The following is a 470000-nucleotide window of genomic DNA, read 5'->3' as shown; positions in this document are numbered from 1 at the left end:
TATCTCCTTAAATATGCGGCCCAGAGACAAAAGGACGTTCATTCATGATCACCCACAAAAATTTGAAAATTCCCCCAAAAGGACGTTAATTCATGATCACCCCCAAAAATTTGAAAATTCCATCCAAATCCCAAAAAAATAAATCATATAAAAAAAAAATTTTATATGAAAAACTTCTTTTGGCCATATCTCTTTAAATATGCGTCCTAGAGCCAAAAGGATGTTAATTCATGATCACCCCCAAAAATTTGAAAATTCCATCCAAATCCTAAAAACATTAAAATTTTTATATGAAAAACTTCTTATGTCCTTTAAAATTACATATCTTAAAAAAGTAACCACGAAAATTTAAATGCATAATGCGAACATAGATGATTCCTATTTAGAATCGTCTTTAATTTGAATATTAATAAACAATCATCGCCTAATAAATTTACACACATATTTGGGTTGTAATTTGTGATAAAATTTTAACAATATTTTAGTTATTTGAAGTTCGTGATAATATATATATCTATATATATCTATATATATATATATATATATATATATATATATATATATATATATATATATATATATATATATATATATATATATATATATATATATATATATATATATATATATATATATATATATATATATATATATATATATATATATATATATATATATATATATATATATATATATATATATATATATATATATATATATGTATATATATAAATTATACTAAATTAACTTTGTTTTATTTCAAGGATTACTAAATAAAGCTAATTTGACAGCGTTATCGGACAGTGCTGCAAACACTTGGTTTTTCCCTTGAACTAAAAAAGTTCCTTTTCATATTATATGTATGAAAAATAAAAGAAATCTTTGCGTTTGGTTGGATCTTCTATTGATTGAAAACTTGAATATCCTGCACTCAATTTCTTTTTGGAAAACGAGAACTACCGTACAAATCAGCCAATTTGCATTACAAAAAAGGTGTGGATGGATAAAATTTTATAAAGACAAATTAAAAAACCACTCAATTGCAGACCAAAAACAGCCCTCTACGGTGTGCAGACAAATTACAGCGCTGTACCCAGAAAAAAGTGACCCCTTCTTTAACAGCCTGTTTCTGTATGTCGAACGAGCTCAATCGATCGACTGAAATCGACACAAACAGCTGAATTTATAACTAGAAATCAGCTGTTTCTATGCATTCCAGTCGATCGATAGAGCTAGATCGACATACAGAAACAGGCTGTAAGTTAAAATGAACTCATTGTGAAGAAAGTTGAACTTCGTATAGCGCCAAAGACATTTTTATTTTTTTTACGATGTGATTTTCGCTGAAATTAGGTAGAATACATTCCATATATAAGTTAACATTTTCCTATATTTATGTAGCTTTATACTACACGCACAGAAAAAACATGTTTGGACATGGTTGCCGCATCCATTTAATGCTTATTTAGAGTATGTAATTGTCGCGAAAACCATGTATTTTGTCTTTGTAAAAATAATTTTCGAGCGGAGAAAAATATATGTTGGCAATAAGCATTTAAATGGTTCTCAAATGCCGCAAACATGTTCTATTATTTAAATGATAGAATTTGAGACCATTATATGGTCAGGAAAATCACGTATCTGACCATTCAATTTTTTTACTTTTTTGCAGAGAAAAAAATATTTTTATAGTTTACGTATAGACATGTCTACAACCATTACATGGCCATAAAAACCATGTACATTGTTTTCGTGACCATTTAATTTTTTAATTTTTTTGCAGCGACAAGAATTTTATAAAAACATTGAGCAGGTACACACGATTTTCATTTTGCGCGTCAGTCGTGTGTTGATTGTTTCTTGGAATGGACGGAGAATACGGAATTATTGTGTTTTGTGTTAATTTATTTATTCAGAAATGGCACGTGGTTTTATGTGAATACAAACAAGGAAAGTGTAATTGAAAAAAATATACCTGGTTTTTGTTCTGCATTTTGATATATGGTATAATTTATTTTTATTTGCAGTTACATGATGTCTGCGTTTGTACATTTGATGGTCACGAAGTAAATATGGAATGATTACTTATTGTTAATTGAACCAAACTAGAGTGTGTAAAAATATGTGAAGTTTGCTTGCACGACATTATAAATACAAATAAACAATGAATTAGTTTATAAATAAATAAAAACAAATAAATAAAGTTGATTTTGTGTTTTCTTTTCTCAAGTGGCGTCCTTTTTTCGACGACGAAAAAAGTTTTTTCATAAAAATCAAAACATTTTAGGTTGTGACCATGTTCTTTTAACTAGAAGAAAAACATTTTTGACGAATAACATAACATTTTAGATCGTGACCATTGTCTTTTAATGGAAATAAAATTCTTTTTATCAATATAATAACATTTTAGATGAGGACAATTGTATTTTTCTTAGAACCATGTTCACTGAGCCAACATGGTTGCAGGTTAAAATGTTACATGGTCGCCGCAAAAATAGCTGCTATCATATTATTTTGCTCTTCGAATATGATTGTGGCAATCATGTTTCTTCTCTGCGTGTACAGAATGAAAAAATTTAACTGAATTGAATTCATATATGGAATGATTTTATTGAAATTAAACCTTTTTAAGCCTTTTTACTTCTAACTTAGAACAGCTTGCCTTCGGTTTTAAATACAATTTTATTTATTTATAAAGGCAATGTTTTCTTCAATAAAATAACGTTTTATTAATATATTTAATATATTTATTAAGAATCAACAGCATCGGCTGGCCTTGAAATACGAGTATTAGTCTATTATTCCAATATTTCCAATTTCCATGTAATGTCATCAACTGTAAAACGCTTTTTTCTTGTACCTTTCACTTTTAATAAGTTGCTGCGTAACGATTTTGTCCTCCTTTTACATTTTCAATACCTACAAATATAAAAAATCATAAACCATTTTTCCCAAAAGGTTAGCGTCGCTGAATGTTACCTGTAATTGAAGATTCCAAAGACGAATGAAGGGGTTGTTATTCTGTTTTCTTTCTTTATACACCATCACGAACACAATTTTTTCACTAATTTAAAATAACAAATATTTTATATATTTTATTTGTTATTTATTATATTATTTTACTATATTATTTTTTAACAATCCCTCCGTATACCATAACAACGCGATTCCAACTAAAAAAACAACCCACGCGCAAACATATCGATTACATCGATGACAGGTATCGATTACAGGTAGATAAAAGAAATATAGGAAAATTTCCTATATTCTAACAAGTGTGTCTCCTTAAGTTTTAAAAGGATTGAATACATCTTAGTACGAATGAACTAAAATATTTTTCTGTGCCAAGTGTGATTCGTATGTATGATAAGCTTTCTATAATAAAGGAAGTCAGAATTATCATTTTATAAGAAATTTTACTAAATTTGAGGAAACTTGGTTTTAGTTCATATTTTGTTTATTTTTACGAATGCTTTGTTATCAGTGAATAAAATTTTCTTGTTCTTGTTGTTCTTATACCCACCGAAGAAAACAGTATTAGTAAAATTCCATGCCTTATTCTAGTTAATGAACTATTCCTAACTGCTTTCAGTTTAGGATTTTTTTACTGAAGTAAGTAAATTTTATTATTTTAAACAAAAACTTAACTTAATTTTATTATTTTAAACAAAAACTTAAATAAATTGGCTAAACTAAATTGATGAATCATCATTCAACCGTCGAAGGAACGGACGTGTTTTTTTAATAGCGGATAAAATCATCGTAATAAGTACCTACTACGAATTTCAAGTGTGGTGGGATATAAGGCCACCATGAAGAAAAAGGGATCAACGATCGTTTGCCTCAGTTGCTAAAGACAGCCTTGTGATGGCTATCATTAATAAAGGAGCATTGGACGGTATGGTTCCAAAGCAAAAATGCGGGGGGGGGGGGTCACAGGTACTGGAAAAGTTTCCCGGCCCAGATCTTAGACACCAAGAGGCTGGTTGGTATCAAGGACGATTTAAGCTAGTCGCATTTGAGGACCAGGGGTCTATAGAATGTTTTATAGCTGCTCTGATACTAATTGGTGAAGTTTGGGAAGGAGCTGCTCTAGAGTTAGTCGAGAAGAAAGACATACCGGCTAGACCTAGAGCACATGCGTGGATACGTGCAAATAGACTGAACAATGCAATTCAGATCTTCCAACAGCTGATTGGAAGGTTGGCCGTTTGGATGAAGTGGATAGACCACGACGGCATGCAGTGTTTATATTGAACACTCAGTCTTTGCCACATCCAGCAAAGTCTCAGGGCCTTGTACGTTATGGCTTTCATTATATACAAATGATGGTATATAAAAACGATCAGCTAAAGGATTCGGAAATCGACAAGTCTCTGTCTGAATCAGAAATAAGCGGATCCTCTTGCGAAGTCGAGGGAGATACCAAAGATGCAGACTTGGATATATACCGTGTGCAAGAGGAGGTTTCTACTGCCTCAAAACCCACCAAACTTGTTATTGCGAGAGTCACCGAGATCTCTGAAGAGGATATTCTTGATGACTCGATTGATACGGCTGATGTGACGGTTGTTGAAAATCTCGATGGTCCTACGGATCCTCCAGATAAATCTTCACCATTGTATGGCGGCATGTGCTGCCTTAAAAGTTCCCCTGATGAAAGGGGACATAGATATAGTTCTTATTCAAGAACCATATGTTTATAGAAACAAAATATGTGAATTAAGTACTCTGGGGTTCAAACTATTGCAGTATACTGCTAATGATGTAAATCGAGCCTGTATAATTGCTAAAAACGAGCTCAACTTGTTTCTGCTTCCTTCAATGTACAATACAGACACTGTCGTTGCCAGTTTAGAAATAGCCAAATGCAAATATTGGGTATCTTCGGTCTACATGGGACATGATAGGGAGATGCCTCCATGTGCCGTTAACACCTTAGTTGAGGAGTCATTGAAAACAAAGACAAAACTCATTATGGGATGCGATGCAAATGTACATCATAGTATATGGGGGAAGTGGTGACATTAATACAAGAGGAGAGTCACTCCTAGAGTTTATTTTGCGTACCAATTTGGTAGTTTGCAATAAAGGAGATGACCCAAACTTTGTTACTAAAAACTGGAAAGATGTTTTGGGCGTCACCTTGGCGTCGCAAGAACTGAATGAAATGATATCTGATTGGCAGATTTTAAGTGAACATAGCTTCTCAGATCATCGCTACACCAGTTTCAAATTTGATGTTCATAACACCAAGACCAAATTTCCGCCAAATGTTGGGAAAGCTGGCTGGAATAAGTATAGGGAATCGTTCAATATGATGATACCGGAAATACCAGAGATAAATATGAGCACTGTGCAAGTTATCGAACACGCAGTGGAGAGGATTACTAAGGCCTTCAACATTTCACTGAAAGCTGCATGCCCTAAAGGGGAGCCAAGGGGGAAAAATCGACCACCATGGTGGTCTACGGAGTTAGGTAATATGAGGAAATCGTGCAGGAAGCTCTTTAACAAGGCAAAGTCCACCAGAGCTCCTGTGGATTGGGACGCTTACAAGAAGAATCTGAGAGGATACAAGTGAGATTGAGAAAGGCTCAGCATAACTCTTGGAATGATTACTGCAGCAGCATTGAGAATACGTCAGAGGCTTCCAGACTACGGAAGGTGCTAGCATCCACGAACTCCGCTCCATGTTTCATTAAAACATCGGAAGGCAATTGGACAACGTCCAGTGAGGAGACGCTGGAGGTACTATTGGACACACATTTTCCCGGAAATCAGACGGTTGAACCATGTACTGGCGGTGCCACAGTGGCTCAGCGGTCGTTTCCTATCGAGGAAATTGTATCGGAATCTAGAACAAAATTGGCGTTAAATATCTTTGGATCATTCAAATCCCCCGGACCTGATGGAATTACTCCGGCGGAGTTACAAGCGTTGGCTGACAGAATTATCCCCTGGTTGTCGGCGATATATATATGGGATGTATCAACTTAGCATATATTTCAGGAAAGTGGAGGGAATCAAAAGTCGTTTTCATACCTAAAGCGGGAAAAGCCTCTCACTCGAATGCGAAGGATTTCCGACCAATCAGCTTATCATCATTCCTACTTAAGACTCTGGAGAGGATGATAGATATTTATCTTAGAACTAGCGTCGATACAAGTTTGCTCTCGAAACGACAACATGCATACTCGAAGGGCAGGTCTACTGAGACCGCATTACATGAACTTGTCAGCTTTATTGAAAGCTCACCATCTGTCAAAGAATACACAATCGTGGCGTTTCTAGACATCGAAGGGGCGTTCAATAACGTCCATCCGAGCTCGATATTAAATGGACTGACAACTCTGAATGTTGATCCACGTATACTCAGGCTGTTAGACGAACTTCTAAAGAAGAGACGTATTTCAGCCACACTAGGACAAGCAAACATACAAAGGTATGTGAACAGAGGCACTCCTCAAGGATGAGTTCTATCACCTCTTCTTTGGAATGTTGCTATAAACGACCTTCTGGTTTCCCTAGAAAAAGAAAGGATACAAGTGGTGGCATATGCAGATGATGTGGCGCTAGCAGTTAGGGGAAAATTCCCATCAACAGTAAGAGATATTATACAGAGAGCCCTCCGGATGACTGAGTAATGGGCGAAAGATAATGGTCTTGGGGTAAATCCTGCAAAGACAGAACTAGTCATGTACTGCAAGGATCGCAAAACTCCCACGGTTAGGCCCATTTCCTTAGGGGGTATTGAAATTCCCTTTAGTGAGTGTGCAAAATACCTTGGCGTTATTTTGGACAGGAAGCTGAACTTTAAGCTTAATATTGAAGAAAGGGCGAGGAAAGCAACGGTAGCTTTATACTCGTGCAATATGGCAATAGGGAAAAAGTGGGGACTAAAACCAAAAATTGTGCATTGGCTATACATGGCAGTGGTTAGACCTATAATGCTATATGGTGTTGTAGTCTGGTGGCCGGCACTTCACCAGCCAACAAGTTTAGACAAAGTTCAGCGTATGGCGTGCTTGTGTATCTCAGGTGCATTCAGCAAGACAAGAACAAATTCCCTTAATGTCATACTGCATCTATTGCCTTTGGACATTTTGGCCAAACAGTCAGCTGCAACGACGACTGTGTGGTTGCGCGAGCTATCGCTGTGGTCGGAAAAAAGTTACGACCACAGTTCGATCGTCAAAATAATGCCAGATGTGCCTAACGTAGTGAATTACAAAAAGTTTGAGACTCTAATTCCCAACAGTGAGGCGTGGTGTACACGGACCCCGGGGAATAAAGGATATATAGATTTCTACACTGATGGCTCCAAATTGGATGGACAAGTGGGTTTCGGAGTATACTCTAAAGATCTGGAACTTCGAATAGCGAAAAGATTACACTAGATATGCTAGTGTTCTCGAGACGCCAGATATCACTCCTGATATCTGCTGTAACGGGTCGCTGCCTGATTGGCGATTTTGCAAAAACTATAGGTGCGAAGTATAATGACTATTGTATGAGCTGTCATGATGCGGAGGAAAAGGAATCAATAAAACACCTCTTGTGTGAGTGTCCTGCATTTTGTGTAAGGCGTAAGCAAATTTTAGGGGCATATAGCTTCAGATTACTGGCGGACCTGGAAAACGTTAACTTAAGCAGTCTGCTAATGTTTTTGGAACAATCTGGTTGGTTCAACAGAAGAAAATAATCGAGAAGATTCAGCGGTTAAAACTAGAAGTGTCCATATGTAATAGGTACTTTTAGTTAATGTGGTATCACAATGGACTGAATAGTCTAAGTGAGCCTGAATCTTAATCGGGCTGCCACTTTAACCTAACCTAACCTAAATTGATGAACATTTTTTCCTTTAGTTCCAAAGGCACTTTTTTCTGGGTGTGTGAATTCACTTGAGATGTCTATACCTTAATTGGTCTATGGTAAATGTTTGTAACAGACTCTTCACGAAACAATAAAAATGAAATGTCAGAAAATTAATTTTTCGAACTGACACATTTTTTTACTCGGAGAGCATTTCTCATCTTTCTGAGTCTATTGTTAGTGACTCTCACTGGCGTTTAAGTTTAAGCAAAATTAAATTTCAGAAAATTAATTTTTCGAACTGACACATTTTTTACTCGAAGAAAAATGAATCATCTTTCTGAGTCTATTATTTGTGACTCTTAATGGCGTTTAGGTTAGGTGGCAGCCCGATGTATCAGGCTCACTTAGACTATTCAGTCCATTGTGATACCACATTGGTGAACTTCTCTCTTATCACTGAGTGCTGCCCGATTCCATGTTAAGCTCAAAGACAAGGGACCTCATTTTTATAGCCGGGTCCGAACGGCGTTCCACATTGCAGTGAAATCACTTAGAGAAGCTTTGAAACCCTCAGAAATGTCACCAGCATTACTGAGGTGGGATAATCCACCGCTGAAAAACGTTTTGCTGTTCGGTCGAAGCAGGAATCGAACCGACGACCTTGTGTATGCAAGGTGGGCATGTAACCATTGCACCACGGTGGCTCCCAAACTGGCGTTTAAGTTTAAGCAGGATTGATAAAGTTGACACTTTTGTACCTTTTGACTGCCAAAAGCACCGTGGCACGACCACGACCCATTTTGTACTGCTTCACCACAATTACACCCAGAAAAAAGTGCCTTCGAAACTAAAGGAAAAAAATTTCATCAATATAGTTTATCCATTTTATTTCCATCAAGGTAAATTTTTGTGAAAAATAATAAAATTTACTCGTTTCAGTAAAAAAATCCTAAACTGTAAGCAGTTAGGAATAGTTCATTAACTAGAATAAGGCATGGAATTTTACTCATACTATTTTCTTCGCTGGGTATAAGAATTTACTACTGAAAAAGAAAATTTTATTCACCGATAACAAAGCATTCGTAAAAATAAACAAAAACCGAACTAAAACCAAGTTTCCTCAAAATTAGTCAAATTTCTTATAAAATGATAATTGCGACTTCCTTTATAATAGAAAGTTTTTCATACATACGAACTTGGCATAGAAAAATATTTTAGTTCATTCGTACTAAGAAGTATGCAATCCTTTCAAAACTTAAGGAAACACACTTGTTAGAATATAGGAAATTTTCCTAAATTTCTATTGTCTACCTGTAATCGATACCTGTCATCGTAATCGATGTGTTTGCGCGTGGGTGTAATCGATATATTTGCGCGTCGGTTGTTTTTTAGTTGGAATCGCGTTGTTTTGGTATACGGAGAGATTGTTAAAAAATAATATGGTAAAATAATATAATAAATAACAAATAAAATATATAAAATATTTGTTATTTTAAATTAGTGAGAAAAATTTTCGTTTTTTTTTTAAATAAATCTATCAATGTTCGTGATAGTGTATAAAGAAAGAAAACACCAGCAGAATAACAACCCTTTCATTTGTCTTCATTTTGGAATCTTCAATTATCAGGTAATATTCAGTGACGCTAACCTTTTGCAACAAAAATGTTTTATGATTTTTTATATTTGTAGGTATTGAAATTGTAAAAGGAGGACAAAATCGTTAGGCAGCAACTTATTAAAAGTGAAAAGTACAAGAAGAAGAAAAAGTGCGTTTTACAGTTGATAATATCACACGGAAATTGGAAATAGTGGAATAATAAACTAATATTTCAAAGAGATTCGATGCTGTTGATTCTTAATAAATATATTCAATATATTAATAAAACATGTCTTTTATTGAAGATAAAATTGCTTATAGAAATAAATAAAATTGTATTTAAAAACGAAGGTAAGCAGTTCTAATTATGAAGTAAAAGTTTCACCACAAATGTGTAAGATTTGTCCAAATGAATGAAAAAATTTCAATAAAATCATTCCATATATGAATTCAAATTAGTTAAATTTTTTCATTCTGTAGTATAGTGGTACATAAATATAGGAAAATATTAACTAATATATGGAATACATTATTCCTAATTTCTACGAAAATCACATCGTTCAAACAAATAAAAATGGCTTTGGCGCTATACGAAGTTCAACTTTCTTCACAATGAGTTCATTTTAACTTAAAGAAGGGGTCACTTTTTTCTGGGTGTACTCTATACAGAGTTATTGTGTCCTAAATATGAACGTTTCTCAGATATCACCTCAATTGTTAAGATTAGAACTGGCGGACATTGAAAAAATAAAAATGTACAAAAATGAGCATATATGTAGTTTTTGCGATAGGTTCTCAACATTACAAAATCAATTGAATTAAGCTTAATTTACAGATATTTTTCGGATCATGAGCGGAATATTGTCTATACTACATTCGTCCGCAAATGTGGAACAGGGTATACACTTACATATATGAACCCAGAAGCCTGAATTTTACCCTGATTTACTTTAAAATTTTGCACAAGGAGTACAATTAACCCTTTCACTACCGATGTCCACTTAGAAGGACATTCGAAAAAGACACCAAATTCTATTTTCCCCGCTTAGATTCGATTTATTTCTCGACGTTATTTTAAAGTAGAGGCCTTAATCTAAATAAGCTATAAATATTTCCCATATTGGTGAACACTTAAATATATTTTTATAAACTTCTTTAACAATAAACGAAAAATACGAAAGTTTGAGACAATTTTTCTACTGTAATTCCCTAGTAAATGGACATTTATACAAAAACTATAGCTGATACTTTTTCGGGTTCTTTTTTGTATTTTTTCTCACACTTTGAAGGATATTATAGGCCAAATAACGCTTCTTTTCGTAAGGCCATTTGGTCACAAATCAAGAATCAATTTTCCAGAACAAGCTCATATAGCTCTTGAAGAATTGAGGTAGGATCTCAAAATGACAATTTTTGTTTTACATGTTGTTAGTACTAGTAAAAACAGAAGAAAAATTAAAGTTTTTAACATTAGGTTTATTTCGGTAGTGAAATGGTTAATAGTGTAAAGTGTGCAAGACTTGGTCAAAATCGGGTCAGATTTAGACAAAGGCGCCATATATATGTTTTTCCGATTTAGGCAAAAATGACCAAGATACCTACATTTTTCTTGTAAAATCGTTACAGATTAGTCGAAAACTTTTAAAAATTACTTAAATTTTCCTACAACTCTAATACATATCTATCGACCTATACGACCTATACGTAAATCATAAATGAAATTTTGCCAAATTGTATAATAATGATGTTTTTTACAAAACATACAAAACGAAAATCAGCTGATTTGGGTTTCTCTATCCAAACGACAAGTGAGACGAAAATCATACATTGTAAATGAAACACTCATTAAAAGAAGAACCGAACTCTAATTATTGTAGAAAAATAAAAATACAAATACATACCCAGCAAAAAAATTTGGAAGTTCTTCCAAAGGCACAACTTTAAAAGCACTTCCAGAAGATGCACTCCCCATGATGTTCTTTATTTTAACTACCCAGGAAGTTCTTTTAATTCAATTTTTTATAACTTGGTTTTTTCATACTTTTAATGGGTAATTTAAACTTTTTTTGTTTCAAATAGGTTAAAAACAGAGTAATAATTCATAAAATGGTACAAATCATTTAAATTTTGTCGAAAAAAATGCTAAATCCAATCTGAAAAAATTTTGAATTTTTGAAAATATTTTAGGTCAAACGTTTCCGACAAGCGTTAGAATCCATTAAAAATTATAAAAATTATAAAAAATATTTATTTGAGAAATTATCACAGATTTTTTTATTTTACATCCAAAACATTGAATTCGGATCACATCTGAAGAAGTGATGCAAATTCAGTGCAGCGGCTGTTGAAATTGAGGACTTCCGTCCTATGACAAGCCCATGTTAAATTCATTGCTTCTGCGTCAATTTTGCACCACTTCCGGATCTAAAAATAACATTTTCATTACTTTTTTGGCGACGCTTTTTTTGCTCTCTAATTTGTTTAAAAAAGTATTGAGTTAAACCAAATATCGGCAGGGGGAAAAGTTTCCGCCTGAAAAGTATAAGCCATTTTAAAAATTGTTTTTTCTCTTCATGATCGTATAGACGACACTCTAACGTAAGTAATAAGACTAGGAAAATCGACCGAAAAATGACAAAGTTATAAGCAATTGAGTGAACGAATCCGATGGTAAATAGGAGCCAATCACCCACACAAAAATTTCTCTCGGCCACAGAGAAACGCATTTTTGTGTGGGCCAGTGGCTCATATTTGAATGATTTCACATCATTCAATTGCTTACAACTGTCACTTTTCGGTCGTTTTTCTTCTGTTGGTCTTATTACTTACGTTAGAGTATCATCTATTCGACCATGAAGAGAAAAAAAATTGTATTTTAAATGGTTTATACTTTTCTGGCGGAAAAGGTCCATTGTAAAACACGAATTTTTTGAAAATTTTGACTTTTCGCATTGATATTTAACTTATCACAGATCGAATTACACACTATTATTCGTCATCTTATTATCTTTCATTTAAGTACCAACGACGTTATAATCGGACATTTCTAACTCGAGATATATTGTGTTTAGTGAAAAAGAGCGAACATTTAAAAATAACGGTATATCTCAAATATATTGTTACGTTTTTATATTTAGGCGTTTTTAATTACCCGACAATTAAAACACAGTTCTTTTAAATAACGACAATCTACAATTTATTTACTATGACTTCACACTTTACAATTCGTTCACCCTGATGTTATTCGTTTGACGCTTTAATTAGGACTGACTCGTTAGCAGTATGCGAGCGCTTTTGTATATGACGGTCTGGCAATACGAGAACATTCTGGCAGCACTACAATATTCTGGCAACGCCAGAACACTCTTTGACAACGCTAGAAGGATCTACGACCATTAAGTTATTCGTCTGGTGGCTTCCAAACACATATACACTCACATAGATATATGCTCCCATTACTACAACAACAATGACAATAGACAATGAGATGAAATGAGAAAGCAAAATAACAAAGCAAAGGGGTTGTTATTCTATGAGAGAGTAAGAACTAACATTTCGATATGAAAATAAGCAAACAAAAGAACATAAAAGAAATTTAGGAAAATACTAGAAAATGAATAGATGATTCCAACAAGTGATAGCGAAATTTTATCGTTACAATTTGAAATTTTAAATTAACGGAAACTAATTTAAACAAACTTAAATATATAATTATCAAATTCGTAACACTGCCTCCCGCTTAAGCCTGTTCGTCCCGAACAGGCACAGAACCTGTTCCGTAAGGAGCCAATCGTTCCAGATGTACAACTTTCATCTTTGATTTAGGCTGTTGTCCTTCTGAATCTGGTATACAACATCATTGATCTTCTTGATGACTTTGTATGGGCCTTCCCACTGTGTTTGCAGTTTAGAACACAATCCTTTCTTTCGTTGCGGGTTAAATAGCAGAACCAATTCTTCTTCTTGGAAGCCCTCAGTATTTACAGCACGATCGTATCTCGCCTTCATTCTGTTGCTGACCATTTTTATTTTGTTGCGCACTGATTCGTGAACTTCACCGAAAGTGTTTGGGATGTCGTTTCTGTTTTCTTCCATGGCGAGCTCATTAGGTTTAGCACAGAATATCAGATCTCCAGGCAACTTCAACTCAGTTCCGAATAGAACATTGGCCGGTGTTCGAGAGGTGGAATCATGAATGGCAGATCTATAGGACAGCAAAAACTTTGGTATATGCTCGTCCCAGTCCCTCTGGCCGTTGTCCACCACTTTTCGAAGATGTTCCCCCAGAGTGCGATTAAACCTTTCTACCATGCCATCGGATTGTGGATGTAATGGCGTAGTCCTCGTTTTCTTGATACCAAGGGATTCACACATCTCTTTGAATATGGCCGATTCAAAATTTCTTCCCTGGTCTGAGTGAATCTCGGACGGCACACCGTAGCGTCATATCCAGTTTTTGTTGACCACATCCACAATCGTTTTTGCCTCTTGGTTTGGAATTGCATACACCTCCGGCCATTTGCTGAAGTAGTCCATGACCACAAGGACATAACGGTTTCCAGAATCACTTACTGGGAAAGGGCCTGCCACGTCCATTGCTATTCTTTCAAACGGGGCTCCTGGCCTATACCCTTTCATAGGACCTCGACTTTTCCTTGTTGGACCTTTCGCCTTCATGCACTTCTCGCAATTGGCTACCCATTCAGCAATTGATTTCTGGCATCCAACCCAGTAGAATCGTTGCTTCACTTTCTCGGCTGTTTTGGTTATTCCCAGATGACCTCCACTGGGACCATTATGGAACTCCGCCAAAACGTCTCTTATTTTGGAATCCGGTACGATGATCAAATTTCGGCTGCTCTTGCCATCTTCGCTTTCCCATTTACGTTGCAGGGATCCATTGACTAGAACTAAACTATCCCATTGAGCCCAGTATGATTTCATAAGTGGACTTTCGGCTGCGATGTCTTTCTTACTGGGTTTCTTATTTTCTTGTTTTGCCGAAATAATTTTTCTCAGAATGGGATCTTTACGTTGCTCTGTTGACCAGTCTGTGCCAGATTCGATGTGTAACTGCCTGACATTTACAACTGTCTCCTTTGGTTCAGCCTTCGAGTAGCGTCTGCTTTCTACATTGCAATGCCGTCGTGTCAAGGCTTGATCAATAACTTGTTTGCCACCTTTTCTATTATCCGCAAAATTTGAATTTGAGTCGCTTGGCTTTGTGGTCGCCTTCTTCTGATTATTGTTTAATGGAGATGGCGAGATTGACCCCGACGTTTTACGCCACACTTTACATTACCGAGAAAGATGTCCAGCCTTATCACAGTTATAGCATTTTATTCTAGATTTATTTGCCTGCTGCTTCATTTCTTGCATTATCTGCTTTAGAGCCTCTTTTACCAATTCAATGACCGATTTCGATTCTTCACACTCGGTCTCTACTCTGCGTACTGTGTGAATTTGAGGCCGTGCCAGCAATCTCGCAGTCTCTTGTACAAGTGCAAATGTTACTGTTTCTGTGAATGTAGCTTTTTGTGCGGCATATGTTGCACATTTTATCTCAGGGTCTCGAATGCCATTCACAAAAGTCTCAATCTTGATACGATCTATAAGAGGATGATTCTCTCCAGGGTATGCCAAAAGCACTAGCCGCTCAACTTCTGTTGCGAAATCTTGTAGGGTTTCATTCGATTTCTGAATTCTTCCTCTCAATTCCATTCTGAAGATGTCCTGCTTGTGCTCTCCACCATACTTGCGTTGAAGTGCCGCTATTACTTCATTATAGTTATTTCTAGAAGCAGCGGGAATGCTTTGTATCACATCAACAGCATTGCCCTTTAATGCCAATAGAAGTTCAATTGCTTTATCATTGTCATTCCACAAATTTCTACAAGCAACCATTTCGAATTGGAATTTGAAGACATCAAATGACGTTAAGCCATCGAAAACAGGAGTTTTGATTTTCGAGCCCTCGATGACGCGCACTGGACCACCTTTGATTTCCAGCTCCGACATTTTTTTCTCGATGTGCAGAAACTTCTCATCATGAACCATAATTTTCTCATCCACGGAAAGAACTTTCTTATCCAATTCCACAATTTGATTTTCTATATGGTCCACACGTGTCTCCATGCCTTCAGAAATTTGTTGTAATTTTTCGTTGAGAATTCTAGAATTTTCGTCGAATTTTTCTTCCAATTTTCTAGAACTTGCTTCCATTTGTAGGGCATTTTCTTTCACCAATTTTCTAGAATTTTCTTCCATTTTTCTAGAATTTTCTTCCATTTTTCTAGAATTTTCTTCCATTTTTCTAGAATTCTCATCCATGATTTTTCTAGAGTTTTCTTCCATCATTTTGCTCAAAACATTGAGCATTGATGTGTAATCCACAACACTCGAAGCCACAGATGGAGTTTCTACACTGCTTGTATTGACGAGTATTGATTCATCAATGTCTTCCTTATAATCAAACTCATGCGTCGCAATGTCCATATTACGCCGTTCAAACTCTTCCAGTAGACGCTTTTGAAGCTGGGCCTTATTGCCTGTTGTCGGCAGCACCAGTTTGCTCAATTCCTTTTTTAAGTCTTCCACACGAAGCTCATTAAACTTCATTGTAGATTTTTTTCCCGTTATCCCACTTCTGACACCAATTGTTACGTTTTTATATTTAGGCGTTTTTAATTACCCGACAATTAAAACACAGTTCGTTTAAATAACGACAATCTACAATTTATTTACTATGACTTCACACTTTACAATTCGTTCACCCTGATGTTATTCGTTTGACGCTTTAATTAGGACTGACTCGTTAGCAGCATGCGAGCGCTTTTATATATGACGGTCTGGCAATACGAGAACATTCAGGCAGCACTACAATATTCTGGCAACGCCAGAACATTCTTTGACAACGCTAGAAGGATCTACGACCATTAAGTTATGCGCTTTACAGACTATCAGTTATTCCGGACGACAGTGCTCGTGTCGAACATATCCCATATATTGTGCACATTATAAGTTAAGTCCGAAGGAGTAATCGATACTGCTGCATGTTTATGGGATCGATAACACATTTACCGATTATTTAGTCATCGCCGACAAGTCGTATCGATCCGACACACTGTAAGATTCTTTACAAACACCGACATTCCGTCCGGAATAACTGATAGTCTGTAAAGCGCATTATTCGTCTGGTGGCTGCCAAACACATATACACTCACATAGATATATGCTCGCATTACTACAACAACAATGACAATAGACAATGAGATGAAATGAGAAAGCAAAATAACAAAGCAAAGCGGTTGTTATTCTATGAGAGAGTAAGAACTAACATTTCGATATGAAAATAAGCAAACAGAAGAACATAAAAGAAATTTAGGAAAATACTAGAAAATGAATAGATGATTCCAACAAGTGATAGCGAAATTTTATCGTTACAATTTGAAATTTTAAATTAACGGAAACTAATTTAAACAAACTTAAATCTATAATTATCAAATTCGTAACAATATCTTAAAATTTTTTTCGAATTCAGCAGTTCAAAATACATAAAAAAGTTCATCAAGTGTAAATTAATTTTTTTGTTGTAAACTAGTGTAATTGGTTTATAGTTTTGCTGTAGAGGATGCTGATGAGGAATGTGGTAATTCCGTCTTATAAGATTTTGCTCAAATAAATTTGACAAACATACTTTTCCTCTGTTGGTTAAAGTACACTTGTACTTTAGTCAATGCATGATTTTAAGCTGAAATCAAAAACATCAATAATGATCTTAAGAGATTTTGAAGAAGTCTAAAATGTTTTGCCCAAATCGTTTAAGATATAAATACATGTATATGGGAAGATAAACCTTATTTACAGTATGTCAAGAAAGTCTTTTGACATTGCCAAATATTTCAAATTCCAGAAATAATTGAAGTAAAAACCGAGTTGTTAATTCGTTTTGAGAAAAATAAAATGTGTATACTTTGCAAAATACATAATAAAATATTTTTTAAAATTAAATTATATTTAATTTTGGAACAAAACATAAGTTTTATCCTATTGTCAAAACACTTTCTTGACATACTGTATGTCACCCAACAAATTTGAAGAATTGAGATATAGAAAATGTAGATCTAAAAAGTAGTGTAGGGTTAATATAGTCTGTCCCGCCCGACTTTAGACTTTCCCTACTTGTTTATGTCAATCTACCTTTTATGTTTTAATAAATATGGTAACCGTAAAAGATTTGCATTTTTTATTTGCAATAGTCTTTAAATTTGGTATTACGTAATTTCAGCACCTTTTGGCTTCGACAAGTATATATTTAATAGATTTTTTCGTCAACATCATTTGTCACATTGTACTTAGGTTAGGTTAGGTTAAAGTGGCAGCCCGATTAAGATTCAGGCTCACTTATGGCCAGTTTCTCATCCTCCGATTAATTTTAAGCGGAGGATAGACCTCCGGATAGTAAAATTTTTGTATGGGATCAGCTGTTTTATCGACACGATAAATAATAACAAGACATTGAGAAACTGGCCCTTAGACTATTCAGTCCATTGTGATACCACATTAACTAAAATTACCTATTACATATGGGCACTTCTAGTTTTAACCGCTGAACTGCTTAAATTAACGTTTTCCAGATCCGCCAGTAATCTGAAGCTATATGCTCCTAAAAGTTGCTTGCGCTTTACACAAAATGCAGGAAACTCACACAAGAGGTGTTTAATTGATTCCTTTTCCTCCGCATCATGACAGCTCTTACAATAGCATAAGCGTAGGAAGGCCTCTGGGGAGGGGGCTTAGACCCCCCCAGGAAAATGTTAGCCCCCCCCCAGAATTTCAAAACCTATTTACGATTTTACATTTTTATAAAAATTAAACAAGTCTATACTCATACAACGCACAACGTTTCACTAAAGACTTTCATGCACAATCGAATTACTTGGGTTGTGGTAGAAGTCTGATATTTATGAAATAAAGCTGTGGTTGAACTTATGATTTAGTTGAATAAAAAATAGTAATTGATATTACAACTATTCTTTCATAAATTAATATCTTAGTAATGCTGCAAAAAAGCGTCGCCAAAAATGAAGTGAAAATGTTCTTTTTGGGTCTGGAAGTGGTACAAAATTCGCGGAGAAGCGATGAATGTAATATGAACTTGCCATAGAACGAATGTCCACCGTTTCAACAGCCGTTGCAATGAATTTGCATCACTTCTTAAGGTGTGATCTGAATTCAGTGTTTTGAATGTGAATTAAAAATTTTGTGATATTTTCCCAAATAAATAATTTTTATACTTTTTTATGATTTTTAATGCATTCTAACGCTTGTTTGAAACGTTTTTTAAAATATTATCGATTTTTCTATAATGGATTTAGCATTTTTGTGACAAAATTTGAATAATTTTTACCATTTTATTTATTCTTACTCTTTTTTTAAACTATTTGAAAAAACAAAACAAAAAATTACGCATTAAAATATAAAAAAAGAAGTAAAAAAACTTCCTGTGTAGTTAAAATAGTTAACTTCTTTGTAAGGACATTTTTGGAAGTGCTTTTAAAGTTGTGCCTTTAGAAAAACTCCCAATTTTTGCTGGGAAAAGTGTGGATCTACCCTACGGGAAATGGATCAACCACAGAACTGGTACAGGACTAGTCCCTGGTGTGTATGGACCAGTCCCAGTTCTGATCAAAACGTATGGAAGGGACCGTCCACTTTAACATGGGTTTTTCATTGACGGAGTAAACTTACATTTTAGGACGCGTCTTGGACTCATCCCAAAGGACACGTCCTGGGACAATTTAGCAGGAGCAACCCATAAACAGGTCCTCAGGAACCAGTCTCGGACAAACTCTTAGAAATCTCTTTCAATTTGGGCTCCTAATCGAACCCGAAATGAAATTTTTTTTTTTTTTTGAAATATGTCGAACAAAAGGTTATTCTGATAATTTTATTTCACTAAATGTGAAAATTGCAACTAACTGGAGCACAGGTACCAGTTCTGTGATAGGTCCGTCAGTGGCAATTTGCACCAATTTCCCGTAGGGTACTTTTAGTTGCTTTATTATAAATTGATTGTCGAGTTATTTTGATGTCTATTTTTTTATTCAATTTTATGAAATAAAACATTAGTTGAACCTATAAGTTCAGTCTATAAAGTTTTAGCTAGGGGGGGCTATAGCCCCCCCTAGGAAAATTGTTTAGCTACGCTAATGTCATAAGCGTAGGAAGGCCTCTGGGGAGGGGGCTTAGACCCCCCCCAGAAAAATTTTAGCCCCCCCAGAATTTGAAAACCTATTTACGATTTTACATTTTTATAAAAATTAAGCAAGTATATACTCGTACAACGCACAAAGTTCCACTAAAGACTTTCATGCACAATCGAATTACTTGGGTTGTGGTAGAAGTTTGATATTTATGAAATAAAGCTGTGGTTGAACTTATGATTTAGTTGAATAAAAAATAGTAATTGATATTAGAACTATTCTTGTACACTCTTACTTACTCTTTTACTCTTTTTTTAAACTATTTGAAAACAGAAAACAAAAAATTACGCATTAAAATATAAAAAAATGAAGTAAAAAAAACTTTCTGTGTAGTTAAAATAGTTAACTTCTTTGTGAGGACATTTTTGGAAGTGCTTTTAAAGTTGTGCCTTTAGAACAACTCCCAATTTTTTGCTGGGAAAAGTGTGGAACTACCCTACGGGAAATGGATCAACCACAGAACTGGTACAGGACTAGTCCCTGGTGTGTATGGACCAGTCCCAGTTCTGATCAAAACGTATGGAAGGGACCGTCCACCTTTACATGGGTTTGTCATTGACGGAGTAAACTTACATTTTAGGACGCGTCTTGGACTCACCCCAAAGGACATGTCTTGGAACAATTTAGCAGGAGCAACCCTAAACAGGTCCTCAGGAACCAGTCTCGGACAAACTCTTAGAAATCTCTTTCAATTTGGGCTCCTAATCGAACCCGAAATGAAAAAAAAAATTGAAATATATCGAATATTCTGATAATTTTATTTCAATAAATTTTATTTCACAATTTGCACCAATTTCCCGTAGGATACTTTTAGTTGCTTTATTATAAATTGATTCTCGAGTTATTTTGATGTCTATTTTTTATTAAATTTTATGAAATAAAACATTAGTTGAACCTATAAGTTCAGTCTATAAAGTTTTAGCTAGGGGGGCTATAGCCCCCCCTAGGAAAATTGTCTAGCTACGCTAATGGTTACTCCAGAGGAAAGTAAAATCCATTCGGGCATCTCCAAGTGTTGTTTGACTAAGGCCGGAGAGTTGGGATTAGCCCCCAACATATGGTCCTTGTGATCCGTCTTTTTGTGAAAACCAGCATTGTAATATTCGTTAGAGTGGAATATTCAACAAATATAACCCATAAAAATTAAACACAGGCCCAAGCAATTTGGAAAAAAGGTATGTACATTATCATTTTTATTTGAATGTGAAAAGATATATGTGCATACATTGGCCCTTCTCTGTCCCATACTGTGCATTACATCTGTCACTGCCCCTTCTTGCGACACAAAATATAAGCAAAAAGAAAATAAAAATTTAAATAGATTTTGGAAGAGAAAATAACAGTTATAAATTTGGTCCAAAATTTATTTACTAAAAATTGTTGGTGTAGATCGTCAACCAGCAATCATTTTTCTGTGTCACATATCCACAAACATATATACGTGCAGTCAGTGTTTTGTTGTTGTAACCAACCGGGATTTTTCGTCTGTCGGCTGATGCATAATTTGGCGGTTGCTTGGTTTGCATTTTGTTCTGTCCCTTGGCAGTTGGTATAACAATTATCCCACTACATATTTACATGTGGGGGACAGTGGAATGTAAACAAATAATTTAAGAGAACGATCATTGAGAACACGTTCTCTTGCGCTTAAGAGAACGGTGGTTGAATGTTGCTGCACATTGAATTGGAACCAATTGAATTTGAGTTTTTTTTCTGTTAAAGAAGGAACAGAAAAAACATCAAGAAAATTTAGCACACTTGTAAAAGGTACAAGTCAGTGAGTTGCTATTATAATTGTCCCATAGACAAACATACATCGAAAAAAAAAATATTATAAATATTGTTTCTATGCCTCTCGGTTGATTGAAAAAAAAGAAGAGATTTTCTAAACATCTGAAGAAGGGTGCTTTTTATGATTGCGCACACTTTTAAAGAGTATTAGTCGGCGAATCATTTTATCTCAGCAACACTTACTTTTCTTGGGATTTTATCTGTCTCTGTTTGCCGTAACAAAACGTTAAATTTGTGTTAATCTTGAGTACAACCAAGGTACAGTGGTAGGCGGAAAAGGTTGGAATTCGTGGTCATGCTCATATGAGACTGTGGCATAGTACTCATATTGGAGATTTCTCATTTTGTAAAAAATAAATAAAAATTCGTGGAAACAAATTTTTGCCTCAAGGAGAGAATTTAATGCAAATAAAAATTGGTTGGAACAATCAGAAGCTATTCATCTATATTGAATTGAAAATTATTTAAAATTTATATTAATGCTGGAAAATATTAGAAAATTAAATGCCTATTATTGTCTTGAGAAATAAATTGTTCTGAGTATTCCAAAGTGGGGATTAAAGAATCAGGACTGCCTCAAATTAAATTAAAAATTTTGAATAATTTCAACAATATTATGCCTCTCGTTGAAGACTATTGAAAAAAATCTAAGTTTAGAGCACAGTGGGCTGATTTGTCTCAAGTTGAAAATTTATATTTAAAGATGTATGCTATTTTTTGGAAAATTGAAATTATTCCTAAAATTGTTGTACAGTAAAAAGTTACCAGAGTTGTTGTACAAAAAAACTAAATCCATAGGTCTCTGTCTCATTCAACATGTATCGAACGACAAACTGAAAAGTTTCTTAAATTGAGAAAACGATTTCAAAGCAATAAAACCTAGGAAATTTAGCGCTTCTAGAAATTGAAAATTTTTCTGCCTCTTCGAATTTTTTTCCTTTCTTGGTTTTGTTCCTCAAAACGATTCTCTGCCCCTTTTTGAGATTACTGTTACGTTGCCTCTTGACAGAATTTGTGCTGTTAAACCAAAAGGTGGCATCGGGATATTGATATAAATTATTTGCAAATAAATTTGTTCCTCTGCATATTGGTAGATTCTCTCGCACTGATTTGATTTAAAAATTAGAAGTCTTGGATCGAGTTACTTTCTACTTTTCCGAAAGTGAATCAGAGTTGAAAATTTTTTTTCTGTCCCATCACACGCAGCTGTGCAATATTTGTCTTTCTCGAAGTGAAAGACTTGTTTATTAGTATATCTGTCTCAAGTAAAGATGGGATTGTTAGAAGAATATCTTGTGTTGTCCGATGAGTATATTGCTTATGAGCAGACTTTGAAGCAGTCAGAAAAAGTGCAACACAATGAATTGTCAATCGAGGCAGAACAACAGGAGGTTCAGGGAGGTCCAGGAGGTCCAGAATGCGAAAAGAAAGATAAGACCACAATAAGAAAGAAGAGGGTAGAAGTTCATAGCTCATATGTTAAATACATGGCTATAATTGGAAGCATTAAAGCAAAAATAAAAGAAGACCTAGCTCCTCCAGTCCCGAAGTCTGGTAGTTCTATTGCTGTCCCACCGTGCGATACAGAGATTTTTCAGGGTGATTATTTGAGCTGGCCCAGTTTTAGGGATTTGTTCACCGCCATATATGTGAACAATAAAAAGTTAAGTGCGGTGGAAAAATTATACCACCTTTTCCAAAAGACCACCGGTGAGGCAAGAAAGATAAATAGGCACATTCCTTTGACATCTGAAGGGGTTGAAATTGCGTGGGAAAACCTTCGTAATCAATATGAAAATAAACGCATCGTAATCAATAATCAATTGCGAACAATTTTTAATCTGCCTCAATGTGCACAGGAGGGTTCCAGCGGCTTAAAGGAGCTGCAGCGGGAAATTAATAACGCCATATCGGTTCTTAAATTGTATAAAATAGATATTGGTTCATGGGATCCGATATTTATATATCAATGTTCGTCAAAGTTGCCAAAGTCAACATTGTCTCTGTGGGAGCAGTCGGTGGCTCAGAAAACAGAAATACCTAAATGGGAGGAACTTGATAAGTTCTTAACTGAAAGATTCCATGCATTGGAAAGTGTATCGGACATTTATGGTTCACAAGCGTCAAATTCTTCTCTGTCTCAGCGGCAGAAATACAACAATTTTGACAAATCGAAAAGTTCTAAAGTGCATCACACAAAGGTGAATGCTCAGAAATGCAATGTTTGTAAGGGAAATCATTTTTTGCGGTCTTGTCCCAAATTCATAAGTATGAATTATAAAAACAGAATTTCGATAATAAAGAGAGACAAATACTGTTTGAATTGTCTCACTCCGGGACACATGGTAGCTGAGTGCCACAGTCAGAAAACTTGTTCGGAATGTAAGTTGAAACATCATACGTTACTACACAGACCAAATCTTTCTCAGAGCGGAAACAATAACCAAAGTGGTAATAGTACAAGTACACAATCATCACGAGATGCGAATATACAGTCCACAGTAGAAAAACCATCAACGTCGACGTCAGGAAACGTCAGAGCGTACCACACATCGGTTTCGAGAAAAACTATGCTGGCTACAGCATGGGTTACAGTTATAAAAGATGGTCTGTCTCATAAAGCGCGAGCGCTTATTGATCCGTGTGCGGATGACTCATTTGTCTCTGAGAGGCTAAGAAAATTGTTGAATTTGTCAACACGAACGATATCAGCTGATATATCAGGGTTAGGTGGTGAACATCTTACAAGGTGTACTAAATTGGCAATTCTTACAATTGGTTCTGTATTCGAAAAGAATTTTTCTCTAGACATAGATGCACTAGTTGTCCCTGATGTTACGGGAAATGTTCCTACCCATTCTTTTGAAAATTTTTCTGCCTCTCAATTGCCAAAGTTAAATTTCGCTGACCCACATTTTTACATAGGCGGTCCTGTGGATATCCTCATTGGAGGAAATTTATATCCACTAATTTTACTCAATGGAGTACAGCACGGCATTCTTGGCTCTTTGGTCGCCCAGAAGACAGTCTTTGGGTGGATCGTGACTGGCTCAACGTCTAATAGAACTTCGGTTAATGTGTCTCGAGTTGCTCATTGCACAAGGGTGTCGATAGATAAGCAGCTGTCTCGGTTTTGGGAAATTGAGGAACTTCCGAGGGAAGATCCATTGTCAGAAGAAGATAAGATATGTGAAAATATTTACCGATCGACTGTGAAAAGAGATTCCACTGGAAGATTTACAGTGGATTTGCCGTTTAAGACTGACCCAAAAGTGGGATCATTTAGTAGCTCGAATAGATACGTAGCTCTAAGTCAATTTTTACGAAACGAACAATCACTGGCTCGAAAGCCTGAACTTAAAGCGATGTACGACGACGTCATCAATGAGTATTTGTCCCTGGGACATATGGAAGTTGTAGAAGCTCCAAATGGAGAATCAGAACCGTATTTTTATCTGCCTCATCATGGCGTATATAAACCCGAGAGTGTTTCCACTAAGTTGAGAGTGGTATTTAACGCCTCGTGTCCCTCGGTGAAGGGTCAAAGTCTGAATGACTTATTATATGTTGGGCCAGTCTTGCAGAAAGACATTGTAAGCCTAATTTTGAATTGGCGATTATATAAATTCGTCTTTAATGCGGATATCACAAAGATGTATCGGCAAATCTTTGTGAATCCCAAACATGCCCCGTTCCAACGGATTTTGTATCGATCGGACCCAGATATGGAAATAAAAGATTACCAATTAAAGACGGTAACATTTGGCATCAATTGTGCGCCGTACTTAGCCCTACGTACACTGCTTCAATTAGCAGAAGATGAGGAAAAAAGGTTTCCTCTAGGGTCAAGGATATTGAGAAACAACATGTATGTTGACGACGCGCTTGCGGGCGCACATTCTGTCTCTGAGGGCATACAGGCAAGGAAAGAATTAGAAAGAATTCTTTTGTCTGGAGGATTTGAACTACGAAAGTGGACGTCAAATGCAAAAGAAGTTTTAGAAGGATTGCCCCGAGATAGGCTATTAAATGAAGATTTTTTGAATTTTGATGACAAAAGCTCGGCGAAAACCTTAGGAATCAGGTGGAACGCCAAAAATGATTCATTCTATTTCGTATCTGAGAAGTTGAGAGACAAAGAAAATTTTACGAAAAGAGAAGTATTATCGGTTATCGCGCGACTTTTTGACCCGTTGGGGTGGCTGTCCCCGGTGATTATTACAGCAAAGATATTTATGCAACAGCTATCGCTGGATGAGATTGAATGGGATGATTCCCTCAAACCGTTGTCTCTAATTAAATGGAAGTCTTTTATACAAAAATATGTTGATATCGACCGTATTAGTATCCCACGATGGGTTAGATATTGTCCTGAATCCGAAATTGAGTTTCATGGATTTTGTGATTCTTCGGAGCTTGCATATGCAGCTGTACTGTATTCGAGGGTAAATTTTGGTGGTGAGATACACACAAGTTTACTTGTTTCAAAGTCAAGAGTTGCGCCTATCAAAAAACTGTCCCTACCTAGGCTAGAGCTGTGTGGAGCTCTGCTTCTTGCAGAATTGATAGCTATATTTTTTCCTCAATTGGATGTCGCAAGTCGTCCGTTATATTTATGGTCGGACTCAACTATAGTCCTTTCATGGCTTAAAAAACCGTCGCATACGTGGACTACCTTTGTGGCAAATAGGGTTGCCAAAATTCAAGAGAAGGTTGGTGATTGTTGGCGTCACGTCTCTACCTTTGATAACCCCGCTGATCTAGCAACCCGGGGGGTGACTCCTTCAGAGTTGAAGGAGAATAATCTTTGGTGGTCGGGACCATCATGGTTAAAAGATGAGGAGAGATTTTGGCCATCGAATATAAATGTTCCTGAAACAAGTATTGAAGCGAAGCCAGTTCAAGTTCATATCGCCAGATCAGCGGATTTTGAAGATATACTTGAAAGATTTTCCTGCCTCTCGAGGGCAATTCATGTTATTGCTTATATGCTTAGATTTTTTCACGCCACGCATCCTACATCCAAAGGAGTTCAGAAATTTGAAACCTTTCGTTTAACATCACTCGAATTGGCATCAGCTAAGAACCGCCTAATTTCACTGTCTCAAAAACTTCATTTTCCTCAGGAATATTTTGCTCTGTTTCAACGGAGACCCATTGATTCGAAAAGCGCACTGTTAACATTGACCCCTTTCATAGATAAGGATCAGCTCATTCGTGCAAATGGCAGATTAGGATCAACTTTGTCGCTGTCGTATAGTGAACGACATCCTGTTATACTGTCTCACAGGAGTTGTTTTGCTAAACTCTATGTTCGTTTCATTTACAAGTTGACTCTACATGGGGGTCCTCAGCTCATGCTCGCTACAATACGCCTGGAGTGTTGGATTTTGAGAGCAAAGAATGTAGTAAGAATTTGCGTTCGGAATTGTAAAGATTGCGTGATAGCACGTAAAGCCAAACAGGGGCAAATAATGGCTGCCCTTCCCCCCGAGAGGACAACGTACAATAGGCCATTTACGAACACAGGTGTGGACTATGCGGGTCCATTCGACCTTAAGAATTTCTCTGGGCGAGGTTGTCGAATCACCAAATGTTATACCTGTCTTTTTGTCTGCTTCCCCACTAAGGCAATTCACCTTGAAGTAGTCAGCGATTTGTCTACCGCAGCATTCATGGCAGCATTAACTAGGTTTGTGTCCCGACGAGGCTGTCCCCATAAAATATTTTCCGACAATGGTCGTAACTTTGTGGGAGCCGCTAGAGAAATAAGAGCAAGTCTTGCTAAGTCGCTAGCAGAACTTAAATCCGAAGCTATGCTACGTTATGGCCACCAAAAGTTGGAGTGGCATTTCATACCTGACTCAGCTCCTCACATGGGAGGTTTGTGGGAGGCAGGTGTAAAGAGTTGTAAAACGCATTTAAAGAAAATATCTGGTCAAATTCGTCACACTTACGAAGAATTTAGTACCATATTAGCCTCAATTGAAGCCTGCCTCAATTCGCGGCCACTTACACCTATGACTGAAGATGCAGATGACTTTTCCGTATTGACCCCAGCTCACTTTCTGGTAGGCTCATCTTTATTGTCCCCAGCTGAACCGGAAGAGATTCCAGGCAAAATATCTCTTCAAAATCGTTGGCGTAGGCTCAAAGTTGTACAACAAGATTTCTGTCGCAGGTGGAAGTCTGATTATCTTAAAGAGCTTCACAAAAGAAATAAATGGCAGAGGCCATTAGAAAATTTGAAGATAGGTGACATGGTTGTATTGCGCCAAGAGCCGGGGGCCCCTAATGAGTGGCGCCTCGGTAGAGTCACTAAAGTGTATTTGGGCTCAGATGGCCAGGATAGAGTTGTCGACTTGAAGACTTCGTCTGGATCGATAACTCGACCAGTACATTGTCTGCCTCTTCTCCACACTGTCCTAAGTCAACCTCCCTCTGGGCCAACACTAACAAACATTATCTCTGCCTCTCTACAGTTATGGCTCAGTATCAAGAAGAGTACCGCTGCCTCATGTGTAACACAAGACACGCGCTAAAGCTGTGTAGACGCTTCTTATCACTGTCCCCATCAGAGAAAACACGCTATGTCCACCAGAACCGTGTGTGTGAGAATTGCTTAGCCTACTCACATGAAATTAATAAGTGCAAGAGCGGGCCTTGCCGTATTTGTTGGTTTGGTCACCACACATTGCTACATCCAGTTGATGCGCTAAAATATCAATGGGTAGATATGACAGCACTGGTGTTAATGCGGCGCTCGAAAGAAGAGGAGTCTAAAGTGGTTCGTATCTTAATGGACCCTAATGCCCCAAAGAGTTATTTTGTGCCAAGTAATCCATATTTGACGTTCGACTTCGAGGAAGAAATGGAACTTCCAATAGAATTCATACTGACGGATCGTCACACCGAAGTCAGAACTTTGACAACTACTTTAGAGCCGAGGTTTGTCCCGTTGCCTTACACTCCTCTTCGCCCAGTTCGACCAGCGCCAGTATGGAAGATGTACGGTTTTGAGGATGTGGCTGACTGCTCATTCTACTTGCCCGCAAATTGTGCTGTAGTTTTGGGGCAGGATGTTGCCCAGCGAGTGTTTCTAGGCCTGCCTGAGAAGGAAAAGGATACACTATCCATCCAGAATACTATTTTTGGATGGTCTTTTTTGGAGGTATGGAGGTGGACCAAGAGGCTTGGGAGTCTACGACGAAGCATGTTTCTCTTTATGTCCCTTAAGGACCTAATAGTAATTTGCATTGAGATTGTCTTATGTCCCTTAAGAACTTGTAATGTCAAATGAAGTTGAATTTTGTGATTTGCCCCTGGATGGGCGTGAGATATTATTTACAATGAAATTGATTTTGCCCCTGGTCGGGCTTGCTATTTAAGTTTAAAGATTTATCCCTACGGAAAAGTTTGAATTATATTAAGGAAAAAGTTTATAATCTTGTATCGTTTTTTAATTATATTTCCCTCTTGTGATTAATTTTATTTGGAATTATTTTATAATTAATTTAATTAATTGCACAGTTGGTGCAAGGGGGCGGTATGTTCACGCACGAATAAGTGTGAACGCCTTTTCGTTATGCGACACCAAATATTGCCTTTAATGGGCATCCCTAATTGCGTGAACGTTTCGTCCTCCACACCATTGTTTGGCCAGGTGAATATTGTACTGCTCAGCCATCTCATAGAGAGATTTGCGGCAGTCGATGGCCGTTTTCGAGTTGAGGAACACAGAGTGCAAGGATTTTATTGCAGATTGACTGTCTGAGTATATATTAATGCCAATATTGCTTGGAGCATTACTTCTCAGCCAATTCACCACTTCTCTTATTGCTAATATTTCAGCCTGAAAAACACTACAGTGATCAGGTAATCTTTTCGCTATTCGAAGTTCCAGATCTTTAGAATATACTCCGAAACCCACTTGGCCACCCAATTTGGAGCCATCAGTGTAGAAATCTATATATCTTTTATTCCCCGGGGTCCGTGTACACCACGCCTCACTGTTGGGAATTAGAGTTTAAAACTTTTTGTCGAAAAGTGGACTCGCCAAAGTGTAATCCACTACGTTAGGCACATCTGGCATTATTTTGAGGACCGAACTGTGACCGTAACTTTTTTCCGACCACAGCGATATCTGGCGCAACCGCACAGCCGTTGTTGCAGCTGACTGTTTGGTCAAAATGTCTAAAGGCAATAGATGCAGTATGACATTAAGGGAGTTTGTTCCTGTCTTGCTGAATGCACCTGAGATACACAAGCACGCCATACGCTGAACTTTGTCTAAACTTGTCGGCTGGTGAAGTGCCGGCCACCAGACTACAACACCATATAGCATTATAGGTCTAACCACTGCCGTGTATAGCCAATGTACAATTTTTGGTTTTAGTCCCCACTTTTTTCCCTATTGCCTTTTTGCACGAGTATAAAGCTACCGTTGCTTTCCTCGCCCTTTCTTCAATATTAAGTTTAATGTTCAGCTTCCTGTCCAAAATAACGCCAAGGTATTTTGCACACTCCCTAAAGGGAATTTCAATAACCCCTAAGGAAATGGGCCTAACCGTGGGAGTTTTGCGATCTTTGCAGTACGTGAGTAGTTCTGTCTTTGCAGGATTTACCCCAAGACCATTATCTTTCGCCCATTTCTCAGTCATCCGGAGGGCTCTCTGTATAATATCTCTAACTGTTGATGGGAATTTTCCCCTGACTGCTAGCGCCACATCATCTGCGTATGCCACCACCTGTATCCTTTCTTTTTCTAGGGAAACCAGAAGGTCGTTTATAGCAACATTCCAAAGAAGAGGTGATAGAACTCCTCCTTGAGGAGTGCCTCTGTTCACATACCTTTGTATGTTTGCTTGTCCTAGTGTGGCTGAAATGCGTCTCTTCCTTAGAAGTTCGTCTAACAGCCTAAGTATACCTGGATCAACATTCAGAGTTGTCAGTCCATTTAATATCGAGCTCGGATGGACGTTATTGAACGCCCCTTCGATGTCTAGAAATGCCACGATTGTGTATTCTTTGACAGATAGTGAGCTTTCAATAAAGCTGACTAGTTCATGTAATGCGGTCTCAGTAGACCTGCCTTTCGAGTATGCATGTTGTCGTTTCGAGAGCAAACTTGAATCGACGCTAGTTCTAAGATAAATATCTATAATCCCCTCCAGAGTCTTAAGTAGGAATGATGATAGGCTGATTGGTCGGAAATCCTTCGCATTCGATTGAGAGGCTTTTCCCGCTTTAGGTATGAAAACGACTTTTGAATCTCTCCACTTTCGTGGAATATATGCTAAGTTGATACATCCAATATATATCGCCGACAACCAGGGGATAATTCTGTCAGCCACCCCTTTTAACTCTGCCGGAGTAATTCCATCAGGTCCGGGGGATTTGAATGATCCAAAGATATTTAACTCCCATTTTATTCTAGATTCTGATACAATTTCCTCGATAGGAAACGACCGCTGAGCCACTGTGGCACCGCCAGTGCATGGTTCATCCGTCTGATTTCCGGGAAAATGTGTGTCCAATAGTACCTTCAGCGTCTCCTCACTGGACGTTGTCCAATTGCCCTCCGATGTTTTAATGAAACCTGGAGCGGAGTTGGTGGATGCTAGCACCTTCCGTAGTCTGGAAGCCTCGGACGTATTCTCAATGCTGCTGCAGTAATCATTCCATGAGTTATGCTGAGCCTTTCTCAGTTCTCGCTTGTATCCTCTCAGATTCTTCTTGTAAGCGTCCCAATCCACAGGAGCTCTGGTGGACTTTGCTTTGTTAAAGAGCTTCCTGCACGATTTCCTCATATTACCTAACTCCGTAGACCACCATGGTGGTCGATTTTTCCCCCTTGGCTTCCCTTTAGGGCATGCAGCTTTCAGTGAAATGTTGAAGGCCTTAGTAATCCTCTCCACTGCGTGTTCGATAACTTGCACAGTGCTCATATTTGTCTCTGGTATTTCCGGTATCATCATATTGAACGATTCCCTATACCTATTCCAGTCAGCTTTCCTAACATTTGGCGGAAATATGGTCTTGGTGGTATGAACATCAAATTTGAAACTGATGTAGCGATGATCTGAGAAACTGTGTTCACTTAAAACATGCCACTCAGATATTATTTCATTCAGTTCTTGCGAGGCCAAGGTGATGTCCAAAACCTTTTGCCTGTTTTTAGTGACAAAGGTTGGGGCATTTCCCTTGTTGCAAACTACCAGATTAGTACGCAAAATAAACTCTACTAGCGACTCTCCCCTTGCATTAGTATCACTACTTCCCCATATACTATGATGCGCATTCGCATCGCATCCCATAATGAGTTTCGTCTTTGTTTTCAGTGACTCCTCAACTAAGGTCTTAACGGTACATGGAAGCATCTCCCTGTCATGTCCCATATAGACCAAGATACCCACTATTTGCATTTGGCTATTTCTAAATTGGCAACGACAGTGTCTGCATTGCACATTGAAGAAAGCAGAAACAAGTTAAGCTCGTTTTTAGCAATTATACAGGCTCGAATTACATCATTACCAGTATACTGCAATAGTTTGAACCCCGGAGTACTTAATTCACATATTTTGTTTCTATAAACATATGGTTCTTGAATAAGAACTATGTCTATGTCCCCTTTCATCAGGAGAACTTTTAAGGCAGCACATGCAGCCTTACAATGATGAAGATTTATCTGGAGGATCCGTAGGACCATCGAGATTTTCAACAACCGTCACATCAGCCGCTTCAATCGAATCATCAAGAATGTCCTCTTCAGAGATATCGGTGAATCTCACAATAACCATAGGTTCAACTTTGGTGAGTTCTGAGGCAGTTGAAGCCTCCTCACGCATACGGTATCTATCCATGTCTTCAACTTTGGTATCTCCCTCGACTTCGCAAGAGGATCCGCTTACTTCTGATTCAGACAGAGGTTTGTCCATTTCTGAATCCTTTAGCTGATCGTTTTTATACACCTTCATTTGGATATAATGAAAGCCATAACATACACGGCCCTGATGTGGCAAAGACTGAGTGTTCAATATAAACACTGCATGCCGTCTTGGCCCATCCACTTCATCCAAACGGCCAACCTTCCAATCAGCTGTTGGAAGATCTGGATTGCATTGTTTCAGTCTATTTAAAATAGATTCAGGGTCAGGAGGGTTTGCAGGTATCCACGCATGTGCTCTTGGTCTAGCCGGTATGTCTTTCTTCTCGACTAACTCTAGAGCAGCTCCTTCCCAAACTTCACCAATTAGTATCAGAGCAGCTTTAAAACATGCTATAGACCTCTGGTCCTCAAATGCGACTAGCTTAAATCGTCCTTGATACCAACCAGCCTCTTGGTGTCGAGGATCTGGGCCGGGAAACTTTTCCAGCACCTGTGAGTAGACGCCAGACAAAGCATTCTCAATTTCCCCCCATTTTTGCTTTGGAACCATACCGTCCAATGCTCCTTTATTTATGATAGCCATCACAAGGCTGTCTTTAGCAACTGAGGCAAACGATCTTTGATCCCTTTTGGAGGATGGCAGCTCATCCGGTGATCGTTCCCTTTTTCCAGCCTCAAGAATTCCTTGAGCCCATTTTAAGGAATCGCTTTGTTTAGCCGACAACGTGCTTGGGTTGACTGATCCTAATTTCTTTAGGATAAACAAAGCATTTCTGCGTTCCTTGAATCTCTTTCGTGAGGGATTACCTCGTTTTGATGCCGTTACCTTGGAAAAGGTTCGACTTGTCAAATTGTCGCCACCTGTCCACCCGTCTACAGGTCGACTAATTGGGCCTAACTCTTGGTCATTGCCCAAATTTATAACTCCAGTCGATACCCGTCCACTGGGCCCTGAAGTTAGCAACCCAGTGGATGTCTTTGAATTTATATGCATGGTGGCCTAATATCCCACCACACTTGAAATTCGTAGTAGGTACTTATTACGATAATTTTATCCGCTATTAAAAACACGTCCGTTCCGTTCGACGGTTGAATAAAGAAGCTGATGCTGATGAGGAATGTGGTAATTCCGTCTTATAAGATTTTGCCCAAAATAAATTTGACAAACATACTTTTCCTCTGTTGGTTAAAGTACACTTGTACTTTAGTAAATGCATGATTTTAAGCTGAAATCAAAAACATCAATAATGATCTTAAGAGATTTTGAAGAGGTCTAAAATGTTTTGCCCAAATCGTTTAAGATTTAAATACATGTATATGGGAAGATAAACCTTATATATGTCACCCAACAAATTTGAAGAATTGAGATATAGAAAATGTAGATCTAAAAAGTAGTGTAGGGTTAATATAGTCTGTCCCGCCCGCTTTAGACTTTCCCTACTTGTTTATGTCAATCTACCTTTTATGTTTTAATAAATATGGTAACCGTAAAAGATTTGCATTTTTTATTTGCAATAGTCTTTAAATTTGGTATTACGTAATTTCAGCACCTTTTGGCTTCGACAAGTATATATTTAATAGATGTTTTCGTCAACATCATTTGTCACATTGTACTAAGGTTAGGTTAGGTTAAAGTGGCAGCCCGATTAAGATTCAGGCTCACTTAGACTATTCAGTCCATTGTGATACCACATTAATTAAAAGTACCTATTACATATGGGCACTTCTAGTTTTAACCGCTGAACCTTCTTGATTATTTTTCTTTGTTGAACCAACCAGCTTGTTCGAAAAACATTAACGATCCGCCAGTAATCTGAAGCTATATGCTCCTAAAAGTTGCTTGCGCTTTACACAAAATGCAGGACATTCACACAAGAGGTGTTTAATTGATTCCTTTTCCTCCGCATCATGACAGCTCATACAATAGTCATTATACTTCGCGCCTATAGTTTTTGCAAAATCGCCTATCAGGCAGCGACCCGTTATAGCCGATATCAGGACTGATATCTGACGTCTCGAGAACACTAACATATCTAGAGTGTGGTTTAAGTTGAAATGGAGCCATATTTGCTTGGTGTCGTTTCAGCCCTTGCAATTCTCCCATCGAACATTTGCCATCATAACAGCCTTCTCACGCTGCATGAGCTTGCAGGTAGCCAGGGGCATACCAACAGATTCTAGTTCCCCTGGAATATGTAAGGTAGTCCCTAGCCTTGCCAACTCATCCGCTTCGCAGTTCCCCGGTATGTTCCTATGGCCAGGCACCTATATTAGGTGAATATTGTACTGCTCAGCCATCTCATTGAGAGATTTGCGGCAGTCGATGGCCGTTTTCGAGTTGAGGAACACAGAGCCCAAGGATTTTATTGCAGGTTGACTGTCTGAGTGTATATTAATGTCCACATTTTTTGGAACATTACTTATCAGCCAATTCGCCACCTCCCTTATTGCTAATATTTTAGCCTGAAAAACACTACAGTGATTAGGTAATCTTTTCGCTATTCGAAGTTCCAGATCACTAGAATATACTCCGAAACCCAATTGTCCATCCAATTTGGAGCCATCAGTGTAGAAATCTATATATTCTTTATTCCCCGGGGTCCGTGTGCACCACGCCCCACTGTTGGGGATTAGAGTCTCAAACTTTTTGTCGAAAAGTGGATTCGCCAAAGTGTAATCCACTACGTTAGGCACATCTGGCATTATTTTGAGGACCGAACTGTGACCGTAACATTTTTCCGACCACAGCGATAGCTCGCGCAACCGCACAGCCGTTGTTGCAGCTGACTGTTTGGCCAAAATGTCTAAAGGCAATAGATGCAGCATGACATTGAGGGAATTTGTTCCTGTCTTGCTGATTGCGCCTGTGATACACAAGCACGCCATACGCTGAACTTTGTCTAAACTTGTAGGCTGGTGAAGTGCCGGCCACCAGACTACAACACCATATAGCATTATAGGTCTAACCACTGCCGTGTATAGCCAATGCACAATTTTTGGTTTTAGTCCCCAATTTTTTCCTATTGCCTTTTTGCACGAGTACAAAGCTACAGTTGCTTTTCTCGCCCTTTCTTCAATATTAAGCTTAAAGTTCAGCTTCCTGTCCAAAATAACGCCAAGGTATTTTGCACACTCACCAAAGGGAATTTCAATACCCCCTAAGGATATGGGTCTAACCGTGGGAGTTTTGCGATCTTTGCAGTACATGACTATTTCTGTCTTTGCAGGATTCACCCCAAGACCATTGTCTTTCGCCCATTTCTCAGTCATCCGGAGGGACCTCTGAATAATATCTCTGATTGTGGATGGGAATTTTCCCCTGACTGCTAGAGCCACATCATCTGCGTATGCCGCCACTTTTAACCTTTCTTTTTCTAGGTGATAGAACTCCTCCTTGAGGAGTGCCTCTGTTCACATACCTTTGTATGTTTGCTTGTCCTAGTGTGGCTGAAATAGTCTCTTTATTAAAAGTTCGTCTAACAGCCTAAGTATACCTGGATCAACATTCAGAGTTGTCAGTCTATTTAATATCGAGCTTGGATGGACATTATTGAACGCCCCTTTGAAGTCTAGAAACGCCACGATTGTGTATTCTTTGACAGATGGTGAGCTTTCAATAAAGCTGACTAGTTCATGCAATGCGGTCTCAATAGAACTGCCCTTCGAGTATGCATGCTGTCGTTTCGAGAGCAAACTTGAATCCACGCTAGTTCTAAGATACATGTCTATCATCCTCTCCAGGGTCTTAAGTAGGAATGAGGATGAGCTGATTGGTCGGAAATCCTTCGCCCTCGAGTGAGAGGCTTTTCCCGCTTTAAGGTGGGTATTAAGTTCGAGTTTAGCCGCTAAAATCGTATTTTTTTCACGATTACTTTTCTTTAATAATCCATTTTAAGGAATACAAACTTTATGAAAATTTGCTTTGGGATATTCCCCATCAAGTTATAATGAAATCTGCGACGAATATGCATAATTTTATGACTTTTTTTACTGATTTAGTTTTCACTTTAGTGAAAAGTAGCGGCTAAACTCGAACTTAGTACTCACCTTTAGGTATGAAAACTACATTTGCTTCCCTCCACTTTCCTGGGATATATGACAAGTTGATACATCCTTTATATATCGCCGACAATCAGGGGATAATTTTGTCAGTCACTGCTTGTAACTCCGCCGGAGTAATTCCATCAGGTCCGGGGGATTTGAATGGTCCAAAGCTATTTAACGCCCATCTTATTCTAGTTTCCGATATAATTTCCTCGATAGAAAACGACCGCTGCGCCACTCTGGCACCGACGGAACCTGATTCAACCGTCCGATTTCCAGGAAAATGTGTGTCCAATAGTACCTCCAGCGTCTCCTCACTGGACGTTGTCCAATTGCCCTCCGATGTTTTAATGAAACCTGGAGCGGAGTTGGTGGATGCTAGAACCTTCCGTAGTCTGGAAGCCTCGGACGTATTCTCAATACTGCTGCAGTAATCATTCCAAGAGTTATGCTGAGCATTTCTCAGTTCTCGCTTGTATCCTCTCAGATTCTTCTTGTAAGCGTCCCAATTCTCAGGGGCTCTAGTGGACTTTGCCTTGTTAAAGAGCTTCCTGCAGGATTTTCTCATATTTCTTAATTCCGTAGACCACCATGGTGGTCGATTTCCCCCCCTTGGCTTCCCTCTGGGGCATGCAGCTTTCAGTGAGATGTTGAAGGCCTTAGTAATCCGCTCCACTGCGTGTTCGACATCTTGTACATTTCTCATATTTGTCTCTGTTATTTCCGGTGTCATCAAATTGAACGATTCCGTATACCTATTCCAGTCAACTTTCCTAACATTTGGCGGAACTATGGTCTTGGTGGTATGAACATCAAATTTGAAACTGATGTAGCGATGATCTGAGAAGCTGTGTTCACTTAAAACCTGTCACTCAGATATCATTTCATTCAGTTCTTGCGAGGCCAAGGTGATGTCCAAAACCTCTTGCCTGTTTTTAGTGGCAAAGGTTGGGGCATCTCCCTTGTTGCAAACAACCAGATTAGTACGCAAAATAATCTCTATTAGCGACTCTCCCCTTGCATTAGTATCACTACTTTCACATATACTATGATGCGCTTTCGCATCGCAACCCATAATGAGTTTCGTCTTTGTTTTCAGTGACTCCTCAACTAAGGTCTTAACGGCACATGGAGGCATCTCCCTGTCATATACCATGTAGACCGAAGATACGCAATATTTGCATTTGGCTATTTCTAAACTGGCAACGACAGTGTCTGTATTGCACATTGAAGGAAGTAGAAACAAGTTGAGCTCGTTTTTAGCAATTATACAGGCTCGATTTACATCATTACCAGTATACTGCAATAGTTTGAACCCCGGAGTACTTAATTCACATATTTTGTTTCTATAAACATATGGTTCTTGAATAAGAACTATGTCTATGTCCCATTTCATCAGGAGAATTTTAAGGCAGCACATGCAGCCTTACAATGATGAAGATTTATCTGGAGGATCCGTAGGACCATCGATAGTTTGCAATAGTCTTTAAATTTGGTATTACGTAATTTCAGCACCTTTTGGCTTCGTCACATTGTCACATTGTACTTGTCACATTGTACTTATGTTAAGTTAGGTTAAAGTGGCAGCCCGATTAAGATTCAGGCTCACTTAGACTATTCAGTCCATTGTGATACCACATTAACTAAAATTACCTATTACATATGGGCACTTCTAGTTTTAACCGCTGAACCTTCTCAATTATTTTTTTTGTTGAACCAACCAGATTGTTCGAAAAACATTAGCAGACTGCTTAAGTTAACGTTTTCCAGATCCGCCAGTAATCTAAAGCTATATGCTCCTAAAAGTTACTTGCGCTTTACACAAAATGCAGGACACTCACACAACAGGTGTTTAATTGATTCCTTTTCCTCCGCATCATGACAGCTCATACAATAGTCATTATACTTCGCGCCTATAGTTTTTGCAAAATCGCCTATCAGGCAGCAACCCGTTATAGCCGATATCAGGAGTGATAACAGACGTCTCGAGAACACTAGCATATCTAGTGTGCGGTTTAAGTTAAAATGGGGCCATATTTGCTTGGTGTCGTTACAGCCCTTGCAATTCCCCCATCGAACATTTGCCATCATAACAGCCTTCTCACGCAGCATGAGCTTGCAGGTAGCCAGGGGCATACCAACAGATTCTAGTTCCCCTGGAATATGTAAGGTAGTCCCTAGCCTTGCCAACTCATCCGCTTCGCAGTTCCACGGTATGTTCCTATGGCCAGGCACCCGTATTAGGTGAATATTGTACTGCTCAGCCATCTCATTGAGAGATTTGCGGCATCAGATGGCCGTTTTCGAGTTGAGGTTGACTGTCTGAGTATATATTAGTGCCCACATTTTTTGGAGCCATCAGTGTAGAAATCTATATATTCTTTATTCCCCGGGGTCCGTGTGCACCACGCCCCACTGTTGGGATTTAGAGTCTCAAACTTTTTGTCGAAAAGTGGATTCGCCAAAGTGTAATCCACTACGTTAGGCACATCTGGCATTATTTTGAGGACCGAACTGTGACCGTAACTTTTTTCCGACCACAGCGATAGCTCGCGCAACCGCACAGCCGTTATTGCAGCTGACTGTTTGGCCAAAATGTCTAAAGGCAATAGATGCAGCATGACATTAAGGGAATTTGTTCCTGTCTTGCTGAATGCGCCTGAGATACACAAGCACGCCATACCCTGAACTTTGTCTACACTTGTCGGCTGGTGAAGTGCCGGCCACCAGACTACAACACCATATAGCATTTTATCCTTTCTTTTTCTAGGGTAACCAGAAGGTTGTTTATAGCAACATTCCAAAGAAGAGGTGATAGAACTCCTCCTTTGGGAGTGCCTCTGATCACATACCTTTGTATGTTTGCTTGTCCTAGTGTGGCTGAAATACGTCCCTTTATTAAAAGTTCGTCTAACAGCCCAAGTCTACCTAGATCAACATTCAGAGTTGTCTGTCCATTTAATATCGAGCTCGGGTGGACATTATTGAACGCCCCTTCGATGACTAGAAACGCCACGATAGTGTATTCTTTGACAGATAGTGAGCTTTTAATAAAGCTGACTAGTTCATGTATTGCGGTCTCAGTAGACCTGTCCTTCGAGTATGCATGCTGTCGTTTCGAGAACAAACTTGAATCGATGCTAGTTCTAAGATAAATATCCATCATCCTCTCCAGAGTCTTAAGTAGGAATGAGTATAAGCTGATTGGTCGGAAATCCTTCGCCCTCGAATGAGAGGCTTTTCCCGCTTTAGGTATGAAAACTACATTTGTTTCCCTCCACTTTCCTGGGATATATGACAAGTTGATACATCGCCGACAACCAGGGGATAATTTTGTCAGTCACTGCTTGTAACTCCGCCGGTGTAATTCCATCAGGTCCGGGGGATTTGAATGGTCCAAAAGCTAGTTAACGCCCATCTTATTCTAGATTCCGATAAAATTTCCTCGATAGGAAACAACCGCTGAGCCACCGCCAGAACCTGGTTCAAGCGTCCGATTTCCAGGAAAATGTGTGTCCAATAGTACCTCCAGCGTCTCCCCACTGGACATCTTTTTTTTAAGTCTATAGATACAAAATCCTTACAGACTAATATGTATAAACAAAGATAAATATAACTACTGGTTTAAGTGTAAAATAATATTTCGCTTCAGAACAACTCGTTGCTCAGACAGATTTATAATGGCATAATATTTATTGAACTGAAGGCATAACCTTCGTAACGGATCGTTGTTTACATAATCCGATCTATAATACGGAATTTTTTTAAATGACAGTTTGTTGAGAAGAAACTCGGAATCAATTTCACCTTGTATTATATTCATTATGAAAGAAATATTTAACATAGTTCTACGACTTTGCAGTGAGGGTAATTTTATAAGATTTAGGCGAAATTGATACGATGGTAAAGACTGGCGATCCCAACCGAAGAAATTGCTTCTGGACGGATTCAATCTTATTTGAGTGGATTGTATAATATGGATCCCAAATTATAGAACCATACTCAAAGTTGCTTCGTACTAATGAAGTGTAAAGTATCTTGGTAATTGAGTAATCTCTGAATTCTTTACTCCAACGTTTCATGAATCCGAGAGTAACAAATGCCTTACTGATGGCCATAGACATATGTTGGCGAAAGTTCAGTCGCTGGTCCATTAGCAATCCAAGATCCTTGAAAGAATCTACTGCTTCCGGCTCGTTAGTCCCAATAGAATAACTCGACTCGAATACAGTTCTTCTCGAAAAGCGCATCAATTTACATTTTGAGATATTTAATTCCATTAAATTTACCTCACACCAATCGTAAAAGTTATCAAGGTCGAACTGAAGATACCTTCGTTCGTCGGGATTATTATAGGAACGAAATATCTTTACGTCATCCGCGAACATAAGAATATTAGAAAATTTTACAACTGATGGGAGGTCATTGATAAATAGAAAAAATTAAACAGGTCCGAGGTGGCTGCCCTAATGAACACCCGAGGTAACAGTGATAGGTCTAGGTGTTGCACTACCGAACTTAACACATTGTGTCCGACCAATTAAATACGAATGAAACCATTTCAATAAAGGGTCGCTGAAGCCAATCATATCCAACTTATGTAAAAGGAAAGCATGATTGACTTTGTCGAAAGCTTTACTGAAATCAGTGTATATTGTATCTGTCTGAAAGCGATCCCTAAAAGCATCATTAACCAAACAAGTAAATTCCAAAAGGTTGGTTATGGTCAATCTTTTTTTCCTAGAACCATGTTGATTCGCAGATAATAATGAAGAAATCTGATGGGAAATAGAACTTGTTAAGATCTTTTCCATCAACTTCGGAATAGCACAAAGATTCGAAATAACTCGATAGTTGCATGCGTCGTTTCGATTACCCGATTTGAATAAAGGCATTACATATGATTGTTTCCATATATTAGGAAGATTTCCTGACTTTAGTGACTTTTTAAACAGTAAAGATAGAGGATATGGAAGTATATCGGCACATTGTTTCAGAATACAGGGCGGAATACCATCAGGGCCAGCATTAAATATAGATTTCAGAGTTCTAAGATTACTTAAAATGGTGCTCTCATCTATGTAAGAGATATCAATTCTGTTACAGTTCCTAGTCATGTATGGATAGATGTTGTTACCATTATAACACTTATCCGAATATGTCGTAGCAAAGAAATCTGTAAATATATTAGAAATGTCGGCAGTTGAGGACTTATATTTAAGATATGTTGGTAGGCCACTAGATTGGCGTTTTGAATTCACAAATTTGTAGAAAGACTTAGGATCACCTCTAAGTTGATCTTTCATTCTATTTAAATAGTCTTGATGAGCCGATTTATTCGCAATGTTGTATTTCGATCGGGCTATCGGATAGGTCGAAAAATCAAGAGCTGAACCTGATTTTTTGAATCTTTTGTACATCTTGTTCTTTTGATTATTCAGCTTCGTTGTCCAATTGCCGTCCGATGTTTTAATGAAACCTGGAGCGGAGTTGGTGGATGCTAGAACCTTCCGTAGTCTGGAAGCCTCGGACGTATTCTCAATACTGCTGCAGTAATCATTCCAAAAGTTATGCTGAGCATTTCTCAGTTCTCGCTTGTATCTTCTCAGATTCTTCTTGTAAGCGTCCCAATCCTCAGGGGCTCTAATGGACATTGCCTTATTAAAGAGCTGAAGGATTTCCTCATATTACTTAATTCCGTAGACCACCATGGTGGTCGATTTTTCCCCCTTGGCTTCCCTCTAGGGCATGCAGCTTTCAGTGAGATGTTGAAGGCCTTAGTAATCCGCTCCACTGCGTGTTCGATATCTTGTACATTTCCCATATTTGTCTCTGATATTCCCGGTATCAACATATTGAACGATTCCCTATACCTATTCCAGTCAGCTTTCCTAACATTTGGCGGAACTATGGTCTTGGTGGTATGAACATCAAATTTGAAACTGATGTAGCGATGATCTGAGAAGCTGTGTTCACTTAAAACCTGCCACTCAGATATCATTTCATTAAGTTCTTGCGAGGCCAAGGTGATGTTCAAAACCTCTTGCCTGTTTTTAGTGGCAAAGGTTGGGGCATCTCCCTTGTCAGGTTGGGGCATCAGTCTCTTCAATCGAGTCATCAAGAATGTCCTCTTCAGAGATCTCGGTGAATCTCGCAATAACCATAGGTTAAACTTTGGTGAGTTCTGAGGCAGTAGAAGCCTCCTCACGCATACGGTATCTATCCATGTCTTCAACTTTGGTATCTTCCTCGACTTCGCAAGAGGATCCGCTTACTTCTGATTCAGACAGAGGCTTGTCCACATCTGAATCCTTTAGCTGATCGTTTTTATATAACTTCCTTTGGATATAATGAAAGCCATAACATACACGTCCCTGAGACTTTGCTAGATGTGGCAAAGATAATCAATATAAACACTGCATGCCGTCTGGGTCCATCCACTTCATACAAACGGCCAACCTTCCAATCAGCTGTTGGAAGATCTGGATTGCATCGGTTCAGCCTATTTAAAATAGATTCAGGGTCAGAAGGGTTTGTAGGTATCCACGCATGTGCTCTAGGTCTAGCCGGTATGTCTTTCTTCTCGACTAACTGTAAAGCAGCTCCTTCCCAAACTTCACCAATTAGTATCAGAGCAGCTTTAAGACATTCTATAGATCTCTGGTCCTAAAATGCGACTAGCTTAAATCGTCCTTGATACCAACCAGCCTCTTGGTGTCGAGGATCTGGGCCGGGAGACTTTTCCAGCACCTGTGAGTAGACGACAGACAGAGCATTCTCAATTTCCCCCCATTTTTGCTTTGGAACCATGCTCCTTTATTTATGATAGCCATCACAAGGCTGTCTTTATCAACTGAGGCAAACGATCTTTGATCCCTTTTGGAGGACGGCAGCTCATCCGGTCATCGTTCCCTTTTTCCAGTCTCAAGAATTCCTTCCTTTTCCAGTCTCAAGAATTCGCTTTGTTTAGCCGACAGCGTGCTTTGGTCGACTGATCATAACTTCTTTAGAATAAACAAAGCATTTCTGCGTTCCTTGAATCTCTTTCGTGAGGGATTACCTCCTTTTGATGTCGTTACCTTAGAAAAAGTTCGACTTGTCAGAGTGTCGCCACCTGTCGACCCGTCTACATGTCGACTAATTGGGCCTAACTCTTCGTCATTGCCCAAATTTATAACTCCAGTCGATACCCGTCCACTGGGCCCTGAAGTTAGCAACCCAGTGGATGACTTTGAATTTTGCTGCATGGTGGCTTAATATCCCTCCACACTTGAAATTTGTAGTAGGTACCTATTACGATGAGTTTATCCGCTATTTAAAAAACACGTCCGTTCCGTTCGACGGTTGAATTAATAATCATTGTACTTAATATGATACTATAATTCGATGATAAACCTTCACAGAAAACAAATTTCCAAGATCGCGTTTTTCTGATAAAAATATGGATGCCTTGATATTTTAAGAAGTTACTTAAAACGATGAAGTACAATAGGATTAACACAAGTTTACTAGATTATACCTAATATAACAGAAATCATTAACCCTAGCTTTGGCACCAATTTTTTTCTACATTATCTGCCACTATTTACATATGTAAATATTTTGTTTCCTTTGTTATTTTCAGCTTCGTAATCACTGTTTTTTTCTTTGATTGCCTTCTGATATTTGCTACAGATGTCATATTGTTGTTTTTTACATAATCTGTTCGACATTATTGAAATCGGTTCAGAGTTAGATATAGCTCCTGTATATATCATTCGCCCGATATACACCCATATTACCACAGATGCCAAATTTTTACTCCTATTTCTATGAAATTGCACTGCACAGGGAATATAATTAACATTCTTACTATGAATGCCAAATTTGCCTTAAATCGGTTCAGATTTAGGTATATCTGAATTAGTGGCGTCAGGTAAAAACTCTAATGGATGCGAAAAAATAAATTTTTTCGTGAATATTGTTTTATCGGCTCTAAACTAATTACAAAAAACAAATTGAGCATTGTAGACACATTATCGGTGAACCCGAAGAACAAACGTTGGCTATTTCTTTTATGACTGATGAAGGTGACAGCCCAGCAAAAAATGGAGCACCATTTCAGCAGGATTGTAAGGGAGAGAGGCAGTACCGAATCAGCGCTGAGTTTTGTGGGCGATGTCCCGATTTAGAGCAGCTTCTACATAGCGCTGATATAATTGCTCATTTTAATAGAAATATTGCTCAGAAGTGATATAAAGTCTTGAGTATAGCATTGTTGGCGTGAAGGAAAACAGCACTACCTTTTATGCATCTATACTGCATGAATTGGTTGCAATAACGTAAACGAATGATCATAAACTAGTTTGATTACTCGTTTACGTTATTGACACCGATTTATGCAGTGTGGATGCACTGCCTACTTTATTATATACCAAAAAGCGCAACTAAACTCTTACTGCTGAAGTATTTTTTGCTGGGAGAGGATATTTAAAAGTAAAAACCGCTTGCTATATGTGCTATCATGATGAAAAAAAGGAAGCGTTCTACTAAAAAAAATATGAAAAACCAGTCTGTGTGGAGTAAAGATGGGTGCAAATCAAGAGCTACCGCTGATTTTTCCTTTTCATTTTCATATGAAATAATTCAAAAAATAAACTAAAAGTATCTTATAGTATATATTGTTACGAATTTTATATTTCTAGGTTTAAGTTTATTCAAATTAGCTTCCGTTCATTTAAAATTTCAAATTGTAACGGCAAATTACGTCATCACATTCAAAATTTCTTTATTTTCTAGTACTTTCCAAACTTCTTTTGTGTTCTTAGTTTCACAATAATGAGCACAACCCTCTGTCAGCTAAATTACGAGATAGGCAGAAACGACAAAGTGATTGTTCTAGATAATTGTAGACAAGACTATGAACAGAAACGACAAAATGATTAGATAATAGAGGTGTGCACGTGAGTAATAGTTTACTCACGCTCACGCACACTCACGACTGAAAAATCATACTCACGCACACTCACGCACGATATTTTTTGGTAGGACTCACGCTCACGCACACTCACGAAAAGAAAATTTGTACTCACGCACACTCACGCACGAAAACGTCGTGACTCACGAAAAATACCGTGACTCACGAAAAATATCGTGACTCACGAAAAATATCGTGACTCACGAATAATTTTATGATTAATTTACCTTACCGAAGTGTCTGAAAACATGAGCATTATTAAAATCGAGAGTGTTATTAAACTCTTAACATCCCAGGTGTCACTAAAATTGTAATTGAATTTAACTCTTAAGCGTTTTATGTTGGTGAGCAGGAATATTTTCGTGAGTGTAATTCTTTACTCACGCACACTCACGAAGCTATAACTTTCGTGACTCACGCTCACGCACGACATTTTGGTTTGTTAATCACGCTCACGCACACTCACGCTGTTGTCATGAGCGTGACTCACGACTCACGCACGAATCACGAAAATGTTCGTGACTCACGACAATTTCGTGTCACGTGCACACCTCTATTAGATAATTGTAGGCAAGACTATGAACATAATCAGCAATTTATGTGCGACATCTACCGGACACTAGTAGAACATTCCAGATGGCTGTAGGCAATGAAGATAACCAGTTGAATGTGCTGTTAGATAAATTGTATCTAGATAGTTCTAGATGGCCTACGCCAGACTATCCAGAATTTTCAAAATCATCAAATCACGGTATATAAGTCCCTGGCGGAGGGAGCTGTGAAGTCAGTCGTAAGCTAAGGTTTATACAGTACACATCGTAGAGCAAATAAGTGAAACCAATCAGTTAAACAAATAAATTGTAGACTGTCGTTATTTGAAAAGAACTGTGTTTTAATTATCGGGTAATTAAATACGCCTCAATATAAAAACGTAACAATATATTTACAAATGTAAATAGTGGTCGATTTTGAAGAAAACTATAAAAAATTATTGAAAACTGATGTATTGTAAAAAATTTTGTTAAATATTTACATTTACATAAATATTTATATTTACATTTTATGAAATAGCACGAAAAATTGGCCACTGACCCCAAAGCGCACACACAATTTTTTTTTCTGATTCAATCACGAAATTAATTGTTCCAATTAATTTTTTAATTGAAATTTCTTCAATGACAAAAATGATAGTATCAATCGCAGTTTTAATTGGGCATAAAAATATTTGATTAAAAAATTGATTTGATTTGAAAAGTTCAATTAATTTTGTAATTCATTCAATTAAAAATTTAATTGATGTTTATTGCAAATCTCAATTAATTTCATTAATTAAAAACGAAACTCTTTTGAATTACTTTGTTAATTGGCTTTGTGTTTTTAGTATGATTAAAAAATTGATTGTTTGAAATTAATTTTTATTTAAAAATTTAAAACAAAAAAATCCATTACTTTTTTCACTGACTTAGTTTTCCGAGTTTGATTAAAAAGTTAATTGTATCAATTAATTTATTAATTAAAAAAATTTTCAATTTCAGTCAACTATTTACTTGGAAATATTTTTGTGATATTTTTTCTGTGCATAAAAATCGGATAAAAACTGTGAAAATGGCAAGAGTTTCAAAAAATGAAATATTTACATTTGTACCATATATAGTGCCAGAGCTAGGGTTAAAATGTTTTGCTAGGTTGATACCGTTATGAAATTGCATTTAATTTATTTTTTGTCATAATTTTTTGTTTTTCTTTTCTTCATATTATTGCGTTTGACTAAGTGTTCGTTAGGGAGCCACCGTCGTGCAATGGTTAGCATGCCCGCCTTGCATACACATTGTCGTGGGTTCGATTCCTGCTACGACCGAACACCAAAAAGTTTTTCAGCGGTGGATTATCCCACCTCAGTAATGCTGGTGACATTTTTGAGGGTTTCAAAGCTTCTCTAAGTGGTTTCATTGCAATGTGGAACGCCGTTCGGACTCGGCTATAAAACGGAGGACCCTTGTCATTGAGCCTAACATGGAATGGGGCAGCACTCAGTGATAAGGGAGAAGTTCACCACTGTGGTATCACAATGGACTGAATAGTCTAAGTGAGCCTGATACATCGTTAAGTATGATAGCAATTTGAAATTGATTATTACTTTACTCTTATGTTCTTTTGTTAAGAAAATTGAATTAAACTAAATTAGTTTAAGGTACAAAAACTTTTTGGCATTGTAGATTGTTAAGCTTAAACTATTTAAAGAATCCCGAAAATTTCGGGATGCCGAAAAAATCCCGGCATTCTATATTTTGAAATCCCGAATCCCGGGATTTATAAAAATCTATCCGGAATCACAGCCCTATTTGGGGTTATTAATTTTGTCATTCCGTTTGTAATACATCGAAATAGTGGTCTAATATACCCCATGAAGTATATATATATTCTGGGCCGTGGTGAAATTCTGATCTAGCTACGTCCGTCTGTGGAAATCACGCTATCTTCCGAACGAAACAAGCTATCGGCTTGAAACTTGGCAAATGTAGTTGTTATTGATGTAGGTATGATGGTATTTGAAATGGGCCATATCGGACCACGTATACGTACTCGTATAAATACTGCAAAAAGAACTTCCCGGGAATTTTCGCATTTAAATCCTGGGAAAACGGGAGCGAAAAAAGCGAAATATGGGGATCGGTTGGGGGCTATATACAACTATGGACCGATAGGACAATTTTTGGCATGGTTGTTAGGGACCATATACTATCACAATATATTAAATTTCTGCCGAATCAGATGATATATATAGGTTAGATTAGGTTAAAGTGGCAGCCCGAATAAGATTCAGGCTCACTTAGACTATTCAGTCCATTGTGATACCACATTAACTAAAAGTACCTATTACATATGGGCACTTCTAGTTTTAACCGCTGAACCTTCTCGATTATTTTTCTGATATATATGTGATATATATAACTATAGACCGATATGAACCACTTTTTACATGGTTGTTAGAGACCATATACTAACGTAACGTACAAAATTTCAACCGAATTGGACGAAATTTACTCCTCCCAGATGCTCCGGAGGTCTGGAGATCGTCTTATATGGCGGATTTATATAATTATGGGCCGATATGGATAAATTTTTGCGCGGTTATTAGTGACCATATACTTACACAACATAGAATTTCAACAGAATAGGATGAAATTTGCTCCTCCAAGAGGCTCCAAAAGCCAAATCTGGGGATCGGTTTATATCGGTGCTATATATAATTATGGGGCGATATGGACCAATTTTTGCACGGTTGTTACAGACCCTAGTCTACTATAAAGAACAAAATTTTAAACGAATCGGACGAAATTTGCCCCTCCTAGGGGGTCCGGAGGTCAAATCTGGGGATCGGTTTATATGGGGGTTATATATAATTATGGATCTATATTGACCAATGTTATAATGAATTTTAGCGACAATATAATAACACCACGTACCAAATTTCAACCGGATCGGATGAAATTTGCTCCTCCAAGAGGATCCGCAAGCAAAATCAGGGGATCGGTTTATATGGATGCTATATATAATTATAGACAGATATGGACCAATTTTTGCATGGGTTCTAGAGGTCATATACTAACACCACGTACCAAATTTCAACCAGATCTGATGAAATTTGCTCCTCCTAGAGCATCCGCAAGCCAAATCTAGGGCTCGGTTTATATGGTGGCTATACGAGTAAATCATCATTCTCATTACACTCACTCATTTTCTTTGTAAATAAGGGACTTCAAAATCCATTTTGAGTATATTTTGAGTCTAATGTGAATGGGGTATAATTTATCCTAAGTAGAGAAGAATATATAATGTAATTTAATAGCTTTTGGTATTTTTGTTTAGATAAAATAAACTATGAAATGAAATAATTTAAGTAAAAATTTTTAATTACTTTGGAAACTGCATTCTCCTATTTGAATATGGTACCAAGTAGTAACAGTTGCTTTGTCCGATATATATAGTCGTAGGTTTTAGCCCAGGTTCTAACGGCCCACCAATTGGTTAAAAGAAGGTTGCTCTTCTTAATTTTCTATCGACATATTTCTGTAAACCGGTAGACATACAGTCGAACTCCCATAATTTGTTAAGAGCTTGATTTGTTAAGAGCTTGATAACTTTTGTTAAGATTTGTTAAGAGCTTGATAACTTTTTAAAAAAAAAAACGCATAAAATTTGCAAAATCTCATCGGTTCTTTATTTGAAACGTTAGATTGGTCCATGACATTTACTTTTTGAAGATAATTTCATTTAAATGTTGACCGCGGCTGCGTCTTAGGTGGTCCATTCGGAAAGTCCAATTTTGGGCAACTTTCTCGAGCATTTCGGCCGGAATAGCCCGAATTTCTTCGGAAATGTTGTCTTCCAAAGCTGGAATAGTTGCTGGCTTATTTCTGTAGACTTTAGACTTGACGTAGCCCCACAAAAAAATAGTCTAAAGGCGTCAAATCCCATGATCTTGGTGGCCAACTTACCGGTCCATTTCTTGAGATGAATTGTTCTCCGAAGTTTTCCCTCAAAATGGCCATAGAATCGCGAGCTGTGTGGCATGTAGCGCCATCTTGTTGAAACCACATGTCAACCAAGTTCAGTTCTTCCATTTTTGGCAACAAAAAGTTTGTTAGCATCGAACGATAGCGATCGCCATTCACCGTAACGTTGCGTCCAACAGCATCTTTGAAAAAATACGGTCCAATGATTCCACCAGCGTACAAACCACACCAAACAGTGCATTTTTCGGGATGCATGGGCAGTTCTTGAACGGCTTCTGGTTGCTCTTCACTCCAAATGCGGCAATTTTGCTTATTTACGTAGCCATTCAACCAGAAATGAGCCTCATCGCTGAAAAAACGAAAATTTGTCGATAAAAAAGCGGATTTTCTGCCACTGATTTTGGTAATAAAATTCAATGATTTGCAAGCGTTGCTCGTTAGTAAGTCTATTCATGATGAAATGTCAAAGCATACTGAGCATCTTTCTCTTTGACACCATGTCTGAAATCCCACGTGATCTGTCAAATACTAATGCATGAAAATCCTAACCTCAAAAGAATCACCCTTTATATCTCGAATTTTCTCTAACTCGAACTAAATCGGTTGGAAGTAGCATTAAGAGAGTAAATAGCTCACAATTCTCCTTCTGTAACTCGAACTTCCATAACTCGAACGTAAATACATACATATTAATTCTATAACTCGAATTTCTACTATGCCGTTATTTGTTTTTCTATTTGGCATAGTGTAACTATACAGTGGCGTTAGAGAAAAGTATAAATTATGTTAATCAAAGAAGTCGATGGTGGATTAAAGAAAAAGGAAGCAGCAGCAAAATATGGTACCCCGACTAGTACGGTCTCAACGATTTTTAAAAATAAGGAATCAATTATCACGTCGTTTGAGTCTGGATTTCGTCTAAGTAGTTAAAGGATGAAAACCCCAAAGTTTCACAATATTGATAAAGCAGTCCTCGATTGGTTTACAGCAGCTAGAAACCAAAACATGCCTATATCTGGAGGAATATTAAAGGAGAAGGCAATGGAGTTTTTAAAGCGTTTTGGCGATGATAATTTTATGGCAAGCACAGGTTGGCTTGTTTTGTTTTTTTTTTTTTCTTTTTTCAACAAAAAAAAAACTCGAAGTCTCCGTAAGTCGAACTTTTTATGGAAGTTCGACTGCATTTCCAATGGACTGGACTAAGTAAACCTTTATAAACAATGGGTCATTTTACCTTATATAACCACTATTGCAATTGCATAATTTCAAAATATTTTCATAATTATTGCCAGGATTAGTTTATGAGATATTAAAATGGCAACTTTTATTATGATCTATCGTCTCTATGTTTGATAGGATCAAATATAGATGCGGTATTCCTTCTGGGAATATTGACCGAACATTTGCATATAGTGACATATAATGACTCTGTTTTACGATGGTGACATCGAAATAAGTTGCTTTCATTTCCGTACAGTTTTTAATGTTGCAAAAAATCCCATTACATCGGAAGAGACTGTTCATTGGGACCATTGTAAAAGATTTTTGTATATTGTTATTACAAAATATTTCTAATTTAATATAATATACATTGTTAGTTGTACAGACAGCGCCTTATACTCTGTTATAAAAATATGTTTTTCATATGTTCCGATATAAACAAAATGTGTTTCGGGCACAATTTTAAAACACAATATATTTAAGTGCGAACATGTAATGTTCCTAAACTAACACTAAATGTTTGGGACATCTATGTTAATATGTTAGAATATATTGTGTTTGGGGCATGAATGTTTCATAAAAATCATATGTGTGAATGCAAACATTTTATTTATTTATTTATCAATTAATTACATTTACAATAAAATTATAAATATAATTGTAAGCTATGACTGCTAGGGTCTTAAGCTTGTGCAAACATATACAAATTTACAAATTTCGACTAAACATACATATGTTGTGATATTCAAAGCGACAGAGAGAGTATAGAGAAAGAAATAGAGATGGAAGCCGGAAGAGTTGACGAAAGATATCAACATAACACAACAAAAGAGTCAAAGAGAACAATTTCTGTGAAACCGCTTGTATGTTGTTTCGGAAAACTGTTTTATGATAAGGTCAAAAATTTGATATGCTTAAGTCTAAATATTATTTAATTTGAATAAAGAGAATATACATTCGGAACCAAGAGAATAGACATTTGAAAAACAAACAGCATATGTTTTCGCCTTGAGAGCATGTATGTGTGGACATGTGTTTTGTTTATCATTTTGGCATTATGGGCACAATTTTTTCTTGGTTCGTTAAAAGAAATCGGAACGTACGATAAGTAAGTCAATATATTCAGGCAAAGGAAATTAAAAAACGGTGGAAAATATACAAAAATTACAAAGGGATCTTCATAAAAATAACGGAAGGACACTATACTCTTTTTAGAGTTGGGACACTAAAATGAAAAAAGGAGGAAATAGTGAAAAATTAAACAGTAAAATGTATAAAAACAAATTTTAGTTCTTCTTTATTAATAAGTAGCCCAAGAGTAGTTGACGGACACCTTCAAATATAAAAGCGGGCATTAAGTTCGAGTTTTGCATCAGAACCAATTTAAAAAGTTTATTTTCTTTAAAATGAATGAAATGCAAAACATTTTAGAGCGATAATGCCAACTTAATACCGGCCTTAAAGGTAAAAATGAAATGAAAGTACAAAACACGATAAGTTTTAAATGCATTTAAAATGGTGTTAAATGCTAGTAAAAAACTGTTCACGCCTAAATAAATGTATGTGTATATTATACAATTATTTATGTATGTTTATACTCGACTCCACGTTCTTCTTTTGTTAGAGTTTTTCAATTCCTTCCAAAATTTCAAACTTTTATACCAAAAACAGTTTTTTGTTACAAAATTGTTATTTTTGCAATAAAAAAATATTTTATCCAAAAGCTCAGTCCATTTCGTTTATATCCAGCACTGTTCTTTTCTGACTGTAAATCTTTAATAACCCACATTTCGAAGTTTCATTATAAAAATTTAATATAGTATAAATATAAATATGTAAATTACAAAAACAAAACAAAAGTTCGGTCGGAGCAGGGATTGAACTCACGACCCTTTGTATGCAAGGCAGACATGCTAACCACTCTCCACGTGGCAAACAAATGTATGTTTCTGTTAAATAATGTTATGTTTGCATGGGCTCGTGGGCGCTGCAAACTATGCTATATAAATGTAATTTATAACGATAATTATCTAATGGTGACTATAACAGCTACGTAGCTCAGTGGATAGTGTGTTGGCTTACAAACTGTATGGTCCTCGGTTCGATTCTCCGTGCAGGCGAAAGGTAAAATTTAGAAAATTTATAAAAGTGAATGATTTCTTCAACATTATTTGTATTACAGAAAAAGGTGCTAAGAACTAAACAATTTCGTGGAAGTGAAAATTACGAGTATGTTAGGGAATGAGCACAAGCGTGTTTGCGAAAAATTCTTCCAAGCATATAATATTTTTGGCTCAAAATGCTTCCAAACATATAATATGTTCACATAAAACAAATATATTAATGTTTCGGCAGTATTCAATAATATATGTGCTTCCTGCAAAATATGTTTGGAACATATGTTAAAGAAGCGATTTTTTTGAGGGTGTAACCGTAGCACCACGGAGCCACCGTGGTGCAATGGTTAGCATGCCCGCCTTGCATACACAAGGTCGTGGGTTCGATTCCTGCTACGACTGAACACCAAAAAGTTTTTCAACGGTGGATTATCCTACCTCAGTAATGCTGGTGACATTTCTGAGGGTTTCAAAGCTTCTCTAAGTGGTTTCACTGGAATGTGGAATGCCGTTCGGACTCGGCTATAAAAAGGAGGTCCCTTGTCATTGAGCTTAACATGGAATCGGGCAGCACTCAGTGATAAGAGAGAAGTTCACCACTGTGGTATCACAATGGACTGAATAGTCTAAGTGAGCCTGATACCTCGGGCTGCCACATAACCTAACCTAACCTAACCTAATTTATTCAAATGTCTAAATACATATATGTAACATCGAAGCAAGTTTCCCTTTGACCGTGATCCCGGGAAATTCGAAAAAATCCCGCTTTCCCGGGAATGGAAAAAGTCCGGGAAAACCCCTAAATTTGATGAACTGCAGTTAAAAAGTAAAACAGGACATTCAATTTTCCTGGTTTTAAAAACGTTTTGTGGAAAAAAAAGTAAACATTGGTTGAGAGTGGACGTGTTTTGTTAAAGCTCATATTAAAAAGCTTTTTCCTAGTGAATAAGACAATAAAAAGTTAAAAAAAGTGTCGTTATAAACTAAATCTGTGATTTCGGTTTTATTCCTACATTTGTATTAACTTCATAACTTTATATCAAATTTTAATACGTAAAATATAAAAAAGAAATTCATCAAAATTTCCAAATAATTTTGTGCATATATATGAACAAAACAAAAAACAAAAGAAACGAAAACAATAAGAGAGATACTCTCGCCGTGAGAAATGAGTGAAATTGTTTAAAATACATACAAGTGAAAGCTCTACTTGTACTCTAACCCAGTGTTGCCATGTGTTTTTTGATTCTTCCCCCCAAATCTTAAGAAAAAAACCCCTAAATAGGTCTAATTATTTTTTTTTTCAAAAACCTCCAAACAATTTCAGAATATAAAAAGTACAAAAAGTGGTCCCAAACTTTCGTGAAAAAAATCCTGTAGTGATACACTTTAAAAATTAAATTTAACACAAATATATATCCTGATAGAAGGGTTCTTTCCTGAGGAACGAAATTTTAGACAAACTAAGTTTTCTTTTGATGCTAAATTTTTTTTTCGTTTGAAGTAAATAAAAAATAAAATTTGCAATTTAAGAAAATACTTTAAAACAAAAGAGATTTTTGTTTGTTTAAAATTTCATCCCTGAGCAAATTATTTTTTCTTTGGATGTAATAATACAATATGTATATCAATTTAAAAAGCGGGCTTACTCTTAAAAAGCTTTCAGCTGCTAAGTTAAAATACGATTGTTTTTAAATTTGTCAAATATTAAAAATGCCCTTTCTACAGAAGAGTTTAAAAAAGATAACGAAAATAATGCTATTGCATACTTGTTTGTATTTAGCATCTTCTTGTTGACTTTCCGCATCTTTTTTTCTCATAACTCATGCTAGAATTGTTCCGAAATTGCTTGAGAATTGCTCCACTTTATAAGGTCTGAAATAATTGTTTACCGCCAAAAATCCCCCCAAATAAATTTTACCCCTAAAAATCCCCCTAAACTTGAAAAAAATCTCTAAATTGAATTAGAGTTTTATTGAATTTTGCAGCCACTATTTATGATATTCATCCTAAAAATATACTATAATTTTTAAACATTAACCCTCTAATGCCCAAGCCTCATTTAATAAGGAAGCTTTTAGTAAAACACAACTTAAGACAACAAAAATGGGCAAAATAAACAGAAAACTTATCTGAAACTATTCAAGAGGGTTTGCAGCATATGCTGAATTTTACCGTATACATTTTTCTTACTTAGTTCTCTTGCTTTAGTTTCGTTAACACTGAACATTTAATCAGCTGGCAAAAAAAATTGGGGCATTAGATGGTTAACTCAATATTCGATATTAGTTTCTAAACCATTATTTACCAACTTCATCCTAAACATATACAACAATATTTGTTAAAGCCTTTTCAACGCTTATCAAATCTCACAGCCACTATTTTCACAATCATCCTAAACGTAAACTTTAGTTATGAACATTTAAAGTGTGTGACCCATTGGTCAATTTCGGGATTATAATATGAATCATCACACACCATCAAGATCTATTAAAAACACATTACTGAGCACAATTACCGATACTCCGAAGATAAATAGTTCCGAATCGCCAAATTACTATAATAAATCATAAAATCCAAAATCAAACCCTAACTATTTAAAAAATAATACGAGAAAGTGAAGAAAGAATTAAGGTTGATATGAACACCAAAATAAATGCACTCCAAACTAAAGTGGATATGTTGAAACTGCAGGTGACTGATATGAAATCTGTGATGTCTGAAATTTACAGCTTAAAGAATGAGCTCGGTGATGTTAAACTTAAGCTTCTGGAGAAAGATAACTCAGTCGTCTCTTCTGGCCTCCGTACACCCAAAAAAAAGTGAACCCACCGTGGAAGAAAATGTATGTGTATTTAGAAAATTTTAACTAAAATAGTTTTCTAATTGCAACATGTTATAAATAAGTTAATACTTTTTGTCAAACTGAAGAAATTTTTTTAAAAATAATTTTTTTTTTTCTGTTGTTTAAGAAAATTTCATATGTTGAAAGAAAAAATTAGATTTAAAAATTGTTAAAATGTCTTTAGCGCTGTACGAAGTTCAAGACAGGTACAATTTTAGTAAAATTTACTAATTTTTGAGACTTATGAACTCAATTTATGCAAACTTCTGTCATTTTAGGAAAATATGAACTATTTTATTTTGTAGAAAAATTGTGCACTATATTTATATACAACTTTTTTTCTTATTTTTAGTTAACGTCTTAAAGTTAGCAAAAAATTATTCAAATAAGGAACATTTACTCATAGTGTGCAAAAATTAACTAAAATCAACTAATCTTCATGAACTAAAATAAAGTTCAGTTGGCACTAGAGCCCCTTTTTTTCTGGGTGTATTACGGGAATCCCCGAAATGGAAAATGAAAACGTGGGGGACGTATTTGGAAAACTTTGCACCAAACTTAATGTCAACCCACCATCGATACAAAATGCCTATAGACTGAAACAAATACGTAACCGTAAAAAATCTTATCAAATAGACGACGTAATAATCATTAAAATGCAGTCGGCTTACGATCGAAACTTCATTCTCAAAGTTATTTCCCAATTTAAGAGAGAACAGAAGAGACAATTACGCTTGTGTGACATTGGTTATCAGAGCGATAAACATATGTAAATGAAAATTTAACTCCATACAACTATAACATATTTAAGGAAGCTCTTACACTTAAGAAACAAAAGCGTATCCTTTCTGCGTACACCCAGCAAGGACTAGTGCACATTAAAACAACTAGTGCTGATAAACCTAGGGTCATTGAATCTCCCGATGAACTTAGAGCATTTTTTCAAGATGACGCTAATAACCGATCAAATTCCATGGATGAATAAATTTGTATCCTTATACATTATATATAATCATTCGTATAAAATATTTGTTATTCGTATATTATTCCCTTTTGAGACTGAAATACTTTTCTTACTCTTCCTTCTAATGCAAATAACCAGGACTACTCTTGAATCTACTCTTATTCTTATTATTTATGGTCCCATATACGACAACTAACAACACTGGGAGTAAAGGCGGTAACTTTCACATGATAAGAGTTCTTGCTAAAACGACCAGCGGTTTTAGTATGTGCCACTTGAATGCTCAGAGCTTGTATATAAAGATTGACGAATTTAAATACTTAATAGAATACTCAGGAATCGATGCAGTATGTGTATCCGAAACCTGGTTTCACAAAGATATTACTGACACTGATGACAATGTGCATGGCTATAATCTATATAGAGCAGAAAGACATTCTCATGGCGGAGGAGTTGCCATATACTTAAAAAACATGTTCAAAGCGAATGTAGTGTGCAGATCTGAAACATCAGACGTCATGGAAAATATATTTATTGAGATTCAGGGCGCTACGGGGAAGATATTATTAGGATGTGTATATCGGCCAAACTGTAGAGTCGATTATGAACCACTGTTATCGAAATTGGAGCAGATCGGCGTGCTCTATAAAGATGTCCTTATTACTGGAGCTTTTAACTGTAACCTTCTGGTAGACAACAGTCTTATCTCAAGCATGGAATCATTAAATATGGCACCAGTCAATAACACAATTCCAACGTACTTCTCATCCACTGTAAATACTCTCCTCGATGTTTTTCTGCTATGTGGCTCAGCATTTTCCAAACCTGCCGTTATATTCCTACACACAAAAAATTTTTTTTTCTGATTTAATCACGAAATTAATTGATTCAATCAATTTTTAATTGAAATGTCTTCAATCACAGAAATGATAGTATCAATGAAAAAATTAATTGAAGGTCAATTAATAAGTTAATTGATCCAATTAAAAAATTAATTGATACTATTATTTTTGTGATTGATTTTTGTTTCAATTAAAAATTTTGTTGAATCAATTAATTTTTAATTGAATATTTTTTAAAACTCAATTAAAATTTTAATTGGAAAAATTTTCGTGAATTTTTTTGTGTGTAGCATACAATTGGTATTTCACACAATTACATACAGAGATTTAAGAATATTGATATCACGCGCTTGGAAACTGATATTTCATCAATAAACTGTTATAGTATTTATTCACTTGTAACTGTAGACGAAAACTTACACTTTCTGAATACAAACCTAAAACTACTATACGATCAACACGTGAAACTGAAGTGCAAGGGAATTAAACATCAATCAACTCTGAGACTGTAACATTAATATCACTTCGTAACCATGCGTACAAGATATGGAAGCGATATAAAATGCCTGAACATTATGAAAGTTTTAAAGTTGCGCAGCGTGCAGTTTTTTTCCAAAATACAAAGTGATAAAAGAACTTACCATGAACTTAAATTTGACAATGCTATTACAAGTAAACAAAAGTGGAATGAAATCAAAAAAAAATGGTGTACTGAAACAAGTAAAGAAGGATGTTAACATAAATCTGGATACTCTGAATGCACAATTTGTTAGTCCCTTTATGACTCACGCTGATCAAGAGATAATCTCAAATATAAACAACAAATTTGAGTTTGTATCCTTATACATTATATATAATCATTCGTATAAAATATTTGTTATTCGTATATTATTCCCTTTTGAGACTGAAATACTTTTCTTACTCTTCCTTCTAATGCAAATAACCAGGACTACTCTTGAATCTACTCTTATTCTTATTATTTATGGTCCCATATACGACAACTAACAACACTGGGAGTAAAGGCGGTAACTTTCACATGATAAGAGTTCTTGCTAAAACGACCAGCGGTTTTAGTATGTGCCACTTGAATGCTCAGAGCTTGTATATAAAGATTGACGAATTTAAATACTTAATAGAATACTCAGGAATCGATGCAGTATGTGTATCCGAAACCTGGTTTCACAAAGATATTACTGACACTGATGACAATGTGCATGGCTATAATCTATATAGAGCAGAAAGACATTCTCATGGCGGAGGAGTTGCCATATACTTAAAAAACATGTTCAAAGCGAATGTAGTGTGCAGATCTGAAACATCAGACGTCATGGAAAATATATTTATTGAGATTCAGGGCGCTACGGGGAAGATATTATTAGGATGTGTATATCGGCCAAACTGTAGAGTCGATTATGAACCACTGTTATCGAAATTGGAGCAGATCGGCGTGCTCTATAAAGATGTCCTTATTACTGGAGCTTTTAACTGTAACCTTCTGGTAGACAACAGTCTTATCTCAAGCATGGAATCATTAAATATGGCACCAGTCAATAACACAATTCCAACGTACTTCTCATCCACTGTAAATACTCTCCTCGATGTTTTTCTGCTATGTGGCTCAGCATTTTCCAAACCTGCCGTTATATTCCTACACACAAAAATTTTTTTTTTCTGATTTAATCACGAAATTAATTGATTCAATCAATTTTTAATTGAAATGTCTTCAATCACAGAAATGATAGTATCAATGAAAAAATTAATTGAAGGTCAATTAATAAGTTAATTGATCCAATTAAAAAATTAATTGATACTATTATTTTTGTGATTGATTTTTGTTTCAATTAAAAATTTTGTTGAATCAATTAATTTTTAATTGAATATTTTTTAAAACTCAATTAAAATTTTAATTGGAAAAATTTTCGTGAATTTTTTTGTGTGTAGCATACAATTGGTATTTCACACAATTACATACAGAGATTTAAGAATATTGATATCACGCGCTTGGAAACTGATATTTCATCAATAAACTGTTATAGTATTTATTCACTTGTAACTGTAGACGAAAACTTACACTTTCTGAATACAAACCTAAAACTACTATACGATCAACACGTGAAACTGAAGTGCAAGGGAATTAAACATCAATCAACTCTGAGACTGTAACATTAATATCACTTCGTAACCATGCGTACAAGATATGGAAGCGATATAAAATGCCTGAACATTATGAAAGTTTTAAAGTTGCGCAGCGTGCAGTTTTTTTCCAAAATACAAAGTGATAAAAGAACTTACCATGAACTTAAATTTGACAATGCTATTACAAGTAAACAAAAGTGGAATGAAATCAAAAAAAAATGGTGTACTGAAACAAGTAAAGAAGGATGTTAACATAAATCTGGATACTCTGAATGCACAATTTGTTAGTCCCTTTATGACTCACGCTGATCAAGAGATAATCTCAAATATAAACAACAAATTTGAGTGTGATTTTGGTTTTAAAACTGTAACACAAGTTGAAGTTTACAACAGATGTATGTCAATTACATCCACATCGGTTGGCTATTATGAAATTGATCCCAAATTCATCAAGGTTATTCTACCATACACTCTGCAATATATCATTCATATCTATAACTCCATTATTATGACCAGCACCTTTCCCGCGGCATGGAAAACTCCAAAATTATTCCTGTACCAAGAGGTAATGGAGAATTTCGTCCAATTGCGATACTACCATATCTATCCAAAATTCTTCATATTCAAATCCAAAACTACCTGAATGAGAAAAACCTTCTAACCACACCACATGACAGTCTGGAATTAGGGCTGATCACAGCTGTCTCGCTGCTCTTACTGATGTCGTTGAAACATTACGGTCGGCTCTCGATAACGGGGATATAGCATTTCTACTCTTCTACTCCTTGATCATTCAAAAGCCTTTGACAGTGTCCTGCATCCAATACTATGTAATAAACTGAGAACTAACTTTAACTTTGATTCGACCGCTGTGCGCCTACTAGCATCATACCTCACAAAGCGATCACAGTTTATAACCAACGGAATATACAACTCCTCCTTACTGCCACTTAATAGAGGGGTTCCAATTCTTTACCCTCTTCTACTCCATTTATTCCAATGATTTGCCCGATCAAGTCAAATTTTCTAATATTCAAATGTCATGTCACCTGGATTCTATAAAAAACTGTGTGTCAAATATCAATCAAGATCTTTCTAGAATTCAATATTGGGCTTCAAGTAACGGTTTATAGTTTAATCCAAGCAAATCCAATGCAATAATTATCCGTAATAAATCTGTTGAAGTTGGAACCAACATACATCTATTATAGAAGTTGTTGACAAAGCAAAGAACCTTGGGGTTATTTTCAACAAACATCTTAACTGGTCTGATCATATAACTGCCACTTGTGGAAAAATATACTCTATGATTCGTAATTTGTGGACAACCCAACCATATAAACCTCTGAATAGTAGGCTACTTCTTGTTAAAAGCTATATTCTTCTTACCTTATTTTATGCGGGCTGTAATGCTTCGGACTACAGAAAACTGCAAACATTTTCAATGCTATACGATATGTGTTGTTGGTTTGAGAAAATTTGACTCTGTCGAATGTCCTGAAGTTGCCTCTTGAAAAATATCTGATGTATAAGTCGTTGATGTTTTTACATAAAATAATAAGCACATGCAAGCCAACATAATTATATAATAAACTGCATTTTGCCAGATCTTCTCGGGGGAGAACTATTATACAACTAAGCCATCATCGTAATTCATCTGAGAAACACTTCCTGATTCGTACTATCCGTCTCTGAAACCAACTCCCAAATCACATTCAAATCATAAGAAACAATTAACATATAGATTCAAGACAAATGTCATTAAATTCTATAGCGAATCTTGATGCTATCTACTAACAGAGTTCACTATTTCTCGGGAAATACTTATAAAAACTCATTTAAATAATTTATATATACATATATTTGTTTTTTTTTTTTAATACTTTAATTTTTGTTGTTGTTAATTTCATTACGTATTCAAATCCAAATTTTCAACGACTTAACCCTGGACAGTCATCCTTCGTCAAAATGACGACGCGTAATTTCATTTTCGATCTAAAATGCATTTTAGTCGATTGGGAAATGATAAATTTAAGTTATACAAATGCAAATATTTTATGAATTTTTGTTGTATTCTAATTAAAAACAAAATGAATAAGAAAATAAAATCAATTTTGGTTCACATTTTTGCTCACAGTGCAAATTATAGCATCTTGAAATAAGCCGTAGTCAAAATGACGAAGGATGACGTTAGTGTACAAAAAATAAGGATGACTGTCCAGGGTTAAATATTAATAATAATAGTTGAATGATGTGTCCTTCCTATTTTTAATTTATAACAATGTATATTTAGTACTAAATTTATAAGATTTGTATCTTGTTGTACTGAAAATCCAAATCAAATAAATAAATGAAATTAAAATGAATGAAATCTCAAAATGTGGAGTACAGTTTAGTTCAATTTTCGCACGAGTTAGTTCATTCTTTGTTAAATGTACGCCAAGAATCGTTTTTATAAGTCTTTTATTTTAAAGAATTGGAAATTGAATACATAAAGAATATTTATTTTTTATATGACAAATTGAACAAATAGAAAGCAATGAGTAGTTGTTACAAACAAAATTTCCAAAGTAAATACAATTGAAAAACATAACAAGTATTATTTTAACACTTCCCCTCAATTGTACATTATCTTTGAAAATAATCGAAATAATTCAAGCTTCTTGATGGACAGCGGTTTGGTCATCACGTCTGCGACCATTTCTTCAGTTGGACAATAGTGGCACTCGATAAATTTTGTATCCACATAATCCTTCACAAAATGGAATTTTGTGTCTATATGCTTCGTACGATTGCTGAGTTTTTCATCTTTAATTAAATTTAAACAACTCCTGTTGTCCTCGTATATTACAGTTGGCTGATTTTGTTTTAAGTTGAAATCTTCCAATATTCTTCTTAGCCAAATTGCCTTGATAGCGACACAATGGTTTGCTTTTTACACGCCCAGCTAATTACACACCCATTTAGAAAGAAAAATTATTGGTTTCACGAGACAAAATAGAAACACTTGCTGTAATATCAGGACGAGTGTTGACAGATATATACAGTAAAGATCCCAGTAGACTTTGATATCCGCTATTTGTTCTCAACAATTCAGAATTTGATTTTCCGTAAGAGGGATACATAGGATACTTGGAAATTTTCGCATCTTGAAGACCAAACTTCAACAAAACATTTTCAATATAAGATTTCTGTCGAATAAGAAATTGCGACATATCTCTTTTCATTACTTCTATGCCAAGAAATTGTGATATAGGACCCAAGTTATTTATTTCGAATTTTGAATTTAGTAGTCTTGGGCAAAATCGTTCACCGTAGTGATTCGGACTCATCGTTCCTTTTGTACAAAGGAACTAGTTCCTTCTAATCGTTCCATCATTCCTTTTCGTTCCGGCTTTTTATACCCTCCACCAGAGGATGGGGGTATATTAACTTTGTCATTCCGTTTGTAACACATCGAAATATTGCTCTAAGACCCCATAAAGTATATATATTCTGGGTCGTGGTGAAATTCTGAGTCGATCTGAGCATGTCCGTCCGTTAGGCTGTCCATTACATCTCTTTTAAAGAGAACATGTTCTCTTTTTGTGTTCGTATCTTTTTGTTCACTCTCTTTTTTTGGTGCCGTATTTTTATGTCCAACAGTGCTCTTTATGTACTCTATTTCAAAAAAAAAATCCTAGATTGATGGAATTTTATTTATTTAGTAGGAATTCGTTTTTTATTGTTTTACTATATATTTATTTATTTCGTTGTTTCTATCATTACAAACTATTATTATTTTAATTTTAACATCAATAAAATTATTAATTATTTAAAAAAGAATTTTTTTATTGTAATTTTTTTTTTAGTTAAAATGTCCTCTTTTTTTAAAGCGAATGTTCTCTTTTGAAAATTATCCATATGGAAAGCCTACCGTCCGTCCGTCTGTTGAAATCACGCTAACTTCCGAACGAAACAAGCTATCGACTTGAAACTTGGCACAAGTAGTTGTTATTGATGTAGGTCGGATGGTATTGCAAATGGGTCATATCGGTCCACTTTTACGTATAGCCCCCATATAAGCGGACCCCCAAATTTGGCTTGCGATTGCTCTAAGAGAAGCAAATCCGACCCGGCTGAAATTTGGTACATGGTGTTAGTATATGGTCTCTAACAACCATGCAGAAATTGGTCCATATCGGTCCATAATTACATATAGCCCCCATATAAACCGATCCCCCGATTTGCCTTGCGGAGCCTCTAAGAAAACCAAATTTCATCCGATCCGGCTGAAAATTGGTACATGGTGTTGGTATATGTTCTCTAATGACCATGCAAAAATTGGTCCACATCGGCCCATAATTATATATAGCCCCCATATAAACCGATCCCCAGATTAGACCTCCGGAGCCTCTTAGAGGAGCAAAATTCATCCGATCCGGTTGAAATTTGGTACGTGGTGTTAGTATATTGTCTCTAACAACCATGCCAAAATTGGTTCATATCGATCCATAATTATATATAGCCCCCATATAAGCCGATCAACAGATTTGACCTCCGGAGCAGCGTTGCCAATTTAGCTTTTTTCCCGCTAGATTTGGCTTTTTTTGAAGACGTTTAGCGGGAAAAAATGCATTTAGCTTTTAGCTTTTTTTCTGGCTTTTTTTCATGCCCCTCTTAGCTATTTTTGGCTTTTTTTTATTTTCGACATGTTCCTATTGAAATATGGATAAAACTTCGTTTTTATCTATGCCTTGCTGTCAGAATAAGGTTTTCCACATATTTCAATTCCTTATATAAACTGTCAGTAAATTATTAGGAATATTAGCATTTGACTCGTTTATTATGATATAACTAAATTAAAATAGTAGATGTGAATTGCTTTGTACATTGAAAAAATATTGTTGTGAGGCCAAAGATTTCATTTCCTTAAAATACGAACGCGAATTTTGGTTATAATAGCATTTGTGAATTTTTCTTATATAAACTGTTTTCCTTGTCCAATAGCCGATAAATTCTTTTTGTCCTTATAGTTAAGTGATTCAACTTAAAAATGGGTATCTTTTCATGAAAGAAGGCTAGGGTCAATTCTAAAAAATTCTTAAAATTAATGAAATAGTCTTTAAATTTGTGGAGTTTTTGTATCTTGACCACAAACCAAAATAGCGTTCAAAAATAGAAGAGGTTTTTCAACATTTTATTTTAAAAATGTATACCTAGAATAATTTCTACTTAAAGTCGAGTCTGAATTTGGAAATTTAAGTTGTCGTTAGCACGTTTTTAAAGCACTGTGATAGCTCATAAAGAAAAAGCTGAAAAAAACGAATATTTAAATTCAAATTTGACTCGGAATCATTACCAAAATCATTAGTGTACAAAATCTTTGGAACCGAATATAGAAATAATTAAGGAAATAAAGTTTTGAATGTGGTATTATTTTTTTAACATCAAAAAATGCAATGAAAAAATTCGTAGTGATAGGATCAAAACAAATCTGCCATATATTAATGGAATGGATTTACATTTACGAAAATTGGACAACAATAGGTTTGTATGGGAAATTTTCGAATAAAAGTTATTCAATATAAACTTGCAAGACAGTTAGATGGGTTTTATTCTCTTGGGTAAAATTAGGAGAAGTGTTCACGTTCACGAATTTATCATTAATTCAGTTAAAACGAAATATATTGATATTTTCTAATGCAGTTCTATGTGACATTATGCAATATATCGCACATTGGACTTGTTGATGATTAACCAGCTGGCAATTGCAAGTTTACTGGGAAAAATGTTTTCACTAGGAAATATAAACGAAGGACTTCCAGTAAAAATTTGTGATAGTAATCAAAATGTATCGAGTACGCAAACAGAGCTAATATGACTTAAATTTTCTTACAGTCTCACAGAAATTGAATTAAAATGAATACAATTAAAATAATATGCATTTTAAGTGATATAAAGCCTTTAAGTTTGTTAAATTTCAATCAAAAATGTGACTTTTGATACAAAAAATTTTAGCTTTTTTTCTAGCTATTTTTTAAAATTTTTTAGCTTTTTTTTGGCTAGTTTTTTGGACAAATCTAGCGGTTTTTTGTGAAACAATTCTGGCAACGCTGCTCCGGAGCCTCTTAGAGAAGCAAAATTCATCCGAGCCGGTTGTAATTTGGTACGTGGTGTTAGTATATGGTATCCAACAACCATGCAAGAATTGGTCCATATCGGTTCATAATTATATATAGCCCTCATATAAATCGATCCCCAGATTTGGATTGCGGAGCCTCTAAGAGAAGCAAATTTCATCCGATCCGGTTGAAATTTGGTACGTGGTGTCAGCATATGATATCGGTTCATAATTATGGTTGCCACTCGAGCCAAAAATAATCTACCAAAATTTTATTTCTATAGAAAATTTTGTTAAAATTTTATTTCTATAGAAAATTTTTGTTAAAATTTTATTTCTATAGAAAATCTGGTCAAAATTTTATTTCTATAGAAAATTTAGTCAAAATTTTATTTCTATAGAAATTTTTTTCCAAATTTTATTTCTATAGATTTTTTTTCCAAATTTTACTTCTATAGAAAATTTAGTCAAAATTTTATTTCTATAAAAAATTTTGTTAAAATTTTATTTCTATAGGAAAGTTTGTTAAAATTTTATTTCTGTAGAAAATTTTGTCAAAATTTTCATTCTATAGAAAATTTTGTTAAAATTTTGTTTCTATAGACAATTTTGTCAAAATTGTATGTCTATAGAAAATTTTGTCAAACTGAATTATATACGTATTTTATCGATCTTTTTTGATTTAATATAACCACGTATGGACTTACATACAATTTAGAAGACGGTGTTAGGAGGTTTTAAGATACGCAATCCATGGTGGAGGGTACATAAGCTTCGGCCTTGCCGAACTTACGGCCGTACATACTTGTTATAGTTGTCATCACTGTCATCTACTAAATACAGACATGACATTTTTGTTTACTTTGTGCAACAAAGTTCGTGGTCAAATCAAAGATACGAAAAATAGGGTTAGTTAGAAAAAAATAAAGAATGAAATGGAGAATTTTTAAAAGTAACTAAACTCAAATTTGCAATGACTGTATCCTAAAAGTTTTTTTTTGTTTTGTGGAGAGTGAGATGGAAACAATGATCCTATTAAATAGCAGCATGCCAATCAATGCAAAATGAAGGAATAAGCAAACAAATGTAAATCTAAATGCGATCCGCGGAACGATGGAGTGTAAATTGAAAATAAAAATAAATGACAAAAGGAACGATGGAACGACTAGAGCGAAAGAGGTGGAAAAGTGACAATCGTTCCTTTTAGTGAACCGTTCAATGGAACTAGTTCGTTCCGGAACGACACAAGACTAGAATTTAGTAATTGATAAACGTCGGATATATATCTTTTGGTTTGGATGCCACGAGTAAGTCATCAACATATACTAGAACAAATATATCTTCCCCTTTGATGATTTTACGGTAAAGGCATGAATCTGATTTACTCTGGAGAAATCCACCGTCCATTAACACGTCATTCAAAGCTTTGTTCCAAGCATTTGCCGCTTGTTTTAAACCATATAAACTACGATTTAATTTACACACTTTTTTTCAGCATCTTCTGTAAATCCAGGAGGTTATTTCATATAAATTGTTTCTTGTAAAGAACCATTGAGGAATGTACTTTTAACGTACATATGTTCCACAAACATGTTCTGAATTCCTGCAATTGACAATAATATTCAAAATGTAGACTGACGAACTACTGGCGCACAGACTTCATTATAATCGCATCCGTATTTCGGGCTGAATCCTTGAGCGACAAGTCGAGCCTTATAACGATTCACACTGCCATCAAAATTTCGTTTAATCTTATAGATCAATTTACAACCCACAATATTTGAATTTGTTGGTGCATCAACAAGATTCCACGTTTGATTCTTTGTTAGTGAATCCATTTCTTCCTTCATGGCATTTACCCATTCAATCTTCTTATTTGACATTATTGCTTCTTTATAAGTTTTAGGTTCTGCAACAACACATTCTTCAACTTTCTGCAAGAATATCGTGTAGGGGGAATCCCCTTATTACTTCTAAAGGGTGATTCTTTTGAGGTTAGGATTTTCATGCATTAGTATTTGACAGATCACGTGGGATTTCAGACATGGTGTCAAAGAGAAAGATGCTCAGTATGCTTTGACATTTCATCATGAATAGACTTACTAACGAGCAACGCTTGCAAATCATTGAATTTTATTACCAAAGTCAGTGGCAGAAAATCCGCTTTTTTATCGACAAATTTTGTTCAGCGATGAGGCTCATTTCTGGTTGAATGGCTACGTAAATAAGCAAAATTGCCGCATTTGGAGTGAAGAGCAACCAGAAGCCGTTCAAGAACTGCCCATGCATCCCGAAAAATGCACTGTTTGGTGTGGTTTGTACGCTGGTGGAATCATTGGACCGTATTTTTTCAAAGATGCGGTTGGACGCAACGTTACGGTGAATGGCGATCGCTATCGTTCGATGCTAACAAACTTTTTGTTGCCAAAAATGGAAGAACTGAACTTGGTTGACATGTGGTTTCAACAAGATGGCGCTACATGCCACACAGCTCGCGATTCTATGGCCATTTTGAGGGAAAACTTCGGAGAACAATTCATCTCAAGAAATGGACCGGTAAGTTGGCCACCAAGATCATGCGATTTGACGCCTTTAGACTATTTTTTGTGGGGCTACGTCAAGTCTAAAGTCTACAGAAATAAGCCAGCAACTATTCCAGCTTTGGAAGACAACATTTCCGAAGAAATTCGGGCTATTCCGGCCGAAATGCTCGAAAAAGTTGCCCAAAATTGGACTTTCCGAATGGACCACCTAAGACGCAGCCGCGGTCAACATTTAAATGAAATTATCTTCAAAAAGTAAATGTCATGGACCAATCTAACGTTTCAAATAAAGAACCGATGAGATTTTGCAAATTTTATGCGTTTTTTTTTTAAAAAAAAGTTATCAAGCTCTTAACAAATCACCCTTTAGCAGATCTTCTCATATTGTATTCTACAGCATCATGTTCGGTTACATCTGAATTCTCAGAGGAATTTTCCAACCCTTCGATATCTTCATTAACGCTGCAAAATGAATCTGCTTCTGATTCGTCAATTGATTCATGTAAACTTTCAGAATTTACTAGTGATTTTGAAAATATTTTGACTTCGAATTCATTGTTTGTTTTCTCCACAGTTCTCTTGTCATGAATTTCGTTTGATGTAACAAATTTGAAGTCTCTGCTTATTGTTAGTTTATCTGTGTTTGTGTCTACAAATCGAAGGCCTTTACTTCCTTCATCGTAGCCCATGAAAGTCAAAAGAATTGCTTTATTGTCCAACTTTCTTCTATTTTGATGAGGTATTAAAACATAAGCCTTTAAACCAAAAATATGAAGATCGTCTATAACAGGCTTTTTTCCTTCCCATCTCTCGTACACGCAGAGAAAAACCATGTTTGGACATGGTTGCCGCATCCATTTAATGCTTATCTAGAGCATGTAATTGGCGCGAAAACCATGTATTTTGTCTTTGTAAAAATAGTTTTCGAGCGGAGAAAAATTTATGGTGGCAATACGCATTTGAATGGTTCTCAAACACCGCAAACATGTTCTATCATATAAATATAGAATTTGAGACCATTAAATGGTCGGGAAAATCATGTACCTGACCATTCAATTTTTTTACTTTTTTACAGGAAAAAAAGGATTTTTATAGGTTAAGTATAGACATGTCTAGAACCATTACATGGCCATAAAGACCATTTTTCGTGACCATTCCATTTTTTTAACTTTTTTGGAGCGAAAAGAATTTTATAAAAACATTGAGCAGGTACACACGATTTTCATTTTGCGCGTCAGTCGTGTGTTTATTGTTTCTTGGAATGGACGGAGAATACGGATTTACTGTGTTTGGTGTTAAATAATTTATTCAGAAGTGGCACGTGGTTTTATGTGAACACAAAAAAGGAAAGTGTAATTGAAAAAATGTACCTGTTTTTTGTTCTGCATTTTGCTATATGGATCCAAGGCCGTATTCAGGGGGGGGGGGTGAGGGGGATCAAACCCCCCCCGAAATGAATTAATATTTTTATATAAATAAATATATATTTTTAGCTGCATAGAAAAATCTTATCGAAGATGTTGAAGAAAAGCTGGAGGTTTTATTTTGAAAAACGCTTACTTATAAAACTTGCACAAATCATAGAATACTAGTTGTCAAACGACGGTCGAAAAAAACAACTTGTTTTTGTTCTCGCACCACAAATTTCATTTTTGGAAAATGTCTTTCTGCTTTTTATTTGTGTTTGTTGTTCTTTTTGTGAACATGACTCGCTTTGTTTGGCCATAGCAACAACAACGAAACAGCCAAACACACATGTGTAAATGAAATGGCGCAAAACCTGCGAAAAGAACCTGCCTAATTCAGCGATGGAAGCACTTGGAGAGTGCAATAAAGAGATATTTCCAAACGTGCATATTCTTTTAAAAATTTTGGTCACTTTGCCGGTTACTCAGGGATGGAAAATACAATTTTTAAGAAAGTACAAAAAAGGTTTTTTTGAGCGGAAAGGTACTTTGTAGTAAATTTCAACAAAAATTTCACTGGAAAATTATTGTCAAGAGACTAAATTTTAAAGAAAATAAAATTTTGACAAAATTTTCTATATAAATAAAATTTTGCAAACATTTTCTAAAGAAATAAAATTTTGCAAAAAAAAAATCTGTCGAAAAAATATGTTGCAAAATTTTTTCTATAGAAATAAAATTTTGCAAAAATTTCCTATAGAAATAAAATTTGTACAAAATTTTCAATTGAAATAAAATTTTGAAAAAATTTTCTATAAAAATAAAATTTTGCAAAAATTCTATATAGAAATAAAATTTTGAAAACATTTTCTACCGAAATAAAAAATCGATAATATATAATCGCATTTTTTTTCGACTCAAACATTCTTGAAGTTCAATAAAATCCTGTACGGTACTGACCGGGGTGAAAAAGTATTGAAAAAAAGTACTATAGTACTGCATTTTCCATCCCTGCAGTTACTACGTACTCATCCGAACTTTGATTTTCAACAATGAAGAGATTAAAGACGTATCTTAGAAATTCGACTAGCGAGAGTAGACTCAATGGATTGGCATTAATGTTGGTTCATCGCCGAGTAAAAGTGCCGACTGAAGAAGTAATTGAGTAAATGTGCCGACTGAAGAAGTAATTAAATTTATAATATTAAATTGAGCCCGTCGGCTCAATTTAATATTATAACAAGTATATACAGCAGTAAGTTCGGCCGGGCCGAATCTTAAATACCCACCACCATGAACCAAATATTAGGGTTTCCTTTGAAATTTCAGGAGGGCTTGAGGACTTGAGGACACTTCCCGAAGATAAATTTAAAGATTTCACCTATGAAGACTATATCAGATTCTGGATTTATAAGAACCATTTTTGTTTGAGTTTTAGAGGAATCATTAACATCTCTTGTAAGTGTGCTAGAAAATTATAAAATAACGTCTTGATTTGAAATCTTAAATCTGTAGAAGTAAAATCTGGAAATTTTACATTGAGTTTCAAGCAATTTTCATGATTAGTGCGCCTTCTACACCCTCAAGAAGTTAAGTCGGTCTATATGGAGGCATTACCAAATGGACCGATAAAAACTTAATCCGATACACGTTTTTGTGAGCCTAAAATACCAGAATATTTACAATTTCAGGCATATCAGATAAAAACTACGGTTTCTAGAAACCCAAGGAGTTAAATCGGGAGATCGTTCTTATGGGGGCTATACTAAAATATGGACCGATACTCACCATTTTCGGCACACCTCTTTGTGACCCGAAAATACCTCTAGATTTCCAATTTCAGGCAAATAGGATAAAAACTTCGGATTCTAGAAGCCCAAGAAGTAAAATTGGGAAATCGATCTATATGGGGGCTATACCAAAATATGGACCGATACTCACCATTTTCGGCACACCTCTTTATGGTCCTAAAATACCTCTAGATTTCCAATTTCAGACAAATTGGATAAAAACTACGGTTTCTATAAGCCCAAGACCCCAAATCGGGAGATCGGTCTATATGGGGGCTATACCAAAATATGGACCGATACTCACAATTTTTGGCACACGTATTTGTGGTCCTACAATACCTCTATATTTCCAATTTCAGGTAAATTTAATAAAAACTGCGATTTCTATAAGCCCAAGAAGTAAAATCGGGAGATCGGTCTATATGGGGGCTATACCAAAATATGGACCGATACTCACAATTTTTGGCACACATATTTGTGGTCCTACAATACCTCTAGATTTCCAATTTCAGATAAATTGAATAAAAACTGCGTTTTCTATAAGCCCAAGAAGTAAAATCGGGAGATCGGTCTATATGGGGGCTATATCAAAACGTGGACCGATACTCACCATTTTTGGCACACCTCTTTATGGTCATAAAATACCTCCAGATTTCAAATTTCAGGCAAATTGGATAAAAACTACGATTTCTATAAGCCCAAGACCCCAAATCGGGAGGTCGGTTTATATGGGGACTATATCAAAACCTGGACCGATATAGCCCATCTTCGAACTTGACCTGCCTGCAGACAAAAGACGAGCTTGTGCAATTTCAGCACGATTGCTTCATTATTGAAGACTCTAGCGTGATTACAACAGACAGACAGACAGACAGACGGACAGACGGACATCGTTATATCGTCTTAGAATTTCTCCCTGATCAAGAATATATATACTTTATATAGTCGGAAATCGATATTTCGATGTGTTACAAACGGAATGACAAACTTATTATACCCCCGTCACCATTCTATGGTGGTGGGTATAAAAATATTGGATACATACCTATGCATAAATAAAATTTTCTACACATGAGATTATATGAATATTTTTTTTTAAGTTGTTACATGATGTCTGCGTTTGTACATTTGATGGGCACGATGTAAATATGGAATAATTACTTATTGTTGAAATTGAAAAAAAAGAGTGTGTAAAAATATATGATGTTTGCGTGAACGGCATTATAAATACAAATAAACAAAGAATTAGTTTATAAATAAATAAAAACAAACAAATAAATTTAATTTTGTGTTTTCTTTTCTCAAGTGGCGTCCTTTTTTCGACGATGAAAAAAGTTTTTTCATAAAGTTCAAAACATTTTAGGTTGTGACCATGTTCTTTTAACTAGCAGAAAAACATTTTTAATGGAAACCATAACATTTTAAATCGTGACCATTGTCTTTTCATTCAAACAAAATTCTTTTTATCAATATAATAACATTTTAGATGAGTACAATTATATTTTTCTTAGAACCATGTTCACTGAGCCAACATGGTTGCAGGTTAAAATGTTACATGGTCGCCGCAAAAATAGCTCCTATCATATTATTGTCGAATATGATTTTAACAATCATGTTTCTTCTCTGCGTGTAAGGAGTACCGGGTATCGATGACGTCGATAAACGATTTTGCAAATAATTTGCACACATGATAGCTTCCCCCAGTAGGTTTTTGGCAAATTAGCCTCTGCCAGCAAACATCGAGCCATTTCTACTAAGTACCGATTTTTTCTCTCAGAAACCCCATTCTGTTGAGGACAATAGGGTACGGTGAACTCTGATTTAATGCCATGTCGTTGTAATAGTTCTAGACAGTTATTCGATTTATATTCTCCGCCATTGTCGGATCTTATTCGCTTAGGAACCTTGCCAAATTTATTTTTTACCAATTCTATATATTGCTTCTGTTTAAGTTCAAATGCCGTTTTATTAGCTTTGTTCAATCATATAATCATTTTCAAGTGTAATCCCGCCGTTAGGATTTGTCAATACCTTTTCTGCCTTCTGGTACGAAAATGAGGACATTTTCTAACGTCAAATGGATGCCTTTCGGCATCCAAGCTTTTTGACATTTTTACCTTTGAGACTCTCTCGCTGCTACGAAGGTAAATATTGTTTGACGAACAATAATTTATTAAATAAAGCCCATACATTTTGGTTCAAATTCTAAACCAGTGCCTTTTTATTTCTTTTCTACTTTTATGCCACGCATTCATTGGTCCATTAGAGCCGAATATTAATTGGCAAGAATTAATTCGCTCTTTTTATTTCTTCTTCGAAGGCAAAGGCTACGCCACCAACAACAACAACCGATCGACGATCAACATCCTCTACGAGGCATATCAATTTATTATATACACAAATATTTTAACATTCAACAACCAAGTTATGTACTTTCAGTGATAATTAAAAAGTGAGCATATCCCATCTTCCTCAAATCTTTGGATCAAAAAACCAAAAGAAAAAACACAACAATATGAATGTAATCAAATGGAGAAATACAGCGAAATTTAATTCAACTTTGACGTAGAATATTTGGATGAAAACAAAGTGGAATTAAACGCACTTTTCAACACTTTAATGACAATGTAACCGGTATTAAAGACCGACGGATAATTTAATTTTTTCTCGTAGAGATTTAATGTACAACCAATATAAAATACGAGTTGTAAAGCGACCGTAGGCGAGTGTTTATTTCTGTTTTTATTTATATTCACACCGAAGGATATGCTCAAAGATTATAGATTACAGAAGATGGGAGATTGGCTACTGAGCACATCAAACCATTTACCACATTAGTTTAATACTCGAACCAAACGCATATACGACACGTATTGACAAAGCATTAAAATGCAAAAAAAAAAAAGAAATTAAGAGCACGAAATAAATTTCCATAAAAGGGAAAATGTAATTTTTTTGTTGTTGCCTAAAATTTAACATTGTTTCATTAAGAAAATTGCATTTTTCATTTAAACAATAAAAACGAAAAACAACTAAAAGATTACAAACATGTATTAAACTAATCAGGTAAATGCAACATTTGGTATGACGCAAAAACAATGGAAGATGAAGATGGGAAAATGGCAGCAGAGGGTATCAAACCATTGACAGCGTTCGATACAAACTTCTTGTTTATGAGTTTTTGTTCCACAAATTAAACTAAGAATAAAAAGAAATTTATATCAGGGAATGACGTAGAACAATCGGTCAAAAGTTTCTCATTATTATTTACACAAAATTTAACATCATTTGTGAGTTTTTAACAAAAACTATTGCAAATTAAAAATGAACGAACGTGTATGTATCGAACACCGTAAATGCAACTTTTGGCATGACGTCGCCCATTTTCCAATCTTCCTTTTCTATTGTTTTTGGTTGTAAGCATCAAAGACAATAAACTTGAGGAAGATAGAAAATTGGCTTGCGTCATACCAAATGTTGCATTTACCATGTTAGTTCCATACATGTTTGTAATTTTTTTTATTTGTTTTTCGTTTTTGTTTTTTAAATGAAAAACTTAATTTTCTTAATGAAACAATGTGCCATTTTAGGCAACAACAAAAAAATTATATTTTCCCCTTTATGGAAATTTATTTCGTGTACTTAATTTCTTTTTATTTGCATTTTAATGCTATGTCAATACTTGTCATATACAAAGATTATAGATTTGAGGAAGATGGGAGATTGGCTTGCGTCATACCAAATGTTGCATTTACCTGATTAGTTTAATACATGTTTGTAATCGTTTTGTTTGTTATTGTTGGCTTCTCTTCAATCGTTATTGTTGTTTTTGATCTCAGCTTAAAGCCATGCATTGACTAAACTACAAGTGTAGCTTAACCAATAGAGGACAAGTATGCTTGTCAAATTTATTTGGGCAAAGCCCTATAGACTGCAAGATGGTTGGATGTACAGCTGTTTCGGAATTACCACATTCCTCATCAGCATCCTCTACTTGCAGCAAAACTATCAACCAATTATCAGAATAAATTCGGGTAATTCACTCAAACCAAAGTGAACTACACTTGAACCTCCCGAAAAAGGGTTTGATAGTCGGCTACTGCCTAAACAAATTTGCAAGCATATCTCTTTTCCTTTGCCAAACTCAAATCATGGATTTGAATGTATATGGCTGGGTTTAAGCTGAGATCAAAAACAACAATAACATGTTTGTAATCTTTTAGTTGTTTTTCGTTTTAATTGTTTAAATGAAAAATGCAATTTTCTTAATGAAACAATGTTCAATTTTAGGCAACGACAAAAAAAATTACATTTTCCCCTTTATGGAAATTTATTTCATGCTCTTAATTTCTTTTTTTTTGCATTTTAATGCTATGTCAATACTTGTCGTATATGCGTTTGGTTCGAGTATTAAACTAATGTGGTAAATGGTTTGATGTGCTCAGTAGCCAATCTCCCATCTTCTGTAATCTATAATCTTTGTTTTGATCTTCGATCTGCATAGAAAAAACAAAAACAATTGCATTGGTTGTAAGCATAATAATAAACTTGAGGAAGATAGGAAATTGGCTTGCGTCATACCAAATGTTGCATTTACCATGTTAGTTCCATACATGTTTGTAATTTTTTTTATTTGTTTTTCGTTTTTTAAATGAAAAACTTAATTTTCTTAATGAAACAATGTGCAATTTTAGGCAACAACAAAAAAATTATACTTTCCCCTTTATGGAAAATTATTTCGTGCTCTTAATTTCTTTTTTTTTTTGCATTTTAATGCTATGTCAATACTTGTCATATACAAAGATTATAGATTTGAGGAAGATGGGAGATTGGCTTGCGTCATACCAAATGTCGCATTTTCCAGATTAGTTTAATACATGTTTGTAATCTTTTAGTTGTTTTTCGTTTTTATTGTTTAAATGAAAAATGCAATTTTGTTAATTAAACAATGTTAAATTTTAGGCAACAACAAAAAAATTACATTTTCCCCTTTATGGAAATTTATTTCGTGCTCTTAATTTCTTTTTTTTTTGCATTTTAATGCTATGTCAATACTTGTCGTATATGCGTTTGGTTCGAGTATTAAACTAATGTGGTAAATGGTTTGATGTGCTCAGTAGCCATTCTCCCATCTTCTGTAATCCAAAGATTATAGATTTGAGGAAGATGGGAGATTGGCTTGCGTCATACCAAATGTTGCATTTACCTGATTAGTTTAATACATGTTTGTAATTTTTTAGTTGTTTTTCGTTTTTATTGTTTAAATGAAAAATGCAATTTTCTTAATGAAACAATGTTAAATTTTAGGCAACAACAAAATAATTAAATTTTCCCCTTTATGGAAATTTATTTCGTGCTCTTAATTTCTTTTTTGCATTTTAATGTTATGTCAATACTTTTGATGTGCTCAGTAGCCAATCTCCCCAAAGATTATAGATTTGAGGAAGATAGGAAATTGGCTTGCGTCATACCAAATGTCGCATTTTCCAGATTAGTTTAATACATGTTTGTAATCTTTTAGTTCTTTTTCGTTTTTATTTTTTAAATGAAAAATATAATTTTCTTAATGAAACAATGTTAAATTTTAGGCAACAAAAAAATTACATTTTCCCTTTATGGAAATGTATTTCGTGCTCTTAATTTCTTTTTATTTGCATTTTAATGCTATGTCAATAATTGTCGTATACGCGTTTTGTTCGAGTATTAAACTAATGTGGTAAATGGTTTGATGTGCTCAGTAGCCAATCTCCCATCTTCTGTAATCTATAATCTTTGAATCTCCCATCTTCTGTAATCTATAATCTTTGGTCATATACGCGTTTGGTTCGAGTATGAAACTAACACGGTAAATGGTTTGATCTCCTCAGTAGCCAATTTCCTATCTTGCTAGAGTTTATTGTCTTTGGTAAGCATTGGTTTGCCAATAGGCATCAATAGTAAAGTGTTATACAGTTGCCGTTCAACTTGCTATACACACGTACGCACACAGGTGTTACATGCAACATACGTTCGAACTGCATACACGTTGGTTTAATAGCGTGGGTCGTTACGGCGCTAAATTATAAAAATAATTTTTTGCAAGTTCAATTGAGAGAGGTATTTATTGTTGATTCCTACGGATATCGGTCGTTTACTATTATCGTTCGTGTTACGTGGTAGTGTACCCTACGGTCGGTCGATATAAACAATAAAATAACAGTATTTATTATATATCATATTATTTTAATATTGGCATATTTGAGTTTCCACAAAATTTTTTGATTTTTATATTATTGTTGTTGTTGGACCTTACCGTTTGGTAGCGTGCTTCTTACAGTCCGTGCACCCTACAATCGGCCTATTTGATATTTTACAATTTAAAGTTCACGACTTTTTATTGTTTTGTAATTGTTCCATTTGGCAAGTGATATTCACGATACACTTGCACAAATTTTGTGTATCTACGTACACTGGGAGAAATTTTGCATAATATATACACTGAGAGAAACTCTCTCGTAATATATCAAGTTTCAATTTTTTCGATAATTCGCCACGCAAAAATCATTCTTTGTATTCTACGATACACTGAAAATATGTTTTGTATTCACGATACACTTGCAAAAATCTTTTGGTACACAGGGTACACTGGGAAAAATATTGTAATATTTTCCAAATAAAGATTTTGCATATATTTCGCCACGCGAAAAAGGGTTTTTTGTATTTACGATACACTTGAAGAAACTTTACGTGTTTTCATACACTTAGAGATTTTTTTCGCCAATTTTTACAAAAAGTTAAAATACTTATCATTTACCTTACAGAGCTAATTTTAGCTGGCATTTCCAATACACTGTAAGGAAATTGGTGTATCGACGATACACTGTAAAAAATTGGTTGTACTCCGTACACTGTGAGAAATTTTCTGATCTCATTTTTTGTGTTTTTGTGGTAATTACGTTACCTTGTTCACATTTCTGGTACTTTCGGTACACTGAGAAAAATATTGTGTGTTGACGATACACATTTCGCATACACTGGGAAAAAACTGCATTTTCATTTGTTCGACGACAAATCGAAGTAGCGTTTGGATCGATTTATACTCTTTTCGAGAGTTTTGGACATCACGTGTCAATTTTTTCGCCCTTTAAGTTTGACAGTACTTGGTCATAATGACTACTACACCAGTGACTGCTTTCACAAGAGCAACTGACGCAGTAGTCCGATTTGAAACGAAGTTTCACAGTTTGCGAGACGATGATTTAACTGCCTATAGACTAGAATGTCATGGTTCCGAGGCTAAGTCGTTGTGGGAAAAAGTTAAGAGCTTACTCGACGAATGTCTTGACTTTGTGTCCACACAGAGCAACGCAACTGAGGCAGTCGCCGCTGCTGATAGCAAATATGATGTGGCTTATAATTGTTATCTGAACGTTATGGAATCAATTCAACGTAAATTGGATGCACTACGTACACCATCTAAGCATTCTGCTAAATCGCCTCGGTTGGAGGACCAAACATCACTTTTGAATGTTTCTCTTAGGTCCGATGACTCACACAGTTCTTCCGTTAGCTCTAGGGGAGACAATAGCTCCTCCCACAGTCTCCATCTGCCGCCTTGTGATATAGATGTTTTTGACGGCGATTTTCTCAATTGGCCAACATTTAGAGATTTCTTCACAGCGGTATATATTAACAATAGCCGACTTAACGAAATTGAGAAATTATGTCATTTGCTTAAGAAGACCAGTGGTGAAGCTCGCGAGGTTGTTTCTAAATTTCCGCTCACGCATAGAAGCTTCGCTCTTGCGTGGAAGGCGCTAAAGGGTACTTATGATAATACCCGCCTATTGGTGAACCACCAACTCAAATTATTATTCGATTTACCAGTCTTGGAGTCTGAGACCAGTTCAGGACTGAAGAAACTACAACATGGTATCTCGACATGCGTTTCGACAATGTCCATCTACGATGTGGCCACTGACGACTGGGATCCCATCCTCGTCTTTTTATGCCTTCAGAGGTTGCCGAAATGTACTGTTACACTTTGGGAACAGAGTATTAAGGACAAGTCTGCTTTGTCTTCTTGGTCAGGTTTGGACTTCTTTCTCACGGAAAGAATCCAGACATTGACATGTCTTCGCGATATCCGCGGCATTGACGCCAGGCCTTCGGCCAACAAACGAATTCGCTCGCATTTCACGAATGCGAAAACGACTCGTTCCCCAACAAGTACGCCCCCTTCCTCCCAATCCTCTCCTGACAGATTATGCGTTCTCTGTCGACGACAGCATCACCTCAGAACGTGTTCTAGGTTTCATAATCTTTCAGTTCTTGAAAGGATGAATGTTGTTAAGCGCCATCAGTGCTGCATGAATTGTCTGTCCCGCAGACATGTTGCAGCTAATTGCCCAGCGCATATGATTGCGGTAAATGTAATAGAAGGCACCACACTCTTTTGCATAGGGATATATCAGATAGCCCTAGAACTACTCCTGTCGTTTCTGCATCTGTTACACGGGATACCGGGGTAACATCAGTGGATTCCGATCAGCCTTCTACATCGACTGGCATTGTGTCAGGGACGTCGAGTAGACAGGTATTCCATACTTCACGTACTGGAAATGTATTATTAGGGACTGCAATGGTGAATATCGTTCACCAGGGTATCACGTATCCTGCTAGGGCCTTAATAGATCCCGCTTCGGAATCATCCTTTATTACGGAAGGATTGCGGAACCGACTTGGACTGAGTACGTCTTCGACTTCGGCTACAATTTCTGGTGTGAATCAAAGTGTTTCGATCACGTCGAGAGAACTTTGTTCACTTTGCATTGGTACCCCACTAGATGAGTCGCTCCTACTGGAGACTACAGCGTATGTTCTTCCGAAAATTTCCGGCAACCTGCCATCTTTTTCTCTAGATCGTGACATTGTGTCTAGTATGTCAAATCTACGTTTGGCCGACCCCAATTTATTTGTTTGTCGTCCTGTTGACCTCCTATTGGGCGCGGATCTTTATCCGAAAATTTTATTGCACGGTACTCGGACGAATATTTTGGGATCGCTACTAGCGCAAAACACAGTCTTCGGCTGGGTTGTCACGGGTCCTATCCCTTCCTCGAATATTTCTGTCTACACGACTACTGTGGACCTCCTCCAGGGTAATGGTCTTGACGAGACACTTCTCCGCACTTTGGGAACTAGAAGATGTAACGTGGTTTTTTAGTCTGGAGGGCTGAGGTATGTTCAGTCGTTTCCAAGGTCGATCTAAGGACCAACAAACCTTAAATAATAACACAAGCTGGTTTCCCTGACTAGGGTAAATAATTAAGCAATGTTTATTGATGGTAAATTTGTTATATTACAACTTGTACTTGTGTTGGAGGGAAACGTAAGACAAAGGCAGAGCGGTTGGGCGGTAAGTTATGCGCTGGTGTATGTAGTTGGGTTGGACGATTTCGAGTTAATCGTGAACTGTTGTTGTGACGATTTGCAGATGATCGTGAACTTTGCAATGGGAATGGCGGCCTGTGAACGGTGTATGTTGATAAAGAGGTTGCGTAGAGTTGATCGGGGATGATTGATTCGGTTGATATATTTCGGTAATACGGTTGGGTGATTGCAATTTCGTCGGTGTGTTGCTCAGCTGCTCGGTAATACGGTCACTGCGCTGGCCTGAGTCGGTGAGTGAGGTTCATTACCTATGGAATATAATAAAAAGACGTACCCTCAGCTGGTGAGGACGGTTTTACCCTCAACCTGTGAGGACGGTGTTACCCTCAACTTGTGAGGACGGTTTTACCCTCAACTTGTGAGGACGGTTTTACCCTCAACTTGTGAGGACGGGTTTACCCTCAACCTGTGAGGACGGTGTTACCCTCAACTTGTGAGGACGGTTTTACCCTCAACTTGTGAGGACGGTTTTACCCTCAACTTGTGAGGACGGTTTTACCCTCAACCAGTGAGGAAGGATTTACCCTCAGCCTGTGAGGAAAGATTTACCCTCAGCCTGTGAGGAAAGATTTACCCTCAACTTGTGAGGAAAGATTTACCTTCAACCTAACTGTGAGGAAGTTTGAAACAAGATTGTTCTGAAAAGAACAATGTATGGCTTCCCTTATGTGACTCCTAGGAGATTCACTACGGTGAAAAGCCTGATTTGAATTTTTAAAAACCCAAGCTTAAAACTATATTCATCCTTTGCCTGAGTATGAATTCCACGCGAATGTTTAAAATATTCATAAAATATTTTGAGTGCTTGAAAGTAACAACCACACGCTAGTTACTTGACTGCACGCGTTGAAATTCATATGCCCGTATGTTAGCTATGGGCTTGCCTATGCTTACGCTTGACCATCATAGTATTTACATGTTTGTTGTTGTTGTACACCCCACTGCCTAATGCATTTGGGCATTGCAATAGGCGAATGTATTGGCGTTGGATGGATGGTATGACTACGCCGTTATAGATATTAGGGTGGTACGTGAATATTATTTATTAGTGTGGTGCGAATAATATTCGGATTATTATTATTATTTGTATTATTCCTATTAGTGTATATTCTTATTATTATAAATATCAAAGGAAAATGTACGTGATGGATAATTGCGTCACGTTACAAAGAGCTTCCCCGACGTCCTCTCTTATCTGATTTAGATAAGTTTTGCGAGGAAAATTATAAAACGACAACCCGATGGTATTCTGAGTGAAGATACTCTTCCTCTTGAAACTTATTTCTTCGGACAAATCGGAAACCAAGGACGGCCTGTCTGACACAATTTCTTCGAAATTAGGCATCCCTCTTGTGGAAACCATGAATTAAGACGTTTCACCACGACTTTGTCTGGGGGTATATACAGTTATACCAAATGAGGCCAGTTTAGGTTACGCCTACAAATGAAAATTTGTTATCTGCCTTATCGCCGGTCATCCACCGATAAAAAGACAATTTGACTTCGATTGGTTTTCACTGCCTCGAATGACATTTTTACACGTCGGTCCGACTCAACAATCAGACTTGTTTCTCCTCGTTTTGAGGTGGAGGTTGTATAAATTCGTGTACAATTGCGATATCACACAGATGTATCGCCATATATATGTTGACCCGACATTTCTGCATTGAATACAGTTAAGATATTCTCTGCAAATATTGTCCGGAACTTTTAGTTACAGACAGTGACTTGGGCAACATTTGCATTTGGCTGACGACACGGAGAATGGGTTTCCTCTTTATGTACAAGTCCTACGGAAGTGCATGTACGTTGACGACGTATTGACGGGGTACCATAATTTGAATAATGCGTCTGGTTCAAGGGGTAATATACACCACAATTCTGAGCTGTCTTCTAACATAGAACGCGACGATATTTTACCACTACTGGTTTTAACAATGAGATTATGTGGAATGCTTTACAGGTGACGCCTTGATGATAACCCACGGTTATATTTACAAAACTGTCTGCTTTTCTACGAAAGCGGTAACTTTACAGGCTACTTTTGATTCGTCCACGACATTCTCGACGAGAACTATTACTCCCCACTACGTGGAAATTATGTCGTCTTCGCGATATTCATCCGGGTACTAACGGTCGTCGTTTATTCAAATGGATTACATGCTTGTCTTTTAGGGAGTTAACATAGGTCTATCTGTCGCGTTATGCTCGCGTCCTCCCTAGTTTTTGTCTACGTGAAAAATCTTTGGTTTGATGGCCGCGTTCGAATCGCAATAGATCGGACTACAAGTTGTAAGGCGACCTACGGTTTCTGGTCACCCTGACCATTATGTTAATTTGGGTTTCCGTTCCGTCATCGATATCTTTCTATATTTTCATAGATAGAAACCATAGCAAAGATGGCTGCTATCCTTCCAGAGTCTGAGGACGACGTCCCCATGTTGGATGAGGAACGGGAGATTAATTCTAGCATCGCACCCCTTGCCGATGAACATACCATTAGTACGACTACTGATTCTATAAAACGACAACCCGATGGTATTCTGAGTGAAGATACTCTTCCTCTTGAAACTTATTTCTTCGGACAAATCGGAAACCAAGGACGGCCTGTCTGACACAATTTCTTCGAAATTAGGCATCCCTCTTGTGGAAACCATGATTTAAGACGATTCACCACGACTTTGTCTGGGGGTATATACAGTTATACCAAATGAGGCCAGTTTAGGTTACGCCTACAAATGAAAATTTGTTATCTGCCTTATCGCCGGTCATCCACCGATAAAAAGACAATTTGACTTCGATTGGTTTTCACTGCCTCGAATGACATTTTTACACGTCGGTCCGACTCAACAATCAGACTTGTTTCTCCTCGTTTTGAGGTGGAGGTTGTATAAATTCGTGTACAATTGCGATATCACACAGATGTATCGCCATATATATGTTGACCCGACATTTCTGCATTGAATACAGTTAAGATATTCTCTGCAAATATTGTCCGGAACTTTTAGTTACAGACAGTGACTTGGGCAACATTTGCATTTGGCTGACGACACGGAGAATGGGTTTCCCCTTTATGTACAAGTCCTACGGAAGTGCATGTACGTTGACGACGTATTGACGGGGTACCATAATTTGAATAATGCGTCTGGTTCAAGGGGCAATATACACCACAATTCTGAGCTGTCTTCTAACATAGAACGCGACGATATTTTACCACTACTGGTTTTAACAATGAGATTATGTGGAATGCTTTACAGGTGGCGCCTTGATGATAACCCACGGTTATATTTACAAAACTGTCTGCTTTTCTACGAAAGCGGTAACTTTACAGGCTACTTTTGATTCGTCCACGACATTCTCGACGAGAACTATTACTCCCCACTACGTGGAAATTATGTCATCTTCGCGATATTCATCCGGGTACTAACGGTCGTCGTTTATTCAAATGGATTACATGCTTGTCTTTTAGGGAGTTAACATAGGTCTATCTGTCGCGTTATGCTCGCGTCCTCCCTAGTTTTTGTCTACGTGAAAAATCTTTGGTTTGATGGCCGCGTTCGAATCGCAATAGATCGGACTACAAGTTGTAAGGCGACCTACGGTTTCTGGTCACCCTGACCATTATGTTAATTTGGGTTTCCGTTCCGTCATCGATATCTTTCTATATTTTCATAGATAGAAAACATAGCAAAGATGGCTGCTATCCTTCCAGAGTCTGAGGACGACGTCCCCATGTTGGATGAGGAACGGGAGATTAATTCTAGCATCGCACCCCTTGCCGATGAACATACCATTAGTACGACTACTGATTCTGCCATTCTGGCCGACAATGTCGCAACAGCAACCAATAAAAACCGTTCACGACGGCTTCTGGAGTTCATCCAGGAGAATTTTTTGTGGCTTCGCCACCCTTTTCGGCTCCAGTCCAAAGAACCAGGGCTCGAGTATATCGACATATACGCATGGCATCATTCACGTGCAAAGAATTCGGGCCGATGCGCTTTAAACGAAGACTGCAGACCGTAGTGCTTCACAAAATGAGACCACAAATATACTCTAGCCCCGGTCACCCATGGGCCCAACTCACAATGTTTGGGTGGGTTATTTCGGGTCCATGCAACATATAATTGGGTGTAAGACAATCTTCCATTGTCTTCCGACTTAACGAGTCCTCGACACCCGGCTCTTCCGAGTCAAATTTATTTGAAATTTAAAAATCGATCGGGCTTAACGAGTCCATTTACGATCGCGTGCTTGACGAGCACATTTGTAAATATGAATTTGTTTTTGAAAAAATGAAACAGGTATTGGAAACCATAACAAGAGAAAAAAAAGAATTGAACTAAAATAAAATGCTCATTTTTGTTAACTGAAATGTACATCCTGTATACTTTCATTATTTCATTATTTAAGTGTAACTATTAATTTATGTTTTAAACTTTGCAACATGGCTGGATGTTGCAAGGCGGGCGGCAATGTTTAAGTTCAAATGCCGTTTTATTAGCTTTGTTCAATCATATAATCATTTTCAAGTGTAATCCCGCCGTTAGGATTTGTCAATACCTTCTGCCTTTTGGTACGAAAATGAGGACATTTTCTAACGTCAAATGTCATCAACCCCCGCCTTTTGGCATCCAAGCTTTTTGACATTTTTACCTTTGAGACTCTCTCGCTGCTACGAAGGTAAATATTATTTGACGAACAATAATCTATTAAATAAAGCCCATACATTTTGATTCAAATTCTAAACCAGTGCCTTTTTTTTCTACTTTTATGCCACGCATTCAGCTTCATTTTTTCATAAACTTCAGACTTTTCATGTAACAAATATACTACTGTGTATTTGCTAAAATCGTCTATGAACGTTACAAAGTCCTTTTTTTCAGGTGAAATCGTTTGCATCGGACCGCAGATATTCGTGTGTCCTATTTCTAAAATGTCCTCTCTTCTTCGCTCAACTTGCCGATCTGCATTCCTTTTACAACATTCATATCTCTTTGTCCAAACAATTTGTGATAGTAATGCTGGCATTGGTTCATTTTACATATCGAAATTTTAACTTGTTGACTTCTGCGTATATGGTATAAATTATTTGTTAAATCAGATACGCCAATTTCAATATTCTTGTCATCAAAAATTTTACATGTTTTACCAGAGAACATGATAGCATATCCCTTTCCTGACAATTTCGTTACTGAAAGTAAGTTTCCTTTAAAAGATGGAATATACAAAACATCGTCCACAGTTATGTGAACTTCATCTCCTGTTTCGTTCACCATTTGGAGTTTACAAGTTCCCATTCCTGATGATAAAACACAATCACCATTGGCTACTGTCACCTTCTCCTTCCAATTTTAATCAATTTCAAGGAACACATCTTTCTCACTACATATATGGCATGTTGCTCCTGAATCCACAACCCATTCACCTTGACATCCATTCAAAACAAAACAATAGTTTTCATCGTCTTTATTTTCTTCCTCCATTCTTGCTTTATGTTCATTTGATTTATATTTTAGCTTCAAACAATCTTTACGAATATGTCCAACCCCTTGGCAATGGTAACAAATTAGTTTCTTTGGTTGGCTGAATTTACCTCTATTTACAGCTTTAATTGCAGAATCTTCCTCTTCCTTTCGCTTAAAAAGCTTTTGAAATTCCTCCAAGAGTTTATTCTCTACCATAGTAAGAGTTAGTTCAGATTCATCTCTTACTTTTAATGCGGTTATGAGAGTATCATAGTTTGGTGGCAGGCTACTTAACAACATCGAAATTAACCATGACTCTGACAATTTTTCTCCCAAGGACTGTAATTTCGAAAATAACATCTTCATTTTGTTGATATGGTTATCCATATCTCCGCCGTTTACTTTTTTCTGTGTGGTGGCGAATAGGTTCTCAAATCACATTTTTGTGCCACATATTCAAGAGTAGGGATGCCAGACATGCTCTTTTAAAGAGCACAATGTGCTCTTAAAACAAGATAGGCTAAAAGAGCACGAAAAAGTGCTCTATTTTTAAGTAAGTACTCTTTTTGTGCTCTTTTTATGCATCACAACAAATATTACTCCATCACGATTCAATAAATGGTAAAAGTAAACTGAACATACGTAAATGTCACACTACGAGATTTTCCTACGCCGTTTTTTCTAATTAAATAGTGTTTTACTTTATATATCAGAGTCGAAGAATAGCACGCCGATGTTGCTTCTTCACTTTGTACTCTGTTCTAAATGTAAACAAACTTCTTTCAATAACATGGCTGAAAGTGGGTTATTTTATGTTTATGTTAGAACCTTTGAATGTGCTCTTTTTGCTTCTTCAAAATCTGACATCCCTATTCAAGAGATAAGTGAGAGAATTACAAAAGGAAATAGGAAATACAAAAGGAAACAAAGCAAGTCATTGTGTTTTCTATTAGTAGAATATACAGCGCGATGCCCGAAGAAAATAAGTTTTCGATTTCGCGTCCAGGCATATAATCTAGCACAGGTAATGCTGCATATCAGTACCTTCATGCCCATGTAAGAGAAATCAAATTTTCCTTTCAATATTTACCAGAAGTTAGTAACAAACAAGATTACATGATAATTAGAGTTTTTTCACAAAAGTGAATTAATTTTCTTTTTTATTATTATTTATTTTGTAGCTCGTATCTCAAGCTTTAACATAATTTGGAGTATAATCACAATTTTTTTCAAATTGATTGGTCTACAACTTTTTTGCTGTCTATTTTAACATAAATTTTTATTAAATCTGATTTTTTGTTCTGGTAGGTTGGCTGATATTTATAATACCACGCACAAATCCAGAAGTAACGGTCAAACTGATAGACAAAAACTAACACACTTAAAGGCGGTCTCAAGTGCTGATCGTAATGACGCAGCTGATGGTATGGATTATTTAGAAGATGCGGATATTACAGGTTACGCTTATACCACAGATCACAGTGTACGTATCATTTTTTTTTTCTCACCAACATTTTTGCGTATACATACCTTACATTTTTTCATATCAAAAAACAATCAGTTAAAAGAGATCGGAATTAAGGCTTGCCAGAATAAAAAAACAGTTTTAGAATTATGAACAAAGTTTTTTGTATTTTGCGCCCACAGTGTTATAACAAAATATGTTTTGTCCCAGGATAGATTGGGTTTTGTTATTGTTGCATCGCATAGCTTACGGACTGAACGGACGTATTTTCTAAATTGAATTCTTTTAACTTACTGCAGATGTAACAGTAGTAACGTATTGTGGAACGCAGAAATGCTTTACTCATCCAAGGAATTCTTGAATCTGACAAAAAGTAACGAGAGCTGAGTTGTCAATCTAACACGGATCATATTCCGTTTGTTTAGGTTGCAAAATATGTCTGATGAGATATGATTTCACAACACAAATGGGAAAATTGAGAATGCCACACGGACGAAAAAGACTGGTATTCATATGTTCAGGTGTAAAAATGATATGTTAGGAACTCAAATTTTTAGCACATTATTTTTAAGTACAAGCATATAATGACCAAAAACTAGTATAACATGTTTGGGGCATATATGTAAATATGTTAGAACATATTGTTATGTTTTTATATTGAGGCGTATTTAATTACCCGATAATTAAAAGACAGTTCTTTTCAAATAACGACAATCTACAATTTATTTGTTTAACTGATTGGTTTCACTTATTTGCTCTACGATGTGTACTGTATAAACTTTAGCTTACGATTGACTTGACTTCTCTCTCCGCTAGGGGTTTATATACCGAGATATGACTATTTCGAATGTTCTCGCTAATTGGCCTACAACCTTCTAGATTAATCGCACATATTTATCGACTTATGTTCATTGTGTCGGCTATCTAGAACTTTCTATGGGGCGTTATTGTACAGGTGATATGTCACACATACTTTTAGGCTTATTCTCATCTTGGCTAGTGCATTCTACCATCTGGTAGATGTCGTGCAGGCATAAGGGATTATGATCATATTACCGATAATTATAACAGTAAAACAAAAGGCGTTAATTTTACAATGAACGATTTGAAAACTAAGAACACAAAAGATGTTTAGGAAAGTACTAGAAAATAAAGAAATGACTCTAACAAGTTATGACGTAATTTTATCGTTACAATTTGAAATTTAAATTAACGGAAACTAATTTAAATAAACTTAAATCTAGAAATATCAAATTCGTAACACTGCCTCCCGCTTAAGACTGTTCGTCCCGAATTGGCACAGAACCCGTTCCGTAAGGAGCCAAACGTTCCAGGTGAACAACTTTCATCTTTGACCTTGGGCTGTCGTCCTTTTGAATGCGGTATACAACATCATTGATCTTCTTGATGACTTTATATGGGCCTTCCCACTGCGTTTGTAGTTTAGGACATAATCCTTTCTTTCGTTGCGGGTTGAACTGGTTGTCCTTCTTTAAAGCCCTCAGTGTTCGCTGCACGATCATATCTCGCCTTCATCCTGTTGCTGACCATTTTTATTTTGTTTCGCACTAATTCGTGAACTTTACCAAATGTGTTTGGTATGTCGTTACTGGTTTCTTCCATGGCGAGCTCATTGGGTGTAGCGCCGAATATCAAATCTCCGGGCAACTTCAATTCCGTTCCGAATAGGACCTTGGCCGGTGTTCGTGACGTAGAATCATGTATGGCTGATCTATACGACAGCAAAAACTTTGGTATATGATCGTCCCAGTCTCGTTGGCCGTTATCCACCACCTTTCGAAGATGTTCTTCCAGAGTGCGATTAAACCTTTCTACCATGCCATCAGACTGCGGATGCAATGGCGTAGTCCTTGTTTTCTTGATGCCAAGGGAGTCACACATCTCTTGGAACATTACCGATTCAAAATTTCTTCCTTGGTCTGAGTGTATCTCGGACGGCACACCGTAGCGACATATCCAGTTCTTGTCGACTACGTCTACAATCGTTTTCGCCTCTTGGTTTGGAATGGCATAAGCTTCTGGCCACTTGCTGAAGTAATCCATGACCACAAGGACATATCGGTTTCCAGAATCACTTACTGGGAAAGGCCCTGCAACGTCCATTGCTATTCTTTCAAATGGCGCTCCTGGCCTATACTTTTGCATAAGACCTCCACTTTTTCGTCTTGGCCCTTGCGCCTTTATGCACTTTTCACAATTTGCCACCCATTCACCAATTGATTTCTGGCATCCAACCCAGTAGAATCGTTGCTTCACTTTCTCTGCTGTTTTGGTTATTCCTAAGTGACCTCCACTAGGTCCATTGTGGAATTCCGTCAAATAGTGCCTCTCAGGCTTGGATAACGTTAGGCTAAAATATCCGATGACCTTTTCTTTACCGTCAATCTGTTGAGATAGTACACCACCAATTTTTCGCCAGGAATAGGATACGCCAGAACAGGAGTTGAACATAAAAGTTTTTTTAGATGATGAAATGACTCTTCCTGTTCTTCACTCCACTGGAACTTCGTACCTTTTTGCGTTAATTTATGGAGGGTTGTGGCGATGCTGGCGAAGTTTGGTACGAAACGCCTGTAGTATGTGCATAAACCAAGGAAGCTGCGCAACTCGTGGAGATTCCGTGGACGTGGTCAATCTTTTACTGCGTGAATGTTGTCTTCATCGGTGGATATGCCCTCTGCTGTAACATGATGACTCAGGTACTTAACTTCTCGCCTAGGTATATCAATCAGGACTTCCAATGCAAGCCCTTTAGCACCCGCTCCATCAATCGCTCGAACGTAGCCGGAGCATTGCAAAGCCCGAATGACATTACATTGAATTGCCAAAGACCGCCATTAACGCCAAAAGCTATCTTTTCTTTGTCTTTCTCGGCGATCTCTACTTGCCAATATCCACTCTGCAAATCAAGCGTGGAAAACCACGTGGTTCCGGTTAATGTGTCCGACGTGTCATCAATGCGTGGAAGCGGATAACTGTCCTTTTTGGTATCATCATTCAATTTTCTGTAGTCCACGCAAAATCGGGTACTTCCATCTTTCTTTTTGACCAGCACAAATGGCGAGCACCAAGGACTTGATGATGGTTCGATCACACCACTTTCCGCCATTTCGTTAACGAGCTTTTGAACCTCATCTCGTTTTGCTAGTGGGACACTTCGTGGTGCCTGTTTTATGGGTCTTTCCTCTGTGGTATTTATTTCATGCTTCACCACAGATGTTCTCCCTTGATTTTTCTTCTCAATGGCAAAGGCGGAGGCATTTTTCCATAACAATTTCTTGGCTTTATTTTTCTCGGACGGTGATAGATGACGTGTCCAAGTTTCGACATTGCCTTCCAGATCTTTCATCACTTCGTTATGCTTCTTTGTCGATTTGCTTTCCAAGTTGACTATTGCTTCGGCAGGAGTACATTTGCCAATGTCCGAAAATTTTCCAATTTGCTCTTGATGGTCAGATAAATTCAAAACTCGAACTGGTATAAATCCCTCTTCATTTGTTGTTACCAGGGCATTTGCTATCAAGATGTTGTTGTTCTTATTTTCTGCTGGTTCAACAACCCACAATTTGCCGACTTCACAATCTCATTTCATAGAAACCCATATAATTGTTTCGGCATTTGGTGGTATTGACTCTGGCTGGCTCATTGTCAAACATCTGAAAGGTGTATTCTCACTGTAGCCCACGTTTACCGGTATTTCGATATCGCACCAGGTCATTACACGACGCTTCATACCCAAGTTGAGACCAAAAGCAATCATTAAATCCGCTCCAATTATAACTTCGTCCACTATATCGGCCACAATGAATTCATAATTAACGGATTTGTTTGCAATGGTTAACTTTACAGGAACCTTTCCATATACAGTTGCGAGTTCACCTGTAGCCGTGCGTAGTCTGACTCCAATTAGTGGTGTAACTTTTCCCCTTACTAAATCGGATCTAATAATAGATTTCGATACGCCAGTATCTAACGTCAAAGTTCGCTTGTATCCATTAATACCACCCGCAATAGCCAAATTGTTATTTTTTTCTTGAACTATTGCTATAGAGATTGTGGGGCCATCACATATGGGAGCCAGCTCTTGGCCCGCTGAACTAGTTCGATTTAGTTTAAATGTGAATCACTGGACTGTGGGTTCACCCACATATGGCTATTGTTTGGTGGTGAAGGCGATTTCGATCTTGATCGCTTACGACGTGCTTTACATTCTCGAGCAACATGTCCAGGCTTATCACAGTTATATCACTTTATTCTGGATTTAGTTGTCTCCTGCTTCATTTCTTGCATTGCCTGCTTAACGGCCTATTTCACTGAGTCAATCACGGAATTTGATTCATCTTGCTCGGTCTCCACTCTGCGTACCTTGTGAATTTGATGTCGTGCCAACAATTTCGCAGTTTCTTGTGCAAGTGCAAATGTTACTATTTCTGCGAATGTAGCCTTTTGTGACGCATATGTTGCACATTTTATATCAGGGTCTCTAATTCCATTCACAAAGGTCTCAATCTTGATGCGATCCACAAGTGGATGACTTCCTCCTGGATATGTCAAAAGCACCAACCGCTCAACCTCTGTTGCAAAGTCTTGTAGAGTCTCATTTGACTTCTGGACTTTTCCTCTTAATTCCATTCTGAAGATGTCTTGCTTATGTTCTCCGCCGTACTTACGTTGAAGTGCCGCTATTACTTCATTATAATTATTTCTAGAGGCAGCGGGAATGCTTTGTATCTTCTTATCCAGGTCCCCAATTTGGCTTTCGATATGGTCCACACGTTTTTCCATGCCTTCAGCAATTTGTTGAAGATTCTCATTTAGAATTTTCGTCCATCTTTCTGGAGTTTTCTTAATAATTTTTCTAGAATTCTCTTCCAGCATTTTTCTAGAATTCGCTTCCATTTTTAGGGAATTTTCTTCCCATTTTCTAGAATTCTCTTCCATCATTTTGCTCAAAACATTCAGCATTGTGTAGATGGCGTGCAGGCATAAGGGATTATGGATGCAAACATATTGTTACGTTTTTATATTGAGGCGTATTTAATTACCCGATAATTAAAACACAGTTCTTTTCAAATAACGACAATCTACAATTTATTTGTTTAACTGATTGGTTTCACTTATTGGCTCTACGATGTGTACTGTATAAACTTTAGCTTACGAATGACTTGACTGCTCTCTCCGCTAGGAGTTTATATACCGATATATGACGATTTCGAATGTTCTCGCTAATTGGCCTACAACCTTCGAGATTAAGCTACTACCTTGTAGATGTCGCACGGCGACATTGCACATATTTATCGACTTATGTTCATTGTCTCGGCTATCTACACGCTCACAAAAATTCTCCCAAACAATATTGTGCTCAAAATTTTATTTATTTATTTATAAATTTACAATCATAATGAATTATGAAAATAAACAGGTAATATAGGTGCTAACAACATAGGTTTTCGACCTGAATGCTCAAAATTTTGTTTCTGCCCAATTGTATATTCCCCCACATCTTTCTCACTTCCACGAGATTTTTTAGTTCTTAGCACCTTTTTCTGTAATGCAAACATTGTAGAAGAAATTATTCAATTGTATGATTTTTTTTATTTTAATTTTACCTTTTGCCGGACGGGGATTCGAACAGCGGAGCACACAGTTTGTAAGGATCAAAGAAGTAGCTGATCAATTGCCCAAGGAAAAATAACATGTTAATTTTGTAATAACAAGCAACAACCACCAACTTAATTCAATGTCGCTCCCTGTTAAATAGCGCTCCAAGCTACTAAACACATATATGTTTATAGGCTATTTCTAAATTAATATATGTTTGCATCCAAGCATATTATATTTACAAACATTTTATGTCCCAAACATAATATGTTCTAACATATTAACATATATGTCCCAAACATGTTATGCTAGTTTTTGAACATTATATGCTTGCACTCAAAAATATTGTTTAAAAATTTGTGTTCCAAACATATAATGTTTATAGCCAAACATATGAAAAACAGTCTTTTTCATCCGTGTAGAACTTTCGATGGGGCGTTATTTTACAGGTGATATGGCACACATACTTTTAGGCTTATTCTTATCTTGGCTAGTGCATTCTGGTCATATTACCGATAATTTTAACAGTAAAACAAAAGGTGTTACTTTTACAATGAACGATTGGAAAACTAAGAACACAAAAGATGTCTAGAAAAGTACTAGAAAATTCTAACAAGTTATGACGTAATTTTATCGTTACAATTCGAAATTTAAATTAACGGAAACTAATTTAAATAAACTTAAATCTAGAAATATCAAATTCGTAACACTGCCTCCCGCTTAAGCCTGTTCGTCCCGAATAGGCACAGAACCCATTCCGTAAGGAGCCAAACGTTCCAGGTGAACAACTTTCATCTTTGACCTTGGACTGTCGTCCTTTTGAATGCGGTATACAACATCATTGATCTTCTTGATGACTTTATATGGGCCTTCCCACTGCGTTTGTAGCTTAGGACATAATCCTTTCTTTCGTTGCGTGTTGAATAACAGAACCAGTTGTCCTTCTTTAAAACCCTCAGTGTTCGCTGCACGATCATATCTCGCCTTCATCCTGTTGCTGACCATTTTTATTTTGTTTCGCACTAATTCGTGAACTTTACCAAATGTGTTTGGTATGTCGTTACTGGTTTCTTCCATGGCGAGCTCATTGGGTGTAGCACCGAATATCAAATCTCCGGGCAACTTCAATTCCGTTCCGAATAGGACCTTGGCCGGTGTTCGTGACGTAGAATCATGTATGGCTGATCTATACGACAGCAAAAACTTTGGTATATGATCGTCCCAGTCTCGTTGGCCGTTATCTACCACCTTTCGAAGATGTTCTTCCAGGGTGCGATTAAATCTTTCTACCATGCCATCAGACTGTGGATGCAATGGCGTAGTCCTTGTTTTCTTGATACCAAGGGAGTCACACATCTCCTTGAATATGGCCGATTCAAAATTTCTTCCCTGGTCTGAGTGTATCTCGGTCGGCACACCGTAGCGACATATCCAGTTCTTGTCGACTACATCTACAATCGTCTTCGCCTCTTGGTTAGGAATGGCATAAACTTCTGGTCACTTGCTGAAGTAGTCCATGACCACAAAGACATATCGATTTCCAGAATCACTTACTGGGAAAGGCCCTGCAACGTCCATTGCTATTCTTTCAAATGGCGCTCCTGGCCTATACTCTTGCATAAGACCTCTACTTTTTCGTCTTGGCCCTTTCGCCTTTATGCACTTCTCACAATTTGCCACCCATTCAGCAATTGATTTCTGGCATCCAACCCAGTAGAATCGTTGCTTCACTTTCTCGGCTGTTTTGGTTATTCCTAAGTGACCTCCACTAGGTCCATTGTGGAATTCCGTCAAAACAACCTTTACCTTGGAATCTGGCACGATTATCAAGTTGCGGCTATTCTTGCAATCTTCACTTTCCCACTTACGTTGTAGGGTTCCGTTGACCAGACATAGACTGTCCCATTGAGCCCAGTATGATTTCATTAGTGGACTTTCGGCTGCGATGTCTTTCTTGCTAGGTTTCTTATCTTCCTCCTTTGCCGAAATAATTTTTCTCAAGATTGGGTCTTGGTCTGGCGTTGTTCTGTTGGCCAGTCCGCTCCAGATTCAACGTGCAACAGCCGGATATCAACGATTTCTTCCTTATGTTCAGCTTTCGAGCAGTGTTTGCATTCGACATTACAAGGTCGACGTGACAAGGCGTCCGCTCGATACTGAAATCATAGCTTTGGAGTCTATGCTCGATACTGAAATCATAGCTTTGGAGTCTTTCGATCCACCGTGCCAGCTGAGCTTCCGGATTCTTGAATTGAAGCAACCATCGTAGAGCTGAATGGTCAGATCTTAGCAAGAAATTCTGTCCATACAAGTATTTGTGGTAATGCTTTACGCTTTCTATGACAGCAAGCAGCTCTCTTCTTGTTACGCAATAGTTCTTCTCGGGCTTGTATAACGTTCGGCTAAAATATCCGATTACCTTTTCTTTATCGTCAATCTGTTGAGATAGCACACCACCAATTCCGTACGCACTAGCATCTGTATCCAAAACAAATTTTTCGCCAGGAATAGGATACGCCAGAACAGGAGTTGAACATAAAAGTTCTTTTAGATGATGGAATGGCTCCTCCTGTTCCTTGTTCCACTGGAACTTCGTACCTTCTTGCGTTAATTTATGGAGGCTTGCGGCGATGCTGGCGAAGTTTGGTACGAAATGCCTGTAGTATGTGCATAAGCCAAAGAAGCTGCGCAACTCGTGGAGATTCCGTGGACGTGGCCAATCTTTTACTGCTTGAATTTGGCTTCATCGGTGGATATGCCCTCTGCTGTAACATGATGACCCAGGTACTTAACTTCTCGCTGGAAAAGCGAGCACTTCTTAGCCTTAAGTCGTAGACCAGCAGCTGACAGTTGCTGGATAACATCCTTCAAGTTCTTAAGGTGCTCGTCAAATGTCTTGCCCATAACTATGATATCGTCTAGGTATATCAAGCAGGACTTCCAATGCAACCCCTTTAGCACCCGCTCCATCAATCGCTCGAACGTAGCCGGAGCATTGCAGAGCACGAATGGCATTACATTGAATTGCCAAAGACCGCCATTAACGCCAAAAGCTGTCTTTTCTTTGTCTTTCTCGGCGATCTCTACTTGCCAATATCCACTCTGCAAATCAAGCGTGGAAAACCATGTTGTTCCGGCTAGTGTGTCCAACGTGTCATCAATGCGTGGAAGTGGATAACTGTCTTTCTTGGTGACATCATTTAACATTCTGTAGTCCACGCAAAATCGGGTGCTTCCATCTTTCTTTTTGACTAGTACAACTGGTGAGCATCAAGGATTTGATGATGGCTCGATCACACCACTTTCCGCCATTTCTTTTACGAGCTTATGTACCTCATCTCGTTTTGCCAGTGGAACACTTCGTGGGGCCTGTTTTATTGGTATTTGCTCTGTTGTATTTATTTCATGCTGATGTTCTTCCTTGATTTCTCTTGTCAAAAGCAAAGGCAGAGGCGTTTTTCGATAACAATTGCTTGGCCTTATTTTTCTCGGTCGGTGATAGATGACGTGTCCAAGCTTCGACATAACCTTCAAGATGTTGCTTCGCTGTGCCATGTGCCTTCGATGAGTTGCTTTCAAAATTGACTATTGCCTCGGCTGGTGTACATTTGCCAATGTCAGAAAATTTTCCAATATGCTCTTGATTGTTGGACAAGTTCAAAACTCGAACTGGTATTAGTCTCTCTATTCGCTGTTGCCAGGGCATTTGCTATCAAGATGTTGTTGTTTTTGTTTTCTGCTGGTTCAACAACCCACAATTTGCCGACTTCACAATCTCCATTCATTGGCACCCATAATATCGCTTCAGAATGCGGTGGTATTAACTCTGGCTTGCTCGTAGTCAATTGTCTGATAGGGGTATTCTTGTCGTACCCCACATTAACCGGTATTTCGGTATTGGACCAGGTCATGACACGACGTTTCATATCCAGGTTTAGACCGAAGGCAATCATGAAATCCGCACCAATTATAACTTCATCTACTATATCGGCCACAATGAACTCACATTTAACGGATATGCTAGCAATAGTTAACTTCATGGCGACTTTCCCATATACTGTTGCGGGTTCCCCTGTGGCTGTGCGTAGTTTGACTCCAATCAATGGTGTAACTTTTTCTTTTACTATGTATGATCTAATGATAGACTTCGACGCACCGGTATCCAACGTCAATGTACGCTTGTCGCCGTTAACAAACCCCGCGACAGTTAAATTGTTATTTTGCTGTTGTACTATTGCTATGGAGATTGTGGGGCCATCATATGTGGGAGACAGCTCTTGCCCCGCTGAACTAGCTCGATTTAGTTTAAAGGTGACTCACTGGACTGTGGGTTCACCCACACATGGCTATTGTTTGATGGGGATGGCGATTTCGATCTTGATCGCTTACGACGTGCTTTACATTCCCGAGCAACATGTCCAGGCTTATCACAGTTATAGCACTTCATTCTGGATTTTGTTGTCTCCTGCTTCATTTCTTGCATTTCTTGCATTGCCTGCTTAACGGCTTCTTTCACTGAATCAATCACGGAATTTGATTCGTCATTCTCGGTCTCCACCTTACGTACTTTGTGAATTTGAGGACGTGCTAGTACCCTCGCTGTCTCTTGTGCAAGGGCAAATGTTACAGTTTCCACAAATGTAGCTTTTTCTGACGCATATGTTGCACATTTTATGTCTGGGTCTCGAATGCCATTCACAAAGGTCTCAATTTTGATGCGGTCCACAAGTGGGTGACTCTCTCCTGGGTATGCCAATAGCACCAACCGCTCAACTTCTGTTGCAAAATCTTGTAGAGTCTCATTTGATTTCTGGACTCTTCCTCTTAATTCCATTCTGAAGATGTCTTGCTTATGATCTCCACCGTACTTGCGTTGTAGCGCAGCTATTACTTCCTTATAGTTATTTCTGGAAGAAGTTGGGATACTTTGTAAAGGGTGATTTGTTAAGAGCTTGATAACTTTTTTTTTAAAAAAACGCATAAAATTTGCAAAATCTCATCGGTTCTTTATTTGAAACGTTAGATTGGTCCATGACATTTACTTTTTGAAGATAATTTCATTTAAATGTTGACCGCGGCTGCGTCTTAGGTGGTCCATTCGGAAAGTCCAATTTTGGGCAACTTTTTCGAGCATTTCGGCCGGAATAGCCCGAATTTCTTCGGAAATGTTGTCTTCCAAAGCTGGAATAGTTGCTGGCTTATTTCTGTAGACTTTAGACTTGACGTAGCCCCACAAAAAATAGTCTAAAGGCGTCAAATCGCATGATCTTGGTGGCCAACTTACCGGTCCATTTCTTGAGATGAATTGTTCTCCGAAGTTTTCCCTCAAAATGGCCATAGAATCGCGAGCTGTGTGGCATGTAGCGCCATCTTGTTGAAACCACATGTCAACCAAGTTCAGTTCTTCCATTTTTGGCAACAAAAAGTTTGTTAGCATCGAACGATAGCGATCGCCATTCACCGTAACGTTGCGTCCAACAGCATCTTTGAAAAAATACGGTCCAATGATTCCACCAGCGTACAAACCACACCAAACAGTGCATTTTTCGGGATGCATGGGCAGTTCTTGAACGGCTTCTGGTTGCTCTTCACTCCAAATGCGGCAATTTTGCTTATTTACGTAGCCATTCAACCAGAAATGAGCCTCATCGCTGAACAAAATTTGTCGATAAAAAAGCGCGAAACACATTTCGAACCGAACACTGATTTTGGTAATAAAATTCAATGATTTGCAAGAGTTGCTCGTTAGTAAGTCTATTCATGATGAAATGTCAAAGCATACTGAGCATCTTTCTCTTTGACACCATGTCTGAAATCCCACGTGATCCGTCAAATACTAATGCATGAAAATCCTAACCTCAAAAGAATCACCCTTTATTACATCGGCAGCATTACCCTTCAATGCCAACAGAAGTTCAATTGCTCTGTCGTTGTCATTCCACATGTTTCTGGATGCCACCGTCTCAAATTGGAATTTGAAATCATCAAATGAAGAAGAGCCATCAAAAACAGAAGTTTTGATTTTTGGGCCCTCGATTACGCGCACTTGACCACCTTTCATTTCTAGTTCTGACATTTTTTCTCAAGGTGTAGAAATTTTTCATCGTGAACCACAAATTTCTTATCCAATTCCACAATTTGAATTTCAATGTGGTCTACGCGTTTCTCCATACCTTCCGAAATTTGTTGTAACTTTTCATTAAGAATTCTAGAATTTTCGTCAAATTTCTCCACCAAAAGAAGACAATTTTCTTCCATCATTTTTCTAGAATTTTCTACCATTTTTAGAGAATTTGCTTCCATCATTTTGCTCAAAACATTGAGCATTGAGGTGTAATCCACAACACTTGAAGCCACAGATGGATTTTCTACACAGCTGGTATTGACGAGTATTGATTCGTCAATGTCCTCCTTATAATCAAACTCATGCGTCGCAATGTCCATATTACGCCGTTCAAACTCTTCCAGTAGACGCTTTTGAAGCTGGGCCTTATTGCCTGTTGTCGGCAGCTCCAGTTTGCTCAATTCTTTTTTAAGTCTTCCACACGAAGCTCATTAAACTTCATTGTAGATTTTTTTCCGTTATTTCACTTCCGACACCAATTGTTAAGTTTTTATATTGAGGCGTATTTAATTACCCGATAATTAAAACACAGTTCTTTTCAAATAACGACAATCTACAATTTATTTGTTTAACTGATTGGTTTCACTTATTTGCTCTACGATGTGTACTGTATAAACTTTAGCTTACGACTGACTTGACTGCTCTCTCCGCTAGGGGTTTATATACCGAGATATGACGATTTCGAATGTTCTCGCTAATTGGCCTACAACCTTCGAGATTAAGCTACTACCTTGTAGATGTCGCACGGCGACATTGCACATATTTATCGACTTATGTTCATTGTCTCGGCTATCTAGAACTTTTGATGGGGCGTTATTTTACAGGTGATATGGCACACATACTTTTAGGCTTATTCTTATCTTGGCTAGTGCATTCTGGTCATATTACCGATAATTTTAACAGTAAAACAAAAGGTGTTACTTTTACAATGAACGATTGGAAAACAAAGAACACAAAAGATGTCTAGAAAAGTACTAGAAAATTCTAACAAGTTATGACGTAATTTTATCGTTACAATTCGAAATTTAAATTAACGGAAACTAATTTAAATAAACTTAAATCTAGAAATATCAAATTCGTAACAATATATTGTTACGTTTTTATATTGAGGCGTATTTAATTACGCGATAATTAAATAGACAGTTCTCAATAACGTTAATCTACAATTTATTTGTTTAACTGATTGATTTCACTTATTTGCTCTACGATGTGTACTGTATAAACTTTAGCTTACGACTAACTTGACTGCACCCTCCGCCAGGGGCTTATATACCGTGATTTGACGATTTCGAAAATTCTGGATAGTCTGGCCTACAACCATCTAGAACTATCTTGATACAATTTATCGAACACCACATATTCAACTGGTTATCTTCATTGCCTACAGCCATCTGGAATATTCTATCGGCGTTATTTTACAGGTGATATGGCACACATTCTTTTAGGCTTATGCTAATAATCTAGTGCATTCTACTAATTAGGTAGATGTCGTGCAGGCATAACGTAAAACAAAAGGCGTTACTTTTACAATGAACGATTGGAAACACAAAAGATGTTTAAGAAAGTACTAGAAAATAAAGAAATGACTCTAACAAGTTAGGACGTAATTTTATCGTTACCATTTGAAATTTAAATTAACGTAAACTAATTTAAATAAACTTAAATCTAGAAATATCACATTCGTAACACTGCCTCCCGCTTAAGCCTGTTCGTCCCGAATAGGCACAGAACCCGTTCCGTATGGAGCCAAACGTTCCAGGTGAACGACTTTCATCTTTGACCTTGGGCTGTCGTCTTTTTGAATGCGGTATACAACATCATTGATCTTCTTGATGACTTTATATGGGCCTTCCCACTGTGTTTGTAGTTTAGGACATAATCCTTTCTTTCGTTGCGGGTTGAATAGCAGAACCAGTTGTCCTTCACTAAAGCCCTCAGTGTTTGCTGCACGATCATATCTCGCCTTCATTCTGTTGCTAACCATTTTTATTTTGTTTCGCACTGATTCGTGAACTTTACCAAATGTGTTTGGTATGTCGTTACTGGTTTCTTCCATGGCGAGCTCATTGGGTGTAGCGCCAAATATCAAATCTCCGGGCAACTTCAATTCCGTTCCGAATAGGACCTTGGCCGGTGTTCGTGACGTAGAATCATGTATGGCTGATCTATACGACAGCAAAAACTTTGGTATATGATCGTCCCAGTCTCGTTGGCCGTTATCCACCACCTTTCGAAGATGTTCTTCCAGAGTGCGATTAAACCTTTCTACCATGCCATCAGACTGCGGATGCAATGGCGTAGTCCTTGTTTTCTTGATACCGAGGGAGTCACACATCTCTTTGAATATGGCCGATTCAAAATTTCTTCCTTGGTCTGAGTGTATCTCGGTCGGCACACCGTAGCGACATATCCAGTTCTTGTCGACTACATCTACAATCGTCTTCGCCTCTTGGTTAGGAATGGCATAAACTTCTGGCCACTTGCTGAAGTAGTCCATGACCACAAGGACATATCGATTTCCAGAATCACTTACTGGGAAAGGCCCTGCAACGTCCATTGCTATTCTTTCAAAAGGCGCTCCTGGCCTATACTCTTGCATAAGACCTCTACTTTTTCGTCTTGGCCCTTTCGCCTTTATGAACTTCTCACAATTTGCCACCCATTCAGCAATTGATTTCTGGCATCCAACCCAGTAGAATCGTTGCTTCACTTTCTCGGCTGTTTTGGTTATTCCTAAGTGACCTCCACTAGGTCCATTGTGGAATTCCGTCAAAACATCCTTTACCTTGGAATCTGGCACGATTATCAAGTTGCGGCTATTCTTGCCATCTTCACTTTCCCACTTACGTTGTAGGGTTCCGTTGACCAGACATAGACTGTCCCATTGAGCCCAGTATGATTTCATAAGTGGGCTTTCGGCTGCGATGTCTTTCTTACTGGGTTTCTTATCTTCTTCTTTCGCCGAAATAATTTTGCTCAAAATGAGATCTTTACGCTGTTCTGCTGGCCAGTCCACTCCAGATTCGACGTGCAACAGCCTGGTATCCACGATTTCTTCCTTATGTTCAGCTTTCGAGCAGTGTTTGCACTCGACATTACAAGGTCGACGTGACAAGGCGTCCGCGTTGCCGTGTTTGCCACCATTTCTATGCTCGATACTGAAATCATAGCTTTGGAGTCTTTCTATCCAACGTGCCAGCTGAGCTTCCGGATTCTTGAATTGAAGCAACCATCGTAGAGCTGAATGGTCAGTTCTTAACAAGAAATTCTGTCCATACAAGTATTTGTGGTAATGCTTCACACTTTCTATGACAGCAAGCAGCTCTCTTCTTGTTACGCAATAGTTCTTCTCGGGCTTGGATAACGTTCGGCTAAAATATCCGATGACCTTTTCTTTACCTTCAATCTGTTGAGATAGTACACCACCAATTCCGTACACACTAGCATCTGTATCCAAAATAAATTTTTCGCCAGGAATTGGATACGCCAGAACAGGAGTTGAACATAAAAGTTCTTTTAGATGATGAAATGACTGTTCCTGTTCTTCACTCCACTGGAACTTCGTACCTTTTTGCGTTAATTTATGGAGGCTTGCGGCGATGCTGGCGAAGTTTGGTACGAAACGCCTGTAGTATGTGCATAAACCAAGGAAGCTGCGCAACTCGTGGAGATTCCGTGGACGTGGCCAATCTTTTACTGCTTGAATTTTGTCTTCATCGGTGGATATGCCCTCTGCTGTAACATGATGACCCAGGTACTTAACTTCTCGCTGGAAAAGCGAGCACTTCTTGGCGTTAAGTCGTAGGCCAGCGGCTGACAATTGCTGGATAACGTCTTTCAAGTTCTTAAGGTGCTCGTCAAATGTTTTGCCCATCACTATGATATCGTCGAGGTATATCAAGCAGGACTTCCAATGCAACCCCTTTAGCACCCGCTCCATCAATCGCTCGAACGTAGCCGGAGCATTGCAGAGCCCGAATGGCATTACATTGAATTGCCAAAGACCGCCATTAACGCCAAAAGCTGTCTTTTCTTTGTCTTTCTCGGCGATCTCTACTTGCCAATATCCACTCTGCAAATCAAGCGTGGAAAACCATGTTGTTCCGGCTAGTGTGTCCAACGTGTCATCAATGCGTGGAAGCGGATAACTGTCCTTTTTGGTAACATCATTCAATTTTCTGTAGTCCACGCAAAATCGGGTACTTCCATCTTTCTTTTTGACCAGCACAAATGGCGAGCACCAAGGACTTGATGATGGTTCGATCACACCACTTTCCGCCATTTCCTTAACGAGCTTTTGAATCTCATCTCGTTTTGCTAGAGGGACACATCGTGGTGCCTGTTTTATGGGTCTTTCTTCTGTGGTATTTATTTCATGCTTCACCACAGATGTTCTCCCTTGATTTTTCTTCTCAATGGCAAAGGCGGAGGCATTTTTCCATAACAATTTCTTGGCTTTATTTTTCTCGGACGGTGATAGATGACGTGTCCAAGTTTCGATATAACCTTCCAGATGTTTCATCACTTCATTATGCTTCTTTGGAGATTTGCTTCCCAAGTTGACTATTGCTTCGGCAGGAGTACATTTGCCAATGTCCGAAAATTTTCCAATTTGCTCTTGATGGTCAGATAAATTCAAAACTCGAACTGGTATAAGTCCCTCTTCATTTGTTGTTACCAGGGCATTTGCTATCAAGATGTTGTTGTTTTTATTTTCTGCTGGTTCAACAACCCACAATTTGCCGACTTCACAATCTCCATTCATAGAAACCCATATAATTGTTTCGGCATTTGGTGGTATTGACTCTGGCTGGCTCATTGTCAAATATCTGACAGGTGTATTCTCACTGTAGCCCACGTTTACCGGTATTTCGATATCGCACCAGGTCATTACACGACGCTTCAAATCCAAGTTGAGACCAAAAGCAATCATAAAATCCGCTCCAATTATAACTTCGTCCACTATATCGGCCACAATGAATTCATAATTAACGGATTTGTTTGCAATGGTTAACTTTACAGGAACCTTTCCATATACATTTGCGGGTTCACCTGTAGCCGTGCGTAGTCTGACTCCAATCAATGGTGTAACTTTCTCTTTTACTATGTCTGATCTAATGATAGACTTCGACGCACCCGTATCCAACGTCAATGTACGCTTGTCGCCGTTAACACACCCCGCGACAGTTAAATTGTTATTTTGCTGTTGTACTATTGCTATGGAGATTGTGGGGCCATCATATGTGGGAACCAGCTCTTGCCCCGCTGAACTAGCTCTATTTAGTTTAAAGGTGACTCACTCGACTGTGGGTTCACCCACAAATGGCTATTGTTTGATGGGGATGGCGATTTCGATCTTGATCGCTTACGACGTGCTTTACATTCCCGAGCAACATGTCCAGGCTTATCACAGTTATAGCACTTCATTCTGGATTTTGTTGTCTCCTGCTTCATTTCTTGCATTGCATGCTTAACGGCTTCTTTCACTGAATCAATCACGGAATTTGATTCGTCATTCTCAGTCTCCACCTTACGTACTTTGTGAACTTGAGGACGTGCTAGTACTCTCGCTGTCTCTTGTGCAAGGGCAAATGTTACAGTTTCCACAAATGTAGCTTTTTGTGACGCATATGTTGCACATTTTATGTCTGGGTCTCGAATGCCATTCACAAAGGTCTCAATTCTGATGCGGTCCACAAGTGGGTGACTCTCTCCTGGGTATGCCAAAAGCACCAACCGCTCAACCTCTGTTGCAAAGTCTTGTAGAGTCTCATTTGACTTCTGGACTCTTCCTCTTAATTCCATTCTGAAGATGTCTTGCTTATGTTCTCCGCCGTACTTACGTTGAAGTGCCGCTATTACTTCATTATAATTATTTCTAGAGGCAGCGGGAATGTTTTGTATCACATCAGCGGCGTTGCCCTTTAATGCCAATAGAAGTTCAATTGCTTTGTCATTGTCGTTCCATAAATTTCTAGAAGCAACCATTTCAAATTGGAATTTGAATACATCAAATGAAGTTGAGCCATCGAAAACAGGAGGTTTGGTTTTCGAGCCCTCGATAACGCGCACTGGTCCACCTTTAATTTCCAGCTCTGACATTTTTCTTTCAATGTGTAGAAACTTCTCATCATGAACCATAATTTTCTCATCCACAGAAATAATCTTCTTATCCAGCTCCCCAATTTGGCTTTCGATATGGTCCACACGTTTTTCCATGCCTTCAGCAATTTGTTGAAGATTCTCATTTAGAATTCTAGAATTTTCGTCCATCTTTTTTGAATTTTCGTCGAATTTTTCTTCCAATTTTCTAGAATTCTCTTGCATTTTTAGAGAATTTTCTTCCATCATTTTTCTAGAATTCTCTTGCATTTTTAGAGAATTCTCTTCCATCATTTTTCTAGAATTCTCTTGCATTTTAAGAGAATTTTCTTCCATAATTTTTCTAGAATTCTCTTGCATTTTTAGAGAATTTTCTTCCATCATTTTTCTAGAATTCTCTTGGATTTTTAGAGAATTTTCTTCTATCATTTTGCTCAAAATATTGACCATCGATGTGTAATCAACAACATTAGAAGCTACAGATGGAGTTTCCGAGGCGCTGGCTACTACTGATTCGTCAAGATCTTCCTTATAATCGAACTCATGTGTTTCGATATCAATACTGCGCCGCTCGAACTCTTCCAGTAGTCGCTTTTGTAATTGAGCCTTGTTTCCTGTAGTCGGCTGCTCCATTTTTTCTCAATTCCTTCTTCAAGTCTTCCACTCGAAGCTGATTAAACTTCATTGTAGATTTTTTTCCGTTATTTCACTTCCGACACCAATTGTTACGTTTTTATATTGAGGCGTATTTAATTACCCGATAATTAAATAGACAGTTCTTTTCAATAACGTTAATCTACAATTTATTTGTTTAACTGATTGGTTTCACTTATTTGCTCTACGATGTGTACTGTATAAACTTTAGCTTACGACTAACTTGACTGCACCCTCCGCCAGGGGCTTATATACCGTGATTTGACGATTTCGAAAATTCTGGATAGTCTGGCCTACAACCATCTAGAACTATCTTGATACAATTTATCGAACACCACATATTCAACTGGTTATCTTCATTGCCTACAGCCATCTGGAATATTCTATCGGCGTTATTTTACAGGTGATATGGCACACATACTTTTAGGCTTATGCTAATAATCTAGTGCATTCTACTAGATTAGGTAGATGTCGTGCAGGCATAACGTAAAACAAAAGGCGTTACTTTTACAATGAACGATTGGAAACACAAAAGATGTTTAAGAAAGTACTAGAAAATAAAGAAATGACTCTAACAAGTTAGGACGTAATTTTATCGTTACCATTTAAAATTTAAATTAACGTAAACTAATTTAAATAAACTTAAATCTAGAAATATCACATTCGTAACAATATTAATTTAAAAAAAATCGTATAAACGTCAGAGAGAATGGGAGAAAAATAAACGAATGTAGAAAAAAGATATTTATTTTCTATTTCTTCGTTGATAAGTGAATAAAAAAATAATGCAGTTTTAGAAAAACATTGTCAGTGATTACATTAGTCCACAGGATAAACCTGTTTTTATGGAACATTTCTTATTTGCGCTATTCGGTAGCTGCATGTTTCTGTAATGTTTAGAAACTGTAATTTAAAAATGTTATTCTTAGAATGAAACATATCACTTTGACACAGTACAAACATTTTTTGTTTGAACAAATTCGGAACATATTTATGCTTGACGCAGAATATATTTGGGTGTTTTTTTTTTTTTTTTTTTTTTTTTTTTTGAGGGTGCATATCTGGCTTTTATTCACAGGTGCTGGAAAGGTTTCCCGATACAATATCTCATGTGACGGTGGTTGCGAATCTTGGTGGTTCCTGCAGATAAATCTTCACCATTGTAAAGCTGCTGCTGCATAGATGTGGTTCTTATTCAAAAGCCATATGAACTGTAGTAGCGTTTCGAGAAATTTTAAAACTAGAAAACGAAAAAAATTAAACAAAAAGAAAAAAAATACAATTTCAAGTTAGAATGAGAAATGGAAAAAATCAATGAAAAATAAATAAATATGATAGGATATTAATTAAAATTTTAATAATTTTTAGTCATTGTAGTTATATTGACAATTTTCTTTTTCATTTGTCAGAATTTCTTTATTAATAAATTCTGATATTTCTACTTAGGTTACTTTGCTATTCAGGTGTCCATTTGTACTTGCAGGTGATTTTCCATTCCACTGTGCCTTATATTCCCCTTGAATGACGCCTTTGATAGTTCAGAAAACACCAAATTACTTCCTTTATTTTTGCATCATCGCCAAGTATAGACACAAAGTGCAAAGTAAAAAACTTCGCCATCATTTAATTTGTGCTGTAAAACCTCTATAAAATTTTTCTATAAGAAGTTTACGAAAAACGCATAAGGTAATTTTTATAGAAAAATTCTCTTTTTTTGTGTCATTGAGAAAATATATTTTCCTATTGTGTCTTGATAGGAAAGTAAACGAGGAAGCGTCAAAGTCCTTCTTGATCAGAATCAAGATATTGCGGATTATATTATTTTTACTACCATTACAAAATTGCGAAATCGAAGAAGAAGCTCCCATTTTCAGCAGGAATAAGGAAGAAATACCAAAATATTATATCGCTGTCAACTCGGCTGGGGAAAACTCGTGCACGGCCAAAGGAACCCCAGTATAAAATTCTTGGAATGCTCAATCCCCTACCGAGTAAGCGTCTTTTCCAGTCCCCTTGGTATACCCACACATGACACCGTGTGTGTCCTTCAACCGTCGAACTGAACGGTCGTGTTTTCTAATAGCGGAGTATTTCATCGTAATAAGTACTTATTACGAATTTCACGTGTGGTGGAAATAATAAATCACCATGCAGCGAAATTCAAAGTCATCCACTGGGTTGCTAACTTCAGGGCCAAGTGGACGGGTAACGACTGAAGTTATAAATTTGGGCAGCGACCAAGAGTCAGGCCCAATTAGTCGACCTGTAGACGGGTCGACTGGCGGTTACACTTTGGCAAGTCGAACCTTTTCTAAGGTGACGACATCAAAAGGAGGCAATCCCTCCCGAAAGAGATTCAAGGAACGAAGAAATGCATTGTTTATCCTAAAGAAATTAGGATCAGTCGACCCAAGAACTTTGTCGGCTAAGCAAAGCGATTCCTTAAAATGGGCTCCAGGAATTCTTGAAGCTGGAAAAAGGGAACGATCACCGGATGAGCTGCCATCCTCTAAACGGGATCAAAGATCGTTTGCCTCAGTTGCAAAAGACAGCCTTGTGATTAGTAAAGGAGCATTGGACGGTATGATTCCAGGCCAAAAATGGGGGGAAATTGAGAACGCGATGTCTGGTGTCTACTCAGAGGTGCGAAAAAAGTTTCCCGGACCAAGTCCTCGACGGCAAGATGCTGGATGATATCAAGGACGATATAAGTTAATAGCTTTTGCGGACCAGAGGTCTATGGATTGCTTTAAAGCTGCATTGATGCTAATTGGTGAAGTTTGGGAAGGAGCCGCTTTGGAGTTAGTCGATAAAAAAGACATACCGGCTAAACCTAGAGCACATGCATGGATACCGGCAAACCCTCCTGATCCTGAGTCAATACTAGAGAGACTAAAGGAATGTAACCCAGATCTTCCAACCGCCGATTGGAAGGTTGGTCGTTTGGATGAGGTGGATGGACCAAGACGACATGCCGTGTTTATATTAAACATAGAGTCGCTACCACATCTAGCCCAGACCCAAGGACGCGTAAGTTATGGCTTTCATGATATCCATATGAAGGTATACAAAAGCGATCAGCCAAAGGATTCCGAAACGGACAAGCCTCCGGTAGAGTCAGCAGTGAAAAAATCTCCTAGCGAAGCCGAAGGAGACATAAAACCTGCAGACTATGGCGAAAATCATATGCGGGAAGTCTCTACAGGCTCAAGCCTCACCAAAGCTGAACCGCGGATTGTTGCGAGAGTCACCGAGATCTGTGAAGAAGAAGCCCTTGATGACTCAATTGAAGCGGCTGATGTGACGGTGGTTGAAAATTTGGATGTTTCTACGGTTCCTCCAGATAAATCTTCACCAGTGTAAGGCCGCTTGTGCTGCCTTAAAAGTTCTCCTGATGAAAGGAGACATAGATATAGTTCTTATTTAGAACCATACATATATAAGAACAAGATCTGTGAATTAAGCACTCCGGGTTTCAAACTTTTGCATAATACCGGTAACGATATAAATCGAGCATGTATAAAGCTAAAAACGAACTAAACTTGTTTCTGCTTCCTTCATTGAGCAATGCAGACACTGTCGTAGCCAGTCTACAGATATCCACATGCAAATATTGGGTATCTTCGGTCTACATGGGACATGATAGGGAGATGCCACCCTGTGCCGTTAAGATCTTAGTTGAGGAGTCACTAAAAACAAAGACAAAACTTATTATGGGATGCGATGCAAATGCACATCATAGTATTTGGGGAAGTAGTGATACTAATACAAGGGGAGAGAATAAGGGAGATGCACCAACCTTCGTCACCACGAACAGACAAGATGTTTTGGACGTAACGTTGCCCTCTCCGGAACTGAATGATAAGATATCTGAATGGCAAGTTTTGAGGGAACATAGCTTCTCAGATCATCGCTACATCAGTTTCAGATTGGCTGTTCGTACTTCAAAGACCATATTTCCGCCAAATGTTAGGAAAGCTAATTGGAATAGGTATAGGGAATCGTTCAATTTGATGATACCGGAAATGCCGGAGACAAATATGAGCACTGTGCAAGATATCGAACACGCAGTGGAGCGGATTACTAAGGCCTTCAACATTTCACTGAAAGCTGCTTGCCCTAGAGGAAAGCCAAGGGGAAAAAACGGCCGCCATGGTGGACTACGGAGTTAAGTAATATGAGGAAATCCTGCAGGAAGCTCTTTAACAAAGCAAAGTCCACAAGAGCTCCGGAGGATTGGGACACTTACAAGATGAATCTGAGAGCATATAAACGAGAACTGAGAAGGTCTCAACAAAACTCTTGGGATGATTACTGTAGCAGTATTGAGAATACGTCAGAGGCTTCCAGACTACGGAAGGTACTAGCATCCACTAACACCGCTCCAGGTTTCATTTAAACATCGGAGGGAAATTGGACAACGTCCAGTGAGGAGACGTTGGAGGTACTTTTGGACACACACTTCCCTGGAAATCAGACGGTTGAACCATGTTCCGGCGGTGTAACAGAGGCTCAGCGATCATTTCCTATCGAGGAAATTGTGTCGGAATCTAGAATAAAATGGGCTTTAAATAACTTTGGACCATTCAAATCCCACGGACCTGATGGAATTACTCCGGCGGAGTTACAGGCTGTGGCTGAAAGAATTATCCCTTGGTTGACGGTGATATATAAACGATGTGTAAACTTATTCCAGAAAAGTAGAGGGAAACAAAAGTAGTCTTCATACCTAAAGCAGGAAAAGCCTCTCACTCGAGTGCGAAGGATTTCCGACCAATCAGCTTATCCTCATTCCTACTTAAGACCCTGGAGAGGATGATAGACATGTATCTTAGAACTAGCGTGGATTCCAGTTTGCTCTCGAAACGACAGCATGCATACTCGAAGGGCAGATCTATTGAGCTCTATATTAAATGGACTGACAACTCTGAATGTTGATCCAGGTATACTTAGGCGGTTAGACGAACTTCTAATAAAGAGGCGTATTTCAGCCACACTAGGACAAGCAAACATACAATGGTATGTGAACAGAGGCACTCCCCAAAGAGGAGTTCTATCATCTCTTCTTTGGAATGTTGCTATAAACAACCTTCTGGTTTCCTGGAAAAAGAAAGGATAAAAGTGGTGGCATACGCAGATGATGTGGCGCTAGCAGTCAGGGGAAAATTCCCATCCACAATCAGAGATAGTATACAGAGAGCTCTCCGGATGACTGAGAAATGGGCGAAGGATAATGGTCTTGGTGTAAATCCAGCAAAGACAGAACTAGTCATGTACTGCAAAGATCGCAAAACTCCCACGGTTAGGCCCATTTCCTTAGGGGGTACTGAAATTCCCTTTGGTGAGTGTGCAAAATACCTTGGCGTTATTTTGGACAGGAAGCTGAATTTTAGGTTTAATATTGAAGAGAGGGCGAGAAAAGCCACGGTAGCTTTGTACTCGTGCAAAAAGGCAATAGGGAAAAAGTGGGGACTAAGACCAAAAATTGTGCATTGGCTATACACGGCAGTAGTTAGACCTATAATGCTATATGGTGTTGTAGTCTGGAGGCCGGCACTTCAGAAACCGACTTGTTTAGGTAAAGTTCAGCGTATGGCGAGCTTATGTATCTCAGGCGCATTTAGTAAGACAGGAACAGACTCCCTTAATGTCATGCTACATCTATTGCCTTTAGACATTTTGGCCAAACAGTCAGCTGCAACAACGGCTGTGCGGTTGCGCGAGCTTTCGCTGTGGTCGGAAAAAATGTACGGTCATAGTTCGGTCCTCAAAGTAATGACAGATGTGCCTAACGTAGTGGATTACACCCTGGCAAAACCACTTTTCGACAAAAAGTTTGAAACTCTAATTCCCAACAGTGAGGCGTGGTGTACACAGACCCCGGGGAATAAAAGATATATAGATTTCTATACTGATGGCTCCAAATTGAATGGACAAGTGGGCTTCGGAGTATATTCTAAAGATCTGGAAATTCGAATAGCGAAAAGATTACCTAATCACTGTAGTGTTTTTCAGGCTGAAATATTGGCAATAAGAGAGGTGGTGAATTGGCTGAGAAGTAATGTTCCAACAAATATTGGCATTAATATATACTCAGACAGTCAACCTGCAATAAAATCCTTGGACTCTGTGTTCCTTAACTCGAAAACGGCCATAGACTGCCGCAAATCTCTCAACGAGATGGCTGAGCAGTACAATATTCACCTAATATGGGTGCCTGGCCATAGGAATATACCGGGGAACAGCGAAGCAGATGTGTTAGCAAGGCTAGGAACTACCTTACATATTCCAGGGGAACTAGAATCTGTTGGTATGCCTCTGGCCACCTGCAAGCTCTTACTGCGTGAGAAGGCTGTTATGATGGCCAATATTCGATGGGAAAATTGCAAGGGTTGTAACGACACCAAGCAAATATGGCCCCATTTAAACTTAAACCGCACACTAGATATGCTAGTGTTCTCAAGGCGTCAAATAGCACTCCTGATATCTGCTATAACGGGTCGCTGCCTGATAGGCGAATTTGCAAAAACTATAGGTGCGAAGTATAATGACTATTGTATAAGTTGTCATGATGTGGAGGAAAAGGAATCAATTAAACACCTCTTGTGTGAGTGTCCTGCTTTTTGTGTAAGGCGTAAGCGAATTTTAGGAGCATATAGCTTTAGATTACTGGCTGACCTGGAAAACGTTAACTTAAGCAGTTTGTTAATGTTTTTGGAGCAATCTGGTTGGTTCCACAAAAGTAAATAATAGAGAAGGTTCAGTGGTTAAGACTAGAAGTGCCCATATGTAATAGGTACTTTTAGTTAAATGTGGTATCACAATGGACTGAATAGTCTAAGTGAGCCTGAATTTTAATCGGGCTGCCACTTTAACCTAACCTAACATAATCTCCTTAAAAAAATCTATAAATATTTCTTAAATAAAGAAAGACCCTTAATCATTTGGGCGAATCTTTGCATATGAGTAGATTTTTCTTCCCACAATTGACAGAGATAATGTTCATTTTCATGTGTAATTAAATTTCGATTATACCTTTCCAAAATTATTCCAAAGAGAAAAGAACAAAACTTCTAACATTAAAGTCAACTTAAAAGCCTATTGCAAATGTGGTAAATTTATTCAGATTCCGTAAAAATAAAATTAAAATTTTTCCTGGGCGTTAAAGATAAAAATGAAATTTAATATAAAATTTTATGTAAGATGAAAAATAGTAGTCATACATAGTTTGTAAAAGAACTACTTTTTTCCTCAGGTAACCAAATCTCGAAAATAAATACTTCTATCACCGATTCTAATGGATCAATGATGTAAGATGGACACTATTTGAATAGGAACTTAAAAAGTAAATTAAATTAAATTAAATGAACATTGTATACACATACGTACATACAAGGATAGTTTGTGAATAGTATAAAACGTAGTTCTCTACGCTGAAAAAAAGCTTTTCCGGTTCCAAGGATTTTGTCTTTACACTAATTAATTTGGTATTGATTACGAGCCAAAGAAACGGAGAATACTAGAAGAGATACTAGGAGACGAATTTGAATCTTTCGGATTTTTTTTTCAGCAAAATTATTTTTCATGTAATTATACCCATTTTTAAGTCGAATGAACTGTAAGTTTATCCACTCTTGGACAAGGCAAATAACGTTATTCGTATTCTATGCTAAGCAAAACTCGCAAAAAAAAACTTTGGCCTCACAATATTTTCTTTCAGTGTATGTCAAACCTTATGAAAATAATAAAAAGAATACAATGCATAATGCCGTTTATAACGAATCCATTAGGAGATATATAAATTTGGATGTACATATAACTCAGAATGAATTGCAACATTAAACGCAAATTATTTCCATTATTAAACTAGAAAACTTACTAAAACAACTAGTGAGTTAAATTCGTGATTACTACACTGACAAAAATATTGTCGTGAGGTCAAAGATTTCATGTCTTTAAAATACGAATGCAAATTTTGCTTAGCATAGAAGACACATTTCTCTAATAGAAAGTTTTATTTCCTTGTCCAAAAGTCGACAAACTTTTCAATGAAGTTGTATTGTCCTTATAATTGAGTGATTTCACTTAAAAATAAGTATCATAACATGAAAGAAAAAATGTTTGGGCTAAGGTTAATTGACTTTAATAATTCAAAAAAATTCTTTAAATTTAATGAAATTGTCATTAAAATTGTTGCCTTTTTGCATCTTGACTACAAAGCAAAAAAAACGTTCTAATATAGGACATGTTTTTCAACACTTTATTTTAAAGACGTTTTTTTACTTGAAACATAGCATAATTTTTATTGGAAGTCGAGTCTTAATTTGGAAAATAAAGCTGTCGTTAACTCGTTTTTAAAGGGCTTTGATAGCATATGAAGAAAAAAAGCTGAAAAGGCTAAAAATTAAAACTTGCTTCCTAGAAGCAAGTACGCAAAACCCAAATTTAAAAGAGAATTGTGTCTTAAAAGTATCCTTACCTGTATTCTCCGCTTCTTTGGCTCGGAATCAATACCAAAATTTTTAAAGTAAAGACAAAATCTTTGGAAACGGGCATGCTTTCAGTGTACCTACATTCATTTAAATCACCATTATAATTTGAAATACATGGAAAAATCTTCAGAATCAACGTTAGATTAAATTGTTTTATTTTTTTTTTAAGTAAATGTTCAATTCTGTTGATATTTATAGTTAATTATGCCATGATTTATTCCATTTTATTAAGTCATTATCGGTCAACTGCATTACATTTGGAGAATAATCATCACAAATTACTGAGAAGTATTTATTATTGTCATTATAAGTTAGTCATTATAATTCATCGCAATGTAATGCAACGTGTAATGAGAGTTTTACTGCTGGTAATGCAAATTGTAATGAGTTGTAGTTACCTAGTTTTTGCTGGGATGTTTACATTCGCTACTCTGATCGATCTCTAGCAAAATTATCATCGAGACATCAACCATACAATTTGCTAAGGCCTCATCAATTGATAGTTGGGTGAGTACAAAATATAACAAATAATTATTTGGTGATATAAAGTTGTTTTTGTAAGCATAGTCGTTGAATAAATAGAAAGAGCATACACGGAAAAAAAGTGTCTTGTAAATTTAAGGACCATTTTAACTTCCACATAGTTCAACAAATTTACTGTAACATAGTTCATTTTTCGTAACCACAACGAAAATTAACTTAGCTAAAGGAAAACTTATAAAAATTCAGTAAATGTTTTTTAGTTCACTAACTACGAAATGGGAAGGATTTTTCCTTAAATAAATTTCCAACGCAGTAGTTAATGCATCGTTGATTCTATTATAAAAATACATGGGCAATATAAAAATCTTACTACGAAATGTGGACAATTTACAAAGAAAAAATTTTGTATGGAAAAACATTTTTGTAGTAAAAATTAACTAACGACATTACCGATTCGTATGATGGCTACACACAAAAAAAAAATTTTTGATTTCAATCACGAAAATCGCGGATTCAATCATTTTTTTAATTGAAATGTCTTCAATCACGAAAATGATAGTATCAATCACCCATTTTGATTGAAAACCAACACGATTTTCAATTAAAAATTTAATTGACTTTTGTCACGGAATCAATTAATTGTGTGATTGAATCAATTAAAAACGTGATTGATTTTTAACATAAAATTCAATCACAGTTTTAATTGAATCAATTAAAATTTTAATTAATTTCGCGACAAAAATCAATCAACTATTTGATTGATTCAATTAAATAATTAATTGAAATTGGCTATAAATTTCGATCAAAAAATTTATATATTGCGACCCCAAAATCGTATTTAGTTTTATTTAAAATTAAAGAAAATATGTGTTTCTTATAAAACATATTTAATATTTTATTATTTTTTGAATTATGCAATAGACAAATAAATTTGGTTGTTGTCATTTGTGTTTTGTTCTAACATAACTTACAAATACAATTACTATCAATAACAACTATAGGGTAAAAAAATAAATTATATAAATCATTATCTTCCTTATAATAATAACCATGTTAGCATGTTCTTTCTAATATGTAGATGCGCCTAGATTTCCAATAAATCAGCAGCCTGTAAGCTAAATTAGTTTTTCTGAAAGTAAACAGAATAATTCGATTTTAATTTTGTTCAATTAAAAGTTAATTTGTTAAACATTACCTGCATAGAATATCAAGTTCAATTCTTAGTTCCAGGTTGTAGATTAATCTTCTTTTGCAGTTGTAGTCTTTTAGCATAAAAATGTGTATTAAGGAGCTCGGTAATTTAATTTTACTAACAATTCCTTTCCAAAATTTCCACACATTGAAATCGTCTATTAAAATTTGAACCAATCAAAGACAAAAATAATGGGAAAGCAATGTAATATTTGGTATTATATTGATGATTCTTTGCAAATTCTGGAAATAGAAAAAAATATAAATGGAAAATACATATTTTTATTATTTTCGGATATTTTTCATATTTTTAAATCCAAAAGAAAGAACTTTTTTACCATTACATAATTCAGCGCATTAGTTTATATATCAGATATATTGCTCTCTACTTGGGTTCAAACTGAAAAAGGCAGGTAAAACAAAAATGAAATTTAATGCCAACGCCACTTCGCAACTTCAAGGTGAATCTTACAACAAACCCATACCGCTCTTGGTTTTAAGAAAACTAGGAGTGAAAAAAAATATAATTTTAAAAGATCAATACGGTACTCACTTTTTTATTGCAAACATATTCTTATATATTTGATAAAATGATGGAGTTGATGGGATTGATTGGACAATTTCACGAAATAAAATTGGTCACTAAAAGAAATGAATAAAAAATATATTATTTTAGTCCGTTTAATGTAAACAGGCTTCAATGGAAAACGGTATTCACATTTCACAATTTCTTACCTTCAATAAACGTAGATTGTTTTCCATTTTTACAACCACAAAACACAAACACAGGTAATTTCAAATGCGTTCTCTCATATATTTTTTTCAACCCTTTACCACGTGGTCGTTTGTTGTTGCACACTTTATTTATTTCAACCCTTTGCTATGATTTGTTGTTGCGTTCAAAATATTTATGCACACATTTTGAATACAGCAGACAGAATGTCGCCAATCATGTTTTTCAATTTACGCGATAAACAAAAACCCAACCGTTCGTTACGAGTTACTTCCACAGACTGATCTCTCCATCATACATTGTTGAATAAATTCTCCTGTTCTCTTTTCGCTCTTTCCATTGCTCAAAATTATTCAATTTCAATCACAAAGGTGATTGGATCAATCACATGTATAATTGGAAACGGAAAAAATTTGAATCACGTTTGTAATTGAACATTTTTTCAAAATTGATTAACAAATTGATTGAATCAATTAATATTTTAATTGGAAACGTAACAAATATCAATCATTTTTTTAATTGGTTTTTATTCGGATTTGATTAAATAATTAATTGAATCAATTAACATATTAATTGAATCCGTTTCCAAATTCAATTAAGTGTTTAATTGAAAAAATGTTGGTGATAATTTTTTGTGTGTACCTACAGATTATTTCCTTTTTATTATAAGTTGGAGTGTTTTTCCTCATATTGAAAATTTTAGATAAAGTAGAATAAAAAGTTGTTAATATAATCCTTGACGGGTGTATATCATTTTTTTATAGATTCCTCATAAATTTGGTATATATTTTACCTTAACTTATATGTTAGATAGAATTTCATGTAATCAATAAACGTGCACCCAGAAAAAAGTGTCTTCGAAACTAAAGGAAAAAATGTTCATCAATTTAGTTTAGCCATTTTATTTCCATTCAGTTAAATTTTTCTGTGAAATAATAAAATTTACTTGTTTCAGTAAAAAAACCCTAAACTGAAAGCAGTTAGGAATAGTTCATTAACTAGAATAAAGCATGGCATTTTACTAATACTATTTTCTTCGCTGGGTATAAGAATTTACTACGGGAAAAGAAAATTTTATTCACTGATAACAAAGCATTCGTAAAAATAAACAAAACTCGAACTAAAACCAAATTTCCTCAAATTTAGTAAGATTTCTTGTAAAATGATAATTCTGACTTCCTTTATTATAGAAAGCTTACCATACATATGAATAACACTTGGCATAGAAAAATATTTTAGTTCACACTTGTTAGAATATAGGTAAATTTCCTACATTTCTTTTATCTACCTGTAATCGATACCTTCCATCGATGTAATCGATGTGTTTGCGCGTGGGTTGTTTTTTTAGTTGGAATCGCGTTGTTATGGTATACGGAGAGATTGTTAAAAAATAATATAGTAAAATAATATTATAAAACAAATAAAATATATAAAATATTTGTTATTTTAAATTAGTGAGAAAAATGTTCGTTTTTTTTATAAAAAAAGAAACCACCAGCAGAATAACAACCCCTTCATTCGACTTCATTTTGGAATCTTCAATTATCAGGTAATATTCAGTGACGCTAACCTTTTGTGAAAAATTTGGTTTTGGATTGTTTGTTTATATTTGTACACTGAAAAAACAGTGAACCCACCGGGAAGAAAAATTTGGGTTAATTTTAGAAAATTTTGAATATTTTTATAAAATTTTAACTAAACAGTATTACAAACGCTGACATGTCGCCGATGTCACAAAAATAAGTAAATATTTTTCGACAAATGCAAGAAAATTTATTAGGTGTAATTAATTTCTTTCACTTGTCAAAGAAAATTTTGTAGTTTGAAGGAAAAACTTGGAGTTAAAAAATGCAAGAATGTCTTTAGTGACATACGAAGTTCATTATGAACTCATTTTTGGTAAAATTTACAAATTTAAAGAAATAATGAACTATTTTGTGGGAAGCGTGAATTTAGTAAATCTTTTTGCTTAATTTGAGTATAATTTTTCCCCGTTTTTTAGTTCATTTAACTAACGTACGCAAAAAATTATTAGAGTAAATGAAACTTTCTCCAATCATAATAATTCCATGAACTAAAATAAAGTTAAATAGGCTTTAGTGAAATAGAGAGTTCACTTTTTTTTGAGTGTAGGTATTGAAATTGTAAAAGGTGGACAAAATTGCTAGGCAGCAAACTATTCAAAGTGAAAAGTACTAGAAGAAGAAAAAAAGTGTTTTAATATTTCAAGGTCAGTCGATGCTGTGATTCTAAATAAATGTATTTAATATATTAATAAAATATGTCTTTTATTGAAGAAAAAATTGCTTATATAAATACATAAAATTGTATTTAAAAACGAAGGTAAGCAGATCTAAATTTGATGTAAAAGGTTTACCACAAATATGTAATATTTGTCCAAATGAATGAAAAAAGTTCAATAAAGTCATTCCATATATGAATTCAATTCAGTTAAATTTTTTCATTCTGTAGTATAGTGGTACATAAATGTAGGAAAATGTGAACTAATATATGGAATGCATTCTACCTAATTTCTACGAAAATCACATCATTCAAGCAAATAAAAATGTCTTTGGCGCTATACGAAGTTCAACTTTCTTCACAATGAGCTCATTTTAACTTAAGGAAGGGGTCACTTTTTTCTGGGTGTGCTACTGGAAAATGAAGTGAGAAGAGAGTAATGAAATCATTGCATCATTTTGTGTATATCTCGTATGATTGTTTGTGTTTGTTATTGCGTCATTTATGCTGTTGTTGGTTGTTTTGATTCTAGAGACAATGGAATGTTCCTTGTGTGTTGTTGATATCTTTTGTGGTGAAAGTTGTTTTCTTGCAGTAGCGAGATCTGAAAGGGATCGTGTGTGTATCCTTTAAGACTATTTGTGTCTTTGAGTTTTATTGCTGCTTTCAGTTCTGTTGATGCATTTATGAAGTGCACGTGTGGATTTAATTTTGCAAAATTGTACGAGTGGTATTGGTGTTTATTAATGAAAATACATTTATTTTTATTTTCGATTCGACCTTTTTAATTATTTTCAAACATCTATTGTTATTTTTGGGCTTTTAAGGTCAGGTATTTTAATGCGAATAAAAGATTAATTTATTCCATTTTTGTCATCCAACGTTTCGCTGGGCGATTCCAGCTTCTTCAGGGATGGTATTTTTATTGAATCTGGCAATTTTATAATATAACAATTATTATTTTTAATTTTACATTATTATATCAACTGGTTAGTAAAAGGAAATACACTTACATTTAATCTTTCGTCAGGTTATTTTCTATTGCACTTATAAAGTTTTCTTATTCGCTAACATATGATATGAGACAAACACAAAACTTTATATAATTGCTGAAAATAATCAGATTTAAAACTAAATATCACAGAGCTTTCCTATTATCTAGATCACAGTTGAATATCGACTAAACTAAAGCTATTGTATAAATTGCGTTTGTATTATCTTTATCTTCTTTTCTATTTATTGCACTATGTATTTGTTGTTGGATGCGTAAAGATTCCAATGTAAATCTTTTATTTACATTTTTCTCCCTATCTAATACTCTCACATTTGTCGTGTCAGCTGTGTGTCCCAACTCAACGCAGTGTTGCGATAGTGCTGTTGTTTTCTTATTTTTCTTTATGTCGTTTTCATGTTCGTTCATTCTCGTCCCTAAGCTACGCTTTGTGGTTCCAATATATCGTCTTTCACAAGGTTCGTCTTCTTTTCCTTTGCATGTTATTTCGTATACGACATTACTCAGCTCTCTTTTTTCTATTTTGGTTTTTGTTTGTGTAAATAACGTTGCTATGGTTCTGTTTGGTTTATAAGCAAGCTTAACGTCTCGGTTGTTTATTATCTGTTGTAGATGATTGTTGTTGGTGAGTTTTGGAACATATGGAACACTGATGAATTTTGAGTTGCCAGATGATTCGTTTATTTTCTTTTTTGGGGAATAGTGTTTTGCCTTTTCAATTAAATTGTTTATTAAATGTTGAGGGTAACCATTATTTTTCAGGATATATTTGATTTTGTTTATGTTTTTTGTGATAAATTTTTGATGGCTTATGGATAAAACTTTTGTTATTAAATTGTTTATTGTGTTAATTTTTTGACTCATTGGTTGATTTGAATGATAGTTAATTAAGCGACCTGAAGCAATAGTTTTTGTATACCAGTCCGTGATAATTTTTCCATTTTCTCGTTGTATCCTAATATCTAAATATGGTATTGATCCATTTTCTTCCCTTTCTATTGTGAATTTTAGTTTATTGTGGTAGCTGTTGGATTTTTCTAATATTCTGTCTTCATCTTTTCTTTTTATTATTGCAAAAAGGTCGTCTACGTATTTTGTTATCAATTTAATTTCTATCCCGTCGTTTTTAAGATCGTTAAGCGTAGATTCCAGGAGCGTATCAAGTACGATATCGGCGATAGTTGGGGATAAAGGATTCCCCATTGACATTCCATATGTTTGCCTGTAATATTTGTCTCCATAAATAAAGTAATTATTATCATTTAGACAAAATTGGAGAAGTTTCAAAAATGATGATTTTGGAATTGTAGTCAAATTTTGTAAGGAATTCCACCGTGTCATTATATTCTTTATCGCTAAATGTATAGGTATGTTTGTAAATAACGATACCACGTCCAAAGATATTAAAATATCGTCGTCTTCCAGAGATATCAGTTCCAACTTGTTTTTCAATTCAATTGAGTTTTTTATATTATATTCTTCTAATATAATGCTTTGGAGAATTTTACCAACGTATTTGGATAAATTATAACAAGGTACCTCAAACGAAGAGGCTATGGGTCGTAATGGTACATTTGGTTTATGGATTTTTGGTAATCCATATAGTCTGGGTGCTGTGGCTGCGTTTGAATTAAGCATATGTTTTTCAGATTTTGATATAAAATTCATTTTGAATAAATCCATCACAATTTTATTATTTTCTCTTTGTAATTTCTGGGTGGGATCCTCTCTAATAGTTTTATATGTTGTTTTGTCCTCTAGAAGTCTTTCCATTCCCATTTTGTAATCGTTTTTGTAGATGACGACAGTTTTATTTCCTTTATCCGATTTAGTGATTATGATTTCGTTTTCATGTCGTTTTATGTGTCGTTTTGTTTCTTCAAATATGTTGATAATAAACTTTTCCTTCTGATCATTTTTATAGGTTCTTTTGTGAGTGAGAATTCTATTTGCTATCTTTGTTCTAGCTAAGTCCTTTTCCCTATCATCGGTTAGAGTTTGCACCCATTGCTCAAGATCAGCTATTAAATTTATTGTTGAAAATTTACTACCATTTATTGGTATGGCGAATTTTGGTCCCAGGGATAGTAACCATTTACTTTCATCAGAAAAAGTGATGTTTGTATTGTTGATAAACCAAGTTGGATTAATTTTCAAGTTGTATTCGTCAAGTTTCTTCTTCTTTAGGCCTTGTATCTTTGTGGAATGTGTCTGGTGTGAAAGTGATATAATATGTTTATATCTGTTATTCTGATTTTTAATGAAATCGTCATATTCCTTGTCATTGAGTGTCGCTCTCAACTGTTGTTTTTTGTTGGTGATTCCTATTTTTATGGTCTTGATGATGGAGTTCGTCTCTTTCATTTCTAGATTCAAAAGCTTACTGTGAAATTTATATTCAATTTTATGAAATTCCTGTGTTATTTGTGCAGTTTTAAAAAGTTTACTTGAAATTTTTGTTGAGTTGAGTATGTGCGTGGGAGTTATTCCTATTTTTCTGCATTGAAGTAAAAATTTTAGTCTTTCATTCTGCTTAGCAAGTTTTTTGGTCTCTCTGCAGTAACGTTTTAGCAATGAGCAAGCGTCTACTCCATATTTTAGTTTTATATGTTCAAAAAAGTTCTTCATATTGTTATATTTCTATTTTTAGCCGTTTTTTTTTCCATAATTTCCTTATCGGCGGGCCCTCCGAGATATTAATTTTATTTTCGATTCGACCTTTTTAATTATTTTCAAACATCTATTGTTATTTTTGGGCTTTTAAGGTCAGGTATTTTAATGCGAATAAAAGATTAATTTATTCCATTTTTGTCATCCAACGTTTCGCTGGGCGATTCCAGCTTCTTCAGGGATGGTATTTTTATTGAATCTGGCAATTTTATAATATAACAATTATTATTTTTAATTTTACATTATTATATCAACTGGTTAGTAAAAGGAAATACACTTACATTTAATCTTTCGTCAGGTTATTTTCTATTGCACTTATAAAGTTTTCTTATTCGCTAACATATGATATGAGACAAACACAAAACTTTATATAATTGCTGAAAATAATCAGATTTAAAACTAAATATCACAGAGCTTTCCTATTATCTAGATCACAGTTGAATATCGACTAAACTAAAGCTATTGTATAAATTGCGTTTGTATTATCTTTATCTTCTTTTCTATTTATTGCACTATGTATTTGTTGTTGGATGCGTAAAGATTCCAATGTAAATCTTTTATTTACATTTTTCTCCCTATCTAATACTCTCACATTTGTCGTGTCAGCTGTGTGTCCCAACTCAACGCAGTGTTGCGATAGTGCTGTTGTTTTCTTATTTTTCTTTATGTCGTTTTCATGTTCGTTCATTCTCGTCCCTAAGCTACGCTTTGTGGTTCCAATATATCGTCTTTCACAAGGTTCGTCTTCTTTTCCTTTGCATGTTATTTCGTATACGACATTACTCAGCTCTCTTTTTTCTATTTTGGTTTTTGTTTGTGTAAATAACGTTGCTATGGTTCTGTTTGGTTTATAAGCAAGCTTAACGTCTCGGTTGTTTATTATCTGTTGTAGATGATTGTTGTTGGTGAGTTTTGGAACATATGGAACACTGATGAATTTTGAGTTGCCAGATGATTCGTTTATTTTCTTTTTTGGGGAATAGTGTTTTGCCTTTTCAATTAAATTGTTTATTAAATGTTGAGGGTAACCATTATTTTTCAGGATATATTTGATTTTGTTTATGTTTTTTGTGATAAATTTTTGATGGCTTATGGATAAAACTTTTGTTATTAAATTGTTTATTGTGTTAATTTTTTGACTCATTGGTTGATTTGAATGATAGTTATCTCTCTAAGACGACGATATTTTAATATCTTTGGACGTGGTATCGTTATTTACAAACATACCTATACATTTAGCGATAAAGAATATAATGACACGGTGGAATTCCTTACAAAATTTGACTACAATTCCAAAATCATCATTTTTGAAACTTCTCCAATTTTGTCTAAATGATAATAATTACTTTATTTATGGAGACAAATATTACAGGCAAACATATGGAATGCCAATGGGGAATCCTTTATCCCCAACTATCGCCGATATCGTACTTGATACGCTCCTGGAATCTACGCTTAACGATCTTAAAAACGACGGGATAGAAATTAAATTGATAACAAAATACGTAGACGACCTTTTTGCAATAATAAAAAGAAAAGATGAAGACAGAATATTAGAAAAATTCAACAGCTACCACAATAAACTAAAATTCACAATAGAAAGGGAAGAAAATGGATCAATACCATATTTAGATATTAGGATACAACGAGAAAATGGAAAAATTATCACGGACTGGTATACAAAAACTATTGCTTCAGGTCGCTTAATTAACTATCATTCAAATCAACCAATGAGTCAAAAAATTAACACAATAAACAATTTAATAACAAAAGTTTTATCCATAAGCCATCAAAAATTTATCACAAAAAACATAAACAAAATCAAATATATCCTGAAAAATAATGGTTACCCTCAACATTTAATAAACAATTTAATTGAAAAGGCAAAACACTATTCCCCAAAAAAGAAAATAAACGAATCATCTGGCAACTCAAAATTCAACAGTGTTCCATATGTTCCAAAACTCACCAACAACAATCATCTACAACAGATAATAAACAACCGAGACGTTAAGCTTGCTTATAAACCAAACAGAACCATAGCAACGTTATTTACACAAACAAAAACCAAAATAGAAAAAAGAGAGCTGAGTAATGTCGTATACGAAATAACATGCAAAGGAAAAGAAGACGAACCTTGTGAAAGACGATATATTGGAACCACAAAGCGTAGCTTAGGGACGAGAATGAACGAACATGAAAACGACATAAAGAAAAATAAGAAAACAACAGCACTATCGCAACACTGCGTTGAGTTGGGACACACAGCTGACACGACAAATGTGAGAGTATTAGATAGGGAGAAAAATGTAAATAAAAGATTTACATTGGAATCTTTACGCATCCAACAACAAATACATAGTGCAATAAATAGAAAAGAAGATAAAGATAATACAAACGCAATTTATACAATAGCTTTAGTTTAGTCGATATTCAACTGTGATCTAGATAATAGGAAAGCTCTGTGATATTTAGTTTTAAATCTGATTATTTTCAGCAATTATATAAAGTTTTGTGTTTGTCTCATATCATATGTTAGCGAATAAGAAAACTTTATAAGTGCAATAGAAAATAACCTGACGAAAGATTAAATGTAAGTGTATTTCCTTTTACTAACCAGTTGATATAATAATGTAAAATTAAAAATAATAATTGTTATATTATAAAATTGCCAGATTCAATAAAAATACCATCCCTGAAGAAGCTGGAATCGCCCAGCGAAACGTTGGATGACAAAAATGGAATAAATTAATCTTTTATTCGCATTAAAATACCTGACCTTAAAAGCCCAAAAATAACAATAGATGTTTGAAAATAATTAAAAAGGTCGAATAGAAAATAAAATTAATATCTCGGAGGGCCCGCCGATAAGGAAATTATGGAAAAAAAACGGCTAAAAATAGAAATATAACAATATGAAGAACTTTTTTGAACATATAAAACTAAAATATGGAGTAGACGCTTGCTCATTGCTAAAAAGTTACTGCAGAGAGACCAAAAAACTTGCTAAGCAGAATGAAAGACTAAAATTTTTACTTCAATGCAGAAAAATAGGAATAACTCCCACGCACATACTCAACTCAACAAAAATTTCAAGTAAACTTTTTAAAACTGCACAAATAACACAGGAATTTCATAAAATTGAATATAAATTTCACAGTAAGCTTTTGAATCTAGAAATAAAAGAGACGAACTCCATCATCAAGACCATAAAAATAGGAATCACCAACAAAAAACAGCAGTTGAGAGCGACACTCAATGACAAGGAATATGACGATTTCATTAAAAATCAGAATAACAGATATAAACATATTATATCACTTTCACACCAGACACATTCCACAAAGATACAAGGCCTAAAGAAGAAGAAACTTGACGAATACAACTTGAAAATTAATCCAACTTGGTTTATCAACAATACAAACATCACTTTTTCTGATGAAAGTAAATGGTTACTATCCCTGGGACCAAAATTCGCCATACCAATAAATGGTAGTAAATTTTCAACAATAAATTTAATAGCTGATCTTGAGCAATGGGTGCAAACTCTAACCGATGATAGGGAAAAGGACTTAGCTAGAACAAAGATAGCAAATAGAATTCTCACTCACAAAAGAACCTATAAAAATGATCAGAAGGAAAAGTTTATTATCAACATATTTGAAGAAACAAAACGACACATAAAACGACATGAAAACGAAATCATAATCACTAAATCGGATAAAGGAAATAAAACTGTCGTCATCTACAAAAACGATTACAAAATGGGAATGGAAAGACTTCTAGAGGACAAAACAACATATAAAACTATTAGAGAGGATCCCACCCAGAAATTACAAAGAGAAAATAATAAAATTGTGATGGATTTATTCAAAATGAATTTTATATCAAAATCTGAAAAACATATGCTTAATTCAAACGCAGCCACAGCACCCAGACTATATGGATTACCAAAAATCCATAAACCAAATGTACCATTACGACCCATAGCCTCTTCGTTTGAGGTACCTTGTTATAATTTATCCAAATACGTTGGTAAAATTCTCCAAAGCATTATATTAGAAGAATATAATATAAAAAACTCAATTGAATTGAAAAACAAGTTGGAACTGATATCTCTGGAAGACGACGATATTTTAATATCTTTGGACGTGGTATCGTTATTTACAAACATACCTATACATTTAGCGATAAAGAATATAATGACACGGTGGAATTCCTTACAAAATTTGACTACAATTCCAAAATCATCATTTTTGAAACTTCTCCAATTTTGTCTAAATGATAATAATTACTTTATTTATGGAGACAAATATTACAGGCAAACATATGGAATGCCAATGGGGAATCCTTTATCCCCAACTATCGCCGATATCGTACTTGATACGCTCCTGGAATCTACGCTTAACGATCTTAAAAACGACGGGATAGAAATTAAATTGATAACAAAATACGTAGACGACCTTTTTGCAATAATAAAAAGAAAAGATGAAGACAGAATATTAGAAAAATTCAACAGCTACCACAATAAACTAAAATTCACAATAGAAAGGGAAGAAAATGGATCAATACCATATTTAGATATTAGGATACAACGAGAAAATGGAAAAATTATCACGGACTGGTATACAAAAACTATTGCTTCAGGTCGCTTAATTAACTATCATTCAAATCAACCAATGAGTCAAAAAATTAACACAATAAACAATTTAATAACAAAAGTTTTATCCATAAGCCATCAAAAATTTATCACAAAAAACATAAACAAAATCAAATATATCCTGAAAAATAATGGTTACCCTCAACATTTAATAAACAATTTAATTGAAAAGGCAAAACACTATTCCCCAAAAAAGAAAATAAACGAATCATCTGGCAACTCAAAATTCATCAGTGTTCCATATGTTCCAAAACTCACCAACAACAATCATCTACAACAGATAATAAACAACCGAGACGTTAAGCTTGCTTATAAACCAAACAGAACCATAGCAACGTTATTTACACAAACAAAAACCAAAATAGAAAAAAGAGAGCTGAGTAATGTCGTATACGAAATAACATGCAAAGGAAAAGAAGACGAACCTTGTGAAAGACGATATATTGGAACCACAAAGCGTAGCTTAGGGACGAGAATGAACGAACATGAAAACGACATAAAGAAAAATAAGAAAACAACAGCACTATCGCAACACTGCGTTGAGTTGGGACACACAGCTGACACGACAAATGTGAGAGTATTAGATAGGGAGAAAAATGTAAATAAAAGATTTACATTGGAATCTTTACGCATCCAACAACAAATACATAGTGCAATAAATAGAAAAGAAGATAAAGATAATACAAACGCAATTTATACAATAGCTTTAGTTTAGTCGATATTCAACTGTGATCTAGATAATAGGAAAGCTCTGTGATATTTAGTTTTAAATCTGATTATTTTCAGCAATTATATAAAGTTTTGTGTTTGTCTCATATCATATGTTAGCGAATAAGAAAACTTTATAAGTGCAATAGAAAATAACCTGACGAAAGATTAAATGTAAGTGTATTTCCTTTTACTAACCAGTTGATATAATAATGTAAAATTAAAAATAATAATTGTTATATTATAAAATTGCCAGATTCAATAAAAATACCATCCCTGAAGAAGCTGGAATCGCCCAGCGAAACGTTGGATGACAAAAATGGAATAAATTAATCTTTTATTCGCATTAAAATACCTGACCTTAAAAGCCCAAAAATAACAATAGATGTTTGAAAATACATTTATTTCGAAACATTTTAGAAATGAATTGAATGATGTGATGTTAGAGAAATCAAAAACGCTTTTTATTGATAAAAAAAAAAAAAAACAAATAACAGATTAAGGAACTGTATATTTCTGTTAAAGGTGGGTATTAAGTTCGAGTTTAGCCGCTAAAATCGTCATTTTTTCACGATTACTTTTCTTCAATAATCCATTTTAAGGAATACAAACTTTGTGAAAATTTGCTTTGGGATATTCCCCATCAAGTTATAATGAAACCTGCAACAAATATGTATAATTTTATGGCTTTTATTACTGATTTAGTTTTCACTTCAGTGAAATTTAGCGGCTAAACTCGAACTTAATACTCACCTTAATAGTTTAAAATTAGTGCTTTAAAATTAGTGATTTACATAAAAAATATACAACATGAGTGGTAATAGGATGATCTATATTTATTCTACATCTGGATCACAGTTGGAGATGCAACCATTTTTTTGAATCTATATTTTTTATGCTATTGCAATTGCTACAGGTGAGTACTAAGTTCGAGTTTAGCCACTAAAACTAAAAATAAATCACTAAGAAAAGTATAAAATTATACGTCTTCGATACAAATTTAAATATAACTTGATGGAGAATAGCCCAAACCAAGTTTTTTATAATGATTATTTTTTATAATGGATTATTAAAGAAAACTTATCATGACTTGCGATTTTAGCCTCTAAATTCGAACTTAATATCCACCTTAAATATTAAATGCTATTGGAAGTTATGTCTAATTTTATAATATTTTTTATTTCAAATATATATTGTGAGAATAATTTCAAAAACGTCCCATTAGTTCATGGATATGATTTCAATAATGTACCTACTGGATGGATTTTCAATGTGGTAAGTTTTTCTATAAACGGTATTTTGTCCGTTTTTAATAAAACCAAAATTTCATTTTTATTAAAAATAATTATTTTCACTTGCAGGTAGACTGGTCTTGTAATGGTAATTTTTTTTGAATATTCTTACTGTTTAATGTTAACTAAGCTGATATCATTATTGGCTCTAAGAAATACTCTTGAAAACCGTAAGTTAAAAATCAATATGAACGATAGAATTTGATAATATTTTGCTTATATTTTGTATAACTTTGCAATTTCAGATGCTTATAAGACAAATCCGCCCAAAGTTAGCCAAAATCGATGAAATTGGACAACAATTCAATGAATTTGGCAACTTTGCCACATATATCTTTCATATGGATAGAAAACATGGAAATTTAAATTAATTAGTTTAGTCCTAATAACATAGAATATTACTCTTTTGAAGAAGCAATTACTAACTACCGACAAGTATCTGCATCCAACGTACGAATAAAAATATTTCCTTTATTGTATCATAAGCCATAGTTTTGTGTAATATTATAATAATTTTTTGAAATAAAATACTGGTGGTTATAGAAAAATGCCTTGTTTTGTACGAAAAATTTCTTAGTTGTATACACCCTCAAAAAAAAAATCGCTTCTTTAACATATGTTCCAAACATATTTTGCAGGAAGCACATATATTATTGCATACTGCCGAAACATTAATATGTTTGTTTTATGTGAACATATTATATGTTTGGAAGCATTTTGAGCCCAAAAATATTATATGCTTGGAAGAATTTTTCCCAAAGACGATTGTGCTCATTCCCTAACATACTCGTTATTTTCACTTTCACGAAATATTTTTGTTCTTGGCACCTTTTTCTGTAATACAAATAATGTTGAAGAAATTATTCACTTTTATAAATTTTTTAAATTTTACCTTTCGCCTGCACGGAGAATCGAACCGAGGACCATACAGTTTGTAAGCCAACACACTATCCACTGGGCTACGTAGCTGTTATGGTCACCAGCAGATAATTATCGTTATAAGATACAATTATATAGCATAGTTTGCAGCGCCCACGAGCCCATGCAAACATAACATTATTTAACAGAAACATACGTTTGTTTGCCACGTGGAGCAGTGGTTAGCATGTCTGCATTGCATGCAAAGGGTCGTGGGTTCAATCCCTGCTCCGACCGAACACTTTTTTTTTTGTTTTAATTTACACATTTATATTTATACTATATTAAATTTTTATAATGAAACTTCGAAATGTGGGTTATTAAAGATTTATAGGCAGTAACAGTGCTTGATATAAACGAAATTGACTGATTTTTGGATAAAATATTATTTTTTTATTGCAAAAATAACAATTTTGTAACAAAAAATTGTTTTTGGAACAAAATTTTAAAATTTGGAAGGAATTCAAAAACTATAACAATAGAAGAACATGGAGTCGAGTATAAACATACATAAATAATTTTATAATATAAACATAAATTTATTTAGGCGTGAACAGTTTTTTACTGGCATTTAACACCTTTTATTTTTCTTAATTAATTCATTTTAAAGAAAGTAAACTTTTTAAATTGTTTTAGCTGCAAAACTCGAATTTAATGCCCGCTTTTATATTTGAAGGTGTCCGTTAACTCCTCTTGGACTACTTATTAATAAAGAAGAACTAAACTTTGTTTTTATACGTTTTACTGTGTAATTTTTTACTATTTCCTCCTTATTTCATTTTACTGTCCCAATTCTAAAAAGAGTATAGTGCCCTTTCGTTATTTTTATGAAGACCCCTGATTTCTTGTAACGAACCAAGAAACAAATTGTGCCCATAATGCCAAAATGATAAACAAAACACATGTCCACACATACATAAAATGCTGCTCTCAAGGCGAAAACATATGCTGTTTGTTTTTTAAATGTCTATTCTCTTGGTTCCGAATGTCCATTCTTTTTATTCCAATTAAATAATATTTAGACTTAAGCATATAAAATTTTTGGCCTTATCATAAAACAGTTTTCCGAAACAACATACAAGCGGGTTTCACAGAAATTGTTCTCTTTTGATTCTTTCGCTGTGTTATGTTGATATCTTTCGTCAACTCTCCATATCTATTTCTTTCTCTATACTCTCTCTGTCGCTTTGAATAAAATATCACAACATATGTATGTTTAGTCGAAGTTTGTAAATTTATATATGTTTGCATTCACACATATGATTTTTATGAAACATTCACGCCCCAAACATAATATATTCTAACATATTAACATAGATGTCCCAAACATTTAGTGTTAGTTTAGGAACATTACCTGTTTGCACGTAAATATATTGTGTTTTAAAATTGTGCCCGAAACACATTTTGTTTATATCGGAACATATGAAAAACATATTTTTCTAAGAGTGTACAGGCTTGTTGTACCTTTGATTCCTCAATTTCTCTACTTTTCTGAAAATTATACTGACAAACAGTTTATTTCAAACCAATTTCTTAATACAGGTTTCCCAAAAAATTGTTCATTTTTCCGGATAGCAGGAATATTTTGAATGAGTTTAAGTATATTCTTCCCACAGCATAGTAATAATGAACTAAAATACGATGCAATACATGAATAAGTTCATGAATTTATAAGAAAATCATGAACTTATCTAGATGAACAAAATCTTTGGCGCCAAATCATGGGCATTCTTACTATGGTTTAGTTCATTTTTCATAAAAAAATAGTAAACTTATTTTTCGATGTACGTATAAGACTTTGGTGCTATTAATGAGAGTGTTATACCGCGCTCATGCATTTATGATTTTTTTTGTTTTTTGCTTTTGTTATGAATGGATGAGTAAAGTGTAAAATTGTAAATTTTTATGTTCATAGATCCTCAAAAATAAATTGCTTCTCTAACATATGTTCCAAACATATGTTGCAGGAAGCACATATATTATTGTATATTGCCGAAACATTATTATGTTTGTTTTGTGTGAACATATTATATGTTTGGAAGCATTTTGAGCCCAAACATTTTATATGCCTTGAAGAATTTTCTCCCAAAGAAGATTGTGCTATAAAAAAAAAAACAAACAAAAAATTTTCCGCCTAATTGCATATTCCCTCACATTTTTCTCACTTCCACAAGTTTTTCTAGTTCTTAGCACCTTTTTCTGTAATACAAACACTGTTGAAGATATTATTCAATTTTATAATTTAAATTTTACCATTCGCCTGGAGGGAGAATCGAACGGAAGTCCATACAGTTTGTAAGCCAACGCACACTGGGCTACATAGCTGTTATTGTCATCAATAGAACCCATGGGTTATTAAAGATTTGCAGTCAGAAAAGAACAGTGCTTGATATAAACGAAATGGGCTGAGCTTTTGGATAAAATATTATTTTTGTTGTTGCAAAAATAACAATTTTGTAACACAAAAAGGTTTTTGGTATAAAAGTTTAAAATTTTCGAAGAAATTCAAAAACTCTAACAAAAGATGAACGTGAACAAATTTATTTAGGCGTGAACTATTTTTTACTAAAACCATTTTAAAAGCATTTAAAATTTATCGTACACAGAAAACAAATTGTTAAAAAAATAATCTTTTTCAATTGTTGCTTTGGATCATTCTCCACCAAGTTATAATACAATTTGCCAAAAAAGTTATAATGTTATTGTACTTTTAGAGACTCGAGCGGAAAAACTAGAACTTAATGGCCACTTTTATTTTTGAAAGTGTCCATCAACTCCACTTGGACTACTTATTAATAAATAGTTTAGTTCCTCAACTTTGGTTTTAGACATTTTACTGTTTAAATTTTCACCGTTTCCTCCTTTTTTCATTTTACTGTCCCAACTCTTAAAAGATATTTCGATATATTTTATGAATATCCCTTTGTAATTTTTATATATTTTCTACTGTTTTTTTTTATTCCCTTGTCTGAATATTTTGACCTACTCGTCGTACGTTCCGATTTCTTTGGACGAACCACAAAAAAAAAATTGTGCCCATATTTTGCCATACATAAAATGGTGCTCTCAAGGCAAAACCACACATAGACCTTATAATACATAGATGATCCACTATTCTCTTTAAAAAAAATGTGTCACTTCCAAAAATTAATTTTCTGACATTTCGTTTTGATTTTTTCCTAAAGAGTCAGTCCCAAACATTAATTTTCGCGCATTTGCTTTTGTGTTGTTCGTAAAAAGCAATAATGCTCAAAATTAAATTTCGTATTTTCGCGGTTTTGGTCACAATTTTTTGTTCAAATATGAACTTTTAATATATTAATTTATTTATAAATCCTCTGTTGCATCATAAACGATCTAATTTTGTGTAAAATTGGCAAACTACAAAAAGGAAAACGAAAGGGATTTGTAAGCGTGCTCTTATTTTTCTCGTTTATTCTTAATCTTCGGAACTGTCAAACATAGTTTGACACCCATGGCTCATCTATGTATTATAAGGTCTATGAAACCACATGCTGCTGAGAAAAAGAGAACGAAACTGTGAAGCGAAACTGAGTCAGTAGGTGGCAGTCATGAGGAAAATTTCTCTAATAGCATGCAGTTTTTGTCGGCACTTCTCTCAAATATCATACATTTTGCGTCGACGTCACCCAGTTCAGTTCTCTGCCGACGAAACGTAAAGAAAATAGGATTTAAACCCTATTTTGTAGTAATAAATGTTCTTTTTTATAAATGTTTTCATTCCATTAAATTTTTTGGCAGACAATTTGAAATTATAACTGCCGATGCTTTTATAAACAATTTATCAAAACAACGCTACGACCGCAACGTCGGTAATACCAAGGCTGCAGGCATTGTGCGACATCTACACGGTTGACATTTATTGTTTTTGTAGAAGAGAAATTTTCGTCCTCTTGTGTTTTTAATCTCTCTGATGCAATGTCCATATTCAAGATCAGTACGAGGAGATATAGTGATCAAACCAAGAAAAGCAAAAGAACCATGAGAATAATAGTGTCTGTCGTAGTAGTAGATTATGGCAGAAATTATTAATCTTCCAGTGTTCAACACTCGAAAAAATAGCACAATGTATTAAATTTTTATATAAAACACAGAGAGACTGCGAAAGCACTTTCTTTCACTTCAGAAGAAGAAGAAGCCAAGGAGTTTTTTTTATACCAAAGAGTTTTTTATATTGTTACAGGCCTCCATTGCCTTTTCGTTTAAGTCTATAATAACTTTCGAAGACTATCTTTTAGATATATGATCTTCTTCTCCTCTGAGAAGGAGCGTAAGAGGTTTCGCTAATTTGGCGTAGTCTCTTATGCAGCGGCGATAATAGCCGGATGAGCCTAAGAAGGATCAAAGCTCTTTCAGAGTTCGGGGCTGTGGGAAATTTGTTATAGCCCCGACTTTTTTGGGTTGGTATTAATACCTGCCGGCGATATTACAAATCCCAGAAACTCCACTTCTTCCTTGAAGAAATTACATTTATCCAGTTGGATTTTCATATTGGCATCTTCTATGGTCTTAAATACATTTTCAGTATCTCTGATATGGTCTGCTACGGATTTGCTATAAATGACTATGTCATCGATGTGCAATCGATGTCGTACCTATGAAATCACGAAGGATCTCACGTTTAAATATCAATGGTGCGTTTTTCTAACGGATTGGTGATATCCGCTTTTTTATCCAACGCCGTAAAGTATTTGCTGTTTCCTAATTTTGCCAATACATCGATATTTCTGGAATGGGATACCTGTCCGAAATCGTTACACAGTTTAATTTTCTATAATCTATCACCATTCGAAATTGTTTATTTCCCCGAGAGTCGGGTTTCTTATTGGCGATCCATACTGGAGAATTGTATGGCGACCTCGATGGTCGTATGAGTCCGTCATTTAACAATATTTCAAGTTGGCTCTCAACTTCTTGCTTCAATGAAACTGGATAGGTATAGAATTTCGTAAAACTGGGGAGTCGGTTGATGTACGAATTTCTTCTATTACTTTCGTGGTGTAGGTCAGTTTTTCATCTTGCTCTGAGAAAAGTGAGGGAAATTTGGAGACTAAGGTTTGCATAACTTCCTTCTGTGTGGTATTTGTTTGTCCGACTTGCAGCTTAATTGAATTTTGGCTAAGGAGCTGCTTAATTTGAATTGTTTTTTGTCACGAATAACCATGCAGTTTTTGCTTGTGTAAATGAATGTGTCTAATGCTTTCAGACTGTGGCGACAGTCTGGAAACGACATGTCTTTACCTTAAATTACATGAAATGATTTAAGAGTGGGCATTAAGAAAAATTTAAGATTATCGCTTTGGCCATAAAGACTAAGATACGTGTGTGAATCTATTTGAAGGTTTCCTGCCACAGATTTTGCATAGAAAGGAAACTTATTGGGGATTGCGTTTTTTACAAGATTTGGTTGAGCCGGTATCGGTAATGATTTTGAGGATTTCGACGCTCTTCGTTCGACATTCGAAATAAGATAGCTCGTCATTCTAAAAAATTGACGTCATCTAGTTCCTCATTTATAGTCTGATAGTAATCCTCCTTCTCATCATCTATTTTACCATAGTAGGAACTATCATCGGTTCCGATGTGAAAGTTACGTTGGAATTTAAGAGGTTGAACATTCCGCTGAGAAGGTGGATTCATCTGTCTTTTTCCTAAGAACTGATGTTGCGTTGGCATATTGGCATAGGTAACTTGTTGAAAACGGATACTTCTCTCAATATCCATCGGCTCTGGTGGCTTTAGTGCAGATCGTCGCGGGGTCTGTTTTGATTATTAAGAATTTGGTCGCCTCCGTTATTGTTTGGTTTTGTTATTGTTAAGGCCTCTTATGAAAGTGTCGAGTGCTTTACCTCGGTACGTCTGCGTCAATAAATTGAGACTTTCGCCTCCAATATCTAAACCGCCCAATTTATTTAAGATAAGTGACAGATGCGAGTACACGGCTTGGTAGAACTCTTGCACTGTCGAGTTTCCTGTTTTCTGTCATTTGGTATTCGAGTGTTGGTACGTCCCTCTTTTCCGCATAGTGTAGGGTCAAGCATTTGGAAATTGCTGTCTAGAGGCGTATTGTGAGACTCTAACGCTATTAGGATTAGGATCATTATTTGTCGGGGATACGTATAGAACAGTTAGCCGTAGTACATTGTTGGGGTTTGACATTTTGAATTTTTTTTTAGATTTCACTATAAAATAAACTTTCAACTATGTTCTTACCAAAATTTATTTTTTTTTGTTTCAAAATGAAAATAATGTTTAATATATTAAATGATGTTCAAAAAAAGAAAAAAAAAAAAGAAATAAATTCTATAAATCCACTATACACAAAAAAATAATTTTTTTCTGATTCAATCACGAAATTAATTGACCCAATTAATTTTTTAATCTAAATGTCTTCAATCACAGAAATGATAGTATCAATTTAAAAATTAATTGAAGGTCAATTAAAAAATAAATTGAAGCTATTAATTTTTGTGATTGATTTTAGTTTCATTTAAACAATTTGTTCAATCAATAAAATTTTTAATTGAAAATTAGTTTTTAATTGGACAAATTTTCGTGAAATTTCTTTCTGTGTGTGATAGTAATGGGATTATAATAAGTTTACCATTTCGTTCCTAACACATTGAAATATCGATTTCCAACTATATATGGTAAAGTATATATTCGGGCAGAAAAACTAAGAGCGTTTTCGTTTCGCACAAAAAATATGTTTCCCTTTTTCCTCATTGTATTTTCCCTACAATGATAGTGTTATTCCAAAATTATTGTTAATTCCTAATATTGGGATACAGGGCCCAAAAGCTGTGATAGTGTCCTTTATGTTTTGCAATCAATTTAGAGAATTTTGCACCTTTTTTACCAATCGAGTTCGCAATAAGACTATCTACCGTCTGCTTGTTGTAATCAGTATTCAGTATTGCTAATTTCAGTTAAAAAATATAAAAAACATGTTTCTATGGCAAATTTCTTCTCAATTTTACATACTTTTCAATTATCTTCTCATTTTTATTTTTATACCCTCCGCCATAGGATGGGGGGTAATTAACTTTGTCATTCCGTTTGTAACACATCGAAATATTGCCCTAAGACCCCCTAAGATATATATTTTCTGGGTCGTGGTGAAATTCTGAGTCGATCTGAGTCCGTCCGTCCGTTCTCTGTTGAAATCACGCTAACTTCCGAACGAAACAAGCTATCGACTTGAAACTTGGCACAAGTAGTGATGTAGGTTGGATGGTATTTCAAATGGACCATATCGGCAAGGCCGTATTCAGGGGGGGGGGATGATGGAGCAAAACCTGCGAAAAGAACCTGCCTAATTTAGCGATGGAAGCAATAAAGAGATATTTCCAAACGTGCATATTTTAAAAATTTTGGTCACTTTGCCAGTTACTCAGGGATGGAAAATACAATTTTTAAGAAAGTACAAAAAATGTATTTTTTGATAGGAAAGATACTTGTTACTAAATTTCAACAAAAATTTCACTTGAATATTATTGTCAAGAGACTGAATTTTAAAGAAAATAAAATTTTGACAAAATTTTGCAAAAATTTTCTATAGAAATAAAATTTTCCATTCGATTTGTTTTGTTATTGTTGGTTTTGATCTTTAAGCATTGTTGTTTTTTTGTTGCAGCTTAAAACCATACATTGACTAAACTACAAGTGTAGTTTAACCAACAGAGGAAAAGAATGTTTGACATATTTATTTGGGCAAAGACCTACAGACTGCAAGATGGTTGGATGGTTTCGGACATTCCTTATCAGCATCCTCTATTTGCAGCAAAACTATCAACCAATTATCAGAATAAATTCAGGCAATTCATTAAACCCAACAATGAACCACACTTGAACCCTCCGAAAAAAGGTTTTGTATGATAGCCGGCTTATGCCGAAATAATTTTGCAAAAAAATTCTATAGAAAAAAAAATTTGCAAAATTTCCTATAGAAATAAAATTTTTACAAAATTTTCAATTGAAATAAAATTTTGACAAAATTTTCTATAAAAATAAAATTTTGCAAAAATTCTATATAGAAATAAAATGTTGACAATATTTTCTACCGAAATAAAAAATCGATAATATAGAATCGCATTCTTTTTTCGACTAAAACATTCTTGAAGTTCAATAAAATCCTGTTTTTGACTATGTCTTTTACAAAATCGAGATTTTCTTCCCACATGAACATGTCTGTTTTGCCATATTTGTAAAAGACTATTAGCAAATAAGGTTGATAAAGACTTTCTCAAAATATTAAAATATTTTGTAAAAGCTATTGTACCATAAATCTGATATCGACTCAAAAATGTCTACACAAAAGGTACTAAATCATTCGCGGGGGTACTACGTTACTGACCGGGGTGAAAAAGTTTTGAAAAAGGTACTATAGTACTGCATTTTCCATATGATTACAATTTTTTTATTTCGACCAAATTTTAAGATGTCAAAATCATATGTTTATGGTGATTGCAGCTCTCCAAATGGCACTGCATAGCAAATGCATCTCAAACAAACTCGCGCATTCATAGCTGGAGAATTGTTCAAAGATGACTTGAGTATCTTGATAACATATTCCAGACCCAAAATACCACGCACATCAGTTTTTAAACTGCATCATAAGCTGTTTTTGTTAATAGATGGCGAATATCCATTTGACTGACTTCCATTATTAACTTTGGTCTGATATCGGCGTTCCTCGGATGAATTATCCACTTCACAATAACTCATAGGTGACGCAATTAAATTTGAAACTTTATTTTTCTCTGGATTAGAATTATTTTTTCAGGACAATTGAAAGACTAAACAATTGCCACTTTTACCAATGCCATACGATTCTTTTATTAGCTGATTTTGACTTCTTAAAATTGTAAACAACATATTGAAATTTGTTGTTTTTGTTATCGTGATTCAACCTCCTTATTCAGCCATGGAAGAGATTAAAGACGTATCTTAGAAATTCGACTAACGAGAGTAGACTCAAAGGATTGGCATTAATGTCGGTTCATCGCCGAATAAATGTGCCGACTGAAGAAGTCATTGATTTATTTGCTGCCCAAAAAGCCCGTCGGTTCAATTTAATATTATAAAAATATTGTATACATACCTATGCATAATTAAAATTTTCTACACATGAGATAATATGAATATTTTTTTTTAAGTTGAAATCTCCCTAACCCACCCCCCCCCCCCACCGAATTAAAATCCTGGCTACGGCCTTGCATATCGGTTCACTTTTACGTATAGCCCCCATATAAACGGACCCCCCCACATAAACGGATTTGGCTTGCGGAGCCTCTAAGATGTAGGTCGGTTGGTATTGCAAATGGGCCATATCGGTTCACTTTTACGTATAGCCCGCATATAAACTAGAGTTGGGCGATCCCGGCTCACTAAAGTGATCGATCTTTTCAGATCCGCTCCTAAAAAGGAACTACTTCCAACATTTAGTTCCACAGCTCCTATTGGATCCGGACAAGGAAGAAAATCAAAAAATCACATATTTCCGGCAATTTATTTCAGCTCCCCAAGAAAAGAGTTCCTAACTCATTAATTGTAAACAAAAAATAAAAATTGCTACGAATTAAATATTTTTTTTTGGAAGTTTGCTTTTATTTATTGTAATACAGTTTCAGTGACTAAAATTATTGAATTTATAATTCAGAGATCAACATTTTTCTTATAAATATCGATTTTTTTTGTACATTTTTTTCATTAAAAGTTATTATGTAAAAAGATGACTTTGCTTACTTTAGAAGATTTTAAAAGAGTTCTCCTTTCGTTTAAAATTTGTCCTGTCGCCGAAAATATCCTTTCACACAGTACCGATGTTGCCGATATGCATAATCTTCTCAAAGCGTGATGGTAAACTCGTGGATATACTTTTTTTCTTTCTTCCCACCACGATAATGGGTCCGCTGTGCGTTCAATGCAATCTTCATTTAGATATTTGTCAAACTCCTTTATAACAGCAGCTGTATTATTTTCGGGACGTAATACCTTTGCAAAGTTGGTATCATAATAACTCCATACTTTTGAACAACTTGTTTTTGGAACTTCTAATTCAATAGTGTCATTGCCATCATCGATATTTTGTAATTTTATACGGGTGATTCTATCTCTTAATTGTTTATAGCCGTCTGATAAGCAATGTCAGTTTTAAAAGCACGTCTTTTAAATCTTGGATCCACTAAGGAACTATCTGCATTTAGGCAGTTTCGTTCGTACTCTCCAAACCTGGAATTTAATTCTGCTTTTATGACATCGATCATTCTCATTATATTCTCGTTTGTTGAAGTAGAGTTGTTAATGGAGCATTCTAAGGGGTTATTGAGAATCATTACTTTTGAAAGGGTGACATTTTTTTTCGTACTCTCCAAACCTGGAATTTAATTCTGCTTTTATGACATCGATCATTCTCATTATATTCTCGTTTGTTGAAGTAGAGTTGTTAATGGAGCATTCTAAGGGGTTATTGAGAATCATTACTTTTGAAAGGGTGACATTTTTTCAGCAGATATCTCAACGGTTATTTCATAAAAAGGTACTAAAATTGGTATAACCTCTTTTATGAGATCCCAATCTTGGAAAGATAAAGATAAATCAGGACGTATTAAAGACAAGGTGGTAATAACAGCATCCTTCATAAAATAAATACGTTGTAGCATTTCGTAAGTGGAATTCCACCTGGTTATGACATCTTGTTTTAGCTTCATGGCTTATTGACCCATTTGTTGTTGTGCATCATACAGCTTTTTCAAGGCAGTTGTGCTTTTGTGGAAGAACTCAACAATTCTTTTTACTTTTTTTAAGACATCGTCAATTTGCAACAATGATGTTTGAACGACTAAGTTAAGCGAGTGCGCGTAGCACCCAATCCAACGCCAATTTCCCATACGCACTGCTCCGACCACATTAGCGTCATTGTCTGTTACAATGGCAGCTATTTTTTTTGTAATGCCAAAATCTTCAGCAACTCTCTTAATAAAATTTGAAATATTAGCCGATGAATGGCTGTCACTGAATTCCAAGCAAGCTAGTAAATGAGACTTCAACTTTGTACTCTCATCAATGTAGTGAGCAGTAAGAGCTATGTAACTAGTGTGGCAAAGCGATGTCCAGCCGTCTGTTGTAAGGCACACAGCGGAAGCAGTTTGAATATTGGTTTTAATCTCTTCCATTAGTGTCGAATATTTGTTATCTAGCATATTGTTTGATAGTGTTTTTCGAGTTGGCAAAGAATATCCAGGACATGTAGATATAAGACTAACAAGTTTTTTAAATTCTGGTTCTTCAACGATACGGAACGCATGATGACCCTTTGTTATCATTTTTAAGACTTGCTCGTCAAATTGCTGGACTTTGCGAATTGTTGGAGGTTTTCGCATAAATTGGGTTATATTTGGTTGGGCTTTACTGGCTTGTGCACTGGAAGATGGCTGTTCGCACATAAAATTATTTTCATTCAAATTAATGGTTTCTGTTGGATTGCTGTTGGCTACACTAAGATTTTGGCTGGATGAATTATGTGTAATAAAGCTTTGCCTTTCCAGTACAAGTGGCGTGGTGGGATGCTTTCTCTTCATATGGCGTGAAAGGTTTCCATTCGATCCACTGGTTATACTTATTTTGGATTTACAGTAATTACATACGGCTTTACCATCTCCACTATCTTCGAAATGGAGCCAAATTGAACTGTGCTTTTTTCTCGAAGACATGCTGCATTGAGAATTAAATGAATTTAAGTATTTATTCCAGTTAATAGTATCGATTTACTTACGTCAATCGTCGATAAATATAATAGAAAGAATTTCACTAATTACAACTGTATATATCGCATTTGTTTTCTCTTTCACAAATTCTTTGAAGATACGTCAAATTTCAACGGAAAATACTTTTTTGAGCTAAACAAAGATGCCACACAACTTTCGTAAATAAATGGAAATCTTATTGGGGCGTATACATTGAACGCCACTTCAAGAATGCTTAAAAAATATCATTCTCCTTATTACTATTAATTATTGTTATCCTTCTAAAAATTACTCACCGTTATGAATGGCATTGAAATCAACATTTTACACTATATTATTTTAAACAATGAAGTTTCATCAAAAAAAGAACAATTATAACCAACGTTTTTACGTTAATACGTTTTTATTTAGGTTGTTTTACCCTTAGAATCATCAATTAGGATCTGGCAACTTCAATCCAGCTGATGTTATAAAGAGCTAGTAAAAGGGAATGAGAACATAACGAAAGGAGCTGTAGAGCTGAAAGTGTGAAGGTGTCGGATCCAGTTCACTTAGTTCCAGCCACGGAATAGTTCCAAAGACCTAGTTCGTTCCGGAACTACCCAACTCTAATATAAACGGACCCCCACATAAACGGATTTGGCTTACGGAGCCTCTAAGAGAAGCATATTTCATCCGATCTGGCTGAAACTTGGTACATGGTCTCTAACAAACATGCAAAAATTGATCCATATCGGTGCATAATTATATATAGCCCCCATATAAACCGATCCCCAGATTTGACCTCCGGAGCCTCTTGGAGGAGCAAAATTCATCCGATCCGGTTGAAATTTGGTACGTAGTGTTAGTATATGTTCTCTAACAACCGTGCCAGAATTGGTCCATATCGATTAATAATTATGTATATATCGGTTCGTAATTATTTCTTCCCTACACCCTCAAAAAAAAATCTCTTCTCTAACATATATTCCAAACATATTTTGCATGAAGCACATATATGTTATTGCGTTCATTCTCTCACATAATATATAGCTTCCATATATATGTATCGCCCGATTTCGACAAATGGGTTCACGTTGCGCGTTTTTTAATCTTTTCCATCGCCCTTCAAGTCTGCAAAATTTCATACAAATCGGTTCATATTTAGATATAGCTCTAAATATCGCCCGATTTTCCCAAATTTGGCCACAAAACCTTTATTTATCAACCGCTCTTACTCAAAGTTGGCTAATTATAATCTTCTATAGCACTAACTATATGTGCAAAAAATCATCGAAATCGGTTCAGATTTAGCTATAGCTCCCATATATATGTACCGCCCGATTTTTCTAAATTTGGCCATAAAACCCTTATGTATCAACCGATCTTACCCAAATTTGGCTAAATGTAGTCTTCTATAGCACTAACTATATGTGCAAAAAATCATCGAAATCTTTTCAGATTTAGATATAGCTCCCATATATATGTATAGCCCGATTATCCCAAATTTGGCCATAGAACCCTTATTTATTAACCGATCTTACTAAAAGTTGGCTAGATCCAGTCCTCTATAATACTAACTATATGTGCAAAATTTCATTGAAATCGGTTCAGATGTAGATATAGCTCCCATATATGTATCACCCGATTTTGAAAAATTCGCCCCTAATAACCTTATGTTTGACCATACAGGCCTCATTTCTTAACTGATCTTACTCAAATCTTGCACAAGGTAACCTTTTGTGGTATTAATCAAACCCGCATAATATTATGCAAATTGGTTCAGATTTAGATATAGCTTCCACATATATGCATCGCTCGATTTTCCCAAATTTGGCCATAGTACTCTTATTTATTAACCAATGTTACTCAAATTTTGATATACTAGCCGATCGTATTTATACGTACTTGTAGTTTTTACATAAGAATAGTGCTCGATTTTTACAAATTTGTATTTATTACCCACACTAATTTAATGATTTTCTCTTTTTTAATAATGGGCTCAATATTAGTGGCATACTAACTCCGTAGGTGCAATATCAACACGGCTAGAAGTAGGGGAAATTCGCTATATGTAGGGTTTTTCTAATATTTAGCGTCTTGTAGGGACGTAGGGCCACAATGTAGGACATTTTCACTCAACACAATTTGTAATAATTTTTACATTTTGGTGGCTCTAGAGGTGGAAATTAGAAGCCGGCAAGGCTTGATCTTTAACAATGTGTGGTAAACTTTATTCCCGTAGAAAATTTTGTCAACATTTTATTTCTATAGAACATTTTGTCAAAATTGTATTTCTATAGAAAATTTTTTCAAGATATTATTTCTAAAAAAAAATTTTCTCAAAATTTTATTTCTGTGGAATTTTGTCTCAAAATTTTATTTCTATGGAATTTATTGTCAAAATTTTATTTCTACAGAAAAATTTCTCACAAAAATTTGTTTATAGAAACTTTTTCCAAAATTTTATTTTTATAAAGATTTAACAAAAAATATTACTAATTTGGGTAGAATTCTACCAACTGTGGCAACCGTGGTCGTAATACAAATTTATATTCGAAGTTATATACGTTGCATATTCATGTTTTATGATAATAAAGTACTTAGAACCATTTTTGTTTTGTAAATTTTTTTAAATTTAACGAAAAATATAGTAGGGAAAATTTTTTGGGAATGTATAGGAAAGTAGGGAACTTCTTTTGTCCTTGTAGGGTAAACCGAACATTTTCCCTGGCAACATTGACTATGAGCTATAGTCAGATTGACACAAAGCATGACATGTACCCCTTAATTTTCTTAAATATGCAACTGCGGTTTATCTCCCAGACCTATATGTTACCCCACAAATGCTTATGATTACTAATTCTGTAATGGAGGTTTAGGGTATGATATAGTCGGCCCCGCCCGACTTTCTACTTTACTTACTTGTTTTTGTATCATACTGTTCTGGGACCATTACGATAATTAACACTACGGTCCATTCCAGTATATCTGGAAATGTACATGGTCCATTGACCCGTCAAAGAAACTGATAAGAAGATTTTTTTTGGAAAACTTAAGGATCTCGTCCAACGCTGAAATAACTTTTTTTTAATAAATCTTCACCGCTGTGAAATGGAGAAAAGGTATGTTAAGTTCATTAATTTGTGAACGTAGAAAATCGGGAGTTTAAGAATTTAAATTGGCAACTTACTGGTTAACTTGGTTTGCAAAAAGAAGGTTTATCTGTGGAATTTTACTTTAATTACTACTGTTTGGAAGGCGCAGTCGAACTATTTACAAGACAGGGAACAGCTTTTTACAAAAGCTCAACATTGTTTTCTGGTAACATTTTGGCTTCACGAGCATCATGTTATAGAAAGAACTTTGCGCTCAGGAATACGCACCGCTCAGATTACTGAAATATATTTAGATATTTTGAAGCGAAATTTGATATAAAAGCACAGGTCTTTTCTAATAATCAAGGTGTAAGAAATTATTATACTTTTTATAACTGCTACCAATAAGAGACTATCTTTGACACCTGGGTGCACCGCAACATTAAAGGAAAACTCCTTTAGTCTTTGATACATTTCTGCTTGATAAGCTAACTTTATTTGGGAACATTTGTTTCAAAAATTCATAAACATAATTTTTTTGATATATTTGCCTGTTGACTTTGCTTGGTACACATATCAAAACCCCACCAGCAACATTATACTCGCAACATTTGCACTCACGTACAACATCTACCAAAAGCTACCATCAATTCGGGCATTTCATATCCATCATATTTCGTCCACTTGAACAAAACCAATAAGGTCTTTCATCCACAATAGGAACAAAATTTTAGTCGCTAATATATGTATACAGATAATTTGCACACCGCCAACACGAAAAAGAAACTTCACACTCGCAGCATTTCAACATTCATAACCGACCTCGCGAAGCATATGCATTGGCATACCCTCCTTTTATCAATTTTAAAGAAGAAGAATAATAGAAGGTGGAATTACTACGATTGATAAATTTACAGTGTTCTAGCCGTTCATCAACACGAATTGGCTTACCATTAAAATTTTGTTTTTGGTTACTTTGTATTTGCGGCCTCTTGAATTTTACAAAAATATTTTTACGTTTTGCTTGTTTTAAGGCAAGCACGAGTTGTCTCTTCTCTCATTGAACTTAAGAGAAGAGGTTTGTTTCTATGACTTGCTAGTTTCTATCAAAGATAATAAAAGAGGAAAATGGGAGATTGGCTACTGAGCACATCAACCCATTTACCACTTTAGTTTAATACTCGAACAAAACGCGTATACGACAAGTATTGACATAGCATTAAAATGCAAATAAATCGAAATTAAGAGCACGAAATAAATTTCCATAAAGGGGAAAATGTAATTTTTTTGTTGTTGCCTAAAATTTAACATTGTTTCATTAAGAAAATTAAATTTTTCATTTAAAAAATAAAAACGAAAAACAACAAAATGATTACAAACATGTATTAAACTAATCTGGTAAATGCAACATTTGGTATGACGCAAGCCAATCTCCCATCTTCCTCTTTTATTATCTTTGGTTTCTATACCTTGTTAGTTGCGGCATAATTATCCCTCTTTCAAGTCTTCTTTAACAAACACACTGGTCGAATATATTTGCATTGCCACAAAGCCAGCAGCGCACGTCTAGGAGAGCTGACGTCTCAGTCGTTATTTTAAGAGAATTGCACATGTCGCAGTTCAAATAAATACTCTCGTTGATTTATTGATGTCGTTGCCACATTACATTCGGAAAATCGGTTTACTTGTGCAAGACACGAAATTGTCGTTGTAAACATGAATATCGGATGTATGGTGATTAAATAAAATAGCCGGTACATACAGAAAAAACGTTTACTTAGAAAACACGTTTACTTGAAAAATATACCGAAGGTTTAGATCTCAAATACCATCCCCAAACCATTATTACATACGGCAATTTGTACGTGACAATACGACATCGTGCATTTTGATTTTGTAATGTGCAGATGCACACACACACGTCATAAATAAATAAAAGAAACGCAAGACAGAGAGAGAAGGGGAGTAAGTGATTGCGAGAAAAAAGCCGAGCTACTCATTTTAATTGAAACGTCAGACAATGAGGATCTATCAATGTTGACATTGAAAATAATCTGCTAAATATATGAAAAAAAGGCTTCGACAAAGAAAAAGAGACTGATAGACTGTGTGGCAAAGGTCTTAATAGAAAAGTTTAAGTAAATGGAAAAAATCATGAATATAATAACATATAGCTGGCAGAAGGAAAGAAATTATCAAGCCTAGATGTAAATATATAATTTGTAGAAAGGAGGCCAAGTAATCAAAAGAGGAGGCGAGAGTCGTAATTTCAGCATTCGGAGTTCATTTGTTTGGCAAAAAGCGATTGCAATTGTTTAAAGTTTGGTGTCTGGTTCTTTGGATAACGGTGCTGCATACTGACAAGAAGGTGACCGAAGTGTGTAAATGCATGGAGTACATAGAGTGGGTGAGTGCATGTACATTTGATGAGTGATTGTTTGGAGAAAACGCTAATTTGGTAAAAAATTGGTAAAATCAAATTTAATTCTTCTTAAATTAATTGTTTGGAAATCGGCAAATGTTTTATGTGGCAAATTGCCAGAAATATTTATAGTAAATTTCATAGGGAAAGAATTCGGATTTTACTGTGATTGTTTTCCACATTGATAATTCAATTTGGGAAAATGTCTAGGACAAAAAATAACGAAAACCAACATTATTAGTTGGGAAATTAATGAATGATTTGACTCGTTATTATTTGTTGTGATATATAGTGAAACAGGCGGTTAATGATAATATATTTATTTCTCAGGAAACATGTTTATGAATATTTATGACTTATGAATTGGGAGAAATTTTTTATGCTGAAATTTGCTAGATCGACACATGCAAAACAATATTGTTCTCTGAAGTTTTGGAGTGTTGGGAAAAGGAAGACACCCAACAATTTATATTTATAGAATGTATCTAATCAATAAAGACTTTGTGTGCTGGAGGTGAATTGTTTGATTCTGGAATTTTATGAGCTTCTAGTTGGCACAGATATTGTCAATAGATTGGATTATTTGAATATTTGATAAAGGAGTATTTACTCGATTAATTGCTGGAGAAATTTCGCACGAGTTCATGTATGCTATTTATTCCAATGTGTGTGGGAACATTTATACAGGGACATTTATACATACATTTCTGCTATTTACACTGATATTGACAAATTGATTATACGGCTGTAATAAAGGTCAAGTCCGTCTGTAATTACTGGATGTAACACGACGGTATATATTTGTAAAATTTTGGATTGTTGATTTGGTATGAAGTATTATGCGAAGTGAAATTTTGGACACATGATTAACACAATATTAAGTATGGATGTCTCCAAGATGTTGCAGGTTTGATTAAGAGGGAGTTAATGGTCATTTTATTGTCAATTTAGTTTCGATTTTAGCGGCTAGCCACCTTGAAGGGGTAATCTTCGAATTAACTGGAATTTTTGAGTTAGAGATAAGGGTACGTCAAATATTGGCTAAGGCTCTGGTTTGAAATATGGATAAACTAGATAAAACGTTTCTTACCTTGGAAATCGGATGTAATTTGAATTGTAAACTTGTCATTGGAATTAATTAAATGTTAATTTATTTCTTTGACCTAATTGACCTAATTTCTGGCCTAGTGGCTTTCTGTGAATTTAAATTTGTTATTGGCCCTGTGGCTTTCTGTGAAATGCAATTTATTAGTTACATCGTGGTTTAGGACAAAACAATTCATCTGGGAGATAAACTTTCATTCTGTGATTTTATTGCAAATCTCTTTCTTTCAACAATTTTGTTGGACAGTAGAACTGAAATTTATTTTTTTTCATCCTTAATTGTTTGATTTTATAACATCTGGATCCATTTGTGTTGATTTCGGAGAGATTTGCGGTTTGTTTGTCCGTATTTGGGTCACGAATATGTCATTTCAGAAATTCATATTCTTTTCGGACCAATTGGTCACATACTGCGCGAATTTTTCTGCCATCGATGTAACGGAACATACAGTTTCAAGTTTAAGGGTTGATCTAGATGATTTAGAGCGTCGATAGCGTACTTTGACTCAAGTCTATGAGACAGAAATGACAACTGAGGAAAATCTTTCCAAATCAGAAAGTAAGTCTATGCGTGCAAAGTTTAACGAATCATGTAGATCATACAAACTTTGCAAAACGTCTATGCTGGATTTGATTGATATTGAGAAATGCAAAATGGACAGTTCGCTAAGGAAAAATGAGAGAAGTGAACTGAAATTGGATGAAACTGGTTATTCGTTAAAAGTGCCTCCATGTGACACTGAAATATTCAGCGGAGGGTACGATAAATGACCGGGGTTTAGAAACATGTTCTCCGCCATTTATATAAACCACCCAAAATTATCTCCTTCTCAGAAACTGTTTCACTTAAGGGCGAAAACAAGAGGTGAGGCAAATCAGATAGTGAAACAATATGCCTTGGCCGATATCCGGAAGATGTACCGACAAATTTACGTGCATGAAGATGACAGGGAGTTTCAAAGGGGCCTGTTTCGGAAGTCTACAACAGAGGAAATTACTGATTTTCGGTTGAAAACCGTAACCTTTGGAATAAATTGTGCTCCCTATTTGGCGATTCGGACTCTCTAACAATTAAGTGAGGACGGGAAATCCACTCACCCTACTGCTTCGGAAATTTTGAAATCTCAGATATATGTGGATGACATACTCTCGGGAGGATATAATTTGTAGGGGACTGAGTGATACTTAATAGAACTGATTGATTTACTTAAATCGGCAGGTTTCCCACTGAAAAAGATAACTGCAAACCATTCACTCATTCTGAAACAAATGCCCCCCGAGGATCTTCTTAACGAAGACTTTCTGAAGATTGAGAACACCAGTGAGACTAAAACTTTAGTATACGATGGAATGCGATGGCTGATAATTTCTACTATAGTGTATCGAATATAACTCTTTCAACTGTACCGTTAACTAAAAGAAAGATATTGTCTCTCGTTGCGAAAATTTTCGATCCTGCTGGATGGTTAGCACCGATTATCGTTGTAGCAAAAATACTTTTACAGCAGTTATGGATCGATGCGACTGATTGGGATGAAGAAGTTAAACCCCACACTGGATAAATGGAACATCTTCATCTCAAATTTTTCGGATATTGAGAAAATACGTATTCCTCGCTGGGTACATTATACATCTGAAAACCAAATTCACATTCATGGGTTTTGTGACGCCTCTGAGAAATCTTACTGTGCCTGCATTTATATTTGTAGAATATCGTCACGAAATATTAGAACTTCTTTTTTGCTCGCTTCAAAAAGTAAGGTAGCCCCATAGAAAAATTTTCCGTGTCTGGAATTGTGTGGCGCGGCGCTATTATCGAAACTTTTAAAGTCTGTGTCCCAAAATCTGAACATTTCTGTTACTGATATTTATCTCTGGTCCGATTTCATTTAAAAAATAAAAACGAAAAACAACAAAATGATTACAAACATGTATTAAACTAATCTGGTAAATGCAACATTTGGTATGACGCAAGCCAATCTCCCATCTTCCTCTTTTATTATCTTTGGTTTCTATACCTTGTTAGTTGCGGCATAATTATCCCTCTTTCAAGTCTTCTTTAACAAACACACTGGTCGAATATATTTGCATTGCCACAAAGCCAGCAGCGCACGTCTAGGAGAGCTGACGTCTCAGTCGTTATTTTAAGAGAATTGCACATGTCGCAGTTCAAATAAATACTCTCGTTGATTTATTGATGTCGTTGCCACATTACATTCGGAAAATCGGTTTACTTGTGCAAGACACGAAATTGTCGTTGTAAACATGAATATCGGATGTATGGTGATTAAATAAAATAGCCGGTACATACAGAAAAAACGTTTACTTAGAAAACACGTTTACTTGAAAAATATACCGAAGGTTTAGATCTCAAATACCATCCCCAAACCATTATTACATACGGCAATTTGTACGTGACAATACGACATCGTGCATTTTGATTTTGTAATGTGCAGATGCACACACACACGTCATAAATAAATAAAAGAAACGCAAGACAGAGAGAGAAGGGGAGTTAGTGATTGCGAGAAAAAAGCTGAGCTACTCATTTTAATTGAAACGTCAGACAATGAGGATCTATCAATGTTGACATTGAAAATAATCTGCTAAATATATGAAAAAAAGGCTTCGACAAAGAAAAAGAGACTGATAGACTGTGTGGCAAAGGTCTTAATAGAAAAGTTTAAGTAAATGGAAAAAATCATGAATATAATAACATATAGCTGGCAGAAGGAAAGAAATTATCAAGCCTAGATGTAAATATATAATTTGTAGAAAGGAGGCCAAGTAATCAAAAGAGGAGGCGAGAGTCGTAATTTCAGAATTCGGAGTTCATTTGTTTGGCAAAGAGCGATTGCAATTGTTTAAAGTTTGTTGTCTGGTTCTTTGGATAACGGTGCTGCATACTGACAAGAAGGTGACCGAAGTGTGGAGAGGTAGAAGGGTGTAAATGCATGGAGTTCATAGAGTGGGTGAGTGCATGTACATTTGATGAGTGATTGTTTGGAGAAAACGCTAATTTGGTAAAAAATTGGTAAAATCAAATTTAATTCTCCTTAAATTAATTGTTTGGAAATCGGCAAATGTTTTATGTGGCAAATTGCCAGAAATATTTATAGTAAATTTCATAGGGAAAGAATTCGGATTTTACTGTGATTGTTTTCCACATTGATAATTCAATTTGGGAAAATGTCTAGGACAAAAAATAACGAAAACCAACATTATTAGTTGGGAAATTAATGAATGATTTGACTCGTTATTATTTGTTGTGGACATAATTAAGGGCAAATCGTAGAGTCATTGACAATTTTGTTTTTCACAAATATATTTCTATGAAAAGTTCCATGTAATTGGAAATTTATGATATATAGTGAAACAGGCGGTTAATGATAATATATTTATTTCTCAGGAAACATGTTTATGAATATTTATGACTTATGAATTGGGAGAAATTTTTTATGCTGAAATTTGCTAGATCGACACATGCAAAACAATATTGTTCTCTGAAGTTTTGGAGTGTTGGGAAAAGGAAGACACCCAACAATTTATATTTATAGAATGTATCTAATCAATAAAGACTTTGTGTGCTGGAGGTGAATTGTTTGATTCTGGAATTTTATGAGCTTCTAGTTGGCACAGATATTGTCAATAGATTGGATTATTTGAATATTTGATAAAGGAGTATTTACTCGATTAATTGCTGGAGAAATTTCGCACGAGTTCATGTATGCTATTTATTCCAATGTGTGTGGGAACATTTATACAGGGACATTTATACATACATTTCTGCTATTTACACTGATATTGACAAATTGATTATACGGCTGTAATAAAGGTCAAGTCCGTCTGTAATTACTAGATGTAACACGACGGTATATATTTGTAAAATTTTGGATTGTTGATTTGGTATGAAGTATTATGCGAAGTGAAATTTTGGACACATGATTAACACAACATTAAGTATGGATGTCTCCAAGATGTTGCAGGTTTGATTAAGAGGGAGTTAATGGTCATTTTATTGTCAATTTAGTTTCGATTTTAGCGGCTAGCCACCTTGAAGGGGTAATCTTCGAATTAACTGGAATTTTTGAGTTAGAGATAAGGGTACGTCAAATATTGGCTAAGGCTGGTTTGAAATATGGATAAACTAGATAAAACGTTTCTTACTTTGGAAATCTGATGTAATTTGAATTGTAAACTTGTCATTGGAATTAATTAAATGTTAATTTATTTCTTTGACCTAATTGACCTAATTTCTGGCCTAGTGGCTTTCTGTGAATTTAAATTTGTTATTGGCCCTGTGGCTTTCTGTGAAATGCAATTTATTAGTTACATCGTGGTTTAGGACAAAACAATTCATCTGGGAGATAAACTTTCATTCTGTGATTTTATTGCAAATCTCTTTCTTTCAACAATTTTGTTGGACAGTAGAACTGAAATTTATTTTTTTTCATCCTTAATTGTTTGATTTTATAACATCTGGATCCATTTGTGTTGATTTCGGAGAGATTTGCGGTTTGTTTGTCCGTATTTGGGTCTCGAATATGTCATTTCAGAAATTCATATTCTTTTCGGACCAATTGGTCACATACTGCGCGAATTTTTCTGCCATCGATGTATCGGAACATACAGTTTCAAGTTTAAGGGTTGATCTAGATGATTTAGAGCGTCGATAGCGTACTTTGACTCAAGTCTATGAGACAGAAATGACAACTGAGGAAAATCTTTCCAAATCAGAAAGTAAGTCTATGCGTGCAAAGTTTAACGAATCATGTAGATCATACAAACTTTGCAAAACGTCTATGCTGGATTTGATTGATATTGAGAAATGCAAAATGGACAGTTCGCTAAGGAAAAATGAGAGAAGTGAACTGAAATTGGATGAAACTGGTTATTCGTTAAAAGTGCCTCCATGTGACACTGAAATATTCAGCGGAGGGTACGATAAATGACCGGGGTTTAGAAACATGTTCTCCGCCATTTATATAAACCACCCAAAATTATCTCCTTCTCAGAAACTGTTTCACTTAAGGGCGAAAACAAGAGGTGAGGCAAATCAGATAGTGAAACAATATGCCTTGGCCGATATCCGGAAGATGTACCGACAAATTTACGTGCATGAAGATGACAGGGAGTTTCAAAGGGGCCTGTTTCGGAAGTCTACAACAGAGGAAATTACTGATTTTCGGTTGAAAACTGTAACCTTTGGAATAAATTGTGCTCCCTATTTGGCGATTCGGACTCTCTAACAATTAAGTGAGGACGGGAAATCCACTCACCCTACTGCTTCGGAAATTTTGAAATCTCAGATATATGTGGATGACATACTCTCGGGAGGATATAATTTGTAGGGGACTGAGTGATACTTAATAGAACTGATTGATTTACTTAAATCGGCAGGTTTCCCACTGAAAAAGATAACTGCAAACCATTCACTCATTCTGAAACAAATGCCCCCCGAGGATCTTCTTAACGAAGACTTTCTGAAGATTGAGAACACCAGTGAGACTAAAACTTTAGTATACGATGGAATGCGATGGCTGATAATTTCTACTATAGTGTATCGAATATAACTCTTTCAACTGTACCGTTAACTAAAAGAAAGATATTGTCTCTCGTTGCGAAAATTTTCGATCCTGCTGGATGGTTAGCACCGATTATCGTTGTAGCAAAAATACTTTTACAGCAGTTATGGATCGATGCGACTGATTGGGATGAAGAAGTTAAACCCCACACTGGATAAATGGAACATCTTCATCTCAAATTTTTCGGATATTGAGAAAATACGTATTCCTCGCTGGGTACATTATACATCTGAAAACCAAATTCACATTCATGGGTTTTGTGACGCCTCTGAGAAATCTTACTGTGCCTGCATTTATATTTGTAGAATATCGTCACGAAATATTAGAACTTCTTTTTTGCTCGCTTCAAAAAGTAAGGTAGCCCCATAGAAAAATTTTCCGTGTCTGGAATTGTGTGGCGCGGCGCTATTATCGAAACTTTTAAAGTCTGTGTCCCAAAATCTGAACATTTCTGTTACTGATATTTATCTCTGGTCCGATTTCATTTAAAAAATAAAAACGAAAAACAACAAAATGATTACAAACATGTATTAAACTAATCTGGTAAATGCAACATTTGGTATGACGCAAGCCAATCTCCCATCTTCCTCTTTTATTATCTTTGGTTTCTATACCTTGTTAGTTGCGGCATAATTATCCCTCTTTCAAGTCTTCTTTAACAAACACACTGGTCGAATATATTTGCATTGCCACAAAGCCAGCAGCGCACGTCTAGGAGAGCTGACGTCTCAGTCGTTATTTTAAGAGAATTGCACATGTCGCAGTTCAAATAAATACTCTCGTTGATTTATTGATGTCGTTGCCACATTACATTCGGAAAATCGGTTTACTTGTGCAAGACACGAAATTGTCGTTGTAAACATGAATATCGGATGTATGGTGATTAAATAAAATAGCCGGTACATACAGAAAAAACGTTTACTTAGAAAACACGTTTACTTGAAAAATATACCGAAGGTTTAGATCTCAAATACCATCCCCAAACCATTATTACATACGGCAATTTGTACGTGACAATACGACATCGTGCATTTTGATTTTGTAATGTGCAGATGCACACACACACGTCATAAATAAATAAAAGAAACGCAAGACAGAGAGAGAAGGGGAGTAAGTGATTGCGAGAAAAAAGCCGAGCTACTCATTTTAATTGAAACGTCAGACAATGAGGATCTATCAATGTTGACATTGAAAATAATCTGCTAAATATATGAAAAAAAGGCTTCGACAAAGAAAAAGAGACTGATAGACTGTGTGGCAAAGGTCTTAATAGAAAAGTTTAAGTAAATGGAAAAAATCATGAATATAATAACATATAGCTGGCAGAAGGAAAGAAATTATCAAGCCTAGATGTAAATATATAATTTGTAGAAAGGAGGCCAAGTAATCAAAAGAGGAGGCGAGAGTCGTAATTTCAGCATTCGGAGTTCATTTGTTTGGCAAAAAGCGATTGCAATTGTTTAAAGTTTGGTGTCTGGTTCTTTGGATAACGGTGCTGCATACTGACAAGAAGGTGACCGAAGTGTGTAAATGCATGGAGTACATAGAGTGGGTGAGTGCATGTACATTTGATGAGTGATTGTTTGGAGAAAACGCTAATTTGGTAAAAAATTGGTAAAATCAAATTTAATTCTTCTTAAATTAATTGTTTGGAAATCGGCAAATGTTTTATGTGGCAAATTGCCAGAAATATTTATAGTAAATTTCATAGGGAAAGAATTCGGATTTTACTGTGATTGTTTTCCACATTGATAATTCAATTTGGGAAAATGTCTAGGACAAAAAATAACGAAAACCAACATTATTAGTTGGGAAATTAATGAATGATTTGACTCGTTATTATTTGTTGTGATATATAGTGAAACAGGCGGTTAATGATAATATATTTATTTCTCAGGAAACATGTTTATGAATATTTATGACTTATGAATTGGGAGAAATTTTTTATGCTGAAATTTGCTAGATCGACACATGCAAAACAATATTGTTCTCTGAAGTTTTGGAGTGTTGGGAAAAGGAAGACACCCAACAATTTATATTTATAGAATGTATCTAATCAATAAAGACTTTGTGTGCTGGAGGTGAATTGTTTGATTCTGGAATTTTATGAGCTTCTAGTTGGCACAGATATTGTCAATAGATTGGATTATTTGAATATTTGATAAAGGAGTATTTACTCGATTAATTGCTGGAGAAATTTCGCACGAGTTCATGTATGCTATTTATTCCAATGTGTGTGGGAACATTTATACAGGGACATTTATACATACATTTCTGCTATTTACACTGATATTGACAAATTGATTATACGGCTGTAATAAAGGTCAAGTCCGTCTGTAATTACTGGATGTAACACGACGGTATATATTTGTAAAATTTTGGATTGTTGATTTGGTATGAAGTATTATGCGAAGTGAAATTTTGGACACATGATTAACACAACATTAAGTATGGATGTCTCCAAGATGTTGCAGGTTTGATTAAGAGGGAGTTAATGGTCATTTTATTGTCAATTTAGTTTCGATTTTAGCGGCTAGCCACCTTGAAGGGGTAATCTTCGAATTAACTGGAATTTTTGAGTTAGAGATAAGGGTACGTCAAATATTGGCTAAGGCTGGTTTGAAATATGGATAAACTAGATAAAACGTTTCTTACTTTGGAAATCTGATGTAATTTGAATTGTAAACTTGTCATTGGAATTAATTAAATGTTAATTTATTTCTTTGACCTAATTGACCTAATTTCTGGCCTAGTGGCTTTCTGTGAATTTAAATTTGTTATTGGCCCTGTGGCTTTCTGTGAAATGCAATTTATTAGTTACATCGTGGTTTAGGACAAAACAATTCATCTGGGAGATAAACTTTCATTCTGTGATTTTATTGCAAATCTCTTTCTTTCAACAATTTTGTTGGACAGTAGAACTGAAATTTATTTTTTTTCATCCTTAATTGTTTGATTTTATAACATCTGGATCCATTTGTGTTGATTTCGGAGAGATTTGCGGTTTGTTTGTCCGTATTTGGGTCACGAATATGTCATTTCAGAAATTCATATTCTTTTCGGACCAATTGGTCACATACTGCGCGAATTTTTCTGCCATCGATGTAACGGAACATACAGTTTCAAGTTTAAGGGTTGATCTAGATGATTTAGAGCGTCGATAGCGTACTTTGACTCAAGTCTATGAGACAGAAATGACAACTGAGGAAAATCTTTCCAAATCAGAAAGTAAGTCTATGCGTGCAAAGTTTAACGAATCATGTAGATCATACAAACTTTGCAAAACGTCTATGCTGGATTTGATTGATATTGAGAAATGCAAAATGGACAGTTCGCTAAGGAAAAATGAGAGAAGTGAACTGAAATTGGATGAAACTGGTTATTCGTTAAAAGTGCCTCCATGTGACACTGAAATATTCAGCGGAGGGTACGATAAATGACCGGGGTTTAGAAACATGTTCTCCGCCATTTATATAAACCACCCAAAATTATCTCCTTCTCAGAAACTGTTTCACTTAAGGGCGAAAACAAGAGGTGAGGCAAATCAGATAGTGAAACAATATGCCTTGGCCGATATCCGGAAGATGTACCGACAAATTTACGTGCATGAAGATGACAGGGAGTTTCAAAGGGGCCTGTTTCGGAAGTCTACAACAGAGGAAATTACTGATTTTCGGTTGAAAACCGTAACCTTTGGAATAAATTGTGCTCCCTATTTGGCGATTCGGACTCTCTAACAATTAAGTGAGGACGGGAAATCCACTCACCCTACTGCTTCGGAAATTTTGAAATCTCAGATATATGTGGATGACATACTCTCGGGAGGATATAATTTGTAGGGGACTGAGTGATACTTAATAGAACTGATTGATTTACTTAAATCGGCAGGTTTCCCACTGAAAAAGATAACTGCAAACCATTCACTCATTCTGAAACAAATGCCCCCCGAGGATCTTCTTAACGAAGACTTTCTGAAGATTGAGAACACCAGTGAGACTAAAACTTTAGTATACGATGGAATGCGATGGCTGATAATTTCTACTATAGTGTATCGAATATAACTCTTTCAACTGTACCGTTAACTAAAAGAAAGATATTGTCTCTCGTTGCGAAAATTTTCGATCCTGCTGGATGGTTAGCACCGATTATCGTTGTAGCAAAAATACTTTTACAGCAGTTATGGATCGATGCGACTGATTGGGATGAAGAAGTTAAACCCCACACTGGATAAATGGAACATCTTCATCTCAAATTTTTCGGATATTGAGAAAATACGTATTCCTCGCTGGGTACATTATACATCTGAAAACCAAATTCACATTCATGGGTTTTGTGACGCCTCTGAGAAATCTTACTGTGCCTGCATTTATATTTGTAGAATATCGTCACGAAATATTAGAACTTCTTTTTTGCTCGCTTCAAAAAGTAAGGTAGCCCCATAGAAAAATTTTCCGTGTCTGGAATTGTGTGGCGCGGCGCTATTATCGAAACTTTTAAAGTCTGTGTCCCAAAATCTGAACATTTCTGTTACTGATATTTATCTCTGGTCCGATTTCATTTAAAAAATAAAAACGAAAAACAACAAAATGATTACAAACATGTATTAAACTAATCTGGTAAATGCAACATTTGGTATGACGCAAGCCAATCTCCCATCTTCCTCTTTTATTATCTTTGGTTTCTATACCTTGTTAGTTGCGGCATAATTATCCCTCTTTCAAGTCTTCTTTAACAAACACACTGGTCGAATATATTTGCATTGCCACAAAGCCAGCAGCGCACGTCTAGGAGAGCTGACGTCTCAGTCGTTATTTTAAGAGAATTGCACATGTCGCAGTTCAAATAAATACTCTCGTTGATTTATTGATGTCGTTGCCACATTACATTCGGAAAATCGGTTTACTTGTGCAAGACACGAAATTGTCGTTGTAAACATGAATATCGGATGTATGGTGATTAAATAAAATAGCCGGTACATACAGAAAAAACGTTTACTTAGAAAACACGTTTACTTGAAAAATATACCGAAGGTTTAGATCTCAAATACCATCCCCAAACCATTATTACATACGGCAATTTGTACGTGACAATACGACATCGTGCATTTTGATTTTGTAATGTGCAGATGCACACACACACGTCATAAATAAATAAAAGAAACGCAAGACAGAGAGAGAAGGGGAGTAAGTGATTGCGAGAAAAAAGCCGAGCTACTCATTTTAATTGAAACGTCAGACAATGAGGATCTATCAATGTTGACATTGAAAATAATCTGCTAAATATATGAAAAAAAGGCTTCGACAAAGAAAAAGAGACTGATAGACTGTGTGGCAAAGGTCTTAATAGAAAAGTTTAAGTAAATGGAAAAAATCATGAATATAATAACATATAGCTGGCAGAAGGAAAGAAATTATCAAGCCTAGATGTAAATATATAATTTGTAGAAAGGAGGCCAAGTAATCAAAAGAGGAGGCGAGAGTCGTAATTTCAGCATTCGGAGTTCATTTGTTTGGCAAAAAGCGATTGCAATTGTTTAAAGTTTGGTGTCTGGTTCTTTGGATAACGGTGCTGCATACTGACAAGAAGGTGACCGAAGTGTGTAAATGCATGGAGTACATAGAGTGGGTGAGTGCATGTACATTTGATGAGTGATTGTTTGGAGAAAACGCTAATTTGGTAAAAAATTGGTAAAATCAAATTTAATTCTTCTTAAATTAATTGTTTGGAAATCGGCAAATGTTTTATGTGGCAAATTGCCAGAAATATTTATAGTAAATTTCATAGGGAAAGAATTCGGATTTTACTGTGATTGTTTTCCACATTGATAATTCAATTTGGGAAAATGTCTAGGACAAAAAATAACGAAAACCAACATTATTAGTTGGGAAATTAATGAATGATTTGACTCGTTATTATTTGTTGTGATATATAGTGAAACAGGCGGTTAATGATAATATATTTATTTCTCAGGAAACATGTTTATGAATATTTATGACTTATGAATTGGGAGAAATTTTTTATGCTGAAATTTGCTAGATCGACACATGCAAAACAATATTGTTCTCTGAAGTTTTGGAGTGTTGGGAAAAGGAAGACACCCAACAATTTATATTTATAGAATGTATCTAATCAATAAAGACTTTGTGTGCTGGAGGTGAATTGTTTGATTCTGGAATTTTATGAGCTTCTAGTTGGCACAGATATTGTCAATAGATTGGATTATTTGAATATTTGATAAAGGAGTATTTACTCGATTAATTGCTGGAGAAATTTCGCACGAGTTCATGTATGCTATTTATTCCAATGTGTGTGGGAACATTTATACAGGGACATTTATACATACATTTCTGCTATTTACACTGATATTGACAAATTGATTATACGGCTGTAATAAAGGTCAAGTCCGTCTGTAATTACTGGATGTAACACGACGGTATATATTTGTAAAATTTTGGATTGTTGATTTGGTATGAAGTATTATGCGAAGTGAAATTTTGGACACATGATTAACACAACATTAAGTATGGATGTCTCCAAGATGTTGCAGGTTTGATTAAGAGGGAGTTAATGGTCATTTTATTGTCAATTTAGTTTCGATTTTAGCGGCTAGCCACCTTGAAGGGGTAATCTTCGAATTAACTGGAATTTTTGAGTTAGAGATAAGGGTACGTCAAATATTGGCTAAGGCTGGTTTGAAATATGGATAAACTAGATAAAACGTTTCTTACTTTGGAAATCTGATGTAATTTGAATTGTAAACTTGTCATTGGAATTAATTAAATGTTAATTTATTTCTTTGACCTAATTGACCTAATTTCTGGCCTAGTGGCTTTCTGTGAATTTAAATTTGTTATTGGCCCTGTGGCTTTCTGTGAAATGCAATTTATTAGTTACATCGTGGTTTAGGACAAAACAATTCATCTGGGAGATAAACTTTCATTCTGTGATTTTATTGCAAATCTCTTTCTTTCAACAATTTTGTTGGACAGTAGAACTGAAATTTATTTTTTTTCATCCTTAATTGTTTGATTTTATAACATCTGGATCCATTTGTGTTGATTTCGGAGAGATTTGCGGTTTGTTTGTCCGTATTTGGGTCACGAATATGTCATTTCAGAAATTCATATTCTTTTCGGACCAATTGGTCACATACTGCGCGAATTTTTCTGCCATCGATGTAACGGAACATACAGTTTCAAGTTTAAGGGTTGATCTAGATGATTTAGAGCGTCGATAGCGTACTTTGACTCAAGTCTATGAGACAGAAATGACAACTGAGGAAAATCTTTCCAAATCAGAAAGTAAGTCTATGCGTGCAAAGTTTAACGAATCATGTAGATCATACAAACTTTGCAAAACGTCTATGCTGGATTTGATTGATATTGAGAAATGCAAAATGGACAGTTCGCTAAGGAAAAATGAGAGAAGTGAACTGAAATTGGATGAAACTGGTTATTCGTTAAAAGTGCCTCCATGTGACACTGAAATATTCAGCGGAGGGTACGATAAATGACCGGGGTTTAGAAACATGTTCTCCGCCATTTATATAAACCACCCAAAATTATCTCCTTCTCAGAAACTGTTTCACTTAAGGGCGAAAACAAGAGGTGAGGCAAATCAGATAGTGAAACAATATGCCTTGGCCGATATCCGGAAGATGTACCGACAAATTTACGTGCATGAAGATGACAGGGAGTTTCAAAGGGGCCTGTTTCGGAAGTCTACAACAGAGGAAATTACTGATTTTCGGTTGAAAACCGTAACCTTTGGAATAAATTGTGCTCCCTATTTGGCGATTCGGACTCTCTAACAATTAAGTGAGGACGGGAAATCCACTCACCCTACTGCTTCGGAAATTTTGAAATCTCAGATATATGTGGATGACATACTCTCGGGAGGATATAATTTGTAGGGGACTGAGTGATACTTAATAGAACTGATTGATTTACTTAAATCGGCAGGTTTCCCACTGAAAAAGATAACTGCAAACCATTCACTCATTCTGAAACAAATGCCCCCCGAGGATCTTCTTAACGAAGACTTTCTGAAGATTGAGAACACCAGTGAGACTAAAACTTTAGTATACGATGGAATGCGATGGCTGATAATTTCTACTATAGTGTATCGAATATAACTCTTTCAACTGTACCGTTAACTAAAAGAAAGATATTGTCTCTCGTTGCGAAAATTTTCGATCCTGCTGGATGGTTAGCACCGATTATCGTTGTAGCAAAAATACTTTTACAGCAGTTATGGATCGATGCGACTGATTGGGATGAAGAAGTTAAACCCCACACTGGATAAATGGAACATCTTCATCTCAAATTTTTCGGATATTGAGAAAATACGTATTCCTCGCTGGGTACATTATACATCTGAAAACCAAATTCACATTCATGGGTTTTGTGACGCCTCTGAGAAATCTTACTGTGCCTGCATTTATATTTGTAGAATATCGTCACGAAATATTAGAACTTCTTTTTTGCTCGCTTCAAAAAGTAAGGTAGCCCCATAGAAAAATTTTCCGTGTCTGGAATTGTGTGGCGCGGCGCTATTATCGAAACTTTTAAAGTCTGTGTCCCAAAATCTGAACATTTCTGTTACTGATATTTATCTCTGGTCCGATTTCATTTAAAAAATAAAAACGAAAAACAACAAAATGATTACAAACATGTATTAAACTAATCTGGTAAATGCAACATTTGGTATGACGCAAGCCAATCTCCCATCTTCCTCTTTTATTATCTTTGGTTTCTATACCTTGTTAGTTGCGGCATAATTATCCCTCTTTCAAGTCTTCTTTAACAAACACACTGGTCGAATATATTTGCATTGCCACAAAGCCAGCAGCGCACGTCTAGGAGAGCTGACGTCTCAGTCGTTATTTTAAGAGAATTGCACATGTCGCAGTTCAAATAAATACTCTCGTTGATTTATTGATGTCGTTGCCACATTACATTCGGAAAATCGGTTTACTTGTGCAAGACACGAAATTGTCGTTGTAAACATGAATATCGGATGTATGGTGATTAAATAAAATAGCCGGTACATACAGAAAAAACGTTTACTTAGAAAACACGTTTACTTGAAAAATATACCGAAGGTTTAGATCTCAAATACCATCCCCAAACCATTATTACATACGGCAATTTGTACGTGACAATACGACATCGTGCATTTTGATTTTGTAATGTGCAGATGCACACACACACGTCATAAATAAATAAAAGAAACGCAAGACAGAGAGAGAAGGGGAGTAAGTGATTGCGAGAAAAAAGCCGAGCTACTCATTTTAATTGAAACGTCAGACAATGAGGATCTATCAATGTTGACATTGAAAATAATCTGCTAAATATATGAAAAAAAGGCTTCGACAAAGAAAAAGAGACTGATAGACTGTGTGGCAAAGGTCTTAATAGAAAAGTTTAAGTAAATGGAAAAAATCATGAATATAATAACATATAGCTGGCAGAAGGAAAGAAATTATCAAGCCTAGATGTAAATATATAATTTGTAGAAAGGAGGCCAAGTAATCAAAAGAGGAGGCGAGAGTCGTAATTTCAGCATTCGGAGTTCATTTGTTTGGCAAAAAGAGATTGCAATTGTTTAAAGTTTGGTGTCTGGTTCTTTGGATAACGGTGCTGCATACTGACAAGAAGGTGACCGAAGTGTGTAAATGCATGGAGTACATAGAGTGGGTGAGTGCATGTACATTTGATGAGTGATTGTTTGGAGAAAACGCTAATTTGGTAAAAAATTGGTAAAATCAAATTTAATTCTCCTTAAATTAATTGTTTGGAAATCGGCAAATGTTTTATGTGGCAAATTGCCAGAAATATTTATAGTAAATTTCATAGGGAAAGAATTCGGATTTTACTGTGATTGTTTTCCACATTGATAATTCAATTTGGGAAAATGTCTAGGACAAAAAATAACGAAAACCAACATTATTAGTTGGGAAATTAATGAATGATTTGACTCGTTATTATTTGTTGTGATATATAGTGAAACAGGCGGTTAATGATAATATATTTATTTCTCAGGAAACATGTTTATGAATATTTATGACTTATGAATTGGGAGAAATTTTTTATGCTGAAATTTGCTAGATCGACACATGCAAAACAATATTGTTCTCTGAAGTTTTGGAGTGTTGGGAAAAGGAAGACACCCAACAATTTATATTTATAGAATGTATCTAATCAATAAAGACTTTGTGTGCTGGAGGTGAATTGTTTGATTCTGGAATTTTATGAGCTTCTAGTTGGCACAGATATTGTCAATAGATTGGATTATTTGAATATTTGATAAAGGAGTATTTACTCGATTAATTGCTGGAGAAATTTCGCACGAGTTCATGTATGCTATTTATTCCAATGTGTGTGGGAACATTTATACAGGGACATTTATACATACATTTCTGCTATTTACACTGATATTGACAAATTGATTATACGGCTGTAATAAAGGTCAAGTCCGTCTGTAATTACTGGATGTAACACGACGGTATATATTTGTAAAATTTTGGATTGTTGATTTGGTATGAAGTATTATGCGAAGTGAAATTTTGGACACATGATTAACACAATATTAAGTATGGATGTCTCCAAGATGTTGCAGGTTTGATTAAGAGGGAGTTAATGGTCATTTTATTGTCAATTTAGTTTCGATTTTAGCGGCTAGCCACCTTGAAGGGGTAATCTTCGAATTAACTGGAATTTTTGAGTTAGAGATAATGGTACGTCAAATATTGGCTAAGGCTCTGGTTTGAAATATGGATAAACTAGATAAAACGTTTCTTACCTTGGAAATCGGATGTAATTTGAATTGTAAACTTGTCATTGGAATTAATTAAATGTTAATTTATTTCTTTGACCTAATTGACCTAATTTCTGGCCTAGTGGCTTTCTGTGAATTTAAATTTGTTATTGGCCCTGTGGCTTTCTGTGAAATGCAATTTATTAGTTACATCGTGGTTTAGGACAAAACAATTCATCTGGGAGATAAACTTTCATTCTGTGATTTTATTGCAAATCTCTTTCTTTCAACAATTTTGTTGGACAATAGAACTGAAATTTATTTTTTTTCATCCTTAATTGTTTGATTTTATAACATCTGGATCCATTTGTGTTGATTTCGGAGAGATTTGCGGTTTGTTTGTCCGTATTTGGGTCACGAATATGTCATTTCAGAAATTCATATTCTTTTCGGACCAATTGGTCACATACTGCGCGAATTTTTCTGCCATCGATGTAACGGAACATACAGTTTCAAGTTTAAGGGTTGATCTAGATGATTTAGAGCGTCGATAGCGTACTTTGACTCAAGTCTATGAGACAGAAATGACAACTGAGGAAAATCTTTCCAAATCAGAAAGTAAGTCTATGCGTGCAAAGTTTAACGAATCATGTAGATCATACAAACTTTGCAAAACGTCTATGCTGGATTTGATTGATATTGAGAAATGCAAAATGGACAGTTCGCTAAGGAAAAATGAGAGAAGTGAACTGAAATTGGATGAAACTGGTTATTCGTTAAAAGTGCCTCCATGTGACACTGAAATATTCAGCGGAGGGTACGATAAATGACCGGGGTTTAGAAACATGTTCTCCGCCATTTATATAAACCACCCAAAATTATCTCCTTCTCAGAAACTGTTTCACTTAAGGGCGAAAACAAGAGGTGAGGCAAATCAGATAGTGAAACAATATGCCTTGGCCGATATCCGGAAGATGTACCGACAAATTTACGTGCATGAAGATGACAGGGAGTTTCAAAGGGGCCTGTTTCGGAAGTCTACAACAGAGGAAATTACTGATTTTCGGTTGAAAACCGTAACCTTTGGAATAAATTGTGCTCCCTATTTGGCGATTCGGACTCTCTAACAATTAAGTGAGGACGGGAAATCCACTCACCCTACTGCTTCGGAAATTTTGAAATCTCAGATATATGTGGATGACATACTCTCGGGAGGATATAATTTGTAGGGGACTGAGTGATACTTAATAGAACTGATTGATTTACTTAAATCGGCAGGTTTCCCACTGAAAAAGATAACTGCAAACCATTCACTCATTCTGAAACAAATGCCCCCCGAGGATCTTCTTAACGAAGACTTTCTGAAGATTGAGAACACCAGTGAGACTAAAACTTTAGTATACGATGGAATGCGATGGCTGATAATTTCTACTATAGTGTATCGAATATAACTCTTTCAACTGTACCGTTAACTAAAAGAAAGATATTGTCTCTCGTTGCGAAAATTTTCGATCCTGCTGGATGGTTAGCACCGATTATCGTTGTAGCAAAAATACTTTTACAGCAGTTATGGATCGATGCGACTGATTGGGATGAAGAAGTTAAACCCCACACTGGATAAATGGAACATCTTCATCTCAAATTTTTCGGATATTGAGAAAATACGTATTCCTCGCTGGGTACATTATACATCTGAAAACCAAATTCACATTCATGGGTTTTGTGACGCCTCTGAGAAATCTTACTGTGCCTGCATTTATATTTGTAGAATATCGTCACGAAATATTAGAACTTCTTTTTTGCTCGCTTCAAAAAGTAAGGTAGCCCCATAGAAAAATTTTCCGTGTCTGGAATTGTGTGGCGCGGCGCTATTATCGAAACTTTTAAAGTCTGTGTCCCAAAATCTGAACATTTCTGTTACTGATATTTATCTCTGGTCCGATTTCATTTAAAAAATAAAAACGAAAAACAACAAAATGATTACAAACATGTATTAAACTAATCTGGTAAATGCAACATTTGGTATGACGCAAGCCAATCTCCCATCTTCCTCTTTTATTATCTTTGGTTTCTATACCTTGTTAGTTGCGGCATAATTATCCCTCTTTCAAGTCTTCTTTAACAAACACACTGGTCGAATATATTTGCATTGCCACAAAGCCAGCAGCGCACGTCTAGGAGAGCTGACGTCTCAGTCGTTATTTTAAGAGAATTGCACATGTCGCAGTTCAAATAAATACTCTCGTTGATTTATTGATGTCGTTGCCACATTACATTCGGAAAATCGGTTTACTTGTGCAAGACACGAAATTGTCGTTGTAAACATGAATATCGGATGTATGGTGATTAAATAAAATAGCCGGTACATACAGAAAAAACGTTTACTTAGAAAACACGTTTACTTGAAAAATATACCGAAGGTTTAGATCTCAAATACCATCCCCAAACCATTATTACATACGGCAATTTGTACGTGACAATACGACATCGTGCATTTTGATTTTGTAATGTGCAGATGCACACACACACGTCATAAATAAATAAAAGAAACGCAAGACAGAGAGAGAAGGGGAGTTAGTGATTGCGAGAAAAAAGCTGAGCTACTCATTTTAATTGAAACGTCAGACAATGAGGATCTATCAATGTTGACATTGAAAATAATCTGCTAAATATATGAAAAAAAGGCTTCGACAAAGAAAAAGAGACTGATAGACTGTGTGGCAAAGGTCTTAATAGAAAAGTTTAAGTAAATGGAAAAAATCATGAATATAATAACATATAGCTGGCAGAAGGAAAGAAATTATCAAGCCTAGATGTAAATATATAATTTGTAGAAAGGAGGCCAAGTAATCAAAAGAGGAGGCGAGAGTCGTAATTTCAGAATTCGGAGTTCATTTGTTTGGCAAAGAGCGATTGCAATTGTTTAAAGTTTGTTGTCTGGTTCTTTGGATAACGGTGCTGCATACTGACAAGAAGGTGACCGAAGTGTGGAGAGGTAGAAGGGTGTAAATGCATGGAGTTCATAGAGTGGGTGAGTGCATGTACATTTGATGAGTGATTGTTTGGAGAAAACGCTAATTTGGTAAAAAATTGGTAAAATCAAATTTAATTCTCCTTAAATTAATTGTTTGGAAATCGGCAAATGTTTTATGTGGCAAATTGCCAGAAATATTTATAGTAAATTTCATAGGGAAAGAATTCGGATTTTACTGTGATTGTTTTCCACATTGATAATTCAATTTGGGAAAATGTCTAGGACAAAAAATAACGAAAACCAACATTATTAGTTGGGAAATTAATGAATGATTTGACTCGTTATTATTTGTTGTGGACATAATTAAGGGCAAATCGTAGAGTCATTGACAATTTTGTTTTTCACAAATATATTTCTATGAAAAGTTCCATGTAATTGGAAATTTATGATATATAGTGAAACAGGCGGTTAATGATAATATATTTATTTCTCAGGAAACATGTTTATGAATATTTATGACTTATGAATTGGGAGAAATTTTTTATGCTGAAATTTGCTAGATCGACACATGCAAAACAATATTGTTCTCTGAAGTTTTGGAGTGTTGGGAAAAGGAAGACACCCAACAATTTATATTTATAGAATGTATCTAATCAATAAAGACTTTGTGTGCTGGAGGTGAATTGTTTGATTCTGGAATTTTATGAGCTTCTAGTTGGCACAGATATTGTCAATAGATTGGATTATTTGAATATTTGATAAAGGAGTATTTACTCGATTAATTGCTGGAGAAATTTCGCACGAGTTCATGTATGCTATTTATTCCAATGTGTGTGGGAACATTTATACAGGGACATTTATACATACATTTCCGCTATTTACACTGATATTGACAAATTGATTATACGGCTGTAATAAAGGTCAAGTCCGTCTGTAATTACTGGATGTAACACGACGGTATATATTTGTAAAATTTTGAATTGTTGATTTGGTATGAAGTATTATGCGAAGTGAAATTTTGGACACATGATTAACACAACATTAAGTATGGATGTCTCCAAGATGTTGCAGGTTTGATTAAGAGGGAGTTAATGGTCATTTTATTGTCAATTTAGTTTCGATTTTAGCGGCTAGCCACCTTGAAGGGGTAATCTTCGAATTAACTGGAATTTTTGAGTTAGAGATAAGGGTACGTCAAATATTGGCTAAGGCTGGTTTGAAATATGGATAAACTAGATAAAACGTTTCTTACTTTGGAAATCTGATGTAATTTGAATTGTAAACTTGTCATTGGAATTAATTAAATGTTAATTTATTTCTTTGACCTAATTGACCTAATTTCTGGCCTAGTGGCTTTCTGTGAATTTAAATTTGTTATTGGCCCTGTGGCTTTCTGTGAAATGCAATTTATTAGTTACATCGTGGTTTAGGACAAAACAATTCATCTGGGAGATAAACTTTCATTCTGTGATTTTATTGCAAATCTCTTTCTTTCAACAATTTTGTTGGACAGTAGAACTGAAATTTATTTTTTTTCATCCTTAATTGTTTGATTTTATAACATCTGGATCCATTTGTGTTGATTTCGGAGAGATTTGCGGTTTGTTTGTCCGTATTTGGGTCACGAATATGTCATTTCAGAAATTCATATTCTTTTCGGACCAATTGGTCACATACTGCGCGAATTTTTCTGCCATCGATGTAACGGAACATACAGTTTCAAGTTTAAGGGTTGATCTAGATGATTTAGAGCGTCGATAGCGTACTTTGACTCAAGTCTATGAGACAGAAATGACAACTGAGGAAAATCTTTCCAAATCAGAAAGTAAGTCTATGCGTGCAAAGTTTAACGAATCATGTAGATCATACAAACTTTGCAAAACGTCTATGCTGGATTTGATTGATATTGAGAAATGCAAAATGGACAGTTCGCTAAGGAAAAATGAGAGAAGTGAACTGAAATTGGATGAAACTGGTTATTCGTTAAAAGTGCCTCCATGTGACACTGAAATATTCAGCGGAGGGTACGATAAATGACCGGGGTTTAGAAACATGTTCTCCGCCATTTATATAAACCACCCAAAATTATCTCCTTCTCAGAAACTGTTTCACTTAAGGGCGAAAACAAGAGGTGAGGCAAATCAGATAGTGAAACAATATGCCTTGGCCGATATCCGGAAGATGTACCGACAAATTTACGTGCATGAAGATGACAGGGAGTTTCAAAGGGGCCTGTTTCGGAAGTCTACAACAGAGGAAATTACTGATTTTCGGTTGAAAACCGTAACCTTTGGAATAAATTGTGCTCCCTATTTGGCGATTCGGACTCTCTAACAATTAAGTGAGGACGGGAAATCCACTCACCCTACTGCTTCGGAAATTTTGAAATCTCAGATATATGTGGATGACATACTCTCGGGAGGATATAATTTGTAGGGGACTGAGTGATACTTAATAGAACTGATTGATTTACTTAAATCGGCAGGTTTCCCACTGAAAAAGATAACTTCAAACCATTCACTCATTCTGAAACAAATGCCCCCCGAGGATCTTCTTAACGAAGACTTTCTGAAGATTGAGAACACCAGTGAGACTAAAACTTTAGTATACGATGGAATGCGATGGCTGATAATTTCTACTATAGTGTATCGAATATAACTCTTTCAACTGTACCGTTAACTAAAAGAAAGATATTGTCTCTCGTTGCGAAAATTTTCGATCCTGCTGGATGGTTAGCACCGATTATCGTTGTAGCAAAAATACTTTTACAGCAGTTATGGATCGATGCGACTGATTGGGATGAAGAAGTTAAACCCCACACTGGATAAATGGAACATCTTCATCTCAAATTTTTCGGATATTGAGAAAATACGTATTCCTCGCTGGGTACATTATACATCTGAAAACCAAATTCACATTCATGGGTTTTGTGACGCCTCTGAGAAATCTTACTGTGCCTGCATTTATATTTGTAGAATATCGTCACGAAATATTAGAACTTCTTTTTTGCTCGCTTCAAAAAGTAAGGTAGCCCCATAGAAAAATTTTCCGTGTCTGGAATTGTGTGGCGCGGCGCTATTATCGAAACTTTTAAAGTCTGTGTCCCAAAATCTGAACATTTCTGTTACTGATATTTATCTCTGGTCCGATTTCATTTAAAAAATAAAAACGAAAAACAACAAAATGATTACAAACATGTATTAAACTAATCTGGTAAATGCAACATTTGGTATGACGCAAGCCAATCTCCCATCTTCCTCTTTTATTATCTTTGGTTTCTATACCTTGTTAGTTGCGGCATAATTATCCCTCTTTCAAGTCTTCTTTAACAAACACACTGGTCGAATATATTTGCATTGCCACAAAGCCAGCAGCGCACGTCTAGGAGAGCTGACGTCTCAGTCGTTATTTTAAGAGAATTGCACATGTCGCAGTTCAAATAAATACTCTCGTTGATTTATTGATGTCGTTGCCACATTACATTCGGAAAATCGGTTTACTTGTGCAAGACACGAAATTGTCGTTGTAAACATGAATATCGGATGTATGGTGATTAAATAAAATAGCCGGTACATACAGAAAAAACGTTTACTTAGAAAACACGTTTACTTGAAAAATATACCGAAGGTTTAGATCTCAAATACCATCCCCAAACCATTATTACATACGGCAATTTGTACGTGACAATACGACATCGTGCATTTTGATTTTGTAATGTGCAGATGCACACACACACGTCATAAATAAATAAAAGAAACGCAAGACAGAGAGAGAAGGGGAGTTAGTGATTGCGAGAAAAAAGCTGAGCTACTCATTTTAATTGAAACGTCAGACAATGAGGATCTATCAATGTTGACATTGAAAATAATCTGCTAAATATATGAAAAAAAGGCTTCGACAAAGAAAAAGAGACTGATAGACTGTGTGGCAAAGGTCTTAATAGAAAAGTTTAAGTAAATGGAAAAAATCATGAATATAATAACATATAGCTGGCAGAAGGAAAGAAATTATCAAGCCTAGATGTAAATATATAATTTGTAGAAAGGAGGCCAAGTAATCAAAAGAGGAGGCGAGAGTCGTAATTTCAGAATTCGGAGTTCATTTGTTTGGCAAAAAGCGATTGCAATTGTTTAAAGTTTGTTGTCTGGTTCTTTGGATAACGGTGCTGCATACTGACAAGAAGGTGACCGAAGTGTGGAGAGGTAGAAGGGTGTAAATGCATGGAGTTCATAGAGTGGGTGAGTGCATGTACATTTGATGAGTGATTGTTTGGAGAAAACGCTAATTTGGTAAAAAATTGGTAAAATCAAATTTAATTCTCCTTAAATTAATTGTTTGGAAATCGGCAAATGTTTTATGTGGCAAATTGCCAGAAATATTTATAGTAAATTTCATAGGGAAAGAATTCGGATTTTACTGTGATTGTTTTCCACATTGATAATTCAATTTGGGAAAATGTCTAGGACAAAAAATAACGAAAACCAACATTATTAGTTGGGAAATTAATGAATGATTTGACTCGTTATTATTTGTTGTGGACATAATTAAGGGCAAATCGTAGAGTCATTGACAATTTTGTTTTTCACAAATATATATCTATGAAAAGTTCCATGTAATTGGAAATTTATGATATATAGTGAAACAGGCGGTTAATGATAATATATTTATTTCTCAGGAAACATGTTTATGAATATTTATGACTTATGAATTGGGAGAAATTTTTTATGCTGAAATTTGCTAGATCGACACATGCAAAACAATATTGTTCTCTGAAGTTTTGGAGTGTTGGGAAAAGGAAGACACCCAACAATTTATATTTATAGAATGTATCTAATCAATAAAGACTTTGTGTGCTGGAGGTGAATTGTTTGATTCTGGAATTTTATGAGCTTCTAGTTGGCACAGATATTGTCAATAGATTGGATTATTTGAATATTTGATAAAGGAGTATTTACTCGATTAATTGCTGGAGAAATTTCGCACGAGTTCATGTATGCTATTTATTCCAATGTGTGTGGGAACATTTATACAGGGACATTTATACATACATTTCTGCTATTTACACTGATATTGACAAATTGATTATACGGCTGTAATAAAGGTCAAGTCCGTCTGTAATTACTGGATGTAACACGACGGTATATATTTGTAAAATTTTGGATTGTTGATTTGGTATGAAGTATTATGCGAAGTGAAATTTTGGACACATGATTAACACAACATTAAGTATGGATGTCTCCAAGATGTTGCAGGTTTGATTAAGAGGGAGTTAATGGTCATTTTATTGTCAATTTAGTTTCGATTTTAGCGGCTAGCCACCTTGAAGGGGTAATCTTCGAATTAACTGGAATTTTTGAGTTAGAGATAAGGGTACGTCAAATATTGGCTAAGGCTGGTTTGAAATATGGATAAACTAGATAAAACGTTTCTTACTTTGGAAATCTGATGTAATTTGAATTGTAAACTTGTCATTGGAATTAATTAAATGTTAATTTATTTCTTTCTGGATGCTTGAACTAATTTCTGGCCTAGTGGCTTTCTGTGAATTTAAATTTGTTATTGGCCCTGTGGCTTTCTGTGAAATGCAATTTATTAGTTACATCGTGGTTTAGGACAAAACAATTCATCTGGGAGATAAAACTTTCATTCTGTGATTTTATTGCAAATCTCTTTCTTTCAACAATTTTGTTGGACAGTAGAACTGAAATTTAATTTTTTTTCATCCTTAATTGTTTGATTTTATAACATCTGGATCCATTTGTGTTGATTTCGGAGAGTCCGTATTTGGGTACGAATATGTCATTTCAGAAATTCATATTCTTTTCGGACCAATTGGTCACATACTGCGCGAATTTTTCTGCCATCGATGTAACGGAACATACACTTTCAAGTTTAAGGGTTGATCTAGATGATTTAGAGCGTCGATGGCGTACTTTGACTCAAGTCTATGAGACAGAAATGACAACTGAGGAAAACCTTTCCAAATCAGAAAGTAAGTCTATGCGTGCAAAGTTTAACGAATCATGTAGATCATACAAACTTTGCAAAACGTCTATGCTGGATTTGATTGATATTGAGAAATGCAAAATGGACAGTTCGCTAAGGAAAAATGAGAGAAGTGAACTGAAATTGGATGAAACTGGTTATTCGTTAAAAGTGCCTCCATGTGACACTGAAATATTCAGCGGAGGGTACGATAAATGACCGGGGTTTAGAAACATGTTCTCCGCCATTTATATAAACCACCCAAAATTATCTCCTTCTCAGAAACTGTTTCACTTAAGGGCGAAAACAAGAGGTGAGGCAAATCAGATAGTGAAACAATATGCCTTGGCCGATATCCGGAAGATGTACCGACAAATTTACGTGCATGAAGATGACAGGGAGTTTCAAAGGGGCGTGTTTCGGAAGTCTACAACAGAGGAAATTACTGATTTTCGGTTGAAAACCGTAACCTTTGGAATAAATTGTGCTCCCTATTTGGCGATTCGGACTCTCTAACAATTAAGTGAGGACGGGAAATCCACTCACCCTACTGCTTCGGAAATTTTGAAATCTCAGATATATGTGGATGTCATACTCTCGGGAGGATATAATTTGTAGGGGACTGAGTGATACTTAATAGAACTGATTGATTTACTTAAATCGGCAGGTTTCCCACTGAAAAAGATAACTGCAAACCATTCACTCATTCTGAAACAAATGCCCCCCGAGGATCTTCTTAACGAAGACTTTCTGAAGATTGAGAACACCAGTGAGACTAAAACTTTAGTATACGATGGAATGCAATGGCTGATAATTTCTACTATAGTGTATCGAATATAACTCTTTCAACTGTACCGTTAACTAAAAGAAAGATATTGTCTCTCGTTGCGAAAATTTTCGATCCTGCTGGATGGTTAGCACCGATTATCGTTGTAGCAAAAATACTTTTACAGCAGTTATGGATCGATGCGACTGATTGGGATGAAGAAGTTAAACCCCACACTGGATAAATGGAACATCTTCATCTCAAATTTTTCGGATATTGAGAAAATACGAATTCCTCGCTGGGTACATTATACATCTGAAAACCAAATTCACATTCATGGGTTTTGTGACGCCTCTGAGAAATCTTACTGTGCCTGCATTTATATTTGTAGAATATCGTCACGAAATATTAGAACTTCTTTTTTCTCGCTTAAAAAGTAAGGTAGCCCCATAGAAAAATCTTCCGTGTCTGGAATTGTGTGGCGCGGCGCTATTATCGAAACTTTTAAAGTCTGTGTCCCAAAATCTGAACATTTCTGTTACTGATATTTATCTCTGGTCCGATTCGACAATAACATTGGCATGGCTGGACAAGCCACCGTTTCATTGGAAAACCTTGAGACTGAGATTTTGGACAATGTAGGAAATGCTACCTGGAGGAATGTTCTAACAAACGAAAACCCTGCCGACATAGGAACTCGTGGTTGTACTGCGCTTGAATTGAAGTTCAACACACTTTGGTGGAATGGACCGACATGGTTAGTAAAACCACCTGAATTTTGGCCAAAACCCACAATATTTAAGGAGCCTGATGTAGAAAGAAAGGTCACTACATATCAAATTAAGACTGCATCCGAAGATATACTGGAAAGATTTTCATCTTTTAATCGAGCAATGAGCGTAATTTGTTTCATATATCGTTTTATCAGAAAGTGCCAGAAAAAGAGGTCGTCTGTTATGGGAAATAATTTTATAACTGCAGAAGAAATTCTGTTTGTCAAATTTCAGCTAATTAGGATCGCACAAATTAAGTTTTACTCTCCAGAATACAATGCGCTTAAAAATGGTGAACATATCTCTACTAAAAGCAAATTGCTGACTTTGAATCCATTTATCGATGGAAATAATCTACTTAGAGCGAATGGACGTTTGTCTAACGCCGATCTTCCTTACACTGAAAGATATCCAATTATAATTCTAGAGAATTCTCGCTTTTGCAAATTACTAATAGCTTCTACCCATGAAATTCTCCTGCACTCTGAACACCAAAGCATGCTAAGGGCGATTCGATCTGAATATTATATCATACGTCTGAAAAATGCTGTTCGGTACTGTATCCGAAATTGTCGTACTTGTACCATATACAAGCAACGGATCCGAAGTCAAATAATGGCAGCCCTACCTCTCGAACGATGCACGTCCTCGTTGCCATTCACTAATACTGGGTTAGACTTTGCAGGACCTTTTGACTTGAAAACATCTAGATTACGAAATGCGAAGATCCAAAAGGGATACGCAGCCGTTTTTGTTTGTCTTGCTACTCGAACCATTCATTTAGAAGCATGTTCAGACTTGACTATTGAGGCGTTTATGGCTACCTTTGATCGATTTGTTGGCGACGTGGATTTCCCAAAAAAAAGTTTTCTCCGACAATGGCACTAACTTTGTAGTAGCCAGTCGTATTCTGATGCATGAATACCGCAATTTTTTTAAAAATGAAGAAACTCATCTTGTCGATAAATACAATACTCTCGGTTTCTTTTGGCAGTTCATTCCCCCTCATGCGCCGCATATGGGTGGCTTGTGGGAAGCTGCAGTAAAAAGTATGAAGTCGCATCTCCGGAAAGTGGCAGGAAATATGAAATATACCTTTGAAGAATTGTCCACTTTGCTTGTTCGTATTGAAAGTGTACTCAACTCAAGACCCTTATCTCCGATGAGTGAAGATCCTGCGGAGATTAACGCATTAACTCCAGGCCATTTTCTAAGAGGGGCACCTTTAATCGCAGTACCACAGGAATTGTCTGAAAATCTATCTCTCATTAATCGATGGCAAAAACTGAAAACTATTCAACTGCAATTCTCGAAAAGGTGGAAGAACGAGTACATCACTAATTTACAGAAAAGATATAAGTGGAAAACTGAACAACAAAATCTTAAGGAGAATGATTTTGTTATTATTAAAGATGATAATCTACCCCCCACTGAATGGCGTCTAGGGCGCGTAATTAAAGTTTATTGTGGCCCCGATTCTAAAGTTCGGGTTGCTGAAATAAGAACCCAAAATGGAATATTAGTTCGACCTTTAGTAAAGCTTTGTATCGTACCAGTTGCCAATTGAATTCCGTACTTTCTGTTTCTGTTGTTCACAACTTAATAAATTTTACTATTACAGCAAAGTATCACCTCTACCAAAATGCCGAGTCTGCTCCAATAGGCATTCACTAAAAGAGTGTTCGGTATTTCAATGTATGGGCGTCCATAAACGTCGTATAATAGTCAAGGAGAAGTTTTGCTTTAAATGCCTATGCTCTTCACATACTCGTGAGTGGTGTCCATCAAGGAAAACATTTCTGGTCTGCAACTATAACCACCATACTATGTTACACGTTGACGACCACAAGAAAAATACAAACTATCACAATTCGAAAAGAATAAACACCAGCAGAATCGCAACCCATCGTTATAAATCGCCTCATGTGTCTATCGAGCGCAGAAACGCATCCGCCGTCGGTCGTAAATCTACGCTGCGGTCACAATCATCGCGGGAAAGATCTGAACCTTTAGTGCATGAACGCCTGAGTCAGCGACCAAAAGTTCATGTCTTTCTACCGACTGCGTTAGTTAGGGTGTTAACTTCACAAGGTCCTGAGAAGGTGAGGCTGATGCTAAATTCTGCCGGAGTCCAAACAGTCATCTTGCAATCGTTGGTAGAGCGTTTTAAACTTCGCACAACTATGCAGAATGCTAGGGAGTACTGCACTGTGAGTCTTCAGTCATATTCTTTATTAAATTTCAAGTAGTAATTACAATTCATTTTATGGGATTTCTATTTCATAATATATGATATCCAGCGAAGCCATTGAAGGCTTGTCTGCCGGGAAGAATTTTGTTTCGATTCAGTTCATTCGTATAGTTATAGCTTCATTGCGAAATTAACAGTACATCCTTCATCTTCTTCTTACGCTTTCGGTCATCTCGAAGATGTATAATTTCTTGCGAAAAAGTGTTTAATACCGTTGGTAATTGTACTTGGAGAGAATTTCGTCCATAATTATTTTTAAATGCAGGAACGTTGTACTTTCCTTGCGATCTTCTACGGGTGTTGTGGGTGTGATCGATGGTTTTTAGCAATCTTTAATCTGTGAAAAAATCTGTTGCTATTGACAATTTATAAATGCTGCTTACATTTAGAATCTTTTGTTCCGTCATAAATGATTTGATTTCTTGATGCGATGGATATGCTCTGGTTCCGTGCTCAGGATATATTTGGTTTTCATTAATTAGTTCACGAGCTCTTACAGTTTGGATGTTTTGTGATTTTATTTTTTCACTAGTATTTTTATTAGGCGCTTTTGAGAATCTTGGAGCCGTTTGCAGTGGGATGAGCTGCCCCAGGCCGTAATACCATGTCTAATATGGGACTCAGCTAACGCGAAATATGCCTGTTTTCGAACATTCATTGCGGCACAGTTACTTAATTGATAAAGTGCGAACGCTGCTTTTCTAAGTTTTTTATGCAACGACTCGATGTGAAGTTTCCATTTAAAACAGTTGTCGACTATTACACCGAGATATTTGTATTCGCTTACGACTTCTATTTTATCTTGACATGTTCTATTGCAGATATTGTTTTTATTGTGTATGCAGTTATAATCATGAAATATCAGAGGTATATTTATATTTATTGCATTTCTAGGTTTAATATCCTTTAATTTTGTTTTTTTTTTCGAATTTATTATTAATCCGTAATCGTGGCACCATCTAGTGATAATATTCAGTTCATCCTGCATTATACGCATGGCCTCTACAGGATTGAGATGGTTTACAATAATAGCAGTGTCATCTGCATATGCAAACACTTTACTATCCTTAGTAAAGTAAATAAAGTATGAGTCCAAGTTTCGAACCCTGAGGTACCCCTTGTGTTGATGCTACTTCCTTGCTTACGTGATTATCGACCTTTACTTTGTATGATCTTGAATCCAAATAGTTTTTAAACCAATTAAGTGCAATTCCTCTAATTCCATATCTTTTCATAATGTCAATCATCTTCTTGTGAGAAAGAGTATCGAACGCTTTACTGAAATCGATGAATAGCACAAGTGAATGCACACCTTTATTTAATGCTTGGTTAATGTTGTTGGAAAAGTTTCCCAGAAGTTTATTAATGCTCTTCCCTTTTTGGAAACCATATTGGCATTTATTTATAACACCATATCTCGACAAAAAGTCCGTAAGTCTTTTGGCAGCTGCCTCTTCGAGTATTTTTTCTATAACCGGTAGAATGGCAATAGGTCTGTAGTTATTATAGTCTGATTTCAGACCATTTTTATAAACGGGTCTGATTAATGAAGTTTTTAACGTATTTGGTATTATAGCTTCGTTGAAGCTTTTATTAATAAATGCTGTAATAATTGGAGTAAGTATATGTGCATTGTATTTTATATCCTTAGCTCGAATCTGATCGATACCAGGACTTTTGTTGGGATTTAAATTGCTTAATATTTTTAGTATTTCATCTTCATCGACATCCGTAAAAAAGATAGTATTTTCAATTCTTTGTTTTTCACGACCCTACTGTGAAGATTCAAATTACTGGGGTTGTTAAGACCATTTTTAATACGCCACTGCCACAAGTAACCTTGGAAAAAGTTGCAGTCTGTATATAACCATTTACCTGATCTGGCTGATCCTCATTTTTTAGACCATACAATGTGGAAATTAGTATTGCAAACGACCAACTGCCTAAAATAAATTTAGCTGGTTTGATACAAACCTCTTCTAATATGCCAATGACACAGAGTTATATTTTTGGGTGGATCACTTCCTGAGCATGCAGATATTAAGTTGCATCCCCGCAAGGGGGGCGGCATCTTGAACTCTGTTCAACAACATTTATTCTTTTTTATTGTATTTTCATAGTTTTTAAGAATCATATATTGAATCGAATTGATATGAATTGAATTTGAATGAATTACTGATGTAACGTTTAAATAAATCTTTGAGATGAATTCTTTATAAGCGACAACCCTGATCGCTTTCTCTGTCTCACAGTGAAAGCTTTCACTCAAAACTTTTGTTTAATATTTGTCCCTTCCGTTTTGACTGGATTAAAATATTTATGGTATGCACTAAATTACAATGTCTGATCAATGCTTTGGTTTTGTAACTTACTTGCGTTTCAACTTCCAAAAGGGTAAGCCGCAGCTAACCATCAATAAACCTTTTATACTGTCAACTGAAAACTGAAATCTTGACTTTTCTTTTCTCATTTTTATACCCTAAACCACATGGTGGTCAGGGTATAATAAGTTTGATCGACCAAAAAATGTGCCTACCAGAAATATTGATTTTAGACCCATAAAATATATACCGATCGACTCAGAATCACCTCCTGAGTCGATCTAGCGCTTGGTGTCCGTCCATCCGTCCGTCTGTCCATGTATTTGTTGTTCACAGGATTCCGGTCGCAATTATTAACCGATTTTGATGAAATTTGGTACAGGGAGTTTCTTGGGCACAAGGACGAACGCTATTGAATTTGGAAGAAATCAGATCAAATTTAGATATAGCTCATATATATATGTTTCGCCCGATTTCGACAAATGGGGTCACCAAATTTGGCAAAAGGTAATCTTTTCCATCGCCCTTCAAGTCTGCAAAATTTCATCCAAATCGGTTCATATTTAGATATAGCTCTCATATATATGTATCGCCCGATTTTCCCAAATTTGGCCACAAAACCTTTATTTATCAACCGATCTTACTCAAAGTTGGCTAAATATAATCTTCTATAGCACTAACTATATGTGCAAAAAATCATCGAAATCGGTTCAGATTTAGCTATAGCTCTCATATATATGTATCGCCCGATTTTCCCAAATTTGGCCACAAAACCTTTATTTATCAACCGATCTTACTCAAAGTTGGCTAAATATAATCTTCTGTAGTACTAACTATATGTGCAAAAAATCATCGAAATCGGTTCAGATTTAGATATAGCTCCCATATATATGTATAGCCCGATTATCCCAAATTTGGTCATAGAACCCTTATTTATTAACCGATCTTACTAAAAGTTGGCTAGATCCAGTCCTCTGTAGTACTAACTATATGTGCAAAATTTCATCGAAATCGGTTCAGATGTAGATATAGCTCCCATATATGTATCACCCGATTTTGAAAAATTCGCCCCTAATAACCCTATGTTTGACCATACAGGCCTCATTTCTTAACTGATCTTACTCAAATCTTGGACAAGGTAACCTTTGGTGGTATTAATCAAACCCGCAAAATATTATGCTAATTGGTTCAGATTTAGATATAGCTTCCATATATATGCATCGCTCGATTTTCCCAAATTTGGCCATAGTACTCTTATTTATTAACCAATGTTACTCAAATTTCAAATTTTGATATACTAGCCGATCGTATTTATACGTACTTGTAGTTTTTACATAAGAATAGTGCTCGATTTTTACAAATTTGTATTTATTACCCACACTAATTTAACGATTTTCTCTTTTTTAATAATGGGCTCAATATTAGTGGCATACTAACTCCGTACACGGACGAAAAAGACTGTTTTTCATATGTTTGGTTGTAAAAATTATATGTTTGGAACTCAAATTTTTAAACACAATATTTTTAAGTGCAAGCATATAATGTTCATAAACCAGCATAACATGTTTGGGACATATATGTTAATATGTTAGAACATATTATGTTTGGGACATAAAATGTTTGTAAATATAATATGCTTGGATGCAAACATATATTAATTTAGAAATAGACTATAAACATATATGTGTTTAGAAAGAGAGACATAAAATGTGTGCTGGAAGTAAAATCATGAAAGTAACAAATTGGCGCCTTAAAAATATATATACACAAAGAAAATTCCATTAAAGATTGGAAAAATACTATGTGTGAATATAAACAAGTATAAATTTACAAATTTCGAGTAAACATATATATGTTGTGATATAAGACCGCCAAAAAATGTATATGCTTAAGTAAAAAGATTAAAATGAGTATTCGGAGAGAAAATTCATTCGGAACCAAGAGAAAAGACATTTAAAAAAAAGCATGAGTTTTGTTTATCATTTTCGCATTACGGGCACTTTTTTTTGTTTCGTCAAAACAAATCGGAACGTACACTGAAAAAACAGTGAATCCACCAGGAAGAAAACTTTCGGTTAATTTTAGAAAAGTTTGTATATTTGTAGAAAATTTTAACTAAACAGTATAACAAACGTTGGCATCACGCCGATGTCATAAAAATAAGTAAATATTTTTCGACAAATACAAGAAAATTTATTAGACATAACTAAGTTTTTTCACTTGTTAAAGAAAACTTTGTAGTTTGAAGAAAAAACTTGGAGTTCAAAATTGCAAGAATGTCTTTAGTGACATACGAAGCTCACGTGGGACGCATTTTTGGTAAAATTTACAAATTTAAAGAAATTCTGAACTATTTTGTGGAAGACACGAATTTAGTTAATCATTATGCTTCATTTGAGTATATTTTTTCCTCGGGTTTAGTTAATTTAACTAACGTACACAAAAAAGTATTAGAGTAAAGAAAACTTTATCCAAACATAATATTTCTATGAACTAAAATAAAGTTAAATTGGCTTTAGTGAAATAGAGAGTTCACTTTTTTTGAGTGTAGGACGAGTAAGTCAAAATATTCAAACAAAGGTAATTAAAGGGATCTTCATAAAAACTAACGAAAGGGCACTATACACTGAAAAATAGCATGTCCGTTTCCAAAGATTGTGTCTCTATTTTAAAAATTTTGGTATTGATTCCGAGCCAATGCAGCCGAGAATTCAAGTAAGGATACTTTTAAGACACAATTCTCTTTTTAATGTGGGTTTTGTGTATTTGACTCTATGAAGCAAATTTTATTTTTTCGCTTTTTCAGCTTTTTTCATATGCTATAAAAAGTCCGTTAAAAACAAGACAGTAGAAATTGTGCTATGTTTAAAGTAAAAACGTCTTTAAAATAAAGTGTTGAAAAACGTGTCCTATTTTTTAACGATTTTTGCTTTGTAGTCAAGATGCAAAAATGCAACAAATTTAAAGACAATTTCATTAGTTTTAAAGATTTTTTCTGAATTATTAAAGTCAAGTTGACCTTAGTTCACATTTTTTCCTTTCATGTTATGATACCCATTTTCAAGTCAAATCACTTAATTATAAGGACAACACGACTTCATTGAAAAGTTTATCGACTTTTGAACATGGAAAAAACTTTATTTTAGAGAAATGCATCGTCTAAGCTAAGCAAAATTTGTATTCTTATTTTAAGGACATGAAATCTTTGGCCACACGACAATATTTTTTCAGTGTACTCTTTTTCGAGTTGTTACAGTAAAATGAAAACATTGGGAAGCAGTGAAAAAATAAACAGTAAGATCTATAAAAACAAAGTTTAGTTCCTCTTTATTAATAAGTAGTCCAAGAGGAGTTGACGGATACTTTCGAAAATAAAAGCGGACATTGAGTTTGAGTTTTGCCACTAAAATTATTTCTCATTTTAACGGCAAAACTCGCATCGGTAAAACCAGAATAACATTATAACTTTTTTAGGCAAATTGTATTATAACTTGGTGGGGAATGATCCAAAGCAACAATTGAATAAGTTTATTTTCTTTAGAATAAGTTATTAAAGAAAGCAAACAATTGTTCACACCTAAATAAATTTATGTGTTGGTTGTAAAATTATTGTTTCGAAGTTAAATATAATGTGACTTTGAATGGTTATCGTTAACTTTAGGATTCGATGGAAAAATATGTATATTTTACTCGACTTCACATTCTTCCTCTGAAAGAGTTTTTGAATTTCTTCGAAAATTCCAAACTTGTATACAAACCCTTTTTTGTTACAAAATTTTCTGAATTTAAGTCTTTTATAAGACACACTTTACAGTTTCGTAGTAAAAAGTTAATATAGTAGTATGTGTTCAGGTTGACACCCTGTTAGATTTAAGTTTCATGAATTGTAAAATACACCCCTGAATTATAACGATATCTGAAAAAATGACAATGACTTATCGAAACTTTCTCTTACTTACTCTCTCGCTCAAATACCCGAAGGTACGAATACCCCCGCCAATAAATTGAATTTTAATTTATTCTTTAAAAACCAAAATTTAATTGTGTTTTTATTTATTTCCCCCCTCATTGATAAATTATTTTATTTAATTCCCCGCCTTTTCATTGGTCCTTCGAGCCGGATTAAACAGCCCGAGATTCAAAATAAAATAATTTATCATTGAGCTTCTCTTTTTAGAGCCCGAAAATCCATTGGATATATTTGGTATTTTTTACCCCCAAAATTATTGGCTATCACCATTGTTTTCCCCTATAATATCCATCACACCAAGGTAAGGTTGTTGATATTCATTAGTGGTGAAAATAAAGTAAACAAAAGTGCAAGAATATCAATAAAATAAAAGAAATAATAAATACAAAGTCACTCTTTCGTTTGCCTGTGTGTTGCTGTTGTATTTTCATTTGCCCATACGCTTTGGTTTCTAACAACCAAACGAAAACCACAGCTTGCATTATTACCCCCACTCCCGTCTCTCTTATCCAGTAGTGTGGTTGACTGTTATACGTACATACGTGTGTGTGTTGCATTCAATTGTACTACATGTTGCATTGCATGTTCGAGTGAGTTGTAACTGAACATTGCACAGTGGGCCCGATAGAACAAAAGTTGTTCATTAAATAATTTTGAAAATTATTTTACATTGAAAAATAAATATTAAAATTAATTATTTTAATTGATTAATTATTGAAAAATATTGCAAGTAAAAGGCAATTGTGACTGTTTCGTATAATAAATAATAGTGATATCGAACTAACCCCGTAGTTTCACCCGTTTGAAATATTTTTGATTCTTGCACATTGTATCATATACTAATACGTAGTTTTGTTGCACAGTGGTGTTGGTAAGACCAAAATTGGAATATTTTTTAATTTATGAAAAATATTCAAACACATTAAATATTTGTTTATGGCCAATAAAAAATAAATTTCGTCACTTTTTTGAATCCCATTTACGTTTGTTGCTGGAATTGTGTTCTACAACCCCGTTTTTATTCCGAATTAATTATTTTTACTCGAAATTTGAATTTTATTGAAATTAATAATGTCTGATATCAAGAATTTGATTAAAAGCGCAGACCGCTTAATTGATTTGGATATGTTCGTGACTTCTCTCAAAGAGGAGGATCACACCGTCCACAGCCTCAATATTCATAAGCATGAAATTATTCGACTTTGGGAGAATTTCCGTGAAATTTATGAGGAATTGTGTGACACTATGGGTTCTAGTGACGATATTGCCAAAGTTAAGGCGAAATATATCGCGACATATAAAACGTATGTGCGTGGACTAGCCCTTATTGAGGCTTTAATTGAAAAGGTCAATGCGAAGAAGAAGTCTTCTAGTTCATCCCTTCCAATTCACCTTCCCCCTTGTGATACTTCCCCCTTGTGATACTGAAATTTTTTCTGGTGATTATAAATCTTGGCCTACATTCAGAGACATGTTCTCTGCCCTATATAAAGATAATGAACACATCAGTAACATTCAGAAAATGTATTATCTGATGCAGAAGACGGAAGGTGAAGCCCGTGATACATGTCCGATTACTAATGAGGGTTTTCAGATGGCTTGGCAAAATTTAGTCGACCGTTATGAGAACAAAAGGGTTCTTGTAAACGCCCAACTCAAGATTTTATTCAATCTTGCACCCGTTTTAAAAGAATCTGGTCCCTCTATTAAGCAATTGCAGCGTACTATGAGCGACTGCATAACCAATTTGTCTCTTTTGGGCATTGATACGAAGAATTGGGACGTTATATTTGTTTTCATATGTTCCACCCGTCTTCCTGAAGTTACCCTAGGACTTTGGGAGCAATCCCAAGGATCAAGTTCTGACCTACCTAAATGGGAAACAATGGATAAGTTTTTCACTGCTCGGTATCAGACCCTTGAGTCCGTCTTTGACATTAAAGGCGCCCATAATATTTCGACATCTACTGGTCCGAGTTATGTCAAAAAACCTACTAGCCCAAAAGTCAACTACTAATAATAATGGTAACAGAAGTTTTAAGAGCTTCTCTACTACTATACCATCTAATCCTCAGCAGAAATGTCCTCTTTGTTCCGAATCGCATCCCCTACGATTATGCGAAGAATTTCTTCAAATGTCGGTTAACAATCGGTTGGAAACCGTCAAGCGACTCAAATGTTGCACGAATTGTCTGGCTTCGTCGCACACTTTTAGCAATTGTAAGAGCTCAAATATATGTTTCTTCTGCAAACAAAAACATCATTCTTACTTGCATAGAAGGGAATCTTCAGCACAAGTGAGTCGAGACTCGAGCTCACGACCTGGAATGACCCGCGATATGGGAAATCCAGCCCGATCAGCTTCTGACGATGTTCCTTCTATATCAGAGGCTGCCCGTTCGTTGCAAACTTTTTCAACTGCTATGGAGACATCACAGTTTTCTACAGTTCTTTTGGGAACTACTGTGGTAGATTTGTGTTGTCATGGCGTGAAGTGTTCGGCTAGGGCATTGATCGATCCTGCCTCGCAAGCAACTTTTATTTCCCGAAAGTTGCAAAAGAAACTTGCTTTGCCGATATTCCCAGTTACTTCTGCGAATATTGTTGGCCTAAATGGCACGATATCGGCGAAGTCTACTAATGTTTGTAGGATCCCTTTGTGCTCCCCTATTGACCCAACTTTCGAGTTGTTGACAGATGCGTATGTTGTTGACAAATTGACTGGTCGTTTACCAACTTATTCATTGTCACAACTATTAGATGTGAACCTGCCGGAAGTCACGATGTGTGATCTAAAATGTTCTCATATGGACCTTTTACTGGGAGGTGATATATATTCTCGGATAATGCATACTGATGTTCATAAGCACCGTAATGGTGATCTTATTGCCCAGAAATCAGTTTTCGGTTGGATCGTGACTGGAAAAGTCACCCAAACCAAGCCCCTACAGTCGGTGGTATCATTTTATAACCACATGGAGTTGAATGATCAACTTGGTAGGTTTTGGGAAATCGAAGATGTACCGAAAGTATGCACTATGTCAGAAGAGGATAGATGGTGTGAGGAATTATACCTACGAACGACTTATCGTAATGATAATGGTCGGTATGTTGTTTCACTGCCTTTTAAGCGTGAATACCCCAAAGATTTGCAACTTGGTTTGTCCCGAAATAATGCCATTTCTCAATTTAAGCGAAATGAGTCGCGGTTAATGAGAAATCCCGAGCTGAAGATTCAGTATGACAGGGTGCTACAAGAGTACGCTGATTTGGGACATATGACCATGATTGATGAGAATAAGGTAAATTATTCTAATTCCGTGTATTATTTACCCCATCACGCTGTTTTCAAGCCTGACAGTGCCACCACTAAATTACGTGTGGTGTTTAATGCTTCCAGTCCCACTTCTAATGGCGTTAGTCTTAATAACGTATTGTATACTGGACCCGTTCTACAAGCAAATCTAATTGTTTTGATTCTCCGATGGAGATTATTTAGATTTGTCTTCAATGCTGACATCGAGAATATGTATAGACATATTCTGATTCACCCCGATCAAGCGTCATATCAGCGAATTGTTTTCCGTTTAGCCCCTGATGATGTGATTCGAGATTTCGAATTGAACACGGTCACATTTGGTGTGAACTGTGCCCCATATTTAGCTATTCGGACCCTATTTAAACTGGCTGATGACGTTGAGGCTGAATTCCCGACTGCTGCGGAGATAATACGTTCGCAGATGTATGTCGATGACATTTTGGCAGGAGCTCACAGTTTAGATGATGCCATGAAGAGCCGTGATGAACTTATGGAAGTTCTAGGTTCTGCTGGGTTTAATCTAAGAAAATGGACCTCTAATGTGCAGGGTCTTTTGCTAGATTTACCCCCCGAATATTTATTGGATAATGACTTTTTGAATATTTCCAATGAGAGTACCGCCAAGACTCTGGGTTTACGTTGGAACGCTGGAAAAGATGTTTTCTTTTTCAAGTTGGTTTCAGCCCCTACTAGGTCTTGCGTCACCAAACGAGCTGTTTTGTCTGAGATTGCTAAATTGTTTGACCCAGCCGGTTGGCTGGCCCCTAAGATTATAGTTGCTAAGATTATAATGCAACAAATCTGGAAGGACAAAAGAGATTGGGACGAATGTTTGAAACCCATGACTCTGAATAGATGGTTTGCGGTTTTGGACGATTATAGTGAAATCGAACGGATAGAGATCCCCCGATGGGTTGGTTTCAGCCCAGACCATGAAGTTCAGCTTCATGCATTTTGTGATGCTTCTGAGAAAGCATATGCGGCTTCACTATACGTCCGAATTAAAAACGCCCCTGGTGATTATGTCACGCATCTGCTCGCAGCACGAACTAAGGTAGCGCCAATCAAGGTTGAATCCTTGCCCCGTTTAGAGCTCTGCGGTGCAACTCTTTTGGCTGATATGGTTGAGACTATTCGCTCCGAGCTGAGTCTCCCAGAAATTGAGACATTCTATTGGACTGATTCGACAATAGGTTTGTCGTGGCTTCGGAAGCCCCCGTGCCACTGGCCTACGTTTGTTGCTAATCGAGTAGCTAACATCTCTACTAAAATCGGTACTAGTAATTGGCATCATGTTTTATCACACGATAATCCCGCTGATATAGCCTCGAGAGGTTCTTCAGCGCGCGATCTTCTAACGAATAACCTTTGGTGGAAAGGTCCAGCTTGGTTATGTCGCCCTCGCTCAGAATGGCCAAAATCTACGTTTAGAATCATGACGGATCTTGAGACTAAACCGATTCAAGTCAATTTGAACCAATTATCCCCTCCTGAGGATATTTTGGCCCGTTTCTCTGATTTATCCAGAGCCCTGAGAGTTTTGTCATATGTATTCAGATTCTTTCATCGAATACACCCGAAGTTTAAATCGACACAGACGCATTCATCCTTCAATTTGGAACAGGGTGAAATCAACTTTGTGAAAAGTCGTCTTGTTGTCCTCTGCCAGCGTCGTCATTTCCCTGAATATGTGGCGCTGGAGAACAATGCGCAGTTATCTCGAAAGAGCCCTCTGTTGAATTTCAATTCGTTTATAGATTCTGTTGGATTTATGCGGATGAATGGTAGACTTGCGCGTTCCCCTACTCTCACCTATGATGAGAGATTCCCCAAAATTCTACCCTATGATGCCGGGTTTACCAAATTGTACCTGGAGTATATTCACAGGAATACGGTACATGTTGAAAATTCATTAATGTTGAGATTGATGAGATTAGAATTTTGGGTTCCCAGACTGAAGAATCTCGTCAGAACAATCATCCATAATTGCCGTACATGCGTATTGTTTCGGGAGAAAACTGTAGACCAAATTATGGCCGCTCTTCCCCCTGAGAGAACTACGCTGTCTCGCCCGTTTACATGTACTGGAGTCGATTTTGCAGGCCCCTTTGATATTAAGACCTACATTGGTAGAGGTTGCCGTATCACTAAAGGATATGTGCTTGTGTTTGTCTGCTTTGCGACTAAGGCAATTCATTTGGAAGCGACAAATGATATGTCGACTGATTGTTTTATTGCTGCGTTCACCCGGTTTTTTTCCCGAAGAGGTTGTCCTTCTAAGATGTTTTCGGATAATGGGACATCTTTTGTAGGAGCTTCTAATGTTCTTGGTAGAGACCAAGCCCGATTTCTCGCTGATGTGAAGCAAAATCTTATTTCGCTTAACGCCTTCCAATTATTAGAATGGAAATTTATTCCCCCTGGTGCGCCACATATGGGTGGTCTTTGGGAGGCAGAAGTTAAGAGTTTCAAGACTCATCTTAAGAAAGTGTCTCACTCTCAGAAGTTTACTTGTGAGGAGTTCAGCACAATGCTAGCTAGAATCGAGGCATGCCTTAATTCTAGGCCCCTAAGTCCTATGAGCGATAATCCAGACGATTTGGCCCCTTTGACCCCAGGACACTTCCTTATAGGTTCTGCCCTTCTCTCCCCACCGGAGCCCGACACGGCAATTGAGTCGTTAAGTTATGTGAATAGATGGCAGAAACTTAAGGTCCTTTCTCACTCTTTCGCCAAAAGGTGGAAAGAGGAATATCTCATTGAACTCCATAAGCGAAATAAGTGGAAATTTCCTCAAAGAGATTTTGCAGTTGGTGACCTGGTAGTAATCAGGAAAGAGAATTTGCCTCCACCAGAGTGGAAAGTAGGTAGAATCGAAAAGATCTACTTAGGCCCCGACAACAAAGTGCGAGCTGTTGACATCAGGGTTGGAAATTGTACTATTACAAGGCCCGTTGTCAAACTCGTACTACTACGTGTTGATGGACAAAATTAATAACATTTTATTTTCTTTGTGTGTGTGCTGTCCCCATTTTTTCGTATTTCCAGACATGTCTGGCCCATCTCGTCGTCTCAAAAACGAGCGCCCTGAGGTAGAAGTGGACGTCGCCCAACCAAAGAAGAAGTGTGGTGAGGTGAGATGCAAAGTGTGTCTGCAACCACACGCACTCCGCCTTTGCACGCGTTTCCGAGCTATGGACCCTGCAAGACGTCGTAAAGCCGTAATGCAATTCGGCTATTGTTTTAATTGCTTGGCAGAGTCACACAAAAGGACTGATTGCAGGAGTCGGGAAAGGTGTATGGAGCGCCGTAATAATGCCTCCAGGAGGGTAGCACGAAACCCAGAGACCCAACAGCAGAGAACCATCAGTGGACGATGCACCTGTGGCCATAATCCGACCAGCTCCACCACAGTTAGCCCCAATACCGGTCATGGGCCGGCTACTATTGTAATCCATGTACACTCTGGGTCTCACTGAATCAACGTTTATGTTTTTTGTATTTTTTGTATGTCATTTGAATTGTAAATTGAATTCTCGTTTTTTATTGTCCCCTAGCTCCTGCTTGCCTCTATGTTGCATTCCTGCAAGGGGGGCGGGATGTTCAGGTTGACACCCTGTTAGATTTAAGTTTCATGAATTGTAAAATACACCCCTGAATTATAACGATATCTGAAAAAATGACAAATGACTTATCGAAACTTTCTCTTACTTACTCTCTCGCTCAAATACCCGAAGGTACGAATACCCCCGCCAATAAATTGAATTTTAATTTATTATTTAAAAACCAAAATTTAATTGTGTTTTTATTTATTCCCCCCCTCATTGATAAATTATTTTATTTAATTCCCCGCCTTTTCAGTATGTAATGTTGAACACCTTTTCGGGATATTCCGAACGTATTTGGAATATACGTAAAAAATATATGTAAAAAAAAAAATAAAAAATGGTGTCGGTCGAAGCAGGGATCGAACCCAGGACCCTTGGCATGCAAGGCGGACGTACCAACCACTGCTCCAAGTCGCCAACAAATGTATGTTTAACAATGTTATGTTGTTAAACATGGATCTGTGACTGACTATGCAAACTACTCAATTGCTCGTTCAGAATACAACCTGTGGAATAAACAATCCTATAACAATTATTTATCGAAAATTAAAAATGAACTGAAACTTAATCCAAAGTCATTTTACAGATTTGTTAATTCTAAACGACAATCAAATGTGTATCCAAGAACCCTTCACTATGGTGCTGTTGAAGGGGATGATAATGAATTTATATGTAATTTGTTTTCAAAGTTCTTTGCAACAACTTACTGTCATAAGGATTTCAAGCAATCTGATGCGTACCCATATAAGATACAGGAATATTCGACATTCACTACTCCATTTATTTCTCCTGATATTGTGATGAGTTATATGGAAAAGATAAAATGTTCATATCGCCCGGGCCCTGATGGGATTCCCAGTAACATCCTCAAATATTGTGCTCATTCTCTTTCGACTGCTCTCTCATTTCTGTTTAATGAATCTTTGCGCACAGGTCACTTTCCTACGTTGTGGAAGAATTCATTTATCATTCCGCTATTTAAAAATGGAAGCAAGTCAGATATTACGAATTATAGAGGCTTGCTAAATTAAGTGATATTCCAAAACTGTTGGAGAAAATTATTTCTGATATTTTGAATCATCAAGTCTCCTCTCTTCTATCGCCTAAACAACACGGCTTCCGTAAATCTTGTTCGACCATAACAAATATCTTGGAATTGACTACAATGGTTAATGAAGGCTTTAGAGATCGTTTACAGACTGATGTCATTTATACTGATTTTAGTAAGGCGTTTGACAAAGTAAACCATTCACTTTTACTGTACAAACTGCATCGCATGGGCTTCAGTGAATTAATGGTATCCTGGTTTGAAAGTTATCTAAAGAATCGTACACAATTTGTAGTATTTGATAACATTATTTCAAAATCAATACATGTGCCTTCTGGTGTTCCACAAGGCAGTCATCTTGGCCCTCTATTGTTCTGCTTATTTATAAATGACCTTCCATCAGCCATTAAATATGGTTACACTCTCATGTATGCTGACGATGTTAAAATTATAAAGGTTATTCGGAATAGTGATGACCAATCCTTACTCCAATCTGATCTGAATAGCATGTACAGATGGTGCTCATCAAATATGATGGAACTGAACATCAGGAAATGCAAGCATATCTCTTTTTATAGATTAAATTATATCGACACGAATTATAACTTGAATGGCACAACGCTTGAAACTGTTGAATTCTTTAAAGATCTTGGAATACTTTTGGATCGCAGGCTAAATTTTAGATCTCACATTTATATGACTGTAAATAAGGCCTATGGATCATTTGGATTTGTCAAGCGCTGGAGTAAGGAATTTTCTGACCCATTTGTTACAAGAAACTTATATACTTCACTTGTGCGTCCTATCCTGGAATATGGATCTGTAATTTGGGACCCACAGTACCAAATTCATTGCAATCGTATTGAATCTGTTCAGAAACAATTTTTACTGTTTTGTTTACGTCGGAATAACTGGACACCTCAAACCTTGCCGTCTTACAAAGAAAGACTATCGCTCATCAAATTACCTACACTGAAAAGTAGACGTACCATGCTGAATATCTGTTTTATGGTTGATTTAATTAACGGAAGATTTAAATCTGACTTCCTTATTAACAGCATATCATTCAATGTACCGCAACTTTGAACTGTTCCACATTGAATATTTTCGAACGAACTTTGAAAACAACGATCCACTTCGCCGTCTTTGTAAAGAATTCAATAAATTGTATTATTATCTTGATTTGTCAGAAGAGAAATACAATGTAAAGAAAAAGATAACATTATTATTAAATACTTGATATATTAACAAACGATATGTAAAGGGTGATTTGTTAAGAGCTTGATAACTTTTTTTAAAAAAAAACGCATACAATTTGCAAAATCTCATCGGTTCTTTATTTGAAACGTTAGATTGGTCCATGACATTTACTTTTTGAAGATAATTTCATTTAAATGTTGACCGCGGCTGCGTCTTAGGTGGTCCATTCGGAAAGTCCAATTTTGGGCAACTTTTTCGAGCATTTCGGCCGGAATAGCCCGAATTTCTTCGGAAATGTTGTCTTCCAAAGCTGGAATAGTTGCTGGCTTATTTCTGTAGACTTTAGACTTGACGTAGCCCCACAAAAAATAGTCTAAAGGCGTCAAATCGCATGATCTTGGTGGCCAACTTACCGGTCCATTTCTTGAGATGAATTGTTCTCCGAAGTTTTCCCTCAAAATGGCCATAGAATCGCGAGCTGTGTGGCATGTAGCGCCATCTTGTTGAAACCACATGTCAACCAAGTTCAGTTCTTCCATTTTTGGCAACAAAAAGTTTGTTAGCATCGAACGATAGCGATCGCCATTCACCGTAACGTTGCGTCCAACAGCATCTTTGAAAAAATACGGTCCAATGATTCCACCAGCGTACAAACCACACCAAACAGTGCATTTTTCGGGATGCATGGGCAGTTCTTGAACGGCTTCTGGTTGCTCTTCACTCCAAATGCGGCAATTTTGCTTATTTACGTAGCCATTCAACCAGAAATGAGCCTCATCGCTGAACAAAATTTGTCGATAAACACATTTCGAACCGAACACTGATTTTGGTAATAAAATTCAATGATTTGCAAGCGTTGCTCGTTAGTAAGTCTATTCATGATGAAATGTCAAAGCATACTGAGCATCTTTCTCTTTGACACCATGTCTGAAATCCCACGTGATCTGTCAAATACTAATGCATGAAAATCCTAACCTCAAAAGAATCACCCTTTATATAATGTAATATATTACTGTTAGTCTGTAAGGGTTTAATCCATAGATGAAAATAATAAAAAAAAAAATACAATGTTATGTTTGCATCGGCTCGTGGGCGCCGCAAGCTATGCTATATAAATATGACTTATAACGATAATTATCTCTTGATGACCATAACAGCTACGTAGCCCAGTGGTTAGTGTGCTGGCTTACAAACTGTGTGATCCGCTGTTCGAATCCCCGTCCGGCAAAAGGTAAAATTTAAAAAAATTATAAAATTTAATAATTTCTTCTACAACGTTTGTATTACAGAAAAAGGTGCTAAGAACTAAAAAATCATGGAAGTGAAAAAAATGTGAGGGAATATACAATTAGGCAAAAAAAAAAAAAATGTTGAGCAAAATCTTCTTTGGGAGAAAATTCTTCTAAGCATATAATATTTTTGGGTTCAAAATGCTTCCAAACATATTATATGTCCACATAATAACATATAGTTTTTTGGAAGACAACATTATTGAATTTGGATGGAAAAATACATAATGTTTGGAACTTAGACTACCCAAACATATTATATTGTTTAGACCAATATGCTTTCAAACATATTATATATTGGAAGAAATCAAATATATAAATATTTGGGCAATACCCAAAAATTTATATGCTTGAAGCAAAATGTGTTTGGGAGTATATGTTACAGAAGCGATTTTTTTTTGAGGGTGTAGGTGCAATATCAACACGGCTAGAAGTAGGGGAAATTCCCTATATGTAGGGTTTTTCTAATATTTAGCGTCTTGTAGGGACGTAGGGCCACAATATAGGACATTTTCACTCAACACAATTTGTAATAATTTTTACATTTTGGTGCTCTAATATGTTTGGAGGCATTTTGGACCCAAAAATATTATATGCTGAGAAGAATTTTCTCCCAAAGAATATTGTGCTCAAAAATTTTTTTCTGCCTAATTGTATATTGCCTCACATTTTTTTCACTTCCATGAGTTTTTTTAGTTCTTAGCACCTTTTTCTGTAATACAAACATTGTAGAAGAAATTATTTAATTTTATAATTTTTTTTCAATTTTACCTTTTGCCGGACGGGGATTCGAACAGCGGACCACACAGTTTGTAAGCCAGCACACTAACCACTGGGCTACGTAGCTGTTATGGTCATCAGGAGATAATTATCGTTATAAGTTATATTTATATTGCATAGCTTGCGGTGCCCACGAGCCGATGCAAACATAACATTGTTAAACATACATTTGTTGGCAGCGTGGAGCAGTGGTTGGTCGTCCGCCTTGCGTGACAGGGGTCCTGGGTTCGATCCTTGCTTCTACCAACACCATTTTTTTTTAAATATATTTTTTAACATATATTCCAGATTCGTTCGGAAGTTCCCGAAAAGGTGTTCAGCATTACATACTATTATATTAAATTTGTACTACGAAATTGTAAAGTGTGTTTTATAAAAGACTTAAAGTCAGAAAAGAAAAATGCTTGATATAAACGAAATGGACTGAGTTCAAATCAAATATTATTTTTTTTATTGCAAAAATAAAAATTGTGTAACAAATAAAGGTTTTTGTATACAAGTTTAAAATTTTCGAAGAAATTCAAAAACTCTTACAAAAGAAGAACGTGAATTCGAGTATATAAAAATATTTTTCCATCGAATCCTAAGGTTAACGATAACCATTCAAAAGCACATTATATTTAAATTCTAAACAGTAATTTTACAACAGCACATACATTTATTTTGGTGTGAACAATTGTTTGCTAGCATGTAACACCATTAATTTAGAAATACAAATAAATATGAATTTTATTAACGAATAATTTTGTACTTAATTTAATTCTTAAGGCCGGTATAAATTGGTATTATCGCGTTAAAATGGCCATGTTTACCCTTTTACTTTTCTTTAATAATTTCTTTTAAAGAAAATAAACTTATTCAATTGTTGCTTTAGATCTTTCCCCACCATGTTATAATACAATTTACCGGAAAAAGTTTAATGTTATTCTGGTTTTGCCGCTAAAATTATTTCTCATTTTAGCGGCAAAACTCAAACTCAATGTCCGCTTTTATTTTCGAAAAAATCCGTCAACTCCTCTTGGACTACTCATTAATAAAGAGGGACTAATCTTTGTTTTTATAGATCTTACTGTTTAATTTTTCACTGTTTCGCCCTGTTTTCATTTTACTTTCACAACTCTAAAAAGAGTGCACTGAAAAAATATTGTCGTGAGGCCAAAGAGTTCATGTCGAACTTTTGCTTAGCTTAGAAGACGCATTTCTCTAATATAAAGTTTTTTCCATGTTCAAAGGTCGATACTTTCAATGAAGTCGTGTTGTCGTTATAATTAAGTGATTTGACTTAAAAATGGGTATCATAACATGAAAGAACAAATTTTTGGACTAAGGTCAACTTGACTTTAATAATTCAAAAAATTCTTTAAAATTAATGAGACTGTCTTTAAATTTGTTGCATTTTTGCATCTTGACTACAAGGCAAAAATCATTAAAAATAGGATATGTTTTTCAATACTTTATTTTAAAGACATTTTTTACTTGAAACATAGCATAATTTCTACTGGAAGTCTTGTTTTTAACGGACATTTTATAGCATATGAAAAAAAGCTGAAAAAGCGAAAAATTGAAATGTGCTTCGTAGAGTCAAGTACACGGACGAAAAAGACTGTTTTCATATGTTTGGGTATAAACAGTAGATGTTTGGAACTCAAATTTTTAAACACAATATTTTTGAGTGCAAACATATAATGTTCATAAACTAGCATAATATGTTTGGGACATATATGTTAATATGTTAGAACATATTATGTTTGGGACATAAAATGTTTGTAAATATAATATGCTTGGATTCAAACATATATTAATTTAGAAATAGCCCATAAACATATATGTGTTTACAAAGAGAGACAAAGTGTATGCTGGAAGTAAAATAATGAAAGTAACCAAACCAATTGGCGCATTACAAATATATATACACAAAGAAAATTTCTTTAAATATAGGAAAAATACTACGTGTGAATATAAACAAGGCCGTAGCCAGGATTTTAATTCGGGGGGGGTTCAACTTAAAAAAGAAAATATTCATATAATCTCATGTGTAGAAAATGTTATTTATGCATAGGTATGTATACAATATTTTTATAATATTAAATTGAGCCGACGGGCTTTTTGGGCAGCAAATAAATCAATTACTTCTTCAGTCGGCACATTTATTCGGTGATGAACCAATCCATTGAGTCTACTCTCGCTACCCTGCCAGCATTTCAAAGTTCCATTTCATCCTCATCGCTACCACAGACTCGGAAATGTCACCACAACCATCGCGAACTGTGATGGGGGAAGCATATCAAAAAGTACAAAATGTACATGAAAGTATTTTGCCATCACTACTGTTAGAAGAGCCATTTTATTTTTTGTGAAACGCCAAGCGCAACCAGCTTGTTATATTTTATTTAAATAAAAACGAAAATATAGTATTGAAGACATAGATATTACGCTTAAAATTGTGAAAGGTATATGGTGAACAATTTTCGACATTCCAAATAGAATAAAGTGATCGTTTTTCAAATATTTTTCCAGGCACGCTGTCCCCATCGAAAATAAACAAACTGGCTGACAGATTCTGCAATATGTAACTTGCTACTTAAAACTCAACATCATTATTTTATTAATGCAAAAAATTATGTTAAATGTGATGAGATAAACCGAAAAATGTTTTATTTATAAGAAATTATAAATGTTTAATCAAATCAATAAACATCTACACAATCGTGTTTTACTTGACCACAATGATTCTTCTACAAATACCTTAAAATGCACTTTTTCTGATAGTTTGCAGGGGTTCTTATTGGCGTCCTTCGAAATTGATCTAAATAGGCACCTAATAATTGCACTGATGAGAAACTTTTTCGTAGTAACTTGGCGTGGTACAACTTCTCAATAGTGACGGCGCTTTTCCGACGAGTTTTTGATGTCGTATATGATTGTTTTCGACGTAGTGGGGATTCTTAGAAGCGCCCCCAAATTCAAAAAATGTTGGCAGGGTAGTCGAATTTCTAAGATACGTCTTTAATCTCTTCATTGTTGAAAATGAAAGTTCGGATGAGTACGTAGTAACTGCAGGGATGGAAAATGCAGTACTATAGTACTTTTTTCAATACTTTTTCACCCCGGTCAGTACCGTAGTACCCCCGCGAATGATTTAGTACCTTTTGTGTAGACATTTTTGAGTCGATATCAGATTTATGGTACAATAGCTTTGACAAAATATTTTAATATTTTGAGAAAGCCTTTATCAACCTTATTTGCTAATAGTCTTTTACAAATATGGCAAAACAGACATGTTCATGTGGGAAGAAAATCTCGATTTTGTAAAAGACATAGTCAAAAACAGGATTTTATTGAACTTCAAGAATGTTTTAGTCGAAAAAAGAATTCGATTCTATATAATCGATTTTTTATTTCGGCAGAAAATGTTGTCAAAATTTTATTTCTATATAGAATTTTTGCAAAATTTTATTTTTATAGAAAATGTTGTCAAAATTTTATTTCAATTGAAAATTTTGTACAAATTTTATTTCTATAGTAAATTTTTGCAAAATTTTATTTCTATAGAAACAAGCTTGCAACAGTTTTTTTCTACAGATTTTTTTGCAAATTTTTATTTTTATAGAAAATTTTTGCAAAATTTTATTTATATGGAAACTTTTGTCAAAATTTTATTTTCTTTAAAATTTAGTCTCTTGACAATAATTTTCCAGTGAAATTTTTGTTGAAATTTAGTAAAAAGTACCTTTCCGCTCAAAAAATACCTTTTTTGTACTTTCTAAAAAATTGTATTTTCCATCCCTGAGTAACTGGCAAAGTGACCAAAATTTTTAAAAGAATATGCACGTTTGGAAATATCTCTTTATTGCACTCTCCAAGTGCTTCCATCGCTGAATTAGGCAGGTTCTTTTCGCAGGTTTTGCGCCATTTCATTTACACATGTGTGTTTGGCTGTTTCGTTGTTGTTGTTATGGCCAAACAAAGCGAGTCATGTTCACAAAAAGAACAACAAACACAAATAAAAAGCAGAAAGACATTTTCCAAAAATGAAATTTGTGGTGCGAGAACAAAAACAATCAGTTTTTTTCGACCATCGTTTGACGGGCTTTTCAAATAGTATTCCATGATTTGTGCAAGTTTTATAGGTAAGCGTTTTTCAAAATAAAACCTCCAGCTTTTCTTCAACATCTTCGATAAGATTTTTCTATGCAGCTAAAAATATATATTTATTTATATAAAAATATTCATTCATTTGCGGGGGGGGGGGGGTTTGATCCCCCTCATCCCCCCCCTGAATACGGCCTTGAATATAAACAAGTATAAATTTACATATTATGAGTAAACATATATATGTTGTGATATAAGACTTCGCCAAAAATTGTATATGCTTAAGTAAAATATTAAAATGAGTATTCGGAGAGAAAATTCATTGAGAACCAAGATAAAATATATTTGAAAAAAGGGCATGAGTTTTGTTTATCATTTTCGCATTACGGGCACAATTTTTTTGTTTTGTCAAAACAAATCGGAACGTAGGACGAGTAAGTCAAAATATTCAAACAAAGGTAATTAAAGGGATCTTCATAAAAACTAACGAAAGGGCAATATACACTGAACAAAAAGCATGTCCGGTTCCAAAGATTGTGTCTCCACTTTAACAATTTTGGTATTGATTCCGAACCAAAGAAGCAGAGAATACAAGTAATAATGCTTTTAAGACACAATTCTCTTTTAAATGGGGTTTTGTGTACCCTCAAAAAAAAAAATCGCTTCTCTAACATATGTTCCAAACATATTTTGCAGGAAGCACATATATTATTGGATACCGCCGAAACATTAATATGTTTGTTTTATGTGAGCATATTATATGTTTGGAAGCATTTGTAGTCCAAAAATAGTATATGCTTGGAAGAATTCCCCAAAGAAGATTGTGTTCATTCCCTCACATATTTTTAACTTCCACTAAATTTTTGAGTTCTTCGCATATTTTTCTGTAATACAAATATGCTGTTTTTTTTTAAATGTCTATTTTCTTGGTTCCGAATGTCTATTCTCTTTATTCCGAATACTCAATCTACTATTCAAATTAAATAATATTTAGACTTAAGCATACCAAATTTTTGGCCATATTATAAAACAGTTTTCCGAAACAACATACAAGCGGTTTCACAGAAATTGCTCTCATTTCTTTCTCTCGCTGTGTTATGTTGATATCTTTTTATGCAACCCTCCCGGTTTCCATCTCTATTTCTTTCTCTATACTAACTCTCTCTCTCTCTGTCGCTCTCTGAATAAAGTATCACAACATATATATGTTTACTCGAAATTTGTAAATTTATATATGTTTACATTCACGCATATTATTTTTATGAAACATTCATGCCCCAAACATAATATATTCTAATATATTAACATATGTGTCCCAAACATTTTGTGTTAGTTTAGGAACATTACATGTTTGCACTTAAATATATTGAGTTTAAAAATTGTGCCCGAAACACATTTTGTTTATATCAGAACATATGAAAAACATATTTTTCTAACAGTGCATAGACATGTATCCCTTAATTTTCTTAAATATGCAACTGCGGTTTATCTCCCAGACCTATATGTTACCCCACAAATGCTTATGATTACTAATTCTGTAATGGAGGTTTAGGGTATGATATAGTCGGCCCCGCCCGACTTTCTACTTTACTTACTTGTTTTTGTATCATACTGTTCTGGGATCATTACGATAATTAACACTACAGTCCGTTCCAGTGTACCCGGAAATGTACAATGTTTACATTCACACATATTAGTTTTATGAAACATTCATGCCCCAAACATAATATATTCTAACATATTAACATATGCGTCTCAAACATTTAGTGCTAGTTTAGGAACATTACATGTTTGCACTTAAATATATTGTGTTTAACAATTGTGCCCGAAACACAATTTGTTTATATCGGAACATATGAAAAACATATTTTTCTAACAGTGTTTACCGGTCAAGAACTGAAAATATACACATTTAACAGACTTTCCTTTTGTCAAATATATACCGCATGGACTAACTTACAATTTAGAAGACGATGTTAAGAAGTTTTAAGATACTTTGCCATTGACCGCAACAATTATGGATGACCGTCTTTAGTAGAAGTTTCTACGCAATCCATGGTGGAGGGTACAAAGATTCGGCCTGGCCGAACTTACGGCCGTATATACTTGTTACATTTGATATGTGCAATAATAAAAGATCTTTTATTCTCCATGTTATAATCAGATCGGACAACACAATATTTCGCACAATCAATAGCATTTCCACACCCTCAAAAAAAAATCGCTTCTTTAACATATGTTCCAAACATATTTTGCAGGAAGCACATATATTATTGCATACTGCCGAAACATTAATATGTTTGTTTTATGTGAACATATTATATGTTTGGAAGAATTTTGAGCCAAAAATATTATATGCTTGGAAGAATTTTTCCCAAACACGATTGTGCTCATTCCCTAACATACTCGTAATTTTCACTTCCACGAAATTTTTTAGTTATTGGCACCTTTCTCTGTAATACAAATAATGTTGAAGAAATTATTCACTTTTATAAATTTTTTTAAATTTTACCTTTCGCCTGCACGGAGAATCGAACCGAGGACCATACAGTTTGTAAGCCAACACACTATCCACTGGGCTACGTAGCTGTTATAGTCACCAGTAGATAATTATCGTTTTAAGTTACATTTATATAGCATAGTTTGCAGCGCCCACGAGCCCATGCAAACATAACATTATTTAACAGAAACATACATTTGTTTGCCACGTGGAGCAGTGGTTAGCATGTCTGCCTTGCATGCAAAGGGTCGTGGGTTCAATCCCTGCTCCGACCGAACATTTTTTTTGTTTTGTTTTTTTTTTTTTTTTTAATTTACACATTTATATTTATACTATATTAATTTTTTTAAATGAAACATCGAAATGTGCGTTATTAAAGATTTATAGTCAGTAACAGTGCTTGATATAAACGAAATTGAATGATTTTTGGATAAAATATTATTTTTTATTGCAAAAATAACAATCTTGTAATAAAAAACTGTTTTCGTACAAAACTTTAAAATTTGGAAGGAATTCAAAAACTAACAAAAGAAGAACGTGGAGTCGAGTATAAACATACATACATAATTTTATAATATAAACATAAATTTATTTAGGAGTGAACAGTTTTTTACTAGCATTTAACACCATCGATCTAAAATTCCTTTTATTTTTCTTTAATAATTCATTTTAAAGAAAATAAACTTTTTAAATTGTTTTAGCTGTAAAAGTCGAACTTAATGCCCGCTTTTATATTTGATGGTGTCCGTCAACTCCTCGTGGACTACTTTTTAATAAAGAGAAACTAAACTTTGTTTTTTTACATTTTACTGTGTAATTTTTCACTATTTCCTCCTTATTTCATTTTACCGTCCCAACTCTAAAAAGAGTATAGTGCCCTTTCGTTATTTTTATGAAGACCCCCGAACCAAGAAAAAAATAATGCCAAAATGATAAACAAAACACATGTCCACACATACATAAAATGCTGCTCTCAAGGCGAAAACATAAGCTGTTTGTTTTTCAAATGTCTATTCTCTTGGTTCAGAATGTATATTCTCTTTATTCAAATTAAATAATATTTAGACTTAAACATATCAAATTTTTGGCCTTATCATAAAACAGTTTTCCGAAACAACATACAAGCGGTTTCACAGAAATTGTTCTCTTTTGACTCTTTTGCTGTGTTATATTGACATCTTTCGTCAACTCTCCCGGTTTCCATCTCTATTTCTCTCTATACTCTCTCTGTCGCTTTGAATAAAATATCACAACATATGTATGTTTAGTTGAAATTTGTAAATTTATATATGTTTGTATTCACACATATGATTTTTATGAAACATTCATGCCCCAAACATAATATATTCTAACATATTAACATAGATGTCCCAAACATTTAGTGTTAGTTTAGGAAAATTACATGTTCGCACTTAAATATATTGTGGTTTAAAATCGTGCCCGAAACACATTTTGTTTATATCGGAACATATGAAAAACATATTTTTCTAACAGTGCAGTAATCTTATATTTTCTGTATAATTTATTCTTTTTATTTTTAGCTTTTGCTAATTGCTTTGAATTCCAAGGTGGACTCGATTGTTTTTAAACGAAATTTTAAGGACTGATTTTTTTAATACAGTCTGGACAATCTTGAAGCGATTGTCTTTAATCATTGATTTGAATTTAACGTATAAATTTCTGAAACTTATTTGAATTTTTGTAAATGACTAATTGAAGTACGTCAGAATTGTAACGTCAGAATAAATGTCACTCAACTAAAATGAATTTGTCATATGAACTTTGTTGGCAAGTGGTATCTATATTAAATTTTCATTCTTGCATCAACATATCGCTGGTAAGGATCTCGGCTCTTTAATAAAACCTGTCTTTGAATTCAGATTGAAACGTTTTTTTTATTGTTTTACTTCATTTTCGATATATTGTCTTATTGATGAGACAACATATTGAACTCTAGACTCAAATCTCTATTATCTACAGTCCACTCTAAGCACAGGAATTCAAAGGCTAACAATATACCTCGTTTAATCTATTACCACTGCTCCACAACTCTTTCTATCATTCTTGGATTCCATTTGGAGCATCCCCCTCTCTAAAGTTGTTCATTGTCCTCCGTCGCGTACAAGATAGAACAGCATCCACACATAAAATGAGGTAACTGGTTATCACACATTCCTTTACAACTATAAAATTAGTTGTTCGGCGTCGGTAAGTGATATAACAATGATCTCGGCGTACAATTAAATCACTATTAATTCGAAGTAAAACTGACCTAAAATGTTTCACATATAAACTGAAATATGAACAATTTCAATTTGGTATAACTAAATTTCTGAGTACGAAACAAAAGTTGGCAAAAAAAAATTAAAGTTTTCTAAATAGGAAGACAGTTCCCAAAGAAAAAACTACACAAAAAGTGTATGTGTGTAAATAAAAATGTGTACTGTATACTTGGAAAATTGCACTTATTATACACATTGGTGAAAAAGTGGCTAATTTTTCGTTCCCCACGTTGTCAAAGAGGAGAAAAGTGTGAAAATACACACGGGAAAAATTGTCTGTCCGCGCATAGAACATTTCCAAAAATTAAGGAAATATCGAAAATTGTCTCTCCGTACATACAATTTGTAGAATTAAGAAAAATATCGAATTTATAGAAGGGGAAAGCACTTGTTGCCCATTTCTCTGAAATAACGGTTGTTTCTAGATCTTTATCACACGTGTGTCATATGTATAAATACATATGTAAAAAAGTCTAGACTTGCAACGGTTTAATTTGATGTTGGAGTGTATATAATTGTTAAAGGAAACGAGAATAAAAATGGTGGAATTAAATAAAAATGGTGTGATATAAGAAAATCACTGTGTAGAAATTTGTGCCTGATTCGCCATCTTTAATTTTAAATCCAGCTTTAATTTTACTATCATCTTTAAATTTACACCCATATTCTGGAAAGAAAGGTAATGCTGAAATTATCAGTTCGCATTTATATAAATATATAAACGAGAATATCATATAAAGAATTTTCATTTCGTATTTATATAAATATATACACCCACAAACAATTTGAAAAAAAGATTTTTTTTTTTATCGTAGAAGTGAATGTACGATTTTTTCTCTTTGGCTGTGAAAAAACAGAAAGAGGCATACATGAGTGTGTGTCGTTACATACACATAAAAAGACAAGAGGACGAAACTGTGAAGAGAAACTGCGTTAGTAGGTTGCAGTAATGAGGAAAATTTCTCTAATATCATGCAGTTTTTGTCGGCGCTTCTCTCAAATATCATACAGTTTGCGTCGGCGTCACCCAGTTCAGTTCTCTGCCGGCTTTACGAAACGTAAGGAAAATAGGATTTACAACCTACTTTGAAATTATAACTGCCGATGCCTTTATAAAGAATTTATCAAAACAGCGCTGCGACCGCAACGTCGGCAATACCAAAGCTGCAGGCATTGTGCGACATCTATACGGTTGACATTTGTTGTTTTTGTAGAATAGTGCTTTTCATTCTCTTGTTTTTTTAATTTTTTTTTATTAATTATTATTTATTAATGCTATTTATCTTATCTAGATATTTACATTATTTAAGACATTATTCTAAATAATTAATGGCATTTACCCATTGGCAAATCCATATTTAAACAAATCCCATTGGCAAATCCATATTGTAAACAATTTTCAAGCATTTAATGACTAAGTGGAGTTTATGTAATATTGATAATTATTGATAATTATATTAAATCTTGCGGTGCTCTGCGTTTGAGTCTTCTAAAGGTTTCAGTGTTGGTCATTAGAATTGACACTAATGGATATGGATGGGCTTCAATTCTGGATTTTTATGCTGTTATTTGAGCCGTAATCTCCACTTTTATTGTTGGAATATTTAGATCCTTGTGTAGTCGTTGGTTAGTTATATAGGTTGGAGCAGTGGCTATTTGTCGCAATGTTTTTGATTGAAATTGTTGCAAAATTTTTATATTTGTGTTTGTTGCAGTCCCCATAACTGAATTCCATACGTCCATATAGGCTTTATAATACATTTGTAGATTAGAAGCTTATTCTCTGGAGAAAGTTTCGACTGGCGGCCAATTAGAAATTTCATTCTGTTTGACTGGATGCTTAGTGCTTTTCTTTTAGTCTCAATATGTTTTTTCCAAGTCAACTTTCTGTCAAGATACTTTGCTTCATTTTGCTGAGGAATTTGGATTTGATTCATGTACACCGGCGGACATGTACCTTTCTTGAGACTGAAAGTCACTTGAATTGATTTTGTTTCGTTAGATCTTATACGCCATTTCAAAAGCCATGATGATAACGAATTTAAATAGTTTTGAAGGATATCACTAGCTCCATTTACAGTTTTATTTACAGCCATTACTGCTGTATCATCAGCGAAAGTACCTATCAAAACTGTTTGAGATACTGGGAGGTCTGCAGTAAAAAGAACATATAATAAAGGGCCAAGTACGCTTCCTTGAGGTACACCTGCACGTATGTTTTTCAATTGGCTCATTTCACCATTTTCTTGGACGAAGACTTAATGAACAAGTAAAAGTTTATTGGTAAAAGTTGATTTTGTAAAGAAGTCCATCATGCCAAACTTTATCAAATGCTTGGGATATATCCAAAAATGCAGTACGGTATATTCTCTCTGACATACATTCACACATCTTTATTTGATCTCACTCTCAAGTTAATGCGTTCCACAAAACAAATACAATGTTTACTCTCGAATTTATTACAAGACAGAGAAGTTAGTTTCTCTCAAAGTGCTCTTTATTTTGTACACGCTCACAAAAAATCGCTTCTGTAACATATACTCCCAAAAATATTTTGCTTCAAGCATATATATTTTTGGGTATTGCCCAAACATTTATATGTTTGATCTCTTCCAATATATAATATGTTTGAAAGCATATTGGTCTAAACAATATATGTTTGGGTAGTCTAAGTTCCAAACATTTTGTATTTTTGCATCCAAATTCAATAATGTTGTCTTCCAAAAAACAATATGTTATTATGTGAACATATAATATGTTTGGAAGCATTTTGCACCCAAAAATATTATATGCTTAAAAAAAATTCTCCCAAACAATATTGTGCTCAAAATTTTATTTATTTATTTATATATTTACAATCATAATGAATTATGAAAATAAACAGGTAATATAGGTGCAAACAACATAGGTTTTCGACCTGAATGCTCAAAATTTTGTTTCTGCCCAATTGTATATTCCCCCACATCTTTCTCACTTCCACGAGATTTTTTAGTTCATAGCACCTTTTTCTGTAATACAAACATTGTAGAAGAAATTATTCAATTTTATGATTTTTTTTTTATTTTAATTTTACCTTTTGCCGGAGGATCAAAGAAGTAGCTGATCAATTGCCCAAGGAAAAATAAAATGTTAATTTTGTAATAACAAGCAACAACCACCAACTTAATTCAATATCGCTCCCTGTTAAATAGCGCTCCAAGCTACTAAATTTATATATGTTTGCATCCAAGCATATTATATTTACAAACATTTTATGTCCCAAACATAATATGTTCTAACATATTAACATATATGTCCCAAACATGTTAAGCTAGTTTATGAACATTATATGCTTGCACTCAAAAATATTGTGTTTAAAAATTTGTGTTCCAAACATATAATGTTTATAGCCAAACATATGAAAAACAGTCCTTTTTAACCGTGTATGTACGTATGAATACATAAGAAAACTAGTGCAAGGCCGTAGCCAGGATTTTAATTCGGGGGGGGGGGGGGGGGGGGGTTCAACTTTAACAAAAAATATTCATATAATCTCATGTGTAGAAAATTTTATTTATGCATAGGTATGTATACAATATTTATACCCTGCGCCACACTGTGGAAAAGGGTATTATAAGTTAGTGCATATGTTTGTAACATCCAGAAGGAGACGAGATAAACACATGGTGTGTTTGGCAATAATGCTCAGGGTAGGTCCCTGAGTCGATATAACCATGTCCGTCCGTCCGTCCGTCTGTCTGTGAACACAATTTTTTGATCAAAGTCTAGGTCGCAATTTAAGTCCAATCGCCTTCAAATTTGGCACATGTTCCTAATTTGGGTCAGAATAGAACCCTCTTAATTTTGGAAGAAATCGGTTCAGATTTAGATGTAGCTCCCATATATATCTTTCGCCCGATATGGACTAATATGGTCCTAAAAGCCAGAGTTTTGGCCCAATTTGGTTGAAATTTTGCACAGGAAGTAGATTTAGCATTGTAGCTATACGCGCCAAATTTGGTTGAAATCGATTCAGATTTAGATATAGCTCCATATATATTTTACGCCCGATATGGACTTATATGGACCCAGCAACCAGAGTTTTATACCGATTTGCTTGAAATTTTGTACAAACATAACACTTAGTCGTATAGTTAAGTGTGCGAAATTTGATTGAAATCGATTCAGATTTAGATATAGCTCCCATATATATCTTTCGCCCGATATGGACTTATATGGCCCCAGAAGCCAGTGTTTTGGCCGAATTTGGTTGAAATTTTGCACTAGGAGTACAATTGGTAGTATAGTCATGTGTGCCAAATTTGATTGATTCAAATTTAGATATCGGTTCAGATTTAGATATAGCTTCCATATATATTTTTCGCCCGATATGGACTTATATGGACCCAGAAGCCAGAGTTTTATCCCGATTAGCTTGAAATTTTGCACAAGGAGTACAATTGGTGGTATAGTCATGTGTGTCAAATTTGATTGAAATCGGTTCAGATTTAGATATAGCTTCCATATATATATATATATGTTTTTCTGATTTCGACAAAAATGGTCAAAATACCAACATTTTCCTTGTTAAATCGCCACTGCTTAGGCGAAAAGTTGTAAAAATTACTCTAATTTTCCTAAACTTCTAAAACATATATATCGAGCGATAAATCATAAATAAACTTTTGCGAAGTTTCCTTAAAATTGCTTCAGATTTAAATGTTTCCCATATTTATACCCTGCGCCACACTGTGGAACAGGGTATTATTTTTTACTAAAATTGTGTTCCACCCTAGTGCATTAGCCGACTTAAATTTTGAGTCTATAGATTTTGTAGAAGTCTATCAAATTCTGTCCAGATCGAGTGATATTTAAATGTATGTATTTGGGACAAACCTTTATATATAGCCCCCAACACATTGGACGGATGTGATATGGTATCGAAAATTTAGATCTACAAAGTGGTGCAGGGTATAATATAGTCGGCCCCGCCCGACTTTAGACTTTCCTTACTTGTTTTATAATATTAAATTGAGCCGACGGGCTTTTTGGGCAGCATATAAATCAGTGACTTCTTCAGTCGGCACATTTATTCGGCGATGAACCGACATTAATGCCAATCCATTGAGTCTACTCTCGCTAGTCGAATTTCTAAGATACGTCTTTAATCTCTTCATGTAGTAACTGCAGGGATGGAAAATGCAGTACTGTAGTACTTTTTTCAATACTTTTTCACCCCGGTCAGTACCGTAGTACCCCCGCAAAGGATTTAGTACCTTTTGTGAAGACATTTTTGAGTCGATATCAGATTTATGGTACAATAGCTTTGACAAAATATTTTACTATTTTGAGAAAGTCTTTATCAACCTTATTTGCTAATAGTCTTTTACAAATATGGCAGACATGTTCATGTGGGAAGAAAATCTCGATTTTGTAAAAGACATAGTCAAAAACAGGATTTTATTGAACTTCAAGAATGTTTTAGTCGAAAAAAGAATGCGATTCTATACTATCGATTTTTTTATTTCGGTAGAAAATGATGTCAAAATTTTATTTCTATATAGAATTTTTGCAAAATTTTATTTTTATAGACAATTTTGTCAAAATTTTATTTCAATTGAAAATTTTGTAAAAATTTTATTTCTATAGAAAATTTTTGCAAAATTTTATTATATAGAAAATTTTGTCCAAATTTTATTTTCTTTAAAATTCAGTCTCTTGACAATAATCTTCCAGTGAAATTTTTGTTGAAATTTAGTAAAAAGTACCTTTCCGCTCAAAAAATACCTTTTTTTGTACTTTCTTAAAAATTGTATTTTCCATCCCTGAGTAACTGGCAAAGTGACCAAAATTTTTAAAAGAATATGCACGTTTGGAAATATCTCTTTATTGCACTTTCCAAGTGCTTCCATCGCTGAATTAGGCAGGTACTTTTCGCAGTTTTGTGTGTTTGGCTGTTTCGTTGTTGTTGCTATGGCCAAACAAAGCGAGTCATATTCACAAAAAAAAACAACAAACACACATAAAAAGCAGAAAGACATTTTCCAAAAATGAAATTTGTGGTGCGAGAACAAAAACAATTTGTTTTTTTCGACCGTCGTTTGACGGGCTTTTCAACTAGTATTCTAGGATTTGTGCAAGTTTTATAGGTAAGCGTTTTTCAAAATAAAACCTTCAGCTTTTCTTCAACATCTTCGATAAGATTTTTCTATGCAGCTAAAAATATATATTTATTTATATAAAAACATTCATTCATTTCGGGGGGGTTTGATCCCCCTCATCCCCCCCCCCCTGAATACGGCCTTGAACTAGTGGATGGAAAGGAATTGTATAAATTTATTTTAAAATATATATTTGATACTTTTCTTGCTTTAAAAGAAGGAAGAATTGGTATTGGTTTAAGACAGATGATATTATGTTGATAACAAAGTGAGTGAGAGAAAATATCGTTGGTAGTTGAATTACAAGTGCTGTTAATTTATTTGGCATTTTTCCACGCGCTTGGTGGCCACACCGTGTCCGATCAAAGTGCCCTCGAAGAAAACCATCTGTAAATTTCTTAGGATGCACTACAATAATTTTTCAAATTTATTTATAGTGCGCCTATATTGGAAGTGAAACGATCTCGTCATATACTATACCGAATCAGTTAGCTGTTATCAATTTGGACGACTCATTCTTACTCTATTTTACAATCTTTCACAATTTTTGCCATTGATTTTATTTTTTATTACCAAGTGAAACCGTTGTAACAAGTATTTCTCATTTTACATGAATATATTTAAACGGGTAAACTAGTATTGGCCATCCCCATATTATTGTTCCTCTATGGTCGGATTTTCAGTTTCAGACTTTTGATTTATTTATTACGAAGTCCAAAGAAGTGCTCCACTCTTTGTATATTTTCTGTATATTTTCTGAGTATATTTTCTGAGTTCAGGCGCTCTGAACGCATACAGACATATTGGATGACGAACAGTTTTCTTCTTGTTTATTCGATGGAAAATAAATGTTTGGGACAAGCTGAAATACGATTACAGAAAAATTTTCGGATAAATTACTAATTATTTTTAGCAGTCTGAATTTTGCACAAGAAATTCATAATTTATCTCATGAACCAAACTTTGTTGGTTTATACCCCTTTCTCTAAGAGAAATACTACTCAGTGAAGTTACTCTCAAGGAAAATCGTCGGCGTGAAAGATTCGATTCTTTTTGAAATATACTGAAATTTTCAGTAAGCCTTCATAACAACTCTCTGTTATATAGACACATATATATGGACATATTGGTGTACATGGAATATTGAAATTTAACTATTGTATTCCCCATAAAATTAAACAAATATATGGGCGATTAATTACATGACATTTTATGTTATTACGCTTTATTGGAACTTTATTATTCCTGAACCAAATATCATTACTCTCTGAAGTCTTGCAATTGATTGTTTTTTGTCATTTAGAAGTGATTCGATTTCGAAATCCACTTTTCAAGTATCGGTGAGTTGTTCGCGGGAATATTTAAGTATAATTGAACTCTGGGAATTTATCTTTTTCTTCATATTTATATAAATGAATAATATCAACTAATGGCAATGGCTCCAACCGGAAACAATCCTTCCGCCCAATCGGCCCCAACTGGTACAGAATCTACCAGCGTTTCTTTGAGTGTCTCATCTAGATATGACAAGTTTCTGTTCGAGTGTGAACATTTGGTAATGTTCTGCGAACAATTTGAGGCTTGTGATATGACGGATGAAACCGATTCTATATTAGAAGTCAAATTGGAGGACTTAGCGAATCGTTGGTCGCGTTTACAGGCCTCATACGAGGTTTTGATGCTGTCTCCTGAAAAGGAACGTATAATGGATTTTAAGGAGACAGTAAAAATTAATTTTAATGCTAGCTCGGAGGCTTATTATACAGCTAGGTCCCAGATATTGGACATTCTCAAAATATCTGCAGGAGCTAAGCGGTATGCTAATAGGCTGAGCTTATTTCTTTCTATGATAAACCAAGATCAGGATTATGGTAGAAGCACTTCTCAAGATCTAATATATACTCCCAACCCATCTCATAACAGTAATTCTTGCATAAAAGTTCCACCGTGTGATACTGAAATTTTCAAGGGAGGTTACGAGGAGTGGCCGTCATTTCGGGATATGTTAACGGCGGTCTATGTTAACCATCCCAAGCTTTCACCGTCTCAGAAATTGTACCACTTAAGAAACAAAACGAAGGGAGCTGCTGGGGCTATAGTTAAAAGATACACCCTATGCGATGAGAACTTTTCGTTGGCCTGGAAAGCTTTAAAAGGCCGTTTTGAGAATAAGCGTGTCTTAGTGGATAATCAATTGAAAATTCTTTTTAATGTCGCAATCGCTTTAACTGAAACGAGTGAATCAATTCAGAAGATTCACTCAACTGTGAATGATTGTCTCAGCATTCTGAAGACGCTTGATGTTGACACATCTCAACGGGACCCTATTTTAGTATATTTGGTGTCCACAAAATTGCGTCATGAAACATTATCGTTGTGGGAGCAATCCCTCAAGTCCCATAGAGATTTGCCCTTGTGGTCGAAGCTTGATGCATTTTTGATTGACAGACTAGAGGTGGTTGAGCAAATAGCGGCCATAGAGACAACACGGGATACTAAAAGGTGTTCATTGTAACCGTCCAATAAAATTCAGTCATATAATTCGCAGGAAAAATTAACTGCTTCTTGTCCTATTTGCTAGTCTGGACATAGGACAAGAAGCAACAATTGCTTATCCTCTTCTCATATTAAGGCGAATTGCAGGAGTGTTAACAAATGCATTGTCTGCCACAAATCACATCACAGTCTTCTTCATTTGCGGAATGAAAATTTCGGAAATAATTCCAATTCAAGGGGCACGGACAAACAAAATCAGGTGAAAACAAATGAAACTCAAGTTGAAAACCCTTCTCTCATTGAAACACCGTCTACGTCGGGTGCAACGCACAAGTCATATGTCCAGGCCAATCTGTCATCAAATAACGACATGATACTACTTAGAACCGCTTTGGTTCAAATCGAGCATGGTGGAGAGCTATATACAATAAGGGCGCTTATTGACCCAGGCTCTCAAAAAACATTCCCCTCTGAAAGGATAAGAAATCGCTTACAAATACCTGCCACTAAGACCAATTATGAGATTTCTGGTATGGGGGGACAGAGCCAAACTTCTAACAAGGAATGTAATCTCATAATATTCTCAAGGAAATATGACATTCGCTTTACAATTTCGGCTATTATACTGTCTAAGTTAACGAAAAGGATCCCTTCAGTCTCATTTACTATCCCAAGTTGTTCGGAGCTTGAACAATTAGACCTTGCCGACCCCAATTTTAATAAGTCATCGCAGATAGATCTAATTTTAGGGAACGATTCGGAACGTTTTATTAATGTTGAGGGCTTAAGGAAAAATATATGTGGCAATACGTCTGCCTATAACACAATTTTCGGCTGGGTCTTGAGTGGTCCAATTCGAACAGAAGTTGTTCACTCTTTTTCAACCGATGTTGTCGAATTGGATGCTGAACCCTTAAGTGAGATACTAAGGAGGTTCTGGGAGCTGGAAGAAATAGCCCGTCTTCCTTTTATTTCTGATGAGGATAAATTCTGCGAGGAATTTTAGACAAAGACAACAACTCGATCGTCCAATGGAAGATATGTTGTCAGACTGCCGTTCAAAAAGGAGTTTTCGGAATCCTTATACCTTGGTTCTTCAAGATTTCTCGTTTTAGCACAGTTCTACCGCATGGAAAATAGGCTGGCAAGTGACCCTGAGCTCAATGAGCAGTATACTCAAGTTCTAAACGAGTATTTACCTCTTGACCATGCGGAAGAAGCTCCTTCTAATGAAATATCCTTTGGAGGCAAATTTAATTCTTTCTATTTACCACACCACGCTGTTGTTCGGCCAGAACACAGATCTACGAAAATAAGAATCATTTTTAAAGCTTCTCGAAAGTCCAAGTCTGGAAGATCTCTGAACGACGTCCTACATACAGGGCCCTCTTTGCAAACTGAATTGACATCGGTGATCTTGAACTGGAGAACGTATCGATATGTGTTCTCAGGGGATATTCAAAAGATGTATAGGCAGATCTTGATGCACCCACATGATCGTTCTTTTCAAAGGATATTATTTCGTCAAACGCCAGAAAGTCCTATTGGGGATTATCAGTTAAAGACTGTCACTTTCGGCATTAACTGCGCCCCTTTTCTGGCTATTCGTACCCTTTTACAACTGGCCCAGGAGTACGAAGGTAATTTCCAAATGTGTCTCAGATATTGAGTAAAGAAACATACGTCGATGATAACCTGTCAGGAGGGCACTCAATAGACGAGGCCGTCAAGGCTCAAATCGATTTCACTAACATTCTTAAAGAGGCTGGATTTCCTCTTAAGAAATTAACTGCCAATGACCCAAATCTGCTAGCTCATCTCGATCCTGATGACTTGTATGACTCAGAATTTCTCCGATTCCAAGAGTCTAGTTCAACCAAAACGCTAGGCATAAAGTGGAATGCACTGGCTGATACCTTTTCCTATTCACTAGGTCAGATACAGAATGATCATTCACTGACCAAACGCAAGGTATTATCAGCTGTCGCTCATCTCTTTGACCCAGCTGGTTGGATCACCCCCATTGTGATACGTGCTAAGATATTAATCCAACAGCTCTGGTTAGAAGGAGGAGGTTGGGATGATGTCATTAGCCAGGATTCCTATCTAAAATGGAGTGCTCTCTTCTCAGATTTTACAGACCTGGATAAAATCTCAATTCCACGTTGGATTCAGTATTGCCCTTCCGACAAAGTAGAAATCCATGGATTTTCCGATGCTTCGCAGGCAGCATATTGTGCCTGCGTATACATACGTTGTCAAACTGAAAAGAATGTCGTCTTCTCAAACCTACTTGCAGCCAAAAGTAAGGTAGCTCCTCTTAAGAGAATATGTCTTCCCCGATTGGAGCTTAACGGAGCACATCTACTAGCAAAACTACTTAATTACACGATCTCTACCCTTAATATTAAATTCGACGGCATTACACTATGGACAGACTCGTCCATTGTATTGGGTTGGCTCTCGAAGCCCCCATGGTCATGGGAAACGTACGTAGCAAATCGTACAACACAGATATACGATTTAGTGCCCACTGCTGTATGGCGCCATGTATCCACGCATGATAACCCAGCGGATCTTGGTACAAGGGGATGTAAACCTCAAGAACTTTCTACCAATCTTTTATGGTTTTATTCAACCGTCGAACTGAACGGACGTGTTTTCTAATAGCGGAGTATTTCATCGTAATAAGTACTCATTACGAATTTCACGTGTGGTGGAAATAATAAACCACCATGCAGCGAAATTCAAAGTCATCCACTGGGTTGCTAACTTCAGGGCCTAGTGGACGGGTAACGACTGAAGTTATAAATTTGGGCAGCGACCAAGAGTCAGGCCCAATTAGTCGACCTGTAGACGGGTCGACACGCGGTGACACTTTGGCAAGTCGAACCTTTTCTAAGGTGACGACATCAAAAGGAGGCAATCCCTCTCGAAAGAGATTCAAGGAACGAAGAAATGCTTTGTTTATCCTAAAGAAATTAGGATCAGTCGACCCAAGCACGTTGTCGCCTAAGCAAAGCGATTCCTTAAAATGGGCTCAAGGAATTCTTGAAGCTGGAAAAAGGGAGCTGCCATCCTCTAAACGGGATCAAAGATCGTTTGCCTCAGTTGCAAAAGACAACCTTGTGATGGCTATTATTAATAAAGAAGCATTGGACGGTATGATTCCAAGGCAAAAATGGGGGGAAATTGAGAACGCGATGTCTGGTGTCTACTCAGAGGTGCGAAAAAAGTTTCCCGGGCCAAGTCCTCGACGGCAAGATGCTGGATGGTATCAAGGACGATATAAGTTAATAGCTTTTGCGGACCAGAGGTCTATGGATTGCTTTAAAGCTGCATTGATGCTAATTGGTGAAGTTTGGGAAGGAGCCGCTTTGGAGTTAGTCGATAAAAAAGACATACCGGCTAAACCTAGAGCACATGCATGGATACCGGCAAACCCTCCTGATCCTGAGTCAATACTAGAGAGACTAAAAGAATGTAACCCAGATCTTCCAACCGCCGATTGGAAGGTTGGTCGTTTGGATGAGGTGGATGGACCAAGACGACATGCGGTGTTTATATTAAACATAGAGTCGCTGCCACATCTAGCCCAGACCCAAGGACGCGTAAGTTATGGCTTTCATGATATCCATATGAAGGTATACAAAAGCGATCAGCCAAAGGATTCCGAAACGGACAAGCCTCCGGTAGAGTCAGCAGTGAAAAAATCTCCTAGCGAAGCCGAAGGAGACATAAAACCTGCAGACTATGGCGAAAATCATATGCGGGAAGTTTCTACAGGCTCAAGCCTCACCAAAGCTGAACCGCGGATTGTTGCGAGAGTCACCGAGATCTGTGAAGAGGAAGCCCTTGATGACTCAATTGAAGCGGCTGATGTGACGGTGGTTGAAAATTTGGATGGTTCTACGGTTCCTCCAGATAAATCTTCACCATTGTAAGGCCGCTTGTGCTGCCTTAAAAGTTCTCCTGATGAAAGGAGACATAGATATAGTTCTTATTCAAGAACCATACATATATAAGAATAAGATCTGTGAATTAAGCACTCCGGGTTTCAAACTTTTGCATAATACCGGTAACGATATAAATCGAGCATGTATAATTGCTAAAAACGAACTAAACTTGTTTCTGCTTCCTTCATTGAGCAATGCAGACACAGTCGTAGCCAGTCTACAGATATCCACATGCAAATATTGGGTATCTTCGGTCTACATGGGACATGATAGGGAGATGCCACCCTGTGCCGTTAAGACCTTAGTTGAGGAGTCACTAAAAACAAAGACAAAACTCTTTATGGGATGCGATGCAAATGCACATCATAGTATTTGGGGAAGTAGTGATACTAATGCAAGGGGAGAGTCGCTAATAGAGTTTATTTTGCGTACTAACCTGGTAGTTTGCAATAAGGGAGATGCGCCAACCTTCGTTACCAGGAACAGACAAGAGGTTTTGGACGTCACGTTGACCTCTCCGGAACTGAATGATAAGATATCTGAGTGGCAAGTTTTGAGGGAACATAGCTTCTCAGATCATCGCTACATCAGTTTCAGATTGGCTGTTCGTACTTCAAAGACCATATTTCTGCCAAATGTTAGGAAAGCTGATTGGAATAGGTATAGGGAATCGTACAATTTGATGATACCGGAAATGCCGGAGACAAATATGAGTACTGTGCAAGATATCGAACACGCAGTGGAGCGGATTACTAAGGCCTTCAACATTTCACTGAAAGCTGCTTGCCCTAGAGAAAAGCCAAGGGGAGAAAATCGGCCGCCATGGTGGACTACGGAGTTAAGTAATATGAGGAAATCCTGCAGGAAGCTCTTTAACAAAGCAAAGTCCACAAGAGCTCCGGAGGATTGGGACACTTACAAGATGAATCTGAGAGCATATAAACGAGAACTGAGAAGGTCTCAACAAAACTCTTGGGATGATTACTGTAGCAGCATTGAGAATACGTCAGAGGCTTCCAGACTACGGAGGGTACTAGCATCCACTAACACCGCTCCAGGTTTCATTAAAACATCGGAGGGAAATTGGACAACGTCCACTGAGGAGACGTTGGAGGTACTTTTGGACACACACTTCCCTGGAAATCAGACGGTTGAACCATGTTCCGGCGGTGGTTTAATATTAGATAAAAGCCCGTTAAAAACTTTAAATCCATTCTTGGATACAACTGGGATATTACATGCCAATGGGAAATTAGCTGACTCCTATTTACCCTATAATGAGCGATACCCGATAACTCTTCCGGGAAATTCCCACTTTTGTCAACAGTATCTTACACACCTCCATAATTTTCTCGGACATGGAGAATTTACTCTCATGTGTAGGATGGTCCAAACAGAGTACTATATATCACGTCTCAAGCCAAGAGTTAAAGGTGTTATTCGAAAATGCAAGCGCTGCATTATATATAAGAGTAAACCGTGTTCGCAACTTATGGTACCTCTGCCTCCAGAACGATGCACAATGTCACCACCATTTAACATTTCTGGAGTCGATTTCGCGGGGCCATTCGATCTTAAAAGCTCATGATTACGTCGATCCTCTCTCATTAAATCATATGTATGTTTGTTCGTATGCTTCGCGACAAAGGCCATTCACTTGGAACCGTGTTCCGAGCTCTCCTCGGCTGCTTTCGAAGCTGCGTTCGTCAGATTTGCTGGTAGGCGGGGGATGCCCCAACGTATTGTCTCTGACAATGGGAAAAAATTATTGGGGCAAGTCGTAAACATTTATCAAAACTACAGGTGTCGACATTGCAGACAAGTACTCTTCTCACGGTTTCGAGTGGCAATTCATTCCGCCTCATGCCCCTCATATGGGGGGATTATGGGAGTCAGCAGTAAAGAGTTTCAAGCATCATTTTAAAAGAATTGCGGGAGCTCACCGCTTCACTTTTGAACAATTTGCCACTGTTCTAGCTCGAATAGAAGGGGTTTTGAATTCCCGACCAATATCCTCTGTATCGGAAGATCCATCTGATTTAACAGCTTTCCCTCCAGCCACCGTGGTGCAATGGTTAGCATGCCCGCCTTGCATACACAAGGTCGTGGGTTCGATTCCTGCTACGACCGAACACCAAAAAGTTTTTCGGCGGTGGATTATCCCACCTCAGTAATGCTGGTGACATTTCTGAGGGTTTCAAAGCTTCTCTAAGTGGTTTCACTGGAATGTGGAACGCCGTTCGGACTCGGCTATAAAAAGGAGGTCCCTTGTCATTGAGCTTAACATGGAATCGGGCAGCACTCAGTGATAAGAGAGAAGTTCACCACTGTGGTATCACAATGGACTGAATAGTCTAAGTGAGCCTGATACATCGGGCTGCCACATAACCTAACCTAACCTAACCTAACAGCTTTGACCCCTCGACATTTTTTGCGAGGATCGCCCTTAATGAATATCCCAGAATCAGCAGTCCAAAACTTGTCTCTTATCAAGAGATGGGAAAAACTGAAAGCAATACATCACCAATTCGCCATTAGATGGAAACATGATTATCTTCGTAATCTCCATAAACGTTATAAGTGGAAAAATTCTTATCCTAATATACAAGTTGGAGATCTTGTTGTTGTTATGGACGACTTGCTGCCTCCAAGTGATTGGCGTTTGGGCAGAATCGAAAAAACATTCCCAGGCTCTGATTCCAATACAAGAGTTGCAGAGGTTCGAACCATATCTGGGACAATTAAACGGCCAATTACAAAATTATGCTTTCTTCCTTATTTAAATTCTTAGTAAAAAAAAAAAAAACAAACAATGACAACCTTTATTATAACTTTGTTAAAAGGCTATTGTACGAAGAGATCATCTACTAACATCCTATACTCAATTTATTGTTACGTTGTTGCACATATCTAACAACATTTCATGATTTCAGAACATGTAAGTTCAAATCTATTAACGTCCGAGTCCTATACAGGTGTGGAATTTGCAAATTTCGACACTCTTTGAGATACTGCCCGAAATTCGTCCTTATGACTGTGCCGGAGCGAAGGCTAGTGGTTCGGAAGTACCAATACTGCATGAATTGTCTAGCGAAAAGTCACATGGTAGAAAAATGTCTCTTTAAGCAGACCTGCAGGAAGTGTAACAACTATCATCACACAATGCTACACCCCGACATAAGAGCTAACTGTGCGAACAAATCTAAAAGAAAACACAAGCAAACAACTTTTAGGCCAACTTAGGGCCTTCGAGGCTTGGCTCTACATGCTCAGTTTTCCGATGCAGTTGTTCCAACACCAAACCATCTTGTTCTATCCGAGGCCATCCGCTCGCAGCAGTTCTCTGTGTCACATCTTCAGTTGCACAAGTGCAAGGCCGGCGCCATGGACAATCTTGAAGCGATTGTCTTTAATCATTGATTTGAATTTAACGTATACATTTCTTAAAGTTATTTGAATTTTTGTAAATGACTAATTGAACTAATTGAAAATTGTAATAGAATAGTGTCACTCAACTAAAATGAATTTGTCATATGAATTTTGTTGGCAAGTGGTATCTATATTAAATTTTCATTCTTGCATCAACATATCGCTGGTAAGGATCTCGGCTCTTTAATAAAACCTGTCTTTGAATTCAGATTGAAACGTTTTTTTATTCTTTTACCTCATTTTCGATATATTGTCTTATTGATGAGACAACATATTGAACTCTAGACTCAAATCTCTATTATCTACAGTCCACTCTAAGCTCAGGAGGAGATTCCAGAGGAATTCAAAGGCTAACAATATACCTCGTTTAATCTATTACCACTGCTCCACAACTCTTTCTCTCATTCTTGGATTCCATTTGGATCATCCCCCTCTCTAAAGTTGTTCACAGTCATTTAATATAGAATAAAACTTTTCAATCATTAAATAATTAGAAGACGATGAAATTACTTCATGCCAATCAGTTTCACTTAAAGGTGCATTTAATTTTTGAAAATTCGTTTTTGCAAAGCAGTACTCCAGTTTTCCACAGTTATTATTCGGTTCCTTGCGATATAATGCAAAGAAATTTGAATACATATTGTCGGATGATAACGATCCTCAGGTACTGTCAACGGACCAGATGAAAGAGGAACAATATCTTTTAGGTTTGTAAATATCATATCTTTTAGGTTTGTAAATATCTAAAAAAGTAAATATCTAAAAAAGTATTCATCCAATTCATTTTTTTTTTCAACTTTTTGCACAAATCATTTTCGAAAGTATTTCCGATAGGGAACAAGGGTTGAATATTCTTAAGTGTAGACAATAAGCAAGAGCTTATTGATCCCAGAGGAGTATATATTTGGTGTGTTAAATGATTGTAGACAACAGCCAAAAACTTTTCTTTGTGGTGGTGATAATAAAAATCGCTGACTTTGTTATTTGGTAGATGCAGCAGGCGAATGAGATGACGTGTTGTTTCTCACTGCTTGTGATTTTTCTTCTCTTTGTAGTTATAAAAAGGAACACAACAACAAAGAATACAATGTATAAACTTTTTATAAATAATGCAGCTAAATCTGATCGAAGTGTCAATTACAATACAATACTTTCAATAGATTTTCATAAAAATGGAAGAGCGAATACGTCCGCACAGTGTAAATGTTGCCAACTTTGTACTTAAATAGTAAACTGAAATGGGGAACCCACATCAAAACAAAGAGAAAAACACTTTAAGCCGACAAAATGCACTTCCTAATTGTTTCCACATGAAACTGTCTCTTGAAAATAAAATACTGATATATAAATGTATAATAAAACCTATCTGGACATATGGTGTCCAGATATGGGGCATAGCCTCCAATACAACCATCCAGCGTTGCCAGAATTGTTTCACCAAAAACCGCTAGATTTACCCAAAAAAAAGCCAAAAAAGGTAAAAAATTGCTAGAAAAAAAGCTAAGCAATTTTTGTATCAAAACTCACATTTCTGATTGAAATTTAAGAAACTTAAAAGCATTATTTCACTTAAAATGCATATTAATTTCATTGTATTCATTTTAGATGTACTATTGTGAGAGACTATAACAATATCTAAGTCATATTAGATCCGTTTGTGACTACTATCACAAATTTTTACTGGAAGCCCTTCGTTTGCACCAAAAAGAACATTTTCCCCAGTGAAAACTTGCAGGACACAATTATCAGCTGGCTTTAATCATCAACAAATCCAATATGTGACATATTGCACAATGTCACATAGAAGTGTATTAGAAAATATCAATATGTTTTGTTTTAATTGGTTTAAAATCTTTGAATTGAATAAATTCGTGAACGTGTACTTTTTTGCTAATTTTACACTGAAAAAAAGCATACTCGGTTCCAAAGATTTTGTCTTTACTTTAAAAAATTTGGTATTGATTCCGAGCCAAAGAAGCGGAGAATACAAGTAAGGATACTTTTAAGACACAATTCTCTTTTAAATTTAGGTTTTGTGTACTTGCTTCTAGGAAGCAAATTTTAATTTTTCGCTTTCTCAGTTTTTTTTCTTCATATGCTATCAAAGTCCTTTAAAAACGAGTTAACGGCAACTTTATTTTCCAAATTAGGACTCGACTTCCAGTAGAAATTATGCTAGGTTTGAAGTAAAAAACTTCTTTAAAATAAAGTTTTGAAAAACATGTCCTATATTTGAACGATTTGTTGCTTTGTAGTCAAGATTCAAAAAGACAACAAATTTAAAGACAATTTCATTAAATTTAAAGAATTTTTCTAATTATTAAAGTCAAGTTGACCTTAGCCTATAAATTTTTTCTTTCATGTTAAGATACCCATTTTTAAGTCAAATCACTTAATTATAAGGACAATATGACTTCATTGAAAAGTTTATCGACTTTTGGACAAGGAAAATAACTTTATTTTAGAGAAATGCGTCTTCTATGCTAAGCAAAGTTTGTATTCGTATTTTAAAGACATGAAATCTTTGACCTCACGACAATATTTTTTTCAGTGTACCCAAGAGAGTAAAACCCATTCTTACTGTTCTTACGGTTCCAAAGAATTTATTCGTTTTTTTCAGCTTTTTCTTCATGAGCTATCAAAGTCCTTTCAAACGTGCTAACGACAACTTAAATTTCCAAATTCAGATTCAACTTCAAATTATTCTATGTATCAAGTAAAAAACGTCTTTAAAATAAAGTATTGAAAAACATCTTCTATTCTGAACACCTTTTTGCTTTTTTAAAGACGATTTCATTATTTTTGAAGAATTTTTCAGAATTGATCTTAGTCTTAGTCAAAATTTTCTTTCATATATAAGAGAAACGCACAAATGCTATGCTAAGCAATATTCTCGTTCGTGTTTTAAGGACATGAAATATTAACCTCACGACAGTATTTTTATACTTAGCCCCCATATACACCGATCCCCAAATTTGACCTCCGGAGCCTCCTAGAGGAGCTAAATTCATCCGATCCGGATGAAATTTGATACGTAGTGTTAGTATATGGTCTCTAACAACCATGCAAGAATTGATCCATATCGGTCCATAATTATATATAGTCCCCATATAAACCGATTCCCAGATTTGTCCTTCGGAGCCTTTTGGAGGAGCAAAATTCATCTCATCCGGTTGAAATTTGGAACGTGGTGTAAGTATGTGGTCTCTAACAAACACGCAAGAATTGGTCCATATTGGTCCATAATTATATATAGCCCCCATATAAACCGTTCCCCAGATTTGATCTCCGGAGCCTTTTGGAGAAGCAAAATTCATCCGATCCGGTTGATATTTGGTACGTGGTGTTAGTATATGGCCGCTAATAACCATGCCAAAATTGATCCATATCGGTCTATAGCAGAGCTTCCCATATCGGTCCATAATTATATATAGCCCCCATATAAACCGTTCCCCAGATTTGATCTCCGGAGCCTTTTGGAGAAGCAAAATTCATCCGATCCGGTTGATATTTGGTACGTGGTGTTAGTATATGGCCGCTAATAACCATGCCAAAATTGATCCATATCGGTCTATAGCAGAGCTTCCCATATCGGTCCATAATTATATATAGCCCCCATATAAACCGTTCCCCAGATTTGATCTCCGGAGCCTTTTGGAGAAGCAAAATTCATCCGATCCGGTTGATATTTGGTACGTGGTGTTAGTATATGGCCGCTAATAACCATGCCAAAATTGATCCATATCGGTCTATAGGAGAGCTTCCCAACCCAACCAAAATGACGCTGCACCCCCCTTGGAACCTCGTGGTTCCCCCCTAGGGGGGCGCGTCCCCCATTTGGAAAGCTCTGGTCTATAGTTATATATAGCCGAACCCCAATCACACAAAACTTGTTCCATATCGGTTCATAATCATGGTTGCCACTCGAGCAAAAAATAATCTACCAAAATTTTATTTCTATAGAAAATTTTGTCAAAATTTTATTCCTATAGAAAATTTTGTCAAAATTTTATTCCTATAGAAAATTTTGTCAAATAATTTTGCCCAAATAAATTTGACAAACATTCTTTTCCTCTGTTGGTTAAGCTACACTTGTAGTTTAGTCCAAAGATTATAGATTTGAGGAAGATAGGAAATTGGCTTGCGCCATACCAAATGTCGCATTTTCCAGATTAGTTTAATACATGTTTGTAATCTTTTAGTTGTTTTTCGTTTTTATTTTTTAAATGAAAAATATAATTTTCTTAATGAAACAATGTTAAGTTTTAGGCAACAACAAAAAAAATTACATTTTCCCCTTTATGGAAATGTATTTCGTGCTCTTAATTTCTTTTTATTTGCATTTTAATGCTATGTCAATACTTGTCGTATACGCGTTTGGTTCGAGTATTAAACTAATGTGGTAAATGGTTTGATGTGCTCAGTAGCCAATCTCCCATCTTCTGTAATCTATAATCTTTGGTTTAGTCAATGTATGGTTTTAAGCTGAAATAAAAAAAAAAACAACAAATATGCTTAAAGAACAAAACCAACAATAACAAAACAAAACGAATGGAAAAAGAAGAGGAAGCACGCTCAAAATAAACCCAGCCAACCGCATTCAAATCGATGATTTGACAGTGGCATAGGAAAATAGATATGTTTGTTTCGAATTTATTTCGGCATAAGCCGGCTGTCATACAAAACCCTTTTTCGGAAGGTTAATGAACTGTATGAATTTATTGTGATAATTGGTTGATAGTTTTGCTGCAAGTAGAGGATGTTGATGAGGAATGTGATAATTCCGAAACGTGCGTCCATCCAACCATCTTGCAGTCTATAGGGCTTTGCCCAAATAAATTTTACAAACATTCTTTTCCTCTGTTGGTTAAGCTACACTTGTAGTTTAGTCAATGTATGGTTTTAAGCTGAAATAAAACAAGTAAGTAAACTAGAAAGTCGGGCGGGGACGACTATATCATACCCTAAACCTCCATTACAGAATTAGTAATCATAAGCATTTGTGGGGTAATATATAGGTCTGGGAGATAAACCGCAGTTGCATATTTAAGAAAATTAAGGGATACATGTCTATGGGTGCTTTGTGTCAATCTGACTATAGCTCATAGTCAAAGTTGCCAGGGAAAATGTTCGGTTTACCCTACAAGGACAAAAAAAAGTTCCCTACTTTTCTATACATTCCCAAAAAATTTTCCCTACTATATTTTTCGTTAAATTTAAAAAAATTTACAAAACAAAAATGGTTCTAAGTACTTTATTATCATAAAACATGAATATGCAACGTATATAACTTAGAATATAAATTTGTATTACGACCACGGTTGCCACAGTTGGTAGAATTCTACCCAAATTAGTAATATTTTTTGTTAAATCTTTATAAAAATAAAATTTTGGAAAAAGTTTCTATAAAAAAATTTTTGTGAGAAATTTTTCTATAGAAATAAAATTTTGACAATAAATTCCATAGAAATGAAATTTTGAGACAAAATTCCACAGAAATAAAATTTTGAGAACATTTTTTTTAGGTTAGGTTAGGTTAGGTTAGGTGGCAGCCCGATATATCAGGCTCACTTAGACTATTCAGTCCATTGTGATACCACATTGGTGAACTTCTCTCTTATCACTGAGTGCTGCCCGATTCCATGTTAAGCTCAATGACAAGGGACCTCCTTTTTATAGCCGAGTCCGAACGGCGTTCCACATTGCAGTGAAACCACTTAGAGAAGCTTTGAAACCCTAAGAAATGTCACCAGCATTACTGAGGTGGGATAATCCACCGCTGAAAAGCTTTTTGGTGTTCGATCGAAGCAGGAATCGAACCCACGACCTTGTGTATGCAAGGCGGGCATGCTAACCACGGTGGCTCCGTGGTGCAATGGTTAGAAATAATATTTTGGAAAAATTTTCTATAGAAATACAATTTTGACAAAATGTTCTATAGAAATAAAATGTTGACAAAATTTTCTACAGGAATAAAGTTTACCACACATTGTTAAAGATCAAGCCTTGCCGGCTTCTAATTTCCTCCTCTAGAGCCACCAAAATGTAAAAATTATTACAAATTGTGTTGAGTGAAAATGTCCTACATTGTGGCCCTACGTCCCTACAAGACGCTAAATATTAGAAAAACCCTACATATAGGGAATTTCCCCTATTTCTAGCCGTGTTGATATTGCACCTACGGAGTTAGTATGCGACTAATATTGAGCCCATTACTAAAAAAGAGAAAATCGTTAAATTAGTGTGGGTAATAAATACAAATTTGTAAAAATCGAGCACTATTCTTATGTAAAAACTACAAGTACGTATAAATACGATCGGCTAGTATATCAAAATTTGAAATTTGAGTAACATTGGTTAATAAATAAGAGTACTATGGCCAAATTTGGGAAAATCGAGTGATGCATATATATGGAAGCTATATCTAAATCTGAACCAATTAGCATAATATTTTGCGGGTTTGATTAATACCACAAAAGGTTACCTTGTGCAAGATTTGAGTAAGATCAGTTAAGAAATGAGGCCTGTATGGTCAAACATAAGGTTATTAGGGGCGAATTTTTCAAAATCGGGTGATACATATATGGGAGCTATATCTACATCCGAACCGATTTCGATGAAATTTTGCACATATAGTTAGTACTATAGAGGACTGGATCTAGCCAACTTTTAGTAAGATCGGTTGATAAATAAGGGTTTTATGGCCAAATTTAGAAAAATCGGGCTGTACATATATATGGGAGCTATAGCTAAATCTGAACCGATTTCGATGATTTTTTGCACATATAGGTAGTGCTATAGAAGATTATATTTAGCCAACTTTGAGTAAGATCGGTTGATAAATAAAGGTTTGGTGGCCAAATTTGGGAAAATCGGGCGATACATATATTTGAGAGCTATATGAACCGAAATATGAACCGATTTGGATGAAATTTTGCAGACTTGAAGGGCGATGGAAAAGATTACCTTTTGCCAAATTTGGTGGCGATCCGTTTGAAAAAACACGCAGCGTGACCCCATTTGTCGAAATCGGGCGATACATATATATGGGAGCTATATCTAAATTTGATCTGATTTCTTCCAAATTCAATAGCGTTCGTCCTTGTGCCCAAAAAACTCCCTGTACCAAATTTCATCAAAATCGGTTAATAATTGCGACCGGAATCCTGTGAACTACAAATACATGGACAGACGGACGGACGGACGGACACCAAGCGCTAGATCGACTGAGGAGGTGATTCTGAGTCGATCGGTATATATTTTATGGGGTCTAAAATCAATATTTCTGGTAGGCACATTTTTTGGCCGATCAAACTTATTATACCCTGACCATATGTGGTTTAGGGTATAAAAACAACAACAATGTTTAAAGAACAAAACCAACAATAAGAAAACAAAACGAATGGAAATTTTATTTCTATCGAAAATTTAGGCAAAATTTTAATTCTATAGAGAATGTTGTTAATTCTATTGAAAATTTTGTTAAAATTTTATTTCTATAGAAAATTTTGTCAACATTTTATTTCTATAGAAAATTTTGTGCAAATTTTACATCTATAGAAAATGTTGTTAAAATTTTATTTTGATCAAAATTTTATTTCTATAGAAACTTTTGTCAAAATTTTATTTCTATAGAAAATTTTGTCAAACTTAATTATATACGTATTTAATCGGCCTTTTTTAGTTTAATACATACCACGTATGAACTACCTTGCAATTTACAAGACGGTGTTAGGAAGTTTTAAGATATCTTGCCATCGGCAAGTGTTACCGCAACCCAAGTAGCCACCGTGGTGCAATGGTTAGCATGCCCGCCTTGCATACACAAGGTCGTGGGTTCGATTCCTGCTTCGACCGAACACCAAAAAGTTTTTCAGCGGTGGATTATCCCACCTCAGTAATGCTGGTGACATTTCTGAGGGTTTCAAATCAGTGTTGCCAATTTGGTGCTTTTAGCACCAAATTTAGTGCTTTTTGATTTCTAAAAAGCACCAAATTGCCTTTTTGGTGCCTTTTCAAAAAAAGCACCAACTTGGTGCTTTCTGGCATTTTCATTTAGTGCTTTTGGTGCTTTTTTTATTTTGAACAGTATTAAGTTTAATTGATACAAAAATTTTGATTAGACTTTCAAGAGCCGAAGAAACTCAAATTTATTGCCAAATATAGAATTTGATTGTTATGAAGTTGGTATTGATTATTTTTTAATTAATATTGTTATTTAGGGTATTCTGTAGGAAAGTCCAGCGATGAGTATCGAATTTTTGAATTTGGTAAAGATGTCATTAAACACGTTTGTATTAAATTCACAAAAGCACGCACAACTGAAATAAGCAATAGACTCCTTCCATATATTAATATTTTGAAAGTTGAAAAACATCACTGATCAAAATGAATTGGACGAAAGCATTAAAACCGATCAAAGTGTATACTTGAATAGCGGTTCATAATGGTGAGTACTAAGTTCGAGTTTTGCCGCTAAAGTGAAAACTATATCAGTAAAAAAGGCATAAAATTATGCATATTTGCTGCAAATTTTATTATAACTTGATGGGGAATAGCCAAAAGCAAATTTTCACAAAGTTTGTATTCCTTAAAATGAATTATTAAAGAAGTTGTAATTGTGAAAAAAATGACTATTTTAGCAGCTAAACTCGATCTCAATACCCACCTTAACTTCTTAAAATTCAATTCACAAAAGTTCTATAAAACATCTTTGGAAGTTTTTTTTTTTTTTTTTTTTAGTAGAGCATTTAATTTTCGATTTTGTGGTGGAAGGTGGTATGTTAGAATTCATAATATATTTTTGGTGCTTTTTGGCCTTGGGGAGTTGGCAACAATGTTTCAAATCTTCTCTAATGGTTTCACTGCAATGTGGAACGCCGTTCGGACTCGGCTATAAAAAGGAGGTCCCTTTTCATTGAGCTTAACATGGAATCGGGCAGCACTCAGTGATAAGAGAGAAGTTCACCAATGTGGTATCACAATGGACTGAATAGTCTAAGTGAGCCTGATACATCGGGCTGCCACCTAACCTAACCTGACCCAAGTAATTCAATTGTGGATGACAGTCTTCAGTAGAAGTTTCTACGCAATCCATTGTGGAGGGTACATAAGCTTCGGCCTGGCTGAACTTACGGCCGTATATACTTGTTTTCAAAGTACAAAGCAATTCACTTCTAATTTTTTAGTAATAACACAATAACTTGAGAATATTATAATAACATAATAAGGACACCATAAGGAAACCATAAACACTTTACAACAAGGTGTATTTGCTTCAAAAATGCCCCACATAATGGAGGGACTCATTGTTAATGTTGAGCCTCGAAATATGTGGAAACCCTTATTCTGGCAACATGGGTTAGATAAAAACGCCGTTTTGGCCATATTTCAATAGAAACATGTCGAAAATAAAAAAGTTAAAAATCTCCAAAAGGGTCATAAAAAAAGCAAAAAAAAAATGCTAAATGCATTTTTTCTCCACTAAACGACTTAAAAAAACTATCAGATCTAGCGGGAAAATATTTGGCAACGCTGCAACCATCAAAATATTGCAACAATTTCATTCAAAAATACTACGTAAATAACTGGTGCTCCTCACTACATAAACATAAAAGCAGTTAACGAAGAAATAATATCATAACCTCGAAGTTACAAAATAAGAACCCAAAACCATTGGCAGCAAATTTAATGGCTAATGTTGAAACTTTCGCTAGATGAAAAAGGAAAGCTCCGCAAGATCTACTGTTGTAAACAACATGAATGAAGAAATATAATCATATAGAATATAATGAATTAATGTAGTTTATATTTGATATAAAATGGGTTCATCACTGGGTGTGTACCATTAATGTAAATAAAATAATACTCAATTAAATAATGTAAATATCGCTATTAAGATAGAAACATTAATAAATAAATAAATAAAAAACTTGGTCGTCTATCTAAAATTAATTAATATCATTATACACCAAAAAGTGTACTATTGTTTACGAAAACTGAACTAACCCATAGTAAGAATGACCATGATTTGGCGCCAAAGATTTGTTTCATGTAGATAAGTTCATGATATTCTTATAAATTAGTTCATGTATTGCATCGTATTTGAGTTCATTATTACTACGCTACACTGGTAGAAAAATGTTTTGTACTATTAACTGTTAGTGCTTGAGCGCGTTTGCTCAGCGGATATTCTGGTGGTACACCAGAATAAATGGTTTAATGATAGTCCTGGTAGTGCACCAGAACTTTCTTTTAAGAGGAGTTTAAAATTCTTTACTCGGTGGTACACCAAGAAAGAATATAATCACGCCAATTGAAACACCAAGAGGTTTAATAGTAGTGATCATCTTTATTAAATTTATTCAGCCTTATATACTAAATACAAGTAAGTAGTAATAACAACAAAAAGTAAAAGAAAAATAACATAGTCGAATTATTTGCCGGAATTGCTAATGCTTATTCTTTTTCCATATGAAGCCAATGACTGGTGTTGAATTTCATATTATTTGGCTGGTAGCTTGAATAGCATACGCAAGCGAAATGTTCTTGCGCGTGCCATTCAATACCTGACATATGAATTACCACCTTTGGATTGGCTGCAATATAGGAAGAATGAAAAGAGCAGCAGATTTTAATTTTATTCTATTGGAGATTTATTTTATTTTGTCAAAACAAAATAAAAAAAATCATGAAGAATAAACATATTGCGGCCCCGAGGGGAGTCGTGAATAATTTTGAGAGGCTTGTATAAGCTAATTCCGGTTACCTTGTAGGTTTTATTTAGGATGGGTCTACTGAAATGTCCCATGTTGATCTTGGAGCAGGCTGTGGTGATATATGCATGTTGGCCCTTTTCTTAAAAATGCACTTTGTTAGTAGGACCACAACAGCGATTAGAATAAGTCCTAATCCACAGTAGCTAACGATCAGGCTATGAACTGCATGGTAATTTGAGGTTGATGGAATTTCACGTAGTTGTGCCTTCACTTCTGCCTGCAAACGATTTATTTCTTCGAAACTTGAGCGGTGAATGAACGCTTGCGTTATATTTTCCATGTTAGGTAGTGTATTGAAGAATGACATCTCATTGTATGAACTGGACTGGTGTAGGGTCGATGTGATAGTTTGGTGGCTGTTGATAGTAATCATCTCATTTTTTATTGTGCAACCTGCTGGCAGTGTTAATATTCCAGTACCCTAAAGGCTGATAGTTGCTTTTACCATTACAGACTGTACTTAATTTCAGCTGTGCATCAGTGGCAAACAGCCATTGATTTTTCTTAAAGAGTTGATACCACACATTGTGGTTAGATAATGCTTCGATATTGCAGCTAGGGTCAGATTCGTTGTTGAATAGATGGACTTCGCAGCTACAAATCTGTGCACCTTTATGGTAAACTGCTTGGACATTTGGGCATAAAAAGGTGTTGTGATCCAGTGAGTTGCAGTCAAGTAGTTTGATGTTATCCATTGTAAAATATTGATCACGATGAGCATTAAAGGCTATCATTTCTGATGTCGGCATGAGGGCTACTAGAGTATTATTTACCACTTGTGGAACTGGTGTAAGGTAGAATAGGTCATATTCATCCTGGTTTGACAATGGAATGAACAAGGTGCAGATAATATGGTCGTTCGATATTGAGGCATGAGCTGTTGGGATGCCATATAATTGTATTATATCTACTACTGGTAGTGTTAAATCTTGCGGTAGGTTAGCCTTTATATTAGCTACCTCGACAGCAAATTGTTGTGGAGTTAGTAGAAGAGGGCTGATTCGACCATGATGAGTGTCAGCCAACAAATCCGTCATGGAAACATGCATTTTTTGCAAGTTATTTGCAATTAGAATTAACTGGATACTGAGCGATAAGATGAGTTGAGAGCGGTAGATATTTTCGTTGTTTGTCAGATTCATGAGTCTACTTATTTTAAAATTTATTTTTTCAAAACTCTCCTGTGTCCGAGCTTCAGATTGCTTCATGAGATTAAGGGTAGAGTCCAGAAATGATGTTTGGTTCCGCAGTAGGTCTTGCAGTCGAGCTTCGTTGGTTTTAATACTATTGATTGTTCCTGACATTTTCTCAGCATAATTTGAGTCCAGAACACCAAATAATGAATTTGCTACGTTGCCGACTATATCTATTGCGCCTCGTTTCTTCCGTAGAACGAGATTTTCTGGAGTGGCTGGCAAATCTTTCTGGATATTGTAGAAATGGGTTATTAGGTCACTACATTGATCGCGGAAGTGTGAGTGATTGCATGTTTTCGCTAAGGCATTGGTTCCGTTGATGAAGAGCTGCAGTTCCTTATGAAGAGGTGCCAGTTCGAAATATATCAGAAGCTTCCATTCTGATAGAATTGGCTTAATGTTACCAATACACTCAAAATTTATACCGGGGTTGCCTTTAATCGGAGTATAGGTAACTTGTTGGCACATCACTAGTGGGAGGAATAATGCTAGAATAACTAGCATGCTGGTTGTGGGAAGGTTAGCACGTTTTGGAGGTGGTGAACCATTGTCTTTGTCGCTAGATGCGGCGCTGCGGCTAAGCGGAAATGAATTATCTCCTTTTTCGTCGTTAGTTTGTTCTAGAGGGAGAGGAGCGAGTAGGTGAATGGCTCGCTTAATGATACCGCTTGAGGTTTTTACTGCAGCTGCCCTGACGAAACCATCTGACCCTGGATAAGTTTCAATGACTTTACCAAGTCGCCAGTTCATGACAGGCAAGTTATCTTTAATTGCGACTATAGTGCCCAATTGCAGATTTTGAGATGCAGTTTGCCATTTATTACGCTGCTGGAGTTCATTGAGATATTCCTGGGACCATCTTTTCCAGAATTGGTGTTTTATTCGGGATACTAACTCCCATCGTTTTGCCAAAGTTGATGTTGTTGCTTGGGCTGTGACGTCTACTTGAGCAGTTAGAGGTTCTCCAATCAAAAAATGGCCCGGAGTCAGTGCAGCGGCGTCATTAGGATCATTTGGTAGTGGTGCTATTGGCCTAGAGTTTAGTATCGCTTCAACCTCTATGACAATGGTCTCCATTTCTTCATAAGTCAAGGATGCACTCGATATTTCCTTTATCAGAAGACCTTTAGCGGATTTTACAGCTGCTTCTCAAAGTCCACCGAAATGAGGAGATCGCGGAGGTATAAAGTGGAAAGTAATGCTTCTAGTTGCGCATTCTCGTTGTATTTTTTCTTGAGCTGTTGAGAATAACGAGGTTGATAGCTCTGCGAGTTGATTTTTTGCTCCCACGAAGTTGGTAGCGTTATCACAATATAGGTTTTGGCAATGGCCCCTTCGGCCAATGAATCTTTTCAACGCCCCAATGAAGGCATCGGTTGTAAGGTCCGTTACAAGTTCTAGATGAACGGCCTTTGTTGAAAAGCAGCAAAATATCGCAAGATATGCTTTCTGAGGTCGTTTTCCTCTTGTTTTGAAATGTACCCAGATTGGTCCGCAATAATCTACCCCTGCGTTTATGAAGGGCCTTGCAGGCGTTACTCTTGTTTCTGGCAAATTTCCCATAATTTGTTTCAGAAGCTTTGGTTTTGATCTTGCACATTGAATACATTTGTGAACAGTTTCACGAGCCAAATGCTTTCCTTTGATGGGCCAGAAGCGTTGTCTCACCGTAGCAAGGAGTGCGGTAGGTCCGCAATGCTTATTTTCCTTATGTAACGATTCGAAGATTAGTCGACTTATTGGGTCATTGAATGGCAAAAGCATGGGATGTTTGGCATTAAAACTCAAAGTCCATTCTTCTAGTCTACCTCCAACTCTTAAAACTGTATGTTCGTCCAAAAACGGCGACAAACCTTTGATTTGACTTGAGCCTTTAAGTTCTCTATGCTTCTCCAGTTGTAAAATGTCTTCTTTGAAGTTAAAATGCTGTGCGATACGAACTATGACAATAATAGAATCGTGAAGTTCAAGGGGAGTGAGGGTTGGCCTGTTTTGTCGATTTTCTTTACGGGTTTTGGAATTTTTAATAAATCTCAGAACATAAGCAACAATTCGTTGGAGTGTCTTCAAGGAATTCCTGTGATTTATTTTGTACAAGAAGTTTTCTGCATCAGCGGCCAACATTAGGTTGTGGAGGTTCTGCTTTCGTTCAGTGCTAATCGAATCAGGAGAAGGAAGAAACGCAGGAGGCCAATGTTTCTCGTCTCCGTGAAGAAAGAATGGTCCAAGCATCCATTGGGTTGTTTGTTTCAACTGATGGGGGTCTGATCCCCTAGATATGATGTCTGCTGGGTTATCTTTGGAACTAACGTGTCTCCATTGTTCAGGAGTCGTGTTGTCTTGAATTGAAGCAATACGATTAGCGACAAAGGTGTGAAAGGAGGATGATCTTGAGTTGATCCAATTTAACACTATTGTGGAATCAGTCCAGTAGTAAGTGGGTGTTGTCATCATATCTAAATCGTTCTTAACTTTAACCGCCAAGTTGGCTCCCAGCTGTGCAGCGCATAATTCTAGCCTTGGAAGCGTTTGTTGTTTAAGGGGTGCTACTCGGGATTTCGCACAAAGGAGGTTTACAAGTATAATCTTATTCGGTAAGATTTTTCTAATGTATACTGCTGCCCCGTATGCCTTTTCTGATGCGTCGCTGAAGATGTGGAGCTGAGTGTTTTGAGAAATATGTCCCTTATGGACATGTCGGTGAACGGGAAAGGTTTCAAGTGACTTGAGGCTCTCTCTAAAGTTTCGCCATCGATAGTCGAATTCTGAAGGTACGGCTTCATCCCATGAAAGATTTAGATTCCATAGTTCTTGGACAAAGATTTTCGCCCTGACGACCACAGGAGATAGCAAACCTAGGGGGTCGAAAATACGTGCAAGATCTGAAGTGACCGTCCTTTTGGTCACTGACCTGATTGGCGCTAGGTTGACCTTTACTTTAAGTTGGTCAGCTTTGGGTAACCAGGCCAATCCCAAAGTTTTGGTATAATTGGTGTCATCTGTGCTGAAGTCCAGGCTAACTTCTTGGTCGCACTCCGGAATGTTATGAAGCAGGTGGATATGATTGGCACTCCACTTTCGTAAATTAAATCCGTATTGCGCCATGACTTGTTGCAGTTGGCGCTGGATTTCCAAAGCTGTATTCAAGTTGTCTGCTCCGCCCAGGCCATCATCCACATAGAAGTTCTTTTCCAAAAAACTAGCTGCTAAAGGAAAATGCATCTTATTTTCCCTGCTTATTTCTTTCAAGCATCTAATTGCCAGATAGGGGGCTGGTCGGGTTCCGTATGTAACGGTATTTAATGTGAAGTAGTTGATAGGTTCGGTGATATTGTTCCGCCACAGGATAATCTGATATGGTCTGTCTTTAGGATGTATCAGTATTTGGCGAAACATTTTTTCTATGTCTGTGGTAAACACGAAACGTGGCAATCTGAAGCGTAGCAGAATAGCAAACAGATCATTCTGTAGTGTTGGGCCAGTATATAAGACATCGTTCAGTGACTTTCCAAAGGATGTTTTTGTTGAAGCATCGAATACTACTCGGAGTTTAGTGGTGCTGCTTTCAGGTCGTAGGACACAGTGGTGAGGAATAAAATATTTTGCTCCTGTCACATTGTCTATGTTGACTTTAGTCATATGGCCTAGTGCTTCGTATTCCTTCATAAACTGTATATATTGTTGTTTTAAGGTAATGTCTTTGGATAGTCGCCGTTCCAATGATAGGAAACGGTTAAAAGCGAGACTGTGTGACTCTCCTAAAGAGCTTGGTTCGGCACAAAATGGAAGCCTTACGATGAATCTTCCTTCTTTGTCACGTCCAGTATGCTGATTAAAGTGAGCTTCGCACTGTGCGTCATGTATCGATAATTGCTTCTGTGCATTATCGACTTCTTCCAGTTTCCAGAATCGTTCGATTGTCTGGTTCATGCTATCTTCATCAGTTAGTACTCCACATTTTGATGTTTGCAAATGTTGATCAGATACCTTCCCTGATGCTATCCACCCAAGTGTTGTGTTTTGCAAGATTGGAAGGTTGTCTCCTAGTTGGATTTGTCCGATAGCGAGTAGCTGATGATAATATTCTGCGCCTAATAGGATGTCGATTTTGCCTGGACGGTTGAAGGTAGGGTCTGCCAGCGTTATATTCTTGGGAATTAGCCATTTATCAATTTGGATAAATTGAGCAGGTTGTGAAGTAATTATTTGGGGAAATACGAATGCCTCCAAGCGTGATGAGAAATTGTTATATCTTGACTGGAGCGAAATGTTCACTCTGTGTTGAACCTTGGTCCGATTTCTTCCTATACCACTAATTGACATAGTCGTAGGTCTACTTGGTAGACCGAGTCGTGCTACTAATCTTTCCGTAATTAGGTTGACTTGAGATCCCGAGTCGAGTATTGCTTTGCATTCGGTTTCCAGACCATTCGCCTTAATCTTGACCAATGCGGTTCCTAGTAGAATATAGGGCCTTCGAGATTCAGAGTTTAAGGCCAAGCTTTCAGCTATGATGGATGGGGTAGTGATAAGCGAAGCCGCAGTGGATTGGTTGGAAGTTGTTGCTGATTCTAGTGGTTTGGGGTGTTCCATTTGATCTTCCTTGATTGATCTACCTGAGGATTTGGAGGGTTGCGTGTGAGATTGTTCAAGGTGGACGAGCGTATGGTGCTTTCTCCCACATTTTTGGCAGCGGCCTAAATTCGAGCATTGTTTCGTGGAATGTCTGCTGCTAAAGCAATTCACACATAACTTCTGTCCCAGTACAAGATTGAGGCGGTGTTTTGTGCTGAGTAGAGCGAATTCCTGGCATCGGTATAATTGGTGAAAGTCCTTCTTACAAATGATGCAATGTCGGCTTTCAGGACTTGGATGGGAAGTCAGGGCGCAATTTTTGGAGCTATTGATAGAGGTTTTTTCCTTTACACCCATTGCTTCCAAAGTATGAAAATAGTTCTCCAAGAACGATAGGAAGTCGCTTATGGTTTGCAGTTCCTTCGGATTTTTGATCATTTGTTCATATTGACTATGAACACCTTTTTCCAACTTTTTAACGAGGAGGTGGATTAAAAGTGGATCCCATGACGAAGTCTGGAGTCCCATGTTGGAGAGAGCTGCCAAATATTGTTTTGTTGTGTCATGTAATCGCTTGAGGGCACTTAAAGATCCAGCACCTGAGGGTTGATCGAGTAGCCTTTGGATTGCCGTGGCTGCCATAACCCTCTTGTTGTTATAACGATGGTCCAACAATTGCCATGCCGTGGAATAATTGTCTTCTGTTATGGCAAGGTGCGCAATAAGGCTTGCTGCTTCGCCCATTACGTGGTTTTTCAAGTACCACATCTTGTGAGCATTTGGGATTTTCTGCTCATGGATCATTTTTGTGAAGAGATCCGAAAATGATATCCATTTCATATAGTCACCATCGAATTTGAAGATAGTGACTGCAGGCAGTGGTAAAGAAGTTGGTCGGGCCACAACTTCCGGGTTGGAGAAGGTTGAATCCCTGCTGGCACTAGAGAGTTGGATAACTGCTGCCTGGGCCTCTTTCTCGAGCCAGATGTATTTTGCAGTATCGTATCCGAGTAGCTCTGGGTCTGGGTACTTGTCTAGAACATCGTCGTTGAGGCACTCTATCTGTTGCCATAGACGGTTTATTGTGGCCATTTTCACCTCATAGTAGGTTCTCTCCTGGCCACTAACTTGCAAACCTTCTAGTTGCCGACTCAGGGCTTCCATTTTGGCCAACGAACGGCTAATAAGACGTCGTGACGGCTAGTGGCACCCACCTGTTCGTTCTCCTTATGTAAGGATTGTACGCTTGGAGGGTTCTTTGCGTCTGACGTTGGGACTTTCTCGATGAGCTCATGTTCCAATAATTTTATACATTCCAAGGCCATGCTTTTGATCTTGTCATAATAACCGGAAACGAAATATTCGCTGGACGGATCGACACCCTCTGAGCATCGTAGCTGGTTGTCCGCTTCTTCGAATTCTTTCCAGGCGGCATTGAGCCTAGCCAGTCGGTCTTGGTAATATGCGGTGGTCTTTCGGCTTTTTGGATCTTTCTTAATATTTCTAATGAAATTGGCGATGCCTTCGCCGATATCCTTCAGCTGTCGCAGGGGGTCAATCTGAGTTTCCATCGTAACGAAAGTTGACTGGTATAGATTATAGGAGCAAAGGTCCTGTTGATTAATTGTAGAGACGAAGGTCCTGATAGGAACGAAGGTCCTGTTGAGTAGTTATAGGCACAATGGGTATTGTAGGCACAAAGGGTCCTGATGAGTGGTTGCAGGCACGGAGGGTCCTGATGATTGGTTGCAGGCACAAAGGGTCCTGATGAGTGGTTGCAGGCACAAAGGGTCCTGATGAGTGGTTGCAGGCACAAAGGGTCCTGATGAGTGGTTGCAGGCACAAGGTGTCCTGATGAGTGGTTGCAGGCACGGAGGGTCCTGATGAGTGGTTGCAGGCACAAAGGGTCCTGTCACGGTCGCCAAAATGTTAGTGCTTGAGCGCGTTTGCTCAGCGGATATTCTGGTGGTACACCAGAATAAATGGTTTAATGATAGTCCTGGTAGTGCACCAGAGCTTTCTTTTAAGAGGAGTTTAAAATTCTTTACTCGGTGGTACACCAAGAAAGAATATAATCACGCCAATTGAAACACCAAGAGGTTTAATCGTAGTGATCATCTTTATTAAATTTATTCAGCCTTATATACTAAATACAAGTAAGTAGTAATAACAACAAAAAGTAAAAGAAAAATAACATAGTCGAATTATTTGCCGGAATTGCTTATGCTGCAGTTAAATTCTTTTTCCATATGAAGCCAATGACTGGTGTTGAATTTCATATTATTTGGCTGGTAGCTTGAATAGCATACGCAAGCGAAATGTTCTTGCGCGTGCCATTCAATACCTGACATATGAATTACCACCTTTGGATTGGCTGCAATATAGAAAGAATGAAAAGAGCAGCAGATTTTAATTTTATTCTATTGGAGATTTATTTTATTTTGTCAAAACAAAATAAAAAAAATCATGAAGAATAAACATTAACGAACGGACTTCGTTGATTATTTTTCGTTTATATTACGAAATTTTTCGTTATAAGAACGAAAGTGATCGTTAATACAACGAAATCAATCGTTGAAAGACAATTTTGTGTTTTGGTTTTTCGTTATATTAATAAAACACGTTTCGTTAATATTACGAATATTAACTTTGTAATTTTTTCAAAAATTAGAATAAAAAATTTTTCCAAGACGAAATTATTATAATCATTTGCACATAGAGAGTAACTTTTGGAAACTTTTAGCCCTTAAAAAAGTCGTTTTATATACTTCGAAACAGGAATTGAAAATTTCATTTATAAAACGAAAGCGATCGTTAATATAATGATATGGGTCGTTAAAAAATAAATTTTAAATTGTTATAATTCGTCATATTAATGAAATATGTTCATTAATATTAAAAGGTCTCTCCATACTCTCTCTAATACGTCTGTAGCGTCTATGTAATTTGTACATACACATCTAAGCATGGCAATAACCCAGTAGGAAAAAGCGTCGTGTTTCAGTCATTATAAAGTGCCTTATTTAGGAGCCAGTAGTGATGCCACACAAATGCAAACTCTATTTCAAAATTACATTGGGTGTCATTGGGGGCCAAGGCCTTGCCCTCTCACTTCAATATATAGTGCTTATATAAGGCATGATCCTATTAGGAGAAAAAATTACCTCTAATAAGGCCTTCTAAATAAGTTGTCTTGTAAGGTCTTGAAAAAAAATTGTGCTATTTTTAGATTTATTGTTTTTGTTTTTAATGGTTTTCCCCAATTGCTTAATGTATGTTGACATAGAATTTATTGTTATTACAATTTAATTTTACATTTATAAAATTTCTTCTGAAAGCGATGTCGAACTCACTACCATTGACTTCATAAGCGCATACTCTACCCACTCGGCTACGGTCGGCTGTGCTTTGCACAGAGCTAAAGGCTAATTTAAATGTAACACACATAAACACATTATCCTCCGCATTCCATGAGAGCTGTGTTAACAGGTCTGTTATTAGAAACGACAACATAATGAGTAGTGATGCTGCTCCACCAAAGAAGCATTGTACTTCCAACACTCCAGTTTTTAGAAACCGAAAAATATTCACTACTCATGATTCTCTGCATTGCACAATCAGGGGCTTTCTAACGTCTAATAGCGGCATATTAAATTGGAAAGCATTGTTAAATGTTGTTGACCAGTTGCTAGCAACAGCGATGTAATGAGACAAAGTCAAATTTTAAAAAAATTTGCTTTAAACTTTATTAAATAATAATATACATACTCGTAATTTTTATTTCAATTAATCAGAATTAATTATACAACTTAACGTATGAAATTCTACACATGTTTTACATATATTTTTCTTGTGCTCCATTATAATTAAACAATATTTCAATTAATTGGAATACAAAAAAACGGACCCCCAAATTTTTCTCATTCAAACTAAATTTTTATACCCTCCACCATAGGATGGGGGTATATTAACTTTGTCATTCCATTTGTAACATCGAAATATTGCTCTAAGACCCCATAAAGTATATATATTCTGGGACGTGGTGAAATTCTGAGTCGATCTAAGCATGTCCGTCCGTCCGTCTGTTGAAATCACACTAACTACCGAACGAAACAAGCTATCGACTTGAAACTTGGCACAAGTAGTTGTTATTGATGTAGGTCGGATGGTATTGCAAATGGGCCATATCGGTCCACTTTTACGTATAGCCCCCATATAAACGGACCCCCAAATTTGGCTTGCAATTGCTCTAAGAGAAGCAAATTTCATCCGATCCGGCCGAAATTTGGTACATGGTGTAAGTATATGGTCTCTAACAGCCACGCAAAAATTGGTCCACATCGGTCCATAATTATATATAGCCCCCATATAAACCGATCCCCCGATTTGGCTTGCAGAGCCTCTAAGAGAAGCAAATTTCATCCGATCCGGCTGAAAGTTGGTACATGGTGTTAGTAAAGGGTGATTCTTTTGAGGTTAGGATTTTCATGCATTAGTATTTGACAGATCACGTGGGATTTCAGACATGGTGTCAAAGAGAAAGATGCTCAGTATGCTTTGACATTTCATCATGAATAGACTTACTAACGAGCCACAACGTCGAATTTTCAGATGCTCAGTATGCTTTGACATTTCATCATGAATAGACTTACTAACGAGCCATAACGTCGAATTTTCAGTGAATGGGCCCTAGAAAAGTTGGCAGAAAATCCGCTTTTTTATCGACAAATTTTGTTCAGCGATGAGGCTCATTTCTGGTTGAATGGCTACGTAAATAAGCAAAATTGCCGCATTTGGAGTGAAGAGCAACCAGAAGCCGTTCAAGAACTGCCCATGCATCCCGAAAAATGCACTGTTTGGTGTGGTTTGTACGCTGGTGGAATCATTGGACCGTATTTTTTCAAAGATGCTGTTGGACGCAACGTTACGGTGAATGGCGATCGCTATCGTTCGATGCTAACAAACTTTTTGTTGCCAAAAATGGAAGAACTGAACTTGGTTGACATGTGGTTTCAACAAGATGGCGCTACATGCCACACAGCTCGCGATTCTATGGCCATTTTGAGGGAAAACTTCGGAGAACAATTCATCTCAAGAAATGGACCGGTAAGTTGGCCACCAAGATCATGCGATTTGACGCCTTTAGACTATTTTTTGTGGGGCTACGTCAAGTCTAAAGTCTACAGAAATAAGCCAGCAACTATTCCAGCTTTGGAAGACAACATTTCCGAAGAAATTCGGGCTATTCCGGCCGAAATGCTCGAAAAAGTTGCCCAAAATTGGACTTTCCGAATGGACCACCTAAGACGCAGCCGCGGTCAACATTTAAATGAAATTATCTTCAAAAAGTAAATGTCATGGACCAATCTAACGTTTCAAATAAAGAACCGATGAGATTTTGCAAATTTTATGCGTTTTTTTAAAAAAAAAAGTTATCAAGCTCTTAACAAATCACCCTTTATATGATCTCTAATAACCATGCAAAAATTGGTCGAATTCGGTCAATAATTATATATAGGCCCCATATAAACCGATCCCCAGATTTGTTTTTTGAGCCTCTTGGAGGAGCTAATTTCATCCGAGTCAGTTGAAATTTGGTACATTGTGCTAGTATAATTGTATATAGCCCCGATATAAGCGACCCCACATTTCAATTCTGGCTCTCTACGTACCATGCAAAAGTCCATGTCGATTCCTAATTATTTGTAGACTAACCTATACATAACTTTTTTGTCTAATATATACAACGTATGGAATAACTCACACTTTAGAAAACGATGTTAAGAAGTTTTAAGATACCACAACCCAAGTAATTCGAATATTGATTACAGTCTCTCGTAGAAGTATTTACGCAATCCATGGTGGAGGGTACATAAGATTCGGCCTGGCCGAACTTACGGCCGTATATACTTGTTTTAACATGTGATTAGTTATGTCTAATAAATTTTCTTGAATTTGTCGAAAAATATATATGATATTCATTAAAAATAATCTACATTTTCTAAAATTAACGAACAATTCTTGGTGGGTTCACTTTTTTCTGTGACATTTGCCATGTAGTGATACTTTCATAGAAAACGATGCCTCTTATTGCTTAAGACTTAAGAAAACATTTAATTTCAACTTCATCCAATGTAACATAAACTGTAATTTCAAAAATTTTCCGCCAGAAATAATAAGTGTGATTCGTTTTTAAATGAAATAATTTGAATAAAAAACAAGCCTTCTCGTGTAAGTTGAAATGTCATTAGTAGTCGTTCCGATGTTGGGCTTAAAATAGACATTATAATAGGCTTGATTTGAGAAGCGAATGGGCAATGCCTATTGAATCTTTTCGTCTTTAGAAAATTTTTAAAAACGCAGACGTTAAAGCACCTTATCATGTAAGCTGTGTTGGAAGTTTCATTGACGCTTTTATAATGCGTATTTTCAGCTTTTACAAATGCAGGGCCCACGAATTATCCGACTGGGAAGCACATGTTTGCGTGTGCGTCTTGAAAAACAAACGGTAAAAAGTTCAACTGAAAACTTGTCTGATGGGCAAACCTTAACAACATTTACGTTCTTTTCGCTGAAGAGTGCACAGGCTCATTACAGCAGTGTTGCCAATTTGGTGCTTTTAGCACCAAATTTAGTGCTTTTTGATTTCTAAAAAGCACCAAATTGCCTTTTTGGTGCCTTTTCAAAAAAAAAGCACCGACTTGGTGCTTTCTGGCATTTTCATTTAGTGCTTTTGGTGCTTTTTTATTTTGAACAGTATTAAGTTTAATTGATACAGAAATTTTGATTAGACTTTCAAGAGCCGAAGAAACTCAAATTTATTGCCAAATATAGAATTTGATTGTTATGAAATTGGTATTGATTATTTTTTAATTAATATTGTTATTTAGGGAAAGTCGAGCGATGAGTGTCGAATTTTTGAATTTGGTAAAGATGTCATTAAAAACGTTTGTATTAAATTCACAAGAGCACGCACAACTGAAATAAGCAATAGACTCTTTCCATATATTAATATTTTGAAAGTTGAAAAACATCACTGATTAAAATGACTTGGACGAAAGCATTAAAACTGATCAAAGTGTATACTTGAATAGCGGTTCATAATGGTGAGTACTAAATTTGAGTTTTGCCGCTAAAGTGAAAACGCTAAAGTGAACAAGTATATACGGCCGTAAGTTCGGCCAGGCCGAATATAGTTCATTTTTGTCTATTTTAAGCCCAACATCAAAACGAATACTAATGACATTTCAACTTACACGAGAAGGCTTGTTTTTTATTCAAATTATTTCATTTAAAAACGAATCACACTTATTATTTCTGGCGGAAATTTTTTAAATTACAGTTTACATTCGATGAAGTTGAAACTACATGTTTTCTTAAGTCTTAAGCAATAAGAGGCATCGTTTTCTATGAAAGTATCACTACAGGGCAAATGTCACAGAAAAAAGTGAACCCACCAGGAATTGTTCGTTAATTTTAGAAAAATGTAAATTATTATACCCTAAACCACATAGTGGTCAGGGTATAATAAGTTTGATCGGCCAAAAAATGTGCCTACCAGAAATATTGATTTTAGACCCCATAAAATATATATCGATCGACTCAGAATCACCTCCTGAGTCGATCTAGCGCTTGGTGTCCGTCCGTCCGTCCGTCTGTCTATGTATTTGTTGTTCACAGGATTCCGGTCGCAATTATTAACCGAGTTTGATGAAATTTGGTACAGGGAGTTTTTTGGGCACAAGGAGAACGCTATTGAATTTGGAAGAAATCGGATCAAATTTAGATATAGCTCTCATATATGTATCGCCCGATTTCGACAAATGGGGTCACGTTGCGCTTTTTTTCAAACGGATCGTCTCCAAATTTGGCAAAAGGTAATCTTTTTCAACGCCCTTCAAGTCTGCAAAATTTCATTCAAATCGGTTCAGATTTAGATGTAGCTCCCATATAAAGGGTGATTCTTTTGAGGTTAGGATTTTCATGCATTAGTATTTGACAGATCACGTGGGATTTCAGACATGGTGTCAAAGAGAAAGATGCTCAGTATGCTTTGACATTTCATCATGAATAGCCGAACGATCTGCCACAACGTCGAATTTTCAGTGAATGGGCCCTAGAAAAGTTGGCAGAAAATCCGCTTTTTTATCGACAAATTTTGTTCAGCGATGAGGCTCATTTCTGGTTGAAAGGCTACGTAAATAAGCAAAATTGCCGCATTTGGAGAGAAGAGCAACCAGAAGACGTTCAAGAACTGCCCATGCATCCCGAAAAATGCACTGTTTGGTGTGGTTTGTACGCTGGTGGAATCATTGGACCGTATTTTTTTCAGATGCTGTTGGACGCAACGTTACGGTGAATGGCGATCGCTATCGTTCGATGCTAACAAACTTTTTGTTGCCAAAAATGGAAGAACTGATCTTGGTTGACATGTGGTTTCAACAAGATGGCGCTACATGCCACACAGCTCGCGATTCTATGGCCATTTTGAGGGAAAACTTCGGAGAACAATTCATCTCAAGAAATGGACCGGTAAGTTGGCCACCAAGATCATGCGATTTGACGCCTTTAGACTATTTTTTGTGGGGCTACGTCAAGTCTAAAGTCTACAGAAATAAGCCAGCAACTATTCCAGCTTTGGAAGACAACATTTCCGAAGAAATTCGGGCTATTCCGGCCGAAATGCTCGAAAAAGTTGCCCAAAATTGGACTTTCCGAATGGACCACCTAAGACGCAGCCGCGGTCAACATTTAAATGAAATTATCTTCAAAAAGTAAATGTCATGGACCAATCTAACGTTTCAAATTTTATGCGTTTTTTTTTTTAAAAAAAGTTATCAAGCTCTTAACAAATCACCCTTTATATGTACCGCCCGATTTTTCTAAATTTGGCCATAAAACCCTTATTTATCAACCGATCTTACTCAAATTTGGCTAAATGTAGTTTTTTTATAGCACTTACTATATCTGCAAAAAATCATCGAAATAGGTTCAGATTGAGATATAGCTGTCATATATATGTATACCTCGATTTTCCCAAATTTGGCCATAGAACCCTTATTTATTAACCGATCTTACTCAAAGTTGGCTAGATCAAGTCCTCTATAGTACTAACTATATGTGCAAAATTTCATCGCAATCGGTTCAGATTTAGATATAGCTCACATATATGTATCGCCCGATTTTGAAAAATTCGTCCTTAAAACCTTATGTTTGACCATACAGGCCTCATTTCTTAACTGATCTTACTCAAATCTTGCACAAGGTAACCTTTTGTGGTATTAATCAAACCCGCAAAATATTATGCAAATTGGTTCAGATTTAGATATAGCTTCCATATACAGTTATGGTCAAAAAAATAGGGTCACTATAAGTGCCGAAAATAGTTTAGTTATTTTAAAGAATTTTAAACTTATTTCATAACGTTTTTTATTTAAATTATTACTCATGGTGAGTATTAATAAATACAAAAATCTGGCAACATCTGGTTACTATAAGAATGTAAAAATTGGTCCATAGTGATAAATGTCACAAAAAAGGATGGACATAAAAATAGGGTCAACGGTAAATTACAATTACAACTTTGTGTAATCTACGTAAATAAACATAACTGATAGTTAAATGTGATCTGTTAGTGTAAATTTTGAGATTCCTGAGTCATCTTCATACACTTTCACCTATCGCGTAGTATCGTATGGAGTAGGACCAATATATTGGATAAAAGAAAATATGGATAAAAATCTTTACTGCCATATCCTTAATGAAGTAATGTTGCCCTATGCTGAATGGGAAATGCCCTTGGAATGGGTTTTCCAGCAAGGCAATGACCCGAAACATACTTCAGGCATTGTTAAAAAATGGGTTGGTGATAATGGCGTAAAGGTATTACCATGGGCAGCACAATCGCCCGATTTAAATCCGATTGAAAATTTGTGGAAAATAGTAAAAGACAAAATTGGAACGGAAAACCCATCGAATAAAAATGAATTATGGGAAAAAATTCAAGAGGCTTGGTACTCTATACCAAGGGAAACCTGTAGAGCATTGGTGGCCTCAATGCCAAAGAGATGTCAAGCAGTTTTGCAAAATAAAGGCTTTACGACAAAATACTAATTAAAAGTGTTAATAATTTTAGTTATTTTTAGGAATTTATATGTTTTATTACACATGACCCTATTTTTTTGTCCACCCGAATTTTAAGGACTTTAACATTTTTGTTTGGTTTTTTGTGTAGTGATAAGCTAACATTAAATTTTTTGTTCATATAAGTAGAATAGACACACTTAAAGCAAAATACAAATAAAAATGCAAGTATTTGAAATTAAAAAAGCTTTTGTTGCATTTTATTTTGAATAGAGGGAGGTGACCCTATTTTTTGGCCATGTTAGCGCACTCACCAACTTTTCGCAAAGAATGCCACGACGAAATCACAATGTTTCCTGATACCCTTGTTACTTTCTTCAAATGACAATAATGAGTCTCTGCTCCTATCCACACGGAGACGTTTTCTTAACCCACGGTCGACTTGAGTCAAAGGCGCACTTGGCCTACACAAGAAGCTTTTTATTATTAATATCGAAGTCGAGTCAATGCCAGCTATGGCAGCCCAAGCACACGACAACCTGCGATCTTCAATTCTTCCCGGATAAACCGCTGAAGATGGGAATTTCACTACCACTGAATGCTAATTACTACCGTTTTTGTGTAGAAATAAAACGCACGTCGGTTTCAATTGTTTCACGATTTATTAATCTGAATTTGCCGCTTGATCAGGCGTCTGATCTTTTTAATGTACAAAGGGCTACTACTGTTGTATAAAAAATTCTGTGAACAAGAAATTTATCAAACGCACTCAACTGAGAGAGTGAGAGTTAATGCACAATAGGGACGAGATCACTGAGCTGGAGTGCAAACTGTTGCAGTCAGTGTTGGTATCAACTATCTACGGATATTAGGCCTATTCCTGCATTAACATACCGCCGGCCTTACGGCAGTGACGCACATAATTCAATATAAATGACAAATCAAATCTTCCAAGTACTATTAATAATAACTCTTCAAGACATAATTTCAAAGTTAAATAGAGAATGATAGATTCAGATTTTTATATAATTTCAATAAAATTCAAAGATAGATTTTTATGCTACAGTAATAATTCAATTATACTGGCTTCGGCCCAAACAAAGTTCATATAATTCTAATACGAAAACTAGGATTTTATACGGTACAAGCTCATTTTGTTGTCAATGTTGCTTCGGTCGATAGGGACTTCGCCAAAAAATGTCCACCCAAATATTATGTTTTGGGCAAAGGGTAAGCCATTATCCAGCACCGGTAGACCCAAGTACAATCGGCTTGCTACGTCAACACCCAGAACAATATTGACTCCATATGGAAGGTGAGGGGCATAATCAGCCATATAGTCGCGGGTATACACACTTAGTACACGGGTCAAATTTGCTTGTACAGGTGGGTAAAAGACAACGCTTTCCGTCCGCCTATTTAGAGTGGTAGTAATTGTACCGACCACATCTCTTGTAGACGTCAATTGGACCGGAAGTTTAGAATCAATACTGTCGACTTCAAATGGAAAAAAAATTATTATACACGAAATAACTGTTCGGAGAGTTCGGGTCTAACAAAGCTCGAACTCGGATTCGATGATTTTGTTTACTAGGACAACGCAAGCATAACCAAGCCGTCATTCGGAGCCAAACATTTGCAGTTTCATCTAGACTGTGTAACATTGTATGGTGCTCTTGGGAACAAATGCGACAACCATGACTACAAGGACAACTAAGTATTTGGTGAGACATTCCCATACAATTTACACAAAATCGGTTCTCACGCAGATATTTTTCTTTCTCAAATGGAGACTTCACCAGGCAGTTCCGGAATGAGTGACGGCTAGAACACAGTGGACAAAGATACGCTTCTTGCAAATTCATGGCTGCAAAAGATGAGATAGGTGGAGCAAAAGTGAGGGTCAATATTGAAAACGGAAAATAAAAGAGCCAAATAGTGGCAAAGTCGCCAGATCTATTAATCAGATTTAGGCAGCAAAACTAGCTTATGAACAGACCGCGTAAGTACTCCCGCTTGGGTTTTAAGATCAACTACCCTCACTCGACCATCGTTCCCATGATAAAGTTTGATAATGCGACCCAGTCGCCATTCATTTGGGCAAAGAGATACATTTCTCAAAACAACCAAGTCGTCGACTTGTACGTCTCGCTGAGAATCCTTCCATTTACTTCTTCTTGTCATCTCTTTTAAATATTCAGATTTCCAACGTTTACAAAATTCGAGCTGGATAATCTTTAAACGGTTCCAGCGATTTAGAAGAGATACCTTTTGAGAAGCGTTTTCGGGCTCCGGCGGTGACAAAAGCGATGAGCCAATTAAAAAAATGACCAGGAGTCAATGCTGTGATATCGTTATCGCTGCCAGATAGAGCAGCTAGAGGACGGGAATTCATACATGACTCTATGCTGACCAAAATAGTCGCGAACTCCTCAAATGTGTGCTTGGCGTTTTGCAACTTTTGATACCCGCTTCCCACAGACCTCCCATGTGGGGTGGAGCAGCGGGTATAAAATGCCATTCTAGTTTCTGGTATCCATATTTGGAGATGGCATCATCTTTTAGTTGCGAAATAGTTTTCATAAAGTCCCTCTGTAGTTCCTTTGCAGCTCCAACGAAATTTCTACCGTTATCGGAATATATGCGATGGGGACAGCCACGACGGGAGACAAAACGAGAAGGCGCGGCCAAAAAGGCAGAAGACGAAAGGTCACTGACCGGTTCCAAGTGCACAGCTTTTGTGCTGAAGCATACGAAAAGACATATATATCCCTTCGAAATACGACTTCCACGTCCCGTAAAGTTTTTCAGGTCGAATGGGCCAGCGTAATCCACCCCAGTATTTGTGAACGGCCGGCTAAATGTGGTTCTTTCTGAGGGGAGTACCCCCATCAATTGGCTTAGGCGCTTTTTTTCGTGCCATAACGCATTCTTTGCAATGACGTATGTGATGTTTGATCAACGACTTAGCCCGGAGAATCCAACATTCAAGTCGCGTAGTAGCTAATGTTAGCTGAACGCTGCCATGTTGAGCCAATTTATGGATGAAGGCCACATAAAGTTTAGCGAAACTACTTTGATAGGCTAAAATGACAGGATTGTATGAGAGAGAAGAGGTGGATCCTAAACGACCATTGGCACGACTCAGACTATCCTTAGCGAGGAATGGAGTTAAGGATAAGATTGGGCTATTTGACTCCAATTTCTTCTTTTGTGAGAGACAAGCGTATTCTATAGCAAAATGAATTCTTTGTGATAGAGACATCAAACGATAACGGACAAAACTCAGCTGCTGTCAATCGTTTGCTTTCAAAACAAACATTTCCCTTCGTCATTGGATGAGTTTTGCTAAAGAAGCGAAAGATATATGCAGTTACATGAACTGCCCTAGAGAGGCACGAAAAACGGGATAGAAAATCCTCCTCGATTGTCGATCTACCAATATGTGTTTTGAGAGGTTTAGCCTCCAAAGACGTTTCTGGTAATAATTTATTCACGGGCCAATAACTTTCTGGGCTTTTTAGCCATGGAGGGCCTTACAAGCACAATGTACTCACCTTTAATTCTAAAGGTGTCACCCCCCGGGTTGCTAGATCCGCAGGGTTGACTATAGTAGGGACATGTCTCCAATCAACCGAAACTTTTTCTTGGATTATGGCAACCCTATTCGCGACAAATGTTGTCCATGTGTAAGAGGGCTTTCGCAACCATGCCAAAACGATCATCTAGTCACTCCAAGGAAACAGCACTGAATTTTTAAAATTTAATTGAGGAAGAACAGAGTCGGCCAGAAGCAAGGCACCACACAGCTCAAGTCTGGGTAAAGAAACTTTCTTCATCGGGGCAACTTTCGATTTAGAGACAAGTAAATTCGTATAGATATTATCTCCCACTTCTACCCTCAAATACATGGCTGCGGCGTATGCAAGCTCAGACGAATCAAAAAATCCGTGTACTTGAATTTTGCAATTCGGTGAGTATTTTACCCAACGAGGTATTCGAATCTCATCAAAACCATACTGATTTGCAATGAAAGCCTTCCATTTTAGTAGGAAGGTTTTAACGGATCATCCCATCCAATGTTGTCGAGCCAAAGGCTTTGCATTAAAACTTTTGCCACTATCACCACAGGACATATCCATCCTAAAGCGTCAAAAATCCTTGCAATCGATGCTAGCACTTCTCTTTTTGTAAACGAGTCTTTCAATGCTAGTGAAGTAAAAGGAGTCATAAGAAGCGTTCCAACGAATTCCTAAAGTCTTCGTGGAACTTTTGTCATCAAACTCAAGAAATTCATCTCTTAAAAGATGGTCCTTGGGAATGCCGACTAAAATGTCCACAACATTTGAGGTCCACTTCCTTAGATGAAATCCTCAAGATTTCTATTAACTCGTCCCGTGCTTTTATACCATCTTGAATCGAATGAATTCCCACCATCGCATCGTCAACATACATATTATCACGTGAAATTTTAGAACCAATAGGAAAACGATGTTCCTCATCATCTGCTAGCCAAATACGGGGCGCAATTTACGCCAAATGTCACAGTACTAAGTTGATAGTCTTGTACTTCCTTATCAAGAGACGCTCGGAACAAAATGCGTTGAAAAGAACGATGCATAGGATTAACTAATATCTGCCTATACATCTTGGAGATATCAACATTGAATACATAGGCATACACGCGCCAATTCAAAATAAGACTTATAATGTCTTTCTGTGAAACGTGACCTACATAAAGTGCATCATTGAGGCTTTTGCCATTAGATGAGGGACAAGATGCATTAAAAACGACCCTTAATTTGGTCGTAGTACTTTCAGGCCTATGAACTGAATGGTGGGGCAAATAAAAATGACCTTGTGAGTTATCGCGGAGCGGGTCCACCTTTTCCAAATGTCCAAGAGCCAAATACTCTGCTATGACGTCATCATATGCAGACTTGAGTTCAGGCTTACGTGCCAAAGACTTTTCATTGCGAAGAAACTGGCAAAGCGCAATATATCTACTAGACCCAAAAGCGAAAGTAGGTTTCACATCAGATCTAAAAGGCAAGTCAACGTGGTATCGCCCTTCTGCTGTCCTAGTTATTGAAGACTGAAATATTTTTTCACAAACTCGATCATCTTCCGAGACACTTGGTTTCCTTGAAACCTCTTTTATTTCCCAATATTTCGTCAATTGATCGTTGACAGAAACTCTGGTGCAGTGGGAGACACTTATTATTCGTCGAGGAGTCAATATATTTGTAGGACCGGTCAAAACCCAGCCGAAAACCGTTTCTTGGGCCACCAACGAACAAAGTATACAATGATGAACTCCTTTGAGCAAAATAGACGGGTACAAATTACCCTCAATTAAAAGATCTATAGGTCCGCTTTTATAAAAGGTTGTGTCAGCTAAATCTAAATTTGGCAACTGATTTCGCCCTAAATCTCCCAAAGACTGTGTAGCGATATTCCCAGTTACTTCTTGTACTACCAACGCATTGATGTCGGTTGAAAATGATGGCATTTGCGCAAATCCAAGAGTGAAGAATGCCACATTAGAACATTTCGTTATTGGCTCCCCTCCAAGCCCGGTAATCTCAGCAGCAACCGACTTTATAGGAAGTTTCAAAATTTTTTGTATTCTACTTGAGATAAACGAGTCATCTGAGCCTGGATCTATCAGAGCCCTTATTTTTTATATCAAACCATCTTTAATAATATTTACCCAGGCCGTAGCTAACATTGTTTTCTTTAAAACTGACGTGTGGTATGCCTGGACGTTTTTCGAAGTTGATGGCATATTGTTTTGCTGTGCGACATCTGCTGTCATTGTGTTACCATGGGGCCCAGGCTCATTGCTGTTCTGTTGAATTAAATGAGAACAAGCTATATTTCTATATTCTGCCGACCGGTGGCCATGTGCCAAGCAATTTAAACATCGTTTTTCCCGTTTTACCACGCACAATCTGTTCTTGAAGTTCATGCTCAAAAATTTAGGGCACGATTTCAATTGATGACTTCTTTTACACAAATTACATTTGTTATTGTCCACTTTAGCATGGTGCACTCCAAACTTTGTCTTTTCTACATGATTATACTTTGGCCTAGAATTCTGAACCAAATTTGAGGAGCCAATAATATCTGAGACACTTTCCAGGGCGTGAAACCTCTCAGTAAGAAATTTATTCAAGTCAACCCAACGGGGAATTTCGGTTTTATTTGCTAAAGACTTCTCCCATAGAGACAAGGTAACTTTCGGCATTTTCGTGAAACATTGATAAACGGATATCGGGTCCCATGACTCTATGTCAATATTATAAAGTTCGAGGATGGAAATACAATTCTTAATATCACGTTGAAGATTTTTTCAGCCCACCTGCTGATTCCTGAGAGCAAAGATGATACAGTTTTTCCACGGGGCTAAGTTTCTTATTGTTCACGTATATCGCTGTGAACAAGTCCCGAAAACTGGGCCAGGAAATATAGTCTCCATGGAAGACTTGCTTGTGTATCACAAGGAGGGACAGTGAGAGAACTAGACGCTTTTTGAACCGTTGAGGCTTGAATCGGTTTTGTCCTAGCCTTCCATTCCCCTATTGTGGCCATGCAATTTATATAATTTGAATGAGCCGACTTCTTCTTCTCCCTTAGGAGCTCTTTATTCTTCATATTGCATTCTGGGTCACCAACACAACTTTTGTATGCGTTTTTCCATTCGGACCATAAATCATGAATTTCTTCTTTCTCCGCCTCAATAGAATGATTCTTCTGAATTGAACTATCTGATGCTTGTAAACTCTGCAGATGCAACTCAAGCTCATCGCATTGAGCCAAAAAATTCTCAAGTAATGACATAATGCCTTTATCGAGTCAAATTGTTCCAAATATATAATTTCAAATTATCGCAGCTCGTTACAAATATTCAAATTTATCAGAATTATGGTTTAAAGGCGATGATATTTACAAATTATCTCATCAATTCAAAATATTTTGTGTCACACTACTTTAACCATATAAAATCTCATTCATAACACTGTGCACGCAAAGCAATCTATATTGTGTAAGAGTCAATCCAATACCCATAACTGATTTTGACTACAATAGCTCCGAATGCTATAGTGAAGCAAAACAATCCAAAAAACGCATTTACTGCAGCTTAAAACATCCATCTATATCATCGATTTATTGAGCAGGACAACGAACTCCTCCTTTTTCTTTTCAAATCCAGATACAATTTTGTGCTTATAGTACGGCTATCGAACATGAACCAAATTTCAAATAAACACAAAAATTATAACAACAAAGATAATCGAAATATTTCCTTTGCCACATCGGACCCAATGTCCAAATTCATAAGCATAGAAACAAATGGATGTATGTATCACTTCTCATTCCAATTTCTCTAGTAGATAATGTTCTTATTCTCTTTATCAAATTAAGAGAATACTTGTCACGCACTTAAGCCAACGATGCTGCTGGCGTCTAAACGTAACATCGAGGCAGAAGAAGATAAATAATTCAATATTTACAAGGCAAACAATGCGATTTGTAGGAATGCAAGAATAGAAAAGTGTGGATAGAGTCAAGAAAGAAATTGCAAAAGGTATTCGAAAATTTGCGCAAATACCGTTCACATAACGGTATATTCAATGTTAAAAAAATTATATATATCTTCTTTTCGACAGAATTTGTTAGCCTCAGACAATATTAAATTTTGAGTCAAACTTCAGTTTAAACTGCAATTTCATGCAGGTAATCAATTTCTTTAGTCCACTTTGTTATCTCTATATATCACAGGTAGAGGAGAAAAGTGATGAGATCAAAAATGTTTTAAGTGAAAAATTTCATTGATGGATGGGGAAAATGGAACATTTTTACTAAAAATAATTGTTTTCTTGCCAAACATAAAATGTTTGCCAAAATCATATAGCATGGTTGCGTCAAACATGTTACATGTTCCCCATCGAAAACTAACATTTTACTTCTGAAACACGTTTGAGGTGATCATATTCCTTCTCGGGGTGCAATATGTTCCACGTAGAACAGTGCAGTGAAACTTCTAACACAGGGAGTGACCCAAACAAGAAAAAGACTGGAGAACTACCATGCTTAAAGAAAAGAGGAACAGAAACGTCATAGCAATCATTACCTGATACCTAGCGTTGGAGCCACATCTGTGCCGAGTAAGAGCAGCGGATGCTTGTGTATGTCGAAAAAGAGACTTTGGAACTCTGTTTATGTCAAATTTTACGCTTATGAATCGGAACAAAGAAGTTGGAACAAAGAAGTTGGAGCGTACCACATACTGAAAACTGGTTTTGGTATATACCAGCTTATATGATACACGGAAATCTGGACCCTTGTTTTTACTTAGGGTAGGTATAATGGCGACTTTTCAGTTAATTATGATACCACAATATTGACCTTCTGTTTATCACTGAGTGTAGTTCGATTCAATATTAAGCTCTATAGTTCCGACTTCGAACGGTCTTCCTCCATGAGGAAGCTTTTAAACACCTAATTGTCACCAACATATTGACAGGGGATAGACCACCGCAAAAAATGTTGAACCCATTTAACCTATCTATATCTATTAATATATACTCAGACAGTCAACCTGCAAAAAACTCCTTGGACTCTGTGTTCCTCATCCATCGACTACCGCAAATCTCTCAATGAGATGGCTGAGCAGTACAATATTCACCTAATATGGGTGCCTGGCCATAGGAACATACCGGGGAACTGCGAAGCGGATGAGTTGGCCAGGCTAGGGACTACCTTACATATTCCAGGGGAACTAGAATTTGTTGGTATGCCCCTAGCTACCTGCAAGCTCATACTGCGTGAGAAGGCTGTTATGATGGCAAATGTTCGATGGGAGAATTGCAAGGGTTGTAACGACACCAAGCAAATATGGCCCCATTTCAACTTAAACCGCACACTAGATATGCTAATGTTCTCGAGACATCAGATATCACTCCTGATATCTGCTATAACGGGTCGCTGCCTGATAGGCGATTTTGCAAAAACTATTGGCGCGAAGTATAATGACTATTGTATGAGCTGTCATGATGCGGAGGAAAAAGAATCAATTAAACACCTCTTGTGTGCGTGTCCTGCATTTTGTGTAAAGCGCAAGCAACTTTTAGGAGCATATAGCTTCAGATTACTGGCGGATCTGGAAAACGTTAACTTAAGCAGTCCTCTAATGTTTTTGGAACAATCTGGTTGGTTCAGCGAAGAAAAATAATCGAGAAGGTTCAGCGGTTAAAACTAGAAGTGCCCATATGTAATAGATACTTTTAGTTAATGTGGTATCACAATGGACTGAATAGTCTAAGTGAGCCTGAATCTTAATCGGGCTGCCACTTTAACCTAACCTAACCTATCACGATGATATACGTGTAACAATTACAACCCAGCAGCTTGTATGTTATTAGATTCTCCGGGGCAAGGATCAACACGACTCTTCTTCTACGACCTCGATTTATATCAAACTCGGTGTTTAAATCTCCATCATCATCAAAATACTCGTCTTTATATTCATATTCGTCGTTAAGTGTCCTAGTAGTAACAAAAATTTATTGAATGCATGACATTGCACATATGCAATTATATGGCATATGTGCAATGACAGTTCATATCGGCTCAAACGCATGTAATTGCAGATATGATATCATTCATTGTAGAGCACTTACAAATATAATTTGTATTATAAAACTATATACGTAGCGTTTAGAATAAAGTAAACTTTTCATTTTATATTTACATTTAAAAAAAATTTTAAGAAAGTTTCATAATATTAAAACAAATAAGTTAAATTTTTCGAGGTACTCAAAGTGCTTATTTTAATTTCGCTTTATTTAAATGAAATTGTTACGATACTGGACAAAATCCTTATCAAATATAATCTAGGGCTTCCAGAATGTGAATAACAAAAAAAAAAATTATGGTAAAATATGTAAAAGAATAGCAGCTAGACAGGCAAGAAACTAACATTGCATATATGCAATGTCATGCAACGAAGGGTTAATATCGACGTCGAGTCAATGCCAGCTATGGCAGCCCAAGCACACGACAACCTGCGATCTTCAATTCTTCCCGGATAAACCGCTGAAGATGGGAATTTCACTACCAATGAATGCTAAATACTACCGTTTTTGTGTAGAAATAATACACGGATGAAAAAGACTGTTTTTCATATGTTTGGCTATAAACATTATATGTTTGGAACACAAATTTTTAAACACAATATTTTTAAGTGCAAGCATATAATGTTCATAAACTAGCATAACATGTTTGGGATATATATGTTAATATGTTAGAACATATTATGTTTGGGACATAAAATGTTTGTAAATATAATATGCTTGGATGCAAACATATATTAATTTAGAAATAGCCTATAAACATATATGTGTTTAGTAGCTTGGAGCGCTATTTAACGGAGCGATATTGAATTAAGTTGGTGGTTGTTGCTTGTTATTACAAAATTAACATTTTATTTTTCCTTGGGCAATTGATCAGCTACTTCTTTGATCCTTACAAACTGTGTGGTCCGCTGTTCGAATCCCCGTCCGGCAAAAGGTAAAATTAAAATAAAAAAAATCATACAATTGAATAATTTCTTCTACAATGTTTGTATTACAGAAAAAAGTGCTAAGAACTAAAAAATCTCGTGGAAGTGAGAAGGTTAGGTTAGGTTAGTGAGAAAGATGTGGGGGAATATACAATTGGGCAGAAACAAAATTTTGAGCATTCAGGTCGAAAACCTATGTTGTTAGCACCTATATTATTACCTGTTTATTTTCATAATTCATTATGATTGTAAATATATAAATAAATAAATAAAATTTTGAGCACAATATTGTTTGGGAGAATTTTTTTTAAGCATATAATATTTTTGGGTGCAAAATGCTTCCAAACATATTATATGTTCACATAATAACATATTGTTTTTTGGAAGACAACATTATTGAATTTGGATGCAAAAATACAAAATGTTTGGAACTTAGACTACCCAAACATATATTGTTTAGACCAATATGCTTTCAAACATATTATATATTGGAAGAGATCAAACATATAAATGTTTGGGCAATACCCAAAAATGTATATGCTTGAAGCAAAATATGTTTGGGAGTATATGTTACAGAAGCGATTTTTTGTGAGCGTGGAGCGATTTATTAATCTGAATTTGCCGCTTGATCAGGCGTCTGATCTTTTTAATGTACAAAGGGCTACTACTGTTGTATAATAAATTCTGTGAACAAGAAATTTATCAAACGCACTCAACTGAGAGAGTGAGAGTTAATACACAATAGGGACGAAATCACCGAGCTGAGGTGCAAACTGTTGCAGTCAGTGTTGGTATCAACTATCTACGGATATTAGGCCTATTCCTGCATTAACAGACCATAACTGTATATGCATCGCTCGATTTTCCCAAATTTGGCAATAGTACTCTTATTTATTAACCAATGTTACTCAAATTTCAAATTTTGATGTACTGGCCGATCGTATTTATACGTACTTGTAGCTCTTACATAACAATATTGCTCGATTTCTTCAAATTTGGATTTATTACCCACACTAATTGAACGATTTTCTCTTTTTATACCCTAAACCACATAGTGGTCATTATACCCTAAACCACATAGTGGTCAGGGTATAATAAGTTTGATCGGCCAAAAAATGTGCCTACCAGAAATATTGATTTTAGACCCCATAAAATATATACCGATCGACTCAGAATCACCTCCTGAGTCGATCTAGCGCTTGGTGTCCGTCCGTCCGTCCGTCTGTCCATGTATTTGTTGTTCACAGGATTCCGGTCGCAATTATTAACCGATTTTGATGAAATTTGGTACAGGGAGTTTTTTGGGCACAAGGACGAACGCTATTGAATTTGGAAGAAATCAGATCAAATTTAGATATAGCTCCCATATATATGTATCGCCCGATTTCGACAAATGGGGTCACGCTGCGTGTTTTTTCAAACGGATCGCCACCAAATTTGGCAAAAGGTAATCTTTTCCATCGCCCTTCAAGTCTGCAAAATTTCATCCAAATCGGTTCATATTTCGGTTCATATAGCTCTCAAATATATGTATCGCCCGATTTTCCCAAATTTGGCCACAAAACCTTTATTTATTAACCGATCTTACTCAAAGTTGGCTAAATATAATCTTCTATAGCACTAACTATATGTGCAAAAAATCATCGAAATCGGTTCAGATTTAGCTATAGCTCCCATATATATGTACAGCCCGATTTTTCTAAATTTGGCCATAAAACCCTTATTTATCAACCGATCTTACTAAAAGTTGGCTAGATCCAGTCCTCTATAGTACTAACTATATGTGCAAAATTTCATCGAAATCGGTTCGGATGTAGATATAGCTCCCATATATGTATCACCCGATTTTGAAAAATTCGCCCCTAATAACCTTATGTTTGACCATACAGGCCTCATTTCTTAACTGATCTTACTCAAATCTTGCACAAGGTAACCTTTTGTGGTATTAATCAAACCCGCAAAATATTATGCTAATTGGTTCAGATTTAGATATAGCTTCCATATATATGCATCGCTCGATTTTCCCAAATTTGGCCATAGTACTCTTATTTATTAACCAATGTTACTCAAATTTCAAATTTTGATATACTAGCCGATCGTATTTATACGTACTTGTAGTTTTTACATAAGAATAGTGCTCGGTTTTTACAAATTTATATTTATTACCCACACTAATTTAACGATTTTCTCTTTTTTTAATAATGGGCTCAATATTAGTGGCATACTAACTCCGTAGGTGCAATATCAACACGGGTAGAAGTAGGGGAAATTCCCTATATAACTTTATTCCTGTAGAAAATTTTGTCAACATTTTATTTCTATAGAACATATAGTCAAAATTGTATTTCTATAGAATTTTTTTCAAAATATTATTTCTAAAAAAAATTTTCTCAAAATTTTATTTCTGTGGAATTTTGTCTGAAAATTTTATTTCTATGGAATTTATTGTCAAAATTTTATTTCTATAGAAAAAATTCTCACAAAAATTTGTTTATAGAAACTTTTTCCAAAATTTTATTTTTATAAAGATTTAACAAAAAATATTACTAATTTGGGTAGAATTCTACCAACTGTGGCAACCGTGGTCGTAATACAATTTTATATTCTAAGTTATATACGTTGCATATTCATGTTTTATGATAATAAAGTACTTAGAACCATTTTTGTTTTGTAAAATTTTTTAAATTTAACGAAAAATATAGTAGGGAAAATTTTTTGGGAATGTATAGGAAAGTAGGGAACTTTTTTTGTCCTTGTAGGGTAAACTGAACATTTTCCCTGGCAACATTGACTATGAGCTATAGTCAGATTGACACAAAGCACCCATAGACATGTACCCCTTAATTTTCTTAAATATGCAACTGCGGTTTATCTCCCAGACCTATATGTTACCCCACAAATGCTTATGATTACTAATTCTGTAATGGAGGTTTAGGGTATGATATAGTCGGCCCCGCCCGACTTTCTACTTTACTTACTTGTTTAATAATGGGCTCAATATTAGTGGCATACTAACTCCGTAGGTGCGCCTTCACAAAAAATCGCTTCTGTAACATATACTCCCAAACATATTTTGCTTCAAGCATATACATTTTTGGGTATTGCCCAAACATTTATATGTTTGATCTCTTCCAATATATAATATGTTTGAAAGCATATTGGTCTAAACAATATATGTTTGGGTAGTCTAAGTTCCAAACATTTTGTATTTTTGCATCCAAATTCAATAATGATGTCTTCTAAAAAACAATATGTTATTATGTGAACATATAATATGTTTGGAAGCATTTTGCACCCAAAAATATTATATGCTTAAAAAAAAATCACCCAAACAATATTGTGCTCAAAATTTTATTTATATATTTACAATCATAATAAATTATGAAAATAAACAGCTAATATAGGTGCTAACAACATAGGTTTTCGACCTGAATGCTCAAAATTTTGTTTCTGCCTAATTGTATATTCCCCGACATCTTTCTCACTTCCACGAGATTTTTTAGTTCTTTGCACTTTTTTCTGTAATACAAACATTGTAGAAGAAATTATTCAATTTTATGATTTTTATTTTATTTTAATTTTACCTTTTGCCAGACGGGGATTCGAACAGCGGACCACACAGTTTGTAAGGATCAAAGAAGTAGCTGATCAATTGCCCAAGGAAAAATAAAATGTTAATTTTGTAATAACAAGCAACAACCACCAACTTAATTCAATATCGCTCCCTGTTAAATAGCGCTCCAAGCTACCAAACACATATATGTTTATAGGCTATTTCTAAATTAATATATGTTTGCATCCAAGCATATTATATTTACAAACATTTTATGTCCCAAACATAATATGTTCAAACATATTAACATATATGTCCCAAACATGTTATGCTAGTTTATGAACATTATATGCTTGCACTCAAAAATATTGTGTTTAAAAATTTGTGTTCCAAACATATAATGTTTATAGCCAAACATATGAAAAACAGTCTTTTTTATCCGTGTGCAATATCAACTACAGCCAGTGTTGCTAGAAATAGAGGTTTTTTTCTAATATTTAGCGTCTTGTAGGGACGTAGGGCCACAATGTAGGGATATTTTCACTCAACACAATTTGCAATAATTTTTACATTTTTGTGGCTCTAGAGGAGGAAATTAGAAGCCGGCAAGGCTTGATCTTTAACAATGTGTGGTAAAAACAGTTACCCCTCGTGCCAAAAAATCTAACAAAATTTGAAGATTACCACAAATCTACCAAACAAATATTACTATAAAATTTTTTGTCCAAACCTTTTTTCCTATAGAAAATTTTGTCAACATTTTATTTCTATAGAAAATTTTGTCAAAATTGAATTTCTTTAGAATTTTTTTTCAAAATATTATATCTATAAAAAATTTTCTCAAAATGTTATATCTATTGAATTTTTTCTCAAAATGTTATTTCTATAGAATTTATTATCGAAATTTAATTTCTATAGAAAAATTTCTCAAAAAAAAAAATTGTTTATAGAAACTTTGTCCAAAATTTTATTTCTATAGAGATTTAACAAAAAAAATACTATTTTTGGTAGAATTCTACCAACTGTTTATTTTCTAGGTTATATACTCGTACGTTGTATTTTCATGTTTTAAGACAATAAAGTACTTAGAACAATTTTTGTTTTGTATAATTTGTTTAAATTTAACGAAAAATATTGTAGGGAAAATTGTTTTGGAATGTATGGGAAAGTAGGGAACTTTTTTTGTCCTTGTAGGGTAAACCGAAACTATGAGCTATAATCAGATTGAGACAAAGCATCCATAAACATGGACGCCTTATTTTTCTTAAATATGCAACTGCGGTTTATCTCCCAGACCTATATCAATGTTACCCCACCAATGCTTATGATTACTAATTCAGTAAAAAAGAGAAAATCGTTCAACTAGTGTGGGTAATAAATCCAAATTTGTAAAAATCGAGCAAAATTGTTATGTAAGAGCTACCAGTATAAATACGATCAGCCAGTACATCAAAATTTGAAATTTGAATTTGGTTAATAAATAAGAGTACTACACTGTTAGAAAAATGTGTTTTTCATATGTTTCGATATAAACGAAATGTGTTTCGGGCACAATTTTTAAACACAATATATTTAAGTGCAAAATGTAATGTTCCTAAACTAACTCTAAATGTTTGGGACACATATGTTAGTATGTTAGAATATATTATGTTTGGGGCATGAATGTTTCATAAAAATAATATGTGTGAATGTAAACATATATAAAAATTTCGAGTAAACATAAATATGTTGTGATATTTTATTAAGAGAGCGACAGAGAGAGAGTATAGAGAAAGAAATAGAGATGGAAACCGGGAGGGTTGACGAAAGAGATCAACATAACACAGCGAGAGAATGAAAAGAGAGCAATTTCTGTGAAACCGCTTCTATGTTGTTTCGGAAAACTGTTTTATGATAAGGCCAAAAATTTGATATGCTTAAGTCTAAATATTATTTAATTTGAATATTAGAATGAGTATTCGGAGTAAAGAGAAAAGATTTGAAAAAAAAAAAAATACAGCATGTGTTTTCGCCTTGAGAGCAGCATTTTATGTATGTGTGGACATATGTTTTGTTTATCATTTTGGCATTATGGTCACAATTTTTTTCTTGGTTCGTTAAAAGAAATCGGAACGTACGAGGAGTAAGTCAAAAACAAATACAAAGGGATCTTCATAAAAATAACGAAAGGGCACTATACTCTTTTTAGTGTTGGGACAGTAAAATGAAAAAAGGAGGAAACAGTGGAAAATTAAACAGTAAAATGTATAAAAACAAAGTTTAGTTCCCCGTTATTAATAAGTTGTCCAAGAGGACTTGTCGGACACCTTCAAATATAAAATCGGGTATTAAGTTCGAGTTTTGAAGCTACAACAATTGAAAAAGTTTATTTTCTTTAAAATGAATTATTAAAGAAAAGTAAAAGGCAAAACAGGGTCATTTTAGAGCAATAATGCCAACTTAATACCGGCCTTAAAAGTAAAAATGAAATTAAGTACAAAACACGATAAGTTTTAAATGCATTTAAAATAGTGTTAAATGCTAGTAAAAACTGTATACGCCTAAATAAATGTATGTGTATATTATAAAATTATTTATGTATGTTTATACTCGACACCACGTTCTTCTTTTTTTGGAGTTTTTGAATTCCTTCCAAAATTTCAAACTTTTATACCAAAAACAGTTTTTTATTACAAAATTGTTATTTTTCCAATAAAAAAATTATATTTTATCCAAAAGCTCAGTCCATTTCGTTTATATCAAGCTCTGTTTCTGACTGTAAATCTTTAGTAACCCACATTTTGAAGTTTCATTATAAAAATATAGTATAAATATAAATGTGTAAATAAAAAAAAAATTGGTGTTCGGTCGGAGCAGGGATTGAACCCACGACCCTTTGCATGAAAGGCGGACATGCTAACCATTGCTTCACGTGGCAAACAAATGTATGTTTCTGTTAAATAATGTTTTGTTTGCATCGGCTCGTGGGCGCTGCAGACTATGCTGCATAAATATAACTTATAACGATAACACTAGTTTACACAATACACCATTGATAAAAAACAACTTTTGTTATGTATTTTGAGCTGCTGAATTCGAAAATAATTTAAAAAAAAATATTTTATGGAACGGTTTTTGAGATATCCCGTTATTTTTAAATTTTCGCTCTTTTTTCACTAAACACAATATATCTCGAATTAGAAGCGTCCGATTATAACGTTGTTGATACTTAAATGAAAGGTTAGAATAATCGTGTGTAATTGAATTTGTGATAAGTTAAGTGGTTCAAAAAATATCAATGCGAAAATTCAAAATTTTCGAAAAATTCGTGTTTTACAAAGGACCTTTTCCGCTAGAAAAGTATAAACCGATTTTAATAAATTTTTCTCTTCATGGTCGTATAGACGATACTCTAACGTAAGTAACAAGACCAACAAGAAGAAAATCGACCGAAAAATGACAAAGTTATAAGCAATTTAATGACGTCAAATCATGCAAAAACCACGAAAACAAAAACGGTTCCATAAAAAATTTTTAAACATTTTTTTTTTCGAATTCAGCAGCTTAAAATACACAAGAAAAGTTGGTTTTTGTCAATGGTACATTGTGAGTGTAAACTAGTGTAATTGTCTATTGATGGCCATAACAGCTACGTAGTCCAGTAGATAGTGTGATGGCTTACAAACTGTATGGTCCTCGGTTCGATTCTCCGTCCAGGAGAAAGGTAAAATTTAAAAAATTTATAAAATTGAACAATTTCTTCAACATTATTTGTATTACAGAAAAAGGTGCCAAGAACTAAAAAAATCGTGGAAATGAACATTATGTGAGGAATGAGCACAATCTTCTTTGGCGAAAATTCTTCCAAGCATATAATATTTTTGGGCTCAAAATGCTTCCAAACATACAATATTTTCACATAAAACAAACCTATTAATGTTTCGGCAGTATCCAATAATACATATGCTTCCTGCAAAATATGTTTGGAACATATGTTAGAGAAGCGATTTTTTTTTTGAGGGTGTATGGCCAAATTTGGGAAAATCGAGCGATGCATAAATATGGAAGCTATATCTTTCTGAACCAATTTGCATAATATTTTGCGGGTTTGATTAATACCACAAAAGGTTACCTTGTGCAAGATTTGAGTAAGATCAGTTAAGAAATGAGGCCTGTATGGTCAGACATAAGGTTATAAGGGCGAATTTTTCAAAATCGGGCGATACATATATTTGAGCTGTATCTAAATCTGAACCGATTTCGATGAAATTTTTCACATATAGATAGTACTATAGAGGACTGGATCTAGCCAACTTTGAGTAAGATCGGTTAATAAATAAGGGTTCTATGGCAAATTTGGGAAAATCGAGGTATACATATATATGACAGCTATATCTGAACCGATTTCGATGATTTTTTGCAGATATAGTAAGTGCTATAAAAAACTACATTTAGCCAAATTTGAGTTAGATCGGGTGATAAATAAGGGTCTTATGGCCAAATTTAGATAAATCGGGCGGTACATATATATGGGAGCTATAGCTAAATCTGAACCGATTTCGATGTTTTTTTGCCCATATAGTTAGTATTGTAGAGGATTAATTTTAGTCAACTTTGAGTAACAACTTTGCAGACTTGAAGGGCGATGAAACAGATTACCTTTTGCCAAATTTGGAGACGATCCGTTTGAAAAAAAGCGCAACGAAATCGGGCGATACAGCTATATCTAAATTTGATCCGATTTCTTCCAAATTCAATAGCGTTCGTCCTTGTGTCCAAAAAACTCCCTGTACCAAATTTCATCAAAATCGGTTAATAATTGCGACCGGAATCCTGTGAACAACAAATACATGGACAGACGGACGGACGGACACCAAGCGCTAGATCGACTCAGGGGGTGATTCTGAGTCGATCGGTATATATTTTATGGGGTCTAAAATAAATATTTCTGGTAGGCACATTTTTTGGCAGATCAAACTTATTATACCCTGACCACTATGTGGTTTAGGGTATAATAATCTACATTTTTCTAAAATTAACGAACAATTCCTGGAGGGTTCACTTTTTTCTGTGATATTTGCCCGGTATTGATACTTTCATAGAAAACGATGCCTCTTATTGCATAAGACTTAAGAAAACATGTAATTTCAACTTCATCCAATGTAAACTGTAATTTGAAAAAATTTCCGCCAGAAATAATAAGTGTGATTCGTTTTTAAATGAAACAATTTGAATAAAAAACAAGCCTTCTCGTGTAAGTTGAAATGTCATTAGTAGTCGTTCCGATATTGGGCTTAAAATAGACAAAAATGAATTATATTACAGTAAATTTGTTGAACTATGTGGAAGTTAAAATGGTCCTTAAATTTACAAGACACTTGTTTTCCTGAGTATAATTTTGCAATTTCAGATACTTACAAAGCAAACCCACACAACAAAAACTAGCCAAAACGATGAAATTGGACAATTCAAAGAAAATAACAACTTATGTCAAATATCTTTCATATGGATAGAAGACATGGAAATTGAAATTAATTAGTTTAGTCCTACTAACATATTACCCTTTTGAAGAAGCAATTTCTAACTACCAACAAGTAACTGCATCCAACGTGCCAAGGCCGTAGCCAGGATTTTAATTCGGGGGGGGTTCAACTTTAGAAAAAAATATTCATATAATCTCATGTGTAGAAAATTTTATTTATGCATAGGTATGTATACAATATTTTTATAATATTAAATTGAGCCGACGGGCTTTTTGGGCAGCAAATAAATCAATGACTACTTCAGTCGGCACATTTATTCGGCGTTGAACCGACATTAATGCCAATCCATTGAGTCTACTCTCGCTAGTCGAATTTCTAAGATACGTCTTTAATCTCTTCATTGTTGAAAATGAACGTTCGGATGAGCACGTACACACAAAAAAATTTCACGAAAATTTTTCCAATTAAAATTTTAATTGAGTTTTAAAAAATATTCAATTAAAAATTTAATTGATTTAACAAATTTTTTAATTGAAGCAAAAATCAATCACAAAAATAATAGTATCAACTAATTTTTTAATTGGATCAATTAACTTTTTAATTGACCTTCAATTAATTTTTTAATTGATACTATCATTTCTGTGATTGAAGACATTTCAATTAAAAATTAATTGGATCAATTAATTTCGTGATTGAATCAGAAAAAATTTTTTGTGTGTAGTAACTGCAGGGATGGAAAATGCAGTACGAAAGTACTTTTTTCAATACTTTTTCACCCCGGTCAGTACCGTAGTACCCCCGCGAATGATTTAGTACCTTTTGTGTAGACATTTTTGAGTCGATATCAGATTTATGGTACAATAGCTTTGACAAAATATTTTAATATTTTGCTAATAATCTTTTACAAATATGGCAAAACAGACATGTTCATGTGGGAAGAAAATCTCGATTTTGTAAAAGACAGGATTTTATTGAACTTCAAGAATGTTTTAGTCGAAAAAAGAATGCGATTCTATATTATCGATTTTTTTATTTCTTTAGAAAATGTTGTCAAAATTTTATTTCTATATAGAATTTTTGCACAATTTTATTTTTATAGAAAATTTTGTCAAAATTTTATTTCAATTGAAAAGTTTATAAAAATTTTATTTTTATAGGAAAATGTTGCAAATTTTTACTTCTATAGAAAAAATTTTGCAAAATTTTTTTCTATAGATTTTTTTTGCAAAATTTTATTTCTATAGAAAATTTTTCCAAAATTTTATTTCTATAGAAAATTTTTGCAAAATTTTATTTATATAGAAAATTTTGTCAAAATTTTATTTTATTTAAAACTCAGTCTCTTGACAATAATCTTCCAGTGAAATTTTTGTTGAAATTTAGTAAAAAGTACCTTTCCGCTCAAAAATACCTTTTTTGTACTTTCTTATAAATTGTATTTTCCATCCCTGAGTAACTGGCAAAGTGACCAAAATTTTTAAAAGAATATGCACGTTTGGAAATATCTCTTTATTGCACTCTCCAAGTGCTTCCATCGCTGAATTAGGCAGGTTCATTTCGCAGGTTTTGCGCCATTTCATTTACACATGTGTGTTTGGCTGTTTCGTTGTTGTTGCTATGGCCAAACAAAGCGAGTCATGTTCACAAAAAGAACAACAAACACACATAAAAAGCAGAAATACATTTTCCAAAAATGAAATTTGTGGTGCGAGAACAAAAACAATTTGTTTTTTTCGACCGTCGTTTGACGGGCTTTTCAACTATTATTCTATGATTTGTGCAAGTTTGATAGGTAAGCGTTTTTCAAAATAAAACCTATGCAGATAAAAATATATATTTCTTTATATAAAATTATTCATTCATTTCGGGGGGGGTTTGATCCCCCTCATCCCCCCCCCCTGAATACGGCCTTGCAACGTGGCATATTTTTGTGTAATATAACAATTTTTTGAAAAATTACGTAGTTGTATACAGGCTTGTTGTACCTTTGATGACTTAATTTATCTAATTTTTTGAAAATTATACGGACAAACAGTTTATTTGAAACCAATTTCTTAATATAGGTTTCCCAAATTGTTAATTTTTCCGGATAGCAGGAATATTTTGAGTGATTGTGAGTACATTCTTCCCATAGCGTAGTAATAATGAACTCAAATACGATGCAATACATGAACTAATTTATAAGAAAATCATGAACTTATCTACATGAAAAAAATCTTTGGCGCCAAATCATGGCCATTCTTACTATGGGTTAGTTCAGTTTTGGTAAACAATAGTACACTTTTTTTGGTGTATAATGATATTAATTAATTTTAGATAGACGACCAACTTTTTATACCTTAAACCACATAGTGCACCCAAAAAAAAGTGAACCCACCGTGGAAGAAAATGTAGGTTTATTTTAGAAAATTTTAACTAAAATAGTTTCCTAATTGCAACATGTTACAAATAAGTTAATAATTTTTGTCAAATTGAAGAAAATTTATTAAAAATAATTAATTTTTTTCTCTTGTTGAAGAAAATTTCATATGTTGAAAGAAAAAATTGGATTTAAAAATTGTTAAAATGTCTTTAGCGCTATACGAAGTTCATGACAGGTACAATTTTAGTAAAATTTAGTAATTTGAGAGACTTATGAACTCAATTTAAGCAAACTTCTGCCATTTTAGGAAAATATGAACTATTTTATTTTTTAGTAAAATTGTGCACTATATTTGTAAACAACTTTTTTTCTTATTTTTAGTTCACCTCATTAAAGTTAGCAAAAAATTATTCAAATAAGGAACATTTACTCATATTGTGCAAAATTTAACTGAAATCAACTAATCTTCATGAACTAAAATAAAGTTCAGTTGGCATTAGAGCCCCTTTTTTCTGGGTGTGGTCAGGGTATAATAAGTTTGATCGGCAAAAAAATGTGCCTACCAGAAATATTGATTTTAGACCCCATAAAATATATACCGATCGACTCAGAATCACCTCCTGAGTCGATCTAGCGCTTGGTGTCCGTCCGTCCGTCCGTCTGTCCATGTTCACAGGATTCCGATCGCAATTATTAACCGATTTTGATGAAATTTGGTACAGGGAGTTTGTTGGGCACAAGGACGAAAGCTATTGAATTTGGAAGAAATCGGATCAAATTTAGATATAGCTCCCATATATATGTATCGCCCGATTTCGACAAATGGGGTCACGTTGCGCGTTTTTTCAAACGGATCGTCACCAAATTTGGCAAAAGGTAATATTTTCCATCGCCCTTCAAGTCTGCAAAATTGCATCCAAATCGGTTCAGATTTAGATATAGCTCTCATATATATGTATCGCCCGATTTTCCCAAATTTGGCCACAAAACCTTTATTTATCAACCGATCTTACTCAAAGTTGGCTCAAAGTAATCTTCTATAGTACTAACTATATGTGCAAAAAAACATCGAAATCGGTTCAGATTTAGCTATAAACCCCATATATATGTACCGCCCGATTTTTCTAAATTTGGCCATAAGACCCTTATATATATATATATATATATATATATATATATATATATATATATATATATATATATATATATATATATATATATATATATATATATATATATATATATATATATATATATATATATATATATATATATATATATATATATATATATATATATATATATATATATATATATATATATATATATATATATATATATATATATATATATATATATATATATATATATATATATATATATATATATATATATATATATATATATATATATATATATATATATATATATATATATGTGTGTGTGTGTGGTAAAAACAGTTACCCCTCGTGCCAAAAAATTTAACAAAATTTGAAGATTACCACAAATCTACCAAACAAATAGTACTATAAAAATTTTTGTCCAAACCTTTTTGTTTGTTTTATGTGAACATATCATATGTTTGGAAGCATTTTGGGCCCACAAATATTATATGCTTGGAAGAATTTTTCCCAAAGACGATTGTGCTCATTGCCTAACATACTCGTAATTTTCACTTCCACGAAATTTTTATACCCTTCACCACTACTGTGGTACAGGGTATAATAAGTTTGTGCATTTGTATGTAACGCCAAGAAGGAAAAGTCTGAGACCCATCGTTTAGTATACCGATCGGCTTTGAATTAAATTCTGAGTCGATTTAGCGATGTCCGTCTGTCTGTCTGTTGATGTATTTTTGTGTGCAAAGTACAGCTCGCAGTTTTAGTCCGATTGTCCTAAAATTTGGTATGGGGTCCTGTTTCGGCTCAAAGACGATCCCTATTGAGTTTGGAAAAAATCGGTTCAGATTTAGATATAGCTGCCATATATATTTTTCACCGATCTGGTCATAATTGGCGTGTATATCAACCGATCTTCCTCAAATTCCGAACATCCCAATATTTTATGAGTCTCGAAAAACTCGCAAAATATCATCCACATCGGTTCAGATTTAGATATAGCTCCCATATATAGCTTTCGCCCGATTTATACTCCTTTGTCCACAGAGGCTAATTTTTTGCTCCGATTTAGTTGAAATTTTGCACAGGGAGTAGAATGAGCATTGTAGCTATGCGTGCCAAATTTGGTTGAAATCGGTTCAGATTTAGATATAGCTCCCATATATAGCTTTCGCCCGATTTACACTCATATGACCACAGAGGCTAATTTTTTGCTCCGATTTAGTTGAAATTTTCCATAGGGAGTAGAATTAGCATTGTTGCTATGCGTGCCAAATTTGGTTGAAATCGGTTCATATTTAGATATAGCTCCCACATATATGTTTATCTGATTTCGACAAAAATGGTCAAAATACCAACATTTTCCTTGTAAAATCGCCACTGCTTAGTCGACTAGTTGAAAAAATGACTCTAATTTTCTTAAACTTCTAATACATACATATCGAGCGATAAATCATAAATAAACTTTTGCGAAGTTTCCTTAAGATTGCTTCAGATTTAAATGTTTCCCATATTTATACCCTTCACCACTACTGTGGTACAGGGTATAATAAGTTTGTGCATTTGTATGTAACGCCAAGAAGGAAAAGTCTGAGACCCATCGTTTAGTATACCGATCGGCTTAGAATTAAATTCTGAGTCGATTTAGCGATGTCTGTCTGTCTGTCTGTCCGTCTGTCTGTCTGTTGATGTATTTTTGTGTGCAAAGTACAGCTCGCAGTTTTAGTCCGATTGTCCTAAAATTTGGCATGGGGTTCTGTTTCGGGTCAAAGACGATCCCTATTGAGTTTGGAAAAAATCGGTTCAGATTTAGATATAGCTGCCATATATATTTTTCACCGATCTGGTCATAATTGGCGTGTATATAAACCGATCTTCCTCAAATTCCGAACATCCCAATATTTTATGAGTCTCGAAAAACTTTCAAAATATCATCCAAATCGGTTCAGATTTAGATATAGCTCCCATATATAGCTTTCGCCCGAGTTACACTCCTTTGTCCACAGAGGCCAATGTTTTGCTCCGATTTAGTTGAAATTTTGCACAGGGAGTAGAATGAGCATTGTAGCTATGCGTGCCAAATTTGGTTGAAATCGGTTCAGATTCAGATATAGCTCCCATATATATCTGTCGCCCGATTTACACTCCTTTGTCCACAGAGGCCAATTTTTAACTCCGATTTAGTTGAAATTTTGCACAGGGAGTAGAATTAGCATTGTAACTATGCGTGCCAAATTTGGTTGAAATCGGTTCAGATTTGGATATATCTCCCATATATAGCTTTCGCCCGATTTACACTCATATGACCACAGAGGCCAATTTTTAACTCCCATTTAGTTGAAATTTTGCACAGGTAGTAGAATTAGCATTGTAACTGTGCGTGCTAAATTTGGTTGAAATCGGTTCAGATTTGGATATATCTCCCATATATAGCTTTCGCCCGATTTACACTCAAATGACCACAGAAGCCAATTTTTAACTCCGATTTAGTTGAAATTTTGCACAGAGAGTAGAATTAGCATTGTTGCTATGCGTGCCAAATTTGATTGAAATCGGTTCAGATTTAGATATAGCTCCCATATATATGTTTTTCTGATTTCGACAAAAATGGTCAAAATACCAAACAATTTCCTTGTAAAATCGCCACCGCTTAGTCGGAAACTTGTAAAAATGACTCTAATTTTTCTAAACTTCTAATACATATATATCGAGCGATAAATCATAAATAAACTTTTGCAAAGTTTCCTTAAAATTGCTTCAGATTTAAATGTTTCCCATATTATTTTACAAACATTGTGTTCCACCCTAGTGCATTAGCCGACTTAAATTTTGAGTCTATAGATTTTGTAGAAGTCTATCTAATTCGGTCCAGATCGAGTGATATTTAAATGTATGTATTTGGGACAAACCTTTAAATATAGCCCCCACATTTGACGGATGTGATATGGTATCGAAAATTTAGATCTACAAAGTGGTGCAGGGTATAATATAGTCGGCCCCGCCCGACTTTAGACTTTCCTTACTTGTTTAGTTCTTTTCTGTAATACAAATAATGTTGAAGAAATTATTCACTTTTATAATTTTTTTTTAATTTTACCTTTCGCCTGCACGGAGAATCGAACCGAGGACTATACAGTTGGTAAGCCAACACACTATCCACTGGACTACGTAGCTGTTATAGTCACCAGTAGATAATTGTCGTTATAAGTTACATTTACATAGCATAGTTTGCAGCGTCCACGAGCCCATGCACATTATTTAACAGAAACATTATTTAACAGAACATTATTTAACAGAAACATACATTTGTTTGCCACGTGGAGCAGTGGTTAGCATGTCTGCCTTGCATGCAAAAGGTCGTCGGTTCAATCCCTGCTCCGACCGAACACTTTTTTATACCCTAAACCACATAGTGGTCAGGGTATAATAAGTTTGATCGGCCAAAAAATGTGCCTACCAGAAATATTGATTTTAGACCCCATAAAATATATACCGATCGACTCAGAATCACCTCCTGAGTCGATCTAGCGCTTGGTACAAGGACGAACGCTATTGAATTTGGAAGAAATCGGATCAAATTTAGATATAGCTCCCATATATATGTATCGCCCGATTTCGACAAATGGGGTCACGTTGCGCGTTTTTTCAAACGGGTCGTCACCAAATTTGGCAAAAGGTAATCTTTTCCATCGCCCTTCAAGTCTGCAAAATTTCATCCAAATCGGTTCAGATTTAGATATAGCTCTCATATATATGTATCGCCCGATTTTCCCAAATTTATCAACCGATCTTACTCAAAGTTGGCTAAATATAATCTTCTATAGCACTTACTATATGTGCAAAAAATCATCGAAATCGGTTCAGATTTAGCTATAGCTCCCATAAGGGGTGATACGGTCAAAATTTGGTCAATATAAACTTGACGTATTTCTTTCAATTTTGCATTTAAAAAACCTGAACACCCCTCATTTTGAAGGTGTGTGTGTGTAGAATGTTGCTCCTATTTTGATTTTGGAATTCACTCTTCAGTTGTCAAAATGCCGTCCAAGCAAGAAGAGCAGCGTATCAAAATTTTGCTCGCGCATCGCGAAAATCCGAGCTACTCACACGCAAAGCTGGCAAAATCGCTAAAAGTTGCCAAATCAACCATGACAAATGTAATTAAAGTGTTTGGGGAACGTTTGTCGACAGCCAGGAAGTCTGGATCGGGGAGAAATCGAAAACCGGAAGCCGCTGAGACAACAAAGAGAGTTGCCGGTAGTTTCAAGCGAAACCCTAAACTCTCTCTCCGAGATGCCGCAAATAAGCTGGGTGTATCGTCTACAACCGTGCATCGAGCCAAAAACGAGCCGGACTATCGACTTACAAGAAGGTAGTGACTCCAAATCGCGATGATAAACAAAATACGACGGCCAAAGAGCGATCCCGGAGGCTGTACACGACGATACTGACGAAGTTTGACTGCGTGGTAATGGACGACGAAACCTACGTCAAAGCCGACTACAAGCAGCTTCCGGGACAGGAGTTTTATACGGCAAAAGGAAGGGGAAAGGTAGCAGATATTTTCAAGCACATAAAACTGTCAAAGTTCGCAAAGAAATATCTGGTGTGGCAAGCCATCTGTACCTGTGGCTTGAAAAGCAGCAATTTCATAGCTTCCGGGACTGTCCACCAAGAAATTTACATGAAAGAGTGTTTGAATAAACGTCTGCTGCCTTTCCTGAAGAAACACGGTTGTTCCGTACTGTTTTGGCCGGATTTGGCATCTTGCCATTACGGTAAAAAGGCCATGGAGTGGTAGGCCGCCAACAACGTGCAGGTGGTTCCCAAGGACAAGAACCCTCCCAACACGCCAGAACTCCGCCCAATTGAGAAATACTGGGCTATTGTCAAGCGGAACCTAAAGAAGACCAAAAAAACTGCGAAGGACGAGCAGCAGTTCAAGGCAAACTGGCTTTCTGCGGCGAAGAAGGTGGACAAGGTGGCTGTACAAAATCTGATGGCAGGTGTCAAGCGTGAGGCCCGGCAATTCGTATTTGGAAGAGCGAAAGCCTAACTGAATATTTTTCCTGAATTTTATACTAATTGAACTTGAAAAAGAAATTTAATTTGATTTTTTAAATAAACGATTTCACCGATTTACACGCGTTTTCCCTTGACCAAATTTTGACCGTATCATCCTTTATATATGTACCGCCCGATTTTTATAAATTTGGCTATAAAACCCTTATTTATCAACCGATCTTACCCAAATTTGACTAAATGTAGTCTTCTATAGCACTAACTATATGTGCAAAAAATCATCGAAATCGGTTCACATGTAGATATAGCTCCCATATATGTATCACCCGATTTTGAAAAATTCGCCCCTAATAACCTTATGTTTGACCATACAGGCCTCATTTCTTAACTGATCTTACTCAAATCTTGCACAAGGTAACCTTTTGTGGTATTAATCAAACCAGCAAAATATTATGCAAATTGGTTCAGATTATAGCTTCCATATATATGTATCGCTCGATTTTCTCAAATTTGGCCATAGTACTCTTATTTATTAACCAATGTTACTCAAATTTCAAATTTTGATGTACTAGCCGATCGTACTTATACGTACTTGTAGCTCTTACATAAGAATATTGCTCGATTTTTACAAATTTGTATTTATTACCCACACTAATTTAACGATTTTCTCTTTTTTTAATAATGGGCTCAATATTAGTGGCATACTAACTCCGTAGGCGCAATATCAACACAGCCAGTGTTGCTAGAAGTAGGGGAAATTCCGTATATGTAGGGTTTTTCTAATATTTAGCGTCTTGTAGGGACGTAGGGCCACAATGTAGGACATTTTCACTCAACACAATTTGTAATCATTTTTACATTTTGGTGGCTCTAGAGGAGGAAATTAGAAGCCGGCAAGGCTTGATCTTTAACAATGTGTGGTAAACTTTATTCCTGTAGAAAATTTTGTCAGCATTTTATTTCTATAGAACATTTTGTCAAAATTGTATTTCTATAGAATTTTTTTTCAAAATATTATTTCTATAAACAATTTTCTCAAAATTTTATTTCTATAGAATTTATTGTCAAAATTTTATTTCTATAGAAAAATTTCTCGCAAAAATTTGTTTATAGAAACATTTTCCAAAATTTTATTTTATAGAGATTTAACAAAAAAGATTACTAATTGGGGTAGAATTCTACCAACTGTGGCAACCGTGGTGGTAATACAAATTTATATTCTAAGTTATATACGTTGCATATTTATGTTTTAAGATAATAAAGTACTTAGAACCATTTTTTGTTTTTTTACAATTTTTCAAATTTAAAGAAAAATATAGTAGGGAAAATTGTTTGGGAATGTATGGGAAAGTAGGGAACTTTTTTTGTCCTTGTAGGGTAAAACGAACATTTTCCGTGGCAACATTGACTATGAGCTGTAGTCAGATTGACACAAAGCACCCATAGACATGTACCCCTTAATTTTCTTAAATATGCAACTGCGGTTTATCTCCCAGACCTATATGTTACCCCACAGATGCTTATGATTACTAATTCTGTAATGGTGGTTTAGGGTATGATATAGTCGGCCCCGCCCGACTTTCTACTTTACTTACTTGTTTTTTTTTTTTAATTTACACATTTATATAACTTACTATATTAAATTTTTATAATGAAACTTCGAAATGTGGGTTATTAAAGATTTATAGTAAGTAACAGTCCATGATATAAACGAAATTGACTGATTTTTGGATAAAATATTATTTATTTTTATTGCAAAAATAAAAATTTTGTAACAAAAAACTGTTTTTGGTACAAAACTTTAAAATTTGGAAGGAATTCAAAAACTCTAACAAAAGGAGAACGTGGAGTCGAGTATAAATATACATAAATAATTTTATAATATAAACATAAATTTCGTTAGGCGTGAACAGTTTTTAACGCCACCATTTAACACCATCGCTCTAAAATGCCTTTTATTTTTCTTTAATAATTCATTTTAAAGAAAATAAACTTTTTAAATTGTTTTAGCTGCAAAACTCGATCTCAATGCCCGCTTGTAATGTACAGGACTCGGTTTGAGCCCTTGATGCAATTTTTATACCCTTCACCACTACTGTGGTACAGGGTATAATAAGTTTGTGCATTTGTATGTAACGCCAAGAAGGAGTAATCATAGACCAACCTTTTAGTATACGGATCGGCTTAGAATTAAATTCTGAGTCGATTTAGCGATGTCCGTCTGTCTGTCTGTTGATGTATTTTTTTGTGCAAAGTACAGCTCGCAGTTTTAGTCCGATTGTCCTAAAATTTGGTAAAGGGTCCTGTTTCGGTTCAAAGACGATCCCTATTGATTTTGGAAAAAATCGGTTCAGATTTAGATATAGCTGCCATATATAATTTTCACCGATCTGGTCATAATTGGCGTGTATATCAACCGATCTTCCTCAAATTTTGTACATCCGAATATTTTATGGGTCTAGAAAAACTTGCAAAATATCAGCCAAATCGGTTCAGATTTAGATATATCTCCCATATATAGCTTTCGCCCGATTTACACTCATTTGCCCACAGAGGCCAATTTTTAACTCCGATTTAGTTGAAATTTTGCACAGGGAGTAGAATTAGCATTGTAACTATGCGTGCCAAATTTGGTTGAAATCGGTTCAGATTTGGATATATCTCCCATATATAGCTTTCGCCCGATTTACACTCATATGACCACAGAGGCCAATTTTTATACCCTTCACCACTACTGTGGTACAGGGTATAATAAGTTTGTGCATTTGTATGTAACGCCAAGAAATAGTGGTCATAGACCCATCTTTTAGTATACCGATCGACTTAGATTTAAATTCTGAGTCGATTTAGCGATGTCCGTCTGTCTGTCTGTCTGTCCGTCCGTCTGTCTGTATATGTAATTTTGTGCACAAAGTACAGTTCGCAATTTAAGTCCGATCGTTCTCAAATTTGGCATAGGGCCGTTTCTTGGGACAGAGACAATCGCTATTGGTTTTGGAAAAAATCGGTTCAGATTTAGATATAGCTGCCATATATATTTATCCCCGATGTGGTCATAGTTAGCGTGTTTATCAACCGATTTTCTTGAAATACCGTACATCCAAATATTTTATGAATCTCGAAAATCTTGCAAAATATCAGCCAAATCGGTTCAGATTTAGATATAGCTCCCATATATATCTTTCGTCCGATTTAGACTCATATGACCACAGAGGCCAAAGTTTACTATCGATCTTCGTGACATTTTGCACAGAGGGTAGCATTGACATTCTACCAATGCTTGGTAAATTTGATTGAAATCGGTTCAAATTTAGATATAGCTCCCATATATATCTTTCGTCCGATTTGAACTTATATGGCCACAAAAGCCAGAGTTTTGCCGTGATTTGCTTCAAATTTTGCACAAGGGGTACGTTTAATAGTATCGTTAAGTTTGTCAAATTTTGTTAAAATCGGTTCAGATTTAGATATAGCTCACATATATATCTTTCGTCCGATTTGGACTTATATGGTCTCAAAAGCCAGAGTTTTGCCCTGACTTACTTCAAATTTTGCACAAGCGGTTCTTTTAACGATACTATTGTCATAAGCGTAGGAAGGCCTCTGGGGAGGGGGCTTAGACCCCCCCAGAAAAAGTTTAGCCCCCCCCCAGAATTTGAAACTCTATTTATGATTTTCCATTTTTCAATAAATGTCAATAGTTTTTTTAATTTTTATAAAAATTAAACAAGAATATACAATCGCACAAAGTTCCGCTAAAGACTCATTAACAATCGAATTACTTGGGTTGTGGTAGCAGTTGCCGATGGCAATGTTTGAAGTCAGATATTTATGAAATAATGCTGTGGTTGAACTTATGATTTAGTTTAATTTAATTTAAAAAATAGTAATTGATATTAAAACTATTCTTACATAAATTAATATCTTAATAATGCTGCGAAAAAGCGTTGCCAAAAAAGTAGTGAAAATGGTGCAAAATTGGCGGAGAAGCAATGAATGTAATATGAGCTTGTCATAGAACAAATGTCCACCGTTTCAACAGACGTTGTAATGAATTTGCATCACTTCTTAAGATGAGATTCAGTGTTTTGAATGTGAATTCAAAAATTTTGTGATATTTTCCCAAATAAATAATTATACCCTTCACCACTACTGTGGTACAGGGTATAATAAGTTTGTGCATTTGTATGTAACGCCAAGAAGGAGTAATCATAGACCAACCTTTTCGTATACAGATCGGCTTAGAATTAAATTCTGAGTCGATTTAGCGATGTCCGTCTGTCTGTCTGTCCGTCCGTCTGTCTGTCTGTCTGTCTGTCTGTCTGTCTGTCTGTTGATGTATTTTTGTGTGCAAAGTACAGCTCGCAGTTTTAGTCCGATTGTCCTAAAATTTGGTATAGGGTCCTGTTTCGGCTCAAAGACGATCCCTATTGATTTTGGAAAAAATCGGTTCAGATTTAGATATAGCTGCCATATATATTTTTCACCGATCTGGTCATAATTGGCGTGTATATCAACCGATCTTCCTCAAATTCCGTGCATCCGAATATTTTATGAGTCTCGAAAAGCTTGCAAAATATCAGCCAAATCGGTTCAGATTTAGATATAGCTCCCATATATAGCTTTCGCCCGATTTACACTCATTTGCCCACAGAGGCCAATTTTTTGCTCCGATTTAGTTGAAATTTTGCACAGGGAGTAGAATGAGCATTATAGCTATGCGTGTCAAATTTGGTTGAAATCGGTTCAGATTTAGGTATAGCTCCCATATATAGCTTTCGCCCGATTTACACTCAAATGACCACAGAGGCCAATTTTTTGCTCCGATTTAGTTGAAATTTTGCACAGGGAGTATAATTAGCATTGTAGCTATGCGTGTCAAATTTGGTTGAAATCGGTTCAGATTTAGATATAGCTCCCATATATAGCTTTCGCCCGATTTACACTCATATGACCACAGAGGCCAATTTTTTGCTCCGATTTAGTTGAAATTTTGCACAGGGAGTAGAATTAGCATTGTTGCTATGCGTGCCAAATTTGGTTGAAATCGGTTCAGATTTATATATATCTCCCATATATAGCTTTCGCCCGATTTACACTCATATGACCGTAGAGGCCAATTTTTAACTCCGATTTAGTTGAAATTTTACACAGGGAGTAGAATTAGCATTGTAGCTATGCGTGCCAAATTTGGTTGAAATCGGTTCAGATTTAGATATAGCTCCCATATATATGTTTTTCTGATTTCGACAAAAATGGGCAAAATACCAACATTTTCCTTGTAAAATCGCCACTGCTTAGTCGAAAAGTTGTAAAAATGACTCGAATTTTCCTAAACTTCTAATGCATATATATCGAGCGATAAATCATAAATAAACTTTTGCGAAGTTTTCTTAAAATTGCTCCAGATTTAAATGTTTCCCATATTTATACCCTTCACCACTACTGTGGTACAGGGTATAATAAGTTTGTGCATTTGTATGTAACGCCAAGAAGGAGTAATCATAGACCAACCTTTTAGTATACAGATCGGCTTAGAATTAAATTCTGAGTCGATTTAGCGATGTCCGTCTGTCTGTCTGCCGTCTGTCTGTCCGTCTGTCTGTCCGTCTGTCTGTCTGTCTGTTGATGTATTTTTGTGTGCAAAGTACAGCTCGCAGTTTTAGTCCGATTGTCCTAAAATGTGGTATAGGGTCCTGTTTCGGCTCAAAGACGATCCCTATTGATTTTGGAAAAAATCGGTTCAGATTTAGATATAGCTGCCATATATATTTTTCACCGATCTGGTCATAATTGGCGTGTATATCAACCGATCTTCCTCAAATTCCGTACATCCGAATATTTTATGAGTCTCGAAAAGCTTGCAAAATATCAGCCAAATCGGTTCAGATTTAGATATAGCTCCCATATATAGCTTTCGCCCGATTTACACTCATTTGCCCACAGAGGCCAATTTTTTGCTCCGATTTAGTTGAAATTTTGCACAGGGAGTAGAATGAGCATTATAGCTATGCGTGTCAAATGTGGTTGAAATCGGTTAAGATTTAGGTATAGCTCCCATTATAGCTTTCGCCCGATTTACACTCAAATGACCACAGAGGCCAATTTTTTGCTCCGATTTAGTTGAAATTTTGCACAGGGAGTAGAATTAGCATTGTTGCTATGCGTGCCAAATTTGGTTGAAATCGGTTCAGATTTATATATATCTCCCATATATAGCTTTCGCCCGATTTACACTCATATGACCACAGAGGCCAATTTTTTGCTCCGATTTAGTTGAAATTTTACACAGGGAGTAGAATTAGCATTGTAGCTATGCGTGCCAAATTTGGTTGAAATCGCTTCAGATTTAAATATAGCTCCCATATATATGTTTTTCTGATTTCGAAAAAAATGGTCAAAATACCAACATTTTCCTTGTAAAATCGCCACTGCTTAGTCGAAAAGTTGTAAAAATTACTCTAATTTTCCTAAACTTCTAATGCATATATATCGAGCGATAAATCATAAATAAACTTTTGCGAAGTTTTCTTAAAATTGCTCCAGATTTAAATGTTTCCCATATTTATACCCTTCACCACTACTGTGGTACAGGGTATAATAAGTTTGTGCATTTGTATGTAACGCCAAGAAATAGTAATCATAGACCAACCTTTTAGTATACAGATCGGCTTAGAATTAAATTCTGAGTCGATTTAGCGATGTCCGTCTGTCTGTCTGTCTGTCTGTTGATGTATTTTTGTGTGCAAAGTACAGCTCGCAGTTTTAGTCCGATTGTCCTAAAATTTGGTATAGGGTCCTGTTTCGGCTCAAAGACGATCCCTATTGATTTTGGAAAAAATCGGTTCAGATTTAGATATAGCTGCCATATATATTTTTCACCGATCTGGTCATAATTGGCGTGTATATCAACCGATCTTCCTCAAATTCCGTACATCCGAATATTTTATGAGTCTCGAAAAGCTTGCAAAATATGAGCCAAATCGGTTCAGATTTAGATATAGCTCCCATATATAGCTTTCGCCTGATTTACACTCATTTGCCCACAGAGGCCAATTTTTTGCTCCGATTTAGTTGAAATTTTGCACAGGGAGTAGAATGAGCATTATAGCTATGCGTGTCAAATTTGGTTGAAATCGGTTAAGATTTAGGTATAGCTCCCATATATAGCTTTCGCCCGATTTACACTCAAATGACCACAGAGGCCAATTTTTTGCTCCGATTTAGTTGAAATTTTGCACAGGGAGTATAATTAGCATTGTAGCTATGCGTGCCAAATTTGGTTGAAATCGGTCCAGATTTAGATATAGCTCCCATATATAGCTTTCGCCCGATTTACACTCATATGACCACAGAGGCCAATTTTTTGCTCCGATTTAGTTGAAATTTTGCACAGGGAGTAGAATTAGCATTGTTGTTATGCGTGCCAAATTTGGTTGAAATCGGTTCAGATTTATATATATCTCCCATATATAGCCTTCGCCCGATTTACACTCATATGACCGTAGAGGCCAATTTTTAACTCCGATTTAGTTGAAATTTTACACAGGGAGTAGAATTAGCATTGTAGCTATGCGTGCCAAATTTGGTTGAAATCGGTTCAGATTTAGATATAGCTCCCATATATATGTTTTTCTGATTTCGACAAAAATGGTCAAAATACCAACATTTTCCTTGTAAAATCGCCTCTGCTTAGTCGAAAAGTTGTAAAAATGACTCTAATTTTCCTAAACTTCGAATGCATATATATCGAGCGATAAATCATAAATAAACTTTTGCGAAGTTTTCTTAAAATTGCTCCAGATTTAAATGTTTCCCATATTTATACCCTTCACCACTACTGTGGTACAGGGTATAATAAGTTTGTGCATTTGTATGTAACGCCAAGAAGGAGTAATCATAGACCAACCTTTTAGTATACAGATCGGCTTAGAATTAAATTCTGAGTCGATTTAGCGATGTCCGTCTGTCTGTCTGTCCGTCTGTCTGTCCGTCTGTCTGTCTGTCTGTCTGTCTGTCTGCCTGTTGATGTATTTTTGTGTGCAAAGTACAGCTCGCAGTTTTAGTCCGATTGTCCTAAAATTTGGTATAGGGTCCTGTTTCGGCTCAAAGACGATCCCTATTGATTTTGGAAAAAATCGGTTCAGATTTAGATATAGCTGCCATATATATTTTTCACCGATCTGGTCATAATTGGCGTGTATATCAACCGATCTTCCTCAAATTCCGTACATCCGAATATTTTGTGAGTCTCGAAAAGCTTGCAAAATATCAGCCAAATCGGTTCAGATTTAGATATAGCTCCCATATATAGCTTTCGCCCGATTTACACTCATTTGCCCACAGAGGCCAATTTTTTGCTCCGATTTAGTTGAAATTTTGCACAGGGAGTAGAATGAGCATTATAGCTATGCGTGCCAAATTTGGTTGAAATCGGTTCAGATTTATATATATCTCCCATATATAGCTTTCGCCCGATTTACACTCATATGACCGTAGAGGCCAATTTTTAACTCCGATTTAGTTGAAATTTTACACAGGGAGTAGAATTAGCATTGTAGCTATGCGTGCCAAATTTGGTTGAAATCGCTTCAGATTTAAATATAGCTCCCATATATATGTTTTTCTGATTTCGACAAAAATGGTCAAAATACCAACATTTTCCTTGTAAAATCGCCACTGCTTAGTCGAAAAGTTGTAAAAATGACTCTAATTTTCCTAAACTTCTAATGCATATATATCGAGCGATAAATCATAAATAAACTTTTGCGAAGTTTTCTTAAAATTGCTCCAGATTTAAATGTTTCCCATATTTATACCCTTCACCACTACTGTGGTACAGGGTATAATAAGTTTGTGCATTTGTATGTAACGCCAAGAAGGAGTAATCATAGACCAACCTTTTAGTATACAGATCGGCTTAGAATTAAATTCTGAGTCGATTTAGCGATGTCCGTCTGTCTGTCTGTCCGTCTGTCTGTCCGTCTGTCTGTCCGTCTGTCTGTCTGTCTGTCTGTCTGTTGATGTATTTTTGTGTGCAAAGTACAGCTCGCAGTTTTAGTCCGATTGTCCTAAAATGTGGTATAGGGTCCTGTTTCGGCTCAAAGACGATCCCTATTGATTTTGGAAAAAATCGGTTCAGATTTAGATATAGCTGCCATATATATTTTTCACCGATCTGGTCATAATTGGCGTGTATATCAACCGATCTTCCTCAAATTCCGTACATCCGAATATTTTGTGAGTCTCGAAAAGCTTGCAGAATATCAGCCAAATCGGTTCAGATTTAGATATAGCTCCCATATATAGCTTTCGCCCGATTTACACTCATTTGCCCACAGAGGCCAATTTTTTGCTCCGATTTAGTTGAAATTTTGCACAGGGAGTAGAATGAGCATTATAGCTATGCGTGTCAAATGTGGTTGAAATCGGTTAAGATTTAGGTATAGCTCCCATTATAGCTTTCGCCCGATTTACACTCAAATGACCACAGAGGCCAATTTTTTGCTCCGATTTAGTTGAAATTTTGCACAGGGAGTATAATTAGCATTGTAGCTATGCGTGCCAAATTTGGTTGAAATCGGTCCAGATTTAGATATAGCTCCCATATATAGCTTTCGCCCGATTTACACTCATATGACCACAGAGGCCAATTTTTTGCTCCGATTTAGTTGAAATTTTGCACAGGGAGTAGAATTAGCATTGTTGCTATGCGTGCCAAATTTGGTTGAAATCGGTTCAGATTTATATATATCTCCCATATATAGCTTTCGCCCGATTTACACTCATATGACCGTAGAGGCCAATTTTTAACTCCGATTTAGTTGAAATTTTACACAGGGAGTAGAATTAGCATTGTAGCTATGCGTGCCAAATTTGGTTGAAATCGGTTCAGATTTAGATATAGCTCCCATATATATGTTTTTCTGATTTCGACAAAAATGGTCAAAATACCAACATTTTCCTTGTAAAATCGCCTCTGCTTAGTCGAAAAGTTGAAAAATGACTCTAATTTTCCTAAACTTCGAATGCATATATATCGAGCGATAAATCATAAATAAACTTTTGCGAAGTTTTCTTAAAATTGCTCCAGATTTAAATGTTTCCCATATTTATACCCTTCACCACTACTGTGGTACAGGGTATAATAAGTTTGTGCATTTGTATGTAACGCCAAGAAGGAGTAATCATAGACCAACCTTTTAGTATACAGATCGGCTTAGAATTAAATTCTGAGTCGATTTAGCGATGTCCGTCTGTCTGTCTGTCCGTCTGTCTGTCCGTCTGTCTGCCTGTCTGTCTGTCTGTCTGTTGATGTATTTTTGTGTGCAAAGTACAGCTCGCAGTTTTAGTCCGATTGTCCTAAAATGTGGTATAGGGTCCTGTTTCGGCTCAAAGACGATCCCTATTGATTTTGGAAAAAATCGGTTCAGATTTAGATATAGCTGCCATATATATTTTTCACCGATCTGGTCATAATTGGCGTGTATATCAACCGATCTTCCTCAAATTCCGTACATCCGAATATTTTGTGAGTCTCGAAAAGCTTGCAAAATATCAGCCAAATCGGTTCAGATTTAGATATAGCTCCCATATATAGCTTTCGCCCGATTTACACTCATTTGCCCACAGAGGCCAATTTTTTGCTCCGATTTAGTTGAAATTTTGCACAGGGAGTAGAATGAGCATTATAGCTATGCGTGTCAAATGTGGTTGAAATCGGTTAAGATTTAGGTATAGCTCCCATTATAGCTTTCGCCCGATTTACACTCAAATGACCACAGAGGCCAATTTTTTGCTCCGATTTAGTTGAAATTTTGCACAGGGAGTATAATTAGCATTGTAGCTATGCGTGCCAAATTTGGTTGAAATCGGTTCAGATTTATATATATCTCCCATATATAGCTTTCGCCCGATTTACACTCATATGACCGTAGAGGCCAATTTTTAACTCCGATTTAGTTGAAATTTTACACAGGGAGTAGAATTAGCATTGTAGCTATGCGTGCCAAATTTGGTTGAAATCGCTTCAGATTTAAATATAGCTCCCATATATATGTTTTTCTGATTTCGACAAAAATGGTCAAAATACCAACATTTTCCTTGTAAAATCGCCACTGCTTAGTCGAAAAGTTGTAAAAATGACTCTAATTTTCCTAAACTTCTAATGCATATATATCGAGCGATAAATCATAAATAAACTTTTGCGAAGTTTTCTTAAAATTGCTCCAGATTTAAATGTTTCCCATATTTATACCCTTCACCACTACTGTGGTACAGGGTATAATAAGTTTGTGCATTTGTATGTAACGCCAAGAAGGAGTAATCATAGACCAACCTTTTAGTATACAGATCGGCTTAGAATTAAATTCTGAGTCGATTTAGCGATGTCCGTCTGTCTGTCTGTCCGTCTGTCTGTCTGTCTGTTGATGTATTTTTGTGTGCAAAGTACAGCTCGCAGTTTTAGTCCGATTGTCCTAAAATTTGGTATAGGGTCCTGTTTCGGCTCAAAGACGATCCCTATTGATTTTGGAAAAAATCGGTTCAGATTTAGATATAGCTGCCATATATATTTTTCACCGATCTGGTCATAATTGGCGTGTATATCAACCGATCTTCCTCAAATTCCGTACATCCGAATATTTTGTGAGTCTCGAAAAGCTTGCAAAATATCAGCCAAATCGGTTCAGATTTAGATATAGCTCCCATATATAGCTTTCGCCCGATTTACACTCATTTGCCCACAGAGGCCAATTTTTTGCTCCGATTTAGTTGAAATTTTGCACAGGGAGTAGAATGAGCATTATAGCTATGCGTGTCAAATGTGGTTGAAATCGGTTAAGATTTAGGTATAGCTCCCATTATAGCTTTCGCCCGATTTACACTCAAATGACCACAGAGGCCAATTTTTTGCTCCGATTTAGTTGAAATTTTGCACAGGGAGTATAATTAGCATTGTAGCTATGCGTGCCAAATTTGGTTGAAATCGGTCCAGATTTAGATATAGCTCCCATATATAGCTTTCGCCCGATTTACACTCATATGACCACAGAGGCCAATTTTTTGCTCCGATTTAGTTGAAATTTTGCACAGGGAGTAGAATTAGCATTGTTGCTATGCGTGCCAAATTTGGTTGAAATCGGTTCAGATTTAAATATAGCTCCCATATATATGTTTTTCTGATTTCGACAAAAATGGTCAAAATACCAACATTTTCCTTGTAAAATCGCCACTGCTTAGTCGAAAAGTTGTAAAAATGACTCTAATTTTCCTAAACTTCTAATGCATATATATCGAGCGATAAATCATAAATAAACTTTTGCGAAGTTTTCTTAAAATTGCTCCAGATTTAAATGTTTCCCATATTTATACCCTTCACCACTACTGTGGTACAGGGTATAATAAGTTTGTGCATTTGTATGTAACGCCAAGAAGGAGTAATCATAGACCAACCTTTTAGTATACAGATCGGCTTAGAATTAAATTCTGAGTCGATTTAGCGATGTCCGTCTGTCTGTCTGTCCGTCTGTCTGTCTGTCTGTTGATGTATTTTTGTGTGCAAAGTACAGCTCGCAGTTTTAGTCCGATTGTCCTAAAATTTGGTAAAGGGTCCTGTTTCGGCTCAAAGACGATCCCTATTGATTTTGGAAAAAATCGGTTCAGATTTAGATATAGCTGCCATATATATTTTTCACCGATCTGGTCATAATTGGCGTGTATATCAACCGATCTTCCTCAAATTCCGTACATCCGAATATTTTGTGAGTCTCGAAAAGCTTGCAAAATATCAGCCAAATCGGTTCAGATTTAGATATAGCTCCCATATATAGCTTTCGCCCGATTTACACTCATTTGCCCACAGAGGCCAATTTTTTGCTCCGATTTAGTTGAAATTTTGCACAGGGAGTAGAATGAGCATTATAGCTATGCGTGTCAAATGTGGTTGAAATCGGTTAAGATTTAGGTATAGCTCCCATTATAGCTTTCGCCCGATTTACACTCAAATGACCACAGAGGCCAATTTTTTGCTCCGATTTAGTTGAAATTTTGCACAGGGAGTATAATTAGCATTGTAGCTATGCGTGCCTAATTTGGTTGAAATCGGTCCAGATTTAGATATAGCTCCCATATATAGCTTTCGCCCGATTTACACTCATATGACCACAGAGGCCAATTTTTTGCTCCGATTTAGTTGAAATTTTGCACAGGGAGTAGAATTAGCATTGTTGCTATGCGTGCCAAATTTGGTTGAAATCGGTTCAGATTTATATATATCTCCCATATATAGCTTTCGCCCGATTTACACTCATATGACCGTAGAGGCCAATTTTTAACTCCGATTTAGTTGAAATTTTACACAGGGAGTAGAATTAGCATTGTAGCTATGCGTGCCAAATTTGGTTGAAATCGGTTCAGATTTAGATATAGCTCCCATATATATGTTTTTCTGATTTCGACAAAAATGGTCAAAATACCAACATTTTCCTTGTAAAATCGCCTCTGCTTAGTCGAAAAGTTGTAAAAATGACTCTAATTTTCCTAAACTTCGAATGCATATATATCGAGCGATAAATCATAAATAAACTTTTGCGAAGTTTTCTTAAAATTGCTCCAGATTTAAATGTTTCCCATATTTTTTTACTAACATTGTGTTCCACCCTAGTGCATTAGACGACTTAAATTTTGAGTCTATAGATTTTGTAGAAGTCTATCAAATTCTGTCCAAATCGAGTGATATTTAAATTTATGTATTTGAGACAAACCTTTATATATAGCCCCCAACACATTTGACGGATGTGATTTGGTATCGAAAATTTAGATCTACAAAGTGGTGCAGGGTATAATATAGTCGGCCCCGCCCGACTTTAGACTTTCCTTACTGGTTTTTATATTGTTTTTATGATTTTTAATGCATTCTGACGCTTGTTTAAAACGTTTTTCCTCGAATAATTTCCAAAATTATCGATTTTTCTATAATAGATTTAGCAGTTTTGTGCCAAAATTTGAATAATTTGTACCAATTTATTTATTCGTACTCTTTTTTTAAACTATTTGAAAAAAAAGAAAACAAAAATTACACATTAAAATATAAAAAAAATGAAGTAAAAAAACGTCCTGGAGGCTAATCACGGCATTCGATATCGAATTCATAATCGTATCGAAAAAAATGTCGATACGATTAAAAGTTTGGATCACGGGATTCGATCGAAATTTGATGCAATTTCTTAAGCGTTGCCAACAGCAAAAAACGAAGCAGAACAAAATGGAATGACAAAATTAAGTTAGCGTCACAATATAGAATGTAGACGCTCACAAAAAATCGCTTCTGTAACATATACTCCCAAACATATTTTGCTTCAAGCATACACATTTTTGGGTATTGCCCAAACAGTTATATGTTTGATCTCTACCAATATATAATATGTTTGAAAGCATATTGGTCTAAACAATATATGTTTGGGTAGTCTAATTTCCAAACATTTTGTATTTTTCCATCCAAATTCAATAATGTTGTCTTTCAAAAAACAATGTGTTATTATGTGAACATATAATATGTTTGGAAGCATTTTGCACCCAAAAATATTATATGCTTAAAAAAATTCTCCCAAACAATATTGTGCTCAAAATTTTATTTGTTTATTTATATATTTACAATCATAATGAATTATGAAAATAAACAGGTAATATAGGTGCTAACAACATAGGTTTTCGACCTGAATGCTCAAAATTTTTTTTCTGCCCAATTGTATATTCCCCCACATCTTTCTCACTTTCACGAGATTTTTAGTTCTTAGCACCTTTTTCTGTAATACAAACATTGTAGAAGAAATTATTCAATTGTATGATTTTTTTTTATTTTAATTTTACCTTTTGCCGGACGGGTATTCGAACAGCGGACCACACAGTTTGTAAGGATCAAAGAAGTAGCTGATCAAATGCCCAAGGAAAAATAAAATGCTAATTTTGTAATAACAAGCAACAACCACCAACTTAATTCAATATCGCTCCCTGTTAAATAGCGCTCCAAGCTACTAAACACATATATGTTTATAAGCTATTTCTAAATTAATATATGTTTGCATCCAAGCATATTATATTTACAAACATTTTATGTCCCAAACATAATATGTTCAAACATATTAACATATATGTCCCAAACATGTTATGCTAGTTTATGAACATTATATGCTTGCACTCAAAAATATTGTGTTTAAAAATTTGTGTTCCAAACATATAATGTTTATAGCCAAACATATGAAAAACAGTCTTTTTCATCCGTGTGCAAGTGAAAATAATTATTTTTAATAAAATGAAATTTTGGTTTTATTAAAAACGGACAAAATACCGTTTATAGAAAAACTTACCACATTGAAAATCCATCCAGTAGGTACATTATTGAAATCATATCCATGGACTAATGGGACGTTTTTGAAATTATTCTCACAATATATTTGAAATAAAAAGTATTATAAGATAAGACGCAACTTCGAATAGCATTTAGTATTTAAGGTGGATATTAAGTTCGAGTTTAGAGGCTAAAATCGCAATTTTCATGATAAGTTTTCTTTAATAATCCATTATAAAAAAATAATCTTTATAAAAAAATTGGTTTGGGCTATTCTCCATCAAGTTATATTTAAATTTGTATTGAAGACGTATAATTTTATACTTTTCTTAGTGATTTATTTTTAGTTTTAGCGGCTAATATATAAATATAAATATATTATTATTACCACTCATGTTGTATATGTTTTCTGTAAATTAATTAAAAATCCGCACTAATTTTAAACTATTAACAGAAATATACAGTTTCTTAATCTGTTATTTTTTTTATCAATAAAAAGCGTTTTTGATTTCTCTAACATCACATCATTCACTTCTCAGTTTCTAAAATGTTTCGAAATAAATGTATTTTCATTAATAAACACCAATATCGCTCGTACAAGTTTGCAAAATTAAATCCAAACGTGCACTTCATAAATGCATCAACAGAACTGAATGCAGCAATAAAACTCAAAGACACAAACCCAGCAAAAAATGGAGCACTATTTCAGCAGGATTGTAAGGGAGAGAGGCAGTACCAACTGCTTACAAAACAACCGAATCATCGCTGATTTTTGTGGGCGATGTCCCGATTTAGAGCAGCTTCTACATAGCGCTGATATAATTGCTAATTCCAATAACAATATTGCTGGGAAGTGAGCAATATTGTTATTGGTATGAACGAAAAATCACTACTTTTCGTGCATCTATACAGCATGAATTGGCTGCAATAACGTAAACGAATGATTATAAACTAATTTGATTACTCGTTTACGTTATTGCCGCCGATACATGCAGTATGGATGCACTGCCTACTTTATTGTATACCAAAAAGCGCAACTAAATTTTACTGCTGAAATATTTTTTGCTGGGAATAGTCATAAACGATACACACACACGATCCCTTTCTGATCTCGCTATTGCAAGAAAACAACTCTCACCACAAAAGATACCAACAACACACAAGGAACATTCCATTGTCTCTAGAATCAAAACAACCAACAACAGCATAAATGACGCAATAACAAACACAAACAATCATACGAGATATACACAAAATGTCTCTAAAAACTCCCTCACATGATGCAATGATTTCATTACTCCCTTCTCACTTCATTTTCCAGTAGCACGTTTATTGATTACTTGGAATTCTATCTAAAATATAAGTTAAGGTAAAATATATATCAAATTTATGAGGAATCTATAAAAAATATATACACCTGTCAAGGATTATATTAACTATTTTTTATTCTACTTTATCTAAAATTTTCAATGTGAGGAAAAACACTCCAACTTATAATAAAAAGGGAAATAATCTGTAGGTAGCCATCATACGAATCGGTAATGTCGTTAAGTTAATTTTTACTACAAAAATTTTTTTCCATACAAAATTTTTTCTTAGTAAATTGTCTACATTTCGTAGTAAGAATTTTTATATTGCTTATGTACTTATACCCTTCACCACTACTGTGGTACAGGGTATAATAAGTTTGTGCATTTGTATGTAACGCCAAGAAGGAGTAATCATAGACCAACCTTTTAGTATACGGATCGGCTTAGAATTAAATTCTGAGTCGATTTAGCGATGTCCGTCTGTCTGTTGGTGTATTTTTGTGTTCAAAGTACAGCTCGCAGTTTTAGTCCGATTGTCCCAAAATTTGGTATAGGGCCCTGTCTAATATTTATATGCAGGCTCCACTTTCACTTATTTTTAAAATGTTCCACAACTTATCTTCCTCCTCACTTTCTTGTGAGGTGACAACTACCGTTTCACTCATTACTTCAAAGTACACAATAATACTGAAAAAATTTTGCAAACAAAATGCAAGCGAACAAAATGCAAAAAACCCAAACTCGAAATCAAACGTTACAAACATAAAAATAAGAAAATAAGAAATTGAAAAAAAAAATAAGTAATTGAAACTTGATTTTAGAAATCTACTTTTTTTGGTTGTAATACAACACCCTCAACGCACGATTATTCAACCGTCGAACTGAACGGACGTGTTTTCTAATAGCGGAGTATTTCATCGTAATAAGTACTTATTACGAATTTCACGTGTGGTGGAAATAATAAACCACCATGCAGCGAAATTCAAAGTCATCCACTGGGTTGCTAACTTCAGGGCCCAGTGGACGGGTAACGACTGAAGTTATAAATTTGGGCAGCGACCAAGAGTCAGGCCCAATTAGTCGACCTGTAGACGGGTCGACTGGCGATGGCACTTTGGCAAGTCGAACCTTTTCTAAGGTGACGACATCAAAAGGAGGCAATCCCTCTCGAAAGAGATTCAAGGAACGAAGAAATGCTTTGTTTATCCTAAAGAAATTAGGATCAGTCGACCCAAGCACGTTGTCGTCTAAGCAAAGCGATTCCTTAAAATGGGCTCAAGGAATTCTTGAAGCTGGAGAAAGGGAACGATCACCGGATGAGCTGCCATCCTCTAAACGGGATCAAAGATCGTTTGCCTCAGTGGCAAAAGACAGCCTTGTGATGGCTATTATTAATAAAGGAGCATTGGACGGTATGATTCCAAGGCAAAAATGGGGGGAAATTGAGAACGCGATGTCTGGTGTCTACTCAGAGGTGCGAAAAAAGTTTCCCGGACCAAGTCCTCGACGGCAAGATGCTGGATGGTATCAAGGACGATATAAGTTAATAGCTTTTGCGGACCAGAGGTCTATGGATTGCTTTAAAGCTACATTGATGCTAATTGGTGAAGTTTGGGAAGGAGCCGCTTTGTAGTTAGTCGATAAAAAAGACATACCGGCTAAACCTAGAGCACATGCATGGATACCGGCAAACCCTCCTGATCCTGAGTCAATACTAGAGAGACTTAAAGAATGTAACCCAGATCTTCCAACCGCCGATTGGAAGGTTGGTCGTTTGGATGAGGTGGATGGACCAAGACGACATGCGGTGTTTCTATTAAACATAGAGTCGCTGCCACATCTAGCCCAGACCCAAGGACGCGTAAGTTATGGCTTTCATGATATCCATATGAAGGTATACAAAAGCGATCAGCCAAAAGGATTCCGAAACGGACAAGCCTCCGGTAGAGTCAGCAGTGAAAAAATCTCCTAGCGAAGCCGAAGGAGACATAAAACCTGCAGACTATGGCGAAAATGATATGCGGGAAGTTTCTACAGTGTGGTGGAATTGAACTGGATAGAATAAATAAAACACAAGTGTATTTCTTTGTGTCTATGTCAATTCTGTTTATTGTGGGCTCAAGGTCCCTCTTTTATACCATTTTCTTCTTAAAACTATTTTACAATTTTCCAATCTTAAATTTACTAATACATATTTACATTAATTGTATTGACCAATGATAAGTCATGGATTACACACTTTCTTACACACATGTGTTTCTCATTCTTAATTTCACTTTTTACGTTGCAATTGCATTTATGCTGACTGCGCAGCATTGCTCTGCTTTAAACCCATTTGTCCATATTCTTGCTTAGTTCAATGTTCTATTTAAGAGTAACAAGAACGGCAATAATATAGGTCAGTTGGTTAATGCAGTCATCGAATACCAAAGTATGTCGATGAACCAACATAGTAAGCAAAATAATGTTAGGTGCAGTTGCAGCGTATGTTAACAATATGTTATGAATGTTAACATGCAATCTTATATGCATAACAACAAAATGAATGAGATGTGTGAATGATCACATTACACCCTCACCCTAAAGAGAATTGTTCACAATTTGTGTGGTCTATACGAAACAAATTGGGTACAAGAATGTGTCACATGATCTTTTCATATCGGTCTTTTTTATGTTGTTCATATTTATTTACAATATTTTTGGTTGAAATTTAATAGGTACAATTGTTTAAGTGGTATGTTTAGTGTTTTGGTATTTCAATTGGTATAATTACAAGTTCCTTAGTATAATTGTATTATTATATTATGTATATTATTTTTGATATTTCTTTAATAAATTTTTGTGTAATATCTTTTCTTTGTTCTCTATTTTTATTTTTACATTAGGTTCTTTGATATCAGTTATTTCATATGGACCATGGTACGGTGCTTGGTTTTTCTTTCTATTTTCTTTCCTTACCAAAACTAAGTCACCTATTTTTAAATCTATTCTATTTGTATTCAATAATGATTTTTGACTTCTTTTGATTTTTGTTTGTTCTATTAACTTTCTAGCATTTTCTAATGATATTTTTAATCTTAATTTTAATTCATTAGCATAATTGTCAATGTCGTAGATTTTTGTGTCATTCATCACACTCTCCCCTGGCAAGGTTGGTAGCTTGCCAAATATTAATTCAAAAGTTGAATACCCAGTATCAACATGTGGCGTTATGTTGTATGCGAATGCATAGTAAGGTATCCAATTACTCCAATTATCGTCATTTACGAAAGACAAAACTCCATAGAGTTTTATGGTTTCTTTCAATTGCGCCCAAAGTCTCGTGATGATATGGTGTTGAAAGCCTTTGTTCAATCTTTAATAGTTTGCACATTTCGTCCATTAATTCATTAACGAATTCAGTGCCTCTATCAGATTTCAAGGTCTTAAATATGCCATATCGCAAAATTAAATTTTCATTTAAAGTTTTTGCTATAGACTTGGCTTCTTTAGTCTCCATAGGTGCAGCTATTACATATTTTGTCAATTCGCATTGCATAGTCAGAATGTAACGATAATTTTCTGATGGACGTAAGGGGCCTACGGTGTCAATGACAACTGTGCTAAAACTATCTATAGGTGTGTCTGTCTTTATTAAAGGTTCCTTAGTATGTTTTGTTTGTTTATTTCTTTGACATAAATCGCATGTAGTAACATATTTTTTTATCATTTGAGACATGTTTTTCCATATGTATTTTTGTCTTAGTTTTGTTAATGTCTTTTTAACTCCAAAATGACCTCCGCATGGTGTATCGTGATATAATTTTATAAGCTTATATTGTTCTTCTTTATTTGTTATTTTTCGAGGATTTTCATATAGTAATATTTTGACGTCTTTATTTTTCAAATATATATTCATTTCTTTTTTAAATTTCCCATGGGTTATTATATTAAATATTTCGTCACCTTTTTCTAGTGCGAAAGTCTTAATACTCATTCTGCTTAACTCAGATGATAGCTTCTCCCAAAGATTACCTGAGTAATAGGGATTATCGCTACACCTTATGGCCAATTCGTTCACAGAAGGGTTATTAAGAATCTTAAATTCATTAGTCGACTTACATAATTCAAATTTTATTTTTCTCGCGAGTTTAATATCTTTTATTGATGTACATTCCCAAACTTTGAGTTGATCAGGCTCATTATGAGAAGACATCTTATTTTTATTAGCATGCATATATTCCTCATTTTTATTATTTTCTTTTATGCGCATTTTATTTTTCATTCCTCGTGTTATCACCAGCGATTTTTTTTATTTTTTCATCTATATTTTGAGGTATCATTGTTTTTAGAGTGTCGGAGTTTAATTGTATGCGTGATAGTGCGTCAGCGTTAGTATTATTTATCCCTTTTTTATAAATAATTTCAAAGTCATAATCAGATAATTCTAACCTTATTCGAGTTAATTTGGAACTTGGATTTTTGTGTGAAAATAATGCTATTAGTGGTCTATGGTCAGTTACTACTATAAATTTTCGACCGTACAAATAGGGGTGGAAAAATTGAATTCCCCAGTGTATAGCTAATAATTCTTTTTCGATTACAGGTTTATTTTTCTCGTGTTTGTTCAAAGATCTACTAGCGTAAGATATCGGCATATCGTTTCCTATCTCTCCTTGCGATAATACAGCACCGAGTGCAAAATCGGAAGCATCTGTTGTTAATATAAAAGGTTTATTGAAATCGGGATATTGTAGAATCGGTGGTGTTATTAATCTGTTCTTGAGAGTTTCAAAAGCTTTTTGGCATTCATCAGTCCAGACAAATTTAATATTCTTCTTCAATAAGGAGTTCAAACAACTTGTGATTTCGGCAAAATTTTTAATAAAGCGTCTGTAATAATTGCAAAAGGCTACAAATCTTCTTACATCGTCTGAATTTTTGGGTATTGGATAACTGGTAATAGCTTCAAATTTGGTAGGATCTGGTTTTATGCCATTAGGTGTTATTAAGTGTCCTAAGTAAACTACCTCTGGTTTTAGAAAACAACATTTATCTGGGTTAAGTTTTAAGTTATATTTGCTAAGTCTATCCAATACTTTTCTAAGATTAGCATTGTGATGTCTGAAGCTACATCCGAAAACAATAATATCGTCTACGTATAGAAAAGCTTCGGAATCTAAACCAGATAGTGCTATCGTCAGCATGCGTTGGAAACTATTGGAAGATATTTTAAGACCAAATGGTAATCTGGTGTATTGATAGTGTCCATTGGGGGTGGAAAAAGCAGTCAACGGTCTTGATTTATTGTCTAGTTCGATTTGATGAAAAGAACTAGTCATATCCAAGGTTGAAAAATATTTGGCTCTTCCTAATCTATCCAAAATATCGTCCAAACGTGTCAACGGAAATTTATCGTTTACGATTTTGTCGTTCAGTTTTCTAAAATCAACTACCAATCTCCATTTCTTTAGATCGGATTGTCCCTTTTTAGGAACAAGCAATAATGGTGCGTTATAAGGACTAATTGAAGGTTCTATTATTTTGTTATCCAGAAGTTTTTGAACTTGATTTTCTATTTCCTCTTTGTGGGTTTGTGGTAATCTGTAATTTTTTATGTATACAGGTGTTTTGTCATGTAAATTGATAGTCTGTTTGTAAAAATTATTAGTGGTTAACTCCTCATTGTCAAGATGGAATATTGACTGATATTCTCTCAAGATAGACATAATTTCTTTTTGTTCTTCATCATTTAAATCTGTTAAATTAAATTTTTGTATTAATTTCTCAAAACGTTCATCTCCCGTGCTTTTAAAATTTTGATGTACTGTTATTATTCATAATTATTTAAAGGAATAGTTTCGATTGTTAGGTTTTCTATTAATTTGTCTTTATCTGTGGCATTTAATAATTTAATATGCTGATTACCTTTAGCGGGGATGATAGAATTTGCTATGAATATGCCTGGTCTTATTTCGCGGTTTAGAACAACTGAATCATGATTAATATTTATTCTGATGGGAATTATTATTTCACTTCGACTAGGGATAGTTATCTGATTAATTTTTAAAGAATTGTCATGTATAGGGATAGTAATAGTCTCATTATTAATGTCAAAGGTCAAAACATACTTATCATAATCTATATTACACCTATGTTTTAATAAAAAAATCTCTTCCTAATATACCGTCTGTACTAATGGGTATGTCATTCGTAACTAATTGTATGTTATGTTCCAGAATGACGCCATTAATGTTTATGCTAATAGTGGTTGAACCAAATGATTTAATTACTTCTCTTGTTATTCCTGTTAAATTACAATAATCCTCTGTGTTCGCTTGATAATTTTGTAAAAATTGTTCTTTGCATAGGGAGATGTCAGCTCCTGTATCTATTAGAAAAGTAAGTGGTTTGTCTGTATTAGCGATATGTAATCTTACGTAGTTTCGTAAGTTAGAGGATAAGCAATATATTTGTTTTTCATTTATTGGAATATCCCCGAAGATGCAGGTGGATTCATCTCCGGTGTATGGAAGTTTCCCTGTTCCTGTACATAATTGACATTTTGGTTCCTTCTATTAAAACTTCTATTATTGTAGTTATTATTACTATTACTATTTCTATTGTTATTATTACTATATCTGTTGTTACTCCTATTGTTATGGTTATTATACGTATTATTATTGCCTCTATTTCTATTGCTATTATTGTTGCCATTAAATCTATAATTATTATTGTTGTTATTATTACTGTAATTATTAAAATTGTTATGTTTTCTAAATGTATTGTTATTCTTATTTATGTGGGTATTATGAGCTTTCTGATGAAAAATCATATTCTGCCTCACACGAGATATAGATTTTTCCGCTAATTGTAGGGCTTCGTAAAAAGTTGATACCTGACTTGCCTCAATCGTCTGAATCAGAGCTGGATCTTGTAATCCATTCAAAAAGGTGTTGAAAGCTATGGCATTATTGGAGACAATAATACCTGCTCTCCTATCCTCGCCCTGCTGTGAAATTTGAATTTCATTGAGTTCCGAGACGAGGTTCTCGATTTTCGTAGCAAAACCCGAAAGATTATTATTCCTTTGCCTCAGACCGGTTAGTTCATTGAGTACCACATTGGCATTTCTTGACGGTTTATATGCCCTTCTTACCGAGTTGATTAATTCATCAATTGTGGTAGGTACGGACTCCTGTCTTATTCTGTTTTGGACTTTTAGGTCCAATCGAGAATTAAAGATGAATTGGAAGAAAAATGCTTTCTTCTCGTCTGGAATGGTCTGAGCCACAATTTCCAGATTAGCGACGAAATTGTGTAATTCCTCTTTCTTGCCACTGAAAATTGGCACCAATTTAGAAATTGCGGATAACTCTGAGATATCCATGGCTGTAATTTCAAGTGAACTAGCAGACTGATTTGACCGGTCAGAAATTGTTGATTGACCTGAGACTGTTGAGTGGGCGCCTTTGGAATGAATTCCCAAAAGTTCTACCGCCTCGTTTCTTAATTTTTTATATCTAATCAACGAATCGCCTAACTCAGTGAGATCTTTTCGATCCACTAATTGCCTAAACTCTTCTTGGAGTAATTGCAAATCCCTAAATTTTGCGTCTATAGTTTCCCTTGTATATGGCCTATTTATAGATTTCTTTGCATTTGTAATAATGTTCTCTAATGCGCTAAAAATACCATCCATGCTCCGTATATGTATATAAAGAAGAAATTTTACATTAATGTTTTAATTTTGATTTTAAAATGCAATTTAATTGTATACAGAGATTTTTGTTTTTTTTTTTTTGATTTTATTGTTACAAGTTATCCAAGTACATTTGTTCGTATTTGTCTTCTAATTTGTGTTTTTACATACTTTTTTAAATAACGTACAATTAATGTTATTATTATTGCAGTTATAATTACAATCATGATTTCAAAACTAATACACACTGCTTTAGGAGCGTTAGTATTAGCCTGAATTACCTCTGTTACTTTTGTTTGGGCGTTTCCCATAGTAATATTTACGTATTTAAACTATAAGTATTGTTTAGATATTATATATATATATATATATATATATATATATATATATATATATATATATATATATATATATATATATATATATATATATATATATATATATATATATATATATATATATATATATATATATATATATATTTTTTTTTTTTTCTTTTTATATTAAAGTGAGCAAGGTGTTAAATTATTATTATTATTGTTTTTTTTTTTTATACCTTATTTTCTAATTTCAAGCAAATGATATTATAGTTATTATTATACTATTATTAATATTAACTATTATTAAAATTAGGATATTATTATAATTAAGATATTGCCTTTTTTTGTCTTGTCTTGTTGTAATTGGTATTTTTAATTATTTTTGTTTTTTGTTTTTTTGTTAAATTTGGTTGATATTATGTTAAACTAATTTGGCTAAGAGCAGCAATGCCTTCTATCCGCTAGGTTGCAAATAAAATGCAGCCTTGTTCGTATCTAACTAGTGTACATATATATATATTTTTTTTTTATTTAATAGATTTTTTTTTTTTGTTCTCCAGATATTGACGTAATAAAAAGTCGATATCGTCAATGCGACACCAATGCTTTGTTGCCACGTCCCACGGTGGTGGGGGGTCTGCGTTTAATACTCTTACTAATAGCGCCTTTTCCTTGCGCAATTTCCAAGTATATCCGCCACGAGTCTTCTTTTTTTGGTACCGCTGGGATTTCTGGTTCTTCGGGCTTTGGAGTCTGCCTTGTTGTCCTCCTCTTATACTCTTCGATGGTTAGAGCTTTCGGTCCAATCTTTGATTCAACAACCCTCGGCTTGGGTTGGACTGCCCGGACTGTTATGGCAGTGTCTTCCATCAATTATAGTTATTATTATTTGTTATATATATATATTTTTTTTTTTTTTTTGTAGATGCGGATTACAACGCAAAAATAAACATTTATATTTTTTTTTTTTTTTTATTTACTTATATTATTTTAAATGCGACAGAACGCATATATATATTTTTAAATGCGGATGAACGCATTAATTTGGCAGGATCGCCATGTGGTGGAATTGAACTGGATAGAATAAATAAAACACAAGTGTATTTCTTTGTGTCTATGTCAATTCTGTTTATTGTGGGCTCAAGGTCCCTCTTTTATACCATTTTCTTCTTAAAACTATTTTACAATTTTCCAATCTTAAATTTACTAATACATATTTACATTAATTGTATTGACCAATGATAAGTCATGGATTACACACTTTCTTACACACATGTGTTTCTCATTCTTAATTTCACTTTTTACGTTGCAATTGCATTTATGCTGACTGCGCAGCATTGCTCTGCTTTAAACCCATTTGTCCATATTCTTGCTTAGTTCAATGTTCTATTTAAGAGTAACAAGAACGGCAATAATATAGGTCAGTTGGTTAATGCAGTCATCGAATACCAAAGTATGTCGATGAACCAACATAGTAAGCAAAATAATGTTAGGTGCAGTTGCAGCGTATGTTAACAATATGTTATGAATGTTAACATGCAATCTTATATGCATAACAACAAAATGAATGAGATGTGCGAATGATCACATTACAACAGGCTCAAGCCTCACCAAAGCTGAACCGCGGATCGTTGCGAGAGTCACCGAGATCTCTGAAGAGGAAGCCCTTGATGACTCAATTGAAGCGGCTGATGTGACGGTGGTTGAAAATTTGGATGGTTCTACGGTTCCACCAGATAAATCTTCACCATTGTAAGGCCGCTTGTGCTGCCTTAAAAGTTCTCCTGATGAAAGGAGACATAGATATAGTTCTTATTCAAGAACCATACATATATAAGAACAAGATCTGTAAATTAAGCACTCCGGGTTTCAAACTTTTGCATAATACCGGTAACGATATAAATCGAGCATGTATAATTGCTAAAAACGAACTAAACTTGTTTCTGCTTCCTTCATTGAGCAATGCAGACACTGTCGTAGCCGGTCTAGAGATATCCACATGCAAATATTGGGTATCTTCGGTCTACATGGGACATGATAGGGAGATGCCACCCTGTGCCGTTAAGACCTTAGTTGAGGAGTCACTAAAAACAAAGACAAAACTCATTATGGGATGCGATGCAAATGCACATCATAGTATTTGGGGAAGTAGTGATACTAATGCAAGGGGAGAGTCGCTAATATACATTATTTTGCGTACTAACCTGGTAGTTTGCAATAAGGGAGATGCACCAACCTTCGTCACCAGGAACAGACAAGAGGTTTTGGACGTCACGTTGACCTCTCCGGAACTGAATGATAAGATATCTGAGTGGCAAGTTTTGAGGGAACATAGCTTCTCAGATCATCGCTACATCAGTTTCAGATTGGCTGTTCGTACTTCAAAGACCATATTTCCGCCAAATGTTAGGAAAGCTGATTGGAATAGGTATAGGGAATAGTTAAATTTGATGATACCGGAAATGCCGGAGACAAATATGAGCACTGTGCAAGATATCGAACACGCAGTGGAGCGAATTACTAAGACCTTCAACATTTCACTGAAAGCTGCTTGCCCTAGAGGAAAGCCAAGGGGAAAAACTCGGCCGCCATGGTGGACTACGGACTTTAGTAATATGAGGAAATCCTGCAGGAAGCTCTTTAACAAAGCAAAGTCCACAAGAGCTCCGGAGGATTAGGACACTTACAAGATGAATCTGAGAGCATATAAACGAGAACTGAGAAGGTCTCAACAAAACTCTTGGGATGATTACTGTAGCAGTATTGAGAATACGTCAGATGCTTCCATACTACGGAAGGTACTAGCATCCACTAACACCGCTCCAGGTTTCATTAAAACATCGGAGGGAAATTGGACAACGTCCAGTGAGGAGACGGTGGAGGTACTTTTGGACACACACTTCCCTGGAAATCAGACGGTTGAACCATGTTCCGGCGGTGTAACAGAGGCTCAGCGATCATTTCCTATCGAGGAAATTGTGTCGGAATCTAGAATAAAATGGGCTTTAAATAGCTTTGGACCATTCACATCCTCCGGACCTGATGGAATTACTCCGGCGGAGTTACAGGCAGTGGGTGAAAGAATTATCCTCTGCTTGACGGTGATATATAAACGATGTGTAAACTTAGCATATATTCCAGAAAAGTGGAGGGAAACAAAAGTCGTCTTCATACCTAAAGCGGGAAAAGCCTCTCACTCGAGTGCGAAGGATTTCCGACCAATCAGCTTATCCTCATTCCTACTTAAGACCCTGGAGAGGATGATAGACATGTATCTTAGAACTAGCGTGGATTCAAGCTTGCTCTCGAAACGACGGCATGCATACTCGAAGGGCAGGTCTACTGAGACCGCATTGCATGAACTAGTCAGCTTTATTGAAAGCTCACTATCTGTCAAAGAATACACAATCGTGGCGTTTCTAGACATCGAAGGGGCGTTCAATAATGTCCATCCGAGCTCGATATTAAATGGACTGACAACTCCACTACGTTAGGAGTATATTCTAAAGATCTGGAAATTCGAATAGCAAAAAAATTACCTAATCACTGTAGTGTTTTTCAGGCTGAAATATTAGCAATAAGAGAGGTGGTGAATTGGCTGAGAAGTAATGTTCCAACAAATATTGGCATTAATATATACTCAGACAGTCAACCTGCAATAAAATCCTTGGACTCTATGTTCCTTAACTCGAAAACGGCCTAGACTGCCGCAAATCTCTCAACGAGATAGCTGAGCAGTACAATATTCACCTAATATGGGTGCCTGGCCATAGGAACATACCGGTGGACTGCGAAGCAGATGTGTTAGCAAGGCTAGGAACTACCTTACATATTCCAGGGGAACTAGAATCTGTTGGTATGCCTCTGGCCACCTCCAAGCTCTTACTGCGTGAGAAGGCTGTTATGATCAGGGATCCGGAGTGGAGCGGAGCGGAGCAAGTCCTTTTATTGCCGGAGCGGGAGCGGCATTTCTAAAATCCGGTGCGGAGCGGGAGCGGAGCGGTTTCCAAATGAAAAACCGCTCCGCTCCGAATAAAATATTACTTGAATGAAATGTGTAACTTTGAAATTACACTGTGTAGGCAATTTCAAATATAGCTAGTACTTAGCGTAGTGTGAGTAAACGTTTAAAATGTACGATATGTATTTTTGTACGTACGTACATTGGGGAAAACACAACGTGTTTTTTTAGTAATTGTTTTCAAAAACGGCAAATGTCAAAATATATCTCTAGTATGTGTTGTAAAAGTAACAACAGTACTTTCGATCAATTTCATCCCGTATTACTACAAAGATGTTTAGTTTTCTACACTGAAAAAAATATTGGCGTGAAGTCAAAGATTTCATGTCCTTAGAATACACGCTCACAAAAAATCGCTTCTGTAACATATACTCCCAAACATATTTTGCTTCAATCATATACATTTTTGGGTATTGCCCAAACATTTATATGTTTGATCTCTTCCAATATATAATATGTTTGAAAGCATATTGGTCTAAACAATATATGTTTGGGTAGTCTAAGTTCCAAACATTTTGTATTTTTGCATCAAAATTCAATAATGTTGTCTTCCAAAAAACAATATGTTATTATGTGAACATATAATATGTTTGGAAGCATTTTGCACCCAAAAATATTATATGCTTAAAAAAATTCTCCCAAACAATATTGTGCTCAAAATTTTATTTATTTATTTATATATTTACAATCATAATGAATTATGAAAATAAACAGGTAATATAGGTGCTAACAACATAGGTTTTCGACCCGAATGCTCAAAATTTTGTTTCTGCCCAATTGTATATTCCCCCACATCTTTCTCACTTCCACGAGATTTTTTAGTTCTTAGCACCTTTTTCTGTAATACAAACATTGTAGAAGAAATTATCCAATTGTATGATTTTTTTTATTTTAATTTTACCTTTTGCCGGACGGGGATTCGAACAGCGGACCACACAGTTTGTAAGGATCAAAGAAGTAGCTGATCAATTGCCCAAGGAAAAATAAAATTTTAATTGTGTAATAACAAGCAACAACCACCAACTTAATTCAATATCGCTCCCTGTTAAATAGCGCTCCAAGCTACTAAACACATATATGTTTATAGGCTATTTCTAAATTATTATATGTTTGCATCCAAGCATATTATATTTACAAACATTTTATGTCCCAAACATAATATGTTCTAACATATTAACATATATGTCCCAAACATGTTATGCTAGTTTATGAACATTATATGCTTGCACTCAAAAATATTGTGTTTAAAAAATTGTGTTCCAAACATATAATGTTTATAGCCAAACATATGAAAAACAGTCTTTTTCATCCGTGTAGGAATGCAAATTTTGCTTAACATGGAAGACGCATTTCTCTAAAATAAAGTTTTTTTCCTTGTCCAAAAGTCAATAAACTTTTGAATGAAGTTGTAATGTCCTTATAATTAAGTGATTTTACTTAAAAATGTGTATCATAACATGAAAGATAAAATTTTTGAGGTAAGGTCAACGTGACTTTAGTCCGATGGTCGGACCAAACAGAATTTGGTCCATTTTCATAAATTTGGTTTCTATCACATATTAAATAGTAGATGGTGCACCGCAAAGAATATTGTCGGGAGGCCAAATATTTCACATGCTTAAAATACGAATACGAATTTTGCTTAGAATAGAAAACGTATTTCTCTGAAGTAAAGTTTTTTCCTTGTCTAATGTCCTTATAGCTAAGTGATTCGTATCCTAACATGAATGAAAATTTAGTTTTAATGAAGTCAAAATGGATTTAATATTTCTGAAAAAATCTTCAAAATTAATAAAATGTTTCAACACATTGTTTTAAAGTCATTATACTCTAAACCACATAGTGGTTAGGGTATAATAAGTTTGATCTGCCAAAAAATGTGCCTACCAGAAATATTGATTTTAGACCCAATAAAGTATATACCGATCGATTCAGAATCACCTCCTGAGTCGATCTAGCGCTTGGTGTCCGTCCGTCCGTCCGTCCATCCGTCCGTCTGTCCATGTATTTGTTGTTCACAGGATTCCGGTCGCAATTATTAACCGATTTTGATGAAGTTTGGTACAGGGAGTCTTCTGTATCACCCTTTAAGTCTGAAAATTTCATCGAAATCGGTTCAGATTTAGATAAGTCCCATATATATGTATCGCCCAATCAGCGTTGCCAATTTAGCTTTTTTTCCCGCCAGATTTGGCTTTTTTTGAAGACGTTTAGCGGGGAAAAAATGCATTTAGCTTTTAGCTTTTTTTCTGGCTTTTTTTCATGACCCTTTTAGCTATTTTTGGCTTTTTTTATTTTCGACATGTTTCTATTGAAATATGGATAAATCGGCGTTTTTATCTAAGCCTAGCTGCAAGTATAAGGGTTTCCACATATTTCAAAGCTCAGTTGAAACATTAATAATGAGTCCAGCCATTATGCGGGCATTTTTGTAGCAAATACACCTTGTTGTAAAGTTTTTTCATTATATACATAAAAGTTATCGTAAACTTTAAATCTACTATTACCATACAAATTTGTTAGATAAACTGTCAGTAAATTATTGGGAATATTATCATTTGACTCGTTTATCCTTTTTATGTTATTATAATATTCTAAAGTTATTACGATATTACTAAATTAAAATAGTAGATGTGAATAGCTTTGTGCACTGCAAAAATATTGTCGTCTCCTTAAAATACGAACGCGAATTTTGGTTATAATAGCATTTGTGAATTTCTTTTATATAAACTGTTTTCCTTGTCCAAAAGACGATAAAGTCGTTTTGTCCTTATAATTAAGTGATTCAACTTAAAAATGGGTATGTTTTCATGAAAGAAGGAAGAATTAATGAAATAGTCTTTAAATGTGAGGAGTTTTTGCATCTTAACCACAAACCAAAATAGCGTTCAAAAATAGAAGATGTTTTTCAACACTTTATTTTAAAAACGTATATATACAAAAATTTCTACTTGAAGTCGAGTCTGAATTTGGAAATTTAAGTTGGCGTTAGCACGTTCTTAAAGCACTTTGATAGCTCATGAAGAAAAGGAAAATGTTTTTACTGGGAAATGTAAAGTATAGGTATTTTCTACAATTTAAATAAAAGTAATGTATTTCGAATTTTTCACAATTTCAAATCCAAACTAAAATTTTATTTAAAACAAGTAAGGAAAGTCTAAAGTCGGGCGGGGCCGACTATATTATACCCTGCACCACTTTGTAGATCTAAATTTTCGATACCATATCACATCTGTCAAATGTGTTGGGGGCTATATATAAAGGTTTGTCCCAAATACATACATTTAAATATCACTCGATCTGGACAGAATTTGATAGACTTCTACAAAATCTATAGACTTAAAATTTAAGTCGGCTAATGCACTAGGGTGGAACACAATGTTAGTAAAAAAATATGGGAAACATATAAATCTGAAGCAATTTTAAGGAAATTTCGCAAAAGTTTATTTATGATTTATCGCTCGATATATATGTATTAGAAGTTTAAGAAAATTAGGGTCATTTTTTCAACTACAAGGAAAATATTGGTATTTTGACCACTTTTGTCGAAATCAGAAAAACATATATATGGGAGCTATATCTAAATCTGAACCGATTTCAACCAAATTTGGCACGCATAGCTACAATAGTAATTCTACTCCCTGTGCAAAATTTCAACTAAATCGGAGCAAAAAAATTTGCCTCTGTGGTCGTATGAGTGTAAATCGGGCAAAAGCTATATATGGGAGCTATATCTAGATCTGAACCGATTTCAACCAAATTTGGCACGTATAGCAACAATGCTAATTCTTCTCCCTGTGGAAAATTTCAACTATATCGGAGTTAAAAATTGGCCTCTGTGGTCATATGAGTGTTAATCGGCCGAAAGCTATATATGGGAGCTATATCTAAATCTGAACCGATTTCAATAAAATTTGGCATACTTGACTACACTACTAATTGTACCCCTAGTGCAAAATTTCAACCTAATTGGGATAAAACTCTAGCTTCTGGGACCGTATTAGTCCATATCGGGCGAAAGATATATATGGGAGCTATATCTGAATCTGAACCGATTTCAATAAAATTTGGCACACTTGACTCTAGTACTAATTGTTCTTCTTGTGCAAAATTGTAAGCAAATTAGGGTAAAACTCTGGCTTCTGGGGCCATATAAGTCCATATCGGGCGAAATATATATATGGGAGCTATATCTAAATCTGAACCGATTTCTTCCGAAATCAATAGGGTTCTATTCTGAGCCAAAGCACATACTTGTGCCAAATTTGAAGTCGATTGGACTAAAACTGCGACCTAAACTTTGATTACAAAAATGTGTTCACGGACAGACGGACATGGCTATATCGACTCAAGAGCCCACCCTGAGCATTTTTGCCAAAGACACCATGTGTCTATCTCGTCTCCTTCTGGGTGTTGCAAACATATGCACTAACTTATAATACCCTGTTCCACAGTGTGGAGCAGGGTATAATAAAACTCAATTGAACAAATAATACAATGTTTGTACTATAATTTTCTCGAAGAGGAGCGGAGCGATTTTTTTTTCTCGGAGCGGAGCGTGGAGCAGAGCGGTTTTTTTTTCTCCGGAGCGGGAGCGGAGCGGAGCGAAAAAAATGGACCGCTCCGGATCCCTGGTTATGATGGCCAATATTCGATGGGAATATTGCAAGGGTTGTAACGACACCAAGCAAATATGGCCCCATTTAAACTTAAACCGCACACTAGATATGCTAGTGTTCTCAAGGCGTCAGATAGCACTCCTGATATCTGCTATAACGGGTCGCTGCCTGATAGGCGAATTTGCAAAAACTATAGGTGCGAAGTATAATGACTATTGTATAAGCTGTCATGATGTGGAGGAAAAGGAACCAATCAAACACCTCTTGTGTGAGTGTCCTGCTTTTTGTGTAAGGCGTAAGCGAATTTTAGGAGCATATAGCTTTAGATTACTTGCTGACCTGGAAAACGTTAACTTAAGCAGTTTGTTAATGTTTTTGGAGCAATCTGGTTGGTTCCACAAAAGTAAATAATAGAGAAGGTTGTAACGACCCGACATTAGCCATACCTTCTATGGACCTGGTGCTACCTTTCATTTTCCGGCCGTGCTCAGGGAGTTGGGGTGGTGATCTTGGCCTAGAAGGTATGTCAGGGCCTATTACAAAAACCAAAAATTTAGGTAGCTAAACCCTGAATAATAATGACTGCTTTACAACATAAAAAATAAAATATAAACAAAAGATGATTGGAAATATTCGAAGACTAGGGGTGGAAGATGTAATTTTCCCCTTATGTCTCTGCCCACCCTCCTATGTTATCACATTTAAATTTCATTGGATAACCCTTGATTGTGCTACCTCCGCTCTAAACCTTTCGTGGAAATAAATTTAACCTAATTCATTTTAAAAAGTAATTATATTTTAACAAAATTGAAAAGAACCATTAATATTAAAGTCAAAAAAATTTTAGTATATAAAAACAATAAATATTATCTATTGAAATTTAATTTTATAAATATTAGTTTTTTTTTAAGTATTGTTGATAATTAATATATTAATTCCATTAAGTATTAACAAAAACAAATAATTAATTTAATAATTAATTTTATGAAGAAAAATTAAGTTTTAAGAATTTACACAAACACGAAAGGAATGATATATTTTATTTTGGAAAAACAAAATGTTAAAATGAATATTAATAATTATGTGGAGTGGAAATTTTGATTTTCAGAAATTAAAATTAAAACTCACCTATTAGATCGTCGAAGATGACCGCAGGCCTGTTGTCGTATCTTGATCCATGAGGCTAAAATTTCCACTCTATCAAATAATAAAGCTAATACAAATAGTTATGTGTCTTGTGTATCCTTAAAGTATGGTTCTACATATGAATCCTTGAATAGTTCCGAAAATTAGAAAAATAGCATGGCGTCTTCGTTTTGTCAAAAATTTGATATCGCAATATTCATAGCCTTCGACTGTTGAATATAAATTTTCTTCGTCTTCGCAATTTTCTCTTCTAGTTAAAATCAGACATAACTCAAGCAAACCAATATTTCGTTGTATGTAAATTTTCCGTTTTCAACAACTCGAAGCACACAAAGGTCGCTTCTGTCCGACTTGCCAATTTGGCTCTATAACCAAAAAAATGGTGTTTCAACAGCAGAGTAGGTAAAATTTCAGGATATATAATGATTTCCTCATTTGTATATTGTATTCAAAAAAAATTATTGCCGTAGTAGATTCGTATTGAAATATTTATTTTTGTTTTAACAAAGTTCAACATAAATCCAATCGTTTAATTCGAAATTAATTTTTTTTTTCACAATTCACAGAAAAATTATTTTAATCGTCTTTTTATTTTCAAATTATGTTTTTCTTCTTTCTCACAAGGAAAAATTTTATCCAATCTTCAAATGTCTATCCAGAATTTTTTTTTCTCTTTTTTTCCCAATTTTAAATTCTCAGTCATCGAAATATTTTTCATAGCCTCCCTTAATTGAAATTAGAATTTTTCTAGCAAGTTGATTCCTACACAAGTGCTAGCAGTCACAATCACCCCCTCCCAAAAATCGTGCTTAGGAATTGAAAATTCCAAAGGATGATTCCTAAGTCCAAATATCTTTTGCGTGGTATATTCCCTCGCAACCAGTTTCTAGATCTCTTAACTCATAGTTAACTGCACCGATTTTCCGCACTACTTCGGCTGGAATGCCTACAGGAGCCAACTTAGCATTAAATCTTGAAATCTTTGAACTTTGTACAAAATTTCTCCTAATAACCCTTTGGCCAACTGAATACTCTTTCACTCGAGATCTTAGATTGTAAGTACGAGAGTTTTTCTCATATGCTTTCTTAACTAGATCACGAATACTTTCTCGTATAATCGATAGTTCGTCGGATCTCTCGAGTTGAGAATCGGTCTCATTTAACAAGTTTAGTCTGTGTAGTATTTTATAGTCCTCTCCGTGTGCTATCATCGACTGTCCAAATAAAATTTGGTATGGTGTTCGTCCAATGGATTGGTGTATACTATTCCGAAGGGCACAATTTATGCTATCTATATATATATCCCACTCCCGTTGATCTTTTCTCACGTAAGAACGCAAAGCTTCATTTATTGATCGGTTCACGCGTTCGCTGGCATTGGATTGTGGACTATGAACTGCTGTAAGAACATGCCTTACACCAAAAGTTTTTAAAAATTTTTCAAAGTCGGTACTACGAAACTGTGACCCATTATCTGTTAAAATAGTTTTTGGCACACCGAAACAATGGAAAATTTCTTTTCGAAGATAATTTATAATATTTTTGGAAATAAGTTTGCGCATAGGTACCAAAAACGAAAATTTTGAAAAATGGTCTAAAATTATTAGTATGCCAATATTTCCTGTTTTAGTTCTGGGCAATGGTCCAATCAGATCAATATAAAGACGCTGAAATGGTCTATCCGTAGTTATCATCTTTCCCAAAGGAGGTCTCAAAACATAGGTTGGAGTCTTCGATGTCTTGCACAATTCACAGTTTAGTACGTAATCTCGTACATCAGAAACCAACCTTGGCCAATAGAAATAACGTCGAATTCGCTCAAGGGTCTTCGCAATACCACCGTGGGCAGAGTTCGGAATGTCATGTGATGCGTAGATTATATCTTTTCTTAATGCAGTGGGTACAAATAGCTTCCATGATTCCGATTCATCACTGTCACCAGTCGAAAAGTTTGTGCGTTTGTATATAAAATTCTCAATCACCTTAAAATCAGGAAGACGTGAATTCGAAATATCCGAAATCAATTTCGTATATTCCTCGCTTCGAAATGCATCAGAATCAAGGTCTATCGATGGCATGTTTTCAAGTTCAATGGCATTTACTGAAATTTCGTCTTCATATATTCTAGATAATGTATCGGGCACTATATTTTGTTTCCCACTCCGGTGTTCAATTGAAAAATCAAAACCCTGAAGCTTCAACGCCCATCTCGCTAGCCTACCCGACAAATCGCGCTGGCTCATCAGCCACTTTAGGCTAGCATGATCCGTTACGACTTTGAACTCCTGCATTTCTATATATGGCCTAAACTTCTTTACTGCCTTAATTACAGCCAGACATTCAAGTTCGCTTATTGAATAGTTTCTTTGCGCACGATTTAGCTTCTGAGACATATAAGCTATCGGTCTCTCCTCGCCACTACTATCGACCTGTGCCAAGACAGCACCGATGCCGCAAATGCTCGCATCACATTGTACAATAAATGGTTTATTGTAGTCTGGGTGTATTAATACAGGTGCATTGGCTAATTCATTTTTCAATAGATCAAACGCTACTTGCTCCTTTTCGGTCCAGGTAAACTTTTTCTTTTTAGAAAGTAGCTCTGTGAGCGGAAAACTAACAGTAGAGTAATTTCGTATGAAACGACGATACCAACCAGTCATTCCCAAAAATCTACGCAGTTGTCTTATCGAAATTGGCGGTGATATCTCTTTAATAGCTTTCACTTTTTCATCGTCAACCTGTAGTGTGCCGTTACCAACGATATATCCAAGGTACCTTACTTTATTTAAACCAAAGTCGCTTTTTGCCACATTAATCGTTAAACCTGCCTTTCTTAATTGAGTAGCTACTTCCAACAGATGTGTTAAATGTTGATCGAAACTTTCAGAGACTACCAATAAGTCATCCAAATAAACAAAGGTGTGGTTTTTCAAATTATATGGAATAACTTTATCCATTAGCCTAGATAGAGTCTGCGGCGCATTACATAGCCCAAAGGGCATTCTGGTAAATTGGTATAATGGCCGGTTTGGGACTGTAAAAGCTGTCTTTGGTTTTGAACTTTCCTCTAGTTTAATTTGCCAAAAGGCATCTTTCAAATCAATCTTCGAAATGCAATAAACTGGAGGAAGTCTAGCCAATAATCCATCAATATTCGGAATTGGATATGCGTCTTTGACTGTTACCGAGTTCAATTTCCTGCTATCGACGCACATCCGTACTTTGCCTGGCTTTACAACTACAACTGTCGGGGAAGACCATGACGAATTAGGAGCCTCTTCTATAACGCCTAATGAAATCATCCTATCAAGCTCTCCGCATAGCAGCTTCTCCACGGCTGGAGATATCGGATAGTACCGCTGCTTTATGGGTTTGGCGTTCCCAGTATCAATAACATGCTCAATTAACGTAGTAAAGGGTGATTCTTTTGAGGTTAGGATTTTCATGCATTAGTATTTGACAGATCACGTGGGATTTCAGACATGGTGTCAAAGAGAAAGATGCTCAGTATGCTTTGACATTTCATCATGAATAGACTTACTAACGAGCAACTCTTGCAAATCATTGAATTTTATTACCAAAATCAGTGGCAGAAAATCCGCTTTTTTATCGACAAATTTTGTTCAGCGATGAGGCTCATTTCTGGTTGAATGGCTACGTAAATAAGCAAAATTGCCGCATTTGGAGTGAAGAGCAACCAGAAGCCGTTCAAGAACTGCCCATGCATCCCGAAAAATGCACTGTTTGGTGTGGTTTGTACGCTGGTGGAATCATTGGACCGTATTTTTTCAAAGATGCTGTTGGACGCAACGTTACGGTGAATGGCGATCGCTATCGTTCGATGCTAACAAACTTTTTGTTGCCAAAAATGGAAGAACTGAACTTGGTTGACATGTGGTTTCAACAAGATGGCGCTACATGCCACACAGCTCGCGATTCTATGGCCATTTTGAGGGAAAACTTCGGAGAACAATTCATCTCAAGAAATGGACCGGTAAGTTGGCCACCAAGATCATGCGATTTGACGCCTTTAGACTATTTTTTGTGGGGCTACGTCAAGTCTAAAGTCTACAGAAATAAGCCAGCAACTATTCCAGCTTTGGAAGACAACATTTCCGAAGAAATTCGGCTATTCCGGCCGAAATGCTCGAAAAAGTTGCCCAAAATTGGACTTTCCGAATGGACCACCTAAGACGCAGCCGCGGTCAACATTTAAATGAAATTATCTTCAAAAAGTAAATGTCATGGACCAATCTAACGTTTCAAATAAAGAACCGATGAGATTTTGCAAATTTTATGCGTTTTTTTTTTAAAAAAAGTTATCAAGCTCTTAACAAATCACCCTTTACATCCAAGCCCTTCTATTTCCGAATTTGGAAAAGCTTGAATGACGCTGTTCAGTCTAAGTCGTTGTTCATCATTCATTGTCAACCTATCCGGGTATTCATTTACGATATTTAGCTCCTCAATAGTAGGCATAAATACCTTAAGTCCGAATGAGTCCCAAAAGTCACACCCGCATATTACGTTTTGTTTGATAGAAGGCACTACTAAAAATTCAAACGACATTTTGTTTCCTTGAAAACAAACTTCTATCAAAACTGTACCTAATACTCCTTGTTTATGTCCGTCCGCTGTTTTCACACTCCCAACACATCTTTTAAATCCTATATAATTCTGAACCTCAGATGCGAGCATTCCACCAATAACACTTTTATTGGCGCCGCTATCCAAAAGAGCTAAATAATGATTCTCGCCCAATTTCAAAGATATATATGGTCGGTTATCTTCTTTCCTAGTGACTAAAGCGGAAATTTGATAAGATTTGAATAGTTTCAATTTGGAATAATATTGTCGAATCCGGTTAGAAGAACGTAATCGTCTTTTACTAGTGTTATAATTAATCTTCGCTCTAATTGTTCTCCATTTCCTTAATTGGATATGATATGGTCTTTTCAATGAACTATCGTTCTTAATTCCTTCAGAAGAAAATTCTACACCATCTCGTCCGTCTTTGTCAATTGTGGATGCCGCGTCTACTTCCGACGGACATCCCTTGATCCGTTTCCCTGTCTGGATTTCATACAATGAGGGCAAGTATGCTTGTATGTATTCTTCCTGCCACAGCCATAACAAAACACCTGCCTAGCTTCCATGCAATCAATATAAGAATGTCCTGGCGCATCACAATTCCAGCAGTTCCTAATTCTTTCAACTCCGCATATTTCGTCATTAGAATCACTATCGTTCATTTCATTTATATCATTATCGAAATCAACTAATTCTGCGACTTTATGTCTTTCCACCCTTTGGCGATTCGAATCATGTGTGTCCTTAATAAATCGTTCATGCTTCTTAACTGCACTTCGTAAACTAGCAATGTCTCGTATGTTCAGATGTAAGAGTTCGTGCCTAATTTCAGTTCGTAAATTACGAAGAAGGATTTCACAAAGCTCTGCATCGGAAATAGATCTCTTTAGTTTATCGGTTAAAGCGGAAATTCCATCAAAGTAGTCGTCGAAATTTTCATTTGATCTCTGCTAACGATTTCTTATTTCCTCTAAAACGTCAAAGTCATTATAGTCCTGTTTGTATTGGTTTTGTAGTGCAGTGGTCAAACTAATCCAGTCCAAATTATCGTTTTGCCTATGGTATCGCCAATACCATTCTAATGCTTTCCCTTCAAATAAGCAGTGGGCATGTCTACATAAAATTTCAAAGTCCCCATTTAGGTTATTGGAAGTGAGAATATTAATTCTATTTTCAAATTCATCTTTACTTTTTATTTTATTGGAAATTCGAGATTGTATATATTCGAGATCCATAGAAGGTATGGCTAATGTCGGGTCGTTACAGAAATAAAATGGCGCCCAACGTTTTGTCAAAAATTTGATATCGCAATATTCATAGCCTTCGACTGTTGAATATAAATTTTCTTCGTCTTCGCAATTTTCTCTTCTAGTTAAAATCAGACATAACTCAAGCAAACCAATATTTCGTTGTATGTAAATTTTCCGTTTTCAACAACTCGAAGCACACAAAGGTCGCTTCTGTCCGACTTGCCAATTTGGCTCTATAACCAAAAAAATGGTGTTTCAACAGCAGAGTAGGTAAAATTTCAGGATATATAATGATTTCCTCATTTGTATATTGTATTCAAAAAAAATTATTGCCGTAGTAGATTCGTATTGAAATATTTATTTTTGTTTTAACAAAGTTCAACATAAATCCAATCGTTTAATTCGAAATTAATTTTTTTTTCACAATTCACAGAAAAATTATTTTAATCGTCTTTTTATTTTAAAATTATGTTTTTCTTCTTTCTCACAAGGAAAAATTTTATCCAATCTTCAAATGTCTATCCAGAATTTTTTTTTTCTCTTTTTTTCCCAATTTTAAATTCTCAGTCATCGAAATATTTTTCATAGCCTCCCTTAATTGAAATTAGAATTTTTCTAGCAAGTTGATTCCTACACAAGTGCTAGCAGTCACAAGGTTCAGTGGTTAAGACTAGAAGTGCCCATATGTAATAGGTACTTTTAGTTAAATGTGGTATCACAATGGACTGAATAGTCTAAGTGAGCCTGAAATTTAATCGGGCTGCCACTTTAACCTAACCTAACCTAAAAAAATCGCTTCTGTAACATATACCCCAAACACAGTTTGCTTCAAGCATATGTATTTTCAGGATTGGTCTAAACAAAATATTGTTTGCATTGTTCAAACATATTATGTTTCACCTTAGAGCATACACTGGTAGAACAAAATTTTAATGAAATTTTCTATATTTGTAAGGCGCCAATTGGTTACTTCCATTCTTTTACTTGCAGCTTACTCTCTAGGTCTCTCTTTCTAAACACATATATGTTTATAGGCTATTTCTAAATAAATATATGTTTGAATCCAAGCATATTATATTTACAAACATTTTATGTCCCAAACATGTTATGCTAGTTTATGAACATTGTATGCTTGCACTTAAAAATATTGTGTTAAAAAATTGGGTTCCAAACATATAATTTTTACACCCAAACATATGAAAAACAGTCTTTTTCGTCCGTGAATATATGGTTAAATCCTTGCAATTCCGGGGAATCCATTCCCGAAACCCCCTACTCTTTATAGAAGGGAAGTTATTGGATATTATTATATATACCTAAATAATTACTTTTAAATATACAATATATACATTTCTCTACTTCGCAGCAGCAGTCACATTTTGCGGATCATCATCTGAATGGACCTATTGAGGTGAATTTACAAACCCCATCGAACATTCAATCCATTAGCAAGGCAGGTAATATTCATTTGTAACATACATACACAGAGAAAAATAAATAAAAAAAATTTCGTTTTTGCTAAGCTGTAAATAAAAAGTATCAGTCATAAATAAAAATATTTGTTTAAACTTCAATGTAAAAGCTTCAATAGTAGTTGGTTCTAAAGTAAGAGTAAAGTTGTTGAATCAAATGGTAAAGCAATTGTGTGAAACATGTTTTTAATTAGAATACAATGCGACATTTTGGACCAAAAGTATATATTTGGTTAAAAAGCGTCGAACTATCAACAATACAACTAAAGCTTTTGAAAAAACGGTGTTCACTATTGTTACTAACAACACGTGCCATATGTGAATGACATTTTATAATTTTTTGAATATAATCCCTTCAATATTAATGAAAACAATGAAACAATTGAAATAGAAAAGGGAGTCTATGATATATTATACTCAATGCACTCATCACAGAGCATTACGCTTTTAGTTGAGTGCAGTATTGAAATTATTGGGAACTTTTCCGCAATTTGGGGATATTTGTTCAAGGATGGGGACGAACAGTCTGAGTTGGGGACTTGGGAATTTCCATTAAATTGCGGTTTTTGCAAAATCCGTTCAGTATAATAAATCAGGTTTGCAATGTTGATTTTCATGAAATTCTGTTATATCTAAATTATTAAAAAAATATACAAAAGGGTGCAAATGAAGTATTTAGACTATAAACGGACACAGGATTTTATTTTGAGGACCCAAGGTTAGATTAAAGTGAGCATGACAATAAAGCTCACTTAAACTATTCAGTCCATTGAGGACCCACACCCAACAAAAAAATCGTTTCTGCAACATATACTCCCAAACACATTTTGCTTCAAGCACGTAAATTTTTGGGTATTGTCCAAACATTTATATATTTGATTCCTTCCATGACAAAAGCCAATTAAATTTTTAATTGAAAGTCGTGTTGGTTTTCAATCAAAATGGTTTTGATACTATCATTTTCGTGACTGAAGACATTTCTATTAAAAAAAGAAGTAAGGAAAGCCTAAAGTCGGGCGGGGCCGACCCTGCACCACTTTGTAGATCTTAATTTTCGATACCATATCACATCTGTTAAATGTGTTGGGGGCTATATATAAAGGTTTGTCCCAATTTTAGTAAAAAACAAGTAAGGAAAGTCTAAAGTCGGGCGGGGCCGACTATATTATACCCTGCACCACTTTGTAGATCTAAATTTTCGATACCATATCACATCCGTCAAATGTGGGGGCTATATATAAAGGTTTGTCCCAAATACATACATTTAAATATCACTCGATCTGGACCGAATTAGATAGACTTCTACAAAATCTATAGACTCAAAATTTAAGTCGGCTAATGCACTAGGGTGGAACACAATGTTTGTAAAATAATATGGGAAACGTTTAAATATGAAGCAATTTTAAGGAAACTTTGCAAAAGTTTATTTATGATTTATCGCTCGATATATATGTATTAGAAGTTTAGAAAAATTAGAGTCATTTTTACAACTTTTCGACTAAGCGGTGGCGATTTTACAAGGAAATTGTTGGTATTTTGACCATTTTTGTCGAAATCAGAAAAACATATATATGGGAGCTATATCTAAATCTGAACCGATTTCAACCAAATTTGGCACGCATAGCAATAATGCTAATTCTACTCTCTGTGCAAAATTTCAACTAAATCGGAGTTAAAAATTGGCCTCTGTGGTCATTTGAGTGTAAATCGGGCGAAAGCTATATATGGGAGATATATCCAAATCTGAACCGATTTCAACCAAATTTAGCACGCACAGTTACAATGCTAATTCTACTTCCTGTGCAAAATTTCAACTAAATGGGAGTATTTACAAACATTTTATGTCCCAAACATAATATGTTCTAAAATATTAACATATATGTCCCAAACATGTTATGCTAGTTTATGAACATTATATATTTGCACTCAAAAATATTGTGTTTAAAAATTTTTGTTCCAAACATATAATGTTTATAGCCAAACATATGAAAAACAGTCTTTTTCAACCGTGTATGTTTATACTCGACTCCACGTTCATCTTTTGTTAGAGTTCTTGAATTCCTTCCAAAATTTCAAACTTTTATACCAAAAACAGTTTTTTGTTACAAAATTGTTATTTTTGCAATAAAAAATATTATGTTATCCAAAAACTCGGTCCATTTCTTTTATATCAAGCACTGTTTCTGACTGTACATCGTTAATAACCCACATTTCGAAGTTTCATTATAAAAATTTAATTTAGTATAAATATAAATGTGTAAATTTAAAAAAAAATGGTGTTTGGTCGGAGCAAGGATTGAACCCACGACCCTTTGCATGCAAGGCAGACATGCTAACCACTGCTCCACGTGGCAAACAAATGTATATTTCTGTTAAATAATGTTAGATTTGCATGGGCTCGTGGGCGCTGCAAACTATGCTATATAAATGTAACTTATAACGATAATTATCTACTGGTGACTATAACAGCTACTTAGCCCAGAGGATAATGTGTTGGCTTACAAACTGTATGGTCCTCGGTTCGATTCTCCGTCCAGGTAAAATAAAGGTAAAATTTAAAAAATGTATAAAATTTAATAATTTCTTCAACATTATTTGTATTACTGAAAAGGTGCCAAGAACTAAAAAAATTCGTCGAAGTGAAAATTATGTGAGGGAATGAGCATAATCTTCTTTGGGGAAAATTCTTCCAAGCATATACTATTTTTGGACTCAAAATGCTTCCAAACATAACAGGTTGGCTGATAAGTCCCCGGTCTGACACATAGATGGCTAGTGTTAAATGCATATTATTTTTATATAGTACCAACCTTCAAATGATTCGTCTCAAAATTTGACGTCTGTAAGTCTCTTAGTTTGTGAGTTAGAGCGTCTTTTGTGAAGCAACTTTTGTTATTGTGAAAAAAATGGGAAAAAAAGAATTTCGTGTTTTGATAAAATACTGTTTTCTGAAGGGAAAAAATACGGTGGAAGCAAAAACTTGGTTTCCGGAAATCAACAATAATTGAAATCAACAATATATGATTGGTATGCAAAATTCAAGCGTGGTGAAATGAGCACGGAGGACGGTGAACGCAGTGGACGCCAGAAAGTGGTGTTTACCGACGAAAACATCAAAAAAATCCACAAAATGGTTTTGAATGACCGTAAAATTAAGTTGATGGAGATAGCAGAGGCCTTAAAGATATCAAAGGAACGTGTTGGTCATATCATTCATCAATATTTGGATATGCGGAAGCTCTGTGCAAAATGGGTGCCGCACGAGCTCACATTTGACCAAAAACAACAACGTGTTGATGATTCTGAGCGGTGTTTGCAGCTGTTAACTCGTAATACACCCGAGTTTTTCCGTCGATATGTGACAATGGATGAAACATGGCTCCATCACTACACTCCTGAGTCCAATCGACAGTCGGCTGAGTGGACAGCGACCGGTGAACCGTCTACGAAGCGTGGAAAGACTCAAAAGTCTGCTGGCAAAGTAATGGCCTCTGTTTTTTGGGATGCGCATGGAATAATTTGTATCGATTATCTTGAGAAGGGAAAAACCATCAACAGTGACTATTATATGGCGTTATTGGAGCATTTGAAGGTCGAAATGGCGGCAAAACCGCCCCATATGAAGAAGAAAAAAGTGTTGTTCACCAAGACAACGCACCGTGCCACAAGTCATTGAGAACGATGGCAAAAATCCATGAATTGGGCTTCGAATTGCTTCCCCACCCACCGTGTTATCCAGATCTGGCCCCCAGCGACTTTTTCTTGTTCTTGAAACTGAGGCCTATTTTGAGGCAAAACCGAAGGAGTACTACCCAAATGGTATCAAAAAATTGGAAGGTCTTTATAATCGTTGTATCGCTCTTGGAGGGAACTATGTTGAATAATAAAAACGAATTTTGACAAAAAAATGTGTTTTTCTTTGTTAGACCGGGGACTTATCAGCCAACTTGTTATAATTTGTTCACATAAAACAAACATATCAATGTTTCGGCAGTATCCAATAATATATGTGCTTCCTGCAAAATATGTTAGAGAAGCGATTTTTGAGGGTGTAGATCAGGGATCCGGAGCGGAGCGGAGCGTGGAGCGGAGCGGAGCAAGCCCTTTTTTTGCCGGAGCGGGAGCGGCATTTCTAAAATCCGGAGCGGAGCGGGAGCGGAGCGGTTTCCAAATGAAAAACCGCTCCGCTCCGAATAAAATATTACTTGAATGAAATGTGTAACTTTGAAATTACACTGTGTAGGTAATTTCAAATATAACTAGTACTTAGCGTAGTGTGAGTAAACGTTTAAAATGTACGATATGTATTTTTGTACGTATGTACATTGGGGAAAACACAACGTGTTTTTTAGTAATTGTTTTCAAAAACAGCAAATGTCAAAATATATCTCTAGTATGAGTTGTAAAAGTAACAACAGTACTTTCGATCAATTTCATCCCGTATTACTACAAAGATGTTTGTAATGAACGTCAAATAAATGCAATTAAATGATCTTATTTATATTTAATTTTTTAGTTTTCTACACTGAAAAAAATATTGTCGTGAAGTCAAAGATTTCATGTCCTTAGAATAAGAATGCAAATTTTGCTTAACATGGAAGACGCATTTCTCTAAACTTTTGAATGAAGTTGTAATGTCCTTATAATTAAGTGATTTTACTTAAAAGTGTGTATCATAACATGAAAGATAAAATTTTTGAGGTAAGGTCAACGTGACTTTAATAATTAAGAAAAATTCTTTTTTTCAGTGTAAGGACATTCATATTTGCTTTACTATTGTACTATATCCTAGCATTCTCTTATTTCTGATATTGGTTCTCGAAAATTTAATTAAAATTATGGATAGTTTCAATTTTGGTTGAAAAATGTGCGCATATACATTTATTTTAATTTTTTTTCTCACATTGACTTGATTTGTATTATTGCATGTTATCTACTTTTTTGAGGACGAACATTTCTTAAAAATGCTGTTCGATAATGTATTTTTGCAATAAAAGGGAAAAACGCGAAATTAGGTAACACTAGATCTGAGTAAGAATATTCGTAGGTATACCACGGACTGATTTCGATGGAGGTTGTTGCAAACATAAACATACACACACACATTACAAATATAACAAAACCTCTTCTCTACGTCTGTTGCAAAACAAAAAAAAACTTTCGGAGAGTAGTTACTTCTACTCTGTGTATAGACTTTCAATTCCAATCAGCGTTGCCGCTTTGGTCCGATCGGACCAAAATTGGTCCAAAAAATTTCTAATTTTTAAATTTGGTCCGGTGGTCGGACCAAACAGCATTTGGTCCATTTTCATAAATTTGGTTTCTATCACATATTAAATAGTAGATGGTGCACCGCAAAGAATATTGTCGGGAGGCCAAATATTTCACATGCGTAAAATATGAATACTAATTTTGCTTAGAATAGAAAACGTATTTCTCTGAAATAAAGTTTTTTCCTTGTCTAAAAGTCTCTAAACTTTTCAATGAAGTCTGTTTGTCCTTATAGCTAAGTGATTCGACATAAAAATGTGTATCCTAACATGAATGAAAATTTCGTTTTAATGAAGTCAAAATGGATTTAATATTTCTGAAAAAATCTTCAAAATTAATAAAATGTTTCAACACATTGTTTTAAAGTCATTATACCCTAAACCACATAGTGGTTACGGTATAATAAGTTTGATCTGCCAAAAAATGTGCCTACCAGAAATATTGATTTTAGTCCCAATAAAGTATATACCGATCGACTCAGAATCACCTCCTGAGTCGATCTAGCGCTTGGTGTCCGTCCGTCCGTCTGTCCATGTATTTGTTGTTCACAGGATGCCGGTCGCAATTATTAACCGATTTTGATGAAGTTTGGTACAGGGAGTTTTTTTGGGCACAAGGACGAACGCTATTGAATTTGGAATAAATCGGATCAAATTTAGATATAGCTCCCATATATATGTATTGCTCGATTTCGACAAATGGGGTCACGTTGCACTTTTTTACTAACCGATCGTCGTCAAATTTAGCACAAAATAATCTTTTGTATCACCCTTTAAGTCTGAAAATGTCATCGAAATCGGTTCAGATTTAGATATAGGTCCCATATATATGTATCGCCCGATTTTGCCAAATTATGTCATAAAACCCTTATTTATCAACCGATCTTACTCAAAGTTGGCTAAATGTAATCTTCTATAGCACTAACTATATGTGCAAAAAATCATCGAAATCGGTTCAGATTTAGCTATAGCTCCCATATATGTACCACCCGATTTTTCTAAATAAAACAAGCAAGGAAAGTCTAAAGTCGGGCGGGGCCGACTATATTATACCCTGCACCACTTTGTAGATCTAAATTTTCGATACCATATCACATCTGTCAAATGTGTTGGGGGCTATATATAAAGGTTTGTCCCAAATATATACATTTAAATATCACTCGATCTGGACAGAATTTGATAGACTTCTACAAAATCTATAGACTCAAAATTTAAGTCGGCTAATGCACTAGGGTGGAACACAATGTTAGTAAAAAACCAGTAAGGAAAGTCTAAAGTCGGGCGGGGCCGACTATATTATACCCTGCACCACTTTGTAGATCTAAATTTTCGATACCATATCACATCCGTCAAATGTGTTGGGGACTATATATAAAGGTTTGTCCCAAATACATACATTTAAATATCACTCGATCTGGAAGAATTTGATAGACTTCTACAAAATCTATAGACTCAAAATTTAAGTCGGCTAATGCACTAGGGTGGAACACAATGTTAGTAAAAACATATGGGAAACGTTTAAATCTGAAGCAATTTTAAGGAAACTTCGAAAAACTTTATTTATGATTTATCGCTCGATATATATGTATTAGAAGTTTAGGAAAATTAGAGTCATTTTTACAACTTTTCGACTAAGCAGTGGCGATTTTACAAGGAAAATGTTGGTATTTTGACCATTTTTGTCGAAATCAGAAAAACATATATATGGGAGCTATATCTAAATCTGAACCGATTTCAACCAAATTTGGCACGCATAGCTACAATGCTAATTCTACTCCCTGTGCAAAATTTCAACAAAATCGGAGTTAAAAATTGGCCTCTGTAGTCATATGAGTGTAAATCGGGCGAAAGCTTTATATGGGAGATATATCCAAATCTGAACCGATTTCAAGCAAATTTTGCACGCATAGTTACAACGCTAATTCTACTCCCTGTGCAAAATTTCAACTAAATCGGAGCAAAAAATTGGCCTCTGTGGGCAAATGAGTGTAAATCGGGCGAAAGCTATATATGGGAGCTATATCTAAATCTGAACCGATTTTGCTGATATTTTGTAAGTTTTTTGAGACTCATAAAATATTCGGATGTACGGAATTTGAGGAAGATCGGTTGATATACACGCCAATTATGACCAGATCGGTGAAAAATATATATGGCACCTATATCTAAATCTGAACCGATTTTTTCCAAAATCAATAGGGATCGTCTTTAAGCCGAAACAGGACCCTATACCAAATTTTAGGACAATCGGACTAAAACTGCGAGCTGTACTTTGCACACAAAAATACATCAACAGACAGACAGACAGACAGACGGACAGACAGACGGACAGACAGACAGACGGACATCGCTAAATCGACTCAGAATTTAATTCTAAGCCGATCCGTATACTAAAAGGTTGGTCTATGATTACTCCTTCTTGGCGTTACATACAAATGCACAAACTTATTATACCCTGTACCACAGTAGTGGTGAAGGGTATAAATATGGGAAACATTTAAATCTGAAGCAATTTTAAGGAAACTTCGCAAACGTTTATTAATGATTTATCGCTCGATATATATGTATTAGAAGTTTAGGAAAATTAGAGTCATTTTTACAACTTTTCGACTAAGCAGTGGCGATTTTACAAGGAAAATGTTGGTATTTTGACCATTTTTGTCGAAATCAGAAAAACATATATATGAGAGCTGTATCTAAATCTGGACCGATTTAAACCAAATTTGGCACGAAGAGCTACAATGCTAATTCTACTCCATGTGCAAAATTTCAACTAAATCGGAGTTAAAAATTGGCCTCTGTGGTCATATGAGTGTAAATCGGGCGAAAGCTATATATGGGAGAAATATCTAAATCTGAATCGATTTCAACCAAATTTGACAGGCATAGCTACAATGCTAATTCTACTCCCTGTGGAAAATTTCAACTAAATCGGAGTTAAAAATTGGCCTCTGTGGTCATATGAGTGTTAATCGGCCGAAAGCTATATGTGGGAGCTATATCTAAATCTGAACCGATTTCAATAAAATTTGGCATACTTGACTACACTACTAATTGTACCCCTAGTGCAAAATTTCAACCTAATTGGGATAAAACTCTAGCTTCTGGGACCGTATTAGTCCATATCGGGCGAAAGATATATATGGGAGCTATATCTAAATGTGAACCGATTTCAATAAAATTTGGCACACTTGACTAATTGTTCTTCTTCTGCAAAATTTTAAGCAAATTAGGGTAAAACTCTGGCTTCTGGGGCCATATAAGTCCATATCGGGCGAAATATATATATGGGAGCTATATCTAAATCTGAACCGATTTCTTCCAAAATCAATAGGGTTCTATTTTGACCCAAAACACATACTTGTGCCAAATTCGAAGTCGATTGGTCGATAACCTAATCCCTTGGTTACAAAAATGTGTTCACGGACAGACGGACATGGCTATATCGACTCAGGAGCCCACCCTAAGCATTTTTGTCAAAGACACCATGTGTCTATCTCGTCTCCTTCTGGGTGTTGCAAACATATGCACTAACTTATAATACCCTGTTCCACAGTGTGGAGCAGGGTATAATAAAACTCAATTGAACAAATAATACAATATTTGTACTATAATTTTCTCGAAGAGGAGCGGAGCGGAGCGATTTTTTTTTCTCGGAGCGGAGCGGTTTTTTTTTTCTCCGGAGCGGGAGCGGAGCGGGAGCGGAGCGGAGCGAAAAAAATGGACCGCTCCGGATCCCTGGTGTAGATACCCATTCACTTGTTCTCTTTTCGCTCTTTCTCTCCATCGCTCAAAATTATTCAATTTCAATCACAAAGGTGATTGAATCAATCACATGTTTAATTGGAAACGGAAACATTTTCAATCACGTTTGTAATTGAAAATTATTTCCGAATTGATTAAAAAATTGATTGAATAAATCAATATTTTAATTGGAAACGTAACAAATATGAATCATTTTTTTAATTGGTTTTTATTCGGATTTGATTCAATAATTAATTGAGTCAATTACCATATTAATTGAAACCGTTTTCAAATTCAATTAAGTGTTTAATGGAAAAAATGTCGGTAATAATTTTTTGTGTGTAGGTATGCCAAACTGGATCATTAAAAGTTTCGTAAGTGTATTTGAAATTGTATTTGACATTGTGAATCTGCCTTTAAAGTAAAATTTCACGTTTTTCAGCGTTACGTAGTAGATAGTGTTGTAAGAAAAAGCGTGTTCACGTTATGCGGTGTTTACGTTACCACAAGTACACTGTACTATATTAAATTTTTACAATGAAACTTCGAAATGTGGGTTATTAAAAATTTACAGTCAGAAAAGAACTGTTTAATGTCGAACGACATTAAACCAAAAATAAATCATTTTATTTTTTCATTCCATTTTTGTATTTCATATTGTAAATTTTCATTTCATTATTTATTTAAAATTTTTGTTGCCTAGCGTAAATTCTATTTTTCGTACATTTACAATCATCATTTCTTCAAATTATTCCTTTCATTTTATGCTTGACGTTTGTTTTCATTCCTTATAAGAATAACTGTTATAAACAACAATAACAACACTCAACGTCATCTACAGCCAGTGTAGAGAGTGAGTGTTGCAATTGTTGTTGTTGCAAAATATCATTTCTTCTGTGATTTGCCCTTGACCAACATAAAGGAAAGGAAGAAGTCAGTTGGTCGTTGACTTTTGTTAAATTCGGCACGGGTAACATTACAACATACAAACAAAGAAAGATAAACATCAAACATTGTTAAATGAATTCAAACTGCAACAAATCAAATAATTTCAAACGAAAAGAAAACAGATAATATTAAAACGTGAATTGTGAACTTATTTAATAGTAAATAAAATATATGAAAAACTCAAAATCAAACAAACAAGTGTTTTAAATCAAAGATAAAAAAGGCAAAGTGTGGTAAAATCGGACGGACGTATTGACATTTCTAGAGGTCAAAGTCGGCCTCAAATATACAGTGAAAAATTAGAAGGTCTATACCGACCTAAGAATTCACCCCCATCAAAACCCCATATAAATTTAGTGGGAATTTACACCCCACTAAACAAGAGCAGAGCTTGATATAAACGAAATGGACTGAGTTTTTGAATCAAATATTATTTTTTTATTGCAAAAATAAAACTTTTGTAACAAAAACAGTTTTTGTTTTGTTGAACGTGAAGTCGAATCCTAAAGTTAACGATAACCATTCAAATGCACATTAAGATATATTCGAAATTCGTTTTGTTTGTTATTATTGGTTTACTCTTCAATCATAATTGTTGTTTTTTATTTCAGCTTAAAACCATGCATTGTCTAAACTACAAGTGTAGCTTAACCAACAGAGGAAAAGTATGCTTGTCAAATTTATTTGCCTCTGTAATACCCTTATGGCGCTGAGGCTACAAGAAGTATGAAAGATACAATAAAGTACAAATTATATTAAAAAAAAAAAAAAAAAAAAAAAAAAAAAAACAAAGCACTATAAAGGGTGATACGGTCAAAATTTGGTCAATATAAACTTGACGTATTTCTTTCATTTTTGCATTTAAAACCCCTCATTTTGAAGGTGTGTGTGTAGAATGTTGCTCCTATTTTGATTTTGGAATTCACTCTTCAGTTGTCAAAATGCCGTCCAAGCAAGAAGAGCAGCGTATCAAAATTTTGCTCGCGCATCGCGAAAATCCGAGCTACTCGCACGCAAAGCTGGCAAAATCGCTAAAAGTTGCCAAATCAACCGTTACAAATGTAATTAAAGTGTTTGGGGAACGTTTGTCGACATCCAGGAAGTCTGGATCGGGGGGAAATCGAAGCCGCTGAGACGACAAAGAGAGTTGCCGGTAGTTTCAAGCGAAACCCTAACCTCTCTCTCCGAGATGCCGCAAATAAGCTGGGTGTATCGTCTACAACCGTGCATCGAGCCAAAAAACGAGCCGGACTATCGACTTACAAGAAGGTAGTGACTCCAAATCGCGATGATAAACAAAATACGACGGCCAAAGCGCGATCCCGGAGGCTGTACACGACGATGCTGACGAAGTTTGACTGCGTGGTAATGGACGACGAAACCTACGTCAAAGCCGACTACAAGCAGCTTCCGGGACAGGAGTTTCATAGGCAAAAGGAAGGGGAAAGGTAGCAGATATTTTCAAGCACATAAGACTGTCAAAGTTCGCAAAGAAATATCTGGTTTGGCAAGCCATCTGTAGCTGTGGATTGAAAAGCAGCATTTTCATAGCTTCCGGGATTGTCAACCAAGAAATTTACGTGAAAGAGTGTTTGAATAAACGTCTGCTGCCTTTCCTGAAGAAACACGGTTGTTCCGTACTGTTTTGGCCCGATTTGGCATCTTGCCATTACGGTAAAACGGCCATGGAGTGGTACGCCGCCAACAACGTGCAGGTGGTTCCCAAGGACAAGAACCCTCCCAACACGCCAGAGCTCCGCCCAATTGAGAAATACTGGGCTATTGTCAAGCGGAACCTAAAGAAGACCAAAAAAACTGCTAAGGACGAGTAGCAGTTCAAGGCAAACTGGCTTTCTGCGGCGAAGAAGGTTGATAAGGTGGCTGTACAAAATCTGATGGCAGGTGTCAAGCGTGAGGCCGGATTTGGGATTTGGAAAAGCGAAAGCCTAACTGAATATTTTCCTGAATTTTATACTAATTGAACTTGAAAAAGAAATTTAATTTGATTTTTTAAATAAACGATTTCACCGATTTACACGCGTTTTCCCTTGACCAAATTTTGACCGTATCACCCTTTATTCTTTTTTCACACAATTTGGCTTCGCTAGCGGCATTTAATTCGAATTTTCAAATTTGAAAAAAAAAAACTGATTTTTTTCTAGCAATCGATAACAAATAATTTCATTACATTATTATTATTTTTTGAAGGCACAGCTTACATCTGATAAACAGCAGTGAGCTGTCAAAGTTTACATATGTTTCCGAAAGTGCTGTCCAATTTTTAGCGCCTTTTTGTATATTGTTTTTAAATTCATGTAAAATTTTGAAACTTTCATTATTTTGATTAAAGGTTTTGTTATATCTAGCAACATGATATGTATTATGTAAAAAAAAGTGTTTGTGACCTGTCTATGTCTATAAAACGTAATCGTATGTGAGGGTATTAGCAACTCGCCCATTATAACGTACACCTGTCTTTTGTGGAGTAGAACTTAAAAAATTCACATTTGTTCAGTCTAGCTCTAACTGTTCCTGGATGTGTAAACCATTGTGTGTCGAAAATGTCAAAAATTAACTGCGAGTAGCTTCAGTTAATTTTGGCCTCTAAATCTAGCCTTCAATTTATTGTACATTTTAGGCAAAAATCAGTGTCAAAACGAACTATTTATTTAATATCGTACGCAGAAGCTATTCCTACCCAGAAGTTTCTCGCCGTGGAAAATGTATGTTTTTGGTGCCGTTTTGAGCAAAACTAACTATACTCAGAAGGAGCAAGGCGAAATTGGAAGTAGACTGCGTAATTTTGCTAATAGGCTTATCAAAAATTGAAGGCCTAAGGCAAAGAAAAAGAGAGCAGTAAGACTTCAAAACGCCGAAAAAGTGCTATCCCATCACTAATTATTATGCTGAAATAACGCTGCAAAGTGTTGTGAACCATATAATAAATAGGATCATGGAAGCACATCCCGAAAGTTGTGAAATCCCTACTATTAGTAATAATAACACTGTCCTCTGGATATTTTATATAGACGGAGGCATTTGGACCTTATGCAATGGAAACCGCCGAAAAGTCTAACTCTGGTTGTACGTGCCCTTGTCTGTTCACAGAATATTAATTCATGCAGTAGACATAATCAATAATTTTTCGTTTCTAATTGATATGATGTCCGCTTAAGCGCTTGAAGCGAGAAATAAAAATTACCGGAATATCTGTGAAAATAATACACGGAAAATTTCGAGGAAAAAACCAATATAAGATATAATCAATGCTCTTTTTGTTTCTTCTGATTAATATCTTCATTGTGTAACGATTTTTTTTCCAAAAAAATATCCTGCTATATTTTTCTATGAATTGGAAAAAATTAACATCGATATAATATTTAATTTGTAAGCTATTAATAAAATATCGCTAGAGGACCCAAATTGGCCACAGTGCTGCTTGAAGTTTTGTAGAACATTTATAACCCAAGCACCAACAAGTTATATGCCGTATGTATTTGATATTTGTTGTGCTTGGAACTTTGGGTTCGATTGGCTTTTGTTGTGCTTAAATTTGCAAGCCATACCGCCGTCGAATGAGGGTTTTATTATGTTTGTTTGGCGAAGCGCTGATGTTCTACATGTTCTATAAAAATTCAAGCCATTTGAAATCGCTTTCAAGCATATTTGTGCAGACCTTTAGTTCATAAATATACGACAAAATGCAGATTCTTCTTCTTACATTAATAGTCGAATCAACGAGTGCAAACTGCTTTAAAAAATCTGCGTTCACTATATCTATTCAAATTGTACCGTCACATTTTTGATTTTTTTCAGTTTTCTCTTATTATACCCTTCACCACTACTGTGGTACAGGGTATAATAAGTTTGTGCATTTGTATGTAACGCCAAGAAGGAGTAATCATAGACCAACCTTTTCGTATACAGATCGGCTTAGAATTAAATTCTGAGTCGATTTAGCGATGTCCGTCTGTCTGTCTGTCCGTCCGTCTGTCTGTCTGTCTGTCTGTCTGTCTGTCTGTCTGTTGATGTATTTTTGTGTGCAAAGTACAGCTCGCAGTTTTAGTCCGATTGTCCTAAAATTTGGTATAGGGTCCTGTTTCGGCTCAAAGACGATCCCTATTGATTTTGGAAAAAATCGGTTCAGATTTAGATATAGCTGCCATATATATTTTTCACCGATCTGGTCATAATTGGCGTGTATATCAACCGATCTTCCTCAAATTCCGTGCATCCGAATATTTTATGAGTCTCGAAAAGCTTGCAAAATATCAGCCAAATCGGTTCAGATTTAGATATAGCTCCCATATATAGCTTTCGCCCGATTTACACTCATTTGCCCACAGAGGCCAATTTTTTGCTCCGATTTAGTTGAAATTTTGCACAGGGAGTAGAATGAGCATTATAGCTATGCGTGTCAAATTTGGTTGAAATCGGTTCAGATTTAGGTATAGCTCCCATATATAGCTTTCGCCCGATTTACACTCAAATGACCACAGAGGCCAATTTTTTGCTCCGATTTAGTTGAAATTTTGCACAGGGAGTATAATTAGCATTGTAGCTATGCGTGTCAAATTTGGTTGAAATCGGTTCAGATTTAGATATAGCTCCCATATATAGCTTTCGCCCGATTTACACTCATATGACCACAGAGGCCAATTTTTTGCTCCGATTTAGTTGAAATTTTGCACAGGGAGTAGAATTAGCATTGTTGCTATGCGTGCCAAATTTGGTTGAAATCGGTTCAGATTTATATATATCTCCCATATATAGCTTTCGCCCGATTTACACTCATATGACCGTAGAGGCCAATTTTTAACTCCGATTTAGTTGAAATTTTACACAGGGAGTAGAATTAGCATTGTAGCTATGCGTGCCAAATTTGGTTGAAATCGGTTCAGATTTAGATATAGCTCCCATATATATGTTTTTCTGATTTCGACAAAAATGGGCAAAATACCAACATTTTCCTTGTAAAATCGCCACTGCTTAGTCGAAAAGTTGTAAAAATGACTCGAATTTTCCTAAACTTCTAATGCATATATATCGAGCGATAAATCATAAATAAACTTTTGCGAAGTTTTCTTAAAATTGCTCCAGATTTAAATGTTTCCCATATTTATACCCTTCACCACTACTGTGGTACAGGGTATAATAAGTTTGTGCATTTGTATGTAACGCCAAGAAGGAGTAATCATAGACCAACCTTTTAGTATACAGATCGGCTTAGAATTAAATTCTGAGTCGATTTAGCGATGTCCGTCTGTCTGTCTGCCGTCTGTCTGTCCGTCTGTCTGTCCGTCTGTCTGTCTGTCTGTTGATGTATTTTTGTGTGCAAAGTACAGCTCGCAGTTTTAGTCCGATTGTCCTAAAATGTGGTATAGGGTCCTGTTTCGGCTCAAAGACGATCCCTATTGATTTTGGAAAAAATCGGTTCAGATTTAGATATAGCTGCCATATATATTTTTCACCGATCTGGTCATAATTGGCGTGTATATCAACCGATCTTCCTCAAATTCCGTACATCCGAATATTTTATGAGTCTCGAAAAGCTTGCAAAATATCAGCCAAATCGGTTCAGATTTAGATATAGCTCCCATATATAGCTTTCGCCCGATTTACACTCATTTGCCCACAGAGGCCAATTTTTTGCTCCGATTTAGTTGAAATTTTGCACAGGGAGTAGAATGAGCATTATAGCTATGCGTGTCAAATGTGGTTGAAATCGGTTAAGATTTAGGTATAGCTCCCATTATAGCTTTCGCCCGATTTACACTCAAATGACCACAGAGGCCAATTTTTTGCTCCGATTTAGTTGAAATTTTGCACAGGGAGTAGAATTAGCATTGTTGCTATGCGTGCCAAATTTGGTTGAAATCGGTTCAGATTTATATATATCTCCCATATATAGCTTTCGCCCGATTTACACTCATATGACCACAGAGGCCAATTTTTTGCTCCGATTTAGTTGAAATTTTACACAGGGAGTAGAATTAGCATTGTAGCTATGCGTGCCAAATTTGGTTGAAATCGCTTCAGATTTAAATATAGCTCCCATATATATGTTTTTCTGATTTCGAAAAAAATGGTCAAAATACCAACATTTTCCTTGTAAAATCGCCACTGCTTAGTCGAAAAGTTGTAAAAATTACTCTAATTTTCCTAAACTTCTAATGCATATATATCGAGCGATAAATCATAAATAAACTTTTGCGAAGTTTTCTTAAAATTGCTCCAGATTTAAATGTTTCCCATATTTATACCCTTCACCACTACTGTGGTACAGGGTATAATAAGTTTGTGCATTTGTATGTAACGCCAAGAAATAGTAATCATAGACCAACCTTTTAGTATACAGATCGGCTTAGAATTAAATTCTGAGTCGATTTAGCGATGTCCGTCTGTCTGTCTGTCTGTCTGTTGATGTATTTTTGTGTGCAAAGTACAGCTCGCAGTTTTAGTCCGATTGTCCTAAAATTTGGTATAGGGTCCTGTTTCGGCTCAAAGACGATCCCTATTGATTTTGGAAAAAATCGGTTCAGATTTAGATATAGCTGCCATATATATTTTTCACCGATCTGGTCATAATTGGCGTGTATATCAACCGATCTTCCTCAAATTCCGTACATCCGAATATTTTATGAGTCTCGAAAAGCTTGCAAAATATGAGCCAAATCGGTTCAGATTTAGATATAGCTCCCATATATAGCTTTCGCCTGATTTACACTCATTTGCCCACAGAGGCCAATTTTTTGCTCCGATTTAGTTGAAATTTTGCACAGGGAGTAGAATGAGCATTATAGCTATGCGTGTCAAATTTGGTTGAAATCGGTTAAGATTTAGGTATAGCTCCCATATATAGCTTTCGCCCGATTTACACTCAAATGACCACAGAGGCCAATTTTTTGCTCCGATTTAGTTGAAATTTTGCACAGGGAGTATAATTAGCATTGTAGCTATGCGTGCCAAATTTGGTTGAAATCGGTCCAGATTTAGATATAGCTCCCATATATAGCTTTCGCCCGATTTACACTCATATGACCACAGAGGCCAATTTTTTGCTCCGATTTAGTTGAAATTTTGCACAGGGAGTAGAATTAGCATTGTTGTTATGCGTGCCAAATTTGGTTGAAATCGGTTCAGATTTATATATATCTCCCATATATAGCCTTCGCCCGATTTACACTCATATGACCGTAGAGGCCAATTTTTAACTCCGATTTAGTTGAAATTTTACACAGGGAGTAGAATTAGCATTGTAGCTATGCGTGCCAAATTTGGTTGAAATCGGTTCAGATTTAGATATAGCTCCCATATATATGTTTTTCTGATTTCGACAAAAATGGTCAAAATACCAACATTTTCCTTGTAAAATCGCCTCTGCTTAGTCGAAAAGTTGTAAAAATGACTCTAATTTTCCTAAACTTCGAATGCATATATATCGAGCGATAAATCATAAATAAACTTTTGCGAAGTTTTCTTAAAATTGCTCCAGATTTAAATGTTTCCCATATTTATACCCTTCACCACTACTGTGGTACAGGGTATAATAAGTTTGTGCATTTGTATGTAACGCCAAGAAGGAGTAATCATAGACCAACCTTTTAGTATACAGATCGGCTTAGAATTAAATTCTGAGTCGATTTAGCGATGTCCGTCTGTCTGTCTGTCCGTCTGTCTGTCCGTCTGTCTGTCTGTCTGTCTGTCTGTCTGCCTGTTGATGTATTTTTGTGTGCAAAGTACAGCTCGCAGTTTTAGTCCGATTGTCCTAAAATTTGGTATAGGGTCCTGTTTCGGCTCAAAGACGATCCCTATTGATTTTGGAAAAAATCGGTTCAGATTTAGATATAGCTGCCATATATATTTTTCACCGATCTGGTCATAATTGGCGTGTATATCAACCGATCTTCCTCAAATTCCGTACATCCGAATATTTTGTGAGTCTCGAAAAGCTTGCAAAATATCAGCCAAATCGGTTCAGATTTAGATATAGCTCCCATATATAGCTTTCGCCCGATTTACACTCATTTGCCCACAGAGGCCAATTTTTTGCTCCGATTTAGTTGAAATTTTGCACAGGGAGTAGAATGAGCATTATAGCTATGCGTGCCAAATTTGGTTGAAATCGGTTCAGATTTATATATATCTCCCATATATAGCTTTCGCCCGATTTACACTCATATGACCGTAGAGGCCAATTTTTAACTCCGATTTAGTTGAAATTTTACACAGGGAGTAGAATTAGCATTGTAGCTATGCGTGCCAAATTTGGTTGAAATCGCTTCAGATTTAAATATAGCTCCCATATATATGTTTTTCTGATTTCGACAAAAATGGTCAAAATACCAACATTTTCCTTGTAAAATCGCCACTGCTTAGTCGAAAAGTTGTAAAAATGACTCTAATTTTCCTAAACTTCTAATGCATATATATCGAGCGATAAATCATAAATAAACTTTTGCGAAGTTTTCTTAAAATTGCTCCAGATTTAAATGTTTCCCATATTTATACCCTTCACCACTACTGTGGTACAGGGTATAATAAGTTTGTGCATTTGTATGTAACGCCAAGAAGGAGTAATCATAGACCAACCTTTTAGTATACAGATCGGCTTAGAATTAAATTCTGAGTCGATTTAGCGATGTCCGTCTGTCTGTCTGTCCGTCTGTCTGTCCGTCTGTCTGTCCGTCTGTCTGTCTGTCTGTCTGTCTGTTGATGTATTTTTGTGTGCAAAGTACAGCTCGCAGTTTTAGTCCGATTGTCCTAAAATGTGGTATAGGGTCCTGTTTCGGCTCAAAGACGATCCCTATTGATTTTGGAAAAAATCGGTTCAGATTTAGATATAGCTGCCATATATATTTTTCACCGATCTGGTCATAATTGGCGTGTATATCAACCGATCTTCCTCAAATTCCGTACATCCGAATATTTTGTGAGTCTCGAAAAGCTTGCAGAATATCAGCCAAATCGGTTCAGATTTAGATATAGCTCCCATATATAGCTTTCGCCCGATTTACACTCATTTGCCCACAGAGGCCAATTTTTTGCTCCGATTTAGTTGAAATTTTGCACAGGGAGTAGAATGAGCATTATAGCTATGCGTGTCAAATGTGGTTGAAATCGGTTAAGATTTAGGTATAGCTCCCATTATAGCTTTCGCCCGATTTACACTCAAATGACCACAGAGGCCAATTTTTTGCTCCGATTTAGTTGAAATTTTGCACAGGGAGTATAATTAGCATTGTAGCTATGCGTGCCAAATTTGGTTGAAATCGGTCCAGATTTAGATATAGCTCCCATATATAGCTTTCGCCCGATTTACACTCATATGACCACAGAGGCCAATTTTTTGCTCCGATTTAGTTGAAATTTTGCACAGGGAGTAGAATTAGCATTGTTGCTATGCGTGCCAAATTTGGTTGAAATCGGTTCAGATTTATATATATCTCCCATATATAGCTTTCGCCCGATTTACACTCATATGACCGTAGAGGCCAATTTTTAACTCCGATTTAGTTGAAATTTTACACAGGGAGTAGAATTAGCATTGTAGCTATGCGTGCCAAATTTGGTTGAAATCGGTTCAGATTTAGATATAGCTCCCATATATATGTTTTTCTGATTTCGACAAAAATGGTCAAAATACCAACATTTTCCTTGTAAAATCGCCTCTGCTTAGTCGAAAAGTTGAAAAATGACTCTAATTTTCCTAAACTTCGAATGCATATATATCGAGCGATAAATCATAAATAAACTTTTGCGAAGTTTTCTTAAAATTGCTCCAGATTTAAATGTTTCCCATATTTATACCCTTCACCACTACTGTGGTACAGGGTATAATAAGTTTGTGCATTTGTATGTAACGCCAAGAAGGAGTAATCATAGACCAACCTTTTAGTATACAGATCGGCTTAGAATTAAATTCTGAGTCGATTTAGCGATGTCCGTCTGTCTGTCTGTCCGTCTGTCTGTCCGTCTGTCTGCCTGTCTGTCTGTCTGTCTGTTGATGTATTTTTGTGTGCAAAGTACAGCTCGCAGTTTTAGTCCGATTGTCCTAAAATGTGGTATAGGGTCCTGTTTCGGCTCAAAGACGATCCCTATTGATTTTGGAAAAAATCGGTTCAGATTTAGATATAGCTGCCATATATATTTTTCACCGATCTGGTCATAATTGGCGTGTATATCAACCGATCTTCCTCAAATTCCGTACATCCGAATATTTTGTGAGTCTCGAAAAGCTTGCAAAATATCAGCCAAATCGGTTCAGATTTAGATATAGCTCCCATATATAGCTTTCGCCCGATTTACACTCATTTGCCCACAGAGGCCAATTTTTTGCTCCGATTTAGTTGAAATTTTGCACAGGGAGTAGAATGAGCATTATAGCTATGCGTGTCAAATGTGGTTGAAATCGGTTAAGATTTAGGTATAGCTCCCATTATAGCTTTCGCCCGATTTACACTCAAATGACCACAGAGGCCAATTTTTTGCTCCGATTTAGTTGAAATTTTGCACAGGGAGTATAATTAGCATTGTAGCTATGCGTGCCAAATTTGGTTGAAATCGGTTCAGATTTATATATATCTCCCATATATAGCTTTCGCCCGATTTACACTCATATGACCGTAGAGGCCAATTTTTAACTCCGATTTAGTTGAAATTTTACACAGGGAGTAGAATTAGCATTGTAGCTATGCGTGCCAAATTTGGTTGAAATCGCTTCAGATTTAAATATAGCTCCCATATATATGTTTTTCTGATTTCGACAAAAATGGTCAAAATACCAACATTTTCCTTGTAAAATCGCCACTGCTTAGTCGAAAAGTTGTAAAAATGACTCTAATTTTCCTAAACTTCTAATGCATATATATCGAGCGATAAATCATAAATAAACTTTTGCGAAGTTTTCTTAAAATTGCTCCAGATTTAAATGTTTCCCATATTTATACCCTTCACCACTACTGTGGTACAGGGTATAATAAGTTTGTGCATTTGTATGTAACGCCAAGAAGGAGTAATCATAGACCAACCTTTTAGTATACAGATCGGCTTAGAATTAAATTCTGAGTCGATTTAGCGATGTCCGTCTGTCTGTCTGTCCGTCTGTCTGTCTGTCTGTTGATGTATTTTTGTGTGCAAAGTACAGCTCGCAGTTTTAGTCCGATTGTCCTAAAATTTGGTATAGGGTCCTGTTTCGGCTCAAAGACGATCCCTATTGATTTTGGAAAAAATCGGTTCAGATTTAGATATAGCTGCCATATATATTTTTCACCGATCTGGTCATAATTGGCGTGTATATCAACCGATCTTCCTCAAATTCCGTACATCCGAATATTTTGTGAGTCTCGAAAAGCTTGCAAAATATCAGCCAAATCGGTTCAGATTTAGATATAGCTCCCATATATAGCTTTCGCCCGATTTACACTCATTTGCCCACAGAGGCCAATTTTTTGCTCCGATTTAGTTGAAATTTTGCACAGGGAGTAGAATGAGCATTATAGCTATGCGTGTCAAATGTGGTTGAAATCGGTTAAGATTTAGGTATAGCTCCCATTATAGCTTTCGCCCGATTTACACTCAAATGACCACAGAGGCCAATTTTTTGCTCCGATTTAGTTGAAATTTTGCACAGGGAGTATAATTAGCATTGTAGCTATGCGTGCCAAATTTGGTTGAAATCGGTCCAGATTTAGATATAGCTCCCATATATAGCTTTCGCCCGATTTACACTCATATGACCACAGAGGCCAATTTTTTGCTCCGATTTAGTTGAAATTTTGCACAGGGAGTAGAATTAGCATTGTTGCTATGCGTGCCAAATTTGGTTGAAATCGGTTCAGATTTAAATATAGCTCCCATATATATGTTTTTCTGATTTCGACAAAAATGGTCAAAATACCAACATTTTCCTTGTAAAATCGCCACTGCTTAGTCGAAAAGTTGTAAAAATGACTCTAATTTTCCTAAACTTCTAATGCATATATATCGAGCGATAAATCATAAATAAACTTTTGCGAAGTTTTCTTAAAATTGCTCCAGATTTAAATGTTTCCCATATTTATACCCTTCACCACTACTGTGGTACAGGGTATAATAAGTTTGTGCATTTGTATGTAACGCCAAGAAGGAGTAATCATAGACCAACCTTTTAGTATACAGATCGGCTTAGAATTAAATTCTGAGTCGATTTAGCGATGTCCGTCTGTCTGTCTGTCCGTCTGTCTGTCTGTCTGTTGATGTATTTTTGTGTGCAAAGTACAGCTCGCAGTTTTAGTCCGATTGTCCTAAAATTTGGTAAAGGGTCCTGTTTCGGCTCAAAGACGATCCCTATTGATTTTGGAAAAAATCGGTTCAGATTTAGATATAGCTGCCATATATATTTTTCACCGATCTGGTCATAATTGGCGTGTATATCAACCGATCTTCCTCAAATTCCGTACATCCGAATATTTTGTGAGTCTCGAAAAGCTTGCAAAATATCAGCCAAATCGGTTCAGATTTAGATATAGCTCCCATATATAGCTTTCGCCCGATTTACACTCATTTGCCCACAGAGGCCAATTTTTTGCTCCGATTTAGTTGAAATTTTGCACAGGGAGTAGAATGAGCATTATAGCTATGCGTGTCAAATGTGGTTGAAATCGGTTAAGATTTAGGTATAGCTCCCATTATAGCTTTCGCCCGATTTACACTCAAATGACCACAGAGGCCAATTTTTTGCTCCGATTTAGTTGAAATTTTGCACAGGGAGTATAATTAGCATTGTAGCTATGCGTGCCTAATTTGGTTGAAATCGGTCCAGATTTAGATATAGCTCCCATATATAGCTTTCGCCCGATTTACACTCATATGACCACAGAGGCCAATTTTTTGCTCCGATTTAGTTGAAATTTTGCACAGGGAGTAGAATTAGCATTGTTGCTATGCGTGCCAAATTTGGTTGAAATCGGTTCAGATTTATATATATCTCCCATATATAGCTTTCGCCCGATTTACACTCATATGACCGTAGAGGCCAATTTTTAACTCCGATTTAGTTGAAATTTTACACAGGGAGTAGAATTAGCATTGTAGCTATGCGTGCCAAATTTGGTTGAAATCGGTTCAGATTTAGATATAGCTCCCATATATATGTTTTTCTGATTTCGACAAAAATGGTCAAAATACCAACATTTTCCTTGTAAAATCGCCTCTGCTTAGTCGAAAAGTTGTAAAAATGACTCTAATTTTCCTAAACTTCGAATGCATATATATCGAGCGATAAATCATAAATAAACTTTTGCGAAGTTTTCTTAAAATTGCTCCAGATTTAAATGTTTCCCATATTTTTTTACTAACATTGTGTTCCACCCTAGTGCATTAGACGACTTAAATTTTGAGTCTATAGATTTTGTAGAAGTCTATCAAATTCTGTCCAAATCGAGTGATATTTAAATTTATGTATTTGAGACAAACCTTTATATATAGCCCCCAACACATTTGACGGATGTGATTTGGTATCGAAAATTTAGATCTACAAAGTGGTGCAGGGTATAATATAGTCGGCCCCGCCCGACTTTAGACTTTCCTTACTGGTTTTTTACTAACATTGTGTTCCACCCTAGTGCATTAGACGACTTAAATTTTGAGTCTATAGATTTTGTAGAAGTCTATCAAATTCTGTCCAAATCGAGTGATATTTAAATTTATGTATTTGAGACAAACCTTTATATATAGCCCCCAACACATTTGACGGATGTGATATGGTATCGAAAATTTAGATCTACAAAGTGGTGCAGGGTATAATATAGTCGGCCCCGCCCGACTTTAGACTTTCCTTACTGGTTTTTCTATCTTTGTTATTGATCCAATTACAAAATTAATTGATACAACTTAAGACTCAATTAAGACTTAAATTGGAAATTTTTTGGGATTTTTTTCTATATATATTTAATTTTTACACAGGGAGTAGAATTAGCATTGTAGCTATGCGTGCCAAATTTGGTTGAAATCGGTTCAGATTTAGATATAGCTCCCATATATATGTTTTTCTGATTTCGACAAAAATGGTCAAAATACCAACATTTTCCTTGTAAAATCGCTTCTGCTTAGTCGAAAAGTTGTAAAAATGACTCTAATTTTCCTAAACTTCGAATGCATATATATCGAGCGATAAATCATAAATAAACTTTTGCGAAGTTTTCTTAAAATTGCTCCAGATTTAAATGTTTCCCATATTTATACCCTTCACCACTACTGTGGTACAGGGTATAATAAGTTTGTGCATTTGTATGTAACGCCAAGAAGGAGTAATCATAGACCAACCTTTTAGTATACAGATCGGCTTAGAATTAAATTCTGAGTCGATTTAGCGATGTCCGTCTGTCTGTCTGTCCGTCTGTCTGTCCGTCTGTCTGTCTGTCTGTCTGTCTGTTGATGTATTTTTGTGTGCAAAGTACAGCTCGCAGTTTTAGTCCGATTGTCCTAAAATGTGGTATAGGGTCCTGTTTCGGCTCAAAGACGATCCCTATTGATTTTGGAAAAAATCGGTTCAGATTTAGATATAGCTGCCATATATATTTTTCACCGATCTGGTCATAATTGGCGTGTATATCAACCGATCTTCCTCAAATTCCGTACATCCGAATATTTTGTGAGTCTCGAAAAGCTTGCAAAATATCAGCCAAATCGGTTCAGATTTAGATATAGCTCCCATATATAGCTTTCGCCCGATTTACACTCATTTGCCCACAGAGGCCAATTTTTTGCTCCGATTTAGTTGAAATTTTGCACAGGGAGTAGAATGAGCATTATAGCTATGCGTGCCAAATTTGGTTGAAATCGGTTCAGATTTATATATATCTCCCATATATAGCTTTCGCCCGATTTACACTCATATGACCGTAGAGGCCAATTTTTAACTCCGATTTAGTTGAAATTTTACACAGGGAGTAGAATTAGCATTGTAGCTATGCGTGCCAAATTTGGTTGAAATCGCTTCAGATTTAAATATAGCTCCCATATATATGTTTTTCTGATTTCGACAAAAATGGTCAAAATACCAACATTTTCCTTGTAAAATCGCCACTGCTTAGTCGAAAAGTTGTAAAAATGACTCTAATTTTCCTAAACTTCTAATGCATATATATCGAGCGATAAATCATAAATAAACTTTTGCGAAGTTTTCTTAAAATTGCTCCAGATTTAAATGTTTCCCATATTTATACCCTTCACCACTATTGTGGTACAGGGTATAATAAGTTTGTGCATTTGTATGTAACGCCAAGAAGGAGTAATCATAGACCAACCTTTTAGTATACAGATCGGCTTAGAATTAAATTCTGAGTCGATTTAGCGATGTCCGTCTGTCTGTCTGTCCGTCTGTCTGTCTGTCTGTCTGTTGATGTATTTTTGTGTGCAAAGTACAGCTCGCAGTTTTAGTCCGATTGTCCTAAAATGTGGTATAGGGTCCTGTTTCGGCTCAAAGACGATCCCTATTGATTTTGGAAAAAATCGGTTCAGATTTAGATATAGCTGCCATATATATTTTTCACCGATCTGGTCATAATTGGCGTGTATATCAACCGATCTTCCTCAAATTCCGTACATCCGAATATTTTGTGAGTCTCGAAAAGCTTGCAAAATATCAGCCAAATCGGTTCAGATTTAGATATAGCTCCCATATATAGCTTTCGCCCGATTTACACTCATTTGCCCACAGAGGCCAATTTTTTGCTCCGATTTAGTTGAAATTTTGCACAGGGAGTAGAATGAGCATTATAGCTATGCGTGTCAAATGTGGTTGAAATCGGTTAAGATTTAGGTATAGCTCCCATTATAGCTTTCGCCCGATTTACACTCAAATGACCACAGAGGCCAATTTGTTGCTCCGATTTAGTTGAAATTTTGCACAGGGAGTATAATTAGCATTGTAGCTATGCGTGCCAAATTTGGTTGAAATCGGTCCAGATTTAGATATAGCTCCCATATATAGCTTTCGCCCGATTTACACTCATATGACCACAGAGGCCAATTTTTTGCTCCGATTTAGTTGAAATTTTGCACAGGGAGTAGAATTAGCATTGTTGCTATGCGTGCCAAATTTGGTTGAAATCGGTTCAGATTTATATATATCTCCCATATATAGCTTTCGCCCGATTTACACTCATATGACCGTAGAGGCCAATTTTTAACTCCGATTTAGTTGAAATTTTACACAGGGAGTAGAATTAGCATTGTAGCTATGCGTGCCAAATTTGGTTGAAATCGCTTCAGATTTAAATATAGCTCCCATATATATGTTTTTCTGATTTCGACAAAAATGGTCAAAATACCAACATTTTCCTTGTAAAATCGCCACTGCTTAGTCGAAAAGTTGTAAAAATGACTCTAATTTTCCTAAACTTCTAATGCATATATATCGAGCGATAAATCATAAATAAACTTTTGCGAAGTTTTCTTAAAATTGCTCCAGATTTAAATGTTTCCCATATTTATACCCTTCACCACTACTGTGGTACAGGGTATAATAAGTTTGTGCATTTGTATGTAACGCCAAGAAGGAGTAATCATAGACCAACCTTTTAGTATACAGATCGGCTTAGAATTAAATTCTGAGTCGATTTAGCGATGTCCGTCTGTCTGTCTGTCCGTCTGTCTGTCTGTCTGTTGATGTATTTTTGTGTGCAAAGTACAGCTCGCAGTTTTAGTCCGATTGTCCTAAAATTTGGTATAGGGTCCTGTTTCGGCTCAAAGACGATCCCTATTGATTTTGGAAAAAATCGGTTCAGATTTAGATATAGCTGCCATATATATTTTTCACCGATCTGGTCATAATTGGCGTGTATATCAACCGATCTTCCTCAAATTCCGTACATCCGAATATTTTGTGAGTCTCGAAAAGCTTGCAAAATATCAGCCAAATCGGTTCAGATTTAGATATAGCTCCCATATATAGCTTTCGCCCGATTTACACTCATTTGCCCACAGAGGCCAATTTTTTGCTCCGATTTAGTTGAAATTTTGCACAGGGAGTATAATTAGCATTGTAGCTATGCGTGCCAAATTTGGTTGAAATCGGTCCAGATTTAGATATAGCTCCCATATATAGCTTTCGCCCGATTTACACTCATATGACCACAGAGGCCAATTTTTTGCTCCGATTTAGTTGAAATTTGCACAGGGAGTAGAATTAGCATTGTTGCTATGCGTGCCAAATTTGGTTGAAATCGGTTCAGATTTATATATATCTCCCATATATAGCTTTCGCCCGATTTACACTCATATGACCGTAGAGGCCAATTTTTAACTCCGATTTAGTTGAAATTTTACACAGGGAGTAGAATTAGCATTGTAGCTATGCGTGCCAAATTTGGTTGAAATCGCTTCAGATTTAAATATAGCTCCCATATATATGTTTTTCTGATTTCGACAAAAATGGTCAAAATACCAACATTTTCCTTGTAAAATCGCCACTGCTTAGTCGAAAAGTTGTAAAAATGACTCTAATTTTCCTAAACTTCTAATGCATATATATCGAGCGATAAATCATAAATAAACTTTTGCGAAGTTTTCTTAAAATTGCTCCAGATTTAAATGTTTCCCATATTTATACCCTTCACCACTACTGTGGTACAGGGTATAATAAGTTTGTGCATTTGTATGTAACGCCAAGAAGGAGTAATCATAGACCAACCTTTTAGTATACAGATCGGCTTAGAATTAAATTCTGAGTCGATTTAGCGATGTCCGTCTGTCTGTCTGTCCGTCTGTCTGTCTGTCCGTCTGTCTGTCTGTCTGTCTGTTGATGTATTTTTGTGTGCAAAGTACAGCTCGCAGTTTTAGTCCGATTGTCCTAAAATGTGGTATAGGGTCCTGTTTCGGCTCAAAGACGATCCCTATTGATTTTGGAAAAAATCGGTTCAGATTTAGATATAGCTGCCATATATATTTTTCACCGATCTGGTCATAATTGGCGTGTATATCAACCGATCTTCCTCAAATTCCGTACATCCGAATATTTTGTGAGTCTCGAAAAGCTTGCAAAATATCAGCCAAATCGGTTCAGATTTAGATATAGCTCCCATATATAGCTTTCGCCCGATTTACACTCATTTGCCCACAGAGGCCAATTTTTTGCTCCGATTTAGTTGAAATTTTGCACAGGGAGTAGAATGAGCATTATAGCTATGCGTGTCAAATGTGGTTGAAATCGGTTAAGATTTAGGTATAGCTCCCATTATAGCTTTCGCCCGATTTACACTCAAATGACCACAGAGGCCAATTTGTTGCTCCGATTTAGTTGAAATTTTGCACAGGGAGTATAATTAGCATTGTAGCTATGCGTGCCAAATTTGGTTGAAATCGGTCCAGATTTAGATATAGCTCCCATATATAGCTTTCGCCCGATTTACACTCATATGACCACAGAGGCCAATTTTTTGCTCCGATTTAGTTGAAATTTTGCACAGGGAGTAGAATTAGCATTGTTGCTATGCGTGCCAAATTTGGTTGAAATCGGTTCAGATTTATATATATCTCCCATATATAGCTTTCGCCCGATTTACACTCATATGACCGTAGAGGCCAATTTTTAACTCCGATTTAGTTGAAATTTTACACAGGGAGTAGAATTAGCATTGTAGCTATGCGTGCCAAATTTGGTTGAAATCGCTTCAGATTTAAATATAGCTCCCATATATATGTTTTTCTGATTTCGACAAAAATGGTCAAAATACCAACATTTTCCTTGTAAAATCGCCACTGCTTAGTCGAAAAGTTGTAAAAATGACTCTAATTTTCCTAAACTTCTAATGCATATATATCGAGCGATAAATCATAAATAAACTTTTGCGAAGTTTTCTTAAAATTGCTCCAGATTTAAATGTTTCCCATATTTATACCCTTCACCACTACTGTGGTACAGGGTATAATAAGTTTGTGCATTTGTATGTAACGCCAAGAAGGAGTAATCATAGACCAACCTTTTAGTATACAGATCGGCTTAGAATTAAATTCTGAGTCGATTTAGCGATGTCCGTCTGTCTGTCTGTCCGTCTGTCTGTCTGTCCGTCTGTCTGTCTGTCTGTTGATGTATTTTTGTGTGCAAAGTACAGCTCGCAGTTTTAGTCCGATTGTCCTAAAATTTGGTATAGGGTCCTGTTTCGGCTCAAAGACGATCCCTATTGATTTTGGAAAAAATCGGTTCAGATTTAGATATAGCTGCCATATATATTTTTCACCGATCTGGTCATAATTGGCGTGTATATCAACCGATCTTCCTCAAATTCCGTACATCCGAATATTTTGTGAGTCTCGAAAAGCTTGCAAAATATCAGCCAAATCGGTTCAGATTTAGATATAGCTCCCATATATAGCTTTCGCCCGATTTACACTCATTTGCCCACAGAGGCCAATTTTTTGCTCCGATTTAGTTGAAATTTTGCACAGGGAGTATAATTAGCATTGTAGCTATGCGTGCCAAATTTGGTTGAAATCGGTCCAGATTTAGATATAGCTCCCATATATAGCTTTCGCCCGATTTACACTCATATGACCACAGAGGCCAATTTTTTGCTCCGATTTAGTTGAAATTTGCACAGGGAGTAGAATTAGCATTGTTGCTATGCGTCCAAATTTGGTTGAAATCGGTTCAGATTTATATATATCTCCCATATATAGCTTTCGCCCGATTTACACTCATATGACCGTAGAGGCCAATTTTTAACTCCGATTTAGTTGAAATTTTACACAGGGAGTAGAATTAGCATTGTAGCTATGCGTGCCAAATTTGGTTGAAATCGGTTCAGATTTAGATATAGCTCCCATATATATGTTTTTCTGATTTCGACAAAAATGGTCAAAATACCAACATTTTCCTTGTAAAATCGCCTCTGCTTAGTCGAAAAGTTGTAAAAATGACTCTAATTTTCCTAAACTTCGAATGCATATATATCGAGCGATAAATCATAAATAAACTTTTGCGAAGTTTTCTTAAAATTGCTCCAGATTTAAATGTTTCCCATATTTTTTTACTAACATTGTGTTCCACCCTAGTGCATTAGACGACTTAAATTTTGAGTCTATAGATTTTGTAGAAGTCTATCAAATTCTGTCCAAATCGAGTGATATTTAAATTTATGTATTTGAGACAAACCTTTATATATAGCCCCCAACACATTTGACGGATGTGATTTGGTATCGAAAATTTAGATCTACAAAGTGGTGCAGGGTATAATATAGTCGGCCCCGCCCGACTTTAGACTTTCCTTACTGGTTTTTTACTAATATTGTGTTCCACCCTAGTGCATTAGACGACTTAAATTTTGAGTCTATAGATTTTGTAGAAGTCTATCAAATTCTGTCCAAATCGAGTGATATTTAAATTTATGTATTTGAGACAAACCTTTATATATAGCCCCCAACACATTTGACGGATGTGATTTGGTATCGAAAATTTAGATCTACAAAGTGGTGCAGGGTATAATATAGTCGGCCCCGCCCGACTTTAGACTTTCCTTACTGGTTTTTTACTAACATTGTGTTCCACCGTAGTGCATTAGACGACTTAAATTTTGAGTCTATAGATTTTGTAGAAGTCTATCAAATTCTGTCCAAATCGAGTGATATTTAAATTTATGTATTTGAGACAAACCTTTATATATAGCCCCCAACACATTTGACGGATGTGATTTGGTATCGAAAATTTAGATCTACAAAGTGGTGCAGGGTATAATATAGTCGGCCCCGCCCGACTTTAGACTTTCCTTACTGGTTTTTCTATCTTTGTTATTGATCCAATTACAAAATTAATTGATACAATTTAAGACTCAATTAAGACTTAAATTGGAAATTTTTTGGGATTTTTTTCTATATATATATTTTGAACGACCCAAATAGTTAACCCTTTCACTACCGATGTCCACTTAGAAGGACATTCGAAAAAGATACCAAACTCTATTTTCCCACTTAATTGCGATTTACTTCTCCATGTTGTTTTAAAGTGAAGTCTAAAATACTTTTTTATAAACTTCTTAAACAATAAACAAAAAATACGAAAATTTGAGACAATCTTTCTACTGTATGTTTCTAGTAAATTGACTTTTATACAAAAAACTATAGCTGATACTTCTTCGGGTTCTTTTTTGTATTTTTTCTCACACTTTGGAAGATAATTTAGGCCAAATAGCGCTTATTTTCGTAAGGCCATTTGGTCACAATTCAAGAATCAAGTTTACAGAACAAGCTCATATAGCACTTGAAGTAATTGAGGTAGGTTTTCAAAATGACAATTTTTGTTCTACATGTTGTTGGTACAAGTAATAATAGAAGAAAAATAAAAGTTATTAACATTAAGTTTATTTCGGTAGTGAAAGGGTTAATTGCAGTTTCTACTCATTTGTTTGGCTGCAGCAAAATGTCTTAAGTACAATTGTGTTGGAATTAGAGAGGGTCTGTAACATATTTTTTAGGTTTGCGACTGTCGCAAATATAGAAAAAGTAACAAACATTGCAAACTCAAAATACTTCAGATACGACTGGGCAACGAATTCGATGATATCCAAGATGATTATATGTTCGAAGAAGTTTATATTCTCAGGAATGTTCACAAAATTATTAACGGATTTAAAAAAATTAGACTAGAGAATAGACTTATTCCAATGGGAGACTTCAAGCCACAATTATTATGTCCTACTCGATGATGCGGTAAACGTGACGATCTGTACACGCTCATTATTAACATTTCACAAAATTCTACAGAAACTGACAACGAAGAAAAGCCACTACTTAACTCTTATAATTTCTTTTATTTGAAATGAGGTTTACGACTTTTGCGACATACGTATTATACCGTCGTAAATGTATGACGCAGAAGTCACATTTTGCGACAGGCCAGGTTGGAATACAAATAAGTCGATAAGTAGCCATGAACGTTTACACAGCAACCTACACTTTTATTTCTTGTAATTATACCTTTTTAACTATCTTTACAAGTCTTTCGTTATCGACCTCTTTCGTTCCCTCTATTCTATCTCTCTCTTACGTTTCTGAACATATACATGTTTATACGACAATTTTTAAATTAATATATGTTTGCATCCAGAAACGTTATATTTAAGAAAATTTAATGTCCCGAAAATAATATGTTCTAACATATTAACATATATGTCCCAAACATGTTATACTAGTTTATGAACAATGCTTGCACATAAAAATAATATGTTAAAAACTGAGTTCCAAACACACAATTTTTACACCTAAATATATAAGCAACAGTGTTTTTCGTCCGTGTCGCTCTCTTTTCTCCGAATACACATTTACTATTCAAATTGGAAAATATTTAGTCTTAAGCATATACAATTTTTAGGGAAGTCTCATTAATATGCCTAGCGCATAGCCAAAACGAATGCGCTCATATAAGCACAATTTTCCGAAACAATATAACATATAAGCAGATTCTCTCGCACTATTGTTTTGATATATTTTGTCAAGTCTCTCGGCTTTCATTTATATTTCTTTCGATGTACCCTTAGGTTAGGTTAGGTTAAAGTGGCGGCCCGATTAAGATTCAGGCTCACTTAGAATATTCAGTCCATTGTGATACCAGATTAACTAAAAGTACCTATTACATATGGGCACTTCTAGTCTTAATCACTGAACCTTCTCTATTATTTATTTTGTTGAACCAACCAGATTGCTCCAAAAACATTAACAAACTGCTTAAGTTAACGTTTTCCAGGTCCGCCAGTAATCTAAAGCTATATGCTCCTAAAAGTTGCTTGCGCTTTACACAAAATGCAGGACACTCACACAAGAGGTGTTTAATTGATTCTTTTTCCTCCGCATCATGACAGCTCATATAATAGTCATTATACTTCGCACCAATAGTTTTTGTAAATTCGCCTATCAGTCAGCGACCCGTTATAGCAGTGAAAACACTACAGTGATTAGGTAATCTTTTCGCTATTCGAAGTTCCAGATCTTTAGAAGGGGCCTGTGTGGGAATTAGAGTTTCAAACTTTTTGTCGAAAAGTGGTGTCGCCAAAGTATAATCCACTACGTTAGGCACATCTGGCATTATTTTGAGAACCGATCTATGACCGTAATTTTTTCCGACCACAGCGATAGCTCGCGCAACCGCACAGCCGTTGTTGCAGCTGACTGTTTGGCCAAAATGTCTAAAGGCAATAGATGCAGTATGACATTAAGGGAATTTGTTCCTGTCTTGCTGAATGCGCCTGAGATACACAAGCACGCCATACGCTGAACTTTGTCTAAACTTATCGGCTGCTGAAGTGCCGGCCACCAGACTACAAAACCGTATAGCATTATAGGTTTAACCACTGCCGTGTATAACCAATGCATAATTTTTGGTTTTAGTCCTCGCTTTTTATACCCTTCACCACTACTGTGGTACAGGGTATAATAAGTTTGTGCATTTGTATGTAACGCCAAGAAGGAGTAATCATAGACCAACCTTTTCGTATACAGATCGGCTTAGAATTAAATTCTGAGTCGATTTAGCGATGTCCGTCTGTCTGTCTGTCTGTCCGTCTGTCTGTCTGTCTGTCTGTCTGTTGATGTATTTTTGTGTGCAAAGTACAGCTCGCAGTTTTAATTGGCGTGTATATCAACCGATCTTCCTCAAATTCCGTACATCCGAATATTTTATGAGTCTCGAAAAGCTTGCAAAATATCAGCCAAATCGGTTCAGATTTAGATATAGCTCCCATATATAGCTTTCGCCCGATTTACACTCATTTGCCCACAGAGGCCAATTTTTTGCTCCGATTTAGTTGAAATTTTGCACAGGGAGTAGAATGAGCATTATAGCTATGCGTGTCAAATTTGGTTGAAATCGGTTCAGATTTAGGTATAGCTCCCATATATAGCTTTCGCCCGATTTACACTCAAATGACCACAGAGGCCAATTTTTTGCTCCGATTTAGTTGAAATTTTGCACAGGGAGTATAATTAGCATTGTAGCTATGCGTGCCAAATTTGGTTGAAATCGGTCCAGATGTAGATATAGCTCCCATATATAGCTTTCGCCCGATTTACACTCATATGACCACAGAGGCCAATTTTTTGCTCCGATTTAGTTGAAATTTTGCACAGGGAGTAGAATTAGCATTGTTGCTATGCGTGCCAAATTTGGTTGAAATCGGTTCAGATTTATATATATCTCCCATATATAGCTTTCGCCCGATTTACACTCATATGACCGTAGAGGCCAATTTTTAACTCCGATTTAGTTGAAATTTTACACAGGGAGTAGAATTAGCATTGTAGCTATGCGTGCAAAGTACAGCTCGCAGTTTTAGTCCGATTGTCCTAAAATGTGGTATAGGGTCCTGTTTCGGCTCAAAGACGATCCCTATTGATTTTGGAAAAAATCGGTTCAGATTTAGATATAGCTGCCATATATATTTTTCACCGATCTGGTCATAATTGGCGTGTATATCAACCGATCTTCCTCAAATTCCGTATATCCGAATATTTTGTGAGTCTCGAAAAGCTTGCAAAATATCAGCCAAATCGGTTCAGATTTAGATATAGCTCCCATATATAGCTTTCGCCCGATTTACACTCATTTGCCCACAGAGGCCAATTTTTTGCTCCGATTTAGTTGAAATTTTGCACAGGGAGTAGAATGAGCATTATAGCTATGCGTGTCAAATTTGGTTGAAATCGGTTAAGATTTTGGTATAGCTCCCACTATAGCTTTCGCCCGATTTACACTCAAATGACCACAGAGGCCAATTTTTTGCTCCGATTTAGTTGAAATTTTGCACAGGGAGTATAATTAGCATTGTAGCTATGCGTGCCAAATTTGGTTGAAATCGGTCCAGATTTAGATATAGCTCCCATATATAGCTTTCGCCCGATTTACACTCATATGACCACAGAGGCCAATTTTTTGCTCCGATTTAGTTGAAATTTTGCACAGGGAGTAGAATTAGCATTGTTGCTATGCGTGCCAAATTTGGTTGAAATCGGTTCAGATTTATATATATCTCCCATATATAGCTTTCCCCGATTTACACTCATATGACCGTAGAGGCCAATTTTTAACTCCGATTTAGTTGAAATTTTACACAGGGAGTAGAATTAGCATTGTAGCTATGCGTGCCAAATTTGGTTGAAATCGGTTCAGATTTAGATATAGCTCCCATATATATGTTTTTCTGATTTCGACAAAAATGGTCAAAATACCAACATTTTCCTTGTAAAATCGCCACTGCTTAGTCGAAAAGTTGTAAAAATGACTCTAATTTTCCTAAACTTCTAATGCATATATATCGAGCGATAAATCATAAATAAACTTTTGCGAAGTTTTCTTAAAATTGCTCCAGATTTAAATGTTTCCCATATTTATACCTTTCACCACTACTGTGGTACAGGGTATAATAAGTTTGTGCATTTGTATGTAACGCCAAGAAGGAGTAATCATAGACCAACCTTTTAGTATACAGATCGGCTTAGAATTAAATTCTGAGTCGATTTAGCGATGTCCGTCTGTCTGTCTGTCCGTCTGTCTGTCTGTCTGTCTGTTGATGTATTTTTGTGTGCAAAGTACAGCTCGCAGTTTTAGTCCGATTGTCCTAAAATTTGGTATAGGGTCCTGTTTCGGCTCAAAGACGATCCCTATTGATTTTGGAAAAAATCGGTTCAGATTTAGATATAGCTGCCATATATATTTTTCACCGATCTGGTCATAATTGGCGTGTATATCAACCGATCTTCCTCAAATTCCGTACATCGGAATATTTTATGAGTCTCGAAAAGCTTGCAAAATATCAGTCAAATCGGTTCAGATTTAGATATAGCTCCCATATATAGCTTTCGCCTGATTTACACTCATTTGCCCACAGAGGCCAATTTTTTGCTCCGATTTAGTTGAAATTTTGCACAGGGAGTAGAATGAGCATTATAGCTATGCGTGTCAAATTTGGTTGAAATCGGTTAAGATTTAGGTATAGCTCCCATATATAGCTTTCGCACGATTTACACTCAAATGACCACAGAGGCCAATTTTTTGCTCCGATTTAGTTGAAATTTTGCACAGGGAGTATAATTAGCATTGTAGCTATGCGTGCCAAATTTGGTTGAAATCGGTCCAGATTTAGATATAGCTCCCATATATAGCTTTCGCCCGATTTACACTCATATGACCACAGAGGCCAATTTTTTGCTCCGATTTAGTTGAAATTTTGCACAGGGAGTAGAATTAGCATTGTTGCTGTGCGTGCCAAATTTGGTTGAAATCGGTTCAGATTTATATATATCTCCCATATATAGCTTTCGCCCGATTTACACTCATATGACCGTAGAGGCCAATTTTTAACTCCGATTTAGTTGAAATTTTACACAGGGAGTAGAATTAGCATTGTAGCTATGCGTGCCAAATTTGGTTGAAATCGGTTCAGATTTAGATATAGCTCCCATATATATGTTTTTCTGATTTCGACAAAAATGGTCAAAATACCAACATTTTCCTTGTAAAATCGCCACTGCTTAGTCGAAAAGTTGTAAAAATGACTCTAATTTTCCTAAACTTCTAATGCATATATATCGAGCGATAAATCATAAATAAACTTTTGCGAAGTTTTCTTAAAATTGCTCCAGATTTAAATGTTTCCCATATTTATACCCTTCACCACTACTGTGGTACAGGGTATAATAAGTTTGTGCATTTGTATGTAACGCCAAGAAGGAGTAATCATAGACCAACCTTTTAGTATACAGATCGGCTTAGAATTAAATTCTGAGTCGATTTAGCGATGTCCGTCTGTCTGTCTGTCCGTCTGTCTGTCCGTCTGTCTGTCTGTCTGTCTGTTGATGTATTTTTGTGTGCAAAGTACAGCTCGCAGTTTTAGTCCGATTGTCCTAAAATGTGGTATAGGGTCCTGTTTCGGCTCAAAGACGATCCCTATTGATTTTGGAAAAAATCGGTTCAGATTTAGATATAGCTGCCATATATATTTTTCACCGATCTGGTCATAATTGGCGTGTATATCAACCGATCTTCCTCAAATTCCGTACATCCGAATATTTTGTGAGTCTCGAAAAGCTTGCAAAATATCAGCCAAATCGGTTCAGATTTAGATATAGCTCCCATATATAGCTTTCGCCCGATTTACACTCATTTGTCCACAGAGGCCAATTTTTTGCTCCGATTTAGTTGAAATTTTGCACAGGGAGTAGAATGAGCATTATAGCTATGCGTGTCAAATGTGGTTGAAATCGGTTAAGATTTAGGTATAGCTCCCATTATAGCTTTCGCCCGATTTACACTCAAATGACCACAGAGGCCAATTTTTTGCTCCGATTTAGTTGAAATTTTGCACAGGGAGTATAATTAGCATTGTAGCTATGCGTGCCAAATTTGGTTGAAATCGGTCCAGATTTAGATATAGCTCCCATATATAGCTTTCGCCCGATTTACACTCATATGACCACAGAGGCCAATTTTTTGCTCCGATTTAGTTGAAATTTTGCACAGGGAGTAGAATTAGCATTGTTGCTATGCGTGCCAAATTTGGTTGAAATCGGTTCAGATTTATATATATCTCCCATATATAGCTTTCGCCCGATTTACACTCATATGACCGTAGAGGCCAATTTTTAACTCCGATTTAGTTGAAATTTTACACAGGGAGTAGAATTAGCATTGTAGCTATGCGTGCCAAATTTGGTTGAAATCGCTTCAGATTTAAATATAGCTCCCATATATATGTTTTTCTGATTTCGACAAAAATGGTCAAAATACCAACATTTTCCTTGTAAAATCGCCACTGCTTAGTCGAAAAGTTGTAAAAATGACTCTAATTTTCCTAAACTTCTAATGCATATATATCGAGCGATAAATCATAAATAAACTTTTGCGAAGTTTTCTTAAAATTGCTCCAGATTTAAATGTTTCCCATATTTATACCCTTCACCACTACTGTGGTACAGGGTATAATAAGTTTGTGCATTTGTATGTAACGCCAAGAAGGAGTAATCATAGACCAACCTTTTAGTATACAGATCGGCTTAGAATTAAATTCTGAGTCGATTTAGCGATGTCCGTCTGTCTGTCTGTCCGTCTGTCTGTCTGTCTGTTGATGTATTTTTGTGTGCAAAGTACAGCTCGCAGTTTTAGTCCGATTGTCCTAAAATTTGGTATAGGGTCCTGTTTCGGCTCAAAGACGATCCCTATTGATTTTGGAAAAAATCGGTTCAGATTTAGATATAGCTGCCATATATATTTTTCACCGATCTGGTCATAATTGGCGTGTATATCAACCGATCTTCCTCAAATTCCGTACATCCGAATATTTTGTGAGTCTCGAAAAGCTTGCTAAATATCAGCCAACTCGGTTCAGATTTAGATATAGCTCCCATATATAGCTTTCGCCCGATTTACACTCATTTGCCCACAGAGGCCAATTTTTTGCTCCGATTTAGTTGAAATTTTGCACAGGGAGTAGAATGAGCATTATAGCTATGCGTGTCAAATGTGGTTGAAATCGGTTAAGATTTAGGTATAGCTCCCATTATAGCTTTCGCCCGATTTACACTCAAATGACCACAGAGGCCAATTTTTTGCTCCGATTTAGTTGAAATTTTGCACAGGGAGTATAATTAGCATTGTAGCTATGCGTGCCAAATTTGGTTGAAATCGGTCCAGATTTAGATATAGCTCCCATATATAGCTTTCGCCCGATTTACACTCATATGACCACAGAGGCCAATTTTTTGCTCCGATTTAGTTGAAATTTTGCACAGGGAGTAGAATTAGCATTGTTGCTATGCGTGCCAAATTTGGTTGAAATCGGTTCAGATTTATATATATCTCCCATATATAGCTTTCGCCCGATTTACACTCATATGACCGTAGAGGCCAATTTTTAACTCCGATTTAGTTGAAATTTTACACAGGGAGTAGAATTAGCATTGTAGCTATGCGTGCCAAATTTGGTTGAAATCGGTTCAGATTTAGATATAGCTCCCATATATATGTTTTTCTGATTTCGACAAAAATGGTCAAAATACCAACATTTTCCTTGTAAAATCGCCTCTGCTTAGTCGAAAAGTTGTAAAAATGACTCTAATTTTCCTAAACTTCGAATGCATATATATCGAGCGATAAATCATAAATAAACTTTTGCGAAGTTTTCTTAAAATTGCTCCAGATTTAAATGTTTCCCATATTTTTTTACTAACATTGTGTTCCACCCTAGTGCATTAGACGACTTAAATTTTGAGTCTATAGATTTTGTAGAAGTCTATCAAATTCTGTCCAAATCGAGTGATATTTAAATTTATGTATTTGAGACAAACCTTTATATATAGCCCCCAACACATTTGACGGATGTGATTTGGTATCGAAAATTTAGATCTACAAAGTGGTGCAGGGTATAATATAGTCGGCCCCGCCCGACTTTAGACTTTCCTTACTGGTTTTTTACTAACATTGTGTTCCACCCTAGTGCATTAGACGACTTAAATTTTGAGTCTATAGATTTTGTAGAAGTCTATCAAATTCTGTCCAAATCGAGTGATATTTAAATTTATGTATTTGAGACAAACCTTTATATATAGCCCCCAACACATTTGACGGATGTGATATGGTATCGAAAATTTAGATCTACAAAGTGGTGCAGGGTATAATATAGTCGGCCCCGCCCGACTTTAGACTTTCCTTACTGGTTTCTTATTGCGTTTTTACACGAGTACAAAGCTACCTTTGCTTTCCTCGCCCTTTCTTCAATATTAAACTTAAAGTTCAAAATAACGCCAAGGTAGTTTGCACACTCACCAAAGGGAACTTCAATACCCCCTAAGGAAATGGGCTTAACCGTGGGAGTTTTTCGATCTTTGCAGTACATGACTAGTTCTGTCTTTGCAGGATTTACACCAAGACCATTATCTTTCGCCCATTTCTCAGTCATCCGGAGGACTCTCTGTATAATATCTCTGATTATGGATGGGAATTTTCCCCTGACTGCTAGCGCCACATCATCTGCGTATGCCACCACTTTCATCCTTTCTTTTTCTAGGGAAACCAGAAGGTTGGTTATAGCAACATTCCAAAGAAGACGTGATAGAACTCCTCCTTGGGGAGTGCCTCTGTTCACATACGTTTGTCCTAGTGTGGCTGAAATACTTCTCTTCGATCGAAGTTCGTCTAACAGCCTAAGTATACCTGGATCAACATTCAGAGTTGTCAGTCCATTTCAAATCGAGCTCGTATGGATGTTTATTCTACATTCCGATACAATTTCCTCCATAAGAAATGACCGCTGAGCCACTGTGGCACCGCCAGAACATGGGTCAACCGTCTGATTTCCAGGAAAATGTGTGTCCAATAGTGCCTCCAGCGTCTCCTCACTGCACGTTGTCCACTTGCCCTCCGATGTTTTAATGAAACCTGGAGCGGAGTTAGTGGATGCTAGTACCTTCCGTAGTCGGGAAGCCTCTGAGGTATTTTCAATACTGCTGCAGTAATCATTCCAAGAGTTATGCTGAGCCTTTCTCACTACTCGCTTGTATTCTCTCTGATTCTTCTTGTAAGCGTCCTAATCCTCAGGAGCTCTGGTGAACTTTGCTTTGTTAAAGAGCTTCCTGCATGATTTCCTCATATTACTTAACTCGGTAGACCGCCATTTTGGTCGATTTTTCCCCCTTGGCTTCCCTCTAGGGCATGCAGCTTTCAGTGAGATGTTGAAGGCCTTAGTAATCCTCTCCACTGCGTGTTCGATATCTTGCACAGTGCTCATATTTGTCTCTGGTATTTCCGGTATCATCATATTGAACGATTCCCTATACCTATTCCAATCAGCTTTTCTAACATTTGGTGGAAATATGGTCTTGGTGGTATGAACATCTAAATTGAAACTGATGTAGCGATGATCTGAGAAGCTATGTTCACTTAAAACCTGCCAATCAGATATCTTCCATTCAGTTCTTGCGAGGCCGAGGTGACATCCAAAATCTCTTGCCTGTTTTTAGTGACAAAGGTTGGGGTATCTCCCTTATTGCAAACTACCAAATTAGTACTGTCGTGAAGTCAAAGATTTCATGTCCTTAGAATAAGAATACAAATTTTGCTTAACATGGAAGACGAATTTCTCTAAAATAAAGTTTTTTTCCTTGTCCAAAAGTCAATAAACTTTTGAATGAAGTTGTAATGTCCTTATATTAAAGTGATTTTACTTAAAAATGTGTATCATAACATGAAAGATAAAATTTTTGAGGTAAGTTCAACGTAACTTTAATAATTAAAAAAAATCTTTAAAATTAATAAAATTGTATTTAAATTTGTTTCCTTTTTGCATCTTGCCTACAAAGCAAAAAATCGTTAAAAAAATAAGACAAGTTTTTCAACACTTTATATTAAAGACGCTTTTTACTTGAAACATAGCATAATTTCTACTTGAAGTCGAGTCTTAATATGGAAAATAAAATTGTCGTTAACTCGTTTTTTAAAGGATTTTGATAACAACTGACGAAAAAAATCTAAAAAAAATTAAAAATTAACATTTGCTTCCTAGAAGCAAGTACATAACCCCCAAATTTAAAAAAGAATTGCGTCTTTAAAGTATCCTTACTTGTATTCTCCGCTTCTTTGGCTCGGAATTAATACCCAAACTGTTAAAGTAAAGACAAAATCTTTGGAACCGGGCATGCGTTTTTTCAGTGTAAGGACATTCATATTTGCTTTATTGTACTATACCCTAGCATTCTCTTATTTCTGATATTAGTTCTCGAAAATTTAATTAAAATTATGGATAGTTTCAATGTTGGTTGAAAAATGTGCGCATATACATTTATTTTATTTTTTTTTAACATTGAAAACTAATGACTTGATTTGTATTATTGCATGTTATCTACTTTTTTTGAGAACGAACATTTCTTAAAAACGCTGTTCGAAAATGTATTTTTACAATAAAGGGGAAAAAAGCGAAATTAGGTAACACTAGATCTGAGTAAGAATATTCGTAGGTATACCACGGACTGATTTCGAAGAAGGTTGTTGCAAACATACACTGAAAAAAAGCATACTCGGTTCCAAAGATTTTGTCTTTACTTTAAAAAATTTGGTATTGATTCCGAGCCAAAGAAGCGGAGAATACAATCAAGGACACTTTTAAAACACAATTCTCTTTTAAATTTAGGTTTTGTGTACTTGCTTCTAGGAAGCAAATATTAATTTTTCGCTTTCTCGGCTTTTTTTTCTTCATATGCTATCAAAGTCCTTTAAAAACGAGTTAACGGCAATTTTATTTTCCAAATTAGGACTCGACTTCCAGTAGAAATTATGCTATGTTTGAAGTAAAAAACTTCTTTAAAATAAAGTTTTGAAAAACATGTCCTATATTTAAACGATTTTTTGCTTTGTAGTCAATATGCAAAAAGACAACAAATTTAAAGACAATTTCATTAAATTTAAAGAATTTTTCGGAATTATTAAAGTCAAATTGACCTTAGCCTATAAATTTTTTGTTTCATGTTAAGATACCCATTTTTAAGTCAAATCATCAAATATTACAAAACCTTTTCTCTACGTCTGTTGCAAAACAAAAACCAGTAAGGAAAGTCTAAAGTCGGGCGGGGCCGACTATATTATACCCTGCACCACTTTGTAGATCTAAATTTTCGATACCAAATCACATCCGTCAAATGTGTTGGGGGCTATATATAAAGGTTTGTCTCAAATACATAAATTTAAATATCACTCGATTTGGACAGAATTTGATAGACTTCTACAAAATCTATAGACTCAAAATTTAAGTCGTCTAATGCACTAGGGTGGAACACAATGTTAGTAAAAAAATATGGGAAACATTTAAATCTGGAGCAATTTTAAGAAAACTTCGCAAAAGTTTATTTATGATTTATCGCTCGATATATATGCATTAGAAGTTTAGGAAAATTAGAGTCATTTTTACAACTTTTCGACTAAGCAGTGGCGATTTTACAAGGAAAATGTTGGTATTTTGACCATTTTTGTCGAAATCAGAAAAACATATATATGGGAGCTATATTTAAATCTGAAGCGATTTCAACCAAATTTGGCACGCATAGCTACAATGCTAATTCTACTCCCTGTGTAAAATTTCAACTAAATCGGAGTTAAAAATTGGCCTCTACGGTCATATGAGTGTAAATCGGGCGAAAGCTATATATGGGAGATATATATAAATCTGAACCGATTTCAACCAAATTTGGCACGCATAGCAACAATGCTAATTCTACTCCCTGTGCAAAATTTCAACTAAATCGGAGCAAAAAATTGGCCTCTGTGGTCATATGAGTGTAAATCGGGCGAAAGCTATATATGGGAGCTATATCTAAATCTGGACCGATTTCAACCAAATTTGGCACGCATAGCAACAATGCTAATTCTACTCCCTGTGCAAAATTTCAACTAAATCGGAGCAAAAAATTGGCCTCTGTGGTCATTTGAGTGTAAATCGGGCGAAAGCTATAATGGGAGCTATACCTAAATCTTAACCGATTTCAACCACATTTGACACGCATAGCTATAATGCTCATTCTACTCCCTGTGCAAAATTTCAACTAAATCGGAGCAAAAAATTGGCCTCTGTGGGCAAATGAGTGTAAATCGGGCGAAAGCTATATATGGGAGCTATATCTAAATCTGAACCGATTTGGCTGATATTTTGCAAGCTTTTCGAGACTCACAAAATATTCGGATGTACGGAATTTGAGGAAGATCGGTTGATATACACGCCAATTATGACCAGATCGGTGAAAAATATATATGGCAGCTATATCTAAATCTGAACCGATTTTTTCCAAAATCAATAGGGATCGTCTTTGAGCCGAAACAGGACCCTATACCACATTTTAGGACAATCGGACTAAAACTGCGAGCTGTACTTTGCACACAAAAATACATCAACAGACAGACAGACAGACAGACAGACAGACGGACAGACAGACGGACAGACAGACGGACAGACAGACAGACGGACATCGCTAAATCGACTCAGAATTTAATTCTAAGCCGATCTGTATACTAAAAGGTTGGTCTATGATTACTCCTTCTTGGCGTTACATACAAATGCACAAACTTATTATACCCTGTACCACAGTAGTGGTGAAGGGTATAAAAAAACTTTCGGAGAGTAGTTACTTCTACTCTGTGTATAGACTTTCAATTCCAATCAGCGTTGCCGTTTTGGTCCGATCGGACCAAAATTGGTCCAAAAGATTTCTAATTTTTAAATTTGGTCCGATGGTCGGACCAAACAGAATTTGGTCCATTTTGGTCCATTTTCATAAATTTGGTTTCTATCACATATTAAATAGAAGATGGTGCACCGCAAAGAATGTTGTCGGGAGGCCAAATATTTCACATGCTTAAAATACGAATACGAATTTTGCTTTGAATAGAATACGTATTTCTCTGATATAAAGTTTTTTCCTTGTCTAAAAATCTCTAAACTTTTCAATGAAGTCTGTTTGTCCTTATAGCTAAGTGATTCTACATAAAAATGTGTATCCTAACATGAATGAAAATTTCGTTTTAATGAAGTCAAAATGTATTTAATATTTCTGAAAAAATCTTCAAAATTAATAAAATGTTTCAACACATTGTTTTAAAGTCATTATACACTAAACCACATAGTGGTTAGGGTTTTTGGGCACAAGGACGAACGCTATTGAATTTGGAAGAAATCGGATCAAATTTAGATATAGCTCCCATATATATGTATCGCCCGATTTCAACAAATGGGGTCACGTTGCGCGTTTTTTCAAACGGATCGTCACCAAATTTGGCAAAAGGTAATCTTTTTCATCGCCCTTCAAGTCTGCAAAATTTCATCCAAATCGGTTCAGATTTAGCTATAGCTCCCATATATATGTACCGCCCGATTTTTCTCGAAGAGGAGCGGAGCGATTTTTTTTTCTCGGAGCGGAGCGATTTTTTTTTCTCCGGAGCGGGAGCGGAGCGGAGCGAAAAAAATGGACCGCTCCGGATCCCTGGTTTTGTCTTTGTTTTCAATGACTCCTCAACTAGGGTGTTAACGGCACATTGAGGCATCTACCTATCATGTCCCATGTAGACCGAAGATACCCAATATTTGCATTTGGTAGTGTTGGGCAATTTCGTCCATTTCGGTGACCGCTCACTTCAGCTCATTTCCGATCACTGAACTAGTTCTTTCAGTTAGTTCACTATTTCATTTCATTTTGTGATCTTTTGACACCTACCCGTTCAGCGAAAATTTTCTTATTTCTTTCTGGGATGATTTATTGAAGCACATAACTTGAATGCATGCGAAAGTGATCCAAAAAATATTTAGTACAATTTCTATTAGACAATATGTAATATAGGGCGAAATTTTGACCGACCCGAATATATAATGCTCCGAACCAGCCCTATTAAATTAGTAAACATGCGCATATTTGGGAGTTTTTATGCGACAAGTAATAACAAGAGCGTTAATATGGTTTAGAGTATAAAAAGATTTTAAAATGTTTGATTGTTCTCCTCCATAAAAGTAAATAAAACATTATGTTTGAAGAAGGCATGTCTATGAAAAACTTACCTGAAATCAAACATCAATAATTACAGTGTACTTGTATTAGAACGAATAACAAGTTTGTATATATCAATAAAAACAACTATTTGTTCTAATTTTTGTTAGCACAAAATTATTTTGTTTAATTAAAATAGCTAATTCAGTATTCGTTAAGAATTATAACAAAGTATAACAAAATTGAATAAAAAATTAAAGATAATGTACATATTATAATACGTTGAAGAAATAAAAATTAATATAGGGAATTCAGTCTTTCTTAAGAATTATTTAACAAATAAAAATTAATTATTAAAAATAAAAGAAAGAAAATATTACATATTTTTATGCAGAAAAACTAATTATGACACGGTGTTTGGCTTTAAAAGGGTTCGCCTGTCACAAATTATTTGCCCTGTGGCAGAAAAAATTCTTTCGCACCGAAGTTGCTACCAAACACAACCGTTTTAAAGCCTATGCATACACCCGAGGATATGCAGTCTTTCTTGTTTCCCACCACTCCAAAGGATCTAGCTTTCTGTCAATATATTCTTCGTTTAAATTATTTATCTAATTCGCGAATGCTTGCTACGGTTTTATTACCAGAATGCACAACCTTTTGAAATTCCGAATCAAATTCATCCCAAATGTTTGGTTCATCGGACGAGGCCAAATTTTGTTGTGGGGCCGGGTCTTTGTAATCATCGCTTTCTAGTCGTATGAGGCTAATTCTATTTCGCAGCTGATGCAATGCACTCTCGTAGGCCATGTCCGATTTGAACCCCTTATGCTTGAATCGGGGATCAAGTATAGTGCTTTCAGCATAAAGTACATTTTTTTCGTACCCTCCACATCGAATTCTCAAGTCTGTCGCAATTACATCTATCATTTCAGAAATTTGGCAGTTTGTAGAAGAACTTTTTGAAACGAAATTGAGTAACATGTTATATAAAACCATTACTTTAGATAATGTAACGTTTTTTTCAGCTGATATTTCGACTGTGACATCATAGAATGGCTTAAGAATAGAAATGGCTTCCGTTATTAAATCCCATTCGGCTAACTTCAGCATTAATTCAGGTTTAATGAGCCATAACGTTGTTATAACGGCATCTTTTAATTTCAAAATTCTTTGCAACATGTCATATGTGGAATTCCACCTTGTCGGCACGGACTGTTTGATTTTGAGTTCGGGAAGTCCCATTTGCTTTTGAGTTTCTTGCAATTTTTTTAAGCTTTGTGAACTCTGATGAAAATGTGTTACGATTTTTTTTCACTTTTTCAACCGTGTCCGATATTTTACAAATAGTAGTTTGCACGATTAAATTTAAAGTGTGTGGGAAACATCCTATGCTTCGCCACTGCCCTAGACGCACTGCAGCTATTATATTAAAAGCATTGTCACTCACGACGGCGGTTACTTTGTTGGATATATCATATTCTTCCATTACCTTTTTTAAAAAATTGCATAGATTTTCTACAGTATGATTTTCTCCGAACCAATAAATATGTTTTTAGTGAAGAATTTCCATCAATGAAGTGAGCAGTTACTGGGACATAGCTCGTATTTGTTTTCGATGTTCATCCAACGGTAGTAATACAGACTGCTGGAGCTGATCGTATTGCTGCATTAATTTCATTCATAATTCTGTTATATTCTTTTGGCAAAATTGTGTTTGTTAACGTCTTTCTTGATGGTAAATTATAGCCTGGGCAATGGGACACAGCTGTTACCAACTTTTGAAACGATGGTTCATGAACTATTCTCAATCCTTTCGCCACCATTTCCAAAACAAGGTTGTCAATTTGTTCAACTTTCCGAATTGGTGGTGGTCTATGGATGAAATGTGTCATAGTTGGCTGCTGACTTCTTTTCGGAACACTGGGAATAGACCTTTGTATTTGGTTTTGAGAGCTTGATGAAGGCAAATCATGTGATGTTGGTTCCCGTTCAGTGACCAATGTCACAAGTGGATGCTTTGACTTCATGTGTCTTGATAAATTTCCATTTGATCCTCCTGCAATGCTGAGAGACATTTTGCAATAATTGCATTTTGCTCTCAATTGACCATCTTCCTTGAAATGAACATATATATGGGTTGTTGTATTTTCTATTAGTAGACATTATTTTATTTAACTCTTCACTTTGGGAATTCTTTGGGTAAAAATTTAAAATGAAATAATAAAACGTCTGATAAATATTGCCACATCAACAAAAATTCTCCCAAATGTTCTTCTTACCTAAATAAAACATTACTTCACAATAACATAAAATAATTGGAAGTTTTTATTTAGATATACACGAAATATAATAATTTGTCGATACAATCTGTGAGCTGTGAACGAAATGAGAAATATACAATGCCATAAGTACAGAGCTGAATGAGCTTTTGAACGAAAAAGACAGACTGATACGAACTAGCTCAGTTCGTTCATTTTACTAACCCGTTCAATTGTACTAGTTCGTTCATGAACTACGCAACTCTAGCATTTGGCTAATTCTAAACTGGCAACGGCAGTGTCAGTATTGCACATTGAAGGAAGCAGAAACAAGTTGAACTCGTTTTTAGCAATTATAAAGGCTCGATTTACCTCATTACCAGTATGCTGCAATAGTTTGAACCCCGGAGTACTTAATTCACATATTTTGTTTCTCTAAACATATGGTTCTTGAATAAGAACTATATCTATATCCCCTTTCATTAGGAGAACTTTTAAGGCAGCACATGCAGCCTTACAATGGTGAAGATTTATCTGGAGGATCCGTAGGACCATCGAGATTGTCAACAACCGTCACATCAGCCGTTTCAATCGAGTCATCAAGAATGTCCTCTTCAGAGATCTCGGTGACTCTCGCAATAACCATAGGTTCAACTTTGAGTGAGTTTTGAGACTGTAGAAACCTCCTCTCGCATACTATGTCTATCCATGTCTGTATCTTTGGTATCTCCCTCGACTTCGCAAAAGGATCCGCCTCTGATTCAGACAGTGGCTTGTCCATTTCCGAATCCTTTAGCTGATCGTTTTTATATACCTTCATTTGGATATAATGAAAGCCATAACATACACGGCCCTGGGACTTTGCTAGATGTGGCAAAGACTGAGTGTTCAATAAAAACACTGCATACCGTCTTGGTCCATCCACTTCATCCTAAAGGCCAACTTTCCAATCAGCTGTTGGAAGATCTGGATTGCATTGTTTCAGTCTATTTAAAATAGATTCAGGGTCAGGAGGGTTTGCAGGTATCCACGCATGAGCTCTAGGTCTAGCCGGTATGTCTTTCTTCTCGACTAACTGTAGTGCAGCTCCTTCCCAAACTTCACCAATTAGTATCGGAGCAGCTTTAACACATTCTATAGACCTCTGGTCCTCAAATGCGACTAGCTTAAATCGTCCTTGATACCAACCAGCCTCTTGGTGTCGAGGATCTGGGCCGGGAAACTTGTCCTGTGAGTAGACGCCAGACATAGCGTTCTCAGTTTTCCCCCATTTTTGCTTTGGAACCATACCGTCCAATGCTCCGTTATTAATGATAGCAATAACAAGGCTGTCTTCAGCAACTGAGGCAAACGATCTTTGATCCCTTTTGGAGGATGGCAGCTCATCCGGTGATCGTTCCCTTTTTCCAACTTCAAGAATTCCTTGAGCCCATTTTAAGGAATCGCTTTGTTTAGGCGACAACGTGCTTGGGCCGACTGATCCTAATTTATTTGGGATAAATAAAGCATTTCTGCGTTCATTGAATCTCTTTCGTGAGGGATTACCTCCTTTTGATGTCGTTACCGTAGAAAAGGCTCGACTTGTCAAAGTGTCGCCACCTGTCGATCCGTCTACAGGTCGACTAATTGGCCTAACTATTGGTCATTGCCCAAATTTATAACTCCAGTCGATGCCCGTCCACTGGGCCCTGAAGTTAGCAACCCAGTGGATGACTTTGAATTTCGCTGCATGGTGGCTTAATAAAGGGTGATACGGTCAAAATTTGGTCAAGGGAAAACGCGTGTAAATCGGTTTATTTTTCAATTTCAATTAGTATAAAATTCAGGAAAAATATTCAGTTAGGCTTTCGCTTTTCCAAATCCGAATTGCCGGGCCTCACGCTTGACACCTGCCATCAGATTTTGTACAGCCACCTTGTCCACCTTCTTCGCCGCAAAAAGCCAGTTTGCTTTGAACTGCTGCTCGTCCTTAGTAGTTTTTTTTTGGTCTTCTTTAGGTTCCGCTTGACAATAGCCCAGTATTTCTCAATTGGGCGGAGATCTGGTGTGTTGGGAGGGTTCTTGTCCTTGGGAACCACCTGCACGTTGTTGGCGGCGTACCATTCCATGGCCGTTTTACCGTAATGGCAAGATGCCAAATCCGGCCAAAACAGTACGGAACAACCGTGTTTCTTCAGGAAAGGCAGCAGACGTTTATTCAAACACTCTTTCACGTAAATTTCTTGGTTGACAGTCACGGAAGCTATGAAGCCACAGCTACAGATGGCTTGCCAAACCAGATATTTCTTTGCGAACTTTGACAGTTTTATGTGCTTGAAAATATCTGCTACCTTTCGCCTTCCTTTTGACGTATAAAACCCCTGTCCCGGATGCTGATTGTAGTCGGCTTTGACGTAGGTTTCGTCGTCCATTACCACGCAGTCAAACTTCGTCAGCATCGTCGTGTACAGCCTCCGTGATCGCGCTTTGGCCGTCGTATTTTGTTTATCATCGCGATTTGGAGTCACTACCTTCTTGTAAATCGATTGTCCGGCTCGTTTTTTGGCTCGATGCACGGTTGTAGACGATACACCCAGCTTATTTGCGGAGAGAGAGGTTAGGTTAGGTGGCAGCCCGATGTATCAGGCTCATTTAGACTATTCAGTCCATTGTGATACCACATTGGTGAACTTCTCTCTTATCACTGAGTGCTGCCCGATTCCATGTTAAGCTCAATGACAAGGGACCTCCTTTTTATAGCCGAGTCCGAGCGGCGTTCCACATTGCAGTGAAACCACTTAGAGAAGCTTTGAAACCCTCAGAAATGTCACCAGCATTACTGAAGTGGGATAATCCACCGCTGAAAAACTTTTTGGTGTTCGGTCGAAGCAGGAATCGAACCCACGACCTTGTGTATGCAAGGCGGACATGCTAACCATTGCACCACGGTGGCTCCCTAGGGTTTCGCTTGAAACTACCGGCAACTCTCTTTGTCGTCTCAGCGGCTTCCGGTTTTCGATTTCCACCCGATCCAGACTTCCTGGCTGTCGACAAACGTTCCCCAAACACTTTAATTACATTTGTAACGGTTGATTTGGCAACTTTTAGCGATTTTGCCAGCTTTGCGTGCGAGTAGCTCGGATTTTCGCGATGCGCGAGCAAAATTTTGATACACTGCTCTTCTTGCTTGGACGGCATTTTGACAACTGAAGAGTGAATTCCAAAATCAAAATAGGAGCAACATTCTACACACACACACCTTCAAAATGAGGGGTGTTCAGGTTTTTTAAATGCAAAATTGAAAGAAATACGTCAAGTTTATATTGACCAAATTTTGACCGTATCGCCCCTTATCCCACCACACTTGAAATTCGTAGTACTTATTACGATGAGTTAGTCCGCTATTAAAAACAAGTAAGCAAAGTAGAAAATCGGACGGGGCCGACTATATCATACCCTAAACCACCATTACAGAATTAGTAAGCATTTGTGGGGTAACATATAGGTCTGGGAGATAAACCGCAGTTGCATATTTAAGAAAATTAAGGGGTACATGTCTATGGGTGCTTTGTGTCAATCTGACTACAGCTCATAGTCAATGTTGCCAGGGAAAATGTTCGGTTTACCCTACAAGGACAAAAAAGTTCCCTACTTTCCTATACATTCCCAAAAAATTTTCCCTACTATATTTTTCGTTAAATTTAAAAAATTTTACAAAACAAAAATGGTTCTAAGTACTTTATTATCTTAAAACATGAATATGCAACGTATATAACTTAGAATATAAATTTGTATTACCACTACGGTTGCCACAGTAGGTAGAATTCTACCCAGATTAGTAATCTTTTTTGTTAAATATCTATAAAAATGAAATTTTGGAAAAAGTTTCTATAAACAAAATTTTGTGAGAAATTTTTCTATAGAAATAAAATTTTGATAATAGATTCTATAGAAATAAAATTTTGAGATAAAATTCCACAGAAATAAAATTTTGAGAAAATTTTTTATAGAAATAACATTTTGAAAAAAATGTTCTATAGAAATAAAATGTTGACAAAATTTTCTACAGAAATAAAGTTTACCACGCATTGTTAAAGATCAAGCTTTTGATAAATAAAGGTTTGATAAATAAAGGTCTTGTGGCCAAATTTGGGAAAATCGGGCGGTACATATATATGAGAGCTATATCTAAATCTGAACCGATTTGGATGAAATTTTGAAGACTTGAAGGGCGATGGAAAAGATTACCTTTTGCCAAATTTGGTGACGATCCGTTTGAAAAAGAGCGCAACGTGACCCCATTTGTCGAAATCGGGCGACACATATATCGTCCTTGTGCCCAACAAACTCCCAAATTTTATCAAAATCGGTTAATAATTGCGACCGGAATCCTGTGAACAACAAATACATGGACAGACGGACGAACGGACACCAAGCGCTAGATCGACTCAGGAGGTGATTCTGAGTCGATCGGTATATATTTTATGGGGTCTAAAATCAATATTTCTGGTAGGCACATTTTTTGGCCGATCAAACTTATTATATTATTATTTAGGGTATAAAACACGTCCGTTCCGTACGATGGTTGAATGACTAGTATCCTTCCTCTCTCTTGCTTTCTGAGTAAAACATCGCAGCATTGATTTAGAAAGTACGAGTAAATATATATATATATATATATATATATATATATATATATATATATATATATATATATATATATATATATATATATATATATATATATATATATATATATATATATATATATATATATATATATATATATATATATATATATATATATATATATATATATATATATATATATATATATATATATATATATATATATATATATATATATATATATATATATATATACTCGTACTTTCTAAATCAATATATGTTTACATCCAACTATATTACTTAGATGAAACATAATACATATATTCTTACATATTAGCATATGTGTCGCAAACATGTTTTGCTAATTTAGGAATATCATATTATTGCATTTAAATATATTGTGTTAAAAAAAAATAATTCCGATACATATTTTGTTTATTTTGTCCTAACCAAATGCTACAGTTGTCTAAAAGTTAAATATTTTGAGTTTTTATTTACTCTTCTCCTATTTGTATTATTTTCATAAGAAATAAATAAAACAATTCAACTGAAAATAATTTATACCACATATATTTACATCTGTAAATAAAGACAGATTTAGAAGGAAAAGTAAAAAAAATTATCGAAAAACTAATATATTGTAAAAAAGGTTGCTTTATATGTACATTTTGTAAAAAGCACGAAATATTGGTCATTGAGTCCAAACCGCAAGAAAATAGGTTCAAATATATTGAAATGGCAACAGTTTCAAAAATGAAATATTTACAATTAATTATTTTTCGAGCTTTATGGACAAATTACATCAAGGAATTTGATCTATGGAACCATTGAAAAGAAAACGCCAGATACAAATCTATACACGTAATTTGTCCATAAAGCTCGAAAAATAATTAATTGTAAAATTAAAATATCATGCATTTGGACGTTAATCGCCTGTTTCGGTATCAGGCTAATATGAAAAGAAGAAAAAAATTAAATATGTTATATAGTGCACTGCTATGGTTAAGTAAACATGAAGGGGGAAGCCTCATGGTATGGGGATGGTGGCAAAAAATGAGACTACTTTGATCGCCCTTGAGAAGCAAGTTGTTTTTCAACAAGTTGGCAAACCCAATCATACTTACAAAATAGTGAAGAAATTGTTGACGGAGCAAAGTTTTTGAATGCTTAAATGGTCATCACAAAGCCCCGATATCAATCCCATTGCCAATATAGGATCTATTGTTAAAAGCAAGGCTGTGGAGTCGGAGCCGAAGTCTGAAGATTTTGCTGGAGTCGGAGTCGTAGAAATTTTGCTCGACTCCGGCGAACCAAAATTTGAAAAACACTATATCGTTGTAACTAAAGAAATATTTCGACAAATTAGATTCCATTAGGATTTTTAATCGAACAACGAAAAACGAAGTACTGGATTTCAGGCCATTCAAAGTGTATATGGGTGAAATTTCACGGTTATATAAAAAGTAGGTTTTACTAGAATATGGGCTTAATTGATCAATTGTATTGTCCATTTTTAACATATTAAAATATAGATTTTTGACCCTGGATATACTCTTGATAAAGGTATAACTTTAAAGCAATATAGCAGTAGAACCTAAAGTTCTTTTCTTTTTTGGCAGGCATGTCGAGTTCGAAGATGGGTCATACCGGAAAATTTTGTGATATAGCACCTACATATAAACCCAACTTCCGATTTGTTTTAAGAAATTTTTCCCAGCCTAAAATTTTCTTAAGATTTGTCAAAAATTTCGAATTTAGAGTTATTTGAGATCCATAAATAAATGCGGAAATTTCCCAGATTTTGAGATAGCCCTACAGAATTACTTAAGAAATCTCCTTATACACCCGATGTCCTTAGAAAGTGTAATTGTAAATTAAACCTCTGCCAACGTGCCATCTGAGCCGGTCTTTTGGGACAAAGTTTGTTTCATCAAAGCCACTTAAAATTCTTTACATTAAATTAATGGCCTCTAATGCCCATAACTAATAGACCATTTATAAATCGCTGTTTCACCATTTTATAGAAACACTCGTAACTGTACAGCTATTGTTGTCATCTGTTGTATGGAAGTGGTTATTTGAAATTCCGCCTGTTCTAATTTTTAGCATTTTAAATCTGTTTTATATAGCCGACACATTACATTTTTTAACATCTAAACTTTCTATCTGATTAGTCCGACATTTTGATTTTTGTGTATCTTTTTGCTAGTGTTTCTATTTATATAGATTTATTTTTTATAAAATGCCTATATAGACCAATACCAGGATTTTACTTCTTAAACTTCTGGAAGCCTAATTATTTTTTGAAATTTTGTCGTTTTATAAATATATACACTGTTAGAAAAATATGTTTTTCATATGTTCCGATATAAACAAAATGTGTTTCGGGCACAATTTTAAAACACAATATATTTAAGTGCAAACATGTAATGTTCCTAAACTAACACTAAATGTTTGGTACATCTATGTTAATATGTTAGAATATATTATGTTTGTGGCATGAATGTTTCATAAAAATCATATGTGTGAATGCAAACATATATAAATTTACAAATTTCGACTAAACATACATATGTTGTGATATTTTATTCAAAGCGACAGAGAGTATAGAGAAAGAAATAGAGATGGAAACCGGGAGAGTTGACGAAAGATATCAACATAATAGCGAAAGAATCAAACGAGAACAATTTCTGTGAAACCGCTTGTATGTTGTTTCGGAAAATTGTTTTATGATAAGGCCAAAAATTTGATATGCCTAAGTCTAAATATTATTTAATTTGAATAAAGAGAATAGACATTCGGAACCAAGAGAATAGACATTTGAAAAACAAACAGCATATGTTTTCGCCTTGAGAGCACCATTTTATGTATGTGTGGACATGTGTTTTGTTTATCACTTTGGCATTATGGACACAATTTTTTTCTTGGTTCATTAAAAGAAATCAGGTGTCTTCATAAAAATAACGAAAGGGCACTATACTCTTTTTAGAGTTGGGACAGTAAAATGAAATAAGGATGAAATAGTGAAAAATTACACAGTAAAATGTATAAAAACAAAGTTTAGTTCCTCTTTATTAATAAGTAGTCCACGAGGAGTTGACGGACACCTTCAAATATAAAAGCGGGCATTAAATTCGAGTTTTGCAGCTAAAACAATTTAAAAAGTTTATTTTCTTTAAAATGAATTATTAAAGAAAAAAAAAATAAAAGGCATTTTAGAGCGACGGTGTTAAATGCTAGTAAAAAACTGTTCATGCCTAACTAAATTTATGTTTATATTATAAAATTATTTATGTATGTTTATACTCGCCTCCACGTTCTTCTTTTGTTCGAGTTTTTGAATTCCTTCCAAATTTTAAAGATTTGTACCAAACACAGCTTTTTGTTACAAAATTGTTATTTTTGCAGTAAAAAAAAATTTTATCCAAAAATCAGTCAATTTCGTTTATATCAAGCACTGTTACTGACTATAAATCTTTAATAACCCACATTTCGAAGTTTCATTATAAAAATTTAATATAGTATAAATATAAATGTGTAAATTAAAAATAAAAAAAGTGTTCGGTCGGAGCAGGGATTGAACCCACGACCCTTTGCATGCAAGACAGACATGCTAACCACTGCTCCACGTGGCAAACAAATGTATGTTTCTGTTAAATAATGTTATGTTTGCATGGGCTCGTGGGCGCTGCAAACTATATAAATGTAATTTATAATTATAATTATCTCCTGGTGACTATAACAGCTACGTAATCCAGTGGATAGTGTGTTGGCTTACAAACTGTATAGTGCTCGGTTCGATTCTCCGTGCAGGCGAAAGGTAAAATTTAAAAAATTTATAAAAGTGAATAATTTCTTCAACATTATTTGTATTACAGAAAAAGGTGCCAAGAACTAAAATATTTCGTGGATGTGAAAATTACGAGTATGTTAGGCAATGAGCAGAATCGTCTTTGGGAAAAATTCTTCCAAGCATATAATATTTTTGGACTCAAAATGCTTCCAAATATATAATATGTTCACATAAAACAAACATATTAATCTTTCGGCAGTATCCAATAATATATGTGCTTCCTGCTAAATATGTTTGGAACATATGTTAAAGAAGCGATTTTTTTAGGGTATATTCTAGAGATTGTTGTTATACCCATATTTTGACATTTCTTGTGTCGTATTTTAACTTATTGGCCTGAAATTAAAATGTAGAGTTCTTTACATCACTAAAATTCTGAGGTTTGTCGTCGAGTCGTATCAAAATTTAAAATTAGAGTTCTTTTGGCCATATAAACACATATGGCAAAATATAGTACTTAAATCGGTCTATTTTTGGAACACTACACCTTAAAATTACAATTGGAATACTGTTAAAATGAGATTTAGGTACACCACCTGGAGTCGACTCCGGAGTCGAGGCTAATAATAAATGCTGGAGTCGGAGTCGAGCAAAATTGTCTCGACTCCACAGCCCTGGTTAAAAGGCACTTGATAAAAATAGCGATGAGATCGAGAAACAATTTCATCACAATTAGTCGGGAGTTACATAAGAAATACTAAAAAACAAGTAAGGAAAGCCTGAAGTCGGGCGGGCCGACGATATTATACCCTGCACCACTTTGTAGATCTAAATTTTCGAAACCATATCACATCCCTCCAATATGTTGGGGCTATATATATGTTAAAGGTTTGTCCCAAATACATACATTGGAATATCACTCGAGCTGGACAGAATTTGATAGACTTCTACAAAATCGATAGACTCAAAATTTAAGTCGGCTAATTTACTAGTGTGGAACACAATGTTAGTAAACAACAAGTAAGGAAAGTCTAAAGTCGGGCGGACTATATTATACTCTGCACCACCATTAGCGTAGCTATACAATTTTCCTATACACAAAATTTTTTTTTTTTGATTTCAATCACGAAAATCGCGGATTCAATCATTTTTTTAATTGAAATGTCTTCAATCACGAAAATGATAGTATCAATCACCCATTATGATTGAAAACCAACACGATTTTCAATTAAAAATTTAATTGACTTTTGTCACGGAATCAATTAATTGTGTGATTGAATCAATTAAAAACGTGATTGATTTTTAACATAAAATTAAATCACAGTTTCAATTGAATCAATCACAATTTTAATTAATTTCACGACAAAAATCAATCAACTATTTGATTCATTCAATTAAATAATTAATTGAAATTGGCTATAAATTTCATTCAAAAAATTATATATTGCGCCCCCAAAATTGAATTTAGTTTTATTTTAAATAAAAGAAAATATGTGTTTCTTATTAAAAAATATTCAATATTTTATTATTTTTTGAATTATGCAATATAAATTTGGTTCTTCTCAGTTGTGTGTTTTGTTCTAGCATAACTTACACATACAATTACTATCAATTACAACTATAAACTATATAAATCATTATCGTCCTTATCATAATAATCATATCAGCATGTTCCTTCTAACATGTAGATGCGCCTAGATTTCCAATAAATCAGCAGCCTGTAAGCTAAATTAGCTTTTCTGAAAGTAAACAGAATAATTCGAATTTTATTTTGTTCAATTAAAAGTTAATTTTGTTAAACATTACCTGCATAGAATATCAAGTTCAATTCTTAGTTCCAGGTTACAGATTTATAATCTTCTTTTGCAGTTGTAGTCTTTTAGCATAAAAAGGTGTATTAAGGAGCTCGGTAATTTAATTCCTTTCCAAAATGTCCACACATTGAAATCGTCTATTAAAATTTGAACCAATCAAAGACAAAAATAATGGGAAAGCAATGTAATATTTGGTATTATATTGATGATAACTTGCAAATTCTGGAAATAGAAAAAATATAAATGGAAAATACATATTTTTATTATTTTCGGACATTTTTCATATTTTTAAATCCAAAAGAAAGAACTTTTTAACCATTACATAATTCAGCTCATTAGTTTATATATCATATATACTGCTCTCTACTTGGGTTCAAACTGAAAAAGGCAGGTAAAACAAAAAATAATTTAATGCCAACGCTACTTCGCAACTTGAAGGTGAATCTTCCAACAAACCCATACCACTCTTGGTTTTTAAGAAAACTAGGAGTGAAAAAAAATCATAATTTTAAAAGATCAATACGGTACCCACATTATTCTTATATATTTGACAAAATTATGGAGTTGATGGGATGGGATGGGGCACAAAAAGAAATGAATAAAAAATATATTATTTTATTTAGTTTAATGTAAACAGGCTTCAATGGAAAACGGTATTCACGTTTCATAATTTCTTACCTTCAATAAACGTAGATTGTTTTCCATTTTTACAATACCACAAACCGCAAACACAGGTAATTTCAAATGCGTTCTGTCATATATTTTTCAAACCTTTACCACGTGGCCATTTGTTGTTGCACACTTTATTTATTTCAACCCTTTGCTATGATTTGTTGTTGCGTTCAAAATATTTATGCACACATTTTGAATGCAGCAGACAGAATGTCGCCAATCATGTTTTTCAATTTACGCGAAAAACAAAAAACCAACCATTCGTTACGAGTTACTTCCACAGACTGATCTCTCCATCATACATTGTTGAATAAATACACATTCTCTTGTTCTCTTTTCGCTCTTTACATTGTTCAAAATGATTCAATTTCAATCACAAAGGTGATTGGATTAATCACACGTGTAATTGGAAACGGAAAATTGTTCAATCACGTTTGTAATTGAAAATTATTTCCGAATTGATTAACAAAATGATTGAATCAATTAATATTTTAATTGGAAACGTAAAAAATATCAATCATTTTTTAATTGGTTCGGATTTGATTAAATAATTAATTGAATCAATTAACATATTAATTGAATACGTTTACAAATTCAATTAAGTGTTTAATTGAAAAAAAAAATTGGCTATAATTTTTTGTGTGTAGGGAGGGCTATAGCCCCCCTAGCTAAAACTTTATGGACTGAACTTATAGGTTCAACTAATGTTTTATTTCATAAAATTGAATAAAAAAGTAGACATAAAAATAACTCGACAATCAATTTATAATAAAGCAACTAAAAGTACCCTACGGGAAATTGGTGCAAATTGCCATTGACGGACCTATCACAGAACTGGTACCTGTGTTCCAGTTAGTTGCAATTTTCACATTTAGTGAAATAAAATTATCAGAATAACCTTTTGTTCGATATATTTCAAAAGTTTTTTTTTCATTTCGGGTTCGATTAGGAGCCCAAATTGAAAGAGATTTCTAAGAGTTTGTCCGAGACTGTTTATGGGGTGCTCCTGCTAAATTGTCCCAGGAAGTGTCCTTTGGGATGAGTCCAAGACGCGTCCTAAAATGTATATTTACTCCGTCAATGACAAACCCATGTTAAAGTGGACGGTCCCTTCCATACGTTTTGACCAGAACTGGGACTGGTCCATACACTCCAGAGACTAGTCCTGTACCAGTTCTGTGGTTGATCCATTTCCCGTAGGGTAGTTCCACACTTTTCCCAGCAAAAAATTGGGAGTTGTTCTAAAGGCACAACTTTAAAAGCACTTCCAAAAATGTCTTCACAAAGAAGTTAACTATTTTAACTACACAGGAAGTTTTTTACTTCATTTTTCATATTTTAATACGTAATTTTTTGTTTTCTTTTTTCAAATAGTTCAAAAAAAGAGTAAGAATAAATAAAATGGTACAAATTATTCAAATTTTGCCACAAAAATGCTAAATCCATTATAGAAAAATCGATAATATTTGAAAATATTCGAGGGAAAACGTTTCAAACAAGCGTTAGAATGCATTAAAAATCATAAAAAAGTATAAAAATTATTTATTTGAGAAAATATCACAAAATTTTTAATACACATTCAAAACACTGAATTCGGATCACACCTTAAGAAGTGATGCAACTTCATTGCAACGCTGTTGAAACGGTGGACATTCGTTCTATGACAAGTTCATATTACATTCATCGCTTCTCCGCCAATTTTGTACCACTTCCAGACCCAAAAAGAACATTTTCACTTCTTTTTTGGCGACGCTTTTTTGCAGCATTATTAAGATATTAATTTATGAAAGAATAGTTTTAATATCAATTACTATTTTTTAATTAAATTGACTAAACCAGACTAAACAAAATAATAAAGGAGCTTTAGTTATTCAACTAAATCATAAGTTCAACCACAGCTTTATTTCATAAATATCAGACTTCTACCACAACCCAAGTAATTCGATTGCGCATGAAAGTCTTTATAAATGTTAAAACATCTCCGATTTATAATAAGTATATACAATAATTAAATTTAAAGATAAAAAGAAAATAAATTAAAATTAAAATAAATAAAAAAATTGTATTAATAATAATAGAAAAAAATATATATATATATATAGAAATTACTTTTAATATTCAATTGCATTGTATTACTGATGATTGAAATTGTGATACTATATTTTATCTACAAGCAAATTTTTAAAGATATATATTCTAATTTTGAAATAAATTTTGAATACTCTTCTTAAAAGATGATGCGTTGCTGATGCATTGTATATCGGGTGGTAGAGTGTTCCAGAGACGTATTGTGCCAATAAAGAACTTCCATTCGGATACAAGACTTGTCTTATAAAGGGTATTATATTCCTATTTCTATCAGATCTGGTAACCGAATTTTATCATAGAGATAGCTGGGTTTCCGTTTGTAAATCAATTTATGTAGAAATACTAACGACTTGACATTAAGCAGGGTATTAAAACTAAAGCCAAAGAGGGAGTTTGTAACATGCGAAACATGATCGGTCCTGCGTAACACATACACATAACGTTAAGTCTATTTTTGCTCACAGAGTCACAATTCGCGAAGAGTTCAGATCCGTAAATTAAACCCGATAACAAAAGACTTTTCGCCAGGAGAAGTCGAATATTGACTGGTGTATAGGAATGAGTAACCCATAAGCACGTAGTTTTGCATATGTTTGTCCAACGGCTGTGTTTACATGACTTGACCAACTCAATGTGCTATTGAATACTACTCCAAGATTCTTAGCACTAGTGACTACATCGATTTTCTGACCATTCATCATAATGTCAGCATTGGACAAAGAGAACCTTCTATTCTTGTGTATAATCAAACATTTAGACTTTTGTAGAATTAGTAGCAGACCATTTGCTGTTGCCCATCGAAACACACGATCAAGGTCGTGGTTAAGTTTCCCCAAACACTCACTAGTATCACGTACCGGACTACTTAAAAAGATTTGTATGTCGTCTGCATACATAAGTATCTGACTATAGACTATTTCTAGAGGGAGGTCATTTGCGTACATGCAAAATAATAGAGGTCCAATTATAGGACCCTGTGGAACCCCTTTCGTAACTGGTAATGGCAATGAAAAAGTATCTCTGGTGTAAACCGTCTGTAACCGATTGTTAAGATAGGAAGTTATGAGAGAGGTAGCAGTAGGTGAGAAATTGAAAAATCTTTGAAGTTTTAAGCTACGGTCAGACTAATCAAATATTTGATCAAAACTGTCAAATATTTCTTTGCCATAGTCTGACCAACAAACTTTTGTTTGAAGCAAACAACAAAACAGCTCATTTTCGGCAAAGAAAGATGTTTGACATCAAATGAATATTTACCATGTTTGATCATAGTGTGACCACCATATGGCAAATATTTGCACCACATTCCGTCAAATATTTATTTGATCTTACAAAAATTTTGCAAGAGCAAACACGGTCAAACAAAAATATAAGTTGTTTTATTTTAATGGAAAAGATGCATGTTTTTGATAAAAGATTAATGTTTATGCTCTATATGTGGAAGGCAGCGATTCGAGGATTCAATCCCATATGGGTAAAATGTGGGTAATAGGAGTATTTATGTGAATATTTGGCGGTTCATTGATATGGGAGATATGATTGAAATTTTGTACGTCCAGGAGCAGATTTTATTTAAGGTGTGTACGTGACACAAAATTGTTGTTACCTACGTAAATTGTGCTTATGGCAACAGCTTGAGTGTGTGTGATTAAAGGTCATGCGTGAGCGTGAGTCACGCAAATAATCTATTTGTGAGTGTGCGTGAGTAATAAAGAAATGCACTCACGCTTACCAATTGAATTCGCTTACAATTTTAGCCACACATATGATATTAAAAGCTTAATAACAATCTCGATTTCAATGCTAACGTTGTCAGCCAGATTCACCAGCTAAATTATTCTGGCAAGAATAGGATTGACCATAAAACTAATAACGTCTATTATTTTCTTTAGTGAGGCGATAATTTCTATGTGGAGACAATTTTCTTGTGCCACGAGTATGTATGAGACTTTACAGAGATTTCGTGAATAACGACATTTCAGATCGTGAGTATGCGTGAATAAAATTTTTACACTTGTGGGTGTGCGGACGTGAGCCTTTAAAAGATTTGCCTGAGTGAGTGTTCGTGAAAGTGACTCGTACCAAAAATATCGTGCGTGAGTAAAAATCTTTCGTTCTAGATATTCGTGACCATGAGTAAAATATTGCACACCTCTACAGTTTGAGCAGTTTAATATTTACCACTGTGTTGTAAAAAAATAATTGATAATACCCAAACAGGGTATTATAAATTAGTGCATATGGATGGAGAAGAGATAGACACATAGAGTCTTTTACAATATTGCTCAGTGTCGGAATCTGAGCCGATCTAACCATGTCCGATTGTCTGTGAACACATTTTTGTAATTAAAGTCTAGGTCACAGGTTAAATCCAATCTATTTGAAATTTTGCACAAGTGTGTTTTGGAAGAAATCAGTTCAGATTTAGATATATCTCCCACATATATATTTCGCCCGATATTCTTATTCTTATATGCTTCAAATTTTGGGGAAGGAATACAATTAATAGAAGTGGGATAAATTTGCCTGAAATCGATTCAGATTTATATATAGCACTCATATCTTTCGCCCGATTTAGATTCATATGACCACTGGAGGTCAAAATTTCACTCCGAGTTAAGTGTCATTTTGTTCAGATAGTGGAATTAGCATTCAAGGTATGCATGCCAAATTTGGCCAAAATCGGTTCATATTTAGATACAGCTTCCATATATATCTTTTGTCCCATCTACGCTCTTATAACTACAGAGACAAAAGTTTTACTCCGATGTACGAACTTGACATTCTAACAATGTGTTCGGATTTAGATATAGATCCCATATATATATTTAGATTCATGTGGCCACGGAAGCCAATGTTTATCTCCGAAACTTTAAAAATTTTGCACAGAGAGTACAATTATCATGTGTGCTAAATTTGGTCAAAATCGGTTCAGATTGAAATATTGCTCCCATATATATGATTTTGCATTAGGGGAAATATGGCTAGAATACCCACATCTTACCTCCGAGATTCAACGAGATTGAGTACATTTTTTAGAGATATTTTACGTGGAGAGAATATTTAATATTATATTTAAGTGTGTCGAATTTCATCCACATCGGTTCAGATTTAGGTAAAGACCCAATATATATGTTCTTCAAATAAGACCAAAATACTACGATTTTCCTTGTAAAATCACCACAAGAATGACTCAAAATTTCCTATATCTCTAATATATATGTATCGACCTATAAATCATAAATGCACTTTTACGAAATTGCATAAAAATGCTTTGTTTTCTAACATTGTGCTCCGCCCCAAGGCATTAGCTAAAGTTTTTTCATAAATGAAATATTTTTTATTGGAATAAAGTATTTATTTAATTTCATTGTAATTTTTCTTAATGTACGCTTAGATATCGATATTTTAATTAGTTCCGCCTTATTCCCCATTAACTAGCTTTATTTATGTCACATCAGTGCTCAAAAACATTTGGTCAAACAAAATTATCCATTTTGATGGTTTGATCAAACTTTTGTTGCAAGAAAATATTTGCCATAGTGTGAACACAGGTCAAACATGTTTTCCCTAACTTTTATTTGAACGTGTTTGATCAAATAAAAACTGTCAAATATTTGAACGCAGTGTGACCGCAAATAAAATTTTGTGTCAAACAGGTTCTGTTTGGAACAAATTCGATCAAACACATTCGTGTCAAATATTTGACTAGTCTGACCGTAGCTTTAGACATAACATTTTGTGATCAACAGTATCGAAAGCCTTTGAGTGATCCAAGAGTACAAGAAAACTAACATGGTTCTCATCAATATTTCTCCTAATTGATTACGATACTTCGATCAGTGCACTCACACAACTATGATCTCTGCGGAAACCAGACTGCCTTTCAGTTAACAAGTTACCGCGAAGAAGATAATCATATATCTGCTTATGTAAAATCTTTTCGAACACTTTAGAAACATAACACAAAATAGCAATGGGTCGTGACTCTGAATTAGATTTCGGTATCGGAATAACCTTTGCATGCTTCCATATCGTGGGATAAGTACTGGAGGTCAGAATTGTGTTAAATAAGTAGGTGAAAAGAGTATAAGTTGAGGGAGCAGTATTCGTATAAACCTGGGGTCCATTCCATCCAGGCCAATAGCATTCGACTTAACCATGAAAAAACTCTCTATGACCTCATCTTGGGTAACGCACCTGAACTCGAAATCGTTCCTCTCAGATAAGTTTCCTCCTATACCGTCATCCGTGTCATAGAAGGATGTGTCCGTCGGAGGGGCAGGGATATTAGTAAACATCTCGTTCAAGTCATTTGGATCACCTTGATAACCGCCCGATGACCTAGACTTCCCAACGCCAATATCATTTATAATTCTCCATTTTTTTCTCCCTGGAATCTACAGCAGAATTGAAACGCATAGAGTAATATTAAGTCTTCGTCGCATTCATATTTCTTTTCGCTATTCTCCGCGCCGATCGATACTCCTCTAGAAGATGTGGTAATCTAAAGCGCTTCCATCGTGAGTATGCAATATCCCTTTCTCCCGTCAAATGTGTTGGGGGCTATATATAAAGGTTTGTCTTAAATACATACATTTAAATATCACTCGATCTGGACAGAATTTGATAGACTTCTACAAAATCTATAGACTCAAAATTTAAGTCGGCTAATGCAGTAGGGTGGAACACAATATTAGTAAATTACTCAAACGTACACAACACAACACCCACACAGCATTACATATTAAGCATCTACTCCATCATGTCAATGAATTTACAGACAAGAGAGAAATGTTTCAATTCCAAAGTGTTCTTTTTTTATTTACAATTCAGAGAACTACACCCTCAAAAAAAATCGCTTCTTTAACATATGTTCCAAACATATTTTGCAGGAAGCACATATATTATTGCATACTGCCGAAACATTAATATGTTTGTTTTATGTGAACATATTATATGTTTGGAAGCATTTTGAGCCAAAAATATTATATGCTTGGAAGAATTTTTCCCAAACACGATTGTGCTCATTCCCTAACATACTCGTAATTTTCACTTCCACGAAATTTTTTAGTTATTGGAACCTTTCTCTGTAATAAAAATAATGTTGAAGAAATTATTCACTTTTATAAATTTTTTATACATACAGTTTGTAAGCCAATACACTATCCACTGGGCTACGTAGCTGTTATAGTCACCAGTAGATAATTATCGTTTTAAGTTACATTTATATAGCATAGTTTGCAGCGCCCACGAGCCAATGCAAACATAACATTATTTAATAGAAACGTACATTTGTTTGCCACGTGGATCAGTGGTTAGCATGTCTGCCTTGCATGCAAAGGGTCGTGGGTTCAATCCCTGCTCCGACCGAACATTTTTTTTGTTTTTTTTTTTTTAATTTACACATTTATATTTATACTATATTAATTTTTTTTAAATGAAACTTCGAAATGTGCGTTATTAAAGATTTATAGTCAGTAACAGTGCTTGATATAAACGAAATTGACTGATTTTTGGATAAAATATTATTTTTTATTGCAAAAATAACAATCTTGTAATAAAAAACTGTTTTTGTACAAAACTTTAAAATTTGGAAGGAATTCAAAAACTAACAAAAGAAGAACGTGGAGTCGAGTATAAACATACATACATAATTTTATAATATAAACATAAATTTATTTAGGAGTGAACAGTTTTTTACTAGCATTTAACACCATCGCTCTAAAATTCCTTTTATTTTTCTTTAATAATTCATTTTAAAGAAAATAAACTTTTTAAATTGTTTTAGCTGTAAAACTCGAACTTAATGCCCGCTTTTATATTTGATGGTGTCTGTCAACTCCTCGTGGACTACTTTTTAATAAAGAGGAACTAAAGTTTGTTTTTTACATTTTACTGTGTAATTTTTCATTATTTCCCCCTTATTTCATTTTACTGTCCCATCTCTAAAAAGAGTATAGTGCCCTTTCGTTATTTTTATGAAGACCCCTGATTTCTTTTAACGAACCAAGAAAAAAATTGTGCCCATAATGCTAAAATGATAAACAAAACACATGTCCACACATACATAAAATGCTGCTCTCAAGGCGAAAACATACGCTGTTTGTTTTTCAAATGTCTATTCTCTTGGTTCAGAATATATATTCTCTTTATTCAAATTAAATAATATTTAGACTTAAACATATCAAATTTTTGGCCTTATCACAAAACAGTTTTCCGAAACAACATACAAGCGGTTTCACAGAAATTGTTCTCTTATGACTCTTTTGCTGTGTTATATTGATATCTTTCGTCAACTCTCCCGGTTTCCATCTCTATTTCTCTCTATACTCTCTCTGTCGCTTTGAATAAAATATCACAACATATGTATGTTTAGTCGAAATTTGTTAATTTATATATGTTTTTATTCACACATATGGTGTTTATGAAACATTGATGCCCCAAACATAATATATTCTAACATATTAACATAGATGTCCCAAACATTTAGTGTTAGTTTAGGAACATTACATGTTCGCACTTAAATATATTGTGGTTTAAAATCGTGCCCGAAACACATTTTGTTTATATCGGAACATATGAAAAACATATTTTTCTAACAGTGTACATATCTACAACAATGATAACTTAGACTAACTATATACATACAGGCCTTATTTAGTTTTATTTATATTTATGTTGACTTCTCTACATATCCAATTTTTTATATATAAACAGATATGTACATATTTTTTATTAATTTATTATTTTCCAATTTATTAGGCAACCAGTTTCCATTCTTATAAACCTACATACATACAGTTGAAAGCTTTCCTATATTTTTTTTCTTGTTTGTGTTGCTCGTACGTCTGTCCCAAAATCGCCGCAGCTATCGCAATTTTATATTTGTTGTCTATTTTTTTACTATCGCGCCAGCATTTAATTTTGAGATCTTTCTTCTTGACACTTATCATTCAAACCAAATGACTTTTGACTTTATTGTCATGTTTTGTTCTTGCACTTTCTTTTATATTTTATTTCCATTTTTTTTGTTTATTTGCCATACAATGCTTTTAATATATTTTTTTTATTAGAGCTTGGTTTTTTTATTTTTTTTTGATAGGTTTACTGTATTATGTGAATCTGCTTATATTGTTCTTTCACAACGATTTGTATAAAATGAAGTTAGGTTATGTTCTCACAGCACCCAATGTGATATATATATATATATATATATATATATATATATATATATATATATATATATATATATATATATATATATATATATATATATATATATATATATATATATATATATATATATATATATATATATATATATATATATATATATATATATATATATATATATATATATATATATATATATCACAATGGACTGAATAGTCTAAGTGAGCCTGAAACTTAATCGGGCTGCCACTTTAACCTAACCTAACCTAACCTAACCTAAGTCCTTTAAAAACGAGTAACGACAACTTTATTTTCCAAATTAAGACACAACTTCCAGTAGAAATTATGCTGTTTCAAGTAAAAAACGTCTTTAATGTTAAGTTTTTAAAAACATGTCTGATTTTTTAACGAGTTTTTACTTTGTAGTCAAGATGCAAAAAGACGACAAATTTAAAGACAATTTCATTAATTTTAAAGAATTTTTCTTAATTATTAAAGTCAAGGTGACCTTAGCCCAAAATTTTTTTCTTTCATGTTATACCCATTTGTATGTCAAATCTCTTAATTATAAGGGCAACACGACTTCATTGAAAAGTTTATGGACTTTTGGACAAGCAAAAAGCTTTATACTAGAGAAATGCGTCTTCTATGCTAAGCAAAATTTGCATTCGGATTTTAGCCATGAAATCTTTTACAAATCTCAACCGATTTCAATCACATTTTAAGTTACTAAAATTTATACTCCACGTGGAATTTTTTAAACATGTTATGGAAGACAGAGTTTTGTTTGGTGAAAAATATATACAGTGAAACCTCCCAAACTTGCACACTTGAGGGAGCCACCATGGTGCAATGGTTAGCATTGCATACATAAGGTCGTGGGTTCGTTTCCTGCTATGACCGAACACCAAAAAGTTTTTCAGCGGTGGATTATCCCACCTCAGTAATGCTGGTGACATTTCTGAGGGATTCAAAGCTTCTCTAAAGTGGTTTCTCTGCAATGAGGAACGCTGTTCGGACTCGGCTATAAAAAGGAGGTCCCTTGTCATTGAGCTTAACATGGAATCGGGCAGCACTCAGTGATAAGAGAGAAGTTCACCACAGTGGTATCACAATGGACTGAAAAGTCTAAGTGAGCTTGATACATTGGGCTGCCACATAACCTAACCTAACCTAACACTTCCCGAACGTGGACAGTTGTCTGGGGACATTTACTATATTAACACATTAAAATTAACCTCTTATAACTGGACACCTCCCAAATGTGGACAAAATTTTGGCGACCGCGGGTGTCCACCTTTCAGCGGTTTCACGGTGTATATACATATATATGAGATATATTAATTACTATATTAATTACTTACCTTCACAACGCATAGCACCAAAGCACACCACGATTTAAAATATCTTCTGCAGGCTTCCAGATAACATTTTTCTAGAAATATATTAGCAAATGAGAAAAAAAAACATGTAGTTCACATTTTTACTTCAACAAGTTTCAATTACTTACCTTCCTTCACACAGCAAAGCGCAACACAATTTATAAAATTAACTTCTGCAGTGTACCTGCAACAAGCTTCTAGATGGCAACTTTTTTCTAGAAAGATACTCTAGTGTAAAAAAGCCGTCATTTCAGAACGCTTGTTGCAGGTAAACTGGCACGAAACGCTAGCTTCACTAGTGATCAACGATTTACGTTTACCGTTATAGTAGTCGATTACGATTATGAATACTCATTAAGATACCCATAAACCATAATTTTCTCTAAATCATCACGTACGCTAACACAAGGTAAAGGCCGGTATACACCTATAGCGAAAAATTTCATTCCCATAAGAAATGGATTGCTATTTATGCTAACGAAATTTTCTGTAGCGTTCAATTTCGTAAGCTGGTACGCACCTCTAATGAAAATAACAGGGTTGTCAAAAGCATATTTTGGCAGCAAACATTTTAAAAGGTCTGTAAATAATCAAAAGTTTATTTAAGGGATATTTGGAGCATATATTAACTATTTTTAAAAGCGATTAGCTGGTTTAAAATTTGTGTACACAACCCTGTTTGTTTGTTGTAGACTTAAATAAATTTTTGCTACCGAAAATTTCGCTAGAGGTGCATACTGGCCTTTTGCTTAGTACTAAGTTCGTTTTTGCGAAAAACGAATATCTTCATATATCTCCGTAAATAGATAGGGTCTCAGGGATGTTAACTTATTTATGCGAAATAAAATACCGACCAATTTTTTGTGCGAAAATTCCAGGGTTATATACATGTGTGTCTGAATATACTCAAAACAAAGATTTCGCATTTATTCCACGCTAACCTTTTTTATATGCAGTATAACATTGTTTCGTGCGAAAACGTGATCTTAGTACTAGGCTTAATGTCTAGCACTAAGTTCGTTTATGCGAAAAACGAATATCTTCATATATCTTCGTAAATAGGGTCTCAAACCCAGGGATTTTAATTTATTTATGCGAAATAATATATCTGCCTATTTTTTCGTTGAGCATTTTAAAGCAAATATGGCAGGTATAATATTGCGCATAAATAAGTTAACATCCCGCGGTTTGAGACCCTATTTACGGAGATATATGGAGATATTCGTTTTTCGCATAAACGAACTTAGTACTAAGCATTACGGAGATACCCTGCCAGCATTTCAAAGTTCCATTGCATCCTCATCGCTACCACAGACTCGTATGTGACACTGCAACAATCGCCAACTGTGATAGTATTTTGCCATCACTATTCGCATGAAAGTATTTTGCCATCACTATTGTTACAGGAGCCATTTTATATTTTGTGAAACACCAAGCACAACTAGCTTCTTATAATTTATTTAAATAAAAACGATAAAGAAGTGCTGAAAACATAGTTATTTCGCTTAAAATTGTGAAAGGTATATTGCTGAACAATTTTTGACTTTCCAAATGGAATAAAGTGATAGTTTTTCAAATATTTTTCCAGACACGCTGCCTCCATTGGGAATAAAAGCACTGGCTGATAGACGCTACAACATGTAACTTGCAACTTGAAACTCAACTTCAATCTTTTATTAAAGCATAAAAATATGTTAAATGTGATGTGATAGTCGTATAAATATTATATTTATGAGAATTTATAAAAGTTTAATAAAATTAATAATCATCTAAACAATCGTGTTTTACTTGACCACAATGATTCTTTTACAACTATCTTAAAATGCACTTTCTCTGATTGTTTGAAGGGGCTCTTATTGGCGTCTTTCTAAATGTATCCAGAAGGGCACCTAATAATTGCACTCATGCGATACTTTTTTGTAGTAACTTGGCGTGGTACAACTTCTCAATAGTGACGGCGCTTTTCCGAGGAGTTTTGGATATCGTATACGGCTGTTTTCGACGTAGTGGGGATTTTCAGAAGCGCCACCAAATTCAACAAATGTTGGCAGGGTATATGAAGATATGCGTTTTTCATAAACGAACTTAGTACTAAGCATAAAGGTGGGTATTAAGTTCGAGTTTATGCTTAGTACTAAGTATATTTTTCGTGCGAAAAATGCAGAAATCTTACTTAAGACATCTAAATTTACCAACCAGATTTCAACCAGGTTATTTTCATTGTTAAGGCCGGTACTCTGTTCGGTTTTTGCGTTGAAACTCCATACAAAACCAAAAAATGTGAAAAATTTGCGAAATTTTTTCCATTTGTGATACTTTGTTTTTTCGTGTTGAAAAACTGACGTTTATAGCACGGCGCCATTTGCAATGTGAATTAAGAAATAATTTATTTATTAAAAACTATTTGTGCGGGTTTGCTATAAACGTCAGTTTTTCAACACGAAAAAACAAAGAAAGGTTTTGTATGGAGTTTCAACGCGAAAACCGAACAGAGTACCGGCCTTATTGTGTGCATGCTCATATAATTACGTGTGCTTCAACGTTTTTCAAAGCAATCCCAATAAACACAAACGTTTGAAGAATACTAAATTTCAACAATTTTTCAAATATTGCTTCAAAGGATTAGGGTAATATTCAATTTGAGAAATTGTTGAGAAAATCGCGTTCTAAAGAAAAAACAGACATTACCCTCAACAGTAGAATTCGATACGTTAGCAACGATTTCTAAACATATTCGCAAAAACTTTTCAAACTAAATTTCATTTTAACGCTTCAAACCTATTGGAAAATTTGAATAAATGTTGAAGATGGGATTCATTATCAAATTGATATGGAGTTACCTATGAAAAATGCTCAGCCATGTGTTTGTTGGGAAAGAATTAAGCGGCGTGTTCAATGTGTGTCGGACTTTACCCTCTTGCTAGTTTTTACCATAGACTATAGACTTTAGATAGATGAGCCATGAGTGTCAAACTATTTTTGACAGTTCCGAAGATTAAGAATAAACGAGAAAAATAAGAGCACGCTTACAATCTCTTTCGTTTTCCTTTTTGTAGTTTGCCAATTTTACACAAAATTAGAACGTGTATGATGCAACAGAGGATTTATAAATAAATTAATATATTTGAACAAAAAATTGTGACCAAAATCGCGAAAATACGAAATTTAATTTTGAGCAGCATTGCTCTTTATGAACAACACAAAAGCAAATGCACGAAAATTAATGTTTGGGACTGACTCTTTACGAAAAAATCAAAACGAAATGTCAGAAAATTAATTTTTGGAACTGACACATTTTTTTTAAAGAGAATAGTGGATCATCTATGTATTAAAGGGTCTATGGTTTTTACTGCTATTATCGATAAAAAAAGTACGCGAATAGACCTATTACTTGAACTCTCATAATCTAGCCAATTAATCAACAAGGGTAACGTGAATTACAAAAAAAAGGAAAATAATATTAGAATGAGAACATTACATTGTTCCATTTTATTTTAATATTAAGTTTTGAACAAAACACGTTGGTGACTTATTTTCTTGATGTACACACTCTCCATACATCGATTGGTGTTTGTGGTCAGCGAGGGACTTTTAGAAAAAATTCAAATCTGGAGATGGGGCACGAGTTTGCCGTCCAATTCATCAAAAGACGAGCAAGATGATGACATCATGGACAATTTGCATTTTTTGAATCAATACTTTGGAATATTGAAACACGTCCAGAGAATATTGTCTTCAGGTGCCACCGATCATACGACACAGAAACTTAATCGGTTTTTTATATCTATTATGCCTATTTTATAAGTTTTTGTGATTTGTTTATAATGAAAATGATTTGGAATAAAATAAATAAGGAAAAAGATACAAATGGTTCTATGCGATTTGCTTTTCATAAACAAGCACCGAATATAAGTGCTTTCAATTTTTCAAGAAATCACGGACCACTCCGATCCTCGTTCAGTAAAGCAAAAGCGAAGAATTTTAACAACACAAAAACATTTTCAAAACAAGTAAGTAAAATCTAAAGTCGGGCGGGGCCGACTATATTATACCCTTCACCACTTTGTAGACCAATCTTTGTGTTACGATCTCAACTCCGTCATGAACGTTTAGATTTGAATATAGAAATAGAGACAATTTTCTTTTACTTCTACAAAATCTCTAGAGTTAAAATTTAAATTGGCTAATGCCCCGAAATGAATGAGGCTCCTTAGTGGACAATATATTTAAGACATCTCAGAAAATCTATTGACTTAAAATTTAAGTCGGTGAATGCCCTGGGTGGAACACAATGTTAGTCGGGCGGGGCTGACTATATTATACCCTTCACCACTTTGTAGACCAAACTTTGTGTTACGATCTTAACTCCTTCATGAAAGTTTAGATTTGCATATAGAAATACACAGAAAAAAAGAGAGCTGTTTTATAGGAAGAATGAACTACTTCGCACGAAAATTGAACTAAATTTTACTCCACATTTTGAGATTTCCACAAAGCGTTGTTAAAACCGGGAAATTTTAATGGCCTCTTGTAATTTTGAACTGCAGTTCACGAAATTACATCCTCTCATTTTAAAAAAAATTAACTAAAAGTAAAGCAGAAATCATTGGCGCCAAATCATGACCATTCTAACCATGCAGTAGTTCATTCATACTATTTTTGGGAATCGTACGAAAACCATCGTTTGCTTTAGTTCATATTGAATTTATGTGTACGGTCATTGAACTTCATATTCACGTTTAGTTCATAAAATTTTTGAGGCATACTTAAAAAAGTAAGATTTCATTGAGCTGTGGAAAATTTCGATAACAACAATAAAACTTTACTGCTAGCAATTAATTGTTTTCCAATGAAAATAAGTTAAATTTAGCGTTAGCAAAAATACGAAAAATTTTTCTGTGTAGAGACAATTTTTTACAAAATCTCTGGAGCACATACATACATTTAAATCTGAACTGACAACATATATTTCTTCTTCTTCTTAGTGGACAATATATTTAAGACTTCTCAGAAAATCTATTGACTTAAAATTTATGTCCGTGAATGCCCTGGGTGGAACACAATGTTAGTAGAAAAATATGGGAAACATTTATATATGCACCAATTTAAAGGCAACATCGCAAAAGTGTATTTATGATTTATCGGTCGATAGTTATGTATTAAAAATTTAGGAAAATTGGAGTACTTTTTACAAGTTTTCGACTAAGCTGTGGCAATTTTGCAAGGAAAATGTTGGTATTTTGACCTTTTTTGTCGAAATCAGAAGAGCATATATATCGGAGCTATATCTAAATCTGAATCGATTTTAACCAAATTTGGCAAGCATAGCCACAAAGCTAAGTCTACCCCCTGTGCAAAAATTCAACTAAATAGGAGAAAAAAAATTGCCTCTATGGTCATATGACTGTAAATCGGGCGAAAGCTATATATGGGAGCTATATCTAAATCTGAACCGATTTCAATAAAATTTGGCACACTTAACTAAACTACTACTACTATTGTACTCCTAGTGCAAAATATCAACCAAATTGGGAAAAAACTCTGGCTTCTGGGACTCTATACATGCATATCGAGCGAAAGATATATATGGGAGCTATATCTAAATCTGAACCGATTTCAATAAAATTTGGCACACTTGACTGTACTACTATTCGTACTCTTAGTGCAAAATTTCACCTAAATTAGGGTAAAACTCTGGCTTTTGGGCCCATATAAGTGCATATCGCGCGAAATATATATGGTAGCTATGTCTAAATCTGAACGGATTTGGCAGATATTGTGCAAGTTTTTCGAGACTCATAAAATATTCGGATATACGGAATTTGAGGAGGATCGGTTGATATACACGCCAATTATGACCAGATCGGTGAAAAATATATATGGCAGCTATATCTAAATCTGAACCGATTTTTTCCAAAATCAATAGGGATTGTCTTTGTGCCGAAAAAGGACCCTATGCCAAATTTGAAAACGATCGGACTTAAACTGCGAGCTGTACTTTGCACACAAAAATACATCAACAGACAGACAGACGGACATCGCTAAATCGACTCAGAATTTAATTCTAAGCCGATCGGTATACTAAATGATGGGTCTATGACAACTATTTCTTGGCGTTACACACAAATGCACAAACTTATTATACCCTGTACCACAGTAGTGGTGAAGGGTATAAATACCTTTAGCGTAGCTGAATCCATTTTATGATGCTCATATATTTGTTGATTGACATTTTCTCTTTAACTACCGAAAGAGTTTAAAATTATTTTAGATTAAATTTCGTATTCATATTTTATCTGACAATCAATTATTTGATTATGAACAAACAAAATTACAGCAAAATTTTGTTGAAACACAAATATACTCGTAGATAATAGTGGATGATTTTGTCTTTTGCCCTGCCGCAAACCCATTCGAAAGAAAGACAGTCACTCGAAGTCAAATGAATTTGGGTTTTAGAAAATTCGATTTATTAGATACATGGCTTATCAAAAAAGGGTATTTTCAAACTTTTTGGCCTGAGAATTCATTAAAATGTTGACATATTTTGTATATGATGGTTTATTTTTCGACAACAAAATGTGAAGTGACTTCCCATTCGTAATTGAGAAACCAAGCACAATTTTCTCTAGTTCGGAATACGAATGAAAGTTTTCGTTCGATATACTGGAAAGTACATTAGTGCTCCGCTCTATTTTACATATTGCTTCCTTGTTTTATGGGTAAAAATTTTTCTTTTCACGAAATAGATTTATATTTCGGGTTGCACCAGAAGTGTTTGGAAGTGTTGGCTTGAGACTCCATAAAGTGTATATATTCTAGTTCGTTGTTAAAATCTGAGTCCATCTAACCATGTATGTGAGTCTATTGAACCGTATCGTGATTTTACATAAACTTTCGTTTTGTTATTCGTCGCCAGATATTGAAAATAGGCCATTTGGGAGGAGGTATCTTGAGCGTCGTGAATGCTTTTGAATCACAATCCATCTGAAATTCGGTATTCACTCCCAAGTAAGTGGTTCACATAGGTTCGTTCCAGATTTGACTTCCTTAGTCTCCTGGAGGTTTGTTTGTGTTGGCCCATAGTTAGATACATATATGGACTGATTTTCAGATTTATATTTTTAGCTTCTTGAACACATATCTTTAAAATTCAAAGCACCCATTTAAAATTGGTTCATATCAGTTTATAATTGTTTTTTATTTTTAATGAGAGCCGCTCATCCTCTTTCATAACAAACAAAAACATATGCCTTTGAAGACTAACTTTCTAACTAACTTTCTATATGAGTACGTTGTGAAAATAGAAAAAGAAGTGACATTTGTGAAGTCAGAGCCGGCAGATTTAGTGCGGAGGAAAAGTGAAGAATGCAAACAAATATGGCAACACCATCCACTACTTTATACAACGAGTAATATGAGGACATGACCTCAAACGATGCAATATACTGATTTTTAGACCTCAAACAATGCAATATATAGTTAAACCGCTTTTATAAGGCTTTTTGGAAAAGAAAAACTTTAAAACCAAAAGGGATAAAATTAGAAGGAAGTAATTATTTTAAATATCTATTAAAAATGTAAAAAAAAATGTTACCCCAAACAATTCGGTACGTATATATATATATATATATATATATATATATATATATATATATATATATATATATATATATATATATATATATATATATATATATTATGTAAAAAAAAAACAGTAAGTAATGTTTCTGTTAAGCTGAAAATCTAATCCAACAATATCTTAGAATAATATCATAAGGAAAAAAAAATTCAATTAGTCCTTAAATCAAAAGCAAAATAAAATTGTATGAAGGGTAAGAAACAATGTAATGGTATTAATTTAAAGAAAAAATTACATCAGATGACAACAAATCACTATTAACTTTCCTAATAATTGTAATTGTGTCCCAATAAAAGAAAAATTGATATTATGATAATCGGAAACATTTTTAACTAAAAGTTTAATACTTGAGTGGATTGATATTTAATTAAATTTTTTATTTATTTATTTTTATTTTTTTTTATTTAATTTATGTTTTTGAATTTCATTTATAAATAAAATATTTATTGCTATTACCATTTTCAACCGACTGCAAAAAGTTCGGGTATCATATTCTCTGTCAGTTAAAGATTCAGGAAAATAATACATAATTCGCATTTTGCCAGATGATGGCTGACTCCTAAGAGTTAAGATATTGATGACGGCTATCTGAAATAAATTCTAACGAAATGTGTGGCAACGACCCACGAAATTTTATAAAAGCAGGCCTATTACACTACGCTAGAAATAAGTCCTTACCGTGAAATATACCTTTGCTCTTTCCGTCCAAACCGCCTACTTCATATAATGAGTTTCCAAGAACCCTTAAAACAATCCCCTTCATGTGAACTGGGGCAAGTTTAGCATTATAATTCTGCACTTTGCTACTTTGTTTAAAGTTCCTTCGATACACAAATTGGCCCTCCTTAAAACGAATTTCCTTTGACCTGGTGTTATAAAATCTCGCCGATCTCTCATGAGCCTTCTCTAAATTCGTAAAAACTTTATGACGTATCAATTGTAATTTATCCGAACGATTAATGGTATCCAGGTCCAAATCCCTTAGAGGTCCAGCTCGACGTATTACCTCATAAGTTGATGTATGCCGCATCATGTTCACACCAAATACCGCGTAGTATGGCGACAGTTCTATTGATGAATATGTCGCACTTCGCAACGCAAACGCGACATCGCTAATGCGAGAATCCCAATTTCTTTAGTCTTTACCAACATATGGACGGAGTATTTGTAGGACTGACGTATTCATCCGCTTTGCCGCATTAGATTGGGGCGCGTACAAAGCTGTACGAATATGTCTGAACCGTATTCATCTAGGAGTTGGCGAAACAATTCGGATGTGAACTGCTTCCCATTGTCCGAGTGGATATATTCAGGAACCCCAAATATATGAAACACCCTCTCCTCCAGAAATCGTGTGATATTAGATGCAGTGGCAGCACGCATCGGCTCCAAGAAGACAAATTTGCTGAAATGGTCTAAGCAAACAAATAGTGAGTTGTTTTCGTCTCTAGATCGTGGGTATGGACCCATAAAGTCCACGTAGAGCCTTTGAAATGGTCTCTCTATGACCATTTGCCCACCCATCGCTTGAATGCATTTGATGTCTTGTTAGCGTGGCAGATATCACATGAACGAACGATATCCTGGACATCTATCACCATACGTGGCCAGTAATATCTCTCACTAAGCCGCGAAAGGGTCTTATGCAAACCCCCATGACCGGAGGATGGTGATGAATTGGCAGCCACTACTAGCTCCTCGTGCAACTCCTCTGGTACCCATAGCTTCCAAGCTGCATCATCGTCGACATCATCACCACGTGCAAATCGGGTTCGTTTATAAACATACCGGTCTGATACGCATAGATCTGGCACGTCTCCTTCACTCTCCAGTACGCTGTTTCTCAAAGTAACATAATCATCGGTTTCAAAATAAGGGCTATCTAAATCAATGTCCAATATTCGGATGCCCTCTACTATTTCCTCCATGTAAGCTCTCGAAAGAGTGTCAGGGACGACATTATGTTGGCCTTTTCGATGTTGAATATGGAATTCGAACGCCTGAAGTTTCAGGCTCCAACGAGCGAGACGGCCGGACAAATCCTTCTGACCCATGAGCCATTTTAAGCTCGAATGGTCGGTGATGATGGTAAAGGACAACCCTTCTACATACGGTCTGAACTTCTTAATGCTCAGCACTGTTGCATAACATTCAAGTTCACTTACGCTGTTGTTTTTCTGAGCTTTATTAAGTTTTGCCGACATGTAGGCTATGGGATGCTCATTACCATCATCATCGGTCTGAAAAAGGACGCCACCAACACCTTGAGTAGAAGCATCGCATTGGATATAGAACCTTCGCGAAAAGTTCGGGTTTACGAGCACCGGTGCTGAGGTTAAAGCCTCAAAGAACCGGATCGCTTCTTCAGACAAATGAAATTTCCCGACTCTATCTTTCGTCAGGCTCTCGCGCAATGGTGCCGCTATACTAGCATAATCCTGGATGAACCTGCGGTACCATCCACACATCCCTCAGAATCGTCTAAGATGCCTTGGTGTCTTCGGGATAGGAAACTCCCTGCTCGCTTCTACCTTTGCACTGTTCGTCTTAATGCTCCCATTTCCCACCACAAATCCCAGGTAACACACTTCCTTATAGCAGAACTTGCTCTTCTCCACATTGATGGTAAGACCAGCAAGACGCAGGCAGCATGCTTCTCGCAAAAGGCTAAGATGTTCGTCAAAACTAGCAGAAACCACCAAGAGGTCAACGAGGTAGACGAAGACTGCCAGGGATAACTTTATCCATTAACCTACACATTCTATGGGCGGCATTGCACAATCCAAATGGCGTAACCGTGAATTGATACAATGGCCGCCCAGGGACTGTGAAAGCCGTCTTCTCCCTCGATTTCCTCTCCAATGGAATCTGCCAGAATGCATCTTTCAAATCTATGGCAGATATGAATTTTGTGTCCTGCAATCTACTGATGATTCCATCAATGTGGGGAAGAGCGTAAGCATCTTTTATGGTCCTAGAATTTAACTTGCGGACATCAAGACATAACCTGTTCTTCGTCTCCTTCCTCACAAGCGTAACCGGTTAACTCCAACTGCTGTTGCTAACTTCTATTACACAAAGACTTGGCATGCGGTCGAGTTCCTTGTATAAAAGCTCTTGGATGGCTGGAGACACGGGATAGTGTCTCTGCTTCACCGGTATATTTTTGTCCGTAACCAAGACCGAGAAGCGAGAATGAAGCAAACTCATTCTTCACAGCGCATAACAACTTTTCCTGATCAAAAGATAGTTGGTGAAGGTGTGACTCTTCATGCTCTTCTACCATTCTCGTCAGACAATCTACATTTGGTACTTGATTTCTGGGCTCACCGACTAAGGGTAGACCAAACGTCCTCCAAAAATCTATACCAAAGTAGATGTCTTGCTCCAAGCCAGGCACAATACGAAAATCTAAGTCTTTGGTAATTCCTTTCCATATGACCGGTAATATCAAAACCCCTTCTACCGAAACTCTACCCCCACTTGCCGTTCTGACATCCTGATTCCTGAACTTTATTATATCCTTTCCAAAATTATTGAGAAACGGACGCGAATTTCTACCTATACAACATGCAGCCGCACAGGAGTCAAGCAGCGCCAATAACTCTCTCCCACCGACTTCTGCTTTCGCATAAAACCTGTTGTCATCTCCTATCTGTACTATGGTTTCTACTGCTAATCTCTTCGCATTTTCTCAATTTTTACAAATTTTCTTGTTTTGTTCCTTATCGCCTCTACAAATATTTTTGCCCGGGCCTCGTTATATTCCAATTTTCTCTGGTGTAATGACTTTAATGGTGTTAATTGTTTCGGCACTTCGGACAGCGACTCATTCTCTCTTCGCAAAATGTTTAGTGTTGCTGTTTCGGGATATCCCTCGTTGGCAAAAGCTCCCGGTCACTTCTGCCACGCCCATAAGCGTAGGAAGGCCTCTGGGGAGGGGGCTTAGACCCCCCCAGAAAAATTTTAGCCCCCCCCCAGAATTTGAAAACCTATTTACGATTTTACATTTTTCTAAAAATTAAACAAGTATATACAACCGCACAGAGTTCCGCTGAAGACTTTCATGCACAATCGAATAACTTTGGTTGTGGTAGCAGTTGCCGAAATCTGAATATTTATAAAATAAATCTGTGGTTGAACTTTTGATTTAGTTGAATAACTAAAGCTCCTTTATTATTGTGTTTAGTCTGGTTTAGCCAATTTAATTAAAAAAAATAGTAATTGATACTATTCTTTCATAAATTAATATCTTAATAATGCTGCAAAAAAGCATAGCCAAAAAGAAGTGAAAATGTTCTTTTTGGGCCCGGAAGTGGTGCAAACTTGGCGGAGAAGCGATGAATGTAATATGAAATTGTCATAGAACGAATGTCCACCGTTTCAACAGCCGTTGCAATGAATTTGCATCACTTCTTAAGTTGTGATCCAAATTCAGTGTTTTGAATGTGGATTAAAAAATTTTGTTATATTTTCCAAAATAATTAATTTTTATATTTTTTATGATTTTTAATGCATTCTAAAGCTTGTTTGAAACGTTTTCCCTCGAATATTTTCAAAAATTCTATAAAAATTTCTATAACAAATTTAGCATTTTTGTGGCAAAATTTGAATAATTTGTACCACTTTATTTATTCTTACTTTTTTTCTTAAAGAAAATCAAAAATTACGCATTAAAATATGAAAAACAATGAAGTAAAAAAACTTCCTGTGTAGTTAAAATAATTAACTTCTTTGTGAGGACATTTTTGGAAGTGCTTTTAAAGTTGTGCCTTTAGAACAACTCCCAATTTTTTTGCTGGGAAAAGTGTGGAACTACATTTAGTTGCTTTATTATAAATTAATTGTCGAGTTATTTTGATGCCTATATTGTTATTCATTTTTATGAAATAAAACATTAATTGAAACTATAACTTCAGTCTATAAATTTTCAGCTAGGGGGGCTATAGCCCCCCCTAGGAAAATTGTCTAGCTACGCTAATGGCCACGCCCCCATTTACTGGATTATTACAATATTCCAAGAGAGAATCATCTTTTCCACAACAAAAGCAGTTCATCTCGTGAAATGTTGATTTGCAAATCGAACCGTGTTCCATTTTACCTAGGTTATGTATCTGGCTCACTTAGACTATTCAGTCCATTGTGATACCACATTGGTGAACTTCTCTCTTATCACTGAGTGCTGCCCGATTCCATGTTAAGCTCAATGACAAGGGACCTCCTTTTTATAGCCGAGTCCGAACGGCATTCCACATTGCAGTGAAACCACTTAGAGAAGTTTTGAAAACCTCAGAAATGTCACCAGCATTACTGAGGTGGGATAATCCACCGCTGAAAAACTTTTTGGTGTTCGGTCGAAGCAGGAATCGAACCCACAACCTTGTGTATGCAAGGCGGGCATGCTAACCATTGCACCACGGTGGCTCCCTCCATTTTACTTAAATTCCATTTTACCTAAATTCATACGATAATAATCCCCTGGCATTCCACAATTGAAACACAAGTTGATATGAAAAGGTGACAAACAAAATGGTGAACTCACCTTCTGTGCTGAAGCAGATTGATCAATCGCAGAGGGAGTTGATACGGTTTCCTGTCTACCAGCGACACCGTGACCATAATGAGATCCCTTAGCGTGTCGAAAATTCATATTATGCCCCGAATTGGTCCTACCAGAAACCCCCCTACAATACGGACTAGCTCTTGTTCCGGAATTTTTTTTTTTTAACCTAAAGGTTAAATTGTGGATTTCGGTGTAGAAATCATCGAAATCCTTACCTGGATTTTGTCTGCAATCCATAATTTCTCTTATTATTTCGTAATCCGTATCCGCAGATGCGAAATGGCTCAGTAACTCCTTTCGTAGTTCGAAATAGTCAAACTCGACATCTTCAGCATGGTCCTCTAAGATTTGCCAAAACCATTTAGCAGCAATTCCAGTGACTAAACAGGGAAAATCGCTAAATAGTTGACTAAACGATATATTATGCTACTCACGCATCTTTTCGATACGAAATGTGAAACTCTCCACCGTCATTTCCCTTCCAGTACCATCAAACTTTATATTCCACTTATTAAGGACGAAGGATTTCCTAGTTTTTCGGCTGTGTGACAGACTACTAATACCATCCTGTTGACTAGTATTCTCCCGATTACATCTCGCCGAAGCAGGCCTCTGATGACGACTATCCGCCAGATTCCCTAGATCATCACCATTTCTTTCCATACCTGGTGTTGAGCTACTCCCAAGGTTCCGGCTCGTGTCTGTATTTCTCGATAGCTCAACCTCAGACATTCGACGGTTCAATGAGGTCATGTCGCTTCGTATTTGCCGAACCTCGCTCATACAATTCGACATAATCTCATTTTGTTGTAATATCATTGCCATAAATTGATTCATCTGTTCGTTAAGTGACAGATTTTGTGATGCCACATTTTGTGGAACCACCGGATTCTGTGGGGCTGTCGGATTAGAACCACCTTCATTTCTCATCTCACCATCCCCACCTTCATCAGCCATTTCACCTACTTTTTCTACCTTTCTTGTGAAACTAATCGATCGACTTGAACTATCAAATGAAAATTCGTCAGACATCCTTAAAGACGATGATGGACCCTGATCAGAAACTCTACCGAAAACCAAGTCAGAACACCTGTTTAAATAATCTGTTGGTATAAAATAAATAGGACGTTCTATATCCGTATCAATTTGATTCAAAATAAAACCCACCACTTGGTTCTCCAAAGCTCTATTTTTATTTTTTTTAAATTATTTTATTTATTGAAAAAAAATTAATGCAAAAATATATATAACATTGTCTATGCGTAATGATGTATCCGGGTGTTGTGCAATATAAATGAATTGGAAATATCGAACATATCAGTACACAAGATCTCGCACAAAAACAAAAAATTCTAAATGCAATTACCGACATAAAAACATCCCGTAACGCCATTAGAAAATAATTTCCCATCCAAAAATGATGCACTCACGGCGAAAAACATTGCCCTTAAGGCCACCATTTTTATCAAACAAACCCAAAATAAACAAGTAAGTAAAGTAGAAAGTCGGGCGGGTCCGACTATATCATACCCTAAACCTCCATTACAGAATTAGTAATCATAAGCATTTGTGGGGTAACATATAGGTCTGGGAGATAAACCGCAGTTGCATATTTAAGAAAATTAAGGGATACATGTCTATGGGTGCTTTGTGTCAATCTGACTATAGCTCATAGTCAAAGTTGCCAGGGAAAATGTTCGGTTTACCCTACAAGGACAAAAAAAGTTCCCTACTTTCCTATACATTCCCAAAAAACTTTCCCTACTATATTTTTCGTTAAATTTAAAAAAATTTACAAAACAAAAATGGTTCTAAGTACTTTATTATCATAAAACATGAATATGCAACGTATATAACTTAGACTATAAATTTGTATTACGACCACGGTTGCCACAGTTGGTAGAATTCTACCCAAATTAGTAATTTTTTTTTGTTAAATCTTTATAAAAATAAAATTTTGGAAAAAGTTTCTATAGAAATAAAATTTTGACAATAAATTCCATAGAAATGAAATTTTGAGACAAAATTCCACAGAAATAAAATTTTGAGAAAATTTTTTTAAGAAATAATATTTTGAAAAAAATTTTCTTTAGAAATACAATTTTGACAGAATGTTCTATAGAAATAAAATGTTGACAACATTTTCTACAGGAATAAAATTTACCACACATTGTTAAAGATCAAGCCTTGTCGGCTTCTAATTTCCTCCTCTAGAGCCACCAAAATGTAAAAATTATTACAAATTGTGTTGAGTGAAAATGTCCTACATTGTGGCCCTACGTCCCTACAAGACGCTAAATATTAGAAAAACCCTACATATAGGGAATTTCCCCTACTTCTAGCCGTGTTGATATTGCACCTACCACGTTAGTATGCCACTAATATTGAGCCCATTATTAAAAAAGAGAAAATCGTTAAATTAGTGTGAGTAATAATAACAAATTTGTAAAAATCGAGCACTATTCTTATGTAAAAACTACAAGTACGTATAAATACGATCGGCTAGTATATCAAAATTTGAAATTTGAGTAACATTGGTTAATAAATAAGAGTACTATGGCCAAATTTGGGAAAATCGAGCGATGCATATATATGGAAGCTATATCTAAATCTGAACCAATTTGCATAATATTTTGCGGGTTTGATTAATACCACAAAAGGTTACCTTGTGCAAGATTTCAGTAAGATCAGTTAAGAAATGAGGCCTATATGGTCAAACATAAGGTTATTAGGGGCGAATTTTTCAAAATCGGGTGATACACATATGGGTGCTATATCTGCATCTGAACCGATTTCGATGAAATTTTGCACATATAGTTAGTACTATAGAGGACTGGATCTAGCCATCTTTTAGTAAGATCGGTTGATAAATAAGGGTTTTATGGCCAAATTTAGAAAAATCGGGCGGTACATATATATGGGAGCTTTAGCTAAATCTGAACCGATTTCGATTATTTTTTGAACATATAGTTAGTGCTATAGAAGATTATATTTAGCCAACTTTGAGTAAGATCGGTTGATAAATAAAGGTTTTGTGGCCAAATTTGGGAAAATCGGGCGATACATATATATGAGAACTATATCTAAATATGAACCGATTTGGATGAAATGCAGATGCAGACTTGAAGGGCGATTGAAAAGATTACCTTTTGCCAAATTTGGTGACGATCCGTTTGAAAAAACGCGCAACGTGACCCCATTTGTCGAAATCGGGCGATACATATATATGGGAGCTATATCTAAATTTGATCCGATTTCTCCCAAATTCAATAGCGTTCGTCCTTGTGCCCAAAAAACTCCCTGTACCAAATTTCATCAAAATCGGTTAATAATTGCGACCGGAATCCTGTGAACAACAAATACATGGACAGACGGACGGACACCAAGCGCTAGATCGACTCAGGAGGTGATTCTGAGTCGATCGGTATATATTTTATGGGGTCTAAAATCAATATTTCTGGTAGGCACATTTTTTGGCCGATCAAACTTATTATACCCTGACCACTATGTGGTTTAGGGTATAAAAAGCTTTCAACTGTATGTATGTAGGTTTATAAGAATGGAAAATGGTTGCCTAATAAATTGGAAAATAATAAATTAATAAAAAAATATGTACATATCTGTTTATATATAAAAAATTGGATATATAGAGAAGTCAACATAAATATAAATAAAAATAAATAAAGCCCTGTATGTCTATAGTTAGTCTAAGTTATCATTGTTGTAGATATGTAGTTCTCTGAATTGTAAATAAAACAAGTATATACGGCCGTAAGTTCGGCCAGGCCGAATCTTATGTACCCTCCACCATGGATTGCGTAGCAACTTCTACTAAAGGCTGTCATCCACAATCGAATTACTTGGGTTGCGATAACACTTGCCGATGGCAAGGTATCGTAAAACTTTTTAACACTGTCTTCTAAATTGTAAGTTAGTCCATAAGGGGTATATATTAAACAAAAAAAAAAGGCAGATTAAATACGTATATAATTCAGTTTGAAAAATTTTCTATAGAAATAAAATTTTGACAAAATTTTCTATAGAAATAAAAACTTGACAAAATTTTCTATAGAAATAAAATGTTGACAAAATTTTCTATGGAAGTAAAATGTTGACAAAATTTTCTATAGCAATAAAATTTTGACAAAATTTTCTATAGAAATAAAATGTTGACAAAATTTTCTATAGAAATAAAATGTTGACAAAATGTTCTATAGAAATAAAATGTTGACAAAATTTCCTACAGAAATAAATTTTTTACAAAATTTTCTATAGAAATAAAATTTTGACAAAATTTTCTATGGAAATAAAATGTTGGCAAACATTGCTATAGAAATAAACTTTTTACAAAACTTTCTATAGAAATGAAATTTTGACAAAACTTTCTATAGTAATAAAATTTGACAATTTTTACATGGCTGTTAGAGGCCATATACTAACGAAATGTACCAAATTTCAACCGCATCGGATGACTTTTGCTCCTCCAAGAGGCTCCGGAGGTCAAATCTGGGGATCGGTTTATATGGGAGCTGTATATAATTATGGACCGATATGGACCAATTTTTGCATGCTTGTTAGAGACCGTATACTAACATCAGGTACCCAATTTCAAACGGATCGGATGAATTTTGCCCCTCCAAGAGGCTCCGGAGGTCAAATCTGGGGATCGGTTTATATGGGAGCTATATATAATTAAGGACCGATATGGACCAATTTTTGCATGGTTGTTAGAGACCATATACTAACACCACGTACTAAATTTCAATTGGATCGGATTAATTTTGCTCATCCAAGAGGCTCCAGAGTTCAAATCTGGGGATCCGTTTATATGGGAGCTATATATAATTATGGACCGATATGGACCAATTTTTGCATGCTTGTTAGAGACCGTACACTAACATCAGGTATCCAATTTCAAACGGATCGGATGAATTTTGCCCCTCCAAGAGGCTCCGGAGGTCAAATCTGGGGATCGGTTTATATGGGAGCTATATATAATTATGGACCGATATGGACCAGTTTTTGCATGGTTGTTAGAGACCATATACTAACACCACGTACCAAATTTCAATGGGGTAGGATGAAGTTTGCTCCTCCAAGAGGCTCCGGAGGTCAAATCTGGGGATCGGTTTATATGGGAGCTATATATATTTATGGACCGATATGGACCAATTTTTGCATGGTTGTTAGAGACCGTATACTAACATCAGGTACCAAATTTCAACCGGATCGGATGAATTTTGCCCCTCCAAGAGGCTCCGGAGGTCAAATCTGGGGATCGGTTTATATGGGGGCTATATATAATTATGGACCGATATGGACCAATTTTTGCATGGTTGTTAGAGACCATATACTCAGACCACATACCAAATTTCAACCGGATCGGATGAATTTTGCTGCTCCGGAAGGCTCCGCAAGCCACATTTGGGGATCGGGTTATATGGGGGCTATACGTAAACGTGGGCCGATATGGCCCATTTTCAATACCATCCGACCTACATCAATAACAACTACTTGTGCCAAGTTTCAAGTCGATAGCTAGTTTCGTTCGGAAGTTAGCGTGATTTCCACAGACGGACGGACAGCCGGACAGCCGGACAGACGGACAGACGGACGGACGGACATGCTTAGATCGACTCAGAATTTCACCACGACCCAGAATATATATACTTTATGGGGTCTTAGAGCAATATTTCGATGTGTTACAAACGGAATGACAAAGTTAATATACCCCCATCCTATGGTGGAGGGTATAAAAAGAACACTTTGGAATTGAAACGGTTCTCTCTTGTCTGTAAATTCTTTGACATGATGGAGTAGATGCTTAATATGTAACGCTGTGTGGGTGTTGTGTTTTTGGTGATCAGAGAGGAATGTACGTTTGTGTAATTTGTGATATCGAACATGTCATGATCGTATAAACAGAGGGGGGGGGGGGGCTATTTGACTGATGTACAGCGTTGCCATAACGAAATTTTATTTATGACCAATTTTTTTCCAAAATCGGACCAAAATTCCCTGCAGCGGACCAAATTTCCAATTTCGGATAAAAATGCCTTAAAACGTATTTTATTGTTATAAATAGTGCTTTTATTAAAAAAGTAAAGTAAACCAGAAAGGGTATAATTTAGCGGTTGACATAGTAATCAAAACGTCGACTTTTCAACGTTTTTAAAATTTCGGAAAATAGACTTTTTGAAAAGGTCGAAAGACCACGACAGTCACGCATTTGGTTTATATTGCTTTTGCCTCATGAAGTCCATATCGGTCCATATTCTTATATACTCTTAGCTCAATCCTAATATTCCACTTCTTGTGCACATTCGAGTATTGGGGTTAAAATTGGGGGTAAAAAAATATAAAACCTGTCCCAAGACCTAAAACGAGAAATTTTCATTCGATTTTCTGCGATTGAAATGGTATCTAATCCCACACTGAAAAAAAGCATTCACGGTTCCAAAGATTTTGTCTTTGTCCTTGTCGACTACAAGGGAAAATTATTTTATGTTTCAAATAAACAACGACTTTAAAATAAAATGTTAAAATATATATTTTTAAACGCTTTTTAGTTTTGTACTCAAGATGCAAAAAGCCAACAATACTATAGACAATTTCATTAATTTTGCAGATTTTTAGAAGTATTAATAGAAGTATTAAAGCCAAGTTTACTTAAGTAAAACGAAACTTTCGTTCATGTTAGGATACCTAATTTTAAGTCGAATCGTTTAACTATAAAGACAAAACGACTTCATTGAAAAGTTTAGCGACTTTTGGACAAGGAAACAACTTTATAACAGAGAAATGAGTCTCCTATGCTAAGCAAAATTCGCATTCGTATTTAATAACACGAAATATTCGGTCTCACGACAATATTTTTTTCAGTGCATAGATACCATTGAATATGTGATAAAAATTTTAAATACTAGAAAAAAAATTATAAATTTATGAAAATGGACCAAATTCCGTTTGGTCCGACCATCGGACCAAAATTAAAAATTAGAAATCTTTTGGACCAATTTTGGTCCGATCGGACCAAAATGGCAACGCTGCTGATGTACCACATATTCCAGGGGAACTAGAATCTGTTGGTATGCCCCTGGCTACCTGCAAGCTCATGCTGCGTGAGAAGGCTGTTATGATGGCAAATGTTCGATGGGAGAATTGCAAGGGCTGTAACGACACCAAGCAAATATGGCCCCATTTAAACTTAAAACGCACACTAGATATGGTAGTGTTCTCGAGACGTCAGATATCACTCCTGATATCTGCTATAACGGGTCGCTGCCTGATAGGCGATTTGGCAAAAACTATAGGCGCGAAGTATAATGACTATTGTATGAGCTGTCATGATGCGGAGGAAAAGGAATCAATTAAATACCTCTTGTGTGAGTGTCCTGCATTTTGTGTAAAGCGCAAGCAACTTTTAGGAGCATATAGCTTCAGATTACTGGCGGATCAGGAAAACGTTAACTTAAGCAGTCTGCTAATGTTTTTTGAACAATCTGGTTGGTTCAACAAAGAAAAATAATCAAGAAGGTTCAGCGGTTAAAACTAGAAGTGCCCATATGTGATAGGTACTTTTAGTTAATGTGGTATCACAATGGACTGAATAGTCTAAGTGAGCCCGAATCTTAATCGGGCTGCCACTTTAACCTAACCTAACCTACCACATATGGGTATTTCCATGAATGTATGCGAGCCAAAAGCAAATACAATGGCTGTATTCTCGCTGAGTTGCAGGAGAGGAGGGAGGCTCTGACAGACAGACGAAACAGTTTCGGACAGATATCTTGTGTTATATATGTTGTGGGTAAAATTTGGGATTTCAGAAAAATTTTGTTTCTTTGTGACACGAAAGAATTGTGATTGTGGTTTCATATATCCTTGGTGGAAAGAACTCAACCCAATTTACGACGAGCAGCCTAAATTAGCCACCATGTCAGATACCATTATTGGGATATATATCGAAGAAAATTGAACCATAACATATGGCGCCCAACGTTAGGATGACTAAATTCTACTTTTTGTGGTTTTTTGGAATTATTTTTGTGTTGAGGCTGCGTTGCATACAAAGATTTTGAAATATATTATGAAAATGGACCAAAATGGACCAAATTCCGTTTGGTCCGACCGTCGGACCAAAATTAAAAATTAGAAATCTTTTGGGCCAATTTTGGTCCGATCGGACCAAAATGGCAACGCTGCTGATGTACCACATATTCCAGGGGAACTAGAATCTGTTGGTATGCCCCTGGCTACCTGCAAGCTCATGCTGCGTGAGGAGGCTGTTATGATGGCAAATGTTCGATGGGAGAATTGCAAGGGCTGTAACGACACCAAGCAAATATGGCCCCATTTAAACTTAAAACGCACACTAGATATGCTAGTGTTCTCGAGACGTCAGATATCACTCCTGATATCTGCTATAACGGGTCGCTGCCTGATAGGCGATTTTACAAAAACTATAGGCGCGAAGTATAATGACTATTGTATGAGCTGTCATGATGCGGAGGAAAAGGAATCAATTAAATACCTCTTGTGTGAGTGTCCTGCATTTTGTGTAAAGCGCAAGCAACTTTTAGGAGCATATAGCTTCAGATTACTGGCGGATCTGGAAAACGTTAACTTAAGCAGTCTGCTAATGTTTTTTGAACAATCTGGTTGGTTCAACAAAGAAAAATAATCAAGAAGGTTCAGCGGTTAAAACTAGAAGTGCCCATATGTAATAGGTACTTTTAGTTAATGTGGTATCACAATGGACTGAATAGTCTAAGTGAGCCTGAATCTTAATCGGACTGCCACTTTAACCTAACCTAACCTACCACATATGGGTATTTCCATGAATGTATGCGAGCCAAAAGCAAATACAATGGCTGTATTCTCGCTGAGTTGCAGGAGAGGAGGGAGGCTCTGACAGACAGACGAAACAGTTTCGGACAGATATCTTGTGTTATATATGTTGTGGGTAAAATTTGGGATTTCAGAAAAATTTTGTTTCTTTGTGACACGAAAGAATTATGATTGTGGTTTGATATCCTTGGTGGAAAGAACTCAACCCAATTTACGACGAGCAGCCTAAATTAGCCACCATGTCAGATACCATTATTGGGATATATATCGAAGAAAATTGAACCATAACATATGGCGCCCAACGTTAGGATGACTAAATTCTACTTTTTGTGGTTTTTTAGAATTATTTTTGTGTTGAGGCTGCGTTGCATACAAAGATTTGGAAATATATATTTTTGTATTAGAACACAGTGTCATAATGGGGATCACGAAGTTGGTATGTCCACATTATCAATTTTTATTTGAGCTGCTGTGAGTACCAATGGTTTTCGCCGTGAGTGCATCATTTTTGGATGGGAAATTATTTTCTAATGGCGTTACGGGATGTTTTTATGTCGGTAATTGCATTTAGATTTTTTTTGTTTTTGTGCGAGATCTTGTGTACTGATATGTTCGATATTTCCAATTCATTTATAGGTCTATTCTTTTATATTGCACAACACCCGGATACATCATTTCGCATAGACAATGTTATATATTTTCTTTGCATTAATTTTCTTTTTTTCAATAAATAAAATAATTAAAAATTTTCAATCATTCTCTTTACCATCTATAGGAAATGTGCCCTAAATCTTATTGTAAGAATTATTGAATCATTTTGTTTTTGATTTTTTATTGAAGCTTAAAACAAAACATATTTTTGTAAATTGATCATTGAATTTAATTGACAAAACGCGTTATTTTTAACATATTTTGCATGGATAGTAACAGACAGAGTACACACCCTCTTAGTAGAATCACTTCTGGCAAAAGACGAATAACGCGGAGTGTGAGTAGAGCTTTGGAGAACCAAGTGGTGGGTTTTATTTTGAATCAAATTGATACGGATATAGAACGTCCTATTTATTTTATACCAACAGATTATTTAAACAGGTGTTCTGACTTGGTTTACGGTAGAGTTTCTGATCAGGGTCCATTATCGTCTTTAAGGGTGACTGACGAATTTTCATTTGATAGTTCAAGTCGATCGATTAGTTTCACAAGAAAGGTAGAAAAAGTAGGTGAAATGGCTGATGAAGATGGGGATGGTGAGATGATAAATAAAGGTGGGGATGGTGAGATGAGAAATGAAGGTGGTTCTAATCCGACAGTCCCACAGAATCCGGTGGTTCCACAAAATGTGGCATCACACTGTCTGTCACTTAACGAACAGATGAATCAATTTATGGCAATGATATTACAACAAAATGAGATTATGTCGAATTGTATGAGCGAGGTTCGGCAAATGCGAAGCGACATGACCTCATTGAACCGTCGAATGTCTGAGGTTGAGCTATCGAGAAATACAGACACGAGCCGGAACCTTGGGAGTAGCTCAACACCAGGTATGGAAAGAAATGGTGATGATCTAGGGAATCAGGCGGATAGTCGTCATCAGAGGTCTGCTTCGGAGAGATGTAATCGGCAGTCTGTCACACATCCGACATGAAATTGAAACTAGGAAATCCTTCGACCTTAATAAGTGGAATATAAAGTTTGATGTTTGTACTGGAAGGGAAATGACGGTGGAGAGTTTCATATTTCGTATCGAAAAAATGCGTGAGCAGCATAATATATCGTTTAGTCAACTATTTAGCGATTTTCCCTGTTTAGTCACTGGAATTGCTGCTAAATGGTTTTGGCAAATCTTAGAGGACCAGCTGATGATGTCGAGTTTGACTATTTCGAACTACGAAAGGAGTCACTGAGCCATTTCGCATCTGCGGATACGGATTACGAAATAATAAGAGAAATTATGGATTGCAGACAAAATCCAGGTCAGGATTTCGATGATTTCTACACCGAAATCCACAATTTAACCTTTATGCTAAAAAAAAAATCCGGAACAAGAGCTAGTCCGTAGTGCAGGGGGTTTCTGGTAGGACCAATTCGGGGCATAATATGAATTTTCGACACGCTAAGGGATCTCATTATGGTCACGGTGTCGCTGGTAGACAGGAAACCGTATCAACTCCCTCTGCGATTGATCAATCTGCTTCACCATTTTGTTTGTCACATTTTCATATCAACTTGTGTTTCAATTGTGGAATGCCAGGGGATTATTATCGTAAGAATTTAGGTAAAATGGAATTTAGGTAAAATGGAGGGAGCCACCGTGGTGCAATGGTTAGCATGCCCGCCTTGCATACACAAGGTTGTGGGTTCGATTCCTGCTTCGACCGAACACCAAAAAGTTTTTCAACGGTGGATTATCCCACCTCAATAATGCTGGTGACATTTCTGAGGTTTTCAAAACTTCACTGCAATGTGGAATGCCGTTCGGACTCGGCTATAAAAAGGAGGTCCCTTGTCATTGAGCTTAACATGGAATCGGGCAGCACTCAGTGATAAGAGAGAAGTTCACCAATGTGGTATCACAATGGACTGAATAGTCTAAGTGAGCCAGATACATCGGGCTGCCACCTAACCTAACCTAGGTAAAATGGAACACGGTTCGATTTGCAAATCAACATTTCACGAGATGAAATGCTTTTGTTGTGGAAAAGATGATTCTCTCTTGGAATATTGTAATAATCCAGTAAATGGGGGCGTGGCAGAAGTGACCGGGAGCTTTTGCCAACGAGGGATATCCCGAAACAGCAACACTAAACATTTTGCGAAGAGAGAATGAGCCGCTGTCAGAAATGCCGAAACAATTAACACCATTAAAGTCATTACACCAGAGAAAATTGGAATATAACGAGGCCCGGGCAAAAATATTTGTAGAGGCGATAAGGAACAAAACAAGAAAATATGTAAAAATTGAGAAAATGCGGAAAAGGATTTCGAAAATTAAACGGGCGAAGAGATTAGCAGTAGAAACCATAGTACAGATAGGAGATGACAACAGGTTTTATGCGAAAGCAGAAGTCGGTGGGAGAGAGTTATTGGCGCTGCTTGACTCCTGTGCGGCTGCATGTTGTATAGGTAGAAATTCGCGTCCGTTTCTCAATAATTTTGAAAAGGATATAATAAAGTTCAGGAATCAGGATGCCAGAACGGCAAGTGGGGGTAGCGTTTCGGTAGAAGGGGTTGTGATATTGCCGGTCATATGGAAAGGAATTACCAAAGACTTAGATTTTCGTATTGTGCCTGGCTTGGAGCAAGACATCTACTTTGGTATAGATTTTTGGAAGACCATTTTCCATTCTTATAAACCTACATACATACAGTTGAAAGCTTTTTTTTCTTGTTTGTTTTGCTCGTACGTCTGTCCCAAAATCGCCGCAGCTATCGCAATTTTATATTTGTTGTCCATTTCTTTATTATCGCGCCAGCATTGAATTTTGAGATCTTTCTTCTTGGCATTTATCATTCAAACCAAATGACCAAAAGACTTTTGACTTTATTGTCATGTTTTGTTCTTGCAATTTCTTTTATATTTTATTTCTATTTTTTTTTTGTTTATTTGCCACACGATGCTTTTAATATTTTTTTTATAGTTGATATTTATTTTAGCATGGTCAATTCACAAATAAATAAATATATATATATATATATATATATATATATATATATATATATATATATATATATATATATATATATATATATATATATATATATATATATATATATATATATATATATATATATATATATATATATATATATATATATATATATATATATATATATATATATATATATTGTGAATTGACCATGCTAAAATAAATATCAACTATAAAAAAAATATTAAAAGCATCGTGTGGCAAATAAACAAAAAAAAATAGAAATAAAATATAAAAGAAATTGCAAGAACAAAACATGAGAATAAAGTCAAAAGTCTTTTGGTCATTTGGTTTGAATGATAAATGCCAAGAAGAAAGATCTCAAAATTCAATGCTGGCGCGATAATAAAGAAATGGTCAACAAATATAAAATTGCGATAGCTGCGGCGATTTTGGGACAGACGTACGAGCAAAACAAACAAGAAAAAAAAGCTTTCAACTGTATGTATGTAGGTTTATAAGAATGGAAAATGGTCTTCCAAAAATCTATACCAAAGTAGATGTCTTGCTCCAAGCCAGGCACAATACGAAAATCTAAGTCTTTGGTAATTCCTTTCCATATGACCGGCAATATCACAACCCCTTCTACCGAAACGCTACCCCCACTTGCCGTTCTGGCATCCTGATTCCTGAACTTTATTATATCCTTTTCAAAATTATTGAGAAACGGACGCGAATTTCTACCTATACAACATGCAGCCGCACAGGAGTCAAGCAGCGCCAATAACTTTCTCCCACCGACTTCTGCTTTCGCATAAAACCTGTTGTCATCTCCTATCTGTACTATGGTTTCTACTGCTAATCTCTTCGCCCGTTTAATTTTCGAAATCCTTTTCCGCATTTTCTCAATTTTTACAAATTTTCTTGTTTTGTTCCTTATCGCCTCTACAAATATTTTTGCCCGGGCCTCGTTATATTCCAATTTTCTCTGGTGTAATGACTTTAATGGTGTTAATTGTTTCGGCATTTCTGACAGCGGCTCATTCTCTCTTCGCAAAATGTTTAGTGTTGCTGTTTCGGGATATCCCTCGTTGGCAAAAGCTCCCGGTCACTTCTGCCACGCCCCCATTTACTGGATTATTACAATATTCCAAGAGAGAATCATCTTTTCCACAACAAAAGCATTTCATCTCGTGAAATGTTGATTTGCAAATCGAACCGTGTTCCATTTTACCTAGGTTAGGTTAGGTGGCAGCCCGATGTATCTGGCTCACTTAGACTATTCAGTCCATTGTGATACCACATTGGTGAACTTCTCTCTTATCACTGAGTGCTGCCCGATTCCATGTTAAGCTCAATGACAAGGGACCTCCTTTTTATAGCCGAGTCCGAACGGCATTCCACATTGCAGTGAAACCACTTAGAGAAGTTTTGAAAACCTCAGAAATGTCACCAGCATTACTGAGGTGGGATAATCCACCGTTGAAAAACTTTTTGGTGTTCGGTCGAAGCAGGAATCGAACCCACAACCTTGTGTATGCAAGGCGGGCATGCTAACCATTGCACCACGGTGGCTCCCTCCATTTTACCTAAATTCCATTTTACCTAAATTCTTACGATAATAATCCCCTGGCATTCCACAATTGAAACACAAGTTGATATGAAAATGTGACAAACAAAATGGTGAACTCACCTTCTGTGCTGAAGCAGATTGATCAATCGCAGAGGGAGTTGATACGGTTTCCTGTCTACCAGCGACACCGTGACCATAATGAGATCCCTTAGCGTGTCGAAAATTCATATTATGCCCCGAATTGGTCCTACCAGAAACCCCCTGCACTACGGACTAGCTCTTGTTCCGGATTTTTTTTTTTAGCATAAAGGTTAAATTGTGGATTTCGGTGTAGAAATCATCGAAATCCTGACCTGGATTTTGTCTGCAATCCATAATTTCTCTTATTATTTCGTAATCCGTATCCGCAGATGCGAAATGGCTCAGTGACTCCTTTCGTAGTTCGAAATAGTCAAACTCGACATCATCAGCTGGTCCTCTAAGATTTGCCAAAACCATTTAGCAGCAATTCCAGTGACTAAACAGGGAAAATCGCTAAATAGTTGACTAAACGATATATTATGCTACTCACGCATCTTTTCGATACGAAATGTGAAACTCTCCACCGTCATTTCCCTTCCAGTACCATCAAACTTTATATTCCACTTATTAAGGACGAAGGATTTCCTAGTTTCAATTTCATGTCGGATGTGTGACAGACTGCCGATTACATCTCGCCGAAGCAGGCCTCTGATGACGACTATCCGCCTGATTCCCTAGATCATCACCATTTCTTTCCATACCTGGTGTTGAGCTACTCCCAAGGTTCCGGCTCGTGTCTGTATTTCTCGATAGCTCAACCTCAGACATTCGACGGTTCAATAAGGTCATGTCGCTTCGCATTTGCCGAACCTCGCTCATACAATTCGACATAATCTCATTTTGTTGTAATATCATTGCCATAAATTGATTCATCTGTTCGTTAAGTGACAGACAGTGTGATGCCACATTTTGTAGAACCACCGGATTCTGTGGGGCTGTCGGATTAGAACCACCTTCATTTCTCATCTCACCATCCCCACCTTTATTTATCATCTCACCATCCCCATCTTCATCAGCCATTTCACCTACTTTTTCTACCTTTCTTGTGAAACTAATCGATCGACTTGAACTATCAAATGAAAATTCGTCAGTCACCCTTAAAGACGATAATGGACCCTGATCAGAAACTCTACCGTAAACCAAGTCAGAACACCTGTTTAAATAATCTGTTGGTATAAAATAAATAGGACGTTCTATATCCGTATCAATTTGATTCAAAATAAAACCCACCACTTGGTTCTCCAAAGCTCTACTCACACTCCGCGTTATTCGTCTTTTGCCAGAAGTGATTCTACTAAGAGGGTGTGTACTCTGTCTGTTACTATCCATGCAAAATATGTTAAAAATAACGAGTTTTGTCAATTAAATTCAATGATCAATTTACAAAAATATGTTTTGTTTTAAGCTTCAATAAAAAATCAAAAACAAAATGATTCAATAATTCTTACAATAAGATTTAGGGCACATTTCCTATAGATGATAAAGAGAATGATTGAAAATTTTTAATTATTTTATTTATTGAAAAAAAGAAAATTAATGCAAAGAAAATATATAACATTGTCTATGCGAAATGATGTATCCGGGTGTTGTGCAATATAAAAGAATAGACCTATAAATGAATTGGAAATATCGAACATATCAGTACACAAGATCTCGCACAAAAACAAAAAAAATCTAAATGCAATTACCGACATAAAAACATCCCGTAACGCCATTAGAAAATAATTTCCCATCCAAAAATGATGCACTCACGGCGAAAACCATTGGTACTCACAGCAGCTCAAATAAAAATTGATAATGTGGACATACCAACTTCGTGATCCCCATTATGACACTGTGTTCTAATACAAAAATATATATTTCCAAATCTTTGTATGGAACGCAGCCTCAACACAAAAATAATTCTAAAAAACCACAACAAGTAGAATTTAGTCATCCTAACGTTGGGCGCCATATGTAATGGTTCAATTTTCTTCGATATATATCCCAATAATGGTATCTGACATGGTGGCTAATTTAGGCTGCTCGTCGTATATATATATATATATATATATATATATATATATATATATATATATATATATATATATATATATATATATATATATATATATATATATATATATATATATATATATATATATATATATATATATATATATATATATATATATATATATATATATATATATATATATAATTATATAACGTTTTTTATATGGATTATAACAGTTTTTCGTGCGAAAACGTGATCTTAGTACTAGGCTTAAAGTGCAAAACTGTATTTGTATTTTATTTTAACATCAATAATTTAATTAATAAATGCAGTAGTATAAGTATATAATTTATCTGATTGTACAGTTTGCTAATAAAGTATCAATGAAATATATTTTGTACCAATTGGGCTCAATAGTCAATAGCAAATAAAGCATACTCGTAAGTGGTAAACATGCATTCAGGTTTGTTCCCCACTGTGTATATGAAGTTGTTGGTTTTACTACCTTTTTGTGTGTATTTTGAAAGTTTTAAAGATTTCATCAATTCCAAAAATATATATTCGTCACAAACTACTAGAAATAGTTTTGAAATTTCTATTTAAATTAAGTGTGTTGCACCTCATTTTAAGAGTTAAAAGTCAAAAGTGGGTACAGCCCCAAGCTAAATAAAAAAAAAAAAACTTTAAATTCTACCGCATATATAAGTATTCCTTAGTACCCCTCTAACATTTTTGTATTTCATCCTATATATTATTTTAGGCTATGATGAAGTCCACAATTCTTACTATCACCATAATCCATCTCATGTATATGGACACAATTACGCACTCCATATGGTAAATGTTCCCACAAATCAGACAAAAGAAATTGGACTAAAAGATATTACAGATATTGCTCTCACAACATTGACCTTTTTGTCTTTCGGAATGTTCATTCTCCATGTTCTTATGTGTATAACTGCGGTAAGTATTTAGATTAATTCAAGTGATAACATAAAATGGTTCTTCTGCAAATGTTACATAATGGTGGGTATTAAGTTCGAGTTTAGCCACCAAATAACAAAAAAAAAACAGTAAATAATGTATAAAATTATACTTCTTTGATGCAAATTTTATTATAACTTGATGGGGAATAGCCAAATCAGCTTTTCGTTTAGTTTATATTGTTTAAAATGGATTATTCAAGAAAAATAATAGTGAAAAATGGCGATTTTAGCGGCTACACGGACGAAAAAGACTGTTTTTCATATGTTTGGGTGTAAAAATTATATGTTTGGAACTCAATTTTTTTAACACAATATTTTTAAGTGCAAGCATCAAATGTTCATAAACATAACATTTTTAGGACATATATGTTAATATGTTAGAACATATTATGTTTGGGACATAAAATGTTTGTAAATATAATATGCTTAGATGCAAAAATATATTAATTTAGAAATAGCAAATATAAATTGTTTAAATTTTACCTTTCGCCTGGACGGAGAATCGAACCGAGGACCACAAAGTTTGTAAGCCAACACACTATCCACTGGGCTACGTAGCTGTTATAGTCACCAGTAGACAATTATCGTTATAAGTTACATTTATATATCATAGTTACATTTATATAGCATTTGCAGCGCCCACGAGCCCATGCAAAACATAACATTATTTAACAGAAACATACATTTGTTGGCCAAGTGGAGCAGTGGTTAGCATGTCAGCCTATAGACAATATAACATATAGATGATCCACTATTCTCTTTAAAAAAATATATGTGTCAGTTCCAAAATGAATTTTCTGACATCTCGTTTTGATTTTTTCGTAAAGAGTCAGTTCCAAACATTAATTTTCGCGCATTTGCTTTTGTATTGTTCGTAAAGAGCTATGCTGTTCAATATTAAATTTTGTAGAACAGTGCTTGATATAAACGAAATGGACTGAGTTTTGGATAAAATATTATTTTTTTAATTGCAAAAATAACAATTTTGCAACAAAAAACGTTTTTTGGTATAAAAGTTTGAAATTTTGGTTCCTTCAAAAACTCTAACAAAAGAAGGTGGAGTCGAGTATAAACATACACAAATAATTTTATAATGTACACATAAATTTATTTAGGCGTGAACAGTTTTTACTTCCATTTAACACCATTTTAAATGCATTTAAAAATGTGTTTTTTTTACTTAATTTCATTTTTACCTTTAAGGCCGGTATTAAGTTGGCATTATCGCTCTAAAATGTTTTGCATTTCATTCATTTTAAAGAAAATAAACTTTTTCAATTGGTTCTGATCCAAAACTCGAACTTAATGCCCGCTTTTATATTTGAAGGTGTCAGTCAACTACTCTTGGGCTACTTATTAATAAAGAAGAACTAAAATTTGTTTTTATACATTTTGCTGTTTAATTTTTCACTATTTCTTCCTTTTTTCATTTTACTGTCCCAACTCTAAAAAGAGTATAGTGCCCTTTCGTTATATTTATGAAGATCCCTTTGTAATTTTTGTATATTTTCCACCGTTTTTTAATTTCCTTTGCCTGAATATATTGACTTGCTTACATCGTACGTTCCGATTTCTTTTAACGAACCAAGAAAAAAATTGTGCCCATAATGCCAATATGATAAACAAAACACATGTCCACACATACATAAAATGCTGCTCTCAAGACGAAAACACATGCTGTTTTTTTCAAATGTCTATTCTCTTGGTTCCGAATGTCTATTCTCTTTACTCCGAATACTCATTCTAATATTCAAATTATATAATATTTAGACTTAAGCATATCAAGGTTTTGGCCTTATCATAAAACAGTTTTTCGAAACAACATACAAGCGGTTTCACAGAAATTGCTCTGTTTTGATTCTCTCGCTGTGTTATGTTGATATCTTTGGTCAACCCTCCCGGTTTCCATCTATATTTCTTTCTCTATACTCTCTCTCTCTCTGTCGCTCTTTGAATAAAATATCACAACATATATATGTTTAGTCGAAATTTGTAAATTTATATATGTTTACATTCACACATATTATTTTTATGAAACATTCACGCCCCAAACATGATATATTCTAACATATTAACCAGGGATCCGGAGCGGTCCATTTTTTTCGCTCCGCTCCGCTCCCGCTCCGGAGAAAAAAAAACCGCTCCGCTCCACGCTCCGCTCCGAGAAAAAAAAATCGCTCCCCTCCGCTCCTCTTCGAGAAAATTATAGTACAAATATTGTATTATTTGTTCAATTGAGTTTTATTATACCCTGCTCCACACTGTGGAACAGGGTATTATAAGTTAGTGCATATGTTTGCAACACCCAGAAGGAGACGAGATAGACACATGGTGTCTTTGACAAAAATGCTTAGGGTGGGCTCCTGAGTCGATATAGCCATGTCCGTCTGTCCGTGAACACATTTTTGTAACCAAGGGATTAGGTTATCGACCAATCGACTTCGAATTTGGCACAAGTATGTGTTTTGGGTCAAAATAGAACCCTATTGATTTTGGAAGAAATCGGTTCAGATTTAGATATAGCTCCCATATATATATTTCGCCCGATATGGACTTATATGGCCCCAGAAGCCAGAGTTTTACCCTAATTTGCTTAAAATTTTGCAGAAGAAGAACAATTAGTCAAGTGTGCCAAATTTTATTGAAATCGGTTCACATTTAGATATAGCTCCCATATATATCTTTCGCCCGATATGGACTAATACGGTCCCAGAAGCTAGAGTTTTATCCCAATTAGGTTGAAATTTTGCACTAGGGGTACAATTAGTAGTGTAGTCAAGTATGCCAAATTTTATTGAAATCGGTTCAGATTTAGATATAGCTCCCACATATAGCTTTCGGCCGATTAACACTCATATGACCACAGAGGCCAATTTTTAACTCCGATTTAGTTGAAATTTTCCACAGGGAGTAGAATTAGCATTGTAGCTATGCCTGTCAAATTTGGTTGAAATCGATTCAGATTTAGATATTTCTCCCATATATAGCTTTCGCCCGATTTACACTCATATGACCACAGAGGCCAATTTTTAACTCCGATTTAGTTGAAATTTTGCACATGGAGTAGAATTAGCATTGTAGCTCTCCGTGCCAAATTTGGTTCAGATTTAGATACAGCTCTCATATATATGTTTTTCTGATTTCGACAAAAATGGTCAAAATACCAACATTTTCCTTGTAAAATCGCCACTGCTTAGTCGAAAAGTTGTAAAAATGACTCTAATTTTCCTAAACTTCTAATACATATATATCGAGCGATAAATCATTAATAAACGTTTGCGAAGTTTCCTTAAAATTGCTTCAGATTTAAATGTTTCCCATATTTATACACTTCACCACTACTGTGGTACAGGGTATAATAAGTTTGTGCATTTGTATGTAACGCCAAGAAGGAGTAATCATAGACCAATCTTTTAGTATACGGATCGGCTTAGAATTAAATTCTGAGTCGATTTAGCGATGTCCGTCTGTCTGTCTGTCCGTCTGTCTGTCCGTCTGTCTGTCTGTTGATGTATTTTTGTGTGCAAAGTACAGCTCGCAGTTTTAGTCCGATTGTCCTAAAATTTGGTATAGGGTCCTGTTTCGGCTTAAAGACGATCCCTATTGATTTTGGAAAAAATCGGTTCAGATTTAGATATAGGTGCCATATATATTTTTCACCGATCTGGTCATAATTGGCGTGTATATCAACCGATCTTCCTCAAATTCCGTACATCCGAATATTTTATGAGTCTCAAAAAACTTACAAAATATCAGCAAAATCGGTTCAGATTTAGATATAGCTCCCATATATAGCTTTCGCCCGATTTACACTCATTTGCCCACAGAGGCCAATTTTTTGCTCCGATTTAGTTGAAATTTTGCACAGGGAGTAGAATTAGCGTTGTAACTATGCGTGCCAAATTTGCTTGAAATCGGTTCAGATTTGGATATATCTCCCATATAAAGCTTTCGCCCGATTTACACTCATATGACTACAGAGGCCAATTTTTAACTCCGATTTTGTTGAAATTTTGCACAGGAAGTAGAATTAGCATTGTAGCTATGCGTGCCAAATTTGGTTGAAATCGGTTCAGATTTAGATATAGCTCCCATATATATGTTTTTCTGATTTCGACAAAAATGGTCAAAATACCAACATTTTCCTTGTAAAATCGCCACTGCTTAGTCGAAAAGTTGTAAAAATGACTCTAATTTTCCTAAACTTCTAATACATATATATCGAGCGATAAATCATAAATAAACTTTTTCGAAGTTTCCTTAAAATTGCTTCAGATTTAAACGTTTCCCATATGTTTTTACTAACATTGTGTTCCACCCTAGTGCATTAGCCGACTTAAATTTTGAGTCTATAGATTTTGTAGAAGTCTATCAAATTCTTCCAGATCGAGTGATATTTAAATGTATGTATTTGGGACAAACCTTTATATATAGTCCCCAACACATTTGACGGATGTGATATGGTATCGAAAATTTAGATCTACAAAGTGGTGCAGGGTATAATATAGTCGGCCCCGCCCGACTTTAGACTTTCCTTACTGGTTTTTTACTAACATTGTGTTCCACCCTAGTGCATTAGCCGACTTAAATTTTGAGTCTATAGATTTTGTAGAAGTCTATCAAATTCTGTCCAGATCGAGTGATATTTAAATGTATATATTTGGGACAAACCTTTATATATAGCCCCCAACACATTTGACAGATGTGATATGGTATCGAAAATTTAGATCTACAAAGTGGTGCAGGGTATAATATAGTCGGCCCCGCCCGACTTTAGACTTTCCTTGCTTGTTTTATTTAGAAAAATCGGGTGGTACATATATGGGAGCTATAGCTAAATCTGAACCGATTTCGATGATTTTTTGCACATATAGTTAGTGCTATAGAAGATTACATTTAGCCAACTTTGAGTAAGATCGGTTGATAAATAAGGGTTTTATGACATAATTTGGCAAAATCGGGCGATACATATATATGGGACCTATATCTAAATCTGAACCGATTTCGATGACATTTTCAGACTTAAAGGGTGATACAAAAGATTATTTTGTGCTAAATTTGACGACGATCGGTTAGTAAAAAAGTGCAACGTGACCCCATTTGTCGAAATCGAGCAATACATATATATGGGAGCTATATCTAAATTTGATCCGATTTATTCCAAATTCAATAGCGTTCGTCCTTGTGCCCAAAAAAACTCCCTGTACCAAACTTCATCAAAATCGGTTAATAATTGCGACCGGAATCCTGTGAACAACAAATACATGGACAGACGGACGGACGGACACCAAGCGCTAGATCGACTCAGGAGGTGATTCTGAGTCGATCGGTATATACTTTATTGGGACTAAAATCAATATTTCTGGTAGGCACATTTTTTGGCAGATCAAACTTATTATACCGTAACCACTATGTGGTTTAGGGTATAATGACTTTAAAACAATGTGTTGAAACATTTTATTAATTTTGAAGATTTTTTCAGAAATATTAAATCCATTTTGACTTCATTAAAACGAAATTTTCATTCATGTTAAGATACACATTTTTATGTCGAATCACTTAGCTATAAGGACAAACAGACTTCATTGAAAAGTTTAGAGACTTTTAGACAAGGAAAAAACTTTATTTCAGAGAAATACGTTTTCTATTCTAAGCAAAATTAGTATTCATATTTTACGCATGTGAAATATTTGGCCTCCCGACAATATTCTTTGCGGTGCACCATCTACTATTTAATATGTGATAGAAACCAAATTTATGAAAATGGACCAAATGCTGTTTGGTCCGACCACCGGACCAAATTTAAAAATTAGAAATTTTTTGGACCAATTTTGGTCCGATCGGACCAAAGCGGCAACGCTGATTGGAATTGAAAGTCTATACACAGAGTAGAAGTAACTACTCTCCGAAAGTTTTTTTTTGTTTTGCAACAGACGTAGAGAAGAGGTTTTGTTATATTTGTAATGTGTGTGTGTATGTTTATGTTTGCAACAACCTCCATCGAAATCAGTCCGTGGTATACCTACGAATATTCTTACTCAGATCTAGTGTTACCTAATTTCGCGTTTTTCCCTTTTATTGCAAAAATACATTATCGAACAGCATTTTTAAGAAATGTTCGTCCTCAAAAAAGTAGATAACATGCAATAATACAAATCAAGTCAATGTGAGAAAAAAAATTAAAATAAATGTATATGCGCACATTTTTCAACCAAAATTGAAACTATCCATAATTTTAATTAAATTTTCGAGAACCAATATCAGAAATAAGAGAATGCTAGGATATAGTACAATAGTAAAGCAAATATGAATGTCCTTACACTGAAAAAAAGAATTTTTCTTAATTATTAAAGTCACGTTGACCTTACCTCAAAAATTTTATCTTTCATGTTATGATACACACTTTTAAGTAAAATCACTTAATTATAAGGACATTACAACTTCATTCAAAAGTTTAGAGAAATGCGTCTTCCATGTTAAGCAAAATTTGCATTCTTATTCTAAGGACATGAAATCTTTGACTACACGACAATATTTTTTTCAGTGTAGAAAACTAAAAAATTAAATATAAATAAGATCATTTAATTGCATTTATTTGACGTTCATTACAAACATCTTTGTAGTAATACGGGATGAAATTGATCGAAAGTACTGTTGTTACTTTTACAACTCATACTAGAGATATATTTTGACATTTGCCGTTTTTGAAAACAATTACTAAAAAACACGTTGTGTTTTCCCCAATGTACATACGTACAAAAATACATATCGTACATTTTAAACGTTTACTCACACTACGCTAAGTACTAGTTATATTTGAAATTACCTACACAGTGTAATTTCAAAGTTACACATTTCATTCAAGTAATATTTTATTCGGAGCGGAGCGGTTTTTCATTTGGAAACCGCTCCGCTCCCGCTCCGCTCCGGATTTTAGAAATGCCGCTCCCGCTCCGGCAAAAAAAGGGCTTGCTCCGCTCCGCTCCACGCTCCGCTCCACGCTCCGCTCCGCTCCGGATCCCTGATATTAACATATGTGTCCCAAACATTTAGTGTTAGTTTAGGAACATTACATGTTTGCACTTAAATATATTGTGTTTAAAAGTTGTGCCGGAAACACATTTTGTTTATATAGGAACATATGAAAAACATATTTTTCTGACAGTGTAGAATCAAAACAACCAACAACAGCATAAATGACGCAATAACAAACACAAACAATCATACGAGATATACACAAAATGTCTCTAAAAACTCCCTCAAATGATGCAATGATTTCATTACTCTCTTCTCACTTCATTTTCAAGTACCACGTTTATTGATTAGTAGGAATTCTATATATAAGTTAAGGTAAAATATATACCAAATTTATGAGGAATCTATAAAAAATTATATACACCCGACAAGGATTATATAACTACACTGAAAAAAAAAACATACTCGGTTCCAAAGATTTTGTCTTTACTTTAAAAAATTTGGTATTGATTTCGAGCCAAAGAAGCGGAGAATACAAGTAAGGATACTTTTAAGACACAATTCTCTTTTAAATTTAGGTTTTATGTACTTGCTTCTAGGAAGCAAATTTTAATATTTCGCTTTCTCAGCTTTTTTTCTTCATATGCTATCAAAGTCCTTTAAAAACGAGTTAACGGCAACTTTATTTTCCAAATTAGGACTCGACTTCCAGTAGAAATAATGCTATGTTTGAAGTAAAAAACTTCTTTAAAATAAAGTTTTGAAAAACATGTCCTATATTTGAACGATTTTTTGCTTTGTAGTCAAGATGCAAAAAGACAACAAATTTAAAGACAATTTCATTAAATTTAAAGAATTTTTCTGAATTATTAAAGTCAAGTTGACCTTAGCCTATACATTTTTTCTTTCATGTTAAGATACCCATTTTTAAGTCAAATCACTTAATTATAAGGACAATACGACTTCATTGAAAAGTTTATCAACTTTTGGACAAGGAAAATAACTTTTTTTAGAGAAATGCGTCTTCTATGCTAAGAAAAATTTGTATTCGTATTTTAAAGACATGAAATCTTTGACCTCACGACAATATTTTTTTCAGTGTACTCTTTATTCTACTTTATCTAAAATTTTCAATGTGAGGAAAAACACTCCAACTTATAATAAAAAAGGAAATAATCTGTAGGTAGCCATCATACGAATCGGTAAAGTCGTTAAGTTAATTTTACAAAATTTTTTTCCATACAAAATTTTTTCTTAGTAGATTGTCCACATTTCGTAGTAAGATTTTTATATTGCCCATGTGTTTTTATAATAGAATCAACGATGCATTAACTACTATGTTGGAAATTTATTTAAGGAAAAATCCTTCCCATTTCGTAGTTAGGGACTAAAAAACATTTACTGAATTTTTATAAGTTTTCCATTAGCTAAGTTAATTTTGGTTGTGGTTACGAAAAATGAACTATATTACAGTAAATTTGTTGAACTATGTGGAAGTTAAAATGGTCCTTAAATTTACAAGACACTTTTTTTGTAGTTTTGTCCTTTTCTGCTTTAAAAAGATATATATCGCCATCCTTATTTTGATCCTCAACCCATTCTGAAACAAGAAAAAGACATATAATTACAATTACAAAACATATCAAAAATATTCAGTTTTGTTTAAACTTACCTGTATTAAAATTAATAACGTATTCCATATATCTTGGACTTGTCTAATAAATTTTGTAAAAACTTAGCACGATTTTTGATACAAAAATATATTTTTTTATTATTTTTATAAGTCACATTGACAAGAATTTCAACAAAAAATTGCTCATTAAATTTTCAAATAGAAACAATACTCATGAAGAGTAACAAATGTATAAAAAATAAGTCTTTCTACTGTTTTAATGTAGAAAATCTTAAACACTCACTTTGAAGGAATGATATATGCCTGACATTGCATATATGCAATGTTAGTTTCTTGCCTGTCTAGCTCCTATTCTTTTACATATTTTACCATAATTTTTTTTTTATTCACATTTTGGAAGCCGTAGATTATTAAGGATTTTTATTAAGGATTTTTATCGAGTATCATAACAACTTCATTTAAATAGAGCGAAATTAAAATAAGTATTTTGAGTACCTCGAAAAATTTAACTTATTTGTTGTAATATTATGAATATATAGTTTTATAATACAAATTGATATCATTTCTGCAATTTCATGCGTTTTAGCCGATATGAACTGTCATTGCATATATGCCATAGATATATGCAATATCATGCACATATGATTTTTGTTACTTCTACACTAAAAAAAGGCATGCGCGGTTCCAAAGATTTGGTATTTACTTTAAAAATTTTGGTATTGATTCCGAGCCAAAGAAGCGGAGAATACAAGTAAGGATACTTTTAAGACACAATTATCTTTTAAATTTGGTTTTTGTGTACTTGCTTCCTAGAATTTTTCGCTTTTTCAGCTTTTTTCTTCATATACTATCAAAACCCTTTAAAAACGAGTTAACCACAACTTTATTTTCCAAATTAAGACTTGACTCCCAGTAGAAACTATGCTATGTTTCAAGTAAAAAACGTCTTTAAAATAAAGTGTTGAAAAACATGTCCTATATTTGAACGCTATTTTTCATTAAATTTAAAGAATTTTTCTGAATTAATAATTCAAGTTGACCTTAGCCCAAACATTTTTTCTTTCATATTATGATACCCATTTTTAAGTGAAATCACTTAATTATAAGGACAATACGACTTCATTGAAAAGTTTATCGACTTTTGGACAAAGAAACAAACTTTATATTAGAGAAATACGTCTCCTATGCAAAGCAAAATTTGCATTCGTATTTTAAAGACATGAAATCTTTGCCCTCACGACAATATTTTTTCAGTATAGGACCCTTAGCGACGAATATGAATATAAAAACGAATATTTTAATGATGATGGAGATTTGAACACGGAGTTTGATATAAATCGAGGTCGTAGAAGGAGCACAAGATGTAAGCGAAAATTCGAGTTATCCTACATCGTTAGAGAATCGTATAAAATACAAGCTGCTGGGTTGTAATTGTTACATGTCTATTCATCGAAATAGATAGGTTCAAAATTTTTCTGCGGTGGTCTATCCGTTGTCAATAATGTTGGTGATAATTTTAGATGTTTCAAAGCTCCTCAAAGTGGTTCACATTATGGTGAAAGACCATTCGAACTCTGTTATAGAGCTTACTATGGAATCAAACTGCACTCAGTGAGGTACAGAAGGTCAATATTGTGGTATCATAATTAACTGAAAAGTCTAATTGAAAATTAAGTTTTGGGTCGCAATTACACCTATTCTAAGTAAAACAGAGGATCCAGGTTTCCGTGTATCATATAAGCTGACATATCCCAAAACCAGTTTTAAGCTTGTGGTACGCTTCAAATTTTTTATTCTATCAAACCGAATCATATAAGATATTCTATATCTTGTAAAAGCGTAGCATTTGACATAAAAAGAGTTCCGAAGTCTCTTTTTCGTCAAAATACCGCTGCATACACAATCATCCGCTGCTCTTACTCGGAACCGATGTGCCTCCAACACTAGGTGTTCGGTAATGATTCCTATGACGTTTCTGTTCGTCATCCTCTTTTCTTTAAGTATGGTAGTTTTCCAGTCTTTTTCTAGTTTCATCGCCCTTTCGACGATGCATTAACTACTATGTTGGAAATTTATTTAAGGAAAAATCCTTCCCATTTCGTAGTTAGGGACTAAAAAACATTTACTGAATTTTTATAAGTTTTCCATTAGCTAAGTTAATTTTGGTTTTTCTGCGGTGGTCTATCCGTTGTCAATAATGTTGGTGATAATTTTAGATGTTTCAAAGCTCCTCAAAGTGGTTCACATTATGGTGAAAGACCATTCGAACTCTGTTATAGAGCTTACTATGGAATCAAACTGCACTCAGTGAGGTACAGAAGGTCAATATTGTGGTATCATAATTAACTGAAAAGTCTAATTGAAAATTAAGTTTTGGGTCGCAATTACACCTATTCTAAGTAAAACAGAGGATCCAGGTTTCCGTGTATCATATAAGCTGACATATCCCAAAACCAGTTTTAAGCTTGTGGTACGCTTCAAATTTTTTATTCTATCAAACCGAATCATATAAGATATTCTATATCTTGTAAAAGCGTAGCATTTGACATAAAAAGAGTTCCGAAGTCTCTTTTTCGTCAAAATACCGCTGCATACACAATCATCCGCTGCTCTTACTCGGAACCGATGTGCCTCCAACACTAGGTGTTCGGTAATGATTCCTATGACGTTTCTGTTCGTCATCCTCTTTTCTTTAAGTATGGTAGTTTTCCAGTCTTTTTCTAGTTTCATCGCCCTTTCGACCGTTGCACTGTTCCACGTGGAACAGTTTGGCGAAGCCCGGCAAAGGGTCCCGCCCCTTTGGGTTGCGTTCTCCAAGTTCACTTCCCTTTGTGATAAATGCAAAAATGCGGAACTAGCTGTGCATCAAAAAAGGCAGAATGATTATCTGCATGAAATTGCATATATGCAATGTTACGTAACTTTTCCTCCAGTTATCAGAATCGAACGAAAATTGGTTTACGGTATAATTTATCCTTGCTCAAATTAAAACATGCAACGAAGGGTTAAACTATGAGTCATTTTTTCGACTGAACTTTTTTAGATCTTCCAAATGACTAGGTTTTTACTCATGTTTGTGAACACTCATCCTAAATGTTTGAAAATGTTGGCAGGGAACATAGTTATGTATTAGAAGCAACAGTGCTTCGTGTCTATAGAAAATATCTTCTATAGACACAATATGGTAACTAATTCCAAATACATAAATTCGCGAAATATGAAAGGAAAAATATTTGTATTTGACTGGTTTATAAAATAAAGAAATAAGATATGGCTGCTTACGAATCTTAACATTTTATTTATTTTGTTTATTTATTGACTCATCGCTCCCGCTTAGGTTAGGTTAGGTGGCAGCCCAATGTATCAGGCTCACTTAGACTATTCAGTCCATTGTGATACCACATTGGTGAACTTCTCTCTTATCACTGAGTGCCGCCCGATTCCATGATAAGCTCAAGAGAAACTTTGAAATGTCACCAGCATTACTGAGGTGGGATAATCCACCGCTGAAAAACTTTTTTGGTGTTCGGTCGAAGCAGGAATCGAACCCACGACCTTGTGTATGCAAGGCGGGCATGCTAACCATTGCACCACGGTGGCTCCCGCTTAAGTGTATCCTTTAACTGGGTTACTTTAAGATTGGCCATAATTTGTGTTGTATACGCACCCTAAAAATTGGGAGAAATTCATTTATTCATAACACTAGTTTACACTGAAAATGTACACTTGATGAGAGTCGACTTTTCTTGTGGGACAGTTTTTGAGATATCCAGTTATTTTTAGTTTTTCATTCATTTTTCACTAAACAATTTACATCTCGATGGCCGGTTATATCGTTGTTCGTACTTAAATGAAAGGTGTTAAGATGATGAATGCCATCGATATTTTTTGAACCACTCAACTTATCACAGATCCAATTATAAACGATTATTCGTCATCTTAATACCTTTCATTTAAGTACAAACAACGATATAATCGGAAATTTCTAACTCTAGATATAATTTGTTTAGTGAAAAAAGAGCAAAAAACTAAAAATAACGGGATATCTCAAAAACTGTTCCATAAACATTTTTTTCGAGTTCAGCAGATCAAAATACATAAGAAGTGTACATCAAGTGTACATGCAATTTTTTTTTTGGAAACTAGTGTAATTATCTCAATATATACACAAACAATTAAGTAAAATCAAAAGTACGGCTGTCTGCAGAATTGCGACATATAATCTTCGCAGAACTCATCTGAACCATCGTCATTGTAACTAACATCAAATGAAAAATGTTTGGCACCAATGAAATTTAAGTACTGAAATATACCAATGAAAACTACTAACGTCTCCATTATTATCACGAATACGTCTTTAAATGCTCTCCCTTTTATTAACATAACGCTCGAAATACCAGCTCTTTGCGAAGAGCCTCAGGCATCTCAGGTCGTCTCCTGTACCCACCATATACAAACATTCGACATTATATTTTCTTCATCATTACATTCTGGTTCCCCATCAATGTGTGCTTCGTTAGGTCCAGCGGGTCCGGGTCACGGTTGCCACTCGAGTTAAAAATAATTTACCAAATTTAGAAGAAAATTTTACCAAAAATCTACCAAAGCAAAAAGTCTTGTTTTGCAAAATTTGATTTCTTAATAAATTTTATTTCTATAGAAAATTTTGTTAAAATTTTATTTCCATAGAAAATTTTGTCAAAATTTTATTTCTATAGAAACTTTTGTCAAAATTTTATTTCTATAGAAAATTTTATCAAAATTATATTCCAACTGTGGCACTCGTAGTCGCGAGAATAAAATCGCGATATGCCACAGATATTGTACGAAAACCATAACAAGCCATAGGTTCAATTGCTTCAAGGATAAGCCGTTCTCTCATATCACGTGTAAATTTCTTCAAAACTCCATCATGACCATATATGAATGCACACCTAAGATTCAAGTTTTGATTCTTGTCATACACTTTTCAACATTATTTTCACTTTTTCAACATTATTTCCGAAGCACCTTTACTGTAGAGGCGATAACCACCATTAGGTCTGGGAAACTGTACCCATTCTTTTTGACACAGAGTTCAAGGTGTAGACATGAGTAAATTTGTCTTCAGTTATCTCATCACGAATGTTTTGATATTTTACTCCCAGCCCCTGTGCAAAACTTAAAAGTATCTTCAGGTTTTGATTCAGACTGAAAATATTGTAAAATATACAATTCAATATTTAAATAAAATCACATTTACATATATAATGAAACCCACCAATATATTGGATGTCTAGGCTGAGTTGAGCATTCCCTCGGGATCTATAAAGCGAAAATCGATTATTCCAATTTTGGTATGAAAATCTAAAAAAGTCGAAATCGATTATTAACATAAAAATAATCACAAAATCGATTTTAGATTTTGAACTATAATTTTAATTATCAAAAATTAATTTTAATGTTCATTCATTGGTTTTAATTGTATTGAGATGTAACTAGATTTAAGGAAAAAAGCACATATTTCTTAAAATCGATTTTGGATTTTCAACTATTTTTTTTTTAATTTTGACTATCAAAATTCAATTTTAATGTGTTATTCATTGATTTCAATTAAATTGAGATGTATGTTACCTATATGCAAGGAAACGAGCACATATTTCTAAACCAAGTCAGTCACACCAATTGGCAATGGCCAATGGGTAACACTTGGTCACAGCAACAACCAAGACAGTGACACCAAAATTTTTCGAGGGCTTCTTGTCAATAACAAACGTCTTAATACACAATTCTAAAATCAGTATTATCACGGTAATTACAGCAATGGCTGAATCAGCATATCTGATTTGTATTGCTAATTTGGTAAGTTTAGCTTGTTAAAGAAAAATTATTTCTATCGCAAATTTTTAGTCTGCTTTGGGATCTAAACAGTAATGGTATATTATACGGTCTATTGGTATAGGAAGAGCTTTGGGATGCAATGATAACGTTAATGTTGATGAATTGAACATGCAATTTGTTAATATTCCTGTCACTCCAAGAGTTGATGATTTCTAGGATTTTGACGTTAATATCTCGGACTAACACGAATGGATTTCAGTTTTCTTGTAGCGATTCAGCAGATATGATTCTCAGCACCTCATCTGTGAAATCTAATTCTGATGGTTACGATGATATTGATCCGCGCTTCTTCAAGGTCTTGCTTCCACTTTTATTGCCCTATATAACAAATCTATTTAACAGGATTGTAATGACAAGCACTTTTCCTTCTGCTTGGAAACATAGTAAAGTTATTCCTATACCTAAAAGTGGTGGTGAATACCGTCCTATATCCATTTTATGTTTTCTATCTAAAGAATTTGAGAAGATAATCTATAGACAACTATCTGACTATCTTTCTGATGGCTCATTGTCATTTGGTAGACAGTCTGGATTCCGTCCCAAGCACAGCTGCATGACCGTCTTGGCAGACTATCGGAGCACTGCTATTCTCTGTCTATTCCAACGACCTTCCCTGTCATCTATCTTACACTAAGGTACATTTATCTACAGGTGTATATTTCAAGTCCCCAATCGGAGCTCAATGACTGTGTTGACAGATTGATTACGGTGAGGATTCATACTGGGCATGTGCTAACTTGCTCTGCATAAACCCTCAAAAATCAAAGTGCCTTATCATATGTAAGAAGAAATCGAATATCCGATTTTGATGTCAATGTCAGTATTATTTGATATCAGTAGGTTAGGTTAGGTTAGGTGGCAGCCCGATGTATCAGGCTCACTTAGACTATTTAGTCCATTGTGATACCACATTGGTGAACTTTGATATCAGTAAATCGATTGTGGCATCGGCGAGGAATCTCGGAGTTATTTTTAATGATCACTGACATGGTCGAATCATATCTGCTCCGCTGTGGGACAAAGCTGTGCGAATCTACGGGCACTTTGGTAGACCCATTCTTTTACTCTTTTGGGAGTCAGATGTTTATTAGCTAAGACTTACATTTTGCCAGGTCTATTATGTGGTTCTGAATTATTCGCTAGCTGTGACTCTGCTAGTCGAAGGAGATTGAACGTCCTTTTTAATAGAATAACACGCTACATCTTTGGGTTGAATCGCCTGGATTCCGTTACCCGATACTAACTAACTCTATATGGTGTATCTTTTGACAGTTTTTTATTTATTAGGATTCTTGTATTCCTCCACAAATTGGTCTACTCTGGAACACTTGAGTATTTATTCGAAAGGCTTCGATTCATTCGTTCCAGTAGGGATAAGAGAGGTTTGTGCAACGCAGCCTTGTTTCTGATTGGCACTTTTTTGTGTCATCCATTCGTCTTTGGAATTCGTTACCTATCTGTATTCACACCATAAGTGACACCAATACATTTAAGAAAAAATTCTTTAATTACTTTTGCTATTTTTTCTTACTAGATTAATTCTAACTCAACCGTCGAACTGAACGGACGTATTTATTACGAATTTCACGTGTGGTGGAAATAATAAACCACCATGCAGCGAAATTCAAAGTCATCCACTGGGTTGCTAATTTCAGGGCCCAGTGGACGGGTAACGACTGAAGTTATAAATTTGGGCAGCGACCAAGAGTCAGGCACAATTAGTCGACCTGTAGACGAGTCGACTGGCGGTGACACCGAACCTTTTCTAAGGTGACGACATCAAAAGGAGGCAATCCCTCTCGAAAGATATTCAAGGAACGAAGAAATGCTTTGTTTATTCTAAAGAAATTAGGATCAGTCGACCCAAGCACGTTGTCGGCTAAGCAAAGCGATTCCTTAAAATGGGCTCAAGGAATTCTTGAAGCTGGCAAAAGGGAACGATCACCGGATGAGCTGCCATCCCCTAAACGAGATCAAAGATCGTTTGCCTCAGTTGCAAAAGACAGCCTTGTGATGGCTATTATTAATAAAGGAGCATTGGACGGTATGATTCCAAGGCAAAAATGGGGGGAAATTGAGAACGCGATGTCTGGTGTCTACTCAGAGGTGCGAAAAAAGTTTCCCGGAACTAGTCCTCGACAACAAGATGCTGGATGGTATCAAGGACGATATAAGTTAATAGCTTTTGCGGGCTAGAGGTCTATGGGTTGCTTTAAAGCTGCATTGATGCAAATTGGTGAAGTTTGGGAAGGAGCCGCTTTGGAGTTAGTCGATAAAAAAGACATACCGGCTAAACCTATAGCACATGCATGGATACCGGCAAACCCTCCTGATCCTGAGTCAATACTAGAGAGACTAAAAGAATGTAACCCAGATCTTCCAACCGCCGATTGGAAGGTTGGTCGCTTGGATGAGATGGATGGACCAAGACGACATGCGGTGTTTATATTAAACATAGAGTCGCTGCCACATCTAGCCCAGACCCAAGGACGTGTAAGTTATGGCTTTCATAATATCCATATGAAGGTATACAAAAGCAATCAGCCAAGGTTAGGTTAAAGTGGCAGCCCGATTAAGATTCAGGCTCACTTAGACTATTCAGTCCATTGTCAGCCAAAGGATTCCGAAACGGACAAGCCCCCGGTAGAGTCAGCAGTGAAAAAATCTCCTAGCGAAGCCGAAGGAGACATAAAACCTGCAGACTATGGCGAAAATCATATGCGGGAAGTTTCTACAGGCTCAAACCTCACCAAAGCTGAACCGCGGATTGTTGCGAGAGTCACCGAGATCTGTGAAGAGGAAGCCCTTGATGACTCAATTGAAGCGGCTGATGTGACGGTGGTTGAAAATTTGGATGGTTCTACGGTTCCTCCAGATAAATCTTCACCATTGTAAGGCCGCTTGTGCTGCCTTAAAAGTTCTCCTGATGAAAGGAGACATAGATATAGTTCTTATTCAAGAACCATACATATATAAGAACAAGATCTGTGAATTAAGCACTCCGGGTTTCAAACTTTTGCATAATACCGGTAACGATATAAATCGAGCATGTATAATTGCTAAAAACGAATTAAACTTGTTTCTGCTTCCTTCATTGAGCAATGCAGACATTGTCGTAGCCTTTCTAGAGATATCCAAATGCAAATATTGGGTGTCTTCGGTCTACATGGGACATGATAGGGAGATGCCACCCTGTGCCGTTAAGACCTTAGTTGAGGAGTCACTAAAAACAAAGACAAAACTCATTATGGGATGCGATGCAAATGCACATCATAGTATTTGGGGAAGTAGTGATACTAATGCAAGGGGAGAGTCGCTAATATACATTATTTTGCGTACTAACCTGGTAGTTTGCAATAAGGGAGATGCACCAACCTTCGTCACCAGAAACAGGCAAGAGGTTTTGGACGTCACGTTGACCTCTCCGGAACTGAATGATAAGATATCTGAGTGGCAAGTTTTGAGAGAACATAGCTTCTCAGATCATCGCTACATCAGTTTCAGATTGGCTGTTCGTACTTCAAAGACCATATTTCCGCAAAATGTTAGGAAAGCTGATTGGAATAGGTATAGGGAATCGTTCAATTTGATGATACCGGAAATGCCAGAGACAAATATGAGCACTGTGCAAGATATCGAACACGTAGTGGAGCGGATTACTAAGGCCTTTAACATGTCACTGAAAGCTGCTTGCCCTAGAGGAAAGCCAAGGGGAAAAAATCGGCCGCCATGGTGGACTACGGACTTTAGTAATATGAGGAAATCCTGCAGGAAGCTCTTTAACAAAGCAAAGTCCACAAGAGCTCCGGAGGATTGGGACACTTACAAGATGAATCTGAGAGCATATAAACGAGAACTGAGAAGGTCTCAACAAAACTCTTGGGATGATTATTGCAGCAGTATTGAGAATACGCCAGAGGCTTCCAGACTACGGAAGGTACTAGCATCCACTAACACCGCTCCAGGTTTCATTAAAACATCGGAGGGAAATTGGACAACGTCCAGTGAGGAGACGTTGGAGGTACTTTTGGACACACACTTCCCTGGAAATCAGACGGCTGAACAATTTTCTGGCGGTGTCACAGTGGCTCAGCGGTCATTTCCTATCGAGGAAATTGTGTCGGAATCTAGAATAAAATGGGCTTTAAATAGCTTTGGACCATTCAAATCCTTCGGACCTGATGGAATTACTCCGGCGGAATTAAAAGCAGTGGCTGAAAGAATTATCCCCTGGTTGACGGTGATATATAAACAATGTGTAAACTTAGCATATATTCCAGAAAAGTGGAGGGAAACAAAAGTCGTCTTCATACCTAAAGCAGGAAAAGCCTCTCACTCGAGTGCGAAGGATTTCCGACCAATCAGCTTATCCTCATTCCTACTTAAGACCCTGGAGAGGATGATAGACACGTATCTTAGAACTAGCGTGGATTCAAGTTTGCTCTCGAAACGACAGCATGCATACTCGAAGGGCAGGTCTACTTTTTTTTTTGTTTTTATCTCTTTATTAATGCATTCTATCTTATTAGCGATATTTTCATTATTTAATTGATTATTAATACAGTTATGCTAATGGTACCCACCCAGTGGTGAGCCCATTTTATATTAAATATATTTAATTAAAATTATTATATTTTCAATATTTGTTTTCCTCAATCTTCATGTTTAAGGTTTATTAATGATTACAATAGTAAATCTTGCGGAGCTTTTCTATTTAGTCTAGTGAAAGTTTCCACATTTGCCATTAAATTTGTTGCTAATGGGTTTGGATGATTTTGTGTTCTTATTTTGTAACTTTAAAGTTGCGATATTATTTCTTCTTTAACAGTTTTCATATTCAGTTCTTCATGTATTTGTTTATTTGTTATGTAGTAAGGAGCAGCAGTTATTTTTCTTAGTATTTTAGATTGAAATTGTTGCAGTATCTTGATAGTTGTATTGGAAGCTGTGCCCCATAGCTGGATACCATATGTCCAGATAGGTTTTAGTATACATTTATATTAGATAGGGTCGCGAAAAAAAGTTCATGCAGTCACCCCCCAGTTTTGTAGCATATTTGAAGACAATTTCAGAACACTAAAACTTTTTTTTTTTCTTGCACCCTACGACCCCCCGAAATGCAATTTACTGTACTGTGTCGTCATTTGAAGTCCGATCGAAAAGAAACGCATATCGTTGTTCATGGTTGATCAGGGGCTATATTTCGTGCATTGGTCATTTTTGACTCCGACGTCAAATTTGATTTTTAATTTTTTTATTTCGCTTCGTATACCCCTATGATGCCCATTTCTTATAACCATTATAAAGATCTTATCAAAATATGAAACTTTTGCTTTGGAAGTATTTAATTATATTCATAAACAAAAATGTTACAGAGATTTTAAAAAGTCAATAGGTCACCCTACACCATCAAATAGCTTTTGCTGTGTTGTCATGATATCCGATCGAAACCACATGCACATCGTTATTCACATCTACGAAATTAATTTGAAAGGTATTTAATATACACAAACTGTTTATCTGTAAATTTCTAACCGTATCATTGTATACATACTCGTTGTGTGCACTACGACATTTTCTGCGTTATGCAAAGTTATTGTGTTTTTGCTTGAACAACTTGAGAGCCTACTGTTTTAAAATCTAACAATCAATCTAACAATAAAAGTAAGTGGTAACGGAATTGTGGAAAATTACGAAGATCGTTATGCTGCTTACACATTGGTTAAATTTCTGCCTTTCAACATCTGACTACGCCGTATTTTTTTTTGCGTTTTCTTGTCATCTTCACAATGGTGAGCAATGTTGTCACATGAGTAAATACTTTAAACAAGAAAATATTAGATTAGATTTGTATTTGATTTGAGTACATTTCATGTTTATTAATTGTACAATTTTATTATGCGGCTAACAACTTTTTAGAATTAATTTATAACAAATCCTGTCTAGAATCAAGTTTACTATGTTGTTGACGACTTTTAATTTTGGATATTATATAACGCAATCGTTTATCGTCTGTAACATGACTAGTAGATTCATTTTTAACCTGCTTTCTTTAAATATAAAAGGAATTCAATAACTTGATGATTTGTTGGTAATTTAGTTTTGTCGATAACCCGAGCTTCGAATTTCATTTTGTTTTCACTTTTTTCAAATACTATCAACAGCCTTCTCTCACAAAAATATGGACAGACTTAAGAAATCATGTAGCGAAAGTGTTTGTTAGATTTTTTGCTAGAACAATTTGAGAGCCTGCTGTTCTCAAATTGTTCTAGCAAAAACACATGCACTTTGCATAACGCTGAAAATGCCATAGTGCACACAACGAGTATGTATACAATGATACGGTTAGAAATTTACAGATAAAGAGTTTGTGTGTATTAAATACCTTTCAAATTAATTTCGTAGATATGAATAACGATGTGCATGTGCTTTCGATCGGATATCATGACAACACAGCAAAAGCTATTTGATGGTGTAGGGTGACCTATTGACTTTTTAAAATCTCTGTAACTTTTTTGTTTATGAATATAATTAAATACTTCCAAAGCAAAAGTTTCATATTTTGATAAGATCTTTATAATGGTTATAAGAAATGGGCATAATAGGGGTATACGAAGCGAAATAAAAAAATTAAAAATCAAATTTGACGTCGGAGTCAAAAATGACCAATGCACGAAATATAGCCCCTGATCAACCATGAACAACGATATGCGTTTCTTTTCGATCGGACTTCAAATGACGACACAGCACAGTAAATTGTATTTCGGGGGGTCGTAGGGTGCACGGAAAAACAAAAGTTTTCGTGTTCTGAAATTGTCTTCAAATATGGTACAAAACTGGGGGGTGACTGCATCAACTTTTTTTTTTGCCTTAGGCCGTGACCCTACCTAATTTATATATCAGTATTTTATTTTCCAAAGAGAGTTTCGAATTGGGACCAATTACAAAGTTCATTTTATTGGCTTGAATATCAAGTGCTTTTCGTTTCGTTTTGATATGGGTTCCCCATTTCAGTTTGCTATCTAAGTACAATCCAAGATACTTGACCTCTTTCTTTTGTGGAATATCTATTTGATTCATTTTCACAGGTGGACAAGTTGAATGATTTAATGTAAATGTGACATGGGTAGATTTCGACTCATTCGCTTTTATGCGCCAGTTTTTTAGCCATATACTTAAAGTATTTAAATAATTCTGTAGTAAATTACTCGCATTTTCCGCATTGATGTTTACTACCAGTACTGCGGTATCATCCGCAAAAGTTCCAATGACAGTAGATTCTGATTCAGGCAGATCTGATGTAAATAGTATATATAAAATAGGACCCATAACGCTCCCCTGGGGAACGCCCGCCCTAATAGATCTCAGTGTACTCATCTCATCATTCTCTTGTACATAGAATAATCGGTTTTGAATATATGATTTGATAAACAAATAATAGTTTATTGGAACAAGCGATTTGACTTTGTATAGTAGGCCATCATGCCATACTTTATCAAATGCCTGTGAAATATCTAGAAACGCAGATGTACAGTATTGTCTCGATTCAAAAGCTAGATTTATTGTTTCCACCAAGCGATGTACTTGTTCGATTGTTCCGTGATTCTTCCTGAATCCAAACTGGTGATTTGGTATAATTTTATTTTCTTCAATTATTGGCATTAATCTTTTAAGGAAAAGAGACTCCAGAAGTTTAGATAATACAGGCAGTAAACTGATTGGTCGATAAGAATTCACTTGGTCAAATGGCTTACCAGGTTTTTGAATCATAGAAATTTGTGCAACTTTCCATTGCGGAGGAATAAAGTTGTAGACTAGACAGGCGTTAAATATAAATGTGATACAATCAATACCTTCTTTTGGAAGCTCCTTCAGAACCTTTGGGGTTATTAAGTCATAACCCGGAGCTTTACCAAGTTTTAGAGATTTTATAGCTTGTGTAAGGTAAGTTTTGTGCTTATATTCGTAAGCAGAGTTGACATTTGTTGCATAAGCAAGGTTAAATTTTTCAGCATATCTTGAATTTCAGACAGTTTATTTGATTCAGTGGTTTGTGTATTGTTTGGTTGGGGATCAGTGCATTGTTGATTGTTTAGTAGAAAACGATCGCTTGCAGTAACAGTTGCGTATGTCATACCATCGTTTCTTTGAGCTTGGCCAAAGGAAGCTTGGGATTGAGTTTCTCTCGATGTTCTAGGAGGGGGATAGTGCTTGGTATATATTTGCTTATATACTAAGCATCCCTTATAATTTGCAGGGTGATTACCGTTACAGAGAGCGCACTTAACGTCATTTGCCCAATTTCTGCGAGTACATGACTTGGATTCATGATTTCCAGCACATTTAATACAGACAGGTTTTTTCCTGCAATATGATTTAGTATGCCCATACTGTTGACAGTTTGAACATTGAGGAACAGTTTTTTCTTGGAATCGGGGGTTCAAATTTGATTATACTTGATACCAGTTTCGTTACATTATAAATTTCTTTATTATTAGGTTTGGTGTTTAACACCAATTCAAATAGTGGTAGTGGTTTCTTTGTATAACGGCTTTTTATATTCCAGATATTCAATACTTCATGTCCAAGTGCAAAAAGTTCATCCTTGAGTTGTTGTATATCAACTGAGGAATGCATGTTTCTCAGGATTACTTTGAATCCTCTCTCACTCTTCGGTTTGTAAGTGTAGAATTCAGTATTTTTAAGGTCTAACTCTTGGATTATCTTTTTATAGGTATCAGGGGTCTTTGGCAGTATCTTGACCTGCTCATTACGTAGAGCTTTGATTTCAAGTTGGTCAGGTACAGTTTGGGATAAAAGTGTTATTAAAGGTTGAATATTTGAGACATTTTCAACGAAAATAGGTGGTGGTTTCGGAATGGTTGAGTTTCTGGCGAAGTTTTCATTTTGAGTTTCATTTTCCCTGTCTTCATTATCTAGAACTGCAAATTGGTTTGTAGTTTGCGGATCTTTACTTAACCAATATGTGTTTTCAGTGGCAGGTTTTTTATTATTATTTGCTTTTTCAGGACTTTCGTTTGATCTTTTCTTCCTTCTAACAGTTTGCCATTCATTTGAGGTGGATTCCATCTCTCTATCCGTATTTCTTGGTAGTTGTTGGTTTTCATTTTCAAAGTGACCTACTTCATGCTGAAGTTCGTCTTCATCTGTCTCGTACGATTCAGTTCGTTTATGTAGTTGTTGTTTTAAACAGGCAACATCGTGTTGTAATTGAATACATAATCTTTCATATTTCTCATTTCGTAGCGTTAGTTCGGCATTTGCCTTTTCTAATTCTTGGAGCTTATTTAGGCGAAAGGAGCCAATGCTGTTTCTACGAGTTGTTTCACCGCTTTCATAACGACCAAGATCTGACACAGGGTGACTCATGTCGTTAAAAATGTATTCGGTGTTTACACACCAATACGCACGGCATTACCCACCCACAAATCTTGAATGTTACTCTTCGGTACAACTCTGTTCAATATGGTGTATTGATAATGCAACTGAACAACCACTATTTTGAGAGAAACGACCAGCTGATACTGTCAATAATATAAACAATGTATCCAGCTGGTGTTTCTATTATCCGTCTCTTTCAAGTGAATTTATTTTTTTTTTTGCCTTTTATCCGGGGTTTTTGGCAAATAAAATAATAGAATATGACAAAACTCACCGCCAACAACGTCAACAATACAGTGAAGAGATGCTCCAATGCAGGTCTACTGAGACCGCATTGCATGAACTAGTCAACTTTATTGAAAGCTCACTATCTGTCAAAGAATACACAATCGTGGCGTTTCTATACATCGAAGGGGCGTCCAATAATGTCCATCCGAACTCGATATTAAATGGACTGACAACTCTGAATGTTGATCTAGGTATACTTAGGCTGTTAGACGAACTTCTAATGAAGAGACGTATTTCAGACACACTAGGGCAAGCAAACATACAAAGGTATGTGAACAGAGGCACTCCCCAAGGAGGAGTTCTATCACATCTTCTTTGGAATGTTGGTATAAACAACCTTCTGGTTTCCCTAGAAAAAGAAAGGATAAAAGTGGTGGCATACGCAGATGATGTAGCGCTAGCAGTCAGGGGAAAATTCCCATCCACAATCAGAGATATTATACAGAGAGCTCTCCGGATGACTGAGAAATGGGCGAAAGATAATGGTCTTGGTGCAAATCCAGCAAAGACAGAACTAGTCATGTACTGCAAAGATCGCAAAACTCCCACGGTTAGGCCCATTTCCTTAGGGGGTACTGAAATTCCTTTTGGTGAGTGTGCAAAATACCTTGGGGTTATTTTGGACAGGAAGCTGAATTTTAGGCTTAATATTGAAGAGAGGGCGAGAAAAGCCACGGTAGCTTTGTACTCGTGCAAAAAGGCAATAGGAAAAGAGTGGGGACTACAACCAAAAATTGTGCATTGGCTATACACGGCAGTAGTTAGATCTGTAATGCTATATGGTGTTGTAGTCTGGTGGCCGGCAATTCAGAAACCGACTTGTTTAGATAAAGTTCAGCGTATGGCGAGCTTATGTATCTCAGGCGCATTTAGTAACACAGGAACAGACTCCCTTAATGTCATGCTACATCTATTGCCTTTAGACATTTTGGCCAAACAGTCAGCTGCAACAACGGCTGTGCGGTTGCGCGAGCTATCGCTGTGGTCGGAAAAACTCTATGGTCATAGTTCGGTCCTCAAAGTAATGCCAGATGTGCCTAACGTAGTGGATTACACCCTGGCAAAACCACTTTTCGACAAAAAGTTTGAAACTCTAATTCCCAACAGTGAGGCGTGGTGTACACAGACCCCGGGGAATAAAAGATATATAGATGTCTATACTGATGGCTCCAAATTGAATGGACAAGTGGGGTTCGGAGTATATTCTAAAGATCGGGAAATTTGAATAGCGAAAAGAATACCTAATCACTGTAGTGTTTTTCAGGCTGAAATATTGGCAATAAGAGAGGTTGTGAATTGGCTGAGAAGTAATGTTCCAACAAATATTGGCATTAATATATACTCAGACAGTCAACCTGCAATAAAATCCTTGGACTCTGTGTTCCTCAACTCGAAAACGGCCATAGACTGCCGCAAATCTCTCAACGAGATGGCTGAGCAGTACAATATTCACCTAATATGGGTGCCTGGCCATAGGAACATACGGGGGAACTGCGAAGCAGATGTGTTAGCAAGGCTAGGGACTACCTTACATATTCCAGGGGAACTAGAATCTGTTGGTATGCCTCTGGCCACCTGCAAGCTCTTACTGCGTGAGAAGGCTGTTATGATGGCCAATAGTCGATGGGAGAATTGCAAGGGTTGTAACGACACCAAGCAAATATGACCCCATTTAAACTTAAACCGCACACTAGATATGCTAGTGTTCTCAAGGCGTCAGATAGCACTCCTGATATCTGCTATAACGGGTCGCTGCCTGATAGGCGAATTTGCAAAACCTATAGGTGCGAAGTATAATGACTATTGTATAAGCTGTCATGATGTGGAGGAAAATGAATCAATTAAACACCTCTTGTGTAAATGTCCTGCTTTTTGTGTAAGGCGTAAGCGAATTTTAGGAGCATATAGCTTTAGATTACTGGCGGACCTGAAAAACGTTAACTTAAGCAGTTTGTTAATGTTTTTGTAGCAATCTGGTTGGTTCCACAAAAGTAAATAATAGAGAAGGTTCAGTGGTTAAGACTAGAAGTGCCCATATGTAATAGGTACTTTTAGTTAAATGTGGTATCACAATGGACTGAATAGTCTAAGTGAGCCTAAAATTTTATCGGGCTGCCACTTTAACCTAACCTAACCTAACTAACTCTATATGGTGTATCTTTTGACAGGTTGTTATCTATTAGGATCCTTGTGTTCCTCCACAAATTGGTCTACACTGGAACACCTGAGTATTTATTCGAAAGGCTTCGATTCCTTCACTCCAGTAGGAATAAGAGAGGTTTGTGCAACGCTGCCTTGTTTTTGATTGGCACTTTTTTGTGTCATCCGTTCGTCTTTGGAATTCGTTACCTATCTGTATTCAAACCATTGGTGACACCAATACATTTAAGAAATAATTCTTTAATTACTTTGCTATCACCTAATTTGTTTTCCTAATTTGTTATTGAATCTTGTATTTATATTTATTTATTTATTTTTTTATTTTCGTTTCTGTGTTTTTTACCTATGTCACTCCTAAATTTTATCTTTGTTACCTTACCCAAATTTAATTCTACCAATTTTTACAACATTATCAAATCTTATAACTTTTATTATTATTATTATTATTTTAGTTAGTATTATTATTTTCTATTCCCTTTTATTTTTATATTTATATTTGTAAAACCATTACAAACATATACTTTAATTGTCAATTTCATTTAGTTTTTATTTTTTTATTATATTTAAGTTTCGATTTATGTGATTATATAGACATTGGATAAATTTTCCTGTAGTACTAAAGGGTGATTCTTTTGAGGTTAGGATTTCCATGCATTAGTATTTGACAGATCACGTGGGATTTCAGACATGGTGTCAAAGAGAAAGATGCTCAGTATGCTTTGACATTTCATCATGAATAGACTTACGATCTGCCACAACGTCGAATTTTCAGTGAATGGGCCCTAGAAAAGTTGGCAGAAAATCCGCTTTTTTATCGACAAATTTTGTTCAGCGATAAGGCTCATTTCTGGTTGAATGGCTACGTAAATAAGCGAAATTGCCGCATTTGGAGTGAAGAGCAACCAGAAGCCGTTCAAGAACTGCCCATGCATCCCGAAAAATGCACTGTTTGGTGTGGTTTGTACGCTGGTGGAATCATTGGACCGTATTTTTTCAAAGATGCTGTTGGACGCAACGTTACGGTGAATGGCGATCGCTATCGTTCGATGCTAACAAACTTTTTGTTGCCAAAAATGGAAGAACTGAACTTGGTTGACATGTGGTTTCAACAAGATGGCGCTACATGCCACACAGCTCGCGATTCTATGGCCATTTTGAGGGAAAACTTCGGAGAACAATTCATCTCAAGAAATGGACCGGTAAGTTGGCCACCAAGATCATGCGATTTGACGCCTTTAGACTATTTTTTGTGGGGCTACGTCAAGTCTAAAGTCTACAGAAATAAGCCAGCAACTATTCCAGCTTTGGAAGACAACATTTCCGAAGAAATTCGGGCTATTCCGGCCGAAATGCTCGAAAAAGGTGCCCAAAATTGGACTTTCCGAATGGACCACCTAAGACGCAGCCGCGGTCAACATTTAAATGAAATTATCTTCAAAATGTAAATGTCATGGACCAATCTAACGTTTCAAATAAAGAACCGATGAGATTTTGCAAATTTTATGCGTTTTTTTTTTTTTTAAAGTTATCAAGCTCTTAACAAATCACCCTTTATAATTATAAGAATCTGTTATTCTATATTCGAATCAATCGACCAGAGTTAAAAGATTGTATTGGGAGGACAGCAGTGGGATTCTGTATTTCTTCACGATAATCCCATCGTATACGTTGTCTACGAAAAAACGTGTTTGCACTAACGATCGTGTCATTCTGTAACTAATCTGTAGCAAATGTTGTTTAAGCTGCGTTGCGGTTGGCAACCCTGCTACGAAAAACTTTGGAATGACGAAAACAGTTGGCAAAATTGGAACTTGTTTGCAAATTTAAAAGAAATACACAAAGCCTGAAGAGAAAAATTGGCAATATTCTCAATCTATATAAAATTCCCTTTAATTTAATACCATTTAAGGTAGTTCCGCCCGACAAAATTCTTAGAACGGCTTAGAACCTTCGGATTTTTAAAATGTTGCAGAAAACTCTTTCGTAATAGTGAAGGGATCTATTTTTTCCTATTAAAAGTAACCTACACCTACCTTATTTTGCATGAATGAAATTTTTTTGATAATAACGAAATAAGAAAATAAACAACCAAAAAATCTTCGTTGTTTACTTAACGATGTATTTATTGTTATCTGCACAGAAAACATCACAACTGATTTTAAACGATTGAAAATGTAGTTTAAAACGTCTACAGAATAGCTTGGATGTTATTTTTCTTGTTATCCCTTCTTAACGATGCGATTCATCGTTAAAATTGAATACAGAATCCCACTACAGATATCGCTCGCAGTATCGGAATAGGCTGGCAGCCAGTTCTAGAGTTTAAGGATATTTCATCGGCCAGGGATAGAGTTTAAGGATATTTCATCGGCTTATGACATGTTACGCCAAATAACATTGAGTATTGCGGATACACAGATCCGAAAATCTGGTAGGAAAGTCTTTGAGCCTAAGCAGAAATGGTTTGACTGGCAGTGTTTTCGCTTGGGAACACTTATGAAGAAGAATCTAAAGGACTTTAGAAAACAACATACAACTGAGAATAAGGAACGCTATTATTCGTCTAGGGCAAAATTTCAGGCCTTATGCCGCGAGAAACGAGTATCGAGTTATAATCAAGACATTGCGAAGTTAGACAGGGTAGCCAATGGAAGGAAAGTCAGGTAACGGAAGATCACATATAACCGCGGGGGATTTTCTATCACATTTTGGTTCATTACTACTTGACGACCCTTATCACTTAACTATGAGTTGGTGTTCGCCTTACTTACTAGATCCAATTTTGGACTCGCCGATTGAGTATTGTGAACTTTATAAAGGGTCTCAAGACGGCCAAATCACCAGGCCCTGATGGTATCCCGTACGAGTTCTATAAGTATGCGCCACAGTGTTTCTTGCAACGTGTTTTAGAAATGTTCAACTACATCTTCCTCCACGAGGAAATCCCATTGTCTTTCAGGGAGTCTATTTTAATTTCCTTGTATAAGAAGGGAGATCCAAATGTACCTACGAATTATAGAGGTCTCTCCTTGATTGATACGATTTGCAAAATATTCTGCAATATTCTGCTGAACAGAATAATTGAATGGATCGACCATAACCAAATTTTAAATGAGTATCAAGCAGGATTCAGGATGGAGTATTCCACCGTCGACAATATTTTTAATCTGACCAAAATAGTTTACCTCAATAGATTAAATGGGAGGCCTACATACGCCTTTTTCGTCGATTTTACATCTGCCTTTGACTTAATCCGTCGAAACAGTCTATACTACAAACTTTCTTGTTTCGGACTATCGTCGAAGACTATCAGGTTAATAAATCTTATATACAAGGACGCAAGGAGTAGAATATGGGATGGTAGTGCATTTTCAAGTTATTTCGAAGCGCAGTGTGGAGTTCGACAAGGCTGCATTCTCAGCCCCATACTATTCTCTTTATATATTAACGACCTGCCCGAAATTCTACAAGGGGGAATTGTCGTAGCTGGGACGACTATCAAGGTACTCCTCTATGCGGATGATATTGTTTTACTGTCTGATACGCCTAAAGGGCTGCAGCTAATGATAAGTAATTTACACGAATACTGTTCCACATGGAGCTTAAGGGTAAATTTAACTAAATCGAAGATTCTTATATTCCGCAAATGGTCAAGGATCTGGCTTGAATTGGGTCTATGGAAATGAGAATATAGAGGTTGTAAATAGTTACACTTACCTTGGAGTTCACTTTTCGTACAACCTATCATTTAAAATACATCTACATAGTAAACTTTCAGCCGCGAAGATTGCCATTAATTCAACTTGGTCTAAATATATGAACCATCCCAGAATTTCAGCTAGGAACAAATTGGAGATTTTTGAGGCTTGTCCTCGATCCATTATGTTATATGCAGCTCAGGTCTGGGGGTATGAGCGTTACGATGATGTAGAGAAACTCTTTCGGTTTTTTATAAAAAGAATTCCACACCTTCCTCAAAATACTCCGAATTATATACTATACTTGGAGACTGGAATTAGCTCTATGTTCATATCAACACTAAAATCTCATTTTACGTACGTAAACAAGGTACTGCGACTTGGTCCCAATAGATTGTCACGCATACTAGCGGAGAGGATAATTGAACTTGATGTGTTTTGGGAAAGTGAATGGAGGGCAATTTGCAGCTCGATACAACTTTCTATTTCGGATACAGGAACCCCTTTATGTTTGTTTGAACGTCAGATTCTCGATCATCTATCGAAATGGGAAATATCTGACTTTGCCAATCGCGCATTAAATTCCCAATTTCATGATTTATACAGCAAACTTGAGTATACCGCTACTCATCGTTTCTGGTATGAATCTCCGACTCATATGACAAGTTTAATCATCAAGGCTAGAGGAGGACTTTTAAATTTGCAAGCTAGATGTTTCAAGAATAATACGGATGGGATATGCACTATATGTAACCTTGATCTCCCAGAGAATACTCTCCAGTTCATCGGCATATGCCCAATATTTAAGGAATATCGAAAAATATACCTAGGTGAACACACACTAAGTGAGGAAAAGGTAATAAATATACTAAATGGCACGGATTCTTTTTCTTTATTATATAAGTACATTAATATATGTTTGAAGTACAGAAACTTTATATTAAGTGAAGATAGTTAAGACTAACATTTGAAGAAGAAAAATGTATTAATTTTCATACACAAGGCAAACTTAGCTTAGCCACATCTTCTTGTGCACCGAAACAACAACATACTTGCACTTTAAACAAACGAGGAATAGCGGTTTAATTACAAACGTGGAATAGCAAATGTTGCGTCCATATTGTTTGGGTCCTTATACATTACTGAACTGCGCAATTTTGTTGAATCTAAATAACACTTTTTATAAATAATTTAGCCTTTTTCCGATGTTTTCATTCATCGAACAATACAAATTAGTTTCACAACTACGGTAATCATCTGGATGTGATAGAAGCAATTACAAACAGACATATTGACATTTACTGTTTTTGTCTTTGTGATTTTACCCCTTAAGTGTACCCTGATATAAAACAGTTTTCAGAAACAACATACAAGCAGTTTCACAGAAATTGCTCTCTTTTGATTCTTTCGCTGTGTTATGTTGATATCTTTCGTCAACCTTCCGGGTTTCCATCTCTATTTCTTTCTCTATACTCTCTCTCTTTCGCTCTCTGAATAAAATATCATAACATATATATGTTTCGGTTAGGTTAGGTTCAAGTTGCAGCCCGATTAAGTTTCAGGCTAGGGATGCCAGACGTGCTCTTTTAAAGAGCACATGTGCTCTTTTTGCAAAATGTGCTCTTAAAACAAGATAGGTCAAAATAGCACGCAAAAGTGCTCTATTTTTAGTTAAGTACTCTTTTTGTGCTCCAACGCGAATCAATAAATGGTAAAAGTAAACTGAACATACGTAAATGTCACACCACGAGATTTTCCTACGCCGTTATTTTGTAATTAAATAGTGTTTTACTTTATATATCAGAGTCGAAGAAGAGCACGCCGATGTTGCTTCTTCACTTTGTACTCTGTTCTAAATGTAAACAAACTTCTTTCAATAACATTTTTCACAAAAACACCAAACAAATGACTTACAAAGTATTGTAAGAAAATTAGCTTGAGTTGGAAGTGGTTTATTTTATGTACATGTTATGAACCTTTTTTATGTTTAAATGAATTATTATTAAATTATACGTTTTTATCTTATTTGAAAAAGTGTGCTCTTTTTTTTCGTATGTGCTCTTTTTTATAAACTGAATGTGCTCTTATTGCCTCTTCAAAATCTGGCATCACTATTTCAGACTCACTTAGACTATTCAGTCCATTTTGACACCACATTAACTAAAAGTACATATTACATATGGGCACTTCTAGTTTAAACCCCTGAACCTTCTCGATTATTTTCTTCTGTTGAACCAACCAGATTGTTCCAAAAACATTAGCAGACTGCTTAAGTTAACGTTTTCCAGGTCCGCCAGTAATCTAAAGCTATATGCCCCTTAAATTCTTGGGCCTTACACAAAATGCACGACACTCACACAAGATGTGTTTAACATCCTATTTCTGATATCCGAACGAAAGCAATTGCGAACGAACGGTAGTCATTCACTTTCGTCTAGATTAGGGTTTCTCTAACTTCCTTTCGTTCGTTCACATGGCTTACGTTACTGTCAAATGCTAGCATTACCAGATCTCAATTATATCAATTTCCTGAAAAAGGCCCATACATGGTTTGTTTACAAATTTGAATTTTACTTTACAGAGTTTTCTTTGATATATGATTCTAGGTTAGGTTAGGTTACATTTAAATTATCTATATTTATTATTCTATAAGGACCGTGGTAAGGAGGTTGATTTTTCCTTCTATTTCCCTTTTTTACTAAATCTCCTATTTTGAGGTATATTCTATGTATTTGTTAATGAATTCTGGCTTCTCTTAATTTTTACTTGTTCTACTAATTTTGTGGCATTTTCTATAGAAATTTTCAGTCTCAATTTCAGTTCGTTTGCATAATTATCTAGGTCATAAACTCTTTCAGCGTTCATTACGTTCTCCCCTGGTATTGTTGGTAATTTACCAAAAATCAGTTCGAATGGTAAATACCCTGTATCAACATGTGGTGTTATATTATATGCAAATGCATAATACGGTATCCACTCATTCCAATTATCGTCATTTACGAAAGCCAAAAAGTATTCATTCAGAACTCTATGGTTTCTTTCGACTGTGCCCAAGGTTTCGTGGTGATATGGTGTAGAAAATCTTTGTTCAATCCGCAATCGTTCACGAATTCAGTACTTCCATCGGATTTCAAAGTTTTGAATATCCCATATTGCAAAATTAGGTTTTCATTCAAACATTTTTCTATCGACTTGGCTTCTTTAGTCTCCATAGGAACAGCTATGACGTACTTAGTCAATTCACATTGCATTGTCATATGTAGCGATAATTGTTTGAGGGACGTAAGGGGCCTACTGTGTCAATGGTAACTACACTGAAACTGTGTGTTGGTGTATCCGTTTTCATTAACGGTTCTTTTGTATGTTTTATTTGCTTGTTTCTTTGGCATAAGTCACAAGTTGACACATATTTCTTTACCATTTTAGACATGTTCTTCCATACATATTTTTGTTTTCATTTTAAAATTGACCTCCGCATGGTGTATCGTGATATAATTTAATTAGTTCTAATTTTTCCGGATTATTTACTATTTATCGAGGCTTTTCATATAATAAAATACTGATGTCAAAATTCTTCAAATAAGTGTAATTTTCATTCTGCTTAACTCAGACAATAGTTTCTCCCAAAGATTACCTAAGTAATAGGGATTATCACTACATCTTATGCGCAATTCGTTCACGGAATGATCATAATTAATATTCAATTTCTTAGTCGACTTGTCTATAATAAATTTCAATCTTCTCGCGTGTTTAATATTTTTAATAGATGTACATTCCCAAACTTTGAGTTGATCAGACTCATTATGAGAAGACATATCTTTCTTCCTATAATCTTTATTTGTCACATTTTTTTCATTCCTCGAGTTATCACCAGCGATTTTTTTACTTTTTCATCTATTTCACTATTTCATCTATTGATTTTAATGTATCAGAGTCTATCTTTATACGCGATAATGCATCTGCGTTCGTATTATTTATTCCTTTCTTATACATGATTTCAAAATCATAGTCTGATAGTTCTAGTCTAGTCTAATTTGGAACTAGAGTTCTTGTGGGAAAACAAAGAAAATATAACAGCTTGTATGTTAAAGTCTTTAATAAAATATAGACGTTTCACCATTTTTGTATAAAAACTCTTTTTTCCTAAAATTGCATTTTTATACTATTTACCATTCGTATGTTTGCAACAGTTACATTTAATCAAGAATAATGCCATTAAAATTAGTTTTTCATGTGTAGATCAAACATGTAAAAATTTTGCAATTTTTGTTTTCAAATCATCTTCATTTTTAGTTTCAAATAAGTCACTTAGCCAACAAAATCAAGCTGTGAGAGTTAATTTATGCAAACTGGTAAAAGTAGAAAGTATTAATCGATATTAAACGCAGTTAAAAAAATAAACTTCGTTACTACAGGACAAGTTTGAGTCGTAAAAGCATATTTGTTTTTACAATTTATTTAAAGATTTAATTCGATTAAATATTGGTATATATATATATATATATATATATATATATATATATATATATATATATATGTATGCGTTGCGTTAATTTCGAGGACACTTTTTTAACCCTGCGTTAATTCCGAGGACATTTTGTTGCTATGAGGACAGTCCCCAAAGCTCTACCGATCTTGCGTTAATTTCGGGGACACTGTAAGATTGGGGACACTTTTTATACAATCCATGTTTATGGGTTAGAATCAAAGATCTCGATAATTAGATTCATAAAAATTCTATATTTCCATTATGTACTCCCAGTTTCTGTGTTTTTAGCTATGTTTTAAAAGTCATTCTTAATCCCAGGGTTACCATGTTTGCTTAGAGTGTTTGCATTCATGACGCCGTCAAAAAAAAAAACATTGCACTTGGCTTTGAGTTTTTTTGAACAACTGTCCCGGAACTTAACGCAAGGTCGCAATAGTCTTGTGTTCTGTCCTCATATTTCCATAATGTCCTCAGAATTAACGAAAGGTTGAGAAAGTCTCCCAGAAATTAACGCTGAACATATGGATATTTGGTATCGGAACCATTTTGTAAGACGATTGACTTGTGTCTATCTGCCCTTATAAATCTTGTCCAGTTGAGCGTCTGCGTGATAAAAATGAAATTAGTTTTATTCTAAAATTCGAATATGAGCTATATACAATGAATCCTCTCAGAAATGTACTTCCACGGTCGCCTTTAGGAGTTGAGTTGTCCATAGCAAATACTTCCACTTCGACGTAATTTATTTAGTTCTCAGCACCTTTTTCAATAATACAAACAATGTAGATAAAAAATATTCAATATTATAAATTTTGCAAATTTTACCTTTGACGGAGATTCGAACCGCGGACCATAAAGTTGGTAGGCGAACACAATGCCCACTGAGCTATGCAGCTCTTATTTTCATCCACGTTCAATTATCACAATAACTATCAACGCGCAAGCAACACATACACTCAATCAGTTTTATTTATAGACGAGATTGCTGGGCGAGCACACAGCCGAAGACATTTTGGCAATACGAGGATTGTCAAAGATCAAAGATCTTGCATTTACCGTTAAGTTCGGGGACATTGTAAGTTGAGGGATAATTTTAATAAAACTCCCCTGTTTAAATCAAAGCGGCTTACAATATGTCCGCCAAATTTAACTGAACAGTAGTCGATTAATTAAAATACAGTTAAAATTTTATTACAAATCAAATATGAACCGTCCATATATAGATTTTAAAATTTTATTTCCGCCATGGGTATACAGTGTATTGCGTACTCTGATGCAATTTGAAACAACTCTTAAAATACAGCATGATATACCATATATCTGCTTCACTCGACACACTCAATTTTGTATGTGAGACACAATGCTTTGTTAAATTTTGTAAAAAATTCACCCATTTTTCCAAAAAATTTTAAAATATTTAAATTTTTAACGATCGATATCTCGAAAACTAAGCTTTTTAACAAAAAGTTTACTTAACATTTGCTCTTTAGAATATACCATTTATATCCATAAGAAACTTTTTGCTAAATTTTGTAGAAAATGCAGACGGTTTACCAAAAAATTTTAAAATATCTAAATTTTCAACGATCGAAATCTCGTAAACTAAGCTTTTTTGACAAAATGCAACTCTGAAATTTTCGCACGGAAAAATAGCATACATATTATTTCGCACAAATCAGTTAACAACCCTGTGTTTGTGAACAAGCCGTGTTTTTAAAAATTTTGATATTCAATTTTTTTTGTACAAATGGCTGCATTTTTTACAAAATTTAACAAACAAAATGCATATTACGTATAAATAGTGTATTTTAAAGCGAAAAGGTTAAGTAACAATTTTGCAAAAAGGATTAGGATTTTCGAGATATCGATCCTTCAAAATTTAAATATTTTATAATTTTTTGGAAAAACGGCTGCATTTATTACGCAATTTAACAAAAATCCGATTATTTGGTATAAATAGTGTATTTTAAAGAGAAAAGGTTAAGCAACACTTTTGCCAAAAAGGCTTAGTTTTCGAGATATCGATCGTTGAAAATATAAATTTTTATAATTTTTTGGCTGCATTTTTTAGAAAATTTAACCAAAATAGTGTATTTTAAAGAGAAAATGTTAAGTAACAAGTAAAATGCTTCGTTTTCGAAGTATCGATCGTTGAAAATTTAGATATTCAAATAGATATTTTTGGAAAAATGGCTGCATTTTTTAGAAAATTTAACATAGAAAGTGCATATTACGTATAAATAGTGTATTTTAAAGAGAAAAGGTTAAGTAACACTTTTGCCAAAAAGGCTTAGTTTTCGACCTATCGATCCTTGAAAATTTAAATATTTTTTAATTTTTTGGAAAAATTGCTGCATTTTTTAGAAAATTTAACTAAAACCCATATTATAGGTATAAATAGTATATTTTAAAGAGAAAATGTTCAGTAATAATTTTGCCGAAAAGGCTTCGTTTTCGAGATATCGATCGTTGAAAATTTGGATATTATTTTTTTTTTGGAAAAATGGCTGCATTTTTTTACATTTTCTTGCATTTTCTTTTCGCAGGTTTTGCGCCATTTCATTTACACATGTGTGTTTGGCTGTTTCGTTGTTGTTGCTATGGCCAACCAAAGCGAGTCATGTTCACAAAAAGAACAACAAACACACATAAAAAGCAGAAATACATTTTCCAAAAATGTATTTCTGGAGAACAAAAACATTTTGTTTTTTTTGATCGTCGTTTGACGGGCTTTTCAACTAGTATTCTATGATTTGTGCAAGTTTTATAGGTAAGCGTTTTTCAAAATAAAACCTCCAGCTTTTCTTCAACATCTTCGATAAGATTTTTCTATGCAGCTAAAAATATATATTTATTTATATAAAAATATTCATCCATTTCGGTGAACCCCCCCCCCCCCTCCCCCCCCCCCCTGAATACGGCCTTGGGTACAGGAAAGCGTTCGCGTACATTTCTGCCACTTTTTTCAAAAAATAGAATTAAAATTACTAACTCAAGTTTTACTCTCTTGTATGTATGCAAACAGACCCATTGTAAAAAGTTTTGATTTAAAAAGGAGGTTTTATTAAAAGTATCCCTGAACTTACAATGTCCCCGAAATTAACGGTCAATGCAAGATGTTTGATCTTTGACAATTCCCGTATTGCCAAAATGTCTTCGGCTGTATGCGTGCTCAGCAATCTCGTCTATAAGTAGAACTGATTGACTGTATGTGTTGCTTGCGTGTTTATAGTTATTGTGATAATATAACGTCGATATAAATAAGAGCTGCATAGCTCAGTGGGTATTGCATTTGGCTACCAACTTTATGGTCCGCGGTTCGAATCTTGGTCCAAGCAATATAATTTGTAAAAATTATATAAGATTTAATAGACTTTTTTACGCTGTTCGTATTACAGAAACAGGTGCTAAGAACTAAATAAACCTCGTGGAAGTGAGAAATTTTGTTTTGAGTTAGTCTTTATAAAATTGTTTCCGCATCCTGTAAAAACATAAACGTTCATCACAAAAAGTATATGCTACACTCAAAAACAAGTGAACTCTCTATTTCACTAAAGCTAATTTAACTTTGTTTTAGTTCATGGAATTATTATATATGCTATGGAAAAAGTTTCCTTTACTTGAATAATTTTTTGCGTACGTTAGTTTAATGAACTAACAAATGTCATTGAGCTTAACATGGAATCGGGCAGCACTCAGTGATAAGAGAGAAGTTCACCACTGTGGGATCACAATGGACTGAATAGTCTAAGTGAGCCTGATACATCGGGCTGCCACATAACCTAACCTAACAAATGGGGAAAAATTATACACAAATTACGCATACAGATTAACTAAATTCGTATTTCTCACAAAATAGTTCATTATTTCTTTAAATTTGTAAATTTTACTACAAATTCATTCATCATGAACTTCGTATGTCACTAAAGACATTCTTGCAACTTTGAACTCCAATTTTTTCTTCAAACTACAAAATTTGCTTTAGCAAGTAAAAAAATATTTATGTCTAATAAATTTTCTTGAATTTGTGGAAATTATTTACTTATTTCTGTGATATCGGCGTGATGCCAGTGATTGTAATATTGTTTAGTTAAAATTTTCTAAAAATATACAAAATTTTCTAAAATTAACCAAATGTTTTCTTCCTGGTGGTTCACTGTTTTTTCAGTGTGTTCTTCTAATCAAACTTTGATATAGCAAAAAGAAAATCGGAAATGATTTTTGTTTGCCTAAATTTCCTTTGGGAGGAGAATAAGTTTTTGCGTGTAACATCATTCGTATTTCTCAAAAAAATAGTTCATTATTTCTTTAAATTTGTAAATTTTACTACAAATGCGTTCATCATGAACTTCGTATGTCACTAACGACATTCTTGCAACTTTGAACTCAAATTTTTCCTTCAAACTACAAAATTTGCTTTAGCAAGTGAAAAGAATTATTTATGTCTAATAAATTTTCTTGAATTTGTCGAAAATTATTTACTTGTTACTGTGACCTCGGCGTGATGCCAGCGATTGTAATATTGTTTAGTTAAAATTTTCTAAAAATATTCAAAATTTTCTAAAATTAACCAAAAGTTTTCTTCCTGGTGGGTTCACTGTTTAACAGGTTGGCTGATAAGTCCCCGGTCTGACACATAGATGGCGTCACTAGTATTAAATGCATATTATTTTTATATAGTACCAACCTTCAAATGATTCGTGTCAAAATTTGACGTCTGTAAGTCAATTAGTTTGTGAGATAGAGCGTCTTTTGTGAAGCAACTTTTGTTATTGTGAAAAAATGGAAAAAAAAGGAATTTCGTGTTTTGATAAAATACTGTTTTCTGAAGGAAAAAAATACGGTGGAAGCAAAAACTTGGCTTCATAATGAGTTTCCGGACTCTGTCCTAGGGAAATCAATTGAACAATTGAAATAATTGATTGGTATGCAAAATTCAAGCGTGGTGAAATGAGCACGGAGGACGGTGAACGCAGTGGACGCCCGAAAGAGGTGGTTACCGACGAAAACATCAAAACAATCCATAAAATGATTTTGAATGTCCGTAAAATGAAGTTGATCGAGATAGCAGATGCCTTAAAGATACCAAAGGAACGTGTTGGTCATATCTTTCCTCAATATTTGGATATGCGGAAGCTCTGTGCAAAATGGGTGACGCGCGAGCTCACATTTGACCAAAAACAACAACGTGTTGATGATTCTGAGCGGTGTTTGCAGCTGTTAACTCGTAATACACCCGAGTTTTCCCGTCGGTATGTGACAATGGATGAAACATGGCTCCATCACTACACTCCTGAGTCCAATCGACAGTCGGCTGAGTGGACAGCGACCGGTGAATTGTCTCAGAAGCGTGGAAAGACTCAAAAGTCCGCTGGCAAAGTAATGGCCTCTGTTTTTTGGGATGCGCATGGAATAATTTTTATCGATTATCTTGAGAAGGGAAAACCATCAACAGTGACTATTATATGGCGTTATTGGAGCGTTTGAATGTCGAAATCGCGGCAAAACGGCCCCATATGAAGAAGAAAAAAGTGTTGTTCCACCAAGACAACGCACCGTGCCACAAGTCATTGAGAACGATGGCAAAAATTCATGAATTGGGCTTCGAATTGCTTCCCCACCCAGATCTGGCCCCAGCGACTTTTTCGTGTTCTCAGACCTCAAAAGGATGCTCGCAGGGAAAAAATTTGGCTGCAATGAAGAGGTGATTGCCGAAACTGAGGCCTATTTTGAGGCAAAACCGAAGGAGTACTACCAAAATGGTATCAAAAAATTGGAAGGTCGTTATAATCGTTGTGTTGCTCTTGAAGGAAACTATGGTGAATAATAAAAACGAATTTTGGCAAAAAAATTTGTTTTTCTTTGTTAGACCGGGGACTTATCAGCCAACCTATTATACCCTGCGCCACACTGTGGAACAGGGTATTATAAGTTAGTGCATATGTTTGCAACACCCAGAAGGAGACGAGATAGACACATGGTGTCTTTGGCAAATATGCTCAGGGTGGGCTCTTGAGTCGATATAGCGATGTCCGTCTGTCCGTGAACACATTTTTGTAATAAAAGTCTAGGTCCCAGTTTTAGTCCATTCGACTTCAAATTTGGCACAAGTACGTGTTTTGGCTCAGAATAGAACCCTATTGATTTTAGAAGAAATCGGTTCAGATTTAGATATAGCTCCCATATATACCTTTCGCCCGATATGGACTAATACGATCCCAGAAGCCAGAGTTTTACCCCAATTTGGTTGAAATTTTGCACTAAGAGTACAATTAGTACACTGAAAAAAAGCATACCCGGTTCCAAAGATTTTGTCTTTACTTTAAAAATTTTGGTATTGATTCCGAGCCAAAGAAGCGGAGAATAAAAGTAAGGATACTTTTAAGACACAATTCTCTTTCCAATTTGGGATTTGTGTACTTGCTTCTAGGAATCAAATTTTAAATTTTCGCTTTTCAGCTTCTTTTCTTCATATTATATCAAAGTTCTTTAAAACGTGTTAACGACCACTTTATTTTCCATATTAAGTCTCGACTTCCAGTAGAAATTATGTTATGTTTTAAGTAAGAAACGTCTTTAAAATAAAGTGTTGAAAAACATGTCCTATATTTGCACGATTTTTTGCTTTGTAATCAAGATGCAAAAAGACAACAAATTTAAAGAAAATTTCATTAAATTTAAAGAATTTTTCTGAACTATTAAAGTCAAGTTGACCTTAACCCAAATATTTTTTCTTTCATGTTATGATACCCATTTTTAAGTGAAATCACTTAATTATAAGGACAATACGACTTCATTGAAAAGTTTATCGACTTTTGGACAAAGAAAAAAACTTTATATTGGAGAAATGCGTCTTCTATGCTAAGCTAAATTTGCATTTGCATACATGAAATCTTTGACCTCACGACAATATTTTTTCAGTGTAGTGTAGTCAAGTGTGCCAAATTTTATTGAAATCGGTTCAGATTTAGATATAGCTCCCATATATATCGTTCGCCCGATTTACACTCATATGACCACAGTGGCTATGCGTGCCAAATTTGGTTTAAATCGGTTCAGATTTAGATATAGCTCTCATACATATGTTTTTTCTGATTTCGACAAAAATGGTCAAAATACCAATATTTTCCTTGTAAAATCGCCACTGCTTAGTCGAAAAGTTGTAAAAAATGACTCTAATTTTCCTAAGCTTCTTATACATACATATCGAGCGATAAATCATAAATAAACTTTTGCAAAGTTTCCTTAAAATTGCTTCAGATTTACATGTTTCCCATATTTTTTACTAACATCGTGTTCCACCCTAGTGCATTAGCCGACTTAAATTTGAGTCTATAGATTTTGTAGAAGTCTATCAAATTCTGTCCAGACCGAGTGATATTTAAATGTATGTATTTGGGACAAACCTTTATATATAGCCTCCAACACATTTGACGGATGTGATATGGTATCGAAAATTTAGATGTACAAAGTGGTGCAGGGTATAATATAGTCGGCCCCGCCCGACTTTAGACTTTCCTTACTTTTTTTTCAGTGTGTTCTTCTAATCAAACTTTCTTATAGCAAAAACAAAATCGGAAATGATTTTTGTTTGCTTAAATTTCCTTTGGGAGGAATGAATTAGTTTTTGCGTGTAGCATCAATATCAATTACATTCTTTCAGAAAAATATCAAATCAATTTGAATAAAATGTTGTTTGTAGGAAAATGGGTACTTTGGAAATTTTTGGTAGAAATTGCTGCATTTTTTATTAAATTTAAAAAGAAACATTGTTATATAAAATCTCTAATGTTGAGATATCGACTTGTTAAAATTGTTCCGTTGTTTTTTTAATTTTGGTAACTGCGGCAGCATTTTTCATTAAATTTTATAAATTTTTGGTATGAAAATGTACACTCAAAAAAGTGTGAACCTATATGACACTAAGTTCATATGACATTTAGTTCATGGAATTGTTAAGTTTTGAGAAAGTTTTCTCGACTTTAATAAATTGTTATGTACGTTAAAAAGAGGGAAAATTATACAAAAATGAAGCATACAGATTTTCTCAATTGGTATATCCAAACTAAAATTTCGTTTGGGGGAAGAATTATTTTTAAAATCCTTTAAAATAGAAGTTTTTTATTAACTTTTATTTTTTATTCCGAATAATGGAACATGGGGGTATATTTTGGAAGATTTTGTGCGACGGATACCAAATCCAATTTATATGCAGAAAGAAAAGAAAAAAATATGGAAAGATAATTTCTTTAACCCCCATTTTCATGAAGCTCCGTTAGTGCTACGTTAGCTAACGAACTTTTAAACCGTACTATGGACAAATCTGCCATCTTGCTAATATAGTCAAAATGCCAGTTAGGAACTTAACTGATAAAAAAAATTTCAGTTAAAGTTAACCGGAGAGAAGATATTTTCATTTTACTTTCTGTTAACTGGGAGTTAAGGTCTAACGGAGCTACATGAAAATGGCCGTAAAAGTAATAAAATTAAATAAAGAAAATACTTCATAAATATAGGAAATTTCGTTTGTATAAAGCTTCATTCCGGAGTAAATTATTATAACCTTTACAGCATTGTGCAACACAGTATTATAAGTTAGTACACCCAGAAAGAAACAAGATTGAAAATATTGCTCAAGGCCGGCGTCTGAGCCGATCTTGCTATATCCGTCTGTTTGCTCATACAATTTTGTATTCAAAGTTATAGTTCGCTCGGCTCCTAAAGCCTAAAACTCTGGCCTTGATTTACTTCAAATTTTGCACAAAAACCGAAATTAGTACACTCAAAAAAAGTTTACTTGGATCCAAAGATTTTGACCTTCCTTTAAGGATTTTGGTATTGATTCCGAGCCAAAGATGCGGCTTCTTTAAAGTGAAGACAATTTTTACGGACCTCCCTGGCTTTAAATCTAGGATCGATAAAATTAAAATTGGATACATATCTCCTTCATCGACTTTTTATTCTCTGTTTGCGATATATTAATAAAGGTATTCATGTACAAACAAATTCCAGTTTTAAAATCCAAATTATGCCAAGCAAAAACTGTTTTCTTAATGCTAAAAAAACTTTAAACCAAAGATGCAAATCCTTAAAATAAGTCTTAGCCTATATTTGAAGCATTTTTATCTTAAATTTAAAAATTCAATATGTCAGTTGAGTTAAAGACGATTTCTTTAAATTAAAAATGTTTTTCTTTATTTTAAGGACCATTTGCCTTACTTCAAAGATCTACAACTTCAACAGAAGGACGCAAAATTTCAATATTTGTGTCCTAAATTTAATGAAAAAAAATTTTGAAGCAAGGATTATAAACCTTCTTTTAATTAAAATGTCATTATTTTAAAGATTTTTGTCCTTAGCATTGCGTAAATTTCGAGTCCTAAAATTTAAGTTGCGTAATCTTGCATATTAGGTCAATATTTTTTTCAGTGTAGTATCGTTAAGTTTCTATATCCAATATGTATATTTCGCCCGATTTACACCTATATAACCACATCCCTTCAGTGTAAGATATTTTCACTCCGATTCATTTAAATTTTACGCAGAGAGAAAAAGATTATATTCTATCTATTCATGCCAAAGATGTGGTTGAAATCGGTTCAAATTCAAATATAGCTCTCATATATATCTTTCGTCGGACTGACACTGTTATAACCACAAACTCAGAACTGCCAATTTTGCCGATTTTCCGATTTTTGCCCAAAAATGACGATATTAGCTCCGTTCAAAAATTTGAATAGAAAAAGTTCAGAGCCAGCAAAAAAAGAGTTTTTGCTAGCATTTTCATACATGTAGGAGCTATACCTCATTTTAAATCTACAGTATTAGTATCACTGTTGCCACTCGCCCCAAAAATAAACCACCATAATATGAAGGAAATTTTACCAAATTAAAAAAACATTTTTTTGAAGTTGTTGATCAAATTCTTGTGGTTAAGATATAAACAAATGTTGTTTTATTCGAAAGAAATGTTTTATATTGAATTTATAGAAAATTTTAACATTTTATTTCTAAAGAAAAAGTTGTCAAAATTTTATTTCTATTGAAAATTTCGTCAAAATTTTATTTTTTTTTCAAAATTTTTTTTCTATATAATATGTTGTCAAAATTTAATTTCTATAGAAAATTTTATTTCTATAGAAAATGTTGTCAAAAATTTTATTTCTATAGAAAATTTTGTCAAAACTTTATATCTGTAGAAAATTTTTGCACATTTTTATTTCTATAGAACATTCTTGCAAAAATGTATGTATATAGAACATTTTTGTCAATTTTTTTATTGTAAATTCTTTATTATTTTATTGCTAAAAAATGTTTGCAAAATTTAATTTCTATAGAAAATTTCGTCAACATTTGATTTTTATAGAAGATTTTGTTAATTTGATTTCTATAGAAAATTGTACCTCCTTATTAGAGAGTCAATCAATAAGAGTTTTATGATCAAATTTTGGAAATTGGTTGCCCGATACGTATATACTAAAGATCTTTATTGTTATATTTAAATAAAAATCACAAAAATATTTGTTTTTTTATTTTTGTTTTTACAAAGCTGAATTCATTATTCTTTTGTTGTTGGAATGCATAGTAACGTATGTTAATTTTCTGTTTTTTATATGAAATAAACACTTATGTTGTTAACCAAAAATTTAGTTTGGTTTTAATATTATTTACATTGCAAATTTTTTGACAATTTTTAAAATAGAAATGACGATTATGACAATTTATTCGGAAAATAGTGACGATTTTTCTTGAAATTTTATTGGCAGTCCTGCACAAAGCCCAAAGTTTTATACCTTTCTCTCAAATTAGATTCATATACCGAAAAAACAGTGAACCCTCCAGGAAGAAAACTTTTGGTTAATTTTAGAAAATGTTGAATATATGTAGAAAATTTTAACTAAACTATATTACAATCGCTGGCATCACGCCGATATCACAAAAATAAGTAAATAATTTTCGACAAATTCAAGAAAATTTATTAGACATAATTAATTTTTTTCATTTGTTCAAGAAAATTTTGTAATTTGAAGGAAAAAATCGGAGTTCAAAATTGCAAGAATGTGTTTATTGACATACGAAGTTTAGTAAAAGCTACAAATTTAAAGAAATAATGAACTAGTTTGTTAGAAATACGAATTTAGTATATCTTTATGCTTAGTTTATGTATAATTTTTTTCCCATTTTTAGTTAGTTTAACTGACGTACGCAAAAACTTATTAGAGTAAAGGAAACTTTCTCCAAACATAATAATTCCATGAACTAAAATAAAGTTAAAGTAGCTTTAGTGAAATAGAGAGTTCACTTTTTGTGAGTGTAGACCACGAGGCCAATGTTTTACTTCGAAAATTTACCCGCTTGAGTACATAAAATTGGCAACTTTTAAGCGCGCTGTACTTTGTTTATAAATGAAATTAGGCAACGTTTCTTTTTGGTTTTTTGTTTTTTAATTCCTCTAACGAGGATTGTCTTCGGCTGTGTGCGTGGCCAGTAATCTCGTCTGGAAGTAGAATTGATTGACTGTATGTGTTGTTTGGACATTGATAGTTATTGTACTAAATGAACGGCGATGGGAATAAGAGCTGCGTAGCTCAGTGGGTAGTGGGTTTGGTAACCAACTTTATGGTCCGCGGTTCGAATCTCCGTCCAAGCAAAAAATATTTAATAAACAGTTTTTTTTTATATATAGTTTGTATTACAGAAATAGGTGCTAAGAACTAAATAAACCTCGTGGAAGTGAGAACATTTTTATTCCCTCCACCATAGGATGGGGTTATATTAACTTTGTCACTCCGTTTGTAATACATCGAAATATTGCTCTAAAACCCCATAAAGTTTATATATTCTGGGGCGTGGTGAAATGTTGAGTCGATTTAAGCATGTCCGTCCGTTGGTTCAAATCACGCTAACTTCCGAACGAAACATGATATCGAGGAGCAAAATTCATTCGATTCGTATTAGTATATGGTCTCTAACAACCATGCAAAGATTGCTCTATATCGGTTCATAACTATATATAGCCCCCATATAAACCGATTCCCAGATTTGATCTCCGGAACCTCTTGGAGGAGCACAATTCATTCGATTCGGTTGAAATTTGGTACATGGCGTTAGTATATGGCCGCTAACAGCCATGCAACAATTGGTCCATACCGGTCTTTAGTTATATATAGTCGATGGCCAATCACACAAAAATTGGTCCATATCGCCAAAAATAATCTACCAAAACTTTATTTCTATAGAAATGTTGTAAAAAATAATATTTCTATAAAATTTTTTGCCAAAATTTTATTTCTATAGATAATTTTGTCAAAATTTTATTACAATAGAAAGTTTTGTCAAAATTTTATTTCTATAAAAAATTTTGTCAAAATTTTATTTCTAAGGAAATTTTATCAACATTTTATTTCTATAGAAAGTTTTGTCAAAATTTTATTTCTATAGAAAATTTTCTCAAAATTTTATTTCTATAGAAAATTTTGTCAAAATTTTATTACTATAGAAAGTTTTGTCAACATTTTATTTCTATAGGAAAGTTTGTCAAAATTTTATTTCTATAGAAAATGTTGTACAAATTTTATTACTATAGAAAGTTTTGTCAAAATTTTATTTCTATAGAAAATGTTGTACAAATTTTATTACTATAGAAAGTTTTGTCAAAATTTTATTTCTATAGTAAATTTTGTCAAAAATTTATTTCTATAGAATTTTTTATATATAGATTTTTGTTTATCTAAAATTTAATTTGGAGGTGAGAATTATTTTTTTGGGTGCTGCGTCGATATCAATTCTACTCTCTCAGGAACTTTTACGAATTACGTGGGTTGCAAAAACACTTGCCAATAGCAAGGTATCTTAAAACTTCTTAACACCGTCTTCTTAATTGTAAGTTGGTTTGATTAAATTTGACAGAAATAAAATTTTGAAAACATTTTCTATAGAATTAAAATTTTGACAAAAAAATTGACAAATGTTGAACAAATTTTTTATAGAAATAAAATATTGACAAAATTTTCGACAGAAATAAAAAAAATAAAATTTTGGCAAACTTTTCTATAGAAATAAAATTTTGACAAACTTTTCTATAGAAATAAAATTTTGACAAAACTTTCTATAGAAATAAAATGTTGATATAAAATGTTCTATAGAAATAAAATTTTGACAAAATTTTCTTTTGAAATAAGAACGCCTTCCAGTACCAACTTACAAGTTACAAAAATTAAATGTGATTTCTTTCTGGTTTGTTGAAGTACACGGATGTCTTCCAGTACAAATTTGTAATGATTATCAAAAATTATCGGGTTCTCGCCAATATGTTAGTTCAGTTAAAAATGTACGAAGTTGTTTCATACAAACTACAAAAAAATTGAAGAATTTTTTTTCGTGAAAAGAACGAAATCTTTCGTACTTTGAATGAAATTTGTCGTTCCGTTTACAAAGAAATTTGTTTCAGGAAAGTCAAGATACAAAATGCCAACAATATTAAACACAATTTTATTAATTTTGTAGAATTTTTCAGAACTATTAAAACCAAGTAAAACAAAATTTTCTTTCATGTCAGGATATCCAATTTTAACTATAAGTACAAATCGACTTTTTTGAAAAGTCGATCGACTTTTAGGCAGGAAAAAACTTTATATCAAAGAAATGGGTCTAAAAAAATTGGATTCGTATTTGAAGAACATGAAATCATTGGCCTCAAAACAATATTTTCTTGAGTGTGAACTGAGTAAGATCGACTTCAACATTCCTTACATTCAAAATTAAGTGAACACTATATTTCACTAAAGCCAATTTAACTTTATTTTTCTTAATGCAAACGCGATAAAATTAAGCGTAAAAAATTTTCTAAATTCGTACTTCGCACAAAATAGTTTATTATTTCTTTAAATATGTAAATTTTACTACAATTGCGATCATCTTGAACTTATGGTACTAAAGACATTCTTGCAATTTTGAATACCATTTTTTTCCTTCAAACTACAAAATTTTTTTAACAAGTGAAAAAAAAAAAAAAATAAATATGTTTAGTCAATTTTCTTGAATTTGTCGAAAAACATTTACTTATTTTTGTGATACCGGCGTGGGGTCAGCGTTTGTAATACTGTTTAGTTAAAATTTTCTAAAATAAACCGAAAGTTTTCTTCCTGGTTCACTGTTTTTTTTTCAGTGTAGTTTTGCCTACAAAACGTCAAAATGGACCTTAGGAATTGTAAAAGCCTCAGTCAGCAATTGCAAAATTAATTCACAAACAATACGACATTTCAAATAATCAAAAAATTTGTGTGGTAATTGCGAGACCCTTCAAAATATCTTTCACTTAATTACATCCGCAATTTTTTGTAAAATAAAAAGGACAGACTAAGATTTTATGGCCATCTTCCAAACCCAGCAAAAAATTGTCCCAAAAAGTATTGAAAATGTTATTTTTCGATCCAGAAGTGGTGTGAAATTGGCGCAGAAGCGATGTATTTAACATGGGCTTGTCATAGGATGGATGTCCACCATTTCAACGGCCGATGCACTGAACTTGCATAACATATATTTTGCTAATATTTCAGCCTGTTTTGTAATGCTATTAACGGTGCGTATTTGTAAAATAATGATTCTTTTTTATACCCTCCACCATAGGATGGGGGTATATTAACATTGTCATTCCGTTTGTAACACATCGAAATATTGCTCTAAGACCCCATAAAGTATATTCTTGGTCGTGGTGAAATTCTGGGTCCCGTCTGTTGAAATCACGCTAACTTCCGAACGAAACAATCTATCGACTTGAAACTTGGCACCAGTAGTTGTTATTGATGTAGGTCGGATGGTATTGAAAATGGGCCATATCGGTCCACTTTTACGTATAGCCCCCATATAAACGGACCCCCAAATTTGGTTTACGATTGCTCTAAGAGAAGCAAATTTCATCCGATCCGGCTGAAATTTGGTACATGGTGTTAGTATATGGTCTCTAACAACCATGCAAAAATTGGTCCATATCGGTCCACTTTTACGTATAGCCCCCATATAAACGGCCCCCAAATTTGGCTTGTGATTGCTCTCAAAAAAGCAAATTTCTTCCGATCAGGCTGAAATTTGGTACACGGTGTCAGTATATGGTCTCTAACAACCATGCAAAAATTGGTCCACTTTTACGTATAGCCCCCATATAAACGGCCCCCAAATTTGGCTTGCGATTGCTCTAAGAGAAGCAAATTTCATCCTATCGGGCTGAAATTTGGTACATGGTGTTAGTATATGGTCTCTAACAACCATGCAAAAATTGGTCCACATCGGTACATAATTATATATAGCCCCCATATAAACGGACGCCCAAATTTGGCTTGCGTTTGCTCTAAGAGAAGCAAATTTCATCCGATCCGGCTGAAATTTGGTACATGGTGTTAATATATTGTCTCTAACAGCCATACAAATATTGGTCCACATCGGTCCATAATTATGTATAGCCCCCATATAAACCGAACCCCAGATTTGGCTTGCGGAGCCTCAAAGAGAAGCAAATTTCATCCGATACGGATGAAATTTGGTGCATGGGATTAATATATAGTCTCTAACAACCATGCAAAAATTGGTCCAAATCGGTCCATAATTATATATAGCCCCCATATAAACCGAACCCCAGATTTGAACTCCGGAGCCTCTTAGAGGAGCAAAATTCATCCGATCCGGTTGAAATTTGGTACGTGGTGTTAGCATATGGTCTCTAACAACCATGCAAAAATTGGGCCATATCGGTCCATAATTATATATAGCCCCCATATAAACCGATTCCCAGATTTGGTTTGCGGATCCTCTAAGAGAAGCAAATTTCATCCGATCAGGTTGAAATTTGCAACGTGGTATTAATATATGGCCGCTAATAACCATGCCAAAATTGGTCCATATCGGTCTATAGTTATATATAGCCGATCCCCAATCACACAAAAATTGGTCCATATCGGTTCATAATCATGCTTGCCACTCGAGCAAAAATAATCTAGAAAAATTTTATTTCTATAGAAAATTTTGTAAAATTTTAGTTCTATAGAAAATTTTGTCGAAATTTTATTCCTATAGAAAATTTTGTCAAATTTTATTTCTATAGAAAATTTTGGCAAAATTTTATTTCTGTAGAAAATGTTGTCAAAATTTTAATTCTATAGAGAATGTTTTCAAAATTTTAAATCTTTTGAAAATTTTGTAAAAATTGTATTTCTATAGAAAATTTTGTCAAACTTAATTATATACGTATTTAATCGGCCATTTTAAGTTTAATATATACCACGTATGGACTACGTGGTATAAATTACGGTATTAGGAAGTTTTAAGATACCTTGTCATCGGCAAAAGTTACCGCAACCCAAGTAATTCGATTGTGGATGACAGTCTTCAGTAGAAGTTTCTACGCAATCCATGGTGGAGGGTACATAAGCTTCGGCCTGGCCGAACTTACGGCCGTATATACTTGTTTTTAACTATTAGTGTTATTTTATTTGTACATGGACGAAAAGACTGTTTTCATATATTTCGGTGTAAAAATGATATGTTTGGAACTCAAATATTTAACATATTACTTTTAAGTGCAAGCATATAATGGTCATATAGACTACCCAGCAAAAAGTTTCGAAGTTGTTCCAATGGCACAGCTTTAAATTCACTTCTTAAAATGCCCGACCAAAGATGTCCTACACAGCAAGTTATTTTAATTCACTTTTTTCATATTTTTAAGGGTTAATTTTAACTTTGTTTAACACCACTTCAGGATCTAAAACTAACATTTTTACTATTTGTTTGGATACTCTTTTGTTGCTGGGTAGCATAACATATTTGCGACATATAATAAATACATTTATTAGATCAAAATATTATGTTTCACTCATTAAAAATATTTTGTAGTTTGAGGAACAAATTGGAGTTCAAAACCGCAAAAATGTCTTTAGTGTTATAGGAATTTAAAGATGGGTGCATATTTCGTAAAATTAACAATGTTAATAAATTCTGAACTATTTTGTGGGATACATGAATTTAGCTAATCTTTATGCATCATTTCTGTATGATTTTTTACTCTGTTTTAGTTAATTTAACTAACGTGCGCAAAAAATTATTAAAATCATCGAATCTTTCTTAAAAGCTACTAGTTTCACGAACTAAAAATGAATTAAATCGGTTTTGCTGAAATATTGTAACCACTTTTTTGAGTGTGAAGAAAGAGATAAATGGGCTGGATTTTGACGAAATTTAATGCTGATTCCAAAGATTTTGTCTTTAAACTAAAGATTTTTGGTAAAAATAATTGCGTGTGCCGTGACTCCAACCTGGATTTTCTGCTCCACACGCATTAACAGTCGCCTTATCACATTGCACCACCGTCGGAGTTTCCATAACAACGTCTTAAGATTATTTTAAGACTTTTCATGCGTAAAGAAGAACATCATAGCCAAGATTGCATTGGGAACGGCGTTGATAAAAAATGCTAAAATATAAACGAGATGGTGGTAATCATGTGTGGCATATATCTAGCGTTAGTTTTGGGGACGCGTCCTCAAAATTCACGATGCGTACCCTGCTGTCCTCATAACTAACGGTGCGTAGGAAATCGCCGAAATAAATGGAATATGTGGTCCATATAGTGCAATTTTGGGTTAGATGAGCTTAAAAAGATGTGGAGAATATTTCAGACTCGTAAAATCATATATATTTTTGTGTCCCCAAAATTAACGCAAGGCATACATATATATATATATATATATATATATATATATATATATATATATATATATATATATATATATATATATATATATATATATATATATATATATATATATATATATATATATATATATATATATATATATATATATATATATATAAATATATATATGTATATATATATATATATATATATATATATATATATATATATATATATATATATATATATATATATATATATATATATATATATATATATATATATATATATATATATATATATTAGGAACCGAAATAAACTTTTGGGCGGTGATTACAGAGCTAAAATTTAAATATAGGGATCGCTTTATACGGGGGCTATATACAATTACACTAGTTTACAAATTAAAATTTTTTTCATGTACATTTGTTGAGATGTGACTTTTCTTATGTATTTTGATCTGCTGAATTCGAAAAAAAAATATTTTTTTATGAAACAGTTTTTGAGATATCCCGTTACATTTAGTTTTTCGCTCTTTTTTTCACTAAACAAATTATATCTCGAGTTAGAAGTGTCCGATTATATCGTTGTTGGAACTTAAATGAAATGTAGCGTGATGACGAATAATCCTGTATAATTGGATCTGTGATAAGTTAAGTGGTTCAACAAATATCGATGCAAAGGCAAATTAAACAAAATCATGTTTTACAGCGACCCTTTTCCGCAGGAAAGTACAA

At 35.3% G+C, this 470000-nt stretch overlaps 4 protein-coding genes and 8 long non-coding RNA genes across 17 annotated transcripts in view; 5 read left to right on the top strand and 7 right to left on the bottom strand.

Moving 5' to 3' along the window:
* Positions 1-88513, top strand: part of LOC142229813 (uncharacterized) — a 118535-nt gene extending 30022 nt beyond the window's left edge. The window contains exons 3-4 of the mRNA XM_075300397.1: positions 88052-88226; positions 88508-88513. Coding sequence (XP_075156512.1) covers positions 88052-88226; positions 88508-88513 — 181 coding nt within the window. The remainder of the gene's footprint in view (positions 1-88051; positions 88227-88507) is intronic.
* A 28627-nt stretch (positions 88514-117140) lies between these two features.
* Positions 117141-117862, bottom strand: LOC142240763 (uncharacterized). Its single transcript, XR_012723380.1, has 2 exons — positions 117612-117862; positions 117141-117518 (listed from the first exon to the last, which is right to left on the bottom strand). It is a non-coding gene; the product is annotated as an uncharacterized LOC142240763 (long non-coding RNA).
* A 2846-nt stretch (positions 117863-120708) lies between these two features.
* On the bottom strand, positions 120709-121605 carry LOC142240756 (uncharacterized). Its single transcript, XR_012723378.1, has 2 exons — positions 120864-121605; positions 120709-120781 (listed from the first exon to the last, which is right to left on the bottom strand). It is a non-coding gene; the product is annotated as an uncharacterized LOC142240756 (long non-coding RNA).
* A 2053-nt stretch (positions 121606-123658) lies between these two features.
* On the bottom strand, positions 123659-124555 carry LOC142240749 (uncharacterized). Its single transcript, XR_012723376.1, has 2 exons — positions 123814-124555; positions 123659-123731 (listed from the first exon to the last, which is right to left on the bottom strand). It is a non-coding gene; the product is annotated as an uncharacterized LOC142240749 (long non-coding RNA).
* Positions 124556-125485: 930 nt separating this feature from the next.
* On the top strand, positions 125486-126280 carry LOC142240744 (uncharacterized). Its single transcript, XR_012723374.1, has 2 exons — positions 125486-126125; positions 126208-126280. It is a non-coding gene; the product is annotated as an uncharacterized LOC142240744 (long non-coding RNA).
* Positions 126281-126447: 167 nt separating this feature from the next.
* On the top strand, positions 126448-127916 carry LOC142229805 (uncharacterized). The gene is made up of 2 exons (XM_075300385.1): positions 126448-127389; positions 127854-127916. The coding sequence occupies exons 1-2, from the start codon at positions 126448-126450 to the stop codon at positions 127914-127916; spliced, it is 1005 nt and encodes a 334-aa protein (XP_075156500.1).
* A 416-nt stretch (positions 127917-128332) lies between these two features.
* Positions 128333-129229, top strand: LOC142240737 (uncharacterized). The gene is made up of 2 exons (XR_012723372.1): positions 128333-129074; positions 129157-129229. It is a non-coding gene; the product is annotated as an uncharacterized LOC142240737 (long non-coding RNA).
* A 12617-nt stretch (positions 129230-141846) lies between these two features.
* On the bottom strand, positions 141847-142845 carry LOC142229795 (E3 SUMO-protein ligase ZBED1-like). The gene has a single exon (XM_075300377.1). It carries the CDS (start codon positions 142843-142845, stop codon positions 141847-141849), a length of 999 nt encoding a protein of 332 aa, XP_075156492.1.
* Positions 142846-163928: 21083 nt separating this feature from the next.
* Positions 163929-417023, top strand: LOC142221522 (uncharacterized). Of its 6 annotated transcripts, none has more exons than XR_012718085.1 (3): positions 163929-164764; positions 185025-185165; positions 191232-191975. XR_012718085.1 is itself a non-coding variant. In XM_075291277.1 (3 exons), exons 1-3 carry the CDS (start codon positions 164747-164749, stop codon positions 416905-416907), a joined length of 186 nt encoding a protein of 61 aa, XP_075147392.1. In that variant the 5' UTR covers positions 163932-164746; the 3' UTR covers positions 416908-417023. The 6 variants fall into 6 exon arrangements, 4 of the variants coding, with proteins under 4 accessions (XP_075147392.1, XP_075147390.1, XP_075147393.1 ...); XR_012718084.1 differs by lacking the exons at positions 185025-185165; positions 191232-191975 and adding exons at positions 317372-317416; positions 416827-417023 and having other exon boundaries at positions 163931-164764; XM_075291277.1 differs by lacking the exons at positions 185025-185165; positions 191232-191975 and adding exons at positions 317372-317458; positions 416827-417023 and having other exon boundaries at positions 163932-164764.
* Positions 375205-375740, bottom strand: LOC142221524 (uncharacterized). Its single transcript, XR_012718087.1, has 3 exons — positions 375716-375740; positions 375386-375615; positions 375205-375318 (listed from the first exon to the last, which is right to left on the bottom strand). It is a non-coding gene; the product is annotated as an uncharacterized LOC142221524 (long non-coding RNA).
* LOC142221523 (uncharacterized) lies at positions 386686-387013 on the bottom strand. Its single transcript, XR_012718086.1, has 2 exons — positions 386840-387013; positions 386686-386764 (listed from the first exon to the last, which is right to left on the bottom strand). It is a non-coding gene; the product is annotated as an uncharacterized LOC142221523 (long non-coding RNA).
* An 8332-nt stretch (positions 417024-425355) lies between the features above and the next one.
* LOC142221521 (uncharacterized) lies at positions 425356-425836 on the bottom strand. The gene is made up of 2 exons (XR_012718083.1): positions 425700-425836; positions 425356-425627 (listed from the first exon to the last, which is right to left on the bottom strand). It is a non-coding gene; the product is annotated as an uncharacterized LOC142221521 (long non-coding RNA).
* Between the last annotated feature and the right edge of the window lie 44164 nt (positions 425837-470000).

The sequence above is a fragment of the Haematobia irritans genome, chromosome 1 (assembly GCF_050003625.1).
Source record: "Haematobia irritans isolate KBUSLIRL chromosome 1, ASM5000362v1, whole genome shotgun sequence".
In the NCBI taxonomy this organism is placed as follows: Eukaryota; Metazoa; Arthropoda; class Insecta; order Diptera; family Muscidae; genus Haematobia; species Haematobia irritans.
This window is presented reverse-complemented; position numbering and strand designations above follow the sequence as displayed.

Bases quoted from the DNA above. Each gene is read 5' to 3' on its own strand.
- LOC142229805 (XM_075300385.1), top strand. From the start codon at position 126,448: ATGAAGAACTTTTTTGAACATATAAAACTAAAATATGGAGTAGACGCT. The intron at 127,390-127,853 runs GTGATGGATTTA...CAAATATTACAG, and splicing joins AAAGAGAAAATAATAAAATT to GCAAACATATGGAATGCCAA.
- LOC142229795 (XM_075300377.1), bottom strand. From the start codon at position 142,845: ATGTCTTCGAGAAAAAAGCACAGTTCAATTTGGCTCCATTTCGAAGAT.
- LOC142221522 (XM_075291275.1), top strand. From the start codon at position 164,743: ATGCATGGAGTACATAGAGTGG. The intron at 164,765-191,231 runs GTGAGTGCATGT...TCGTATTTCCAG, and splicing joins GCATGGAGTACATAGAGTGG to ACATGTCTGGCCCATCTCGT.